The sequence below is a fragment of the Dendrobates tinctorius genome, unplaced genomic scaffold (genome assembly GCF_039654945.1).
Source record: "Dendrobates tinctorius isolate UK_male_01 unplaced genomic scaffold, ASM3965494v1 ptg000019l, whole genome shotgun sequence".
NCBI lineage: Eukaryota > Metazoa > Chordata > Amphibia > Anura > Dendrobatidae > Dendrobates > Dendrobates tinctorius.
The window spans coordinates 46,933,638-47,399,892 of record NW_027361687.1 but is presented as its reverse complement, the minus strand read 5'-3'; the positions used below and the strand labels follow the sequence as shown (position 1 = coordinate 47,399,892).

At 44.9% G+C, this 466,255-nt stretch overlaps 3 protein-coding genes across 6 annotated transcripts; 1 reads left to right on the top strand and 2 right to left on the bottom strand.

Moving 5' to 3' along the window:
- Window positions 1-57,336: 57,336 nt before the first annotated feature.
- On the bottom strand, window positions 57,337-117,869 carry LOC141083113 (uncharacterized). Its single transcript, XM_073567300.1, has 16 exons — window positions 117,555-117,869; window positions 116,854-117,140; window positions 115,285-115,619; window positions 100,837-101,100; window positions 93,375-93,605; window positions 92,897-93,178; window positions 91,952-92,227; window positions 91,789-91,836; window positions 69,666-69,947; window positions 67,614-67,931; window positions 67,148-67,279; window positions 67,038-67,059; window positions 66,240-66,310; window positions 64,515-64,589; window positions 64,206-64,231; window positions 57,337-58,414 (listed from the first exon to the last, which is right to left on the bottom strand). Exons 1-16 carry the CDS (start codon window positions 117,867-117,869, stop codon window positions 58,289-58,291), a joined length of 3,090 nt encoding a protein of 1,029 aa, XP_073423401.1. The 3' UTR covers window positions 57,337-58,288.
- A 103,491-nt stretch (window positions 117,870-221,360) lies between these two features.
- Window positions 221,361-443,202, bottom strand: LOC141082910 (uncharacterized). 2 transcript variants are annotated; one of them, XM_073566960.1, is made up of 8 exons: window positions 443,086-443,202; window positions 280,037-280,357; window positions 277,882-277,908; window positions 266,312-266,629; window positions 234,905-235,225; window positions 232,675-232,701; window positions 225,673-225,990; window positions 221,361-221,755 (listed from the first exon to the last, which is right to left on the bottom strand). In XM_073566960.1, the coding sequence occupies exons 1-8, from the start codon at window positions 443,087-443,089 to the stop codon at window positions 221,619-221,621; spliced, it is 1,473 nt and encodes a 490-aa protein (XP_073423061.1). In that variant the 5' UTR covers window positions 443,090-443,202; the 3' UTR covers window positions 221,361-221,618. The 2 variants fall into 2 exon arrangements, with proteins under 2 accessions (XP_073423061.1, XP_073423060.1); XM_073566959.1 differs by lacking the exon at window positions 443,086-443,202 and adding an exon at window positions 280,920-281,035.
- LOC141082908 (Fc receptor-like protein 5) lies at window positions 383,609-460,833 on the top strand. Of its 3 annotated transcripts, none has more exons than XM_073566958.1 (18): window positions 383,609-383,700; window positions 385,614-385,634; window positions 404,050-404,070; window positions 404,152-404,409; window positions 405,228-405,494; window positions 408,378-408,641; window positions 411,030-411,275; window positions 412,306-412,566; window positions 426,654-426,935; window positions 450,024-450,275; window positions 450,493-450,756; window positions 453,356-453,649; window positions 454,145-454,414; window positions 457,290-457,577; window positions 457,675-457,977; window positions 458,059-458,199; window positions 459,539-459,605; window positions 460,018-460,833. In XM_073566958.1, the coding sequence occupies exons 1-18, from the start codon at window positions 383,670-383,672 to the stop codon at window positions 460,037-460,039; spliced, it is 3,552 nt and encodes a 1,183-aa protein (XP_073423059.1). In that variant the 5' UTR covers window positions 383,609-383,669; the 3' UTR covers window positions 460,040-460,833. The 3 variants fall into 3 exon arrangements, with proteins under 3 accessions (XP_073423059.1, XP_073423058.1, XP_073423057.1); XM_073566957.1 differs by having other exon boundaries at window positions 408,360-408,641; window positions 459,545-459,605; XM_073566956.1 differs by having other exon boundaries at window positions 408,360-408,641.
- The last annotated feature ends 5,422 nt before the right edge of the window (window positions 460,834-466,255 follow it).

Below are 466,255 nucleotides of genomic sequence, written 5' to 3'. Positions count from 1 at the left end.
GGTGACAATCCACCCACTTTAGTTTTGTCAGTCCAAGATTTTATTTAGTAACTATGTCCAAAGAGACCTATGAAGTTTTTTATTATGTACAAAAAATTTAAAAATTATAGAGCCCCATTGTTAGATAAAAACAAAAACACTTTCTTTCATCAAACCCCCCCAAAATATGCTATTATCAGTCAACTGAATGTACTGAATACAGAGTTTTACAGTAAACTCCTCCCATGAGGTTCCACCTTTCTACTCACTCCCCTCTACATCACTTTGCACTGCCCCTTTTGCTCATGCTTTGTATTGTCCTTTTTTTGCATTCATTCTCTTTTGGATGTCCCCTGGAGAATACTCGTATATGACAATTAGTGTTGAGCATTCCGATACCGCAAGTATCGGGTATCAGCCGATATTAGCTGTATCGGAATTCCGATACTTAGTTCCGATACTTTTTTCATATCGAATACCGGAATCGGAAGATCCCATAATGCTAGGAGCCCGCTCGATTTGATTCAGCCAATGGGGATCCTCAGAAGTGTGGGCACATCCTGTTAGGCATGTAGGCATGTTAACTACTGGCATGGCTGTGATTTGCTGCTGAAATGTCATGATGCACTATAAAAACCGCAGCAGCCGCCATTTCGGGGTCACTCTGCTGTGAATTCAGTTAGGGACAGGCTGCTGTTGAAGACTGTGAGGGACAGTTAGAAATAGCGATCATCAAACATATCTATTGCTCTACCCAGGCTACATAATCCACCACTGTAGCATTTTTGTAGCCCAGCAGCGCTGTTTTAATAGCTGTCTGCAAGGGCTGTGTGAGTGCAGACCCACGCAGTGTAGTGTGTCCTGCAGGCACGTCTGCTTGTAGGCCGCCCAGCGTGTGTCTCTGCCTCATACACTTTTTTCTTTTATTGCTGCTTTTTTTTTCTCCTGTATAGTGTGCTTCCATACGTATCCATATACGTTGGTTGCAAACACTAAAGGAGTGGACAGCGGAGCCTTTCAGCAGCCTTTCAGTGCTATAGCCCATTTCTCTGCACTGTTTTTGGCTGTCTGATAGGTCTCTCTGTGTGTGAGAGCAGCTCACGTTGCAGTGTGTTCTACAACCACCGCTGGTTGTAGTCCGCTCAGCGTGCGTCACTGCCTCATACATAGTCCTTTTTTTGCAGCAAATTTAGCCAGATTTTTGCTCCTATATTAGTGTGCTTCCATCCGCATCCATTGTCATTGGTTGGTTGCAAACACTATATAGGATTAGATAGAGGAGCCTTTTTGCTGGCTTGTGCCCTTCAGGGCCAGCCAGACTAGTTTCATTCTATTTTTTGGAGCCTCATCAATTGCATTGTAGGTTAGCTTCCTGCATTGTAATCGCTCCAAAAAGTTTGTGATACTATAGCTTTCAAACTTTGGTCACATCCTTTTCTTTTTCCCCAAAAGAAAAAAAAGGAAATAAAGTTCACCAAACACTCCACTTTACAGTTTTGTAGGCCACATTAGATCATATTAAAGTGTAGTACACACACTCTTAGCCAAACTAGTGTTTCTTATACTGGTTAGCAGGTGTTCAGGAATAAGAACACTAAGCCACCCCTTTTTTACTTTTCTGCCTATCTTTATCAGTCTACCAAGATGAAGAAGGCAGGGAGTAAGGCACGTGGTCGTGGCCGTGGAGTTTCAGCAGGGAGAGGACGGGGGAATTCAGCAGGGAGAGAACGTGGTGATTCGGTGTCTGCTGCGGCCACCAGTGACCCGGCATCCCCCACTTTTACCAGGCAACAGTCCTTCATGCACAGCTTTGTAGGACCTCGCCGTACCCCCACTGCTGCGTGACGAACAAATTGAAGCCGTTGTCGGATGGATGGCAGCTAACGCATCCACTTCAATGACTTCCGCATCCTCCCAGGGCCAGAGCACTGAAGAGCAACCATCTCTCTCTTCACCACCTGCCAAATTGCCCAGGCAGTCTGAGAGCCCTGGACAGGAGCCATCTCAATCTTTACTTCTGTTCTCAGAATCTGTTGGCTTGGAAAGAGGTGGCCAGCCAAGCAACATTCTAGAGCGTGAAGAAGAGGGAGTATGCAGTGATGCGCAACTGCTTTGTCCCTCTGAATCTGAAGAGGCGGGTGGGCCAGTGCCTATTGTCAGCACACCTCAGTGCTCATCTGATGATGATGAGACTCAGTTGCCAATTTCTGGTGCGTACGGTGCTGGCGAGACAACCCAGGACCAGCCGGTGCTTGCAGAGGGGAGTGGAGATGATGAGGTCCTTGACCCATCATGGCGTCAGCCACAGGAAGGTGGTGGGAGCAGCTCTGAGGAAGAGATTCCCCGAACGGCCAAAAGAGGAGGGAGAGGGCGGGGGCAGACTTGGTTGCCTGTAGCCTCCACTTTGGCACCCGTGAGGAGCAATCCTCTTCCAAAGCACAAAACGGGCGCTCCCAGGACTTGCAGTGCGTGGTCTTTTTTTGACACAGTTGCTGATGACATTTGCTTTGTCAAATGCAAGCTGTGTCATCAGAAAGTTGAACGAGGGAAAAATGTGAGCAACCTCAATACCACAAATATGTGGAAACATGTGTGTACCAAGCACGAGGTGGAGTTACACAGACACACTGAAGATGTAGGCCAACCTTCAGCAGCACCTACCACCTCTTCAGCTCGTGTTGGGGCCTCTTCCTCCAGCTCACACACAGCTGGTTCGGCTTCCTCACTGGAACGCCATGGAAGAACCTCTGCCACTGTTGTCCAGAGACCCAGTGAAATTCCACCCACTGAACCACGTTCTCAGTCATCAGCACACTCCCAGGCCACTCACCAGCAATCGGTAGCACAGGCATGGGAGAAAAAGCGGCCATACTCGGCAAACCATCCCCGAGCACTGGCTCTGAATGCCGGCATTGCCAAACTACTGGCCCTTGAGATGCTGTCATTCAGGCTGGTGGAGACTGACACCTTCCGGAACTTGATGTCATTGGCAGTTCCACAATACAATGTGCCCAGCCGCTTTTATTTCAGCAGGCAAGCCGTCCCTGCCCTGCAAAAGCATGTGGAGGGAAAAATTAAAAATGCACTACTAAACGCCGTCAGTAGCAAGGTCCACCTGACCATCGATGCGTGGACCAGTAGCCATGGACAGGGACGATACCTTTCCCTCACTGCCCATTGGGTCAATGTTGTGGAGCCTGGTACAGATCTGGAGAGTGGCTCTGTACGTATTCTGCCAACTCCAAGGATTGCAGGAATGCAGTCTGTACATATTGAGTCCTCCTCCTACTCTAGATCCTCAGAATCAGCACTGCATGAGCCTGTTAGGCCAGATATGAGCACAGGTGTGGCCAAACGTCAACAGGCCATCCTTAAATTAATTTCTTTGGGGAATCAGAGCCACACAGCACAGGAGCTCTGGAATGCCATCAAGCAGGAGAGCGATGTGTGGTTTGTGCCAGCGAATCTCCAGCCAGGTTTGGTAGTGAGTGACAATGGCCGAAATCTAGTGGCAGCTCTGGGCCTAGGCAACCTCACTCACATACCATGTCTGGCACACGTGCTCAATTTGGTCGTGCGGAGCTTTCTGAGGGACTATCCGGATCTTGATGCTCTGCTGCACAAGGTTCGCCTACAGTGTGCTCACTTGCGGCGTTCCAGCATGGCAAGATCGTGCATTGCATCTCTGCAACGCCTGCCAGAACATCGCATCATATGTGACCTCCCCACCAGGTGGAATTCAACGTTACATATGTTGGAGTGGTTGTGTGAGCAGCAGGCAGCAGTAATGGAGTACCAGCTGCATCAGGCGCAAACAAGTTGCACTGTGCGCTGGACACACTTCACCACCACTGAGTGGGCCACTATGAGGGACATCTGCCAAGTTTTGCGTGCCTTCGATGACTCCACGTGGATGGCCAGTGCAGATGATGCACTAGTCAGCATGACTGTTCCCCTTATCTGTCTGCTTCAAAAACCTTACAAGCACTAAGTGAGGAGGTTTTTGAAGAGGTCGAGGATGAGGAGTCAGAAATGCCATCTGCTTCTGGCAAGTCTGCGCAACGTGCCTCCACACAAAGGCCCAGGCAGGGGACACTTAGTGAGGAGGATGACGAGGAGTCAGTGGAGGAGGAGGAACACATCTCTCCAGAGTAGGGAGGTACACAAGGCTCTAGTAGTCAGTGTGTACAGCGAGGGTGGGGTGATGCTGAGCAGGCTGAGATGCTGCATCAAGCTGGGGACAGCTTTTCCGGTCCAGTTGGCAGTCTGCAGCACATGGTTGATTTCATGCTGCAGTGCTTGTTAAATGACCGCCGCATCGCCAACATTCTCCACACGGCTGATTATTGGGTGTACACCCTCCTAGATCCTCGCTACCGGGACAAATTACAAAGCCTCATACCACAGTTGAACCGGGAGCGAAGAATGCGGGAGTACCAAGAAACACTTGTGCAGGCCATCATGTTCTCCATTCCCCCCGCAAGTGTTGCTGGTAGTGCTTTTCAAAGCAGCCATGTGGGTAGAGGCAGTGGAGGAAGCTCTGCACAAAGAGGTAGCAGAGGCAGTGCCGCAGGACAAGGCAAGGCCAGTATGGCCCAAATGTGGAAAAGTTTTGTGGGACCGCCACAAACGGCTACACCATCACAGACGGCTCCAGTCAGCAGGAGGCAACGTTTCCGTCAGATGGTGACAGACTACTTGTCTTGCCCAGTTAGTGTACTCCCAGACGGCTCTTCCCCGTTCAAGTATTGGGTCTCTAAGCTGGATACATGGCCAGAGCTTAGCCAGTATGCATTGGAGGTGCTGGCTTGCCCTGCTGCCAGTGTATTATCGGAACGTGTCTTTAGTGCTGCAGGTGGTGTGGTAACAGACCGTCGCACGCGACTATCCGCCGATAATGTTGACCGGCTTACTTTTCTGAAAATGAACAAGGCCTGGATCTCACCTGAATTTGCCAGTCCTCTTCCAGAATAAATAATTGGCTGGCAACAGGATTCAGGTCTCCTGTTGTGTTCATGTTTCTATGACCTGAACTTTATTTCCTGGGCTACAGCAACTCCCGTTGTTGCTCAGAAGTGCTGTCCACACAGACAAAACACTCGCTCATGTGGGGTTTGGTAACGTCAGCTGATCCCCTGCTGTGTGTATGGCAAAGTGTCCTGCTCCCTCCACAGTCAAACAACCTCAGATTTACACCTGGCTCCAAGTAGGCCTCGGCCTACTACCTGATTTTCCCTGGGCTCCGACACTGCTAGTTGGTGCTCAGAAGTGCTGTCCGCACAGACAAAACACTCGCTCATGTGTAAGTGGGGTTCGGTAACGTCAGCTGATCCCCTGCTGTGTGTATGGCAAACTCTCCTGCCGCCTACAACTTCTGACTACCTCTGATTTAATATGTTCTCTGATTTGCCCTCTGTCTCCACTCTGTTTCGAGTATTTTCTCCGGCCTACAACACCGTCTGTTTCTGCTCTCAAGTGCCGTCTGCACAATCCACACTTGTTCCTGTGTTACCTGGGTCCTGTAACATCTGCTCATCTCCAGAGGTGAGTCCGGCAATGTCTCCTGCTTTGTCTACATTCCCACTACTTGTAGTGGAAAAGTGGACAGAGCAGGAGACATTACCTGACTCACCTCTAGGGAGAAGCTGCTGTTACAGAACCCCAGTAACACAGGAACAAGTGTGGGTTGTGCAGACGGCATTTCAGAGCAGCAACTGGCGTGGTTGGAAGCCAGAGGAAATACTCGAAACAGAATGAAGACAGAGGCCTATTTGGAGTACGTTGACAGTTAGTAGTAGTCTAGAAACAATCGAAACCTGCCACCGAGTAGGCCTTGGCCTACTACCTGATTTTCCCTGGGCTCCGACACCGCCAGTTGGTGCTCAGAAGTGCTGTCCGCACAGACAAAACACTCGCTCATGTGTAAGTGGGGTTCGGTAACGTCAGCTGATCCCCTGCTGTGTGTATGGCAAAGTGTCCTGCTCCCTCCACAGTCAAACAACCTCAGATTTACACCTGGCTACAAGTAGGCCTCGGCCTACTACCTGATTTTCCCTGGGCTCCGACACCGCCAGTTGGTGCTCAGAAGTGCTGTCCGCACAGAAAAAACACTCGTTCATGTGTAAGTGGGCTTCGGTAACGTCAGCTGATCCCCTGCTGTGTGGAGGGCAAATTTCTGCTGTCTCCAAATTGTAACTACTTCAGATTTAAACATTCTCTGATTTGGCCTCTGTCTCCACTCTGTCTCTAGTATTTCCCCTGACCTCCAGCACCGCCAGTTCCTGCTCACAGTTGCCGTCCGCGCATTCCACACTTGTTCCTGTGTTCCTGGTGTTCTGTTACATGAGCAGATCCCCCAATGTGTGTCCGACACTGTCTCCTGCGCTGTCCACCTTCCCACTGCAAGCGGTGGGAATGTGGACAGAGCAGGAGACAGTGGCAGACACACATCAGGGGATCTACTGACATTACAGAACCCCAGTAACACAGAAACACGTGTGGATTGGGCAGACGGCTGCTGTACGCATAAACTGGCGGTGTTGGTGGTCACGTGAAATCCTGGAAACAGAGTGGAGACAGATGCCTAATTGGAGCATATTGACAGTCTGTTGTAGCCTACAAACAATCTAAAACTACCACCAAGTAGGCCTCGGCCTTCACCATGATTGTCCCTGGGTTCCAACAACGCCAGTTGGTGCTCAGAAATGCTGTCCGCACAGACAAAACACTCGCTCATGTGTAAGTGGGGTTCGGTAACGTCAGCTGATCCCCTGCTGTGTGGAGGGCAAAGTGTCCTGCTCCCTCCACAGGCAAATAACCTCAGATTTACACCTGGCTCAAAGTAGGCCTCGGCCTACTACCTGATTTTCCCTGGGCTCCGACAACGCCAGTTGGTGCTCAGAAGTGCTGTCCGCACAGACAAAACACTCGCTCATGTGTAAGTGGGGTTCGGTAACGTCAGCTGATCCCCTGCTGTGTGTACGGCAAACTCTCCTGCTGCCTCCAAATTCAAACAATGTCTTATCTTAAACTGCCTCCAAGTAGGCCTCAGCCTACAAAATGACTATCTCTGGGCTCCAACATCATCAGTTGTTGCTCGGAAGTGCTGTCCACACAGAAACAAACACTTGTTCATGTGAAAGTGGGGTTCGGTAACGTCAGCTGATCCCCAGCTGTGTGGAGGGCAAAGTGCTGCTGCCTCCAAATTGGAACTACTTCAGATTTAAACATTCTCTGATTTGGCCTCTGTCTCCATTCTGTCTCTAGTATTTCCCCTGACCTCCAGCACGGCCAGTTCCTGCTCACAGTTGCCGTCCGCGCAGTCCACACTTGTTCCTGTGTTCCTGGTGTTCTGTTACGTGAGCAGATCCCCCAATGTGTGTCCGGCACAGTCTCCTGCGCTGTCCACCTTCCCACTACAAGCGGTGGGAATGTGGACAGAGCAGGAGACAGTGGCAGACACACATCAGGGGATCTGCTGACATTACAGAACCCCAGTAACACAGGGACATGTGTGGATTGGGCAGACGGCTGCTGTTCGCATAAACTGGCGGTGTTGGTGGTCACGTGAAATCCTGGAAACAGAGTGGAGACAGATGCCTAATTGGAGCACATTGACAGTCTGTTGTAGCCTACAAACAATCTAAAACTGCCTCCAAGTAGGCCTCGGCCTGCACCCTGATTGTCCCTGGGCTCCAACAACGCCAGTTGGTGCTCGGAAGTGCTGTCCACACAGAAAAAAACACTCGTTCATGTGAAAGTGGGGTTCGGTAACGTCAGCTGATCCCCTGCTGTGTGGAGGGCAAAGTGTCCTGCTCCCTCCAAAGTCAAAATACCTCAGATTTACACCTGGCTCCTAGTAGGCCTCGGCCTGCACCCTGATTGTCCCTGGGCTCCAACAACGCCAGTTGGTGCTCGGAAGTGCTGTCCACACAGAAAAACACACTTGTTCATGTGTAAGTGGGGTTCGGTAACGTCAGCTGATCCCCTGCTGTGTGGAGGGCAAACTGCTGCTGCCTCCAAATTGTAACTACTTCAGATTTAAACATTCTCTCATTTGGCCTCTGTCTCCACTCTGTCTCTAGTATTTCCCCTGACCTCCAACACCGCCAGTTCCTGCTCACAGTTGCCGTCCATGCATTCCACACTTGTTCCTGTGTTCCTGGTGTTCTGTTACGTGAGCAGATCCCCCAATGTGTGTCCGACACTGTCTCCTGCGCTGTCCACCTTCCCACTGCCAACGGTGGGAATGTGGACAGAGCAGGAGACAATGGCAGACACACATCAGGGGATCTGCTGACATTTCAGAACCCCAGTAACACAGGAACACGTGTGGATTGGGCAGGCGGCTACTGTACGCATAAACTGGCGGTGTTGGTGGTCACGTGAAATCCTGGAAACAGAGTGGAGACAGGTGCCTAATTGGAGCACGTTGACAGTCTGTTGTAGCCTACAAACAATCTAAAACTGCCACCAATTAGGCCTCGGCCTGCACCATGATTGTCCCTGGGCTCCAACAATGCCAGTTGGTGCTCGGAAGTGCTGTCCACACAGAAAAACACACTTGTTCATGTGAAAGTGGGGTTCGGTAACGTCTGCTGATCCCCTGCTGTGTGTACGGCAAACTCTCCTGCTGCCTCCAAAGTCAAAATACCTCCGATTTACATCTGCCTCCTAGTAGGCCTCGGCCTGCACCCTGATTGTCCCTGGGCTCCAACAACGCCAGTTGGTGCTCGGAAGTGCTGTCCACACAGAAAAAAACACTCGTTCATGTGAAAGGGGTGTTCGATAACGTCAGCTGATCCCCTGCTGTGTGGAGGGCAAACTGCTGCTGCCTCCAAATTGTAACTACTTCAGATTTAAACATTCTCTCATTTGGCCTCTGTCTCCACTCTGTCTCTAGTATATCCCCTGACCTCCAACACCGCCAGTTCCTGCTCACAGTTGCCGTCCATGCATTCCACACTTGTTCCTGTGTTCCTGGTGTTCTGTTTTGTGAGCAGATCCCCCAATGTGTGTCCGACACTGTCTCCTGCGCTTTCCACCTTCCCACTGCAAACGGTGGGAATGTGGACAGAGCAGGAGACCGTGGCAGACACACATCAGGGGATCTGCTGACATTACAGAACCCCAGTAACACAGGAACATGTGTGGATTGGGCAGACGGCTACTGTACGCATAAACTGGCGGTGTGTTTGGTCACGTGACATCCTGGAAACAGAGTGGAGACAGATGCCTAATTGGAGCACGTTGACAGTCTGTTGTAGCCTACAAACAATCTAAAACTACCACCAAGTAGGCCTCGGCCTTCACCATGATTGTCCCTGGGTTCCAACAATGCCAGTTGGTGCTCGGAAGTGCTGTCCACACAGAAAAAAACACTCGTTCATGTGAAAGTGGGGTTCGGTAACGTCAGCTGATCCCCTGCTGTGTGGAGGGCAAACTTGCGGCCTGGCTAGTTTGCTTTGGATGGGTACCTTCTGCTACCCACCCGGGTTCCAGCACTGTCAGCTGGTTTTCGCCAGAGCCTTTGGCCTAGGTGCCTCCATCTCGGTATCCGAGGTCCAGCACCATCAGCTGGTCCTTGGTAGTGCTTTTTAGCACAGGTACCTTCTGCTTAGTAACCGTGGTCCAGCAACGTCAGCTGTTCCTCGGTAGTGCTATTGGCTCTTGTAGCTTTTGCTACCCATCTGGGTTCCAGCACCGTCAGCTGGTTCTCGGCAGTGTCTTTGGCACGGGTACTCCCTGTTGCCCAGCCTGGTTCCAGCACGCCAGCTGTTTCCGGGTAGTGTCAAGGTCACTATGCCACCAATCCGTTGTCCTGTCGTCTTGCGGCCGGGTTAGCCGACTCTACGGTGCCTGCAGTTTAGGTGACTCCTATGTGGGCTGTGGGAACTGGCACTGAAGGCTGGATCCGTAGTGCCAAAGGGACATGGACCCCCTGTAGGACTATGGGTTTCGGTAACTGCGGCCGGCTTGCGGCCTGGCTACTTTGCTTTGGATGGGTACCTTCTGCTACCCACCCGGGTTCCAGCACTGTCAGCTGGTTTTCGCCAGAGCCTTTGGCCTAGGTGCCTCCATCTCGGTATCCGAGGTCTAGCACCATCAGCTGGTCCTTGGTAGTGCTTTTTAGCACAGGTACCTTCTGCTTAGTAACCGTGGTCCAGCAACGTCAGCTGTTCCTCAGTAGTGCCATTGGCTCTTGTAGCTTTTGCTACCCATCTGGGTTCCAGCACCGTCAGCTGGTTCTCGGCAGTGTCTTTGGCACGGGTACTCCCTGTTGCCCAGCCTGGTTCCAGCACGCCAGCTATTTCCGGGTAGTGTCAAGGTCACTATGCCACCAATCCGTTGTCCTGTCATCTTGCGGCAGGGTTAGCCGACTCTACAGTGCCTGCAGTTTAGGTGACTCCTATGTGGGCTGCGGGAACTGGCACTGAAGGCTGGATCCGTAGTGCCAATGGGACATGGACCCCCTGTAGGACTGTGGGTTTCGGTAACTGCGGCTGGCTTGCGGCCTGGCTACTTTACTTTGGATGGGTACCTTCTGCTACCCACCCGGGTTCCAGCACTGTCAGTTGGTTCTCGCCAGAGCCTTTGGCCTAGGTGCCTCCATCTCGGTATTCGAGGTCCAGCACCGTCAGCTGGTCCTTGGTAGTGCTTTTTAGCACAGGTACCTTCTGCTTAGTAACCGTGGTCCAGCAACGTCAGCTGTTCCTCGGTAGTGCCATTGGCGCTTGTTCCTTCTGCTACCCATCCGGGTGCCAGCACTGTCAGCTGGTTCTCGCCAGAGCCTTTGGCCTAGGTGCCTCCATCTCGGTATCCGAGGTCCAGCACCGTCAGCTGGTCCTTGGTAGTGCTTTTTAGCACAGGTACCTTCTGCTTAGTAACCGTGGTCCAGCACCGTCAGTTGGTCCTCGGTAGTGCCATTGGCTCTTGTTCCTTCTGCTACCCATCCGGGTGCCAGCACTGTCAGCTGGTTCTCGCCAGAGCCTTTGGCCTATGTGCCTCCATCTCGATATCCGAGGTCCAGCACCGTTAGCTGGTCCTTGGTAGTGCTTTTTAGCACAGGTACCTTCTGCTTAGTAACCGTGGTCCAGCAACGTCAGCTGTTCCTCGGTAGTGCCATTGGCTCTTGTTCTTTCTGCTACCCATCCGGGTGCCAGCACTGTCAGCTGGTTCTCGCCAGAGCCTTTGGCCTAGGTGCCTCCATCTCGGTATTCGAGGTCCAGCACCGTCAGCTGGTCCTTGGTAGTGCTTTTTAGCACAGGTACCTTCTGCTTAGTAACCATGGTCCAGCACCGTCAGTTGGTCCTCGGTAGTGCCATTGGCTCTTGTTCCTTCTGCTACCCATCCGGGTGCCAGCACTGTCAGCTGGTTCTCGCCAGAGCCTTTGGCCTAGGTGCCTCCATCTCGGTATCCGAAGTCCAGCACCGTCAGCTGGTCCTTGGTAGTGCTTTTTAGCACAGGTACCTTCTGCTTAGTAACCGTGGTCCAGCACCGTCAGTTGGTCCTCGGTAGTGCCATTGGCTCTTGTTCCTTCTGCTTCCCATCCGGGTGTCAGCACTGTCAGCTGGTTCTTGCCAGAGCCTTTGGCCTAGGTGCCTCCATCTCGGTATCCGAGGTCCAGCAACGTCAGCTGGTCCTTGGTAGTGGTTTCTAGTACAGGTACCTCCTGCATAGTAACCGGGGTCCAGCACCGTCAGCTGTTCCTCAGTAGTGCCATTGGCTATTGTTCCTTCTGCTGCCACTATGGGTTCCAGTACTGTCAGCTGGTTCTCGCCAGTTTCTCAGCCTTCTTATACCTTCTGCTACATTTCCAAGATCAAGCTTTTTGAAATTGTCTTTGGTAATCCTTATTGATCTCCATGACGACGACCCTGAAGACCACACCATAGAAGACCAGAAATATGACCCTAAATAATAAGACCAAGAGGACAAAGAACATGAAGACAACCACCAAGATACAGAACAAAAGACAGAAGAACAAGAAGCAGAAGAAGCAAAAGCAGAAGAACACAAAGCAGAAGAACATTAAGCATAAGACTAAAAATCAGCATAGAAGAAATCAAAATTATAAGCAGAAGAAGACTAGGCAGTAAATGGGGGTGAGTCCGTTCCTCCTCGTGGTGCCCCTGGAAAATGCCTGCTGCTGCAGGCCAAACTGAACACGGACAAATCCTGTTGTAAATCTTTTGTGACAGGCAGAACGTAAGGTGTAATCTTATAACTTTTATAGATAAGTACTACAGGAATGCCTGTCACCATAAGAAAATGAAGAATAGGAAGAAGATGAAGAAGTAGCATATGAAAATTAATAATAGCTGAATAAGAAGAATATGAAGAATGGAAAAAAAAAATTAATGGGAAGAAGGTGAAGAAGAAGAAGATGAATAAGGTGAAGAAAAAATGCTACTGCTGCGGATCATGAAGGAGAAAGTGTGGGAGAAGTACAAAAGAAGGTGAACAGCATGGAAGTTGTGAAACATACATATCTGACTAAATATAAAAAAGTTAACATAGTCAATATCTTTTTAACTCCGAACGTCTTGAAAAAAAAAATTGGAATTAATGCTACGCCATGTGATTTGAATAAACCACTATGCCTTTAATGTCTCCTCCACCTCCCACAATACATTCTACATGATTCTTATTTGTTTTCAATTATGTAGAATTAGCCAACAAGGAAATAGAGGGCTTTTTTAAATTCCGATACCAGAAGTCCCATTGACTTGAATGGGACTTCCGGTATCGGAATCGACAATACCCAATATTTTTTTCGTATCGGGCGATACCATCCGATACGATATTTTTGGGTATCGAACGGTATCGCTCAACACTAATGACAATACATTGAAGATTACACAGAAAAGAGATACACAGCAAAATTAGACACCACAAACATATAAGAATCTCACAGTTTCTCTTCAATTCCCACATTAAATATTTTCTGGAGACCCAGTGAAAAAAATCACAAAAATCAAAATAAAGATGTCTATCTTTTTTTTGTAAAATGGTTCAGAAGTGAGATAAGGGTTTCAAAATTTGTCGTCAGAGCAAGTTCAGTGATGGATTCACTGATAAATCATTCTGCAGCCTGCTATGTATTGTGATATGTAGAGGCTGTAGAAGTCAAAAGATCCAAAAAAATTAATGAAACCACAATCAAAAATACATTTTAGCCAAAAAAGAGTTAATTTAGGGGAAAAAAACACAAAAGTCGTTCTTTTCAATTAACTATATGATTTTGTGAAAGAAAGCATGGGATTGCGAGCGTATCCAGAAAATGCAGTTCCAAAGATATATCATGTTATTGATGTTGAGGTCCAAAAATGTTCTTCATTTCTTCTATCAACCTAGTAATCTTTAAAAAAGGTGAAGTGAAACTAGTGAAAAATTCAAGGCTGTAGGGTAGGAGAATAGCAACTCACCCATCACAACCGGCTGAACTTTAACTGTTTATGGTTGGTACATTCTGCTCTTTACAGTCTGTGGCAAATTATGAGAACACATTATACCTTTCCCTAACTGAGTCTAGTGATTTCAGTCATCATGAAATATGTACGGTAATATTTTATATTTATTAATGACTTGTTACAAATTTAACTTTCTTTTTTCATTAATTATTTTACATTTTTATTGTTTTTTGCTCTTTTTTTATTACCAATGACTCGTATATAATCCATTTTTAAGCTTTGTTATGTTATATTGCAGTTATACTACCCTTGTTTTATTCTTCTGCATACAAAATTAAATATGCAATACATAACACGAAAGCCCAATCATACTCACTGTCAAAAAGACACTAAAAAATATACAGTTTTATTTAAAGAGATAAATTCCTAAAGGAAACAGGATCTGCTGACCCATTAACACAACAGTAAGAGTGTACTTGCTGTTAATGCTAGCACTAGATTGCACCATTTCCTAACTGAGCCTGTGACTTTCTATTTAGTTTTGGGTTTTTCATTTTTTTAACTGTCTTTATTAATTTTAACACAAAGTGAACATACAGAGTCAAAAACGCTTATATCCTTAAGCTAAATATCAAGCAGTATATTAAATTGCTATAACTCAGCCTGTAGACAAACTCTCCATTAACATCTTTTATCCCCCCTCTCCCCTCCCCCTCCCTACGTGCACCATTACCCAAAATAGTCTCATTAAATTGGCATGTGTCCACCAATACATTGTAATAAGTACCAATTTGTATGTTCATACTGCAGTTTAAGTCTGTTCTTAGTCTCTACATCAAGAGTGGGAATAAAAGATGACCACGTAGTAAAAAAAATTCTCTGTCAGCTTTTCTTTGTTGCTCAGAGTCTCCAACCAGACCATCTTAAACAAAAATTGAACCTTTGTCAAGATTAAAGATCTCCGTGGTATATTCGGATACATCCACTGCCTGTCGTGTCGAGAGGTCCGGCACCTGCGCACTGCAGCATTCTGCTCTGCCTCAACAGGGCAGAGCAGTGCGCCTGTGCAGGAGCCACGACAGGCAGCAAAGAAGAAGACGTCACCGTTAGAAGAAGGGAGGCGCCGGACCGGACCGCAACACCCATCGGACCCGAACCGGACATGGACCGCCCTCAGGTGAGTATAATCTACAGTCATGGCCAAAAGTATTGACACCCCTGCAATTCTGTAAGATAATACTCAGTTTCTTCCTGAAAATGATTGCAAACACAAATTCTTTGGTATTATTATCTTCATTTAATTTGTCTTAAATGAAAAAACACAAAAAGAATTGTCCTAAAGCCAAATTGGATATAATTCCACACCAAACATAAAAAAGAGGGTGGACAAAAGTATTGGCACTGTTCGAAAAATCATGTGATGCTTCTCTAATTTGTGTAATTAACAGCACCTGTAACTTACCTGTGGAACCTAACAGGTGTTGGCAATAACTAAATCACACTTGCAGCCAGTTGACATGGATTAAAGTTGACTCAAAATCTGTCCTGTGTCCTTGTGTGTACCACATGGAGCATGGAGAAAAGAAAGAAGACCAAAGAACTGTCTGAGGACTTGAGAAACCAAATTGTGAGGAAGCATGAGCAATCTCAAGGCTACAAGTCCATCTCCAAAGACCTGAATGTTCCTGTGTCTACCGTGCGCAGTGTCATCAAGAAGTTTAAAGCCCATGGCACTGTGGCTGACCTCCCTAGATGTGGCCGGAAAAGAAAAATTGACAAGAGATTTCAACGCAAGATTGTGCGGATGTTGGATAAAGAACCTCCACTAACATCCAAACAAGTTCAAGCTGCCCTGCAGTCCGAGGATACAACAGTGTCAACCCGTACTATCCGTCGGCAACTGAATGAAAAGGGACTGTATGGTAGGAGACCCAGGAAGACTCCACTTCTTACCCCGAGACATAAAAAAGCCAGGCTGGAGTTTGCCAAAACTTACCTGAAAAAGCCTAAAACATTTTGGAAGAATGTTCATTGGTCAGATGAGACAAAAGTAGAGCTTTTAGGGCAAAAGCATCAACATAGAGTTTACAGGAGAAAAAAGAGGCATTCAAAGAAAAGTACACGGTCCCTACAGTCAAACATGGCGGAGGTTCCCTGATGTTTTGGGGTTGCTTTGCTGCCTCTGGCACTGGACTGCTTGACCGTGTGCATGGCATTATGAAGTCAGAAGACTACCAACAAATTTTGCAGCATAATTTAGGGCCCAGTGTGAGAAAGCTGGGTCTACCTCAGAGGTCATGGGTCTTCCAGCAGGACAATAACCCAAAACACACTTCAAAAAGCACTAGAAAATGGTTTGAGAGAAAGCACTGGAGACTTCTAAGGTGGCCAGCAATGAGTCCAGACCTGAATCCCATAGAACACCTGTGGAGAGATCTAAAAATGGCAGTTTGGAGAAGGCACCCTTCAAATATCAGGGACCTGGAGTAGTTTGCCAAAGAAGAATGGTCTAAAATTCCAGCAGAGCATTGTAAGAAACTCATTGATGGTTACCGGAAGCGGTTGGTCGCAGTTATTTTGGCTAAAGGTTGTGCAACCAAGTATTAGGCTGAGGGTGCCAATACTTTTGTCCGGCCCATTTTTGGAGTTTTGTGTGAAATTATCAATGTTTTGCTTTTTGCTTCATTCTCTTTTGTGTTTTTTCATTTAAGACAAATTAAATGAAGATAATAATACCAAAGAATTTGTGTTTGCAATCATTTTCAGGAAGAAACTGAATATTATCTGACAGAATTGCAGGGGTGTCAATACTTTTGGCCATGACTGTAAGTCCTTTTCCTTATCTTTCAGGTTACATTGGGGGCTTATCTATAGCATTACAGAATGCTGTAGATAAATAGCATTACAGAATGCTAAACCTACAAAAGACAAAATGAAAAAAACCCTGCTATAATTCAATAAGTAAAAAGCAAAAGTGCATTTAAATCATACAGAGTTCTTAGTAATACTGTATTTGATCAAACATAGCATAAAAGCCATTAGATTGTAAGGTGACATTAACCCTTTGTTAGATTAACCCATTTGCCACCGCTACAGCGCAATGGGAAGCCCACACATTTTTTAACAACGAATTAACCCCTTAAAATAACAACTACAACTCCCAAATTTTACACACAAACGCTCATCTAATTATTAGTCAGGGACATATTAAAAAACATGAAATGAAATGCTTTACTGAATGTAAACCATGTGTCATTTCATGTCGGGTTGGGGAATGATTTGATAGAAGCCGGCAATTTAATTAGCGGCTATTCTGCTATGAAGAACTCTGTGAAATATAAATATATATATATATATGTTTGTCTCAATGACTTGTGTGTGTGTATATATATATATATATGCATTCTATGTGTCTATATCTATTATTTTGTTTCTGTTATAAACCCTGTCATAGGGCTCCATTATATGTCCATTTTGCAAGGCGGCGAGAAAATCTCGCCATACGGATTGCATACAGATGCCATACGGATTACATACGGATGCATACATGCGCAAAATACGCAACCACACCTTGCTTACGGATGACATACGGAGCACTGTTTAGGGGTCATTCATCCGTATTACGCCTGTAAACTACGGACCGTATTTTGCGTCGGTTAGTGTGACCCCGGCCTAACCTGAAAATCCACTCGCATTCCCGTCTCAAAATCAAATTATCCAGATTTCCTCCCCTTGTTCTTGGTTTAATCAATTCAATCATATTGAAGGTGATGTCGCACTTATGGCCCTGATGTACCGCATTCATGTGTCTGGCGACCAGGATATCCCATTTGTTTTTGATACCCCCCAGGTGCTCCCCCACCCTCACCCTCAATTCCCTAGTGGTCTTACCCACTTAATCCAAAGGACAACTACACGTGGCTTTATAAACCAAACCTGTTGATCTACAATTTCCAAAATCTATAATACAGAAGGTTTTGCCATTATGCGAGCTCGTAAAAATTTTACATTGTAACATATTTTTGCATCTAGAGCAATCTCCACATCTAAAAAAGCCCAAGGGCTTTCTATCCAGCCATGTACCTGTGGCGCCCCTGAGGCTCAGTCGCCACAGAGGTACTGCACTTTCTCCTAAGGTGTAGTGCCCCACCATCCGGGTAAGGAGGGAACTCCTTTCCACGCTCCAACACTCGCACCCCACACAACAGGGTAGTTCAGCACAACCACATTGCGGCTCCGTGCTTAAAGAGTAGCAGAGCACCTTTGGTGGTTCCCTGCTTGGAACACTGGACGTGCTGGGAGGTGGGTGGAGATAAGATACATAAAAGAGTGGGAAAGTGTAGGATGACAGGTCAGTCTGACAGAAGGTCAGTCGGGAAGGAAACCACTCGGAGAGGAGTGCGGATCCCTGGAAGAAGGGATAGAGGAAGGAGTGCTGCAGCTGCCTCAGTGACCTGAGCCAGCTGGCATGGGAAAGGAAAGAAGGAGAAAGATGCAGAACTGTAACCTAAGCTTCCATAAGAAAGAGAGATTAGTACGGAATGAAGGAGTAGAGAGAACAGAGAGGACGTGGGTTAGAAGAGGAACCCTCCCTATAGGTTCTCAGCGCAAGGCCGGGGCCCGGTCCCCGAGGTTGCATGGACACTTATGGTTCTGCAGCAGATACCGGTGGAGTAGTGCGCTGTAAATGCACTACTCCCATCTAAGACTTGGGGCACAACAGCAACTGAATAGAGTGCCGGGACTCAGGAGAAGGGAGTCCCCGAAGCAGGCTACAGCTGTCTGACGTACGAGTAGAGTTCTTGGGAACATCAGTCAGGAGGAACTCCAGTGTAACTCAGTACTAGGAGATCTTCACACTTTAAGGCGCTATAGAGGAGTCGTTCAGAAAGGTACATGTTGACGGAGTGTTGGAGAGGAGAGTCCTAACTTGCCCGGAGGTTGATTGAGTCTCTGACCCGGAGGACACGGCCCAGAGGTAGGCACCCGTGTATGTGTACAATGGACTGTGAGTAAAGCTTTGGAACTACAAGCCCCGGTGTCCTCCATTCATTCTTGCACCAACACAACCAGCACCGCTACATATGGGTACTATTCTCTACACTACCTGCGCCTCTCCTCTTCCATTGCAACTACACTGCCCGGGGCTACAGCTTCACCTGTGGGGAGCTACACCATCTAGGCTGCAACACACCATCAGCCCCAGAGGATCTGCATGCAGCGTCAGCCTATCACTTCACTTGCCGAACACCACAGGTGGCGTCATGAACTATTCACTTAAACCACATTCCAAACCCACCATTAATTGGGCGCCCAGGGCCATGGACTGGGTCACCGCCGCTGTGACACGTCCCGCTGACACCGGCCTGGTAAAGAGTACCCCACGGCCCTGGGAGGGCGACCCAACTTGGCGTCACGAACAGTATGACGAGACCCGATGCCATCGGGCCCTATGTGCCTAGGATTTATTGGACTTTAAACTTTTGAAAATGTGCAGAAGACCCAATTTCATAGACTGTTAAATGGACATTGGAAATGGCCGCTGACGCGGAGAAGGGCGTGAAGAGATGGAAGGTCCTAGGAAAAGACCGCGAAGAGTCTTGGGCCTCCCCTGCCTGAATTACTATGTGACAGCAACATGGCCCACCCCCCGAGGGGTTCATATACTGGCTTGGCATGGAGGCGCTGGAAGAAGACGCCGCCCCTGGAAGGAGGGGCAGAAGAAGCCAGTGGAGGGAAAGGGGCCGAGGCAGGAAGAAGAGCGCCAGAATGCCATGATGGAAGGAGCGCGGAGGCCAGAAGAAAATGGCGGGGAGAAGCTGTCCTCCCCCAGGCAGCGCTCGCGGAGTGTACCACCTCTTCGGCACCCTTTACAGCGCCTGCCGCTGCATCCAGGCCGGTGCTGTCATGGGACGCGGCCTGCCAGGAGAAGATACATGAGAGTCCCGGAGACTGTGGGACGGGAGCGGAGTCCCAGCCCGAAGCCGGCGTGGCTGCGTAGGCTCCTGCCGGCCTGTCCTGGTCCTGAGCCAGGACGGATACAGCTACCGGCCGAACGACAGACAACCCCGGGGGTTGCGGCCGCCATCATTCGCCATCCAGTGCCTCCGCAGGAACCGGAACATCACCGGGAGGTAGCAGGTATGATGACTGCTCCTACCATGATCCTGGTGTTAGGAGCCGCACCCGCAGACAGAAACGGTCCAGTGATCGCGCCGACATCAGGGGGTGGCCACTGAATTGCCTTGTACTCGCAACAGACGGCCGTAGTATCATTCTCTGTGATACCCCCTGCAATCGTGGAACAACATCTATCGGTACTCGCTGCCGCACTGGCTGAATCGCTGACGGCAGAAATACCGGCTGTAACCCCTGCAGAACCCCAAGTAACAGACTCATCAGCTACCACCGTATCCGCACAGGCAGCTGTCAATCTCACCACTGAAGAGAGAGAATACATGCGTTTAGCAAGAAGCCAGAATCAAGATGAAGACACTATATCTGGTAGCAGTTCCCAGTCTACGGCTTCCAGAACCCCAGGAGGGGATCACCACTAAGAATCTATGTAACTCTCATTACCCAGGAGGGTTTGTTTGCACCGTTGTGCCTTCTGCTGTTCATCATGTTTTTCCAGTTGTTGCCTAGTTTTTGATTGGCAGCGTTTTCTAATTTGAACTTCCGTGATCATGAACTTGGAGTGCATCACAAACTTTCTTGTAAATAGTTGTGCCTCTTTAGGTGCCCTCTCTTGGTTCTACATAAGGACACTTTTCGAAGAAAGAGTCTACCTCAACGGACACTGCAAGAAATCCCGGCTGGGAGCGGTGTCCAGCACTTACAAGAATTTTTGAAAAGTTTTTCTGTGAAGTAATTGATAATGTGTCTTATGATAGTAAATGGCTTTTATATTGAAGTAGGAATGTTTTGATATGTAGAGATGAGAGATTTGAATAAATGATTGAAAATTATAGGTGGCGAACCAGGTATTTACAGTTGTCGTCCAGAGTCTAGAAGAGACAGTGAAAAGAAAGAAGTGTATTAATGAAGAATACTGAAGTGATAGTGAGTAACAGATGACAGCACTTTGAATTAAGTAAAATTTGCACTTTTGACTTAGAATTTTAGATAGGTAATTAGGAATTGTTTGCAATGTTTAAGAAACAGTGCCTCTCATATTGGGAAGTTATAGTATAAGAAATGTTTGTTCAGCATTGAAAAATTTTGTATGTTCCTGTACTGTCAACTTTGTTTACCTTGCAGCCCACGGATGTGCTGTGTTTAATGGTGGGTATGTGGCGCCCCTGAGGCTCAGTCACCACAGAGGTACTGCACCTTCTCCTAAGGTGTAGTGCCCCACCATCCGGGTAAGGTGGGAACTCCTTTCCACGCTCCAACACTCGCACCCCACACAACAGGGTAGTTCAGCACAACCACATTGCGGCTCCGTGCTTAGAGAGTAGCAGAGCACCTTTGGTGGTTCCCTGCTTGGAACACTGGACGTGCTGGGAGGTGGGTGGAGTTAAGATACATAAAAGAGTGGGAAAGTGTAGGATGACAGGTCAGTCTGACAGAAGGTCAGTCGGGAAGGAAGCCACTCGGAGAGGATTGGGGATCCCTGGAAGAAAGGATGAAGGAAGGAGTGCTGCAGCTGCCTCAGTGACCTGAGCCAGCTGGCACAGGAAAGGAAAGAAGTAGAAAGACGTAGAACTGTAACCTATGCTTCCATAAGAAAGAGAGATTACTACGGAACGGAACAAAGGAGTAGATAGAACAGAGAGGATGTGGGTTAGAAGAGGAACCCTGCCTATAGGTTCTAAGCGCAAGTCCGGGGCCCGGTCCCCTAGGTTGTATGGACACTTATGGTTCTGCAGCAGACACCGGTGGAGTAGTCGGCTGTAAATGCACTACTCCCATCTAAGACTTGGGGCACAACAGCAACTGAATAGAGAGCCGGGACTCAGGAGAAGGGAGTCCCCGAAGCAGGCTACAGCTGTCTGGCGTACGAGTAGAGTTCTTGGGAACATCAGTCAGGAGGAACTCCAGTGTAACTCAGTACTAGGAGATCTTCACACTTTAAGGCGCTATAGATGAGTCGTTCAGAAAGGTACATGTTGGTGGAATGTTGGAGAGGAGAGTCCTAACTTGCCCGGAGGTTGATTGAGTCTCTGACCCGGAGGACATGGCCCGGAGGCAGGCACCTGTGTGTGTGTACAACGGACTGTGAGTAAAGCTTTGGAACTACAAGCCCCGGTGTCCTCCATTCATTCTTGCGCCAACACAACCAGCACCGCTACATCTAGGTACCATTCTCTACACTATCTGCGCCTCTCCTCTTCCATTGCATCTACACTGCCCTGGGGCTACAGCTTTACCTGTGGGGAGCTACACCATCTAGGCTGCAACACACCACCAGCCCCAGAGGCACTGCATGCAGTGTCGGCCTAACACCTCACTTGCCGAACACCACAGGTGGCGTCACGAACTATTCACTTAAACCACATTCCAAACCTACCATTAATTGGGCGCCCAGGGCCACGGACCGGGTCCTAGCCGCTGTGACACGTCCCGTTGATACCGGCCTGGTACCGAGTACCCCACGGCCCTGGGAGGGCGACCCATACCCGCCCCCCTCGGCCCTTGATAGAGGCTATGAACAAGTTGGTCTATAGATCTCCCCTTTCTGTAAGTGACACTTGGTTTTGGAGGAACAAGACCCCTCAAATTGGGATTAGCCAATAAAATACCCCAATGTTTTTTGAGGACATTGTAGACCCTATCTGATTGGCCATCATAGGTCCCAATAAGTCTAACCATATTGTCATTAGATGGATTCTCCTTCTTATGAAGAAGAGAAGGTCTATCTGCAATAAATGCTTCAGGCTGCGGTCCATCCAAAATAGGTGGGGGATAGTCTCTCATCCTAAACCTATCATGCAGGTCATTCACTTGTCTCCTAAGGGTACTCAATTCCGAACAGTTCCTCCGAATCCTAAGGAACTGTCCCTTGGGTATTCCCTTCTTCAAAGGCTCTGGATGATGACTCATCTATCTCAATAAGCTATTTGTTGCGGTTGGTATTCTATAGGTACATGTGCTGATCTCTCCATCATCTTTCTTAGAGAAAGTCAAATCAAGAAAATGAATGCTTGTGGTATGACACTTCGATGTAAACCTTAGTCCCACCATGCTTTTATTAACCCCTTAACCCCTATGGGTGGTTTGCATGTTCATGACCAGGCCAATTTTTACAATTCTGACCGCTGTCCCTTTATGAGGTAATAACTCTGAAACGTTTCCATGGATCCTGGTGATTCTGACAATGTTTTCTCGTGACATATTGTAATTCATGGTAGCAGTAAAATTTAATTCAAATAACTTGCGTTTATTTGTGAAAAATATGGAAATTTGGCGAAAATTTTTAAAGTTTCGCAATTTTCCAACTTTGAATTTTTATGCCCTTAAATCACAGAGATACGGCACACAAAAAACTTAATAAGTAACATTTCCCACATGTTTACTTTACATCAGCACAATTTTGGAACCAAAATTTTTTTTTGTTAGGAAGTTATAAGGGTTAAAAGTTGACCAGCAATTTCTCATTTTTGCAACACCATTTTATTTTTACCGACCACATCACATTTGAAGCCACTTTGAGGGGTCTATATGATAGAAAATACCCAAAAGTGACACCATTCTAAAAACTGCACTCCTTAAGGTGCTCAAAAGCACATTCAAGAAGTTTATTAACCCTTCAGGTGCGTCACAGGAATTTTTTGAATATTTAAAAAAAAATGAACATTTAACTTTTTTTCACATAAAAATTACTTCATGTTCAATTTTTTTTATTTTACCAAGGGTATCAGGAGAAATTGGACTGCAAAAGTTATTGTGCAGTTTGTCCTGAGTACGCTGATACCTGATATGTGGGGGGGAACCACTGTTTCGGCGCATGGCAGAGCTCAGAAGGGAAGGTGCGCCGTTTGACTTTTTCAATGCAAAATTGGCTGGAATTCAGATCGGACACCATGTCACGTTTGGAGAGCCCCTGATGTACCTAAACAGTAGAAACCCCCCACAAGTGACCCCATTTTGGAAACTAGACCCCCCAAGAAACTTGTCTAGATATGTGGTGAGAACTTTGAACCCACAAGGGCTTCACAGAAGTTTATAACGTACAGCAGTACAATTAAATAATCATATTTTTTCCACAAAAATGATCTTTTCACCCTCAAGTCTTATGTTTCCAAGGGTAACAGGAAAAAGTTATTGTACAATTTGTCCTGAGTAATCTGATACCCCATATGTGGGTGTAAGCGACTATTTGGGCGCATGGCAGAGCTCAGAAGGGAAGCAGCGCCATTTGACTTTTTTGGCTGGAATTGAGATCGGACACCATGTCGCGATTGGAAAACCCCTGATGTACCAAAACAGTGGAAACCCCCCACAAATGACACCATTTTGGAAACTAGACCCCCCAAGGAACTTATCTAGATGTGTGGTGAGAACTTTGAACCCCCAAGGGCTTCACAGAAGTTTACAACGTACAGCCGTACAATTAAATAATCATATTTTTTCCACAAAAATAATCTTTTCACCCTCAAGTCTTATGTTTCCAAGGGTAACAGGACCCTAAAAGTTATTGTACAATTTTTCCTGAGTAAGCTGATACCCCACATGTGGGGGGTAAACCACTATTTGGGCGCGTGGCAGAGTTCAGAAGGGAAGCAGCGCCATTTGACGTTTTTGGCTGGAATTGAGATCGGACACCATGTCGCGTTTGGAAAGCCCCTGATGTACCAAAACAATGAAAACCCCCAACAAATGACACCATTTTGGAAACTAGACCTCCCAAGGAACTTATCTAGATGTGTGGTGAGCACTTTGAACCCCCCCGTGCTTCACAGAAGTTTATAACGCCCGGGTGAGAAAATAAAAAAATCGTATTTTTTCCACAAACATGATCTTTTAGTCACCAATTTTTTTATTTTCCCAAGGGTACCAGGAGAAATTGGACCCCAAAAGTTGTTGTCCAATTTGTCCTGAGTACGCTGATACCCTATATGTGGGAGATAACTACTATATGGGCACACGTCGGGGCTCGAAAGGGAAGTAGTGACGTTTTGGAATGCAGACTTTTGGAATGCTCTGCGGGTGTCATGTTGCATTTGGAGAGCCCCTAATGTATCTAAACAGTGGAAACCCCCACAAATGACAACATTTTGGAAACTAGACCCCATAAGGAACTTATCTAGATGTGTGGTGAGCACTTTTAACCCCCAAGGGCTTCACATAAATTTATAACGCCCGGGCGTGAAAAAAAAAAATCGTATTTTTTCCAAAAAAATGATCATTTGGTTCCCAATTTTTTTTTTCTCCCAAGGGTAACAGGAGAAATTGGACTCCAAAAGTTGTTGTCCAATTTGTCCTGAGTAAGCTGATACCCCATATGTGGGAGAAAACTACTGTATGGGCACACGTTGGGGCTCGGAAGGGAAGTGGTGACGTTTTGGAATGCAGACTTTGATGGAATGGTCTGTGGGTGTCATGTGCTTTTGGAGAGCCCCTGATGTACCTAAACTATTGAAACTCCCCACAAGTGACCCCATTTTGGAAACTAGACCCCCCACAGAACTTATCTAGATGTGTGGTGAGCACTTTGAACCCCCAAGTGCTTCACAGAAGTTTATAACGCCCGGGCGTGAAAATAAAAAAATCATTTTTTCCGCAAAAATGATATTTTTGCCCCCAATTTTTTATTTTCCTAAGGGTACCAGGAGAAATTGGACCCCAAAAGTTGTTTCTCAATTTATCCTTAGTAGGCTGATACCCCATATGTGGGGGTAAAACACTGTTTGGGTGCATGGCAGAGCTTGGAAGGGAAGGAGCGCCGTTTGACTTTTTCAACGCAGAATTTGGCTGGAATTGAGATCAGATGCCATGTTGTGTTTGGAGAGCACCTGATGTGCCCAAACAGTGGAAACCCCCCAATTATAACTCCAACCCTAACCCCAACACACCCCTAACCCTAATCTCAGCCCTAACTCTAGCCCTAACACTAGCCCTAACCCTAGCCCTAGCCCTAACCCTAGCCCTAACCCTAGCCCTAATGGGAAAATGGAAATAAATACATTTTCTTTTAATTTTATTACTTTTCCCTAACTAAGGGGTGATAACAAGGGGTTTAATTTACTATTTATGGCAGGTTTTTATATTTGGCAGCTGTCACACGCTAAAAGACGCTTTTCATTGTAAAAATATTACTATTAATAATACTATTGCTAAGTTTTGTCCTCACTAGAAATTACTTCCTCTTTGATTCTAAGTACTTCCACCAGCTCAAGGGAACCGCAATGGGGAGCCCCTGTGCCCCCACTTATGCAAATATCTTCCTGGGCTGGTGGGAGGAAACCCATATTTTTTGGGGGGAGGAGGAATGGTGAATTCCGTTTATCAACCTCTGGGCCAGATATATCGATGATATTCTGATATTTTGGTCTGGCCCAGAGGTGGATTTTCTCCGTTTCATTGAATGTATTAATAAAAACACGGTGGGACTAAGGTTTACATCGGAGTGTCATATCACAAGCATTAATTTTCTTGATTTGACTATCTCTAAGAAAGCTGATGGAGGGATCAGCACATGTACCTATAGAAAACCAACTGCAACGAATAGCTTATTGAGATGGATGAGTCATCATCCAGAGCCTTTGAAGAAGGGAATACCCAAGGGACAGTTCCTTAGGATTCGGAGGAACTGTTCGGAATTGAGTACCTTTAGGAGACAAGCAAATGACCTGTATGATAGGTTTAGGATGAGAGGCTATCCCCCACGTATTTTGGATGGACCGCAGCATGAAGCATTTATTGCAGATAGACCTTCTCTTCTTCTTCATAAGAAAGAGAATCCATCTAATGACAATATGGTTAGACTTATTGGGACCTATGATGGCCAATCAGATAGGGTCTACAATGTCCTAAAAAAAAATTGGGGTATTTTATTGGCTGATCCCAATTTGAGGGGTCTTGTTCCTCCAAAACCAAGTGTCACTTACAGAAAGGGGAGATCTATAGGAGACCGGCTTGTTCATAGCCTCTATCAAAGGCCAAGGGGGGCGGGTACATGGCTGGATAGAAAGCCCTTGGGCTTTTTTAGATGTGGAGATTGCTCTAGATGCAAAAATATGTTACAATGTAAAATTTTTACGAGCTCGCACAATGGCAAAACCTTCTGTATTAGAGATTTTGGAAATTGTAGATAAACAGGTTTGGTTTATAAAGCCACGTGTAGTTGTCCTTTGGATTATGTGGGTAAGACCACTAGGGAATTGAGGGTGAGGGTGGGGGAGCACCTGGGGGGTATCAAAAACAAATGGGATACCCCGGTCGCCAGACACATGAATGCGGTACATCAGGGCCGTACATGCGACATCACCTTCAATTTGATTGAATTGATTAAACCAAGAACAAGGGGAGGAATTCTGGATAATTTGCTTTGAGACGGGAATGCGAGTGGATTTTCAGGTTACAGTCCGTCTCTCCTGATGGGATGAATGAATACACGTCACATGCCTGTTTCATATGAAGAATTTTTCTGATTGGTTAAATGTGTTCCTTTGGCTGAGGGGGCTTTTACACTTCTGGTGTATTGGATTATGCTTGTATGGCATAAACTACATTGTATGGTAAAATTTATTCATCATATGGTAATGTTTATTACTTCTTTATTTATTTTTCTTATAATTTATTTTTTTTGCTCCAGTATGTTTTTGGCCTCAATTATTTGTTCCAGAGCTGTATTGCAATATATGATATATTTTTATACTGTCTTATGGGAGATGAAGGGTTAAAAATCTGAGCCATTCTCTCCTGACAGAGAGGCAGGTTTTGCAGTAGGATCTATGTACATGATATGCACTTTGGTTATCAGCTCTACTTGGCTCCTTCTTACGTTAACGCTGCTGGGCGGATGTATTATCAATATGAAATGGGAGGCTTCTGTGTCATCTTAGTGCGCCTCATTAGGAGCGCATATTGTGTCCCAGCAGGCGCGCTTTGGCTCCATGGTTACAGTGTATAGCGGATATGACGTCATCTGACCGGAAGGTCCCGCGCCATCTTGGATGCACTCCACTGTGGAGCGCGCACGCTAGTTGCTTCCCGCCTGCATCTGGCAACGGAAGCGAGGTCCCGGATTATCAGGTATATGCCGGTTCCATCTAGCGCATAGCTGTATTAACCCATGTGGGTTTGATTATGCATATTGGGTCTTGTTTATTTATGTCTTCCTATTGATTGGACCACCAGACAGATTGGTGGCGCTTATTGTGGCATTGAGTAATCAGAGCGTTTATTTAAATCCAGTCTTTCCTGACCCCTGGTGCCATTAAGCAGCATCGTGGTATCAGGCATGAAAATTTGATAATATCAGCTATACCTCCTGATGAACCGCCACGACAGGGAAATGCGTCGGGGTTCTCCACATACATGATAAGTGACTATTTATCTTTTATCTTTGGTTATCTAATTGCATATCCCCATAAGTGGGATTAATTGTGATTATGCCTTACAAGCATGTTTTGGGTCATAGGGTATCATGATGTGGATTTAATGGATTTTTAATTGGTGTATTATTTTTCTGGGATTCTGCACTAGCCCTAGGGCATTTTGATTTTTTTCATTCCTGCATCTGGACGTTGTTTTCCCTCCTGTCACATTAGGGACTGTTAGGGGAGCAAGGGACAGCCCTCGCTGAGTGGGGGCGCCAATATCGTACTTTTAGGGTGCCAACCTCCACGGTCAGGCAGGTATCAGATTAGGCCTTATTGTAGGGCTGTGCAGCATTTTAGGTTAGGTTTTTCATTGTGGCATTTGCCAATAAGTCACTGGGAAGGTGTTTTTTAACATTGATCGAATTAAATTGTTTTTTAAGGGGATTTGTATGTTCACTACTGTTTCTTTCTAATTCCCATGATATAAGGTTTTTTTCTTCGTTAACCTGAGAGTCATAGAATCATAGAATCATAGAATCGTAGAGTTGGAAGGGACCTCCTGGGCCATCTGGTCCAACCCCCTGCTCAAAGCAGGATTCGCTAAATCATCCCAGTCAGATGTCTGTCCAGCCTCTGTTTGAAGACTTCCATTGAAGGAGAACTCACCACTTCTCGTGGCAGCCTGTTCCACTCATTGATCACTCTAACTGTCAAAAAGTTTTTTCTAATATCTAATCTGTGTCTCCTTCCATTCAATTTCATCCCATTGCTTCTAGTCTTTCCTTGTGCAAATGAGAATAAAGTTGATCCTTCTACAATGTGACAGCCCTTTAGATATTTGTAGACAGCTATTAAGTCTCCTCTCAGTCTTCTCTTTTGCAAACTAAACATTCTCAATTCCTGCAACCTTTCCTCATAAGACAGGGTTTGCAGACCGGTCACCATTCTGGTCACTCTTTTCTGAACTTGCTCCAGTTTGTTGATGTCTTTTTTAAAATGTGGTGCCCAAAACTGGACACAATATTCCAGATGAGGTCTGACCAAAGAGGAGTAGAGGGAAATAATGACTTCACGTGATCTAGACTGTATGCTTCTGTTAATACATCCTAGAATTGCATTCGCCTTTTTTGCTGCTGCATCACACTGTTGACTCATATTCAGTCTGTGATCTATTAGTATACCCAAGTCTTTTTCACATGTGCTGTCACTTAGCCCTATTCCTCCTTCTATATATGCTTTTTTCATTTTTATTGCCCAGATGTAGTACTTTGCATTTCTCCCTGTTAAAAACCATTCTGTTAGTTGCTGCCCACTTCTCCAGTTTATTTAAATCTTTTTGAATCCTTTCTCTCTCTTCTCTAGTATTAGCTATCCCTCCTAGCTTTGTGTCATCAGCAAATTTAATCAGTTTACCCTCAATTCCTTCATCTAAATCGTTGATAAAGATGTTGAACAATACAGGGCCCAGGACAGAGCCCTGTGGTACCCCACTTGATACATTCTTCCAACTGGATGTGCAGCCATTTACGACCACTCTTTGGGTCCGATCACTAAGCCAGTTATGAATCCACCTAACAGTTGCCTTGTCCATTCCATACTTAGTCATTTTTTCAATAAGGATTGTATGAGAGACTTTGTCAAATGCTTTGCTGAAGTCAAGATAAACTATATCTACAGCATTTCCTTGATCCACCCAATCAGTGATACCGTCATAGAAGGAAATTAAGTTAGTCTGACATGACTTATTAGTTAAAAACCCATGCTGACTCTGTTTAATCACTTCATTCTTATCCAGGTATTGACATACATGTTGTTTAATAATTTGTTCAAAGATCTTTCCTGGTATAGAAGTCAGACTCACCGGCCTATAGTTGCCTGGGTCCACCTTCTTCCCCTTTTTGAAGATAGGAACAACATTTGCTCTTCTCCAGTCTTCTGGCACTTCTCCTGTTCTCCAAGAATTTTCAAAGATTATGGAGAGGGGTTCAAAAATTTCTTCTGCTATCTCCTTCAGTACTCTGGGGTGTAATTCATCTGGACCTGGAGACTTGAATTCATTTAGGTTAGCTAAGTGTTTCCTCACTATCTTTCTGTTTATAGATATCCTGGATTCTTCTATTCCCTTAATAGGACAGTGAATAACAGTTGATGTTACATTTCCTTTCTGAGAGAAAACAGATGCAAAATAGGAATTTAAAAGTTCAGCCTTCTCAACATCCTGTCTTACCATTTCATCATTTTCATCCTGTAAAAATCCTATAGCATCTTTGACTTTTCTTTTACTTTTGACATATCCCCAAAATCCTTTATTATTGCTTTTGACATCTCTTGCAAGCCTCAATTCATTTTCAGCTTTAATAATCTGATTTGTGCCCTGCAGGTTCTGCAGACAGCATTATATTCTTCTTTAGATATGCCTCCCTCTTTCCATTTTATAAACATTTTTTTCTTCCTTTTTAGCATGTGCTTAAGTTCTGTGTTCATCCATCCTGGTTTCCTTAAATGCTTCCCATTCTTCCCTCCTTTCGGAATTGTTAACAACTGTGCTTTGAGAATTTCATTTTTCAAGATTTCCCATCCTTCCTGGACATTTTTGTCTTTTAGGATATCCAGCCATTGGATCCCTCCAATTCTCTTTCTGAATTCCTTAAAATCTGCCTTTCTGAAATCTAACCTTGACGTCTGAGTCTTCACAGGTCTTCCGCCTCTAGTTATCCAAAATTCTAAAATTGCATGGTCGCTACCTCCTAGGGTCCCAGCCACTTTTACCTCCTCAACCATTTCCTCCCTGTTTATAAGAATTAGATCCAAGGTAGCAGTTCCCCTTGTTTTCTCCCTTACCTTTTGGAAGATAAAGTTGTCAGCAAGAGAGGATAAGAATTTCCTTGACCTGTTAGTTTTGCCTGAGAGAGATTCCCAACAAATGTCTGGATAGTTGAAATCTCCCATGACAACTATGTCATATTTTTTGGAGAACTTGGCGATTTGATGAATAAAGAGTTCATCCATATCTTCAGCTTGCACAGGCGGCCTGTAGTAAATGCCTACAATGGTGTCCTTTCCATTGTTCTGTCCTTGTATTCTTACCCAAACAGTTTCCACAGAACTCCCAGTCTCTGAAGCTTCAATCTCTGTGCAGATATACGCGTTTCTAACATACAATGCGACACCCCCTCCTCGTTTATCAAGTCTGTTTCTTGCAAATAAGTTGTATCCTTCTAGTCTTGTATTCCAATCATGTGTATTGTCCCACCAAGTTTCAGTGATTCCAATGACATCATATTTCTTTTCCTGTGTTAGTAGTTCCAATTCTCCTTGTTTGTTGCCCATGCTTTGTGCATTAGTATAGAAACATTTTAGTTTGTGATTGGTTTCTCTTTCTCCAATATTTTTATTAATTAGATTCTTTCGTCTTTGTTCTTCATTTCCACTTCTAATAGCAGAGTTCTCAATAGCATTTGTCAGGTGTATGGCTTTTTCTGGTCTTTTGCTTCCCTTCCCATGTTGTTCTAGTTTAAAGCTCTCCTTACAAGTGTAGCAAGGCGACTTCCAAATACATGCTTTCCAGTCTTCGTAAGGTGCACCCCATCTCTAGCAAGTAGTCCATCGTATAAGTAGTTCACTCCGTGATCCAGAAATCCAAATCGTTGCTGACGGCACCATCGACGTAGCCAGTTGTTCACCTGCAGAATCTTATTCCACCTCCTTGTTCCATGGCCATCCACTGGGAGGATGGAAGAGAAGACCACCTGCGCTCCCAGTTCTTTCACTTTCTTGCCTAAGTCTTCAAAGTCTCTGCAGATGGTTTCCAGGTCGTTTCTTGCGGTGTCATTTGTCCCCACATGTAGTAGCAGGAATGGGTAGTCATCTGTAGGTCTGAAGAGTCCTGATATCCTGTCAGACACATCTTTAATTTTTGCACCTGGAAGACAGCACATTTCTCTTGAAGTTATATCCGGTCTGCAGATAGTCAATGAGTTGCCTGAAACAATACCAATCGGGAGTCAACTTTTGGCATTAGTATGTCGGTAATGGCCTGAGCAATAGATTGTGTATCCTCATGCTCAGTATCAGTAGTTATCTTAGGTGGAGAGGTTGTATTTTGTTGTTTAGTCGAGGGTCGATTAGCTTTGTTAGATTTGGCCATGTACTTTTCCATATTGCATGAGGGTTCTTATGCACGTATGTAGATATGTCGGTGATGTCACTATGGAGTATTCCACTCACATTGGAAAGATCATTGAAGAAATCATTGAAAAAATCAAGCACTCAGCATCCATAATAAAGAAGTTGTCCTGGGAGGCACTAAATGGACTCCTGTCAAAAGTAAGATTGCCCCACAACAGTGTATGTTCTTCCAACTAAAAATGCAGAGTTAGTTATACATACTATCAGTTTAAGGCAGCACCGAATCCAGCAGGGGGCAGCGCTATCCAAGGTCTGATTTGAGTGCTGGCCTGTTGTATGAGAGCTGAGTCACCGGATCAGACAGAGTTAATTGTGCAACACTATTATACAGCTAGGTCCATATATATTTGGACAGAGACAACATTTTTCTAATTTTGGTTCTAGACATTACCACAATGAATTTTATACAAAACAATTCAGATGCAGTTAAAGTTCAGACTTTCAGCTTTCATTTGAGGGTATCCACATTAAAATTGGATGAAGGGATTAGGAGTTTCAGCTCGTTAACATGTGCCACCCTGTTTTTAAAGGGACCAAAAGTAATTGGACAATTGACTCCAAGGCTATTTCATGGACAGGTGTGGGCAGTCCCTTCGTTATGTCATTCTCAATTAAGCAGATAAAAGCCTTGGAGTTGATTTGAGGTGTGTTGCTTGCATTTGGAAGGTTTTGCTGTGAAGGAAACATGCGGTCCAAGGAGCTCTCCATGCAGGTGAAACAAGCCATCCTTAAGCTGCAAAAACAGAAAAAACCCATCCGAGAAATTGCTACAACATTAGGAGTGGCAAAATCTACAGTTTGGTACATCCTGAGAAAGAAAGAAAGCACTGGTGAACTCATCAATGCAAAAAGACCTGGGCGCCCACGGAAGACAACAGTGGTGGATAGTGTTGAGCATTCCGACACCGTAAATATCGGGTATCGGCTGATATTCGCGGTATCTGACTTCCGATACTGAGTTCCGATACTTTTAGCATATCGAATACCGGAATCGGAAGTTCCCATAATGCTATGAGCCAGTTTGATTTGATTCAGCCAATGAGGAATCCTCAGAAGTGTGGGCACATCCATTTAGGCATGTAGGCATGTTAACTAATGGCATGGCTGTGATTGGCTGCTGAAATGATGTCATGATGCACTATAAAAGCCGCCGCCGCCATTTAGGGTTCAGGCTGCTGTTCAAGACTCTGAGGGACAGTTAGAGATAGCGATTTTCCAAACAATATTGTGCTTTACCAAGGCTACATTATCAATCACTGTAGCCTTCTTTTGCCTTGCAGCGCTGTTCACAGCTGTCTTCAAGGTCTGTGTGAGTGCAGCTCACGCTGTGTAGTGTGTTCTGCAGCCTCCTCTGGTTGTAGGCCGCTCAGCGTGCGTCACTGCCTCATGCATATTTTTCCTTTATTGCTGCTCATTTTTCATTAATTCTCCTATTAGTGTGCATCCATCCGTATCCATATACATTGGTTGCAAACACTATAGGAGTAGACAGCGGAGCCTTTCTGTAGCCTTTCAGTGCTAGTGCCCAGTTATCTGCACTGTTCACGGTTGTCTGAGATGTCTCTGTGTGTGAGTGCAGCTCACGTTGTAGTGTGTTCTGCAGCCACCTCTGGTTGTAGACGGCTCAGCGTGCGTCACTGCCTCATACATAGTCCTTTTTTTGTTTTATTGCAGCTCATTTTTCCTGATTTTTTTCTCCTATTAGTGTGTTTCAATCCGTATCCATCTACATTGGTTGGTTTCAAACACTATATACTGTAGGTGTAGATAGAGGAGCCTTTTTTCTGGCTTGTGCCCTGCAGCCGCAGCTAGATTAGTATTAGCCTATTTTTTGGAGCCTCATCTATTGCATTGTAGGTTACCTTCCTGCATTGTAATACAGTAGCTCCAAAAAGTTTGTGATACTATCGCTTTCACATCTTTGGTCACATCCTTTTTGTTGTTTTGAAAAAAAAAACCGTAAATAAAGTTCACCATACACTCCACTTGACAGTTGGGTAGGCCACATTAGCTCATATTAGCTCACGTCTACACACTTTATAAAATTAGTGTTTCTTATACCTGTTAGCAACTGTTCAGGAATAAGCACACTAAGCCCCCCCTTTGTACTTTTCTGCCTATCTTTATCAGTCTATCAAGATGAAGAAGACAGGGAGTAAAGCTGGAGTCACACATAGCAATCTCGCTAGCGAGATTGCTGCTGAGTCACAACTTTTGTGACACAACAGCGATCTCACCAGCGAGATCGCTGTGTGTGACAGCGATCAGTGACCGACCCCCCTGCCGGTATCGCTGATCGCTGCAAGAAACCTCAGGACATTTTTTTTGTCGCTGGTCTCCCGCTGGCCAGCACGCATCGCTGCATGTGACAGGCGGGAGACCAGCGATCAGCTGTAAAAAATAATAAAAAAATAAAAAATATTGTTATTCTCACCTTCCGACGTCCCGCGCAGCCATCCCGCCTCTCTCCACGCTCCCGGTCCCAGTGATCCTTTGCACAAATGAACACGAGACGTCGCGCTCCCACGAGACTGTGACATTCTCGCGGTCATTCTCGCAAAGGATTACTGGGCTCCGGGAGCGTGGAGAGAGGCGGGATGGCTGCGCGGGATGTCGGAAGGTGAGAATAACAATATTTTTTATTTTAATTCTATTTTTTTACAGGGATGGCATCAGCGCTAGCGAATACAGCGATGCCGCGCGCTCGGCATCGCTGTGCTAATCGCTGGTGAAGCTGTCTGTTTGACAGCTCACCAGCGATCACATAGCGACTTACCAGCGATCCTGACACGTTGATATCATTGTCGGGATCGCTGGTAAGTCGCTATGTGTGACTCCAGCTTAAGGCATGTGGTCGTGGGCATGGAGTTTCAGCAGGGAGAGGACGTGGGGATTCAGCAGGGAGAGGACGTGGGGATTCTGTGCCTGCTGCGGGCACCAGTGACTCAGCATCCCCCAGTTTTACCAGGCAACAGTCCTTTATGCGCAGCTTTGTAGGACCTCGCTGTACCCCACTGCTGCGGGATGAACAAATTGAAGCCGTTGTCGGATGGATGGCAGCTAACGCATCGACTTCAATGACTTCCACATCCTCTCAGGGCCAGAGCACTGAAGAGCAACCATCTGTCTCTTCACCACCTGCCAAATTGCCCAGGCAGTCAGAGAGCCCTGTACAGGAGCCATCTCATTCTCTACTTCTGTTCTCTGAATCTGTTGGCTTGGAAAGAGGGGGCCAGCCAAGCAGCATTCTAGAATGTGAAGAAGAGGGAGTATGCAGTGATGCGCAACTGCTTTGTCCCTCTGAATCTGAAGAGGCGGGTGGGCCAGTGCCTATGGTCAGCACACCTCAATACGCATCAGATGATGAGACTAAGGTGCCACTTTCTGGTGCATATGGTGCTGGCGAGACTACCCAGGAGAAGCAGGTGTTTGAAGAGGGGAGTGTAGATGATGAGGTCCTTGACCCATCATGGCATGAGGAACAGGAAGGTGGTGGGAGCAGCTCTGAGGAAGAGATTCCCCGAATGGCCAAGACAGGAGGGAGAGGGAGGGGGCAGACTTGGTTGCCTGTAGCCTCCACTTCGGCCCCCGTTAGGAGCATTCCTCTTCCAAAACCCAAAACGGGCGCTCCCAGGACTTGCAGTGCATGGTCCTTTTTTGACACAGTTGCAGATGAAATTTGCTTTGTCAAATGCAAGCTGTGTCATCAGAAAGTCAAAAGAGGGAAAAGTGCCAGCAACCTCAATACCATAAACATGTGGAAACATGTGCGGACCAAGCACGTGGTGGAGTTACAAAGACACACTGAAGACGTAGGCCAACCTACAGCACCAACTACCACCTCTTCAGCTCGTGTTGTAGCCTCTTCCTCCAGCTCACACACAGCTGGTTCGGCTTCCTCACAGGATCGCCATGGAAGAACTTCTGGCACAGTTGTCCAGAGACCCAGTGACATTCCACCCACAGCACCACGTTCCCTGTCATCCTCACACTCCCAGGCCACTCTACAGCCATCGGTAGCACAGGCATGGGAGAAAAGGCGGCCATACTCTGCAAGCCATCCCCGAGCACAGGCTCTGAATGCTGGCATTGCCAAACTACTGGCCCTTGAAATGCTCTCATTCAGGCTGCTGGAGACTGACTCCTTCCGTAACTTCATGGCATTGGCAGTCCCACAATACACCATGCCCAGCCGCTTTTATTTCAGCAGGCAAGCTGTCCCTGCCCTGCAAAAGCAGGTGGAGGGAAAAATTAAACATACTCTACTAAACGCCGTCAGTAGCAAGGTCCACCTGACCACCGATGCATGGACCAGTAACCATGGACAGGGATGATACCTTTCCCTCACTGCCCATTGGGTCAATGTTGTGGAGCCGGGTACAGATCTTGAGAGTGGCACTGTACGTGTTCTGCCAACTCCAAGGATTGCAGGATTCCAATCTGTACACATTGACTCCTCCTCATACTCCAGTTCCTCAGAATCAGCGCTGCAGGAGCCTGTTACGACCGATATGAGCACAGCTGTGGCCAAACGTCAACAGGCCGTACTGAAATTAATTTATTTGGGGAATCGAAGCCACACAGCGCAGGAGCTCTGGAATGCCATCAAGCAGGAGAGCGACATGTGGTTTGTGCCAGCGAATCTCCAGCCAGGCTTGGTAGTGTGTGTCAATGGCCGAAATCTGGTGGCAGCTCTGGGCCTAGGCAACCTCACTCACATCCCATGTCTGGCACATGTGCTCAACTTGGTTGTGCAGAGCTTTCTGAGGGACTATCCGGATCTTGATGCACTGCTGCACAAGGTCCGCATAGAGTGCGCTCACTTGCGGCGTTCCAGCATGGCAAGATCGCGCATTGCAGCTCTGTAACGCCTATTCCGCCTTCCGGAACATCGCATCATATGTGACCTCCCCACCAGGTGGAATTCAACGTTACATATGTTGGAGCGGTTCTGTGAGCAGCAGGCAGCAGTAATGGAGTACCAGCTGCATCAGGCGCAAAAAAGTCACACTGTGCGCCGGTCACACTTCAGCACCACTGAGTGGGCCACTATGAAGGACATCTGCCAAGTTTTGCGTGCCTTCGATGATTCCACGCGGATGGCGAGTGCAGATGATGCACTAGTCAGCATGACAGTCCTCCTTATCTGCCTGCTTCAAAAAACACTGCAAGCACTAAGGGACGAGGTTTCGGAAAAGGTGGAGGATGAGGAGTCACAAATGCCATCTGCTTCTGGACAGTCTGCGCAACGTGGTTCCTCACAAAGGCCTAGGCAGGGGACACTTTGTGAGGAGGATGAGGAGGAGTCAATGGAGGAGGAAGACATCTCTCCAGAGGAGGGAGGTACGCAATGCTCTAGTAGTCAGTATGTACAGCGAGGGTGGGGTGATGCAGAGCAGGCAGAGATGACGCCTCAAGCAGGGGACAGCGTTTCTTGGGCAGTTGAGAGTCTGCAGCACATGGTTGATTTCATGATGCAGTGCCTGAGAAACGACCGCCGCATCGCCCACATTCTCAACACGGCTGATTATTGGGTGTACACCCTCCTAGATCCTCGCAACCGGGACAACTTGCAAAGCCTCATAACACCGTTGAACTGGGAGTGTAAAATGCGGGAGTACCAAGACACACTGGTGCATTCCATCATGTTCTCTCTTCCACCCGAGAGCAGGGCTGCTAGTGCTTTACAAAGCAGCTCTGTGCGTCAAGGCAGTGGAGGAAGCTCTGCACAAAGAGGGAGCAGAGGCAGCGCCTCAGCACAAGGCAAGACCAGTATGGCCCAAATGTGGCAAAGTTTTGTGTGCCCGCCACAAATGTCTACACCATCACAGATGGCTCCAGTCAGCAGAAGGCAACATTTCTGTCAGATGGTGACAGACTACATGTCTTGCCCTGTCAGTGTACTCCCAGACGACTCTTCCCCCATCAAGTTTTGGGTCTCTAAGCTGGATACATGGCCAGAGCTTAGCCAGTATGCTTTGGAGGTGCTGGCTTGCCCTTCTGCTAGTGTATTATCGGAACGCGTCTTTAGTGCCGCAGGTGGTGTACTAACAGACCGTCGCACGCGACTATCCTCCGATAGCGTTGACCGGCTTACTTTTCTGAAAATGAACAAGGCCTGGATCTCGCCGGAATTTGCCAGTCCTCTTCCAGAATAAATAATTGGTTGGCAACAGTATCCAGGTCTCCTTTTGTGTTCATGTTTCTACCACCTGAACTGTAATCCCTGGGCTCCAACACCGCAAGTTGTTGCTCAGAAGTGCCATCTGCACAGAAAAAAACACTAGCTCCTGTGTTAGTGGGGTTCAGTAACGTCAGCTGCTCCCCTGCTGTGTGTACGGCAATATCGCAATATCTCCTGCTCCCTCCAAAATCACACTACATCAGATTTTAAACTTGCTCCAAGTAGGCCTCAGCCTACACCATGATTGATCCTGGGCTCCAACACCGCCAGTTGTTGCTCAGAAGTGCCGTCTGCACAGAAAAAAACACTAGCTCCTGTGTTAGTGGGGTTCAGTAACGTCAGCTACTCCCCTGCTGTGTGTACGGCAATATCTCCTGCTCCCTCCAAAATCACACTACATCAGATTTTAAACTTGCTCCAAGTAGGCTTCAGCCTACACCATGATTGATAATGGGCTCCAACACCGCCAGTTGTTGCTCAGAAGTGCAGTCTGCACAGAAAAAAACACTAGCTCATGTGTTAGTGGGGTTCAGTAATGTCAGCTGCTCCCCTGCTATGTGTACGGCAATATTTCCTGCTCCCTCCAAAATCACACTACATCAGATTTTAAACTTGCTCCAAGTAGGCCTCAGCCTACACCATGATTGATCCTGGGCTCCAACACCGCCAGTTGTTGCTCAGAAGTGCTGTCTGCACAGAAAAAAACCCTAGCTCCTGTGTTAGTGGGGTTCAGTAACGTCATCTTATGATCTTATGATCATCTTATGATCTTACAATAGATGAAGAGAAAGTCCTTTCTAAAGGATTAACCTTTTGCCCTACATATAAAATAAATTACTTTGATCTTTTTTTAGATTTACAAGTATTTATTAGGAAACTAACATTAAAAAGACATTTCCTATTGAAGGAAATAAATCAAGTCTCACGTAAAGATAATGGTGTTAATTATATATCCAAAGACAGTGAAAATATTAATGTAAATATTAATGAGAATATAATTGAATCAGGATTCCATTTGGATGTACCTGTAAAATCCAATTTTTATCCAATTGAAAATATGGGTCACTACCTGAATGTATTTAATGATGTTGTTCAAAAGAAATTTAAGGAAATATCATTCACTAAAAGTAATTATAATTGCAAGAAAAGTAATTATAATTACAAGCATAACCTGATCAAAAAAGAAAAAATAGCGCTAAAATCATTGAAGACTAATACCAATATTGTGATCCGTTCAGCAGATAAGGGGGGTGGAATAGTTATTCAAGATCGAATTGATTATTGTGATGAAGCACACAGAATATTATCAGACGAGAAATATTATTGTAGGACAACATTGGATGTTATTCCGAAAATAAAAGTGAACTATGATAAATGTATTCAGGAAGGTAAAAATCTGAATATTTTTGATAAAAATGAACTAAAATTTCTCATGATTCAAAATCCAAGTACCCCTTTTTTTATCATTTACCCAAAATACATAAAAATTTAGAAAAACCCCCAGGAAGACCAATCATATCGGGTATTGGTTCTCTAACCAGTAATCTATACAATTTTATTGATAGGGTTATGGTTGTACATGTTCCTACTTTGAAGAGTTACATTAGAGATTCTACTCATTTAATCCAATTTCTACAGCAGGTTGAATGAAAACCAACTTATTTGTTCCTATCTATGGATGTATCTTCTCTATATTCAAATATATCACACAATTTGGGTCTTGCTTGTTTTAATAAAATTTTAATAAGAGATAAGTAGACAAAATTTTAATAAGAGATAAGTAGACAAAACTGAACTCATTATCTTTCCTCCATCTCACGTATCTTCCCTACCCTATCTATCTATTATGGTAAATGGCATTATGCTCTCTCCCGCACCTGAAATCCGCTGCCTTGGAGTAACTCTCGACTCTGCCCTGTCCTTCAAACCGCACGTCCAATCTCTTGCCACCTCCTGTCGCCTCCAACTCAAAAATATTTCCAGAATCTGTCCCTTCCTCAGTCCTCAATCTACTAAAACTCTTGTACATGCCCTCATCATCCTCCGCCTTGACTACTGCAACACTCTCCTCTGTGGCCTCCCTGCTGACTCTCTTGCACCACTCCAGTCTGTCCTCAATTCTGCTGCCTGACTAATCCACCTCTCCTCGCTACTCCCCTGCCTCTCCCCTCTGCAAATCCCTCCATTGGCTCCCAATTCCCCCACGAATCCAGTTCAAGCTACTAACACTGACCTACAAAGCTATCCACAACCTTTCCCCTCCCTTTATCTCCGAACTAATCTCCCAATATCTTCCCTCACGTACTCTTCGATCCTCCCAAAACCTCCTACTCTTCTCCACACTTATTCGTTCTTCACACAACCGCCTCCAAGATTTCTCCCGAATATCCCCTATCCTCTGGAATGCCGTGCCTCAACACGTCCAATTATCCACCACCCTTGGATCCTTCAAACGGAACCTGAAAACCCATCTTTTCAGGAAAGCTTACAGACTGCAATAACCATTCTGCCGCCTCACCACCGCCTGAGCTGCCGCCTCATCACCTCCAGAGCTGCTGCACCCCCGACCTTCTGTTTCTTCCCCACTATCCGGTAGAATGTAAGTCCACAAGGACAGGGTCCTCTCCCCTCTGTGCCAGTCTGTCATTGTAAATTTGTTGTGGAAACTTGTTTACTGTTAACGATACTTATAACTTTGTATGTAACCCCCTTCTCATGTACAGCGCCATGGAATTAATGGCGCTATATAAATAAATAATAATAATAATAATAGACTATCCAAAGAACAAAAAAACTTTTTATTAAAAGGTATGTAGTTCATTTTGAAGAATAATTATTTCACCTTTGATGGATTTCTGTATCATCAGCGCCTTGGGACTGCGATGGGTTCTAAAGTCGCACCGACTTATGCAAATATTTTTATGGGGGTCTTTGAGGATTTCTATATTTTTAACTCTAAGTGGTGCAATAATTTAATTATTTATAAGAGATTTATAGACGATTTGTTCTTTATATGGGATAACTCCAATAATAATATTGATGATTTCATTAATGACATTAATAACAATAATTGGGGCTTTTCATTTTCCTCTATATATGATAAGAGTAATATTAATTTTCTGGATATTTCCATTTTCATTAAGGATAATACCATTTTAACTAAGACTTTTTTAAAAAACGTGGACATTAATAGTTACATACCTTTTAATAGTGGACATTTTGGGAAATGGTTGAGGAATATCCCTGACAACCAATTTAAGAGGATCAGAAAAAATTGCTCCAATCTGGAGGATTTTAAAGAACTAGTGGATATTTTAAGAAAGAGGTTTGTGGCAAAAAAATATCCTAATAATCTGATTAAAAATGCTTATAGTAAATGTATTAATATATCACAAGACACTCTTATTAATGGACCTATGACAATCAAACCAGATAGTAAAAAATTTATGGTTAATTTTATCACACAATATTGTGCCGAACATATAAGAATACGTAAAATCTTACACAATAACTGGCATATTTTATTAAGTGATCCTATACTACAGAAATTCCTTCCTAACAATCCAGGGGTTACTTTTAGGAGGGCACCAACCATTAAAGGTTTGGTGGCCCCAAGTCGAATTAAAACTAATTATAACTCTACCTCAATTATTAATACCCCTTTAAAAGGGATTTTTAAATGCGGGAGAAAGAATTGCCTTTGTTGCAATATTATCACACATAAAGAGAAATATGTCAAATCTTCTACCACTAATGAAAGTTTTCCTATCAAGGAGTATCTCAGTTGCACCACTGAATTTGTCATATATCTAATAGAATGTGAATGTAAAAAGCAGTATGTTGGAAGGACAATACAACCATTGCATTTAAGGGTTACTTCCCATAGGTTTAATGTTAAAAGGGGTTTTTTACAACATGGTCTTTCTAGACATTTTTCTATTAAACATAATAAAAATTTTAATGGATTGAAAATTAGCCCAATAGAACATATCCCTGGTGATATTCCTGATAGAGTAGGACAATTGAATAGAAAAGAGGTTTTTTGGATATACAGGCTAAATACTTTGAAACCCAACGGACTGAACGAAATTACGGAAGTCTTTCTTTAAAATTTGTTAAAATTATAATTTTTCGTTCAGAACAATTTTTTAATATGTATCCACACTATTTATATTTAATAATTTTTGATCTTTAATGTAATTTTTTATATGCGACTTTTTATTACAAATGGATTTGTATTGATTTCAATAGTTACTTGTGTATATATTACCTATGATATGAGTATTTATTTTACTATAACTTAATGTCCTAAAGTGTTATTATTGTTAAAACATGATTGAGGTTTTTTCTTCTTCCTTCTCCTTTTTCCTTCCTGGGCAGTGATACACGGGAGGCGATCCTGGGAAGATATCTGAGTTACTTGTGGGTTGTTTTTTTTGGCTGGCTGCCACATACTGTTTTAACAATGGAGCAAGTAAATTAGTAATGATTAAACCATGGCGATAATCAATTGAAATCCACTCAATTCTTATGCAATATGTCTTTTATTATAATACAAATATATATATATATTTTTTTGAATATTTTATATAATATATACATGTTTCCTTTTTTCTTTCTTTTTTTATTCATATATATATATTTTATTTTTCATTAATAATTGGTCGTTATTTTCTCTTCCATTATTTTTCTCTTCCTTTTTCTCTTCCCTTTGGGGCACGATTTAGCTCTGGTGTGGTGGCTTAAGTGATGACCATCGGTACTTTCTTTTTCTGTGTGTGAGTTCATGTCTCAGAGATACATATATTTTTCCCTTTTTTCATCTTTATTTTTTTGCTTTCATGAGCTTTTTATCTGTGGAGTAATTAAAGAATAATTTTTAAATAATCAAAGATTAATTATAATGACAATTCATGTTTATTGGTATGTTTGAACCTTGACTTTTTTTGCCGCACGACATGTGATCATTGGCGCCAATTTTCAAATCGTGAATGTATTTAATCTGAGACAGATCCATCTGTTCATGTATGTCATCCCCTGAGGAAGAAGTGTTGAATACTTCGAAACGCGTTGGGAAATAAATGGTTAATCTTTCATCATAAACCTGGATTCGTCAATTTGTCAAGCAGCGCACTAAAGTCCATGAATTTGTTCCATAAGAAACTGGAGTTCAGTAACGTGAGCTGCTCCCCTGCTGTGTGTACGGCAATATCTCCTGCTCCCTCCAAAATCACACTACATCAGATTTTAAACTTGCTCCAAGTACGCCTCAGCCTACACTATGATTGACCCTGGGCTCCAACATCGCCAGTTGTTGCTCAGAAGTGCCGTCTGCACAGAGAAAAACACATGCTCCAGTGTTAGTAGGGTTCAGTAATGCCAGCTGCTCCCCTGCTGTGTGTCCGGCAATATCTCCTGCTCCCTCCACATTCAAACTACATCAGATTTTACACTTGCTCCAAGTAGGCCTCAGCCTACTCCATGATTGATCCTGAGCTCTAACACTGCCAGTTGCTGCTCATAAGTGCCGTCTGCACAGAGAAAAACACATGCTCCAGTGTTAGTGGGGTTCAGTAATGCCAGGTACTCCCCTGCTGTGTGTGTGGCAATATCTCCTGCTCCCTCCACATTCAAACTACATCAGATTTTACACTTGCTCCAAGTAGGCCTCAGCCTACTCCATGATTGACCCTGGGCTCCAACATCGCCAGTTGTTGCTCAGAAGTGCCATCTGCGCAGAGATAAACACATGCTCCAGTGTAAGTGGGTTTCAGTAATGCCAGCTGCTCCCCTGCTGTGTGTACAGCAATATCTCCTGCTTCCTCCACATTCAAACTACATCAGATATAAAAATTGCTCCAAGTAGGCCTCATCCTAAACCCTGATTGACCCTGGGCTCCAACAACGCCAGTTGTTGCTCGGAAGTGCCGTCTGCACAGAGAAAAACACTAGCTCCTGTGTAAGTGGGGTTCAGTAACGCCTGCTGCTCCCCTGCCTTGTGTCCGGCAAAGTCTCCTGCTGCCTACGCATTCAAACTACATCAGATATAAAACTTGCTGCAATTAGGCCTCAGCCTACTCCATGATTGACCCTAGGCTCCAACATCGCCAGTTGTTGCTCAGAAGTGCTGTCTGCACAGTCAACATATGCTCCAGTGTTATTGGGGTCCAGTAACATCAGCTGATCCCCTGCTGTGTGTCCGGCAATTTTGCCTGCTCTGTCCACATTCACAATACTCCATATTTTAAACTTGCTCAAATTAGGCCTCTGGCTACATTCTGTTTCTACTGTAATCCCTGGGCTCCAACACCACCAGTTGCTGCTCAGAAGTGTCTTTGGCACAGGTACACCCTCCTGCCCAGCCTGGTTCCAGCACACCAGCTGTTTCCGGGAAGTGTCAACATCACTTTGTCACCAATACGTTGTCCTGTCATGTTGCGGTTGGGTTAGCCGACTCTATGGTGCCTGCAGTTTAGGTGCTTCGTATATGGGCTGCGGGTTCTGGCAATAAAGGCTGGTTCCGTAGTGCCAATAGGACAAGCACCCCCTGTAGGACTGTGGGTTTCGGTAACTGTGGCCAGCTCGCGGCCTTGCAACTTTGTTTTTCGTGGGTACCTTCTGTTACCCCTCTGGGTTCCAGCACCGTCAGCTGGTTCTCGGCAGTGCCTTTGGCTTAGGTGCATCCTTCTCGGTATCCGAGTTCCAGCAACGTCTGCTGGTCCTTGGTAGTGCTTTCTAGCACAGGTACTTCCTGCTTAGTAACCGTGTTCCAGCACCGTCAGCTGGTCCTTGGTAGTGCCATTGGCTCTTGTTCCTTTTGCTGCCCCTCCATGTTCCAGCACCGTCAGCTGGTTCTCGGCAGTGCCTTTGGCTGAGTTGTCTCCTCCTCAGCATCCGAGTTCCAGCAACGTCTGCTGGTCCTTGGTAGTGCTTTCTAGCACAGGTACCTCCTGCTTAGTAACCGGGTTCCAGCACCGTCAGCTGGTCCACGGTAGTGCCAATGGCTCTTGTTCCTTTTGCTGCCCCTCCGTGTTCCAGCACCGTCAGCTGGTTCTCGGCAGTGCCTTTGGCTGAGGTGCCTCCTCCTCGGTATCCGAGTTCCAGCAACGTCTGCTGGTCCTTGGTAGTGCTTTCTAGCACAGGTACCTCCTGCTTAGTAACCAGGTTCCAGCACCGTCAGCTGGTCCTCGGTAGTGCCATTGGCTCTTGTTCCTTCTGCTGCCCCTCCGTGTTCCAGCACCGTCAGCTGGTCCTCGCTAGTTCTTTTGGCTCTCGCAGCTTCTGCTACCCATCCAGGTGCCAGCACCGTCAGCTGGTTCTCGGCAGTGTCTTTGGCACGGGTACTCCCTCCTGCCCAGCCTGGGCCCAGCACGCCAGCTGTTTCCGGGAAGTGTCAATGTCACTTTGTCACCAATACGTTGTCCTGTCGTGTTGCGGTCGGGTTAGCCGACTCTATGGTGCCTGCAGTTTACGTGCTTCCTATGTGGGCTGCGGGTTCTGGCAATAAAGGCTGGTTTTGTAGTGCCAATAGGACAAGCACCCCCTGTAGGACTGTGGGTTTCGGTAACTGCGGCCGGCTCGCGGCCTTGTAACTTTGCTTTTCATGGGTACCTTCTGCTACCCATCCGGGTTCCAGTACTCTCAGCTGGTCCTCGCTAGTTCCATTGGCTCTTGCAGCTTCTGCTACCCATCCGGGTTCCAGCACCGTCAGCTGGTTCTCATCAGTGCCTTTGGCTGAGGTGCCTCCTCCTTGGTATCTGAGTTCCAGCAGCGTCTGCTGGTCCTTGTTAGTGCTTTCAAGCATAGGTACCTCCTGCTTAGTAACCATGTTCCAGCACCATCAGCTGGCCCTCGGCAGTGCCATTGGCTCTTGTTCCTTCTGCCGCCCCTCCGGGTTCCAGCACCGTCAGCAGGTCCTCGCTAGTTCCATTGGCTCTTGTTCCTTCTGCTGCCCCTCTGGGTTCCAGCTCTGTCAGCTGGTCCTTGCTAGTTCAATTGGCTCTTGCAGCTTCTGCTACCCATCCAGGTTCCAGCACCGTCAGCTGGCTCTCGGCAGTGCCTTTGGCTGAGGTGCCTCCTCGGCATCCGAGTTCCAGCAATGTCTGCTGGTCCTTGGTAGTGCTTACTAGCACAGGTACCTCCTGCTTAGTAACCGTGTTCCAGCACCATCAGCTGGTCCTCGGTAGCGCCATTGGCTCTTGTTCCTTCTGCTGCCCCTCCGGGTTCCAGCACCGTCAGCTCGTTCTTGGCAGTGTCTTTGGCACAGGTACTCCCTCCTGCCCAGCCTGGTTCCAGCACACCTGCTGTTTCCGAGTAGTGTCAACGTCACTTTGCCACCAATATGTTGTCCTGTCGTGTTGCAGTCGGGTTAGCCGAGTCTATGGTGCCTGCAGTTTATGGGCTTCCTATGTGGGCTGCGGGATCTGGCAACAAAGGCTGGTTCCGTAGTGCCAATAGGACAAGTACCCCCTGTAGGACTGTGGGTTTTGGTAACTGCGGCAAGCTCACCGCCTTGCAACTTTGTTTTTCATGGGTACCTTCTGCTACCCATCCAGGTTCCAGTACCGTCAGCTGGTTCTCGGCAGTGCCTTTGGCTTAGGTGCCTCCTTCTCGGTATCCGAGTTCCAGCAACGTCTGCTGGTCCTTGGTAGTGCTTTCTAGCACAGGTACCTCCTGTTTAGTAATCGTGTTCCAGCACCGTCAGCTGGTCCTCGGTAGTGCCATTTGCTCTTGTTCCTTCTGCTGCCCCTCTGTGTTCCAGCACCGTCAGCTGGTTCTCGGCAGTGCCTTTGGCTGAGGTGCCTCCTTCTCGGTATCCGAGTTCCAGCAACGTCTGCTGGTCCTTGGTAGTGCTTTCTAGCACAGATACCTCCTGCTTAGTAACCCAGTTCCAGCACCGTCAGCTGGTCCTTGGTAGTGCCATTGGCTCTTGTTCCTTCTGCTACCCATCCGGGTTCCAGTACCGTCAGCTGGTTCTCGGTAGTTTCTCAGCCTTCTTGTACCATCTGCTACATTTCCAAGTTCAAGCTTTTGGAAATGGTTTTTGGTTATCACTCTGGATCTCTCTGACGACGACCCTGAAGACCACACCGAAGAAGACGACGACCACGAAAACGATGACCCTAAAGACGACGACCCGGAAGACCACCCCGAAGAAGACCAAAAAGATGACCCTGAAGAAGATGACCAAGAGGACAAAGAACATGAAGACAACCACCAAGATACACAACAACAAGAGACAGAAGACCAAGAAGCAGAAGACCAAGAAGCAGAAGAACAAAAAGCAGAAGAACATTAAACATAAGACTAAAATCAGAGCAAAAGGTATTATCTAAATTATAAGCAGAAGAAGACTAAGCAGTGTATGGGGGTGAGTCCGTTCCTCCTCGTGGTGCCCCTGGAAAATGCCTGCTGCTGCAGGCCAAACTGAACGCGGACAAATCCTGTTGTAAATCTTTTGTGACAGGCAGAACGGAAGGTGTAATCTTCAAACTTTTATAGATAACAACTACAGGAATGCCTGTCACAAATAAGAATATGATGAAGAAGAAGAATAGGAAGAAGATGAAGAAGTAGAATATGAAGAAGAATAATAGTTGAATAAGAAGAATATGAAGAATGTAAAAAAAAAGAATAATAGGATGAAGGTGAAGAAGAAGAAGATGAATAAGGTGAAGAAGAAGTTGATGAAAAAGATGCTGCTGCTGCTGCTGCTGAGGATCATGAAGGAGAAAGTGTGGGAGAAGTAAAAAAGAAGGTGAAGAGCATGGAAGTAGTGAAACATACATATCTGACAAAATATAAAAAAGGTTAACATAGTCAATATCTTTGTAACTCCGAACGTCTTTAAAAAAAAATTATTCCTGCTATTCCATTTGATTGGGCTAAACCTCTATGCCTTTAATGTCTCCTCCACCTCCCCCAATACATTCTAAATTATTATTAGTTGATTTTTTTTCTTCATGTAGAATTAACCTACAAGGAAAGAAAGGGCTTTTTTATTTCTGATATTTCTGTCCCATTGACTTGCATTGGTTTCCGGTATCGGAATCGACGATACACGATACTTTTTGGGTATCGGTCCGATCCAATCCGATCCGATATTTCACGATATCGGATGGTTTCGCTCAACACTAGTGGTGGATGATTGCAGAATAATCTCCATGGTGAAGAGAAACCCCTTCACAACAGCCAACCAAGTGAACAACACTCTCCAGGAGGTAGGCGTATCAATATCCAAATCTACCATAAAGAGAAGACTGCATGAAAGTAAATACAGAGGGTTCACTGCACGGTGCAAGCCACTCATAAGCATCAAGATTCAAAAAGCTAGACTGGACTTTGCTAGAAAACATCTAAAAAAGCCAGCACAGTTCTGGAAGAACATTCTTTGGACAGATGAAACCAAGATCACCCTCTACCAGAATAATGGAAAGAGAAAAGTATGGCGAAGGTGTGGTACAGCTCATGATCCAAAGCATACCACATCATCTGTAAAACACGGCGGAGGCAGTGTGATGGCTTAGGCATGCATGGCTGCCAGTGGCACTGGGTCACTAGTATTTATTGATGATGTGACACAGGACAGAAGCAGCCGAATGAATTCTGAGGTATTCAGAGCCATACTGTGTCTGGTTCAAATTTGGAGGTGAATTAGGTAATGATGCTCTGCAGAGGGAAGTGGCCTATTCCACCATAAAGAAGAAGTGCCTGGCCATGGATTGCAGCCCTACCTGTACAGGCGCACCTTCACCGTGGTGCCCGACCAGAACCACCTGAGTTTGCTGCACGCCATGTCTGGTACCAATGGAAGGTTGCATCACTGGAGCCTTACTCTCCAGCAGTACAACTTTACTTACCATTAAACACAAAAAGAGCAGCAAGCATGGCAATCCTGACAGGTTATCCCGGTGGGGCGAGCCCGTAGAGGTGCACCTGGAGGAGTACTGAGAAGTCCTGCCTCCGTAGTGCAGTCCAAAAGGGGAGGTGTCAGGAAAATATGAGATTTTGCGGGAATAACTGGAGCATTCGTCCAGAGCTGCCCGCTACATCTCCTTGGTTTGTGAATAACATGCAGCCCCACCCACATTAGGTTTTTGCAGTGTAACACTGAGCTTCTCATGCTGCATTCCCCCTCGGAGCTGCAGCTCCCCTCTTTCCCCTGTTGAAATGTCCACTCGCCCCTCCCTTCAGGTAAATGAGCTTTGTGTAATGTGAGATCATGGTCTGCCGGGCTCAAGCAGGAAGTAACTGGCAGGAAGCAAAGTTTTCCAGACACATGTTCCTTTGTTTATTTCAGATCAAATTTAATAACACACAATACGCCTAGAGGCAGGAAACCTATATTTTCGGGATCGGCATAATTAAAGCTGCACACAGCCGTTATTTTACAATTTCTACATCCACCAGAAACTGAGAAAAGGGTATATGCCTCCCAGTAATACATAGACATATGATGTTTGGTATCTAAAGAAAGATAATTTTGTAACTGAGCATATGATACTTGTCACTTTGTTGTCACTCTGTGAGCTCCCCAGCCAGAGATATGGCAGCTAGAAGTTTTTAATAACTTTCCAAATGGGTGTACCCAGCCCACCAAGTGAGGTCAGCAAGGGGGAAGTCCCTTAGCTTTGGGCAAAGATATAAACCACAGATGCTCAATCAGGAGTATGTTCAGACATGGGGAAGACAGCTATCTACCATCCATGCTGTGGACTGAGTCTTTGTATTTGGGAACTCCCCTCCCCTCATCAACACGTCATACCAGTTACTGAGATGTAGTAAGTTCTTATTTTAATCCACTTTTATTTGTAACTGTTGTATATATCGTATTTTGTCTCCTTTTGTAATATCTTCTTTATTTTTTTAAACACTGCCTATATTTTCTGGAGTAAATCTATAAAATTTACTAGTTTCATTTTCCTTGCTCTATGAACGAACTGCTACGTCCTCTGCTCTAAACTATGATATCTTGTGGGTGGGTTCCTGACCTGGTATTGCTTTCAATATCAAATGAGGAGCCGGTCGGCAACAAAGTGTTCTGGGGATTTAGGAGACCCTGGCAGTGATGGAATGGAGGTTTATGTGTGTATTTCCTGCCTGACACTGGGGATATACATACCGCCCTAACTGCAGAGTGCCCAATAGCCAGCACACAACAAGGCAGCCTTTCTATCGACTACTTATCCTAGGTGTAGTTCCCTGATTGACCTGAGGGTAAGGGGGTGCCAGAGAGTTGCAAGTTCCGAACTGGAACTGAGAGTGGGATAGACAATAGGATCCCTGACACTCATGTGCTGCAGATTTTCTTTCTTTTGTCTTTTATTCCTTTGGTGATGAAAATTTGATGAGTAGACTGTAATCTTCAGTCCAAACTGCAGGAATATATTTGTTGGGGAAAAAATGAAAATTTATTTTAAGGACGAATCTGATGAAACACAAAGTCAGAAAATCAAGTGGTACAAAGATGATGAAAGACTGGTAGATAATGATACAGGAAAGATGTATATCTTTATACCATGTTAGCCAATAGATAGAAAAATATTCAGAATTGAGAGTCCTCAGTGGTTGTGATACCTTTTAATGGCTAAGTGAAAAGATGGTAACAAATTGCAAGCTTTCGAGACTACTCAGGTCTCTTCATCAGGCTAGACTAATACAACATCTTATGTTGTGTATAAATGTGTGATTCCTCAGATGTTATATTAGTCTAGCCTGATGAAGAGACCTGAGTAGTCTCGAAAGCTTGCAATGTGTTACCATCTTTTCAGTTAGCCATTAAAAAGTATCAACCACTGAGGACTCTCAATTCTGAATATTTTGGTGAATAATGAGAAATCAATCACATTTAGTTGGGCAAATAACAAGTATTGTGAAGATTATAGCTCAAGAATATGTAGTACAATCGATTACCCCATAAGATTTAATATCTGCTCAAAAATTGAGTATTGGCCCCAACCTGGGAAAATTTACAGAAGGAACATTGTGGGAGATTTCTCCTTTTTTCTTCGGTTTTAGAACAAACATAAAATCACCCTGCAAACTCCCCTCAATATTGTGGAAGGTGACCCCCTGTTTTCGGGATGACACAGCTCTTGGTACTACAATGATAAGAAGCCCACAACATTTTTTAAGGATGGTGCCGCTATCCAGACGATAAATCGCATTTTACACCTACCAATGTGAATAAATCCATGACCGTAATGTGCTGTATTGATGTGAAAAAAAATATTAGACGATGGAGAAGTATTACCAGCCAAAGAAACAAATATACATGTTCAAGAAAACTATTATAATCATGTAATGAGAGGAAATAAAAACACCAGATCACTCTGAAGAGGATCAAGGGAGAACATTGTAAGGTCTTGAAGTGCGAAGGAAGAAAATCTTCCACTTACGTCAATGAGCGTCAAGCCCAAAATGTAACCCATTAAACACTGGCAGTTCATGTGGCTTTTGTAGGGCCCCTGAAAAACAGGGGCCAATCACTAGTTTAGAACAAATTTTTGTCCCATTGGTGGTAGTAATTGGCCCTGGAGATGTGGACTCCATAGGGACCTATATTCACATCATGAAAATAGGACCTTCACTGTCAGGTGGTTAGCAGTGTAGTAATGTGAAGCAGTATTTGAAAGGGGCCCATATTTTTATTTTGCAATGTGACCCCCAGTGTATTCTATATATACCACTAAGGCTGGTTTCACATTTGCGTTAAAACAATGCTGCGCCCTGCGTCGTTAAGCCCCGCCCCGAGCCGGCTCCCTGCCCGCCCCATCCGGGATCACCGCCCACTTTCGCATTTGCACGCATGCGATCGGCGCACCCTATCTTTAGCATAGGGTGCGCAGATCATGCGCTGCCAGTGTGAAAGTAGCGTGCTGCGCACTTTTGACGGTGCGCCGTGCGCGCCGAAATGCAGCATGTCGGGGCTTAACGACGCAGGGCGCAGCGTTGTTTTAACGCAAATGTGAAACCAGCCTTAGAGTTGGTATATACTGTACTCATATTTCTGTGACTGCCCTTGGATAATAAAACTTTAAAGCCTCATAATAAGAAAGATTGGTTATCAATTACCAGTATGACAATGAACCATAAGAGGACAATGGGGTCATGATAGGGCTCATCCTGGTGAATAACTTCTGGCGATATCATTTCATTAATTTCTTTGCTTTAGTTCGAAAATAAAAAGTGTCCACCTCCATAAGAGAAAGCGATATCAAGACCCTGATGTGTGAAACACTTCTACAAAAATGGGCAGAAAGCGAGGAAGTGGGATAATCTGTACATACATAGTCCAGTCCGCTCAGCTGGAGGATTCTGAGAATTATACCTACGAGGTGTGGACTCCATTACATCCCGTGATGAATGAAGATGAGTGATGTGTCATACTGTACATCAGTATTACAGGTCAGTAGTGGTTATGTGTATTATAGCTTCTTCCTTCCAGTTGAGTTAGACTTTGTAAAGGAGCTAGAATTTAGAAATTGTGCAAAATGGAGTAAATTATATTTCTCCAGATCTTGTAAAATTGAGCAGGACTTATATTTGGCACCACCTGTGTGACATTAAGCACATTTCTCTAAACCTCCTCTTTGATGAAAACATAGTATTATTTCTAAAAAAAAAAAAAATGTGGCATTTTGAAATTCATTTTAGCCATTGATTTTTTTTTCACTTTCAAAATCTGATGAAATATCGTATTTTTCAGACTATAAGATGCACCGGACCATAAAACGCACATAGGTTTTAGAGGAGGAAAATAGAAAAAAAATTGAATAAAAAATGTGGTCATGACACACTGTTATGGGGGGGAGCCACAGCTGACACTGCAATAGGGGTAATATCCCCCATCCTGGTATATGCCCCCTCATCCTGATATATCTGTCCCGTTCCTGGTATACATGGCTCCCCATTCAGGTGTACATTGCCCTCCTTCCAGGTATACATGGTGCACCAATCCTGGTATACATGGCAGCCCATCCTCATCCTGCTACACATGGTCCCCCATCATGGTATACATGGTCCCCCATCATGGTATACATAGTCCCCCATCTCCATCCTGGTACATATGGTCACCATCCTCATCCTGTTATACATGGACCCCTGTTGTGAATTCTCTTTCTGGGTTCCCTCTGGTGGTTACTGAAGGTGGTGGAGCTGGTCAGATTGATAGAGGTGTTGCAGGTTCTCTTTCTGGGCTCCCTCTGGAGGTTACTGGAGGTAGTGGAGCTGGTCAGATTGACAGAGGCTTGCCACCTGATAATGATGATGACAACTGGAGATCTGGGGTTTCTGACTGGTGTATTTAAGACCGCTGACGTCCTTCAATCCCTGCTGGTGATTTTTTTCCTGTGCCTTCTGAGGTCTGATGTCTCCTGCTCTGTTCCTGCATGGTTCAGCTAAGGCCTCTTTCACACTTCAGTTTTTTACAATCAGTCACAATCCGCCAGGTTTTGAAAAAAACGGATCCTCAATTTTCTTTTGAGGATCTGTTTTTTTTCCCCATTGACTTCCATTAATGGCGGATTGTGACGGATTGCTGTCCGTTGCATCCGTTTTTTTTGAGGATCCGCCAAAAGTTGCTGTCCGTCACCATCGTCAAAGATTTCAAAACGGAGCTTGCAACGTTTTTTTCTCTGGCGGATCCTCCAGACACTCATTTAACCCGAAATTCTTTCTGGGTGCCGGACAAAAAAAATCTCTCTCTCTCTCTCTCTCTCTCCTTCCCGGCCAGCGGTTCCTTTAAATTTCCTCATTTTCAGGATCGGTCTGAAAACGGATCCTGTGCCATCCGTTCACATCAGTTGAGAACGGATCCGCTTGTCTGACTTTTTGGCGGATTTAAACTGATGCAAAAAACTGAAGTGTGAAAGAGGCCTAAGTGGTTCATTTGCTAATCTTTTTACATGTGATCTGGTTTTGTCTATCTCTGTTTTGTGCGGGTCAGCTTGCTCCTCCTGGGGCTGTGCTGGATCACCGCCCATATGTTACTGCTCGTGTCAGTTTTTTCTGTCCCCTGTTATATTGGTCTCCTTTTGCTTTGCTTTCAGTATATACCAGAGTGCTGATATAGTGGGGGCGAAGTCATGTGACTTCAGTGTTTTTTTGTGCATCAGACGTGTTGGATTTCTCAGGGTTTTTTGCGTGATTGCAGACATTGTCTTCCCTCTCCTGTCCTGTCTAGTCAGTTTGGGCCCCATCATTTGCTCAGTCTATTTTTCTGCCTGCGTTTGTGTTTTCATCTTGTCTCACCAACAATATATGTTTGGGGGCTATCTATTCCTTTGGGGTCTGCTCCGGGGCAGTTTAGATTTCACCTTTCTTGCTTTAGGCTGAGTTAGCTCTCCGCCTGTGCCGAGGCGTCTAGGGCATCGTAGGTACGCTCCACGGCTACTGCTAGTTGTGTGGATAGGATCAGGGGTCTGCAATCCACTTAGTTACCAACCTCTCTGTTTTTCTGGTGGCTTAGCCTGGTCCTGCTATCCTCCTCAGTGACCCATTCATAACAGACCCCCTTCCTGGTATACATGGGCCCCATTTTAGTATACATGGACCACATCCCCATCCTGATATACATAGCCACCATCCTCATTCTTGGTATTCATGGCCCCCATCCTGGCATACATGACCCCCCTTCCTGGTATACATGGACCTCATCCTGTTATACATGGCCCCAATCCCCATCTTGGTATACATGGTCACCCATTCTGGTATACATGACTCCCATCCCAATCCTGGTATACAAGACCCACATACCCATCACAGTATACATGGCCAGCATCCACATCCTAGTATATAGGGTCTCCCATCCTGGTATACATTGTGCCCATCCCCATTCTGGTATACATATGCCCTATTCACCATCCTGGTATACATGACTCCTCCATCCTGGCATACATGGACACTTTTCCCAACCTGGTATACATGGCCTTCATCCCCATCCTGGTATACATGATCCCCATCACCATCCTGATATACATGGTCCCCCATCCTGGTATACATGACCCCCATTACTCTGCACACATAAAAAAATATACCGTTCTACTTACAGTTCCTTCCCTCTGCTGATGCCGGCAGCTATCTGCAGAGTGTAACCAGCCCATGACGTCACTACGATGTGCCCTCAGACACCGAGGTCAGCTGCTGGAATGCTCACTGCTCTCCACGGCCAGGACTATAGGAGTGGGTAGCAGTGAATATTCATCTTCTTTAATAGCGTGCACACTGTTAGCTGCAGCCGCCGGGTGATCACTTGTGCCTGTTATTAAAGAGAATGAATATTCACTGCTTTCCACTACCATAGGCATGGGGAGCAGTGAATATTCACCCTCTTTATTAGTGGGCACATGTGATCGCCCTGCAGCTGCAGAATTGGCGGCTGAGGCTAACAGTGTGCCTGCTATTAAAGAAGATGAATATTCAATTCTCCCCACGCCCATAGTTCTGCCTACCTCTCGGCGCCGGCTTCAGTGCATAGAGGTGGGAAGGACTATGGGCATGGAGAGCAGTGAATATTCATTTTCTTTAACAGCAGGCATAGATGTTAGCTGCATACTCCAGCTTATGCTTCCTGTTACCCGCTCCTCCACCGCTGCCGCTTCTCTCCCATTCACAGCCACAGGGGACATTATTTTATATAGTGCATCTGGTCTATAAGATGCACCTCCTACTTTCCTCCAAAATTTTGTCTTAAAGTCCGTAAAATAAGATCAATCCATTTGAAGACAATCATGAGCGTCTCTTTTCAGCCTAACATCTACAGTGCTGTGCAAATTAATTAGGACAAAGCATTTTTTAAGTAAAGTCGTAAGTTGGTTACTACCAGTCAGTGATTCAAACCAGTTTTAACTGCTTTGAACAGGTGTGAGTGCCTGTTCAAAGCTGTTAAAACTGGTTTGAATCACTGACTGGTAACCAACTTACGATTTTACTTAAAAAATGCTTTGTCCCAATTAATTTTCACAGCACTGTAGGAACTCCACAGAGTCCCTATCAAATTGATATGTAAGATGGATATTATAAGTATCATCGTTAAAGGTAACCATGAAGGTATGAAGATTTTCAATGGAATCCTGCCAGATCAAAAAATGTTGTCAATGAACTGCATCCAAAAAGAATGCGGACCATTGATACATAGCGATCTACAGGAAAATATCCTTCTGGTTGCAAGCGGCTATTTGCATACCTTTTTCCATTATCTGGCTTATAATTCTTCTTATGATAACTTGGAGCTATCTTCAACAAGGAGAAATTTTTGCCCTTACATTAACAGATTAGCTAAAAATAAATGCAAACCTCAAAATTCCAATCACCCCTCTTTTCTTAAAAGAAAAATAAGAGAACTAAATAAATTAAGAAGCTTGGGGATGGCTGCATTTGTTTAAAGTTTGATCTGTGAAAATGTAACATAATTTAAGCCATACAAAAAAATTTATAAAGAAAAAAAATTGCCAAGTTTTTACCACATCTCTTCAAAAATGTAATAAAAAGTATTATAAATACCCCCAAATGATACCAATAAAATTAACTCGCCACACAAGAAAACTACCCAATTAGGTTGCCATTAATAAAACAATAAAAAAGTTATGTGTTTCAGAAAATGCAAAGAAATTTTTTTACAAAGATCAGAATTTTTTAAAACTACTAAAACATAAAAAACATAAAAACATTTTGTATTAGTCCAGATCTGGAGAATTGTGTGGCCAGGTCGCTTTTATTGCACAATGAATGCCGTAAAAGAAATCCCAAAAACAATGTAGAAGTAACTTTTTCCTGCACTTCACTGCATTTGGAATAAATACTTTTTACTTATTATTCAGTTCATAATATGGTAACGTAAATGGTGTCATTCAAACCTACAACTCATTCTACAAATAAACAACTCATACCGCTATGACAACGGAAGAAAAAAGAAAATTGGTGAGGAAAAAAACAAAAAATGTCTTTATTGGGAAAGGATTACATTTCTTTTAGGAGACAAGAGGAGCATCAAAGATACATTTTAATTGCACAAAAAAAGAAAACACAAAACTAACAGTCACATAATCTGTTATGATTTTCAGAAATTTTCTTTTTCTTCCCGAAATACAAGAATTATCCAGTAATCATGGACTCCAGAATCCCGTTCATCTGGCCCTATCAGTACGTATACTCTTTATTACACTCTCCATGCTGATTTCTCACATCAAAACTGAATGTTCCAGAACACCCCAGTGATGTCAGACTTTAATAGAAGAGTCCTCTAAAGCCCTAGTATTGGATAATGGTTTGTGCCAAGTAGAGTTGGTGTGAAATATTCCCATTCTATAGTGGTCTGGACCACCACTTACCTGCTGGCATCTGCAGCCAACTGAACTGGATGTGCAAATCGATTCTAAACAACTCTAGTGCCAAGAAAGGCAGTAATCACGCAATGGTGGTAGGAATCACTTCCAAAAAGGCTGTCCCAACTCAACCCAAGAATGGAACATTAAAGAAGAATGAAAAGAACCCAACAGTCCTCATAAATGTGACTTTTTGGCTGTGTTACAAATCAAAGAGTTGGGTTGCTTTTTTTGGCCGGGTTGTCAAAGTAATGTTGAGTTTAGAAGCCTTTTTAAGAAATTTTCTACAATATTGTATTATCTAGTAGTGGCTGTCTAACAAGTTGGAAGAAACTCTAAATATGTGGTAACACAATAATAATAATTTATTGAACCACAAAAGCTAAACTTATTTCATAGCATAAATCATTATGACGAAGAAAATTTACAAAAATGTTGACTATTCAGTACTGTACATAAAAAGTACAAAAAGAAAAATTATGGGCAGATTTATCAATGGAATAGGAAAAAATGTTGATTAATAAAGATAGAGTGATTCTTTTATTGAGGAGAAATAGGACTAATTTAATAAAATTTGGCTCCACTTGTAGACACCATTCTTTATCAAACATCACATCATGGCTGCCATACATGAACTCTTATAATTTGCCTCCAAAAATTGTACCAGTCCAAAATAAATTGGGGTCTCTGTTACAAGTTGATTTGCCAAGCCCATCACCCAAATCTGTTATTACTAAAATTCTGGTAGAGGTCGGTACAGTTAAGTGTCCTTTGGGTGGTTCCAGTATCGGTCATCATTTTGATGGCAGAATATGTCACTGAAAAGGGTGGAAAAGCATACTCAAATGTTAACCTACTTGTTTTTGATGACCCACAAATACTATTTATGGATTTTATGATTATGGCACCAGATGTAGGAAAATTTATATGATCATCATCATGTTGTAGGACCCAGAAAAGTTCACCAATTATTAAAGTTTGGAAGAGGTTTGATGAAACCAAAGTCAATTGGTCAATTACCAAAGTGAAAGATGACCAACCTTGTCTGGACAAATCCGAAAAGATGTTATCCTGAATAAATTTAAAGGTTATTTTCAGAATTGAAACATTCATAAGATAGGAAATAACTTATGCATTACTGGGATTTTAACTAGCAATCCTCAGTACGGGGGTCAGAAACAACGAAAATGAGGCTCTGAAGAATATTTCTCAGCTATTACAAACAGTACCACAGACAATGAATGGAGCATAAGTCGAGCATGCACAACCTCAAATCTGCTCAAGATGGCGGCCCCATTCTTGTGGTTTCAGAGACTTATAATTAGGAGGATCACTGGAGGTTCCAGTTGTCAGATATCCATCAGTCAGTAAATTATTCCTTAATAGAAGCAACAAGGCACTCTTCAAATAAATGGTACTAGGTGCACAAGTAGGGTCTCCAGCCCACGTAATATTGTGAAAAAACTTGGCACTCAAATGGCAAAATGAATTAGATCCTTCGCTTTATTTGCATCCAAATTGTATATTGTGTTAAACGTTTTCGATCCAACAACGGATCTTCATCAGAACTCTAAAAAAGCATATTTACAAAAGTAGAAAACAAATCTATGTTATTGGGTATCACATTTAGAGAAGATAACATACATTACAATGCATACTTTGAGAGGCAAGGTTAAGCTGTTTATCAAAAAATACATAAATCCTGTCAAACAGAGTCTTGAAGGTGAATTCCAGATGTGAAGTGATCCGTGAGATTAGGTATATAAATCTGTATTAAGGAAATATCCGCCAACATCACTTAAAGAATCTGTAAAATCTATAGCATAGGTGAGAACATGGTTAAGGATATGAGGTTCTGGTAACAGGTGCCAACCAAAAGGTGAAAGGTGACAGAAATACATGTGTTGTGTAAACTATGTCTTTCCTAAAAAAGAGAGAGCAAAGAGAAAATCACATATAAAGTGGGATCTTTATATCATTGTAATATGCAGAGAACAATGGTAGTGGCGCAAGTGAGTGAGCGTAGGAACATCACTGAAGTAAATGTAAATTGTACCTGAATTAATTATGATATAAGGAGAGCGCTGGTGTGACAACCCATGTCACTTGTTTCGTTATGGCGCTGCTGATGATAAAAATGAAAAAGGATTGCTTTGATGTATACCGCTCTTGGAGCGATGTGGAAAATATTGTTTTGTTGTTACCTGACTCCTCTGGCTACTAGAGTCCTGCGGTGTGACCGCTGAAGTGAAGAGAAACGTCAGTGAAACCGCGGTATGCCCGCTGAAGTGAAGGACGCCAGGGTACTGGGCTCCACTTCCGGGTTTATATGTCCCGGCGGGGAAACTCCCTTAAGCATCATAATGATACGTGCAGCTAGAGGAGGACAAACCCGTCCACGTCATCGCGCCTGCGCACTGCAAGCATAGCGGTTACATCAGTAAATGGAAGAGCGCCTTTATGCCCCCAAAAGGCAACCCACCGATTGAGACCTTTATCTCTCTAGTTGAAAGAGACATAGAAATCTTTCATAGGGAAGTCAATCAGGGCAAATTCCACCACCATACCAACCTACCTAGAGAAGAAAGAATGGCGCTTGACGACCTTTCTTCCGATAAATCATTGGTCATCAAACCTGCCGATAAGGGTGGGGCTTTAGTTATCATGGACAGATCAGACTATTTAAGCGAGATTCACAGACAACTAAGTGATAGAGAGGTTTATATGCCTGTCTCCCATAACCCTCTTGACTCCATTATCAATAAAATCAAGCCCATCATACAACATCACATAGGGGTAGGCACAATTGATATAAAAAGATAGGTGACTTTCTTTTGAATTCAGATCCCATCACACCGGTCTTCTACATATTACCGAAGATCCACAAGAGATTGGAAAAACCACCAGGTCGCCAGATTGTGTCCTCAACAGACTCCATCCTTTCCCCACTGGCTATGTTTCTGGAGAAAATACTTACACCACTAGTTAAAACTACAAGGTCATATCTGAAAGACAACAATGAGTTTATATCACTCATCAAATCTTTGGGCTCTCTTCCATCTTCTTCCTTTCTGGTCACGTGGGATGTTAACAGCCTATATACGTCCATTACACATGAGAAGGGTTTAAGAGCCACTGAGATCTTGATGGTAAAGGCAGACATGGATAGTAGAATCCGCAACCTCTGTTCGGATCTCTTGAAACTAGTGTTAAAAGAGAACTATTTTCTCTTTCAGGACACATTCTATGTACAGAAACAGGGCTCTGCAATGGGGTCACACGTAGCGCCCCCCTACACTATTGCCTATAAGGCTTCATTTGAGGAAGATCATGTCTATACCCACCCCTTATACATGCAACATTCTTTGATATGGCTTAGATTTATAGATGACATCTTTTGCGTGTGGAATGGCCCCCTGGACACCCTTATACAATTTGATCATCACATCAATAATATATGACCCGAACTTAAATTTTCCCTACAATTTGATAAAGACAGGATGAATTTCCTAGATACATTGATCAACAAAGACTCATTAGGGACCCTGAAGATAGACCTCTATATCAAACCAACTGATAGGAACAGCATCTTACATTTTGACAGCTTTCATCTATCCACAGTTAAAAAATCTATCCCCAGATCACAATACTGCAGGATAGATAGAATAGTCTCAGAGGGGGCCACTAAGACCCAAAGACTGAACGACATGACAAAGAAATTTACAGAAAGGGGTTACCCAGCAAAGCTTTTGACTGAGTCAAGATCCATGATAGGCCAATTTGATAAAACCAAAAAAGCAGATAAACGTATTCCCTTTGTCAACACATATCACCCCTACTCGAGAAAGGTACAATCTACCATAAACAGACACTGGGGACTGTTATCAAAAAGTTATCCAGAGATAGAGGAATTTCAGAAACCATTTCTCCCTTGTTATCGGAGACCAAGAAATTTAAAGGATAAGCTTGTTAAAGCGGATATTGGCTCCAATACAAGGGTACCAAGACAAACTTTTCTCCAGACACAAAAATGTGGCACATTTCCATGCCTATCCTGTCTACAGTGCAATAACATACAAAAAGGTGATCAGATCTTTCATCCACAGACGGGAAGGGCTATTCCTATCAAGGGGTTTTTTACGTGTGAATCAACATACGTTGTGTATTTGATTAAATGTCCATGTGGCCTAGCTTATGTGGGGGAGACCACACAGATGGTGAAAGACAGAATTTCACAGCATAAGTCTAATATAAGATGTAAAAAATCCCATCTCCCACTCCCATATCATTTTCTCGAGAAGGGACATAATATTTCCCAATTAAAGTTTCAAGTATTGGAGCAAATTGAAGCTGACAGAAGAGGGTACGATAGGACAAAGAGGCTCAAAAAAAGAGAAGCCTATTGGATTTTCACTTTACAAACCTTGGAGCCCAGAGGACTCAATAGAGACTATGACACACAGAGATTTCTGTGATATGGAGTATTGTTGGACTAAATGTTGTATATATCTTGAATGCTTTGTATTTTAAAGTACCTATTTTGACCATTATTTTCTCTTTTCTCATATAGAATCGTTAGAATTGACTCTTCACTTCCTCACCGAGCACTACTGTTTCACCTGGTATAGTATCTTTTTCTCCGCCACCTTTACATATTTATAGACCATAGATTTTCCATATATGCCAAGGTTCAAAACTAAAGTTCATATAGTTTATTCCTATTATACATTCCTCCTTACCCTTTAAGGGCATTTAATTATAGGTAAAACGTAGATCCTATATGTCCATTTAGTTATATAATAATATTAGCTTTACTTTATTAAATCATTTTTTTACTATATTTTTTCAATAAAACAATTTTCATTTCATTGCTCAGCCACAATGAGTCTTTAAAATGAGCCATTTTTATTATTTTTATGTTAATTTCAAATAAAGTGAGCGCAAGTATAATATATCTGGTGGCCATTACAAGAAACTTTCAATCACCCATCCTTCCCTGCCCTGATAGCCACAAGCAGGGAGTAAGAGCGCAGGCGCGCTCCTCCATTGCCAAATGTAATCGCTGGGCATACAGTGCGCAGGCGCGATGATATGGATAGCCACAAACAGGAGTAAGAGCGCAGGCGCGCTCCTCCATTTACTGATGTAACTGCTGTGCTTGCAGTGTGCAGGCGCGATGACGTGGACGGGTTTGTCCTCCTCTAGCTGCACGTAACATGATGACGCTTAGTGTAGTTTCCCCGCCAGGACATATAAACCCGGAAGTGGAGCCCAGTACCCTGGCGTCCTTCACTTCAGCGGGCATACCGCGGTTTCACTGACGTTTCTCTCCACTTCAGCGGTCACACCGCAGGACTCTAGTAGCCAGAGGAGTCAGGTAACAACAAAACAATATTTTCCACATCGCTCCAAGAGCGGTATACATCAAAGCAATCCTTTTTCATTTTTATCATCTGCAGCGCCATAACGAAACAAGTGACATGGGTTGTCACACCAGCGCTCTCCTTATATCATAATTAATTCAGGTACAATTTACATTTACTTTAGTGATGTTCCTACGCTCACTCGCGCCACTACCATTGTTCTCTGCATATTACAATGATTTAAAGATCCCACTTTATATGTGATTTTCTCTTTGCTCTCTCTTTTTTAGGAAAGACATAGTTTACACAACACATGTATTTCTGTCACCTTTCACCTTTTGGTTGGCACCTGTTACCAGAACCTCATATCCTTAACCATGTTCTCACCTATTCTATAGATTTTACAGATTCTTTAAGTGATGTTGGTGGATATTTCCTTAATACAGATTTATATACCTAATCTCACGGATCACTTCACATCTGGAATTCACCTTCAAGACTCTGTTTGACAGGATTTATGTATTTTTTGATAAACAGCTTAACCTTGCCTCTCGAAGTATGCATTGTAATGTATGTTATCTTCTCTAAATGTGATACCCAATAACATAGATTTGTTTTCTATTTTTGTAAATATGCTTTTTTAGAGAAGTTCTGATGAAGATCCGTTGTTGGATCGAAAACGTTTAACACAATATACAATTTGGATGCAAATAAAACGAAGGATCTAATTCATTTTGCCATTTGAGTGCCAAGTTTTTTCACAGTAAATTATTCCTTATCCTATGAATAGAGGTGAACTTTCAATTCTGGGAATTATTCTTGACATTTATTGGACAGGTTCATTTGAGGTGAATTTTATTAAGGCATTGATTGGTGGGACGGTCAGTGAACATGACTTAGTGAAGTAATCGAATCTAGAAAGTAATGATTTATGAAAGAACTAGATTGGCGGGTGGTAAAAGCAGCCACTATGAGCCACTTGTATTGGTCATTAAGCTGTCCTGGACCACCCCTCTTAGGTGAGTAGAAAGACATGATAACTTGGTTGGTTCATTGATGCTAATAGCTTTCTTAATGGTCCCTTAGGGATTTCGCCAATCCATTCCACAGCAGATATGGGTTTATTGTTCGTAAAAAAAAAATTGGGATAAAATCCAGAACAGATCTGGTGAATGAAATGAGAGAAACAGACACTTCTTGTTTCTCTAAATTTTTAATATCTGGTGTCTTAAAATGTTCTGAAAATCATAAGTGTTGTAAATACTCACATTGCATTGGTTTGGGTATGGAGACACTGAATGAAAAAAACAAAGATAGGACAATTTGAATGTAAGAATTCTCAACAGTAGTATAAAGATTCTTCACAGTTACGGCAGTTAGACCATGAAATCAACAAAATTCTGGTACATAAAAGGCACTAGACATTTTGTAATGTAAACAGATAAAACCTTTCCAAAGTGTCAGAACAATGTATAGAGTCAGAAGATTGTCTGAGACTGATATGAGGTCCGGAAGGATTTTAAACTCTTCGCGTTATGCAAATTGGATATTTTTAAAAGGTAATCAAAACGTGTGACTCACCTTCTGGAACCTATTAATACCAATATGGGCGTAACATATGTCTTCACAGACAACATGTTCCTTGGAAGGAACTACAAAAAAAGGGAAAATGTAACCTATTGCACATATTGACTGGGACATACATGAAAACTAAGAGGAAAAAGACAAGTTAGCATCTCAGAGTCACAAAACAGTAGTATTGGTCACATGGAACAAAGTGCACCAATAGCACTACATTTATTTGGTGTCAGGAACACCGCACTGAGCATGCTCACTGAGCCAGTGCGCGTGTCCTGAGTAAAGTGAACTGTGCTCAAAGATACCTGTGGAGCGGGCAGCAGCCGAGTAGGTGTGTACTTCAGAACAGCAGGACCTGAAGCACGTGACTGCTAGGAGTGTGACCTAAACTCCAGAGAGCTAGGAGCTGCAAGAGAACTCCTAGCAGGGTAACTGCAAGACAAAGTTACCAAGGGGCATAGACAGGGACGATAGTCAGGACGTAGCCAATGAGTCATACACAGAGATATCTGCAAGGTACAAGAGGGGCGAGCAGAGAGTAGTCAGATCACAGGCAACGAGTCATACACAGAGAGGGTAGCGCAGTACAGAATCAACAGGCAAACTCACAACGGGGAACACAACCGGGTCAGAACGATATAAACAAGCTATAGCAACAAACAGGCACACGGGGGTCAGTACACTAGGCCAAAGGCAAAAGTATAACTGACAGGGATTGGAGCTTCCCAGGGGTTTAAGAAGCTCTCCCAGAACCATAGAGAGGCCACAATCATTAACCCCAGGTGTGCAGGTCAAAACTTGCACTGAGCTCCAGACATTAACCCCTGACGCACAGCTCAAAAACCTGCACTGGGATCATGACATTTGGGAGCTGAAAATGACTCTGCAGTCAGCCCTTTTGGGTAATACTTAGCTGTTATCTATTTGCTGTCTGCTTAGATACTTTTTGCTCTCAATAAGGGCAAATCTATTACTCAACCTAAGCTGCATGGTGCATAAGCAATTTGCAGTTAGCAAAATACAACAAATTCTGGAATGGGGATAAATGATTTTCTGTTGTTACTATAAGACCGTTACTTAGTTTACCATAATTCAGCAGTGGTCTTCTTCTTTTGACCTGAGACTCATTACTTCATCTGACTTTTGCACTCACTTTCCTCTTATCCTATTCAGAAGCTATAATTCCTTTCTGCAACTATGTTTTTTCCTGTCCATGGCCACTGCCATGCCAATTTGTGTGTACAATATAGCATATCAAAAGCTTCCCTTCCCTCACTGACTGTTCCTAAGCTTTGGTTTATATCATTGCATCTAGTTCCCACTGACTCAGTACATGATCTGACTTTTCATCTGCCTCAACACTTGGTTTGACACCTTTGATCCTTCTGACTGTGTTCCTGGTTTTGGACATGGCTCACCTCTGGATTTCAAATGATATTTCTGTTTGGTTCCAATTGTCTCACCTCTGAACCTAATACTATGTTCTCTATGATGGCAATGCTACTGCAATTAGTCTGTAATTTTGCTTAGTGCCACCACCTGGAAATCTGGTCAGAAATATTCATAACCCCACAAGAGGAATTAGGGTGATATACTGAAGGGTTCCTCAGATTCGCTGCCTAGGTTTAGGTTAAGAACTTAAGATACATGAAGTTCTACTTCTACGATGAGTCTATAAATGTAAAGACAAGAAAAACAGGACCAAATATATAAGAGATTCTTACTGTTACTGTAGACTTCCCGGCCACTGTTGGATGAACTTGCTCTGATATCATTTGTTGGGTCATCTATAGTTCTTAATAACAGAAGAGTAAAAAAGTAGTAATAAAGTCAAATTATGAAATCCATGTCAAAAGTCATATTAAGGATATGTGCATGTGGAGTTTTTTAAGTAGATTTTGATGGGTATCTGCTTCAAAACCCAAATGAAAGAGTTTTGAAAGAGTAGCCGTTATGACTGTAAGAGGCTACATTCTCAAAAGGGCTGCCTTGGACAAACTTGGCACAAGCCTCTCCATCTGGCAGATTTCAGAGTTACGCCATCTTTCACCATTTAACTCCTGTACAGTGATCTAGTCTTAGAATGGAGTTGAGTGGATTGCTTCCATGGAAGTGCTGCTGTCAGGAAGTATACCAGAGACAGGAAGGGTCACCAAATAGGGTCAGTGGCAGTGGAAATCAGAGATCCTGGGATTTAAATAGCAGACAGACCCAGCCTAGGCTCTCAGTAAGGAATAGTCAAAAAAACAGATAATTAACCTCATAGCTCCCTGATCTAGAGGCACCAAAAGTTTCAGGAATTAAATAGGACCGATGCTGTCACTTGTCACCTGCCACAAACTCATGCCGCTACCGAGCAGCTGAAGCAGGAACAAAAGGGATACTAACTGGCTCATATGTTACAGTATCCAATGCAGGTTTGATGTAAATTTTTAAGACAACTGATCTGCATCATAATCCATGTCACAAACTACTTTAATTTATCTATCGATTCCTATAGGAAGCAGACAATGCCCACTTACCTAGCTTGGCCATTAGTTTTCTCTGTAGGAAACATAAAACATGAAATTTGAAATAATAACTAAAAAATGTAAAGATAAACGTGATCTATATCAGAATTAATCAGAATTACCTGTCTTGAGTTGGTGCAATGTACAGTTTCTGAAAAATGAAGTAATTTTCTGTCTATATATAAAGCCAAGGGTGGCAGTGAGTATAGCCAACAGCACAATGCCCAGTGCAATAAATGGGCCATGGCTTTCTGCTAGAAAAAATATTTTTTAAAATATTAATAATGGGGTTCAATAAAGGCTTTAATTATAAATCAGAATTCACATTTAACATCTTCACTGGAAAAGAAGATTACTAACCTCAACAGGTAATTAAATGCGACTTCATCAAAATATATAAAATTTTCATTGCCTAATTACTTTATTCTTGATAATAACCTTATAAAATGTGTCTAGATCTTTATGAGAAAGTATATAAATAAGGCAGCTCTCTCTATCCCCTCTCACAGCAGAGAGTGCCATAACAATGTCAAACACAAACCAGATCTATCCAGTCGGCTTTAAAAGTTTTGCTTAAAGAAATCTCACCATCCAGGCTTGGTTCCAAAACATTTATGTATCTGGGGGCACTCAGGACAGAGAAGGTTCTGTTAGGTGGTAGTTTATTGCTGGCATTACATCGATAAGCCCCAATGTGGTGAATCTGAAGAGAATCTATATATAACCTTTCCTGGTTGTCTATAAGCTGGTAGAACATTGACCATTGTTCTATTAATTTTTCATTGTGGAACCAACGAAATGAAGGAGAAGATCCACGCAGAATGGAGCAGGTAAAAGTCACAGTCTTGCCCAACGTGTAATCCTCATAAACTTTGTCCATTGTTATTGAGACATTTGCCACAGGGTCTGTTTAAACCAAAAATGCCAAAGATTATGGTAACTCATTTATTGTGGTTGTTGTAAGAGAATGGTCAGCTATAATATACTGATCTGCCATGATCAACCAGGCAGCCATCTTGTGAAAGTTAGAATATAATCAACTTTTACAATAGAACTAATTCGATGTACTCTGGAAAAGCAGATGGATGATATAAAATGAGATCATGCCCATTAACAAATTTAGCAGATGTGCATACAGGTAAATTGGATCAGCCTCAGGGCAATGGGAAAATAGAACCAGCCAATATATGGTCAATATATGTATTTATGATAGTGTTAGTAGAAAACAGACTTCTACAATTGGCAAATGTATAAATTGATGGGTTTAGTCTAGGAGCAGTAATAAGAATAATGTCAGTAGCTAGAGAGAATATTGAATTCACGGGTTTTTAATGTGGTTTGGTGAAGAGTTAATTAATGATGTAATATTGTGTTACTTCTTCCTTTGTCCAAAAAGATATGAAGTAACCATATACGCCCTTTTGCTATAATATGTATACAGCTTCCTATGTTTGCATAATGTATAAAAAGCCCCTGTTGCTGTTGCTCGGGGCCATTCCACCGCCATTATGCCGCTGTGCCACACCATGGCCAGGGCTGGGGCCTTTTCATTGCCAGACTTCTCAGCGATTCTTTGCCTGTCTTAAACCCTGTTTTGTGCCTGCATGCTTCAACTTCACTGACTAATCCACACCTGTTCTGCCGTGTATCTCTTAATAAACTTCGACCTCAGCTTGATAAAAGAATTGTCTACGACCTTTTTCCCGGCTCTTCCAGCTCTCAGTAGGACTTTTTCTTACAGCTGTCTACTGTAAAAATATGTTCTGATGTGTTACTACTATTACTATATAAAATGTCCGCACAAAGCCAAGCCAAGTGTAAAAGTCATAATAGGTAATAACTTTGTAGGTATCCGACCACTGGGACCCTAACTGAAAGGCAAAACAGGGAATTTCAGTGTTTCCTAAGGAGGAACTTTTATCTCCATTTCTAAATGAAGGGGTAGGTTGGACACTTGACCTCCACTCCATTCATTCCCTATGGGGTTGCTGGAAAAAGCCAAGCATGGCACTCGGCAGCCACACAGAGAATAAATAGTGCAGCGGTCAAACATGTATACTGCCGCTCCATTCTAATGGGAATAAAAGTCACCAGTTCCATTTTTGCAGGTCCCAGCGGACCAATGGATAGGTAATAACTTGTTCCCACCAGACAGCCACTTTAGCTTGATGAAAGTATTTTCATTCTTTAATTTGAATTTTCCAGACATATTTCTCTAGCCAAGACACAAAAACAGAACACAGTATGACAAACGTGCATAAATACTCTGCTGTAAAACATATGTAACTGTAAAAAAAAATTAATATTTTAGATATAATATATTTTAATATATTAGATAGGACTGCTCCGAGAAGGGTATGCCTTGACGCGGCGGAGTGGCTTAGCGTACATTTTTTTGCAAAAAAACGTATCAACAAAATACCCTGTTTTTGTTAACATCTTTTACTAGCACTTGCTACTTACAGTTACATATGTTTTACAGCAGAGTATTTATGCACGTTTGTCATACTGTGTTCTGTTTTTGTGTCTTAGTTCTTGGGTGGTGTGAACAGGGTCTTATGACCCGTTCAGTTTTTGTGCATGTGTCATGTGTTCTGAATCCACATTTCTCTAGCCGCCTAAAATTTTAGAAATTCTCACCCATAATGATGACATTTACTGTTTCACTTCTTTGTATTCTCAATGAAATATCATTTCGAGAGTCACAGTAATAGGGTCCAGTCATGGTCGCTGACTTGATGATATGTCTCATTTCTGCAAATCCCTTGTGGTAAGTTGTAGCATTTCCTAATATTGTACCATTGTGATAGAACCTATAGTGCATAGGAAAGAAACTCGTGGTGGACTCACAGCGAAGAGTGACCTCATCATCAATCACCACTTTTTCTGGTAAAATCTTCAACTGAGGCGGGTGCACTCCAACTAGGAGGATGAAATAAGCATAAATAATAATAAACCATCAAGTAAATGTCCAAAAGAGACAATAAAAGTAGGAAGAAGCCTAGTGGTGAAACGCGCGTCGGGGTGTCAGGACGGGTGTCACAACTCTTCATCAGGTGAATCGATCTCCCTCTACTACTTATACCTCCTATTATTGACTTATGGGATTATTTTGCATTCACCCATTCAGCAGGTTATAGTATGCATGTTGTTTAGACCTATTGACAGTTTGGTCTATTACCATATAGGTCTTGATACAATCAGTGAACTAGATACACTGCTCTGCCTTCACTATTCATACCTCTTGCTATTGATTTGTGGGATTACACATTCAGCTGTTCATTGTATCTAATACTGTCTATACTAAATGGCTGTTTGGTCTTTTGACCTTATATGATGTGGCACATTTAATGAAATACAACGCCTATATTTTTTCTAGTAAAAGAATAATATATTCTCTACATATTTGGCACTGTGAATTTTATGATAAATTATTTATATATTTCTATTGGCTTTATAAAACTTTTCTTGTGATATCTTGGCATTTATTACCTTTGTATTTTATCAATGTTCCATTGATTTTTGCATGAGTTGTTCTGGACTGATTTTTGAGGCATTCTCCTTATTTTTATATAATTAATAAAAATAATATATATAATTAATTTAATAATTGTTGTTTTTAATATTATAAATAAAAGTTATTTTTATGGATCTCTTCTTTTGTCCTTACTTTATCATAAGGAAAGATTGGAGTTAAACAAATAATAATGGCTAGCATAACAGAATACAAAGAGTTGTCTAAGTCTTCATTATTGATGACCTACTGTGGGGATAGGTCACAAACATCTGATCAGTAAGGATTAGTGTTGAGCATTCCGATACCGCAAGTATCGGGTATCGGCCGATATTAGCGGTATCGGAATTCCGATACTTAATTCCGATACTTTTTTCATATCGGATTCCGGGATCGGAATCGGAATAGGAAGTTCCCATCATGCTATGAGCCTGCTTGCTTTGATTAAGCCAATGGGAATCCTCCGAAGTGTGGGCACATCCTGTTAGGCATGTAGGCATGTTAACTATTGGCATGGCTGTGATTGGCTGCCGAAATGATGTCATGATGCACTATAAAAGCCACCGCAGCCGCCATTTCTGGTCACTCTGCTGTGAATTCAGTTAGGGACAGGCTGCTGTAGAAGACTGTGAGGGACAGTTAGAAATAGCGATTCCACCAAACATCTAGTGCTTTACCCAGGCTACATAAACCACCACTGTAGCCTTCTTTGCCCTAGCAGCAGTGTTCACAGCTGTCTGCAAGGTCTGTGTGAGTGCAGCTCACGCTGTGGAGTGGGTCCTGCAGCCACGTCAGGCTGTAGGCCACCCAGTGTGATCACTGCTGCCTCATACATCTTTTATTTTTTGAGCTGCATTTTTTAAATAATTTCAATCTAGTGTGCTTCCATCCGTATCCATATACGTTGGTTGCAAACACTAGTAGTAGACAGCGGAGCCTTTCTGCAGCCTTTCAGTGCTAGTGTCCACTTTGCTGCACTGTTCACGGCTGTCTGAGAGGTCTCTGACTGTGTGTGAGTGCAGCTCACGCTGAGTAGTGTGTCCTGCAGCTACGTCTGGCTGTAGGACGCTCAGCGTGCGTCACTGCCTCACACATATTTTTATTTGAGTGCAGCTCATTTTTTCTTCTATTAGTGTGCATCCATCCGTCTCCATCTACGGTGGTTGCAAACACTATATAGGAGTACACAGCGGAGCCTTTCTGCAGCCTGTCAGTGCCAGTGCCCACTTAGCTGCACTGTTGACGGCTGTCTGAGAGGTCTCTGACTGTGTGTGAGTGCAGCTCACGCTGAGTAGAGTGTCCTGCAGCTACGTCTGGTTGTAGGACGCTCAACGTGCATCACTGCCTCACACATATTTGTCTCTGAGTGCAGCTCATTTTTTCTTCTCCTATTAGTGTGCATCCATCCGTATCCATCAACATTGGTTGGTTGCAAACACTATATAGGAGTAGATAGAGGAGCCTTTTTTTCTGGCTTGTGCCCTGCCGGCGCAGCCAGATTAGTATTACCCAATTTTTTTGGAGCCTCATCTTTTGCATTGTAGGTTACCTGCCTGCATTGTAATAGCTCCAAAAAGTTGGTGATACTATCAGTTTCAATTCTTTGTTCTCATACTTTGAGTTTGTTTCAAACAAAGAAACCACATAAAAAGTTCACCAAACACTACATTTTGAACTTGTGTAGGCCACATCAGCTCCTATTAAAGTCTAGTCCACACACACACACTTCATAAAATTAGTGTTTCTTGTACCTGTAACCAGCTGTTCAGGAATAAGCACACTAAGGCCCCCCTTTGTACTTTTTTGCCTATCTTAAGCAGTCTTGCAAGATGAAGAAGGCAGGGAGTAAGGCGCGGGGGCGTGGGCGTGGGCGTGGAGTTTCAGCAGGGAGAGGACGTGGGGATTCTGCAGGGAGAGGACGTGGGGATTCTACAGGTAGAGGACGTGGGGATTCTGGGCCTGCTGCGGGCACCAGTGGATCAGCATCCCCCAGTTTTAGCAGGCAACAGTCCTTTATGCGCAGCTTTGTAGGACCTCAACGTACCCCACTGCTGCGGGAGGAACAAATTGAAGCCGTTGTCGGATGGATGGCAGCTAACGCATCGACTTCAATTACTTCCGCATCCTCTCAGGGTCAGAGCACCGAAGAGCAACCATCTGTCTCTTCACCACCTGCCAAAGTGCCCAGGCAGTCATAGAGACATGGACAGGAGCCATCACAGTCTCTACTTCTGTTCTCGGAATCTGTTGGCTTGGAAAGAGGGGGCCAGCCAAGCAGCATTCCTGAATGTGAAGAAGAGGGAGTATGCAGTGATGCGCAACTTCTTTGTCCCTCTGAATCTGAAGAGGCGAGTGGGCCAGTGCCTATGGTCAGCACACCTCAGTACGCATCAGATGATGACGAGACTCAGTTGCCACTTTCTGGTGCGTACGGTGCTGGCGAGACAACCCCGGAGAAGCAGCTGTTTGAAGAGGGGAGGGAAGATGATGAGGCCCTTGACCCATCATGGCGTGAGCAACAGGAAGGTGATGGGAGCAGCTCGGAGGAAGAGATTCCCCTACCGGCCAAAACAGGAGGCAGAGGGAGGGGGAAGACTTGGTTGCCTGTACCCTCCACTTCGGCACCCGTTAGGAGCATTCCTCCTTCCAAAGGCAAACCGGGCGCTCACAAGAGTTGCAGTGCGTGGTCCTTTTTTGACACAGTTGCAGATGACATTTGCTTTGTCAAATGCAAGCTGTGTCATCAGAGAGTCAAAAGAGGGAGAAATGTCAGCAACCTCAATACCACAAATATGTGGAAACATGTGCGCACCAAGCACGAGTTGGAGTTGCAGAGACACCCTGAAGACGTAGGCCAACGTACAGCACCACCTACCACCTCTTCAGTTCGTGTTGGGCCCTCTTCCTCCAGCTCACACACTGCTGGTTCGGCTTCCTCACAGGATCGCCAAGGAAGAACCTCTGCCACTGTTGTCCGGAGACCCTGTCAGATTCCACCCATAACAGCACGTTCCCATCCATCACAGCCATCGGTAGCACAGGCATGGGATAAAAGGCGCCCTTACTCGGCAAACCATCCCCGAGCACAGTCTCTGAATGCTGGCATTGCCAAACTTCTGGCAGTTGAAATGCTGTCATTCAGGCTGGTGGACACTGACACCTTCCGGGACTTAATGGCATTGGCAGTCCCCCAATACAACGTGCCCAGCCGCTTTTATTTCAGCAGGCGAGCCGTCCCTGCCCTGCAGAAACATGTTGAGGGCAAAATAAAACATGCGCTACTAAACGCCGTTAGTAGCAAGGTCCACCTGACCACCGATGCGTGGACCAGTAACCATGGACAGGGACGATACCTTTCCCTCACTGCCCACTGGGTCAATGTTGTGGAGCCGGGTACGGATCTGGAGAGTGGCGCTGTACGTGTTCTTCCAACGCCACGGATTGCAGGACTCCAGTCTGTACACATAGACTCCTCCTCCTACTCAAGTTCCTCAGAAACAGCAGAGCAGGAGCCTGTTACGACCGATATGAGCACAGCCGTGGCCAAACGTCAACAGGCTGTACTCAAATTAATTTCTTTGGGGAATCGAAGCCACACAGCGCAGGAGCTCTGGAATGCTATCAAGCTGGAGAGCGATGTGTGGTTTGGGCCAGCGAATCTCCAGCCGGGCTTGGTAGTGTGTGACAATGGCCGAAATCTGGTGGCAGCTCTTGGCCTAGGCAACCTCACACACATCCCATGTCTGGCACATGTTCTTAACTTGGTCGTGCAGAGCTTTCTGAGGGACTATCCGGATCTTGATGCACTGTTGCACAAGGTCCGCATAGAGTGCGCTCACTTGCGACGTTCCAGCACGGCAAGATCGCGCCTCGCTGCTCTGCAGCGACGATTTGGCCTTCCGGAACATCGCATCATATGTGACCTACCCACCAGGTGGAATTCAACGTTACATATGTTGGAGCGGTTGTGTGAGCAGCAGGCAGCAGTCATGGAGTACCAGCTGCATCAGGCGCAAACAAGTCGCACTGTGCGCCGTTCACACTTCAGCACCATTGAGTGGGCCTCTATGAAGGACATCTGCCTCGTTTTGCGTGCCTTCGATGAATCCACGCGGATGGCGAGTGCAGATGATGCACTAGTCAGCATGACTGTCCCCCTTATCTGCCTGCTTCAACAAACACTGCAAGCACTAAGGGATGAGGTTTCAGAAGAGGTGGAGGATGAGGAGTCCCAAATGCCATCTGCTTCTGGACAGTCTGCGCTACGTGTTTCCTCACAAAGGCCTAGGCAGGGGACACTTTGTGAGGAGGATGAGGAGGAGTCGATGGAGGAGGAAGACATCTCTCCAGAGGAGGGAGGTACACAAACCTCTACTCAGTATGTACAGCGAGGGTGGGGTGATGCAGAGCAGGTCGAGGTCACGCCTCAAACAGGGGACAGCGGTTCTTTGGCAGTTGGGAGTCTGCAGCACATGGTTGATTTCATGCTGCAGTGCCTGAGAAACGACCGCCGCATCGCCCACATTCTCGTCTCGGCTGATTATTGGGTGTACACCCTCCTAGATCCTCGCTACCGGGACAGCGTACAAAGGCTCATACCAACGTTGAACCGGGAGCGTAAAATGCGGGAGTACGAAGAGTCACTGGTGCAGTCCATAATGTTTTCCATTCCACCCGACAGCATTGTTGCTAGTGCTTTACAAAGCAGCTCTGTGCGTCGAGGCAGTGGAGGAAACTCTGCACAAAGAGGGAGCAGAGGCAGCGCCGCAGCACAAGGCAAGACCACTATGGCCCAAATGTGGCAAAGTTTTGTGTGTCCACCACAATTGTCTACACCATCAGCGACGCCTCGAGTCAGCAGGAGGCAACGCTTCCGTCAGATGGTGTCAGACTACATGTCTTGCCCTGTCGCTGTACTCCCAGATGGCTCTTCCCCCTTCAAGTTTTGGGTCTCTAAGCTGGATACATGGCCAGAGCTTAGCCAGTATGCATTGGAGGTGCTGGCTTGCCCTGCTGCCAGTGTATTATCGGAACGTGTCTTTAGTGCCGCAGGTGGTGTACTAACAGACCGTCGCACGCGACTATCTTCCGATAATGTTGACCGGCTGACTTTTCTGAAAATGAACAAGGCCTGGATCTCCAAAGACTTTGCCATTCCTCTTACAGACTAAATTAGTGGTTGGCAACTGTATCCAGGTCTGCTGGTGTGTTCATTTTTCTACCACCTGAACTATAATCCCTGTGCTTCAACACAGCCAGTTGTCGCTCAGATGTGTCGTCTGCACAGAGAAACACACTAGCTCCTGTGTTACTGGGGTTCAGTAATGCCAGCTGATCCCCTGCTGTGTGGACGGCAGAGTCACCAGCTCCATCAACATTCAAACCACTACTGATTTTTAACCGTGCCCAACTTAGGTCTCTGGCTCCACTGTCTCTACTATTTCCCCTGACCTCCAACCCCGCCATCTACATCTCTGAAGTGGCGTCAGCACAATCTACACTTGTTCCTGTGTTCCTGTGGCTCAGTCCCATCAGTTTATCCCCTGATGTGTGTCCGGCAAGGTCTCCTGCTCTGTCCACATTCCCATAACCAGTAGTGGGAATGAGGACAGAGCTGGCTAACTTGCCGGACAAACATCAGGGGATCAACTGATGGGACTGAGCACCAGTAACACAGGAACAAGTGTAGATTGTGCTGACGCCACTTCAGAGATGTAGCTGGCGGGGTTGGAGGCCAGGGTAAATAGTAGAGACAGTGGAGCCAGAGGCCTAAGTGGAGCATGGTTAGAATCAGTAGTAGTCCACAACCTCCATAAAAACCGATGCCCATTGGCCTCTGCATGCGGCATGCGTAATCCTGGGCTCCAACAGCGTCAGTTGGTGTTCAGAAGTGTCGTCTCCACAGAGCCAAACACATTCGTTCAAGTGTTAGTGGGGTTCAGCACTGCCAGCTGTTCCCCTGCTGTGGAGATGGCAGTCTCTCCTGCTGTCTCCGCATTACAAAGACAGTAGGCCTCTGCCTACACCCTCCTATTTCCTGGGCTTCAACACAGCCAGTTGTAGTTCGGAAGTGCCGTCCACACGGAAAGAGACACTTGCTCCCGTGTCTCAGTGGGGTTCAGTAACGTCAGCTGATCCCCTGCTTTGTGGATGGCAGTCTCTCCTGCTGTCACCTCTTTCAAAATACAGTAGGCCTCTGCCTACACCCTCCTATTTCCTGGGCTTCAACACAGCCAGTTGTAGCTCGGAAGTGCCGTCCACACGGAAAGAGACACTTGCTCCCGTGTCTCAGTGGGGTTCAGTAACGTCAGCTGATCCCCTGCTGTGTGGATGGCAGTCTCTCCTGCTGTCACCTCATTCAAAATACAGTAGGCCTCTGCCTACACCCTCCTATTTCCTGGGCTTCAACACAGCCAGTTGTAGTTCGGAAGTGCCGTCCACACGGAAAGAGACACTTGCTCCCGTGTCTCAGTGGGGTTCAGTAACGTCAGCTGATCCCCTGCTTTGTGGATGGCAGTCTCTCCTGCTGTCACCTCTTTCAAAATACAGTAGGCCTCTGCCTACACCCTCCTATTTCCTGGGCTTCAACACAGCCAGTTGTAGCTCGGAAGTGCCGTCCACACGGAAAGAGACACTTGCTCCCGTGTCTCAGTGGGGTTCAGTAACGTCAGCTGATCCCCTGCTGTGTGTATGGCAGTCTCTCCTGCTGTCACCTTATTCAAAATACAGTAGGCCTCTGCCTACACCCTCCTATTTCCTGGGCTTCAACACAGCCAGTTGTAGTTCGGAAGTGCCGTCCACACGGAAAGAGACACTTGCTCCCGTGTCTCAGTGGGGTTCAGTAACGTCAGCTGATCCCCTGCTGTGTGGATGGCAGTCTCTCCTGCTGTCACCTTATTCAAAATACAGTAGGCCTCTGCCTACACCCTCCTATTTCCTGGGCTTCAACACAGCCAGTTGTAGTTCGGAAGTGCCGTCCACACGGAAAGAGACACTTGCTCCCGTGTCTCAGTGGGGTTCAGTAACGTCAGCTGATCCCCTGCTTTGTGGATGGCAGTCTCTCCTGCTGTCACCTCTTTCAAAATACAGTAGGCCTCTGCCTACACCCTCCTATTTCCTGGGCTTCAACACAGCCAGTTGTAGCTCGGAAGTGCCGTCCACACGGAAAGAGACACTTGCTCCCGTGTCTCAGTGGGGTTCAGTAACGTCAGCTGATCCCCTGCTGTGTGGATGGCAGTCTCTCCTGCTGTCACCTCATTCAAAATACAGTAGGCCTCTGCCTACACCCTCCTATTTCCTGGGCTTCAACACAGCCAGTTGTAGTTCGGAAGTGCCGTCCACACGGAAAGAGACACTTGCTCCCGTGTCTCAGTGGGGTTCAGTAACGTCAGCTGATCCCCTGCTGTGTGGATGGCAGTCTCTCCTGCTGTCACCTTATTCAAAATACAGTAGGCCTCTGCCTACACCCTCCTATTTCCTGGGCTTCAACACAGCCAGTTGTAGCTCGGAAGTGCCGTCCACACGGAAAGAGACACTTGCTCCCGTGTCTCAGTGGGGTTCAGTAACGTCAGCTGATCCCCTGCTGTGTGGATGGCAGTCTCTCCTGCTGTCACCTTATTCAAAATACAGTAGGCCTCTGCCTACACCCTCCTATTTCCTGGGCTTCAACACAGCCAGTTGTAGTTCGGAAGTGCCGTCCACACGGAAAGAGACACTTGCTCCCGTGTCTCAGTGGGGTTCAGTAACGTCAGCTGATCCCCTGCTGTGTGGATGGCAGTCTCTCCTGCTGTCACCTTATTCAAAATACAGTAGGCCTCTGCCTACACCCTCCTATTTCCTGGGCTTCAACACAGCCAGTTGTAGCTCGGAAGTGCCGTCCACACGGAAAGAGACACTTGCTCCCGTGTCTCAGTGGGGTTCAGTAACGTCAGCTGATCCCCTGCTGTGTGGATGGCAGTCTCTCCTGCTGTCACCTTATTCAAAATACAGTAGGCCTCTGCCTACACCCTCCTATTTCCTGGGCTTCAACACAGCCAGTTGTAGTTCGGAAGTGCCGTCCACACGGAAAGAGACACTTGCTCCCGTGTCTCAGTGGGGTTCAGTAACGTCAGCTGATCCCCTGCTGTGTGGATGGCAGTCTCTCCTGCTGTCACCTCATTCAAAATACAGTAGGCCTCTGCCTACACCCTCCTATTTCCTGGGCTTCAACACAGCCAGTTGTAGTTCGGAAGTGCCGTCCACACGGAAAGAGACACTTGCTCCCGTGTCTCAGTGGGGTTCAGTAACGTCAGCTGATCCCCTGCTGTGTAGATGGCAAAGTCTCCTGCTGCCTACACAGTCATACCACTACTGATTTTTAACCGTGCTCCAATTAGGCCTGTGGCTCCACTGTCTCTCGTATTTCCCCTGTCCTCCAACCCCGCCAGTTACAGCTCCGAAGTGGCGTCTGCACAATCCACACTTGTTCCTGTGTTACAGGTGTTCAGTCCGGTCAGTTAATCCCCTGATGTGTGTCCGGCAATGTCGCCTGCTCTGTCCACATTCCCCCCTGATGTGTGTCCGGCAATGTCGCCTGCTCTGTCCACATTCCCATTATGGGAATGTGGACAGAGCAGGCGACATTGCCGGACACACATCAGGGGATTAACTGACCGGACTGAACACCTGTAACACAGGAACAAGTGTGGATTGTGCAGACGCCACTTCGGAGCTGTAACTGGCGGGGTTGGAGGACAGGGGAAATACGAAAATCAGTGAAGCCACAGGCCTAAGTGGAGCTTGGTTCAAATTAGTAGTCTACAACCGATCTTAAAATTTCTTCAATGCAGCCTCAGCCTGCTCCGTGCTTGTCCCTGGGCTTCAACACAGCCAGTTGTTGCTCGGAAGTGCCGTCTTCACAGAGTAAAACACTAGCTCCTGTGTTTGTGGGGTTCAGTAACGTCAGCTGTTCCCCTGCTGTTTTGATGGCAATCTGTCCTGCTGCCTCCCAATTGACAGCACATCAGGCCTCAGCCTGCTAAGTGCTTGTCCTGGGCTCCAACATCGCCAGTTGCTGCTCATAACTGACTTTGGCACGGGTACTCCCTCCTGCCCAGCTTGGTTCCAGCCCTGCCTTCTGTTTCCGGGAAGTGTCAATGTCAGTTTGCCACCCCAAGTTGCCATGTCGTGTTGCGGTTGGGTTAGCCGAGGCTAGGGTGCCAGCAGTTTAGGTGCTTCCTATGTGGACTGCGGGTTCTGGTAAGAAAGGCTTGTTCCATAGTGCCAGTAGGACAAGCACCCCCTGTAGGACTGTGTGATTCGGTAACTGCGGCCAGCTTGCGGCATGCCAACTTTGCTTTTCAGGGGTAACTTCTGATACCCCTCCGTGTTCCAGCACCGTCAGCTGGTTCTCGTCAGAGCCTTTGGCCTAGGTGCCTCCATCTCGGTATCCGAGTTCCGGCAACGTCTGCTGGTCCTTGGTAGTGCTTTGTAGCACAGGTACCTCCTGCTTAGTAACCGTGTTCCAGCACCGTCAGCTGGTCCTCGGTTGTGCCATTGGCTCTTATTCCTTCTGCTGCCCCTCCGGGTGCCAGCACTGTCAGCTGGTCCTCGCTATTTCCATTTGCTCTTGCAGCTTATGCTACCCCTCCGGGTTCCTGCACCGTCAGCTGGTTCTCGGCAGAGCCTTTGGCCTAGGTGCCTCCATCTCGGTATCCGAGTTCCGGCAACGTCTGCTGGTCCTTGGTAGTGCTTTGTAGCACAGGTACCTCCTGCTTAGTAACCGGGTTCCAGCACCGTCAGCTGGTCCTTGGTTGTGCCATTGGCTCTTATTCCTTCTGCTGCCCCTCCGGGTGCCAGCACTGTCAGCTGGTCCTCGCTATTTCCATTTGCTCTTGCAGCTTATGCTACCCCTCCGGGTTCCTGCACCGTCAGCTGGTTCTCGGCAGAGCCTTTGGCCTAGGTGCCTCCATCTCGGTATCCGAGTTCCGGCAACGTCTGCTGGTCCTTGGTAGTGCTTTGTAGCACAGGTACCTCCTGCTTAGTAACCGTGTTCCAGCACCGTCAGCTGGTCCTCGGTTGTGCCATTGGCTCTTATTCCTTCTGCTGCCCCTCCGGGTGCCAGCACTGTCAGCTGGTCCTCGCTATTTCCATTTGCTCTTGCAGCTTATGCTACCCCTCCGGGTTCCTGCACCGTCAGCTGGTTCTCGGCAGAGCCTTTGGCCTAGGTGCCTCCATCTCGGTATCCGAGTTCCGGCAACGTCTGCTGGTCCTTGGTAGTGCTTTGTAGCACAGGTACCTCCTGCTTAGTAACCGGGTTCCAGCACCGTCAGCTGGTCCTTGGTTGTGCCATTGGCTCTTATTCCTTCTGCTGCCCCTCCGGGTGCCAGCACTGTCAGCTGGTCCTCGCTATTTCCATTTGCTCTTGCAGCTTATGCTACCCCTCCGGGTTCCTGCACCGTCAGCTGGTTCTCGGCAGAGCCTTTGGCCTAGGTGCCTCCATCTCGGTATCCGAGTTCCGGCAACGTCTGCTGGTCCTTGGTAGTGCTTTGTAGCACAGGTACCTCCTGCTTAGTAACCGGGTTCCAGCACCGTCAGCTGGTCCTCAGTTGTGCCATTGGCTCTTATTCCTTCTGCTGCCCCTCCGGGTGCCAGCACTGTCAGCTGGTCCTCGCTATTTCCATTTGCTCTTGCAGCTTATGCTACCCCTCCGGGTTCCAGCACCGTCAGCTGGTTCTCGTCAGAGCCTTTGGCCTAGGTGCCTCCATCTCGGTATCCGAGTTCCGGCAACGTCTGCTGGTCCTTGGTAGTGCTTTGTAGCACAGGTACCTCCTGCTTAGTAACCGGGTTCCAGCACCGTCAGCTGGTCCTCGGTAGTGCCATTGGCTCTTGTTCCTTCTGCTGCCCCTCCCGGTGCCAGTACCGTCAGCTGGTTCAAGAGGACAAAGAACAGGAAGACAACCACCAAGATGCAGAACAACAAGAGAGAGAAGACCAAGAAGCATAAAAAAAACAAAGCAGAAGAACATTAAGCATAAGACTAATACTCTGAGCAAATGATATTATCTTATTTATAAGCAGAAGAAGACTAAGCAGTGTATGGGGGTGAGTCCGTTCCTCCTCGTGGTGCCCCTGGAAAAGGCCTGCTGCTGCAGGCCAAACTGAACGCGGACAAATCCTGTTGTAAATCTTTTGTGACAGGCAGAACGGAAGGTGTAAACTTCTAACTTTTCCAGATAACAACTACAGGAATGCCTGACACAAACAAGAATATGATGAAGAAGAATAGGAAGAAGATGAAGAAGTTGAATATGTAGAATAATAATTGTTGAATAAGAAGAATATGAAGAATGTAAGAAAAGGAAGAAGATGAAGAAGAATGTAAAAAAAGGAAGTAGAAGAATTTAAAAAAGGAAGAAGAAGAAGAATGTAAAAAAAGGAATAAGAAGAAGAATGTAAAAAAAGGAAGAAGAAGAATGTAAAAAAAGGAAGTAGAAGAATGTAAAAAAAGGAGGAAGAAGAAGAAGAATGTAAAAAAAGGAATAATAAGAAGAAGAAGGTAAAAAAAAGGAAGAAGAATAAGAAAGAAGAAGAAAGAAGAAGAAGACATACATGTCTGGCAAAATATAAATGAGGCTAACATAGTCAATATCTTTGTAACTCCTAACATCTTTAAAAAAAAAGTTTAATTCCTGCTATTCCATTTGATTGGGCTAAACCTCTATGGCTTTAATGTCTCCTCCACCTCCCACAATACATTCTACATTATTCTTAGTTGTTTTTCTTCATGTAGAATTAACCTACAAGGAAAGAAAGGTTTTTTTTTAATTCCGATATTTTGGCCCCATTGACTTGCATTGGTTCCCGGTATCGGAATCGGCGATACCGATACTTTTTTTAAAGATCGGCCGATCCATTCCGATCCGATATTTTCAAGTATCGGCTGGTATCGCTCAACTCTAGTAAGGATCCATCTCCCAGTACTCCCATGGATCAGCTAGATGAAGGAGCTGAGAACTGACACAGATAAATACTGTACATTGTGATGTGTACATTGTGATTAATACTACAGCATTCTCCATTCACTTGAATGCCATGTAGTGGCACTACCAGCTCTCCCGCCAATCTATGAGGATTCTCCATTTATAGGAGAGATTTGTCAGGAAAATATGAATAATTTCTAAGATTCTATGTACACTTCCAGGGCTCGTACTGCCCCGCCCCCATTTTGTTTGTTCAGTTAGCTCTCAGCTTTTCATGTGCAGGCATGTAGCTGCAGTTCTCTCTCTCCCTACATTGCATAAGTCTATTCCCCTCCCTCCTTTCCCCCCTGATGGAATGTCCACTCCCCCCCTCCCTCCCCCTATACCAGCTTATGTAACATGAGATCCTGGTCTGGCCTGCTCAAACAGGAAATAAAGGTTTGAGCACATGTTTTCTTTGTCCTTCAGACTCGAATTTAATGACACAGAATAGTCATAGGAGCAGGCCAAATACTGTATATTTCCAGAATCAGCATAATTAAAGCTACTCACAGCAGCGTTTTGTAGCTTTCCTGGATGCCGGAAACTGAGAAACGGATTTCTTCCCGCCCGCATCTCCCAGACAATGAAAGATAATGCCGGAATAAGAAATATGATATCATATGTCATCTCTTTCTGAGGTTTCCACCCATAGTTATGACAAATAGACATTTTTAAGAACTTTTTAGAAGGGGGCATATATCCTCCAGCTCAGCCCCCCAGTGAGGTCAGCAAAGGAAAGTATAAATCTAGGGTGCTCAACCAGGAAGTGGTCCTTTGCCTGGGGAAGCAACTGCAGGAGGCTGTGCATTTGTACCCTTCATTCTGGGAAGATTCCCCTACCCCACATCCACACGGCATACAAGTGACTGAGATGTGTAAGTTCTTATTTTAATCCCTTTTATTTCTAACTGTCTGTGGAGTGCCCACCTGGGTCGTGGGGTGCTCGGCACCAGGCAGTCAGTTCTTAAAGGGATTTGTCATGGCAGCGGTGACCCGGTCCGTGGCCTTGGACATCCAATAAAAATGATAATAAGGGGATGATTAAGTTTATGAAAGATAGTTTGTGATGCCACCTGTGGTATTCGGCAAGTAAAAGTGTTAGCTGACGCTGTAGATTCAGTCCACTGGGGTAGATGTTAATGCAGCAGAGTTGGTTCAGCTCTCCACAGGCAGAGCTATTCCCCAGGGCAAATTATGGTGTTTAGGATGGTGATGATGGTGGTTGTAGTGCAGGGCAAGTGACGCAGCAATAAATTGGAGGACACAGCAAAGTGCAGTCTTCACAAGTTTTACTCACAGTTAAGATGGTACAAACCCCAGCCGGGGTGCTGTGTCCTCAGGAATAGTGGTCCAGACAGCTCTCAGGTGACTTGGGGTGCACGTTGTCAGGGCTCCCTTAGATGTTCCTTTACTGGCTATCTCACTATGCTAGCCACTGCCTCTCCTGCCCTGCGTCTTCACACACAGTGTCCTGAGCCAGCAGACTTGGATCTTGCCATGCAATGTTGGTCAGACCCCTGGATCCTATATGTCGGCCTTTTCAGCAAATATGTATGGATGTGGCTACCGCACCTGCAAATACTGCAACCTACGGTTTCCTAGCTGAATCCTTAGTTTCTCCACTAGTTTTGGGGCCGGTCCCCTTACTGCGACCTGGTCCCTCCACCTGGTCTGGACAGGTGAATACGGGCCCCATGGATGGATTCTCACTATCCGTGCCCCTGAAACCTCTTCTTCCTCTCCACTACTGGAGCCTTTCCTTCCCTCTTGCTTCTCTTTCTGTAGTCTGGAAACAAGCTGCCCTCAGCTTCAGCTCCCCTTCTAGACTGTCCCTCTAGTCTGATAGCTCTCTGCTTACCACACTCTGACTCCACCCCCTCTAACTCCCTCCACCCACTCTACTTAACTCTCCGCTGGCAAGATGAGGATTAGTGTTGGATGCTGGGTGTGTGAGTTCTGGCAGTGCCCCTTCCTTACCTGAGAGCACAGTACCACACCTCTGAATGAAGTGCAGTACCCTGTGATGACTGAGACTGCAGGGGCGCCACATCTGCATATACTTTATTTTGACTCTTTTGTAAAATCTGTTGTATTTTTGTAAACACTGCCAGTATTTTCTGGAGTTAATCTATAAAATTTACTACAGTAGTTTCGTTTTCCTTGTGCTAAGAACGAACTGCCACGACCTCTGTGCTAATGTACGCTACCCTGTGGATGGGCTCCTGACCAGATATTGGTTTTTCATGTCAAACAAGGAGCTGGTGGTACAAAGTGTCCTGAGGTATTTGGGAGACCCTGGCAGTGATGAGATGCAGGTTTATGTGTGTATTTCCAGCCTGAGACTGGGGATATACATACCGCCCTCACTACAGTTGTGTGTGATAGTCAGAACATGGCAAGGCAGCCTTTCTGGCGGCTACTTATCCTAGATGTAGTTCCCTGACTGACCTGAGGGTAAGGGAGGCGCCAGAGAGTTGCAAGTTCCTAACCGTAACTGAGAGTGGAATAGACAAGTAAATCCCTGACAAGATTACATGGCGACAAAGGCAGAAAAATGGATCATTCACCGGAATTCACAAAAATTAAAATATATTGAAAATGTAAAGTGTTTCGTCTCTACTCAGCCTTCATCAGGTGCCAATATACGAACACCAGAGAAGCCCAGCAATCGTCTCTTCTGGCTATACATATGGCGAGAGCTTGTCCTATGGCTGCATATTTAGGGCACCTGAGGAAGGCTGGGTACAGTTGAAAGACATTGTGATTTTAATCAATTTATATCTTTGTGAATGTAAGTGAATGATCTATTTCTTGCATCTGGGTGTGACAGTTACCTGGATTTTTCATCTTATTGCGCTTTGTCAGACCTCTCATTGGAAGACTTTTCCACAGCAGCCTGGTTGGCTGCATCCTTCCGCAATTGTTCACAAGGTATATGGAGTTGTTCCACCACCAAGCACAACCTCAGCAGGTGAGGGTTATTCTTTCTACCCCTCAAGGACCTAGACACCTTGTACATTAATGACCAAGACACATTTTCCAAATCTGAGCAGAGTCTCTTTATGAGGTAGTACCTCTGGAACGCTTCAACAGACCCCAGTGTTTCTGAGGTTGTTTTTTCATGACATGTTGTACTTCATGTTAGTGGTAAATTTAGGTCAATATAATTTACATTTATATTGAAAATGTGACAAAAAATGTGAAAATTTTGCAGTTTTCAAACTTTTGAATTTTTATGCCCTTAAACTAGATAGTTATGTCAAACAAAATAGTTAATAAATAACATTTCTCATGTCTACTTTACATCTGCATGATTTTCATTTTTTATTTTTTTTTTAGTTTGTTAGGAAGAAATTTACAAAACCTTACAAAAATTTAAATTGACTTTGAGGGGACTATATATTGGAGTCTTCCCAAAAGTAATACCATTTTAAAATCTGTACTCCTCAAATATTTCCAAACTACTGCCAGGAATTTTTTTAATCCTTCAGGTGCCACCCAGAAATTAATGCAAATTGGAATGAAAAAACTGTAATATTTCCTCTAAAATGTTGCTTTAGCCCTAATTTTTTTAATTTTACAAGGGATATCACAAGAAAATAGACCTCTCAATTTGTTACCCAGCTTCTTATGAATACGCAGATACCACACATGTAGTCAGAAACCTCTGTTTGGACAAACGGCAAGGCTCAGAAGGGGAGGAGCACTATTTGAATTTTGCAACACAAATTTGGCTGAAAGAGATTGTGGGCACCATGTCGCATTTGCAGGGTCACTAAGGTGACTAAACAGCAGAAACCCTATAACTAACCCCATTTTGGAAACTACACTCCACAAAAATTTTCTTCAGGACTATAGTGAGAATTTTAAATTCACAGATACTACATAGAATTTGATAACATTAGGTCGTCATATAGAAATATTTCAATTTTTTTCACAAAAATGTTGTTTTAGCCCTAATTTTGTCACTTTTGCAAGAGGTAAAATGAAAACAGGGACCTCTCAGTTTGTTACCCACTTTGTTCTGAGCGTGGCCATTCCCCACATGTAGTCAAAACATTCTGTTTGGACAAACGTCCGCGCTCAAAAGGGAAGGAGCAATAGTTACATTTTGATATATGTATTTGGCTGAAATAGATTGAGCACCAAGTCGCATTTTCAGAGTTCTTGACATGCCAAAGCAGCAGAAACCTCCCATTTTTTAAACTGCACCCCCTAAAGAATTCATTTATGGGTCTAATGAGTCTTTTGAGCCCATATTGTATTAATGGATGTAGTTCAAAAACGGTTTGGAAAAACAAAATTTAATTTCTTTCCACACAATTGTCATTGTCACATAGTAGTGAAAAGTGAGGAAATGGACCCCAAAAATTATAGAGCTATCCCTCCTGTGCTCAAACACAATATTATTAGTATAGTTTGACTGAACTATCCAGCCCAAAAGGGATGGAGCAGCCTGTGGATTTTAAGGTCATAAATTCATATCTATTATATAAAGCTCAAGTGTGTGTATGTATGTATGTATGTATGTGTGTATGTCCGGGATTGGCATCCGCACCGTCGCAGCTACAGCCATAAAATTTGGCGCAGTCACACGTCTGGACCCCGAGAGTGTCCTAGGCTATGTTGTAAGGCGAAATTTTAACCCCGCGCATTCCAATTCACCAAACAATTTTTCCCCTATCTACATAACAGGGAAAAAGTGTGTGTGTATCAAGCCTCGCCTCTCATTATGATGTCATAATGGTTGCCATGGCGATGCTGATGTCATCATAGGTTGCAAGCGCCGCCGCTCATTATGATGTCATAATGGTTGACTATGGGATGGAGGATCTGTGATGGGTATATGGGCACTGGACTATGGGATGGAGGATATGTATGACGGGTATATGGGCACTGGACTATGGGATGGAGGATATGTATGATGGGTATATGGGCACGGCACTATGGGATGGCGGATATATATGATGGGTATATGGGCACGGGACTATGGGATGGAGGATATGTATGATGGGTATATGGGCACGGGACTATGGGATGGCGGATATGTATGATGGGTATATGGGCACGGGACTATGGGATGGAGGATATGTATGATGGGTAGATGGGCATGGGACTATGGGATGGAGGATGTGTGATGGGTATATGGGCATGGGATTATGGGATGGAGGATGTGTGATGGGTATATGGGCACTCGACTATGGGATGGTGGATATGTATGATGGGTATATGGGCACGGGACTATGGGATGGAGGATAATTATAATTTGCTATAACTAACCACAGTTAGTTACTATGCCCGGGCAGCGCCGCGCTCTTCAGCTAGTACAATATATATGAGGTACATTGTCCCCAGCATCACATTTGCCAGTAAATACGACTATACCGTGCTGACAAAGTATACCACTGTTATTTCGTAAGAGCTGGGAAAAATGCATTGAAATTAAAGGCACCATGTTTCAAAATGAAGGAATACAACTACAATGCTGCAAAGCTGAGCACGTTCACAGGATAAAAGAACAGCCTTTGCTGCTGCCTCTATTTCTTTTACTATTAATGGGACTAGTTGTACAATGCCTCTATAGCACTATGTGCGCAGGACAAGCCATCCTTTTACAGAATATATGCCTCATATAAGGAGGCAGTATGCCACAGTACACATGGACAATTTTAGCAGCTATAAAGGGTTTTATAATATCAGCATAAAGCAATAAGTAAGCCCATTCTATATAGACCAGGAACAGCTCGTCTACTAGATATCCTCCATGAAAACCTCCATGTCTATGACACCAAACAGTAGAAAGATTCAGAATGACTGATTTAGATGGCACGGCATAGTCATAATCAGCCAGAAAGAAAAATGAAATGTATGCCATTTCAGAAAATAACTCTCACAGTATTCATCTAGGGGTATAGTGAGCATTAGCTTTTTCACTTTGGGTTTTTTGTGTATTCCAATTTATAAATGGGCGATGAAGAAATAAAAAGTGAATAAAGACAACATAGTATAAGGTAGCAAGGGTAAAAACAAAAGATAGATCCAGTTATTCTAGGGATGTGTGGTAGTGACAGAAACATTTCCTAATGCAGAGGCCAGGCTTATCAGGACATAGGTCACACTGGTAACTGGTTACCCTCTTAGCTTCATCTTTGTAACACACCCCACATTTCTTTTGGGGTCGGCCTTTTTTGATTCTACTGTAGGTGTCATTTGTGAAGGAATATACTGAACGCATACAATTCTGCTGGCCTCGTTAGATAATTCTTCACACTTCCTTGGTCTCCAAATATCACATGTTTGATAATATTTTCTTGGAACTCAAGGTAAGATCCTTGGTGTCCAGTTTTTCGGTAGAGTGAAAAAGAATTATATAGGGCCACTTGGATTAGGTGTACGCCAGTGTTTTTATATCATACGCGAGACTTATGAACAGCTCTGTAAGTCTCTAACATCTGGTCTGCAAGGTCCACGCCAACCATAAACTCATTGTATTCCTGTGCACAGACAGGCTTTTGGACATAAAAATGTTAAAATGAGGACATCCTTCTTATCACGAAATTTGGCAAGAAGCATTTCCTCATTACATAATTTCGCCTACCTTTAATTTCTGGGTGATATGTGTCTTGAGCACCGCTCTTTGATTCCAGAGTATGGTTCCACAGGCCACTGTTACTTGGCAGGCAGACATGTGGACAGGGGGACACCCGTATAATAATTATCTATGTACAAGTTGTACCCCTTATCTAAAATGGGATGCACCATGTCCCAGACAATTTTCCCAGCTATGTTCAATGAGAGGAGGCATTAGGGAGAAACAATATTTTTTAGGGGGGTACATACAGCTCTGGTAAAAATTAAGAGACCACCACATCAAATCCCTGTCATGGCCAACCCATTCTCCAGACCTGAACCCCATTGAAAACCTCTGGAATGTAATCAAGAGGAAGATGGATAGTCATAATCCATCAAACAAAGAAGAACTGCTTAAATTTTGGGGCCAGAAGCAGTGTGAAAGATTGGTGGAAAGCATGCCAAGACACATGAAAGCTGTTTTTAAAAATCATGGCTATTCCACAAAATATTGATTTCTGAACTCTTCCTGAGTTGAAACATTAGTATTGTTGTTTCTAAATGATTATGAACTTGTTTTCTTTGCATTATTTGAGGTCTAAAAACACTGGGGTTTTTTTAAATTTTGACCATTTCTCCTTTTCAGAAAAAAAACAAAATTAATTGCTTGGAAATTCGGAGAGAAGTTTGTAGACTAAAAGAACAATTTACATTTTACTCAAAAATATACCTATAAAGAGAAAAATCAGACAAACTGAACATTTGAAAGTGGTCTCTTAATTTTTGCCAGAGCTGTATGTGGGAAAATGTATCACTAAAATAATTTACGGTATATGAGGCTTGACTTTGTGAAGTTGGTCATGGCTGGGGTCATCGGGAGGGGGAAAATTTGAGTTTTCTGTGTAGCATAGAAATAGCAGAATACTCTCAAATCGTTGCCGGGTCATTACCTCTCTGTGCATAGGGGTGTCATACAGGATGTCAGATGATCAATAAGATCTGATGTTTTCTTTTTATCAGACCCATGTTGAGAAGCAGGTCGAAAAATTTTAAAATATCTACCACATCAACAGATCTCCAGTTACTACTTTTGGAGAAGTAGGATGTGGGGTGGCTGGTAATGAATTGGGCAGCATACGAATTGGCCTGCTCAACCATTAAATTTAGTAGTTCTTCAACCTCCCTAAACCCTGTAGTCTCAACATGGATGCCCATGACAGAAGCAAATTCTGGCACACACTGAGTTTATGATTCCATGGGCACCCAATCATTTTCAATTGCACTAGTGCTAGACTGAACATGCTTTCGCCCACTGAGCTGTTGCTGAGACTTGTCATAGCTAGTACTATGGATGAGGATAACCTCAGTAAAAACTGCTCATTTGTCTCATTCGCGCTATCTGTATCTGAACAGATCATGGTGTCATCTGTCGTATACAGACATGCAGCCATTGCAGTATGTATATATATATACAGTATATATATATATATATATATATATATGTGTGTGTATATATATATATTAGAAACTTTTTTCATTTTGTCTTTTTATTTTTTTTTACTTTTTAAATATTTTTCTATAAAACACAAAGTCCTTAAACCCGTACCGAACGCTAAGTCCCTTACCCTAATGCTAGCCCTAGCTAACTATTTCAAAACAAATTGCCACCATAATTTCTGCCCTACACCAATATAAAGCTATCTAATGAAGGATGGACAGGACAAAATTACATTTAAAAAAATCAAATAATATATAAAAAAAACAAAATGACTCAAGAGATGGGATTATGTACAATGAGACTGGGGTGACACTAGGAGGAATGGGTGATTAAGGCTAGTTTCACACTAGGGTATGGAGGAGCTGTGGACGGCTGCGGGCTTCCTCTGTGAAGCTCTGCCCCCGGTCACACCTCCTCCGTTCAGCTCGCCTCTGTCAGCATGCGGCCTTGCGTACCCTATCTTTAGCATTAGGTACGCAGGCCATTCCGATGAATGCAGATGCCTCCGCATGCATCTTTTTGATGGTGCGGCGACCTGCGCCAAACGCAATGTGTGCAGTGCTGGCACAGTCCCGGGCGGTTACTGCAGGAGCTCGACTGTCATCTGAGCCGAGCTCCGGTGGTGATTGTGCAAGAAAGTGCTGATATTTCTGCACCTCCCGCATGATCACGCTATGATTGGTCAGTCAGATTCACTGACCGATTTCAGCGTTCAGAGAGTGCGGACCACTGACATGGGCCTCCATATCTGTGGTCATTCCTGTCAGCTGTTAGTGACTTCTGTGAGCACGGAGCTGTCACTGTGTTGTCAAACTCATGATGTGCTATAGACATAATTGGTTATTAAGAAGTTAAAGTTCACATTAAGGCTGGAGTCACACTGCCAAATTTCTCATGCGATATTCGCATCGCATAGCATGGACTGGCCGGCACCTCTCCTGACTTGAGCAAGACAGCATGATGGATTACTATGCAGCTGTCAAGCTCAGGTCAGGAGAGGTGCCGGCCAGGGCAAGTTTTATTATCCGATTCTTGGACGAAAAATTTGCTAGTGTGTCTCTGCCCTAACACTCACATACTACGCTCAGGAAAGCGCTGCTCTCTCTCCCAAGTTTCGCCATGTAGTATATAGGAGATATTTAGTAAGTATAGTAATTAAAATAGTACATATTTACTCACCACTCTTGTCTAAGTCCTCTTTTCCAATGACTCCATTATCAAAGGTTCCTAGAGTATTATGGTGGAGATATAACGTCACTATATTAATGTACTGGTTTCCAATGCTGTGTTATTAGCCATACTACTATAGTTAGGGGTTATTTTTTATGGTATGACTACTCACTTTTTACCACAATGCTGAGTTCCTCACTGTATTTAAAAACCTTACTATTTGCCGGTTTACAGGAGCATTTATAATTTCCACTGTTTTCTTCCCCAGCTTGAGAGATGATATAAGTGTTATCTAAAGTATAATCCTGTATAGCCCGTGAGCCTCTGAAGAAGCTGTAGAGCAGAGAGCTTCCAGTCGGAGGTGTGACAACACACTGCAGTGCCACCTTATCTCCATTCCTTATGGTGGCTGGTGGGACAATCTCCATCACTGGGGTCTTGAACAACTCTAGTTTTTTTTAATAATGAGAATAACAATTGTAAAATTATTAGGGCTCTGATGTATCTGTCTGTTATACGTATTTTAAGAAAAAAAATCATTTTTTGTCATACAACGATCCTTATTAAACAACAAAATTAGTAATGATACAATTATCTCACTGACAACTAGGGATATTTTAGGCACATACTTCCTGTCTGGAATTTTTTTCAGCAGTCTCTTTATTGGACTACAACGACAGATATCACAGAACCCACCAATAGGCTATAACAGAGCTGACGCTGCTACCCCTTACTTCACATTGACCTTTGCACGTTCAACACTTCAATACAAAAGATATAGGGTCATTGTGGCTAATGTACATATGAATTTTCTGAAACAACAGGAAGTCAGGAAGTTAGAGTTGAAAATGCCCCAGTGACCACAGTGAGAATTGCAAGATTTCTCATTTTTAATTTAAACAAAAATTTTGATTTAAAAGGAAAAATTGCAAAAAAAAAGTACGATTAACACAAAAATGTAAAATATGGGTTATTTATTTCCTAATGGCACATTCCCAATAAATGAGCAAGACTATAAATCATAAAGTAATGACACACACTGTGACCTCTAGGGGCAATACAGTGACCTTTTCAAAAGCAATATTCATGGCTCCCCTTCCCGCTGACCTATATTTACCTTGTACTTGGATGATTGAGCTTTCACTCATTTTTCTCACAGTACCAAGGAAGGTTGTCACTTCACATGAGTATTTCCCAGAATGCTCCAGCCTTGCAGACCGGAAGCTACATTTGTCATTTACACTGAATTCCTGTATTTTTTGTTCATTTCTATAAAAAGCAAACTGCAGTTGTTTGGTCCTCCTTCGAAGAGCGAGAGTCATGATACAAGTCAATGTCATCTCATCCCCTTCTCTTATCAATGAACTGGTCAGTTGTAAAATTGGGACTGTGAACAGTTCTGAAAAAATAAATTATGTGGATTAGATAGAATAGACAGATGTTTTTAAAAAAAATATCTATATGTATATATATTCCCATTACTAAAATGGGATGATAGATAGAGTGCAAAGAAATCAATCATCACCAGCGTATCTCCAAATTGGATGTGTACCACATCCAGAGTAGTTGGATTTTATTGGTATCTTTCTATTTACCATGGACAAGAACAGAAATTGGTTTCGATGTATAAATTTTCCACAATCGTTTCCTTTTACATGTGTACTCTCTGGTTCCTGGCTTGTCCATATAATAACCCATGTTCTCTATGATATGACCGTCCATGTACGTTGTCACTTCCTTATTAAAAAATAAATCCCAACCACGACAATTTGTAGTCAACCTGTCTCCTTCATAAATGTATGAAGGCACTTGAAGAATCACCCAGTCTAAAAGACAAAAATATCAATATTCATTCTGGATATTGTGTTTCATTACCTCCATTCAATATGGCAAAAAATAAAATGGTCATCAACATTATCTGTAAGCTATAGTGACACTACAGTATTTATCTGAACAAAGACAATCTCTGAATGATGTGTGATATTATCTGCATAGATTTTCTGAAACAACAGGTAGCTCACGTTGAAAAATGCTCCAGTGATTAGTGTGAAAATTGCACGATTTCTCATTTTAAGTTTTACATTTTGCTACATTATATGGACACTATGTCCCACTATTTATATGGGTTTTCTGTGAAATATTACCTGGATAATGTGTGACACTATTTATCTGGTCCCTCTGTGACATTATCTGGATGCTATGTCATACTATGTAGACTTTTTGTGACATTACCTACATGATTTAAGACCCTATCTGGACACGAACAATATCTGGAGGTGGTATGACACTATTTATCTGGGTATTTTGCAACATTATCTGGATATATTTTCTGAAACAACAGGAAGTTACAGTTGAAAAATGCCCCAGTGGCCAGTATGAAAATTGCAAAATCTCTCATTTTTGCTTTACATTTTGTGACATTATCTGGATGCTATGTGAAACTATTTATAAGGAAATTTTTGAAACAATAACTGGATGAGGTGTGATACTATTTATCTGGATGTAATCTAACACTATTTATGCTGACACAGTAGGACCAATAAATGAAAATGACCACTGGTTATTACTGACATTTTCCAATTTAAGGCTATGTGCACACGTTGCGGATTTTTAGCGGCAAAAACGCTTGCACAATGCAACCCATTGTATTCAATGGCATTCCGCACATGCTGTGCTAATGCTGCATATTTTTTTGCGGCAGAATCGCATCATGGAAAAATACGCAGCATGCTCATTCTTTTTGCGGAATTGCTGGGATTCCGCACTCATAGGAATGCATTGTTCCGCTTACTTTCCGCATGTGGCCGTGCCCAACATGCACAAAGTAAGCGGAAAATGTGCGGATGGTACCCAGGGTCTGGAGGTGAGGAGACTGTCCTCCAAGTCCTGGGTACCATATTCCTGTTAAAAAAAGAATTAATATAAAAATCGTGATATTCTCACCTTCCGGCGTCCCCTGCAGCGTTCCCAGGCCTCAGCAATGCTCCCGGCAACTCCCGTTCCCAGTGACGCCTTGCGACAATGACCTGTCATGATGTAGCGGTTTCGCGTGATGCTACGTCTTCTGGGGTCATTGTCGCAAGGCATCGCTGGGAATGGGACTTGCCGGGAGCATTGCGAGGATCAGGAAGGCTGCGGGGGACACCGGAAAGTGAGAATATCACGATTTTTTATTTTTTTTTAATTATTTTTAACATTATATCTTTTTACTATTAATGCCGCATAGGCAGCCTCAATAGTAACAATTTGGTCACACTTGTCAAACACTACGTTTGACGAGTGTGACCAACCTGTCAATTTTCCAAGAGATGCTATAGATCGCTTGGAAAACGCCAGTTTTTAGCGGGAATTCCGCATGCAGATTTCCCACGGATTTCCCGCATGTGTTCACATAGCCTGATAAATACAACTTTAGTACCCAATTGTTGGCAGTCCACCAGTGGTCATTTATAGTAATAACTAGCTGAAGAGCCCGGCGTTGCCTGGGCATAGTAACCAACTGTTGTTAGTTATAACAAATTATAATGATTATATTGCACATAAAAACATTTCACATCATATATTCAACACTACAGATTTGCAACACAAATTAACTAAACGATTACCCAAGTATTGATAGCATTTTATTTTCAACACATTCAAGATTTTTGGTTTTTCCTTTCGGCGCAAAGATGAACAGATTTTTGGCAGTTCCAACTCTTGAACAAACCACGTAAAGTGGACCATGAGAAAAGCATGGAGATTGCAAATCGATCCCTACTACTTTCAAGGACTGTCCCTGAGCATTGTTAATGGACATTGCAAATAGCAGTTGAACTGGAAACTGGAGGTGTTTAAAATCAAAAAACAAATCAGATGGAATGAGTGGAATTCTTAGAATGAAAATGTCCTCTCCTTTGGCACATCCTGTTTCTGAGCTGTGTATCTAACCCTATCCTGTGTGATACTGACTGCTGAGCTGTGTACCTAATCCTCTCCTGTGTGATACTTTCTGCTGAGCTCTGTATCTAATCCTATTGTGTGTTACTGACTACTCAGCCGTGTATCTAATCCTATCCTGTGTGATACTGACTGCTGAGCTGTGTAACTAATCCTATCCTGTGTGATACTGACTGCTGAGCTGTGTATCTAATCCTATCCTGTGTGATACTGTCTGCTGAGCCGTGTATCTAATCCTATCCTGTGTGATACTGACTGCTGAGCTGTGTATCTAATCCTATCCTGTGTGATACTGACTGCTGAGCCATGTGTCTAATCCTCTCCTGTGTGATACTGACTGCTGAGCTGTGAATCTAATCCTATCCTGTGTGATACTGACTGCTGAGCTGTGTATCTAATCCTATCCTGTGTGATACTGACTGCTGAGCCGTGTATCTAATCCTATCCTGTGTGATACTGACTGCTGAGCTGTGTATCTAATCCTATCCTGTGTGATACTGACTGCTGAGCCATGTGTCTAATCCTCTCCTGTGTGATACTGACTGCTGAGCTGTGTATCTAATCCTATCCTGTGTGATACTGACTGCTGAGCTGTGTATCTAATCCTATCCTGTGTGATACTGACTGCTGAGCCGTGTATCTAATCCTATCCTGTGTGATACTGACTGCTGAGCTGTGTAACTAATCCTATCCTGTGTGATACTGACTGCTGAGCCATGTGTCTAATCCTCTCCTGTGTGATACTGACTGCTGAGCTGTGTATCTAATCCTATCCTGTGTGATACTGACTGCTGAGCTGTGTATCTAATCCTATCCTGTGTGATACTGACTGCTGAGCAGTGTATCTAATCCTATCCTGTGTGATACTGACTGCTGAGCTGTGTATCTAATCATATCCTGTGTGATACTGACTGCTGAGCTGTGTATCTATTCCTATCCTGTGTGATACTGACTGCTGAGCCATGTATCTAATCCTATCCTGTGTGATACTGTCTGCTGAGCTGTGTATCTAATCATATCCTGTGTGATACTGACTGCTGAGCTGTGTATCTATTCCTATCCTGTGTGATACTGACTGCTGAGCCATGTATCTAATCATATCCTGTGTGATACTGTTTGCTGAGCTGTGTATCTAATCCTATCCTGTGTGATACTGTCTGCTGAGCTATGTATCTAATCCTATGCTGTGTGATACTGTCTGCTGATCTGTGTGTCTAATCCTCTCCTGTGTGATACTGACTGCTGAGCTGTGTATCTAATCATATCCTGTGTGATACTGACTGCTGAGCCGTGTATCTAATCCTATCTTAAGTGATACTGACTGCTGAGCCGTGTGTCTAATCCTATCCTATGTGATACTGACTGCTGAGCTGTGTATCTAATCCTGTCCTGTGTGATACTGTCTGCTGAGCCATGTATCTAATCCTATCATGTGTGATACTGACTGCTGAGCTGTGTATCTATTCCTATCTTGTGTGATACTGACTGCTGAGCTTTGTATCTAATCCTATCCTGTGTGATACTGACTGCTGAGCCGTGTATCTAATCCTATCCTGTGTGATACTGACTGCTGAGCTGTGTATCTAAACCTATCCTGTGTGATACTGACTGCTGAGCTGTGTATCTAATCCTATCCTGTGTGATACTGACTGCTGAGCCGTGTATCTAATCCTATCCTGTGTGATACTGACTGCTGAACTGTGTATCTAATCCTATCCTGTGTGATACTGACTGCTGAGCAGTGTATCTAATCCTATCCTGTGTGATACTGACTGCTGAGCTGTGTATCTAATCCTATCCTGTGTGATACTGTCTGCTGAGCTGTGTATCTAATCCTATCCTGTGTGATACTGTCTGCTGAGCTATGTATCTAATACTATGCTGTGTGATACTGTCTGCTGATCTGTGTGTCTAATCCTCTCCTGTGTGATACTGACTGCTGAGCTGTGTATCTAATCATATCCTGTGTGATACTGACTGCTGAGCCGTGTATCTAATCCTATCTTATGTGATACTGACTGCTGAGCCGTGTGTCTAATCCTATCCTATGTGATACTGACTGCTGAGCTGTGTATCTAATCCTGTCCTGTGTGATACTGTCTGCTGAGCCATGTATCTAATCCTATCATGTGTGATACTGACTGCTGAGCTGTGTATCTATTACTATCTTGTGTGATACTGACTGCTGAGCTGTGTATCTAATCCTATCCTGTGTGATACTGACTGCTGAGCCGTGTATCTAATCCTATCCTGAGTGATACTGACTGCTGAGCTGTGTATCTAATCCTATCCTGTGTGATACTGACTGCTGAGCTGTGTATCTAATCCTATCCTGTGTGATACTGACTGCTGAGCCGTGTATCTAATCCTATCCTGTGTGATACTGACTGCTGAACTGTGTATCTAATCCTATCCTGTGTGACACTGACTGCTGAGCAGTGTATCTAATCCTATCCTGTGTGATACTGACTGCTGAGCTGTGTATCTAATCCTATCCTGTGTGATACTGTCTGCTGAGCTGTGTATCTAATCCTATCCTGTGTGATACTGTCTGCTGAGCTATGTATCTAATCCTATGCTGTGTGATACTGTCTGCTGATCTGTGTGTCTAATCCTCTCCTGTGTGAAACTGACTGCTGAGCTGTGTATCTAATTATATCCTGTGTGATACTGACTGCTGAGCCGTGTATCTAATCCTATCTTATGTGATACTGACTGCTGAGCCGTGTGTCTAATCCTATCCTGTGTGATACTGACTGCTGAGCTGTGTATCTAATCCTGTCCTGTGTGATACTGTCTGCTGAGCCATGTATCTAATCCTATCATGTGTGATACTGACTGCTGAGCTGTGTATCTATTCCTATCCTGTGTGGTACTGAATGCTGAGCTGTGTATCTAATCCTATCCTATGTGATACTGACTGCTGAGCTGTGTAACTAATCCTATCCTGTGTGATACTGACTGCTGAGCTGTGTATCTAATCATATCCTGTGTGATACTGACTGCTGAACCATGTGTCTAATCCTATCCTGTGAGATACTGACTGCTGAGCTGTGTATCTAATCCTATCCTGTGTGATACTGACTGCTGAGCTGTGTATCTAATCCTATTCTGTGTGGTATTGTCTGCTGAGCTGTACATCTAATACTATTCTGTGTGATACTGTGTGCTGAGCTGAGTATCTAATCATATCCTGTGTGATACTGACTGCTGAGCTGTGTATCTATTCCTATCCTGTGTGATACTGACTGCTGAGCCATGTATCTAATCCTATCCTGTGTGATACTGTCTGCTGAGCTGTGTATCTAATCCTATGCTGTGTGATACTGTCTGCTGATCTGTGTGTCTAATCCTCTCCTGTGTGATACTGACTGCTGAGCTGTGTATCTAATCATATCCTGTGTGATACTGACTGCTGAGCCGTGTATCTAATCCTATCTTATGTGATACTGACTGCTGAGCCGTGTGTCTAATCCTATCCTATGTGATACTGACTGCTGAGCTGTGTATCTATTCCTATCCTGTGTGATACTGACTGCTGAGCCATGTATCTAATCCTATCCTGTGTGATACTGTCTGCTGAGCTGTGTATCTAATCCTATGCTGTGTGATACTGTCTGCTGATCTGTGTGTCTAATCCTCTCCTGTGTGATACTGACTGCTGAGCTGTGTATCTAATCATATCCTGTGTGATACTGACTGCTGAGCCGTGTATCTAATCCTATCTTATGTGATACTGACTGCTGAGCCATGTATCTAATCCTATCCTGTGTGATACTGACTGCTGAGCTGTGTATCTATTCCTATCTTGTGTGATACTGACTGCTGAGCTGTGTATCTAATCATATCCTATGTGATACTGACTGATGAGCTGTGTATCTATTCCTATCTTGTGTGATACTGACTGCTGAGCCATGTGTCTAATCCTATCCTATGTGATACTGACTGCTGAGCTGTGTATCTATTCCTATCCTGTGTGGTACTGACTGCTGAGCCATGTATCTAATCCTATCCTGTGTGATACTGACTGCTGAGCCGTGTATCTAATCCTATCCTGTGTGATACTGTCTGCTGAGCCATGTATATAATCCTCTCCTGTGTGGTACTGACTGCTGAGCTGTGTATCTACTCCTATCCTGTGTGATACTGTCTGCTGAGCCATGTATCTAATCCTATCCTGTGTGATACTGACTGCTGAGCCGTGTATCTAATCCTATCCTGTGTGATACTGACTGCTGAGCTGTGTATCTGATCCTATTCTGTGTGGTACTGTCTGCTGAGCTGTACCTCTAATACTATTCTGTGTGATACTGTGTGCTGAGCTGTGTATCTAGTCCTATCCTGTGTGATATTGACTGCTGAGCTGTGTATCTAATCCTATCCTGTGTGATACTGACTGCTGAGCTGTGTATTTAATCCTATTCTGTGTGATTCTGACTGCTGAGCTGTGTATCTAATCCTATCCTGTGTGATACTGACTGCTGAGCCATGTGTGTAATCCTCTCCTGTGTGATACTGACTGCTGAGCTGTGTATCTAATCCTCTCCTGTGTGATACTGACTGCTGAGCTGTGTATCTAATCCTATCCTGTGTGATACTGACTGCTGAGCCATGTATCTAATCCTATCCTGTGTGATACTGGGCTCCACCTGCAGTCTGTGTCAGAGGGTGGTCTGGTTGGCACGATAATAAATTGTGTTATTTCCAGCTTTAAAGAAGGATGATAACACCATAGAAATGATAAGAATAATAGGCAAAATTGTTTGGTGAATTGGAACATGTGGGGTTAAAATTTCACCTCACAACATAGCCTAGGACACTCTCGGGGTCCAGACGTGTGACTGTGCAAAATTTTGTGGCTGTAGCTGCGACGGTGCAGACACCAATCCCGGACATGCACATATACTGTACATACACACACACACACACACACACACACACACACACATTGAGCTTTATATATTAGATATATTAGATTGCATTAGATATTGCAGTTAACTGAAGAAAGGGTTCATAAACTAAAGTTGCATGAGAACTGTGCGAAGGTCATAAATTGACCTTGAGGAACATAGTGCATTATGTATACCACATATATTTCTCATGAATCTATTATCTCACCTTTGCTTACCGTCAAACTGACTGGATCGCTTCTGTTACTGGCCATAGTCTTACACTGGTAATTTCCCCTATTTTCTATTTTAGCACTTTCAATCTGAAATTTCTGCTGATTAACATTAATTTGTTGGTTGTCTTTGTACCAGTAAAAAATTTCATCTGTCTTTCTAGTAGAATGAACAACATTACATGTAAAAGACATTTTTTCTCCTTTGAATATTGTTCTCCAGTCTGGATCCAATGTCACATAGGTCAGTACTTCTGCCTCTGAAATAGAACAGGAGAGGGAGAAAATACAGAAATACCTGTGAAATGTCTCCATTAGTGATGAGCGAGCATGCTCGCCACTAGAGTTGAGCGAAACGGGTCTAAAAAATTCAAAAGTCGCCGACTTTTGGCAAAGTCGGGTTTCATGAAACGAAACCCGACCCTAGGATGAGGTCGGCCACGAGGTCGGCGACTTACGCGCCAAAGTCGCATTTCAAAAGTTTGTTTTGCGCTCTTTTTCAGCCAATCAGGATCCACGGACACTGTGGGCAACGTGATGACATAGGCACGGGTCACCACCATCTTTCAGAAGGGCATGCAAGTGATTGGCTTGCTTTGGTGGGCGTCACAGGGGGTATAAAAGGGCGTGCACGCCGACCGCCATCTTACTTCTGCCGATCTTAGTATAGGGAGAGGTTGCTGCTGATTCTGTAGGGAGAGCGTTAGGCAGGGAAGAAGACAAAAAAACTGCTTCTGCTGCTAGCGATTTGGCCTGCACAACACACAAGTCACTGTGTGTGCAGTGCAAGGGGAGGCTATATTGTGGTGTATCAGTGGTGTTGGTTGTTGGGCTGCCTTTTAAGGCTTCCTGACACGCTGGCATTGCTGTTTATCCACTGCTCCGCAAACTGCTTTTTTAAAAGCAATCCAATCTCCAGTATCCTCTCGTCACTTTGGTCACAGGCAGCTGTGCCATCGAGCGTGTCACATAGCGCTCAGATATCAGTGGGCCGCACACAATCCACAAGTGTCCACTGTCCACAAGTGTACGCAGAGATTCAAAATCTCCATTATCCTCTCGTCACTTTGGTCACAGGCAGCTGTGCCATCGAGCGTGTCACATAGCGCTCAGATATCAGTGGGCCGCACACAATCCACAAGTGTCCACTGTCCACAAGTGTGTGCAGAAATTCTAAAACTCCCCTGTCCTATAGACACCTTGTACCTTGTTTTACATTACTATATAGTTTGTTGGATTTTGTCTACATTTCTACCAAAAATGAGGAAGGCTGGTGGAAGAGGCCGTGGAATTGGGCGGGGGTTGGCAGCTGGTAATGATGGTGTTGGTGGTGGATCTGATGGTAGTGGCAAGAGCAAAATAGGACCGAATGCAGGAGGTGCTGACCCTGCGTCATCGTCTGGCTACATAAGGCCTCGAACGCTTAGTTTTCTAGGAGTTGGCAAACCGCTTTTAAAGGCAGAGCATCAGGAAAAAGTTTTGTCTTACATTGCTGACTCAGCCTCCAGCTCTATCGCCTCCTCTTCTTCAGTTGTAAAAAGTAAAAGCACTGAGTCGTCATTGGAGGCTCATGTTCATGAACCACACCTTTCCTTGTGTCCTTCACCCCAACCAAGATTGAAGGATGACGCAGGCCATACTACTGATTACTCCATGGAGCTGTTTTCACATACCATGCCTGGATTATCAAGTGAAATGGTGAATTACCCAGGCCAAGAGGAATCTGACATGGAGTGCACTGATGCACAGCCGCTGATGGATGATTCTGCTGGTACATTCACTCAGAGCACTACATTGTCCTCGCAGTGTACAGAGCCAGATTTTGACCCTGATGAGACTCAGGTGCCCCTTCCCGCACACTATACCACCATACACGGTGACACAGAGAAAGGTGCACATGACATAGAAGAGGAGGTGATGGATGACCCAGTTGTTGACCCAGATTGGCATCCATTGGGGAAGAGGGTGCTGCTTCCAATAGCTCAGATGAGGAGCATCCACAGCAGACATCGACATCGCAACAGCTGTTATCTGGCAGGCCCGGAGCACTCCAAAGACAGGTTCCAAACATCAAAAGAGTTGCTGGACAGCTTGTCCAGAGGGTCAAAAGATCACAGCGTGCTAGGCCGCAAAATGTCTGCCAAAGTAGGAAGAGTGCAGTGTGGCACTTTTTTGAACAAAATCCTCATGATCAGGCCAAGGTTATCTGTAAGAAGTGCGCAAAGACCTTTAGCCGAGGGAAAAATCTGAAAAATTTGAATACCAGTTGCATGCTTAGACATTTAACCAGCATGCACTTGCAAGCGTGGACACAACACCAAACCTCAAGTGCCACATGTGCAACTGATCACAACGAAGGTAGTCAGCAACGCTACATTGTTTCCCCCACTGTAAGCCCACCGGTTAGCACAGCAGCAAATGTTGAGGTGTCGTTGCAAGGCCACAGCAGTCAGGGAATCCCACTGTTATATCAACGAAAGACTGATTCTAGGCCATCAGAAAGAACACCAACTCCATCACCATCATCAACCCTCTCTCAGTCCGCCCTGTCCACCGCTACTTCCACCATATGCAGCTCTCAAGTCCAGCTCACCCTCCCAGGCACTATGAGTAGGTCAAGAAAGTACTCAGTCTCTCATCCGCGTACACTGGGTTTGAACGCCCACATTGCCAAACTAATCTCGTTTGAGATGATGCCCTTTCGGTTGGTGGAAAGCACAGCTTTCCGCGAACTCATGGCCTATGCAGTACCACGCTATGACCTACCCAGTCGCCACTTCTTCTCTCGCAAAGCCATCCCAGCCCTCCACCATCATGTGAAAGACCGCATTGTCCATGCACTCAAGCAGTCAGTGAGCGGAAAGGTGCACCTCACAACTGATGCATGGTCCAGTCGGCATGGCCAGGGCCGTTACGTGTCCATCACTGCGCACTGGGTTAATGTGGTGGATGCAGGGTCCACAGGGGACAGCGGTGGTGGGACAGTGCTGCCTAGCCCACGGTATAGGAAACAGTTGGCTGTAGGCGTTCGACCCTCCTCCTCCTCCTCCTCCAGAAGCAACAGCTCGTCCACAGAGCGCAGTCGTACGAGCACTCCATCTGCAGCTGCCACTGTTGCACACGATGTGTCCCCCTATCGAGCAGCTAGTGGAAAGCGTCAGCAGGCTGTGTTGCAGATGATGTGTTTGGGCGACAGACACACCGCCGAGGTGCTGGCCGAGTACTTGAAGCGACAAACTGAGTCATGGCTGGGCAGTGTACATCTTGAGGCAGGCAAGGTAGTTAGTGATAACGGCCGTAATTTTGTGGCAGCCATAGCCCTTTCAAAACTCAGCCACATACCTTGCTTGGCTCACACCTTGAACCTGGTGGTGCAGTGCTTCCTCAAAAATTATCCGGAGTTAACAGCCCTGCTCCAGAAGGTGCGAAGACTGTGCGCGCACATCCGCCGGTCGCCTGTACACTCCGTTCGTATGCAGAAGCTGCAGCGATTGCTCCACCTTCCCAACCACCGCCTCATTATCGACATTGCAACAAGGTGGAACTCCACCCTGCACATGGTGGAGCGGCTGTGCGAGCAGAGGCAGGCCATAATGCATTTGTGGGAGGATACACGGCCAGGCACTTTGAGAGCAGACATGGAGTTGACAGGCGTGCAGTGGTCGAAGCTGAAAGACCTTTGTAAAGTCCTTCAGTGTTTTGAGGAATGCACACGGCTGGTAAGCGCAGACGACGCCATCCTAAGCATGAGCATCCCACTTATGCGTCTGCTCATGCAAACTTTGACGCACCTTAAGGAGCAGGCGTCTGCAGCCAATGTTGATGAGGAGGAAGAGGAGGAGGGAATCCTTGATGACATTCAGCCATTGTCAGCTCAGGGACCTCTCCCGGACGAGGTGGAGGAAGAAGAGGAGGAGGAGGAGGAGGATGATGGGGATGATTACTTAGGGGAGGAGGATGCATCTCGTGGGGCAAGTGAAAATGTTGGCGTGGCAAGGTCTGGTACAGGGTTTGTGCGCGACTGGAGGGATGTGGATTTGCCAGAAAGTGCTCCTCCACCCAGCACTCGCAGTGTATCATTGACACCGGGAACATTGGCCCACATGTCAGATTATGCCTTGCGGATCCTAAAAAGGGACCCCCGCATTGCCAAAATGATGAACGATGACGACTACTGGTTGGCCAGCATCCTGGATCCACGCTATAAAGGCAAATTACAAAACATCATGCCACAGGAGAACCTTGACCTAATATTGGCTAATAAACAAGCAACTCTGGTAAATCGGTTGCTTGAGGCATTCCCAGCACACAGCAGCGGTGATGGTTCTCACACGAGCCGTACGGGCCGGGGGCAGCTTGGCAGAGGTGTTCGTGGTGCACACAGCAGAAGTGGCGTTGGAGACAGGGGTTTCATGACAATGTTGTGGACTGATTTTTCAAATACCGCTCACACAACTGGTAATACTGCATCGATGGAAAGTGACAGGAGACAGCAGCTGTCAACTATGGTTACAAACTACTTTTCCTCCCATATCGATGTTCTCCCACACAGGTCATTCCCCTTTGACTATTGGGCCGCTAAACTGGACACCTGGCCTGAATTGGCCCAATATGCCTTACAGGAGCTCGCTTGCCCAGCTGCAAGTGTGCTATCGGAAAGAGTCTTCAGTGCAGCTGGATCAATCCTGACAGAAAAAAGGACCCGTCTGTCAACCCAAAATGTGGATGATCTAACCTTCATTAAAATGAACCACGCATGGGTTTCCAAGGATTTTGTCCCACCTTCCCCTGATGACACATAGGGTGACAGAAAAATGGCTTGCTTTGGTCCACCTCTTCCTGGTACTTCACCTATTTCGCCTTTTGCATCAGTTGAATGTCCAACATCAACATATGCCACTTTCTAAAACTCCCTAACTGTGCTGCCTCCCCCCCCATGGCCGGGGTCACCACCTAGCGCACGACACCGTGCGAGTGCCGTTGCCCTGGACAGGTGGGTAGGCCGACTCTTGGGCGCGGGCACTGGCACAGGGTCCCTCATAGTGCAATCAAGTGTCTCTGACGGCGGTGGTGCACACCCGCCGTCAGACACACCGCTGTACTATGAGGGGCCCAGTGCCAGTACCGATGCCCACGAGTGGGCCCCCCTTGCTTGGCCAGGGCCCCAGCATTTGCAATCTTTACCTCTCCCTGCTCCTCCACTGTGTAATCTGGGCCGTCAAATCCATACTGTGCCTGACACCGTCTGAGCCTGCCTCCTGAGACATATATTTTGAATGTGTACGCTATCCATACATGTTATCCGGGGATACGGTACCCCTTCTAACCTTTGTGCAATGACGTGCAATCCATACTGGGCCTAACACCGTCTGAGCCTGCCTCATGCTGTATAGACATATATTTTGAATGTGTACGCTATCCATACATGTTATCCGGGGATACGGTACCCCTTCTAACCTTTGTGCAATGACGTGCAATCCATACTGGGCCTAACACCGTCTGAGCCTGCCTCATGCTGTATAGTCATATATTTTGAATGTGTACGCTATCCATACATGTTATCCAGGGATACGGTACCCTTTCTAACCTTTGTGCAATCACGTGCAATCCATACTGGGCGTGAGAACGGCTGGCGAGCTGTTAAGCAAGCTACAGCACCTGTCCAGTACAGGGATTCCCTAGCGAGGAGACTTATTTGATTGTTTTCTATGTTGGGACAGCAATTTTTGGGGAGCACTATACTCTGGAGAATGATAGATGGGGCCCACCATACACTGGAACATTCCAAAGGTGGACATCAGACACTGGAGCAGCATTTACAGGGCCCATTATACACTAGAGCAGTAGAAATGGGGCCCATTATGTTTGGAGCATTATTTGGGCCCATAAGACAGTGGAGCTTCATCCATGGGGACCAACATATACTGTAGCATTATGTGGAGCTCATCATATACTGTTTCAAACATTATATGGGACCAATGATTTTGTATGGAGAAATAGATGGGCCTCGTCATGAGATGTAAAAAGTGAGGTATTTTTCATTGTACTATACCGCTATTTCTCTGCCGTATCGGAGCATGATGAGTTGTGGTATGTGTTAAAGGGGCGCTCTTTCGCCCAGGGCACATGAAAACCTGCAGCCAGCCCTCCCCCCCCACAAATTTAGCCAAATAACCCCCATTTTTCAGTGCGTAACTTGTATTATGAAGTTAATTAAGGTTGACAAGCTTAAGTAAGAAGAATTGATGCTTTTGGCATTCAAATGGGCACTGTAGGTGTGTTTCCTGTCCTCCTCTCACTGCCGACTTTTATTCCCCATTGACTTACATTGGGTTTCGTGTTTCGGGACGACCCCGACTTTTCCCTATAATCGGACGATCTTGCTCGACCCGACTTTTGGAAAAGTCGGGTTTCACGAAACGAAACGCGACCCTAAAAAAGCAAAAGTCACTCAACTCTACTCGCCACTACTCAGTACTCGCCCGGGCATCTCACTGCTCTGTAAGGGAGTGAAGTAATACGTTCTCTTTAATGTCACCTCCCTTTAAGGAGTGCTAATGTAAATATGCAATTATTCTTGGTACTGCTACACTTACAGTGTATTACCATTGTTCGCTTTATTGGTACTGCCACATCATATATGTGTTACCATGCTGTATAGAATGTAATATATTGCGTTGTATAAAGTTCTGCATATTTAGGTATAGATTAGGGGAAGTTAGTGCATCCATTTAGGTCAATAGAAGAGGGCACTATTAGAATAGAGTTCCTAGATATGGGTAAGTGTATTTCTGTTGTGGGCCACTAGATGGGGGCATGTGTTGTGAATTCGCTTTCTGGCCTACCTCTGGTTACTAGTGAAGGTAGTGGAGCTGGTTATATTGACAGAGGGGTCACAAGTTCTCTTTCCGGGCTCCCTCTGGTGGTTACTGGAGGTAATGGAGCTGATCTAATTAACAGAGGCCTGCCACCTGATAATGAGGAGGATGACTGGACATCTGGAGTTTCTGACTGGATTTAAGACAAGCCGACTCCCTCTAACCCTGCTGGTGATTTTTTCCTGCCTCCTGAGGTCTTGGTTTCCAGCTCAGTCCCTGCATGCTCAGCTAAGTGTTCTTTTGCTATTGTTCACATTTGATCTGGTTTTGTCTATTTCAGTGTTGTGTGTTCAGCCAGCTCTGGCTGGGGCTGTGCTGAATTTCCATCCTTATGTTACTGCTTGTGCCAGTTTGTTTTTGTCCCTTATTAGATTGGCCTCTTTTTGCTCTGCTTTCAGAATATACCAGAGTGCTGATATAGTGGGCGAAGTCTAGTGACTTCAGTATTTTTCTATATGACGTGTTGGGCATTTTTTGCAGGGTGTTTTGCGTGATTGCAGACAGAGTCTTTCCTTTCCTGTCCTGTCTAGTTAGTGTGGGCCCCATCATTTGCTCAGTCTATTTTCCTATCTGCGTTTGTGTTTTCATCTTGTCTCACCGACAATATATGTTTGGGAGCTATCTATTCCTTTGGGGTCTGCTCTGGGGCAGTTTAGATTTCCCCTTTCTTGCTTTAGGCTTATTTAGTTCTCCGGCTGTGTCGAGGCATCTAGGATCATCGTAGGTACGCTCCACGGCTGCTGCTAGTTGTGTGGATAGGATCAGGGGTCTGCAATCCGCTTAGTTACCAACCTCTCTGGTTTTCTGTGGCTTAGCTTGGTCTTGCTTTCCTCTTCGGTGACCCAATCATAACAGGCATGCTAGTGGGCCTTGTAGGTATATCTTGTAGGAAGTTCATAGTGGGTTAATTGTAGGAGGAGCTGCTATGGGTTAAGTAAGTGTAGGAGACAGGTTAGAAGGGTGAAGATGCCCGTAATGTCCACAAGGGCTCTAGGCCCAGGACGACATAGCAGCTACGAGACGTTCTGTTGGAAGAAAAGTGCATGGGCACAGTCAGATGGGTGCTGGATGAGACCCAAACACCCCAGGAATTACAGTGTTCCATGGCAGCAAGAAAAGGAGAGAATTACGTGGTTCAAGAGTCGTGCAGGGCGCAGAATATTCACAATGTGGCAGATCTTAAATAGGGCTGAAGCTTGTAAGTCGGGGGTGAAATTGATGAACGGGATCCCCTATGTCTTGAGGTCCTACAGAAGTGAAGCTGCTGTACCGCCTAGGGCGCTACTACCCCTTTATGTGTGTGAGGACAAAGAAAGCAGGAAAGAGAAAGTGCAGAAGGAAAGCTGTGTGGACTGTAATGTTGCTGATGTGCCTGGGGCCATTGAAGAGACAAGTAAAATGGTTTGTTTGGCATCTGAACCGGGATCTGTGTCCGTTCTTTACACCCTATGCACCGCAGCTGAGTGTACAGGAGCTGTGCAACACCGCTGTGGAATCCCTGACGGTGAACTAGAACCCCAAACAAGTACGCCGGTAGAAGCTGACAATTTTCCTGGGAGAGGAGGCCAGGACACCAAGGCCCTGGTGTCCTCAGCCACAATTACTGTCCTGGCCGACTCTTACAGCTCGAGAGCTGGACGAATATTTCTGGGGTTGCTCGGCGGGAGCTCGGGTCCTCTCCCTGCATGTTTGACACTTTTTAGAGAGCCATTGAGCATGCAGGGATTGTCTGCCACACACAGTAATGCCACAGCCATGTTGAATGTGGCATTACAGTACAGTGATTGGTTGGCCGCACAGCGTCATCAGGTCTATGTCAGATCTGGCGCCGCCATGCTCATCACAGTTTTCTCCAGAATCAGGCAGTGTAGGGAGAGGTGCTGCTGAGTTAGGGAGACATTTTCTTGGTTCTTACTTAGTGTAGGTATACCATATATTAATCACATATCCATCTCAACTAACAGTCTTTCTGAAGACTAATCCAGCTGAATAGATATAAGTGCTAAGCAGGCAGGCAGTGTATGTGGCAGACTGCAGTGCATATAGCAAGATGGTCCATTCCAGATCTGTCTGGAATGGTGCTTTTACAGTTATTTCTAGACATAGAACCAGATATCAGGGGCCAGGAATAATTTTTTTTGGATCTCAATCCTAATTTTTTACTTGAAAAGCAATCTAGAGTACACCATCTTTTCTGCTCAATTTGCTTGTTGGGACTGCAGAATACAGCCAGATCTTTTCCATATCACAGCGCTAAAAATCCATCTATTTAAAACTGTGGTTTGTCTGTCACATGGATCACATATAAGTGTGCTCAAAATTCTGCCATTTCTGCCCTCCTTTTAAACTTTGTTGCAGTGTGTTAGCGAAGTTATTGACACGAGTTTGTTGTTAAAAATAGTTATCTACAGGCCAGCTATTTAAAATTGTGGTTTGTCCGTCACACAGATCACATATAAGTGCGCTCAAAATTGTGCCATTTCTGGCCTCCATTTAAATTTTGTTGCACTGTGTTAGCGAAGTTATTGACAAGTGTAGTTACCAACAGGCCAGCTATTTAAAACTGTGGTCTGTCAGTCACACGGATCACATATAAGTGCGGTCAAAATTCTGCCATTTCTGCCCTCCATTTAAATTTTGGTGCAGTGTGTTAGCAAAGTTATTGACACCAGTTTGCTGTTAAAAATAGTTACCTACACCTCAGCTATTTAAAACTGTGGTTTGTTCGTCACACGGATCACATATAAGTACACTCAAAATTTTGCCATTTGTAGTGAAAGAGGAAAATATTGTCCTCCATTTAAAATGGACAATGGACGCGTGGCAAGGGACGGGAAACTGGACATGATGGTGATGGTGCATGCAGAGGCCGTGGGCAAGTCAAAATTGTGCCACAACAATAACCCACATCTTCTCGCCTGTCCGACTTACTAGGGGACTGCAGCACACCACTATTGAACCCAGAGCAGTGTAAAAAGGTTGTTGGTTGGATAGCGGAAAATGCTTCCAGTCACTTTGCCACCATCATCACCACCCTGTCTTCCACACGGTCAAGTCTCAGTAGCCGTGAGTCTGGACCGCTTAATCCTCACCCTAATCCTCCTTCCTCTCACCATGCCAAGTGCCCAGAGACAACTGATCCCACACTTGGACACTCCGAAGAGCTGTTCACTCTTCCATTTATAGATTTGGGCCTCTCGCTTGGTCCACTTGAAGCGGAGCAAGAGGAGATCGCATGTAGCCATGTCCAAATAATATTTGAGCAGCAACGGTCAGACGAAGGCGATGGTGTGAAAGTGTCACAAGAGTGATGATGAGACACAATTGTCAGAAAGTCAGGAGGAGGACCAGAGTGCGTAAGTGGAAGATGAGGTGATAGATGATATAGTAACTGACCCAACCAGGCAGGAGGACATGCAGAGCGAGGACCGCAGCACGCAGGAGGAGGGAGGCTTAGCACGCCAAAAGGCAAGAAGAAGCAGTGTGGTGGCCTCAGACAGAAGGCGGGTGACCGTTCCCTGTAACATCAGCACGACAGAAGTTGAGTGTGCATCTGTTAGGTATTTCGGAGTCTGGTTGTTTTTTAATGACTCTGCCGATAACCCCAAAAGGTCATTCGCACCACCTGCCAGGCTAGCAACAGCAGGGGTAGCAAAATTACCAGCCTGACCACCACCAGCATAATTAGACACATGGCAGCACCCAACTTTGTGGGCCAAACCCCAGGGCCTAGGGACAGTGTCTGGAGATGACACCACTGCTTCTTCCGCTGTTGTGTGTGCAAGCCAATCCCCTGTCCATGGTGCTTGCGAAGATGCCTTCTGCCTTGCGCCTGTCATTGCACACACTCAACTGTTGTGAGTTCATTTTTCCCTTCACCAGTGAGGTCTGATGAACTCCCTCTTCTGGCGAAAGAAGGTAGTGAGGCTGATTACCAAACAGCTGAGCAGGTAGATGATGACTGGGTCACAGGAACTGATGACTGGATATAAGGCAGCCGACGCCCTGCTGCCTTGCCGGTGATTTTCCTGTTGGATTCTTGGAGACTGGTCTGATTTCTGCTTCTGAAAGCTAAGTTTTGCTCTGACTTTTGTATACTTTAGTTCTGGTTTTGTTTGCCTTGTTTTTTGGAGTTCAGCCATCCCCGGCCGGGGGTGAGCTGAATTCCATTTTTGTCTCTGATCTGTTGATCTCTGGCTCTGTCTTCAGAATATACCTGAGTGTTGATATAGTCTTTTTGAAGCCTAGCGACTTCAGGGCCTGTTTTTCCTATAAGTCTGTTGGTTTATTTTTGGATAGGGTTTTTGCTGATTGCAGACAGCAGCTTTTCTATCCTGTCCTGTTTAGTTAGCTTGGGCCCCATCATTTGCTCAACCTATCTTTCTATCTGTGTTAGTGTTTTTTCATCTTGCTTAACAGTCATTATATGTTGGGGACTGCCTATTGCTTTGGGGTCTGCTCTGGGGCAGTTTAGATTTCCCCTTTCTGTATTTAGGCTAATTTAGTTCTCTGGCTGTGATTGAGGGGTCTAGGGCACCGTAGGAACCCCCCACGGCTACTGCTAGTTGTTGTGGATAGGTTCAGGGGTCTGCAATCCGATAGCTTCCAACTTCTCTGGTTTTCTGGACTTAGCTATTATTTTTGTTTTTTCCTCCTTCGGTGACTCATCCATAACACTCAACTAGCACCATCAGCAAGCACGTGCACGTCCTTGTGCCAGCGCAGCCTTCAGTTGTCCATACCCCAGTCCTTGGAACACAAGCACAAATACGCAACCAACGCCCCACTGACCAGACTACTAAATTCCCACATTTTGCGACTGCTTGCGCTTGAAATTTTGCCTTTTAGGCTCGTGGAGACAGAAGCTTTCCGCAACCTGATGGCTGCGGCCGTCCCTCGGTAGTCGGTTCCCAGCTGCCACTCTTTCTCCCGGTGTGCCATCCCCGCATTGCACAAGCACATGTCTCACAACATTAGCCATGCCCTCAAAAATGCAGTTACTGGGAAAGTCCACCTAACCACGTGGACAAGTGCTTGTGGGCAGGGATGGTACATCCTGCTAATGGCACACTGGCTTAAATTAGTGGAGGCCGGGACTCAGTCAGACCTTGGGATGGAACACGTCCTCCCGATGCCAAGGATTGCGAGCCCTAGGTCAATCGGGGTTGCTGTTATGAATGGGTCACTGAGGAGGATGGCAGGAACAGGCTAAGTCACCAAAAAACAGAGAGGTTGGTAACTAAGCAGATTGCAGACCTCTGATCCTATCAACACAACTAGCAGTAGCCGTGGAACTAACTAAGCCTAAAGCCAGAAAGGTGAAATTTAAACTGCCCTGGAGCAGATCCCCAAAGGAATAGACAGCCCCCAAACATATATTGTCGGTGAGACAAGATGAGACACAAACACAGGCAGTGAACAGACTGAGCAAATGGTGGGGTCCAAGCTGTCTAGACAGGACAGGACAGAAAAGATACTGTCTGCAATCACGCACAAAACCCTAAAAAATCCAACATATCTGATATACAAAAAACCTGAGGCCACACAACCTCACCCCCGCTAGATCAGCACTCTGGTATGAACTGGAAGCAAAGCAAAAGATACTAACATAACAGGGGACAGAACAAATTGACACAAGCTGTAACATATGGAGCAGGGCCCAGCGCTGCCCCCAGCAGGGAGTACGCTGAGTCCTAGCAACAAAGCAGAAAGCAAAAAAAAGGCACAACCATATTAGATGCAAAGGATTAGTCAAAGAAACACTTAACTTAACCATGCATATCAGGCAGGAGACAAAAGAACCCCAAATGCACAAGGAGGAAATCACCAGCAACCACCAAGAGAAGCCAGCTCAATTATATGCTCCCAGCCAGTAATCCCAGGTTCCCAGTTATCGTCATCAGGTGGGAAACTTCCATCAACCTGGCCAGCTCCACTACTCTCAGTAACCACCAGAGGGAGCAGAGGGAGCTTTGGCTCAGAAGTCGGAGCAACGAAATTCACAATAGGTTGTTCCCACAGTCTACAGCTCCTGCACCTCATCCTCCTCTTCACCTTCCGTCTCCGAAATGACCACATCATTCACAATCTGGAAGCACTGCAGCACTGCCTCAGCCAAGTGGCAACAGGCTGTACTAAAGCTAAAATGCTTAGGTGACAAACCGGAGAGATCTGTTGTTGACAATGCTGAACCTACAGCCAGGCATTGTCGTGTGTGACAATGGCAGGAATCAGGTGGTGGCTATCAGGTGAGGCAAGCTCACACACATACCATGACTGGTCCATATGCTTAACTTCGTTGTTCAACGGTTTCTCAAATGCTACCTGGAGGTGCCGGATCTGCTTATCAAAGTACGCTGGCTGGGTGCCCATTTTAGAAAGTCAGTTCCAGCTTCCGCCGCCATTGCCGTGCTTCAGCAGCGTTTTCAGTTTTCGGCTCACCGACTGGTGTGTGATGTCCCCACGCGTTGGAACTCAACACTGCACATGTTGGAAAGAATTTGTGAGCAGAAGAGGGCAGTTGTTGGCTACCAATATCAACAAGGCTGCCGGAATTCAGGTCAGACTCCACACATAAGACCTCAGGAGTGGACATGGATGTCAAACATATGTACCATCCTCCAAAACTTTGAGGAATCCACCAAGATGGTGAGCAGCAATGATGCCATAATCAGCATCACCATCCCACTTCTCTGCATTCTGAAAAGCACTCTGCTCACAATGAAAGAGGATGCATTGCGGCGGAGCACGAGGACATGGAGTGTGATGGTTCCCAAGTGTGAACCCACTGGACCGCGGTAAGCGAACCTCCCCTTGGCGAGCGGGCCAGGTGGACCACCCCCTATACAGGGACTGTTAGGGACAGGCCCAGGGGAAACTACTCACCGCGGCAGCCGGTACCCGAGGAGGACATAGGAGACACAGCAGGAGATGAGAGAGGCAGGCGGACGGACGTGCAGGACCGGAACCACGGTGGACGGAGGGGACGGAGACACAGGCTAGCAGGACTGGAACACAGGGATGTGGACAGGAAGATTCAGGCAGGCACGGCAGGACTACTGAGATACGGACTGGATGAAGACACAGGCTGGCAGGACTGGAACACAGGGACACAGACTGGAAGTGGACACGGGATGGCAGGCACTGGGAGAGACACAAAGGAGCAGGTTAAATACTGTAGGCCGACCGAGATAGGAAGCGGAGTAACACAGCAGGAACTGGGAAGGAAGGCAGACAAGGGGCCAGGGTCACTTAGCTAAACACGAGTGACGATCAGGCAACGCCAGGGAGGAAGAGGCGGCCAGATAAGGGCAGGTGCAGAGGTGCTTCCGGGTCAGGACCTATAGTGAGCCGGGGAGAGAGGCCATTCTCACAGAGAGGCGTGTGCGCATGCGCGGTTGGGCCGGTCGCGTGCGCGCGCCTGACAGGAAGCCGAGACAGGAGCGGGTGCAGGGGAAGAAGAGCAGACGGGACTGCGCCGGACCCAGTGAGTATGACGGGGCACGGGCACGTGCGGCTGCGGGGCAGGCAGAGCAGGCAGCGGTGTGACAGTACCCCCCTCCTTACGCGCCCTCTTCCCCAGACTGGAAAGAAATCGTGCCAAAATCCGAGGAGCCTGGATGTTCTCCCGAGGCTCCCAAGTTCTCTCCTTTGGACCAAAACCTTTCCAATCCACCAGGAAATAGGTTCTCCCTCTAAGCCTTTTCATGGCAAGAATGTCTTTAACCTCAAAGACATCATCAGCGGAAATAGGCCGAGGAGAACGAGTGGTAGAGGCATGGAATTGATTGAGAATCACTGGTTTCAGAAGAAAGACATGGAATGAATTGGGGATACGGAGCGAGGCGGGAAGCTTCAACTTGTAAGAGACATCGTTAATGCGAGACAAGACCTCGAAGGGTCTGATGTACCGAGGACCCAATTAGTGTGAAGGAATCTTCAGGCGAATGAATTTGGAGGACAAGCACACTTTATCGCCCGGATGATAAAGGGGTGGATCCAAGCGCCTCTTATCTGCGTGTTTTTTCATCCTTACACGCGCTTGCTCGAGAGCGGTCTTGTTCTCCTGCCAGATCCTGGAGAACTCCCCAGACAGAAGATCGGCCACCGGCACACCCGAGACAGGAGGAACCGGCAGGGGTAAGCCTGGATGTTGCCCGTATACGATAAAGAAGGGGGACTTGGAAGAAGATTTGCTGACGTGATTGTTATAAGTGAATTCTGCCCATGGAAGTAAGTCTGTCCAATCGTTCTGAGGAGCGTTGAAGAAGTGACGGACGTAATTCACCAAAATTTGGTTAGTACGCTCAGCTTGTCCGTTGGACTGAGGGTGATAGGCGGAGGAAAATTCCAGTACGATGTTCATGGATTTGCAAAGTGCCCTCCAAAATCGGGACGTGAACTGGACTCCCTGTCTGAGACGATATGTTGAGGAAGACCATGAAGACGAAAAATATGATGGATGAAGATTTTCGCCAATTCGGGGGCCGAAGGTAGACCAGGAAGCGAGATGAAATGAGCCATCTTGGAAAATCTATCCACAATGACGAGGATGACAGTGCGGCCCGCAGAGCGAGGCAAATCAGTAATAAAGTCCATAGCCACATGCTGCCAGGGAGCCGAAGGGACTGGCAGCGGATGCAAGAGACCAGAAGGTAATTGCCTGGGGACCTTGTTCTGGGCACATGAGGGGCAAGACACTAAAAAACTTCGCCTATCCTGAAGAAGAGTGGGCCACCAGTAGTAGCGAGACACGAGCTGAAGAGTCTTTTTGAACCCAACATGACCTGCAATTTTGGAGGCATGGCCCCAGCACAAGACCTGTTGTTCTCAGGGACGTAGGTCTTTCCTGGTGGTTGAGTGGACAGGCTAAGGGGTGCCACCGTGATGATCTTAGAAGGGTCCACGATGTGCGTGGGCTCCTCTTCTGTATCATCCGCAAGAAAAGATCTGGACAACGCATCGGCCTTGAGGTTTTTACTACCTGGATGGAAGTGGAGTTCAAAATCGAACCGGGCGAAAAATAAGGACCATCTGGCTTGCCGGGGATTCAGCCTCTGCGCCGTTCGAATGTATGCCAAATTTTTATGGTCCGTGTAGATCTTAAATGGGTGCACAGCTCCCTCTAATACGTACCGCCAATTCTCCAATGCCAACTTGATGGCTAAAAGCTCCCTGTCACCAATGGCATAATTTCGCTCCGAGACGGTAAATTTCTTTGAGAAGAAGCCGAAGGTGACCAGTCGCCCAGAAGAGGATCTCTGCGAGAGCATGGCTCCAGCCCCGATGGCAGAGGCATCCACCTCCAAATTGAAAGGTTTGTTGGTCTCCGGATGATGGAGAACGGGAGCTGAGGCAAAGGCTTGTTTCAAGGCAAGAAAAGCTTTTTCGGCCTCCGAGGACAAGACGTGAGGGTTGGCCCCCTTACGAATTAGAGAGGAGATTGGCGCAGAAGAAAAGTGAGGGATGAACTGCCTGTAATAATTGGCAAAGCCAAGAAATCGCTGGATTGCCTTGATTCCATGAGGTTGTGGCCAGTTGAGCACGGCGGACACCTTCTCCGGGTCCATACTCAAGCCGGAATCGGAAATAATGTAACCCAGGAACGGGAGAGATGTCTGCTCGAAGGTGCACTTCTCTAGCTTAGCATACAGGCGATTCTCTTGCAGGCACAGCAACACTTGACGGACGTTCCTTCTATGGGTAGGCAAGTCCAGGGAAAAGACAAGAATATCATCCAGATATACCACCACACAGGAGTACAGAAGGTCTCGGAAAATATCATTCACAAACTCCTGGAACACTGCGGGAGCATTGCACAGGCCGAATGGCATCACTAGATATTCGTAGTGACCGTCCCTGGTGTTAAAAGCGGTCTTCCATTCATCTCCAGAACGAATACGGATGAGGTTGTAGGCTCCACAGAGATCTAATTTGGTGAAGATTCGTGCTCCCCGCAGTTGATCGAATAGCTCCGGAATGAGAGGGAGCGGGTATTTATTTTTGATGCTGATATCATTTAGGCCCCGATAATCGATGCAGGGACGGAGTGAGCAGTCCTTCTTCTTGATGAAGAAGAAGCCCGCTCCTGCGGGCGAAGACGATTTCCCAATAAAGCCTCTGGCCAAGTTCTCCTGAACGTACTCGGTCATGGCCTGTGATTCGAGAGGATTCAGATGGTAAATTTGACCACGGGATGGAGTAGAACCCGGAATGAGGTTGACTGGGCAGTCGTAGTGACGATGCAGAGGCAAGCGCTCTGCTTCTTTCTTGTTAAAAACGTCCGCGAAGGACCAGTAGGCCGAAGGCAAGCTTGAGGGCACCGCAGTAGATAGAAAAGCTTTGACTGGCTGAATGGGAAGAAGGCACGTAGAGTGACAGGATTGACCCCATCGTAAAATGTGACAGTTCGCCAATCAAGTACGGGTTCGTGGGTTCTTAACCAAGGAAGGCCTAAGAGGAGTGTATGGGATAACGACGGCAGTACGAAGAAGGCGATCTTCTCCCGATGCAGGACTCCGATCTGTAGCTCCACCTCTTCGGTGACCAAAGTAACGGTCTCCCGCAGGGGAACACCGTCGACCGAAGCTAACTGCTGAGGAGTCTCCAAGGATCTGACAGGTATCCTCAATCTTTTGACAGCCTCGAGCTGGATGAAGTTCCCAGCTGCTCCAGAATCTATATAGGCCACCTCAGAGGAGCGGCTGGAACCGAAATTCAATAAGACCAAGAGGGTTAAGGGTAGAGAGGTATTGCTAACACCTAGGGAGGCCTCTCTTACCTGTCCTAGGCGGAGGCGTTTCCTGACCTCACAGGGCAAGAGCGAGAGAAGAGAATCGAGGATGAAATCCAAAGTTACAAAAAAAGGTGACATCAAAGTGGCAGAACTAGCTCTATTATTTAAAGCAAATTCAGCCAAGGGCAAAAATGTGACCCAATCATCCTGATCAGCAGAGATAAAACATCTCAAACAAGACTCCAAAGTCTGGTTTGTTCTCTCCGTCTGCCCATTGGTCTGAGGGTGAAATGCAGAGGAGAAGGACAACTGAATTCCCAGCTTGGAACAAAAAGTCCTCCAAAATCTAGAGACAAACTGAACTCCTCTGTCAGATACAATGTTCTCAGGAATCCCATGCAAGCGAACCACCTGTTGCAAAAACAAGGGCACCAACTCTGAGGAAGATGGCAACTTAGGGAGTGGTACAAGATGGACCATCTTAGAGAATCTATCACAAATTACCCAGATAACAGTCATTCTCTGAGAGACAGGCAGATCAGAAATAAAATCCATTGAAATATTGGTCCATGGCCTCCTGGGCACCGGCAAAGGCATCAACAACCCACTAGAGCGAGAACAAGGTTTAGACCGGGAGCAAGTCCCACAGGACTGCACAAAATTCCTGACATCACGAGATAAGGCGGGCCACCAAAAAGACCGACTCACCAAATCTCTAGTACCAAAAATACCTGGATGACCAGCCAATGCGGAGCAATGAACTTCAGACATTACTCTCTTCCTCCACTGGTCAGGAACATGCAATTTTCCAATGGGATAGCGCTCAGATTTGTCATCCTGAAACTCTTCCAGAGCACGTCTCAAATCGGGCGAGATGGCAGAAAGAACTACCCCCTCACCTAAGATGGCTTGGTCACAATAGGAGAATCAGCAAAGAAACTCCTAGAGAGGGTGTCTGCCTTGACATTCTTAGTGCCCGGAAGAAAAGAGACCACAAAATCAAAACGTGTGAAAAACAAGGCCCACCTAGCCTGTCTAGGACTCAAGCGTTTGGCCGACTCCAGGTAAATCAAATTCTTGTGGTCAGTGAGGACCACGACTTGATGTCTAGCTCCCTCCAACCAATGTCTCCACTCCTCAAATGCCCATTTCATGGCTAACAGTTCCCGATTCCCCACATCATAGTTGCGTTCAAATGGGGAGAACTTTCGGGAAAAGAAAGCACAGGGATTCATTTTAGATGTTACCGAATCTTTTTGGGACAAAACAGCTCCTGCACCAATCTCAGAAGCGTCCACCTCTACCTGAAACGGGAGTGAGACATCAGGTTGCCGCAAAACCGGAGCAGAAGTGAACCTCCGCTTCAGCTCCTGAAAGGAAGAAACAGCCTCTGGAGACCAATTCAGCACATCAGCACCCTTCTTAGTCAAATCAGTCAATGGTTTGGCAATACCAGAAAAATTAGCTATAAATTTACGATAAAAATTAGCAAAACCCAAAAACTTCTGGAGGGCCTTCAAAGAAGTGGGCTGAACCCAATCATAAATGGCCTGTACCTTGGCTGGGTCCATTTGAGCAGTTGACGGAGACAAAATAAATCCCAAAAATGAGATCCTCTGTACACCAAAAAGGCATTTCGACCCCTTAACATACAGGGATTTCTCCCTCAAAATCCGGAACACAGTCCGAACATGTTCCACATGAGAATCCCAATCCCTGGAAAAGATCAAAATATCATCCAGATAGATGATCAAAAATTTATCCACAAAGTCCCGGAAAATATCATTCATGAAGCACTGGAAGACAGAAGGGGCATTAGTGAGCCCAAAAGGCATCACCAGGTACTCAAAATGTCCCTCCGGAGTATTAAACGCCGTTTTCCATTCATCCCCATGCTTAATGCGAATAAGATTACACGCCCCCCTGAGGTCAAGCTTGGTAAACCAGCAAGCACCTGTAACTCTTGAGAATAGATCAGAAATCAGGGGTAACAGATACTGATATTTAACAGTAATTTTGTTGAGGGAACGATAGTAAATACAAGGCCTTAATGAACCATCATTCTTGCCCACGAAAAAAAACCAGCACCCAAGGGTGAAGAGGATCGTCTAATATGACCCTTCTCCAACTCCTTAATATAAGATTGCATAGCCTCATGCTCGGGTACAGATAGATTGAAAAGTCAACCCTTGGGAAATTTACACCCAGGGCTCAGCTCAATTGCACAATCATAACTCCTATGAGGAGGCAAAGACGCAGACTTATTCTCACTAAATACATCATAAAAATCAGCCAAATAGTCAGGAACATCATGCGACTGGGGAGAGGTGGAGAAAACAGGAGTGTCACTAAGAGCACACTGACAACCCCAACTCACCACAGACACAGATTTCCAATCCAAAACTGGATTATGGATTTTCAACCAGGGAAACCCCAGAACAATGGTATCATGCAAATTATGCAACACCAAAAATCTGCAATTTTCTTGATGGTCTGGGGCGACCCGCATTACCACCTGGGTCCAAAACTGAGGTTTATTCTTCGCCAAAGGAGTAGCATCAATACCCCTCAAAGGGATAGGCATCCGCAGAGGTGTCATAGGAAACCCACAACGTTTAGCAAAATCCAAGTTCATTAGGTTCAGAGCCGCTCCTGAATCCACAAAAGCCTTAGCGGAAAATGTGGACAGGGAACAGAGCAAAAGAGATTTAACCGATCAGGGACAAAAATGGAAATTCAGCAGAGCCCCAGCCGGGGCTGGCAGAACACAAAACTAAGCAAATCAGACAAAATCTCATGGAGCAATAACAGAGCAAAACTTAGCTTTAGAAGACAGGAACTGAACTGGAGGCCAGAGCTCAGAGCAGAGATATGAAGTGGAGTAACGCAGCAGGAACTGGGAGGCAGGGTCACTTAGCTAAACACAAGTGACGATCAGGCAACGCCAGGGAGGAAGAGGCGGCCTGATAAGGGCAGGTGCAGAGGTGTGTTGTGAGTTCATTTTCCCCTTTACCACTGAGGCCCGATGAACTCCCTCTTCTAGTAAAGAAAGATAGTGAGCCTGATTATCAGGCATCTGGGTCTAATGATGATGATTGGCTGAGTGGAGTTTCTGACTGGATATAAGGCTGTCCACGCCCGTCTGCTCTGCGGATGATTTCTCTGTGGATCCTTGGATACCAGTCTGAATTCCTGCTCTCCAAAAGCTAAGTTTTCTGCTCTGCCGTTTGCATTTGTACGTTGTTTTTGTTTTGCTGGATTTCTGTCATTCCCTGCTGGGGTGATCTGAATTCCTTTAGCTCTGTCTTCAGAAAATACCTGAGTGCTGATATAGTTTTTGAAGCCTAGCTGCTTCAGGGCCTTTTTCCATATCAGCCTGTTGGCTTATGTCTTTTCAGGGTTTTTGCAGATTGCAGACAGCAGCTATCCTATCCTGTCCTATTTTAGTGAGTTTGGGCCCCATTGTTTGCTCAGCCTATCTTTCTATCTGTGTGTGTTTTTTCATCTTGCTTCACCGTCATTATATGTTGGGGGCTGCCTTTTACTTTGGGGTCTGCTCTGGGGCAGTTTAGTTTTCCTTTTCTGTCTTTAGGCTATTTAGTTTCTCCGGCTGTGATCGAGGGGTCTAGGGCACCGTAGGAACCCCCCACGGCTACTGCTAGTTGTGTTGTTAGGTTCAGGGGTCTGCAATCTGATAGTTGCCAACTTCTCCGGTTTTCTGGACTTAGCTGCTATTTTTGTGTCTGCCTCCTACGGTGACTCATTCATAACAGAATCACCCGCCGAACCGCAGATCCTAGGGTACTCAATAGCAGGAAAGAATTGTAAAAAAAAAAAAAAAAAGTCTGTATATTTTTTCCTCTATATCTCTGAGGCCGTAGGGGGATTTTTTTTTTCTCTCAATGGAGATAAAGCAATTGTCTGATCGTGTGGAGCAGCTCGCTGCGGAAGTGCGGGGAATTTCCGCCTACCTTGCTCATTCTCATACTGCTGAACCAAAGATTCCCACACCTGATGTATTTTTTGGGGATCGGTCTAAATTTTTGAATTTCAAAAATAATTGTAAATTATTTTTTGCCTTGAAGCCTAACTCGTCAGGGAGCTCCGCGCAGCAGGTTAAAATTGTCATCTCTTTGCTGCGTGGCGATCCCCAGGATTGGGCGTTTTCTTTGAAACCTGATGATCCTATTCTGACTAATGTGAACGCATTTTTTCAAGCCTTGGGGTTGTTGTATGATGAACCTAATGCCATTGATCGGGCTGAAAAGACCCTGCTGGCATTGAACCAGAGTCAAGATTCTGCAGAATCGTACTGTCAAAAATTCCGAAAGTGGGCGGTACTTACTACCTGGAATGATAATGCCTTGGCTGCTCTCTTTCGGAAGGGTTTGTCAGAAGCCGTAAAAGATACCATGGTGGGATTTCCTGTTCCCTCTGGTCTTGACGATTCTATGTCATTAGCCATTCAGATTGATCGGCGTTTGCGCGAACGCAAAACTGCACGAGTGGTGTTGCCACTTGTTGAACGAGTGTCTGAGCCTATGCAATGTGATAGAGTTTTGTCCAGAGAGCAGCGTCAGGAGTTCAGAAGGCGTAATAAGTTGTGTTTTTTCTGTGGAGATGCCTCGCATATTATTTCTATCTGTCCTAAACGAGAGAAACGCTTTGCACACACGTTTTCTGTTGGTGGTGTTCAACCTAAGTTTCTTCTGGCTATTACTCTGATCTGCTCCCTGTCCACATTTTCTGCCAAGGCTTTTGTGGATTCGGGAGCAGCTCTAAACCTAATGGACTTGGATTTTGCTAAACGCTGTGGATTTCCGATGACACCTCTGCAGACGCCTATTCCTTTGAGGGGGATTGATGCTACTCCTTTGGCAAAAAATAAACCTCAGTTTTGGACCCAGGTGGTAATGCGGGTCGCCCCAGACCATCAAGAAAATTGCAGATTTTTGGTGTTGCATAATCTGCATGATACCATTGTTCTGGGGTTTCCCTGGTTGCAAATTCATAATCCAGTTTTGGATTGGAAATCTGTGTCTGTGGTGAGTTGGGGTTGTCGGTGTGCCTTTAGTGAGGCTCCAGTGTTTTCCACCTCTCCTCAGTCGCATGATGTTCCTGATTATTTGGCGGACTTTTATGAAGTATTTAGTGAGAATGAGTCTGCGTCTCTGCCTCCTCATAGAAGTTATGACTGTGCAATTGAACTGAGCCCGGGGTGTAAATTCCCCAAGGGTCGGCTCTTCAATTTATCTGTACCCGAGCACGAGGCTATGCGATCCTATATTAAGGAGGCGCTGGAGAAGGGTCATATTAGACCATCCTCGTCACCCTTAGGTGCCGGTTTTTTTTTGTAGCCAAAAAAGATGGATCATTAAGACCTTGTATTGATTATCGTGCCCTCAACAAAATTACTGTTAAATATCAGTATCCGTTACCCCTGATTTCGGATCTATTCTCTAGAGTTAAAGGTGCTTGTTGGTTTACCAAGCTTGACCTCAGGGGGGCGTATAATCTTATTCGTATTAAGCATGGGGATGAATGGAAGACGGCGTTTAATACTCCGGAGGGACATTTTGAGTACCTGGTGATGCCTTTTGGGCTCACTAATGCCCCTTCTGTCTTCCAGTGCTTCATGAACGATATTTTCCGAGATTTTGTCGATAAATTTTTGATTATCTATCTGGATGATATTTTGATCTTCTCCAAGGATTGGGATTCTCATGTGGAACATATTCGGACTGTGTTCCGGATCTTGAAGGAGAATTCCCTGTATGTCAAAGGATCTAAATGCCTTTTTGGAGTACAGAGGATTTCTTTTTTGGGATTTATTTTGTCTCCGTCAACTATTGAAATGGACCCGGCCAAGGTACAGGCCATTCACGATTGGGTTCAGCCCACTTCTTTGAAGGCCCTTCAGAAGTTTTTGGGTTTTGCTAATTTTTATTGGAAATTTATAGCAAAATTTTCTAGTATTGCCAAGCCATTGACTGATTTGACTAAGAAGGGTGCTGATGTGTTAAATTGGTCTCCAGAGGCTGTTTCTTCCTTTCAGGAGCTGAAGCGAAGATTCACCTCCGCCCCGGTTTTGCGGCAACCTGATGTCTCACTTCCGTTCCAGGTAGAGGTGGATGCTTCTGAGATTGGTGCAGGAGCTGTTTTGTCCCAAAAGGATCCTGTAACATCTAAAATGAATCCCTGTGCTTTCTTTTCCCGAAAGTTCTCTCCATCTGAACGTAACTATGATGTGGGGAATCGGGAACTGTTGGCCATGAAATGGGCATTTGAGGAGTGGAGACATTGGTTGGAGGGAGCTAAGCATCAAGTCGTGGTCCTCACTGACCACAAGAATTTGATTTACCTAGAGTCGGCTAAGCGCTTGAACCCTAGACAGGCTAGGTGGGCCTTGTTTTTTACACGTTTTGATTTTGTGGTTTCTTTTCTTCCTGGAACTAAGAATGTCAAGGCAGACGCCCTCTCCAAGAGCTTCTTTGCTGATTCTCCTGTGGTGACCAAACCTGCTACCATCTTAGGCGAAGGAGTAGTTCTTTCTGCCATCTCGCCCGATTTGAGACGTGCTCTGGAAGAGTTCCAGGAGGACAAACCTGAGCGTTGTCCCAGTGGAAAATTGTATGTTCCTGACCAGTGGAAGAGGAGAGTGATGTCTGAAGTTCATTGCTCTGCTTTAGCTGGTCATCCAGGTATTTTTGGTACTAGAGATTTGGTGAGTCGGTCTTATTGGTGGCCCTCCTTGTCTCGTGATGTCAGGAATTTTGTGCAGTCCTGTGGGACTTGCTCCCGGTCTAAATCGTGTTCTCGCTCTAGTGGGTTGTTGATGCGTTTGCCTGTCCCCAAGAGGCCATGGACCCATATTTCAATGGATTTTATCTCTGATATGCCTGTCTCTCAGAGAATGACTGTTATTTGGGTGATTTGTGATAGATTCTCTAAGATGGTCCATCTTGTACCACTCCCTAAGTTGCCGCCATCCTCTGAGTTGGTACCCCTGTTTTTGCAACAGGTGGTTCGCTTGCACGGGATTCCTGAGAACTTTGTATCTGACAGAGGGGTTCAGTTTGTGTCTAGATTTTGGAGAACTTTCTGTTCCAAGCTGGGAATTCAGTTGTCCTTCTCCTCTGCTTTTCACCCTCAAACCAATGGGCAGACAGAGAGAACAAACCAGACCTTGGAGTCATATTTGAGATGTTTTATTTCCGCTGATCAGGATGATTGGGTTTCATTTTTGCCCTTGGCCGAATTTGCTTTAAATAATAGAGCTAGTTCTGCCACTTTGATGTCACCTTTTTTTTGTAACTTTGGGTTTCATCCTCGATTTTATTCAGGGCAGGTGGAGCCCTCTGCCTGCCCAGGTGTTGACACTGTGGTGGAGAGAATGCACCAGATCTGGGACCAAGTGGTGGATAAGTTATCTCTCTCCCAGGAAAAGGCCCAGCGGTTTTACAACCGACATAGGACCATTGGTCCCCAGTTTAAGGTTGGTGATATGGTGTGGTTATCATCAAAAAATATTGCTATGAAGGTGGCTTCTCCTAAGTTTAAGCCTAGATTTATTGGACCTTACAAGATTTTGGAGATTATTAATCCAGTCTCTTTTCGTTTGGCTCTTCCTGTCACATTTAAAATCCATAATGTGTTCCATAAGTCTTTGTTGAAGAGGTTTGTTGAACCTATTGTTCCTGGGGTGGCACCTCCAGACCCTGTATTGGTTGAAGGTAACATGGAATATGAGGTAGAGAAGGTACTGGATTCCCATCTGGCTAGACGGAGACTCCAGTATTTGGTTAAGTGGAAGGGTTATGGTCAGGAGGATAATTCCTGGGTCTCTGCCTCTGATATTCATGCCAAAAGATTGGTGCGTGCCTTTCATCGGGCTCACCCTGATCGCCCTGGTGGCGTGGTTGAGGGTTCGGTGACCCCTCCTCAAGGAGGAGGTACTGTTGTGAGTTCATTTTCCCCTTTACCACTGAGGCCCGATGAACTCCCTCTTCTAGTAAAGAAAGATAGTGAGCCTGATTATCAGGCATCTGGGTCTAATGATGATGATTGGCTTAGTGGAGTTTCTGACTGGATATAAGGCTCCATGCCCGTCTGCTCTGCGGGTGATTTCTCTGTGGATCCTTGGATACCAGTCTGAATTCCTGCTCTCCAAAAGCTAAGTTTTCTGCTCTGCCGTTTGCATTTGTACGTTGTTTTTGTTTTGCTGGATTTCTGTCATTCCCTGCTGGGGTGATCTGAATTCCTTTAGCTCTGTCTTCAGAAAATACCTGAGTGCTGATATAGTTTTTGAAGCCTAGCTGCTTCAGGGCCTTTTTCCATATCAGCCTGTTGGCTTATGTCTTTTCAGGGTTTTTGCAGATTGCAGACAGCAGCTGTCCTATCCTGTCCTATTTTAGTGAGTTTGGGCCCCATTGTTTGCTCAGCCTATCTTTCTATCTGTGTGTGTGTTTTTTCATCTTGCTTCACCGTCATTATATGTTGGGGGCTGCCTTTTACTTTGGGGTCTGCTCTGGGGCAGTTTAGTTTTCCTTTTCTGTCTTTAGGCTATTTAGTTTCTCCGGCTGTGATCGAGGGGTCTAGGGCACCGTAGGAACCCCCCACGGCTACTGCTAGTTGTGTTGTTAGGTTCAGGGGTCTGCAATCTGATAGTTGCCAACTTCTCTGGTTTTCTGGACTTAGCTGCTATTTTTGTGTCTGCCTCCTACGGTGACTCATTCATAACAGAGGTGCTTCCGGGTCAGGACCTATAGTGAGCCGGGGAGAGAGGCCGGTCTCACAGAGAGGGGTGTGCACGTGCGCGGTGGGGCCGGTCGTGTGCGCGCGCCTGACAGGAAGCCGAGACAGAAGCCGGTGCAGTGGAAGAAGAGCAGACGGGACTGCGCCGGACCCGGTGAGTATGACGGGGCACAGGCACATGCGGCTGCGGGGCAGGCAGAGCAGGCAACGGCGTGACATGGAGCAAGGAAGCATACAGGGTAATTACACACAGCCCAGTCTCATGTCATCCCAACGTGGATTGGTTGACAATGAGGAGAAGGAAGAACAGGAGCTACTATCATGCGCTATAGATGGTACTACAAGCACAACTGTCATACCGTCTGTTCAGCGTGGATGGCCTGAGGACAGGGAGGAGGAGGACACCATGGTCAGTCGTCCTGTTGGTGAGGACACGGAAGGCTTGCCTGTTAGCAGTCTGGCCCGCATGGCTGACTTTATGTTGCGTTGCCTTTCCCATTACCCTCACATTATGAAAATTTACGGTGACACTCATTACTGACTGATGACACTTATAGACCCACGCTACAAGGAGAACTTTCAATCTTTTCTTCTAGAGGCAGACAAGTCTATTAAAATGATGCAGTACACGAGGATCCTTATTGCGGAATTATTAAAAAAATTCCCATCTGAAAAGTCTGTCGGCAGATGTCACAATTCATTGGACAACCAAGGAGTACAGGCGAGAGAGACACAACTGCAATCCAGCAGAGGCAGGGGAACACTGGCAAAGTTCTGGGAGAGTTTTCTCAGACCCTCCCTTCGCCCTGTCCCAGAAGCATGGGGTAATGTCACATATTAATGAACATCGGGAATCCATATTAATAGCCTGTCTTTAAAGAGCCCTTTAAGATATTAAACAGTAATAGTTTAGCTTTGTATTTTCTGTAATTTTCCCAACACCTGGGCTGCATAGTTTCTAGTGAGAACATGCTTGTTTATAAGTATCATTCAATTATCACATAGTTCTTTTATCACTGTTTGGTGAGAACGGTGTATGTTTATATTCTTCAGTGGGAAAACATATGTTTATATTATGCATCCAATTACTGCATAGTTTCGCTATTATTGTTTAGTGAGAAATGACATTTGGTGCCAGGATAGCTTTTGGGCATTGGGTATCCGATGACGTATTTGTCCGGTGTTAATTGACATCTGCAGAGCTGGTCACTCAGTATGAGGGACACAATATTGGACAAATAGAACCTGTCAGAGCTTTTGTAACATTTGGTTACCCAAGCATTGTTTTTTCCAAACAAGACATAAGCTGGGAAAGACTGCAGCTAAGACAGAAGCCTGTTAACTAGTGTTGAGCATTCCGATACCGCAAGTATCGGGTATCGGCCGATATCAGCGGTATCGGAATTCCGATACTTAATTCCGATACTTTTTTCATATCGGATTCCGGGATCGGAATCGGAATAGGAAGTTCCCATCATGCTATGAGCCTGCTTGCTTTGATTAAGCCAATGGGAATCCTCCGAAGTGTGGGCACATCCTGTTAGGCATGTAGGCATGTTAACTATTGGCATGGCTGTGATTGGCTGCCGAAATGATGTCATGATGCACTATAAAAGCCACCGCAGCCGCCATTTCTGGTCACTCTGCTGTGAATTCAGTTAGGGACAGGCTGCTGTAGAAGACTGTGAGGGACAGTTAGAAATAGCGATTCTAAAAACAATATTGTGCTTTATCCAGGCTACATAAACCACCACTGTAGCTTGCTTTTCCCTAGCAGCGCTGTTTTCACAGCTGTCTGCAAGGGCTGTGTGAGTGCAGCTCACGCTGTGGAGTGGGTCCTGCAGCCACGTCAGGCTGTAGGCCACCCAGTGTGATCACTGCTGCCTCATACATCTTTTATTTTTTGAGCTGCATTTTTTAAATAATTTAAATCTAGTGTGCTTCCATCCGTATCCATATACGTTGGTTGCAAACACTAGTAGTAGACAGCGGAGCCTTTCTGCAGCCTTTCAGTGCTAGTGTCCACTTTGCTGCACTGTTCACGGCTGTCTGAGAGGTCTCTGACTGTGTGTGAGTGCAGCTCACGCTGAGTAGTGTGTCCTGCAGCTACGTCTGGCTGTAGGACGCTCAGCGTGCGTCACTGCCTCACACATATTTTTATTTGAGTGCAGCTCATTTTTTCTTCTATTAGTGTGCATCCATCCGTCTCCATCTACGGTGGTTGCAAACACTATATAGGAGTACACAGCGGAGCCTTTCTGCAGCCTGTCAGTGCCAGTGCCCACTTAGCTGCACTGTTGACGGCTGTCTGAGAGGTCTCTGACTGTGTGTGAGTGCAGCTCACGCTGAGTAGAGTGTCCTGCAGCTACGTCTGGTTGTAGGACGCTCAACGTGCGTCACTGCCTCACACATATTTGTCTCTGAGTGCAGCTCATTTTTTCTTCTCCTATTAGTGTGCATCCATCCGTATCCATCAACATTGGTTGGTTGCAAACACTATATAGGAGTAGATAGAGGAGCCTTTTTTTCTGGCTTGTGCCCTGCCGGCGCAGCCAGATTAGTATTACCCAATTTTTTTGGAGCCTCATCTTTTGCATTGTAGGTTACCTGCCTGCATTGTAATAGCTCCAAAAAGTTGGTGATACTATCAGTTTCAATTCTTTGTTCTCATACTTTGAGTTTGTTTCAAACAAAGAAACCACATAAAAAGTTCACCAAACACTACATTTTGAACTTGTGTAGGCCACATCAGCTCCTATTAAAGTCTAGTCCACACACACACACTTCATAAAATTAGTGTTTCTTGTACCTGTAACCAGCTGTTCAGGAATAAGCACACTAAGGCCCCCCTTTGTCCTTTTTTGCCTATCTTAAGCAGTCTTGCAAGATGAAGAAGGCAGGGAGTAAGGCGCGGGGGCGTGGGCGTGGGCGTGGAGTTTCAGCAGGGAGAGGACGTGGGGATTCTGCAGGGAGAGGACGTGGGGATTCTACAGGTAGAGGACGTGGGGATTCTGGGCCTGCTGCGGGCACCAGTGGATCAGCATCCCCCAGTTTTAGCAGGCAACAGTCCTTTATGCGCAGCTTTGTAGGACCTCAACGTACCCCACTGCTGCGGGAGGAACAAATTGAAGCCGTTGTCGGATGGATGGCAGCTAACGCATCGACTTCAATTACTTCCGCATCCTCTCAGGGTCAGAGCACCGAAGAGCAACCATCTGTCTCTTCACCACCTGCCAAAGTGCCCAGGCAGTCAGAGAGACATGGACAGGAGCCATCACAATCTCTACTTCTGTTCTCGGAATCTGTTGGCTTGGAAAGAGGGGGCCAGCCAAGCAGCATTCCTGAATGTGAAGAAGAGGGAGTATGCAGTGATGCGCAACTTCTTTGTCCCTCTGAATCTGAAGAGGCGAGTGGGCCAGTGCCTATGGTCAGCACACCTCAGTACGCATCAGATGATGACGAGACTCAGTTGCCACTTTCTGGTGCGTACGGTGCTGGCGAGACAACCCCGGAGAAGCAGCTGTTTGAAGAGGGGAGGGAAGATGATGAGGTCCTTGACCCATCATGGCGTGAGCAACAGGAAGGTGGTGGGAGCAGCTCGGAGGAAGAGATTCCCCTACCGGCCAAAACAGGAGGCAGAGGGAGGGGGAAGACTTGGTTGCCTGTACCCTCCACTTCGGCACCCGTTAGGAGCATTCCTCCTTCCAAAGGCAAACCGGGCGCTCACAAGAGTTGCAGTGCGTGGTCCTTTTTTGACACAGTTGCAGATGACATTTGCTTTGTCAAATGCAAGCTGTGTCATCAGAGAGTCAAAAGAGGGAGAAATGTCAGCAACCTCAATACCACAAATATGTGGAAACATGTGCGCACCAAGCACGAGTTGGAGTTGCAGAGACACCCTCAAGACGTAGGCCAACGTACAGCACCACCTACCACCTCTTCAGTTCGTGTTGGGCCCTCTTCCTCCAGCTCACACACTGCTGGTTCGGCTTCCTCACAGGATCGCCAAGGAAGAACCTCTGCCACTGTTGTCCGGAGACCCTGTCAGATTCCACCCATAACAGCACGTTCCCATCCATCACAGCCATCGGTAGCACAGGCATGGGATAAAAGGCGCCCTTACTCGGCAAACCATCCCAGAGCACAGTCTCTGAATGCTGGCATTGCCAAACTTCTGGCAGTTGAAATGCTGTCATTCAGGCTGGTGGACACTGACACCTTCCGGGACTTAATGGCATTGGCAGTCCCCCAATACAACGTGCCCAGCCGCTTTTATTTCAGCAGGCGAGCCGTCCCTGCCCTGCAGAAACATGTTGAGGGCAAAATAAAACATGCGCTACTAAACGCCGTTAGTAGCAAGGTCCACCTGACCACCGATGCGTGGACCAGTAACCATGGACAGGGACGATACCTTTCCCTCACTGCCCACTGGGTCAATGTTGTGGAGCCGGGTACGGATCTGGAGAGTGGCGCTGTACGTGTTCTTCCAACGCCACGGATTGCAGGACTCCAGTCTGTACACATAGACTCCTCCTCCTACTCAAGTTCCTCAGAAACAGCAGAGCAGGAGCCTGTTACGACCGATATGAGCACAGCCGTGGCCAAACGTCAACAGGCTGTACTCAAATTAATTTCTTTGGGGAATCGAAGCCACACAGCGCAGGAGCTCTGGAATGCTATCAAGCTGGAGAGCGATGTGTGGTTTGGGCCAGCGAATCTCCAGCCGGGCTTGGTAGTGTGTGACAATGGCCGAAATCTGGTGGCAGCTCTTGGCCTAGGCAACCTCACACACATCCCATGTCTGGCACATGTTCTTAACTTGGTCGTGCAGAGCTTTCTGAGGGACTATCCGGATCTTGATGCACTGTTGCACAAGGTCCGCATAGAGTGCGCTCACTTGCGACGTTCCAGCACGGCAAGATCGCGCCTCGCTGCTCTGCAGCGACGATTTGGCCTTCCAGAACATCGCATCATATGTGACCTACCCACCCGGTGGAATTCAACGTTACATATGTTGGAGCGGTTGTGTGAGCAGCAGGCAGCAGTCATGGAGTACCAGCTGCATCAGGCGCAAACAAGTCGCACTGTGCGCCGTTCACACTTCAGCACCATTGAGTGGGCCTCTATGAAGGACATCTGCCTCGTTTTGCGTGCCTTCGATGAATCCACGCGGATGGCGAGTGCAGATGATGCACTAGTCAGCATGACTGTCCCCCTTATCTGCCTGCTTCAACAAACACTGCAAGCACTAAGGGATGAGGTTTCAGAAGAGGTGGAGGATGAGGAGTCCCAAATGCCATCTGCTTCTGGACAGTCTGCGCTACGTGTTTCCTCACAAAGGCCTAGGCAGGGGACACTTTGTGAGGAGGATGAGGAGGAGTCGATGGAGGAGGAAGACATCTCTCCAGAGGAGGGAGGTACACAAACCTCTACTCAGTATGTACAGCGAGGGTGGGGTGATGCAGAGCAGGTCGAGGTCACGCCTCAAACAGGGGACAGCGGTTCTTTGGCAGTTGGGAGTCTGCAGCACATGGTTGATTTCATGCTGCAGTGCCTGAGAAACGACCGCCGCATCGCCCACATTCTCGTCTCGGCTGATTATTGGGTGTACACCCTCCTAGATCCTCGCTACCGGGACAGCGTACAAAGGCTCATACCAACGTTGAACCGGGAGCGTAAAATGCGGGAGTACGAAGAGTCACTGGTGCAGTCCATAATGTTTTCCATTCCACCCGACAGCATTGTTGCAAGTGCTTTACAAAGCAGCTCTGTGCGTCGAGGCAGTGGAGGAAACTCTGCACAAAGAGGGAGCAGAGGCAGTGCCGCAGCACAAGGCAAGACCACTATGGCCCAAATGTGGCAAAGTTTTGTGTGTCCACCACAATTGTCTACACCATCAGCGACGCCTCGAGTCAGCAGGAGGCAACGCTTCCGTCAGATGGTGTCAGACTACATGTCTTGCCCTGTCGCTGTACTCCCAGATGGCTCTTCCCCCTTCAAGTTTTGGGTCTCTAAGCTGGATACATGGCCAGAGCTTAGCCAGTATGCATTGGAGGTGCTGGCTTGCCCTGCTGCCAGTGTATTATCGGAACGTGTCTTTAGTGCCGCAGGTGGTGTACTAACAGACCGTCGCACGCGACTATCTTCCGATAATGTTGACCGGCTGACTTTTCTGAAAATGAACAAGGCCTGGATCTCCAAAGACTTTGCCATTCCTCTTACAGACTAAATTAGTGGTTGGCAACTGTATCCAGGTCTGCTGGTGTGTTCATTTTTCTACCACCTGAACTATAATCCCTGTGCTTCAACACAGCCAGTTGTCGCTCAGATGTGTCGTCTGCACAGAGAAACACACTAGCTCCTGTGTTACTGGGGTTCAGTAATGCCAGCTGATCCCCTGCTGTGTGGACGGCAGAGTCACCAGCTCCATCAACATTCAAACCACTACTGATTTTTAACCGTGCCCAACTTAGGTCTCTGGCTCCACTGTCTCTACTATTTCCCCTGACCTCCAACCCCGCCATCTACATCTCTGAAGTGGCGTCAGCACAATCTACACTTGTTCCTGTGTTCCTGTGGCTCAGTCCCATCAGTTTATCCCCTGATGTGTGTCCGGCAAGGTCTCCTGCTCTGTCCACATTCCCATAACCAGTAGTGGGAATGAGGACAGAGCTGGCGAACTTGCCGGACAAACATCAGGGGATCAACTGATGGGACTGAGCACCAGTAACACAGGAACAAGTGTAGATTGTGCTGACGCCACTTCAGAGATGTAGCTGGCGGGGTTGGAGGCCAGGGTAAATAGTAGAGACAGTGGAGCCAGAGGCCTAAGTGGAGCATGGTTAGAATCAGTAGTAGTCCACAACCTCCATAAAAACCGCTGCCCATTGGCCTCTGCATGCGGCATGCGTAATCCTGGGCACCAACAGCGTCAGTTGGTGTTCAGAAGTGTCGTCTCCACAGAGCCAAACACATTCGTTCAAGTGTTAGTGGGGTTCAGCACTGCCAGCTGTTCCCCTGCTGTGGAGATGGCAAGTCTCCTGCTGCCTTCACCTGCCAAAATCCAGTAGGCCCCAGCCTGCTCCTCGCCTAATCCTGGGCTCCAACAGCGTCAGTTGGTGTTCAGAAGTGTCGTCTCCACAGAACCAAACACATTCGTTCAAGTGTTAGTGGGGTTCAGCACTGCCAGCTGTTCCCCTGCTGTGGAGATGGCAAGTCTCCTGCTGCCTTCACCTGCCAAAATCCAGTAGGCCCCAGCCTGCTCCTCGCCTAATCCTGGGCTCCAACAGCGTCAGTTGGTGTTCAGAAGTGTCGTCTCCACAGAACCAAACACATTCGTTCAAGTGTTAGTGGGGTTCAGCACTGCCAGCTGTTCCCCTGCTGTGGAGATGGCAAGTCTCCTGCTGCATTCACCTGCCAAAATCCAGTAGGCCCCAGCCTGCTCCTCGCCTAATCCTGGGCTCCAACAGCGTCAGTTGGTGTTCAGAAGTGTCGTCTCCACAGAACCAAACACATTCGTTCAAGTGTTAGTGGGGTTCAGCACTGCCAGCTGTTCCCCTGCTGTGGAGATGGCAAGTCTCCTGCTGCCTTCACCTGCCAAAATCCAGTAGGCCCCAGCCTGCTCCTCGCCTAATCCTGGGCTCCAACAGCGTCAGTTGGTGTTCAGAAGTGTCGTCTCCACAGAACCAAACACATTCGTTCAAGTGTTAGTGGGGTTCAGCACTGCCAGCTGTTCCCCTGCTGTGGAGATGGCAAGTCTCCTGCTGCCTTCACCTGCCAAAATCCAGTAGGCCCCAGCCTGCTCCTCGCCTAATCCTGGGCTCCAACAGCGTCAGTTGGTGTTCAGAAGTGTCGTCTCCACAGAACCAAACACATTCGTTCAAGTGTTAGTGGGGTTCAGCACTGCCAGCTGTTCCCCTGCTGTGGAGATGGCAAGTCTCCTGCTGCATTCACCTGCCAAAATCCAGTAGGCCCCAGCCTGCTCCTCGCCTAATCCTGGGCTCCAACAGCGTCAGTTGGTGTTCAGAAGTGTCGTCTCCACAGAACCAAACACGTTCGTTCAAGTGTTAGTGGGGTTCAGCACTGCCAGCTGTTCCCCTGCTGTGGAGATGGCAAGTCTCCTGCTGCATTCACCTGCCAAAATCCAGTAGGCCCCAGCCTGCTCCTCGCCTAATCCTGGGCTCCAACAGCGTCAGTTGGTGTTCAGAAGTGTCGTCTCCACAGAACCAAACACGTTCGTTCAAGTGTTAGTGGGGTTCAGCACTGCCAGCTGTTCCCCTGCTGTGGAGATGGCAAGTCTCCTGCTGCCTTCACCTGCCAAAATCCAGTAGGCCCCAGCCTGCTCCTCGCCTAATCCTGGGCTCCAACAGCGTCAGTTGGTGTTCAGAAGTGTCGTCTCCACAGAACCAAACACGTTCGTTCAAGTGTTAGTGGGGTTCAGCACTGCCAGCTGTTCCCCTGCTGTGGAGATGGCAGTCTCTCCTGCTGTCTCCGCATTACAAAGACAGTAGGCCTCTGCCTACACCCTCCTATTTCCTGGGCTTCAACACAGCCAGTTGTAGTTCGGAAGTGCCGTCCACACGGAAAGAGACACTTGCTCCCGTGTCTCAGTGGGGTTCAGTAACGTCAGCTGATCCCCTGCTGTGTGGATGGCAGTCTCTCCTGCTGTAAACTCATTCAAAATACAGTAGGCCTCTGCCTACACCCTCCTATTTCCTGGGCTTCAACACAGCCAGTTGTAGTTCGGAAGTGCCGTCCACACGGAAAGAGATACTTGCTCCCGTGTCTCAGTGGGGTTCAGTAACGTCAGCTGATCCCCTGCTGTGTGGATGGCAGTCTCTCCTGCTGTAAACTCATTCAAAATACAGTAGGCCTCTGCCTACACCCTCCTATTTCCTGGGCTTCAACACAGCCAGTTGTAGTTCGGAAGTGCCGTCCACACGGAAAGAGATACTTGCTCCCGTGTCTCAGTGGGGTTCAGTAACGTCAGCTGATCCCCTGCTGTGTGGATGGCAGTCTCTCCTGCTGTAAACTCATTCAAAATACAGTAGGCCTCTGCCTACACCCTCCTATTTCCTGGGCTTCAACACAGCCAGTTGTAGTTCGGAAGTGCCGTCCACACGGAAAGAGATACTTGCTCCCGTGTCTCAGTGGGGTTCAGTAACGTCAGCTGATCCCCTGCTGTGTGGATGGCAGTCTCTCCTGCTGTAAACTCATTCAAAATACAGTAGGCCTCTGCCTACACCCTCCTATTTCCTGGGCTTCAACACAGCCAGTTGTAGTTCGGAAGTGCCGTCCACACGGAAAGAGATACTTGCTCCCGTGTCTCAGTGGGGTTCAGTAACGTCAGCTGATCCCCTGCTGTGTGGATGGCAGTCTCTCCTGCTGTAAACTCATTCAAAATACAGTAGGCCTCTGCCTACACCCTCCTATTTCCTGGGCTTCAACACAGCCAGTTGTAGTTCGGAAGTGCCGTCCACACGGAAAGAGACACTTGCTCCCGTGTCTCAGTGGGGTTCAGTAACGTCAGCTGATCCCCTGCTGTGTGGATGGCAGTCTCTCCTGCTGTCACCTCATTCAAAATTCAGTAGGCCTCTGCCTACACCCTCCTATTTCCTGGGCTTCAACACAGCCAGTTGTAGTTCGGAAGTGCCGTCCACACGGAAAGAGATACTTGCTCCCGTGTCTCAGTGGGGTTCAGTAACGTCAGCTGATCCCCTGCTGTGTGGATGGCAGTCTCTCCTGCTGTCACCTCATTCAAAATTCAGTAGGCCTCTGCCTACACCCTCCTATTTCCTGGGCTTCAACACAGCCAGTTGTAGTTCGGAAGTGCCGTCCACACGGAAAGAGATACTTGCTCCCGTGTCTCAGTGGGGTTCAGTAACGTCAGCTGATCCCCTGCTGTGTGGATGGCAGTCTCTCCTGCTGTCACCTCATTCAAAATTCAGTAGGCCTCTGCCTACACCCTCCTATTTCCTGGGCTTCAACACAGCCAGTTGTAGTTCGGAAGTGCCGTCCACACGGAAAGAGATACTTGCTCCCGTGTCTCAGTGGGGTTCAGTAACGTCAGCTGATCCCCTGCTGTGTGGATGGCAGTCTCTCCTGCTGTCACCTCATTCAAAATTCAGTAGGCCTCTGCCTACACCCTCCTATTTCCTGGGCTTCAACACAGCCAGTTGTAGTTCGGAAGTGCCGTCCACACGGAAAGAGATACTTGCTCCCGTGTCTCAGTGGGGTTCAGTAACGTCAGCTGATCCCCTGCTGTGTGGATGGCAGTCTCTCCTGCTGTCACCTCATTCAAAATTCAGTAGGCCTCTGCCTACACCCTCCTATTTCCTGGGCTTCAACACAGCCAGTTGTAGTTCGGAAGTGCCGTCCACACGGAAAGAGATACTTGCTCCCGTGTCTCAGTGGGGTTCAGTAACGTCAGCTGATCCCCTGCTGTGTGGATGGCAGTCTCTCCTGCTGTAAACTCATTCAAAATACAGTAGGCCTCTGCCTACACCCTCCTATTTCCTGGGCTTCAACACAGCCAGTTGTAGTTCGGAAGTGCCGTCCACACGGAAAGAGACACTTGCTCCCGTGTCTCAGTGGGGTTCAGTAACGTCAGCTGATCCCCTGCTGTGTGGATGGCAGTCTCTCCTGCTGTCACCTCATTCAAAATTCAGTAGGCCTCTGCCTACACCCTCCTATTTCCTGGGCTTCAACACAGCCAGTTGTAGTTCGGAAGTGCCGTCCACACGGAAAGAGATACTTGCTCCCGTGTCTCAGTGGGGTTCAGTAACGTCAGCTGATCCCCTGCTGTGTGGATGGCAGTCTCTCCTGCTGTAAACTCATTCAAAATACAGTAGGCCTCTGCCTACACCCTCCTATTTCCTGGGCTTCAACACAGCCAGTTGTAGTTCGGAAGTGCCGTCCACACGGAAAGAGACACTTGCTCCCGTGTCTCAGTGGGGTTCAGTAACGTCAGCTGATCCCCTGCTGTGTGGATGGCAGTCTCTCCTGCTGTCACCTCATTCAAAATTCAGTAGGCCTCTGCCTACACCCTCCTATTTCCTGGGCTTCAACACAGCCAGTTGTAGTTCGGAAGTGCCGTCCACACGGAAAGAGATACTTGCTCCCGTGTCTCAGTGGGGTTCAGTAACGTCAGCTGATCCCCTGCTGTGTGGATGGCAGTCTCTCCTGCTGTCACCTCATTCAAAATTCAGTAGGCCTCTGCCTACACCCTCCTATTTCCTGGGCTTCAACACAGCCAGTTGTAGTTCGGAAGTGCCGTCCACACGGAAAGAGATACTTGCTCCCGTGTCTCAGTGGGGTTCAGTAACGTCAGCTGATCCCCTGCTGTGTGGATGGCAGTCTCTCCTGCTGTAAACTCATTCAAAATACAGTAGGCCTCTGCCTACACCCTCCTATTTCCTGGGCTTCAACACAGCCAGTTGTAGTTCGGAAGTGCCGTCCACACGGAAAGAGATACTTGCTCCCGTGTCTCAGTGGGGTTCAGTAACGTCAGCTGATCCCCTGCTGTGTGGATGGCAGTCTCTCCTGCTGTAAACTCATTCAAAATACAGTAGGCCTCTGCCTACACCCTCCTATTTCCTGGGCTTCAACACAGCCAGTTGTAGTTCGGAAGTGCCGTCCACACGGAAAGAGACACTTGCTCCCGTGTCTCAGTGGGGTTCAGTAACGTCAGCTGATCCCCTGCTGTGTGGATGGCAGTCTCTCCTGCTGTCACCTCATTCAAAATTCAGTAGGCCTCTGCCTACACCCTCCTATTTCCTGGGCTTCAACACAGCCAGTTGTAGTTCGGAAGTGCCGTCCACACGGAAAGAGATACTTGCTCCCGTGTCTCAGTGGGGTTCAGTAACGTCAGCTGATCCCCTGCTGTGTGGATGGCAGTCTCTCCTGCTGTAAACTCATTCAAAATACAGTAGGCCTCTGCCTACACCCTCCTATTTCCTGGGCTTCAACACAGCCAGTTGTAGTTCGGAAGTGCCGTCCACACGGAAAGAGATACTTGCTCCCGTGTCTCAGTGGGGTTCAGTAATGTCAGCTGATCCCCTGCTGTGTGGATGGCAAAGTCTCCTGCTGCCTACACAGTCGTACCACTACTGATTTTTAACCGTGCTCCAATTAGGCCTGTGGCTCCACTGTCTCTCGTATTTCCCCTGTCCTCCAACCCTGCCAGTTACAGCTCCGAAGTGGCGTCTGCACAATCCACACTTGTTCCTGTGTTACAGGTGTTCAGTCCGATCAGTTAATCCCCTGATGTGTGTCCGGCAATGTCGCCTGCTCTGTCCACATTCCCATTATCGGAATGTGGACAGAGCAGGCGACATTGCCGGACACACATCAGGGGATTAACTGACCGGACTGAACACCTGTAACACAGGAACAAGTGTGGATTGTGCAGACGCCACTTCGGAGCTGTAACTGGCGGGGTTGGAGGACAGGGGAAATACGAAAATCAGTGAATCCACAGGCCTAAGTGGAGCTTGGTTCAAATTAGTAGTCTACAACCGATCTTAAAATTTCTTCAATGCAGCCTAAGCCTGCTCCGTGCTTGTCCCTGGGCTTCAACACAGCCAGTTGTTGCTCGGAAGTGCCGTCTTCACAGAGTAAAACACTAGCTCCTGTGTTTGTGGGGTTCAGTAACGTCAGCTGTTCCCCTGCTGTTTTGATGGCAATCTGTCCTGCTGCCTCCCAATTGACAGCACATCAGGCCTCAGCCTGCTAAGTGCTTGTCCTGGGCTCCAATATCGCCAGTTGCTGCTCATAACTGACTTTGGCACGGGTACTCCCTCCTGCCCAGCTTGGTTCCAGCCCTGCCTGCTGTTTCCGGGAAGTGTCAATGTCAGTTTGCCACCCCAAGTTGCCATGTCGTGTTGCGGTTGGGTTAGCCGAGGCTAGGGTGCCAGCAGTTTAGGTGCTTCCTATGTGGACTGCGGGTTCTGGTAAGAAAGGTTTGTTCCATAGTGCCAGTAGGACAAGCACCCCCTGTAGGACTGTGTGATTCGGTAACTGCGGCCAGCTTGCGGCATGCCAACTTTGCTTTTCAGGGGTAACTTCTGATACCCCTCCGGGTTCCAGCACCGTCAGCTGGTTCTCATCAGAGCCTTTGGCCTAGGTGCCTCCATCTCGGTATCCGAGTTCCAGCAACGTCTGCTGGTCCTTGGTAGTGCTTTGTAGCACAGGTACCTCCTGCTTAGTAACCGGGTTCCAGCACCGTCAGCTGGTCCTCGGTTGTGCCATTGGCTCTTATTCCTTCTGCTGCCCCTCCGGGTGCCAGCACTGTCAGCTGGTCCTCGCTATTTCCATTTGCTCTTGCAGCTTATGCTACCCCTCCGGGTTCCAGCACCGTCAGCTGGTTCTCGTCAGAGCCTTTGGCCTAGGTGCCTCCATCTCGGTATCCGAGTTCCGGCAACGTCTGCTGGTCCTTGGTAGTGCTTTGTAGCACAGGTACCTCCTGCTTAGTAACCGGGTTCCAGCACCGTCAGCTGGTCCTCGGTTGTGCCATTGGCTCTTATTCCTTCTGCTGCCCCTCCGGGTGCCAGCACTGTCAGCTGGTCCTCGCTATTTCCATTTGCTCTTGCAGCTTATGCTACCTCTCCGGGTTCCAGCACCGTCAGCTGGTTCTCGTCAGAGCGTTTGGCCTAGGTGCCTCCATCTCGGTATCCGAGTTCCGGCAACGTCTGCTGGTCCTTGGTAGTGCTTTGTAGCACAGGTACCTCCTGCTTAGTAACCGGGTTCCAGCACCGTCAGCTGGTCCTCGGTAGTGCCATTGGCTCTTGTTCCTTCTGCTGCCCCTCCGGGTGCCAGTACCGTCAGCTGGTTCAAGAGGACAAAGAACAGGAAGACAACCACCAAGATGCAGAACAACAAGAGAGAGAAGACAAAGAAGCATAAAAAAAACAAAGCAGAAGAACATTAAGCATAAGACTAATACTCTGAGCAAATGATATTATCTTATTTATAAGCAGAAGAAGACTAAGCAGTGTATGGGGGTGAGTCCGTTCCTCCTCGTGGTGCCCCTGGAAAAGGCCTGCTTCTGCAGGCCAAACTGAACGCGGACAAATCCTGTTGTAAATCTTTTGTGACAGGCAGAACGGAAGGTGTAAACTTCTAACTTTTCTAGATAACAACTACAGGAATGCCTGACACAAACAAGAATATGATGAAGAAGAATAGGAAGAAGATGAAGAAGCTGAATATGTAGAATAATAATTGTTGAATAAGAAGAATATGAAGAATGTAAGAAAAGGAAGAAGAAGAAGAAGAAGAAGAAGAAGAAGAATGTAAAAAAAGGAAGTAGAAGAAGAAGAAGAAGAATGTAAAAAAAGGAATAAGAAGAAGAATGTAAAAAAAGGAAGTAGAAGAAGAAGAAGAAGAATGTAAAAAAAGGAAGTAGAAGAAGAAGAAGAAGAATGTAAAAAAAGGAAGTAGAAGAAGAAGACATACATGTCTGGCAAAATATAAATGAGGCTAACATAGTCAATATCTTTGTAACTCCTAACATCTTTAAAAAAAAAAGTTTAATTCCTGCTATTCCATTTGATTGGGCTAAACCTCTATGGCTTTAATGTCTCCTCCACCTCCCACAATACATTCTACATTATTCTTAGTTGTTTTTCTTCATGTAGAATTAACCTACAAGGAAAGAAAGGGTTTTTTTTAATTCCGATATTTTGGCCCCATTGACTTGCATTGGTTCCCGGTATCGGAATCGGCGATACCGATACTTTTTTTTAAGATCGGCCGATCCATTCCGATCCGATATTTTCAAGTATCGGCTGGTATCGCTCAACTCTACTGTTAACCTGTAGACTGGAGGGGACGCCCATGTGGGTCTACAGTGTGGATATCCCCGGAATTTCTCTGTTGCCATTTCACTTCTCACGGTTGATGTTTTTGAACATATGATGCTGCTATTATTGGTGAGGTTTTGCTTTTTGCTTATGTAGTGTGCCATGTAAGTACTTTACCTTTGTAATTTATATTATGCAAAAGTATATGCAATATCACACTATTTCCTGTTTTCTGAAATCATTTCATTATTGTAATAAAATTAATTGCCTCCTTTAAAGCCGTATCCGAGCCCTTTAAGGATTTGGAAAAACATTTGGCGTCAGAAGTGGGATATGCAGAAGGCTCAGAATTTAAATTTTAGCTAAATTCCACTAATCTGGAATTTTGAGACCAAATTCCAATAGTCTGAAAAAGTGTGAAATTGTGTAAAATATGTCTTTCTTTAAGAAAAAAAGAGGTTGTAAATATATCAGTTGAGATTGCAGGCTGGGAGCAGGCTCCCTATTGTGTTTTGGCCAATAAGTGGTCGCAATGTGTTGGATTGAGTGAATCATAGGATAAGTGTATGAAAGAGGCTGAACCAGCTACTGTAGTGACATGTTTGTGACGAATGAAAGTTGAAAGGAACAAGGAAATGAATGCAGTTAGCAGGAGAGGTTGAATTTTGTTACATGCTTGTAGGAAGCAGGATGAAAAATGTATTCAGCTGTTGCAAGGAGGAAAAAAAAATGGGAGCATTAGAACAGCAAGTATGTTAGATGCAGAGTGCTCTGACAATGGCACAATGCCAGAACAGGCAGCAGTGCAGGTAGCACAGTACAAATATATAAAGAAACAAGGAAAAGTGAATAAGAGAAACGTAGCTTTGGCCATACCCAAATCTGGGGTTCAGTGGGATCCCGTTCAATGGGAGTGGCACTGATGAAATGTGGAAATTACACCAAAAGCGAGGGCTTCATAGAAAATCAGGAAGTTCACAAAATTAAAAGGTGACAGTGGAAGATTCTAGATCCCCACAATGTGGGCATAGCAGGGCATGGAGAGAGAGAGGGTCCCCTCCAGGTTCATCCCCAGTGAAACCCACAGCGCCCGGGTTTTGAGGATCTTTTTGCTGAAGTAAAATCTCTGTTGCATGTTGATATGTGGATAGATGTGCTCATGTAAATTTGGTAGTTAATTGGAAAAATAAGAATAGGCAATGTTTGAAAGAAAGCCCTAGTGGATATGGGGGTGCAGGCTAGCAATAATCATAGGATTAGGAGGCAAACAAATAGAAACTGTATGAACTAAAGTATCATTAGAAATAGGGAATTTGCCTGCTGCAATGTACAAAGCGATGATTGTCCCTATTCCAGAGTATATAATTGGTATTGATATACTGCAAGAGATGACATTACAGTTACTGGATGGTAAATATCAATTTGGGGGTACCTCCAGCAGTAACAGCTAGATCATTTTAGCTGTCATTGATGGTTGGGAAAGTTAAAATGTAGAAATTTCATCCAGCTCAAAGGTAATCAGTATGAAACAGTACAGAATCCCCGGGGGGATAAGGAGATCAGTGAGAAAATTCAGGAATTGTTGGATGCCGGTGTGCTTGCGCCTGTGAATACTGAACGGAACAAACCAGTAGTGTGGGAAAAATAGTTGTGGCCAGATATTTGGGTAATTGTACAAAGAATTAAAGTAACTGTGTTTAATGATGAAGCTACTTGTGCTTCATATACACTGGAAAGACTCCTACTCAGTAGCAGATGAACATTCCAGAATATCAGTCGCTAAATCCAATAAAAAGACTGATACCACTGAGGGGCTGCTCAGATTGACTCAGTGGGCACACTAGAATTGTGGACATCTGGGAGAAAAAGCTACTTACCAATAGGCACAGACCATAGGGGTGCCCATCAAGTTAGATTTGATAAAGGTTTTGGCTCCACTCATTCTTTAACTGATGTGCAAAGATTTGGGTTAAACAAACTGGGGATAAAGGCCCCCCAGAGCCTGCAGAGGTGATTGCTAGAGGGGCAGATAATGTGTTGTGATGAAACCAGGACAAGAAAAGTTGGAACATGTTCCAACAGATAGTTGTTATTTCAGGGAATAATAATTCTGTTCTTTCTTTTTAGTGTCCAATTCAAATTTGGAGTTGGTGGCTGATTGGTTTTACAGGCATGGTCCTTTTGGTCTCTGTCATTACCAAACCATTGTGTCAACAAGGAGAAGTGCCCGTCAAAGAAAATGTGGCGTTGTGGAAAATTAAACAGAACCTATGGAGTTATTTGGCACAATTGATGAACATGAGCCATTTTTGTATGACAAAGACTGCTACTGCTACCAATCATATACTAGAAACTTGCATAGTAGCTATACCAACCCCCTTACAACTGTGGACAAAATTGATAGTGGGGTTTGTCCAAGATGAGGAGATTGAAAGAAAATATGATCCAGAATTATAAATACAACCCATATTATGCTTGTATAAACTGTACTGGAGAGGATTTTCTTACTGAAGACATATCTAATATATAAAGCTCAAAGTGTGTATGTATATGTGTATGTATGTATGTGTGTGTGTGTATGTATGTGTGTGTGTATGTATGTATGTATGTACGTATGTGTGTATGTATGTGTGTATGTCCGGGATAGGCATCCGCACCGTCGCAGCTACAGCCACAAAATTTGGCAGTCACACGTCTGGACCCCGAGAGCATCCTAGGCTATCTTGTGAGGCAAAATTTTAACCCCGCGCGTTCCAATTTACCAATTTTGCCCCTATCTACATACTGGGGAAAAAGTGTGTGCGTGTCAAGCCCCGCCCCTCATTATGATGTCATAATGCCCCTATTTGCATAATGGGGAAACAGTGTGTGCATATCAAGCCCTGCCCCCCATTATGATGTCATAATGGTTGCCATGGCGATGCTGATGTCATCATAGGTTGCAAGCCCCGCCGCTCATTATGATGTCATAATGGTTGACTATGGGATGGAGGATGTGTGATGGGTATATGGGCATGGAACTATGGGATGGCAGATATATGTGATGGGTATATGGGCACTGGACTATGGGATGGCGGATATGTATGATGGGTATATGGGCACGGGACTATGGGATGGAGAATATGTATGATGGGTATATGGGCATGGGACTATGGGATAAAGGATGTGTGATGGGTATATGGGCACGGGACTATGGGATGGCAGATATGTATGATGGGTATATGGGCACGGGACTATGGGATGGAGGATATGTATGATGGTTATATGGGAATGGGACTATGGGATGGAGGATATGTAAGATGGGTATATGGGCATGGGACTATGAGATGAAGGATGTGTGATTGGTATATGGGCACTCGAGTATGGGATGGTGAATATGTATGATGGGTATATGGGCATGGAACTATGGGATGGAGGATATGTATGATGGGTATATGGGCATGGGACTATGGGATGGAGGATATGTATGATGGGTATATGGGGACGGGTCTATGGGATGGAGGATGTGTATGATGGGTATATGGGCACGGGCCTGTGGGATCGTGGATAAGTATGATGGGTATATGGGCACGAGACTATGGGATGGAGGATAATTATAATTTGCTATAACTAACCACAGTTAGTTACTATGCCCGGGCAGCGCCGGGCTCTTCAGCTAGTCTAATATATAAAGCTCAAAGTGTGTATGTATGTGTGTGTGTGTGTGTGTGTGTGTATGTGTGTATGTCCGGGATAGGCATCCGCACCGTCGCAGCTACAGCCACAAAATTTGGCACAGTCACATGTCTGGACCCCGAGAGTGTCCTAAGCTATGTTGTGAGGCGAAATTTTAACCCCGCGCGTTCCAATTCACCAATTTTGCCCCTATCTACATACTGGGGGAAAAAGTGTGTGCGCGTCAAGCCCCGCCCCTCATTGTGATGTCACAATGCCCCTATTTGCATACTGGGGAAGCAGTGTGTGTGTATCAAGCCCCACCCCTCATTATGATGTCACAATGGTTGCCATAGCGACGCTGATGTCATCATAGGTTGCAAGCCCCACCGCTCATTATGATGTCATAATGGTTGACTATGGAATGGAGGATGTGTGATGGGTATATGGGCACTGGACTATGGGATGGAGGATATGTATGATGGGTATATGAGAACGGGACTATGGGATGGAGGATGTGTGATGGGTTTATGGGCACTGGACTATGGGATGGAGGATATGTATGATGGGTATATGGGCATGGGATTATGGGATGGCGGATATGTATATGGGCACGGGACTATGGAATGGAGGATGTGTGATGGGTATATGGGCACTGGACTATGGGATAGAGGATATGTTTGATGGGTATATGGGCACGGGACAATGGGATGGCGGATATGTATATGGGCATGGGACTATGGGATGGAGGATGTGTGATGGGTATATGGGCACTGGACTATAGGATGGAGGATATGTATGATGGGTATATGGGCACGGGACTATGGGATGGCGGATGTGTGATGGGTACATGGGCACGGGACTATGGGATGGAGGATATATATGACGGGTATATGGGCACGGGACTATGAGATGAAGGATGTGTGATGGGTATATGAGCACTCGACTATGGGATGGCGAATATGTATGATGGGTATATGGACATGGGACTATGGGATGGAGAATATGTATGATGGGTATATGGGCATGGGACTATGGGATGGAGGATGTGTGATGGGAATATGGGCACTCGACTATGGGATGGAGGGTATGTTTGATGGGTATATGGGGACGGGCCTATGGGATCGTGGATATGTATGATGGGTATATGGGCACGGGACTATGGGATGGAGGATAATTATAATTTGTTATAACTAGCCACAGTTAGTTACTATGCCCGGGCAGCGCCAGGCTCTTCAGCTAGTTAACTATAAAGACTCAAAGTATTGCATCTGCTGAGTTATGTGATCAAATGACTTGTAATGAAAATAAAATAGGTAAGAAAAGGCATAATGAAGGTAATATCATGTGCGATTCACAATCAGTTAAAAATTACAAGAGAATAAGGGAGGGAAAAAAAACGAAGTGTAACAAAACCCAAGGGGTGGATGTTTTCTTGTGGGAATACCACTTTTAATCATATTCCAGCTAATATAACAGGTGGGCCAAGTGTTATTTCTAGATTAAGCCTAATGATGTAGGATTTCCTGCAATAGCCTCATATGCTGCTATGGCTGATATATGGCTTCCTGATGGTCAAGGGTGGATTGTAGTGCTAATATATTACTGACTATTGGGAATCCATATTGATAGCCTCAGCCTGTCTTTAAAGACCCCTTTAAGATATTAGACAGTAATAGTTTAGCTTTATATTTTCTGTAATTTTCCCAAAACCTGGACTTCATGTAGTGAGAACATGCTTGTTTATAAGTATCATCCAATTATCACATAGTTCTTTTATCACTGTTTGGTGAGAACAGTGTATGTTTATATACTTCAGTGGGAAAGCATATGTTTATATTATGCATCAAATTACTGCATAGTTTCTTTATTAATGTTTAGTGAGAAATTACATTCTGTGCCAGGAAAGCTTTTGGGCATGGTTTATCCGGTGACGCATTTGTCCTGTGTTGCTTGACATCTGCAGAGCTAGCTACTCAGTATGAGGGATACAATATTGGACAAATAGTACCTGTCAGAGCTTGTGTAGCAGTTGGTTACCCAAGCGTAGTTTTCTCCAGACAAGACATAAGCTGGGGAAGACTGCAGCTAAGAAAGAAGCCTGTTAACCTGTAGACTGGAGGGGACGTCCGTGTGTGTCTACAGTTTGGATATCCCAGAAATTTCTCTGTCTTCGCCATTTCGTTTCCCACGGTTGATGTTTCCGGACAGATAATGTTGCTATTCCTGGTGATGTTTTGCTTTTTGCTTATGTAGTGTGCAATCTAAGTACTTTACCTTTGAGATTTATATTATTCAAAAGAGTATGCAATATCACACTATTTCCTGTTTTCTGTAATCATTTAATTATTGTAATAAAATTAATCACCTTCTTTAAAGCCGAATCCGAACTCTTTAAGTATTTGGCATAACAATGCTGTGCACCGCAATACTGTATATCTGTATGCTAAGTGACACAATTTATCTGGATGTTGTGCACCACAATACTGTATATCTGGATGGTGATTGACACTATTTATCTGGATGCTGTGCACCACAATACTGTATATCTGGATGCTGTGTAACACTATTTATCTCGATGTTGTGCACCATAATACTGTATATCTTGATGCTGAGTGACATTATTTATCTGGATGTTGTGCACCACAATACTGTATATCTGTTAGGGCTGGCGGAATGCACCAAATAATAAAATAATAGTAAGGTGCGTTCGAAGCCCGGGGTCCACCGTGCAGGGGTGGTAAACTGCTGCTTAGTAATGGCAGAAATAAAAAACTGGATTAAAAACACATGTGAAATGCACAAATGTGAACAAGTCAGTAGGACAATGTTCACACCACCCACTGATTGAAACACAAACAAAGCACAGAATGAAAAATGTGCAAAAATACCTTGCAGTAAAACATATAATAATAGTCAGCAAGTGCTGATGAAAAGATGACAACAAATACAGGGTATTTAGTCAATATGTTTTTTTGCAAAAAAATGTATGCCAAGCTGTTCCACCACGTCAAGGTAACCCTCTTGAAGCAGTCCCTATCTAATGTATTTAAAACCTGAACATGTGAACAGTGTCTAAATGAGCAGGATTAAGACAGGCACTTACCTGTATGGGCTCGTGGCGTGAGACAGCTCCTTTTGTGCATGTCACACAAGAGAGGGGTAGTGTCTCTCAAATCATGCATAAGCACGAAAAAAAACTGGATTAAAAACATATGTGAAATGCACAAATGTGAACCAGTCTGTAGGACAATGTTCACACCACCCACTGATTGAAACACAAACAAAGCACAGAATGAAAAATGTGCAAAAATACCTTGCAGTAAGACATATAATAATAGTCAGCAAGTGCTGATGAAAAGATGACAACAAATACAGGGTATTTAGTCGATACGTTTTTTTGCAAAAAAAATGTATGCCAAGCTGCTCCACCACATCAAGGTAACCCTATTGAAGCAGTCCCTATCTAATTTTTGCACATTTTTCATTCTGTGCTTTGTTTGTGTTTCAATCAGTGGGTGGTGTGAACATTGTCCTACAGACTTGTTCACATTTGTGCATTTCACATGTGTTTTTAATCCAGTTTTTTTCATGCTTATGCATGATTTGAGAGACCCTACCCCTCTCTTGTGTGACATGCACAAAAGGAGCTGTCTCACGCCACAAGCCCATACAGGTAAGCGCCTGTCTTAATCCTGCTCAATTAGACACTGTTCACATGTTCAGGTTTTACATACATTAGATAAGGACTGCTTCAATAGGGTTACCTTGACGTGGTGGAGCAGCTTGGCATACATTTTTTTGCAAAAAAACGTATCGACTAAATACCCTGTATTTGTTGTCATCTTTTCATCAGCACTTGCTGACTATTATTATAAGTCTTACTGCAAGGTATTTTTGCACATTTTTCATTCTGTGCTTTGTTTGTGTTTTAGTAATGGCAGAAGTATAAAGCGGTATACAAGAGGTCACACGTGGGTTAATGTCACCCAGTGTGAACAGAAGCGAACTCTGTTACGACACAGAGCCGTGCCACCGCTGAACATAAATGCCGGAGCCTGTTAAAATCACAGCACTTGGCAAGAGAGCGCTCAGTATGCGGTCACAGAACTCAGCCCCAAGGACACGAGGTCTAAGTCCCTCTAGACCTACTGAGCGCGCGGCATCGCACCTGCGGACGCCACTATAGATGCTGACTATGGTGGAGTGTTGAGAACGTGCACCGTGGCATGCAGAGCCACCGGTGTACACTGATGTCAGTCTCAGACTCTGCCTCTACCTACAGCTAAGCCTGGGTGCTTAACAGGCTAGGCTGCACAACACATGCGTACCAAGGGTAGGGGTTTCAAATTAGTCAGTCACCAGAGACATTAATACTTGCATACAACACTCACTCCTCATAGTCTGGTAATGCAGTCTATACTAACGCATGGCCGAGCGGCTATGCGAACCTTTTATAGCCGCATCCTTCCGGGACCTTCCTGACCTTTCTACTGGTTCAATCCGAGCTGGAGAAGGACCTGAGCATGTGACCTCCGAACGCCAATGAGAGATCGTCCCACGGGCATGCTCAGTGGACCGAAAGGAGGACTTAGTCCCTGGAGTAGCTCGCTGCTGACCAGCATGTGTTGCTATAGTTGGACCAGAGGTGGCAGCAGCAACTAAACCCACGGAGCTAGTCTGGGCAGAGCGCCGGGACCAGCGAGTCTGCTGAGCAGCCTCCTCTGTGGCTGGAGAGGAACGGGGGACCACCGGAAGCAAGGCTCGGGATTCCCGCTGTGCAGCAACAGGAACCCGACGCCTAACATTATCTTGATGCTGAATGACACTATTTATCTGGATGCTGTGCACCACAATACTGTATATCTTGATGATGAGTGACACTATTTATCTGGATGCTGCGCACCATAATACTAGATATTTGGATGCTGAATGGCACTATTTTTTGGGATGATGTGCACCACAATACTGTATATCTTGATGCTGAGTGACACTATTTATCTGGATGCTGTACACCACAATACTGTATTGTCAGGAAAATATGAATATGTTTACATTCTATGTACACTTCCAGGGCTCATGCTGCCCTTCCCCCATTACATATGTGCCGTGCAGTACTGAGCTCTCATGTGCAGGCTCATCGCTGCAGCATCCAACCATCTCACTTTTCCCCCCTGATGGAATGTCCACTCACCCCTCCCCCTATACCAGCTTGTGTAATGTGAGACCCTGGTCTGGCAAGCTCAAACAGGAAGTGAAAGTTTGAGCACATGCTTTCTTTGTTCCTTCAAACCCAAATTTAATAACACAGATAGTCATGGATGCAGGAAACTTGTGTTTTTGTAGTCTGCATAATTAAAGTTATCCACAGATGGGTTTTGAAGCTTGTACGGCTGCCAGAAATCGAGAAGCAGATTTCTGCCTGTTCCAGCCTCCCAGACACGGCATGTTCGGTCTTAAATGAAAGATAATTTGGTAAGAAAACATATAATACTCCTGACATCACTCTGGCAGCCTCACAGCCAGAGTTATACCAGTTATACATATTTTAGTAATTTTCAAAAGGGGAGTACATTCCCTAGCTCTGCCCACCCAGAGAGGTCAAACAGGAAAAAACATAAGACTAGGATGCTCTATTAGGAAGTTGCCAATTGCCCAGGGTGCCATCTAGGAAACTTTGCTGATAGATCATTTTCCCTTGGTGAAGGTGCCCCTCCTCCACACGGCATGCCATGGACTGATAAGTGTAAGTTCTTATTTTAATCCGCTTAATTTTGTAATTGTCTGTATATACTGCATCATGTCTCTTTTTGTAACATCTTTTATATTTTTGTAAACACTGCCTATCCTTTCTGGAGTAAATCTATAAATTTACTAGTTTTGTTTCTCCTTGCTCTATAACGTACCGCCAGACCTCCGCGCTAATTAGGCTAACGTGTGGTTTGGCTTCTGATCCGATAATGATTTTAACGTAGAACGAGGAGCTGGTGGCAACACAGTGTTCTGAGAATTTGGGAGACTCTGGCAGTGACGGAACGGAGGTTTTATGTGTGTATTACCTGCCCTGGGTCTGGGGACATCCATACCGCCCTCACTGCAGAGTACCCAATAGCCAGTACACAGCAAGGCAGACTTTCTGGCGACTACTTATATTAGGTCTAGTTCCCTGACTGACCTGAGGGTAAGGGGGCACCAGAGAGCTGCAAGTTCCTAAACCAGAACAGAAAGTGGAAAATAGGTATTAGACCTACCGGTAATGATGTTTCCTGGAGTCCATCCTGACAGCACCATGGAGGACATCCTCCTCCTCCTTACAGGGACTGGAAAGCAAATGAGAGGTTAAAAGGCCCCGTCCCACCCTTTTCCCTCAGTGATTTAACAAGTACCACAGCGTGGATAATGCCATAACTCTTTTAATGATACCATCATATTACATCATATGACATAACATAACATAACAGGGAGGGAACTACCCGTGCTGTCAGGATGGACTCCTGGAAACATCATTACCGGTAGGTCTAATCAGGGTGGATAAAAATCAATGTTTTTTTTTTAAAAAATCAAAAAAATCGGATTTTTTTGATTTAAATCGGATTTTTTTCAATAAACTGCTTTTTGAGGAAAATATTTTACCATCCAAAGGTTCTTCCATCATGAGATAAAGCTGAGTTGTTTAACTCAGTAGAATAAAGGCTGTATATGTGTAACATTCACAATGCCATGCTCTTCCAGAGGTTTCTGTAGGATTAGTGGGCAGTTTCTCTCCTATATTATCACAGACGCTCGCTTTACTTACGCAGTTCTCAAAACTGAATTTGACTCCGCAGAGGTCCCAGCCTCTTCTTCACGGCAAAAATGTTACAACATGAACAGAGTTGAGAAAAAGACCTTAATCCTATTGTTCTACAATCCTATGAATACAGAATCAACACCTTCAGTGCAAAGTCCAAGAAGTTAGACAATATGTTTCTGATTGTTTGGAGTGGAATAGATCTGCACAACACAAGAAGAATATGAATCTAAGTGTGAGGAGGAGGAAGGGCAAGCAGACAAGAAAATGAAAGTGAAACTTTGAGCACAATACTGCAGCATAGCCACAGACAGACAAGTCTGGATCTGTTTGTGTGTACGATCTGAGGTTTATTACATTCTTTCCTTATAATGGCAGCAAGCCGTAAAAGAGACCCAGTTTGGGAATATTTTAATGAAGCTCCTTCGCCTATCGGTAAGGCAGGCATGCGTGCAAAATGCAAACGATGCAACAAAGAGATGCAAGGCCTGGTGGCGCGAATGAGGCAACATCATGAGAAGTGCGGTGATGAAGATGACCAAAGAAACACTTCTGAACAGGCAGGATCTTCAGGTTGGTAAACATTTTTATTGAATCCTATTTCTAAAGACTGAACTGTCATGTGTGAGAAAAATTATATTTCTTATTATGACTGCATGTTACTGTCATTTGGTACAGTTATGAAGAAAAACAAATATTCCTTTTGGGGCAGGGGCAGTGATGTGTTGTGTATAGTGTTGAGCATTCCGATACCGCAAGTATCGGGTATCGGCCGATACTTGCTGTATCGGAATTCCGATACCGACTTCCGATATTTTTTCAATATCGGAAGTCGGCATCGGAATCGGAAGTTCAAAGTTGATTGACAGCCTGACGTCATCATGATGCGCGGTGTGTGCGCATCATGATGCGCCGTCATTTCGGGCCTTCCGGGGGTCTCTGCCGGCCTGCCGGGGGGCTGTGCCGGCCTGCCGGGGGGCTGTGTGGACTGCCCGGGGTCTGTACCGGCCTGCCGGGGGGCTGTGCCGGCCTGCCGGTGGTCTGTGCACCCTGTGGGGGTCTGTACCGGCCTGCCGGGGGGCTGTGCCGGCCTGCCGGTGGTCTGTGCACCCTGTGGGGGTCTGTACCGGCCTGCCGGGGGGCTGTGCCGGCCTGCCGGGGGGCTGTGCTGATGTCCGGGGGTCTGTGCAAGCATCGTCCGATGGGACTACAAGTCCCATCTGGAGATGCCTGCTACCATGACAGTGATTGACACATTAGCCAATGATGGGACAGTAGTAGTCCCATCATCCGGCTAATGTGTTAAATGTAAAAAAAAAAAAAAAAAATACTACATACATACTACATGCATGCTACATACATACTACATGCTACATACATACTACATACATACTACATACATACTACATACATACCACATATATACTACATACATACTACATACATAACACATATATACTACATACATACTACATACATACTACATGCTACATACATACTACATATATACTACATGCATGCTACATACATACTACATGCTACATACATACTACATATATACTACATACATACTACATACATACTACATGCATGCTACATACATACTACACGCTACATACATACTACATATATACTACATGCATGCTACATACATACTACATGCTACATACATACTACATATATACTACATGCATGCTACATACATACTACATGCTACATACATACTACATATATACTACATACATACTACATGCATGCTACATGCATACTACATGCTACATACATACTACATATATACTACATGCATGCTACATACATACTACATGCTACATACATACTACATATATACTACATGCATGCTACATACATACTGCATGCTACATGCATGCTACATACATACTACATACATACTACATGCTACATACATACCACATATATACTACATACATACTACATACAATACATTCATACAATACATACATAGACATACAGTACATATAACATAGAGTAACATACTTACCAATACTTGTCACATTGTTCCCCGAAGCCATTGTCTTTTATGGAATAAATATTAACATAACAAACCACAAAAATACTCACCCACGATCCGAAGCAGTCCACGAGTGTGTCCCACGATGATCTTGGGTAGAGAACTGCAGCATCAGCTGTTGCTGCCGTTCTCTACGGGCTGCAGGAATCCAATGACGGAAGGTAGGTATCCTTCCGCACTGTATTCCTCCGCCACTTAAAAAAAAAAAAGTCCCTAGTCTCACTTTATGCCATTGCTGCGTGGGAATTTCCCACACAGCAATGGCATAAAGTGAGACTAGGGACTTTTTTTTTTTTTAAGTGGCGGAGGAATACAGTGTGGAAGGATACCTACCTTCCGTCATTGGATTCCTGCAGCCCGTAGAGAACGGCAGCAACAGCTGATGCTGCAGTTCTCTACCCAAGATCGTCGTGGGACACACTCGTGGACTGCTTCGGATCGTGGGTGAGTATTTTTGTGGTTTGTTATGTTAATATTTATTCCGTAAAAGACAATGGCTTCGGGGAACAATGTGACAAGTATTGGTAAGTATGTTACTCTATGTTATATGTACTGTATGTCTATGTATGTATTGTATGAATGTATTGTATGTAGTATGTATGTAGTATATATGTGGTATGTATGTAGCATGTAGTATGTATGTAGTATGTATGTAGCATGCATGTAGCATGCAGTATGTATGTAGCATGCATGTAGTATATATGTAGTATGTATGTAGCATGTAGTATGTATGTAGCATGCATGTAGTATATATGTAGTATGTATGTAGCATGTAGTATGTATGTAGCATGCATGTAGCATGCATGTAGTATGTATGTAGTATATATGTAGTATGTATGTAGCATGTAGTATGTATGTAGCATGCATGTAGTATATATGTAGTATGTATGTAGCATGTAGTATGTATGTAGTATGTATGTAGCATGCATGTAGCATGCAGTATGTATGTAGCATGCATGTAGTATATATTTAGTATGTATGTAGCATGTAGTATGTATGTAGCATGCATGTAGTATATATGTAGTATGTATGTAGCATGTAGTATGTATGTAGCATGCATGTAGTATATATGTAGTATGTATGTAGCATGTAGTATGTATGTAGCATGCATGTAGTATGTATGTAGTATGTATGTAGTATATATGTAGTATGTATGTAGCATGTAGTATGTATGTAGCATGCATGTAGTATGTATGTAGCATGCATGTAGTATGTATGTAGTATGTATGTAGCATGCATGTAGTATGTATGTAGTATGTATGTAGCATATATGTAGTATGTATGTAGCATGTAGTATATATGTAGTATGCATGTTGCATGCATGTAGTATATATGTAGTATGAATGTAGCATGTATGTAGTATGAATGTAGCATGTATGTAGTATGCATGTTGTATGTATGTAGCATGTAATTTTTTTTTTTTTATTTTTTTTTTTACATTCAACACATTAGCCGGATGATGGGACTACTACTGTCCCATCATTGGCTAATGTGTCAATCACTGTCATGGTAGCAGGCATCGCCCGATGGGACTTGTAGTCCCATCGGACGATGCCTGCACAGACCCCCGAAGCCTGCACAGCCCCCCGGCAGGCCGGCACAGCCCCCCGGCAGGCCGGCACAGCCCACCGGAGCCTGCACAGCCCCCCTGGCAGGCCAGCACAGCCCCCCGGCAGGCCGGCACAGACCACCGGAGCCTGCACAGACCCCCTGGCAGGCCGGCACAGCCCCCCGAAAGGCCCGTACAGACCCCAGAGAGGCTGTACAAGGGAAAAACAGGATTTTTCTTATTCCGATACCGGAAGTCCCATAGACTTGAATGGGACTTCCGGTATCGGAATCGGCGATACCGATACTTTTTTTTAAGATCGGCCGATCCATTCCGATCCGATACTTTGAAGTATCGGATGGTATCGCTCAACTCTAGTTGTGTACAATAAGCAGAAATTGTATAAACAATAAAATAACAGCATTGACTTTTTTTGTTTAGGGGAATTCATGGATTCTGGAAACTATCCACCTCCAAGATCACCATCATCCTGTTCTACAGTTTCAGAGTTATCCATCCAGGATAGTGCTTCATTAGCAGCAGCATCATCATCAGACACCCACAGCCACATATCACCATCACCCAAAAGGAAGAAAAAACCTTTACCTCCTGGAACCACCATAGATAGGTTTGTGATAAGAACTAGCAGATTAGAAAAAGAGTTGTTTGATGAAAAAATTGCCCAGTTTATTTATGCAACAAACTCTTCTTTCCGTCTGACTGAGAACCCACATTTCATTAATATGGTTCAGTCACTGAGACCAGGATACAGTCCACCCAGCAGAGCTGATGTTGCAGGGAAACTGCTGGATCAAGTGTATGACAGAGAAATGGAGCAATGTGCAACAGCTCTGGAGGGTAAAATTGTTAACCTAAGTATTGATGGGTGGAGTAATGTCCACAATGATCCTATTGTATGTGCTTGTATAACAACAGAAGAAGGTAAAGTCTTCCTTGCACAAACAACTGATACGTCAGGAAATGCACACACAGCAGAATACTTACAAGAAGTGGCAGTAAAAGCTATAACGACATGTGAACAAAAATTCAAATGTCTAGTACGCAGTTTGGTCACTGACAATGCTGCAAACGTATCCAAGATGAGAAGAGATTTAGAAGAGCAGGGAGGGAATACAAAGCTGCTAATAACATATGGCTGCAGTGCTCATTTGCTGCACCTCTTAGCCAAAGACATAAGTGTTCCAGAAATAAAGGCTAATGTTGTTGAAATTGCTAAATACTTCCGTAATAATCATTTTGCTGCAGCAGCTCTGAAAAGGATGGGTGGAACCAAGCTAACGCTCCCACAAGATGTTAGATGGAACTCTGTGGTGGACTGTTTTGAGCAGTATATCAAAAACTGGCCTATTCTGATGACACTTTGTGAAGAAAATCGAGATAAAATAGATGGCACTGTCACGGCCAAAATCCTCAACATTGGGCTTAAGAGAAATGTTGAACATATGCTGAGCTTCCTGAAACCCATCTCTCAAGCTTTAAACAAAATACAGAAAAATAGCTGTTTTATTGCGGATGCTGTTGAAATTTGGAAGGAACTGAGTGAACACTTAAAAACAGAACTACACATGGACAGAATTAAATTACAAGCAGTAAACAAACGAATGGGACAAGCACTGACTCCAGCTCATTTTTTGGCAAATATTGTCAATATCCAATATCAGGGTCAAAACCTAAGTGCTGAGGAAGAGGAGTTAGCTATGACATGGGTATCCAGCAATCATCCATCTTTAATGCCAACTATAATAAACTTCAGAGCTAAGGGGGAACCATTCAAGAAATATATGTTTGCTGAAGATATTTTAAGGAAGGTCACACCACTAAACTGGTGGAAGTCACTTAAGCGCTTGGATTTAGAGACTGTTCAAGTAATGATTTCACTTTTAACAGCAGTAGCTTCTTCTGCAGGCGTTGAAAGAATATTCTCTTCCTTTGGACTCATTGATTCTAAATTGAGAAATCGGTTGGGACCCAATAAAGCAGGAAAGCTTGTTTTTCTTTTCCAGATTATGAATAGGAACAAAGAAGAAGATGATGATGAAGATGACGACAAGTGAGCTACAGAGGACAGCAGGGACAGTAGTATTTAAGTTTTTCATGTGTCGGCTGGGCTGACAGTCTAAGTTTCTTAAAATATATATATATTTTGTTTAGCTAAATTAGTTAACAAACATGGATGTTTGTTTAAGCAAATAACTTATGCTGTAATGTTGTTATTGTTTCAGTTGAATAAATCTATTTAAATTGTTATTAAGGTCAGGATTATTTTTCTCCTTCCTAAGTACAACAGAACAGTGGTGTCCAAATATGAATGATTAACCCATTAAACTGGGGAGAAAAAAGTAATATAAAAAGTGATTCTAAAAATCTTCATCTACTTGCATGTTAAAGTAGCAAGAACTAGTTTAGGTAGAAACTTTGATTTAAATCACTGATTTAAATCAAGCCTTACTGACTAGTGATTTAAATCGTGATTTAAATCGTGATTTAAATCAGTTAGATTTAAATCAAATCCACCCTGGGTCTAATACCTATTTTCCAGGACGTCCACCTGACAGCACCATGGAGAGTACCAAAGCACCTCCTCAGGGTGGGATCACCGCCTGGAGAACTTTTCTCCCACATGCGGTATGTTGGCCTGATAGCACGTCAAGTTTGTAGTGCTTGCAAAATGTATTCAGGCTGGCCCAAGTTGCCGCTCTACAAATCTGCTCGACTGAGGCGCCTGCGCGTTCGGCCCAGGAGGCTAAAACTGCCCTAGTAGAGTGGGCCCTTAAGGTATCTGGTGGGCTGGCGCCTTCCGACTGGTAGGCGTCTGAAATTACTGAAGTGATCCATCTTGCGATGGACGCCTTAGAGGCTTTTCTCCCCCTATTTTTACCCACGAAGAGGATGAACAGGTTTGAGTCAATACGCCAGTCATTGGTGGCCTCTAGATGGCTTATAACTGCCTGTCTTACGTCTAGGGAGTGGAGACGCTGTTCTTTCTCATTGCAGGGATTGCTGCAGAAGGATGGTAGCACTATCTCCTGATTTATATTCTGGTAAGAGGCTACCTTGGGGATAAATGCTGGATCTAATCTTAAGGTTATATGATCATCTCTGATCTGGAGATATGGATCTTTGGTGGATAGGGCCTGGATCTCCCCTATTCTTTTGGCCGTGGTAATGGCTACCAGGAAAGCCATCTTCCGAGAGAGAGTTGAAATGATCATTCTTTCACTAGGCGTGTAGGGGTCCCTACATAAGGATCTGAGTACCAGGCCGAGGTACCAGGGCGGGGTGAGCTGCCTAATTGTGGGGCGAAGACACTGCGTGGCCTTTATAAATCTTACCACCCAAGGATGGGAGGCTAATGGGTAGTCGAAGAAGGCGCTCAAAGCCGAAATCTGGAGCTTTAACATGCTGGGTTTAAGGCCTTTATTATATCCCGACTGTAGGAAGTCTAGGACACTAGGGAGGTCGGGGGTACCTGCCGAGAGGTCGGACCTGCCACCTTCCAGGCAGAATCTCTTCCATATTTTCCTGTAGATTGCAGATGTTACCGGTTTCCTGCTGGCCAGTAGAGTGGATATGACCAGCTCGGATAAGCCCTTTTCTCTCAGCATGTCCCTTTCAGGATCCATGCCGAGAGGTGTAGCCTTGCTGGGTCTGGATGGTGAATCGGACCCTGGTTGATAACGTCTCCCTTCAGGGGTAGCTCGACTGGGTTTCCTACTGCCATGGCTCCTAGCAGCGGAAACCAGCTTCTCTTTGGCCAGTATGGCACTATAATATCACTGACGCGCGGTCCTCGCGGATCTTCCCTGGAAAATTCTCCCTTCTACGTGGGCTCCCCATCCCCACGTACTGGCGTCTGTGGTGATTACCACGTACGCGCGAGGTTGTCCATAGCACACCCATCTGTAAGTTCTGGGGCTCTATCCACCACCGTAGGGATCTTTTTACCGTGTCTGTTAAGGATATGGGCCTGTCGAGAGAATCCTGACGCCTGTTCCATCCTGCGAGGATTTCCTTTTGCAGGGGCCTCGAATGGGACTGGGCCCATCTGACGCATGGAATGCAAGCCGTCATCAGACCCAGGACTTCCATTGCACCTCTTATGGAGGAGCGTTGTTTCAGTAGTCTCCTGACTCTGTCCTGAATTATCTGCTGCTTTTTTCTCGGTAGCCGGGATATTCTGTCACTTGAATCTAGAAGGACTCCCAGGAAGATTTTCCTGCTTTCTGGCTTTAGGTCTGACTTCTGTTCGTTGATCAGCCAGCCGAGATACTTCAGTGTTCTGATCGTTCGGCTCCTGTCCTGAATGAGCCTTTCTTCTGATCCTGCGACTAGGAGAAAGTTGTCTAGATACGGTATTATAATGACTCCCTGATTTCTCAGGTAGGCTACCACCTCCGCTACCAGCTTTGTGAATATTCGGGGGGCTGAAGCCAGCCCGAACGGAAGGCACTGGAACTGGAAGTGGCAGGTCCGGGACGGTAGACTGATTGCGAATCTTAGTAAGCTTTGAGATGAGGGATGGATGGGGACATGATAGTATGCACTCTTCAGGTCCAGAGTACACATGGCGGCATTCCTGTCTATAAGTTGAATTGCCGAACGTATTGATTCCATTCTAAACTTTTTGTATACCACCCATGCATTTAGGGGTTTTAAGTTTATGATCGTTCTGGCCTCGCCAGATGGTTTTGTAATGGAGAATAGGGAAGAGTAATGACCTTTTCCCTTCTCCTGCTGCGGAACTGGCACTATGCCCTCTTACCTGAGCAGGTCCTGTAGATCTGCCCACATGGTAGAGTCTTCCGGGACTACGATGGGGGCGATGTATCTGTCGGGGGGAGGGGAATAACATTCTATGCTGTACCCTTCTGTGATGGTTCTGAGGACCCACTGGTTCTGGGTTACCTGGCGCCACCTTGCTGCGAATCGTCACAGTCTTCCCCCGACACCTATGGCGTCATTGCCTTCTAGACCTGGAGGATGACACGAAAAGAGGAGCTTTGCTTCTCCCTCCCTGGCTCTGAGTGTTTCTAAAGGAGCTCCTGTTGGATCTACCCTGGCTCCTAAAGTCGTTCTGTCTCCTGAAAAAGGACCCTCTACGAAAGGACTGGGGACGCTTGGGTTTTTCTTCTGGAAACCCCTTGTTTTTGTCAGACACCTGCTCTAGGATGCTATCTAGAGCTGGCCCGAACACCCTTGAGCCTGAAAAGGGGATGGAGCAAAGCTTTGCCTTTGATGCATTATCCCCAGACCAAGACTTCAGCCAAACCGCTCGCCTAGCTGCGTTGGAAAGGGAGCTGTTTCTGGCTGCGAATCTTACTGACTCGGCCGACGTATCTGAAAGGAACGCAGTGGCTGATTTCATCAGAGGGAGGGAAGCTATAATCTCAGATCTAGGGGTCTTGTTGGATAAATGCTCTTCCAACTGCCCCACCCATAGGAACATGGACCTGGCCACCGAGGTGGCTGCTATGTTAATCTTAGTAAGGGCAGCTGCCATTTCCCATGTTCGCTTTAATAGAACATCCGCCTTCCGGTCCATCAGGTCTCTGAGACTTGATGAGTCCTCGAAGGGGATGGCGGTCTTTTTGGTCACCTTAGCTACAGGAACATCGATTTTAGGAATTTCCTCCCACAATCGTGTTTCCTCTGGGTCAAAGGGCAGTCGGCTCTTAAAGTCCCGAGACAATACGAGTCGACGTTCTGCCTCTTTCCATTCTTCTAGGACCATTGTCTTAATGTGTTTGCTTACGGGGAACACAGTTTGTTTCCGAGCAACCAGTCCTCCAACATCAGGTCCTGTCGGGACTGCGGTTATGGAACATCCTCGATCTGCATGGTGTTCCTTACTGCCTGCACTAAGTCATCGGTGTCCTCTAACTTAAACAGGTATTTCCTGCCTTGGTCCCTCCTGTCAGTCGGGATCTCCCCCTCCTCCTCAGGATCCAAGTCCCGGGGGTCTGACCCCTCAGGCGAGCTTGTCTCTGAGGCTAGCTCCATCTCCCACCTCGGCCGCTTCTGGCTCGGCCCCGGACTAGGGGACTGCTGCCGTGAGAGACTGGATCTGGAGGCCTGTACTTCCTCCCGAATCAAGGATCGCATCTCGGCAAGGAGGGACGGCTGCTCGTCTCTTACAACCCTTGAAGTGCAGGGTCCACAGAGAGTCTTGATATAGGTGTCTGGCAGCTTTACCCTGCAAACCGGGCATCTGACAGATTTAGATGTGGCCTTTGCCGAATCCTTAACCTCTGTCGGGGGGGCTGGGGTACCCTTCTCCTGTACGATACAGAACAGGGATAGTCGGGTCACTTGTCCTGGGCTGCGGGGAAGGCCGTGTGGGGGTTGAATTGCGCCAGGTGCACTTACCCCTCTGTCGGCTGGCGCCTCTGGGTCCATACCACCGAAGCAGCTGTTGCATGCGGTGAGCTGCTGGTGTGCGGTGAGCTGCTGGCGTGCGGTGAGCCCGCTGACGTGCGCTAAGCCTGCTGGCGTGCGCTGAGCTTGCTGGCGTGCCCAGGCTGCTGGCACGCTGATTTCAAGTCGGCGCGTGATGTCATCGCCGCGCCACGGGTCCTCCCACGATGACTGAGATCGCGCCGGCCACTTCCGCTTCCTGCCCAGCTCTGAAGCCCCGCCCGCCGGGTGTCCTGCAATGGCGGCGCCCGCCCGGCTTTCTGCGGGGACCCGGCTTCTAGCTGCCCCTGCAGCGTGGCCCGGGTTCTCTGTCGCCGGCACCCACACCGCCCGCTGCGTGCGGGGACCCGGCTTACTGCGGCACTGCGGTCCGGCCTGGAGCCGAGAGCCTCCCACTGGGAGGAGCGGCTCCCTTCAGGAATGACGTCCTGCTCCTGGCTTTGAGGCAGAGGGACTCCCCACAGGGAAGTGTTGGCCCTGTGCATCCTGACAGGGGGAAGGATTGGACTGGCCTCTCGATCCCCCCGCGCCCTCCGGTAAGCTTCCTGCTTTTCCTCTCGTATGTCCCTCCATGCAGGGACATGAAAGACACTGAGGGAAAGTGCTCTCCTGTCCCTGTAAGGAGGAGGAGGATGTCCTCCATGGTGCTGTCAGGTGGACGTCCTGGAAGCATAAGTTGTGGGTGTTTATAACCCACGACCATGAATAAATATTAAATTCATGACCATTGGTGGGATATAATAAATCCCTGACAACTGCAGGCAACCTCACACCCCCAGTTCATGACATGTACTGTATATCTTAATGCTGAGTGACACTATTTATCTGGATGCGATGCACCAGAAAATTCTGTACATCTTGATGTTCATTGACACTATTTATCTGGATGCTCTGAAACATAATACTGTAGGTCTTGATGCTGAGAGATTATTTATCTGGATGCTGTGCACCACAATACTGTATATCTTGATGCTGAGTGACACTATTTATCTGGATGCTGTGCACCACAATACTGTATATAATGATGCTAATTGACACTATTTATCTGAATGCTGTGCACCACAATACAGTACATCTTGATGCTGAGTGACACTATTTATCTGGATGCTATGAACCACAATACTATATATCTGGATGCTGTGTGACAGTATTTATCTAGATGTTGTGCATCACAATAATGTATATCTGGATGCTGATTGACACTATTTATCTGGAGGCTGTACACCACAATACTGTATATCTTGATGCTGAATCCCAGTGGCGTAACTACAAAGTTATGGGCCCCGGTGCGAACTTTCAAATGGGGCCCCCCATGCCAAAATACACGCACATCTGCACTCCGTATACACCTCGTACACACGCGGCTCCGCTCCGTCCACCTCGTGCACACTCAGCTCCGCTCTTTACACCTCGTGCACACTCGGCTCCGCTCTTTACACCTCGTGCACACTCGGCTCCGCTCTTTACACCTCGTGCACACTCGGCTCCCCTCCGTACACCTCGTCCACACTCGGCTCCCCTCCATACACCTCGTCCACACTCGGCTCCCCTCCGTACACCTCGTCCACACTCGGCTCCGCTCCGTACACCTTGTACACACTCGGCTCCGCTCCGTACACCCTGTACACACTCGGCTCCGCTCCGTACACCTCGTACACACTCAGCTCTGCTCCGCACACCTCGTACACACTCGGCTCCGCTCCGTACACCTCGTACACACACACAGCTCTGCTCCGTACACCTCGTACACAAACGGCTCCACTCACCTCGTACACACACGGCTCTGCTCCATACACACACGGCTCTGCTCCGTACACCTCATACACACGCGGTTCCACGCACCTCGTACACACAAGGCTCCGCTCCGTACACCTCGTACACACACAGCTCTGCTACATACACCCTGTACACCCCTCCTGACCCCACACAGAAACTTTACCTCATCCAGCACCATGACATCCAGCACCATGACAACCAGCACAGCAGAGTCCTGCAGACAACAAGGCTCCTGATCATGTGACCCCTGATACCTCCCCTCCTGTGACCTCATCACAGGTCCTGTGTGCACATAAAAGGACTTCATTGCAGGCTGCGGGGGGTCTATCTGGGAGGGCAATAATGGGGTGCATGGGGGGCGTGGTGGCTCAGTGCAGGACACGGGGGGGGGGGGTCAAAAACAGGACTGTCCCGCGAATATCGGTATGGTTGGGAGATAACATGGTCTAACCTGCGGGTCTCTGACTCCCCCTGGGCCTGGTTGCAGTGGCGACCGCTTCGACCTTGGTAGTTATGCCCCTGCTGAATGCCATTATTTATATGGATGCTGTGCACCAGAATACTGTATATCTGGATGCTGAATGACGCTATTTATCTGGATGCTGTGCACCACAATACTTTATATCTTAATGCTGTGTGACACTATCTGGATGTTGTGCACCACAACACTGTATATCTCGATGCTGAGTGACAATATTAATCTGGATACTGTACACCACAATACTGTATATTTTGTATATTTTGATGCTGAGTGACACTATTTATTGGGATGTTGTGCACCACAATGCTGCATATCTGGATGCTGATTGACACTATCTGGATGCTGTGCACCACAATACTGTATATCCAGATGCTGAGTGACACTATTTATCTGGATGCTGTGCACCACAATACTTTATATCTTGATGCTAAGTGACACTTTTTTTCTGAATGCTGTACACCACAATATTATATATCTTGATGCTGAGTGATACTATTTGGATGCTGCACACCACAATGCTGTATATCTTGGAGCTGAGTGACGCTATTTATTAGGATGCTGTGCATCACAATACTGTATATCTGGATACTGAGCGACACTATTTACAGTTGTGGCCAAAATTATTGACACCCCTGCAATTTTGTCAGATAATACTCAGTTTCTTCCTGAAAATGATTGCAAACACAAATTCTTTGGTATTATTATCTTCATTTCATTTGTCTTAAATGAAAAAACACAAAAAGAATTGTCCTAAAGCCAAATTGGATATAATTCCACACCAAACATAAAAAAGAGGGTGGACAAAAATATTGGCACTGTTCGAAAAATCATGTGATGCTTCTCTAATTTGTGTAATTAACAGCACCTGTAACTTACCTGTGGCACCTAACAGGTGTTGGCAATAACTAAATCACACTTGCAGCCAGTTGACATGGATTAAAGTTGACTCAACCTCTGTCCTGTGTCCTTGTGTGTACCACATTGAGCATGGAGAAAAGAAAGAAGACCAAAGAACTGTCTGAGGACTTGAGAAACCAAATTGTGAGGAAGCATGAGCAATCTCAAGGCTACAAGTCCATCTCCAAAGACCTGAATCTTCCTGTGTCTACCGTGCGCAGTGTCATCAAGAAGTTTAAAGCCCATGGCACTGTGGCTAACCTCCCTAGATGGGGACGGAAAAGGAAAATTGACAAGAGATTTCAACGCAAGATTGTGCGGATGTTGGATAAAGAACCTCGACTAACATCCAAACAAGTTCAAGCTGCCCTGCAGTCCGAGGGTACAACAGTGTCAACCCGTACTATCCGTTGGCATCTGAATGAAAAGGGACCGTATGGTAGGAGACCCAGGAATACCCCACTTCTTACCCTGAGACATAAAAAAGCCAGGCTGGAGTTTGCCAAAACTTACCTGAAAAAGCCTAAAACGTTTTGGAAGAATGTTCTCTGGTCAGATGAGACAAAAGTAGAGCTTTTTGGGCAAAGGCATCAACATAGAGTTTACAGGAGAAAAAAAGAGGCATTCAAAGAAAAAAACACGGTCCCTACAGTCAAACATGGCGGTGGTTCCCTGATGTTTTGGGGTTGCTTTGCTGCCTCTGGCACTGGACTGCTTGACCGTGTGGATGGCATTATGAAGTCTGAAGACTACCAACAAATTTTGCAGCATAATGTAGGGCCCAGTGTGAGAAAGCTGGGTCTCCCTCAGAGGTCATGGGTCTTCCAGCAGGACAATGACCCAAAACACACTTCAAAAAGCACTAGAAAATGGTTTGAGAGAAAGCACTGGAGACTTCTAAGGTGGCCAGCAATGAGTCCAGACCTGAATCCCATAGAACACCTGTGGAGAGATCTAAAAATGGCAGTTTGGAGAAGGCTCCCTTTAAATATCAGGGATCTGGAGCAGTTTGCCAAAGAAGAATGGTCTAAAATTCCAGCAGAGCATTGTAAGAAACTCATTGATGGTTACCTGAAGCGGTTGGTCGCAGTTATTTTGGCTAAAGGTTGTGCAACCAAGTATTAGGCTGAGGGTGCCAATACTTTTGTCTGGCCCATTTTTGGAGTTTTGTGTGAAATGATCAATGTTTTGCTTTTTGCTTCATTCTCTTTTGTGTTTTTTCATTTAAGACAAATTAAATGAAGATAATAATACCAAAGAATTTGTGATTGCAATCATTTTCAGGAAGAAACTATTATCTGACAAAATTGCAGGGGTGTCAATAATTTTGGCCACAACTGTATCTGGATGCTGTGTATCACAATAATGTATATCAGGATGCTGTGTGACACTATTTATCTGGATGCTGTGCACCACTATACTTTATATCTTGATGCTAAGTGACACTTTTTTTCTGAATGCTGTACACCACAATATTATATATCTTGATGCTGAGTGATACTATTTGGATACTGCACACCACAATGCTGTATATCTTGGTGCTGAGTGACGCTATTTATTAGCATGCTGTGCATCACAATACTGTATATCTGGATACTGAGTGACACTATCTGGATGCTGTGTATCACAATAATGTATATCAGGATGCTGTGTGACACTATCTGGATGCTGCACACCACAATGCTGTATATCTTGGTGCTGAGTGACACTATTCATGAGGATGCTGTGCACCACAATACTGTATATCTGAATGCTGAGTGACACTATTTATCTGGATGCTGTGCACCACAATGCTGCATATCTTGATGCTATGTGACATTATTTATCGGGATGCTGTACAACACAATACTGTATATCTGGATCCTGAGTGACACTATTTCACTATTTATATGGATGTTGTGCACCACAATTCTGCATAACTGGATGCTGACTGACACTATCTGGATGCTGTGAACCACAATACTGTATATCTGGATGCTGTGTGACACTATTTTTCTGGATGTTGTGCACCACAATAATGTATACTGTATCTCGATGCTGATTGACTGTATTTATGTGGATGCTGTACAACACAATACTGTATATTTTGATGCTGAGAGACACAATCTGGATGCTGGGCACCACAATACTGTGTATCTTGGTGCTGAATGACACTATTTATCTGGATGTTGTGCAACATGATAATGTATATCTGGATGCTGTGTGACACTATTTATCTGGATGTTGTGCACCACAATACTGTATATCTGGATGCTGAATGGCATTATTTATTGGGATGGTGTGCACGCCAATATTTTCATTTGGAATGGGGTCACTATTAATTTTGGTGCTGCATAACCCTTTTTTTATTGATGCTGAGAACACTATTAATATGGGCTTTGTGACACTGTCTGGATGAAGTGTGGCAAGAAAATAGCATCAACGCATTTCCCCTCTATTATATCGTTCCTCAGGAGGCTCATGTAGTAGACAGTGCCCAGATGACATCTGTAATAGGTTGTGGCCTGGTTGCAGGTCATCTGGGCACTGTCTACTCCATAAGCCTCCTGAAGAACGATATGACGGAGGGGAAACATGTAGAGATGATTTTCTTGGCAGAAGCTGCAGATAAGTTCAGTACGCTCTGATGCCCTGCTATGTGTTTGTTTTTTGTTCTTTGAATTAATGCCTTTGGGATTCTGCTTATTTGGCTGGTTTACAAGCACTGGGCCTCTTCAATCAATGGTATTATTGTCCCATGAATAATTATTCACAGGGTGTGTGTTAGCCCTAGATGCCTTATTTTCCCCTAGGGGTGTAATATTCTGTGCATTGAGGTGAATACTACCTGTTTTTTGCTGCAATTTTTATGGAATATTCATTCTGTGCCTTTTTTGAGAGTATCAATTATGGTTCTCTCAATGGTCCTGTTGTCCTATGAATGATCACTCATAGTGCGTTATCTCTTTGTGCTGCAGTTTTCATTTTTTGCAGTATATTGGATATAGACTATTTCAACTTTTGTATATCTGAATATACCTATCATCGAGCTGCCACATTTTTTCTGCATATTTGGTTTGGAGTATCATTGATTGCTATTGGATATTTTCCATAACTAAACTGAGCATAGGACACATAATAGAACGATTAAGGGAGAGCCTTCGGTGAGTGAGGGCGCCATTTTGCGTTTAAGATAGGGTGCCAACATCCACAGCATGGTAGGGACACCTACTAGGGACTTGTTCAGGTAATCTAGGCCAAATATCTATTCTGCTCTATCTATCTGGCAGAGTGTGATATTATTTCGACTCTATGTGACACTATATATCTGCGCATTATGTGACACTATCTATTCTAGACTGTGTGACACTATTTATCTCCATCTTGTGCAAGTACTATCTGGAGGTGGTGTGACACTATCTGGCTGAGTGTGTTATTATCTAGACTACATGTGACACTATATTTCTGCGCATTATGTGACACTATTCTAGACTGTGTGTGAAACTATTTTTCTGGTCACTGTATGACACTATTTATTTAGACATTGTGACACTGTGGGCCCAATTTGTGATTGCTTTTTTGCCTATTTTTTGTTGAGTTTTTGATATTTTGTGCCTCTGTTTGTGTATGTGTAGGAGTTGGCCAGGACAGTAGTTGTGGCTGAGCTTAACTGCCTTTGTATGCCTTGGCCTCCTTCTACATAAATGGGTTGACTCTCATTCTGCGTGGCACAATCTGTACTCACGGTGCTGGTAGTTTACTCCTTCTCGATGGAGTCCTGTAGCCATAGATTTCTGTTGAATAAACATACAGTCCAGCGCAAATCTTAACCGAACAACATTTATTGCTTCAGGACACAGCACATCCAGTTCTGACACGACATTTCGTTCACAGTTTGCGCAGCACATCCTTTTGTCTTTCCCTTCTCTTTTCCCTGAGTCACTTAACAATTGCACAGGACGGCATATCCCAGACGGCCTCTCAGAGTCCTCCATGTTCAACATCACCACAGAAAAACACTCCCCTACCCGTTTTGCCCGTCAGGAGAGATTCAGCCCAGGAGGTGATCCGCCACATTGTGCGTGACCCTTCTGCACACTGCTGCTGTAACCATTTCTGTGTTCTCTCTGCTTTCTTCCTTTTTGTGTTGCTGCTCTGTCTGTGGGAGCTGCAGCCATACAATCTTCTCCCCTGAATCCTGGATAGCTGGGCACGTACTTAAACATTGCGAGGTATCTATTTCTTTCCAAGGGCAATTAAGCCCTTCTGAGCCCTGTGGGAGCTCAGCTCCTTCTGACTAAATTCTAGGAAGATCCATTCCTCTAACCTAAGTGGCCCCTCCTATATTAACTATCTACACTTTTGCTAAATCCTACATTATACTCTCTTTCTCCATCTAGTGGCCAATTACTAATACTGCACTCTCCCTGTATAAAATACATATATATGAACATTATATACACATTTTAGGGGGACCTACAATACTCATCTCAATGACATTACGAAACATTGTTATACATGAATATACATAACAGAATGAAATATACTTTATATATATTTTACACTGGGACATGTTTAGGGGTTCAGGACAACTTCCCCAACCCTACTACATATGCACATATTATCTGGGCACTGTGTGACACTATAAATCTGAGTACTGAATGACAATATTTGTACGATGTCAAATATGAGTAAATCTGGTCACACACATTAGATGGCTGTCAGCCAATCAATGCTTTGGCCAACAGTCATCTCACCCGACTCTCCCATACACAGCGGAGCTCGTTCGGCCGAGCTCTCCTTTAGCCTCTTTATCCTCTTTGAGAGTCCAGCTGACAGATATCTCCGTTAGCGGCTTATCTCTGGGAAAACAATGTGTCTGAAATCGGACATGCCCTATTGACACCTCCCCGATGATCAGTCACCTGGTGACCTCATAAACAATAAACTGTAGGCAAGATGTACACAGGATGCTGGGTGGTGGGGGCACTGTCGTAGTCCACCAATCTACTATCATGTGCAACCCATTAAAATACTTACTGACTCCTACATATATTATGTACATTAATTACCAAAAATCTACAAACACGCAGCGCCCGCCCTCAACTATTGTAAACTTATCAAACACACTCCATTTTTTATAATACTCACTGGAGGGATCCAAAAGGAATGCTGAAATAAATCAGAAGACGTATCAGATGTGCAACAAACAGCAACAGAGAATAGGTTTTTTCTTAGATTGGTGGTTCCAACCCAAACAATCAAACATGGCTGAAAGCCAATCCTTACTTGCTCCAGGAGGACAACAAAAACATGAAAAAGCATTTACCTGGACTAGTGTACTTTATAAACCACAACATTTCTTAATTTTTTGTGCATTTTTGAAAATCAAATCTTAAAAAATTAGAAATAAAATAAAGAAAAAGTCAAAGATTTAGGTTTTTGATGACCCTTAAAGGACTCAGGAAACAGAGAAAATAAAAATAATTTGTAAAATATAAAAATCTTGCATTGATTACAAAATCAATTAATTTACAATGACGATAACTTCAAGCAAAATTTAGATTTTGTTTATTAATAATTTTTCAATCAAAATAGAGCACAGGACAAATACATTTATATACATATTCAACCACAAATATTTAAAAATAATAAAATATAATAAAAACTTCCATTGATTACTGAGATTCATCTAATTATATTTTATTCTAAATAGAGGAAGAGACATGTACTGTATGTTTTCTTAAAACTCAACATCACTAATTTAAAATAAAAAATACATATATTAAAAAATCCTTGCATGGAATATAAAATTGACTTATTTAAAAATTTCAATGAAAAAGCAAGAATTTTTTAGATTAATCTAATTTTTTTATTTAAAATATTTTTTCTAAAATTTCAACAACACCAATTTAAAATTAATAATTTGAAAAATAAAATAAAACTTTATTCATTTACAATAAGATCAAAATTAGGATTTTTTTTTACAATAATCTAATTTTTTTATTTGAAGTAGAATTTTTCTGAAAATTAAACCAGATCAATTTCAAATTAAAAATAAAAATATAAAAACATATTTAAAAAAAAAACTTGCATTGACTGCAAAATGTTTTAATTTAAAAGAACGTTCAAATCAAAATTAGGAAGTTTTTTATGATTATTTCAAACAAAGCATGGGACAAATATTTTTATGCAAATTCAAACAAGGCCATGTAAGGTAAAAGAAAAAGCAAAAAAATATAAAAATCTTGCATTGATTACAAAATTGATTCATTTAAAAGAAATTTAAATCCAAATTAAGATTATTTTTAATATTAATCAATTTATCTTTTTTGTTTCAAAGAGCACGGGACAATAATATTTTATGCATACTAAAACATGGTGATATAAAATGTAGCAAAATATATAAAATATATGAAACCTTGCATTGATTATTATTCATTTAAAAGTACTTTCAATTTAACTTGTAATTTTTTTTAGATTATTTTTTTTATTATTTAAAATAGAGGACGGGACAAGTATTTATTTTTTATAAAAGTCAACCACATCCACCGAAAAATTCAGAATGTGTTTGTTATGTAAAAATTTAGCTAAAAAATATTCATGCAACTAAGAGGAGAGATTGATGTGATCCGTACCAGAGGTTGGCATGAACAAAGCACTATGAATTGGTTAGGGTACTTAGATACAGGGCTACGGAGCAAAACCGCATTTTAGCCATTCGTGAAAGAAAGCCTTGCGACTATGAACGCAACCAGGGTGTAGGCATCGGTAAAATAAAAGGCTTCTTTAGCATCAAAGATCTGACCTCAAAAATGTGTCCTTTAGAATCAGAGTATGTTGGTGAAATTGGAATTAAAATCATTTTGGTACTTACAAAAGGAGACGACCCACAGCAGAGCAGACATGACGTCGTTGTACGGTGTAGACATAATTAGAATTGTTGCATGAATGTTGGGCACACTACAAGTCCCACTTCCCCTTTCTAATAATAAACAGTGAACATTGACATCTATAAACAGGTGAGAAATACCCAGATGCAGATGTAAGGACAAATGCAGAGGGAGTCCAGCACAGGTTTTTCAAGTGGGTGGAACAAAGTTGAAAATATCTATTTTCATAGTCAAGAGGAGCAGACGGTGTCCACCAACCCCTTTTCCCATGATGGATGAGTAGACTGGTGACTGTCTAAGCATTGAGCACCCTTGACCCCAATTATATATGAGCCAACACATGAAAGAAACCCTATTACATATTTTTAATAAGGAACTACATTTTTTATGAGGCTTAGATACACCAAGAAAAGAGTTGAAATATCTTAGTCCGACCATCTTCAGCAAAGTCCAGAACGAGAGATCTCAGCGACAGAATTTGTGTTATACTCAAGCTCGAAGGGACCTGATGTGGCAAGATACAGTGCCATGATTTCTGATACCAGGACAGCCAAAACCAACTTCTACCTATCGATCTCTGAAATTGCCATTCTATGATCTATTTATGCGTGGTGATAGCGTAATGTGAGTATTTGGGTCTTTTTCAAGATTTTAACATCACATAAAAAAAGAAAATTAAAACAATTACAGCACAGGAGATATGAATCACGTCTATCACTACTAGGAGAAGTGAAACAGCATGTGATGGGTGCTGCCCCAATATATACCGGAAACTATATCATGCAAACAAGTTTTTCAACACATTGTTTAGAAAGAAAGTGATATTGTGGTTGCATAGAAGCAACTTAAAAACTATGAAATATATAAAATATATATATATGACTGCAATCATGTCACAATTATAAACCTAAAAAAATATGCGTGGCCAAACGGACATACCTCTCAAGCCTCAAACTACAACCAAAAGAAAAAAACCCAGTATCCAGCTAAGGTATCATAACAATTTAAATTTTATATAAAACAGTACAGTGACTGAGGGTGGACTAAATTGTTACAAAATATGGAGAGGGTTTAGTTAGATAACAATTTTATTACACATATTCAAATATATATAAATCAAGACATGCAAAGTGCTTAATGGTGAGGTAGATAGAACGTAGCAGCTAAAGGATAATGGCAAAATACATAGATAACAAATAAGGTGCCAGACAGAACAAACGTCTCAGGATAGGATTATGCATATACCAAAGGTCAAAGAATTAATAATGGAATTCAGATTTCATAAATGGTACTGGAATGACAATAGCTTAAAGCCTACATAAAGTGATTCATAACAATCATCATCTAATGCATGAATATCCAATTTGTCATAGGCAATATTATCTAAGCATGCTCCGAGTCCCAATTGCATATTCTAAATGCAAGCTAACTGGTCCTATAGCTATATTCCTAGTACACTGAAGATGTAATAGCCAAGGTCTATATAAGGGGCATAGACACGGGTGTAAGTAATCCAGGAGCTCAGATGTAAACCATGTATATTACTATCATGCTAGTGAATGAAAAGAGTGCTGGAAAGTCTTTATATTAGCCTGAAAGCTATAGGGAGGATATACCGACCAGATTAAAATATATAACGTTAAAAACTTTGCGACATGATCCTGGTAAACTGCAGAACCACCCGTGAGACGTGTTAAAGCCCCGACGCGCGTTTCACCATCCTCGGTTTCGTCAGGAGGCGTGGTTTAAAATCAGGAGGGCATGCTTTTAAATATGAGAAATGATAGACTCGTCAACCAATCGGTGCGCCTACTACCATGTTGTTCCGCCCCGCAAAGGGGCGGGCAGGCGCGCGCCACACATGATGAACAGGAGGACGTGCGTCATCACTGAGCATCACTATAGCAATGCGTCCTGCCCGCAACATCGCGGTCCCGGTACAGCGCATGTGTAGGGCGCGTCTGTATGACGTGATATATGGGGGAAAGGGTAAATATTAATCTCATAGTCCGTCGTTATGTGCCTTTAATTTTAACATAACAGAATATACCAATAATGGAATATAGTAACAAGAGGACATGCGTCATCACTAGGCATCACTATAGCAATGCGTCCTACCCGCAACATCGCGATCCAGTACAGCGCATATACAGGGCGCGTCTGTATGACATGATAAATACCAATAATGGAATGTAGTAACAGGAGGACATACATCATCACTGAGCATCACTATAGCGACGTAACCTGCCCGCAACGTCGTAGCCCCAGTACAGCGCATGTGTAGGGCGCGTCTGTATAACGTGATATATGGGGGCAGGGGTAAATATTCATCTCACAGGCTATTATTCTGTGCCTTTAATTTTAACATAACAGAGTATACCAATAATGGAATATAGTAATATGAAATATTTAATAATGGGGCATGAAAGATATACACCATATATGGCACGTATTATAATGGGCAATCACTGCTCTAATATTAAGGGGCATGCATATGCGCCAAGGTTGTATGCAGCCACATAGCCAAGCCTATAATAAAAGGATGGTAGTACATGCTAATCCTATATGTACATATAAATGGCACATAGCCCGCAAATGCTTCTATTTTTTTGCCTCAATTATCAAATAGACGATACAATACATATATACAGTACATAGGCAGATATGCACCTATATAATATCGATAGTATGTCACATACGATATACATACATATATGCAACATGCATACATGTATGTATATATTAGAACATGCCATAACACCTCAAGTCGTCCCTCCTACATAGGGAAGACATGTGGTATGTACATGAAGATATCAATAGATCATCCATGCCACCAGACGTAACATGATGTTATTATCACTAAATATGGTACTCCGAAGCAATAAGCAGAAAGCACCATAACAACCAAAGACATTGTATATGAAATTATATCACTGTCACATTCAAAAGGATATAAGCCTAATAAGCAAATTAATCAAAAAGATACATATAAAATACACATGATGGACAAAATGAAAATAGATTAATGGAACTTCTTTGCCATTCCACGCAATCATCGATGGATAGAGTTCTTCACAGCGATTGGGACGAGTCCAGAAGAAAATATGAAAGAAGATCAATAAACAATAGCAACCACCTATGTGCGAAAAAAGAGTTATTATATGTACATACACAACAAACAAAAGATTAAAACCATATATGCCCTCACAGAATTAAAAATAAAAATAAGGATATTATAAAAAGGACTTGAAACTGATGGCCTCATTGAGACTGTGGGAGAGGAATACGGTCCTTGATACACCAGGTCACAGTTCTGTTGTATCGTGGCTGCGGTATATCGACGATGTACTTTTCATCTGGCAAGGCTTCACATCACAGCTAGACAAATTTTTGGGCCACCTTAACGATAACAGATACAATATAAAGTTAACTTGGAAATACAGTCAGGTCTCTATTGACTTCTTGGATCTCCATATTTCTAGATCGGATGATGGATCTATTTGTACCGATATATTTTCGCAAGACTACTGTGACAAATGCATTATTACACTATTCATCCTTACATCCTCCAGTTCTTACGAGCACGTCGTATCTGCTCCAATGATTCCCTCTTTTTAAAACAAGCAAGAGAATTACAATACAGATTTAAAAATCTAGGATACCCCAACAGGGATATTACCCGAGGTTATTTTCGTGCCCTTAATACCGATAGAACTAGTCTTCTATCAAAGCAACAATCTAATAAAAAGAAGACAGGAGAAATTAAATGGAGATTCATTACTAAGTTTAATGCTAACTGGTCAGAGATTAACCAAATCTTCAGAAAGCACTGGCCAGTCCTGCTAACGGACAAGGACCTACAAAAACAACTGACTTTATATCCATCTATAACATGGCGTAAATCGCAGACCCTGGGAGACATGTTGTGTAGAAGCCACTATATACCTCCAAAAAACCCTCTTTTTTTCGAGTAACTCAAAAGGTCCCCCTTGGGGCTGTTTCACGTGTGGCGACTGTTCAGCCTGTCATTTCATTATCAGAACTAAGGATTTTTTAAATTCTGCAGGCGATAGAAATTACAAAATAGTACATCACATAACATGTAATACAGAAGCTATAATATACCACGCTAGTTGCCCCTGTGGCCTGATATATATAGGGATGACCACAAGATCCTTCAAAGTCCGTATACAGGAACACATTAGGGACATTAAAAATGTGGCTGCATGCTTAGGCTGGTTTCACATTAGCGTTCGATCGCGCAGCGCATCGTGCGCTATTGGGCGCACGCGCAATGTCCCCCTATCTTTAACATGGTGATTGCAGGGTTTTCCGAATGTACGCGCTCTTCAGCGTTTAGCATGCGCTGCGCATTTTACAGGTGTGCGCCCAGACGCGCCGTACGCTACATGTTGCATTTTTTTTCCGGCGGCATCGTTAAAAAAATCGCGCGCGCACAAAATAGCATTACAGTCTATGTGGTCGCTGACGAGCGCTTGGCACCGCGCACGTCAGCGCCTTTTGCGCGCACGCGATTTGAGTAAACAATGTCTAGACACTTGTCTAGAACTCCCCCTAAACAAGCAACATTGTTTTGGAGGACTGTACATAAAAGAAGGTGTCTTCAGGGTCAGACAATTACTCTACATACAGCCTTGCAGAGACCAGACAAGCATTCTACAAGAGCCTTCTACCTGTGGATTCAAGCTTCAGGAGCCAAAATGTGAGTATTCTTAAAAATAATGTCTGTGTGTCCTGTAAAATTTATTATGTACTAATGTATTTTTTGTTTTCTTTTCAGCATGTCTTCTTCTGGATCGGTCTATTTGCCATCTCGGCAAGAACTGGCCCAAGCTGATCGTGAGGTGAGAATCTTGCTGCCTTTTGGTAAGTATAGCTTCCTCTAGAAATGTGTTTTAATTTTTTTTTTCTTTACAGACATCGGACACGGGCAGTGAAGATGGAGTGCGGGAGCGGTCTGTCTGAGCGGCAGTGGTCTGAGCGGGAGCGGTCTGAGTGGGAGCAGTCTGAGCGGGAGCGGTCTGAGCGGGAGCAGTCTGAGGATTCTGAGCGGGAGCAGCGTAGTCAAGTCGTGGCGAGGAGACGCAATGTGAGTATATATTTTTTTTTTTTTCAGTCTCTTTCTTTTGCTTATTTTCTGTTTCTTTTTGTATCTTTTCCATACTTCCAAACATTCTATATTTTTTTTTCTAGGTTCCACAGCGGGATGACGAAGTCTACATTGACAACGAGCACCTCATCCACCTCGTTGAGGAGCGCTTCCCATTGTGGGACAGCCGTGACCTGCAGTACAAAGACACAGTGGAGACCCGGCAGCCCTCGAATGAGGTGGCCGCAGCGATGATGGATGGCTGGGACAGCGCCTCTGCACCTTAAAAAAGGGCGTTCAGTAAGTATAAAGATGCTCTGTGATACAGCATTTATTTTTGGACCTGATCGTGCTGATGTGTTTTTTGCAAGATATATTCTTGCATTAAACACACCAATGCCTTGTTGAAAACTGTGATTGATTTGTGTCTTCAACTGCTGCATTGTTTTGTGGACCTGACGGTGGTGGTGTTTTTTTGGCAAGATATATTCTTGCATGAAAAGCACCAATGCCTTGTTGAAAACTGTGATTGATTTGTGTCTTCAACTGCTGCATTGTTTTGTGGACCCGACGGTGGTGGTGTTTTTTTGGCAAGATATATTCTTGCATGAAAAGCACCAATGCCTTGTTGAAAACTGTGATTGATTTCTGTCTTCAACTGCTGCATTGTTTTGTGGACCCGACGGTGGTGGTGTTTTTTTGGCAAGATATATTCTTGCATGAAAAGCACCAATGCTTTGTTGAAAACTGTGATTGATTTTTCAACTACTGTCTTGATCCTGTTTTCACTCTTGTCCTGATGATACTGTTGTTTTCGCTGATACATATATTTTAGCAGGAAACATAACAGTGTCCTCCGTCTCAACAGTTACGCATTGTGTCTAGAATTTTATTGGTGCTGCAGCAGTGACTGTTTTCAAAGTTCAATCAGGTGTGTGTGGTGAGAATGACGTTAAAGTAGTGCATTTTTTTTTTTTACCAACAGTGCAAAAAATCCGCACACGTTGGCGCTCGATGAAGGACCGCTTCAACACTGATGTTCATGCTGAGGGACAGTAAACCGAATCAAAAGAAAGACCCGAATTTTTGGTCAAAAAATGTAAAAATTAAATAAAATATATAAATAATAAAAAAGTCATAAAACAGATATAAGATTAAAATACCTTTATTGAGTAATAGTAATACAAATATATATAAAAAAGATGTGTGCTCAGAAGAATTTTATATACACCTATATAGGTTAATAAAGCACAGCGTTCCCCATTAATAAACAACTATATTTTATCCCTCTATACATTGGCTCCTTAAAGGAGTGACATAGAATATACGGAGCCCATATAGGCTCAAACAAGTGTCTGTGCATAGAACCATGTGGTGATGCAAAATAATCAACAAAGAGAGGAACCAATGTGATGGTATAAAGTGCAAAAAATGCAAAATCCAAAAATAAAAAGGTGAGTGTGGGGGAAAGGAGGGAAGAATACAGGGTATATACCTTAGAGGAACGCTGCTGGATGAGCTACACAGGCCCGACGTACGTTTCGGAATGAATCCTTCGTCAGGGGGTGGAGTGTATAATCACAGATCTCCCTAAATACTCCTGTGCAAATAACATGTGGGAGGATTAAACCTATCACGGCGCGCGTGCCGCCATATTGGCCGGAAATGGACCCGCCCTCCCGTCACGTGACCGGTAACCTAGTAACAGGATGCCAGACACAGACGTAGGAATAGGGAAGCCGGAACTCAGGCTGCACGTGCGCACAGGCCATCCACTCACATGGTATAAGCACGCCTCCAAATGTGGAAGGGTGACTGGATTAAGCGGCGCATGCGTAGCCAGCAAAACAAGAGGTACCCGACCATGTCCGAGAAGCCCAAAAGGGGATTCCGATACATGTGTCGAGAAACACCGAGTCCCTGGCCGCGCACGCGCACATCCAGTTCCCAAACACATAGGCTAAAAAATATATGAAAACAAAGTAGAAAAAATTAACATAGACTCCGGAAAAGAAAATTTTTTTTTTTTTTTTTTTCTTCCTTACAAAAGAGTATATATATATGTATACTTTCAAAAAAGCATAGCAATAAATATATAAAAACCACATAATAGAAATATATCCATATGCAGCTGGACTACTTCAATCGAAGAATACCATGTAAAAATCCATATACAAATAATAATAGAATGACAGCATGTATAAAAAAAAAAAAAAAAATATTAAAAATAAAATAATAAAAAATAATAATTGATATAATGAATACATAATGAATGAATAATTAATTAAATAAATAAATAAATAAATCTTCTTCCATGGATTTGCACTGGACATGATGGACAGTCACAGGTATGTATTTCTTCATGCATCAAATAATTCCGGATCGTCTTTCATCACTCAAACCATAAGAAGGGAAGAAACATAGTTCCTTAACAAAAGAAATATAAAATATTAATAAGACATAAAGGAAAGGAGGGATAGAAAAGGGGGAGATGGGTAAGGCAAGGGGGTCCACAATATTAAAAAATAACAAAAATAAAAAATATAAAAATATAAAATAAGAATAATAAAATATTACAGTTTACAGAAAAGGCGCAAAGCTAAGATTTTCGTTAAGACCTAAAGGTGAGACTGTTTTGAGGCTCCAAATCCACTTAGCTTCCAACCGTGCTAAAGGGGCACTTATTCTACCACCTCTAATGTTTGGTTTTACCATATCAATGCCAATTATCCTCAATTCGTTGGCGTTGCAGTTGTGGAAAAGTTTAAAATGTTTCGGTATAGTTTTCAATATATTTATATCCTCAATTTCCTTTGCTGCTAAAATTCCCAAAACATGTTCCCGAACCCTTACCTTTAGTTGACGGGTTGTTAATCCAACATAGATTAGGGAACAGGGACAGGTGGCATAGTAGACAACTGCTTTGGTTGTACAAGTTATTGTATGAGTCCATGTCACTCCATCCTTTATAGTGAGTGACCAAGAATTTATTTCAAACTGGGAAAGCGTTTGTAATGATACATCTAAGAAACTTATGGAGCTGTTAATTAAATTGAACATTAACTCTTTGGCAGAGATTGATAAGGCCCTTGAAGAGGCATATACTAGTGCCAAAGCTAATTTATCTACAGACCAACTGCAACTAATTGGTTTACAATTGGATAAACATATCGAACAATGGATTAAGGATATACAAGTTAATCAGAGCAATAAATTGATGAGGGATCAAAGGGATTTCAATTTGGGTAGAGTATACAGATGGCGTAAAAATGCAACCAATGAGAATAATGGTGACCGTCAACATAATCGTAACCCATCTATGTCTTCCAATCCATCTGTGAGTGATATTTCTGGTGCCTCTACTTCCGCCTCTGTATCAACCTCCATTATCTCTACACCTAAGAGAAAACGTGATGTACGGTATCAACCGATGAAAAGACTTACTAGATATACTCCTGACAATAATCTTAAGGTAATCAATTTGAGTACTCACATTTTTTCACCTGTTGAAATTAATTTGCTCAATAAAGGTCTTATGTTTTGTCCTACTCCACTCTTTGACCAATTTACGGCAATCAAAGATTTAAATCTTTTTGCAAGAAAATTATTATTTAAACGGCATTTTCATGACGAGACTATTTTTCAATTGTTCCCTACAGAGGCGGAACAAGAGGCGCTAGATATTCTTGATAATCTGGCTAATGATCATAATACATTGGAGAAAGGTAAGATCCCTGAATCAATTCGTCCACGTTCTCGAAAATTCCCATCATTATCATCATGTCCAGTAATTGATGTTTTTGTTAAGACAGTGAGTAAAGAATTTGAAAAAATACCACGGTATCCCAGCAATAATAATCTAAGTAGAGAAGAAAGACTGGGTCTCAAGTGGCTACAGGATCTGAAAGATGTGTTTTTTAAACCTGCAGATAAGGGTGGGAATGTGGTGGTTTGGCCAAAATCACTATATGAAAAGGAAGCATTTCGGCAAATTAAAAATGCCACGTGCTATAGAAGACTGACATTTAACCCCTTGATCAAATATCAATCTGAATTGGTGTCTATCCTAAGTAATGCAAGGGATAATGGCACTATATCAAAGGAACTTTTTATGGCCTTACAGATAGATGAACCATCCATTCCCACCCTTTATCTGCTACCAAAAATTCACAAGAACCAAAATATCCCTCCGGGTAGACCCATTATTTCAGGGTGTGGGAACTTTATGGAGAATGTCAATAAATTCATAGACTCAAAGTTACAACCATTAGTAGAAACATTACCCTCGTTTACTAAAGATACAAATGAGTTTTTAAAAAAAGTTGATGGATTATATATTGGTGTGGACACACTACTTGTGACGTGCGACGTCGAATCACTCTATACGAATATACCTCACTCTGATGGCATTAATGCAACTAAATTTTATTTGCAATCCTCAACCATGTCTCCATCTATGAGTCAATTTGTAGAGCAACTTTTATCCTTTGCACTGTCTCACAATTTTTTTCTTTTTAAAGGGTCCTTCTACCTGCAGCTCCAGGGCACAGCGATGGATGCATCTTATGCACCGGCTTATGCAAATCTTTTCCTGGGGCTGTGGGAGAGGGACCTTTTCCTGTCGGATCGTTTGTCATCAATGCACCGCGTTCTCTTTTGGACGCGGTACATTGATGACATATTTTTGATCTGGCAGGGATCCGTTGAAACACTTAAAGAGTTTATTTTAAATTTAAATGATAATACTATGAACATACATCTCACATATCAATCTGATAAAGATGTGATTGACTTTCTGGATGTAAAAGTAAAAAGAGATATGGAGAATTGCATACAGACTGACTTATTTCGGAAAAGTACCTCAGTAAATTCTTTCCTTCATGCTACTTCAGCGCATCCCCCAGCTTTGGTGAAATCTATTCCCATTGGACAGTTCCTGCGATTACGTAGGATCTGCTCAAATGAGGAAGACTTTTTAAAACAAGCGGATGATCTTAAACTTAGATTTTTTAATCGTGGCTACAGCCACAGATCTGTGAAAAGGGCATTCAATAGAGCAAAAAATGTATCAAGACATCAGGCTCTATACTCCTCGAGACCATCAACATCTGATAGGAAAATAAGATATATTACCCAATATCACGGTCAGACGAATATGATGATAAAAATGTTGGAAAAAGCTTGGCCCATATTACATACTGATCCAATTTTATCTCACTATATTGGATCCAAACCAAGCATAACCTATAGGAGACCAGTAAATTTGGGGGATAAATTAGTTAAAAGCCACTATGTTCCAGAACCAATCCAGTCAATGTCCTTTTTGGATTCCAAACCAGCGTGGGGTTGTAAACCTTGTGGTAAATGTGTGGCTTGTTCAAATATTGATCGAGCCCAGACATTTTCTAGTTCGGATGGCTTAAGTATGTATAAAATCACTCATACAATAACTTGTACAACCAAAGCAGTTGTCTACTATGCCACCTGTCCCTGTTCCCTAATCTATGTTGGATTAACAACCCGTCAACTAAAGGTAAGGGTTCGGGAACATGTTTTGGGAATTTTAGCAGCAAAGGAAATTGAGGATATAAATATATTGAAAACTATACCGAAACATTTTAAACTTTTCCACAACTGCAACGCCAACGAATTGAGGATAATTGGCATTGATATGGTAAAACCAAACATTAGAGGTGGTAGAATAAGTGCCCCTTTAGCACGGTTGGAAGCTAAGTGGATTTGGAGCCTCAAAACAGTCTCACCTTTAGGTCTTAACGAAAATCTTAGCTTTGCGCCTTTTCTGTAAACTGTAATATTTTATTATTCTTATTTTATATTTTTATATTTTTTATTTTTGTTATTTTTTAATATTGTGGACCCCCTTGCCTTACCCATCTCCCCCTTTTCTATCCCTCCTTTCCTTTATGTCTTATTAATATTTTATATTTCTTTTGTTAAGGAACTATGTTTCTTCCCTTCTTATGGTTTGAGTGATGAAAGACGATCCGGAATTATTTGATGCATGAAGAAATACATACCTGTGACTGTCCATCATGTCCAGTGCAAATCCATGGAAGAAGATTTATTTATTTATTTATTTAATTAATTATTCATTCATTATGTATTCATTATATCAATTATTATTTTTTATTATTTTATTTTTAATATTTTTTTTTTTTTTTTTTTTTATACATGCTGTCATTCTATTATTATTTGTATATGGATTTTTACATGGTATTCTTCGATTGAAGTAGTCCAGCTGCATATGGATATATTTCTATTATGTGGTTTTTATATATTTATTGCTATGCTTTTTTGAAAGTATACATATATATATACTCTTTTGTAAGGAAGAAGAAAAAAAAGAAAAAAAAGAGGGGAAAAAAAAAAAAAATTTTCTTTTCCGGAGTCTATGTTCATTTTTTCTACTTTGTTTTCATATATTTTTTAGCCTATGTGTTTGGGAACTGGATGTGCGCGTGCGCGGCCAGGGACTCGGTGTTTCTCGACACATGTATCGGAATCCCCTTTTGGGCTTCTCGGACATGGTCGGGTACCTCTTGTTTTGCTGGCTACGCATGCGCCGCTTAATCCAGTCACCCTTCCACATTTGGAGGCGTGCTTATACCATGTGAGTGGATGGCCTGTGCGCACGTGCAGCCTGAGTTCCGGCTTCCCTATTCCTATGTCTGTGTCTGGCATCCTGTTACTAGGTTACCGGTCACGTGACGGGAGGGCGGGTCCATTTCCGGCCAATATGGCGGCACGCGCGCCGTGATAGGTTTAATCCTCCCACATGTTATTTGCACAGGAGTATTTAGGGAGATCTGTGATTATACACTCCACCCCCTGACGAAGGATTCATTCCGAAACGTACGTCGGGCCTGTGTAGCTCATCCAGCAGCGTTCCTCTAAGGTATATACCCTGTATTCTTCCCTCCTTTCCCCCACACTCACCTTTTTATTTTTGGATTTTGCATTTTTTGCACTTTATACCATCACATTGGTTCCTCTCTTTGTTGATTATTTTGCATCACCACATGGTTCTATGCACAGACACTTGTTTGAGCCTATATGGGCTCCGTATATTCTATGTCACTCCTTTAAGGAGCCAATGTATAGAGGGATAAAATATAGTTGTTTATTAATGGGGAACGCTGTGCTTTATTAACCTATATAGGTGTATATAAAATTCTTCTGAGCACACATCTTTTTTATATATATTTGTATTACTATTACTCAATAAAGGTATTTTAATCTTATATCTGTTTTATGACTTTTTTATTATTTATATATTTTATTTAATTTTTACATTTTTTGACCAAAAATTCGGGTCTTTCTTTTGATTCGGTTTACAAATCTTTTCTCGAATGGTCTACCATTCTTCCAGTGGCACACACTTATACACGTTGAAAAAGGTATATTAATGGAATTATAACCATTTTATTATTTATTGTTATATATAAAAAATATTTTTTTTTTTTTTTTTTTTTTTTTTCTTCTTCACGTGTTTTTTGTGGTATTGCTTCAAAATCAGGTTAATTTGAGTTATGCTGAGGGACAGGTTCGGAGTGGTTCTGTGGCAAGGCGCAGAAGAAAGTACCGCTACCATCGCGAGTTGGCTTTCCTGAGACCGGTCCTTGCCAGCAGAGCATAAGTTTTTTTGGGGGGGGGTTTGTTATTACTATGTGCTCTTCTATTCCACAGGTGATGCTTCTTGTACATTCATGATACTCATGTTTTCCCTTTCTTTCCACAGCACTTGGAGCAGCACCCTGCAACCTGACCCTGTCCCGGGAGTGGTTCTTCATCGATCGACCTCGGACCCGTCCCAGCCATCCGACAGCCAGGAAGCATCTTGCAGGTCAGCAACACAGACAGCTGGTGACCAGGAAGCTGGTCCATCAGGTGTTCCCCTGTCCCAGGTCTCTGTCACTGGTTATGCGGGCACTACCCGCCAGCGGCAGAGGGCTTTGGACAGCAATATCATGCCTGAGTTCATGCACTTGAGCGAGGCTTTTAAGGCCAGCCTCAAGGCGCTGGCCGCCAGAACGGAAAGTGTTTTTTCCCTGATGGAGCGTGGTTTTAACCACATGGAACACCGCTTCCACTCTGTCGACCAGCGCCTTGACCATCTGGAGGCCGACCTCAACAGACCAGCGCACCATTTTTTCAGTAAAATTGAACAGGGCATGGCAGAACACCTTAGTCCTGAGCAACAGCTGAGTGTGTTACAGGCCTGCAACACTGCTTACTTGCAGGCTATGCAGCAGAATCGGTATGTTCAGCAGTCAGTGGTGTCATTTCCAACAGTTCCACCGCTGACTCGCTTAACCACACTACCGACTTCTGCTGCATACCACTGCACGGCCACCTGCATTCCCAGCGAAGCCGGACATCACTACACCACCTCAAGTCTGAGTGCTGCTGGACACTCCTCTGCCGCCACCACCACTATGGCAAGCGCTGCTCCTGTATGGAGCACCACCACCGCCACAGCACCACCAGCTTGGAGCCAAACCACCACAGAACCTGCTTGGGCCACCGACACCACCAGTCAACACCAAAGGAGCACCACCAGCACTCTGCAGCAACAGAGCACTGCCAGCACTCTGCAGCAACAGAGCACTGCAAGCACTCATCAGCAAAGGAGCACCGCCAGCACTTCGCAGCAACAGAGCACCGTCTGCACTCCTCAGCAAAGGAGCACTGCCAGCACTCCGCAGCAAAGGAGCACCGCCAGCACTCCGCAGCAAAGGAGCACCACAACCACTCATCAGAAAGAAGCACCGCCAGCACGCTGCAGCAAAGGAGCACCACCAGCACTCCGCAGCAAAGGAGCACCACCACCACTCCTCATGTCAACATAACCACCACCAATTCTCCTCCTCTGAGTCCCCCAAGAACTTTTGATGAGATCCCAGACAGGCAGTCTCCTGCTCAGAGCACCCACCCAAATTTCTCTCCTTCTAGGAGCACCGCCACTTCTAGCAGCACCACCACCACAGAGCAGCAAAGGGGTGATCCGCATTCCCTATTTTACAGGGCAACGCCACAGTTCACCGTCACCAGGCGGTCAACAACAGTAATGCGGTCACAGGCTGCAAGTCGGTTCGGGCAGGATATTCCTGCACCAAAGAAGAAGAAAAAAAAACTTTGTTTGTCCATCCACCATCTACCCCTAATGTGTCTCAAGCTGGCTCAATGTCCATTCCAGAGCTCCCTTCCCCCAGTACTTTTGTCGCCCCTTCTCCTAGAACCCCTTCCTCTACCTCCAGTCGTTCCTCGTCTCTCCACACACCCAAAGTCTCCCATTCTTCCCCCAAACGTCATTCCAAATAAAGTTTATTTTGGTTCTTTTTTGTTACAAAATAAATGTGCACTTGTGCTTTCAAAAAATTTGGAATGGTTACTGTGTCTATCGCCGACTACACACCCTGCGCCGTACACACGCTGCGCCGTACACTTAGCGTTTTTCACACTGCGCCGTACACTTAGCGTTTTTGCAACAACATGTATCTCCATTACTGTTTCTTGTGTGAGACATGTTTCTTGTGTCAGTCTTGGAGATATGTGTGATGTCAACAAACCAAATCTACATGACTTGTCTTTTCAACAACAGTCTCTACATTCTAGAAATATTGCACATACTCAATCCAGCAGGGTTCCCCAACTCCAGTCCTCATGGTCCACCAAAAGATCATGTTGTATGGAATCCTCTTTTTTTTGGGCTCTTGTGAAACAATTATCAATGGACCTATGGATTTCATTACAACATGATCTGGTGGTGGACCTTGTGGAGTGGAGTTGGGGAACCCTGCTGGATCTAGTGTGTTCAATATTACTAGAATGTAGAGACTGCTGTGGAAAAGACAAGTCACCATATAGGTATAACCTACATGACTTTCCTTTTCCAGAACAGTCTCTACATTCTAGGAATATTGCACAGAGTGCATCCAGCAGGGTTCCCCAACTCCAGTCCTCAAGGTCCAACAAAAGATCATGTTGTATGGAATCCTCTGTTTGAAAATTTTTAGCAACTATGGATTTCATTACAACATGATCTGTTGTTGAACCTTGTGGAGTGGGTGAAGATGTAGATTGGTTTTGTTGACAAAACATATCTCCAAGACAGACACAAGAAACGTCGGTAATCGAGATATCTGGTGTATTGCTAACTGAAAAGAGTTGGTTTCCCTAACTACAGTGTTCAAACCAAACCAACATAGCATGTTTTTAGTAATTACATTGGAGTTAAAAAAAAAATTTAAACATGATATGTTGGTTGACATTAGGAGTAAAGTTTTAAAACCCTTGCTATAGAGGATGGTGTTGAGTGCAAGGTATATCTATTGTTCTCATTTAAGAAATGCAAGGAACTATAGATATACCTTGTAAATAACCACTTAATCTATATAGTCACCTACTCTGGAGTATTAGTGAAATCATGATGCACAGAACACAGCATCATAAATTCACTGATACACACGGCTACTTGGTAATGGTATTGGGAGTGTAAAAACAGAGAATGCAGTCAGTACAGGCAGGTATCAAAACGTTTTTTTTTATTAACATACAAACAACATGCAAGACAAATTTTTTAAACCATTTGCTCTTGCCATTCCACCCGTCCTACATCTGAGTTGAAGTATGCCGCAAATTGGTCCCTCATTTGGCCAACTTCAACAGATGACCTGAGAGGGTGCTGTGTAAATTCAGGCAATGGATTACGATCAACATCATCAAGATCAAAGTTCGGGTGCTCTCGAGAAAGTACAAAATTATGTAGAACAACACAGGCCTTGACCACCTCATTCACTGTTTCCAGTTTCAGATTTATAGCTGTGACAAGAATGCGCCATCTAGATACAAGTACACCGAAGGCACACTCTACTGTTCTCCTGGCCCTGGTCAGCCTATAACTGAAAATTCTTTTTTGTAGGTCCAAGTCCCGGCTGGAGTAGGGTTTTAGGAGGTGTTGGCACATCTGGAACGCTTCATCACCAATCATTACAAATGGCTGTGGCGGACCTTCGGTGTTGGGAAGAGGCCATGGCATGGGGAAATTGAAGTTGTTGCCATACAACCTCCTGCCCATGTCTGATGTCTTAAAAGCCTGGGAGTCATTACCACGGCCAAATGCCCCAATGTCCACTGCAATAAACGTACAGTCTGCATCCGCAATGGCCATCAGTACAGTTGAAAAGTACTTTTTGTAGTTAAAGAACTCAGAGCCTGTTCTTTTGGGCTTGATAATCCTGATGTGTTTCCCATCCACCGCTCCCAAACAGTTAGGGAAATTGCGTACAGTCCAAAATCTGTCAGCGATGTCCAACCACTTTTCTGCGGTTGGCATGGGCATCAATTCGGGACAGAGAACGTTCCAGAGAGCCCGGCAGGTGTCCGCTACAATTCCAGACAACGTGGAGATTCCAATCCGGTACTGGAAGTGCAGTGAGGAGAGGGTCTCTCCAGTAGCCAGGAATCTGTGACAGAAAGAAAACAACAAAAATTAATATTTGTGCTTATGTAATTTTTTTACACACGTTACATTAAAAAAAAAAAAATTCGGCAGCTTTTGGTTCAATACATGGCATCCAAAAATTAACGCAGCTTGTAGTTACCAACATGACAGAACTGTAATTCTGCCAGATTTGGAAGAGTACATGTCACAAGCATGAAAATTCAGCAGACATTGGTTTAGCAAAACTACGTACCTTAATGTGACCAGGAGCCGTTCCTCAGGAGTAATCGCACGCCGGAGCTGCGTGTCCTGTCTCTGGATGACTTCTTTTACCCGAACAAGCAAATAGTGAAAGGTTTCTTGGGTCATCCGGGCATAATCCGTAAATTTCTCCGGCTCTGCCTGGAGCTCGCTGTAGAGGATGTGGTACGCTCCACGGCTCTCCCGGAGTTCCATAATGGGATGTATCCACATAAGCCGCCGCTGCTGTCTTCGCTGCCTCTCTCTCTCCCTCTGTTCATGGCAAGCAACGGCATAAGCCTGAGCCGTCCTCATGTCCAGATCCAAGTCAAAGTAAAAGCTCTTCCAGCGCAGATCCATGTTTCTCAAGTCAAATGCAAGCAAATGTGAAGAATTCTGCTGTAAACAGGGTCTATATAAAGAATTTCCATAAGACACGCCCACTGCTGTCCCATTGGTGGAGTGTGTTGCAAGAATTTTTCAAGGATTTTTCCTCCAGTTAATTGCGCATAAAAAATGCAAACGCATGAAAAACGCTTACAGACGCATAAAAACACTGCGATTTTTTTTGTTGTTATGCGCACAATAATGCTACAAAATAACGCAGCGTTTGCATGCGCTTTTGACATGCATTTCATGTGCGCTCCAAACGCAGCGCAAAAAAACGCTAGTGTGAAAGTAGCCTTAGATCCTCAATCCTTAAAAACAATCCCTAAGCACTTTTTGAAGTACATGACAGTAATCCCAGGGGGCTCACTGTCCGTGGCATCGACCACGTCTATATAGGCATACGTGGTGGAAACCTTAGGAAAAAACTCCTTCAAAAGGAGACACAATGGATAGTGACGCTTGATACTCTGGCCCCTAAAGGTCTCAATGAGGCCATCAGTTTCAAGTCCTTTTTATAATATCCTTATTTTTAATTCTGTGAGGGCGTATATTGTTTTAATATTTTGTTTGTTGTGTTTGTACATATAATAATAACTCTTTTTTCGGTCATAGGTGGTTGCTATTGTTTATTGATCTTCTTTCCTATTTTCTTCTGGACTCGTCCCAATCGCTGTGAAGAACTTTATCCATCGATGATTGCGTGGAATGGCAAAGAAGTTCCATTAATCTATTTTCATTTTGTCCATCATGTGTATTTTATATATATCTTTTTGATTAATTTGCTTATTAGGCTTATATCCTTTTGTATGTGACAGTGATATAATTTCATATACAATGTCTTTGGTTGTTATGGTGTTTTCTGCTTATTGCTTCGGAGTACCATATTTAGTGATAATAACATCATGTTACGTCTGGTGGCATGGATGATCTATTGATATCTTCATGTACATACCACATGTCTTCCCTATGTTGGAGGGACGACTTGAGGTGTTATGGCATGTTCTAATATATACATACATGTATGCATGTTGCATATATGTATGTATATCATATGTGACATACTATCGATATTATATAAGTGCATATCTGCCTATGTATATATGTATTGTATCGTCTATTTGATACTTGAGGCAAAAAAATAGAGGCATTTGCAGGCTATGTGCCATTTATATGTACACTAGCTGAAGAGCCCGACGCTGCCCAGGCATAGTAACTAACTGTGGTTAGTTATAACAAATTATAATTATCCTCCATCCCATAGTCCCATGCCCATTTACCCATCATACATATCCACCATCCCATAGACCCATGCCCATATACCCATCATACATATCCTCCATCCCATAGTCCCATGCCCATATACCCATCATACATATTCTCTATCCCATAGTCCCATGCCCATATATCCATCATACATATTCGCCATCCCATAGTTCAGTGCCCATATACCCATCACTGTTATGATGAGTCACCGAAGGAGGAAAAAAACTAAATACCAGCTAAGTCCAGAAAAACCAGAGAGGTTGGCAGCTATCGGATTGCAGACCCCTGAACCTATCCACAACAGCTAGCAGTAGCCGTGGGGGGTTCCTACGGTGCCCTAGACCCCTTGATCACAGCCAGAGAACTACATAGCCTAAAGACAGAAAGGAGAAAAACTAAACTGCCCCAGAGCAGACCCCAAAGCAATAGGCAGCCCCCAACATATAATGACGGTGAAGCAAGATGAAAACACTAACACAGATAGAAAGATAGGTTGAGCAAATGATGGGGCCCAAGCTAACTACATAGGACAGGATAGGAAAGCTGCTGTCTGCCATCCGCAAAAACCCTATCAAAATGAGCCAACCGACTGATAGGAAAAACAGGCCCTGAAGTCGCTAGGCTTCAAAAGACTATATCAGCACTCAGGTATATTCTGAAGACAGAGCAAAAGATCAACAGATCAGAGACAAAAATGGAATTCAGCTCACCCCCGGCCGGGGATGGAAGAACTCCCAAAAAACAAGGCAAAACAAAAACAAAACTGAAGAGTACAAAGCAGAGCAGAAAAACTTAGCTTTGAGACGCAGGAATCAGACTGGTCTCCAAGAATCCAGCAGGAAAATCACCAGCCAGGAAGAAGGGCGTCGGCAGCCTTATATCCAGTCCTTAATTCCAGCCACCCAGTCATCATGTAGCTGCCGAGGTGTTTGGTAATCAGTCTCACTATCTTCCTTCACTAGAGGAGGGAGTTCATCAGACCTCAATGGTGAAGGGAAAAATGAACTCACAACAGTACCTCCCCCTTGAGGAGGGGTCACCGAACCCTCATCCATGCCACCAGGGCGATCCGGGTGAGCCCGATGAAAGGCACGCACCAATCTTTCGGCATGAATATCAGAGGCAGAGACCCAGGAATTATCCTCCTGACCATAACCCTTCCACTTAACCAAATACTGGAGTCTCCGTCTAGCCAGACGGGAATCCAGTATCTTCTCTACCTCATATTCCATGTTACCTTCAACCAATATAGGGTCAGGAGGTGCCACCACAGGAACTACTGGTTCAACAAACCTCTTCAACAAGGACTTATGAAACACATTATGAATTTTAAATGTGACAGGAAGAGCCAACCGAAAAGAGACCGGATTAATAATCTCCAAAATCTTGTAAGGACCAATAAATCTAGGCTTAAACTTAGGAGAAGCCACCTTCATAGCGATATTTTTTCTTGATGACAACCAAACCATATCACTCACCTTAAACTGGGGACCAACGGTCCTACGCCGGTTGGAAAACCGCTGGGCCTTTTCCTGGGAGAGAGACAACTTATCCACTACTTGGTCCCAGATCTGGTGCATTCTCTCCACCACAGTGTCAACACCTAGGCAGGCAGAAGGCTCCACCTGCCCTGAAGAAAATCGAGGGTGAAAACCAAAGTTACAAAAAAAAGGTGACATCAAATTGGCAGAACTAGCTCTATTATTTAAAGCAAATTCGGCCAAGGGCAAAAATGAAACCCAATCATCCTGATCGGCAGAAATAAAACATCTCAAATACGACTCCAAAGTCTGGTTTGTTCTCTCCGTCTGCCCATTGGCCCGAGGGTGAAACGCAGAGGAGAAGGACAACTGAATTCCCAGCTTGGAACAGAAAGTCCTCCAAAATCTAGACACAAACTGAACTCCTCTGTCAGATACAATGTTCTCAGGAATCCCGTGCAAGCGAACCACCGGTTGCAAAAACAAGGGCACCAACTCAGAGGAAGATGGCAACTTAGGGAGTGGTACAAGATGGACCATCTTAGAGAATCTATCACAAATCACCCAAATAACAGTCATTCTCTGAGAGACAGGCATATCAGAGATAAAATCCATTGAAATATGGGTCCATGGCCTCCTGGGCACCGGCAAAGGCATCAACAAGCCACTAGAGCGAGAACAAGGTTTAGACCGGGAGCAAGTCCCACAGGACTGCACAAAATTCCTGACATCACGAGACTAGGCGGGCCACCAAAAAGACCGACTCACCAGATCTCTAGTACCAAAAATACCTGGATGACCAGCCAATGCAGAGCAATGAACTTCAGACATCACTCTCTTCCTCCACTGGTCAGGAACATACAACTTTCCACTGGGACAATGCTCAGGTTTGTCCTCCTGAAACTCTTCAAGAGCACGTCTCAAATCGGGCGAGATGGCAGAAAGAACTACCCCCTCGCCTAAGATGGTAGCAGGCTTAGTCACAACAGGAGAATCAGCAAGGAAACTCCGAGAGAGGGCGTCTGCCTTGACATTCTTAGTGCCCGGAAGAAAAGAGACCACAAAATCAAAACGTGTGAAAAACAAGGCCCACCTAGCCTGTCTAGGATTCAAGCGCTTGGCCGACTCCAGGTAAATCAAATTCTTGTGGTCAGTAAGGACCACGACTTGGTGTTTGGCTCCCTCCAACCAATGTCTCCACTCCTCAAATGCCCATTTCATGGCCAACAGTTCCCGATTCCCCACATCATAGTTACGTTCGGATGGGGAGAACTTTCGGGAAAAGAAAGCACAAGGATTCATTTTAGATGTCACAGGATCTTTTTGGGACAGCACCGCTCCTGCACCAATCTCCGAAGCGTCCTCCTCTACCTGGAACGGGAGTGAGACATCAGGTTGCCGCAAAACCGGAGCAGAATTGAATCTTCGCTTCAGCTCCTGAAAGGAAGAAACAGCCTCCGGAGACCAATTCAGCACATCAGCACCCTTCCTAGTCAAATCCGTCAATGGCTTGGCTATACCAGAAAAATTAGCTATAAATTTCTGATAAAAATTAGCAAAACCCAAAAACTTCTGGAGGGCCTTCAAAGAAGTGGGCTGAACCCAATCATAAATTGCCTGTACCTTGGCTGGGTCCATTTCAATAGTTGACGGAGACAAAATAAATCCCAAAAATGAAATCCTCTGTACCCCAAAAAGGCATTTCGATCCCTTGACATACAGGGAATTCTCCCTCAAAATCCGGAACACAGTCCGAACATGTTCCACATGAGAGTCCCAATTCTTGGAGAAGATCAAAATATCATCCAGATAGATAATCAAAAATTTATCCACAAAGTCTCGGAATATATCGTTCATGAAGCACTGGAAGACAGAAGGGGCATTAGTGAGCCCAAAAGGCATCACCAGGTACTCAAAATGTCCCTCCGGAGTATTAAACGCCGTCTTCCATTCATCCCCATGCTTAATGCGAATAAGATTATACGCCCCCCTGAGATCAAGCTTGGTAAACCAGCAAGCACCTTTAACTCTGGAGAATAGATCAGAAATCAGGGGTAACGGATACTGATATTTACAGTAATTTTGTTGAGGGCACGATAGTCAATACAAGGCCTTAATGAACCATCCTTTTTAGCCACGGAAAAAAACCCAGCACCTAAGGGTGAAGAGGATGGTCTAATATGACCCTTCTCCAATGCCTCCTTAATATAGGATCGCATAACCTCATGCTCGGGTACAGATAAATTGAAAAGCCGACCCTTGGGGAATTTACACCCCGGGTTCAGCTCAATTGCACAGTCATAACTCCTATGAGGAGGCAAAGACGCAGACTCATTCTCACTAAATACATCATAAAAGTCAGCCAAATAGTCAGGAACATCATGTGACTGGGGAGAGGTGGAGAAAACAGGAGCATCACTAAGGGCACACTGACAACCCCAACTCACCACAGACAAAGATTTCCAATCCAGAACTGGATTATGGATTTGCAACCAGGGGAACCCCAGAACAATGGTATCATGCAAATTATGCAACACCAAAAATCTGCAATTTTCTTGATGGTCTGGGGCGACCCGCATTACCACCTGGGTCCAAAACTGAGGTTTATTCTTCGCCAAAGGAGTAGCATCAATACCCCTCAAAGGGATAGGCGTCCGCAGAGGTGTCATAGGAAATCCACAACGTTTAGCAAAATCCAAGTCCATCAGGTTCAGAGCTGCTTCTGAATCCACAAAAGCCTTGGCGGAAAATGTGGACAGGAAGCAGATCAGAGTAATTGCCAGAAGAAACTTAGGTTGAACACCACCCACAGAAAACGTGTGTGCACAACGTTTCTCTCATTTAGGGCAGACAGAAATAATATGCGAGGCATCTCCACAAAAAAAACACAGCTTATTAAGCCTTCTGAACTCCTGACGTTGTGCCCTAGACAAAACTCTATCACAATGCAAAGGTTCAGACATTTGTTCAACAGGTGGCAACATCTCTCGTGTAGTTTTGCGTTCACGTAAACGCCGATCCACGTGAATGGCTAATGACATAGAATCGTCAAGACCAGAGGGAACAGGAAATCCCACCATAGTATCTTTTACAGTTTCTGACAAACCCTTCCGAAAGAGGGCTGCCAAGGCACCATCATTCCAGGTAGTAAGGACCACCCACTTTCGGAATTTTTGACAGTACAACTCTGCCGAATCCCGACCCTGGCTTAATGCCAACAGGGTCTTTTCAGCCTGATCAATAGCATTAGGTTCATCATACAACAACCCCAAGGCTTGAAAAAATGCGTTCACATTATTCAGAATAGGATCATCAGGTTTCAAAGAAAACGCCCAATCCTGGGGATCGCCGCACAGCAAAGTGATGACAATTTTAACCTGCTGCGTGGAGTTCCCCGACGAGTTAGGCTTCAAGGCAAAAAATAATTTACAATTATTCTTGAAATTCAAGAATTTAGACCGATCCCCAAAAAACACATCAGGAGTAGGAATCTTTGGTTCAGCAGCATGTGAATGAGCAAGATAGGCGGAAATTCCCCACACTTCAGCAGCGAGCTGCTCCACACGATCAGACGATTGCTTCATCTCAATTGAGAGAAAAATTCCCCCTATGGCCTCAGAGATATAGAGGAAAAAATATGCACACAAAAAAAAAAAAATTCTGACACTTTTGTTTTTCCTTTTTTTTTTTTTTTTTTTACTATTCTCTCCTGCTATTGAGTACCCTAGGATCTGCAGTATTGCTGGTGATTCTGTTATGATGAGTCACCGAAGGAGGAAAAAAACAAAATACCAGCTAACTGCCCCAGAGCAGACCCCAAAGCAATAGGCAGCCCCCAACATATAATGACGGTGAAGCAAGATGAAAACACTAACACAGATACATACATAGGACAGAATAGGAAAGCTGCTGTCTGCCATCCGCAAAAACCCTATCAAAATGAGCCAACACACTGATAGGAAAAACAGGCCCTGAAGTCGCTAGGCTTCAAAAGACTATATCAGCACTCAGGTATATTCTGAAGACAGAGCAAAAGATCAACAGATCAGAGACAAAAATGGAATTCAGCTCACCCCCAGCTGGGGATGGCAGAACTCCCAAAAAACAAGGCAAAACAAAAACAAAACTGAAGAGTACAAAGCAGAGCAGAAAAACTTAGCTTTGAGACGCAGGAATCAGACTGGTCTCCAAGAATCCAGCAGGAAAATCACCAACCAGGAAGAAGGGCATCAGCAGCCTTATATCCAGTCCTCAATTCCAGCCACCCAGTCATCATCTAGCTGCCCAGGTGTTTGGTAATCAGTCTCACTACCTTCCTTCACTAGAGGAGTGAGTTTTTCAGACCTCAATGGTGAAGGGAAAAATGAACTCACAACACATCACACAGCCTTCATCTCATAGTCCCATGGCCATATACCCATCATACTGTACATATCCTCCATCCCATAGTCCCGTGCCCATATACCCATCATACATACCCGCCAACCCATAGTCACGTGCCCATATACCTGTCATACATATCCTCCATCCCATAGTCCAGTGCCCATATACCCATCACACATCCTCCATCCCATACTCCCGTGCCCATATACATATCTGCCATCCCATAGTCCCGTGCCCATATACCCGTCATACATATCATCCATCCCATAGTCCAGTGCCCATATACCCATCACACATCCTCCATCCCATAGTCAACCATTATGACATCATAATGAGCGGCGGGGCTTGCAACCTATGATGACATCAGCGTCGCAATGGCAACCATTATGACAGCATAATGAGGGGCGGGGCTTGATACACACACACTTTTTCCCCATTATGTAGATAGGGACAAAATCGTTTGGTGAATTGGAATGCGCAGGGTTAAAATGTTGCCTCACAACATAGCCTAGGACACTCTCGGGGTCCTGACGTGTGACTGTGCCAAATTTTGTGGCTGTAGCTGCGACGGTGCGGATGCCTATCCCGGACATACACACATACATACATACACACATTTGAGCTTTATATATTAGATATACAGAGAGAGAGAGAGAAAAAGAATACAGCAGCACATGTACATGAATCTAAGCAATGTGAAAACACAGAAAAACATTAGAACCATTCAATTTAGATAATAATCCTCAAAAATCCCCTCCCATTGGCCTGCCCATATACCCATCACACATCCTCCGTCCCATAGTCCCATGCCCATATACCCATCATACATATTCTCCATCCCAGAGTCCCATGCCCATATACCCATCATACATATTCACCATCCCATAGTTGAGTGCCCATATACCCATCACACATCCTTCATCTCATAGTCCCATGGCCATATACCCATCATACTGTACATATCCTCCATCCCATAGTCCCGTGCCCATATACCCATCATACATACCCGCCATCCCATAGTCACGTGCCCATATACCCGTCATACATATCCTCCATCCCATAGTCCAGTGCCCATATACCCATCACACATCCTCCATCCCATACTCCCGTGCCCATATACATATCTGCCATCCCATAGTCCCGTGCCCATATACCCGTCATACATATCCTCCATCCCATAGTCCAGTGCCCATATACCCATCACACATCCTCCATCCCATAGTCAACCATTATGACATCATAATGAGCGGCGGGGCTTGCAACCTATGATGACATCAGCGTCGTAATGGCAACCATTATGACAGCATAATGAGGGGCGGGGCTTGATACACACACACTTTTTCCCCATTATGTAGATAGGGGCAAAATTGTTTGGTGAATTGGAATGCGCAGGGTTAAAATGTTGCCTCACAACATATCCTAGGACACTCTCGGGGTCCTGACGTGTGACTGTGCCAAATTTTGTGGCTGTAGCTGCGACGGTGCGGATGCCTATCCCGGACATACACACATACATACATACACACACTTGAGCTTTATATATTAGATATACAGAGAGAGAAAAAGAATACAGCAGCACATGTACATGAATCTAAGCAATGTGAAAACACAGAAAAACATTAGAACCATTCAATTTAGATAATAATCCTCAAAAATCCCCTCCCATTGGCCTGCCCATATACCCATCACACATCCTCCGTCCCATAGTCCCATGCCCATATACCCATCATACATATTCTCCATCCCAGAGTCCCATGCCCATATACCCATCATACATATTCACCATCCCATAGTTGAGTGCCCATATACCCATCACACATCCTTCATCTCATAGTCCAATGCCCATATACCCATCATACATATCCTCCATCCCATAGTCCCGTGCCCATATACCCATCATACATATCCTCCATCCCATAGTCCCGTGCCCATATACCCGTCATACATATCCTCCATCCCATAGTCCCGTGCCCATATACCCATCACACATCCTCCATCCAATAGTCCCGTGCCCATATACCCATCACACATCCTCCATCCCATAGGCCCGTGCCCATATGCCCATCATACATATCCTCCATCCCATAGTCGAGTGCCCATATACCCATCACACATCCTCCATCCCATAGTCCCATGCCCATATACCCATCAAACATATTCTCCATCCCATAGTCGAGTGCCCATATACCCATCACACATCCTTCATCTCATAGTCCCATGCCCATATACCCATCATACATATCCTCCTTCCCATAGTCCCGTGCCCATATACCCATCATACATATCCGCCATCCCATAGTCCCGTGCCCATATACCCGTCATACATATCCTCCATCCCATAGTCCAGAGCCCATATACCCATCACACATCCTCCATCCCATAGTCCCGTGCCCATATACCCGTCATACATATCCTCCATCCCATAGTCCAGTGCCCATATACCCATCACACAACCTCCATCCCATAGTCCCGTACCCATATACCCATCATACATATCTTCCATCCCATAGTCCCGTGCCCATATACCCATCACACATCCTCCATCCCGTAGTCAACCATTATGACATCATAATGAGTGGCGGGGCTTGCAACCTATGATGACATCAGCGTCACCATGGCAACCATTATGACATCATAATGAGGGGCGGGGCTTGATACGCACACACTGTTTCCCCATTATGTAGATAGGGGCATTATGACATTATAATGAGGGGCGGGGCTTGATACGCACACACTTTTTCCCCATTATGTAGATAGGGGCAAAATTACTTGATAAATTGGAATGCGCAGGGTTAAAATTTCACCTCACAACATAGCCTAGGACGCTCTCTGGGTCCAGACATGTGACTGTGCCAAATTTTGTGGCTGTAGCTGCGACGGTGCGGATGCCAATCCCGGACATATACACACACACACATACATACACACATACATGCATACATACATACATACACACTTTGAGCTTTATATATGCATCGCCATAGTGATGCTCAGTGATGATGTACGTCCTCCTGTTACTACATTCCATTATTGGTATATATCATGTCATACAGACGCGCCCTGTATATGCGCTGTACTGGATCGCGATGTTGCGGGTAGGACGCGTTGCTATAGTGATGCCTAGTGATGACACATGTCCTCTTGTTACTATATTCCATTATTGGTATACTCTGTTATGTTAAAATTAAAGGCACATAACGACGGGCTATGAGATGAATATTTACCCTTTCCCCCATATATCACGTCATACAGACGCGCCCTACACATGCGCTGTACCGGGACCGCGATGTTGCGGGCAGGACGCGTTGCTATAGTGATGCCTAGTGATGACGCATGTCCTCTTGGTACTATATTCCATTATTGGTATACTCTGTTATGTTAAAATTAAAGGCACATAAGGACGGGCTATGAGATGAATATTTACCCTTTCCCCCATATATCACGTCATACAGACGCGCCCTACACATGCACTGTACCGGGACCGCGATGTTGCGGGCAGGACGCGTTGCTATAGTGATGCTCAGTGATGACGCACGTCCTCCTGTTCATCATGTGTGGCGCGCGCCTGCCCGCCCCTTCGCGGGGAGGTACAACATGGTAGTTGGCGCGCCGATTGGTTGACGAGTCTATAATTTCTCATATTTAAAAGCATGCCCTCCTGATTTTAAACCACACCTCCTGACGAAACCGAGGACGGTGAAGCGCGCGTCAGGGCTTTAACACGTCTCACGGGCGGTTCTGCAGTTTACCATTATCATGTCGCAAGGTATTTAACTTTATATATTTTAATCTGGTCAGTATATCCTCCCTATAACTTTCGGGGCTTTATACATGGGAAACTTGTGGGCTAACATAAAGACTTTCCAGCACTCTTTTGATTCACTAGCATGATAGTAATATACATGGTTTACATCTGAGCTCCTGGATTACTTACACCCGCGTCTATGCCCCTTATATAGACCTTGGCTATTACATCTTCAGTGTACTAGGAATATAGCTATAGGACCAGTTAACTTGCATTTAGAAAATACAATTGGGACTCGGAGCATGCTTAGATAATATTGCCTATGACAAATTGGATATTCATGCATTAGATGATGATTGTTATGAATCACTTTATGTAGGCTTTAAGCTATTGTCATTCCAGTACCATTTATGTAATCTGAATTCCATTATTAATTCTTTGACCTTTGGTATATGCATAATCCTATCCTGAGACGTTTGTTCTGTCTGGCACCATATTTGTTATCTATGTATTTTGCCATTATCCTTTAGCTGCTACGTTCTATCTACCTCACCATTAAGCACTTTGTATGTCTTGATTTATATATATTTGAATATGTGTAATAAAATTGACATTATCTAACTAAACCCTCTCCATATTTTGTCACAATTTAGTCCACCCTCAGTCACTGTACTGTTTTATATAAAATTTATACTGTTATGATACCTTAGCTGGATACTGGGGTTTTTTCTTTTGGTTGTAATCATGTCACAATGTTATTGGATGGATGGGGGAACCAATCATTTGATTATGTAACCATAGTAAGACTGTGATCCATCACTCCACAGATCATATTTCCTCCAGGGTCCAGTAATGGCAGCTTTACGCACTCCATCCAACACTTCGTATTTTGCGAGATGAGTAATCATGAAAATCCAAGCCATGAAGCTCTCAGTGAGGGAACAGGTTTTGTGCTGATATTAATATTCATTCCAGAGGAGGTTTGTACTCGGCAGGTATGGAGCCGCAGAGCCTTGGTGACTTTTTTGCCTTCTGCTCCTCAGCACCTGGTGATCTCGTTATGTAACATTACAGGGTCTCTATTTCATGGCTGAGATGCGGTTCCTTCAACTTTTCAATAATGTCAATCACAGGTGATGACGGCAGATTCAGAAGGGAAGACATGTCATAGATGGACTTGTAACACCGGTGGCTTCTATTACAGAACCATACTGGTATCAAACAATAGAGATGAGCGAACCGTTCAAGGTTCTGTTCAGTTCGATTAGCCAAACATTTTAATGTTTGCCGGACAGTTTCACGAACATACCAGAACCTCATTATATTCAATGGGAGGCCAAACCAAACATATTCACAACACCCTAAAGGGTGATAAAAAGCATCCCAATCTTCATCTCCTGACTGTTGCACATCCATTACCTCTTTCATCTCGTCCTCCTCCATTTGTTCCTCGGCTCCGGCACCTTCACTAACAGTTTGTCTGGCATCTTGAGCCCCCTTTGATCGCTGTAAGCCATGCTCCTATGGCACCTGCCTACCTATACGATGACAGTTTGGAAATTTCCGATATTGCTATTCCTTTCTCATCCTCCTGTGCTTCCACCTCTTCATCTGTGACCACTACTCCTCTCGCAGACTATTCATAGTGTGCTCCGGCATGTAGATGACCGGAATAGTGATGCTGATAATGGCATCGTCAACGCTAACCGTCATCTTAGTAGCCATTTCAAAACTGTGCAGAAGGGTGCAGAGGTCCCTCATCTGTGCCCACTCCGCAAGAGTGATTTGCACCAATGTCAATACTGTGTTGGCCCAGGCTATGCAAAAGAATAGAGTTGAGCGAAACGAGTCGAAAAAATTCAAAAGTCGCCGACTTTTGGCAAAGTCGGGTTTCATGAAACGAAACCCGACCCTAGGATGAGGTCGGCCACGAGGTCGGCGACTTACGCGCCAAAGTCGCGTTTCAAAAGTTTGTTTTGCGCTCTTTTTCAGTCAATCAGGATCCACGGACACGTGATGACATAGGCACGGGTCACCACCATCTTTCAGAAGGGCATGCAAGTGATTGTCTTGCTTTGGTGGGCGTCACAGGGGGTATAAAAGGGCGTGCACGCCGACCGCCATCTTACTTCTGCCGATCTTAGTATAGGGAGAGGTTGCTGCTGATTCTGTAGGGAGAGCGTTAGGCAGGGAAGAAGACAAAAAAACTGCTTCTGCTGCTAGCGATTTGGCCTGCACAACACACCAGTCACTGTGTGTGCAGTGCAAGGGGAGGCTATATAGTGGTGTATCAGTGGTGTTGGTTTTTGGGCTGCCTTCTAAGGCTTCCTGACATTCCTGCATTGCTGTTTACCCACTGCTCCGCAAACTGCTTTTTTAAAAGCAATCCAATCTCCCTTATCCTCTAGTCACTTTTGTCACAGCTGTGCCATCGAGCCTGTCACATAGCGCTCAGATATTCATTGGGCCTCACACAATCCAAAAGTGTCCAGTGTCCAAAAGTGTGTGCAGAGATTCAAAATCTCCCTTATCCTCTAGTCACTTTGGTCACAGCTGTGCCATCGAGCCTGTCACATAGCGCTCAGATATCAGTGGGCCTCACACAATCCAAAAGTGTCCATCCAGGGTCCAAAAGTGTGTGCAGAGATTCAAAATCTCCCTTATCCTCTAGTCACTTTGGTCACAGCTGTGCCATCGAGCCTGTCACATAGCGCTCAGATATCAGTGGGCCTCACACAATCCAAAAGTGTCCATCCAGTGTCCAAAAGTGTGTGCAGAGATTCAAAATCTCCCTTATCCTCTAGTCACTTTGGTCACAGCTGTGCCATCGAGCCTGTCACATAGCGCTCAGATATCAGTGGGCCTCACACAATCCAAAAGTGTCCATCCAGTGTCCAAAAGTGTGTGCAGAGATTCAAAATCTCCCTTATCCTCTAGTCACTTTTGTCACAGGTGTGCCATCGAGCCTGTCACATAGCGCTCAGATATTCATTGGGCCTCACACAATCCAAAAGTGTCCAGTGTCCAAAAGTGTGTGCAGAGATTCAAAATCTCCCTTATCCTCTAGTCACTTTGGTCACAGCTGTGCCATCGAGCCTGTCACATAGCGCTCAGATATCAGTGGGCCTCACACAATCCAAAAGTGTCCATCCAGTGTCCAAAAGTGTGTGCAGATTCAAAATCTCCCTTATCCTCTAGTCACTTTTGTCACAGCTGTGCCATCGAGCCTGTCACATAGCGCTCAGATATTCATTGGGCCTCACACAATCCAAAAGTGTCCAGTGTCCAAAAGTGTGTGCAGAGATTCAAAATCTCCCTTATCCTCTAGTCACTTTGGTCACAGCTGTGCCATCGAGCCTGTCACATAGCGCTCAGATATCAGTGGGCCTCACACAATCCAAAAGTGTCCATCCAGGGTCCAAAAGTGTGTGCAGAGATTCAAAATCTCCCTTATCCTCTAGTCACTTTTGTCACAGCTGTGCCAACGAGCCTGTCATATAGCGCTCAGATATTCATTGGGCCTCACACAATCCAAAAGTGTCCAGTGTCCAAAAGTGTGTGCAGAGATTCAAAATCTCCCTTATCCTCTAGTCACTTTTGTCACAGCTGTGCCATCGAGCCTGTCACATAGCGCTCAGATATTTATTGGGCCTCACACAATCCAAAAGTGTCCAGTGTCCAAAAGTGTGTGCAGAGATTCAAAATCTCCCTTATCCTCTAGTCACTTTGGTCACAGCTGTGCCATCGAGCCTGTCACATAGCGCTCAGATATCAGTGGGCCTCACACAATCCAAAAGTGTCCATCCAGTGTCCAAAAGTGTGTGCAGAGATTCAAAATCTCCCTTATCCTCTAGTCACTTTTGTCACAGCTGTGCCATCGAGCCTGTCACATAGCGCTCAGATATTCATTGGGCCTCACACAATCCAAAAGTGTCCAGTGTCCAAAAGTGTGTGCAGAGATTCAAAATCTCCCTTATCCTCTAGTCACTTTGGTCACAGCTGTGCCATCGAGCCTGTCACATAGCGCTCAGATATCAGTGGGCCTCACACAATCCAAAAGTGTCCAGTGTCCACAAGTGTCTGCAGAAATTCAAAATCTCCCTTATCCTGTAGTCACTTTTTTCACACCTGTGCCATCGAGCCTGTGACATAGCGCTCTGATATTCAGTGGGCCTCACACAATCCAAAAGTGTCCAGTGTCCACTAGTGTGTGCAGAAATTCAAAATCTCCGCTATCCTCTAGTGACATTTTTCACACCTGTGCCATCGAGCCTGTGACATAGCGCTCAGATATCAGTGGGCCTCACACAATCCAAAAGTGTCCAGTGTCCACAAGTGTCTGCAGAAATTCAAAATCTCCCCTGTCCTATAGACACCTTGTACCTTGTTTTACATTACTATATAGTTTGTTGGATTTTGTCTACATTTCTACCAAAAATGAGGAAGGCTGGTGGAAGAGGCCGTGGAATTGGGCGGGGGTTGGCAGCTGGTAATGATGGTGTTGGTGGTGGATCTGATGGTAGTGGCAAGAGCAAAATAGGACCGAATGCAGGAGGTGCTGACCCTGCGTCATCGTCTGGCTACATAAGGCCTCGAACGCTTAGTTTTCTAGGAGTTGGCAAACCGCTTTTAAAGCCAGAGCATCAGGAAAAAGTTTTGTCTTACATTGCTGACTCAGCCTCCAGCTCTATCGCCTCCTCTTCTTCAGTTGTAAAAAGTAAAAGCACTGAGTCGTCATTGGAGGCTCATGTTCATGAACCACACCTTTCCTTGTGTCCTTCACCCCAACCAAAATTGAAGGATGACGCAGGCCATACTACTGATTACTCCATGGAGCTGTTTTCACATACCATGCCTGGATTATCAAGTGAAATGGTGAATTACCCAGGCCAAGATGAATCTGACATGGAGTGCACTGATGCACAGCCGCTGATGGATGATTCTGCTGGTACATTCACTCAGAGCACTACATTGTCCTCGCAGTGTACAGAGCCAGATTCTGACCCTGATGAGACTCAGGTGCCCCTTCCCGCACACTATACCACCATACACGGTGACACAGAGGAAGGTGCTCATGACATAGAAGAGGAGGTGATGGATGACCCAGTTGTTGACCCAGATTGGCATCCATTGGGGAAGAGGGTGCTGCTTCCAATAGCTCAGATGAGGAGCATCCACAGCAGACATCGACATCGCAACAGTTGTTATCTGGCAGGCCCGGAGCACTCCAAAGACAGGTTCCAAACATCAAAAGAGTTGCTGGACAGCTTGTCCAGAGGGTCAAAAGATCACAGCGTGCTAGGCCGCAAAATGTCTGCCAAAGTAGGAAGAGTGCAGTGTGGCACTTTTTTGAACAAAATCCTCATGATCAGGCCAAGGTTATCTGTAAGAAGTGCGCAAAGACCTTTAGCCGAGGGAAAAATCTGAAAAATTTGAATACCAGTTGCATGCTTAGACATTTAACCAGCATGCACTTGCAAGCGTGGACACAACACCAAACCTCAAGTGCCACATGTGCAACTGATCACAACGAAGGTAGTCAGCAACGCTACATTGTTTCCCCCACTATAAGCCCACCGGTTAGCACAGCAGCAAATGTTGAGGTGTCGTTGCAAGACCACAGCAGTCAGGGAATTCCACTGTTATATCAACGAAAGACTGATTCTAGGCCATCAGAAAGAACACCAACTCCATCACCATCATCAACCCTCTCTCAGTCCTCCCTGTCCACCGCTACTTCCACCATATGCAGCTCTCAAGTCCAGCTCACCCTCCCAGACACTATGAGTAGGTCAAGAAAGTACTCAGTCTCTCATCCGCGTACACTGGGTTTGAACGCCCACATTGCCAAACTAATCTCGTTTGAGATGATGCCCTTTCGGTTGGTGGAAAGCACAGCTTTCCGCGAACTCATGGCCTATGCAGTACCACGCTATGACCTACCCAGTCGCCACTTCTTCTCTCGCAAAGCCATCCCAGCCCTCCACCATCATGTGAAAGACCGCATTGTCCATGCACTCAAGCAGTCAGTGAGCGGAAAGGTGCACCTCACAACTGATGCATGGTCCAGTCGGCATGGCCAGGGCCGTTACGTGTCCATCACTGCGCACTGGGTTAATGTGGTGGATGCAGGGTCCACAGGGGACAGCGGTGGTGGGACAGTGCTGCCTAGCCCACGGTATAGGAAACAGTTGGCTGTAGGCGTTCGACCCTCCTCCTCCTCCTCCAGAAGCGAAAGCTCGTCCACAGAGCGCAGTCGTACGAGCACTCCATCTGCAGCTGCCACTGTTGCACACGATGTGTCCCCCTATCGAGCAGCTAGTGGAAAGCGTCAGCAGGCTGTGTTGCAGATGATGTGTTTGGGCGACAGACACACCGCCGAGGTGCTGGCCGAGTACTTGAAGCGACAAACTGCGTCATGGCTGGGCAGTGTACATCTTGAGGCAGGCAAGGTAGTTAGTGATAACGGCTGTAATTTTGTGGCAGCCATAGCCCTTTCAAAACTCAGCCACATACCTTGCTTGGCTCACACCTTGAACCTGGTGGTGCAGTGCTTCCTCAAAAATTATCCGGAGTTAACAGCCCTGCTCCAGAAGGTGCGAAGACTGTGCGCGCACATCCGCCGGTCGCCTGTACACTCCGTTCGTATGCAGAAGCTGCAGCGATTGCTCCACCTTCCCAACCACCGCCTCATTATCGACATTGCAACAAGGTGGAACTCCACCCTGCACATGGTGGAGCGGCTGTGCGAGCAGAGGCAGGCCATAATGCATTTGTGGGAGGATACACGGCCAGGCACTTTGAGAGCAGACATGGAGTTGACAGGTGTGCAGTGGTCGAAGCTGAAAGACCTTTGTAAAGTCCTTCAGTGTTTTGAGGAATGCACACGGCTGGTAAGCGCAGACGACGCCATCCTAAGCATGAGCATCCCACTTATGCGTCTGCTCATGCAAACTTTGACGCACCTTAAGGAGCAGGCGTCTGCAGCCAATGTTGATGAGGAGGAAGAGGAGGAGGGAATCCTTGATGACATTCAGCCATTGTCTGCTCAGGGACCTCTCCTGGACGAGGTGGAGGAAGAAGAGGAGGAGGAGGATGATGATGGGGATGATTACTTAGGGGAGGAGGATGCATCTCGTGGGGCAAGTGAAAATGTTGGCGTGGCAAGGTCTGGTACAGGGTTTGTGCGTGACTGGAGGGATGTGGATTTGCCAGAAAGTGCTCCTCCACCCAGCACTCGCAGTGCATCATTGACACCGGGAACATTGGCCCACATGTCAGATTATGCCTTGCGGATCCTAAAAAGGGACCCCCGCATTGCCAAAATGATGAACGATGATGACTACTGGTTGGCCAGCATCCTGGATCCACGCTATAAAGGCAAATTACAAAACATCATGCCACAGGAGAACCTTGACCTAATATTGGCTAATAAACAAGCAACTCTGGTAAATCGGTTGCTTGAGGCATTCCCAGCATACAGCAGCGGTGATGGTTCTCACACGAGCCGTACGGGCCGGGGGCAGCTTGGCAGAGGTGCTCGTGGTGCACACAGCAGAAGTGGCGTTGGAGACAGGGGTTTCATGACAATGTTGTGGACTGATTTTTCAAATACCGCTCACACAACTGGTAATACTGCATCGATGGAAAGTGACAGGAGACAGCAGTTGTCAACTATGGTTACAAACTACTTTTCCTCCCATATCGATGTTCTCCCACACAGGTCATTCCCCTTTGACTATTGGGCCACTAAACTGGACACCTGGCCTGAATTGGCCCAATATGCCTTACAGGAGCTCGCTTGCCCAGCTGCAAGTGTGCTATCGGAAAGAGTCTTCAGTGCAGCTGGATCAATCCTGACAGAAAAAAGGACCCGTCTGTCAACCCAAAATGTGGATGATCTAACCTTCATTAAAATGAACCACGCATGGGTTTCCAAGGATTTTGTCCCACCTTCCCCTGATGACACAGAGGGTGACAGAAAAATGGCTTGCTTTGGTCCACCTCTTCCTGGTACTTCACCTATTTCGCCTTTTGCATCAGCTGAATGTCCAACATCAACATATGCCACTTTCTAAAACTCCCTAACTGTGCTGCCTCCCCCCCCATGGCCGGGGTCACCACCTAGCGCACGACACCGTGCGAGTGCCGTTGCCCTGGACAGGTGGATAGGCCGACTCTTGGGCGCGGGCACTGGCACAGGGTCCCTCATAGTGCAATCAAGTGTCTCTGACGGTGGTGGTGCACACCCGCCGTCAGACACACCGCTGTACTATGAGGGGCCCAGTGCCAGTACCGACACCCACGAGTGGGCCCCCCTTGCTTGGGCAGGGCCCCAGCATTTGCAATCTTTACCTCTCCCTGCTCCTCCGCTGTGTAATCTGGGCCGTTAAATCCATACTGTGCCTGACACCGTCTGAGCCTGCCTCCTGATGTATAGACATATATTTTGAATGTGTACGCTATCCATACATGTTATCCGGGGATACGGTACCCTTTCTAACCTTGTGCAATCACGTGCAATCCATACTGGGCATAACACCGTCTGAGCCTGCCTCCTGAGACATATATTTTGAATGTGTACGCTATCCATACATGTTATCTGGGGATACGGTACCCTTTCTAACCTTTGTGCAATCACGTGCAATCCATACTGGGCCTAACACCGTCTGAGCCTGCCTCCTGAGACATATATTTTGAATGTGTACGCTATCCATACATGTTATCCGGGGATACGGTACCCTTTCTAACCTTTGTGCAACCACGTGCAATCCATACTGGGCCTAACACCGTCTGAGCCTGCCTCCTGAGACATATATTTTGAATGTGTATGCTATCCATACATGTTATCCGGGGATACGGTACCCTTTCTAACCTTTGTGCAATCACGTGCAATCCATACTGGGCCTAACACCGTCTGAGCCTGCCTCCTGAGACATATATTTTGAATGTGTACGCTATCCATACATGTTATCTGGGGATACGGTACCCTTTCTAACCTTTGTGCAATCACATGCAATCCATACTGGGCCTAACACCGTCTGAGCCTGCCTCCTGAGACATATATTTTGAATGTGTACGCTATCCATACATGTTATCTGGGGATACGGTACCCTTTCTAACCTTTGTGCAATCACGTGCAATCCATACTGGGCCTAACACTGTCTGAGCCTGCCTCCTGAGACATATATTTTGAATGTGTACGCTATCCATACATGTTATCCGGGGATACGGTACCCTTTCTAACCTTTGTGCAATCACGTGCAATCCATACTGGGCCTAACACCATCTGAGCCTGCCTCCTGAGACATATATTTTGAATGTGTACGCTATCCATACATGTTATCCGGGGATACGGTACCCTTTCTAACCTTTGTGCAATCACGTGCAATCCATACTGGGCCTAACACCGCCTGAGCCTGCCTCCTGAGACATATATTTTGAATGTGTACGCTATCCATACATGTTATCCGGGGATACGGTACCCTTTCTAACCTTTGTGCAATCACGTGCAATCCATACTGGGCCTAACACCGTCTGAGCCTGCCTCCTGAGACATATATTTTGAATGTGTACGCTATCCATACATGTTATCCGGGGATACGGTACCCTTTCTAACCTTTGTGCAATCACGTGCAATCCATACTGGGCCTAACACCGTCTGAGCCTGCCTCCTGAGACATATTTTGAATGTGTACGCTATCCATACATGTTATCCGGGGATACGGTACCCTTTCTAACCTTTGTGCAATCACGTGCAATCCATACTGGGCCTAACACCGTCTGAGCCTGCCTCCTGAGACATATATTTTGAATGTGTACGCTATCCATACATGTTATCTGGGGATACGGTACCCTTTCTAACCTTTGTGCAATCACGTGCAATCCATACTGGGCCTAACACCGTCTGAGCCTGCCTCCTGAGACATATATTTTGAATGTGTACGCTATCCATACATGTTATCCGGGGATACGGTACCCTTTCTAACCTTTGTGCAATCACGTGCAATCCATACTGGGCCTAACACCGTCTGAGCCTGCCTCCTGAGACATATATTTTGAATGTGTACGCTATCCATACATGTTATCTGGGGATATGGTACCCTTTCTAACCTTTGTGCAATCACGTGCAATCCATACTGGGCCTAACACTGTCTGAGAATGATAGATGGGGCCCACCATACACTGGAACATTCCAAAGGTGGACATCAGACACTGGAGCAGCATTTACAGGGCCCATTATACACTAGAGCATTAGAAATGGGGCCCATTATGTTTGGAGCATTATTTGGGCCCATAAGACAGTAGAGCTTCATCCATGGGGACCAACATATACTGTAGCATTATGTGGAGCTCATCATATACTATTTCAAACATTATATGGGACCAATGATTCTGTATAGAGAAATAGATGGGCCTCGTCATGAGATGTAAAAAGTGAGGTATTTTTCATTGTACTATACCGCTATTTCTCTGCCGTATCTGAGCATGATGAGTTGTGGTATGTGTTAAAGGGGCGCTCTTTCGCCCAGGGCACATGAAAACCTGGAGCCAGCCCTCCCCCCCCCACAGTCTGTAGCCAAATAACCCCCATTTTTCAGTGCGTAACTTGTATTATGAAGTTAATTAAGGTTGACAAGCTTAAGTAAGAAGAATTGATGCTTTTGGCATTCAAATGGGCACTGTTGGTGTGTTTCCTGTCCTCCTCTCACTGCCGACTTTTATTCCCCATTGACTTACATTGGGTTTCGTGTTTCGGGACGACCCCGACTTTTCCCTATAATCGGACGATCTTGCTCGACCCGACTTTTGGAAAAGTCGGGTTTCACGAAACGAAACGCGACCCTAAAAAACCAAAAGTCGCTCAACTCTACAAAAGAACATACTGCACCAGGGCTAGTCGCTGCTGCCAGAGTCACTGCAACATGTGTAGAGTGGAATTCCACTGTGTCAGAATATTGCAAATCAAACGGTTAAACAGTAGGCTAAAAGACTTCTGTGTGATCGTCGCATGTGAGCACACAGGAACAGTGATTTTTGCAGCAGCACATCCAGGCTGGGATAGTGGCAGAGAAATTGCTGTACCATCAGTTTGAGGATGTGAGCCATGCAAGGCACGAGTATGAGGATGCCCCAGTGTAGGGCCGCCACCAGGTTTGCGCTGTTATCGCACATGGCCTTACCTAGCTCCAGGTTCAGTGAAGATAGCCATTGCTCTAACTCGGCCTGGATAGCTGTCCTCAAGACTTGAGCTGTGTGACTGCGATCTCCAAGGTATATCAGCTTGAACACTGCCTGATTGCCATGAGCCAGTGAGCCATGGCTGTGAAGTATGGAGGTGGGAGGGATTCTATCTGCACTGTTGGAATGCGTGTTTGATTAAGGGAAAGGTTGAGGGCACAGGTGGAGGCCCTAGAGGAGGTGAAGTAGCCAGAAGCAGTGGAGGAAGTGTTAGATGCAGAGGTGTCCAGGGGTGAACCTAGCCTATCTGCTGCCTGAGGCGAACAGCAAAATTACGCCCCCCCCCCCCCCCCCCCCGCACACAAAGTAAATTTTCATATCAATCCTGTAAAACTGAGTACAATAGTGGACATTTTGATTTAGATAAATAGAAAAAAAAGGTGGCCAAACACAAGGATGTCAGCGCCATCACACGCACATACAAGGACAACACGTAAGTATCTAGAACAAGGGTCAATAATGGCAATGGTAGGCCTGGCACAGGGCCGGACTGGGACAAAAATGTAGCCATGCCACACAAATCCCACCAGCCCACAAACTATAGCACTCATCACCCCGATCAGTGAATTTTTGCTATACTTTGTCGTCCCCTCATCACTCTCTTTAAGGAGTTATTTGAAGAGCCACATGTGAATGGCACCACAGTGTGTATGATTGACCACAGCTCCATTTACATGGTGCTCTTCAAAGCTACATTTCCCAGGATCAGGGGGGTCCCAGCGGTCTGATCCACAACAAACAGAAAGTCATCCCCTATCCCCACATAATGCTCCATACAGTATTATGGGCCCCATATATTACTGCATACAGTATATTGGGCCCCAAATATTATTTAATACAGTATAAAGGACCCCATATATTACTTCATACAGTATAATGGGCACCATATATGACTTCATACAGTATAATGGGCCCAATATATTACTTCATACAGTATAATGAGCCCCATATATTATTTCATACAGTATAATGGGCCCCATATATGACTTCGTACAATATAATGGGCCCCATATATTACTTCATCCAGTATAATGGGCCCCATATATTACTTCATCCAGTATAATGGGCCCCATATATTACTTCATACAGCATAATAGGCACCATATATTACTTCATACAGTATAATGGGCCCCATATATTACTGCATACAGTATAATGGGCCCCATATATTACTGCATACAGCATAATGGGCCCCATATATGACTTCATACAGCATAATGGGCCCCATATATGACTTCATACAGTATAATGGGCCCCATATATGACTTCATACAGTATAATGGGCATCATATATTACTTCATACTGTTAGGAGTGGCGGAAGACACTAAATAAAAAATAAATAAAGTGTCTTCGCCACTCGGGGTCACCCGTGCGGTGGATGGAAAAACCGCTGCTAAAGAGGCAGAGCACTATGGCGGTAATGTACAAAGGGTTTAACTGCACCCAGTGCACTTAAGCAAGCTCTGTTATGTTCACAGAGCTGCGAGCATAAAGCATACAAAACCGCTGAGTCTGTTCTAAGTCACAGACCCCAGCGAAGCAGACACGGTATTAAGGGTCACAGGAGTAGCCTTAGACGTCAGGACTACTCCGTCTAGTCCTACTGTGAAATAAGTTGCGTGGCATCGCAACTGCGAACGCTCGGCAGCACTGCTACCGCAGCGCGGTGTGAACTAAGCCGCAAAGAAGGCACCGCTAAATCGCAAGCGCGATGCAGGACGCTAGCTGCTGAGACAGGTGGAGCTTGAGTGCGCTGGCGCTAGCGCTGCTACTGACTGAATCCCACACACTCACACAGACGTATTATCAGAGGGAAGGGGTTTCTTAATAAGTCAGTCACCAGTCCAAGCATCCATCACCATACACACAGCAGGAGTATGAAAATACTAGCGTATGGCGGAACGGTCATGCGCACTTTTTATAGCAAGCGGGACCTGCCGGAAATCTCCAGGTCTCCAAAAGGAGCCAATAGGATCCGGAGCGGGACCTGAGCACCTGACTCCTGAACTCCAATGGGAACTCGTCCCGTGAGCATGCTCAGAAGACGGAACAAAGGACTTAGCCTCTGGAGATAGATGTGAGAATCTGGATTCCTGCATAGGCATGGTTGAAACCAGATTCCTAACACATACAGAATAATAGGCACCATATATTACTTCATACAGTGTAATGGGCCCCAAATATTATTTCATACAGCATAATGGGCCCCATATATTACTTCATACAGTATAATGGGCACCATATATTACTTCATACAGCATAATGGGCACCATATATTACTTCGTACAGCATAATGGGCACCATATATTACTGCATACAGCTTAATGGGCACCATATATTACTTCATACAGTGTAATGGGCCCCATATAATTCTTCTACCCAAACCCCGCTGGTCTCCTCAGTGTATTCTGATCCTCCGCAGTGCTTGGCACAGGGACATCATTAACTTTATCTATATAATTGTCCACTTGGACTGATAGTAATAGCGATTTGTTTGTACCCTGTTGTCTGGCGCTGGCCCACTTTATGGGGGTGCTCAGGGCATATGATTATACACCAGTAAAAAGTATGAGAGAAAACAGAGAGAGAGAGAAAGAAAGAAAGAAAGAACAGAGAGAGAAAGAAAGAGGGGAAAGAAAGAAGAGAGAGAGAAAGAAAGAGGGGAAAGAAAGAAATAACAGAGAAAGAAAGAAAGAAAGAAAGAAAGAAAGAAAGAAGAAGGAAAGAAACAGAGAGAGAAAGAAAGATTCTATAAAGATACTACAGCAGCCCGGCTCCCACTGTAGTGCCCACCTGAGCCTCCCGATGCAGGACATATCATGATCCGCTCACATGGCCGGCATCACGAGTCCATGGCGATCCTGCTGTCCGCGCTGTTGGGGGAGGATACGGTGATGGATCTGAAGCATTCCCTGAAGTGCCTCCATGGTTCCGTCACAATCTCCTCCCGAAATTACCTCATTTCCAGTCAGCTTCTAGCATGTCACTTCCGGTGGAACGTCACGTGCGAATTTTAAAGTGCTCCTCGGGGCTCCAGAGTGTACTCCTGTGTCCGCGGGAAAAGTAAGCTCCCAGCCGGGGCAGTGGGGCAGAATCTCTCTCAAAATCGCGACTGTCCCGCTGGGAGGTATGAATGCTCCCCACCATACACCTTGTACACGTATAGCTCCGCATACATCATACACACACGGTTCTGCTTTTTATGCCTCATACACACACAGCTCCGTTCTGTACACCTCACACACACTGCTCCACTCAGTACACACATGGCTCCACTCCGTAAACCTCGTACATTTGCGGCTCTGCTCCGTACACCTAGTACACACGTGGCCACGCTCTGTAAACCTTGTACACAAATGGCTCCACTCCGTAAACCTTGTACACATGCGGCTTTGCGCCATACACCTCGTACACACGCAGTCCGTTCCATACACCTCAAACACACGCGACTCTGCTGCATACACCTCGTACATGTGCGGCTCCGCTCTGTACACCTCGCACACGCGCTGCTCCGCTCCGTACACCTCGCACACATGCGGCTCCGCTCCTTACACCTCGTACACATGTGGCTCCGCTCCTTACACCTCGTATACATGCGGCTCCGCTCCTTACACCTCGTACACACGCGGCTCCGCTCCTTACACCTCGTACACACGCGGCTCCACTCCATACACCTCGCACACACGTGGCTCCGCTCCGTACATCTCGCACACACGCGGCTCCGCTCCGTACACCTCACACACCCGCGGCTCTGCTCCGTACACCTCATACACACGGCTCCACTCCATGTACACACACAGCTCCACTCCGTACACATCTCTGCTCCGTACAACTCGCGAACATACACAGCTCTGCTCCGTACACCTCACACGGCTCCACTCCGTGTAAACACACAGCTCCACTACACATCTCTGCTCCTTACCTCGTACACACGCGGCTCCGCTCCTTACACCTCGTACACATGCGACTCCGCTCCTTACACCTCGTACACATGCGGCTACGCTCCTTACACCTCTCACACACGCAGCTTCGTTCCACACACCTCGCACACACGCAGCTTCGTTCCGTACACCTCGCACACACGCTGCTCCGCTCCTTACACCTCGCACACGCGCTGCTCCGCTCCGTACACATGGCTCCATTCCGTGTACACACACGGCTCTGCTCCGTACACATGCGGCTCTGCTCCTTACACCTCGCACACACGTGGCTCCGCTCCGTACACCTCGCACACTCACACACAGCCCCGCACACCCCACACACTCGTGGCTCTGCTCCGTACACCTCGCACACACATGGCTCTGCTCCGTGTACACACACAGCTCCACTCCGTACACATCTCTGCTCCGTACACCTCATACACACACGGCTCAACTCCGTACACATCTCTACAACGTACACCTCGTACACGTGCAGCTCTGCTCCGTGCACCTCCCACACGTGCAGCTCCGCTCCATACACCCTGTACACACAAACGGCTCCGCTCCGTACACCTCATACACACGCGGCTCTGCTCCTTACACCTCGTACACACGCGGCTCCGCTCCTTACACCTCGTACACACGCGGCTCCACTCCTCACAACTCGTACACACGCGGCTCTGTTCTGTACACCTCGTACACACGCGGCTCCGCTCCGTACACCTCACACACTTGAGGCTCTGCTCCGTACAACTCGTACACACACGGCTCTGCTCCGTACACCACATACACGAGCGGCTCTGCTCCGTACACCTCGTACACGTGCAGCTCTGCTCCGTGCACGTCGGTTCTCGCACACATGCGGCTCTGCTCCTTACACGCGGCTCTGCTCCTTACATCTCGTACACACGCGGCTCTGCTCCTTACACCTCATTCACACGTGGCTCTGCTCCTTACACCTCATACACACGCGGCTCTGCTCCGTACACATCATACACACGCGGCTCTGCTCCGTACACCTCGTACACACAGACGGCTCCACTCCGTGTGCACACACAGCTCCACTCCGTACACATCTCTGCTCCTTACACCTCATACACACGCGGCTCTGCTCCTTACACCTCGTACACACGCGGCTCTGCTCCTTACACCTCGTACACTCGCGACTCTGCTCCTTACACCTCGTACACACACGCGGCTCTGGTCCTTACACCTCGTACACACGCGGCTCTGCTCCTTACACCTCGTACACACTCGGCTCTGCTCCTTACACCTTGTACACACGCGGCTCTGCTCCTTACACCTCGTAGACACACACGGCTCCACTCCGTGTACACACACAGCTCCACTCCGTACACATCTCTGCTCCGTATACCTCGCACACACAGCTCTGCTCTGTACACCTCACATGGCTCCACTCCGTACACATCTCTGCTCCTTACACCTCGTACACATGCGGCTCCGCTCCTTACGCCTTGTACACACATGGCTCCGCTCCTTACACCTCGTACACACGCGGCTCTGCTCCTTACACCTCGTACACACGTGGCTCCGCTCCTTACACCTCGCACACACGCGGCACTGCACACCTCGCACACACGCAGCTCCGCTCCTTATACCTCACACACGCGCGGCTCTGCTCCTTACACCTCGCACACACACACGGCTCCACTCCGTGTACACACACAGCTCCACTCTGTACACATCTCTGCTCCGCTCCGTACACCTCACATGGCTCCACTCCGTGTACACACACAGCTCCACTCCATACACATCTCTTCTCCTTACACCTCGTACACTCGCGGCTTTGCTCCTTACACCTCGTACACACGCGGCTATGCTCTTTACACCTCGTACACACGCAGCTCTGCTCCTTACACCTCGTACATACGCGGCTCTGCTCCTTACACCTCGTACACACGCGGCTCTGCTCCTTACACCTCGTACACACGCAGCTCTGCTCCTTACACCTCGTACACACGTGGCTCTGCTCCTTACACCCCGTACACACGCAGCTCCGCTCCGTACACCTCGTACACATGCGGCTCCGCTCCGTACACCTCACACACTCGTGGCTCGGCTCTATACACCTCGTACACACCACAGCTCCACTCCGTGTACACACACAGCTCCACTCTGTACACATCTCTGCTCCGTACACCTCGTACACACACACAGCTCCACTCCGTACACCTCGTACACTTGCAGCTCTGCTCCATACACCACACATACACCCTGTAAGCCCCCCTGACCCCACAAATAAACTTCCCTCATCCAAGATGATGACAGCCAGCAGAGTCCTGCATAAAACAAGGGCTGATGCGCACAGGACCTGTGATGAGGTCATAGGAGGGGAGGAGTCAGGGTCAAATGATATCAGGATTGAAGACGCTACAGATGAGGAGAGGAGCGACTACAGGACCTGTGATGAGGTCACAGGAGGGGAGGAGTCAGGGGTCACATGATCAGGGGGCCCCTGACTCCTTCCCTTCTGTGATCTAATCAATTACAGCCTCTTGCACGACCGCAGCACCAGCGTGCAGAGGCTAAATTGTAGTTGCTGCAGGTAGAGGAGCGCATAATGCCGCCCCCTGCTGCCTGCCGCTTCAGCACCTGGCTCAACTTGGCTCATTATAGCTGCGGGCCTGGAAGTGTCCCCCCCAAGCCTTGAGAATTCAAAGACTTGTGGAGCAGCCCCCACAGCCATCAGAGTCACCCAATGCCAGGCAGTGAGATGTAATGTCCCTGTTTGCTCGTCATGGTGTCAGTGGTGAAATGCAGGCATATATTTTTTCATGGAACTGGTGATGTTGTCTGAGACATGCAGTTGTAGTGCAGTCACAGCTTTCTTAAAGAAGCAATGGTGACTGGACAACTGATTCAGGATGACTATGACGGTCATCAACATTCTGAAACTGTCGGTATCCACCAGTGCGGAAAGGCAGCATTTCCGTGGCCAACAGATTGGAGATGTTGAAGTTCAAACTCTTAGCTTTGGCATGTATAGGACAAGACATCTTTTAGGAGACCACTACTGTGGGACAGAGGGCTGGCTGCTGTGCTCAGAAAGGGTGGAGTATGGAGAACAGGACAAACTGCTGGACTGTGAGTGTGGTGCAGGCGGAGATGCTATGGTGGATTAAGAAAAATTTTGGTGACACAAAAATAGTAGTCATGTCCACTTCCATAACAGTTGACCGGTTCTCACTCACCCCAACTGTAGAGGGTAAATAATTGAAGTTTCTGCTGCCAGAGACCTTTGTGAGAACACTTAGCATGGTGATGGAGGAGGAAGAAGCAGCAGATATGGTTGACGGGATTGCCGATGGTTGGCGAGGCCCGCTAGACTGCATTTTATTGCAATAAGATTCCCACACTAACTCATGTTTATTGCACATGTGATGGTTCATGCATGTAGTTGTCAAATTATTGCAATTTTTGCCTCTACTGAAATTTATTTTGAAAGTTTGGCAGATAGCGTGAGTTGGGTCATCCTTTGTGGTCTCAAAAAACACCCAGGCTAGGCAACCCTTGCCGCCCCTGCGGACTGCACACTCATGACCGATGCTGGCCACAGCCAGAGTGGGGCTGAGGATGCAGTGCTTGTCATGGTTGCATCATTTCAAGTCTGTGTGGGAAGCTGCAAAGTATCCTCCTTGTCTTCCTCCTCCTCCAACTCCTCTGCTGTGCTACTCAGCTACGTACCTCTGGGTTCACATCAAGTGGGATCTACAACCCCATCGTCAACCTATCTGTTCTCACACTCCTCATCCTGAGAGTCATCCTCCTCCTCTTCCTGCACTGATGCCACAGTACAGTCTACATGCACCTCTGGTATCTCAGTCTCATCAGGATCACCTTCACTGCCAGTGGTTAACGTCTGGTGATGAGGGTCAGGATTCTGCTTGGACCCAAATTTGTCCCAAATTCGTCCGGCCCAGGATCCAACAAAAAAAATGTTGGGCATCGGTGCAGATGCTTTCCGCTTTTGGATTCTGTGAATCTTTGGAGCAGACTTCTGATGCCCATGGAATAGAATGTGTTAACAGCTCTGCAAAATGGCCCATCTCTGGTTCCCCACAGTCAACTGGAAGTTTGGAAATTTGTGACGGGGTAAACAAAGGTAATTGGGGTGCCACCTCTGAGGATTGTACTGTGTGTCATGTTAAGGTGGGGAAAGAGGAGGAGAGGCCACTTGATGCAGCGCTTGCCTTCCACTGGAGCACATGCTCTTTCTGGCCCTCATCTACAAGGCGCACCTCTGTGTGGCTGCTGAAGAAAGGGAGTTGAGTAGCCCGTCCAGTAACAGATGTTGCCAGTGGTATTTGGACAGGATGAATCGGTGTTTGTTCAGTTGAGCATTCATTGACATTAACACCTGAACCACGTACACGTCGAACACCAAGCCTATTCCCCCTTCCACCACGACCTCGCTTTTTCCCACTTATTTTGTATGTACCCTTCCCATCTTGCAACCTTCTGTTTCACAATCTTAGGCCCACATCTGTCACAAAATGAACAATCACTATTTATTTTCTTAGATATTGTGCATGAATAACACTGTTATATCTAACAATTTTTAAGAGGAAATCTGACCTTCTGATTTCTCACTACAACACAGTTTTATCCCAAACAATTTGAAATAGCAAATCAGGCCTCCTGGCTGCACCCCAATATTAAGCCTAATGATTTTTAAGTGGAAATTTGGCCTTCTGATTTCTCACTGAAACAGTTTTATCACAAACGATTTGCTTTAGCAAATTGCGCCTCCTGGCTGCACCCCAATATTAGGCCTAACAATTTTTAAAGGAAATCTGACCTTTTGATTTGTCACTGAAACACAGTTTTATCACAAATGATTTGGAGTAGCAAATTGGGCCTTGTAGCCACACCCCAATATTACGCCTAGCAATTTTTTAAGAGGAAATCTGGCCCTCTGCTTTATCAATGAAGCACAGTTTTATCACAAATGGTTTAGATTAGCAAATGGGGCCTCTAGAGACTGCCACACAATTTTTGCACAATCTAGTTAGATGCTGGAAAGAACAGCTTCTATGCACTATGACAGTGAGAAAATGACATCAGCAAAACAATATGTCCACTTTTTATATGGCCAGGGACATGTGACTTCAGCAACCAATCACAGAAGACCTTTTGTCATGATGTTGTGGATGGTTTCTGTGCACTGATTGGCTGCCGAAATGTACACACATTAAGTTATTAAAGAAAAAAAATGAAGAAAATAAAAATTACACTCCACAGCTCTTCTGACCTTGACACACTGCCTCCTTTCCAACCACGTCACCCTGTTCCCCACACTCATTAAACAGCACCACTATCCTAGCCAAAGTGATAACAAAAGCATTAGTGGAAACGCAATGATTTACTGAGCTGTGACTGAATTTTGACGACTTTGAGTAAAAATGCCTGTAAAATCGAACATGAATCTGAACGTGCTATATTCATGCTGAATTTGAGATTGGAGAACATTTTCTGAACAAGTTTGCTCATCTCTATCAGAGAGCTCTTTACCACCAGCCATTATCACATGTTAGTAAAGGCAGTTGGCATGGCATAGGACGGAACATTATACACCATGGTCAATTGGACTGAATGAAAAACCTTAATTTAATGATTATAACATGTTCCCCATAACTTTTTCCTGCAGTATATACATTGAAATATATGACACCCGATACCCCTAAACATAACATTTGCTATCACCAATAATGAACAGCAGATGGTCGGTCATCAGTATAACCCAATCTTCAGTTGCATCTTGACATCCTTTTCTCAAAGTGGTTATCGTCACATATGGCAAGTTGGTTGTCCAAGAACTTTGAAGGACTCTACTGTTCAAGTCTGAAATCACTGAGGTGTCCTGCAACTTTCTGTTTTGATGTGATAAATGAGTATGGAGAATGTAGCAATAAGTATACAGGCTGACAGGGCCAGGCGGAGAAGTTTCTGAAATCCATAACTAATGGAAAATTCTTCATAGATTTCTGAAGGAAAAAGAAAAAATATGAAAATGTGTTTTGTTGATTTATTTATCATTTTGATTCAGAATATTGAAGGTATGTCTAATGGTGTCAGCTTTCTTGTCTCCCACAAGAAATTTTAATCTGAGAAGAAGGAAAGTAGGGCAATGACTAATCACCATAACCATGATGCCCACGGGTCATTGGAAGGTAACCACTAGTGATGAGCGAGCATACTCGGTAATGCTCGGTACTCGCCCGAGCATCGCTGTACTCACCGTGCTTGGTGAGGGCCGAGCATTTCCAGGATTGTTCGGTGGGAGTTCTGGTCCCCGCCCTGCATGTTTGGCGCTCTTTAGAGTGCCAATCAACATGCAGGGATTGTCTGCCACGCACTGTAATGCCGAAGCCATGTTGGTTGTGGCATTACAGAGATTGGCTGGCCACGCAGCGTCATCAGGTCTATATCAGACCTGGCGCCACCCTGCTCATCCCAGTCAGCTCTGGAATCACCAGTGTAGAGTTGCTGCAGTGATAGGGACAGAATGGGTGGGGTATCAGTGTGGGTAAACCAGTATTGAATCCACAAATCCAGCTAAATCAAAAGTCCTTCTAAGGACTAATTACGAAGTATATAGACTCCAGTGCTAGGTAGGCAGGGTGTGTATGTGGGTATATACAGTACATATCAGTGCAAGGCATGCAGGCACTGTGTGTGGGTATATAGATATCAATGCTAGTCAGGCAGGCATTGTATGTGGCATACTTCATTGCAGACATCAAGAGGGTCCATTCCTTTAATGTCTGCTGCTGCTGCCTATTACATATATTGACTGTATATACATAGCCCCAGGTATCAGTGGCCAGGAATTTTGCTTTTGCATCTTAAACCTGATTATTTTATTCAAAAACAATCCAGAGCACATGTTTTTTTTTCTACATTGGCTTGATGACACTGCAGAATACAGCCAGATGCTTTTCATAGTACAGTGTGAAAATCCAGCTATTTTAAACGAGTTTGCCCATCCCAACGATCACAGAAAATTCTTCCATTTTTGAGGTACTGTAAAAAATTTTTTGGAGTGTCTTATACAATTTCTTGACACCATTTTGCTGCCAAAAAGATATTGCCAAAAAAAAATTTAGCTGCAGGGCAGATATTTTCCACAGGGTTTTTCCCGCCACACGGATCGCATATCCTTGAAGTCAAAATTGTGTCATTTCAGGCCGCCATAGAATTGTTTTTGTTGTGTCTTAGCCTACTTATTGACACAATTTTATTGGCCCCCCAAAAAATACAGGTCAGATATTTGAAAGCGTGGTATCTCCGTCACACGCCTCATCTATCTGTGGGCTACAAATTGTGGCATTTGAGGCCTCCATTCAACAGTTTTTGCTGTGTGCTACCCTAGTTAGTGACACTATTTTGCTGTAAAAAAAATACAGGCCACATATTTTACAGTATGGAATCTCTGTCACATAACTCAGCTCTCTGTGGCCTGAAAATTGTGGCATTTCAGGCCTTCATTCAACTGCTTCTGCTGTGTGTTACCCTAGTTCTTGACACTATTTTGCTGTAAAAAAAAATAAAAAGGCCACATATTTTACAGTGTGATATCTCCGTGACACGCCTCATCTATCTGTGGGCTAAAAATTGTGGGAAAATGTGCCATGGGACTTAATTTCCATTGATGATATAGTACGTCATAGGCGACCAGCCGCGCTCACAGGGGGAGCGCGGCAGATCGTGGCTGGGTGTTAGCTGATTCTCACAGCTCATACCTGGCACTAAGTACCAGGAGTGGTCATGGACCACTCCCAGCACTTTAACCCCCGGAACACTGCAATCAAACATAATCGCAGCATTCCGGGAGCAGGTAAAGGGGCTGTCAGCTCTGACAGCCCCTCGTCCTTTGGACTGGAGACCCCGTGGCATGACGCGGGGTTCCGATCGCTGCCATGGAGACCCGATGTCGTTATGATGAAACCCGGGTCTCCAGACCTGAGAGACTTCCTGTCATGCACAGTGCATGTCAGGAAGTTTCACAGTCAGTGCACAGAAGCTGCAGCGCTGGCAGCTTCTATAGCATGCAGATCTGCATCGATCAGCCTGCACAAAATGAGTGTCCCATAGTGCTACAAGGTGTAAAAGTAAGAATTAAATAAAAAAAAATTTAAAATATTTGTAAAAATATTTAAAAGATAATAAAAAATAATAATAAAAAAATCAAGCAAAAAATAAATATTTGAATAAAAAAAGTCTAAACAATAAAAGTAAACATCCCCGCTTCCGTATCGACCCGACCTATAAAACTGTCCCACTAGTTAACCCCTTTAGTGAAAACCATTAAAAAAACAAGCCAAAAAGACAATGCTTTATCATACCACCTAACAAAAAGTGGAATAACACGCGATCAAAAAGACGGATATAAATTAACGTGGTACTGCTGAAAATGCATCTTGTCCCACAAAAAAAGCCCCCATTCAGCATCATCAGCGAAAAAGTCAAAAAGGTTTAGTTCTCAGAATAAAGCAATGCAAAAATAATCATTTTTATATATTATAAAGTTTTTATTGTATAAAAGTGCCAAAACATAAAAAATGATATAAATGAGGTGACTTCAAATGTGATGTGGTCCCTAAAAAAATGGTGTTGTAAAAATAAGAAATCGCTCGTCAACTTTTAACCCTTTTAACTTCCTCACAAAAAAAAATTTTGGTTCCAAAATTGTGCTGATGTAGAGTAAACATATGGTAAATGTTACTTATTAAGTATTTTGAGTGCCTTATCTCTGTGATTTAAGGGCATAAAAATCCAAAGTTGGAAAATTGTGAAATTTTCAAAATTTTTGCCAAATTTCCTTTTTTTTTCACAAATAAACGTAAGTTATATCAAAGAAATTTTACCACTGACATCATGAAGTACAATATGTCACGAGAAAATAATGTCAGAATCACCAGGATCCATGGAAGCGTTCCAGAGTTATGACCTCATAAAAGGACAGTGGTCAGAATTGTAAAAATTGGCCCGGTCATGAACGTGCAAACCACCCTTGGAGGTTAAGGGGTTAAAGTCCACCTGATGGCTCTCCTCCTTTAACAGTCCCTCCTTCATAAATGAAACAGGGTGTGTCTGATGATGTGTCACACACCACATAATAATAATAATAATAATCTTTATTTATATAGCGCCAACATATTCCGCAGCGCTTTACAGTTTAACAGTTTCAAAACACAAGTCATAAGTAACAACGCTAACAATACAATAATTAAAGCAAAATAAGACGAAATAAGACGAAATACATGACCAGCTAAGATTGTAAAATGTTAAAATGACATTTCCCAGTGAATGTATTTGCCTTGGTTGAAAGCAATGCTACAGTTGAAAAACGCTACATGTGAACATTGCCTTAGTGGTGGAGGAACATTCCTTAATATACTTCCCAGGAAAATCAATTTTGGTTTCATTTTTGTATGTTTTATTGTGCACCCGGAAAAGTGGCGTAAGACTCTGACAACATTGTTCACAGCAGTGACCTGGGAGTCAAAATGCTTCCAGGGGACTTCCCTATGATGTTCCCATGTCATTTCAGCACTGTTTCCATCAATTTCAGACATTTTTAGACCCTAAAAGGACCCCGGGGTGGTCGGATCAAAAATGCTCAGGTTTCCCAGTTTCCCATAGACTTACATTGGTCTCGTTGCTCGGGTCAAGCACCCTAGCATTCTAATTTGCTCGACCAAAGCAACAAGCACCCGAGCATTTTAATGCTCGCCTATCAATAGTAACACTCAATGTACATTAGGATGTCAACACAATAGGCAGATATCATTGGGAAATAAGCACAAAACACAAGAATTCTCTGTAATGCACCCAAGACATTGAGAGCCCAGATAAAACTTGTCATTATAAGGGAAAATGTAGATATTTGATTACTTACCTTTCACCCTAACATCATAATGTTTGGTACATAGGTGAACCCAGTCACCGGTGAAATGGTCTGCTCTGTAGACATGCTGATCTTTGGTAGTCAGATTAAATATCCTTAGGGATCCATCATTAGTCACAGATAATTTATTGATATAGCTGGAATTCTGACGATAGATAATGCCACCTGGTTGTGTAGTAACTATATGATCAATGTTATTAATGTCCCAGAATATACTTGCAATTCTGGCACGACTTGGAAGCTTCAAAGTGATATTTTCTCCGACACTATAAAAGACTTGTATAGTGTTACTGCAGGCCTCCGAAAAAGCTAGGAAAATATTGAGATGAGGGACAAGTTATTTTCTTTTTTTTTCTGAATTATTCACATAGAACATTAACCTAGTGCACTGCTCTAATTAAAAGTCAACAGCTAACTTTTAGTTAATCCGCTGGTTACGATAATGACACTCCACAAATATGGGTACACGTCATGTGATTCCTCCTAGCCAATGACCTAGGATCGATTCTCACCATACATTGTTAGTGAGTGGTTCATGGAGTCTCTTCAAAATATGTACTAATGCATTAAAAAGCTATGGACACCTTTACACTGACATTTTTTATGGTTCATTTGCAATTTTCTAAATAGTATAGATTAGAAATGCCCTGCTTTTTTTCTGCTGTATAGTTCGTGTAACTCCTTCACCTAGATGACTGTCCTGTTGCTTCAGAAAGCAGAATCCTCCAGTCTGTATCAGCTCTCGCAGTCTCTTCTCTAACTGTCAAATATAACAGCAAGGAAGAGTAGGAAATTGTGCATGGCAGATCACAGAAAGCAGAAAAGGCCAACAGCACACAAGTCTTCATGGATGGCAGATAACACAAGCTTAGCAAAGTGTAGACATGCGGAAGCGCAAACACATGGAAGTCAGAAACAGGATATGTGAGTGGCAGGCTGTGTTTTAATAGAGAGATAAGGAGTTCATGAGTAAAAAGGGTATACCAGAAATTCCTAAAGGCCCTATATGCAACAGAAAGATGTCAGCCAAATGATGGTTCATCCATTTTTTCAGCCGACACCTATCACTCCTTACTCCTTCAAGCACAACTGAGTATGCCTGTGTTCTCTGAGAGAGCTGCTGCCATTCTTCTCTGGTAGCAGCATGTCTTATCAAGACCAAAACGGTTGGCAGGCCAAAATTTTACATGCTAGATCATTGTCTTCTCCAATATCATCTGGTGGATGAGACTTGGGAGGCCCCTGTACACTTTAGACTGTTAACAGAGCCCAATGATATCAGCAAATTCAGCCTGATGTGTCTGGGTGTTTTTACCATCAGTATCTGTCAGTACAAAGACAAAGAGATGAATTGGGATAATAGTTGAGGAAACAAGTACAGAGATTAAGCAGTGTTTGTACATGAGAGCAAGTGAAGGCAGCAGCATTGGGAGCTGTGGGGGCATCAATCTCACACCCAGCATGTTTTAATGGTTGGGATCTACCCACATAAGAAAAGTCTATTAGGTTATCGCAAAAAAAGGCAAGCAGTCTAGATTGCAGCCTGAAGCTCAGTGCAACTATTTCTTTTTTTAACTTAAGGTAACCACAAATATATGAAACATACTTTTTTTCCTCTAGGACACATTCTCTCTTAAAACTAATCAACAGTCAAAAGTTATCAATCGCCTGTGAAGTCCAAATCAGCAGCTCCTAGATTCAAAAATAACCAAGAATAAGATCTGTATAGAGTTTTCATATTCTGCCCATGATCTTTGTTTTTTTTTTCTAGGTCCTCCATTTTTTTCCACCATTTCAAAAACATATAACCATACTAATCAAACGGATAGTAAACCGCATATGATCAAGAAGTGCTTACAAATCTATAATATAACGCTGTAAGCGTCACTCTGTCCGAAGCCTTTATATACTGTGCAAGAGCAACGCGCCTGCGCAGTCTGGCTCCAGACAGAGTGAGGCAGCCAGCGGTGAGGAGTGTGTATGGTACCGTACACACTGCATACCGCGATCTCCGACGCCATACTTATATACTTAGGATACTTTCACATTTCAGTTTTTCGATTCCAGCGGGCTGCGGCGAAAAGTTGTCAAATCTGATCTGGTAGAAGCCGCAGCCCACCGGATCATCTGTTTAGGCCGGAGACGGTGCAGGAGAGGGAGAGGGAGAGGAAGTCTTCGGGCATGCCCTGTAGAAAAAAGCGGTCCGGCGCTGTCAAAAAACATTGCAGGGAACGTTTTTTGCAGACGCCGGACAGGCATTTTGTGCCGTATCCGGCAAAAGTCGGACACGCCGCATGGCCATCAGGCGCAATGCGGCACTAATGCTAGTCTATGGGAAAAACCCGGATCCAGTGGCAACAGGCGCCAGATCCGGTTTTTACATTTTTCACCGCATCGCGCCTGATGCTTAAAAACGGAAATGTGAAAGTAGTCTTACCTGACCGGGAGGAGCGTTGCCGCGGCGCTTCTCTTCGGCCGGAAACCGGGGCTGGAATGCGGCCGGAATCGTGCTGCACATGCGCGATCTGGCGCCATTTTACTGAAGACACACTTGCAGTGTGTCTCAGCAATATGGCGCCGGGGCACGAGTGAGGCCGGAATTGCACACGCACATAGCGCGATCCAGCGCCATTTTGCTTAAGACCCACTTGCAGTGGGTCTTCAGCAATATGGCACCGGACATCGCTATGGTCATACGCGATTTCGGCCGCACTCCTGCCCCGGCCTCAGCAGAACAGCGCTGGAGCACAGGAAAGAAGGGTGAGCATAAATGTTTTTTTGTTTTTTTTACTTTTAATAGGAGTGAGGGGACAATGCATACCAGGATAGGGGGGTGAGGGGGCCATGCATGCCAGGATTGGGGGATGAGGGGTACCATGCATACCAGGATAGGGGGGTGAGAGGACCATGCATACCAGAATTGGGGGGGGTGAGGGGGCCATGCATACCAGGATTGGAGGGTGAGGGAGCCATGCATACCAGGATAGGGGGGGATGAGGAGACCATGCATACCAGGATTGCGGGTGAGGGGTACCATGCATACCAGGATTGGGGGGTGAGGGGTACCATGCATACCAGAATTGGGGGATGAGGGGTACCATGCATACCAGGATTGGGAGATGAGAGGTACCATGCATTCCAGGATTGAGAGATGAGGGGTTCCATGCATACCAGGATAGCGGGTGAGGGGACCATGCATACCAGGATATGGGGGTGAGGGGACCATGCATACCAGGATAGGGGGGTGAGGGGACCATGCATACAAGGATTGGGGGATGAGAGGTACCATGCATACCAGGATTGGGGGATGAGGGGTAGCATGCATACCAGGATAGGGGGTGAGGGGACCATGCATACCAGGATAGGGGGGTGAGAGGACCATGCATACCAGGATTGGGGGATGAGGGGTACCATGCATACCAAGATTGGGGGATGAGGGGTACCATGCATACCAGGATAGGGGGTTAGGGGACCATGCATACCAGGATAGGGATGGGGGAGTACCATGCATACCAGGATTGGGGGGTGAGAGGACCATGCATACCAGGATTGGGGGATGAGGGGTACCATGCATACCAGGATTGGGGAATGAGGGGTACCATGCATATCAGGATAGGGGGTGAGGGGACCATGCATTCCAGGATAGGAATGAGGGAGTACCATGCATACCAGGATTTGGGGGTGAGGGGACCATGCATATCAGGATGAAGAATGGGGTGCCATGCATAGAAAGATTGGGGGGGTGAGGGTACCATGCATACCAGGATAGGAATGAGGGGTGCCATGCGTACCAGGATAGGAGGGTGGCAGCACATAGCAGGATGGGAGACCATATACCAATAAAAATGCTCACCACCCGGGCGTAGAATGGGTTCATAGCTAGTATTAAATAATTAACAAAAAACTTTATTTCTATTCAAAATTAAAATAAATCATACAAACATAGACAATAATATGAAGACTAAAAATGTTAAATCCTACAAAAACCTCTCAGAGTTATTGTCCAAACATAATTAGGTAAAAAACTAACAAATTTTATTGAGATATGGATATACACGGCATAATAAATGTAACAAATAGCTAGAAAGACAAGAGCACATAGAGGGCTCATGTGTGAAGGACAACAGACATTGGTTAAATCACAGGGAGGGAGCAAGAGAAAAAAACCTTGGATCTGCAGTGCTGCAAAAGTTAATGCCGAGTGGCTTGCCGTCTCTCCTCATCCCGACGTGCGTTTTGGAAAGGAAGAATCACGAGCAAAACTCGCATCGGGGTGAGGAGAGACGGCGGGCCACTCAGCATTTTCTTTTGCGGCACTGCAAATCCAGGTAATATGTGTACGGCAGAGTTTGCAACATATCTATTGTTAGTATGTCTACATGATGTTTCAGTATTAATAGCTGCCATCACAGTTCCTATATTATTTATATGTTATTTATATGTTGTCATTGTTAGCCTAAATTTTTGCAATTATGCACATGCACTTTAATACTATATGGGATTATTAACTTGTCTGCCTGCAAGGGTATTCATGTCTCTATGAGAGTGGCACCAATTAGGACCCTCATTTGCACATGCTGCATCTTATATATTATTATATTATATTATTATTTTTAGGTTGATACAAAGATTTTCTCCTGCATAAGGAATACTTTTTCCTTTGATGGGATTCCTCATGTGTGAACCTTTCTATTTACTGGCATCATATATCATTTTAATTAATAAACCTGTCGGATTGCTTGACAGGTTACACCTGGCTGTGCATTCATATACCTATGTGCTTTTTTCTGTAATGATTCATGCTGTCCTCTTCTTTGTTTTCAGTGGTTTGAGGCACCTTTTTAGTCTTTATATTATTGTCTATGTTTGGATGATATTTTTACATTTTGAATAGAAATAAAGTTTTTTTTTTAAATTATCTAATATTTGTAAGCACTTCCTGATCGTTATGCGGTTTACTAACCGTTTGATCAGTATGGTTCTATATTATGTGAAGTGTTGCCCATTTCCCATTGCAGGAAAATGGGCTGGGGTAATATGTTCATCATTTCAAAAACACACTGAGAAAATATTTAGCTTCCATTTACAGTTGTGTGAAAATGTGTTTGCCCCCTTCCTGATTTCCTGTTCTTTTGCATGTTTGTCACACTTAAATGTTTTGGATCACCAAACAAATTTAAATATTAGACAAAGATAAAACAGGTAATCACAAAATGCAGTTTTTAAATGAAGGACATTATTATTATTAAGGTAAAAAGAAATCCCTGTGTACCTGCAGTGATTGCCCCCCCTTCCCCCACAAAACATATATTAACTGTTGTTTATCACATTCTTGGGAAAATGAGTTCAATTTCTTTAGCCACACTCAATCCTGATTACTGCAACACCTGTTCTCAATCAAGAAATCACTTAAATAGGAGCGACTTTTCAAAGTGAAGTAGACCAAAAGATCCTCAAAAGTTAGACATCAGTGAGCCAAAGAAATTCTAGAACAAACAAGAGACAAAGTAATTGAGATATATCAGTCTGGAGAAGGTTATAAAGACATTTCTAAAGCTTTGGGACTTCATTGAACCACAGTGAGAGCTATTATCCACAAATGGCGAAAACATGGAACAGTGGTGAACCTTCCCATGAGTGGCTGGCCGACCAATATTACTCCAAGAGACCAGCGATGACTCATCCAAGAGGTCACAAAAGATCCCACAACAACATCAAAACAACTGCAGGCCTCACTTGCCTCAGTTAAGATCAGTGTTTATGACTCCACCATAAGAAAGAGACTGGGCAAAAATGGCCTGAATGGCAGAGGTCCAAGGCATAAACCACTGCTGAGCAATAAGAACAAAGGTTCATCTCAGTTTTACCAGAAAACATCTTGATGATCACCAAGACTTTTGTGAGAAAACTCTTTGGACTTACAAGACAAAAGTATAACTTTTTGTGAGGCGCAAGTCCCATTACATGTGGTGTAGAAGTCACACAGACTTTCAAAATAGGAACATCATACAACAGTACAATATGATGATGGTGGTAGTGTGATGGTTTGGGCTGTTTTGTTGCTTCAGGATCTGGAAGACTTGCTATGATAAATGGAACCATGAATTCTGCTGACTTCCAAAAAATCCTGAAGGAGAATGTCCGACCATCTGTTCCAGACCTCAAGCTGAATGCATGTGGATTATGCAACAGGAAAATGATCCAGAACAAACCAGCAAGTCCACTTCTAAATGGCTTAAAGGGAATCTGTCACCTACTTTTGGCGGGCTATTTAAATGAGGTCTGTCCTGTCCTATGGGCAGTGTTTTGGATCTTTGCCGCCTCCCCATCCTTGGCCGCTGTCCTCAGTTTTTTCATGAATAGGAGTAGGTGTCTGCCATCTTTCGTGCATGTGCTAAGCATTCTTGGCTCGCACATGCGCCGGTTAACTAAGCTCCAGAAGTATTTTGCTGTGTTCCAGGGCCTAGTTAATCGGCGCATGCGCAGTCAGGCTTTTCGGAAACTCTCCAATGTGGCTGAATTACAACAATTCTGCAAAGATGATTGGGCCAAAATTCCTCCAGAGCGTTGTAAAAGACTCATTGTCAGTTATCGAATATGCTTGATTGCAGTTGTTGCTTCTAAGGGTAGCCCAACCAGTTATTAGGTTTAGGGGGCAATCACTTTTTCACACAGGACCCGGTAAGTTCGGATTTCTTTTTCCCTTAATAATGAAAACCTTCATTTATAAACTGCATATTGTGATTACTTGTGTTATCTTTTCCTAATATTTACATTTATTTGGTGATCTGAGACAATTATCTGTGACAAACATGCAAAAGAATAGGAAATCATGAAGGGGAAAACACTTTTTCACTCAACTGTAAGTGACACCAAATATGTTCATGTTTTCAGAAAATGACATTTTGAGTCCCACTGGGGACAGGGACTGACATGATGACTATATGTCTACACATTGCTAGATGTTGGTGATATAAATAAATAATTTCTTACAAACACTTGGAGAATTTCCACCAGGTGCTAAAAGCAGAAGAAACAAAGGTTAGAATTGTTGTTGATCTGAAATCAAAAAGTTTTTATCATATATAACAAAAGTTTGGGCGAATCAGCATATCTCTCCTCCTGTACCAGTTATGACTTGTATTGTTTAAGATTATTGTACTTGTTTTTATGTATACCCCTCCTCACATGTAAAGCGCCATGGAATAAATGGCGCTATAACAATAAATAATAATAATAATAATACTATATTTCCTTATTTTTCAAAGTTGTCCCATTAGTATAAGACCCTGTTAAGACATCCTGAAAAATAACCTGTGGTCTGATAGTTGTCAATTGGTCACTTTGGTCACTAGATGAGTCATTAGCTTCCCTGGCTACCTTCCTCTCCTGGCCGACATGTAACGGCATTTCAGGGTACTTCAATGCATGCACCGGCATTCGCTATCTCATTCCGGCTATTATTCCTCTACCTTCCTTAAAGTGCTGCTATCCCCTCTCCCCGAATATCGTGGCAACCACTGATAACTCATTTTTCTTAATTAGTTGTGTATATATACTTCACTGGTACCTCTGTTTCCAAACACTTTCCCTGATAAAGCTATGATTGGTATCTGGGCTGATCTGCATTATGTTCTTCTATCGGTGATATGATCTATTTTCAGACATTTGACTTCCTATGAGGGTTACTTTTTACTCCTATTCTGCTATTTTTTGTGATGGCCCAATTTGGGCACCTCTATTCTGTAGCATCATCTTCTTTATCTAATGACAGCAATGTGTGCCTTATTGAATATATTTCCATATTGTACTGTATTTACTTTTGCTTGATATTCTCTATGGCAGTGATCCCCAACCTTTCTGACCTTGAGAGCCACATTCAGCTTAGAGAGTCGCGAGCCATATTCAGCACTGAGAGGGTTGCAAGCCACATCCAGCTCCCACCTCCCTCAAAGTGGTGTCAACCAAAGCCCCCATTGTAGGTATAATCATAACCAAAGCTTTTCCACATTAATTACTCCAAAGAAGGACACTGAGATCTAGGGGTTATTCCCTCAATACCCCCCTTCAGTATTCTCCCATCAGGGCCTGACTGGCCATCTAGCAATTCTGGCAAATGCCAGAAGAGCCTGTCTGGTTGTGGGCTGCCTTGCCTGCTATGTTGTTAACAGAATCTGTGTTCTCAAGACACCCATACTGTTAAGAGCTGTGATGAAGCACAAAGTCGCTGACTCCGTCACCCCAGCAGGCCATGGGTATCATTAGAAATATTGGCCTTGTAGTAAATCTTCCTTTCCTCTATCCAGGGTAATATTAGTAATATTTCCCATATGGTGCTTGGAGACATTGACAGCATGGGCCTGTGTGATTTCAAATGCCAGGGCTGAATTTTAGTCCCAGTCCGTACCTGTCTCCCATGAAGGACTCCCAACACACTGTCGCATCCAGCTTCCAGAACCTCCTCTAACAGGTAGTATCCTCCTCCAGCGTACCATACCTAAATCATCTCTAAACCCTAAGACAGTATATGTGCATCCAGATCTGCTCTTGTGTGCAGGGCTACTCACAAAATTCACCATTTTAAGATGTTCTCTTAATACCTGCTTGCTAGACCTGGAGCTAACACACCAAGCTGGCAGACAGTCGCGAGCCACATTTCATGCGACCGCAAGCCACATGTGGATCCTGAGCTACAGGTTGGTGACCCCTGATTTAATGCATGATCAAGTCAACGCAAGATTCACACCTTGTTCCCATCATCTTATGGAACTGTTCCAGAAAATACAGTGTGTCCGTAAAAGTCATGGTGCGCTTTTACAGTTTAAATTTTGGTGCCCTTTCTGTGGCCTAATCATTTCAGACCTGTTCATGAGGAGAGATAATAAGAACCAATCAAAAAAACACAAACTCATTTAAGCTGTTGCTCAACCTCCAGTCAGATTAACCCCTGATAAGCTGAACTCTGATTAATACACTGCCAGGTCTGTGACATCATGCAACCACAAGTTTGGATGTGTGTAGGGCAACAAATGGAGCCCACATTGAACTGCACTGAATAGGTATGAAGCTGGGAGAGTTTTATTTTACTTGGAGCAGATTTCACATTTCTATCATCTTTTGTTGCTTTCCAGTGACTGGTGAAAAGTGCACCATGACTTTACGGGCACACTGTATGTTGTTTTGTCTCATAACAGTTAGACATTGTCAAATCTTTATATCTTACCATCAGTTATGACATCATAAAGTTGTACGCACAGATACCTCTGATTCTCATCAAATATCTCAGCTCTGTAGATCTGTCTATCTGTGGCTGTCAACCTTGAAATTACTAAAGAACCATCAATGGAGCTGAAGAGTCTTCCAGCATATTTGGAGCTATACTTTTCCAGCTGTAATGGTTGTCCAGGTCTTGTGATCGCAATGATATGCTGTTCAAATTTCCAATTGATATTTGACAATTGAGCTTGAGTCCGACTAACTTGTAGTATGGCGTTTTCCCCTTCATCAAAAGTAAGCAACTTTGCAGGTCCATCACAGGTAACATCTAGGATTAAAAAAGGTAATAAGACCTATGTGTAGGCTTTAAGTTAACCAGAAATTGCACCAATGGTCTACAGTTCTGTTCTAAAACATGTAGAGTAAGAAGGGTAGTCTACTTTGGACAATCACGTATTGTTAAAAGTGATATTCTGAGACCAGCAAAGGGCAACAGTGACCTGTATGAATGTAAGGATTTTATAGCATAATGTTTTCAAATTAGTTTTCTAAAGTATACAATCTTTTAATGTTAGTACTTCCAGGATAATTACTCAATGGAGAGAATTACGTTAAGTGGGTAGCAGCGTGCAAAATGAAAAAAACAAATGCCAATTTATTTACAGAATATATCACTCAAATATACATGTGACATGTGGAAGTCGCACCACCAACCTTTTTCTCTAAAACAACATATGTGCTGAAATTTCTAAGAGCTGCTTGTTTGCATTACCAAGGGTTGGGGCTAAAGTTAGGGTTGGGATTATTTTAGGGTTGGAATTAGGGTTAGGGTTGGGATTAGGGTTATGGGTGTGTTAGGGTTAGGTTTATGATTAGGGTTGGGATTAGGGTTAGGGGTGTGTTGGGGTTAGGGTTGGAGTTAGATTTGGGGGTTTCCACTGTTTAGGCACATCAGGGGCTCTCAAAATGCAACATGGCATCTGATCTCAATTCCAGTCAATTCTGTGTAGAAAAAGTCAAACGGTGCTCCTTCCCTTCCGAGCCATGCGCCCAAACAGTGGTTTACCCCCACATATGGGGTATCAACATACTCAGGACAAATTGCACAGCTTTTTGGGTCCAATTTCTCCTGTTACCCGTGGGAAAATAAAAAAAAAATTGGGGGCAAAAAAAAATCATTTTTGTGAAAAAAAATTTTTTTTATTTTCACGCCCGGGCGTTAAAAACTTCTGTGAAGCACTTTGGGGTTCAAAGTGCTCACCACACATCTAGATAAGTTCCTTGGGGGGGTCTACTTTCCAAAATGGGGTCACTTGTGGGGGGTTTCCACTGTTCACGCACATCAAGGGGGTCTCCAAACGCGACATGGTGTCCGATCTCAATTCCAGCCAATATTGCGATGAAAAAGTCAAACGGCGATCCTTCTCTTCCGAGCTATGCCATGCGCCCAAACAGTGGTTTATCTCCAGATATACCCCATATGTGGGAGTAAACCACTGTTTGGGTGCATGGCAGAGCTCGGAAGGGAAGGATCGCCATACTCAGGACAAATTGCACAACAACTTTTGGGGTCCAATTTCTCCTGTTACCCTTGGGAAAATAAAAAATTGGAGGCAAAAAGATCATTTTTGTGAAAAAATATGATTTTTTTATTTTTACAGCTGTATATTATAAATTTCTGTGAAGCACTTGGGGGTTCAAAGTGCTCACCACACATCTATATAAGTTCTTCAGGGGGTCTACTTTCCAAAATGGGGTTACTTGTTGGGGGTTTCCACTGTTCAGGCACATCAGGGGCTCTCCAAATGCAACATGGCGTCCGATCTCAATTCCAGCCAATTTTGCGTTGAAAAAGTCAAACGGCGCTACTTCCCTTCCGAGCTCTGCCATGCGCCCAAACAGTGCTTTACCCCCACTTATTGGGTATCAGTGTACTCAGAGTCAGGACAAATTGCACAATAACTTTTTGGGTGCAGTTTCCCTTGGAAAAATAAAAATTGGGGGTGAAAAGATCATTTTTGTAGAAAAAATATGATTTTTTAATTTTACAGCTGTACATTATAAACTTCTGTGAAGCCCTTGGGGGTTCAAAGTCCTCACCACATATCTAGATAAGTTCCTTGGGGGGTGTAGTTTCCAAAATGGTGCCATTTGTTGGGGGTTTCCACTGTTTAGGCACATCAGGGGCTCTCCAAACGGAACATGGCATCCGATCTCAATTCCAGCCAATTTTGCGTTGAAGAAGTCAAACGGCGCTCCTTCCCTTCTGAGCTCTGCCATGCGCCAAAACAGTGGTTCCCCCCACATATCAGGTATCAGCATACTCAAAACAAATTGCACAATAACTTTTGGGGTCCAATTTCTCCTGTTACCCTTGGTAAAATAAAAAAAATGGACCTGAATTAATTTTTTTGTGAAAAAACGTTAAATGTTCATTTTTTTAAACATTCAAAAAATTCCTGTGAAGCACCTGAAGGGTTAATAAACTTCTTGAATGTGGATTTGAGCACCTTGAGGGGTGCAGTTTTTAGAATGGTGTCACTTTTGGGTATTTTCTATCATATAGACCCCTCAAAGTGACTTCAAATGTGATGTGGTCCCAATGGTGTTGTAAAAATAACAAATCGCTGGTCAACTTTTAACCCTTATAACTTCCTAACAAAAAATTTCTGTTTTTTTCCCAAATAAACGCAAAGTATATCAAAGAAATTTTACCACTAACATGAAGTACAATATGTCACGACTCACGAGAAAACATTGTCAGAATCATCAGGATCCATGGAAGCGTTTCAGAGTTATTACCTCATAAAGGGACAGTGGTCAGAAATGTAAGAATTGGCGGGGCGTGGCCTAGGTATGATCAGGAGAAGACGTGAGGCGACTGAGCTCCTGGCCCTAGACCACATACAAAGCATCTAATTTAGCTAAAAATCATCCATTCATACCCGAAGTGAGCCTAAACCCTCCTGATAAGATTCTGCCACCGACAAAAGACCCCTGAAAAACCGCTGTAATATCCACACGTTATGAAGAATTCAATGTATTAAACTTTAGATATGTTTTATTCTTCGTCCTCCAGCACACAGCATAACACTTGCATTCCCATGCTACCAGAAGTGAAACTGAAACTTCCCTTCTCATCCCTATTGTCTCCACCCTCCAAGTCCCATAAGTCTGGCTTGCTTAAAGAGACAGATCTAATTATTATACATTACATCATCCCCTTTTTTTTTTTTTTATAAATAATCTATATTACTGATAAATGCAACAACATGAAAACGTCCAAAGAAATCATATGTCCGTTTTGTCTTATTTGTTCAATTCTAAAACCAGAGAAACAAACAACAAAAAAAAAAACAAACAAAACTGTAGTTACACTTCTTCAATAAGCCTCGATGGAGCTCTTCTCTCTCGTGTAGGATAACGTCTGGGCTCATTGAGAGGGTTCATTATTGATGGACCAGCTACCTCTTGTTGGTCCTCTCCACCATCGGATACCAAATCTTCCACCAAAGAGAGTTCATTGTCATCATTCTGCGGTATGACTTTAAAATATGAAGAATTTCGCATTATGGAGTGTCCATCTCGTTCAGCTGTGATCATTCTGCCTTTCCTTTTAGTAACATAATATTTTGCAGGACCATATACAGGTGAGGTCTTGTTGGTTGGTCTTTGACGTACCACCACGACATCCCCTCTTTCGATGGCACTTGACTGTGTCCTTCGCCTTCTGTCTGCATAACGTTTCATGGCTTGTTTGTTGGAGAAATCTGTGGATCTCACTGAGGAGTCACTCGGTCGGGGATGGCTGGTCACATCAGGGAGACGTATACGCAGGGTTCTGCTGAACATTAAATGAGCTGGAGCAGCATTAGTAGTGGAGTGTGGCGTATTGCGGTAATTACGCATGAATTTGTATAATGACTGTTTCAGTGGGATGTGCTCCAGACTCGCTGCCTTGATACGTTTCCCCAGAGTGCGCATAAAACGTTCCACAATTCCATTGGCTTGCGGCCAGCAAGGTGTGATTTTCCTGTGATTGAATCCCAAGTAATCAGAAAATTGTGTAAACACATGTCCATTGAATGGAGGTCCATTGTCTGTTTTGACCACTTTTGGAATACCATATGCCGAGAAAATGTCGTCCAGCTCTGGTATGACATTATTAGCAGATGTTGAAGAGATAAATGAAATGACAGGGTATCGAGAATATTCATCAATTGTTACGAGAATGTATTGGCCATTTGGCAATGGTCCATATATATCGACTGCCACTTCCTCCCAGACAGCAGCGGGTAACGGAGACATTTGTAATGGCTCTAAGTTTGATGATGGAGTGATTAATTGACAAGTAGAACAGCGTCTAATCTTTTCTTCCACCAAGTGCTCCATATTTGGGAACCACACTTTTTCTCTGAGTAACTTCTTTGTGCCAACAATTCCTAAGTGACCTTCATGTGCTATCTGTATGACTAAGTTACGCGAAGTCTTAGGTACGACTAGTTTGGTACCTCGAAGAATGAGGTGTTCTTCAGTGACTGATAATTCCTCACGTACGTTTGAGAATAGTTTTAACTCTTTCAGATCAATCTCAGAATCAGGAAATTTTTCTTTTTGAATTTCATGCCACCTTCGATTTTGGATGATTTGTATTAGGGCACAGAGTGTCTTGTCTTTTGTTGTTTCATTTATAAATTGATCAAGAGAAAGTGCTTTTGGCACGGCATGATCTGTAACAAAACGTAGGTATTCTTCAATGGAGGAATGCACAGGTATATCATCATTAGTAGGATGTCTTGAAAGATAATCAGCCGGATTGCTGTATTTTCCAGGTTTGTGAACAATTTTATAGTTGTAGTCCTGTAGACGTAGGCCCCATCGTTCAATTCGTGCAGGCATTTTAGCTCTGGGATTTCCAAAAATTGTAAGAAGTGCTTGATGATCTGTGACAATGGTGAAGGGAGCTCCATAGAGAAATAAGTGAAAGTGTTCACATCCCCAGACAACTGCCAAGCTTTCTTTTTCAGGTTGAGAATATTTTCTTTCAGTGTTTGTTAAGCTCTTACTTGAATAAGAAATGATGTGAGGATTTTGATTGTTATCCTTGTATTGCGCTAGAATAGCACCCAGTCCCACGGGACTGGCGTCCACAATCAGTTCAGTTCGAAGAGCTGGATCAAAATAAGCCATAGTGGTTGTCGAGCAGAGTTCATTTTTAATTGTTTCAAAAGAGGCCTGACAGCCTTGAGACCATTGAAAAATACAACTTTGTTTTGTAAGTTCCCGTAGTGGATTGCTGATTGTTGAAAAATTCGGAATATATCTAGCACAGTATAGGAGTAACCCCGGCACACTAATAACATGAAAGTAAAGTCTTCTCAACGACAGTCTTTAATTGTTGTGATTTTATTGATTGTGAAAAAAAAGGGTGGTGTTACAATCCAAAAAAGGGTAGTGTTACAATCCAACGTTTCAGCTCTACATCTCGAGCTTTCATCAGGGATATGACTAGATCCTTGGTTTTGAGGTGTGTGTATAAGTGGTATAGGTTTGCCTTTGTAGTCCAGCTGCTGGAACAGTACCTATAGTAACCACGATGTGTAGGGTCAGCACGTGACTCCCGTCCTTGTGTCCTAAATCTAGTCAGGTGTGGAGGAGGCCGGAAGTGGCACTTCCGGCCTCCTCCACACCTGACTAGATTTAGGACACAAGGACGGGAGTCACGTGCTGACCCTACACATCGTGGTTACTATAGGTACTGTTCCAGCAGCTGGACTACAAAGGCAAACCTATACCACTTATACACACACCTCAAAACCAAGGATCTAGTCATATCCCTGATGAAAGCTCGAGATGTAGAGCTGAAACGTTGGATTGTAACACCACCCTTTTTTGGATTGTAACACCACCCTTTTTTTTCACAATCAATAAAATCACAACAATTAAAGACTGTCATTGAGAAGACTTTACTTTCATGTTATTAGTGTGCCGGGGTTACTCCTATACTTTAGTCTTGTTTTTTCCCGGAGCACCTAAGTTGGGGTTTGAGCCTGTCATATCTACTTTATATATATCTAGCACAGTAACTTGCCATTCCAAGGAAAAAACGCACTTCACTAGCATCCTGTGGAATTGAGGCTGTTCTGATAGCTTCCACTTTCTTGGGGTCTGGTTGTACTCCTTTTGCCAAGAAGATGTGACCATAGAATTCTAATGAACCCTTGTCAAACTCGCACTTCTCTTTGTTTAAAGTGAGTCCAGCAGAAAGCAGGCATTCGAAGATAGCATATAGAGCACGATTATGCTCAGCTTGAGTTTTACCAAAAACCAATATGTCATCACTGTAATTAAAGGCATTTGGGATGTGTTGAATGACACTCCTTATTGCATCCTGAAAAATTTCTGCTGCTGAGCAGACTCCAAAAGTCAATCTTTTGTATCTTCTGAGGCCCACATGGGTGGAAAATGTGGTCAAATATCGGGACTCTGGACTCAGTTCTAATTGATGATATCCCTTATTGAGGTCGAGCTTTGAAAAGACGGTGGCTCCATTTAATAAATGAATAATGTCATCAATCGTAGGTGAGATATGTCTTTCCCTCTGGATAGCGGTGTTGGGCAGGCGCATGTCAACACACAGTCTCACTTGATCAGGAGTCTTTGGTTTTGGAACTACCACAAGTGGAGAAACCCACAGAGTGGGACCAGTAACAGTTTCAATAACGTCCTCATCCATGAGCAATTGGAGTTCCTTTTCTACCTTCTGTCTCAGGTGAAATGGAATACGCCTGTGAGGCTGGGCTACTGGACGAACATTGTCATCCACATGAAGGTGTACTTGAGAGTCCTTTAGTTTTCCAAAACCACTAAATAGGGAGGGAAAGCTGTTCACCATAGTTTGTACATCCATATCCGCAGGGTCAGTTATGGTATGAATAATCTGGATGAGCCCTAGCTCCAAGGCAGTGTGATAGCTGAGAAGACATCCTCCCGATCCTTGTAATGTGTGGAAAGTGGTTTTCTGCCTGTTTTCTTTATATCTAATTTCAGCATCAAATTGTCCCATTATAGCTAGAGGTGTTTTAGATCCATAAGGAAAAATTTTAGTCTGCACTTGTTGTAAGACTGGCCTTATTTTCAATTGTTCATTTGTAGTGCCATCTATGATATCCACTGAAGCTCCTGTATCTATTGTAAAGGTAATGTCAGTGTTGCAGATTGAGAGTGTAACACAGGGAGACTGTACTGAACCAGTGACAGAGGTAGTGAACACATAGTTCTCAGTCGCAGACATTTCTTCTGTGTCCTGATTTATCACTTTTACATCTGCAGATTTTGTCATAGGCAGCGGAGGCTTGTACTGCGCTGATTTGCAAACAGCTGCAAAATGATTCCCTTTTCCACATTTACTGCAGGTTTGTCCCATAGCTGGACATTTGTTCTGGTGGTGAGGGAAATCCTGTCCACATCTATAACATTTCTTCTGTTTCTGGGCTTGTTTGTCTGGTAAATTTTTCTGTTTGAGATTATGCACATGTAATTTATCCCCATTCTCCATTACGGTAGCCTGATGATCTGCTATTTCTATAGCACGGGCCATTTTGAGCAAATCATGTAGAGAGATATCCTGCTGCAGAGCCTTACGCCTTAGGTTATTAGACGAGCAGGTGACAATTATTTGAGTTAGGATTTCATCATCTACATCTGTAAAGGCACATCCATGTGCTAACTCTTTCAGCCGTATGACATAAGTGTCTATGGACTCTTCTGGAAGCTGCTTGGCAATCCTGAATTTATATCTTTCATATCTGATGTTCTATTTGGGGTTGAAGTAGCCAGTGAGAGCTTTAGTGCAGTTGCTGTATGTGTCTGTTTCTGCTGCAGGTAACGTACTGTATATGTCATAGACTCCTGTGCCTGCACAATGCAGGAGCAAAGCTCTCTTTCTTTTCTCCTCCTTTATGTCCATGGCTTCTAGGAAATTCTCAAATCTGTTTAGCCATTTTCTCCAGTTATGGGAGAGATTAATGACATCAGTCATATCAAACTGTGGGAATGTGTGCAAGTAGTCAGCCATGATAGAGTCTCTCAGTGGTGCTGGCGTGTGAAGCGGTAAAATAGAGTCCGTACTCACAGCAGTAGGTGATTATATCCCATCCTCGTCACCAGTTGTAATATCCACACGTTATGACGAATTCAATGTATTACATTTTAGATATGTTTTATTCTTCGTCCTCCAGCACACAGCATAAGGCTGGTTTCACATTCGCGCTTTTTAAGCGCACGCACGGCCGGGGGTAGCTCCGCCCCCGAGCCGGCTCTCTGCCCGGCGTGCCCGCCCCTTCCTTGTAGCGCCGCCTCCTAGCGCACAGCGGCGCCTGCGATCGGCGCACCCTATCTTTAGCATAGGGTGCGCAGATCGTGCGCAGGCCGTGCGCTAGTTGCGCTTTGACCTGCGCTGCGCACTTTTGACGGTGCGCCGTGCACGCCAAAATCAAACTTTTCGGATTTTGGCGCGCACGGCGCACCGTCAAAAGTGCGCAGCGCAGGTCAAAGCGCAACTAGCGCACGGCCTGCGCACGATCTGCGCACCCTATGCTAAAGATAGGGTGCGCCGATCGCAGGCGTCGCTGTGCGCTAGGAGGCGGCGCTACAAGGAAAGGGCGGGCACGCCGGGCAGAGAGCCGGCTCGGGGGCGGAGCTACCCCCGGCCGTGCGTGCGCTTAAAAAGCGCGAATGTGAAACCAGCCTAACACTTGCATTCCCATGCTACCAGAAGTGAAAGTGAAACTTCCCTTCTCATCCCTCTTGTCTCCACCCTCCAAGTCCCATAAGTCTGGCTTGCTTAAAGAGACAGATCTAATTATTATACATTACAGGACTGTTTTTTGTTTTCCTCTATTTTCACATGTGTGCATATCACGTGATTCTACAATGTAACATCATTGGTTAATCTTTCCTATTTAGAAGTTTGTGTACTGTAGAGGTACTGACATGGCTTTTGACAAAGATCGTGTAGATCGAAACACGTAAAACTTGTCCCACGTGTATTGGCAGCATTTTCTGGAGAGTTTTTCTTGTCATTTTGACATATGTTTTTATTGAAAACGAATAAAGCAAGTAAAAGTGTTTTAACGTAGCTGAGACTAAAGAAACGCTCATTTTCTTCTCATTTATCTCGTAGAAGAGAAAGAACTTAATCTTGCTGTTTTCCACGTGCATCTTCTAAAACAGCGAGACTGTGCCATCTGCTGGCAGACTAAAGTCACTGCACATGTTTTTCAACTTTTCAAACCACCATCTCTGTTCTTTTAGTGACAAGCATGCTAACTCAGACAATGATTCGTTAGCTGAGCAGATGATCCAGTGGTGATTTATTGAAGACACGCTCATATTTACGATATGGTTAAAACAATAAAGGAGCGTGCTAAAGTGCTTCCTGACGGTAACAAAGCCCACAAACAAGTGGATCTTGACAAATACCTAAAGAAAAAAACTCCTACTCAGCATCCTTCTTTGAAAAAACAGATCACCCAAATGACAGATCATCCAGATTCTGATACCTCAGACTCGAACGAGAACAGCTCGGACCGCGAATCCTGTCCCCGGGATAGTGCTCCCATATCCGGGTCTTTCCTCAAGAAATCTTTAACCCAGGCGATGAAGCCTCTGCTACAGGAAATAACAGGAATCAGATCTGACTAAAAACACATAGGTGGCCGAGTGGTCACTTGAATCCGCCCATATGGAATTGGTAGAACACGCTAATACTTTAAAAGAACAAGTCTCTTATCACCAACAACAGTTAAATACTACCCTACTGGCGATTGAAGACCAAGAAAATAGAAGTAGGAGGAAGAATGTCAGAATTAAAGGAATTCCTGAAACCTATGCCATGGAAGCACTTGAAAAAGTCACAAGAGAGATTTTCTCATCCTTAGTAGGCCAAGACAGAATGGAGAAGATAGTCATTGAAAGAGTTCACCGAGCCTTAAAACCTAAACCAAAACCGTCGGATCCTCCTGGAGACATTATATGTGGTCTACTCAGCTTTGTAGACACGAATGCTGTCCTCACCAAGGCAAGGGAAATGGCTCCCCTCCTCTATGATAACTCTCCCTTTCAAATCTTCCAGGACATAGCTCCTTCAACTCTGGCTAAGAGAAGGCTGATGAAACCCCTACTGGACACACTGAGATCTCACAAACTTCCCTACAGATGGCTTTTTCCCTTTGGCATCTCAATCATTAAAGATGGAAGACAGATCGCCGTCGGTTCTCCAGATGATCTACAGAACATCTGGGAGATCCTGAAGATTCCCCCTGTTGAAGTCTCCTCCTGGATGCCCTTAGAGACGAATTATTCTTATCCGCAGCTGCAAAAATGAAGAACTGGTCCACACAGAAGAAGATGGGTTCTCCCAAGTCCAAGAAACAAAATCAAGAACGCTCTGCAGCCTGATCTCTTGTCTGTCCACTTGCTAAAATGATGCCAGCTTGGCCCCCCGCTGGGATGGGTCACGGGGAGGGATGGACATCCCTTGTTCCCGGCTCTTGAAAAGCCACCCTATCCCCTCTGGTTTAGCCGGCTTTTGTTCTTTTGTTACTGTTCTTTTCGCTTCTAATCTGAAGTTATCTTTTTTACAATTCACCCTTATGTTTCTCTCATAACTAAGCTTTACATCCAGCCTTCTAGGTTACACAGAAGATCACCGCTGGACATCCTGTTCACCCTCCTAATGGACAGTCTTGTCTGCTTTTATATGGAAGCTGGGCCCTCCCTGCTGCAGATAAGATTCACCTTGTTAATATTTGTTTGTTTGATGTGTTCATTGTTGTTTGGAAATACTTGCAATGGCGTTACCCTTGTCATTTACATTAGAATCCATACACACCCTATCTCATGGCCAATAAATTCGCAGTAGATAGTCTGACAATAGCTTCCTATAATGTGAAAGGTTTGAACTCCCCATTTAAGAGGAACCAGATTATGCATCTCCTAAAGAAAAGTAAAACAAAAATTGCCTTCCTCCAAGAGAAGCATTTTAAAACAGGCCGCTCCCCCGACACATACCGCTCTCTCTTCCCCATTTGGTTCAACAGTAACAGTTCTTCTGCTTCTAAAGGGGTTAGTATTGCATTATCTAAAAATCTTCCTTTCCAATGGAAGGACACGCTCTCAGATTCAGAGGGCCGTTACATTATAGTAAAAGGCTTTCTTGCTAACACAATGGTTACCTTGTGCAACCTCTATGCACCCAATAAGCGACAAGACCTGTGGCTGTCCAAAACTTTAGAGACACTTTCTCTATTTAAGGAAGGCTTACTTATAGTAGGAGCAGATCTTAATGTTACCCTAAATTCTTCTTTGGACTCATCCTTGGAAGCTAAAAATATTTCGCAAAAAGCAATTAGAGCTCTGCAAAGGAATACGTGGATTTCGTCCGCGCTGCCCAAATGATGAAATTCCAGGATGTTAATAAGGTTTGACAGTGGTATATTCTACGCGTTTCAAGGTTTTTTGCAACCTCTTCTTCAGGAAATTCAGGCCTGTCTCCCAAGGCCCATGGGAACATGGAGACTAAATGAAACCCTTCTGGATAATGATACAAATCTAAATAAACTTAAAAACACATTAGAACTGTTTTTTAAAGAAAACATGCAACCTGATGTCTCTCCCCCTGTGGTATGGGAGGCTCACAAGGCGGTCATAAGAGGGGAACTCATAGCTTTAGGTTCATTTACCAAAAAAGGTAGAGACAAAGAGATCCTGTCCATCATTCATCAAATTAATACTCTTGAAATTGTACATAAAAAATCCCTAGCAACCCAAGCCCAAGAATACTTGAAAACCCGGAGGAATAAATTAAAGGATATCTTAAATGTTCGTTCCACAAAAACTTATCTAAGATGTAAGCAGAAATTTTATATGCATGGCAACAAGGGGAGCAAACTTACTTCCTCGCTTTTAAAAAAGCAGATAGATCGAGCATTCATACGTAAAATCAAAAATGCAAATACCCAAACAGTTTACAAGTCAGCTGACATTGCTCAAGCATTTACGCAGTTCTATGAGGCCCTCTACAACTTGCCTAGACCCACTTCAATGAAAGACCCCATGAAGGCAGAGGAACAAATTTCTGCTTTTCATTCTTCTATTGACTTACCTAAAATTAACTCATCTGACAAGGACACATTACTAGCATCAATCACTATAAAAGAAGATCTAGAAACCTTAAAATCAATTCCTAAGGGCAAATCTCCAGGTCCCAACAGTTTCCCTACCATATATTACAAAAAATTTGCAGATATTCTTGCCCCACACTTAAATAGGTTAGGTAACGAACTTTTAAAAGGCACCCCTCTGCCCAAACAAGCACTGGAAGCTTTCATATCTATTATACCTAACGAGGGGAAGAGTCCTGAGCTGTGCAGCAGCTACCGCCCAATTTCTCTGTTGAATACTGACATCAAGCTTTGGGCAAAAATTTTGGCTACTAGGCTAAGCGGCCTTAAGCTGCAGTCACACATAGCGACTCACCAGCGATCCCGACAACGATATCAACGTGTCAGGATCGCTGGTGAGTTGCTATGTGATCGTTGGTGAGCTGTCACACAGACAGCTTCACCAGCGATCAGCACTGCAACGCCAAGCGCGTGGCGTCGCTGTGTTCGTAAAGTTACCAGCGCACTGATGCAGGGAGCTGGTAACTAACGTATACATCGGTTATCCAAGGGACGCACTTCCCTTGGATACCCGATGTGTACGTCAGTTACCTGCAGATCGCTGGTCTCCCACCTGTCACACGCAGCGATGCGTGCTGGCCAGCGGGAGACCAGCGACAAAAGAAATGTCCAGCGGTTTCCTACAGCGATCAGCGATACCGGCAGGGGTCCGGTCGCTGATCGCTGTCATACACAGCGATCTCGCTGGTGAGATCACTGTTGTGTCACAAAACTTGTGACTCAGCAGCGATCTCGCTAGCGAGATCGCTATGTGTGACGGGGCCCTTATACCTAATCTGGTCCACCTGTTACGCGGGGCTTAGGTCAAAGAAGGCTGAAATACCCGGGGCCCCTGCGGAGTCCCTCCAACTAGGGAAAACCCTGTCTGACCCTCAACCCAGGGTTTTTGCTAATGGTGCAAATGCCTGAGCCTCCAACCTTTCCTTATCTCCTGCTCAGCCCTAAGCTGAACCCTCCACCTTCCACCCAGTGAGTCGTCAAACCACCAAAGCCCACACAGTAATGACAGACAGGGAGAACTTAAACCGCACCGCTCTGCATACCCACAGGACAATACCGTAATGTGAACAGGGCAAAACAAAACACAAATATAGGAGGGCGAAAAGGTAACAACGGATCATATGCCACCAGATACGAATTTCTCTCTCCAACACCTCCTCTCCAGACCGGAACCACTTGGCATAAAACACAAGCTATAATCGGCGACGCCCATAGGCCAGCACGACTATTTAAAGACCGTGGGCGTGACCAAACATCCCACCTGATTTCCAGCTAGATTAACCCCTGATAACCTGAGTAAAATCAAGCCGGCGCCACTGAGGCTATAGTGGACGGAGATGGAACTACCGCTGCCTGCCGGACGCTGTGGTGTGAATAGCGTCCGACATGACAGTACCCCGTCTTCTACAAGGGACCCCAAGGCCCTCAAGACTCATAGGACCCGGCTTGTCCGGATGACGGCGGTGAAACGAACTGACCAGCCGATCCGCATGTATATCCGTGGCTGGTACCCAACACCTCTCCTCCGGACCATACCCCCGCCAGTGTACCAAATACTGAAGAGTACGGCGCAGTACTCGAGAGTCCACCACCTTGGGGACTTCAAACTCTAAATCGCCATCCACCATGACTGGAGGTGGCATCGGCGTCGTGTCCACAGAGCCTACCACCTTTTTCAATAAAGCCCTGTGAAACACGTTGTGTATCTTGTATACCGCAGGAAGTTCCAACCGATAAGCAACCGGGTTAATGATGGCAGCAATCGTAAAAGGGCCAATAAACCTTGGACCCAATTTCAATGATGGAATTTTGAGTTTTATGTTTTTAGTAGCTAACCACACCCAATCACCCACACACAGGTCCGGACCTGGCATGCATCTAGCGTCAGCCACTCGTTTGTACCTTGCACTCATGCTCAGCAATCGCTGTTTCACACTCCTCCAGACCGATGATAGTTGAACTCCTAGCTGGTCCTCCTCCGGGACTCCCCCAGAGTCACCCTGACTCAAGGTACAAAATTGAGGATGGTGCCCGTAAACACAAAAGAACGGAGACTCTCCCGATGATTCTTGGCGGTGATTATTTAACGCGAACTCGGCCAAGGGAAGGAATGTCGACCACTCCTCTTGGTTGTCAGACACAAAACATTGCAAATACTGCTCCAGATTTTGGTTCATGCGCTCAGTTTGACCATTTGACTGTGGATAAAACGCCGACGAATGAGACAACTTGATCCCCAATCGTGAGCAAAAAGCTTTCCAAAACTTTGCCACAAACTGGGTACCCCTATCAGACACTATGTCCGACGGAACTCCGTGTAGTCTGACCACCTCCTGCACAAAAACCTGAGCCAACGTCTTCGCGTTGGGCAAGGAAGGCAACTACACAAAATGCGCCATCTTCGAAAATCGATCAACCACCACCAGGATGACCGTTTTCCCCACCGAGGCAGGCAAGTCCGTGATAAAGTCCATGGAGATTTCTGTCCATGGCCTACTAGGTACCCCCAGAGGCTGTAGAGTGCCAGCAGGACGGGATCTGGGCGACTTGGCCCTGGCGCACGTGTTGCAAGCTGCCACGTACGAGACCACGTCCTGCCGGATTTTTGGCCACCAGAAGCGGAGCGATACCAGCTCCATGGTGCCCCTAACCCCTGGATGAGCGGCCAGGACAGAGTCGTGGTGTTCCCCCAACACCTTAAGACGAAGATGAAGGGGTACGAATGACTTGTTAGCGGGAAGTCCTGGCGGTACCTCCTCCTGGGCCTCGGCAATCTCCGCCTCTACCTCAGTCGTGAGAGCCAAAACCACTACACCTTCCTGGAGGATGGGTACCGGATATTCCCGAGGTTCTCCCCAAGGAAAACACCTGGACAAGGCATCCGCCTTGGTGTTTTTAGCCTCAGGACGGTAAGTCACCAGAAAGTTAAATCGTGTAAAAAACAATGCCCAGCGAGCCTGCCTGGGAGACAGACGCTTGGCCGACTCCAGATAGAGCAGGTTTTTATGGTCGGTGATGACTGTGACCTGGTGGGCAGCCCCCTCCAAGAAGTGTCGCCATTCCTCAAAAGCCAATTTGATGGCCAACAACTCCCTGTTGCCGATATCGTAATTCCGTTCGGCAGGCGACAGCTTCTTGGAGAAGTAGGCGCATGGACGCATATTGCTCAAGGACGAGCCCTGTGACAGTACTGCCCCCACTCCCACCTCAGATGCATCGACCTCCACAGTAAAAGGTTTAGATACGTCCGGTTGCACCAGAATGGGGGCTGAAGCAAAACGGTTTTTCAGAAGCTCAAATGCACGCACCGCAGCCTCAGACCAGATAGCAAGATTGGTACCTTTTCTCGTCATGTCTGTGAGCGGTTTGGCTATAGTAGAAAAATTCTTAATAAACTTCCTATAATAGTTGGCAAACCCAAGAAATCACTGGAGCACTTTTAGATTATCAGGCCGTTCCCATCGCAGCACCGCTTGCACCTTCGTGGCGTCCATTTTAAACCCTGCGGCGGACACAATATATCCCAAAAAAGGCAACTCCTGAACAAAAAATACACATTTTTCAAGCTTAGCATAGAGCTTATTCTCACGGTGCAACTGTAACACCTGCCTGACATGCTCTAAATGAGTGTCCCGGTCACTCGAATAAATGAGGATATCATCCAGGTACACAATCACAAATTTCCCCAACACATAAGCGAATACATCATTTATGAAATGTTGGAAAACAGCAGGCGCGGTTGTCAACCCAAATGGCATAACTAGGCTTACAAAATGACCCTCAGGGGTATTAAACGCCGTCTTCCACTCATCCCCCTGACGGACCCTTATGAGGTTGTATGCCCCCCTGAGGTCAAGTTTGGAAAACCACTTCGCACCAGCCACCTGGTTGAACAAATCAGGGATCAGAGGCATCGGGTAGGGATCACGGACCGTAATCTGGTTTAACTCCCGGAAATCCAGACATGGGCGTAACCCCCCATCTTTCTTTTTAATGAAGAAAAACCCCGCTGCTACAGGCGAGGATGAAGGCCGGATGTGCCCTTTACTTAGACTCTCCGCGATGTAGTCTTTAAGAGCTTGTCTCTCCGGACCAGAAATACTAAACATCCTAGCCTTTAGCAATTTGGCCCCGGGTTTTAACCTAATCACACAGTCATAGGTTCGATGTGGAGGTAGTTCTGAGCAACCCCTCTCAGAGAAGACGTCCGCAAAATCCAGCAATGCCTCCGGAAGGCTGGACTTCAAGGCGGACACACATGTGGCCAAGCAATTTTCCTGGCAGAAACCACTCCACTGGACTATGTCCTGGGTTCTCCAGTCAATCACCGGGTTGTGCTTGGACAACCATGGGAAACCCAGGACCATTTGTGCTGGGAGATTATTGAGTATCCTAAATGTAACCCACTCAGAATGTAGGACCCCAATGTGGAGTTTAACCTCAGCTACAAACTCTGTAATCTCCCCCTGTGGGAGGGGAGCAGCATTAATGGTAACCACGCGAATAGGATGAGAGAGTTTTTCGATCTTAAAACCGGCCTTGTGTGCAAACTCCTCATCCATGAGATTAGTGGTGGAACCGCTATCCACAAACACTGATATTGGTAGCTCTCTGCCCGCAATAATAACCCTGGCAGGGAGCATACATTGAGATACCATCATGGAGGATATGCATACGCTCATTTGGGCCTCCTCCATACCCTCTGAGCTTACCAGTTTTCCGCCGGTGCGACTTTCTTAGGTAGCACAGGACAAGCATTTACATAATGATCTCTTTTACCACAGTAAAAACATGCTCCTTGCTTCCTGAACCCAGGAACACGACGCTTAACATGTGATACCCCAGCGATTTGCATAGGTTCCGTGGGCTCACCTGCAGCAACCACACTTGCACCCCTGCTTTCCCCCAGGGGCAGCGTCTCCTGCGCCCCCTGATGCAAACGGCGATCAATACGAATAACCAAACTCATGGCAGACTCTAACGATACAGGAGTCTCATACATCAGGAGGGCCTGTTTAACTCTTCCTGAAACCCCATGAATAAACGGACTCCGCAGCGCTGGGTCGTTCCACTGTGTGTCTACTGCCCAACGGCGAAATTCTGAACAATAGTCTTCCGCCATACGTTCCCCCTGACGGAGGGCGCGGATTTTAGATTCCGCTAGAGCCAATCTGTCGGGATCATCATAAATGAGCCCGAGTGCTGAAAAAACATTCTCAACCGAACGAAACGTAGCGGAGTCAGCTGGTATGGAAAACGCCCATGCTTGGGGGTCCCCACTCAGTAATGATAACACCAGACCCACCCGCTGAGCCTCATTACCTGAGGAGACAGGCGCATGCGAAAGTATAACTTGCAGGCCTCCCGAAAGATGACAAATTTGCTGCGTTCCCCAGCAAATCGTTCAGGCAGCGGAATCTTCGGCTCTGCACCTGCACCTGCAGAAGCCGCTTGCACATTAGCTACAACCAGGCCCTGCTGCTGAACTGCCCCCTTCAACTCGGTGACCAGTAAGGACAGCGCCGCCAACTGGCGGTTTATGGGAGTCATGGAATCCATGGACTACCAAAATATTGTAGGCCGATTATAATGTTACGCGGGGCTTAGGTCAAAGAAGGCTGAAATACCCGGGGCCCCTGCGGAGTCCCTCCAACTAGGGAAAACCCTGTCTGACCCTCAACCCAGGGTTTTTGCTAATGGTGCAAATGCCTGAGCCTCCAACCTTTCCTTATCTCCTGCTCAGCCCTAAGCTGAACCCTCCACCTTCCACCCAGTGAGTCGTCAAACCACCAAAGCCCACACAGTAATGACAGAAAGGGAGAACTTAAACCGCACCGCGCCGCATAACCACAGGACAATACCGTAATGTGAACAGGGCAAAACAAAACACAAATATAGGAAGGCGAAAAGGTAACAACGGATCATACGCCACCAAATACGAATTTCTCTCTCCAACACCTCCTCTCCAGACCGGAACCACTTGGCATAAAACACAAGCTATAATCGGCGACGCCCATAGGCCAGCACGACTATTTAAAGACCGTGGGCGTGACCAAATATCCCACCTGATTTCCAGCTAGATTAACCCCCGATAACCTGAGTAAAATCAACCCGGCGCCACTGAGGCTATAGTGGACGGAGATGGAACTACCGCTGCCTGCCGGACGCTGTGGTGTGAATAGCGTCCGACATGACACCACCCTGATCAAACTGGGTTTGTAAAGGGGAGGGAGGGGAAGGACAACAAAGCCAGGATTCTTCACTCCATTAACCATGTTATCAAAACAAAAACTCCCTTAATTCTCTTATCGATGGATGCCGAAAAAGCCTTCGATCGTGCAATTGGCACTTTATGGAAAAGACACTTGAAAAGTTTGGGCTTCCTATTAAATTTGTTAAAGTCATATTTTCTTTATACTCTGACCTGTCCGCTAGGATAAAAATCAATGGGATATATTCTCAGTCTTTTGACATTAGTAACGGCACTCGACAGGGCTGCCCCCTCTCACCCACTCTTTTTATTTTAGTAATAGAAACAATAATACAAGCAATACGTCAAAACCCAGACATCAAGGGATTAAGAGTTAAACACACTGAGCAGAAATGTGCAGCCTTCGCTGACGATCTACTTATCCTCATCACTAAGCTATACAGCACTTAATTGAACTATTCCACAATTTTAGCGAATTATCTGATTTTAAAATCAACTGGGACAAAACGGAGGCATTAAATATATCAGCTCAGGAAGAAGATATCCCCTTCCTTAAGAGTACGACACCGTTCAAGTGGCCGACACACCACATTAAATATTTAGGAATTTTCCTTACTAAGAATCCCCCAGACCTATACAAAGAAAATTTTGAAAAACTGATCAATACAATTGAGGTACAACTAAAGTCCTTTGACCACCCATACCTCTCCTGGTTGGGAAGGATAAACATAATAAAAACATACATCGCACCTAAATTAATATACACAATGTCCATGGTGCCTATTACACTCCCTAAAACTTTCTTTTCATCCCTCAGGAGAGCTATCACAATATATCTGGAAGTTCAAGAAATCAAGACTTTCCCATAGATTTCTTACTCTCCCGACTTTATATGGGGGATTAAACCTCCCGGATTTTACCTCTTATCACAAAGCCATTCACATCAATAGGTGGCTCAGACTTGTCCGTGCCTCCCAATCCCCGAACCATACTAACCTGGAACTACTCCTCCTTGGGAAAAACACACTCCAGTACATCTGGAACGATGCTTCTCCACCCCCCCATTTAAAAATGGACCCAATTACTATAACCACTTTAAAAATTAAAGCTGATCTAAGTAAAACAGGTACGACACCTGAAGGGTTACCCACACTAACACCCACCAGTGTTATACCGTACCTTCTAGACCCCAACTATGATGACAGTTTTGATTTGTGGTGCCGTCTTCCTATTCAACCCATTTCTCAGCTAGTTCTAGGAAAGGTTTCATTAACAGACATTTGGCCAGAGGGTGCCAGCATATTCCCGAAGAACTTCATTCAAGTGGCTCATGCCTCTGAAATCTTATCAAAATTCAGCACTAAATACACTAAGATTAGAAGTTGGTTCTGGTTAGATGTGCTCCTGAAATTACCCATGCCTATCCCGGGGATGCTCTCCAGAATATACAAAAATATAGTTTCCCCTTCTAGCCCATCAAAACCAGCTTGCCTACTTTCGTGGGAGAAAGAATTAGGACTTACATTATCAGACTCGGAAGTGCATAGGGTTCTGGCCAACTCAAAAGGGTTCTCCAGATGCACCTTGTTACAGGAAAACTCCTATAAAATCCTCACGAGATGGTATAGGACACCCGAGTTTCTGCATCATCTTGGATTACCTGATTCCAAATTGTGTTGGAGGTGCGGCTTGGGATTGGGTAACATGTCACACATATTCTGGACCTGCCCCCTTCTAAAAGATTTCTGGTCAGGGGTCAACAAAACACTTATGGATCTAAAGTTGATATCTAGAAACTAGAGTTGAGCGACTTTTGGTTTTTTAGGGTCGCGTTTCGTTTCGTGAAACCCGACTTTTCCAAAAGTCGGGTCGAGCAAGATCGTCCGATTATAGGGAAAAGTCGGGGTCGTCCCGAAACACGAAACCCAATGTAAGTCAATGGGGAATAAAAGTCGGCAGTGAGAGGAGGACAGGAAACACACCTACAGTGCCCATTTGAATGCCAAAAGCATCAATTCTTCTTACTTAAGCTTGTCAACCTTAATTAACTTCATAATACAAGTTACGCACTGAAAAATGGGGGTTATTTGGCTAAAGTTGTGGGGGGGGAGGGCTGGCTGCAGGTTTTCATGTGCCCTGGGCGAAAGAGCGCCCCTTTAACACATACCACAACTCATCATGCTCCGATACAGCAGAGAAATAGCGGTATAGTACAATGAAAAATACCTCACTTTTTACATCTCATGACGAGGCCCATCTATTTCTCCATACAGAATCATTGGTCCCATATAATGTTTGAAACAGTATATGATGAGCTCCACATAATGCTACAGTATATGTTGGTCCCCATGGATGAAGCTCCACTGTCTTATGGGCCCAAATAATGCTCCAAACATAATGGGCCCCATTTCTAATGCTCTAGTGTATAATGGGCCCTGTAAATGCTGCTCCAGTGTCTGATGTCCACCTTTGGAATGTTCCAGTGTATGGTGGGCCCCATCTATCATTCTCCAGAGTATAGTGCTCCCCAAAAATTGCTGTCCCAACATTGAAAACAATCAAATAAGTCTCCTTGCTAGGGAATCCCTGTACTAGTCTAGACTCCTCGTCGTCCCCATCTTCCATCTCACTGCACAGTATTTCAACTTTGCAAGTGCTGTGATCCTGGGCAAGCAGGGGGGGCCCACTTGTTGGCGACGGCACTGGCACAGGGCCCCTGATAGTACGGTGGTGTGTCTGATGGCGGGTGGGCCGAACCTGCACTTTCATCTGCAGCTTCCTCTTTGTCACCGTGTAAGATGGAACTGTATATGGGAAGGGTAACCTGAGTTTCATCAGGGTCAGATTCAGGCCGGGTAGCGTGCGAGGGGAATGTAGTGGTCTGGGTCAATGTACCAGCAGATTCATCGAGCAGTGGCTGGGCATCAGTGCACTTGTGTCGCCCCCAGGAGTACGGTCGCCACAGTGGCATTACCTTCTTCCTAGGGAGTGTGATGTCATGCTTGGGAGCAACGAAGGATCTCTCTAGCAGGTTAACTGATTGGGCGGCGTTATTCCCACGAGTCATGACCCTCCAAACAGCGTTCATTAAGGCAAAGTGTTTGTTTTACGTGGGCAGTATGGTTGCAAAGCTGAACCTTAAAGGAATGTCCAGAAGGGCACCACCAGGAGTGGAGCCTACGGTTAAATTCGACTCCACCTGGGAAACCTCAACTATGCCAGCTACAGAACAGATGCACACATTGCAAGCTTAATTCCGTTAACGAACGAGACTCCGTCATGCCCCGCGGTCCGAGTCCGGCTTACTAGAGGGACACGTGAGGCTCTGGCACATGAGATTGGCCAATAACTGGTGTGTCATGCCCTTACATGTCCGTGGCTGCATGTGCGCTACACTGAAAAGGCCAGCGTTTGTCGCTTACAGGTGCAGATAACCCGCTGAACAACGTTAATGATGGGGATCACTGATTACAATTATTGCCCGCGAACAATGATTTCCCAGTAAGTGCAGGTCAACCGCAGTTCCGGAATTAGGCCTAACCGTCATTCCTGAAAAAATGAAAAACTTACGTGTGCAAACCACAGGTGCTGTAGCTTGCTTAACAGCTCGCCAGCCGTTCTCACGCCCAGTATGGATTATACGTGATTGCACAAAGGTGAGAAAGGGTACCGTATCCCCGGATAACATGTATGGATAGCGTACACATTCAAAATATATGTCTATACATCAGGAGGCAGGCTCAGACGGTGTTAGGCCCAGTATGGATTGCACGTGATTGCACAAAGGTTAGAAAAGGTACCGTTTCCCCGGATAACATGTATGGATAGCGTACACATTCAAAATATATGTCTCAGGAGGCAGGCTCAGACGGTGTTAGGCCCAGTATGGATTGCACGTGATTGCACAAAGGTTAGAAAGGGTACCGTATCCCCAGATAACATGTATGGATAGCGTACACATTCAAAATATATGTCTATACATCAGGAGGCAGGCTCAGACGGTGTCAGGCACAGTATGGATTTGACGGCCCAGATTACACAGCGGAGGAGCAGGGAGAGGTAAAGATTGCAAATGCTGGGGCCCTGCCCAAGCAAGGGGGGCCCACTCGTGGGCGTCGGTACTGGCACTGGGCCCCTCATAGTACAGCGGTGTGTCTGACGGCGGGTGTGCACCACCACCGTCAGAGACACTTGATTGCACTATGAGGGACCCTGTGCCAGTGCCCGCGCCCAAGAGTCGGCCTACCCACCTGTCCAGGGCAACGGCACTCGCACGGTGTCGTGCGCTAGGTGGTGACCCCGGCCATGGGGGGGAGGCAGCACAGTTAGGGAGTTTTAGAAAGTGGCATATGTTGATGTTGGACATTCAGCTGATGCAAAAGGCGAAATAGGTGAAGTCCCAGGAAGAGGAGGACCAAAGCAAGCCATTTTTCTGTCACCCTATGTGTCATCAGGGGAAGGTGGGACAAAATCCTTGGAAACCCATGCATGGTTCATTTTAATGAAGGTTAGATCATCCACATTTTGGGTTGACAGACGGGTCCTTTTTTCTGTCAGGATTGATCCAGCTGCACTGAAGACTCTTTCCGATAGCACACTTGCAGCTGGGCAAGCGAGCTCCTGTAAGGCATATTGGGCCAATTCAGGCCAGGTGTCCAGTTTAGCGGCCCAATAGTCAAAGGGGAATGACCTGTGTGGGAGAACATCGATATGGGAGGAAAAGTAGTTTGTAACCATAGTTGACAACTGCTGTCTCCTGTCACTTTCCATCGATGCAGTATTACCAGTTGTGTGAGCGGTATTTGAAAAATCAGTCCACAACATTGTCATGAAACCCCTGTCTCCAACGCCACTTCTGCTGTGTGCACCACGAACACCTCTGCCAAGCTGCCCCCCGGCCCGTACGGCTCGTGTGAGAACCATCACCGCTGCTGTGTGCTGGGAATGCCTCAAGCAACCGATTTACCAGAGTTGCTTGTTTATTAGCCAATATTAGGTCAAGGTTCTCCTGTGGCATGATGTTTTGTAATTTGCCTTTATAGCGTGGATCCAGGATGCTGGCCAACCAGTAGTCATCATCGTTCATCATTTTGGCAATGCGGGGGTCCCTTTTTAGGATCTGCAAGGCATAATCTGACATGTGGGCCAATGTTCCCGGTGTCAATGATGCACTGCGAATGCTGGGTGGAGGAGCACTTTCTGGCAAATCCACATCCCTCCAGTCACACACAAACCCTGTACCAGACCTTGCCACGCCAACATTTTCACTTGCCCCACGAGATGCATCCTCCTCCCCTAAGTAATCATCCCCATCATCATCCTCCTCCTCCTCTTCTTCCTCCACCTCGTCCAGGAGAGGTCCCTGAGCAGACAATGGCTGAATGTCATCAAGGATTCCCTCCTCCTCTTCCTCCTCATCAACATTGGCTGCAGACGCCTGCTCCTTAAGGTGCGTCAAAGTTTGCATGAGCAGACGCATAAGTGGGATGCTCATGCTTAGGATGGCGTCGTCTGCGCTTACCAGCCGTGTGCATTCCTCAAAACACTGAAGGACTTTACAGAGGTCTTTCAGCTTCGACCACTGCACACCTGTCAACTCCATGTCTGCTCTCAAAGTGCCTGGCCGTGTATCCTCCCACAAATGCATTTTGGCCTGCCTCTGCTCGCACAGCCGCTCCACCATGTGCAGGGTGGAGTTCCACCTTGTTGCAATGTCGATAATGAGGCGGTGGTTGGGAAGGTGGAGCAATCGCTGCAGCTTCTGCATACGAACGGAGTGTACAGGCGACCGGCGGATGTGCGCGCACAGTCTTCGCACCTTCTGGAGCAGGGCTGTTAACTCCGGATAATTTTTGAGGAAGCACTGCACCACCAGGTTCAAGGTGTGAGCCAAGCAAGGTATGTGGCTGAGTTTTGAAAGGGCTATGGCTGCCACAAAATTACGGCCGTTATCACTAACTACCTTGCCTGCCTCAAGATGTACACTGCCCAGCCATGACTCAGTTTGTCGCTTCAAGTACTCGGCCAGCACCCAAACACATCATCTGCAACACAGCCTGCTGACTCTTTCCACTAGCTGCTCGATAGGGGGACACATCGTGTGCAACAGTGGCAGCTGCAGATGGAGTGCTCGTACGACTGCGCTCTGTGGACGAGCTTTCGCTTCTGGAGGAGGAGGAGGAGGAGGAGGGTCGAACGCCTACAGCCAACTGTTTCCTATACCGTGGGCTAGGCAGCACTGTCCCACCACCGCTGTCCCCTGTGGACCCTGCATCCACCACATTAACCCAGTGCGCAGTGATGGACACGTAACGGCCCTGGCCATGCCGACTGGACCATGCATCAGTTGTGAGGTGCACCTTTCCGCTCACTGACTGCTTGAGTGCATGGACAATGCGGTCTTTCACATGATGGTGGAGGGCTGGGATGGCTTTGCGAGAGAAGAAGTGGCGACTGGGTAGGTCATAGCGTGGTACTGCATAGGCCATGAGTTCGCGGAAAGCTGTGCTTTCCACCAACCGAAAGGGCATCATCTCAAACGAGATTAGTTTGGCAATGTGGGCGTTCAAACCCAGTGTACGCGGATGAGAGACTGTGTACTTTCTTGACCTACTCATAGTGTCTGGGAGGGTGAGCTGGACTTGAGAGCTGCATATGGTGGAAGTAGCGGTGGACAGGGCGGACTGAGAGAGGGTTGATGATGGTGATGGAGTTTGTGTTCTTTCTGATGGCCTAGAATCAGTCTTTCGTTGATATAACAGTGGGATTCCCTGACTGCTGTGGCCTTGCAACGACACCTCAACATTTGCTGCTGTGCTAACCGGTGGGCTTACAGTGGGGGAAACAATGTAGCGTTGCTGACTACCTTCGTTGTGATCAGTTGCACATGTGGCACTTGAGGTTTGGTGTTGTGTCCACGCTTGCAAGTGCATGCTGGTTAAATGTCTAAGCATGCAACTGGTATTCAAATTTTTCAGATTTTTCCCTCGGCTAAAGGTCTTTGCGCACTTCTTACAGATAACCTTGGCCTGATCATGAGGATTTTGTTCAAAAAAGTGCCACACTGCACTCTTCCTACTTTGGCAGACATTTTGCGGCCTAGCACGCTGTGATCTTTTGACCCTCTGGACAAGCTGTCCAGCAACTCTTTTGATGTTTGGAACCTGTCTTTGGAGTGCTACGGGCCTGCCAGATAACAGCTGTTGCGATGTCGATGTCTGCTGTGGATGCTCCTCATCTGAGCTATTGGAAGCAGCACCCTCTTCCCCCAATGGATGCCAATCTGGGTCAACAACTGGGGCATCCATCACCTCCTCTTCTATGTCATGTGCACCTTCCTCTGTGTCACCGTGTATGGTGGTATAGTGTGCGGGAAGGGGCACCTGAGTCTCATCAGGGTCAAAATCTGGCTCTGTACACTGCGAGGACAATGTAGTGCTCTGAGTGAATGTACCAGCAGAATCATCCATCAGCGGCTGTGCATCAGTGCACTCCATGTCAGATTCATCTTGGCCTGGGTAATTCACCATTTGACTTGATAATCCAGGCATGGTATGTGAAAACAGCTCCATGGAGTAATCAGTAGTATGGCCTGCGTCATCCTTCAATCTTGGTTGGGGTGAAGGACACAAGGAAAGGTGTGGTTCATGAACATGAGCCTCCAATGACGACTCAGTGCTTTTACTTTTTACAACTGAAGAAGAGGAGGCGATAGAGCTGGAGGCTGAGTCAGCAATGTAAGACAAAACTTTTTCCTGATGCTCTGGCTTTAAAAGCGGTTTGCCAACTCCTAGAAAACTAAGTGTTCGAGGCCTTATGTAGCCAGACGATGACGCAGGCTCAACACCTCCTGCATTCGGTCCTATTTTGCTCTTGCCACTACCATCAGATCCACCACCAACACCATCATTACCAGCTGCCAACCCCCGCCCAATTCCACGGCCTCTTCCACCAGCCTTCCTCATTTTTGGTAGAAATGTAGACAAAATCCAACAAACTATATAGTAATGTAAAACAAGGTACAAGGTGTCTATAGGACAGGGGAGATTTTGAATTTCTGCAGACACTTGTGGACACTGGACACTTTTGGATTGTGTGAGGCCCACTGATATCTGAGCGCTATGTGACAGGCTCGATGGCACAGCTGTGACCAAAGGGACTAGAGGATAAGGGAGATTTTGAATCTCTGCACACACTTTTGGACACTGGACACTTTTGGATTGTGTGAGGCCCACTGATATCTGAGCGCTATGTGACAGGCTCGATGGCACAGCTGTGACCAAAGTGACTAGAGGATAAGGGAGATTTTGAATCTCTGCACATACTTTTGGACACTGGACACTTTTGGATTGTGTGAGGCCCACTGATATCTGAGCGCTATGTGACAAGCTCGATGGCACAGCTGTGACCAAAGTGACTAGAGGATAAGGGAGATTTTGAATCTCTGCACACACTTTTGGACACTGGACACTTTTGGATTGTGTGAGGCCCACTGATATCTGAGCGCTATGTCACAGGCTCGATGGCACAGCTGTGACCAAAGTGACTAGAGGATAAGGGAGATTTTGAATCTCTGCACACACTTTTGGACACTGGACACTTTTGGATTGTGTGAGGCCCACTGATATCTGAGCGCTATGTCACAGGCTCAATGGCACAGCTGTGACCAAAGTGACTAGAGGATAAGGGAGATTTTGAATCTCTGCACACACTTTTGGACACTGGACACTTTTGGATTGTGTGAGGCCCAATGAATATCTGAGCGCTATGTGACAGGCTCGATGGCACAGCTGTGACCAAAGTGACTAGAGGATAAGGGAGATTTTGAATCTCTGCACACACTTTTGGACACTGGACACTTTTGGATTGTGTGAGGCCCAATGAATATCTGAGCGCTATGTGACAGGCTCGATGGCACAGCTGTGACCAAAGTGACTAGAGGATAAGGGAGATTTTGAATCTCTGCACACACTTTTGGACACTGGACACTTTTGGATTGTGTGAGGCCCAATGAATATCTGAGCGCTATGTGACAGGCTCGATGGCACTGCTGTGACCAAAGTGACTATAGGATAAGGGAAATTTTGAATCTCTGCACACACTTTTGGACACTCGACACTTTTGGATTGTGTGAGGCCCAATGAATATCTGAGCGCTATGTGACAGGCTCGATGGCACAGCTGTGACCAAAGTGACTAGAGGATAAGGGAGATTTTGAATCTCTGCACACACTTTTGGACACTGGACACTTTTGGATTGTGTGAGGCCCACTGATATCTGAGCGCTATGTGACAGGCTCGATGGCACAGCTGTGACCAAAGTGACTAGAGGATAAGGGAGATTTTGAATCTCTGCACACACTTTTGGACACTGGACACTTTTGGATTGTGTGAGGCCCACTTATATCTGAGCGCTATGTGACAGGCTCGATGGCACAGCTGTGACCAAAGTGACTAGAGGATAAGGGAGATTTTGAATCTCTGCACACACTTTTGGACACTGGACACTTTTGGATTGTGTGAGGCCCACTGATATCTGAGCGCTATGTCACAGGCTCGATGGCACAGCTGTGACCAAAGTGACTAGAGGATAAGGGAGATTTTGAATCTCTGCACACACTTTTGGACACTGGACACTTTTGGATTGTGTGAGGCCCACTGATATCTGAGTGCTATGTCACAGGGTCGATGGCACAGCTGTGACCAAAGTGACTAGAGGATAAGGGAGATTTTGAATCTCTGCACACACTTTTGGACACTGGACACTTTCGGATTGTGTGAGGCCCACTGATATCTGAGCGCTATGTGACAGGCTCGATGGCACAGCTGTGACCAAAGTGACTAGAGGATAAGGGAGATTTTGAATCTCTGCACACACTTTTGGACACTGGACACTTTTGGATTGTGTGAGGCCCAATGAATATCTGAGCGCTATGTGACAGGCTCGATGGCACAGCTGTGACCAAAGTGACTAGAGGATAAGGGAGATTTTGAATCTCTGCACACACTTTTGGACACTGGACACTTTTGGATTGTGTGAGGCCCTATGAATATCTGAGCGCTATGTGACAGGCTCGATGGCACAGCTGTGACCAAAGTGACTAGAGGATAAGGGAGATTTTGAATCTCTGCACACACTTTTGGACACTGGACACTTTTGGATTGTGTGAGGCCCAATGAATATCTGAGCGCTATGTCACAGGCTCGATGGCACAGCTGTGACCAAAGTGACTAGAGGATAAGGGAGATTTTGAATCTCTGCACACACTTTTGGACACTGGACACTTTTGGATTGTGTGAGGCCCAATGAATATCTGAGCGCTATGTGACAGGCTCGATGGCACAGCTGTGACCAAAGTGACTAGAGGATAAGGGAGATTTTGAATCTCTGCACACACTTTTGGACACTGGACACTTTTGGATTGTGTGAGGCCCACTGATATCTGAGGGCTATGTCACAGGCTCGATGGCACAGCTGTGACCAAAGTGACTAGAGGATAAGGGAGATTTTGAATCTCTGCACACACTTTTAGACACTGGACACTTTAGGATTGTGTGAGGCCCAATGAATATCTGAGCGCTATGTGACAGGCTCGATGGCACAGCTGTGACCAAAGTGACTAGAGGATAAGGGAGATTTTGAATCTCTGTACACACTTTTGGACACTGGACACTTTGGATTGTGTGAGGCCCAATGAATATCTGAGCGCTATGTGACAGGCTCGATGGCACAGCTGTGACCAAAGTGACTAGAGGATAAGGGAGATTTTGAATCTCTGCACACACTTTTGGACACTGGACACTTTTGGATTGTGTGAGGCCCACTGATATCTGAGCGCTATGTTACAGGCTCGATGGCACAGCTGTGACAAAAGTGACTAGAGGATAAGGGAGATTGGATTGCTTTTAAAAAAGCAGTTTGCAGAGCAGTGGGTAAACAGCAATGCAGGAATGTCAGGAAGCCTTAGAAGGCAGCCCAACAACCAACACCACTGATACACCACTATATAGCCTCCCCTTGCACTGCACACACAGTGACTGGTGTGTTGTGCAGGCCAAATCGCTAGCAGCAGAAGCAGTTTTTTTGTCTTCTTCCCTGCCTAATGCTCTCCCTACAGAATCAGCAACCTCTCCCAATACTGAGATCGGCAGAAGTAAGATGGCGGTCGGCGTGCACGCCCTTTTATACCCCCTGTGACGCCCACCAAAGCAAGCCAATCACTTGCATGCCCTTCTGAAAGATGGTGGTGACCCCTGCCTATGTCATCACGTTGCCCACAGTGTCCGTGGATCCTGATTGGCTGAAAAAGAGCGCAAAACAAACTTTTGAAACGCGACTTTGGCGCGTAAGTCGCCGACCTCGTGGCCGACCTCATCCTAGGGTCGGGTTTCGTTTCATGAAACCCGACTTTGCCAAAAGTCGGCGACTTTTGAAATTGTTCGACCCATTTCGCTCATCTCTACTAGAAACCTCTCTCCTAAGGCAGTATTACTTTTTTGCCCCGCCTCAGATTGCAAGCTAACTAAACATGGTCCTCTGGCCCTAATGCTGAGTGCAGCAAAGCATTTAATCTCGTCCCATTGAAAGAGTGCATCTCCACCTTCCCACTCAGAATGGTTGGATAAAATCAAACTAATCTACAGAATGGAGGAACTTTCTAGTTGGGAAACCCATTCACATCCTCTCTTTTTAAAAGTTTGGACCTCCTGGAGGCAAAAATTTTCTCACACTTAGTCTCTCAGACCACCAGGCCCCTCTGGCCTTCTCTTTTTCAAAGCAACATCCCAACAAAAGGCCTATACCCTTCTGTTTGTAGAATTTATCTACCCTCACATTTTATAACTCTTATCTACAATCCTAACGCCTCGTGAGAATCCTTCGGTCTTCTACCAATATGGCAAACATTCCACAACCTTTATGTCTCTCCGCCCCAATGCATAGTGTTTCACATTGTTGAATTCTTTGTATTTTTGTTTAAACTTTTGGTTCGGCTCTGTTAGTTGAACTTATTTCTTTTGAAATATGTGGTTTATCTTACTGTAACATGTCATTCTGAAATTTTACTTTTCAGCTGTACTGCCGCTATTATTTTTCTTAATAAAGAAATAAATTATAAAGAAAAAAGAATTGTAAAAATTGGCCCGGTCATTAACATGCAAACCACCCTTGGGGGTTGAGGGGTTAAAGTCCGCCTGATGGCCCTCCTCCTTTAACAGTCCCTCCTTCATAAATGAAACAGGATGTGTCTGATGATGTGTCACACACCACATGACCAGCTAAGATTATAAAATGTTAAAATGACATTTCCAGTGAATGCATTTGTCTTGGTTGAAAGGAATGCTAAAGTTGAAAAACGCATCAAAAACGCTACATGTGAACATTGCCATAGTGGTGGAGGAACATTTTTGTTTTGGGTTATTTGTTTTGCCTTACATACAAATCATTACCCTGGAAAGGATGTTCCTTAATATATTTCCCAGGAAAATCAATTTTGGTTTAGTTTTTGTATGTTTTATTGTGCACCCGGAAAAGTGGCATAAGACTCTGACAACATTGTTCACCGCAGTTACTTGGGAGTCAGAAATGCTTCCAGGGGACTTCCCCATGATGTTCCCATGTCATTTCAGCACTGTTCCCATCAATTTCAGATGCCTAAAAAGAGCCCGTGGGGGTTGGGGCAAAAATGCTCGGGTTTCCCCATAGACTTACATTGGTCTCGTTGCGCGGGTCGAGCACCCAAGTATTCCAATTTGCTCGACCTGAGCAACAGCACCCGAGCATTTTAATGCTCACCCATCACTAGTAAACACTCAATGTTCATTAGGATGTCAACACAATAGGCAGATATCATTGGGCAATAACCACAAAACACAAAAATTCTCTGTAATGCACCCAAGACATTGAGAGCCCAGATAAATCTTGTCATTATAAGGGAAAATGTAGATATTTGATTACTTACCTTTCACCCTAACATCATAATGTTTGGTACATAGGTGAACCCAGTCACCAGTGAAATGGTCTGCTCTGTAGACATGCTGATCTTTGGTAGTCAGATTAAATATCCTTAGGGATCCATCATTAGTCACAGATAATTTACCGTTATAGCTGGAATTCTGGCGATAGATAATGCCACCTGGTTGTGTAGTAACTATATGATCAATGTTATTAATGTCCCAGAATATACTTGCAATTCTGGCACGACTTGGAAGCTTCAAAGTGATATTTTCTCCAACACTATAAAAGACTTGTATAGTGTTACTGCAGGCCTCCGAAAAAGCTAGGAAAATATTGAGATGAGAAACAGGTTATTTTCTTTTTTTCTGAAATATTCACATAGAACATTAACCTAGTGCACTGCTCTAATTAAAAGTCAACAGCTAACTTTTAGTTAATCCGCTGGTTACGATAATGACACTCCACAAATATGGGTACACGTCATGTGATTCCTCCTAGCCAATGACCTAGGATCGATTCTCACCATACATTGTTAGTGAGTGGTTCATGGAGTCCTATTGACTCTTCAAAATATGTACTAATGCATTAAAAAGCTATGGACACCTTTACACTGACATTTTTTATGGTTCATTTGCAATTTTCTAAATAGTATAGATTAGAAATGCCCTGCTTTTTTTCTGCTGTATAGTTCGTGTAACTCCTTCACCTAGATGACTGTCCTGTTGCTTCAGAAAGCAGAATCCTCCAGTCTGTATCAGCTCTCGCAGTCTCTTCTCTAACTGTCAAATATAACAGCAAGGAAGAGTAGGAAATTGTGCATGGCAGATCACAGAAAGCAGAAAAGGCCAACAGCACACAAGTCTTCATGGATGGCAGATAACACAAGCTTAGCAAAGTGTAGACATGCGGAAGCGCAAACACATGGAAGTCAGAAACAGGATATGTGAGTGGCAGGCTGTGTTTTAATAGAGAGATAAGGAGTTCATGAGTAAAGAGGGTATACCAGAAATTCCTAAAGGCCCTATATGCAATAGAAAGAGGTCAGTCAAATGATGGTTCATCCATTTGTTCAGCCGACACCTATCATTCTTTACTCCTTCAAGCACAACTGAGTATGCCTGTGTTCTCTGAGAGAGCTGCTGCCATTCTTCTCTGATAGCAGCATGTCTTTCAAGACCAAAACGGTTGGCAGGCCAAAATTTTACATGCTAGATCATTGTCTTCTCCAATATCATCTGGTGGATGAGACTTGGGAGGCCCCTGTACACTTTAGACTTTTGACAGAGCCCAATGATATCAGCAAATTCAACCTATGTTAGTCTGATGTGTCTGTGTATTTTTAGCATCGGTATCTATCAGTACAAAGACAAAGAGATTAATGGGGATAGTAGTTGAGGAAACAAGTACAGAGATTAAAGCCTTTCTCAAACTTCAGTTTTTTGACGTAAGTCAAAATCCGTCAGAGTGTGAAAAAACGGATCCGTTTCCGCTTTGCCCCAAACGGATGACACAGAATCCGTTTTTTTGACGGATCCGTCTTTAGCTGATTTTTCATGAAATTTAAAGACACATGACTCTGGAAAAGGAGAGAGAGAGAGATATTTTTCCGCCAGAGCGGCATTTGGGGTTAAATTTCTGCCAAGGAAATTCTTCTGGGCATGCTCAGTGTAAAAAAGTGGATCCGTTGCCTGATTCTGTCAATTAACGGTTGGCAACGGATCCGCTGCCCATAGGTGATCATTATAATGAATGGCGGATAGCGGCGGATCCGTTGCTATCTGGTATTTTGACGCAGACAAAAAACGTTTCATTGTTCGTCCACTCAAGACAGCGGATGCCAAATTTATGGCGGATCCGTCAAAAAATGGATCCAACGGATGACCATCCGTCAAAATCAGCCGCCAATGCAATTCAATGGGAAAAAAACAGATCCGTCAAAAAAAATGGCGGATCCGTTTTTTTGCAAAACGACGGATTTTGACTGATGGCAACAAACGAAAATGTGAAACAGGCCTAAGCAAGTACATGAGAGCAAGTGAAAGCAGCAGCATTGGGAGCTGTGGGGGGGCATCAATCTCACATCCAGCATGTTTTAATGGTTGGGATCTACCCACATAAGAAAAGTCTATTAGGTTATTGCAAAAAAAGGCAAGCAGTCTAGATTGCAGCCTGAAACTCAGTGCAACTATTTTTTTAACTTAAGGTAACCACAAATATATGAAACATACTTTTTTTTTCCTCTAGGACACATTCTCTCTGAAAACTAATCAATGGTCAAAAGTTATCAATGGACCGTGAAGTCCAAATCAGCAGCTCCTAGATTCAAAAATAACCAAAAATAAGATCTGTATAGAGTTTTCATATTCTCCCCATGATCTTTGTTTTCTTTTCTAGGTCTTCCATTTTTTTCCACCATTTCAAAAGCATAGAACCATACTGATCAAACGGTTAGTAAACCACATATGATCAAGAAGTGCTTACAGATATTAGTTAAAAAAAACTTTATTTCTATGCAAAATTAAAATAAATCAAACAAACATAGACAATAATATAAAGACTAAAAAGGTTAAATCCTACAAAAAACTCAGTTATTGTCCAAACATAATTAGGTAAATAACTAACAAATTTCATTGAGATACAGATATACACGGCATAATAAATGTAACAAATAGCTAGAAAGACAAAAGCATATAGAGAGCTCATGTGTGAAGGACAACAGACGGTTAAATCACAGGGAGGGAGCAAGAGAAAAACTTTGCTATACAAAAAAAAATCCTTGGATCTGCAGTGAGGCAGAAGTTAATGCCGAGTGGCTTGCCATCTCTCCTCATCCCGATGCGCGTTTTGGAAAGGAAGAATCACGAGCAAAACTCGCATCGGGGTGAGGCGAGATGGCGGGCCACTCAGCATTTACTTTTGCGGCACTGCAAATCCAGGAAATATGTGTACGGCAGAGTTTGCAATATATCTATTGTTAGTATGTCTACATGACATTTCAGTATTAATAGCTGCCAGCACAGTTCCTATATTATTTAAATGGTGTCCTTGTTAGCTTAAATTTTTGCAATTATGCACATGCATTTTAATACTATATGGGACTATTACCTTGTCTGGCTGCAAGGGTATTCATGTCTCTATGAGAGTGGCACCAATTAGGACCCTCATTTGCACATGCTGCATCTTATATATTATATTATATTATTATTTTTAGGTTGATACAAAGATTTTTTCCTACTTTTTTCTTTGATGGCATTCCTCATGTGTGAACCTTTCTATATACTGGAATCATATATCATTTTAATTAATAAACCTGTCGGATTGCTTACAGGTTACACCTGGCTGTGTATTCATATACCTGTGCTTTTTTCTGTAATGCTTCATGCTGTCCTCTTCTTCGCTTTCAGTGGTTTGAGGCACCTTTTCAGTCTTTATATTATTGTCTGTTTGGATGATTTTTTTACATTTTGAATAGAAATAAAGTTTTTTTTTAAATTATCTAATATTTGTAAGCACTTCCTGATCATTATGCGGTTTACTTATGTGAAGTGTTGCCCAATTTCCATTGCAGGAAAATAGGCTGGGGTAGTATGATCATCATTTCAAAAACATACTGAGAAAATATTTAGCTTACACTAACAGTTGTGTGAAAATGTGTTTGCCCCGTTCCTGATTTCCTGTTCTTTTGCATGTTTGTCGCACTTAAATGTTTTGGATCACCAAGCAAATTTAAATATTAGACAAAGATAAAACAAGAAATCACAAAATGCAGTTTTTAAATGAAGGTCATTACTATGAAAATAGAAAGAAATCCCTGGGTCCCTGCGTAAAACAGTGATTGCGCCCCCCCCCTCCCCCGAAAACATATATTAACCGCCGTCTAGTCACATTCTTGGGAAACTGAGTTCAATTTCTTTAGCCACACCCAGTCCTGATTACTGCAACACCTGTTCTCAATCAAGAAATCACTTAAACAGGAGCGGCTTGACAAAGTGAAGTAGACCAAAAGATCCTCAAAAGTTAGACATCATGCAGTGATTCAAAGAAATTCTAGAACAAACGAGAGACAAAGTAATTGAGATATATCAGTCTGGAGAAGGTTATAAAGACTTTTCTAAAGCTTTAGGACTTGAATCACGGTGAGAGCTATTATCCACAAATGGCAAAAACATGGAACAGTGGTGAACCTTCCCATGAGTAGCCAGCTGACCAAAATTACTCCAAGAGGCCAGCTGTTATGATTGAGTCACCGTAGGAGGCAAAAACAGAAATACAAGCTAAGTCCAGAAAACCAGAGAAGTTGGCAACTATCAGATTGCAGACCCCTGAACCTATCAACACAACTAGCAGTAGCCGTGGGGGGTTCCTACGATGCCCTAGACCCCTCGATCACAGCCGGAGAATTAAATAGGCATAAAGAAAGAAAGGGGAAATCTAAACTGCCCCACAGCAGACCCCAAAGCAATAGGCAGCCCCCAACATATAATGACGGTGAAGCAAGATGAAAACACTAACACAGACAGAAAGATAGACTGAGCAAAGCCGGGGCCCAAAACTACCTAGATAGGAAAGGACAGGAAGGCTGCTGTCTGCAATCTGCCAAAACCCTATCAAAGACATAAGCCAACAAGCTGATATGAAAAAGACCCTGAAGCAGCTAGGCTTCAAAAACTAAATCAGCACTCAGGTATTTTCAGAAGACAGAGCTAAATGAATTCAGCACACCCCAGCAGGGAATGGCAGAAATCCAGAAAAACAAAGCAAAACAAAGTCAAAGCACAAATGCAAAAAGCCGAGCAGCAAACTTAGCTTTAGAGGAGCAGGAATTCAGACTGGTCTCCAAGGATCCCACAGAGAATCACCCGCAGGGCAGAAGGGCGTCGGCAGCCTTATATCCAGTCAGTAACTCCACTCAGCCAGTCATCATCATCAGCCTCAGGTGTTTGATAATCAGGCTCACTACCTTTCTTTACCAGAAGAGGGAGTTCCTCAGGCCTCAATAGTGAAGGGGAAAATGAACTCACAACAGTACCTCCCCCTTGAGGAGGGGTCACCGAACACTCAACCACGCCACCAGGGCGATCAGGTTGAGCCCGATGAAAGGCACGCACCAATCTTTTGACATGAATATCAGAGGCAGAGACCCCGGAATTATCCTCCTGACCATAACCCTTCCACTTAACCAAATACTGGAGTCTCCGTCTAGCCAGACGGGAATCCAGTACTTTCTCTACCTCATATTCCATGTTACCTTCAACCAATACAGGGTCTGGAGGTGCCACCCCCGGAACAACAGGTTCAACAAACCTCTTCAACAAAGATTTATGAAACACATTATGGATTTTAAATGTGACAGGAAGAGCCAAACGAAAAGAGACCAGATTAATAATCTCCACAATCTTGTAAGGTCCAATAAATCTAGGCTTAAACTTAGGAGAAGCCACCTTCATAGCAATATTTTTTGATGATAACCACACCATATCACCAACCTTAAACTGGGGACCAATGGTCCTATGTCGGTTGGAAAACCACTGGGCCTTTTCCTGGGAGAGAGATAACTTATCCACCACTTGGTCCCAGATCTGGTGCATTCTCTCCACCACAGTGTCAACCCCTGGGCAGGCAGACGGCTCCACCTGCCCTGAAGAAAATCGAGGATGAAACCCAAAGTTACAAAAAAAAGGTGACATCAAAGTGGCAGAACTAGCTCTGTTATTTAAAGCAAATTCGGCCAAGGGTAAAAATGAAACCCAATCATCCTGATCAGCGGAAATAAAACATCTCAAATATGACTCCAAGGTCTGGTTTGTTCTCTCTGTCTGCCCATTGGTCTGAGGGTGAAAAGCAGAGGAGAAGGACAACTGAATTCCCAGCCTGGAACAGAAAGTTCTCCAAAATCTAGACACAAACTGGACTCCTCTGTCAGATACAATGTTCTCAGGAATCCCGTGCAAACGAACCACCTGTTGTAAAAACAGGGGCACCAACTCAGAGGAAGACGGCAACTTAGGGAGTGGTACAAGATGAACCATCTTAGAGAACCTATCACAAATCTCCCAAATAACAGTCATCCTTTGAGAGACAGGCATATCAGAGATGAAATCCATTGAAATATGGGTCCATGGCCTCTTGGGGACAGGCAAAGGCATCAACAACCCACTAGAGCGAGAACACGATTTAGACCGGGAGCACGTCCCACAGGACTGCACAAAATTCCTGACATCACGAGACAAGGAGGGCCACCAAAAAAACTGACTCACCAGATCTCTAGTACCAAAAATACCTGGATGACCAGCCAAAGCAGAGCAATGAACTTCAGACATCAATCTCTTCTTCCACTGGTCAGGAACATACAACTTTCCACTGGGACAACGCTCAGGTTTGTCCTCCTGGAACTCTTCCAGAGCACGTCTCAAATCGGGCGAGATGGCAGAAAGAACTACCCCTTCGCCTAAGATGGTAGCAGGCTTGGTCACCACAGGAGAATCAGCAAAGAAGCTCCTAGAGAGGGCGTCTGCCTTGACATTCTTCGTTCCAGGAAGAAAAGAAACCACAAAATCAAAACGTATAAAAAACAAGGCCCACCTAGCCTGTCTAGGGTTCAAGCGCTTAGCCGACTCTAGGTAAATCAAATTCTTGTGGTCAGTGAGGACCACGACTTGATGCTTAGCTCCCTCCAACCAATGTCTCCACTCCTCAAATGCCCATTTCATGGCCAACAGTTCCCTATTCCCCACATCATAGTTACGTTCAGATGGAGAGAACTTTCGGGAAAAGAAAGCACAGGGATTCATTTTAGATGTTACAGGATCCTTTTGGGACAAAACAGCTCCTGCACCAATCTCAGAAGCATCCACCTCTACCTGGAATGGAAGTGAGACATCAGGTTGCCACAAAACCGGGGCGGAGGTGAATCTTCGCTTCAGCTCCTGAAAGGAAGAAACAGCCTCTGGAGACCAATTTAACACATCAGCACCCTTCTTAGTCAAATCAGTCAATGACTTGGCAATACTAGAAAATTTTGCTATAAATTTCCGATAAAAATTAGCAAAACCCAAAAACTTCTGGAGGGCCTTCAAAGAAGTGGGCTGAACCCAATCGTAAATGGCCTGTACCTTGGCCGGGTCCATTTCAATAGTTGACAGGGACAAAATCCCAAAAAAGAAATCCTCTGTACTCCAAAAAGGCATTTAGATCCTTTGACATACAGGGAATTCTCCCTCAAGATCCGGAACACAGTCCGAATATGTTCCACATGAGAATCCCAATCCTTGGAGAAGATCAAAATATCATCCAGATAGATAATCAAAAATTTATCGACAAAATCTCGGAAAATATCGTTCATGAAGCACTGGAAGACAGAAGAGGCATTAGTGAGCCCAAAAGGCATCACCAGGTACTCAAAATGTCCCTCCGGAGTATTAAACGCCATCTTCCATTCATCCCCATGCTTAATGCGAGTAAGATTATACGCCCCCTGAGGTCAAGCTTGGTAAACCAGCAAGCACCTTTAACTCTGGAGAATAGATCAGAAATCAGGGGTAACGGATACTGATATTTAACAGTAATTTTGTTGAGGGCACGATAATCAATACAAGGTCTTAATGATCCATCCTTTTTGGCTACAAAAAAAAAAACCGGCACCTAAGGGTGACGAGGATGGTCTAATATGACCCTTCTCCAACGCTTCCTTAATATAGGATCGCATAGCCTAGTGCTCGGGTACAGATAAATTGAAGAGCCGACCCTTGGGAAATTTACACCCCGGGCTCAGTTCAATTGCACAGTCATAACTCCTGTGAGGAGGCAGAGACGCAGACTCATTCTCACTAAATACATCATAAAAGTCCACCAAATAATCAGGAACATCATGCGACTGAGGAGAGGTGGAAAACACCGGAGCCTCACTAAAGGCACACCGACAACCCCAACTCACCACAGACACAGATTTCCAATCCAAAACTGGATTATGAATTTGTAACCAGGGAAACCCCAGAACAATAGTATCATGCAGATTATGCAACACCAAAAATCTGCAATTTTCTTGATGGTCTGGGGCGACCCGCATTACCACCTGGGTCCAAAACTGAGGTTTATTTTTAGCCAAAGGAGTAGCATCAAACCCCCTCAAAGGGATAGGCGTCTGCAGAGGTGTCATCGGAAATCCACAACGTTTAGCAAAATCCAAGTCCATTAGGTTTAGAGCTGCTCCCGAATCCACAAAAGCCTTGGCAGAAAATGTGGACAGGGAGCAGATCAGAGTAATAGCCAGAAGAAACTTAGGTTGAACACCCCCAACAGAAAACGTGTGTGCAAAGCATTTCTCTCGTTTAGGACAGACAGAAATAATATGCGAGGCATCTCCACAGAAAAAACACAACTTATTACGCCTTCTGAACTCCTGACGCTGCTCTCTGGAAAAAACTATATCACATTGCATAGGTTCAGACATTTGTTCAACAGGTGGCAACACCTCTCGTGCAGCTTTGCGTTCGCGCAAACGCCGATCAACCTGAATGGCTAATGACATAGAATCGTCAAGACCAGAGGGAACAGGAAATCCCACCATAGTATCTTTTACGGCTTCTGACAACCCCTTCCAAAAGAGAGCAGCCAAGGCATTATCATTCCAGGTAGTAAGTACTGCCCACTTTTGGAATTTTTGACAGTACAATTCTGCAGAATCACGACCCTGGTTCAATGCCAGCAGGGTCTTTTCAGCCTGATCAATGGCATTAGGTTCATCATACAACAACCCCAAGGCCTGAAAAAATGCGTTCACATTAGTCAGAATAGGATCATCTGGTTTCAAAGAAAACGCCCAATCCTGGGGATCGCCACGCAGCAAAGAGATGACAATTTTAACCTGCTGCCCGGAGCTCCCTGACGAGTTAGGCTTCAAGGCAAAAAATAATTTACAATTATTTTTGAAATTCAAAAATTTAGACTGATCCCCAAAAAATACATCAGGTGTAGGAATCTTTGGTTCAGCAGCATGTGAATGAGCAAGGTAGGCGGAAATTCCCCGCACTTCCGCAGCGAGCTGCTCCACACGATCAGACAATTGCTTTATCTACATTGAGAGAAAAAAAATTCCCCCTACGGCCTCAGAGATATAGAGGAAAAAATATACACACTTTTTTTTTTTTTTTGTACAATTCTTTCCTGCTATTGAGTACCCTAGGATCTGCGGTATGGCGGGTGATTCTGTTATGATTGAGTCACCGTAGGAGGCAAAAACAGAAATACAAGCTAAGTCCAGAAAACCAGAGAAGTTGGCAACTATCAGATTGCAGACCCCTGAACCTATCAACACAACTAGCAGTAGCCGTGGGGGGTTCCTACGATGCCCTAGACCCCTCGATCACAGCCAGAGAATTAAATAGGCCTAAAGAAAGAAAGGGGAAATCTAAACTGCCCCAGAGCAGACCCCAAAGCAATAGGCAGCCCCCAACATATAATGATGGTGAAGCAAGATGAAAACACTAACACAGACAGAAAGATAGACTGAGCAAAGCCGGGGCCCAAAACTACCTAGATAGGAAAGGACAGGAAGGCTGCTGTCTGCAATCTGCCAAAACCCTATCAAAGACATAAGCCAACAAGCTAATATGAAAAAGACCCTGAAGCAGCTAGGCTTCAAAAACTAAATCAGCACTCAGGTATTTTCAGAAGACAGAGCTAAAGGAATTCAGCACAACCCAGCAGGGAATGGCAGAAATCCAGAAAAACAAAGCAAAACAAAGTCAAAGCACAAATGCAAAAGGCCGAGCAGCAAACTTAGCTTTAGAGGAGCAGGAATTCAGACTGGTCTCCAAGGATCCCACAGAGAAATCACCCGCAGGGCAGAAGGGCGTCAGCAGCCTTATATCCAGTCAGTAACTCCACTCAGCCAGTCATCATCATCAGCCTCAGGTGTTTGATAATCAGGCTCACTACCTTTCTTTACCAGAAGAGGGAGTTCCTCGGGCCTCAGTAGTGAAGGGGAAAATGAACTCACAACAGCCAGCGATGACTCATCCAAGAGGTCACAAAAGATCCCACAACAACATCCTAACAACTGCAAGCCTCACTTGCCTCAGTTAAGATCAGTGTTTATGACTCCACCATAAGAAAGAGACTGGGCAAAAATGGCCTGAATGGCAGAGTTCCAAGGCATAAACCACTGCTGAGCAATAAGAACATAAAGGTTCATCTCAGTTTTACAGAAAACATCTTGATGATCACCAAGACTTTTGTGAGAAAACTCTTTGGACTAACGAGACAAAAGTTTAACTTTTTGGGAGGCGCAAGTCCCATTACATGTGGCGTAGAAGTCACACAGACTTTCAAAAAAGGAACATCATACAACAGTACAATATGATGGTGGTAGTGTGATGGTTTGGGCTGTTTGTTGCTTCAGGATCTGGAAGACTTGCTGTGATAAATGAAACCATGAATTCTGCTGACTTCCAAAAAATCCTGAAGGAGAATGTCCGACCATCTGTTCCTGACCTCAAGCTGAAGTGCACATGGATTATGCAACAAGGCAATGATCCAAAACACACCTGCAAGTCCACCTCTAAATGGCTTAAGAATAACAAAATTTAGACTTTGGAGTGGCTTAGTCAAAGTCCTGACCTTAGTTCGATTGAGATACTGTAGCGTGACCTTAAAAAGGCGATTCATAATCGGAAACTCTCAAATGTGGCTGAATTACAACAATTCTGCAAAGATGATTGGGCCAAAATTCCTCCAGAGCGTTGTAAAAGACTCATTGCCAGTTATCGGAAATGCTTGATTGCAGTTGTTGCTTCTAAAGGCCCTTTTACATTTAGCGATGCACCAGCGATCCAACCAGCGATCCGACCCGGTCAGGATCGCTGGTGCATCGCTAAATGATCGCTAGTGAGCTTTCATACAGAAAGATCTCACAGCGATGCAGCAGCGACGCAGCGCACGATACTTACCATTCACACACAGCGATCCTGGCGTCCTCCCGCCCGCCTCCACGCGTCGCTGGACGTCACAGCAGGAAGCCCAGCAGGAAGCAGACGACGAGAAATGGAGCCGGACATTCTCGCGCGATCAGCGATGAACAGCGGGGGAGCCGGTCGCTGGTAAGTATCACACATAGCGATATCGCTAGCAATATCGCTATAACGTCACAAAACCAGTGACGTTTTAGCGATATTGCTAGCGATATTGCTTAGTGTAAAACCCCCTTAAGGGTAGCCCAACCAGTTATTAGGTTTAGGGGACAATCACTTTTTCACACAGGGCCTCAGTAAGTTTGGATTTCTTTTTCCCTTAATAATGAAGACCTTCATTTATAAACTGCATGTTGTGATTACTTGTGTTAGCTTTTTTAATATTTACATTTGTTTGGTGATCTCAGACATTTATGTGTGACAAACATGCAAAAGAATAGGAAATCATGAAGGGGCAAACATTTTTTCACTCAACTGTAAGTGACCCCAAATATGTTCATGTTTTCAGAAAATGAAATTTTGAGTCCCACTGGGGACAGGGACTGACATGATGACTATATGTCTACACATTGCTAGATGTTGGTGATATAAATAAATAACTACTTACGAACACTCGGAGAATTTCCAGCAGGTGCTAGAAGCAGAAGAAACAAAGGTTAGAGTTGTTATTGCTCTGAAAACAAAAAGTTTTTATCATATATAACAAAAGTTTGGATGAATCAGCATATACTATATTTCCTTATTTTTCAAAGTGGTCCCATTAGTATAAGACCTTGTTAATACATCCTGAAAAATTACCTGTGGTCTGATAGTTGTCAATTGGTCACTAGATGAGTCATTTCGCTATCTCATTCCGGCTATTATTCCACTACCTTCCTTAAAGTGCTGCTATCCCCTCTCCCCGAATATCATGGCAACCACTCGTAACTCATTTTTCTTATTTAGCTGTGTATATATCCTTCACTGGTACCTCTGTTTCCAAACACTTACCCTGATGAAGCTATGATTCACGCATGGGGTGTCTGGGCTGATCTGCATTATGTTCTTCTATCGGTGATATGATCTATTTTCAGATATTTGACTTCCTATGAGGGTTATTTTTTACTCCTATTCTGCTATTTTTTGTGATGGCCCAATTTGGGCACCAGTGGTTAAAGTGACACCTCTATTTTGTGGCATCAACTTCTTTATCTACTGACAGTAATGTGTGCCTTATTGAATATATTTCCATATTGTACTGCATTTACTTTTGCTTGATTTTCTTTATGGCAGTGATCCCCAACCTTTCTGACCTTGAGAGCCACATTCAGCTTAGAGAGAGAGTCGCAAGCCACATTCTGCTCCCTCCTCCCTCAAAGTAGTGTCATCCAAAGCCCCCATTATAGGTATTATCATAACCAAAGCTTTACCACATAGATTACTCCAAAGAAGTACACTGAGATCCAGGGGTTGCTCCCACAATATCCCCATTCAGTATTCTCCCATGAAGGACTCCCAACACACTGTCGCATCCAGCTTCAAGAACCTCCACTAACATATAGTATCATTCTCCAGCGTACCATACCTAAATCATCTCTAAACCCCAAGACAGTATATGTGCATCCAGATCTGCACTTTTGTGCAGGGCTACTCACAAAATTCACAATTTTGAGATGTTCTCTTAATACCTGTTTGCTAGACATGGAGCTAATGTACCAAGCTGGCAGACAGTCACGAGCCACAATTCATGGGACCGCAAGCCACATGTGGCTCCCGAGCTACAGGGTGGGGACCCCTGCTCTATAGACACTGATGCCAATTATATTATATTTGGGTGCCACATTATAGGTCTACATTTTCTATACCTTGAAGCATAATTGTATTGGATATATATCATTGTTCCTTATACATCTGGCCCATCATTGCTAGGAGTTGTGTTATATATGTGCTTATGCTGTAACCTGTAGTGACCATAATTGTCACCCATATTTTGCATTTTATTATATGGGTTTAAGATTTTGTATTTGTTTTTAATGGTTTTAAGTATGCAGTATTAATAAAATTACTCTTATTGTACATTCCTAGGTGTGTGCATCACTATTGTACTTCTTTACTTTTTTCTTTCCTTGCTCATTATTGGTGCACGATGGCACACCCTATTGTATTACCCAGGCTGTCTATATTTCTTTTGACACTCAGTTGGTAGTTGTCAATTGGGTCACATAATATAATCCAGAATGTCTATTGATGTCAATGATTGACCATTTAATGCATGATCAAGTCAACGCAAGATGCACACCTTGTTCCCATCATCTTATGGAACTGTTCCAGAAAATACAGAAATACAGTGTGTCCGTAAAGTCATGGAGCGCTTTTACAGTTCACATTTTGGTGCCTTTTTTTCTGGCCTAATCATTTCAGACCTGTTTATGAGGAGAGATAACAAGAACCAATCAAACAACACAAACTCATTTAAGCTGTTGCTGAGCCACCATCAGATTAACCCCTGATAAACTGAACTCTGATTAATACACTGCCATGTCTGTGACATCATGCAACCACAAGTTTGGATGTGTGTAGGACAACAAATGGAGCCCACATCGAACTGCACTGAACAGGTATGAAACTGGGAGAATTTTTCTTTTCTTTGGAGCAGATTTCACATTTCTATCGTCTTTTGATGCTTTCCAGTGACTGGTCAAAAGTGCACCATGACTTTACGGACACACTGTATGTTGTTTTGTCCCATAACAGTTAGACATTGTCAAATCTTTATATCTTACCATCAGTTATGACATCATAAAGTTGTACGCACAGATACCTCTGGTTCTCATCAAATATCTCAGCTCTGTAGATCTGTCTATCTGTGGCTGTCAACCTTGAAATTTCTAAAGAACCATCAATGGAGCTGGAGAGTCTTCCAGCATACTTGTAGCTATACTTTTCCAGCTGTAATGGTTGTCCAGGTCTTGTGATCGCAATGATATGCTGTTCAAAGTTCCAATTGATATTAGACAATCGAGCTTGAGTCTGACTAACTTGTAGTATGGCGTCTTCCCCTTCATCAAAAGTAAGCAACTCTGCAGGTCCATCACAGGTAACATCTAGGATTAAAACAGGTAATAAGACCTATGTGTAGGCTTTAAGTTAACCAGAAATTGCACCAATGGTCTACAGTTCTGTTCTAAAACATGTAGAATAAGAAGGGTAGTCTACTTTGGACAATCACTTATTGTTAAAAGTGATATTCTGAGACCAGAAAAGGGCAACAGTGACCTGTATGAATGTAAGGATTTCATAGCATAATGTTTTCAAATTAGTTTTCTAAACTAGACAATCTTTTAATGTTGGTACTTCCAGGATAATTACTCAATGGAGAGAATTGTGTTAAGCGGGCAGCAGCATGCAAAATAAAAAAAAACAAATGCCAATTTACGGTACTTCCAGAATATATTACTCAAATATACATGTGACATGTGGAAGTCACACCACCAACTTTTTTCTCTAAAACAACATATGTGCTGAAATTTCTAAGAGCTGCTCGTTTACATTACCCAATCTTACAAATCCTTGGTTGACCCATGAAAGACTTCACAGAGGAGACAACTAAACACAGATAAATAAAATGAGACACAAGAAAGTAAATTCTAACAAATTGAAACTCACTTAACTGTGTAAAAACAAAAGGAATCCAACAGAAGACCAAGAAGACTCTCGTTACTCTTTCGTGCGACATCTCTGACTTTCAGGAATGGTTGAGAAAGCTTTACTTCCCTTTTAAATATATTCCACAACTAAACACTAACACAATATCCCCCTTTTCTATATATATCCAGTTTCAACACCCACTGTTGCTAAGGTAAACCAACCAAATGTTGTTAGTAAATGATTAGGAAAGTGCAATGTGTGTCTGAGACCACTGGCCCAAAAGGCTGGCTCAGGCACACTTGGCACAAGCCACTCCATCTGCAAGTTCCAGAAAAAATCCCAATACCCTTGTTATCCTATACAGGGATCTGGTTTTAGAATAGGACCCAGTGGAATGCTAGGGTTGTCTTTCAAAATATCCAGGTGACAAAATTTAGAGAGTCACAACCTTCATAAAAAAGATGGCCATGCAAGAGATAGAAACATTTAAATAGGGTCTTCACATACTGTATTTCCGTAACTTCCATTTGTGTTGTTTTTGGACAAATATGGATAATGTGCTTCTGTGTTGTTCTGTGTCTAAACCAAAACCCAAAACTAAACATTCAATGAGTACAGCATAGGTACCCTAACTCCAAAAAGTCTGCTCTATACTGTAGTTATCAATAGCCTATAACGAGTTATCATGTTTTCCTTAAGAAAAGGTTCACCTTACAAGATTTGGAAACACATTAGATGACTGTCCAACTGTTCATCAAGGAGACATCTTGGCCATCTCTCTCATACACAAGAGCTCTGGCTTGGCTGAATGCTCATATTCTCTATGAGAAAGCCACCCCTGGATAAGTCTAGGTGAACAATTATATCGGCAATCCAAAATTTGACTTGCCAAATCGATATTTCCCTCCACAATAAATTGTACAGGGCTCCCTTTCAGGTTAGGTTGTTGGTTGACACTAATCTAATATCTATAAGGGACATAAAGGCTTGTCGATATTTCCTAAATCCATTTTTGTTTATAAGCGTGCTTCTGTCTTGTCATTCGACTAACATGAATCTGAACATTAAGTTAGCAACAGCTTTCAACAAAAAGTTTGGTCCTCTAGAGATAGAAACTTCTGAGATAAGGCTCTCATATGATTCTGTAACTCCCTTGTTGTCTCCATTCTTCATAAACTCTATATTCTGCTGCATCTTGGACACAATACAGTATATCCCTATCGCATGGCTCATTAAAGGAGTTGTTCCACCAGGTTGAGCCCATTACAAAGGATTCATAAGAAGATACTGACTGTATAGTGCCTGTTGTGACGACTCCTGGAGTGGACCCTCTGGGTCGTGGCACCAACCCTCCCAGGGCGAGCTGACCTAGTGAAGACCACCCCCTATACAGGGAGTGTCAGGGGCAAGCCCCAGGAGGTGAGGTACCACGACTGCTGGCACCAGGCGGCCGGCTCACAGGAGACACGAGTGGGTGTGTCTGCAGGAACGTGTAAAGCGTGGACATGGGAACACGTGGTATACAGAGACTTCATACGTCCGGGTGTGAGTGAAGCAGGATGCGTGCAAGGAGCACGTCAGAGCAATGAGTCAGGCAGCAGGTGTGTCAGGAGGTGTAACAGAGTACAGGAGCAGGGTGTGTGCCAGAGGGCACAACTGAGCATAAGACAGAGTGCAGGATTGGAACATGTGCCAGGAGGCACAACTGAGTAAGAGACAGAGTACAAGATCAGAGCATGTGCCAGGAGGCACAACTGAGTATGAGACAGAGCACAGGATCAGAGTGTGTGCCAGGAGGCACAACTAAGTACAAGACAGAGCACAGGGTCAGAGCGTGTGCCAGGAGGCACAACCGAGTACAAGGCAGAGTGCAGGTTCAGAGCGTGTGCCAAGAGGCACAACCGAGTACAAGGCAGAGTGCAGGTTCAGAGCGGGTGCCAAGAGGCACAACAGAGTGCAAGGCAGGGGACCCGAATACAGCGCACAGCCAGGCAGAGACACGGCAGACCAAGCCAGGAAGCACAACAATAATCAGGCACCTCCCCTAGGAAGAGGTATCCTGATATAGCACATGATCACGAGAGCTTCTGGGTCAAGTCCTCCAGTACCATAGAGAGGACTGACCTGGAGACCGAACTGAGAAAAGCGCGCAAGCGCAGACATAACATGAAGGACACAGGGACCTAGGTACGAGAGGTGCGCGTGCGCACTCGGCGGGACCCCCGGAGTGACCGCGGCTCCGGAAGAGATGACGTCGGGGTTGAGGTCCCGCCCCCAGGTGAGCGCGGCATGACAGTACCCCCCCTTTACGCCCCCTCTTTCTAAAACTGGAGAGGAACTTAGACAAAATCTGGGGTGCGTGGATATTCTCCCTGGGCTCCCATGACCTCTCCTCGGGGCCAAAACCCATCCAATCGATCAAGAACATGGTTCTCCCTCTTACCTTCTTCATGGCCAAAATGTCATTCACCTCAAACTCATCCCCCAAGCCAACAGGCTGGGTTGTGTGGCCTGGAGAAGGATGAAATCGGTTAAGAACCACAGGTTTAAGGAGAGACACATGGAAGGAATTGGGAATACGGAGTGAAGGAGGCAGCTTCAATTTGTAAGCAACATCGTTAATCCGCCTGAGGACCTCAAAAGGACCAATGTAACGGGGACCCAGTTTGTAAGATGGTACCTTAAGGCGGACGTATTTGGTGGAGAGCCACACCTTGTCACTAGGGAGAAATGGAGGAACGTCCAGGCGCCTCTTGTCAGCGTGTAATTTCATTCTGTCCCGTGCTTTCTCGAGATCGGTTTTGGTCTGCTGCCATACCCTGGAGAACTCCACAGACAGAGAATCGGCAGCAGGTACCCCCCAAGACAGGAAGTACCGGTAGAGGCACATTGGGATGCTGTCCAAAGACGATGAAGAAAGGAGACTCGGTAGACGATTCACTGGAGTGATTATTGTAGGCGAACTCAGCCCAAGGAAGTAGACCGACCCAGTCATTCTGATGAGCATTAGAAAAATGCCGGAGGTAGGATGTAAGGATCTGGTTGGTACGTTCCACCTGCCCATTGGTTTGGGGGTGATAGGCGGAAGAGAAATCCAATGACACTTTGAGTCCGCATAGAGCTCTACAGAACCGAGAGGTGAATTGGACCCCTCTGTCTGACACGATGTGCTGGGGGAAGCCGTGAATCCTGAAGATATGGGAAATGAAGATCTTCGCCAAGTCAGGAGCAGAGGGTAGTCCGGAAAGAGGAATGAAGTGGGCCATCTTTGAAAATCGGTCTACAACCACCAAGACCACAGTACAACCAGAAGAACAAGGCAGATCAGTAATGAAATCCATGGCTATGTGCTGCCATGGAGCCGACGGAACGGGAAGCGGGAGCAGAAGACTAGAGGGTGGTTGTCTGGGTATCTTGTTCTGGGCACAGGGCGGGCAAGATGCCACAAAGTCTTTAACATCTTGGGAGAGTGAAGGCCACCAATAATAGCGAGAGATTAAGTCCAAAGTCTTTTGGACACCAACATGGCCGGCAATCTTGGATGAATGTCCCCAATTTAACACTCATTTTCGGTTTTTCTCAGCCACAAAGGTTCTTCCCGGAGGTAACGTGGTTAACTTGACAGGAGCCACGGTAATTACTTTTGATGGATCAATGATAAGAGAGGGTTCCTCCTCTGCATCAGACGACATGAATGATCTTGACAACGCATCCGCTCTAATGTTTTTATCGCCGGGCCGAAAATGTAGTTCAAAGACAAAGCGGGCGAAGAATAGGGACCACCTGGCTTGCCGAGGATTGAGCCTCTGTGCGGAATGGAGGGCCAAGCCTTTGGGTTAGCTCCCTTGCAGATAAGGGACGAGATAGGACGAACTAACGAGGAGAAATGAGGAACGAACTGTCGGTAGTAGTTCGCAAAACCAAGGAAGCATTGGATTGCCTTCACCCCATGGGGCTGTGGCCAATCGAGGACGGCGGACACCTTTGCCGTATCCATGCGTAGACCTGATTCTGAGATAATGTACCCCAAGAATGGCAGGGACGTTTGCTCGAAGGCACATTTCTCGAGCTTGGCATAAGGGCGGTTCTCCCTCAGGCGCTGAAGGACTTGACGCACGTTCTTTCTGTGGGCGGAGAGGTCTGGAGAAAAAACGAGGATGTCATCCAGATAGACTACCACGCAGGAGTACAGCATATCCCGGAAGACATCATTCACGAACTTCTGGGACACCGCTGGGGCATTGCAGAGGCCGAAGGGCATGACCAAGTACTCGTAGTGACCATCTCTGGTGTTAAAGGCGGTCTTCCACTCATTACCGGAACAAACGCGGATCAAGTTGTAGGCCCCACGAAGATCCAGTTTGGTGAAAATTCGAGCTCCTCTAAGCCGGTCAAAGAGTTCCGGGATCAATGGCAATGGGTACTTGTTCTTGACCGTGATATCGTTCCTGCCTCGGTAGTCTATGCAAGGATGGAGGGAGCCGTCCTTCTTTTTGACAAAGAAAAATCCTGCTCCCGCGGGCTCTCGCAAGGTTCTCCTGGATATATTCAGACATAGCTTGGGTTTCAGCAGGGGATAGCGGATATCTTCTACCCCTGGGTGGCGTAGAACCATTAATGAGGTCAATCGGACAGTCATATGGCCGATGGAGGGGCAGAGTCTCGGCCTCCTTCTTGTCGAAGACATCTGCAAAGGACCAGTAAGCCGACGGCAGACCTGTAGGTGCCGGAGATGGACAGGCAGAGTTCATCGGATGGATGGGCAACAGGCACTTCAGGCACTTCTCCTGACAGGACGGTCCCCAACGGAGTATCTCGCCCGACCGCCAGTCCAGGGTTGGCTCATGAGTCTGTAGCCAAGGGAGACCTAGAAGAAGCGTGTGAGACATGGTAGACAAGACGAGGAAGGAGATCTTCTCCCGGTGCAGGGCTCTGATCTGCAGCTCGATGTCTTCGGTGGCCTGGGTAACGGTCTCCTGCATGGACGTACCATTGCCCGAAACTATCGACTGAGGAGTGTCCAGGGATCTGACAGGAATCCGGTATTTTTTAACCACCTCGAGTGTGATAAAATTCCCCTCCGCGCCAGAATCCAGAAAAGCCTTCTCAGAATAACGCTTGGCACCGAGATTTAATAACACGGACACGAGCAGGGGAGGAGAGGGATCACGTACACCTAGGGAGGCCTCTCCTACCAACCCTAGGCGGAGAAGTTTCCCGGCTTCTTGGGGCAGGAACGAAGGAGGTGAGAGGAGCTCCTCTCTCTGGTTGATTCACGGGCACGTTCCTGAAACCGCAGGTCAATGCGTGTCGCCAGAGAGATCAGATCCTCTAAAGAGGTGGGAGTATCCCGACCTGCCAGTTCGTCTTTGATCCGACCGGACAGGCAACGCCAAAAGATCCCTACGAGAGCCTCGTTGTTCCAACCGAGTTTGGAGGGCAAGGTACGAAAACGGATGGCATACTGTCCCACCGGTAGCGTACCCTGATGGAGGTTAAAGAGAGACTCGGTGGTAGAGGCCAGCCGACCCGGCTCGTCGAACACCTTGCGGTAGGTGTCCAAAAAGGTGGAAAGCTGAGAGACGAGTAGGTCATTGCGCTCCCAGAGGGGGTTCACCCATGCTAACGCCTCCCCCTCTAAGTGCGAAACAATAAAGGCAATTTGGGCGCGCTCAGTGGGATAGTGCTGCGGCAAAAGCTCAAAATGTAACCGGCATTGGTTCAGAAACCCTCGACACAACTTAGGGTCCCTGCTATATCGGGGTGGCTTGCCGAGGCGCGGCAGCGGGTGCGGGGCCGAGGAATGGGCAGAAACGGCTTGTATGGAAAGAAGCCGACTGTCAACCGACGCCATATAGTTGAGGATATGGACCTGGGTGTCGCTTTGCTGTGTGAGTTCTTGCTGGAGTCTGGCCAGCTGGGAAGCACTCCCAGGGTCAGAGGACTGCATGGCCGACAAACAGGACTCCATGGATTTCAGAGAGGACATGATCCTGGTCTGACTCTCCCGTAGGAACACCAGTTCCTTTTGGACGGAGGCGGTGGTACCAGCGGGGTCCATGGCCTGATTATACTGTGATGACTCCTGGAGTGGACCCTCTGGGTCGTGGCACCAACCCTCCCAGGGCGAGCTGACCTAGTGAAGACCACCCCCTATACAGGGAGTGTCAGGGGCAAGCCCCAGGAGGTGAGGTACCACGACTGCTGGCACCAGGAGGCCGGCTCACAGGAGACACGAGTGGGTGAGTGTGTCTGCAGGAACGTGTAAAGCGTGGACACGGGAACACGTGATATACAGAGACTTCGTACGTCCGGGTGTGAGTGAAGCAGGATGCGTGCAAGGAGCACGTCAGAGCACTGAGTCAGGCAGCAGGTGTGCCAGGAGGTGTAACAGAGTACAGGAGCAGGGTGTGTGCCAGAGGGCACAACTGAGCATAAGACAGAGTGCAGGATTGGAATGTGTGCCAGGAGGCACAACTGAGTAAGAGACAGAGTACAGGATCAGAGCATGTGCCAGGAGGCACAACTGAGTATGAGACAAGGCACAGGGTCCTAGTGTATGCCAGGAGGCACAACTGAGTATAAGACAGAGCACAGGATCAGAGCGTGTGCCAGGAGGCACAACCGAGTAGAAGGCAGAGTGCAGGTTCAGAGCGGGTGCCAAGAGGCACAACAGAGTGCAAGGCAGGGGACCCGAATACAGCGCACAGCCAGGCAGAGACACGGCAGACCAAGCCAGGAAGCACAACAATAATCAGGCACCTCCCCTAGGAAGAGGTAGCCTGATATAGCACATGATCACGAGAGGTCAAGTCCTCCAGTACCATAGAGAGGACTGCCCTGGAGACCAAATTGAGAAAAGCGCGCAAGCGCAGACATAACATGAAGGATACAGGGACCTAGGTACGAGAGGTGCGCGTGTGCACCGGCGGGACCCCCGGAGTGACCGCGGCTCCGGAAGAGATGACGTCGGGGCCGAGGTCCCGCCCCCAGGTGAGCACGGCGTGACACCTGTACAGAAGAAATGTGGAATTACACCATTTTAAGTGAACGGACATATACAGTATGTGATAATGGTCATAATGAGTCCTCCAGAATTTTGTGTGGTTCTCCACAGAGGCATCAAGGGGGAGACCTTAGTGAGACTTCCCATATCTGGTTTTCCAGCAGCATACCTTCATTATCTTAAATCATCTTGGCATTCCACACCCTGTTGTCACAATATACAGTGGGGAAATAAGTATTTGATACACTGCCAATTTTGAAACTGTTCCCACCTACAAAGAATAGAGAGGTCTGTAATTTTTATCGTAGGTGCACTTCAACTTCCTGGTATGCATGGCTTAAAAAAGTGAAAAAAAGTATATTTTAAAAAATCAGAAAATAATAAAATATATATACATCGTATAAGAAACTGTGAAATCTTATTGACTTGAGTATAAGCCTGGTATGCATGGCCCCCTCATCCCTATCCTGGTAGGCATGGCCTTCTCATCCCCATCCTTGTATGCATGGCCCCCTCATCCCCATTCTGGTATGCATGGCCCCCTCCTCCTAATCCTGGCATACATAGCCCCCTCATCCCCATCATTGTATGCATACCCCCCTCATCCCTATCCTGGTATGCATTGTCTCCTCATACCTATCCTGGTATGCATGGCCTCCTCATCCCTATCCTGGTATGCATGGCCCCCTCATCCCTATCCTGGTATGCATGGTCCCCTCATTCCTATATTGGTATGCATGGCCTCCTCATCCCTATCCTGGTATGCATGGCCCCTTCATCCCTATCCTGGTACGCATGATCGCCTCATCTCTATCCTGGTATGCATGGCGCCCTCATCCCTATCCTGGTATGCATGGCCTCCTCATCCCTAACCTGGCCTGCATGGCACCCTCATCCTCATTCTGGCATGCATGGCTCCTCATCCCTATCCTGGTATGCATAACACCCTCATACTTATCCTGGTATGCATGGCTCATCATCCCTATCCTGGTATGCATGGCTCCTCATCCCTATCATGGTATGCATCACTCTTCATTCCTATCCTAGTATGCATGGCCTCCTCATCCCTATCCTTGTAAGCATGAATCCTCACCCCTATCATGCTGTGCATGGCCTCCTCATCCCTATCCTGATAAGCATGGCTCCTCACCCCAATCCTTGTATGCATGGCTCCTCATCCCTATCCTGATCTCCATGGCTCCTCAATCCTGTCCTGGTATGCATGGCCTCCTCATCCCTATCCTGGTATGCATGGCCCCCTCATCCCTATCCTGGTATGCATGGTCCCCTCATTCCTATATTGGTATGCATGGCCTCCTCATCCCTATCCTGGTATGCATGGCCCCTTCATCCCTACCCTGGTATGCATGATCGCCTCATCTCTATCCTGGTATGCATGGCGCCCTCATCCCTATCCTGGTATGCATGGCCTCCTCATCCCTAACCTGGCCTGTATGGCACCCTCATCCTCATTCTGGCATGCATGGCTCCTCATCTCTATCCTGGTATGCATAACACCCTCATACTTATCCTGGTATGCATGGCTCATCATCCCTATCCTGGTATGCATGGCTCCTCATCCCTATCATGGTATGCATCACTCTTCATTCCTATCCTAGTATGCATGGCCTCCTCATCCCTATCCTTGTAAGCATGAATCCTCACCCCTATCATGCTGTGCATGGCCTCCTCATCCCTATCCTGATAAGCATGGCTCCTCACCCCAATCCTTGTATGCATGGCTCCTCATCCCTATCCTGATCTCCATGGCTCCTCAATCCTGTCCTGGTATGCATGGCCTCCTCATCCCTATGCTGGTATGCATGGCTCCTCATCCCTATACTGGTATGCATGGATCCTCAACCCTATCCTGATATGCATGACCTCCTCATCCCTACCCTTGTAAGCACGGCTCTTCATCCCTATGTTGATATGCATGGCTCCTCATCCCTATCCTGGTATGCATGGCTTTTCATCCCTATCCTGGTATGCATGGTCCCCTCATCCCCATCCAGGAATGCATGGCTCCTCATCCCTATCTTGATCTGCATGGCCCCCTCATCCCACTCCTGATATGCATGGCTCCTCATCCCTATCTTGGTATGCATGGCTCCTCATCTCTTTCCTAGTATGCATGGCCCCCACAGAAGAACTTAAAAAAAAAAATACTGCTTTTTGTCCCTGCGCTCCCTCGCAGCATCATGTTCCGATGCCAGCAGCTGCAGCGGTGGGTCGAACACCTGTGCCCGCTGCTAAAGAGAAATGAATATTCACTGCGCTCACAGTGATTATTCATTTGTCTTCAATAGCAGGTACAGAAGTCGCCTGGCAACTGCACGATACCGGCGGCTGCGACTACTGTGCCCACTATTAAAGAGAAATGAATATTCACTGAGTGCGCAGTGAATATTAATTTCTCTTTAGTATCAGGCGTGGGCTTTAGCTGAAGCAGCCGACTCCTGCCTCCTGGGACCTGCTCCACCCCCACGCCCGCTCCTCCTCCATCTTGTGGAACACTCGCTCGAGTATAAGCCAAGGGGGACTTTTTCAGCACAAAAAATGTGTTGAAAAACTCGGCTTATACTGCTTAACCTATACGACTTATACATACGGTATATACGGTATACTGTAAATGTTGTACCCATAAATATTATTATGAAAGAAAAGTAAAATAAACAATAAGAGTACACATATTTGGTAACAACCCACCCTGTAAAACTGTCCCACTAGTTAACCCTTTTAGTGAACACCATAAAACAAGAAAAAAATAGGCAAAAAACAGTGTTTTATCATCATACCTCTGAACATAAAATGGAAGATGTGGCGCCCCCAGGAGTACGGTCGCCACAGTGGCTTTGACTTCCTCCAGGGCAGGGTAATGCCAGGTTTGGAGGCAATGATGGGACTCTCACAGTCAATCCATGCATACAACACAGTTCACTCCTGACCAGCAGGGGGAGCTCTGACCCAGGTTTGAGGGGAGGAGTGATCCCTGAGGACAAGGAGGAAGTAGAGTTAGTCTGCGGAGGGTGAAGTGTGCAGACGGGAGAATACAAAGCTGGAGGTTGAGCTGCACCAGGCGAGCTCCCTCAGCTTGAGAGCGCACAGAACTGGAGTCGGGTCTCCACGGTGGTACAGGTGCTAACGGCCCTGCCACAGATACCCGAGGAGTAGGAGGCTGTAGATGCCCTGCTCCCACCATAGACTTGAGGCACAACAGCGAAACGGATAGAGAGCCGGGGATTCAGAGAGTGAGAGGAGTCCCAGAGAGAGAGGCTACAGCTGTCTGCCATGCAAGGAGAGTTCTGGGAACATCTGACAGGAGGAACTTCAGAGTAACTAAGGACTGGAGTGCTTCACACTACAAAGCGCTAGGAAGGAGACTGCACAGCCTGTCTGTGAGAGAGAATTCCTGAGTTGCTTCCAGGCTAGCCTGCTCCAATACCATCTGTGATCAGGACCCTGGACTGCAGTTATCAAGTAAAGGTACAGAAATTGCACCCCGCTGTGTTGTGTCTGCTTCCTAACCTGTCGGCACTGCTACATCCCTGTGCCCATCACTTATACACTGCCCTGGGGTTACAGCTTCACCTGTGGGGAGCTACACCATCTAAGCTGCAACACACCATCAGCCCCAGAGGATCTGCACGCAGCGTTGGCTAACACCTCACTTGCCAAATACCACGGGTGGCGTAACGAACTTTACATTACAAACAAACACCACCGCCATTGATATTGGGGCCCAGGGCCACGGACCGGGTCACCGCTGCTGTGACACATCATCCCCCTTACACCGGCCCGGTACCGAGTACCCCACAGCCCTGGGCGAGCCACGGGGCGACCCAATTTTTGGCGTCAGGAACAGGATTACGGAGCCCGGTATCCCCGGGTCCTATGTGCCATAGACTGTGTTAAAAGACTGTGTGAAATTTGGCGCCGTTTCCGCCATTGCCGCGCTGCTTGGCGCGCGTGGGAAGAAAGGAGGCAGGCCTTCATGGGCGGAGCCTGCCACAGAGCGCGAAGCGGTGAAGTGCCACGCGGGAAGAGGGAAGAGCGCGCGAGAAGAGGAGGAGCTGAGGCCTTCAGCCCGGAGCATCGGGCCTGCGAAGCGGCCGCCGGTGAGCTCCTACAACCCCCCGGCCCTGGCCATCATTCACTGGGGGGGAGAAGATGTCCGCGCCACAAGCAAACGCAGCGGCGGACGCCACCGCCAACCCCGCGGTCCCGCCAGGAGATCAGGGCCGGTTTTAGGCAAAGTGGGGCCCTAGGTAAAGTTTAAAATGGGGCCCCAAATGCTAACATATTGCACATCACACATTAGCATTTTGATTGTATTTACATGCGCTGAGTTCAGGCCGCTAAATGATCGACAAAATTGAAGAAGTCGTTCAATACTTGTTTCCCAGCCTCTTTCCACCATCTGAGAAAGAATGATGGGGACAGAACGATCACTAATGGATCACTAAGGATGTGTGCCCACATTGCAGTTTTTGCTGTGGATCCACAGCGGATTTGGTCCTGCGGATCCGCAGCGGATTTGATCCTGTGGATCCGCAGCGGATTTGGTTCTACGGATCCGCAGCAGTTTCCATGCGGTTTACAGTACCATGTAATCCTATGGAAAACCAAATCCACCGTGCACATGCTGCGGAAAATTCCAGGCAGATTTGCTGCGGTTTATTTTCCGCAGCATGTTACTTCTTTTTTGCGGAACCGCAGCTGCAGTGTACGTTCCGGGACATACAAATCAATCAATCTCTCTCATCCGCACTGCCAAACCTCACTAAAACCTGCATCAAATCCGCTGTACACATGCTAGGAATCCGCAGGAAAAATGCATGTGTTTTACCCTGCGGTTTCTGCCAAGAGATATGGATTCTCTGCAGAATAAGCCGCAGACTAATCCGCAACGTGTGCACGCACCCTAACAGATCACCATACAGTATCATGTTATCAGCAGCATCTACAGTTTACACCCCATAGTCCTCCATATAATATAATCTGCCCCATAGTCCTCCATATAGTATAATACACTCCTCAGTCCTCCATTTAGTATAATACACTCCTTATAGCCCTCCATATATTAAAATACACTGCTCAGTCCTCCATATAGTATAATACACTCCCCATAGTCCTCCATATAGTATAATACACTCCTCATAGCCCTCCATATATTAAAATATACTGCTCAGTCCTCTATATAGTATAATACACTCCTCATAGTTCTCCATATAGTATAATGCACCGCCATAGTCACCCATGTAGTACAATTCACTTCCCATAGCATAATGCACCCCATAGTTCTTCATATAATGTATTCCCCATAGTCCTCGATACAGTATAATGCAGTCCACATATAGTATAATGCAGCCACCCAATAGAGCATAATGCAGCCACCCCAGAGTATAATGCAGCCCTGCCATACAATATAATGTAACCCCCATAGAATATAATGCAGCCCCCCTCTTATAGTATAATGCAGCCACCCCTTAGAGAATAATGCAGCTACCCCAGAGTATAATGCAGCCACTCCACAGAATATAATGTAACACCCCATAGAATATAATGCAGCCTCACCCCCCATATAGTATAATGCAGCCCCTCCATAGAATATATGGCAACCCCCTCCTAGGATATAATGCAGCCCCTTATATAGTATAATGTAACCCCTCCATAGAATACAATGTAGCCCTCCTCATATAGTATAATGCAGCCCCCATCGAATATAATATAATACAGCCCCCATAGAATATAATGTAGCCCCAAATAGAATATAATACAGCCCACCTCCCCATAGAATATAATGTAGCCCCCATATTATATAACACAGCCTCCCCCTATAGAATATAATGTAAAATGTACCCCCCATGGTATATAAGATAAGATAATACTTTAATTGTCCCACCATGGGGAAATTCAGAGCATTTCAGCAGCAAGGCAGGAACAAGTACAGATACAGATGCATAAAGGCATTACATTGACAGTAGGTAGGCACATATACGAAGAAAAAAAAAATGTAACCGGACTGTCACAACTTTGGATCTATCAGTTCTCTGTTTGGGTCGTTCTCCGTTTTGGACAGTGCTGGTTATACAGCCTAACTGCAGCAGGAAGGAAGGACTTTCGATAGCGCTCCCTCTCACATTAAGGATGAAGTAGCCGGTCACTGACAGTACTGCACATCTTTGTCACGGTCTCATGCATGGGATGGGAATCATTCTGCACCATGTAGCTCACCTTGGCCAGTATCCTCCTGTCGCCTACTTCCTGAACTGGGTCAAGGGGGCATCCCAGGACAGAGCTGGCCCTTCTAATCAGTTTGTCCAGCCTATTCCTGTCCCTGGTTGATATGCCACTACCCCAGCACGCCACACCAAAGAAGATGACTGATTCCACAACAGAGTTGAAGAAGGATGCAAGGAGTGCCCCTCTAACTCCGAAGGCTCTCAGCCTTCTGAGCAGATAAAGCCTGCTTTGGCCCTTCCTGTACACTGCATCCAAGTGATGGGCCCAGTCAAGCTTATTATTGAGGATCACACCAAGGTACTTATAGGTGTCGACTATCTCAATGTCCTTTCCCTGAATGTTCACCACTACTGGTGGATTTTTGCCCTTGCGAAAGTCCACCACCAATTCCTTGGTCTTCCCGGAATTAATCCTAAGGTGGTTCCTCTGACACCACTCCACAAAAGTTTGGTTAGTATCTCTGTACTCTCTTTCATCTCCTCCTGTGATGAGGCCTACTATTGCAGAATCATCAGAATACTTCTGCAAGTAGCAGCTAGATGAGTTGCACCTAAAATCCGCAGTGTACAGTGTGAAGAGAAAAGGGGCAAGAACTGTACCTTGAGGTGCCCCTGTATTGCAGATCACTGTGTCTGACACACTGTCCCGAACCTTTACAAACTGAGGTCGGTTCGTGAGGTAGTTAAGGATCCAGGTGGAGAGTTGGAGGTCCACACCAACAAGGCCCAGCTTGTCTCTCAGTAGACCTGGCTGTATGGTGTTAAAAGCACTAGAGAAATCGAAGAACATTATTCTCAGTGTTCCCAGGTTTCTAAAGGTGAGAGAGAGTCCTATCTAGAAGGTGGATAATGGCATCATCCACACCAATGCCCGGCCTGTAGGCAAACTGGAGAGGGTCCATATCCGAGCTCACTAGAGGACGGAGACGTGTGAGAATCAATCTCTCTAATACCTTCATCAGGTGTGATGTCAATGCTACAGGTCTATAGTCATTAAGGTCTTTCGGATAAGGTTATATAACACAACCGCATAGTATATAGCCCAGGACCACATGGTATATAGCCCAGCACCACATGGTATACAGCCCAGCCCACCATGGTATACAGCCCAGCCCACCATGGTATACAGCACAGCATGGTATATAGCCCACCATGGTATAATACAGCCCAGCATGGTATACAGCCCACCATGGTATAATACAGCCCAGCATGGTATATAGCTGCCCCAGAATGGTATAATACAGCCCAGCATGGTCTAATACAGCCCAACATGGTATATAGCCCCCCCAGAATGGTATAATACAGCCCAGTATGGTATATAGCCCCCCAGAATGGAATACAGCCCAGCATGGTATAATACAGCCAAGCATGGTATATAGCCCCCCCAGAATTGTATAATAAAGCCCAGGATGGTATAATACAGTCCAGCATGGTATATAGCACCCCAAAATGGAATAATACAGCCCAGTATGGTATATAGCCCCCCAGCATGGTATAATACAGCCCAGCATGGTATATAGCCCCCCAAGAATGGTGTAATACAGGCTAGCATGGTATAATACAGCCCAGCATGGTATATAGCCCCCCCAGAATGGAATAATACAGCCCAGCAAGGTATAATACAGCCCAGCATGGTATATAGCCCCCCCAGAATGGTATAATACAGCCCAGCATGGTATATAGCCCCCCCAGAATGGTATAATACAGCCCAGCACGGTATAATAGAGCCCAGCATGGTATATACCCCCCAGAATGGAATAATACAGCCCAGCATGGTATAATACAGCCTAGCATGGTATATAGCCCCCCCAGAATGGTATAATACAGCCCAGCATGGTATAATACAGCCCAGCATGGTATATAGCCGCCCCAGAATGGTATAATACAGCCCAGCATGGTCTAATACAGCCCAACATGGTATATAGCCCCCCCAGAATGGTATAATACAGCCCAGTATGGTATATAGCCCCCCAGAATGGAATACAGCCCAGCATGGTATAATACAGCCAAGCATGGTATATAGCCCCCCCAGAATTGTATAATAAAGCCCAGGATGGTATAATACAGCCCAGCATGGTATTTAGCACCCCAAAATGGAATAATACAGCCCAGTATGGTATATAGCCCCCCAGCATGGTATAATACAGCCCAGCATGGTATATAGCCCCCCAAGAATGGTGTAATACAGGCTAGCATGGTATAATACAGCCCAGCATGGTATATAGCCCCCCCAGAATGGAATAATACAGCCCAGCAAGGTATAATACAGCCCAGCATGGTATATAGCCCCCCCAGAATGGTATAATACAGCCCAGCATGGTATATAGCCCCCCCAGAATGGTATAATACAGCCCAGCACGGTATAATAGAGCCCAGCATGGTATATACCCCCCCAGAATGGAATAATACAGCCCAGCATGGTATAATACAGCCTAGCATGGTATATAGCCCCCCCAGAATGGTATAATACAGCCCAGCATGGTATAATACAGCCCAGCATGGTATATAGCCGCCCCAGAATGGTATAATACAGCCCAGCATGGTCTAATACAGCCCAACATGGTATATAGCCCCCCCAGAATGGTATAATACAGCCCAGTATGGTATATAGCCCCCCAGAATGGAATACAGCCCAGCATGGTATAATACAGCCAAGCATGGTATATAGCCCCCCCAGAATTGTATAATAAAGCCCAGGATGGTATAATACAGCCCAGCATGGTATTTAGCACCCCAAAATGGAATAATACAGCCCAGTATGGTATATAGCCCCCCAGCATGGTATAATACAGCCCAGCATGGTATATAGCCCCCCAAGAATGGTGTAATACAGGCTAGCATGGTATAATACAGCCCAGCATGGTATATAGCCCCCCCAGAATGGAATAATACAGCCCAGCAAGGTATAATACAGCCCAGCATGGTATATAGCCCCCCCAGAATGGTATAATACAGCCCAGCATGGTATATAGCCCCCCCAGAATGGTATAATACAGCCCAGCACGGTATAATAGAGCCCAGCATGGTATATACCCCCCCAGAATGGAATAATACAGCCCAGCATGGTATAATACAGCCTAGCATGGTATATAGCCCCCCCAGAATGGTATAATACAGCCCAGCATGGTATAATACAGCCCAGCATGGTATATAGCCCCCCAGAATGGTATAATACAGCCCAGCATGGTATAATACAGCCCAGCATGGTATATAGCCCTCCCAGAGTGGTATAATACAGCCCAGGATGGTATAATACAGCCCAGCATGGTATATAGCACCCCCCCAGAATGGTATAATACAGCCCAGCATGGTATACTACAGCCCAGCATGGTATTTTGCCCCCCCAGAATGGTATAATACAGCACAGCATGGTATAATACAGCCCAGCATGGTATATAGCCCCCCAGAATGGTATAATACGGCCCAGCAAGGTATAATACAGCCCAGCATGGTATATAGCCCCCCCAGAATGGTATAATACAGCCAGCCCAGCACAGTATAATACAGCCCAGCATGGTATATAGCCCCCCAGAATGGTGTAATACAGCCCAGTATGGTATATAGCCCCCCCAGAATGGTATAATACAGCCCAGCATGGTATATGGCCCCCCAGATTGTTTTAATACAGCCCAGCATGGTATATAGCCCCCCCCCAGAATGGTATAATACAGCACAGCACGGTATAATAAAGCCCAGCATGGTATATAGCCCCCCCAGATTGGTGTAATACAGCCCAGCATGGTATATAGCCCCCCCCCAGAATGGTATAATACAGCACAGCACGGTATAATAAAGCCCAGCATGGTATATAGCCCCCCCAGATTGGTGTAATACAGCCCAGCATGGTATATAGCCCCCTAGAATGGTATGATACAGCCCAGCATGGTATATTGTCCCCCAAGCATGGTATGATACAGCCCAGCATGGTATATATCTCCCCCAGTGTGGCCCCACAGTCCAGTACTCACAATGATTTAAAAAAAAAAAAATTCTCACCTTTTTCTCATGCCTGCCCTGCTGGCTGCTCCTGTCTCCTCCTGCTCTGTCTGGCACACAGTGAGAGCGCGATTACGTCATCGCGTCCCCGCTGTGTCAGAGGCAGAGCGGGGAATGATGGAAGAGGGAGTGTCAGCTGACGCTCTCTCCTCCATCACTGCCTCCTTCAGTGCGGCGGCAGCGGGAGTCGGCGCTGGGGGCATGCGGGCCCCCCTGCCTTACAGGGGCCCCATAGCGGCTGTGTGATGTGCCGCTGGCTGGGGCCCCTGGAGGAGCGGGGGCCCTAGGCAGCTGCCTGGTCTGCCTGGCCATAACGCCGGCCCTGCAGGAGATGCACTCGCCGCAGTGGTGCCCATTATGCCGCTGTCTATGCTCTACATACCAGGAGTGGCCTGGCTACCGCAGTACTCGGGTGAGTCACACACCCTGAGTGAGTTCAAAGAGAGACTGTGCAGCTTGTTTAAAGTTTACCCCCTGTCTGAAAGCCAGAAAGTAAATATCCTGATTAGACAGTTAACGGGTGCCGCGCTGAGAGAAGTGAAAGCCTGGCAGGACACGGATAAAGAGACTGTTGCAAAGATCCTGGCCAAGCTGAAGAGCACTTTCGACACCCGCACTGCTGCTGAGATTAAGATGAGGTTCTTTGGCTGCAAGCAGAAGGCACAGGACAGTATCAGAGACTATGCTCTTAACCTGCAGGAGGCGCTGCGAGCAGTTAAACAAGTGGATCCTGACAGCATAAAGGAAGAAGATAACCTATTGAAGGAGCAGTTTATTGAAGGACTCCTGTCCAGTACCCACAGAGGACAGTTGCGCATCATAACCCTGCAAGACCCTGATCTGGACTTTGCTGAATTTAAGGACAGGGCTATCTGGGTACTGCAGGAGTCCACTGACAGCCATCCAGCGCCCCCTAGACGCCCAGCGATCACCTATCATCAGGAAGCAACATCTTTTCCATCCATCCCTGTGGAGGCCGATGCACAGACTTTGGACAAGGACCCCACCGAGGAGCTGCGTCTACAGGTCCAGGAGTTGACCAAAGGAATGGCTGCACTCACCAAAACCGTGCAGTCCCTGCAGATGTCCTCCAAGGACAAGATCCAGCTTGCTTCCTGTCCAGAGGATGTCCCGTGGCTCCGGAGAAGGAGAGCCCCGCCACTTCGAGGAAGGACCAACGATCGCTATGACCAGGACGGACATCCCATCTGTCGTTGCTGTCAGAAGGCAGGTCATCTTGCCAGGTATTGTCCTTTAAAAGAGCAACCCCTGGGGCAGAGGGCCAACCCCCAGGAGTAGGATCTCCAGGCCCAAAGAACTGGAGAGCCAAGTATGTGGGAAGGAGACCAATCCTTCCTGTGGTGATTGATGGTATCCCAATGAACGCTTTGCTGGATACTGGCTCCCAGGTGACCACTATGCCGTATATTTTATACAAGAGATACTGGGCTGATTCTGAACTCACCCGTAGCCCAACTGATGAACTAACAGTAATTGCTAGTAATGGTCATACCTTGCCACAAATTGGATGCAAGGAAATTACTGTTAAAGTGGGGCGGGTGGAGCTAAAATCACAAGGACTGATCATTGTTGATATTGATCGACGTGAATGTAATCCCATGATGACTCTTGGTACAAATGTAATTGAAAACTGTCTGTCCGAGGTTATTGTTGCAACAGGTGGCTGAGACTACTGGTTCTGAAGAGCGAAGAGTCCTGCAGAAGGAGATCCGGGCCCTTATGCAAAGGCAACAAGTGGAACTCGCTGGTGGTGAGATTGGCAGCGTCAGAATGAGTGATGCCTTCCCCATTGCAATACCCCCCAGATGTGAAATGTTGGTATGGTGTCGGGCAGCCATAGGTCTTAGAGGGAGAGATTACCAGGCATTGGTAGAACAAGTATACTCCGAGAGTAGGCCCACTGTCCTGACAGCTAGAGGGGTGGTTGATGTCAAAAAAGTACCTGTACGTCTTCTGAATTGCGGGGAAGAGGAAGCCACAATACCTCGGTACGCCACAGTTGCTAAGCTGCTCACCGTTAACAACAACTCTTTGCAGGCAGCAGAACCTTTGGTCTCATCCGATCAGGGGGAGGACAATGGTTCTGTGAAACAGCCGGAGGAGTGGTGTCAGCAGCTGCAGGTGGGAACTGACTCTTCACCTTCATACCAGAGAAATGGGATATACAGAGTGACACAAGAGTACGAGCGGGTATTCAGCAAACACCCACTAGATTTTGGGCAGGCAAAAGGGGTCCAACATCATATCCACACAGGAGACCATCCACCCATAAAGGAGAGGTACAGACCAATACCCCCAACACAGTACCAGTGTGCTAAGAGTATGTTGAGGGAGATGAAGGAGGCTGGGGTTATCCGAGACAGTTGTAGCCCCTGGGCAGCTCCCATTGTGTTTGTAAAGAAAAAGGATGGTACCATGAGAATGTGTGTTGATTACAGAAAAATTAATAGTATTACACATAAAGATGCCTACCCATTACCTAGGACTGAGGAATCCTTAGCTGCACTTAAAACTGCTAATTACTTTTCCACCTTGGATCTCACCAGTGGGTATTGGCAGGTTGCCGTGGCAGAGGCAGATAAAGAGAAAACCGCATTTACCACTCCAATGGGTCTCTGTGAGTTCAATTATATGCCATTTGGGCTCTGTACTGCTCCAGGAACATTTCAACGGCTGATGGAGTGCTGCCTGGGACACATGAACTTTGAAACAGTCCTGTTGTACCTGAATGATGTCATTGTTTTCTCCAAGACCTATGAAGAGCATCTGGAACACCTGGCTGAAGTGTTTGAAGCTTTGTCCAATTTTGGCCTGAAAGTGAAGCCCTCCAAGTGTCACCTCCTGAAGCTCAAGGTACAATACCTCGGTCATGTGGTCAGTGCAGAAGGTGTGGCACCAGATCCTGACAAGATCACAGTCATCCGGTACTGGCCGAAACCCAACAACCTCCACGAGGTGCGCCAATTCCTTGGACTGGTAGGCTACTACCAGAGATTCATCAAAGGCTTTACTGAGATGGCTACCTTGATGCAAAACCTTCTGGTGGGGCTGTCCAAGAAAGGCAAGCAGAAGAATTCCACGTTTGAATGGAATGAAGAATTGGAGAAGTCCTTCACCAGATTGAAGATGGCCCTCACTGTTGATGAAGTTTTGGCCTACCCAGACTATGAGAAACCCTTTGTGCTGTACACAGATGCCAGCAATGTGGGACTAGGAGCGGTGCTGTCTCAGGTACAGAATGGAAGAGAAAGAGTGATCTCCTATGCCAGCAGGAAATTGCGTCCCACCGAAAGGAACCCTGATAATTACAGTTCTGTCAAGCTGGAGTTCCTTGCCATAGTCTGGGCTGTCACCGAAAGATTCAAGCATTACCTAGCCTCCGCCAAGTTTACAATCTTCACAGACAACAACCTGTTGACCCACTTGGACACTGCAAAGCTAGGTGCCCTGGAGCAGCTATGGATGGCTCGGCTGTCCAATTATGAGTTCACTATCAAGTACCGAGCGGGGAGCAAGAATGCCAATGCGGATGCGCTGTCCAGGATGCCGAACCTACCAGTTGCAGGAGAAGATCCTGAGGCTCTTGAAGAGATAGAGCTACGTCCCTTCCACAGGCCACTGGCGGCCCTACGTGCTCAAGGAGTGAGAGACAGATGGTCTGGCTTGAAGGAAGTCACCCTGAATCCTTTGCCCCACCATGACTGGGCAGAAACGCAAGATAGTGACCCAGCCGTCTGCCTGGTGAAAGAGCTGTTGATACGAGCTGACTCACGTCCAGAGTCGGATGCTCCTGAAGAAACCCAGCAGCTGTGGAAGGAGAGAGGCCAGCTGTTTATCTATGAAGGGAAGCTGTGTCGGAGGAGTATCAATGCCCGCACACATGAGCTGGTCTGGCAGGTAATAGTGCTGAGGAGAGAGGCATCAATGGTCCTGGAAGCATACCACTAAGGAGCTGGACACTTCGGATGGAAGAAGTTGGAAGCTTTGCTCCGAGAGAGGTTTTACTGGGCTGGTATGAGGAAAGCCATTGAGAGGTGGTGCCGAGAGTGTCGACGATGTAACCTGCGCAGAAAGGATCGAGACAGCCAGAGAGCTCCCCTGCAACCAATCATCACCAAACAACCCCTCGAGTTGGTAGCCCTGGACCATGTGAAGCTGGTTCCAAGCCGGTCGGGCTACAGCTATGCTCTCACCATTGTGGACCACTACTCAAGATTCCTGGTAGTGGTACCCGTCAAAGATCTCACTGCCAGAAGAGCAGCCAGAGCCTTCCAACAACACTTCTGTAGGCCGCATGGGTATCCTGAAAGAGTACTCACAGATCAAGGTCCAGCTTTCGAGGCGGAAGTGATCCATGAGTTCTGCAACTTGTATGGTTGTAAGAAGATCCGGACAACACCTTATCACCCACAGACCAATGGCATGTGCGAGAAGATGAACCAGGTAGTGATTGACCTGCTGAAGACGCTGCCCTTGGAGGAGAGGAATCTGTGGCCTGAGAAGTTGCCAGATCTGGTAGACCTCTACAACCATATCCCAGTGAACTCTACCAACTGTACTCCAGCGTACCTGATGAGAGCAAGGCCTGGTAAACTGCCTATTGACTTGGACATGGGAGTCCTGACGCCTGAAGTAACGTCATCAGATGCTGACTGGGACAAAGAGAGGCAGCAGCAGTACAGAAGGGTACAAGAGTGTGTGGAGAAGAGTCTGGCCCAGGCAAGGCAAAGGCAGGAGAAGCTTTACAATCAGAATGCACCTGCTGTCCCCTTTTCGCCGGGAGAAGTAGTCCTCAAAAGGGAGAGGAGGTTGCACAAGCTGGATGATCAGTGGGAGGCCGAACCTTATACCATTCTGCCCTCAAACTTTGATAACGCTAAAGTATGCCTTGTGAGTAAAGATGGAGGAAATACCTCAGCAGCGGTATCCAGGGACCATTTGAAGTTATGCCCTGACCAGTTGAAAGCAAGAGCAGAAGAGTCAGAGGACATCCAACCTGTAGAGTCAGAAGAGAAGGTCAGCACAGTGCTTGGAGAGTTCCCTGCCAATTGGACTAGAATTAACGATGCAATTGTGGTACCAGTGTTGTTATTTCCCCAAGTGGAAGCACAGGAGGACGTGACTCGAGAGGATCAGGAGAATCAGGTAGCAGAAGCCACACCAGCAGTGGAGCCAGAGAACCCTCGCCCTGCCAGTGGTGAACCTGTTGTACCCCTGGGGAGTTCAATAGTCACTAGACAATCACATATCCCTGTGATATGTAGAATCCCTAGTAGTGTACCCAGTACTTCACACACTACAGCACCAGTGTTACGTAGATCTACTCGTACCACACAGGGAATACCACCAGTTAGATACCGCATATAAAGTAAATGTAAATGTTGAAACTGTTGAAATGTAAATATGTAACTGTTTTTCAAGCTTTTGTACCTACAGGTAACCTGTAAGAGTTCCCTTTGATTTTTATGGACACTGAACCACTGGACTTGTGTGTGGTCAAAAAACTTTATTTGTAACTATTTACCATTTGCCCAGGAATGGACCATGGACATTGATGCTGGACTTACCATAATAGGACCATTTCTGGAAACACTTGTTTTTTGTACATTTTTCCTTTTTCAAATCTTGTACAAATATTATTGTTCAAATGTTTATATGTTATTTATGTTTTCTTTTGTTCAGCCCAGGAGTGCTGACTTTCACTAGGGGGGAATGTGGTGCCCCCAGGAGTACGGTCGCCACAGTGGCTTTGACTTCCTCCAGGGGAGGGTAATGCCAGGCTTGGAGGCAATGGTGGGACTCTCTCACAGTCAATCCATGCATACAACACAGTTAACTCCTGACCAGCAGGGGGAGCTCTGACCCAGGTTTGAGGGGAGGAGTGATCCCTGAGGGCCAGGAGGAAGTAGAGTTAGTTAGTCTGCGGAGGGTGAAGTGTGCAGACGGGAGAATACAAAGCTGGAGGTTGAGCTGCACCAGGCGAGCTCCCTCAGCTTGAGAGCGCACAGAACTGGAGTCGCGTCTCCACGGTGGTACGGGTACTAGCGGCCCTGCCACAGATACCCGAGGAGTAGGAGGCTGTAGATGCCCTGCTCCCACCAAAGACTTGAGGCACAACAGCGAAACGGATAGAGAGCCGGGGATTCAGAGAGTGAGAGGAGTCCCAGAGAGAGAGGCTACAGCTGTCTGCCATGCAAGGAGAGTTCTAGGAACATCTGACAGGAGGAACTTGAGAGTAACTAAGGACTGGAGTACTTCACACACACACAGCGCTATTAAGGAGACTGCACAGCCCGTCTGTGAGAGAGAATTCCTGAGTTGCTTCCAGGCTAGCCTGTTCAATACCATCTGTAATCAGGACCCTGGACTGCAGTTACCAAGTAAAGGTACAGAAATTTCACCCCGCTGTGTTGTGTTTGCTTCCTAACCTGTCGGAACTGCTACATCCCTGTACCCATCACTTATACACTGCCCTGGGGTTACAGCTTCACCTGTGGGGAGCTACACCATCTAAGCTGCAACACACCATCAGCCCCAGAGGATCTGCACGCAGCATTGGCTAACATCTCACTTGCCAAATACCACGGGTGGCGTCACGAACTTTACATTACAAACAAACACCACCGCCATTGATATTGGGGCCCAGGGCCACGGACTGGGTCACCGCCGCTGTGACACATCATCCCCCTTACACTGGCCCGGTACCGAGTACCCCACAGCCCTGGGCGAGCCGCGGGGTGACCCAAAGACAACGCAATAAAAAAAATGTAAATAAAAATGGTATTGCTGAAAACATCATGTTGTTCCGCAAAAAGCAAACCATCATATGGCTCCATCAGCCGAAAAATAAAAAAAAATTATAGCTCTCAGAATAAAGCGGCGCAAAAAATATTTATTTTTTCAATAAAATAGTTTTAATCATGTAAAAGCGCTAAAACATAAAAAAAAAGATATACCGTAAATGAGTAGTGATGGATGAGCACTAAAATGCTCGGGTGCTCGTTGCTCAGGTCAAGCAAATTGGAATACTCGGGTGCTCGACCCGAGCAACAAGCCCAATGTAAGTCTATGGGAAACGCAAGCATTTTTCCAGCAGCCCCCTGGTCTTTAGAGGGACTGTAAATTGCAGAAATCGATGGGAGAAGTGCTCAAATGACAAGGGAACATCATGGGGAAAATCCCTGGAAACATTTCTGACTCCCAGGTCACTGCTGTGAACAATGTTGTCAGAGTGTTACTCCACTTTTATAGACTCACAATAAAACATACAAAAATGAAACCAAAATGGATTTTCCTGAGGGTAATGACTTGTACATAAGGCAAAATAAATAACCAAATGCAAAAATGCTACGTCACACCTTGGGCTATGTTTACATGTAGCATTTTTGATGCGTTTTTGAACTTTAGCATTGCTTTCAACCAAGACACTGGGAAATTACATTTTTACATTTTACAACCTTATTTGGCCATATGGTGTGTGACACATCATCAGACACATCCTGTTTCATTTATGAAGGAGGGACTCTGAAAGTCACAAAGCCTATTTTTATAGGGCCATCGGGCGGCCTTTACTATTCTTAGCGATCCATCAGCTGGCTATGCTTTGTTGTTCCAATTATTAAACAGTGGGTTTCCTATACTTTTATTGCGTATGCAGTGAGTGGCAGGGCTGGCAAAAATTAGGATGCACCCCAATACCCCTTTGAAGAGACGTACAGGAGGGCCTCCTGAAAACAATGTTCCCATTATTAGGAAGTGGTTATACCATACTGTTTGCCTATAAAGTGAATGCAAGGCCTGGCTAAAATTTAGACGCACCCCAATACCCCTATGAAGAGACGTACAAGAGGGCCTCCTGAAAGCAATGCTCCAATTATTAGGAAGTGGTGCTCCAATACTGTTTGCCTATGCAGTGAATTCAAGGCCTGGCCAAAATTTAGACACATCCCAATACTCTTTGAAGAGACGTACAGGAGGGCCTCCTGAAAACAATGTTCCCATTATTAGGAAGTGGTTATACCAAACTGTTTGCCTATAAAGTGAATGCAAGGCCTGGCTAAAATTTAGACGCACCCCAATACCCCTATGAAGAGACGTACAAGAGGGCCTCCTGAAAGCAATGTTCCAATTATTAGGAAGTGGTGCTCCAATACTGTTTGCCTATGCAGTGAATGCAAGGCCTGGCCAAAATTTAGACACATCCCAATACTCTTTGAAGAGACGTACAGGAGGGCCTCCTGAAAACAATGTTCCCATTATTAGGAAGTGGTTATACCATACTTTTTGCCTATAAAGTGAATGCAAGGCCTGGCTAAAATTTAGACGCACCCCAATACCCCTATGAAGAGACGTACAAGAGGGCCTCCTGAAGACAATGTTCCAATTATTAGGAAGTGGTTCTCCAATACTGTTTGCCTAGGCAGTAAATGCAAGGCCTGGCCAAAGTTTAGACGCACCCCTATCCCCCTTTGAAGAGACGTATGTGGTATCCCACATGGGATACCGGATATATATATAGAGTGTTTTCATATAAATGCTGTGAATTTTTATGTGAACTGTGCATTTCAAATACATTGTGAGACCTGCTGACAGGCAGCACAAAAAGGGTTAATCTTCTCACAGGCTTTATCAGGTGACCCAGCTCTGTTTGAATATGCAGAAGGTTCTGGAAAAACGCCTCAAGGCAGTCAGCCAATGACTGCAGCTCTACAGTCACATAGAAGGGGGAGGAGCCAAGTCCTGGGGGATAGTTTTAATTTGAAGTGGCAAGTGGTGGTCAGACATCTTGAGAAGAGGAAGCCTGCTTTGCTTGAAAAGGGGACTGACACAATAAGGGGAGTTAATAGTCTTCATATGAGGAAGACTACCATTGCACCTCTAGGAGGAAGAATTACCTCAGGGCAGAAACAGAGCACAGTGCTGAAGCAGAAATATTCAGACTTAATTAAACCAGAGGTTACTAATATCTGCCTGTCTGCAGGTACACAGCAATCATCAATCGCGAGTGTAATCCTGTACCTCAATTTCCCGCTGTTTGTAAATAATATTTTGCCCAATTACCTTCAGTAAAAAGATATCTGTTTTAAATTCTTACGGCTGCTGCATGACTGGGGCTCAAATGCACCCACTACTACCACCATCCTCATCTTCTGCCTAGAGGCAGTTACTGTGCAAACATTGTATTGTGGTGTTTCCTGTGTGTGTGTAATTTGAGAAGGAAAGACTCTTCTCCTGACAGAAAGCTTGGCCACAATAAGACACATCGTACCCTGTCAGGAGTATAACCCTCAGGCAAACACCACGTGAGAACGCCACACATACAAGAGGGCCTCCTGAAAAGAATGTTCCCATTATTAGGAAGTGGTTCTCCCATACTGTTTGCCTATGCAGTGAATGCAAGGCCTGGCCAAAATTTAGATGCACCCCGATACCCTTTTAAAGAGATGTACAGCAGGGTCTCCTGAAAACAATGTTCCCATTATTAGGGAGTGGGTCTCCCATAGTGTTTGCCTATGCAGTGAATGCAAGTGCTGCAAAAAATTTGGAGGCACTCCAATGCCCATTGGAAGAGACGTGGAGAAGGGGCTTAAAAACAATTTTCCCATTAGAAAGGAGCAGGTCTCCTATACTTGTAATGCCCATGCACTAAGTGTATGGGCTGACAAACATTTACCCCTGGGGGTATACATGAACTCAACCTCTCCAAAACTGAACTTCTTCTGCTCCCGCCGTCTACTAATCTCCCTAAATCTGACATTTCCCTCTCCATGGGTGGCACCATAATAACACCCCGGCAGCAGGCTAGCTGTCTGGGTGTTATGTTTGACACCAATCACTCCTTCACATCCCATATACAATCTCTTGCCCGCTCTTGCCGCTTACACCTAAAGAACATCTCTAGAATCCGCCCTTTTCTCACCATGGAAACAACAAAAGCCCTCACTGTAGCATTGATCCACTCCTGCCTGGACTACTGCAACGCTCTATTAATTGGCCTCCCTGTTACTCGACTATCCCCTCTCCAGTCCATACTTAATGCAGCAGCCAGGGTCATCCATCTGGCTAATCGGTACTTGGACACGTCCACTCTTCGCCAGTCCATACATTGGCTACCCATTCATTATAGGATCCAATTCAAAGTACTTGTTCTCACCCACAAAGCTCTCCACAGTGCAGTACCCCCCTACATCTCCTCCTTCATTTCTGTCTATCGGCCTAACCGACCACTGCTCTCTTCAAATGACTTCGACTAACCTCTGCACTAATCCGTACCTCCCACTCCCGACTCCAAGACTTCTCCCATGCTGCGCCAATCCTCTGGAATGCTCTACCCCAAGAAATTAGGACTATCCACAATTTGCATAGTTTCAGGCGTTCCCTCAAAACACATTTGTTCAGAGAGGCCTATCATGATCACTAATCAAAGTAATTCTATGTGTAAGTGTGCATGTGTAGCCCATTCACTATCTCCATCCATCCCTCACTACTTCAAGATGGCTGGACCATCTTTGTAAATACACCATTGTAAATACACACCATATGTTGGTGCTATATAAATAAAGATTATTATTATTACTGTATAACAAATTTTTGTTTACAGGCATCATAAACACCCTATAAAAAAATTGTGTGGGTGTTGCATCATGGACCAAGATCACCCTGGTGATATGTTGGTGGATGATGAGGAAGAGGAAAAGGAGGAGGGAAACAGCCAATAGCCAAAATCAGGAAGTGTATACCCATGTGTGGGTGTGAAAAGGTTCATGGGAATAGACCTCCCAAAAAAAAGACACTGGATTTGAGTTTATATTACGCTGCTATCATTCGGTGGTGTTGAGAAGTCTGGCCCAATACAGCCCTTGTTCATTTTTATGAGTCAGCCTGTCAGCATTTTCAGTTGACAGGCGGATGTGCTTATCAGTTATAATTCCATCAGCGGCACTAAAAACCCGCTCTGACAAAAAGCTAGTAGCAGAGCAAGCCAGGACCTTCAAGGCATAGAGAGCCAGTATAAGCCACATGTCCAGCTTGGACACCCAAAAATTATAAGGCACAGAGGAATCACGGAGGACGTTGGTACAGTCAGCAAAGTACTCCCTCAGCATCTTCCAAAACTTTGCACTCCTTGTGAGATTACCTCGCACCTCAGGGCCTGTGCGATGAAAGGGTCTGAGAAAACGCTCCCAGAACTTTGCCAGTGTTCCCCTGCCCCTGCTGAATTGGAGTTGTGTCTCTCTCGCCTGTACTCCTTGGTTGTCCTATGAACTGTGACCTCTGCCGCCAGTGTTTTCAGATGGGAATTTTTTTAACAATTCCGCAATAAGGCCTTCTGGTACTGCCCCATTTTAGTAGACCTCTCCGCCTTGGGAATAAGAGATAGAAAGTTCTCCTTGTAGCGTGGCTCTAGAAGTGTCACCAACCAGTAATCTGTCACCAAAAATTTTGAGAATGTGAGGGTCACGGGAAAGGCAGCATAACATAAACTCAGTCATGTGTGCCAGACTGCTAACAAGCAAGACTTCCGTGTCCTCACCAAGAGGATGACTGACCATGCTCTCCTCCTCCCATTCCTCAGGCTATCCATGCAGAACAGACAGTATGACAGTTATGCAGGTAGTACCATCTATGCACATGAAACTAGCTCATGTTGTTCCTCCTCTTCTTCATTGTCACCCAATCCACTTTGGGATGAGATGAGGCCAGGCTGTGTGTAATCACCCTGTATGGTTCCTTGCTCCATCTCATCATGCTCCTGTAACGTCCGTCTGCGGTTCTGGGCTGCAGCCCGGCAACACCCCAAGAAACACTGATACCCTTTACCCCTATACAGGGATCTGGATTTACAACAGAGCCCAGGAGGTAGCTGTCTGAATATGAGCAGCGGCCAGAGCAGGACGGTCGTCAGAGTGAAGTACAAAAACGGCAGGCAATAGCAGAGTCAATTTCAGGCCAAGGTCAGAGTCAAAAACCAGGAGGGAGGCAGAGGTACAGAATCGTTAGGAAGTAGCAGAGTCAGAATATCTAGGCCAAGGTCACAAACCAGGAGAGTAGCAGAAGTACAGAATCGTCAGGCAAAAGAGGGGTCAGAAATCCAGGCTGAGGTCAGAGTCAAACAGAAATCAATCACTAAGTAACACACGGGAACCAAGAATATATCCGGCGGCTTGCAAGACCAGTCCCAAGGTATTTGAGGGATCAGGTCATCCCTAACAGGTTCCTGGACTGGTGATGTCATTAGGGCCGCCCCCAGGACCAGGCCAGACGGTGATGCAGTAAGCCCCTGATGACTGACAGAGGGGCAGAGCCTGCGCCCACCAGATGCCTGAGCAGGAGCCACTTCTCTGTCACCACCATAACTCACGGGTGGACCACGGCGCCTCCCAGTGGCCGAGGCAGGAACAGCCGTCCCCGAGTCAGACGGTGAAGTGGCGGTCCGGCGCCTCCTAGTGGCCGTGACCGGAACAGCAGGCCTCGAATCCAACGGTGACGTGACAGACCGGCGCCTCCTAGTGGCTAAAGCTGGGACCATAGGCCCTGAGTCTGACGGTGACGTAATAGAACCACGGCGCCTCCCAGTGGCCGAGGCAGGAACAGCCATCCCCGAGTCTGACGGCGAAATGGTGGTCCGGCGCCTCCTAGTGGCTGCGACCGGAACAGCAGGCCCCAAATCTGACGGAGACGTGACAGCTCCGCCTGCAATGCATCCTCTTTGATAGTGAGCAGAGAGCGTTTCAGAACACAGAGAAGTGGGATGGTGATGCTAATTATGGCATCATCGCCACTCACCATCTTGGTGGAGTCCTCAAAGTTTTGGAGGATGGTACATATGTCTGACATCCATGTCCACTCCTGAGGTCTTATGTGTGGAGTCTGAACTGAATACCGATGACCTTGTTGATTCTGGTAGTCAACAACTGCCCTCTTCTGCTTACAAATCCTTTCCAACATCTGCAGTGTAGAGTTCCAATGCATGGGGACATCACACCCCAGTTGGTGAAATGGAAGCTGCAAGTGCTACTGAAGCACGGCAAGGGCGGCAGAAGCTGTAGCTGACTTTCTAAAATGGGCATACAGGCCATACAGGTCTGTTCCTAGACCCTGGGCTTCAGCTCACAAAGTCAGGTGCTTTGCTGCCATGTTCCTGATCATGCTGGTGGTGGTCAGGCTAGTAGTTTTGCTACCACCGCTGATGCTGGCTTGGCAGGTGGTGCAAATGGCCTTTTTGGGGTTATCGGCAGAGTCTTTAAAAAACAACCAGACTCGGGAAGACCTAACAGTTGTACTGGAAACTTCCGCTGTGCTGGTGTTACGGGGAATGGTTGTTCGCCTTCTGTCTGCGGCCATCACACTGCTTCTTCCTGCCTGTTGGGGTGCTATGCCTCCCTCCCCCTGCGTGCTGATGTCCTCGCTCTGCATGTCCTCCTGCCAGCTTGGGTCAGTTACTATATTATCCACCACCTCGTCCTCTACTTCCGCACCCTGGTCCTCCTCCTGACTTTCTAGCAATTATGTCTCATCATCGTCCATCTCTTGTGACACTTTCCCACCATCACCTTCATGTGACTGTGGCTGCTCAAATATTTGGGCGTCGCAACATGCGATCTCCTCTTGCCCCGCTTGAAGTGGACCAGGCGAGAGACCCGAAACTATTAATGGAAAAGTGAACAGCTCTTTGGAGCATCCAAGTGTGGGATAAGTTGTCTCCGGGCACTTGGCATGGTGGGAGGAAGGAGGATCAGGGTGAAGAATATGCAGTCCAGACTCACGGCTACTGAGACTTGACCAGGTGGAAGACAGGGTGGTAGTGGTGGCAAAGTGACTGGAAGCATTATCCGCTATCCAACCATCAACCTTTTCACACTGCTCTGGGTTCAATAATGGTATGCTGCTGCAATCCCCTAGTAATTGGGAGAGCAAGGTCGAGCAAGAAGATGTGGGTGTTTGTGGTGGCACAAATTGAGCTTGCCCACGGCCTCGACCTCTGCATGCACCATGACCATCATGTCCAGTTCTCCATCCATTGCCACGCGCCTTGCCCATTTTAAATAGAGGATAATATTTTCCACTTTCACTACAAATGGCTGAATTTGGAGCGCAATGATATGTGATCCATGTGACGGACAAACCACAGTTGAAAATATGTGGCATGTAGGTAACTATTTTTTTTTCAGCAAACTGATGCAAAAAATTTGGATAAGGCACTGCAAAAAAATTTAAATGGAGACCTGAAATGGCACAATTTTGAGTGCACTGATATGTACTCCGTGTGATGGACAAACCACAGTTTAAAATATCTGGCCTGTAGGTAACTATTTTTTACAGCAAACTGGTGTCAATAACTTGGCTAAGACACTGCTAAAAACTTTAAATGTGTCAGGGTCCTGACAGCGCCGGCGTACAGCCTCCGCTAGGCAGGGACTCACCCGCACCGTAGGGACCCCAGGGGACAAGAACAGCCGGGCAATAAAGATACTAACATACGTGGGTGAACCTCTACTTGCTGTCCTAACAGGTAAAGTTTTTCTACTGTCTAATTGCATACAATGATAATGTTTATATCTATGTAACCTGTTTGGTCATTCTTTACTATTTGGGACTGGCGCAATGTATCATCCAATACTATATTGCAACAATGCTTTAGTTATGCCTTATCCCTTTTTAGTCCTTTTATCCCATATATGCCCCAGGTGTTCGCCTTTGTGCTGCTATGGTCAATTTTGACTTAATTTCCCCCTTTTCCTTGTCTCTGTTCATATTACAATAAAGTTTTCATTTTATCTTTTCCAATACTGAGTCTTTTGGACTTATTTTGATCGCTCTATTTTTTCTGGTGGGTATTTACATGTCATATGCGATTGTCCCTATTGATCCTATTAAGTTAAACTCATTATATATGCTTACATATGTATGTATCCTATGGAATCAATTTTCATTCTTATGGGTTTTTTATCCTTAATATGGTTTTGTTTTTACACCCTATCTTTAGCATAGGGTGCGCAGACCGTGCGCTGGCCGTGCTCTAGTAGGATTTTGCGCTCGCTGCGCCCTTTTGACGGTGCGCCAATGCGCGCCGAACGCACCATGTTGCATTGTGGTGCGCTCGGAGCACCGTCAAAAGGGCGCAGCGCATGCAAAATTCTACTGGGTCTGCGCACCCTATGCTAAAGATAGGGTGTGCAGATCGCATGCAGCGCTGTGCGACACTACGCTGAGATGACAGGAGGGGGCTCGGCAGGGTGCGGGGCTTAGCATCGCCGTGCGCTGCGAGCAGAAACACTAGTGTGAAACTAGCCTTAGATACTGCAACAAAATTTAAATGGAGGCCTGAAATGGCACAATTTTGAGCACACTGATATATGGTTCGTGTGACGGACAAACCACAGTTTAGAATATCTAGACTGTAGGTAACTATTTTTTTTTCAGGATAATTGGTGTCAATAACTTGGCTAAGACACTGCAAAAAATTTAAATGGAGGCCTGAAATGGCAACATTTTGAGCACACTGATATGTGATCCATGTGACGGACAAACCCCAGTTTAAAATAGCTGATTTTTTAGTGCTGTAATATGGAAAGGTTCTGGCTGTACTCTGCAGTGCCAACAAACAAATAGAGCAGAAAAACAGTGGTCTCTGGATTGCTTTTAAAGCAAATAATCAGGATTAAGATCCAAAAAGAATTATTCCTGTCCCCTGACACCTGGGGCTATGTCTAGAGATATCTGTAATAGGCAGCAGCAGGCAAAACTGGAATGGACACTCTTGCTATTTGCACTGACGTTTGCCACATACAATGCCTGCCTGCCTAGCACTGATATCTATGCAGCTTTATTAGTCCTCAGAAGGACTGTTATTTGAGATGGATATGTGTATTAGATATGGCATACCCACACTAAGTATGAAGCAAACAAATCTCTCCCTAGCTCAGCAGCAACTCTCCCTACATTGCCTGATTCCGGAGGTGACTGTGACGAGCATGGCAGCGCCAGGTCTTATATAGACCTGAAGACACTGTGTGGCCAGCCAATCACTGTAATGCCACAACCAATACGGCTGCAGCATTACAGTGTGTGGCAGACATTCCCTGCATGTTCATTGGCTCTCTAAAGAGCACCAAACATGCAGGGCAGGGACCCAAGCTCCCGCTGAGCAACCCTGGAAATACTCGGCGAGCTCCGAGCATCTCGAGTAGTGAGATGCTCGGGCGAGCACCAAGCTCATCACTAGAAATGAGGTATCGCTGTAATCTTACTGATCCGAAGAATACAACTGGATGACCAATTTTACCACACACAAAATGCCATTTAAAAATAAAAAACAATTCCTGATTTGTTGGTTTTTGTTTATTGTGCCTCCAAAAAATCAGAACAGAAAGCGATCAAAAATATGATGTTCCCGACAATGGTAAATCAATAAAGCATAAGACAATTTCTGTCAAAATTGACATAATAAACACACTACCCAAACCCATTTCCCTTACCAAGGGATTGGCCACACTTTAAATATCAATGAAGCATACTGATCTTGTAGAGAATGCGCTACATCTAGACCAAAAAAGTGTGATAGAAACATACATGAGATAAAATTCCAATTTTTATTTCAACATCTAAAATAAATAAAATGCCTCATACCATACAAAAAAATCAAAATTTAGCGAATACAAAAGCTCAAGGGACATAATAAAGACATATATTGAAAGTTATATGTCAAAGCTGTACAAAAATATTTTCTGCAATTTTTTGTGAAAATATCTTGAAAAATCATATAATTATCATCTTTAAATGTTATTCTCATATTTCTCAATAAAATCTTTTTTATCACACAAATAATGCAAAAAACCGCATGGCCTGATTAGTGATAATTCACATAAAATGCATCAGTTTGTATATTGTGTGCTCCACTAAAAATAGTGCCACCAAAATTTATCAATCTTGCATTTAATTTATATATTCATTAGAAAGATTCCTTGTAGCATATTAATATTACACAAAATAGAGGGGCAAAAAACAAACTGAAGCAGCTCCCAATATTGCTGTGTGCCTTGCACACTGTGAAATCTCTTTAGTAATACAGACCAGAGCAGATAATTGCAGCTACAAATACTGCCGTTGTATTACATATAACACTACATTGTATCACGGCTCACAACTAGACATATCATTCACAAGATAGATGTTTTATAAGGGCATATTACCTATTCCCAGCTCTTGTTTCATAAATGCCAAATGGCTCGCTAAAGATCTTAGACCCCGACGCGCGTTTCGCTGTCAATGCTTCCTCCAGGGGGTGTGTCTGTACAATGGGCCACCACCATATTTGTATCAACCACTAACCAATCACAGTAAGTCAGGTTAAACCATAGTTACTCATTCATAAGCTTGTAATCAGATAGGATAGAAGGCAGGTGAGATACTAACCACCGTTACACCGCACTCAATTATGACTCAGCAGCGCTGACAGCTGCCGGACAAAAGTATAGGGTTAAAGGATTGTAGCTCGTTCATTCATAGATTTTTCCACTAGTTGCAGCATAATCAGAATAAAGGCAGATGAAATACTGACCATCGCTGCACTACACTTAGGCTACTTTCACACATCAGGTTTTCGGCGTCAGGCGCGATCCAGCGTCGTGCCGGAATGCCGGATCCGGCAAATGTTTTGTAAAACCTGATGTGCCGGATCCGGTTTTCTGCCGGATCCGTCTTGTTCTTGACAGACAAAACCGGATCCGTCTCATCCGGTTCATCCGTTTTTTTATCCGTTTTTCGACGGATTACGCCGGATCCGGTTTTTAAAATTGACCCTTGTGGCCTTCCGAACGGGATTGGCTACTGGAAAACTATATATAGCATGTTCCTACAGCCCTTCTTTGACAGGTTGTAGAGGAGAAAGTGCAGGTTGGAGAGAAGAGCAAGTTACTGGCGAAGATGGATGTTGTCATTGGAAATATTTTGAAGAATTTGGCGGATTTTATAGCGGAGGCGAATCATTTGAGGGTGATTGTTCTGGAGAAGGAGAGAGCGAGACAGCAGCGCATCAGGCATCGTAGACGACGTTTGTGGATCCACCCCATCACAGCCAAGAGAATGACGCGTGGGGTCTATTCTACACTCTGCATGGACCTTCGACGAAACCCGGATAAATTTTTTGGATAATGGAGAATTTTGATTACTTGGTGGAGCGCATTGCACACCTCATAAGAAAAGCGGACACCTATTGCCGCTTCTCTGTTTCACCCGCAGAGCGTCTGATGGTGACTTTAAGGTAAGCCACATTTATTGGATGTGATAGCATCAGAGCACACTTTCACTGCAATCTTGTTGGTGGTAGTTTGTATCTCCAAGTGTTATAGCTCAGTTTTGGTATGTAATGCTGTGATTTAAAACTAATTGATTGTTTTTTAATTCCCCACAGATTTCTTGCAACTGGAGAATCCCTTTCATCACTGCATTTCCAGTACAGACTCGGGATTTCCACCATATCTGGAATAGTGAAGTACACATGCCGTGCACTGTGGGACTCCTTAGCTGAAGAGTTTTTACCAGAGCCCACAACAGAGAGGTGGATTGAAATTGCTGACAAGTTTCAACAGATATGTCAGTTTCCCAACTGCTTGGGCGCTGTGGACGGGAAACATATCCGCATTGTAAAGCCAGCTGGATCGGGATCGGAATATTTCAATTACAAGAAATATTTTTCAATTTTCCTCATGGCCATCGCTGACGCGGAATACAAATTTATTGCGGTTGATATTGGGGCCTATGGCCGCTCCAATGACTCTCAAGTTTTCAAACTGTCTGCCATGGGGCGTAAACTGTATGGAAACACCTTCCAGTTCCCACCCCCTAGACCGCTGCCGCAAACATCTGGTCCACCTATGCCATTTGTCTGTGTAGGGGATGAAGCCTTCCAGCTGTCAGAACACCTTTTGAAACCGTACTCTAGCAGAGGATTGACAAGACCAAAACGCATTTTTAATTACCGCCTCACAAGAGCAAGAAGAATGGTTGAATGTACTTTTGGTATTCTGACAGCCAAATGGCGGGTCCTATTGACTGCGATCAACCTCAAGACAGAAACTGTGGATGAGGTGATCAAAGCTTGCGTGGTACTCCACAATTTTGTTATCTGCAAGGAACCCATTTCCATTGAGGACACCTCTGAAGAAACCACCTTGCAAGATTACCATGACATTACCACTAGAAGTTCTGTGACGGTTTCAGTAATGAGGGACAATTTTGCACTATACTTTATGTCACCTCAAGGCAGAGTACACTGGCAGGATGACAGAGTGTGAAAGATTTGTGCCCTAACCAAACTTGTGTACCTTCTGTACCAACAGTATATACCTTTGCCAACCAAAGTTGGCTATCTTGTCATGGTCTCTATTTTTAGCTTTAGGCCAAAGGTGTGTACCTGGTTGTGTTTTATGCAAAGTATTTCACCTTTTAACAAAAGTTGTGTACATTGTTAGGAAATCACCAACAATAAACAAAACTTTTCAGGTGAAATACTTTGCTTCAAACACAACCAGGAACACAACTGTGGCAAAAAGCTAAAATTTACCCACAGTTATATACCTGATTTTGAATACCTTTTTACCTTTTAAATACCCTGTATTTAACCTTTTTTTTAAACATATTTCGCCGCAGAAAGAAATGACAGACAACCAGTGTAAACAATAATTAAACTTTTATTTAAAATATTTTTTTTGTGTAAACTGTTTTTAAAGTTAAAAAAAAAATTTTAATAAAGGTTTGAAACCAACCAAATGGGCATTTTTATTACAAAAAAAACATTATAACTCGGTGTAGTGTGGGGTGGAAATACTGCTGGAGGGGCTGCGGGACACTTCGACAATGGGAGTGTGGAGAGAGGACTGGGATCGTGGTGGGGAAGGAACAGTTAGAGGTGATGGTGTGGAAAAAGCTACAGAATGGGTGGACATGTGGGAGGCAGAAGAGGTGGTGGGCGGTGGAGTGGAGGGTTGGGCAGGGACTGTAGGAGCAGATGATGTTGATAGAAAGTTGTATGGGGAAGGAGTTTGGTACGGGGAAGGAGTTTGGTACGGGGAAGGAGTTTGGTACGGGGCAGGTTGCTGGAAGTGGGGAGATGTCTGGTACTGGGGAGGTTGCTGGTACTGGGGAAGTTGCTGGTACTGGTGAGGTTGCTGGTATGTAATAGGAGGGGGAGGATGGAAAGTGGCTGGAGGGGGTGCAGATGTAATAGGAGGGGGAGGATGGAAAGTGGCTGGAGGGGGTGCAGGTGGAGGAACTACAGTGGTGGGAGGTGGAGGTTGGGAGGTAACCTGCTGTAGAGCACCGTGGCACGAATGCATTACATGCATCTGCTGGGTAGGAGATAGTGTTGCCATGCGCTCCACAACAGACCTGAAAAAGGTGTGGTTTGGCGAAGATCTTGCTTCTGAATGCATGTTTTGCAGAAGTGTCTTCACCTCCAGAATGCTGGAGTTGATCTGCTGAAAGCCTGCGGAGATTTGCTCTGACAAGACTTTTAGACAGTTCTGGAAAGATGCATTCAGATGCAAGAACTCTGGCGCATAACTCTTTTCCTGACCCCTCTGCCGCTGCCGCCCAGTACCCGCAGGTGTACTAGAGGTGGCAGGGGCAGAAGGGTGGGGTAAAGGGAAAGCGATCTCCTCACCAGCAGCTTCATGTAATGTAGGCGGCCACGATGCTCCTGTGCTGGTGGATGGTACAGATGGGTCAAATGTGTGGGAAGGTGCAGATGTACCGGGGCGGTCGAAGTGTCCCTCGGTGCCAGTCTCCTCAGGGATCGCCTCAGAAGGGTCCAATTGTGCAGGCTCCCGAGTGCTGCTCACCGTGCTGTGGAATAAAGAGAAAAAAAAACAATTAAAATAGTGACATGGTATGGCCCTGGCTGAAAAAAAAAAGTTACATCTAAACATTTTTTTGTCACATGTGGTGTGTAATATTTACCTTCTGGTGAGCATTGTTTCCCGGAGGAACGACAGGGCTCGTGCGTACTTGAAATTGCTCCTGCGTCCTCCAGATCCACTCGGGGCCCGCATCTCTTTATTGAACTCCTTCTTGAAACGATCCCTCACAGACCGCCACCGCTTCACAATTCTCTCCCCTGAAACGAGAAAGGACAAAGTGGTTAGTATACAACATCAGTGTTTCCCAAACTCCAGTCCTCATGGTCCCCAGGGGTCATGTTTTCAGGATTTCCAAAGTAAATAGAAATCCTGAACACATGATCCGTGGGGACCACGAGGACTGGAGTTCGGGAAACACTGGTTTAAATCAAGCAACCGGTACTGTATATACTTACGCTCTTTAATCTGGGCCCGAGCTTCGAGGTCCTCCCAGCGGTCCACAAGGAGTGAACAGATTTCCTCCCAGAGTCGTCGGGTAACGATAAGGTCAGCATGGCGGCGGTCAGCCATATTCCAGAGCGGCTCCCTTTCTCTGACGAGATCGATGAGGTGGTCCACATCGAGTCCTCCATCCTCACCGTCAGAGTCGGGAGCACGCTGTGAAGGCTGTTAAAGAAAAAGACAAAAATAACATAATTAGCCTCCACAAAAGAAATGAAATAAAAAGTTCAAAAAAACAAAGCAAAAATATTTATACTTACACGCTGGTGACCGCCGCGTTGCTGTCGCCGATGACCCCGGGAGGCACTGCGAGGACCTCTTGGCCGAGCACCAGATTGGGAAGACTAGAGAAGAAAGCAAAAAATGTTATGTCTTTGGATGTAGGCATTTGTTTGCTGTGTGTGGTCTGCATAACATTGTTTTCTATGTGTTGTGTGTAGTGTGATGTTGTGTTTCTGCGTTTGATGCAAAAAACTTACCAATTGTGAGCCCACTCCAAGTGTCTGTCCACCCCTTCCTTCTTCTTCTGGGAGCTCCTCTTCATCTTGTGAATCCTGTTTTGAAATAAAAGGCAATGAATAGACATATATTACAGAGATGATGGATTTTGGAAATAAAAACTTACCGTCAAACGCTGACGATGCGAGGGAGGGCTCCCAGAAGATGATGTGCTGTCTTCCTGGTGGCCACACTCCATGCCTGTGGGTGGTGTTCCAGCTGCTGCCATTGCTGCTGCTGCTGCTGCATCTATTGGGCGGCTGTTGAATAAAGAGAAACAAAGGGCCAATGAATATCTTGATATTCAATAGCCCTAGTTTGGAGGAATGGGGGATTTGATAATTACCGTCTCTCATCTGCTGCTGGACTCCCCTCCCGTTCCTCAGCATGTTCCCTTTGCTGCTCCATTTGGGGTGGTGGTGGTGCTGATGGTGCTGCAGATGTCTGCTGCCTTCTCCTGCTCCTGGTTCTTGGCTTGGGTGGCATGTTGGGTGTGGCTGAGGGTCCCACTGTCTTGCTTTTATATATGTCTTGTGGGCAGAGCTACTGAGCATGCTCAGACCAAAAAAAACGGATCCGGCCACCGGATCCGGCTGTCGCCGGATCAGGCGCATTGCGGCGCCCATAGGCTTTCATTGTATGAAAAAGCCGGAGACGCCGGATCCGGCGTGTCCGGCTTTTTCGCCGGAGACAAAAAACGTTACAGTGGCCGTTTTTTCCAGACGCCGGATCGCGTCACATTGCCGGATCCGGCGAAAATCGGATGAAACGCATGGCCATCCGGCTCTAATGCAAGTCAATGGGGGGGAAACCGGATCCGGCATTGCATTTCGCCGGATCCGGTTTCTGTCAAAAGCGCCGGATCGCGCCTGACGGCGAAAACCTGATGTGTGAAAGAGGCCTTAGCTGAAAATAAAAGATTTTATTGAGAAATATGAGAATAACATTTAAAGATGATAATTATATGATTTTTCAAGATATTTTTCACAAAAAATTGCAGAAAATATTTTTGTACAGCTTTGACATATAGCTTTCAATATATGTCTTTATTATGTCCCTTGAGCTTTTGTATTCGCTAAATTTTGATCTTTTTGTGGTATGAGGCACTTTATTTATTTTATATGTTGAAATAAAAATTGGAATTTTATCTCATGTATGTTTCTATCACACTTTTTTGGTCTAGATGTAGCGCATTGTCTACAAGATCAGCATGCTTCATCAAAATTGACATAAATAGAATCTCACCCAATACAAATAGATATAAATAAAGCAATAGGTGAAAAATAAAACATAACCTTTAATCCGTTAATTAAAAGACTACTAACATATGTCACCCAAATGTGAATAAAACGCATAAAAGATGCTAATCTGTTAGGTGGGCCCTAAAAAAAAAGGAGGGGGAACCACCTAAATGCATTCAGGATATAAATTGTCACCAAATAATCTATTGCATAGGTGAACAAAATATAGAAGGTACAGCAAAAGGAAACAATCCCACACGTGAATGCTGTAACCTAATTGCACATATATATATATATATATATATATATATATATATATATATAAATATACAATGCAAAGTGCCAGAAAGGTCTCTCAGGACCACATAGATAGGCAATCAGGTGAGATAATAATATAAAAGGAACAATCTCACCGAATAAGATGATGGGTCGGGAGTCTCCAAGGATCCTCTATTCGGTCCAAATGGAGGGCAAATAAGGGAAGACAATACCCTGTCAATTCCCTGAGGGGCTAGCAATCAACTAATCCCCAAACTCCCACCCTGACAAGGGTAGTCCACAGCTCACCCTAAATTGCACATGCCCTGCACTTTCCCTGACCTCAGACCTCTGACCCGCGGTGGAAGCCATGTCATTGCCTGTCCTGCTGCTTTCTAATCAGACCGATTTTGCATAAATCTGTACTTATGTCCCTGCACCTGGAGTGGATCACTCACTTTTGAGCTTTTTGCATTTTTGACAGGAGTACAACTAATAGTACTGTGATGAAGGTCAATGTGACCGAAACGTCTACACTGTATGTACTGTAAAAATAAAAGCACTTTTTGCATTGGAAATCATCATATATAGTGTGTGCCAAGTTTCTATATAGCCATAGTATCACGGACTAGGATCCTACTTGCTGCACCACCACTTTAAGCTGTGCTAAACGGTTTTTGTGTGAAACAGTGTAGGCACAGTCTGTCTTCCCTGGGCTTGTAGCTCTGTTTGTGCCAGCCAACCTCGATGGCCAGATTGTGTGCACTGAGTCTATACCGGCTCAGGATCTATCGGTCTCTGGGGTCCGAGAGTTTCTCCAGATATGGAGCCAGTCTGTAGTCTCTCTGTAGACTCTGGTACATGATCAGTTTCTAAGAGCTGCTGATCTCATTCTTCCAGTCACTTACGTACCTCTCCTGCCCCTCATCAACCATCTTCATGATTCTGGCTTTTGTCAGGTTCCCATGGTTGAAGGTTTGGTCAGGTTGGGTTTGGGTGAGCTGTTCCAGGGGTCCTGGTTTGTGGAGACCACCTATATGTAGCATGGCTTTATGGTGATGGGAGCTTGGGTTGCTACTCTGTAGGTGAGCCTGGAAGGACAGCGCCCTCTTCAGGACTGCTAGGTGCAGTGGGAATCTGCCCGGCTCAGCCTGGCAGGCAATGTTGGTGGTGCTCTGATGGACCTGGAGAAGGTGTTGACAGAATTCCAGGTGGAATATTTCTGTTGGACTGGAATCCCACTTTGACCAGTCTGGGTATGTGTGAGGGCCCCAGACTTCACTGCCGTACAGGATGATTGGGGTAATTATGGCATCGAAGATTTTTAGCCAGATCCTCACTGGCGGCTTCAGATGGTAGAGTTTCGTTCGGATGGCATAGAAGGTTTTGCAGGCCTTGTCCTTTAGGGTCACTATGGCTTGTTTGAAGCCCCCTAACTGGTGAATTTCAAGGCCCAGGTAAGTATATTTGTCCATTTCTGTAAGAGCGCAGTTGATTAGCACAAATGGAAGGTGCTGGTTCGATCTTGGGTTTCTTTTCTGGAACACCATGGTGTTGATTTTCTTTACTTTGATCGGTAGTGCCCGTGTGGAGCTGAATTTCTCCAAGATTTTCAGGTTTTCTTGGAGACCTTTCTCAGTTGGTGACAGCAGCAGTAGGTCATCTGCATACAGCAAAAATTTCACCTGGGAGTCATGGAGTGCGAGACCTGGTGCTGTGGAAGATTCCAGAGCGGTGGCCAGCTCATTGATGTAAATATTGAAGAGCGTTGGACTTAAGGTGCAGCCCTGTCTGACTCCACGGCTCTGCTGGAATTCAGCCATTCTTCTACCATTCACACTCACGCTGCAGCGGTTCTCGGTGTAGGAGCTTTTGATGACATCATAGGTCTTTCCTCCTCTCCAGCAGTTTCAGTAACAGGCCCGGGTGCCACACTGAGTCAAAAGCCTTTCTAAAGTCCACAAAAAAACAAGCATACATCTTCCCGTGCTTTGTGTTGTAGACGTGGCTCTGAATGAGGCTGTACAGGGTGTAGATGTGGTCGGTAGTGTGGTGGTTTGGCATGAACACTGATTGGCTCTTGCTGAGGACGTTATGCTCAGTGAGGAAACTGAGGATCTTTTTGTTCAGGATACTGTTGAACAGTTTCCCCAGGTTGCTGCTGACACATATTCCTCTGTAGTTGGCAGGGTCGTACCTGTCCCCACTCTTGTGAATGGGTGAGATGAGGCCTTGATTCCAGGTACGAGGGAAGTAGCCAGCACTCAGCGCAATATTGAACAGTTTAACCATAGCTGCCTGTATTTCTGGTGGGCTGTATTTCAGCATTTCTGGTGGGATTCCATCCGGGCCACTGGCTTTTCTACACCTTATGGAAGAGATTCTCTCTGTAACTTCCTGTAGTGTGATTGGTGTATCCAGTGGGTTTTGGAAATGATTGATTTTTTCCTCCATTGCATTGCATTTTTCCATTATGTTTTTCTGTTCTTGGTTTAGTTCTTCCTTCGGGATGTCTTTGTAGAGGCCTCCGAAGTACTGAAGACAGATATTGCCATTTTGGATATGGATGTTGTTTTTCCTGCTTTTTGTGCCCATGTGGTTCCATAGTTCCCAGAAGGAGTTGTCGTGGAGGGCGTCTTGGAGTTGGTTAAGTTTGGCGGAGATGTAACTCTGCTTCTTCCTCTTGAGGATGGTTTTGTATTGCTTTGTATAGTGTCGTAGGCATCCCTCAGACCCGGATGGTTGGGGTCTCTGTGTTTCTTGTTTGAGGCTGCTCTCAGGGTCTTCCGTATAGCTTTACATTCTCTGTCAAACCAACCATTGGTCTGTTTTTCTTTTGACCTTTTATAGATGACTTTTTTAAGGTCGGACGATTCGACCATGATGTAGAATATATTATTGAGGTCTTTTGTAGCTTGGTTCACTCCTTCTGGGTTAGGCTTGTACTCGTAGTTGTAGAAGTGGTGGAGCAACTCCTGTATTCTGGGTCTGATAGGAGCCTCTTGATATTTTATTGCTGACGTCTTGGACCATTTATTGGATGGGGGCAGATTGAAGAGGCCGCTCTGCTGAGGCTTTTGTGCCGATGGTTTATTTGTAGATTTCAGCCGCTGATTTTTACCATGTCCATATCTGTGTGAGCTGTGTTATATACTATGAGGCTGTGTTATATACTATGTGGGCTGTGTTATATACTATGTGGGCTGTGTTATATACTATTGGGGGTAAATTATATTCTATGGGGAAGGCTGTGTTATATATTATGGGGGGTATATTATATTCTATGGGGAGGCTGTGTTGTATACTATGTGGCTGTGTTATATACTATGAGGGGCTACATTATATTCTATGGGGAGGTGGGCTGTATTATATTCTATGGGGGGCTACATTATATTCTATGGGGGGCTGTATTAGATTTTATGAGGGTATATTGCATCATACTCTTTGATGGGGCTGCATTATATTCTATGGGGAGGTGGACTATATTATATTCTATTCAGGGCTACATTATATTGTATGGGGGGCTGTATTATATTTATTACATTCTATGAGGGGTGATTGCATCATACTCTATGAGGGGGCTACATTATACTATATGAGGGGGGCGGCATTATATTCTATGGGGGGGTTACATTATACTCTGTGGGGTGGTTGCATTATACTCTGTGAGGTGGCTGTATTATACTATATATGGGCTGCATTTTACTGTATCGAGGACTATGGGGAATCCATTATACTATATGAAGAACTATGGGGTGCATTATACTATGGGAAGTGAATTGTACTACATGGATGACTATGGTGGTGCATTATCCTATATGGAGCACTATGAGGAGTGTTTTATACTATGTGGAGGACTGAGCAGTGTATTTTTGTATTAATATATGGAGGACGTGAGGAGTGTATTTTAATATATGAAGGACTATATGGAATGTATTAGGCTATGTGCACACGGTGCGGATTCTGCTGTGGAATTTTCCACGCAGATTTTGATAAATCTGCAGGTAAAATGACCTGCGTTTTACCTGCAGTTTTAGTGCAGATTTAGTGCAGTTTTTGTGCGGATTTCCCCTGCAGTTTTCACCTGCAGATTTCTATAATGGAGCAGGTGGAAAACTGCAGCAAAACCACACAAAAGAAGCGACATGCTACCGCACCAAATCTGCAAGGAAAAATCTGCAGCATGTGCACAGCGTTTTTTGTTTTACATAGCCTTAAACGGTACTGTACATCACGTGCAGTTCTGCTGCAGTTCTGCAGGGCCAAATCTACTGCAGAACTGCACAGAATCTGCACCATGTGCACAGGGCTTTATATTATATGTAGGACTATGGGGCACATTATATTATGGGGAGGACTATGGGGTGTGCATTTTACAATATGGAGGACTGTGGTGCACATTATAATATATGGAGGACTATGGGGTGTATTATACTAAACAGGCAAAATGCTGCATATTTATCGAGTGATTGGATTGTTTATGCCGGAACAAAAATCATTGTTCTCAGCAGCGCATCGCCTGTGTAAACTGTAGATATGCTGCTGATAACATGATTTTGTATGGTGACAGATTGATCTAATAGTGATTGTCCTGTCCCCATCATTCTTTCTCAGTTGATGTAAAGAGGCCGGGAAACAATTGTTGAACTATATCAATATTGTCGATCACGCTTGTTTAGCGGCCAGAACTCAGCACATGAAACTACAACTGAAATGCCTCTGTGTGTTATGCAATATGTTAGCAGGGACCCACTTTGCCTAAAACCGGCCCTGCTTCTGCCAGAAGTGTAGCCTACTAGCCCTTTTAGGCTGGAGTCACACACAACGAATAAAAAATCGGTGCCATTTTAACGGTCCGAAATCGCACAAAAGTATCTTAACCAGTGATGCGCTTTTGATGCGATTTTTCTTCATTGATGCGATTTTAATCGCACGTAAGGATCCATTTGACATCCGTCTGGCGAGATTTTCTCGCAGGGTAGCTAAATGGACATATAATGGAGCCCAATGACAGGTTTCCCCACACAAAGAATGAATAGATCTAGACACACATATATATATATATATATATATATATATATATATATATATATATATATTTTATACATGTCATAGAGACACATTTATATATATATATTTCTAATTCATACAGTTCTTCATTGCAGAATAGCCGCTGAAACATTTGCCGGCTTTTGTATAATTATGCTCCTGCCCGACATGAAATGACACATGGTTTACATATAGTTAACCATTTCATTTCATGTTTTTTTTCTTATGTCTATCACTATTAATTATATGAGGGTTTGTGTGTAAAATTTTGGAGTTGTTGGGGTTCATTTAAGGGGTTAATTCGTTGTATTAAATTGCGGGGACTCCCTGCAGCCTCAGTGATGTCAGCGGGAGTCCCAGCAATTTAATACAACGAATTAACCCCTAAAAATGAACCCCAACAACTCCAAAATTTTACACACAAACCCTCATATAATTAATAGTGATAGACATAAGAAAAAAAACATGAAATGAAATGGTTAACTATATGTAAACCATGTGTCATTTCATGTCAGGCAGGAGAATAATTATACAAAAGCCGGCAAATGTTTCAGCGGCTATTCTGCTTTGATGAACTGTATGAATTAGAAATATATATGTAAATGTGTCTCTATGACATGTATAAAATATATATATATATATATATATATATATATATATATATATATGTATGTCTAGATCTATTAATTTGTTTCTTTATTTAACCAGTCACTGTGATTTTACTGTATTTGAAATAAAAAAATGCCGGCTTTTGGTGCGATTTTACAGCAACTCACACATCGGGTCCATTTGCAATCCAATTTTTTCTCGCCTCCATAGACTTGCATTGTCGAATCCGATCCGAAAATCGGTGACAATCGCAGCATGCTGCGATTGTCTCAGTCCGAGGATCGGATCCGATAAAAAATCGCATGATGTGAGCTGCCCCATAGAATAACATTGGGACGAATGCAATGCAATTTTTTATCGCATTGCATTCGTCCGATTTAATCGCTAGTGTGACCCTGGCCTTAGAAGAAAAGCTGCAGGGTCTGAAAGAAAGAATTGCAACTGTGAAACTCATCAAAGAAAATGAAGACTTCCTAGACAGAACAGAAGCATCTCTACTGGTCACAGAAGGTGAAGAAAGTGTCAGAGAACCTCCAAAAACAGACAAGCGAAGCATGTGACCAAAAGAAGCAAGGAGACCATGAAGACATCACCAACCACACAACTGAAAAAAGCGATACCAAGGCCTTGTAGAGGATGAAGATGGCACACCTAAGGATGAAGCACTATCAGCAAGCAAAGAATAAAAGAGCACACAGCAACACCCAGAATTGACAACAAAAAGTACAACCAAGAAGCGAAGAAGAGTGGTAGTGGTGGGAGACTCACTACTGAGAGGCACAGAAGCAGCCATCTGCAGACCGAACATAACTGCAAGAGAAGTATGCTGCCTCCCACAGGCAAAGATCAAGGATGTGACCGATAGGATACCAAAGCTCATCAGTTCCAATGACGTCCACCCATTTCTTCTGATACATGTTGGCAACAATGACACGGCAAGAAAGTGGGTCACCCGCCAGGGCAGTGGGGTACTCGGCACCTGGGCGTCCATGTAAAATGGGTTGAGCGTGGCCGATTAAAGTTTATAAGTGGATGATACGTGACGCCACCTGTGGTGCTTGGCAATGAAGGGGTTAAGCCGACGCTGCAGGCAGATCCTCTGGGACAGATGGTATAAGGCAGCAAGATGTAATAGCTCTCCACAGGTAGAGCTGTAGTCCCAGGGCAGTGAGAATAGGTGTTGAGGAAGAGGGTGCAGTGTTAGGCACAGAGATGTAGCAGTGCTGGAGGGTTTGCAGGAAGAATGCAATGACACAACATGGTGCAGTTTCTATTACCTTTACTGTGCTTTGTAAGTGCAGTCCAGGGTCCAGATTACCGATGGAACAGACCCTGGCCAGCTTGGAAGCAACTTAGGAATCTCTCTATGCAGATGGGTTGTGTAGTCTCCTTTCTAGCGCTTTCTGAGGTACTTGCAGTACTGTGTTACACTGAAATTCCACTTGCTTGTTCTCTTTTAGAACTCCCTCGTATGGCAGACAGCTGTAGCCTCCTTCTTCTGGCTCACACGTTGCTGTTGTGCCTCCGAGTCTTATGTGGGAACAGAGCATTTACAGCTTCCTATTCCTCTGGTTTCTGCTGCAGGAACATCAGTATCTGTACAACCTTGGAGACCGGACTCCAGACCATGCGCTACAGCTAGAAGTGAGCCTGAACTCTGCTCAATCCTCCAGCTCATCTCCTCACGTCCACACACGTTTCCCTCCTCACACGAACTAACTAATTTCCCCTTCCTGGCCCCCAGAGAACAGCTCTTCCCCAGTTTTGGTTCAGAGCTCCCTCTGCTGGCCTGGAGTGGGAACTGTGCTGTGTGTTGTGTTTACCAGATAGAGAGACCCGTCATTGCTTCCAAGCATGACATCACACTCCCTAGGAGGAAGGTAATGCCACTGTGGCAACCATACTCCTGGGGGCGCCACATTAGGACCTGCCGACAATCTGCATGGACTTTGAAAAGTTGGGGAAGAATCCTTCCAGTAGATGGGCATGGCACCAGAAGATGGAACAGGATCCATGATGCGAACAACTGGCTAAGACGATGGTGCAGACAACAAGGATTCGGAATCCTGGACCACGGTGTGAATTACCTGTACGATGGATTCCTCGCCAGAGACGGACTACACCTCAACAAACCTGGGAAACACACATTCGCCAGAAGACTCGCTACACTCATCAGGAGGGCAATAAACTAGAAGAAGAGGGGACAGGAAGAAAAACGTTAGACTCGAACATGAAGCCAGAAAATATGCTGATGAAGGATATGAGATGCGGCAAAGAAGACTCAAGACAACATATTCAGAAGGGAGGTAAGAAAATTTCTAAAACAATCCACAGGGAGGAGATTGCAACAAAAAAAATCCTCTAAACTGCATTCTCGCAAACATCAGAAACCTGACAAACAAGATGGAAAAACTACAGTAGAAGCAGAAACATCTACAGGTAACTATGACATAGTGGGAATAACCGAGACATGGCTAGATGAAAGTTATGACTGGGCAGTTAACTTACAGGGTTACAGTCTGTTTAGAAAGGATCGTAAAATTTGGAGAGGAGGAGGGGTTTGTCTTTACGAAAAGTCTTGTCTAAAGTCCACTTTAAGGGAGGATATTGGGCTAGTTTCACACTAGCGTTTTTTTGCACTGTGCCTCGTGCGCATATCAAACGCATGCAAAAAACGCATCATGCCTTTTGCATGCGTTTGCTTTTTTGTGCATGCGATTTAACCATTTTGTCACCATGTTAACTCAAAAAACGTATGCGATTTTAAACGCATGCGTGCACATGTCTTAGCGCACACGTGCGTTCCTATAGACTGTAGTGCTGTTTTTTGCGCATTCCGTGCGCTAATGTGCACATGCGTTTTTTTGAGATAGGTCAGACAGACCAAAAATGCAACAGGTTGCATCCGGCGTGCCTAGGCGCACACTACAAAAAAACGCATGCGCACGAAAACGCATATGTACGCGTGCATGCGCTAGAGCATGCGCACCCATGTTAAATATAGGGGAGAAATGAGCATGCGCACGATAGCGCACGAAGCGCAGCGCTAAAAAATGCAAGTGTGAAACCAGCCTTAGTGAAGGGAATGAGGATGTCAGCCCAAAAATACATGGAGGGAAAAATAGTAACAAAATTCTCATTGGGGTAAGTTACAAACCCTCAAATATAACAGAAATGATGGAAAGTCTACTACTAGGATAGAAAGATGAAGCTACAACCCATAATGAGGTCCTTGTTTTGGGGGACTTTAGCTACCTGGATATTAACTGGGAAACAGAGACCTGCGAAACCCTTGAAGGCAACAAGTTTCTGCTAATAGCCAAGAAAAATGATCTTTCATAATTGGTGCAAAATCCAACCAGAGGAGCAGCACTTTTAGACCTAATACTATCTAATAGACCTGACAGAATAACAAATCTGCAGGTTGTTGGGCATCTAGGAAATAGCGACCACAATATTGTACAGTTTCACTTGTCTTTCGCTAGGGGGACTTGTCAGGAAGTCACAAAAAGACTGAGCTTTAGGAAGGCAAAGTTTGACCAGCTTAGAGATGTCCTTAATCTGGTTGACTGGGGCAATGTCCTCAGAAATAAAAATACAGATAATAAATGGGAAATGTTTAAGAACATCCTTAATAGGCACTGTAAGTGGTTTATACCTTGTGGGAATAAAAGGGCAAGAAATAGGAAAAACCCAATGTGGTTAAACAAGGAAGTGAGAGGGTCAATTAACAGTAAAAAGAAAGCATTTAAACTACTAAAGCAGGATGGCACTGTTGAAACTCTAAAATACTATAGGGAGAAAGATACTTTATCCAAAAAACTAATTAAAGCTCCCAAAAAGGAAACAGAGAAGCACATTGCTAAGGAGAGTAAAACTAATCCCAAACTGTTTTTCAACTATATCAATAGTGAAAGAATCAAAAGTGAAAGTGTAGGCCCCTTAAAACATTGTGAGGAAAGAATGGTTGTAGATGATGAGGAAAACGCTAATAAATTAAACACCTTCTTCTCCACGGTATTCACGGTGGAAAATGAAATGCTAGGTGGAATGCCATGAGACAAAGAAAACCCTATATTAAGGGTAACCAATCTAACCCAAGCAGAGGTGCAAAACCAACTAAATAAGATTAAAATAGAAAAATCTCCGGGTCCAGATGGCATACACCCACAAGTACTAAGAGAGCTAAGTAATGTAATAGACAAACCATTATTTCTTATATTTAGGGACTTTATAGTGACTGGGTCTGTTCTGCAGGACTGGCACATAGCAAATGTGGTACCAATATTCAAAAAGGGCTCTAAAAGTGAACCTGAAAATTATAGGCCAGTAAGTCTAACCTCTATTGTTGGTAAAATATTTGAAGGGTTTCTGAGGGATGTTATTCTGGATTATCTCAGTGAGAATAACTGTTTAACTCCATATCAGCATGGGTTTATGAGGAATCGCTCCTGTCAAACCAATCTAATCAGTTTTTATGAAGAGGTAAGCTATAGACTGGACCAAGGTGAGTCATTGGACGTGGTATATCTTCATTTTTCTAAAGCATCTGATACGGTGCCACACAAGAGGTTGGTACACAAAATGAGAATGCTGGGTCTGGAGAAAATATGTGTAAATGGGTAAGTAACTGGCTTAGTGATAGAAAGCAGAGGGTGGTTATAAATGGTATATTCTAACTGGGTCGCAGTGACCAGTGGGGTACCGCAGGGGTCGGTGTTGGGACCTATTCTCTTCAACATATTTATTAACGACCTGGTATAAGGTTTACACAGTAAAATATCTATATTTCCAGATGATACAAAACTATGTAAAGCAGTCAATACAAGAGAAGATAGTATTCTGCTACAGATGGAACTAGATAATTTGGAAACTTGGGCCGAAAGGTGGCAGATGCGGTTTAACATTAATAAATGTAAGGTTATACACATGGGAAGAAGGAATCAATATCACCACTACACACTGAACGGGAAGCCACTGGGTAAATCTGACATGGAGAAGGACTTGGGGATCCTAGTTATTGATAAACTTACCTGGAGCTGCCAGTGCCTGGCACTGGCTGCCAAGGCAAACAGAATCATGGGGTGCATTAAAAGAAGTTTGGATACACATGATGAGAGCATTATACTGCCTTTGCACAAATCCCTAGTTAAACCGCACATGGAGTGCTGTGTACAGTTTGGGGCACCGGTGCTCAGGAAGGATATAATGGAACTAGAGTGAGTACAAAGGAGGGCAACAAAATTAATAAAGGGGATGGGGGAAGTACAATACCCAGAGAGATTAGCAAAATTAGGATTATTTATTCTAGAAAAAAGATGACTTAGGCGCGATCTAATAACTATATTTAAGTATATAAGGGGACAATACAAATATCTCTCTGAGGATCTGTTTATACCAAAGAAGGTGTCTGTCACAAGGGGACATTCTCTGTGTCTGGAGGAGAGAACTCTTTTCCACAAACATAGAAGAGGATTCTTTACTGTTAGGGCAATGAGAATCTGTAATTCCTTGCCTGAGGAGGTGGTGATGTCAAACTCAGTCAAGGGGTTCAAGAGAGGCCTGGATGTCTTCCTGGAGCATAACAATATTGTATCTTGCAGTTATTAAGATCTTCAGAGGGCGTAGATCTGGGGATTTATTATGACGGAATATAGGCTGAACTGGGTGGACAAATTTCTTTCTTCAGCCTTGCTAACTATGTTACTATGTTATTATGTTAGGTTGTTGGCCAAAATCTCACGATACATGACCCATCCGTCCTCCCTTGAATATGGTGCAGTCGTCCTGTCCCCTTTGCAGAAAAACACCCCCAGAGTATGCTGGGGACAGTGTTCTTGGGGTTGTACTCATCCATCTTCCTCCTCCAAACATGGCGAGTGGAATTAGTACCAAAAAGTTCTATTTTGGTCTCATCTGACCACATGACCTTCTCCCATGCCTCCTCTAGATCATCCAGATGGTCAATGGCAAACTTTAAACGGGTGTGTACATGGCTGGAGAGAGCAGGGTGACCTTGCGTGCCCTACAGGATTTTAATTAATGATGGCGTAGTGTGTTAGTAACGGTAATGTTTGTGTCATGGTTAGGACATGGTTAATGTCCTGTTCTCACAGGGTTAACTTTTGCCGGCCTCTCTTTGGATTTGGGAGGGGTATTTATACTCACTCCAGACTAGCATTCTCTGTCAGCTATACTGTTATTCTGGCTGTGTGTCTGACCGTCCCCTGTTGTGAGTTCATTTTCTGGTCTACCAGTTGTGAGTTCTCCTTCCAGGCTCCCTCTGGTGGTAACAGGAGGTAGTGAGGCTGATTTAGTCAGTAGAGATCTGCCACCTTATAATGAGGATGACGATTGGACCTCAGAAATATCAGATTGGATTTAAGACAGCCGACGCTCTACTCTGGTGCTGGTGATTCCTTCTGCTTGTCAGGTCTTGGTTCTCAGCTCTGTTCCAGTCAGCTCAAGCTAAGTTTTTCTGCTAATGTTCACACTTAATTTTGTTGTTCTATTCAGTTTTTTGTGTGGTCAGCCAGCTGAATTTCCACTCTTATTTATCTGTATTTGCCAATTTGCATTTTGTCCCTTATTAGATTGGCCTATTTTTGCTCTGTTTCAGAATATTTCAGAGTGCTGATATAGTGGGAGAAGTCTAGTGACTTCAGGGTTAATTTTGCTATCAGAAGTGTTGGACATTATTTTGTAGGGTTTTGGGCAGATTGCAGACAGTGTCTTTCCTTTCCTCTCCTTTCTAGTTGGTTTGGGCCCCATCATTTGCTCAGCCTATTTTCCTGCCTGTGTTTGTGTTTACATCTTGTTTCACTGTCAATACATGTGTGGGGGCTGTCTATTCCTTTGGGGTCTGCTCTGGGGCAGTTAGTTTTCCCCTTTTCTTGCTTTAGGCTTATTTAGTCCTCTGGCCATGACGAGGCGTCTAGGTTCATCGTAGGTACGCTCCATGACTGCTGCTAGATGTGTGGTTAGGATCAGGGATCTGCAATCTGCATAGTTACCAACCTCTCTGGCTTTTCTGGGGCTTAGCTTGTTTAGGTTTTTTCCTCCTCGGTGACCCATTCATAACAGAATCACCATCCATACCGCAGATTCTAGGGTACTCAAAAGCAGGAAAAATTGTTAAAAAAAAAAGTGTCAGAATTTTTTTTTTTATATGTATTTTTTCCTCTTTTTCTCTGGGGCCATAGGAGGATTTTTTCCCCCTAATAGAGATTAAGCAATTGTCTGATCGTGTGGAGCAACTTGCTGCTGAAGTGCAGGGAATTTCCACCTACCTCATTCAGTCACATGCTGCTGAACCTAAGATCCCTACTCCTGATGTGTTTTCTGGGGATCGGTCTAAATTTCTGAATTTTAAGAATAATTGTAAATTATTTCTTGCCTTGAAGCCTATCTCATCGGGGAGCTCTGTGCAGCAGGTTAAAATTGTCATCTCCTTGCTGCGCGGCGATGCCCAGGATTGGGCTTTTTCTCTGACACCTGAAAATCCTATTCTGACTAATGTGGATGCATTTTTTCAAGCCTTGGGGTTGTTTTATGATGAACCTAATGCTGTTGATCAAGCTGAGAGAACCCTGTTGGCATTAAACCAGGGTCAGGATTCTGCAGAGTTATACTGTCAAAAATTCCAAAAGTGGGCCGTCCTTACTACGTGGAATGATGGTGCCTTGGCAGCTCTCTTTCGGAAGGGTTTATCAGAGACCGTAAAAGATGTTATGGTGGGATTTCCTGTTACCTCTGGTCTGGATGATTCTATGTCATTAGCCATTCAAGTTGATCGGAGTTTACGTGAACGTAAAACTACACGGGAGGCGCTGCCACCTTTTGAACAAACGTCTGAACCTATGCAATGTGATGGGGTTTTGTCTAGGGCGCAACGTCAGGAGTTTAGAAAGCGTAATAAGCTGTGTTTTTTCTGTGGAGATGCCTCTCATACTATTTCTGTCTGCCCTAAACGAAACGTTTTGCACACACATTTGCTGTGGGCAGTGTACAACCTAAGTTCCTTTTGGAAATTAATCTTATCTGCTTCTTATCCATATTTTCCACTAAGGTTTTTGTGGATTCAGGAGCAGCGTTGAATCTGATGGATTTGGACTTTGCTAAACGTTGGGGTTTTTCCATGACGCCTCTGTGGATGCCTATTCCTTTGAGGGGTATTGATGCTACTCCTTTGGCGGAGAATAAACCTCAGTTTTGGACCCAGGTGATAATGCAAGTTACCCCAGACCACCAAGAAAATTGTAAATTTTTGGTGCTGCATAATATGCATGATACTATTGTTCTGGGTTTTCCCTGGTTGCAAACTCATAATCCAGTTTTGGATTGGAGATCTGGGTCTGTGGTGAGTTGGGGTTGTCAGTGTGTTCTTAGGGACGCTCCTGTTTTCTCCACCTCTCCTCAGTCTCATGATATTCCAGATTATCTGGCCGATTTTTCTGATGTATTTAGTGAGAGTAAGTCTACGTCTTTTCCTCCTCATAGGAGTTATGACTGTGCAATTGAGTTGATGCCTGGGTGTAAATTTCCCAAGGGTCGGCTTTTCAACTTATCAGTACCCGAACATGATGCTATGCGATCCTATATTAAGGAGTCGTTGGAGAAGGGTCATATAAGACCATCCTCATCACCTTTAGGTGCTGGGGGGTTTTTTTGTGGCCAAGAAAGATGGTTCATTAAGACCGTGTATTGATTATCGTTCCCTTAACAAGATGACGGTTAAATATCAGTACCCGTTACCTCTGATGTCTGATTTATTCTCCAGAGTTAAGAGTGCCTGCTGGTTTACTAAGCTTGACCTCAGGGGGGCGTATAATCTTATTCGCATCAAGCACGGGGATGAATGGAAGACGGCATTTAATACTCCGGAGGGACATTTTGAGTACCTGGTGATGCCTTTTGGGCTAACTAATGCCCCTTCTGTCTTCCAGTCCTTTATGATTGATATTTTCCGTGACTTTGTGGATAAGTTTTTGATCATCTATCTGGATGATATTTTGATCTTTTCTAGTGATTGGGATTCTCATGTGGAACACGTCCGGACTGTGTTCCGGATTTTGAGGGAGAATTTCCTGTTTGTTAAGGGATCGAAATGCCTCTTTGGTGTACAGATGATTTCATTTTTGGGATTTATCTTGTCTCCATCGACTATTGAAATGGACCCGGCCAAGGTACAGGCCATTTATGATTGGGTTCAGCCTACTTCTTTGAAGGCCCTCCAGAAGTTTTTGGGTTTTGCTAATTTCTATCGTAAATTTATAGGTAATTTTTCTGGTATTGTCAAACCACTGACTGATCTGACCAAGAAGGGCGCTGATGTGCTGAATTGGTCTCCTGAGGCTGTCTCAGCATTTCAGGAGCTTAAGCGGAGATTTACTTCAGCTCCGGTTTTACGGCAACCTGATGTCTCACTTCCATTTCAGGTGGAGGTAGATGCTTCTGAGATTGGTTCAGGAGCTGTTTTGTCCCAAAAAGACCCTGTGACTTCTAAGATGAATCCCTGTGCCTTCTTTTCTCATAAGTTCTCCCCATATGAACGCAACTATGATGTGGGGAATCCGGAATTGTTGGCCATGAAATGGGCATTTGAGGAGTGGAGACATTGGTTGGAGGGAGCTAGACATCAAGTTGTGCTCCTCACCGATCACAAGAATTTGATTTATCTGGAGTTGGCCAAACGCTTGAATCCTAGACAGGTTAGATGGGCCTTGTTTTTCACGCATTTTAATTTTGTGGTCTCTTTTCTTCCAGGCACTAAGAATGGTAAGACAGACGCCATTTCTAGGAGTTTCTTTGCCGATTCTCTTAGGGTGGTTTCACATTAGCGCTTTTTAAGCGCACGCACGGCCGGGGGTAGCTCCGCCCCCGAGCCGGCTCTCTGCCCGGCGTGCCCGCCCCTTGCTTGTAGCGCCGCCTCCTAGCGGACAGCGGCGCCTGCGATCGGCGCACCCTATCTTTAGCATAGGGTGCGCAGATCGTGCGCAGGCCGTGCGCTAGTTGCGCTTTGACCTGCACTGCGCACTTTTGACGGTGCGCCGTGCGCGCCAAAATCGAACTTTTCGGATTTTGGCGCGCACGGCGCACCGTCAAAAGTGCGCAGCGCAGGTCAAAGCGCAACTAGCGCACGGCCTGCGCACGATCTGCGCACCCTATGCTAAAGATAGGGTGCGCCGATCGCAGGCGCCGCTGTCCGCTAGGAGGCGGCGCTACAAGCAAGGGGCGGGCACGCCGGGCAGAGAGCCGGCTCGGGGGCGGAGCTACCCCCGGCCGTGCGTGCGCTTAAAAAGCGCTAATGTGAAACCACCCTTAATGTGACCGAGCCTACTACCATACTAGGTGAGGGGGTAGTTCTTTCTGCCATTTCGCCCGATTTGAGACGCGCCCTGGAGGAATTTCAGGAGGATAAACCTGAGCATTGCCCTATGGGAAAATTGTATGTTCCTGACCAGTGGAGAAAGAGAGTGATGTCTGAAATTCATTGCTCCGCATTGGCTGGTCATCCAGGTATTTTTGGTACCAGAGATTTGGTGAGTCGGTCCTTTTGGTGGCCTGCCTTATCTCGTGATGTCAGGAATTTTGTACAGTCCTGTGGGACTTGTTCTCGGTCTAAACCCTGTTCTCGTTCTAGTAGGTTGCTGATGCCCCTGCCGGTGCCCAAGAGGCCGTGGACCCATATCTCAATGGATTTTATTTCTGATCTTCCTGTCTCCCAGAGAATGACTGTTATCTGGGTGATTTGTGATAGATTTTCAAAGATGGTCCATCTTGTACCACTCTCAAAGTTGCCATCTTCCGCTGAGTTGGTGCCCTTGTTTTTACAACAGGTGGTTCGGTTACATGGTATTCCTGAGAACATTGTGTCCGACAGAGGAGTTCAATTTGTTTCCAGATTCTGGAAAGCCTTTTGTTCCAGTCTGGGAATTCAGTTATCCTTCTCCTCCGCGTTTCATCCCCAGACCAATGGACAGACTGAGAGAACAAACAAGACCTTGGAGTCTTATTTAAGATGTTTTATATCTGCTGATCAGGATGATTGGGTCTCATTTTTGCCTTTGGCCGAATTCGCGCTGAACAATAGAGCTAGTTCTGCCACTTTGATGTCACCCTTTTTCTATAATTTTGGGTTTCATCCTCGATTCTCTTCAGGGCAAGTGGAATCTTTGTCCTGCCCAGGTGTGGACACTGTGGTTGAGAGAATGCAGCAGATATGGGACCAAGTGGTGGATAAGTTGTCACTCTCTCAGGAAAAGGCCCAGCGATTTTCCAACCGGCATAGGACCATTGGTCCCCGTTTTAAAGTGGGTGATATGGTTTGGTTGTCGTCTAAGAATATTCCTATGAAGATTGCATCTCCAAAATTTAAGCCAAGATTTATTGGACCTTATAAGATTTTGGAGATTCTTAATCCTGTTTCTTTTCGATTGGCTCTTCCAGTTACGTTCAAGATCCATAACGTATTTCACAAATCTCTGTTGAAGAAGTTTGTTGAGCCAGTGGTTCCTATGGCAGCACCTCCTGACCCTGTGTTAGTTGAAGGCAATGTGGAATATGAGGTAGAGAAAATATTGGATTCTCGTTTGGTTAGACGGAGACTCCAGTATTTGGTCAAATGGAAGGGTTATGGCCAGGAGGATAATTCCTGGATCTCTGCCTCTGATATTCATGCCAATAGATTGGTTCGTGCTTTTCACCGGGCCCATCCTGATCGGCCTGGTGGCGTGAATGAGGGTTCGGTGACCCCTCCTCAAGGGGGGGGTACTGTTGTGAGTTCATTTTCTGGTCTACCAGTTGTGAGTTCTCCTTCCAGGCTTCCTCTGGTGGTAACAGAAGGTAGTGAGGCTAATTTAATCAGTAGAGATCTGCCACCTGATAATGAGGATGACGATTGGACCTCAGGAATCTCAGATTGGATTTAAGACAGCCGACGCCCTACTCTGGTGCTAGTTAAACCGCACATGGAGTACTGTGTACAGTTTGGGGCACCGTTGCTCAGGAAGGATATAATGGAACTAGAGTGAGTACAAAGGAGGGCAACAAAATTAATAAAGGGGATGGGGGAAGTACAATACCCAGAGAGATTAGCAAAATTAGGATTATTTATTCTAGAAAAAAGACGATTTAGGCGCGATCTAATAACTATTTAAGTATATAAGGGGACAATACAAATATCTCTCTGAGGATCTGTTTATACCAAAGAAGGTGTCTGTCACAAGGGGACATTCTCTGCGTCTGGAGGAGAGAACTCTTTTCCACAAACATAGAAGAGGATTCTTTACTGTTAGGGCAATGAGAATCTGTAATTCCTTGCCTGAGGAGGTGGTGATGTCGAACTCAGTCGAGGGGTTCAAGAGGGGCCTGGATGTCTTCCTGGAGCATAACAATATTGTATCTTGCAGTTATTAAGATCTTCAGAGGGCGTAGATCTGGGGATTTATTATGACGGAATATAGGCTGAACTGGGTGGACAAATTTCTTTCTTCGGCCTTGCTAACTATGTTACTATGTTATTATGTTAGGTTGTTGGCCAAAATCTCACGATACATGACCCATCCGTCCTCCCTTGAATATGGTGCAGTCGTCCTGTCCCCTTTGCAGAAAAACACCCCCAGAGTATGCTGGGGACAGTGTTCTTGGGGTTGTACTCATCCTTCTTCCTCCTCCAAACATGGCGAGTGGAATTAGTACAAAAAAGTTCTATTTTGGTCTCATCTGACCACATGACCTTCTCCCATGCCTCCTATAGATCATCCAGATGGTCAATGGCAAACTTTAAACGGGTGTGTACATGGCAGGAGAGAGCAGGGTGACCTTGCATGCCCTACAGGATTTTAATTAATGACGGCGTAGTGTGTTAGTAACGGTAATGTTTGTGTCATGGTTAGGACATGGTTAATGTCCTGTTCTCACAGGGTTAACTTTTGCCGGCCTCTCTTTGGATTTGGGAGGGGTATTTATACTCACTCCAGACTAGCATTCTCTGTCAGCTATACTGTTATTCTGGCTGTGTGTCTGACCGTCCCCTGTTGTGAGTTCATTTTCTGGTCTACCAGTTGTGAGTTCTCCTTCCAGGCTCCCTCTGGTGGTAACAGGAGGTAGTGAGGCTGATTTAATCAGTAGAGATCTGACACCTGATAATGAGGATGATGATTGGACCTCAGGAATCTCAGATTGGATTTAAGACAGCCGACGCCCTACTCTGGTGCTGGTGATTCCTTCTGCTTATCAGGTCTTGGTTCTCAGCTCTGTTCCAGTCAGCTCAAGCTAAGTTGTTCTGCTAATGTTCACACTTGATTTTGTTGTTCTATTCAGTTTTTTGTGTGGTCAGCCAGCCCCGGCTGGGGCTGTGCTGAATTTCCACTCTTATTTATCTGTATTTGCCTATTTGCTTTTTGTCCCTTATTAGATTGGCCTCTTTTTGCTCTGTTTCAGAATATTTCAGAGTGCTGATATAGTGGGAGAAGTCTAGTGACTTCGGGGTTAATTTTGTTATCAGAAGTGTTGGACATTATTTTGTAAGGTTTTGGGCAGATTGCAGACAGTGTCTTTCCTTTCCTCTCCTTTCTAGTTGGTTTGGGCCCCATCATTTGCTCAGCCTATTTTCCTGCCTGTGTTTGTGTTTTCATCTTGTTTCACTGTCAATGCATGTGTGGGGGCTGTCTATTCCTTTGGGGTCTGCTCTGGGGCAGTTAGCTTTCCACTTTCCTTGCTTTAGGCTTATTTAGTCCTCCGGCCATGACGAGGCGTCTAGGTTCATTGTAGGTATGCTCCATGGCTGCTGCTAGTTGTGTGGTTAGGATCAGGGATCTGCAATCTGCATAGTTACCAACCTCTCTGGTTTTTCTGGGGCTTAGCTTGTTTAGGTTTTTTCCTCCTCGGTGACCCATTCATAACAGTCCCCCCTGGTGTGCGTGTATCCTGCATTGCTTGTTTGATTCCCGTGTATGACCCGGCCTGTGCCCTCACTCTGTACTCCGTCTCTCGTTTTGGTACTATTGTCTTCTCCGGTTCTGACCTGCTGGCTTGGCTATTGTTACTCCGTTGCAGTTTGTCCCTATTGTACCGTCCATTGCCTGTTCTGGTTTTCTGATCTATTGCTACATCCTGGCTATTCGCTCTGTCTAACCCTTTGGTACTGTCCTGCTATCTCGTGCTTTGACCCGACTTGATCTGGTTTCTGTCTCTGTCTATGCCCCTTGGTAACATTGCCCTGTAGTTACCTTTCTAGGAGTTTCCCTGCAGCTCCTAGCTCTGTGGAGCTTAGGCCACACCCCCAGCAGTCACGTGCTTCAGGTCCCGGAGCATGCATCGTCACCGCTGCTACCAGCTCCACAGGTATCTTTGAGCACTGTTTTTGTACTCAGGACACGTGCACTGGCTCAGTGAGCAAGTGCAGTGCGGTGCTCCTGACATTATAGCTGACCATTTCAGCTTTTTTTTCTCTAAACAAGAAAAAAAAAAGTGTGCTATCCTCATGGATCCCATACAAGCTTTGGCTGATCAGGTCAAGCACCTGACCCAAATGTTCCACAAACTTAATGTGGAACAGCGCACGATGGCTCACACCCATCAACAGTTGGTGGATACTGTGCAGGGGCCTGGCACTGCAGGGGCTTCTAGTGCTGGGGATAGAGATGTGTCATTGGCATCCCCCGAATATCCAGTCAAATTGCAAGACCCTTTCTCAGGGGATAAAATTGAGTTCAGGTCGTTCAGAGAAGGATGCAAGCTTTTTTTCTCTGAGTCCCCGCTCCTCCGGGGATGAGTTCCAGAGGGTGGGGATCGTCATTTCTCTACTTCGGGGGGCTCCACAGGCATGGGCTTTCTCTCTCTTCCTCTGCTCCTGAACGTATGTCTGTGAATTTATTCTTTGAGGCTCTGGGGCACATTTATGATGAGCCTGATAGAGTGCGTCTGGCAGAGGATACGGTGATGAGTGTGACTCAGGGGAGGCACTCTGCTGAATGGTTCTGCTCAGAGTTTAGACGTTGGACCGCCGAAGTACCCTGGAATGACGTCGCCCTGAGGGGTTGTTCCACAGGGGCCTGTCTGACCGTCTGCAGGACGCTCTGGCATTACATCCTCCCCCTGATACCCTGGAGGATGCCTTGATGCAGGCAGTCCGTATGGACCAGAGACTCCGTGCTAGAGGAATGATGCAACAAGAGTCTCCCTTGTACCCCAAATTGTGTGACACTGCACCTGTATCTGAGCCTATGGAGGTTGGGTCAGTCTCTGTTAAGGGGAAAGAGAGAAGGCACCGTAGAGACAACCTACTATGCTTTTAGTGTGGAGCCTCTGGACATTGGAAAAGGAATTGCCCCTCCTGCCCTTCTTCAGAGAAGCCATCAGAGAAATGACAGTCTGGGCAACAATCGAGGAGGTTGTCCAGACTCCCAAGTACATTTTTTCTCATGTACAGAGATGGTGCTCCAGGTTGAATTGGAACTTGCTGGCGGTCCTGTTATGACTACCGCCTTTGTTGACTGTGGTTCCTCCATTAATCTGATTGATGCCCAACTTGTGACTCTTAATAAGATAGGGACAGTCAGGTTAAAAGACCCTGTTAAAATTGTGGCTGTTGATTCATCCCCTCTTACCCGGGATGGAATTTGCTTTAAGTCTGAAGTTTTTTCTATGAAAATGGGTTCCACTCATGTGGAGAAGTTAAGTTATTTTATTATGAATAATCTGCCTGCAGGACTGGTATTCAGGATTGTCACGTCCGCCATGTCTGCCATGTCTGTTTGTCTCAAGAACTCCTGGAGCGATGTGCATGCGCATGTTTTGTCTGCTGTCCTGCATGTTCGCTAGAGCTGTGTGCAGACTCACCTCATGTCTGAGCTGCAGGATCCTGCACTGGTTGGTTCGGTGATCATCTCGTCATGTCTGAAACCCTGATCATGTGACGTTTCCTAAGATCCTGCACTGTCTGGTTCTGCTATCATCTCGTCATGTCTAGAATCCCGGAAGTTCTCCCCTGGTCCTGACCTGGAGGAGGAGGTGCTATGCGCTATATCAGGCCGCCTCTTCCTATGCTCAGGGCCTGATTATTGTGTTGCTTCCCTGCAAGGCTCTGGGTCTGTGGGGTTGCTCCCTCTATTCTGTGCCCTTGCACTTTGCTCTGTAGTGCGTCTCTGCACACGCTCCGTGCTCGTATTCCGCCTCTTGTCTTGTGCCATGTCTTGTTGTCTCTTGTGCCATGTTTGTCTTTGCCTTGCTTTGCCTTGTAGTCCTTCTGCTGTTCTTTGTCTTAGTCTGTTTTGCTATGTCTCGCCTTAGCTATGCTTTGACTTGTAGTCCTTCCTTTGTTCTCTGCCTCGCCTGTTTTGCCATGTCTTGCTTTTGCTATGCTTTGACTTGTAGTCCTCCCTGTGTTCTCTGCCTTGCTATTCCTTGCTTTGTGTTCCTCCCTATGGTCTTAGTCTTTGCTTGCTCTTCCTCGCTCTCTCCTATGGTGCTCTGTAGTGCTCCCTGGCACACGCACCATTTCTCCTCTCCTTAGTGCTCGTTTCTTTGTCTAGTCCCAAGGTCTTCCCTTGGCCCGGCTCTGGGCTTCTGCCTACGCTCCGCTGCTAGACTCTGTCCTCGCTCTGACCTGGCTCTGTTTCTGCTTGTGTTCCTTGTCTTGTTTCCCTGCCTTGTACTTGCATTGAACCCCGGCGTGGGTTCCCCTTGGCCGTCTCCTGTGCCGTGGTAAGTGCCACGTGTTTGTGTACAGCCGTGTGCACTGGCCAGTGTGGCGTGCCCCCTGCGTGGCTCCTAGCACGCACCCTGCCTTGAACCCTGGCGTGGCTCCTAGCACGCACCCTGCCTTGAACCCTGGCGTGGCTACTAGCACGCACCCTGCCCTGAACCTGGCGTGGCTCCTAGCACGAAGGTTCCTTTGCCCCCTCCTGTGCCTTAGTCGTGCCTCGTGCTGGCGTTACAGCCGTGTGCATTGGCCAGTGAGGTGTGCGTCCCTGCGTAGCTCCTAGCACGCAGCCCTGCTCTGAACCCTGGCGTGTCTCTACACGCACCCTGTCTTGTGCCTTGGTGTGTCTCTACACGCACTCTGTCTTGTACCTTGGCGTGTCTCTACACGCACTCTGTCTTGTACCTTGGCGTGTCTCTACACGCACTCTGTCTTGTACCTTGGCGTGTCTCTACACGCACTCTGTCTTGTACCTTGGCGTGTCTCTACACGCACTCTGTCTTGTACCTTGGCGTGTCTCTACACGCACTCTGTCTTGTACCTTGGCGTGTCTCTACACGCACTCTGTCTTATTCTATGCTTTGGCGTGGCTACACACGCACCCTGTCTCGTTTGCGAACCTTGGCGTGTCCCCTACACACGCACCTCGCTTTGAACCCTGGCGTGTCCCCTACACACGCACCTTGCCTTGCACCTAGTCTTGAACCCTGGCGTGTCCCCTACACACGCACCTAGCCTTGGACCTTGGCGTGTTCCCTAAACACGCACCCTGCTTGGATATCTGTCGTGCCTCCTTGCCTGAACCCTGGTTTGCCTGCCGGATGCCCGGAACCTGCCGACCGTTGCCAGAGGTCCGGAACCAGATGACTACGGCCTGATGTCCGGAGCTGACGTCCGCAGCCTGATCCCTGGACCCTGTCGGTTTGCCAGCAGTCCGGAGTCCGATGCCATTACCTGTGCCTAGGCGTGCCATCTGGCACGTACCATGTTATGGACCTTGGCGTGCCCACGCGCGTACCTTGCACGTTTTGCTTGTTTTCTCTGTATGTGATCTTGTGTTATTCTAATGAAGATACCTTGCACCTACGTCTAGTCTCGTCTTGCTTCCTGCTCGTCCTTGTCGTCAGACACTCGTCTAGTGTCCTCTGAGCCGGCCGTCTGGTCCCAGCAGTCGTGGTGGCTCACCCCCTTGGTCTTGCCCCTGACACTCCCTGTATAGGGGGTGGAATCTCACAAGGTCAGCTCGCCCTCGGTGGGTGGGTGCCACGACCCAGAGGGTCCACTCAAAAAATGGGCTCAGCAGGAGCTGAGTCCGTCACAGTTAATCAGGCCATGGACTCCGCTGGTACCTCGGCTACCCGTCTGATGACCCGTCTGTTATAGAATCTGATCTGCTCTGTCTCCTGGACTCTCCTGAATATGGCGGTACCCCGGCCACTCTTCTGATGTAAATCAGACCTGGCCCTTGACCTCTGGACTCATTTGGAAATGATGGCAGCCAGAGTAAGAAGACTTGCTTGTCTAACCGCAGTCCTCCCCACTGGATCTTCATGTCTCGTTAGCGGCTCCTGTGTCTTGACCGGTGCAGGTGTCCGTTTCAGATGTCGGATCAACATTGTTGGAGTGGTTTGTACTAAACTCTGGTTTCTGCCGAAGAAAATTTTTTTTTTTTTTCTTCTTTCCAGCCCCGGTGAGAGGGGGCTTAAAGAGGGGGGTACTGTCACGTCCGCCATGTCTGCCATGTCTGTTTGTCTCAAGAACTCCTGGAGCGATGTGCATGCGCATGTTTTGTCTGCTGTCCTGCATGTTCGCTAGAGCTGTGTGCAGACTCACCTCATGTCTGAGCTGCAGGATCCTGCACTGGTTGGTTCGGTGATCATCTCGTCATGTCTGAAACCCTGATCATGTGACGTTTCCTAAGATCCTGCACTGTCTGGTTCTGCTATCATCTCGTCATGTCTAGAATCCCGGAAGTTCTCCCCTGGTCCTGACCTGGAGGAGGAGGTGCTATGCGCTATATCAGGCCGCCTCTTCCTATGCTCAGGGCCTGATTATTGTGTTGCTTCCCTGCAAGGCTCTGGGTCTGTGGGGTTGCTCCCTCTATTCTGTGCCCTTGCACTTTGCTCTGTAGTGCGTCTCTGCACACGCTCCGTGCTCGTATTCCGCCTCTTGTCTTGTGCCATGTCTTGTTGTCTCTTGTGCCATGTTTGTCTTTGCCTTGCTTTGCCTTGTAGTCCTTCTGCTGTTCTTTGTCTTAGTCTGTTTTGCTATGTCTCGCCTTAGCTATGCTTTGACTTGTAGTCCTTCCTTTGTTCTCTGCCTCGCCTGTTTTGCCATGTCTTGCTTTTGCTATGCTTTGACTTGTAGTCCTCCCTGTGTTCTCTGCCTTGCTATTCCTTGCTTTGTGTTCCTCCCTATGGTCTTAGTCTTTGCTTGCTCTTCCTCGCTCTCTCCTATGGTGCTCTGTAGTGCTCCCTGGCACACGCACCATTTCTCCTCTCCTTAGTGCTCGTTTCTTTGTCTAGTCCCAAGGTCTTCCCTTGGCCCGGCTCTGGGCTTCTGCCTACGCTCCGCTGCTAGACTCTGTCCTCGCTCTGACCTGGCTCTGTTTCTGCTTGTGTTCCTTGTCTTGTTTCCCTGCCTTGTACTTGCATTGAACCCCGGCGTGGGTTCCCCTTGGCCGTCTCCTGTGCCGTGGTAAGTGCCACGTGTTTGTGTACAGCCGTGTGCACTGGCCAGTGTGGCGTGCCCCCTGCGTGGCTCCTAGCACGCACCCTGCCTTGAACCCTGGCGTGGCTCCTAGCACGCACCCTGCCTTGAACCCTGGCGTGGCTACTAGCACGCACCCTGCCCTGAACCTGGCGTGGCTCCTAGCACGAAGGTTCCTTTGCCCCCTCCTGTGCCTTAGTCGTGCCTCGTGCTGGCGTTACAGCCGTGTGCATTGGCCAGTGAGGTGTGCGTCCCTGCGTAGCTCCTAGCACGCAGCCCTGCTCTGAACCCTGGCGTGTCTCTACACGCACCCTGTCTTGTGCCTTGGTGTGTCTCTACACGCACTCTGTCTTGTACCTTGGCGTGTCTCTACACGCACTCTGTCTTGTACCTTGGCGTGTCTCTACACGCACTCTGTCTTGTACCTTGGCGTGTCTCTACACGCACTCTGTCTTGTACCTTGGCGTGTCTCTACACGCACTCTGTCTTGTACCTTGGCGTGTCTCTACACGCACTCTGTCTTGTACCTTGGCGTGTCTCTACACGCACTCTGTCTTGTACCTTGGCGTGTCTCTACACGCACTCTGTCTTATTCTATGCTTTGGCGTGGCTACACACGCACCCTGTCTCGTTTGCGAACCTTGGCGTGTCCCCTACACACGCACCTTGCCTTGCACCTAGTCTTGAACCCTGGCGTGTCCCCTACACACGCACCTAGCCTTGGACCTTGGCGTGTTCCCTAAACACGCACCCTGCTTGGATATCTGTCGTGCCTCCTTGCCTGAACCCTGGTTTGCCTGCCGGATGCCCGGAACCTGCCGACCGTTGCCAGAGGTCCGGAACCAGATGACTACGGCCTGATGTCCGGAGCTGACGTCCGCAGCCTGATCCCTGGACCCTGTCGGTTTGCCAGCAGTCCGGAGTCCGATGCCATTACCTGTGCCTAGGCGTGCCATCTGGCACGTACCATGTTATGGACCTTGGCGTGCCCACGCGCGTACCTTGCACGTTTTGCTTGTTTTCTCTGTATGTGATCTTGTGTTATTCTAATGAAGATACCTTGCACCTACGTCTAGTCTCGTCTTGCTTCCTGCTCGTCCTTGTCGTCAGACACTCGTCTAGTGTCCTCTGAGCCGGCCGTCTGGTCCCAGCAGTCGTGGTGGCTCACCCCCTTGGTCTTGCCCCTGACACTCCCTGTATAGGGGGTGGAATCTCACAAGGTCAGCTCGCCCTCGGTGGGTGGGTGCCACGACCCAGAGGGTCCACTCAAAAAATGGGCTCAGCAGGAGCTGAGTCCGTCACAAGGATGCCCTGATTGATTGATTGGGTGAAGGGGGAGATCATCCGATGGGGATGTAATGATAATTGGCTGTGTTGTAACCAGGTTCCTTTTGTCAATCCGATAAGATCTGTATGTGTCGTCTGTCGGTCTGGAGGGTATTCCGGAGTACCTGAGAGACTTTGAGGACATATTTTCCAAAAGCGAGGCTGAGGCGCTCCCACCACATAGACCATTTGATTGTGCTATCGATTTAGTACTTGGAGCCAAATTACCCAAGGCTCCTCTGTTTAATTTGTCCGGGCCTGAGCGCCAAGCTATGAAAGAGTACATCAAAGAGAGCCTTCGCAAGGGGCATATTCGGCCCTCGGTCTCACCTGTGGCAGCAGGGTTTTTCTTAGTAAAGAAAAAATATGGTGGGCTGCGACCGTGCTTCGACTTTCGGGAACTGAACAAAATTACTGTTAAGAACACGTACCCTCTCCCGTTGATTCCTGATCTATGCAACCAACTCACGGGGGCCTAATGATTTTCTAAGCTCGATCAACGAGGGGCTTATAACCTTATAAGGATCCGGGAGGGGGACGAATGGAAAACAGCGTTCCTGACAACTGAGGGGTTGTTTGCCCTTCGGCCTCACTAACGCTTCTGCTGTTTTTCAGAACTTCATTAATGTTGTTTTTTCTGACTTGATTGGGCGTAATATAGTCATCTACTTGGATGACATCTTGATATACTCTGAGGACAGTCAGTCACACTTACACCATTTACATACAGTTCTTATGAGACTCCGGGAGAACCATTTGTATGCTAAGCTGGAGAAGTGCTCATTTGTTATGCAAGAACTGTCTTTTCTGGGTGCAATTGTATCCGGGGAGGGATTCTGCATGGATCCAGGGAAGGTTCAGGCCATTACCGATTGGGTGCAGCCTCATGACCTGAAGGGGTTGCAGCGATTTCTGGGCTTCGCTAATTATTATAGGAAGTTCATTAAAGGGTTCTCGCAGGTGGTGAAACCCTTGACGGACCTCACTCTTAAAGGGGCAGATGTAAAAAATTGGTCCGAGGCCGCAAAAAATTCCTTCCTTACACTAAAGAAGTGTTTTACCACAGCCCGTGTTGGTACAACGCGATTCGTCAAGACCTTTTATCATCGAGGTCGATGCTTCGGAGGTGGGGGTGGGGGCAGTATTGTCACAGGGCCCCTCTACCCTGACTAACCTCAAACCCTGTGCCTTTTTCTCTAAGAAGTTCTCTTCGGCCGAGAGAAACTATGATGTCGGTAACAGGGAATTGTTAGCGGTTAAATTGGCCTTCGAAGAATGGAGGCATTTTTGGAGGGGGCCGCTCATCCCATTACGGTCATCACTGATCATAAAAACCTGGCCTATATCGAGTCTGCTAAGAGATTGACCCCCAGACCTGCTCGGTGGGCACTTTTTTTTTCTCGATTTCATTTTACCATCACGTTCCGACCAGGGTCTAAAAATGTAAAGGCAGATGCCTTATCCCGAAGTTTTGATTCTGTGTCCCCTCCAGAACCTCCTTCCTCCATTCTTCAACCGGAAGTGGTTGTAGCTGAAATCTCCTCTGAGTTACAGAGAGAGATTCTGGAAGCACAAGCTCCCAGAAATAAACCCCCAGGTAAATTGTTTGTACCCGAACAATTCCGTCTCACACTCCTTCAAGAATTTCATGATTCTGTGTTAAGTGCACACCCAGGTATTGCAGCTACCTGGGGGGCAGGAGCTAGGGGTTTTTGGTGGCCCTCTATGGGTACTGATATAAAAAGGTTTGTAATTTCTTGTGAGGTGTGCGCGCGCTCTAAAAGCTCTCAGGTCCAGCCGGCCGGGGAATTGGTGCCTTTGCCAATTCCGGATAAACCATGGACACACCTGTCGATGGACTTTATCACTAATCTTCCATCTTCCAAGGGCAACTCAGTGGTATGGGTTGTGGTTGATAGATTTTCTAAGAAAGCTCACTTTGTGCCATTAGAATCATAGAATCATAGAATTGTAGAGTTGGAAGGGACCTCTTGGGCCATCTGGTCCAACCCCCTGCTCAAAGCAGGATTCGCTAAATCATCACAGTCAGATGTCTGTCCAGCCTCTGTTTGAAGACTTCCATTGAAGGAGAACTCACCACTTCTCGTGGCAGCTTGTTCCACTCATTGATCACTCTAACTGTCAAAAAGTTTTTTCTAATATCTAATCTGTGTCTACTCCCATTCAGTTTCATCCCATTGCTTCTAGTCTTTCCTTGTGCAAATGAGAATAAAGTTGATCCTTCTACAATGTGAAGCCCATTAGATATTTGTAGACAGCTATTAAGTCTCCTCTCAGTCTTCTCTTTTGCAAACTAAACAATCCCAAATCCTGCAACCTTTCCTCATAAGACAGGGTTTGCAGACCGGTCACCATTCTGGTTGCTCTTTTCTGAACTTGCTCCAGTTTGTTGATGTCTTTTTTAAAATGTGGTGCCCAAAACTGGACACAATATTCCAGATGAGGTCTGACCAATGAGGAGTAGAGGGAAATAATGACTTCACGTGATCTAGACTGTATGCTTCTGTTAATACATCCTAGAATTGCATTTGCCTTTTTTGCTGCTGCATCACACTGTTGACTCTTATTCAGTCTGTGATCTATTAGTATACCCAAGTCTTTTTCACACGTGCTGTTGCTTAGGCCTATTCCTCCCATTCTGTATATGCTTTTTTCATTTTTATTGCCCATATGTAGTACTTTGCATTTTTCCCTGTTAAAAACCATTCTGTTAGTTGTTGCCCACTTCTCCAGTTTATTTATATCTTTTTGAATCCTCTCTCTCTCTTCTCTAGAATTAGCTATCCCTCCTAGCTTTGTGTCATCAGCAAATTTAATCAGTTTACCCTCAATTCCTTCATCTAAATCGTTGATAAAGATGTTGAACAATACAGGGCCCAGGACAGAGCCCTGTGGTACCCCACTTGAGACATTCTTCCAACTGGATGTGCAGCCATTTATGACCACTCTTTGGGTCCGATCACTAAGCCAGTTATGAATCCACCTAACAGTTGCCTTGTCCATTCCATACTTAGTCATTTTTTCAATAAGGATTGTATGAGATACTTTGTCAAATGCTTTGCTGAAGTCAAGATATACTATATCTACAGCATTTCCTTGATCCACCCAATCATTTCCTTGATCCACCCAATCAGTGATTCCGTCATAGAAGGAAATTAAGTTAGTCTGACATGACTTATTAGTTACAAACCCATGCTGACTCTGTTTAATCACTTCATTCTTATCCAGGTACTGACATACATGTTGTTTAATAATTTGTTCAAAAATCTTTCCTGGTATAGAAGTCAGACTCACCGACCTATAGTTGCCTGGGTCCACCTTCTTCCCCTTTTTGAAGATAGGAACAACATTTGCTCTTCTCCAGTCTTCTGGGACTTCTCTTGTTCTCCAAGAATTTTCAAAGATTACGGAGAGGGGTTCACAAATTTCTTCTGCCATCTCCTTCAGTACTCTGGGGTGTAATTCATCTGGACCTGGAGACTTGAATTCATTTAGGTTAGCTAAGTGTTTCTCACTATCTTTCTGTTCATAGATATCCTGGATTCTTCTATTCCCTTAATAGGACTGTGAAGAACAGTTGATGTTACATTTCCTTTCTTAGAGAAAACAGATGCAAAATAGGAATTTAAAAGTTCAGCCTTCTCAGCATCCTGTCTTACCATTTCATCATTTTCATCCCGTAAAAATCCTATAGCATCTTTGACTTTTCTTTTACTTTTGACATATCCCCAAAATCCTTTATTATTGCTTTTGACATCTCTTGCAAGCCTCAATTCATTGTCAGCTTTAGATAATCTGATTTTTGCCCTGCAGGTTCTGCAGACAGCATTATATTCTTCTTTAGATATGCCTCCCTCTTTCCATTTTATAAACATTTTTTTCTTCCTTTTTAGCATGTGCTTAAGTTCTGTGTTCATCCATCCTGGCTTCCTTAAATGCTTCCTATTCTTTCCTCTTTTCGGAATTGTTAACAATTGTGCTTTGAGAATTTCATTTTTCAAGATTTCCCATCCTTCCTGGACATTTTTGTCTTTAAGGATATCCAGCCATTGGATCCCTCCAATTCTCTTTCTGAATTCCTTAAAATCTGCCTTTCTGAAATCTAACCTTGACGTCTGAGTCTTCACAGGTCTTCCTCCTCTAGTTATCCAAAATTCTAAAATAGCATGGTCGCTACCTCCTAGGGTCCAAGCCACTTTTACCTCCTCAACCATTTCCTCCCTGTTTATAAGGATTAGATCCAAGGTAGCAGTTCCCCTTGTTTTCTCCCCTACCTTTTGGAAGATAAAGTTGTCAGCAAGAGAGGATAAGAATTTTCTTGACCTGTTAGTTTTGCCTGAGAGAGATTCCCATCAAATGTCTAGATAGTTGAAATCCCCCATGACAACTATGTCATATTTTTTGGAGAACTTGGCCATTTGATGAATAAAGAGTTCATCCATATCTTCAGCTTGCACAGGCGGCCTGTAGTAAATGCCTACAATGGTGTCCTTTCCATTGTTCTGTCCTTGTATTCTTACCCAAACAGTTTCCACAGAACTCCCAGTCTCTGAAGTTTCAATCTCTGTGCAGATATACGCGTTTCTAACATACAATGCGACACCTCCTCCTCGTTTATCAAGTCTGTTTCTTGCAAATAAGTTGTATCCTTCTAGTCTTGTATTCCAATCATGTGTATTGCCCCACCAAGTTTTAGTGATTCCAATGACATCATATTTCTTTTCCTGTGTTAGTAGTTCCAATTCTTCTTGTTTGTTGCCCATGCTTTGTGCATTAGTATCGAAACATTTTAGTTTGTGATTGGTTTCTCTTTCTCCAATATTTTTATTATTTAGATTATTTTGTCTTTGTTCTTCCTTACCACTTCTAATAGCAGAGTTCTCAATAGCATTTGTCAGGTGTATGGCTTTTTCTGGTCTTTTGCTTCCCTTCCCATGTTTTTCTAGTTTAAAGCTCTCCTTACAAGTGTAGCAAGGCAACTTCCAAATACATGTTTTCCTACCGGGTGAGAGGCAAGGAGCCTTCCCGCTACACCTTGGCAGGCTCTCTCTGACTTGCTAAGTGTGGCCTCTAAGACAAAGTCAGGCACACTGAGAGGGCATTTCAGAAGAAAGGTGAGCTGTCGGCAGAAAAAGGTTGAAGCCATGGGCAACTTTTTCTGTGTACAGTTGGTGCCCCAATGGGATCCAAGACAGCTATACAGATTGTAAAAGACAGAGAAGAAAGGAAGCAGTAAAACAAGTGGGACCAATATTGGAAAAGGCAAAAGTACCAGAGTGTGAATGTTTGGATGTACAAAAAGGCACAGACAAGGGAAGAAAATAGCAAGTGAATAAATGATGTTTGAGAATGTGCAGCAGTATAGAAGGTGTATTATGAATGTTTTGATTGACAAAGTTTAACCAGAGACCCAGACAAAATAGATGGATTTGTAAACACTGTGATCAGACTCAGACAAACCCTGACTGAATAGCTACTTGTGTGACCTGTGCTACAGACCTAAGCGAGTTGTGCTAAATCCTATCCAGACAAGATCATATGTAGTGACATAATAGTGTGGTTAGTGGGGACATTGACCTTTGAGGAGTAAGCTGACAGTAGACATCAGACGACCAACCACATCAGGACCTAGAAGGGCGACTAGAGTAAGAAAGATGCAGGTGAATTATCCCTGGAGCCCCTCTGACCAGTTGGCTATGCTAAAGCAATTGCCTGACCCTGAAAACCAACCATTCCAGTTTTACAGACACATAAAGGAAGTACAGTAGACATATAAGTGTATCTGGGCCGACCTAGAGAGGTTGGTGAGTTTAAAGGCAGGTGACGAACTATTACATATAATTAAGACACATACATATGTGGCAAAGAATCAGACTTGGGGCATGGATGATAAATCTGCACGGTCTGGGGAGACGTACTGTGAGTAACTAAAACAGTGGGCTACAGTGGAACAAACAGAGCAGTCTGTACTCCTAACTAACGTGACACAGCAAAGAGGAGAGAGTGTAGAGATGTACTTTGGACGGTTACAGCTGAAATGGGCAGACATGGGGTACATTTGCATAAACCCACTTGATGTTAGAAAACTGGTAAATGCATTCATTGACGGTATGAATAAAGACTTACGAGATGCAGTACAGACAGCCAGACCTGAATGGAGATATGTAGATCCGAAAGACCTCCTTAAGGTAGCTAAAGAAGTTGAGCAAACAAGGACAATAAGACAACCTGTCATGTATGCTGGAGCCTGGGCCGCAGCTATAATGAGGCAAGTTGAGCCAGGTGCTGAAGCGGCAGGCAGCAGGGGGCAGCATTATGCGCTCCTCTACCCGCAGCACCTACAATTTAGCCTCTGCACGCTGGTGCTGCGGTCGTGCAAGAGACTGTAATTGATGAGCTCACAGGAGGGAAGGAGTCAGGGCCCCCTGATCATGTGATCCCTGACTCCTCCCCTCCAGTGACCTCATCACAGGTCCTGTAGTCGCTCCTCTCCTCATCTGTACCGTCTTCACTCCGGATATCATGTGACCCCTGACTCCTCCACTCCTATGACCTCATCACAGGTCCTGTGCACATCAGCCCTTGTTTTTTGCAGGACTCTAGCCACGAGTGTGTGAGGTGTACGGAGCAGAGCTACACATGTACGAGGTGTACGGAGCAGAGATGTGTACGGAGTGGAGCTGTGTGTGTGTACGAGGTGTACGGAGCAGAGATGTGTACGGAGTGGAACTGTGTGTGTACACAGAATGGAGTCATGTGTGTGTACGAGGTGTACGAAGCAGAGCCGCGAGTGTGTGAGGAGTACGGAGCGGAGCTGTGTGTGTGCGAGGTGTACGGAGCGGAGCCGTGTGTGCGAGGTGTAAGGAGCAGAGCCGTGTGTGTACGAGGTGTAAGGAGCAGAGCCGCGTGTGTACGAGGTGTAAGGAGCAGAGCCGCGTGTATGTGAGGTGTAAGGAGTAGAGCCGCGTGTGTACGAGGACCGAGGTGTACGGAGCTGGGCTGCGTGTGTGGGAGGTGCACGGAGCAGAGCCACACATGTGCGAGGTGTACGGAGCAGAGCCTCGGGTGCGTGAGGTGTATGGAGCGGAGCCGCGTGTGTACGAGGTGTATGGAGCGGAGCCACATGTGTAAGAGGTTAAGGAGCGGAGCCGCGTGTGTAAGAGGTGTAAGGAGCGGAGCTGTGTGTGTGTATGAGGTGTACAGAGCAGAGCCGCGTGTGTGCGAGGTGTACGGAGCGGAGCCGCGTGTGTGCGAGGTGTACGGAGCGGAGCCGCGTGTGAACGAGGTGTAAGGAGCAGAGCCACGTGTGTATGAGGTGTAAGGAGCAGAGCCGCATGTGTGCGAGGTGTAAGGAGCAGAGCCGTGTGTGTACGAGGTGTAAGGAGCAGAGCCGCGTGTGTACGGAGCGGAGCCGTGTGTGTACAAGGTGTACGGAGCAGAGCTGCACGTGTACGAGGTGTACGGAGTGGAGCTGTGTGTGTGTACGGAGTGGAGCCGTGTGTGTGTACGAGGTGTATGGAGCAGAGATGTGTACGGAGTGGAGCTGTGTGTGTACACGGAGCGGATGTGTGTATGTGTACGAGGTGCACGGAGCAGAGCCGCGAGTGTGTAGGGTGTACGGAGCGAAGCTGTATGTGTGCAAGGTGTATGGAGCGGAGCCACATGTGTACGAGGTGTAAGGAGCGGAGCCACATGTGTACGAGGTGTACGGAGCAGAGATGTGTATGGAGCGGAGCCGTGTGTACGTGGAGCGAAGCCGTGTGTACGGAGCAAAACAGCATGTGTGCAAGGTGTACGGAGCGGAGCAGTGCGTCTGCGAGGTGCACAGAGCAGAGCAGCGCATGTGCGAGGTATACGGAGCAGAGCCGCATGTGTACAAGGTTTACAGAGTGGAGCCATTTGTGTACAAGGTTTACAGAGTGTAGCCACATGTGTACAAGGTGTACGGAGCAGAGCCGCATGTGTATGAGGTTTACGGAGTGGAGCCATGTGTGTACTGAGTGGAGCCGTGTGTGTGCGAGGTGTACAGAACGGAGCAGTGTGTGTGCGAGGCATAAAAAGCGGAACCGTCTGTGTATGAGGTATGCAGAGCCATACGTGTAGAAGGTGTATGGTGGGGAGCATTCATACCTCCCAGCGGGACAGTCCCGATTTTGAGAGAGATTCTGCCCCACTGCCCCAGCTGGGAGCTTACTTTTCCCGCAGACAAAGGAGTACACGGCGGAGCCCCGAGGAGCACTTTAAAATTTGCATGTGACAGGAAGTGACGTGCTAGAAGCTGACTGGAAATGAGGTAATTTTGGGAGGAGATTGTGACGGAACCATGGATTCACTTCAGGGAATGCTTCAAATCCATCACCGTGTCCTCCCCCAACAGCGCGGACAGCAGGATCGCCTTGGACTCGGGGATGTCGGCCATGTGAGCGGATCATGATATGTCCTGCATCGGGAGGCTCAGGTGGGCACTACAATGGGAGCCGGGCTCCTATAGTATCTTTATAGAATATTTCTTTCTCTCTCTGTTTCCTTCTTCTTTCTTTCTTTCTCTGTTATTTCTTTCCCTTCTTTATTTCTCTCTCTGTTCTTTATTTCTTTCTTTCTTTCTCTCTCTGCTTTCTTTTTCTCTCTGTTCTTTCTTTCTTTTCCTCAGTACCAGTCAGTGTGCCCACAGTACCAGTCGAATAAGAGGGGTAGGAAACTAGGTGGCACTTGTCACATTGAGCCTCTCATACTTTTTACTGGTGTATAATCATATGCCCTGAGCACCCCCATAAAGTGGGCCAGCGCCAGACAACAGGGTACAAACAAATCACTATTACTATCAGTCCAAGTGTACAATTATATAGGTAAAGTTAATGATGTCCCTGTGCCAAGCACTGCGGAGGATCAGAATACACTGAGGAGACCAGAACAGCGGGGTTTGGGTAGAAGAATTATATGGGGCCCATTACACTGTATGAAGTAATATATGGGGCCCATTATGCTGTATGAAGTAATATATGATGTCCATTATACTGTATGAAGTAATATATGGTGCCCATTATACTGTATGCAGTAATATATGGTGCCCATTATGCTATACGAAGTAATGTATGGTGCCCATTATGCTATATGAAGTAATATATAGGGCCCATTATGCTGTATGAAATAATATTTGTGACCCATTATACTGTATGAAGTAATATATGGGACCCATTATACTGTAAGAAGTAATATATGGGGCCCATTATGCTGTATGAAATAATATTTGGGGCCCATTATACTGTATACAGTAATATATGGGGCTCAATATACTGTATGAAGTAATATATGGTGCACATTATGCTGTATGAAGTATTATTTGGTGCTCATTATACTGTATGCAGTAATATATGGTGCCCATTATGCTGTACAAAGTAATATATGGTGCCCATTATGCTGTATGAAGTAATATGTGGTGCCCATTATACTGTATGAAGCAATATATAGGGCCCATTATACTGTATGAAGTAATATATGGGGCACATTATACTGTAAGAAGTAATATATGGGACCCATTATGCCGTATGAAATAATATTTGGGGCCCATTATACTGTATGCAGTAATATATGGTGACCATTATGCTGTGCAAAGTAATATATGGTGCCCATTATGCTGTATGAAGTAATATATGGTGTCTATTATACTGTATGAAGTAATATATGGTGCCCATTATACTGTACGAAGTAATATATGGTGCCCATTATGCTGTATGAAGTAATATATGGGGCCCATTATACTGTATGAAGTAATATATGGGGCCCATTATACTGTATGAAGTAATATATGGTGCCCAATATACTGTATGAAGTGATATATGGTGCCCATTATACTGTATGAAGTAATATATGGTGCCCATTATGCTGTATGAAGTAATATATAGGGCCCATTATACTGTATGAAGTAATATATGGGGCCCATTATACTGTTTGAATTAGTATATGGTGCCCATTATACTGTATTCAGTAATATATGGGGTCCATTATACTGTATGAAGTAATATATGGGACCCATTATGCTGTATGAAGTCATATATGGGGCCCATTATGCTGTATGCAGTAATATATGGGGCCCATTATACTGTATGATGTAATATATGGTGCCTATTATTCTGTATGAAGTAATATATGGGGCCCATTATACTGTATGAAGTCATATATGGGGCCCATTATACTGTATGAAGTCATATATTGGGCCCATTATGCTGTATGAAGTCAAATATGGGGCCCATTATGTTGTATGCAGTAATATATGGTGCCCATTATGCTATACGAAGTAATGTATGGTGCCCATTATGCTATATGAAGTAATATATAGGGCCCATTATGCTGTATGAAATAATATTTGTGACCCATTATACTGTATGAAGTAATATATGGTGCCCATTATACTGTATGCAGTAATATATGGTGCTCATAATACTGTATGAAGTAATATATGGGGCCCATTACACTGTATGAAGTAATATATGGGGCCCATTATGCTGTATGAAGTAATATATGATGTCCATTATACTGTATGAAGTAATATATGGTGCCCATTATACTGTATGCAGTAATATATGGTGCCCATTATACTGTATGCAGTAATATATGGTGCCCATTATGCTATACGAAGTAATGTATGGTGCCCATTATGCTATATGAAGTAATATATAGGGCCCATTATGCTGTATGAAATAATATTTGTGACCCATTATACTGTATGAAGTAATATATGGTGCCCATTATACTGTATGCAGTAATATATGGTGCTCATAATACTGTATGAAGTAATATATGGGGCCCATTATACTGTATGAAGTAATATATGGGGCCCATTATACTGTGTGAAGTAATATATGGGACCCATTATACTGTAAGAAGTAATATATGGGGCCCATTATGCTGTATGAAGTATTATTTGGTGCTCATTATACTGTATGCAGTAATATATGGTGCCCATTATGCTGTACAAATTAAATATATGGTGCCCATTATGCTGTATGAAGTAATATGTGGTGCCCATTATACTGTATGAAGCAATATATAGGGCCCATTGTACTGTATGAAGTAATATATGGGGCCCATTATACTGTAAGAAGTAATATATGGGACCCATTATGCCATATGAAATAATATTTGGGGCCCATTATACTGTATGCAGTAATATATGGTGACCATTATGCTGTGCAAAGTAATATATGGTGCCCATTATGCTGTATGAAGTAATATATGGTGTCTATGGTGCCCATTATACTGTACAAAGTAATATATGGTGCCCATTATACTGTATGATGTAATATATGGTGCCTATTATTCTGTATGAAGTAATATATGGTACCCATTATACTGTATTCAGTAATATATGGGGTCCATTATACTGTATGAAGTAATATATGGGACCCATTATGCTGTATGAAGTCATATATGGGGCCCATTATGCTGTATGCAGTAATATATGGGGCCCATTATACTGTATGATGTAATATATGGTGCCTATTATTCTGTATGAAGTAATATATGGGGCCCATTATACTGTATGAAGTCATATATTGGGCCCATTATGCTGTATGAAGTCATATATGGGGCCCATTATGTTGTATGCAGTAATATATGGGGCCCATTATACTGTATGAAGTCATATATGGGGCCCATTATACTGTATGAAGTCATATTTGGGGCCCAATATACTGTATGCAGTAATATATGGTGCCAATAATACTGTATGGAGCATTATATGGGGCCCATAATACTGTATGGACATTATGTGGGGATAGGGGATGACTTTCTGTTTGTTGTGGATCTGACCGCTGGGACCTCCATGATCCTAGGAAACGTAGCTTTGAAGAGCACCATGTAAATGGAGCTGTGGTCGATCAAACACACTGTGGTGCCATTCACATGTGGCTATTCAAATAACTCCTTAAAGAGAGTGATGAGGGGACGACAAAGTATAGCAAAAATTCACTGATCGGGGTGAGGAGTGCTATAGTTTGGGCTGGTGGGATTTGTGTGGCAGGGCTGCATTTTTGTCTCAGTCCGGCCCTGTGCCAGGCCTACCATTGCCATTATTGACCCTTGTTCTGGATACTTACGTGTTGTTCTTGTATGTGCGTGTGGTGGCGCTGACATCCTTGTGTTTGGACACCTTTTTTTTCTATTTATCTTAATCAAAATGTCCACTATTGTACTCAGTTTTACAGGATAGATATGAAAATAAACGTTGTGTGCAGGAGGGGGGGCGTCATTTTGCTGTTAGCCTCAGGCAGCAGATAGGCTAGGTTCGCTCCTGGCTGGAGCACAAGGAAAACAGTGGAGACGTAATAAGGGACCAAGGGACCTAGAAACAGCGAGGTGTTGGAATTGTGGTACTTACAAAACTTATTGTTAGTGACAATACCCCTATGAATTTGCTGTCATGATTAAATTAGGGGGAAAAAAAAGGAACCACTCCTCCTTGTTTACAGCAATACCCCTTGAGCCTAGCCAAATCAATGGCCTCGAGCAGAGATATTAAAGAGTATGTTAAGGCAGGGGTTCTAGTGCAAAGATCTTCCCCCCTGCAACACTCCTTTGTATCCCATTATGAAAAAAGGACCGAAGGGTTCCCCTGACACTTATAGAATGGTTCATGACTTAAGGGCTATTAATGATGTTACAGAAAGTGTGACCTCAATTGTCCCTAACCCACACATGTCTGTCACAGATCCCAGTGATGTCAAAATGTTTCACAGTCATTGATTTAGCAGGTGCATTTTTCTCTGTACCCCTGCACCTTGACTGTCAGCATCTTTTTCCTTTACTCATAAAGGTAAACAATATTGTTGGACAGTCCTCCCACAAAGGGGGAAATAAATCCCCTGCCATCTACTCAGCAGTGATGGCAGGGATCCTTGAGTAGCGGCAATCACCTCATCCGCAGATTGTACTATTACAGTACATGGATGACCTTTTGCTGTTCTGCCTGGACCAGAGGTCCTGCAGGGAAGCTACAGTTTCCTTGCTATGTTTTTTTAGCAGAAAAGGGTTGCAAGGTCTCACGTTTCAAATTACAGTATTACAAACAAAAGGTGACATTTTTGGGACATTGTATTGCCGAAGGTACCAGACACCTGACTGAAGACAGAAAACAGGCAATTCAAAATCTCCCTCTACACAGGTCACATCAGCATCTACGCACTTTCCTAGGCTTAGTGACCTACTGTAGGCCTTGGATAAGGCCTGCTTCACAAATGATGCAACCACTTTATGACTGTTTGTCATCAGACCCCTATGATCTCACTTCTTTGACAATTTATTCCCCACATGACATCCATTCCATACTCGTACAAGTTCAACCAAAACATCTGTCTATGGTCAGACAGTTCTGACTTGAATGTGCTCTACTAATTCCTGAGTATGTCACCCTCAAAAGGTGTAACGTTCTGAATCCAGCCACCCTCCTGCCTGTGGATTCAGAAAAAGGGGGAATTGGTGACTGTATTAGCAAGTGAGGAAGAATACTTTGACATGACGCATGAACATGACTGCATAGAACTGATGAGTCAGGAGACAGTGGGTTTTTCACACGTTCATGAAAAACCTGTTCCTAATGCAGATTTTGAGTTTCTTTGTAGATGGCTCCACAAACCACCAGGATGGACGATTCTACATTGGATATGCAGTAGTATCCTCACATGAGGTAATCGGAGCTGAACCACTCCCTCCTCAAATGTCGGCACAGGAGGCGGAGTTGAAGGCACTGACTGAGGCGTGTAGAGCCGCTACAGGTAAAGTCACTAATATTTACACAGATTCAAATTATGCATGGGGAATAGCCCATGATTATGGCCCTATCTGGAGAAGCAGAGCGTTCCTTACATCAGCCGGTAAGCCCATTAAAAATGCAGAGCTGGTGAAACAATTAATGGAGGCATTGATGTTACCAGTCCAGGTTGGCATTGTCAAGGTAAAAGCACACACAAAAGGTGACTCTGTGAAGGTAGAGGGCAACAGAAGGGCGGATGAGGCTGCTAAAGTAGCAGCAAGGCGGCCTAGGGAGCAGTGGACGGTGGTGGGGATTCAGCGTATTCCAGCCACACTGAGCCTAGATGTCCTGAAACCTCTCCAGCAACAGGCTGCCCAAACAGAGAAGGTACACTGGGGGAGATTGGGAGCTGAGCTGAACTCAAATGTAGTATGGGAGAATAAGGATAAGTTGTGCCTATCGAAGTCCCTGTTCCCAATCATGGCGCAAGCAACACATGGCCCCACTCGCGCTTCAAAAAATCACATGTGTGCCATGGTAGATGCCTTCTGGATCGCTCCTGGTTTCAGTTACACAGCCGCGAAACTTGTACAATCATGCCTCGTCTGTGCACAGCACAACTCAGGTAAAACAGTAAAAGTCCCTAAGAAAAGCGACACCTAGGCCTCTCTACCTATTTCAGACACTGCAAATTGACGACATACAGCTACCAAGGCAGGAGTGTATGCAAATGTCCTAGTATGTGTAGATCTCTTCTTTGGTTGGCCAGAAGCCTATTCAGTAAAATGTGCAAATGCTAAAACGACTGCAGACAAACTGAAGAAAGAACTGATCTGCAGGTATGGTGTCCCAGAAACCATAGAAAGAAATAGGGGTACACACTTCACAGGAGAAATAATGAGGGAAGTCATGCAGGCCCTGGGTGTACAGCAAGTGTGGCGCCCCTGAGGGTTGAGTCGCCACAGAGGTACTGCACCTCCTCCTGAGGTGTGGTACCCCACCATCCAGGTAAGGTGGAGACACCTGACCACGCTCCAACACCTGCATCCCACAGAACATAGTAGTGTAGCAAAGCACCCTTTGGTGGCTCCCTGCTTGGAACATAAAGCGTGCTGGGAGGCGGGTGGAGTTTAGTTTTGCACTAAAGAGCGGGAAGAGGATAGGATTTAGAGAGTTAGTCACAGGAGTCTGACGAGGTCAGTCTGTGAAAGGAGATCCCCTGAGTGGGATGGATGAAGGAAGTGCTGCAGCCGACCTCAGTGATCTGGGTCCGCTGGCACAAGAAAGGAACATTGATAGAAAGCCTGACTCTCCATAAGAAGGGAAGAATTAGTAAGGAATGTGAGGAGAAGAAGAAAACCAAGGATCAGGGTTAGAGGAGAACCCTTCCCTAGTTCTAAGCGCAAGGCCGGGGTCTGGTTCCCGAGGTTGTATGGATACTAATGGTCCTGCATCAGACACCGGACAAATAGAAGTAGTGACCACTTTTTTTCCCACACGAGACTTGGGGGCACAACAGCAACGTGTGTGAGCCGGGACAAAGTAGAAGGAGTCCTCGAAGCAGGCTACAGCTGTCTGCCATACAAGTAGAATTCTTAGGAACATCTGACAGGAGGAACTCCAGTGTAACTCAGTACTGTGAGTACTTCACTAAAAGGCGCTAAGAGGGAGACGTTCAGATAAGGCACATATGTTGGCGGAGTGTTGGAAAGGAGTACTTAATCTTGCCTGGAAGATGGATGCGCTCCTGACCCGGAGGACACGGCACGGATGCGGGCACCTGTACCACAACAGACTGTGAGTAAAGTTTTGGAACTACATGCCCTGGTGTCCTCCACTTATTCCTGCGTCAACCTGCCCGACACTGCTACATCCCTCCTGTGCCCGACACTACACCATCTAAGTGTCACTTCACCTACTCTGCCCTGGGACTACAGCCCTGCCTGTGGAGGGCTAGAACATCATTGCTGCACCACACCATCTGTCCCAGAGGAGCTGTTTGCAGCATCGGCTTAACATCTTCCTTGCCGAACACCACAGGTGGCGTCACGAATCACTTATAAACTTGCACCACCATAAGCACACTGAAACGACCCCTTTTTGCAATGGAGCCCCAGGGCCACGGACCGGGTCACTGCTGCCGTGACAACTCCCGTTGAGAAGATCAACCGGCCCGGTACCTAGTACCCCACAGCCCTGGCGTGTGAGGGCGCTCCACAAGCATTTCATACACCATATAGGCCACAACGTAGTGGGAAAGTGGAAAGACTGAATGGGACACTTAAACTGAAAATTCAAAAGGCCATGGCAGAGACAGGAAAGAGCTGGGTAGAGTGCTTGCCTCTCGCACTCTTTTCAGTCAGACACACTCCAAATAGAAAGACAGGCGTGTCTCCCTTTGAAGTCCTGTTTGGTAGTGCATCAAAGACTGGTCTGTACTTCCCACAGGTGCTGCAAATGCAACACGGTTCTATGACAGCCTATGTCCAGGCCTTGCAGGAAAGACTTAATGTGGTGCATAAACATGTGTTCTCATCCATTCCAGTTCCTAATGAAAGTGCAGATGTGCATCAGCTGAAGCCAGGTGATTGGGTGGTTATACGCAGACACGTGAGAAGGAGCCTGGACCCACGATTTGACAGCCCCTTCCAAGTCCAGCTGACCACATCCACCTCAGTAAAACTTGAGAGAAAGCCCACCTGGATCCACGCCAGTCACTGCAAGAAGGTCCTTTCAACAGCAGAATGACTGTTCTCCTCATCACCTTGCTGGCAGTGACAGGGTTACTGCACTCTACAGAGACACAGGACAAACTCTTAAATGCTGACTGGGACAACAAACTTATTCGGCATCATGCTCTTCTTATAAAGGACATGGAAGGACAGAAGCCGAAAGACTGTTGGATCTGTACACACAGCTCAGTATCTGTAACATAGTAACATAGTAACATAGTAATTAAGGTTGAAGGGAGACTTTAAGTCCATCTAGTTCAACCCATATCCTATCCTAACTTGCCCTAACATGTTGATCCAGAGGAAGGCAAAAAAAACCCCATGTGGCAACAGTAAGCTTCACATTGGGGAAAAAAATTCCTTCCCGACTCCACATACGGCAATCAGACTAGCTCCCTGGATCAACGCAATATTAAGGAGACTAGTGTATATACCCTGTAATATTATACTTTTCAAGAAAGGCATCCAGTCCCTTCTTAAATTTTAGTAGTGAATCACTCATTACAACATCATATGGCAGAGAGTTCCATAGTCTCACTGCTCTTACAGTAAAGAATCCGCGTCTGTGAGTATGCTTAAACCTTCTTTCCTCCAGACGTAGAGGATGCCCCCTTGTCCCCGTCACAGGTCTAAGAGTAAAAAGATCATTAGAAAGGTCTTTGTATTGTCCCCACATATATTTATACATTGTAATAAGATCACCCCTAAGCCTTCGATTCTCCAAACTAAATAACCCCAAGTGTAATAACCTGTCTTGGTATTGCAGACCCCCTAGTTCCCTAATAACCTTGGTCGCTCTTCTCTGCACCCGCTCCAGTTCAGCTATGTCTTTCTTATACACCGGAGACCAGAACTGTACACAGTATTCTAAGTGTGCTCGCACTAGTGACTTATATAGAGGTAAAATTATGTTCTCCTCATGAGCATCTATGCCTCTTTTAATGCATCCCATTATTTTATTTGCCTTTGCAGCAGCTGCTTGACTCTGGCCACTAAATGTGAGTTTGTCGTCCACCCATACACCCAGGTCTTTTTCAGTGACGTTTTGCCCAGTGTTTTACAATTAAGCACATAATTATACAACTTGTTCGTTCTACCCAAGTGCATGACCTTACATTTATCCCCATTAAAGCTCATTTGCCATTTATCAGCCCAAGCTCCTAGTTTACATAAATCCTCCTGTAATATAAAATTGTCCTCCTCTGTATTAATTACCCTGCAGAGTTTAGTGTCATCTGCAAATATTGAAATTCTACTCTCTATGCCCCCTACAAGGTCATTAATAAATATGTTAAAAAGAAGCGGGCCCAAAACTGACCCCTGTGGTACCCCACTGCTAACCGTGACCCAGTCCGAGTGTGCTCCATTAATAACCACCCTTTGTTTCCTATCTCTGAGCCAGCTCTTAATCCACTTACACATATTTTCCCCTATCCCCATTGTTCTCATTTTATGTATCAACCTTTTGTGTGGCACCGTATCAAAAGCTTTTGAAAAGTCCATGTACACCACGTCCACTGCATTCCCTTGGTCCAGTCCGGAACTTACCTCTTCATAAAAGCTTATCAGATTAGTCTGACAGGAACGGTCTCTTGTAAACCCATGTTGTTATTGGGTCATAAGGTTATTCTTCTCCAGATACTCCAGTATAGTATCTCTTAGAAAACCCTCCAGGATTTTACCCACAGTTGAGGTTAAACTTACAGGCCTATAATTTCCAAGTTCAGTTTTTGTCCCCTTTTTGAATATTGGCACCACATTTGCTATACGCCAGTCCTGTGGCACAGACCCTGTTATTATGGAATCTTTAAAGATTAAAAATAGTGGTCTATCAATGACTGTGCTTATTTCCTGCAGTACTCGGGGGTGTATCCCATCCGGGCCCGGGGTGTAATGATGTATAGTAGGTTTCTATGAAGACAGTGGCTAGATGATAGAGTCACAGACACAGGTATACGTGAAAGTAGTTTGTATTAAACAAGCAGCACAGAACAGCACAGGTGCTGGCGGAGCCAGATAATGACAGCAGTGGTAACAGCAGCAGAACTCAGTCCAGTAGATAGCAAGTTGTACACCGGCACTGTGTAGATGTAAGCAGACACAGTCTGAAGAATGCAGGCAAGGACAGTCACTTAGCCCTCTCCCTTGCGGGAGGGGAATCTTCGGGCACAGTGCAGTGGCAGAGAAAGTCACTAGGTAATTGATACTGGATGTGCAAAGGTAGCAGGGATAGTCTCTCAGGTGGAACGCACACAGCAGTCAAGATCTTCAGCGCATACCGTGAGTGCTGTAGTAGCGGTGAGCGGTGGAGGCAGGGCTGGAAGGAGCCTTCAGGCCGACCCCGTCAGAAGGTCCAGGCAGCGGCAGTTAGGCAGCAGGTAATCCAGGTGGATTCAGCAGGAAGGAAGGAGGTAGCACAGCGTGCAACTCCCAGCTAGCAGATCAGGTACAGGACGAGATATACAAGCAAGGTAGTCACGTCCAGGAAAGCTATTTAAACCCGGCGGGCGGGACCAACAGGCGGTGATGTCACAGGAACCAGTATGGCCGAACGAAGCCAGGCTTAAGGGCAACAGTAAGGGCAAAGTCCGGAACACAGCAGAATAGGAACGATGCTTACATTATTCCCCCCTTAAAGAATGTCCTCCGGACAATCTTCGACCAGGCTTGTCCGGGTACCTTAGATGAAACTGCTCCAGCAGCCGCGGAGCACAGATATTCTCCACCGGTTCCCAGGAATTCTCCTCGACAGAGTATCCTTGCCACTTGACGAGATATTGCAACTTCCTTCTGAAGATCCGTGAATCCAGAATCTTCTCCACGACATATTGTTCATGTCCATCAACGAGCACTGGAGCTGGAGGAGAGGAAGTACGCCCTGGGAAAGAATTTGGTACAACTGGCTTTAGTAGGGAAACATGGAACACCGGGTGAACCTTCCAGGCAGGGGGTAATTTCAGACGCACCGCTACCGAATTCACTAGAGCCACGATCTTGTATGGCCCTACAAACTTCTGCCCCAGCTTGACAGTCGGTGCCCTCACCCTCAGATTCTTGGTAGACAACCAGACCGTATCTCCCACCCTATACACCGGAGCCGGCCTCCTGGTACGATCTGCTGCTCTCTTATACCTTTCCTGCGCAGTCGTCAAGGTGGTCTTCAGAGCTTCCAAATTCTGCTGTAAGAAAGAAAGATGGTCAGACACAGCAGGCACTGCAGCCTCCTTGGGGAACTGCGGCAAGATGCTTGGGTGGTAACCCTGATTAGGAAAGAACGGTGACTGCTTAGTCGAGGAGTGCTGCGAGTTGTTATATGTGAACTCTGCCAGGGGAAGCAGATCTACCCAATCGTCCTGCAGATGACTTAAGTAGCAACGGAGGTACTGCTCCAGGGTCTGATTCGTACGTTCCGTCTGTCCATTAGTCTGTGGATGGTAAGCCGAAGACAGACTTACTCTAATATCCAGAGCCGCGCAGAAACACCTCCAGAACCTAGACGTGAACTGCACCCCACGATCCGAGATCACCTCATCCGGGACTCCGTGCAGACGGACCACCTCTTGAATCAACAAGTCTGCAGTCTGTTTTGCTGTGGGTAATCCAGCGCAAGGGATAAAGTGTGCTGCCTTAGTGAGGCGGTCCACGACCACTAGAATGGTGTTCTTACCTTTGGAGACCGGTAGTTCAACAATAAAGTCCATTGAGATGGATCTCCAGGGACGAGATGGTATAGGCAAGGGTTGTAACAACCCGGAAGGCGACGCACGACGCGTCTTGAACCGAGCACATACCTCGCAGGATGACACGTATCCCTCCACGTCCTTCCGGTACGAAGGCCACCAGAAGTACCGAGCCAGGAACTCTTGGGTCTTCGTTATTCCACGATGTCCCCCAATCTTAGAATCATGGATCAGTCGGAGGACTTCAAGTCTTGTCACCTCTGGTACATACAGCCGATTCTCCTGTAACCACACTCCTCCATTGTAATTTAGGCTTACTTCGGGGGTAGGTTGCCTTAGCAACGGATCTGCTGCGTATGCTGCTTTGATCTCAGACAGAAGATCCTGATGATGGATTGCAGAGATGAAATGAGCGGGAGACACAACAGTACTAGGAGACGACTTAATCACTTCCTCAGGAGCAGCAATCCTAGATAGCGCATCTGCCTTACCATTCCGTGCCCCCGACCTGTAGGAGATGATGAAGTTGAATTGGTTTAGAAACAAGCTCCAACGTGCCTGACGTGGGTTCAAACATCTTACGGACTGCATGAATTCCAGGTTTCGGTGGTCGGTAAGAACTGTAATCGGAGTTGAGGACCCCAGCAGCAAGTGTCTCCACTCCTTGAATGCCGTCACAATCGCCAGTAACTCCTTGTTCCCTACGTCATAGTTCTTCTGCGCCGGGGATAGCTTCTGAGAAAGAAAGGCACAAGGATGAAGAACTGCCTTCTCACCTCCTCTCTGTGACAACACTGCGCCGATGGCGACATCCGATGCGTCCACCTCAAGAGTAAAGCTCAGGTCTGGGTCTGGATGTCTTAAGATGGGAGCCGACACAAATTTGTCCTTCAGCCGTGTGAACGCCTCCTGGGCTTGCGGAGTCCACCGGAACGGTACCCCCTTCTTGGTCAGTTGGGTGATGGGAGCCACAATCTCAGAGAAGTTACGGATGAAGCGCCTATAGAAGTTGGCGAATCCCACAAACCTCTGAACTTCCTTCACCGATCCTGGCGCTGGCCACTCCTGGATCGCTCTGGTCTTTTGATCGTCCATCTGGAGACCCTGTGGAGAGATGACATAACCGAGGAACTGCACTGTTGCCCTGTGGAACTCGCATTTCTCCAATTTGATGTAAAGATGGTTATGCAGCAGGCGTTGCAGCACTGTCCTCACGTGGAGCCGATGTTCCTCGAGATCACTGGAAAAGATTAAAATGTCATCGAGATACACAACCATAAATACATCAAGCACATCTCGGAAAATGTCATTAACAAAATGCTGAAAGGTTGCAGGAGCATTTCGTAGTCCGAACGGCATGACCCGTGATTCGAAGTGTCCATAACGGCAGCGGAAGGCCGTCTTCCACTCATCTCCAGACCGAATTCTCACGAGATTGTAGGCTCCCCGAAGATCCAGTTTGGTGAATATCTTAGCCTGCTTCACCCTCTCCAGTAGTTCAGAGATTAAGGGTAGCGGGTGCCGATTCATGACCGTTACCTTGTTTAAATCACGGTAGTCCATGCAAGGACGCAGACCCCCGTCCTTTTTCTTCACGAAGAAGATTGGTGCACCCGCAGGAGAAGTAGACGGTCGGATGAAGCCCTTGGCGAGATTCTCGTCGATGAAGTCCTTCAAGGCCTTTAATTCAGGACCAGACAAAGGGTAAATACGCCCGAATGGGATCTCCGCCCCAGATATCAGTTCTATCGGGCAATCATAAGGCCGGTGGGGAGGTAACATATCTGCCCTCTTCTTATCACATACCTCTGCCAGATCCTGATACTCCATTGGTAATTGTCCCTCAGTCGTAGCTACTACCTTGGGGATAGCAGCGACCTTAGGAATAGCGGGGTTGCTGTTAGAACTTGGAGGGAACTGCACTTCCCTGGTCTCCCAGTTGATGCGAGGATTCTGAACCTGGAGCCAAGGTAACCCCAGGATAATAGGAAAGTGAGGAGAAGATATTAGTAAAAAGGACAAATGTTCCACATGTTCCTCTCCAATGCATACCTTCACCGACTCAGTCTCCATGGTTACCGGTCCCGATGTAAGTGGTGACCCGTCTACTGTCTCCATCAAGACTGACGACTCCCTCTTCACTGCCCTGATTCCATGCTTCCTTGCAAACGCGATATCCATGAAGTTTCCACTGGCCCCGGAGTCCAACATGGCGGCGCTCTCGACACACCGACCCTGGAAGCAGACCCTCAAGGATAGGTAATAGTGGGAATTCTTCTTAGTAGCGAAGGAGGAAACGACGGATGTCATCGAGATCACCACTGCGTTCAATGGAAGAGATGCCAGCGAATTCATATCGGCAAAGTCCAGGTCTCTCTGATTGTCTCTGCCCCCCGAATTGTTCAGATCTAGGACGCAGGACTCCCCCGCCTCGGAGTTACAATCAATGATAGCTGCAGCCGTCTTACGTCTCCTGACTGGACACTCGGAGATGAAGTGACCGGTCCCCCCGCAGTAGAAGCACAGGTTTTCCTTAAAGCGATGCTCCTTGCGGGCATCAGGAGGATTTCTACGTACGGCATCCACCTGCATCGGTTCGGGCTCGGGCTCGGGATTCCTCCTGCTGGTGACATCTCTGGAGGTAGAAGAGAACGGAACAGTGTTATTAAACCGTAGATCAGACCAGCGCTCCTGTCTGCGCTCAGAGAGTCGATTGTCAATGCGGATGCAGTGGTTGATGAAGTCCCCAAGAAGCACGGGCGAGTCCCCGCGTGCCAGTTCATCCTTAACTGCCGTAGACAATCCCCTGCGGAAGATGGCCTGCTTGGCTGCCCCGTTCCACGTGAAAGTAGTTTGTATTAAACAAGCAGCACAGAACAGCACAGGTGCTGGCGGAGCCAGATAATGACAGCAGTGGTAACAGCAGCAGAACTCAGTCCAGTAGATAGCAAGTTGTACACCGGCACTGTGTAGATGTAAGCAGACACAGTCTGAAGAATGCAGGCAAGGACAGTCACTTAGCCCTCTCCCTTGCGGGAGGGGAATCTTCGGGCACAGTGCAGTGGCAGAGAAAGTCACTAGGTAATTGATACTGGATGTGCAAAGGTAGCAGGGATAGTCTCTCAGGTGGAACGCACACAGCAGTCAAGATCTTCAGCGCATACCGTGAGTGCTGTAGTAGCGGTGAGCGGTGGAGGCAGGGCTGGAAGGAGCCTTCAGGCCGACCCCGTCAGAAGGTCCAGGCAGCGGCAGTTAGGCAGCAGGTAATCCAGGTGGATTCAGCAGGAAGGAAGGAGGTAGCACAGCGTGCAACTCCCAGCTAGCAGATCAGGTACAGGACGAGATATACAAGCAAGGTAGTCACGTCCAGGAAAGCTATTTAAACCCGGCGGGCGGGACCAACAGGCGGTGATGTCACAGGAACCAGTATGGCCGAACGAAGCCAGGCTTAAGGGCAACAGTAAGGGCAAAGTCCGGAACACAGCAGAATAGGAACGATGCTTACACGGGGATTTGTCAATTTTAGTGATTTGTAGACGCCGCCGTACTTCCTGCTGGGTTAGGCTAGTTTCACACTTGCTTTTTTTTGCAGCGCGTTTTTCCCGCAAAAAAACGCATTGAAAAAACGCATACAAAAGCATACAACTGCTGCGTTTTTTTCAAGCATTTTTATGAGCATGCATGAAAAAAACGCAGCGTTTTTATGCGTTTGTATGCGTTTTTAGTGCGTTTTTACCGCGTTTGTGTTTTTTTCCAACATAAGGGTGGCCCCTCACACTAACCCAAACCATGACTTTACTAACCCTAACCCTAACCCTAACCCTAACCCTGACCCTAACCCTAACCCTAACCCTGACCCTAACCCTTAACCAAATCATACTTAACCCTAACCCAAACCCTAAACCCTAACTAACCCTAACCCTAACCCTAACCCTGACCCTAACCCTAACCCTAACCCTGACCCTAACCCTAACCCTAACCCTAACCCTGACCCTAACCCTAACCCTAACCCTGACCCTAACCCTTAACAAAACCATACTTAACCCTAACCCTGACCCTAACCCTAACCCTGACCATAACCCTAACCCTAACCCTGACCCTAACCCTAACCCTAACCCTAACCCTGACCCTAACCCTTAACCAAACCATACTTAACCCTAATCCTGACCCTAACCCTGACCCTAACCCTTAACAAAACCATACTTAACCCTAACCCTGACCCTAACCCTAACACTGACCCTAACCCTAACCCTAACCCTAACCCTAACCCTGACCCTAACCCTTAACCAAACCATACTTAACCCTAATCCTGACCCTAACCCTGACCCTAACCCTTAACCAAACCATACTTAACCCTAACCCTGACCCAAACCCCAACCCTAACCCTGACCCTAACCCTAACCCTAAACCCCCTTAACTAACCCTAACTCTAACCCAAACCCCTAAATTCCATGGTTAAAAAAAAAACGCATATGCAAAAAAACGCATACATGAGCATGCCAGTGCGCATATATGCGCATCCATAGGCTATAATGGCCATTTTTAGCGCAAAACGTGCGCATATGTGCGCATGCGCTTTTTTGCAGGGCCAAAAAATGCAACATGCTGCGTCTGGAAAATCCAAACGCACACCCCAAAAAAACGCAGCGCATGAAAATCACATACATGCGCTTACAAGCGCGCAGGTATGCGCACCCATGTTAAATATAGGGGAAAAAACGCATGCGCACATATGCGTTTTTTTCCAGCGCTAAAAAACGCAAATGTGAAACCAGCCTAAAGCAGGTGACATTTAATGGAGAATTTTTATCCCTGATCATGTTATCCATCATGGGATTTTCTTGTGTAAATACTGTTGAAAAAAAGTCATTTAGCATATTGTCTTTTTCCTCATCCTCATCCACCATTTCACCCAGACTATTTTTAAGGGGACCAACACTATCATTTTTTAGCTTCTTACTAGTTATGTAGTTAAAGAATATTTTGGGATTATTTTTACTTTCTCTGGCAATGAGTCTCTCTGTCTCAATCTTTGCTGTCTTGATTTGCTTTTTACAGAATTTATTTAATCTTCTGTATTTTTTTAATGCCTCATCACTACCTACTTGCTTTAATTCTCTAAATGCTTTATTTTTATCTCTTATTGCGCCCCTTACAGCTCTATTTAGCCATAGTGGTTTCCTCCTATTTCTCGCATGTTTATTCCCATACGGTATATATTGTGCACAGATCCTATTCAGGATGCTAATAAACGTCTCCCATTTTCTTTGTGTATTTTTATGTCTCAGGATATCGTCCCAGTTAATTGCACCAAGATCATCTCTCATCCGTTGGAAATTTGCTTTCCTGAAGTTTAGTGTCCTTGTAACCCCTCTACTACACATCTTATTAAAGGATACATGAAAACTTATTAATTTGTGATCACTATTACCCAAGTGACCCCCAACCCTTACATTTGATATGCGGTCTGGCCTGTTGGATAATATTAGGTCTAGCAGTGCCCCCCCTCTTGTTGGGTCCTGAACCAGTTGTGAAAGGTAATGGTCTCTCATAGTAGTGAAAAACCTATTACCTTTGCTGGAACTGCAGGTTTCGGTTCCCCAATGTATTTCAGGGTAGTTGAAGTCCCCCATAATAATGACTTCTCCTTGAGTCGCTGCTTCATCTATTTGCTTTATGAGGATATTCTCTGTAGCTTCCATTATTTTTGGAGATTTATAACAAACCCCTATCAGTAATTTATTATTTTTCCCCCCTTCCCTTATCTCTACCCACAGGGACTCTACATTTTCATTAGATTCATATATATTATCACGAAGGATGGGTTTTAAGGATGATTTTACATATAAACATACGCCTCCCCCTCGCTTATTTGTACGGTCATTTCTGAACAGACTATAGCCCTGTAAATTAACTGCCCAGTCATGGCTCTCATCCAGCCATGTCTCAGATATCCCCACCATGTCATAATTATGTTCCAACAACATTAACTCCAATTCCTCCATTTTGTTGGCGAGACTTCTGGCATTAGTATACATGCACTTTATGTATCTCTCTGTACCTCTATTCTTTCTTAAATTATTAACTGTTCTAACCCCACCCCCCATGCCACCCCCACCCCCAATGTCATTATTTGTGCCCAGGTCTCTATCTGCACTGTCTTCCCCTCCTATAAAAGGAATACCCTCCCCCCCGTCCCTAGTTTAAACACTCCTCCAACCTTCTAGCCATTTTCTCCCCCAGCACAGCTGCACCCTCCCCATTGAGGTGCAGCCCGTCCCTAGCGTAGAACCTGTAGCCAACTGAGAAGTCGGCCCAGTTCTGCAGGAACCCAAACCCCTCCTTCCTACACCAATTCCTGAGCCACTTATTAACCTCCCTAATCTCCCGTTGCCTCTCTGGCGTGGCACGTGGTACAGGAAGTATTTCCGAAAATACCACCTTGGAGGTCCTTGCTTTAAGCTTACAGCCTAATTCCCTGAAATCATCTTTAAGGACCTTCCACCTACCTCTAACTTTGTCATTTGTGCCAATGTGCACCATGACCGCTGGATCCTCACCAGCCCCTCCCAGTAATCTGTCAACCCGATCAGCGATGTGTCGGACTCGAGCGCCAGGTAGGCAGCACACCGTTCGACGATCCCTGTCTTTGTGACAGATTGCCCTATCTGTTCCCCTAATAATTGAGTCTCCCACTACCAGAACCTGTCTGGCCTGCCCTGCTCTCCTTTTTCCCCCCTTACTGGAGAAGACAATGCCGAGGACTATGCCGTACTTAGTCTTACCTCTGGAGCCATGGGAGGTATTAACCCCACACTGCATACATAATGAGACTTGGACTCAATCTAGGTTTTGGGGAAAAGATATGCCCCGTGATATATCTGCCTCATTGGCTATAATCGGATGGGCCACAAATCCCTGGTTTCAGTTTAATATAACGCGGCCTAAGGTACAAATGTGGTGGCGGGAATGTGATTCAGATGTCGGAAATATGGTCGCCAGGAGGAGGACTGAAATCCCTCACTCAGACCCCATTCCCAATGATGGACTGTGGTTCAGTCTTCAACACACTGGAGCAAATACTTGTGGTGAGGACAATAATTGCTTCCGTATATACACTCATGATCAAACACAGGTTAATGAGACGGTGTACCAAGATGGTGTTGAAGGCTGTAAAGCATCTACGGGTAAAATAATAAGGAAAGAAAGGGGTAAATGTACATCTGGTATAAGTGGAAAACAAATGAATAATACTTGGTGTGCCCATAAGCCTATGTCAGGACTTTTGAGTTTATACCAATGTATACAGACCCCTGGTCACGTTTGTGTTCTCCCCGAAGGAGTATTCTTGGTTTGCGGACATCGTGCCTACAGGTGGGTGAGCCCAGACATAAGAGGGGTTTGCACTCTTGCCAAACTAACACCAGCCACTTTCATAGTTCCTCATAGTAAAATAGACACAGCAGCAGTTCCAATTCATACTTTGTACGGAAGGGCTGCAGATAACACTGGTCAACAGCATTTTTGGTGCCAAAGATATTTCATCGAATTTAGGGTATTTTTGGGGTGCTGATTCTGAATATGTCATCAGTTTTGCCAGATTGGCTCAAGTTTTTGAGATTTTTGGTATCTTATTTATAGCACTTGTTGGTAAATGCGACGCATCATCTCATTAATTTCTTTGGATTAGTACTTGAACTGAGCAGTTCTCAATATAGTTTTGTGTTAATTAGTGTTCTAAAAGTTTGTTCATAGCTTGATTTTTGCACTAACTTTATGTTGTTGTCTGTTTTCCAGTGAAAAGCATGAACTCATCAAGAAGAAGTTGTCTTAACGATCCAGACTCATTCTGTTACATTTGTGGTGAATACACACTGCCAAAACATAGAAGAAACATAACAGACTTCGTAAAAAAAGTGTATTTTGCCTATTTTGGGGTTATGCTTGGGGACCAAGACAAGTTTTGGGCACCACACATAGTGTGCAAAGCATGTATCGAATTATTACGAAAATGGAGCAAAGGACAAAGAAAAAGCTTCAAATTTGGTGTTCCAATGGTGTGGAGAGAGCCAAAAAATCATCATGATGACTGTTATTTATGGTAAACACAGGTACAGGCACATCTTCACAATGAGGGACAGGCCTTCTTGCAGATTCCATGTTACTCCCATTTTCGTTTCTTATGCTTATTGAATCCTTGCACTTGCACTGCACAGAAATAACAGTCATCATGATGATTTTTTGGCTCTCTCCACACCATTGGAACACCAAATTTGAAGCTTTTTCTTTGTCCTTTGCTCCATTTTCGTAATAATTCGATACATGCTTTGCACACTATGTGTGGTGCCCAAAACTTGTCTTGGTCCCCAAGCATAACCCCAAAATAGGCAAAATACACTTTTTTTACGAAGTCTGTTATGTTTCTTCTATGTTTTGGCAGTGTATATTCACCACAAATGTAACAGAATGAGTCTGGATCGTTAAGACAACTTCTTCATGATGAGTTCATGCTTTTCACTGGAAAACAGACAACAACATAAAGTTAGTGCAAAAATCAAGCTATGAACAAACTTTTAGAACACTAATTAACACAAAACTATATTGAGAACTGCTCAGTTCAAGTACTAATCCAAAGAAATTAATGAGATGATGCGTCGCATTTACCAACAAGTGCTATAAATAAGATACCAAAAATCTCAAAAACTTGAGCCAATCTGGCAAAACTGATGACATATTCAGAATCAGCACCCCAAAAATACCCCAAATTCATTAAAATATTTTGGACACCAGAAAAAAAATTTTTTTTCGTTGACCTGTGTAATAAGCCCCGGCCAAATGGTAGGCCACATGTAGTAGAAATGGGGATAACAAATAAAATATTCAGTAGTATGCTAATATACCCCTTCATAACACAAATGTGGGATAAATTAGTGGAAGCTACCGACTACCTGGATGATCAGATTTTCCAGATTCTTGAAGTTCTTAATGAAACTAATACAATACAGAGACAATTAATCATAGTTACTAACCAACATAGTATAGTACTAGATTACCTGACAGCAAAAGAAGGAGGAATGTGTCAAATAATTGGTCCCACCTGTTGTAATTATATCGACCCTGCTGGCAATCTCCAGATCAGGGCCAGTATAGACAAAATAGGTGAACTTAGAGACCAATGGTTAAAGCAACACAGTGCAAACAGAGACTCCTGGTGGGGTAACACTTCTCTTTTTTTAAATCCAGCAAATTGGTTTAGTGGCATAGCAGGATGGATTTTTGGCATTGTACAGACTTGTATGCAAATTTTGTTGTTTTGCTTATTGTTTTATGTAGCCTTAAAAGCAATAATATATGTATTACTTAAGCTACTGAATAATGTATGTATGGGAAAAAAATCTAAGGCTGAACCTTCTGTAGTGTATCATAGACCCCAGGTAGCCATTGCTGATGGGGAAAGTGAGTGTCCACACTGAGGGTGGATGGGCGAAGCAGGTCGGAAGCCCCATTATGGGTACTAGACCCATGAGACAGTAGCTCCTTTGTGGACATCAGCTGACCCTGTGGCAAAGGTTATACCATTTACAATAGGGGGAAATTGATATAGAAGGCCGCAGATGGAACAGCGACCACAGATGCCGGTGAGTCAACCGCGGCGGCTGGCGGCCCGATTACAGCAGTGACCAGGAGTGGGGCCGACATGGCGGCAGGCCCAGATGAATAGGCCACTGCCGGAAGATGGAGCGCGGTAGGGGCGGCCGCGGGTTGGTTCCGTGCCGACACCACAGCACGAGGTGTCGCCGGGGGGGTGGCTCTGGATCAATGTAAGTGGCGAGGGTCAGCCTGCGAGGACCATGTAGTTGTCTGGAGCCGGAGACACCAAAGGGCGAGAAGTCGGGCGGGGAGGCTGAGGACCGATGTCGGGACCCCGAGGTCTATCTGGTACACGAAGCGTGGGGACGGGGTTTGCCTGGGGTGCCGCCGGCGGGGCCGGGGACACGCTCACCTTCCCAGGTGCCGCGGCTCCCAGCAGGCTCTCCCTCCACTCCTTCCCCAGCCACTGATCTTCAACCTGCCGTCCGGCAGGGTCGGCCTCCAGGCTCGGTGGTTCCACGGGGAGGCTTCCTGGGCAGGTCTCCCGACGAGGCTCGATTTCCTGGTGCCACCGCCATTCCAGGCGTCCGATACCACGACAGCCGCAGCGTCTCATTCCGTCCGGTGTCCAGTAGCTGAATGGTGCCAAACAGCCGTAGCAGGTCTCTCCACCCGGGCCACTCCCATTCTTGGGTGGTGCGGTGGTCGGTTTCTCCACCCATCTTCCAGGGTCCAACATGAGGGGGCGGTTATCTCCAGATGAACACCACTGCCCCCAGGGGCGGATCTGATATAGCCCCGGATCATCCAGATCAATTAGCAATGTCTGTGTCTCTTTTTGGTGTCAAATCGCCACAGACATCTTTCCAGTTCTGGTACCGCTCTGGTTCTTCTGGTGACAGAAACCAAGTCCCAAATTTATAATCTACCAATAAAGCAGCTCAAGTTCTTTTACTTTCTTTCTTCTGTCGCAGGTTTGCCGCTGAAGTTGAAGTATTGGTGGCAGCGATCCTGCCGACTGCGCCAAATGTAGGAAGGTGGCCCAGCTTGGGGGGTGGTCTCTTGTTTACCGCGAACAGACATCACAGACAAGAGACGGAGGCAGTTTTTTGGGTACAACAGATCCAAGTTTATTAGCCGTCCTCCTGACGACCTCAGCAATACACCGCAGCTCTTCCACAGCTCTCCATATTCAGACCCGGGTACACACACCTTTCTTCTGTCGTTGTGATGTTTCTCACGGTTCTGTCACTGGGACCGCCCTATGCCTATCTACCGCCAGCACTTCACCGGTCAGAGGTCGTCGTCAATTTGGTACCCCCGGGGCCTCGTCTGTTCTGCGGTTCTACGTGTCGGGGCCACCCCCTGACTTCTTTTCTACTCAGTCCCCTAGTTGAGCTTTCCACACTGTCCGTACTCCTTCACTGACTCCTCTCCTTCTGAGCTCCTCCTGGGACTGGAACTTTCTGGAACCCTCCTGTCCTATCTATAACCTTCCCGGCTCCCTGTAATCCCACCCCCCATGACTAACGGTTTCTAGAGCCATAAGCTGCTGTCAGGTTCTGTACTCACACTCCCCCCTGCCATCTTATGGTCAAACCAGAGTACTGCACCCATTCTACACTTTTCCTAGCTGTTTCCATTCTGTCATTACTAACATCTGTCTAAAGTGCACAAACCGTCCCCTCTTTCTTCTGACAAGTCCATTCGTCCGGTCACCTTCCCCACATAGTTCTGGGCTAATTCCTGACCTTTCTCAGAATCATCCTTAACCCCATGAGGCGAGATCTTTTATGGAGCCCCAGACTGAGGAAGATTCTTCTCGTGTTTCTTCCATTTTCTAGTAATTGCCAACAATTATTGCCTTCTCACCAAGCTGCTTGCCTATTGTGCTGTAGCCCACCACAGCTTTGTGCAAGTCTAGAATTTTGTCTCTGATGTCCTTAGGCAGCTCTTTGGTCTTGGCCATGGTGAAGTGTCATTGAGTGTGTAGACAGGTGTCTTTTATACAGGTAACAAGTTCAAATACGTGCAATTAATACAGGTAATGAGTGCAGAGTAGGATGGCTTCTTAAAGAAAAACTAACAGGTCTGTGAGAGCCAGAATTCTTGCTGGTTGATAGGCGATCAAGTACTTATTTCATGCAATAAAATACAATTTAATTATGTAAAAATCATACAATGTGATTTTCTGTTTTTTATTTTTTGATTCTGTGTCTCACAGGTGAAGTGTACCTACGATAAAAAAGAAAGACCTCTCCATTCTTTATAGGTGGGAAAACTTGCAAAATCGGCAGAGTATCAAATAGTTATTTTCCCCACTGTATATAGGCATGTATTTACTACCGATGTCATCTTATCAACTCTGTGCTTCAAGACATTTCCGGGAGTCGACCTTTAATCTTTCATCATTTGTCTGGTTTTTGTCATTTCACATCCTCTTTCTCTTCATGAAGCAATGATACAGAGGAGTTCAGGTCTGTTGTAATGTCAGACTTCCCTCATCATTTCTGTTTTTCATTGAAAATATTTAGTAACTCAAGTAAATTGTGAGTTCTTAAAACTATTACCACCCACATTTCTACTTGTTTCCAAATTGTATTCATAGGAACACAATATTTCTTATGATTTTAAGTAAGGGGCATTATATGCCTAATCACAATGACATTCATATACCTTGCAAAATATACACCTCAGCAGCTGCAGTACATTTTTGTGAGACATAGGATATGGGATAATTTACTAATGGTCCAACCTCTGGGACCTCCAGCTACTAATATAGGGACTTTGTAACTCCGAGAACAGGGTGTATATTTGGCTTCTGCTCCATTCATTGGCCATGGTACTGCTGATTTCAGCATTTGGCTATTTCCAGCAGTTCCAGAGACAACAGATGGAACAGAGATTGAACATGTGGACCTTTTAATGATTTTTTTTTACTAAGTGACCCTGATAAGTGAAAAATTCCCCAAGAGCTCTAAAAAAATCTTAAATAGGAATATTTACCGTACTTTTTCACATGACTGTATGTTAATGGAAATTCTTTATTACAATATAATAGCAGGAACAGTAACTGTATCATATGGGGGCATTGGATAAAGACCTAGAGTAATTACAGGAAATTCATGCACTTAACAGGATGGATGAGACCTATAAGAGAAACAGAAAAAGGAAGCCTTTGGCAGAATTTTCACTGAATGTGCAAATATAAAATAAAAGTAAAAAAACTATCACAAGACGTAAGATACTAAGAATGGTTGTCTGAGGTCACAGTATGGCCTCACTGTACTACTGAGGCAAACCACAGAAGTCACTGAACACAAAGGGAAGGTGACTTCTAGAAGAGCAACACCTGAGTAGACTGGTAGATATTTCTCCTCCAGTGGGATAAAAATAATATTTAAAGTGCCATTCACATAGTCTATGGCTATGCTCCAAATTCCCAAAACCTGACAATTCGTGATATGTTAGAAATAGGTAAGAAAAACATGCTAACCTCAGACTGATGCCATACATTGACCATCTGTTACCCATGGACTGGTAGAGAGGTTATTTTCTTTTACGTGGTGGCATACCCTTTTACAAAAGTGATGAGACCAGTTCTAGACTGAGATGGCAAAGGGCATACAAATAGGTGAAAATACAACCACTTTATTCACAGGGAGTTAATAAACATGAACATTACATAGTCTTTTATGAGTTGACATGCATGATGTTTACAGAATCTCATAAGAAGAAACAGTCTTGGACAGAGGTAGACAGTCGGTATATAGTAATGGACTTGCATCCCTTTTACTTGCATTTGTGACACTTTATTTTTACTTCTGTCAGGCTGCTGACAATCTCCTCAGCAGCACCTCCTTAACTCTGTCAGCAGCACAGCACATATTCACAGTGCAGAGTGTTCATATTCACATCTCTTGTAGTAGTAGCTCTTGTATGCCAATTTGCACACTCCTATTCTCAGTTATGCTATTCGATGGCTGAACCCTAATAGTTTTTGTTACTTTCCCCCACTTGCTTGCTGGCTAAGACACAAGACTTTCCGCTGGGCACATAGTTTTCTCCTCCTTTGCCTATCGGCATCTGTTTGACTTCTACTGTCAGAAATCAGTAATCTTCGAAAGGGTTGTCCATTACTTGGAAATCTCTAATTAAAATTGCATAGTTTTCCAAGCAAAATAAAAAAAGTATGTCATCTATTGCTGCTGACAACATCCTGTCCTGTATAAAATATATGATAGGTAGTCAGTCCCACACACTGGTGATGGCATCACTGATATAATATAATATAATGTTTCCCTTACTTGCGTTTAAAACCTTCATCATCAATTTACTCCACAGACAATAATTATACTTAGAAATAATTGTGCAAGAGAATTCAGAGCATTCCTAGATCAGACAAACAGGAAACAGGAAATCATTGATCGGAACAAAATGTTGTCAGTCTGCAGTTTTCATACTTCATGCACACTATCTCCCAGAAATGTTTTGTCCAAGGTGAAAAGTAGACTAAATACTGTATATATCATTGTCTGCCAGAGAGTATACAGCTGAGTACTGTGTAGAGGGAGAAAGTTGGCACTCATCTCTTGCTTGGCCTCCTTTTTATTGCATGTTCCTTTAGGATCTACAGTTTGCCTTTAAGGATTGCTGTACTGCGTATAAATGCTTTTGCTTTGCAGGAACCACGGTTGTTGAATAGTGCTGTGACTTGACGAATGAATGAGAGGATTTTGGGGGGCTATTGCCACAATGGGTGCTAATTAAGCACAGGAAGATCCAGGTGCCAAAGGAGAATGCTAGAGAGAGCCCAGAAATTGCACCACTGTGGAGATGCTAGACTGGAGAACGTGACCTCGGCCATAGGCTGTGGAAACCTGTCCCACTGGAGGATAGTCATAATTTTACTGAGGGGTTCTGGATTCATGGATGGTGGGACATGGTGCCTAGTGGCATGTGAGGAGCAGTGAGAGCAGGTTATCTGCGGGATCAAGTGTTGACCAAAAAATTGGGACTTGGTGAGTGATTCACAACATTGAAGTTGAGCTATAAATGGATAAGTAATGTCCTTGGCTAAGAGATTTGAGCCTTTAATGGTGGCATGTGGACAGGACCCAAATTCATGATCCCTGAAGAGATTTGTCAGGATCCAGTGTGGTTGAAAGTCCGGTATTTAAATTCAAGTGAACCTGTAGTTATCTCCTGGGGAAGCGTGATGGTGGTGATCAGGTTGACATGTTGGCTTGAAATGTGACCTGGAGACATAGTCCCCTAAGGAAATAGACAGTGTAGACAAGTCAAAGGCATGGGTGGCTCGTCTAAATAACTGGTCAGCTAGAGTTGAGCGACTCTGGTCGGATCGGGTTTCATGAAACAAAATTTGTTTCAGATGAAACTGGTCCGACTAGGGCAAAAAAAGTCGGAGTTTCGTCCGAAACCCGACCCCAATGCAAGTCAATGGGGATTAAAAGTCGGCATTGAGTGGATGACATTCATTCGCTCAATGCCGACTTTTAATCCCCATTGACTTGCATTGGGGTCAGGTTTCGGACGAAACTCCGACTTTTTTGCCCTAGTCGGACCAGTTTCATCTGAAACAAATTTTGTTTCATGAAACCCGATCCGACCAAAGTCGCTCAACTCTACTTGTCACCAAAGAGTGCCTTCGCTTTGTACCGCTGAGGATACTTACCTCATCCCAGAAACTAGCCTGGGTATATTCTTTTGAGCACTGCACACACCACTAGCAAAGCCATATACTAAAAATTCAGCCTCCAATACTAATACAGTGACCTATAACTTTCCCAGGAATCATGTGAATGGTCAGTAACAAGGTGCTGAAGCAGTTTTGTGTCCAGAAACCCAGAAGCCGTCCCTCCAGTTTTCAGGAAACCAACATTTCATTTTTTTTCATATGCTTTTCCTACAGGAGAAAAACAACATCCATTCAGCCACAGATAAGCCCAGGCATCATGTCAGCACTAGTCCTGTGTCTGCTAACCTGTGAGTATGAATGCATCTATTGTATTATGGACTTATTATAGTGTTATACTGTAGCTTTTATATACTATTATCCTTATTCTTTTATGGTCATGCATGGAGTCATTATGTCTGCTAGATATAATAGTATTACAGACATAGTCTGTTGAGTAAAAACTTTTTTGTACTTTCTGATACACAGAAGTGTTTATTCTATATTACTTGCATTGTAAATTGAGATTATTCTTTTTATTGTGTTTATTTTTGTATATTTTGTTATATTATTTACAACTGTAAAAAAAATGGCACATTACAGAATAATAGCGCAATGATAATTAGTCATTGTATCATTTTACACTAGACTTAAAAAAATCTATAAAAACATTTAAAGATAATTTTTTGACCCATTGTCCAAAACAAAATGCAAATAATTTACCACTATGACAAGTATCTGAAGGACAGTTCTCTGTTTCAGCCAAAATCCCCTAAAATCAGTGCAAATCAGTCATGAAAACTGAACCTTAGCTGACACTTTACTATACCATAATGTGCTGTGTGTCTACATTTAGGGAATTGTGGATCTCTAGATTATTAAAATAAATCTTTTACCTAGGCAGGATGTTTAATCCATCTTGGGCACAGAAGATACTGTCAAAATCTTTAAAATCTCTACAGAGTCCAAGGAATTGGCTATAAATCTTACCCGGGTTTCCATCTTGCGTGGCATTTTTTTATGATGTCCACTCTATGATGATTGGTGGGGTGTCCACTAGTGATGAGCGAGTATACTCGTTTCTCGGTTTTTCCAGAACATGCTCGGGTATCCTTCGGGTATTTTGGCGTGCTCAGAGATTTAGTTTGTGTCGACGCAGCTGCATGATTTGCGGCTGCTAGACAACCTGAATACATGTGAGGATTCCCTAACAAACAGGCAATCCCCACATGTATTTAGGCTGTCTAGCAGCCACAAACCATGCAGGTGCAGCGTAACAAACTAAATCTCCGAGCACGCCAAAATACTCGGAGGACACCCGAGCATGCTCGGGAAAACCGGATCAACGAGTATACTCACTCATCACTAGTGTCCACTCCTTCTCAAATCTCTTATTTGCAAACCTATTGGATGATGGCATGAAACTATTGGGACTAAGCGTATTATAAGCTAGTACAATATTACGGGAACCTGTAAAATAAAAGTAGAAGACACATTTGCCAGCAGAGAACCTTCCTTCCAAGTTGTAGACCACTAGTATTTGTGTAGTGCTTCACTCATGTAGCACATGTTCACAAATGTCATTGGCTACTAGTCAAGTGGTGTCAACACTGGCAAAGCTGAATCTATCCTTCTGGCTTCCATATTGGAGCTAGGCACTCAAATGAACAGTTGTTGCCCTGGCCATTATCAGTCTCATAAAGTCCAGGAGGCTCATGGAAAAAATGGAGACCTTCTGGACTCCTAGAAAACTTGGAAAATATATCCAATGTTGTAGAAGCCATCTGATGCCTCTCATTAGAAGGCAGCTCTTGACCTGAAGCTTTCTTTGCCGTGAGGTCTACCTCCAATGCCCAGAGTCACTTTTAATGGCCAGAAAACGGGTAATCAAATTATAAAAATTAGATTTTTCAACTGGAACTGGTCTATGAAGTTTAATCTCTCCGAATGGTGACTGTGTAGAGAAACCGAGCTCTTCCTGTGGTTTTGACTACATAAATATAAAATATATAATAACTGTTAATATAGATCAATATAATAAAACACTGTGATAAGCATCATTTAAGATATGACAATGTAACATTATATTACATATAACAACATAATAAATATATCATATAATTTATAATGATATAAAAACAATTACACATGTAGTGTATATAATAATATAATAAAGCATAACATAATCGATTCAGTGAAGTCTTGTATTTTTCTTTTCACACAGTAACTTTTCTACCCATTTTCGGTAAGTACTATTGTATTTTGTAAAAAAAAAAAAAAAAAAAGTATTATTGATTGCTGACAATTGGGAAAAAGGATGGAGAGGTTATGGTTATTTACTTTAAAATGGGCATAGAAAATGTAAGAAGGATGTTGAATCATTAAAAGTAAATTAGAAAAGAGGGGAGTCTTGTAGTGACTAGAGTTGAGCGAAACAGGTCGCTCAGATTCAAAAATCGCCGACTTTCTCCAAAGTCGGGTTTCGCCGATCGAAACCCGACCCTAGCGTGAGGTCGGCCATGAGGTCGCCGATCAGCGCGTCAAAGTCGCGTTTCAAATGATGCGTTCAGCGCCTTTTCTCACCCAATGATGGAGGACGCACACTGTGGGCAACGCGATGACATGTGCAGCGGCCACCAACATCTTAGAGAAGGGCACTGAAGTGATTGGCTTGCTTTGTGTGGCATCACAGTGGGTATAAAAGGCTGTGAACGCCAACTGCCATCTTACTTATGCCGATCTTACAATAGGGAGAGGTTGCTGCTGCTGATTCTGAACAGGGAGAGCATTAGGCAGGGAAGAAGAAAAAAAAACTGCTTCAGCTGATAGCGCTTTTCACTGTACAGTTAGTGTGCAGTGAAAGGGGAGGATTTTTGTTGTGTGCAGCAGTGCTGGTGCTGATTAGGCTGTCTTTTAAGGCTACCTGCTAGCTGCATTGATGTGTGCACACTGCTGTTCAAGCTGCTTTTTTCAAAGCACTCCAAATTTTATTATTTTGTCCTGGTGAGTTACTGAGCATTCATTTTTTCACACACCGTCTAGCGGTGTACGCTCCTCACACCTTACCTTGTCCCGGCTGGTATCACGGACAAATAGAAGCTATCTGGGTGTGACTCTGGAAGAAAAAGCCGAGGAGTTTGTCCGTTTTTCCAGATCTACACCCTAGTCGTGTCCGTTTTTCAAACAGTTTCGTATATCTGCTCTTTGATAACGGTAAAAACTAGACAGAGACAGCATGTGTCAGTCCGTATACAAATACACGGAGCTTGACAAATTTACATACACACACCGTACAGCGGTGTATGCTCCTCACACACTACCGTGTACCGCCTTCTATCACGGACAAATAGAAGCTACCTGTGTGTGACTCTGGAAAAAAAGCCGAGGAGTTTTTTTGTTTTTCCAGACCTACACCTTAGAGTCCTGTCCTTTTTTCCAACAGTTTCACATATCTGCTGTTTGATAACGGTCAAAACTAGACAGAGATAGCATGTGTCAGTCCATATACAAATACACGGAGCTTGACAATTTTACATACACACACCGTACAGCGTTGTGCGCTCCTCACACACTACCGTGTACCGCCTTCTAGCACGGACAAATAGAAGCTACCTGTGTGTGACTCTGGAAAAAAAAGCCGAGGAGTTTTTCCATTTTTCCAGACCTACACCTTAGAGTCCTGTCCGTTTTTCAAACAGTTTCGTATATCTGCTGTTTGATAACGGTCAAAACTAGACAGAATCAGCGTGTGTCAGTCCGTATACAAATACACGGAGCTTGACAATTTTACCTACAAACACTGTACAGCGTTGTACGCTCCTCACACACTACTGTGTACCATCTTCTAGCACGGACAAATAGAAGCTACCTGTGTGTGACTGGAAAAAAAAGCTGAGGAGTTTTTCCGTTTTTCCAGACCTACACCTTAGAGTCCTGTCCGTTTTTCAAACAGTTTCGTATATCTGCTGTTTGATAACGGTCAAAACTAGACAGAGACAGCGTGTATCAGTCCATATACAAATACACGGAGCTTGATAATTTTACATACACACACCGTACAGCGTTGTATGCTCCCCACACACTACCATGTACCGCCTTCTAGCACGGACAAATAGAAGCTACCTGTGTGTGACTCTGGAAAAAAAGCCAAGGAGTTTTTCCGTTTTTTCAGACCTACACCTTAGAGTCCTGTCCGTTTTTCAAACAGTTTCGTATATCTGCTGTTTGATAACGGTCAAAACTAGACAGAGACAGCGTGTGTCAGTCCGTATACAAATACACGGAGCTTGACAATTTTACATACACACATCGTATAGAGCTGTCCGATTCTCCAACAGTATTGTATATCTGCCGTTCGCATTACAGTCACTTTTATACCTAGTCAGCGTGTGTGTGTGACACTCCGTAAATACATATACGGAGATTGTTAGTTGCACAAGAATTGTATACAACTGTACACTTCTGATACAGTTCCGTATATCTACTTGTTGGATTACGGTCCAATACATACTGTGAGAGCGTCTGTGACTAACATAATATATACGTTGATTTAATTTGTTTAATACACCTTCAGAGCTGGACGCTCCTCATACAGTACCATCTCTCTGCTGATATTTTTGGTACATTTTCCCAAACATGAGGAAGTATGGTGGAAGAGGCTGCGGACGTGGGCAGGGGGCGCAGCTGGTACTGATGGTGCTGGTGCATCGGCTGGTTCTCGCAAAAGCACAATAGCAGCTAGCGCAGGAGGTGTTGAGCCTGCGTCATCCTCTGGCCCAAGAAGGCCTGTAAGGTTGCCTTTTCTTGGAGTAGGAAAACCGCTTTTAAAGCCGGAGCATCAGGAAAAGGTTTTGGTGTACATTGCCGAAACGGCCACCAGCTCTATTGCCTCCTCTTCTGAACGGTTGAAACCTGCAAGCACAGAGTTGTCAATGCAGGGTTCTGGTCATAAAAAAAACCCTTTCCATGTGTCCTTCACCCCCACCAAAAGTTAAGGATGCGGCAGCCCACACTTCAGATTACTCTATGGAGCTCTTTTCACATACCATGCCTGGGTTATCCAGTCAATTCCTGAATTCCCCAGTCCAAGATGAATCTTACATGGAGTGCACTGATGCACAGCCACTGCTAGAAGATTCTGCTGGTGCATTGACCCACAGCACTACATTGCTCTCGCAGTCTATTGAGCCAGAATCTGACCCTGATGAAACCCAGGTGCCCCTTCACGCATGCTATACCACCTTACACGGTGACACAGAGGAAGATAAAGAGGAAGGTGCAGATGACTTTGAAGAGGAGGTGATGGATGACCCAGTTCTGGACCCGGATTGGCATCCATTGGGGAGGAGGGTGGTGCTGGCAATTGTTCAGATAAGGAGAAGGATCCGCAGCAGGCATTGACATCGCAGCAGCAGTTATCTAGCAGCCCGTAGCTGTCCTAAAACGTGGAACAAAAACTAAAATAGTTGCAGGACAGCTTGGCCAGACGGTCAACTTAGCACAGCGTGCAAGGCCAGAAAATGTTTACCATAATAGGAAGATTGCAGTGTGGCACTTCTTTGTCCAAAATCCTACTGATGAGGCAAAGGTTACCTGTAAGAAGTGCGGAAGGACCTTTAGCCGAGGTATACAACTCAGAAATTTGAATACCAGTTGCATGCTTAGACATTTAATCAACATGCACTTACAAGCGTGGACGGACTACAAAACCTCAGGTAGCACATGTGCACCTGCTCCGACTGAAGGTAGCCAACAACGCTCCATCGCTACCCACACTGTAAGACCACCGCCACCATTAAGCACACCACCAGCACTAAATGTGGAGGTGTCGTCGCAAGGCCAAAGCACTCAGGGAATCACAATGGTTTTTCAACACAACACTGAATCTAGGCCATCACCACCAATACCATCACCATCCCCCTCTCACTCCATCCAGTCCACTGCTACTTCCCTATATGCAGCTCTCCAGTCCAGCTCACCCTACCAGACACTCTGAGTAGGACAAGAAAGCACTCATCCGCGTACACGGTGTTTGAACGCCTACATTGCCAAACTAATCTCATTAGAGATGATGCCCTACTGTTTGTTTGAAAGCGAAGCTTTCCGTGACCTCATGGCCTACGCTGTCCCACGCTATGACCTACCCAGTTGGCACTTCTTTTCTCGAAAAGCCATCCCTGCCCTCCACCAGCATGTGAAAGACCGCATTGTCCATGCACTAGAGTTGAGCGAAATAGGTCGGTCAGATTCAAAAGTCGCCGACTTTCACCAAAGTCGGGTTTCATGAAATGAAGCCCGGCCACAGTGTGAAGTTGGCCATGCGGTCGGCGACCCAAGCGTCAAAGTCGGGTTTCGCCGAATGCTTGCACGTGACTTTTTTCAGCCAATGAGAGAAGCGGAGCATAGCGTAGCTGGAGTGGGAGTGGGAGTGGAAGTAGGAGAGAGAGAGGGAGAGAGAAAGAGAGAGAGAGATTTTGCCGCCTAGGTAGTCAGTGATAACGGCAGTAATTTTGTGGCAGCCATAGCCCGTGCAAAACTCACACACATACCTTGCCCGGCTCATACTTTGAACCTGGTGGTGCAGTGCTTCCTTAATAATTATCCGGAGTTAACATCCTGCTCCATAAGGTGCGAAGACTGTGATCGCACATCCGTCGCTCGGCCGTACACGCCAGTCGTATGCAGAAGCTGCAGCGATTGCTCCACCTCCCCCAGCACTGCGTAGACGTTGCAACAAGGTGGAACTCCACCCTGCACATGGTTGAGAGGCTGTGTGAACAGAGGCAGGCTGTAATGCATTTGTGGGAGGATACACAGGCAGGCAGTTTGAGGGATGACATGGAATTGTCAGGTGTGCAGTGGTCAAAGCTGAAAGATCTCTGTAAAGTCCTTCAGTGTTTTGAGGAATGCACATGGCTGGTAAGCGCAGACAACGCCATCATAAGCATGAACATCCCACTTATGCGTCTGCTCATGCAAGGTTTGACGCACATTAAGGATCAGGCGTCTGCAGCGGAGGAGGAGGAGGAGGGAAGCCTTGATGACAGTCAGCCATTGTCTGGTCAGGGAACTGTCCTGGATGAGGTGGAGGAAGAAGAGGAAGAGGATGAGGATGAGGGGGATGATTATTTTGGGCAGGAGGATATTTCTCAGGAGGCAAGAGAAAATGTTGGCGTTCCAAGGTCAGGTACAGTGCTTGTGCGTGACTGTAGGGATGTGGATTTGCCAGAAACTGCTCCTCCAACCTCCACGGGCAGTGCATCATTGACACCTGGAACATTGGCCTACATGTGCGATTATACCTTGCGGAACCTAAAAAGGGACCCCGCATTGCCAAAATGATGAGGGATGACGACTACTGGCAGGCCAGCATCCTCGATCCACGCTACAAAGGCAAATTACACAACATCATGCCACAGGAGAACCTAGAGATAATATTGGCAAACAAACAAGCAACTCTGGTAAACCGTTTGTTTGAGGCTTTCCCAGCACACAGCAGCGGTGCTGGCTCTCCCACGAGCCGTAGTGGGCACAATGGAAGAGGTGTGTTATGAATGGGTCATCGAGGAGGAAAAAAGCAACACACGCTAAGTCTCAGAAAACCAGAGAGGTTGGTAACTATGCAGACTGCAGAGCCCTGATCTTAACACACAACTAGAAGCGGTCGTGGAGCGTGCCTACGGTGGTCCTGGACGCCTCGTCACAAACGGAGAACAAAATAAGCCTAAAGTAAGAAAAGAGGAAAACTAACTCCCCACAGCAGACGCCAAAGGAAAGACAGCCCCCTACATGTATTGACGGTGAAGCAAGATGAAAACACAAACAAAGGCAGAAAAATAGGATGAGCAAACTATGGGGCCAAACTAACTTGAAAGGACAGGAAAGGAAAGATACTGTCTGCAATCTGCCAAAAAACCCTACCAAAAATAATGTCCAACGCATCTGATAACAAAATTAACCCTGAAGTCACTAGACTTCTCCCAATATATCAGCACTCTGGAATATTCTGTGAAAGAGCAAAAAGAGGCCAATCTAATAAAGTACAAAAAGACAAATTGGCAAATACAGAAAAATAAGAGTGGAAATTCAGCACAGCCCAGCCGGGCTGGCTGACCACACAAAAACTGAGTTGACCAATAAGAGCAAGCGTGAACATTAGCAAAAAGCAAACTTAACTTGAGATGACTGGAGCAGAGCTGAAGTCCAAGACCTGAGAAACAGACTGAATCACCAGCAACAGGATAGGGCGTTGGCTGTCTTATATCCAGTCTGATCCTCCAGAGATCCAATCACTATCCTCCTCGTCAGGTGGCAAACCATTACCAATTAAACTAACCTCACTACCTCCTGTCACTACCAGAGGGAGAACGGAAGGAGAACTCCCAGCTGGTGGAGCTGAAAATGAGCTCATAACAGTACCCCCCCTTGAGGAGGGGTCACCGAACCCTCATCCACGCCACCAGGCCGATCAGGATGGGCCCGGTGAAAAGCACAAACCAATCTATCGGCATGAATATCTGAGGCAGAGACCCAAGACTTATCCTCCTGGCCATAACCCTTCCATTTGACCAAATACTGGAGTCCCCGTCTGACCAAGCGAGAATCCAATATTTTCTCTACCTCATATTCCACATTGCCTTTAACCAAAACAAGGTCAGGAGGAGCCGCCACAGGAACTACTGGCTCAACAAACCTCGTCAACAGTGATTTGTAAAATACGTTATGGATTTTGAACGTAACTGGAAGAGCCAACTGAAAAGAGACAGGATTAAGAATCTCCAAAATCTTATAAGGTCCAATAAATCTTGGCTTAAATTTTGGAGATGCAACTTTTTGATAGGAATATTCTTAGAATACAACCAAACCATATCACCCACTTTAAACCGGGGACCAATGGTCCTATGCCGGTTGGAAAAACGCTGGGCCTTTTCCTGAGAGAGTGACAACTTATCCACCACTTGGTCCCATATCTGCTGCATTCTCACAACCACAGTGTCCACACCTGGGCAGGACGAAGATTCCACTTGTCCTGAAGAGAATCGAGGAGGAAACCCAAAATTACAGAAAAAGGGTGACATCAAAGTGGCAGAACTAGCTCTATTGTTCAGCGCAAATTCGGCCAAGGGCAAAAATGAGACCCAATCATCTTGATCAGCAGATATAAAACATCTTAAATAAGACTCCAAGGTCTGGTTTGTTCTCTCAGTCTGCCCACTGGTCTGGGGATGAAACGCGGAGGAGAAGGATAACTGAATTCCCAAATTGGAACAAAAGGCTTTCCAAAATCTGGAAACAAACTGGACCCCTCTATCAGACACAATGTTCTCAGGAATCCCGTGTAGCCGAACCACCTGTTGTAAAAACAAGGGTACCAACTCAGCGGAAGATGGCAACTTTGGGAGTGGTACAAGATGGACCATCTTCGAAAATCTATCACAAATCACCCAGATAACAGTCATTCTCTGAGAGACAGGAAGATCAGAAATAAAATCCATTGAGATATGGGTCCATGGCCTCCTGGGCACCGGGAGGGGCATCAGCAACCCACTAGAACGAGAACAGGGTTTAGACCGAGAACAAGTCCCACAGGACTGTACAAAATTCCTGACATCACGAGACAAGGCAGGCCACCAAAACGACCGACTCACCAAATCTCTGGTACCAAAAATACCTGGATGACCAGCCAATGCAGATCAATGGACTTCAGACCTCACTCTCTTTCTCCACTGGTCAGGAACATACAATCTTCCGATAGGGCAACGCTCAGGTTCATCCTCCTGAAATTCCTCCAGGGCGCGTCTCAAATCGGGCGAAATGGCAGAAAGAACTACGCCCTCACCTAGGATAGTAGTAGGCTCAGTCACATTAAGAGAATCAGCAAAGAAACTCCTAGAAAGGGCGTCTGCCTTAACATTCTTAGTGCCCTGAAGAAAAGAGACCACAAAATTAAAACGCGTGAAAAACAAGGCCCATCTAGCCTGTCTAGGATTCAAGCGTTTAGCCGACTCCAGATAAATCAGATTCTTGTGATCGGTGAGGACCACAAATTGATGTCTAGCTCCCTCCAACCAATGTCTCCACTCCTCAAATGCCCATTTCATGGCCAACAATTCCCGATTCCCCACGTCATAGTTGCATTCAGATGGGGAGAACTTTTGAGAAAAGAAGGCACAGGGATTCATCTTAGAAGTCACAGGATCTTTTTGGGACAAAACAGCTCCTGTACCAATCTCAGAAGCGTCTACCTCCACTTGAAATGGAAGTGGGACATCAGGTTGCCGTAGAACTGGAGCTGAAGTAAATCTCCGCTTAAGCTCCTGAAATGCTGAGACAGCCTCAGGAGACCAATTCAGCACATCAGCTCCCTTCTTGGTCAGATCAGTCAGTGGTTTGACAACACTAGAAAAATTACCTATAAATTTACGATAGAAATTAGCAAAACCCAAAAACTTCTGGAGAGCTTTCAAAGAAGTAGGCTGAACCCAATCATAAATGGCCTGTACCTTGGCCGGGTCCATTTCAATAGTCGATGGAGACAAGATAAATCCCAAAAATGAAATCTTCTGTACACCAAAGAGGCATTTCGATCCCTTAACAAACAGGGAATTCTCCCTCAAAATCTGGAACACAGTCCGGACATGTTCCACATGGGAATCCCAATCACTAGAAAAGATCAAAATATCATCCAGATAGATGATCAAAAACTTATCTACAAAGTTTCGAAAAATATCATTCATAAAGGACTGGAAGACAGAAGGGGCATTGGAGAGCCCAAAAGGCATCACCAGGTACTCAAAATATCCCTCTGGAGTATTAAACGCTGTCTTCCATTCATCCCCGTGCTTGATGCGAATAAGATTATACGCCCCCCTGAGGTCAAGCTTAGTATACCAGCAGGCACTCTTAACTCTGGAGAATACATCAGATATCAGAGGTAGCGGGTACTGATATTTAACCGTCATCTTGTTAAGGGAACGACAATCAATACACGGTCTTAATGAACCATCTTTCTTGGCCACAAAAAAAAAAACAATGCCTAAAGGTGACGAGGATGGTCTAATATGACCCTTCTCCAATGACTCCTTAATATAGAATCGCATAGCATCATGTTCGGGTACAGATAAGTTGAAAAGCCGACCCTTGGGAAATTTACACCCAGGCATCAACTCAATTGCACAGTCATAACTTCTATGAGGAGGCAAAGACGCAGACTTACTCTCATTAAATACATCAGAGAAATCAGCCAAATAATCAGGAATATCATGAGACTGAGGAGAGGTGGAGAAAACAGGAGGGTCCCTAAGAACACACTGACAACCCCAACTCACCACAGACACGGATTTCCAATCCAAAACTGGGTTATGAGTTTGCAACCAGGGGAAACCCAGAACAATAGTATCATGTAAATTATGCAGAACCAAAAATTTACAATTTTCTTGGTGGTCTGGGGCAACTCTCATTATCACCTGGGTCCAAAACTGAGGTTTATTCTCTGCCAAAGGAGTGGCATCAATACCCCTCAAAGGAATAGGCATCTGCAGAGGCATCATGGACAAGCCACAATGTTTAGCAAAGTCCAAATCCATCAGATTCAGAGCTGCTCCTGAATCCACAAAAGCCTTTGTGGAAAATGTGGACAAGGAGCAGATCAAAGTAATTGCCAAAAGGAACTTAGGTTGTACACTGCCCACAGCAAATGTGTGTGCAAAACGTTTCTCTCGTTTAGGGCAGACAGAAATAATATGAGAGGCGTCTCCACAGAAATAACTCAGCTTATTACGCCTTCTAAACTCCTGACGTTGCGCCCTAGACAACACCCCATCACATTGCATAGGTTCAGACATTTGCTCAGAAAGTGGCAGCGCCTCCCGTGTAGTCTTACATTCACATAAATGCCGATCAACTTGAATGGCTAATGACATAGAGCCATCCAGACCAGAGGAAACAGGAAATCCCAGCATAACATCCTTTACGGTCTCTGATAAACCTTTCCGAAAGAGAGCTGCCAGTGCACCATCATTCCATGTAGTAAGGACCGCCCACTTTCGGAATCTTTGACAGTATAACTCTGCAGGATCCTGACCCTGGCTTAATGCCAACAGGGTTCTCTCAGCTTGATCAACGGCATTAGGTTCATCATACAACAACCCCAAAGCCTGAGAAAATGCATCCACATTAGTCCGAATAGGATTTTCAGGTGTCAGAGAAAACGCCCAAACCTGGGGATCGCCGCGCAGCAAGGAGATGACAATTTTAACCTGCTGCACAGAGCTCCCCGGTGAGTTAGGCTTCAAGGCAAGAAATAATTTACAATTATTCTTAAAAATTCAGAAAATTAAGACCGATCCCAGGAAAACACATCAGGAGTAGGGATCTTGGGTTCAGCAACATGTGACTGAATGAGGTAGGTAGAAATTCCCTGCACTTCAGCAGCAAGTTGCTCCGCACAATCAGACAGTTGCTTAATCTCCATTAGGAGAGAAAAAAAATCCTCCTATGGCCCCAGAGAAAAAGAGGAAGAAATATTAAAAAAAAAAAAAAAAAATTCTGACACTTTTTTCCTTTCCCTTTTTTTTTCTTAAACAGTTTCTTCCTGCTTTTGAGTACCCTAGAATCTGCGGTATGGCTGGTGATTCTGTTATGAATGGGTTACCGAGGAGGAAAAAAGCAACACACGCTTAGTCTCAGAAAACCAGAGAGGTTGGTAACTATGCAGACTGCAGAGCCCTGATCTTAACACACAACTAGAAGCAGTCGTGGAGCGTGCCTACGGTGGTCCTAGACGCCTCGTCACAACCGGAGAGCTAAATAAGCCTAAAGTAAGAAAAGAGGAAAACTAACTCCCCAGAGCAGACCCCAAAGGAAAGACAGCCCCCCCACATGTATTGACGGTGAAGCAAGATGAAAACACAAACAAAGGCAGAAAAATAGGCTGAGCAAACGATGGGGCCAAACTAACTTGAAAGGACAGGAAAGGAAAGATTCTGCAATCTGCCAAAAAACCCTACCAAAAATAATGTCCAACGCATCTGATAACAAAATTAACCCTGAAGTCACTAGACTTCTCCCACTATATCAGCACTCTGGAATATTCTGAGAAAGAGCAAAAAGAGGCCAATCTAATAAAGGACAAAAAGACAAATTGGCAAATACAGATAAATAAGAGTGGAAATTCAGCACAGCCCAGCCGGGCTGGCTGACCACACAAAAACTGAGTTGACCAACAAGAGCAAGTGTGAACATTAGCAAAAAACAAACTTAACTTGAGATGACTGGAGCAGAGCTGAAGTCCAAGACCTGAGAAACAGACTGAATCCCCAGCAACAGGATAGGGCGTTAGCGGTCTTATATCCAGTCTGATACTCCAGAGATCCAATCACTATCCTCCTCGTCAGGTGGCAGACCATTACCAATTAAACTAACCTCACTACCTCCTGTCACTACCAGAGGGAGAACGGAAGGAGAACTCCCAGCTGGTGGAGCTGAAAATGAGCTCATAACAGAGGTGTTCATGGTGCACACAGCAGAAGTGGCGTTGGAGACAGGGGTTTAATGACCATGTTGTGGAATGATTTCACAAGTACCGCTCACACGACTGTGACAGGAGGCAGCAGTTGTCAACTATGGTTACAAACTACTTTTCCTCCCATATCAATGTTCTCCCTTACAGGTCATTCCCCTTTGCCTGTTGGGCCTCTAAACTGGACGCCTAGCCTGAATTGGCACAATATGCCTTACAGGAGCTCGCTTGCTCTGCTGCTAGTGTGTTATCTGAAAGAGTCTTCAGTGCTGCTGGATCAATCCTGACAGAAAAAAAGACCCGTCTGTCGACCCAAAATGTTGATGATCTAACCTTCATTAAAATGAACCATGCATGGGTTTCAAAGGATTTTGTCCCACCTTCCCCTGATGACACATAGGTTACCAGAAAAGTGTCTCGGTTTTTTCCTCCTCTTCCTCGGACTTGCCCAATTACGCCCATTGCAGCAGCTGAATGTCCAGCCAACACATCAACATATGCCAATTTTTAAACCTCCCTAACTGGTCTGCCCACCCCTCCCCCAACGGCTGGGGTCAAGACCTGGCACACCCGGGCAAGTGCCGTTGCTCTGAACAGGTTGATGGGCCCACTGATGGCCGACGGCAATGGCAAAGGGCCCCTCATAGTACAATACAGTGTCTCAGACAGTGGGAGGGCCCACTTGCCATCAGGCACACCAGCGTACTATGAGGGGCCCTGTGCCAGTACAGTCGACCACGATTGTGCCCCCCCTGCTTGGTCATGGCCACAGCACTTGCAAGTTGCAATACTTACCTCTCCCTGCTCCTCCGCTGTGTAGTCTGGGAAGTTAAATCCTTCACAGGGACGGCCACTAGAAATTTGGTGTATTGATCAATGATGGTTAAGATGTAGCTATGGCCTGTCCTGCTGGCCTCTACCTTCAGATGATAAATGGCTACCATTGTGACGGACTCAGCTCCTGCTGAGCCCATTTTTTGAGTGGACCCTCTGGGTCGTGGCACCCACCCACCGAGGGCGAGCTGACCTTGTGAGAATCCACCCCCTATACAGGGATTGTCAGGGGCAAGACCAAGGGGTTGAGCCACCATGACTGCTGGGACCAGACGGCCGGCTCAGGGGGACACTATGGGAGTGTCTGATGACCAGGGACAAGCAGGAAGCAAGACAAGACAAAACGTAAGTGCAAGGTATCTTCATTAAGATCTTCAGGATTACATTCAGTGCAAACGTGAAAACAAGCAAAACGTGCAAGGTGGGCTCGCAGGCACACCAAGGTTCATAGCATAGTATGTGCCAGGTGGCATGCCTAGGTACAGGTAAAGGCACAATGGTATCGGACTCCGGACCGCTGGTGACGATCAACATGATCTAGGCATCAGGCTGCGGACATCAGCTCCGGACATCAGGCCGCAGTCATCCAGCTTACGATCTCTGGCAGCGATCGGCAGGTTCCGGGCATCCGGCAGGCAAACCAGGGTTCAGGCAAGGAGGCACGACAGATATCCAGGCATGGTGCGTGTTAGGGAACACGCCAACGTCCAAAGCTAGGTGCGTGTGTAGGGAACACGCCAGGGTTCAAGGCTAGGTGCAAGGCAAGGTGCGTGTCTAGGGGACACGCCAGGGTTCAAGGCTAGGTGCAAGGCAAGGTGCGTGTGTAGGGGACACGCCAGGGTTCAAAGCTAGGTGCAAGGCAAGGTGCGTGTGTAGGGGACACGCCAGGGTTCACAAAACAAGACAGGGTGCGTGTGTAGAGACACGCCAAAGCACAAGGTACAAGACAGAGTGCGTGTGTAGAGACACGCCAAGGTCAGGGTTCAAGGCAGGGTGCGTGCTAGGAGCCACGCCAGAGTTCAAGGCAGGGTGCGTGCTAAGAGCCACGTCAGAGTTCAAGGCAGGACGTGTGCTAGGAGCCACGCGGGACGCACACCTCACTGGCCAGTGCCCACGGCTGTAGCGCCAGCACGAGGCACGACCTTGGCACAGGAGGCGGGCAAAGGAACCTTCATGCTAGGAGCCACACCAGGTTCAGGGCAGGGTGTGTGCTAGGAGCCATGCCAGGGTTCAAAGCAGGGTGCGTGCTAGGAGCCACGCCAAGGTTCAAGAAAGGGCTGCGTGCTAGGAGCCACGTAGGTGACACGCCTAACTGGCCAGTGCATACGGCTGTATACAAACACGAGGCACTTACCACGGCACAGGAGACGGTCAAGGGGAACCCACGCCGGGGTTCAAGGCAAGGACAAGGCTAGGAACAAGGCAAGACTAGGCAAGAAACAAGGTACGGAACGCAGAGCGGAACATAGGCAGAAACAGAGCCAGGTCAGAGCGAGGACAGAGTCTAGCAGTGGAGCATAGGCCGAAACCCAGAGCCGGGCCAAGGGAGAACCTTGGGACTAGACTTGGAAATGTGCAAGAGAGCACCAGAGGACATAGTTCGGAAAACCAGGCAGAAACGAGAACATGAGAAGTACTACAAGGCTCAGAATAGCAAAGACCAGACATGGCGAAACAGGTAAGGCAGAGAACAGAGGAAAGACTACAAGTCAAAGAATAGCTAAGGCGAGACATAGCAAAACAGACTAAGATAGAGAACAGCAGAAGGACTACAAGGCAAAGACAAACATGGCACGAGAGACAACACAAGACATGGCACAAAACAAGAGACAGAATACGAGCACGGAGTGTGTGCAGAGACGCACTACAGAGCAAAGTGCAAGGGCACAGAATAGAGGGAGCAACCCCACAGACCAAGAGCCGTGCAGGGAAGCAACACAATAATCAGGCCCTGAGCATATGAAGGGGCGGTCTAATATAGGGCATAGCACCTCCTCTTCCGGGTCAGGACCAGGGTTCAACTTCCAGTTCAGATGCTCCAGGATCACAGAGCGTAGTCACATGATCAGGGTTTCAGACATGACAAGATGATCACCGAACCAGACAGTGCAGGATCCTAGGAAGGACACATGATCAAAGATTCTAGACATGACGAGATGATTGCAGAACCAGACAGTGCAGGATCCTAGGAAAGGTCACATGATCAGAATTTCAGACATGACGAGATGATTGCAGAACCAGACAATGCAGGATCCTAGGAAAGGTCACATGATCAGAGTTTCAGACATGACGAGATGATTGCAGAACCAGACAATGCAGGATCCTAGGAAACGTCACATGATGAGGGATTCTAGACATGACGAGAAGATCACAGAAGGCAAAGCAGAAACGCAGGCATCTTGCAGCTCAGCAGACATGAGGTGAGTGTGCACACTGCTCTAGGGAACAAGCAGGATAGCAGACACAAGGTGCGCGTGCACACCGCTCCAGGGGTTCATGAGGCAAAACAGACATGGCGGACGTGACAACCATTTGAAATGGACGTCAACTTACAAGCGGATGCAGTGGTGGTTTATGATCACCTTTCACAGTTGTGATAGTCACAGACGTGTGACATTCCTGCCACCATTTTTCAATGTCTCCTCTCATGCCAATCCAATAGAATCGCCTACGGCCTGTGGCTTCTGTCTTTTGCACTCCAAAATGACCAGACACATCATGATAGGCAGTGAGGACCATGGGTACATCTCTCCCTGTGATCACAATTTGATGGAGACGAGTAACGGTGATGTAATCCACGCTACTGCGATAAAGCAATCCTTTCTTCACAAAGAACCGTTTTCGCTGTCTCCACAGACACAGTAATTGAGGGTCTGCATTGCCTCTGCAACATCTACCGAGAGGTTTTCCCGCGATGAGTAATTCCAAAATTTCTGCTAACACTCGACTTTGCGTCTATACTTGTATCCATGCAGTTTCCAGTAGCGGAGATTCTGGACTGGCTTACTGAGATTGAAATATATACGAAGATTTAAAAGTACCACAACACTGTATACTGGTGTACGCTATGAATACCTTTCCCTTTTTCCACTTTTTTAATTCTGGTGTAATACATAGTGAGCCTGTGAGTGTCTGTGTCTGACTCCGGAAGTATAGACGGAAATTTAACCCTAGACTGGACATACCTGGTATGTGCTGATACAGTACCTTGTTTCAAAAATTTGTATTAAGGTATCATCTGTAGGATAACCAACTGTGGGGGGGACCCTCTTCTTGCCGCAGACAAACACGAGACTGAGACAGAGTTTGTATTGAACAGGTCCGTTTTTAGTGCCCATCCTTCTGTCGACAACAGCAATTCACCACAGCCGTTTCACATTTCTCTGTACACTGGCCCCGGTACCTTCACTTCCTTTGTAACTATAATCTTGGCGTCCTCTGTGGCACTTCCACTGTGGTTGGCCTAGGCCCAAGCACCACAACACTGAACCAGCCTGAGCACACCATCCGTATGATATCCCCAGGCTGTCTTCGTCTGCGGCTACCGTCCTCTGGGCCACCCCCCCCGTGACCGCCTCAACTGTCAGTCCTCTCTGGAGCCTTTCCATTGTCTCTATTTCCTCAGCAGAACTTCCTCTTTACTGTGCTCCCTTCGCTGACTGACTCTTCCAGAACCTTCCCTCAGCCTTTTATACTTCCAGTTCTGGTAACTCCGCCCACCATCACCTAACAGTTTCTCTGACCAATGGCAGTTATTCAGTCCCACTCCTACACTCTCCACTGCCCTCCAATGGGCAAGCTAAAACACTGCACCCTTTCTCTTTATGTTAGCGGTTTCACACCTACACTGCGCTACACCTCTGCTTCTCACTACAGGCTGGTTTGCCTGTCAGTCCAACTTCCCTACATCATCCATAGTGAGTGAGCGTGTGTGGGTTACGCCTTCTATATATACCATAAATCGGAGAAACAAATTTTTACACTATACTCGATACAGCTTGTATCTTGTTATACAGTACCTTTGTTCGACATTTAGCATTACGGTCAAAACCATACTGTGTAAGCGTCTGAGAGTGACTACGTGATTATTTATACGGAGATTTCAATTGTACCCTAAAAAATATATACTTGCTATCTTGTTATCCAGGACCTTTTTTACAACATTTTTTATTATGGTCAAAACCAAACTGAGTGAGCGTCTGAGGGGGACTACGGAAATATATACCGATATTTTCAATTTGGCCAACACTGTATACAGCAGACCGCTTCTGATACAGTAACCTTTTTAGCTATTTAGATTCTGGTGTAATCCATAATGAGCCTGTAAACGTCTGTCTGTTATTCCAGCAATATATTTGGAACTTTAAGATTACCCCAACACTGTATACAGCTGTACGCTTGTGTTACATAACCCATTTACAGCTTTTCATATTCTTGTGTAATCCATACTGGGCCTGAAAGCGTTTGTGTCTGCCTCCTGAAATGTATACGGAGAATCAGAATGTTTACACTAGACTATATATACCTTGTATCTGGTGATACTGTACCCTTTTTCAACTTGTTATTTTATTGGGTAATCCATACTGAGCCTGCGAGCGTCATGAAATATATACAGAGATTTACTGTTATCCATAGACTGTATAGAGCTGTACGCTTCTGATACATATATCTGCTGGTATTTTGGGTCCATTTTCCAAAACATGAGGAAGTATGGTGGAAGAGGATGCGGATGTGGGCGTGGAGGGCCACCTGGTACTGATGGTGGTGGTGGTGCATCTGCTGGTAGTGCCAAAAACACAATAGCAGCTAAGGCAGGATGTGTTGAGCCAGCGTCATGGTGTAGCTCTGGAAGGCCTGTAAGGCTCCCTTTTCTGGGACTAGGTAGACTGCTTTTAAAGCCGGAGTATCAGGAACTGTTTGTGGCTTACATTGCACTGAAACAGCCTCCAGCTCTATCGCCTCCTCTTCTGAAGTTGTAAAAAATGCAAGCACTAAGTCGTAACTGCAGGCTTCTGGTCAGGAGCAACCCCTTTCCTTGTGTCCTTCACGCACACCTAAAGTGAAGGATGTGGAAGCACACACCTCAAATTACTCCATTGTGCTCTTTTCACATACCATGCCTGCGTTAATTAAAAATAGGGCCCATCATGTACTGGAGCAATGTAAATGGGGCATATCAGACACTGGAGCAGCATCTAAGGGGCCCATTATACACTGGAGCATTACAAATGGAGCCCATTATATATGGAGCATTATTAGAGCCCATCATACACTGGAGCATCATCCATGAGGCCCATCATGTACTGGAGCAATGTAAATGAGGCAGATCAGACACTGGAGCAGCAACTAAGGGGCCCATTATACACTGGAGCATTACAAATGGGGCCCATTATATATGGAGCATTATTAGGGCCCATGATACACTGGAGCATCATCCATGAGGCCCATCATGTACTGGAGCATTGTAAATGGGGCAGATCAGACACTGGAGCAGCATCTAAGGGGCCCATTATACACTGGAGCATTACAAATGGGGCCCATTATATATGGAGCATTATGTGGAGCTCATCATATACTGTATGGAACATTATATGTGACTAATTATTTGGTATGGAGAAATATATGGGGCTCATTATTCTGTATGGCGCACAATGTGGTGGCCATAACACTGTATGGAGTAATATACTGTCCTGTTTTTGAGCTATTGTACAATTTAAAATAGATCAGTCATGTCATGTAAGCAGTGAAGTATGTGTCATTGTACTATACCTATATTTCTGTGGTGTATCAGAGCATCATGAGTTATGGTATGTGTTAAAGGGGCGCACTGACACTCTTTGGCCCAGGGCACACGAAAACCTGGAGTCAGCCCAACCCCCCCACAACTTTAGCCAAATAACCCCCAGTTTTCAATGCGTAACTATTATTAGGAAGTAAATTAAGGTTGACAAGCTTCAGTTATAAGAATTGATGGTTTTGGCATTGAAATGGGCACTGTAGGTGTGTTTACTGTCTTCCACTCCCTGCCGACTTTGCTTCCCCATTGACTTGCATTGGGTTTCGTGTTTCAGTTGGCCTCCGACTTTTCCTTATAGTCTGCCGATTTTGTTCGACCCGACTTTTGAGAAAGTCAGGTTTCATGAAACCCGACTCGACCCGAAAAAAGGCAAAGTCACTCATCTCTAGTAGTGACCCATCTATCCTTAATATTTATTATTTATGACATATTTTTGTAGAAATAGTTTGGTAATCACATCTCCCATACAATGAATTAACATTTTTCTACCCGTTTTGTTATTTTTTTTAGCTGAAGACATAGAAAACCCAGGTGAGTTGGTAAATACAATGCATAGATAGGTAGAGCATGTGAGAATTGTCTTAGTATTGGTGTTTTCTTGCCCTATCATAGATGTGGACAGGCCTGTGGTGTCCTTTACACCTGACTGGAGAATGATGTTCTACAATGAGACGTTGACCATATCTTGCCTCCACCCATACAATGTAAAGTACAATGACACATATACTTGGTACCGGAATGACATTCAGATGGATGTAAAGGGCCAGAACTTCACTATCTCTTCCATTCAGTTGTATGATCGGGCAGTCTACCAGTGCCAGATCCGCACCAGTCTAAAAAGTGAACCTGTTCGACCACATGTAATAACAGGTAAGACAATGACATGTACTGTGTAATATGTGCTCACTTATATATCAGTCGTGCTTGAAGGTGGAGAGAAGTTAAAGGGAATCTGGCACCAAATTTGACCCATCTAAACTATTAGCATCGGCATACAGGTTATAGACTGCTGAAAACAGTCCTCATATCAGATGTGTTGTTGTTGCTGAGAAATCATCTTTTATCACTTTGTATAAGTGATCTCTTCCAGGCTCAGGAGAGTATGTTTCCTGGAGATTACTCTGCCCCCAGAGATTATTACACATGAAGGGGAGTTACCAGTGTGAGACAAGTAACTAACACAGAACAGGAGAAATGGAATTTGTCTTCTTGCAAACACATTTTTTGCTTCTTTCTGAGCTCTGCTGTATTGCAACAATATTGTAGCCCTGTCTGCCTGTGAGATGGAAGCTGAGAGGAAGCTAAGGATGTGTCAGGAATAATCACACACAGCTCTGCAGTGAGATCAGGAGAGCAGGGAGCGACCATCACACATCACACTAGTAACAAGTAAACATCACACTGGTAACTCCCACTTCTATTTAAAACAAGCTCTGGAGGCAGAGTTGTCTTCCACGCACCATCCTTTCCAGAGCCTGGAAGAGGTCATTTATAAAAAGTGCTAAAAGATAATTTCTTAGCAATATCACATCTGATGTGAGACACACATGGAGGACTGTTTTCAGCAGTATATAACCTGTAGGCCCACATTAATAGTTTAGATAGGTCAAATATGGTGACAGATTACCTTTCACAATATTTTGGTCATAGTGTAAAATCTGTCTACATTTCATGCCTCCTTCCACCAGATCTTACCATACTGAGGGTCTCTCGCTACATCTTCGAAGGCGACATCCTAACCCTGAAGTGTGACAGTCGGCTTGATGTGAATACAACCAATGCTCAAGTCTCATTTTCCAGAAACTTTGAATTAGTGAAGCCTATGAACTACGAGACACATTTATTTGTTGGAAAAGTGGACAGAACTGTGACAGGAAGATATAAGTGTACGAAAAAGGCCATCTTCAAGAATGAAATAAAGGAGAGTGCAGCTGATGAGATGATTGAAGTCACAGGTAATGTCCTTTTCACTTTTATATATGATGTTCATTGTGATTCTTAGTGGCACAGACCTGAGAAGACCTTTAGCACCTTGTTCTCCATGACTATGAATTGTGTGGAAGCACATAGCTGGCCCTAGGACTTTTTTGTGTCTAATAAGTCCAGTATTTCATTGTGATTCTTAGTAGCAAAGAAGAGAAGACCTATAGCATTTCATTCCCTATGACTCTGAATCGCATGGAGGCACTTGAATTAGCTGGCCATAGTGGGTCGCCCTCCCAGGGCTGTGGGGTACTCGGTATCGGGCCGGTGTCAGTGGGATGTGTCACAGCAGCGGTGACCCGGACCGTGGCCCTGGGCGCCCAAGTAATGGGGGAATGAATGTAGTTAATGGAATGGAATAGTTTGTGATGCCACCTGTGGTGCTCGGCAAGGGAGATGTTAAGCCAATGCTGCAGACAGATCCGCTGGGACTGATGGTATGGTGCAGCAAAGAAGTAATAGCTCCCCACAGGTGAAGCTATAGTCCCAGGGCAGTGTAGATGTGGTTGGCACAGGGATGTAGCAGTGCCGGAAAGGTAGGAAGCAGACAAGACACAGCTGGGTGCAATTTCTGTACCTTTACTTGATAACTGCAGTCCAGGGTCCTGATTCCAGATGGTAACGGAGCAGGCTAGCCTGGAAGCAATTCAGGGATTCTCTCTCAGCAGACAGGCTGTGGAGTCTCCTTCCCTAGCGCTTATTTGAATTAAGTACTCCTAGTACTGAGTTACTCTGAAGTTCCTCCTGTCAGATGCTCTAAAGAAACTTACTTGCACGGCAGACAGCTGTAGCCTCTCTCGGGGACTCCTCGCTCTTGAATCCTGGCTCACTATCCAAGCTGCTGTTGTGCCCTCAAGTCTTAGATGGGAGCAGGGCATTTACAGCCTCCTACTCCTCTGGTGTCTGTTTCAGGACAGTTAGTATCCGTACAACCGTGGAGACCAGGCTCTAGTTCATGCGCTCACTGTGAGGGAGCTCTCCTTTCCTAGCTCAACCTCCAGCTTCTCTCTCCACGTCTGCACACTTAACCCTCCGCAGACTAACTGACCACTCTTTCCTCTTGGCCCTCAGAGAGCACTCCTCCCCTTAATTCCGGTTCAGAGTTCCCCCTGCTTGCCTGGAGTGGAACTGTGTTGCATGTATGGATTGACTGCGAGAGAGACCCATCATTGCCTTCAAGCCTGGCATTACCCTCCCCTGGAGGAAGGCAAAGCCACTGTGGCAGCCATGCTCCTGGGGGCGCCACAATAGGACTTCTAGGTGTCTTTTCATTCCAGTGGTTCATAATGATGTTAGGTGGTGCAGACTAATGAAGTCCTATGCCTACATGCTTCCCATTATTCTGATTTGGGTAAAAAAATGTAGCTGGTGTCTGAACTTTGGTGCCTCTAGTCAGCCCAGTGGTCCATTATGATGCTTGTCACAGACCAGAGAAGATCTATAGCACTTCATTTCCCATGATTCTGATTTGAATTGAGACACTCAGCTGGTGCCCGAACTTTTGAGCCTATAGCTAGTCCTGTGGTCATTGTGATGTTTGGTAGCACAGACCAGAGAACATTTAAAGTGAACCTGTAAGCAGGATTTTGCTCAGTAAACAACAGACGCTGTCAGGTTGTCGCCGTTAAACTGATTAAAATTATACCAGGGTAATGAAATTCGTCTTGTGGCTACTGTTTAATCTGTATTTGTAGTTTTCAGTTAATGAGATTCTGCTCTGGGGTGGGCCTGTGGGCAGGGTTGAGGGCGGAGCTTTATGTGGTGCTCTGCTTACATATTCATCTGCATGGGCTTATGACAGGTCACTGATACTTCAGTGAATTGGCACACACACGTGGAGATGCAAGTGACAATGAAGTTTAATAAGTACAGTACATACAGTAAACGTTTCAGTCAACAGTGACCTTCGTCAATGTACTATATTATGTACTGAATGTACTTGTTTAATAGGGCCACCTGTCCATAGGTAACTGTGACTAGGTATAACGGGCTATGTGTCGATAATGGAGCCGTGAGGTAGATAGTCATGTAGACGCGGTTTCCACCGCGGTTTCATTGTCACTTGTATCTCCACGTGTGTGTGCCAAGTCAGTTTGCACATGTATATGGTTTGGGATCCTACTTGTGCACCACCATCCTGAGAAGTTGAGCCATCGGTCTTTATAACTGATACTTCAGTGACCTGCCCTTGAATTTACATCCTGCATATGCTATTGTGGGGTTACAAAAAAAAAAATTCAGCAAAATGGTGCTGGCGGTGCCTGCACTATATCAGTGTTTCAATGTATCGCAAAATGCAAATAACATTAACAAAAAAATAGATGCTACTCTGCATGCGCCAGCGCTGGATCCATTTTGATTAAGTAATCTTTTTTTTTTTTTTAAATTTCTAACCCCATGATGATTCATTATGTAAAATAGGAGGCAGGTCACTGAAGATTAAACAACAACCACAAGATGGATTTCATCATCCAAAGTATCATTTTAATCAGTGTAAGACGCCAACCTGACACTGTCTGTAGTTTACTGAGCAAAAGCCTGCTGACAGGTTCCCTTTAAATGACTGTGTTTCCCATTATTCTGATTTGGTTTGAAACACTCCATTGGTACCAGAATGTTGATGCCTATAGCCAGCCCTGTGGTCCATTGTAGAACTTGGTGTTTCTTCTTTTAGAAGAAATTTATACTACCAAGATAGCACTCCAACCAAAAATATGGTCATGGCAACGCAATGAATACCATGGACCATACCATTATGTTTCAGTCCTCAGTGTATTGTTTTTTGCTTATTATGTATAGTATTACTAATATATTTTGCCATTCCCGAATTCTTCCAGAGTTATTTTCTCCTCCAGAAATAAAAATAAGTCAACATCCAATATCGGTGGGGATGGTCATGAATTTGACTTGCATGACAACTCTTAATCCTTTTAGAGCAGACACGGAATTAGAATTTGCTTTTTACAAAGATGGTTGGCATGTCCGAGAATTTGGGTCCTCCAATAAATACACTGTTCAGTTTGTTCAACTGGATGATTCTGGATATTATACTTGTGAAGTAAGAACAATAATGAACAGTGTGAGGAAGATGAGTAAAGAGCTGTCAGTCCTTATACAAGGTAAGTAACTCTATATGGTACTTTGCATTAGACAAAAACAAGACTGGAGATGTTACTCACTGCATTCCTGCAACACTCTGGTTCCTACCACAATTAGAGAAGAAACCAAGCAAGCAGCATAAATTTACAGTGGGTATGGAAAGTATTCAGGCCCCTTTAAATTTTTCACTCTTTGTTTCATTGCAGTCATTTGGTAAATTCAAAAAAGTTATTTTTTTTCTCATTAATGTACACTCTGCATCACATCTTGACTGAAAAGAAACAGAAATGTAAAAATTTTTGCAAATTTATTAAAAAAGAAAAACTGAAATATCACATGGTCATAAGTATTCAGACTCTTTGCTCAGACACTCATATTTACGTCACATGCGGTCCATTTCCTTGTGATCCTCCTTGAGATAGTTCTATTCCTTCATTGGAGTCCAGCTGTGTTTAATTAAACTGATAGGACTTGATTTGTAAAGGCACACACCTGTCTATATAAGACCTCACAGCTTACAATGCATGTCAAACCAAATGAGAATCATGAGGTCAAAGGAAATGGCCAATTTGCTCAGAGACAGAATTGAGGCAAGGTACACATCTGGCCAAGGTTACAAAAGAATTTGTGCAGTACTCAAAGTTCCTAAGAGCAAAATGGCTCCATAATCCTTAAATGGAAGAAGTTTGGGACCACCAGAAGTCTTCCTAGACCTGGCCGTCCAGCCAAACTGAGCAAGTGTGGGAGAAGAGCCTTGGTGAGAGAGGTAAAGAAGAACCCCAAGATCACTGTGGCTGAGCTCTACAGATACAGTAGGGAGAAGGGAGAAAGTTCCACAAAGTCAACTATCATTGCAGCCCTCCACCAGTCGGGCCTTTATGGCAGAGTGGTCCAACGGAAGCCTCTCCTCAGTGCCAGACATATGAAATCACATTTTAGCAAACTCCAAGACTATGAGAAATAAGATTTTCTGGTCTGATGAGACAAAGATTGAACTTTTTGGTCATAATTCTAAGCGGTATGTGTGGTGAAAACCAGGCACTGCTCATCACCTGCCCAATATAATCCCAACAGTGAAACATGGTGGTGGCAGCATCATGCTATGGAGGTGTTTTTCAGCTGCAGGGACAGGACGACTGGTTGCAATTGAAGGAAACATGAATGCATAAAGTAGATAAAATTTCAGTTAGTTACTTCAGTAAAGTGGAAACATATCCAGCTCAACATTAACCTATCCTTGTGGCCTGATGCACAAATGAACACTTTGTCTTAGGGTGCTTTCACATTGCTTTTCAGGACCCATTTAGTGGCCCCATCGGTGCTTACATCTGAACCTCCCACAAAATGGGATTTGATGGGGCTGTAGACTATAATGGTGCCAGAAGAGCACACGTTCGTGCATATTCATCATTTTCGAGAGTGTATGCATCTAGTAAATGGTGTCTGAGTGTCCGCCTGCAGTAGGTGTATACCCCCAAACATGATACATGGCACAGTGCATGTTCTTTCTGCCAGCACCATTACAATCTATGATCCCATTGGCACATATGTCCGAATCCCATTTTGCGCGTAGTCACCAGAAACACGTTGATGCTATCATTAAAGTCTTGCTTTTGTTCCTCTGTACCAAATAAATTATTAAGTGCCCGTGAGTTGGATTTTCTTTTATTCTACAAGTCACTTAAGCAACATGTTCTCAGTCCTGGACAACATCCACTGTTTATGAGTTACACCAGATCTGGTCATAGTTGCTGATCTGATGCCGTTTCCTGAAGTCTTTTTATATTTCCAAGGAAAGTAGGAGTTTTGAAGGACACTTTTTTGTCATACAATTAAAGGACATTATTTGCCAATGAACACCAATGCAGGATTCAAATCTATTTGGCGGGTGCATTAATCTTCAATATGTGAAAAACTGTCCAGTATTGGGTCTACTAGTTTGGAATTTAACTTGAATAGACCATTGATTGTCAGGTGAAGGGTTGATCCATTCTTCACAATTAACACCATAAAATGTTATGGACCTTGTCAATGTAGACGTTTTATCTCCAGACATGAGATATGGGATCTCGGTCAGGAAAGGAGGGAAATCAATAAAGTCCACTGTTTTTTGTCAATTGTGACTAATAGATGTGGCTATGCAGGGGTGGACCAAACCATCTAATTGAGTAAGATATACAGTGGGGGAAATAAATATTTGATCCCTTGCTGATTTTGTAAGTTTGCCCACTGACAAAGACATGAACAGTCCATAATTTTAAGGGTTGGTTAATTTTAACATTGAGAGATAGAATATCAAAAATAAAACCCAGAAAATCACATTGAATAAATTATATATGCAAGTCACATTATGTATGCTTTGTATGAATATGATCATTTTAATAAATGATATTGTGTCTTCATGATAGAGTCCATTAAGCCCGTGCTGTCTGCTTACCCAAATTGGAACAAAGTCTTCAGATTCGAACACATCACCTTGACATGCAGAGACCAGACGAGCACAAAGTTTTCTTGGTATAAAGACAAAGTCAAGCTACGCTCGACTGAAAGAACGCTAAACATTTTAAGTACTGGCGACACAGATATTGGACATTACCAATGCCAGGGTGAATCTGGTGATTGGAGCAACACTATTCATCTGGATGTTTTCTTTGGTAAGATTAGCAGTTCAACTCTAAAATCTTTGAAGTTTAGCTACTGCTGATAGGGCAAAAAATATATGTTAATATAACTGAATAAAGATCAGTGGAGTTGAAGATTAATTTTCCTCCAACCTGAATATGGACAAATTCTTGCACAAATTTTCATATGACTTTTAAGACTAAAGATAGCCTTTAAAGATGAACACATTCAACCATTTCAATGGGACCAGTTGAGGATGTTCTGATTTCATAACACCAACAGGTGTTAGAAGGAAAAAGACAGGGCTTTAGGAATTTAACATGCCTGATTATTTATTTTCAAGGGAGGTAGACAACCTACAGAGTTATCATGAAGCAGCTTACTCCCCACTCTTTACTGAATCTAAATTGTATGCCCAGCCTAATTCTTAGTTTTTTCTACCTTCATGGCTTTAAGAGCAGCTTACTGGCATTGGTCACTGCTTTTTTTAATCATATTAAAATATTTTATTTTTGTGCTTCCAATCTGGAAACAGATAATATCAGAGATCAGATTTCATGTGGTTTCATGTGGTTTTAGTAATATATAAGGCTAGTTTCACACTACCGTTTCTGCCGTCTGCGCACGGCCGCCGATAAGCCCCGCCCCCTCCTGACATCACCGCCTATTATCGCACATGGCCGCAAGCGATCTGCGCACCCTATCTTTAATATAGGGTGCGCAGACCGTGCGCTGACCTGCGCTAGTAGGATTCTTGAGTGCGCTGCGCACTTTTGTAGGTGCGCCGGTGTGCACCGAACGCAGCATGTTGCATTTTGGCATGCTCAGCGCACCTTCAAAACTGCGCAGCGCACTCAAAAATCCTACTAGCGCACAGTCTGCGCACCCGATATTAAAGATAGGGTGCGCAGATCGCATGCGGCCATGTGCGATAATAGGCGGTGATGTCAGGAGGGGGCGCGGCAGGGGGCAGGGCTTATCGGCGGCCGTGCGCAGACGGCAGAAACGCTAGTTTGAAACTAGCCTAAGATTTATGTTTACAGTTTTTTCTCTTTATTTCAGTATGGCTTATCCTACAAGTACCTCTTTCCATCCACGAAGGGGACAGCGTGACACTGAAATGTAAAATGTGGCGCACTGGCTCGGCTGTTAATACCACATTTTACAAGGACGACAAAATGATACAGTTTTTGGGTTCTCAGTCTGACTTAATACTTGGAACTGTTTCCAAAAACGCTACAGGAAAATATAAGTGTACAAGATTTATAAACACAGGGTCTATATCTAAAATCTATGATGCCGAGGAGTATATTTCAGTAACAGGTAAATCTAAGATGTTTAGATATGAAGGGTTCATTGTTTTTATAGTATATCATACAGTAGTCCAATTAATTTTTCAATTTAATTCAAGGGGATTTTCAAGGTTTAGAATATTGATGGTCTATAGTTAGGATATCAGATTGGTGGACATCCAAGTCTGGGGCCCATGGTGCTATCAGCAGTTTCTTCATACCACCTATGTTTATGCCAGCTACTTATTAAAGACCAGTGCAGGTTTCCATTCTCTTCAATGGGTCAACAATCTCAAATTGATGGCCTATCCTAAGGCCCCTTTCACACATCAATTTTTTGCCGTCAGTCACAATCCATTGGCTCGACGGATTGCAGATTGGCTCATTAGTTTTTTCATCCGTTTCTTTCGTTTTTCGACGGATCCGTTTTTTAAGCCATGAATTTTTTATATTTTAACCAAAGTTTTGTACCTTGTTACCCCAAGTATTGTACCTTGCTTTCCAAAGTATTGTACCTTACTCAAAGTATTGTGCCTTATCATTATATAAATGAAAGACAATAAAGCTTTTTTTTACAAAAAAAAATATATTTTTTTATTTATTTAAGAATTATGAATTAAGATAGATTGGGGTGGAGATAGTAATTGGAGCATGCTCAGTTAAAAAAAAAGCGGAATCGCCGGTTTCCGTGATTTGATGGATTACGACAGATCCTGCGCATATAGGCTTCTATTCTAGCAAACGATTGATGGCGACGGATCCGTTGCTGTCCGATTTTTCGACGTGGACAAAAAACGTTACTTTGTCCGTCGTCTCCGGCTGCCGGACAAACAATTTTTGACGGATCCGGAGAACAACGGATGAAGCGTGAGGCTATCCGTCGCTAATTCAAGTCGATGAGAAAAAACGTATCCAGCGGCATCAGTCACCGGATCCGTTTTTTTTCAAAATTTGACGGATTGCGACTAATAGCAAAAAACTGATGTGTGAAAGGGGCCTAAGATCATCAAAGTCTAAGGATAAGTCATCACTATCTTGATGATGGAAACCCTTCTAAGCATGATAAACACCAATATTGCCCCATTCACAAAAGTCCTCCATTTGAGTCGATATTCCAATTGTCCTATCTCAATAACTATGAATAGTTTTGTACCAAGCCAATGACCAATGTATAAGGGTAAGTGGTGCCTTCTACAAGTCCTTATTCCTTAAAATGATTATTTAGGGAGAAAGGTGGCTTAACACTGGATCCACATCCAAACCCTGTTCCACTACATTAGCCCCATTGCTCTGCAGTTCACCTTGGGATGGTTTTCAAATAAGAGATGTCAATTGTTTGTGGTTTCAGGGACAGTAGGAAAAAAAACAAAGGGAGCACATTAAAGGGTGAGCCCTAGGGCTTTTTCTCCATTATGACTTCCTTTTCTGTTCTGTTTTTCAAGTTATTAGTTCTATAAACTACTATAAGCTGTACTGATTTATATTTCATGACTCTTTCTTAATTTTGACCTCACATGAAAGTAGTAAGGCGGAGGGATGTCTCGTCAAAAAGAAATCTGACAGGTGCCCCGCCCACTATCAAATTGATATCAAAGTGATATCAAATTGTTATCAAAGTGCCTGAAATAGATATCGTGCGTCTATGGTAGTGTATGAAAGGGAATGAAATCGATATTATACGGATATCGTAGTGTATGAAAGAGAATTAAATATTGTGTGGCTATCGTAGTGTAGTGTATTAAATTGGTTACTGACATGAATTCCACTAATCAAAGCGCGATGGATACGTTGTTTCATTGTGCCTATTATTTTATAGGGACAATAATTCTGTAGGTTTTTTGATACAGCTATTATTTCTATAGGCTCTATTATGTATAGCACCGATATTATGTATCATATTTTATTGACAATTTGATACGGTAAACAGTCCTGAGTAAAATAAAGAACGAGAGTCGCGTTTTTCAGATAAAAGTTATGTTTATTGAACAAAATCAGTGACATTTTATAAAGACATATGAATAAATTTCATTGTTCAATTAGATTCAGTCAGTTACATCACATTTCTTGAAATCCACAATACACCGCAATTAAACAAATCTTTTCTAATACAATCCTATAGATGAAAACATAATATTTCTTACATAATAATTTATAGCGATACAATTGATAACTGCTACATAGTGAGCCACGTGGATTGTAGTATCTGCGTTACTCTTTTTCTTAGTCTCAATGGGCCTTGAACAATACCTAGTGGAGTGGAGTGTAAAGAACGGAACTCAAGGCGTGGTGTGAATAGAGTTCGTGGCTTAGATGTTCCATCAGTTTCGTTCACAGGAATTTTTAATCGATCTAATTGTTCTCTATTAGTGGAATTACCCACAACAGTGGAGGGCACATTTAATTCCGCCATAGCCTGCATAAAAGTATCCCAGCCCCTGGGCAAATGCCTTCTGAACATGGCATGACTCTGAGTTGTGTTACGTACCAAATCCAGCATGTTAGAGCCGGGAATTACAGTTCCTTTGAATATAAATTCACTTTTGCCATTCCACGTTGTAATATTTTGGTTCTGTTACAGTTTGCTTAGTAGAAATTCTGCATTCTTTTTATAGCGTGGATTTACATGACTTACAATTTCAATAACATCTGTATTTTTATCAGGTACTGAATTCGACAATTGTTGGTGATCAGATTCGGGAGTGCTAATGAGCTTTAAAGTTGATAGTTCCTCAGCATCGTGTTTAGCATGAGTCAAGTATCTCTGCAGTACTTCACTATATTTTTTAATTTTCACATCTTCTGGTACATCACCAAGTTGTAAAATCTCAGCAATTTCTCCATCTAGACGTTGGCTAACACTCTGGCGTATGTTGGTTGTAATAGGGGGTCTTAGTTTGATTAGTTCCTGCTTGGGAACGAGATACATTTCGATATGTTCCATTAATTGCTGCTGAGTAGACTTGCTATTATCGGAATCGCAAAATCTAAAGGAGGCCTTATAAAGCCTCCGGTCTTCTTTAGTAGACGCTTCTTTTTCTTTATACTGTTGGGATTTATTATTCATGGTTCTTATAACTTTACTCCACTTTTTTAGTATATTTTTTTGTCGCTCTTTCAGAGGAATTTGTCCTTTTAAGATATTTAAAGCGATTTCCCCTATCACTGTAATTAAATTGTGGCTGGCATTGCACAAAATAGATTTTCTGACAGAAGGAGATGCCTTCACCAGTGTTTTTAAGAGGTCCCAGTTACGGCTTACTCTCTCAGACATCTTTACATTACTACGGCCGCAGTGTAGAATGTCTGATTTTGTGTAAATTCACTTTTTTAGAGGGCTCTTTCTTTTGAACATACACAGCTGGAAAAGCCGGAGGAAACCGGCCCGTCCTCAAGTGAAGTTACTCAGGGGTATCAGCTCTTAAGTCAAGCATCAAATACCTATAAGGTTCACGCGTGGCATCCTCAAAAGCTTCTAAGAAAAAGCGAGTTTTTCCAGGGTACATTTGTCGCGCTAGTGTTACAATTTGTAATTTATCTCGAGGGTTATTAAAAAGTACCCTATAGTGTTTAATTTTATTGTGTGACTTTTCTTGCCTTGACAAAGTATGTTTTGCACCAGGTAGAAAATGCTGAGGTTTCTGTGATGTACATACTTTGTAAAGGCTTTTTCTATTTCGCTATTATCACTAGCACTCTCCATGAGATCATCAACAATAGTCAAAAATGTACCTTTTCAGGAGGAAATAATTCATCACCTACAAAAGTATGCGGCAGACCCTCCACAAATCTGCTTCTTGGAAAGGAAAGAGTAATTTTGTCATATAGGTTTTGCCAACACGAATAAAAGCAAAGAATATTATCGGGTTTGTGAGAAAAATGAGTTTCAATATTTTATAACAGTTGTTTCACAAAAAAACTTTTGCCAGAATTAGACGGTCCCACTACAATACATGAGAATGAGTGTTGCAGGCAGGGATCCATCACAATCCCTAACTAATAACCAAAAGGGATGGTGGTAAAATCGTCTATCAGTATTCATTTTGTGTACACTTTTGAGCTTTGCGTAAAACTCTTAGTTCAACGTCCCAATACCTTTTATTTTTCACAATGCCGGGCTGTTGAGCGATAATACGCTTCTGTGTTTCAGAATCGGAATTACGCGGATAGTCCAGTACTAGATCTTTTAGACTGTTGAAATTAATGGATTGCGTGTTACCAACATTTAGTGTTATTCCCTTGACTTTTAAGACAGTTTTACCAGTGTTGAGTTTGTAGCCATAAGTTTTTGGCCCTGCAGATACAAATTCAGTGATGTAAGTACATTCAGGTATCTCACTGGTCAATTCCCCCAGGTAATCGCCTAAAGGAGGGCTCCACTCACCTTCTCTCTGCACAAAAATAACAAAATCTGTATCGTGATAAAGACACCTTTCCTGCCGTTTGTCCAGCAGAGAGTAAAGCTCTAGTCTGGCATACGCTGTTGTAAAGCAGGCTATACAAATGTTTGTGTTTTTGTTGACGGTGTGGTGTCCTTCCGTATATTTCCAATCTATTGTTGCTGTTTCATCATCAATAAAATGCAACATTGAAACAGAATAGTACAGTAAAAAAAACATGTTGAAAAAACTCATCGGGATTGCTAATAACACTGGTACATGAAAAATTAGATCTCTGGACAAACTTTCGCCATAAAGAATTTAAGAAAAGTTTAGAGATCTGCCTCTTTGCAGGATTCAATCCTATATTTTCAGGTCGTAATTGTACACCTTCTTTTTCAAGAAAGGCGTCAATGTATTGTTGTTTATTGTTGTCATCAGTGCACCAGCTAGGATAACCCGAGGCCTCCTGCTTATCCCTAAGATGTAATTTAATGTATGGTGCAAACAGATCGTCGCTGGTGTTAGGAAAATCCCATATTTCATAGATGTGGGCTATCATGTACCCTTTTTCTACTGCCATCTCAAGCTCAATAGTACACCATGAACCTGTCAGAGATCTCTCTTCATCACTATGGGTGCAATCCTCTGTCTCTGAATTTACAGCGCATGTATAGCAAAGGGGGAATATTAATTTTTTGCTGAGCTTTACTGGAAGAACCGGAAAAAATAAATCCCTCGGTGGGTAGACCTTGACTTTGGCAATACCAAAAAAAAATGTTAATGAACCCAAACCCCTCATAGACAATATGAGGATGGCCTACAGAATATGTTTTAGTTTTGTTGACTAAGGGATACAGACTGGTGAAATCATAGTAATGTAGGGTCTCCCCAGATTTCAGGCTGTGATAGAGTTTAATGGCATTAGTACGTCCTCCGTAAAGGGCATTACGGGGGGTCTAACGGCTTTGAAGATTGTTTGAAGATTAGAGACTTTTTCAACCATTTCATTCCTCTCATGTTCCCACAAAACTCTCACTGTGTAACCGCACCACTGCAAGTAACGCTTTTTAGCTAAAAAGATGTAATATAACTGGCCGTAGGTAGTGTTTGTGACCTTATTTGCATCATTTTCATTATAACATACAGGGCAGCTGTGGTAAAAACATCCCTGAAATTCAAAGGCAATGTGTCTGTTGTTAACGTAGGCATAGCCATGTAAAAATTATTTCCTGACTTGTTTTTCACCCCCTCCCAAATCGTGTTGAATAATTATGTTCTCTGTGTGGGCTACATACATGAGCCACTGTATAGATGGTGATGAGAAGCGTTTTTTTGTCTTGTGATAATTATCACGCGGTAAAATAGCGATGGTCTTTTTTGGCAGAAATTTAAACCTATACATTGTCATATAAACAGATGCCAGGGTAATGAGTTGAAAAGGATCAATGCATCTGGTCACTTTAATTATTTTCTTTTCACGCTTACAGTATATTTTAACATTTTTCCTCACCATTTTCATAACACGCTCCCTATAGAGAACGCATGAGCGTCTCAGAATCTGAACATCTTGTTTGCAATAAGCTTTTAGTTCAGACATAAAGTCAAAAGCTGTATTTACCACTCCATGAATTCCCCTTTCTCTCTAGGTGACATGTACTCAACCCCATAATATTTAACAGCGGGTAGAGGCCCCACATAGTTTTGATTTTCTTCAGTGTTAAAAAAGTGGGGAAAATGCCCTTTTGAACCTGAAAATCCCATAGCCTACAGCAATTTGCTTTGAATGCACGGACTGGGAGGTATTCCAGGAAACATGCTCGGGTCTGGATGAATGGGTTGATGCAGTGTCCTCATATATCCGTTTTTGTGAAGACACGTTTATTCCATCCAAATCTGTCCACTTTCGGGGAAACAACAAGCCGTGGTTTACAAATAAAGTCAGGTTGATCCGTAAGAGAAAATAGGAGGCTTATAAAGCAGGCGATATTACTGAATTCAAGAAACTTAGGAACTCGCTATCTAAAGAGATCAAGTTAGCCAAACACGAGTATGCAAAGATTCTGGAGGAAAGGTTCTCATCAAAAGATACTAGATCTGCATGGAGAGGATTAAGAGAGGTCACCAATTATAAAAGCCACCCCACTATAGTGAACCCCAGCAGAAGTCTGGCAGCAGAGTTAAATGAATTCTACTGCAGATTTGAGGCAAGCTCTACAAACAGTGGCTATTCATCTCAAAGCTCCTCACTCTGTTCATATAAAGATCATTCATTGTGCAACACCCAAGTAGTGATCTCCGAGGCAGAGGTGATACGCATCCTGAAGGGACTTAAGGTCAAAAAGGCACCTGGCCCTGATGGTGTATCTCCAATGTGTCTGAAAGTATGTGCTACCCAGCTTGCCCCTATACTGACAAATATATACAATATGTCACTGAAAGAGTGCGTTGTACCTCAGTGTTGGAAAAATTCCACAATTATCCCTGTCCCCAAGAAAGTGGGATACTCTGAGTTGAACGACTATAGACCAGTAGCACTCACATCTGTAGCTATGAAAGTCTTCGAAAGAATTATGATGTCCCACCTGATAAAATTCACGCAGAAGCTATGGGACCCGCTTCAGTTTGCCTATAAGTAGAGTTGAGCGATACCGTCCGATACTTCAAAATATCGGATCGGAATGGATCGGCCGATCTTTAAAAAAAGTATCGGTATCGCCGATGCCGATACCGGAAGTCCCATTCAAGTCTATGAGACTTCCGGTATCGGAATTGGAAAAACCCTTTCCTGCCCTTGTACAGCCTCTCGGGGGTCTGTACGGGCCTTCCGGGGGTCTCTGCCGGCCTGCCGGGGGTCTGTGCCGGCCTGCCGGTGGGCTGTGCGGACTGCCCGTGGTCTGTGCACCCTGTGGGGGTCTGTACCGGCCTGCCGGGGGGCTGTGCCGGCCTGCTGGGGGGCTGTGCTGATGTCCGGGGGTCTGTGCAGGCATCGTCCGATGGGACTACAAGTCCCATTGGGCGATGCCTGCTACCATGACAGTGATTGACACATTAGCCAATGATGGGACAGTAGTAGTCCCATCATCCGGCTAATGTGTTAAATGTAAAAAAAAAAAAAAAAATACTACATACATACATACTACATGCATGCTACATACATACTACATGCTACATACATAGTACATATATACTACATGCATGCTACATACATACTACATGCTACATACATACTACATACTACATATATACTACATGCATGCTACATACATGCTACATGCTACATACATACTACATACATACTACATACATACTACATGCATGCTACATACATGCTACATGCTACATACATACTACATACATACTACATGTTACATACATACTACATACATACTACATATATGCATCATACATACTACATGCTACATACATACTACATACTACATATATGCATCATACATACTACATGCTACATACATACTACATACATACTACATATATACTACATGCATGCTACATACATACTGCATGCATGCTACATACATACTACATGCATGCTACATACATACTACATACATACTACATATATACTACATGCATGCTACATACATACTACATGATACATACATACTACATACATACTACATGCATGCTACATACATACTACATGCTACATATATACTACATACATACTACATATATACTACATGCATGCTACATACATACTACATGCTACATACATACTACATGCATGCTACATACATACTACATACATACTACATGCATGCTACATACATACTACATACATACTACATATATACTACATGCATGCTACATACATACTACATGCTACATACATACTACATACATACTACATGCATGCTACATACATACTACATACATACTACATGCATGCTACATACATACTACATGCTACATATATACTACATACATACTACATACATACTACATATATACTACATGCATGCTACATACATACTACATGCTACATACATACTACATGCATGCTACATACATACTACATGCTACATACATACTACATACATACTACATGCATGCTACATACAATACATTCATACAATACATACATAGACATACAGTACATATAACATAGAGTAACATACTTACCAATACTTGTCACATTGTTCCCCGAAGCCATTGTCGTCTACGGAATAAATATTAACATAACAAACCACAAAAATACTCACCCATGATCCGAAGCAGTCCACGAGTGTGTCCCACGACGATCTTGGGTAGAGAACTGCAGCATCAGCTGATGCTGCCGCTCTCTACGGGCTGCAGGAATCCAATGACGGAAGGTAGGTATCCTTCCGCACTGTATTCCTCCGCCACTTAAAAAAAAAAAGTCCCTAGTCTCACTTTATGGTAAAAGCTGTGCATCATGATGACGTCATTTCGGCTGTCAATCAACTTTGAACTTCCGATTCCGATGCCCGATATTGAAAAAATATCGGATGTCGGTATCGGAGTTCCGATACAGCAAGTATCGGCCGATACCCGATACTTGCGGTATCGGAATGCTCAACACTACCTATAAGGAGAATCGTTCGGCAAACGACACTGTCAATCTGGCACTGAAGTACATTTTGGATCCTACAGATGAACTGCACTCATATGTCCGGATTCTTTTCATGGACTTTAGCTCAGCGTTCAATACCATTGATCCGAATTTACTTCATAAGAAAATGGTAGCTCTTGGAGTCCCTCTCAACTTATGCTTGTGGATTTATAACTTCCTGACAGCCAGGATACAGAGTGTAAAAGTTGGATCATTCACTTCGAACACCTTGGTCACAAACATCGGGGCACCTCAGGGGTGTGTTTTGTCCCCGTTACTGTTTTCTCTCTATACGAATGATTGCATCTCTTCAGCAGACTCAGTAAAAATCTTGAAATTTGCCGATGATATGACACTGATTGGTCTCATCAGGGGAAATGCTGAAGACTTGTATCGGAGTGAGGTGAAAAGAATATGTGACTGGTGTAAAGCCAATAATCTTGTACTCAACACTAAAAAAACTGCTGAGATGGTTGTGGATTTTAGGAAAGATCAACATGAGATACTTCCAATCTACATCCATGACGAAGTGGTTCTTAGGGTCACAGAGACCAAATTCCTTGGTGTTATCATCTCTCATGATCTTAAATGGGGGAAAAACGTGGATGCTGTTATAAGAAAAGCACAACAGAGGATGTTCTTCCTGTGTCAGCTGAAAAGATATGGCTTGTCTAAGAATCTGCTGATCTTATTCTTTAATGCTGTCATCAGATCTGTGATTTGTTCCTCTCTGATAGTCTGGTATGGAGGAGCCACTGCGCATGACAAACTCCGCTTACAAAGGACTTTCAGAACAGCAGAGAGAATTATAGGTTCCCCCCTGCCTAAAATCCAGGATCTTTATGATAAGAGTATTCGATCCCACGCATTGAAAATTTCATCCGATCCCTCTCACCCGGGACACTCCTCATTCCAACTACTCCCTTCAGGACGTCGCTTCAGAGTCCCCAAATGCAGCACCAACCGCCATATGAACAGCTTCTATCCACTCTCTGTTCAACAATTAAATCGTCATGTGTAGACTATATACTGTATTTGTCTTGTTAGATGTTACTTGTTGTATCTGTTGTTATATATTATGTTGCCTCTTTGCCACAAAGAATTCCTTGTATATATGTAATATGTACTTGGCGATAATAAATTTGATTGATTGATTGATTGATTGATTGAATTTACTAAGTTTCATGGGGATGAAATTTAGCGAATCTATAAACCTTATTTCCAAATCAGGCAGCGTCACACACAAGAGACGACTGCCTCGGGAAAACAATTTCTCGCTGAGTTATTCAGAAATCATTCCCTTAACAATAAAGTATGAGTTGTATCTTCCAGTGTTGTGGGCATGGTTATTAGTTACGGATTGTGAAGGATCCCCGCCTGCAACACCCATTCTTATGTATTCTATCGGGACCGTCTAATTCTGGAAAAAGTTATTTTGTGAAACAACTGTTATAAAATATTGAAACTCATTTTTCTCACGTACCCAATAATATTGTTTGCTTTTATTCGTGTTGGCAAAAGCTATATGACGAAATTACTCTTTCTTTCCCAGCATAAGGTTTGTGCAGGGTCTACCGCATACTTTTGTAGATGATGAATTATTTCCTCCTGAAAAGGTACATTTTTGACTATTGTTGATGATCTCATGGAGAGTGCTAGTGATAATAGCGAAATAGAAAAAGCCTTTACCAAGTATGTACATCACAGAAATCTCAGCATTTTCTACCTGGTGCAAAACAAATTTTGACGAGGAAAGAAAAGTCGCACGATAAATTTAAACACTAAATACATGGTACTTTTTAATAACCCTCGAGATAAATTACAAATTGTAACGCTAGCGCGACAAATGTACCCGGGAAAAACTCGCTTTTTCTTAGAAACTTTTGAAGATGCCAAGCGGGTACCTTATAGGTATTTGATGCTTGACTTAAGAGCCAATACCCCTGAGGAACTTCACTTGAGGACGGGCCGGTTTCCTCCAGCTTTTCCAGCTGTGTATGCTCAAAAGAAAAAGCCTTCTAAAAAGTGAATTTACACAAAATCAGTCATTCTACACTGCGGCCATAGTAATGTAAAGATGTCTGAGAGAATACGCCGTAACTGGGACCTCTTAAGAACACTGGTGCAGGCATCTCCTTCTGTCAGAAAATCTATTTTGTGCAATGCCAGCCACGATTTAATTACAGCGATAGGGGAAATCCCTTTAAATATCTTAAAAGGACAAATTCCTCTGAAAGAGCGACAAAAAAAATACTAAAAAAGTGGAGTAAAGTTATAAGAACCATGAATAATAAATCCCACAGCATAAAGAAATTGTAAGTCATGTAAATCCGCGATATAAAAAGCACGCAGAATTTCTACTAGGCAGACTGTAACAGAACAAAAATATTACAACGTGGAATGACAACAGTGAATATATATTCAAGGAACTGTAATTCTCGGCTCTAACATGTTGGATTTGGTACATAACACAACTCAGAGTCATGCCATGTTCAGAAGGCATTTGCCCAGGGACTGGGATACGTTTATGCAGGCTATGGCGGAGTTAAATGTGCCCTCCACTGTTGTGGGTAATTCCACTACTAGAGAACAATTAGATCGATTAAAAATTCCTGTGAACGAAACAGATGGAACATCTAAGGCCGGAGTCACACTAGCGATAAAATCGGACTAATGCAATGCGATAAAAAATCGCATTGCATTCATCCCAATGTTATTCTATGGTGCTGCTCCCATCATGCGTTTTTCTATCGGATCCGTTCCTCGGACCAAGACAATCGCAGCATGCTGCGATTGTCACCGATTTTCGGATCGGATTCGACAATGCAAGTCTATGGATGCGATTAAAAACGCATTGAAAACGCACCACACGTGTGACTTGCGATTAAATCGCAAGACTTCTTCTGGTCACAGGAAAGAGCATCAGGCATTGGCATTGGATGTCAATTTGATGCTTAGATGCGAATAAAATCGGTTCATCGCCGGAAAATGGGATGACAGACGGATCCCTAGACAAGAATTCTTTGTGCGATTTCGTACCGTTAAAATGGGACCAATTTTTTATTTGTTGTGTGTGACACCAGCCTAAGCGACGAACTCTATTCACACCACGCCGAGAGTTATGTTCTTTACACTCCACTCCACTAGGTATTGCTCAAGGCCCATTGAGGCTAAGAAAAAGAGTAACGCAGATACTACAATCAATTGTATCGCTATAAATTATTACGTAAGAAATATTATGTTTTCATCTATAGGATTGTATTAGAAAAGATTTGTTTAATTGCGGTGTATTGTGGATTTCAAGAAATGTGATGTAACTGATTGAATCTAATTGAACAATGACATTTATTCATACGTCTTTATAAAATGTCACTGATTTTGTTCAATAAACATAACTTTTATCTGAAAAACGCGACTCTCGTTCTTTATTTTACTCAGGACTGTTTACCGCATCAAATTGTGAATAAAATACGGTATATTAATATCGGCGCTATACATAATAGAGCCTATAGAAATAATAGCTGTATCAAAAAACCTACAGAATTATTGTCCCTATAAAATAATAGGCACAATGAGACAACGTATCCATCGCACTTTGTTTCGCTTTGATTAGTGGAATTTGTGTCAGTAACCAATTTAATACACTACACTACGATAGCCGTACGATATCTATTTAATACACTTTAATAGCATTTTGTTATTCATTTGTCGGAATCGTATCAGTAATCAATTTAATACACTTCACTACGATAGTCGCACAATATCTATTTCCCTTCACTACGATAGTCGCACAATATCTATTTCCCTTCACTACGATAGTCGCACAATATCTATTTCCCTTCATTACAATAGTCGCACAATATCTATTTCCCTTCATTACAATAGTCGCACAATATCTATTTCCCTTCATTACAATAGTCGCACAATATCTATTTCCCTTCATTACAATAGTCGCACAATATCTATTTCCCTTCACTACGATAGTCGCACGATATCTATTTCCCTTCGCTACGATAGTCGCACGATATCTATTTCCCTTCGCTACGATAGTCGCACGATATCTATTTCCCTTCACTACGATAGTCGCACGATATCTATTTCCCTTCACTACGATAGTCGCACGATATCTAATTTCCTTCACTACGATAGTCGCACGATATCTATTTCCCTTCACTACGATAGTCGCACGATATCTATTTCCCTTCACTACGATAGTCGCACGATATCTAATTCCCTTCACTACGATAGTCGCACGATATCTATTTCCCTTCACTACGATAGTCGCACGATATCTAATTCCCTTCACTACGATAGTCGCACGATATCTATTTCCCTTCGCTACGATAGTCGCACGATATCTATTTCCCTTCATTACAATAGTCGCACAATATCTATTTCCCTTCACTACGATAGTCGCACGATATCTATTTCCCTTCACTACGATAGTCGCACGATATCTATTTCCCTTCACTACGATAGTCGCACGATATCTATTTCCCTTCACTACGATAGTCGCACGATATCTATTTCCCTTCACTACGATAGTCGCACGATATCTAATTCCCTTCACTACGATAGTCGCACGATATCTATTTCCCTTCACTACGATAGTCGCACGATATCTATTTCCCTTCACTACGATAGTCGCACGATATCTATTTCCCTTCACTACGATAGTCGCACGATATCTATTTCCCTTCACTACGATAGTCGCACGATATCTAATTTCCTTCACTACGATAGTCGCACGATATCTATTTCCCTTCACTACGATAGTCGCACGATATCTATTTCCCTTCACTACGATAGTCGCACGATATCTAATTCCCTTCCCTTTCATACACTACGATATCCGTATAATATCTATTTTATTCCCTTTCATACACTACGATAGACGCACGATATCTATTACAGGCACTTTAATATCAATTTGATATCAATTTGATAGTGGTCAGGGCACCTGTCAGATTTCTTTTTGGCGAGACATCTCTCCCCCTTACGACTCATGAAATTTCAGCCATGAGCATTACGAGTTCTAAGTAGGCTTAACAATTTAGTTACTGTAGCAGATAAAGTGAATTACTTTATAAGATTGTGGATTTTTTGTAATGTGATCATTTTATACTTTGTTTTATTTTGTTTTAGAACTTTTTAGCTCTCCAGAAATCAGACTAAATTTACATCCGGTTGTGGAAGGAGCTGACATGACCTTAACCTGTCACACCACCGTTAGTCAAATGAGACAGTCAACACGTTTGGCCTTTGCCTTTTATAAAAATGGAAATATTTTGCAAGAATTCAGTGAATCTAATAAATACAAACTTTCATCTGCCCAGTTGGAGGATTCTGGGAGTTATGCATGTGAGGCAAAATCGTCCACCAATATTATGAAGAAAAGGAGTGAGACATTATCTATTAATGTACAAGGTGAGGCAGTTGTGTGTCTGGAGGAGAAACATACTGGTTAAGGGTTTTGAATAGTGATGAGCGAGAGTGCTTGCCACTAGAGATGCGCGAACATGTTCAAAAAAAGTTCACCAATCTCAAATTCGGCACAAACTTTGCACATTTAGATTCTTGTTCGTTCGGATTCCCAAGCTTCTTTCTTAAAAATTGGCAAAAGTCAACCAAACAGTTCGGTAAATGACTGAGTTCACTGAGGGCTCTTTCAGTCATCAGTGTTTCTAGTAGCAGCACGGACTGCAAAATGTCCCCTCAAACTTGCACACTGATGACACGTGGATGACATCCATGTGCCATCAGTGAGACACGCACCGGAGCCTGGGAATCAGTGGTACTGTTCGCACTGTTCATTGGCATCGGGTGCTGAAGTGAAGACTGCTCACCTCACTGTCCCCTGCTCGTGCAGTGATCAGCGGTAGCAAGGGACAATGTTGAGTGTTGCATTCAAATCTTAACAGAGAGTATTCATAAGCTGTGCTATCAATTTTTTAAAAAATGAGGTGTGGTTCCCCTGTATTATTTATAACCAACCAGGCAAAACTGACAGGCGGGCTTCAACCCTCAGCTGTCAGCTTCAGCAAGGCTGGTTGACAAGAATAGAAGGGTCCCAGAACCATATTTTTTAAATCTTTAAATGAGTAATGTAAAAATGCAGCATGTTTACCCCCCATTTTTTGACAACCAGCTAAGCTAAAGTAGACAGCTGGGGGCTGGAATGGATATTGGCCCCACTAACCTAAAATAGAAGCCACCCCAGAAAAGGCACATCTATTAGATGCATAAATTCTGGTGCTTTGCCTATCTCTTCCCACTTGTCCTATAGTGGTAGCAAGTGGGGTTCATATTTGTGGGGTTGATGTCACCTTTGTATTGTCCAGTGACATCAAGCCCACAGCTTAGTAATGGAGAGGTGCCTATAAGACACCTCTCGTTTACTAATCCTATAGTTATATTGTAAATAAACACATACCCAGCATAAAGTCCTTTAATTGAAAGTATGACACAGACTCATTTAATGAATCTAAATTAAACCATACTCACGTCATTGACCAGTCTACAGATGCCATGGTCTCCTGTAACAGAATAAAAATAATCTACCACAATATTCCTCACCTGTCCACTGAGAAGATAATAATCCATTTGTCATGAGACAGGTCTAGCTCTGCTACATCTAGATGGCAGGCTGCATTGTTGTATGATGTGACTATACAACCTGCCATCCAGCAGAGACACTGAGTAGCATGTGCTAGTACTGCACAGTATCTTGCGGAGAATTCCTATGACCTGACTGATGCCACCGCAAGCTTGAGAAAATTCTCGCGCTTGTGGTGCCGTCAGAAAGGTCCTGGGAGTTCACAGCCAATGAAATCAGTTCAACTCACTGACATCAGCGTGAGCGCCATGGTTAAAATTGTAACACCACTCGTGCAGATGTCAGAGAGTTGAACTAAGTTCAGTGGCTGGGAACTCCTAGGACCTTTCTGACAGCTCCGCATGCATGAGAACTTTCTCACACTTGTGATGACGTCAGTCAGGTCATAGTAGTTCACAGTGATACACTAAGCAGTGCTAGCATAAGCTGCTCAGTGTCTCTGCTGGATGGCCGACTCTGTAATAGCATCATGCAATAATGCAGCCTGCCATCTAGATGTAGAAGAGCTAGACCCGTCGTGGGACAAATGGATCTTCTCTGCAGATAGGTGAGGAATATTGTTTATTAGTTTAATTCTATTATAGGAGACAATAACTTCTGTGGACTTGCCGATGATGTAAGTATGATTTAATTTAGATTCATTAAAGGAGTCTGTGTAATTCTTTCAATTAAAGGACTTTATTCTGGGTGTATGGTTTTTTATACATTATGACTATGGGGATAGTAATGGGGGCATCTTATAGATACTTCTCCACTACTAACCTCTGGCCTTGATGTCACCTGACAATATAAAGGTGCAATCAGCGTCCCAACTATCACCTCACTTTCCATCACACCAAAGCAAGTGAGAAGAGCGAAGCAAAATGCCTGATTTGGCGCATCTTATAGATGCACCATTTCTGAGGCGGCTGAGAGCTGATGTTTTCAGTCTGGGGGGGGCAAATATCCATGGCCCCTTCCTAGGCTATTAAAATCAGCCTGCAGCTGTCTGCCTAGACTTTGCTAGTTATTAAATATAGGGGACTCTACATTAGCCTTTTTGTGGGGGTCTCCCATTTTAGTAACCAGGAAAGACTAAGTATATAGCTGTGAGCTGATATTAATAGCCTGGAAGCCTTTATGAATATTGTCTCTTTCCCAGAATATTAACATCAGCCCCAGCCATCGGTTTTCCCTCTGCTGATTGTGAAAATTATGGGGGACCCCCAAGTGGTATTTTTCAACTACTTTTTTAATTGTCAACAAAAACAGTAAGGTCACCTGAGTTCATAGCAGCTGTTTCTCTTGCTGTGCAAGTGCCAGCTACCATGAGACCCGTTGAACTTGTTACCAGACTTCACAGCCACAGGGTCTCCCGGCAGCAGAGAGGCCAGAAAACCCCATCTGAAACTTTGAGAAACATTTTAAGGCTACTGACGTTTCCAGCTTCTGGAACAACTGAAGGTTGTAAACTAAGGTTACCTTGGATGTGTATTTTACTGTACTCATAAATAAATGGAGTGGGGTCTCCTGTAATTTTCATAAACAGGTGAGGGAAAGCCGATGGCTAGGGTCTGATGTTAATATTCTGGGAAAGAGACAATATTCATAAAGGTTGCCAGGCTATTAATATCAGCTCACAGCTGTATGCTTAGCCTTTCCTGGTTATTAAATGTGGGACCCTTCAAAAAATGACAGGGGGTTACCCTGTATTTTTGATAACCAGTCAGGCAAAACTGAAAGCTGCAGGATGCAACCACCAGCTGTCAGCTTCAGCAAGGCTGGTTATCAAGAATAGACCCCATATTTTTTAATTATTTGAGTAAGTAATTTAAAAAAACACCATTGGGTCCCCCCATTCTTGACAACCAGCCAAGCTAAAGCAGAAGCTGGGAATGGTATTCTCATGATGTTAAGCCCCCCAACATAAAAATAGCAGCCCACAACTGACCCAGAAAAGGCAAATCTATTTGCCGGCTGTAACAATTATACGGGTATTACGGAATCTGATTGCGTGGGATAGTATGACACAAAGTTGATGCAAATAAGTATATTTGACAAGTGTAACAAAACTAACAGGGCACTTCCTGCAATAGTAACGAATACACAGCACAGTATGGAATAATGCAAGTAAAGCAAAACTAACAGCACTTCCTGCAATTGTAACGAAAACACAGCACAATATGGAATGACGCAAGTAAAGCAAAACTAACAGAGCACTTCCTGCAATTGTAACAAAAACACAGCACAGTATGGAATGATGCAAGTAAAGCAAAACTAACAGAGCATTTCCGGCAATTGTAACAAAAACACAGCTCAATATAGAAATGTCCAGAGTAACTGAAGAGCAGGTTATGATCGCTAATATAACCAGTCCAACAGTAATATAATGCAGGTGTGTACAAGGCACTAAACGTAGGAGTCCAGCAGAAAGTATGAGTAAGCACACCGCATTTAGTGAGGCAGTCCAGCGATATTAAGAATGAGCTTGCACACAGCACTAAAGTGTAGGAGTCCAGCAATCATAAAGGTGGGAATACACTCGGCACTTAAACGTGGAAGTCCAGCTTTTATACAGGAGTGGCATTAACAAGAGAAGGTCACTATGTGCACATATTGGGCTGTAAGTCCCGCACAGCAGCCCACACAAACACAGACCTAGAGGAGAACATGATTGTGACAAGGATTGCGACAGAGCAGGGAGAGACACCAGGCCAATAAACAATCCAACAAGATTTATTGGAACAGTGAATTGGAGCAACACAAATGAAAGTAATTCTGCAGCGTCCGTAATGAGTCCACAATGAGTCCACACAAAGGGAGCAGATACGGGGGCGCCAACCAGCAATCCGAAGCCAGGAAAATAGAAATAGTCCTTGGGTGAATTCTATGGATCCAGCAGATGAGGGACACAACACAGTTCCACATGGCAGCTTCTAACAATACACACGGTCACTGGGATCTCGCCTCAGCATAAGATCCCAGCCCTTCACAGGTCACAACACAACTGACTCAGCCAACACATGAGTCTATTGTCCTGTGTCCTTGGATCAGCCCATCTAGGGGGAGGTTCACACCAACTTTTAACATGTAGCTACATTGAAAAGCTTCCAGAAGCTACATGCTTGTATTAGATAAGTCCTATGCTGAGGAGAACAAAGACAGACTCCCCCACTGGTTGTTGACTTAGGCCTGATTACATTGCAGTCCAGGGACACAGGCTGGGGAGGGACATGCTGTTACAATGTCGTCAGTATTTCTTACAGGCCACCGCTGTTCCAGGGGCGAATAGCTCCAACTAAATAATCAGGACAGACGGGAAGTTCCATGGCAGGGTGAGATACAAGACTTCATCTTGGATCAGGGCAAACAGGTACAAAGGAAAGTCCGGAATCCTTACACTAGCTCTTTCTTCTTGCCCTGTGGTGGTGGCAAGTGGAGTTCATATTTGTGGGATTAATGTCATGTTTGTCTTGTCAGGTAACATCAAGCCTACAGATTACTAAAGGAGAGATGTCTAGGAGACACCTATCCATTACTAATCCTATAGTTATATTGTAAATAAACACACAGCCAGAATAAAGTCCTTTAATTTCAAGAATGACACAGACTCCTTTAATGAATCTAAATGAAACCATACTCACTGTCAGGAAAATATGAGTTATTGCGTAAATAACTGAAGCCTCCGTCCAGTGCTGCCTGCTACATCTGCTTGGTTTGTGTATGACATGCTGCCCCACCCCACTAGGTTCCTTGTGCAGGCAAGTAGCTGCAGCTTTCAGGTAAACAAGCTTTGTGTAATGTGAGATCATGGTCTGCTGGGCTCAAGCAGGAATTACCTGGCAGGAAGTAAAGTTTTCCAGCCACTTGTTCTGTTTATTTCAGATTGAATTTAATAACACGCAATGAGCCTAGAGACAAGAAACCTATATTTTCGGGATCAGCATAATTAAAGCTACATGTAGCAATGTTTTGCGACTTCTGCATCCACCAGAAACCGAGAGAAGGGTATATGCCTCCCAGTAATGCATAGACATATGATATTTGGTATCTAAAGAAAGATAAATTTGTAACCAAACATATGATACCCCTGTTGTCACTCTGCGTGCTCCGCAGCCAGAGATATGGCAGCTAGAAGTTTTTAATAACTTTCCATAAGGGGCAGACCCAGCCCACCAAGTGAGGTCAGCAAGGGGAGAGTCCCTTGGTTTTGGGCAAAGGTATAAAGCTCAGATGCTCATTCAGGAATGCGTTCAGACCTGGGGAAGACAGCTATCTAACATCCATGCTGTGAACTGAGATGTAGTAAGGTCTTATTTTAATCTTCTTTTATTCGTAACTGTTGCATCTTCTGTATTTTTGTAACACTGCCTATATCTTCTGGAGTAAAACTGTAAAAATGTACTAGTTTTGTTTTCCTTGCTCTATTAACGAACCGCACTAAACTACACTAGCTTGTTGGTGGTCTTCTGACCCGATATTGGTTTTAATGTCAAATGAGGAGCTGGTGGCAGCAAAGTGTTCTGGGGATTTGGGAGACCCTGGCAGTGATGGAACAGAGGTTTATGTGTGTATTTCTGGCCTGAGACTGGAGATATACATACCGCCCTCACTGCAGAGTGCCCAATAGCCAGTACACGGCAAGGCAGCCTTTCTGGTGACTACTTATCCTAGGTGTAATTCCCTGACTGATCTGAGGGTAGGGGGGCACCAATGAGCTGCAAGTTCTGAACTAGAACTGAGAGTGGAATAGACAAATAAATTCCTAACACTCACATCATCACCCATTCCACTGAAGCCATGGTCTCCAGTAATAAAACAAAAATAAGATACAACCATATCCCTCACCTGTCCTCACCTGTCCAACGTTCTGTCCCACACCGTAATCCATGCTAGGGACAGGCAGTTTTCATCCTATACAGTACCAAGCTGCTACCATCCAGGCTAAGAACCACTGTGGAATAAGATTCTGCGAGCGCAGCATCAGTGATTAGCAGTGACATCATCTAGGTTTCTGCCAGTGACTGAAGCTGCATTCCCAGATGGGCCCCTGAAAAAGTCTCACGGTGCCGCACTGATCTTACCAAGGTCACCGCAGTGCACGGGCCCACTTTTTCTGGTGACGGCCCCTAATTTTATCTGTTTTGGTAGCTTTTGGACCCCTGAAGGTGTTGTCTATGCATTTGGTTTTGCCTCTTGTTGAAGTCAATGAGGTTTGCTCATCTCTACTCGTCACTGTTCGATACTCATTTGAGCATCAGGGTGCTCGGGTACGCTCGTTACTCGATCAAGTGGTCGGGCACCAGGCTCAAGTCCCCACTCCGCATGTTTCACGTTTGCTAGACATCTAATGAACATGCCGGGGATTGCCTGCCATGATGGATTATAGGGACAGCAATCTGGTTAACAAACCTTTATTAACCCTTCGATCTCCACAATGCATTTCGATAGCATAACACTAGCTTCATCGGCTGGTACCAGATTGCTGTCCCCTATAATTATCCCTTACTGTAACTCAGCGCTCCACAGACCGCTACTACTTTTTCTCCTTCATCATTCCATATCCCTCCTCCTGAGGGTTTGCAGCAGGAACAGCTACAAGCATAATCAATTCCATTGAGAAGCTTAAAGACCTGCCGTAAGGGCATTGCTGGATCCACACTTCCCAGCTTAAGGACCTGCGGTGATGCATATCCTGTTTCCTGATCATGTGATCAGAACCCGGAAGTGCTAGCCAGCAGTGGCAGTGCACGGCAGTCTCCAATGGTCCTCAGGGATCATCCCTTCACGTGCAAACTGGGGTTGTGCAGGGGTGCATTCTTCTTTAGCTATGCCCCCTCTTCCCATTTAATATACAGTACATATCTTTTTTTTTCCTTTTTTACAAGTGATAAAGTTTGGTGTTCATCCATCCTGGCTCTTTCTAAGTCCATTAAAATATGCATTTCTGAAGTACAGATTTAAAGTCTAAGTTCTCACTTGTCTTCATCCTCTTGTAATCTAAAATTTTAGGATAGCATGATCACTGCCTCCTAAATTCCAAGCCACCTTAACTTCCTCAACCAGTTCCTTCCTGTTGGTAAGAATTAGGTCCCAGATTGCAGATCCTCTTGTTCTCTCTTCTACCTTTTGAAAGATAAAGTTGTCAGCATGAGAAGATAAGAATTTTCTGGACCCATTACTTTTGCCTGAGAGAGATTGGCAACAAATATTTGGATAGTTAAAATCTCCCATGATCACTATGTCATACTTTTTTGGGAGCAGAGACATCTGATGTAAAAAAAAGTTCATACATATCTTCAGTCTGTCCAGGTAGCTTATAGTAAACACCTACAATAGTGTCCAGTTCTTCTATCCTTGTATTCTTAAACATTTTCTGCAGAGCTGCCAATCTCTGAAGCTTGGATCTCTGTTGAGATATAAGTTTTCCTACCATACAGTGCATCACCTCCTCCCTTCTTGGTAATCCGGTTTCTAATTAATAAGTTGTAGGGTTAAAAGGCTTGTATTCCAATCATGTTTATCATCCAACCAAGTTTCATTGATGCCTATGACATCATATCTCTCTTCCTGTGTAAGCAGCTCCAATTCTCCTTGTTTGTTTGCCATGCTCTATGGATTTGTATAGGCACATGTTTCTCTTTCTCTTCTATTTTCATTCAGAGTTTGTTGTTTTTGCTTTTATTTCCATTTCTAATAACAGGGTTCTCAAAAGAATTCATTAGCTGCATATTTTTTCCTGGCTGTATATCTCCAATCTCTAGGAAGTAGTAATTCACTCTATAGTCAAGAAACCCAAAACACTGCTCATGGCACCATCGACGTAGCCAGTTGTTCACCTGTAGAATCCTGTTCAATCGCTTTGGTCCATGTCCATCCACTGGGAGAATGGACAAGAAGATGACCTGCGCTCCCAGTTCCTTCACATTCTGGCCCAAGTCCTCAAAGTCTCTGCATATAGCTTCCATGTCCTTTTTTCCTGTGTCATTTGTTCCTACGTGTATTAGTGGACATGCGTAGTCATCTGTAACACTGAAGAAACTTGATACCCTATTAGACAAATCTTGGATTTGGGCACCTAGAAGACAGCACACTCCTTGTGAGGTAATGTCCGGTCGGTAGATGGTGGCCTCTGTTCCTCTCAGTAGGAAATGCCCCACAACCACCAATCTCCTTTTTTTCTTCACCACTGCTCTTCTTCTCCCTTCAAGAGGCTTCTAATTGCTTACCGGAGTGTTCTTTGTGGGCAAAGCACTTTTTTGTTGCACATCTTCATAGTCCTGCAAGAAAGCCTGGTAGCGGTTCTTTAGCAGTATGGGTGCTGACTGCCTCTTCATCCTTCTGCTTCTTTCGGTCACATGCATCCATTTCTCTTCTTCTGCTTTTACATTGAAATGTGCTTCTCTTCAAACATTCTGAAAAGTTATTTCTACTCTGTCATTAGCTTCTGAAGGAACACTGAAAAGTTCTTTATCAACATGCTGAAGAGATTCTTCTGCTTGGTCAAGGAAATCCTCATCTTCTCTGATAAGTTTCAGTGTACCTATTCTCTCCTGAAGACTTTGCAACTTTTCCTATAATAGAATAACAAGTTTCCATTTCTGGCACGTTAAGTTTGTTTATCCTCTGGCAAGTCAGTAAGCATATATAACACATTGCAGCACACATATTGCAATCTCCTTCTCCATATTGAGCACAATGACATTCTGTGGAATCGCCATAAAGATTCTCCCAATTATCTCCCACAAGCTTCAATTCCTGGTTTAACGATTTACTCCAAGCAGCTTGGTCCAGTTAGACTCAAAGATCCTCAGATTCACGGCAACTCTTAACTCTTCCCAGAATGCACCAGGAATATGCAAATAATCTCCCACAAGCTTTAATTCATGTTGTCTGACATCTGTGAGGTCCTACAAAACTTTCCATCTTACAAATAATCTCCCACAAGCTTTAATTCAGGTTGTCTGACATCTGTGAGGTTCTGCAAAACTTTCCATCTTACAAAAATGTCATCTTCTCAGAGTGAATTGGGTGACAATGAGGAGGGGGAGACTGAGGAGAGGGAGAAGGAACAGAAAATGGTAGTCTGCGCTACAGAGGATATTACCCACACCAGCTTCATCCCGTCTATTTAGTGTGGATGGGCTGAAGAGGAGATGGGAAGTTGTGGGGACAGGGAAGTCTTGCCTGTTGGGAGTCTTTATGTCCTGCTGCCTTTCCCATAAGCATCACATTATACCCGTTTTGACCAACACCCTTTAATGGTTGTTCTCTGTTGGCAGCATATTAATCTCTGTACTGTCCAGCTGTTCAACAGTGAATATACACTGCTCAAAAAAATAAAGGGAACACTTAAATAACAGAATATAACTCCAAGTAAATCAAACTTCTGTGAAATCAAACTGTCCACTTAGGAAGCAACACCGTTTGACAATCAATTTCACATGCTGTTGTGCAAATGGAATAGGCAACAGATGGAAATTATTGGCAATTATCAAGACACCCTCAATAAAGGAGTGGTTCTGCAGGTGGGGACCACAGACCACATCTCAGTACCAATGCTTTCTAGCTGATGTTTTGGTCACTTTTGAATGTTGGTTGTGCTTTCACACACGTGGTAGCATGAGATGGACTCTACAACCCACACAAGTGGCTCAGGTAGTGCAGCTCATCCAGGATGGCACATCAATGCGAGCTGTGGCAAGAAGGTTTGCTGTGTCTGTCAGCATAGTGTCCAGAGGCTGGAGACACAACCGCTCAGTGATCGTGGGGTTGTTCTTTACTTCTCTCACCAAGGCTCTTCTCCCACGATTGCTCAGTTTGGTTGGATGGTCAGGTTTAGGAAGACTTCTTATGGGCCCAAACTTCTTCCATTTAAGGATTATGGAGGCCACTGTGCTCTCAGGAACCTTGAGTACTGCACAAATTCTTTTGTAACCTGGGCCAGATCTGTGCCTTGCCATAATTCTGTCTCTGAGCTCCTTGGCCAGTTCCTTTGACCTCATGATTCTCATTTGGTCTGACATGCACTGTGATCTGTGAGGTCTTATATAGACAGGTGTGTGCCTTTACATTTCTGTTTTTTTCCGTCAAGATGGGGTGCAGAGTGTACATTAATGAGAAAAAAATGAACTTTTTTGAATTTATCAAATGGCTGCAATGAAACAAAGAGTGAAAATTTTAAAGGGGTCTGAATACTTTCCGTACCCACTGTACATGCATTATTCCGTGGTCTGGGGGATATTTCCTGAGAGCTATAAAACTGAAAAAAGCATTCAAAAATTTTACAGTCTTAAATTTCTCAGCCATATAGTTTAATGTGTTCTGTAGTACATTTCTGTGATATCGAACACTTCAAAAAAGCGTTAAAAAATTATCTGGATTACAGTTCTCACTCATACACTATTCCTTGGCCTGGGCTAAAATTCTGTGATATTATCTAATACTACAAAAAAAAATGTAAAAAAAATTGGCTGGATTAGTTCCTATCCATACACTATTCTGTGATCTGGGGGACATTTGCTGTAATCTATAAAACTGAAAAACAGTGTTCAAAAATTTTTCAACCTTAGATTTCTCAGACATACAGTATTACATGGTCTGAGTACATTTTTGTGATCTCTAAAACTGACAAAAAGCATTTAAAATTTTGTTAAGGTTACATTTCTCAGTCATACAGTATTAGGTTGACTGAGTTATTTTTTGTGATCTATAAAACTGATCAAAAGTGTTTTAAAATGTTGTAGGCTTACATTTCTCAGCCATACAGTATTATGTTGTCTGGGTATATTTCTGTGCTCTATAAAACTGTGAAAAAGCTTTTTAAAATGTTGTGGGGCTACATTTCTCAGCCATACAGTATTGTGTGGTCTGGGTACTGTTGTGATTGCTTCACTCAGCACTACTTGCTATGCTGTTCTATAGAAACTGTCTTGCTGAGCTGTCTGTGTCTTGACTGTCAGCTTGGTTGTTCAATACTGTGATGGGCATGCTTGGCTGTCGGTGCCTTGATTGACAGCTCTGCCATCTGTCCATTCTGTGACTGCGGCGTGTGCAGTACTTTCTGCAGGTGTTCAGTGTTCTGGTAATCGCATAGCTACTTAACTGAGCTGTCTGCCCCTGATCCCTGCCAGATGTAGTTTGAGATTCTTGGTGACTGTTAGCCTGATTCTGTTGCTCTGAGTTCTGATCTTCTGCTGCCTGACCCTTTGCACCATGTTCTGACTACCCGTTTGTCTTGTCCTTTACCTGTTGATCTGCTATCTCTTGATATTTTACACTGGACCATGACCTGACTTACGCCTTTGTCTTTTCGCTTGGTTTTCTACATACTCTCTCGGTAGTGACCCCGGAACGCCTGACTCTTCTGCCTCATGGCCTGTCCATGAGTAGTGACTAGCATCACAGGTACATTTTTGTGATCTATAAAAATGGTAAAAAGTGTTTTACAAATTCGGAGGCTTACATTTCTCAGCCATACAGTATTATGTGGTCTGAGTACATTTCTGTGCTCTCTAAAACTGTGAAAAAGTTTTTTAAAACTTTGTAGGGCCATATTTTTCAGCCATACAGTAATGTGTAGTCTGGGTACATTTTTGTGATCTATAACACTGATAAAAAGCATTTTAAAATTTTGTAGGGTTACATTTCTTATTCCTACAGTATTACATGGTCTGGGTACATTTCTGTGATCTTTAAAACTGAGAAAAAGTTTAAAAATTTAGTAGGGCTATATTTCTCAGCAATGCAATATTACGTGGTGTGGGGTACATTTCTGTGATTTATAACGCTCCAAAAAAGTGTTTTTTTTACTGTATTCAATTAGTCATCCATACAGTGTAACTGTCAGAGACACCGCACTGAACTTGCTCACTGAGCCAGTGCGTGTGCCCCGAGTAAGCGAAAGCGTGCTCAAAGATACCTGTGGAGCGGGCAGCAACCGAATAGATGCGTACTTCAGAGCTGCAGGGCCTGAAGCACGTGACTGCTAGAGGCGTGGCCTAAACTCCACAGAGCTAGGAGCTGCAAGACAATTCCTAGCAGAGTAACTGCGAGACAAAGTTACCAAGGGGCATAGACAGTGAGAATAGTCAGGACATAGCCAATGAGTCACACACAGAGATAGCTGTAGGGTACCAAAGGGGGTGAGCAGAGAGTAACCAGGTCACATGCAATGAGTCATACACAGATAGTTGCAAGGTACAAGAGGGGCGAGCAGAGAGTGGTCAGGTCACAGGCAATGAGTCATACACAGATAATAACGCAGTACAAAATCAACAGGCAAACTCACAACGGGAAACAGAATCGGGTCAGAACCATATAAACAAGCTATAGCAACAAACAGGCACACGGGGGTCAGCACACTAGGCCAATGGCAAAAGTATAACTGGCATGGATTGAAGCTACCCAGGGGTTTATGAAGCTCTCCCAGTACCAGAAAGAGGCCACAATCATTAACCCCAAGTGTGCAGGTCAAAACCGGCACAGAGCTCCAGACATTAACCCCCGGTGTGCAGCTCAAAAACCCGCACTGGGATCATGACAGTAACATGCTTAGTGGGTGACAAAGATAGCAGAAGCACGCGAGACTCCAGAGGGAGTGACAGGAGAAATATCGCAACCAGATGAAGCTGACACAAAAGCAGAGGTGGCAAGACCCTGAAACCCTGATTCGACTGATATCCCGGGCCAACCAATACCCAAACCCAGGCCATATCCTTTACCGCTGGGGTTCTTGCGGTCTTCAGACTGGAGATCCAGGATTTAGGAACTGGTGAGCGGACTGCGGGTCTTAGACTGGTTGTAAGAGACAAGGAGGCAAGCCAGGACCAGTTATGGACAAATGTTATTGGGCCCGTTAGCCATAAGGTACCAGGAGTTGGCATCCCGGCGAGTTGTAGTTACTTATGACGTCAGCGGAGATGAGGGTCCATTGAAGAGTTTGTGACCCGTCATCACATCTCGTTCAATCATCACGCAGTAGAGACAGAACACTTGCCTCGAAGGCTACAAGAGCTGACAACTAGAATTAGGGTCACGTTCCTCAAAATGGAGGGGCAACATCGCTGGTAAGCAGTATGTGTGATCCCAGAAGGAAGGGAGCATGATGAACTCTTTAGGAATTAACTGGCCTGGGAGAGGCTCCTTGAGGTGGTTTGAGACACGGCTACTACCACCATCTAGATAACATACTGTCCTTGAGGTTCTTCATCTCCTTTGCGTGAGTAGTCGATGAGCCGATGGTGCAGGTGGCATGGGGGCTGTTGCCCATTACTATATGTCGGGAGCTCCTGCACTACCTGAAGCACTCACAGCCCAGGCACCTGGTAATTGGGCTCCAGAAAGCAGGTGGAGGAGGTCCCCCCTGCCTCAAGAGGAAGGAGAAGAAGAAGCGGATGTTACGGATATGCAACACAGGACTAGAGTAGAAGGGGGAAAACTGACCCTTCACTATGACTAGGCTGATACCCTACGATGGAGTGGGTGACCCATTCCTTGCGAATAGACCCACTGACGATCCTAGGTTAATCGCAAGCAAAGACCTATAGATAGGGGGAAGGGGGTCCTTGAAAGATCTAAGGACTGTGCATAAAAACGGGACACCTAATAGAAAACATAGAGAAGGCTGCAGAAACCAATGGAATACAAAAACAGACTAGCAGAACCAGAGGTCACAGCACTGCACAACTTACACACAGAGAAGGCAAAGCAAAGCACCAAGCCAAAACTCAAGTGGATTAACACTGTTGTCCAGCAAGGACTGGGAGACAGGTGCTGGGTAATAAAGAGTGATACCATCACCTGACCCAAGACAAATCCAACACCAGAGGAAAAAGACCAACAGCCAGAACACCACAAGAAAATGGCAGATATTCTAACAAAGGACACCTGAAGAGGATTACTGTACAACCTTGCTTATAATTTTTTACTGACTGTACTTTCTATCCAATCTTTATGAGCATACGAGTACAGCAAGTACACTTTTAAAATATTTGAATGAGACCTGCCAGTTGTTGCCTTTCAGGGCTTTACAGTAGGAATGGTGTTCCCTTTCATCATAGGCCTTGTTGACCTCTCTCCAAATGTAACGCTTATGATTGTGGCCAAAACATTCTATTTTGGTCTCATCACTCCAAATTACTTTGTTCCAGAAGTTTTGAGGCTTGCCTCTGTGCTGTTTTGCATATCATAGGCGAGATACTTTGGGGCATTTGCGCAGTAATGTCTTTCTTCTGATAACTTGACCATGAAGCCCATTTTTCTTCAAGTGTCTCTTTATTGTGCATCTTGAAACAGCCACACCGCTAGTTTTCAGCTGATATTATATGTGGGTTTTTCTTTTCCTCCTGAACAATTTTTCTGACATTTATTTACAAAAATTTTTGTTTGTCTACCTGACTGTGGTTTTGCTTTTACAGAGCCTCTGATTTTCTATTTGTTATCAATTCATCGGATATCTTTTTGCATCCCTTTCCTGTTTTATACAGTTCAACTACCTTTTCCCGTAGATCTATTGACGATTCTTTTGCTTTCCCCATGACTCCCAATCCATAAATATCAGTGGATGGATGTAAGATGCAAGAGTCTGTCTGGATCCCAGAAGGTTACTCAGCTTTTATGCACAAACACTGATTACAAGCACACAGGTCACAGATGAGGATGTTACATTTAGTAGACATTCAAACACCAGGGTATGTGAACTTTTGATCAGAGTAATTTGCATGTTGTGGGTTGTCATCATGATTTAAAAAGAGAAAACACAGTAATTTTACAATAAATAGATTCACCCAACCACTAACCATGAATGGAGAAAAAGTTTTGGAGTTATCATTCATATTCTCTGAAAAAAGGCCAAGAAAGCAAAAATTCTGCTGGAGTATGTAAACTTTTGAGCACAACTGTAAGTACATAAAGTACATTTTAAACATATTTCCGTTATAAATTGTTTTATGGATTCAACGAGTCATCCATACAGTTTAACAGTTTAACACGGTTATTATTGCATTACAGTGGTATGTAAAACTCACAAAAAGCGTTTTGAAAAATATTTCTGGATTAGATTACTCATCCATAGAGTTTTTCATGTTTTTTGACACATTTTGGTGGTATATAACAGTATAAAAAAGCTTGGTTACATTTCTTACCCACAGACTATTTTATAGTCTGGGTTACATTTCTTGAATACACAACACTCCGAAAAAGCATTTATATATTTTGCCAGGTTACTTTTCTTATCCATCTACTATTCTGTGGTTTGGGGGAGATTTTTGTCATATATAAGATTTGAAAAGATAACAAGTTTTGCAGGGTTAAATTTTGCAGCCATAGAGTATTATGTGGTCTTGGTTAAATTTATATGATTTATAACACTTCCAAAAAGTGTTAAAAATGTAGCTCGGTTACTTTTCTGACCAAAACACTGTTCTTTGTTCTGGGCTACAATTTTTATGATATATAACACTCAAAAAAAGCATTAAAATTCTTTGCTGTGTTAAATTTATCACCCATACATTATTCAGTCTTCTAGGATACATTTCTTTATGTAATCCTCAAACAAACTTGTTCAAAATGTATTGGTATTATATAATATTATTATATTGCTCATCCATAAGGTATTACATCTTCTTATATAGACTTTTACATATCCTTTGGTAGGTTTTGGTAGAATATAAGACTCAAAAAAGTTGTTAAAAAATTGATCGATATAATATATTGCTCATCCATAGACTTTTACATATTCTTAGATAGATTTCATTGCTTATATAAGTCTCAAAACTTGTTCAAAATTTTATTGGTTTTATATTGCTCACCCATAGACTATTCCGTGGTCTGGAGTACAATTCCTTGATATATAACCCATGAAAACTTTTTTTAAAATGTATCTGTCTTATATTGATCATTATTCCGTGGTTTAGAGTACATATTGTTGGTATATAACCGTAAAAAACTTGTTCAAAATGTTATCGATATCATATTGCTCACCCATAGACTATTCCAGGGTCTGGAGTATATTTCGTTGCTGTATCAAAAAATTCACTGAAAAAAGAAAAGAAAATTAGCAACATCACTGAGAGTCATGCTTGCAATACCATGTCCAGGCACAAATGCACAAACAGAATGCAGCAGCTTCCCCAAGATAAAAGCAAGAGCAGCACAGGTGCAAAATACTGAAAATAAGCCACTTACTAACCCACCAAACCTCAGTGGGGCAGCTGCCTAGTATTCCAACTTGCACATATGTTTGCATAGGATGGTATTCACACTCTTATGTGAGATGCACTTCTATCCATATAGCAGCCTTTTACAGACACCCCTACCATTACATCAGGCGGGCTGCCAATACCATATGTGCACCCACAGGCTAGACACCCCACATTACCCAGCCACCACTAGAAAGACGCGTGTTGCAAGCTTGTGTATTTTGGCTAAAATAGTGACAAATACCTCATGTATTATTTACATCTTTTTTGCACATTTTTAGCAGAGTGCAATCCAGGTCTTTCCAGTGGTGGCTGGGTAATATGGGGTGGGTAAGAAAGTGGCTTGTTTTCAGTATTTTGCACCCGTGCCTCCCCTGCTTTTTGTCTTGCTGCATTCTGTTTGTGCATTTGTGTTTGGACATGGTATTGCAAGTATGGCTCTCAGTGATGTCGTTGCTATATCAGCCTCAAAAAACTTGTTCAAAATTTTATATGTATTATATTACTCATCCATACACTATTCCATGGTCTGGAGTACATTTCCTTGGTATATAACCATCAAAAAACTTGTTCAAAGTCTAGTCGCATTATATTGCTCATTTATAAGGTATTACATCTTCTTGGATACGTTTCGTTGCTATATAAGACTCAAAAAAACTTGTTCAAAAATGTGTCTGTGTATTTTTGCTCACCCATAGATTATTCCATAGTCTGGAGTACATTTTGTTGGTATATAACCCTAAAAAAAACTTGTTCAAAATTTCTTGGCATTATATATATTTCTCATCCATAGACTTTTACCTATTCTTGGGTAGATTTCGTTGCTATACGAGCAACGTATAAGCCTCAAAAATCGTGTTCGAAATTTTAGCTTGTGTGCACATGTTGCAGATTTGGTGCGTTTTTGTCGAATTTTTTCTGAATGGATTACAAACCTGATTCCAGCAAAGTGAATGAAAAACACACACGTTAAGTATTTTTAAATGGCAGATTTGGTGCAGAAAATAAGCTGCAGCAATTAATTCTCTGTGCGCATTTGCTCTGTGTTTTTCACCATTAAATTCACTCAAATCAACAAAAAATGCGCATTTTTGCAGCTGCATTTTTCCTGCCAAGAGATGCAAAATGATGCAGAAATTTTACTCAACGTGAACACATCCCCTTATCGGTATTATATTGCTCGGCCATAGAATATTCTGTGGTCTGAAGTACATTTTCTTGGTATATAACCTTCAGGAGTGCATAGCCTTTACAAGTCTAGGAGACCAATACACAGGACTGCGACTAGGAATTTTGGGGCCCCCTACTGGCCAAATTTTTGGGCCCCCTTGAGACTGCGCCCAGGCTCCACCACAGCAACTCCTCCACCCTTCGAACCTTCCACAATCAAACCACCCACTCTTGGAAACACTCAACTTCTCTACCACGTCCTCAATCACACATTAACTGCTCCCATTGCACACCAGATCACATACATAGCCAGCAGCTTTTGATCTGGCCAAAAGAATTTTTAAGCCGCCACCACGACAAGGTAGACTCTTTTGGCCGGACCCTACTCTACTCTAACCTATTAAATATAAATAAATTTATATGTATTTTTCTTTAAGGGAATGAGTCACATACATTTTTTTTAAAATGATTATTAATACCACATACAAGGGACAAATACCATCACACCAAGACTAGACCATATATTACCACCACATAATGACCAAATAATACCACATACAAGGAACTAATACCACCACACCATGACCAGATATTACCACCATGTAGTGGCCAAATACTACAATACTGGTAATTAATTTAAAAAATGCACAATACTAAGTGACATTATACACAGGAACTCTGTATTTACTATCAGTGTACAGGTAATACAGTAATCACTGGTGACATTATACACAGGAGTTCTGTATAGGCCGGGGTCACTCTTAACATATGAAAAATCGGTCCAAGTCTCTTGGCCGAGAGTTGCACGAGTGTTCTCTGTATGGTCATCCGTGTGTAATCCATTTACAATGTGATGATGCGATTTCCTCGCATCTGTATCCATATGGCATTCGTATGTCATGCATATGGGTTTACATTTCTCCCTGACTTTCCCCGTTGAATTAAATGGCTCAATGGGATGAAATGAGGAAAATGTGTGCGCATTTCTCGCAAGCTACACTGATGGTCCGTGTGGTGTCCGATTTTTTTTCTCGTACCCATAGACTTGCATTGGCAAGACTCGGTCGATATATATGTGTACAATCGCAGCATGATGCGATTTCTCTTGCACGCAGAATACGCCCAAGAAAAAAAATGGTGATCAGAGGTGCCCCATAGATTAACAGATTTTTTCTCGCATAGCACTCATCCGTATTCAATGCTAGTGTGACCCCGGCCATATAGTGTCAGTGTACAGGTAATACAGTGCTCACCGGTAACATTACACACAGGAGCTCTGTATATAGTGTCCGCGTACAGGTAATACAGTGATCACCAGTAATATTGTACACAGGAGATCTGTATATAGTATACAGTATAAGTGTACACATAATACAGTGATCACTAGTGGCATTTATACACAGGACTTCTGTATACAGTGTACAGTGTATAGTGCCGGTGTACCGGCAACACACTGACTCACCAGTGACATCTCTAGCTGAAGTCCTTCATCTTTGCTTTTCTTTTTCATGCTACATAGACCGCCATCACTTCTTACAGCCAGGATTCGTCTCGGCATAAAATAACACATAGTTACCTAAAGCAAGGCTTTCAGAGCATATTCCTCACTTTTTCCCTTTCTTCTACACTACACATCTGAATATGATATGCACCAACCATTAATATACAGCTCTGGCAAACATTAAGAGACCACCACATCAAAACTCTGTCATGGGCTGTCCATTCTCCAGACCTGAACCCCATTGAAAACCTCTGGAATGTAACCAAGATGATGATGGATAGTCACAAGCCATCAAACAAAGAACTGCTTAAACTTTTGTACCAGAAGCAGTGTGAAAGACTGGTGGAAAGCATGCCAAGACACATGTGAAAGCTCTTATTAAAATTCATGGTTATTCCACAAAATATTGATTTCTGAACTCTTCCTGAGTTAAGCATTAGTATTGTTGCTTCGTAATGATTATGAACTTGTTTTCTTTGCATTATTTGAGGTCTGAAAGCACTGAGTTTTTTAAATTTTGACCATTTCTTCTTTTCAGAAAGCAAAAACAAAATTTATTGCTTGGAAATTCAGAGACATGTTGTCAGAAGTTTGTAGACTAAAAGAACAATTTACATTTTACTCAAAAATATACTTATAAAGAGAAAAATCAAACAAACTGAACATTTGGAAGTGGTCTCTTAATTTTTGCCAGAGCTGTATAATTGGTTATTATGCAACCCACCATTCCAAATATAAATTATAATCTGCCAATGTGCCCCATCTAACTATACATAGCCACTTTCCCCACCTAATAAATATATAAATTAATTAGCACCTGTGCTCTTCCCCCCCAATTCATTACCAGTCACTGCATACTCAACTCCTGCCACTATGTACCTCCTGCTCCCTCGATTCATTATATATACATGGCCCTTCTGCCCCAATTCATTGTCATGTCTTCTCTGTCTCCCACCCTCTATCCATTATCAACAGGTCTTCCCCCCACATTCAATATATCATTCATTCCCCCACCCTCAAAATTCATTATTTGCTCTTTCCCAGATCATTATTTGCTCTCCCTATCCCCACCTTCAATTCAATTGCTGTCCCTTATCCCTCACTCTCAATCATTTGCAGTCTCCCGTCCCCTCCCCCCACTTCATCATGTGCAGACCCCCTCTCTCCCACTTCATCATGTGCAGTCCCCCTCCCTCCCACTTCATCATGTGCAGTCCCCTTCCCCCCACTTCACCATGTGCAGTCCCCTCCCCCTCACTACTTCATCATTTGCAGTCCCCCTTAACCCCCACTTTATCATGTGCAATTCTCTTTACCCCCCACTTCATCATGTGCAGTTCCCCTTCTCCCCACTTCATCATGTGCAGTCCTCTTTACACCCCAACTTCATCATGTGCAGTCCCCTTTAACCTCCCTCTTCATCATCTGCAGTCCCCTTTATCCTCCCTCTTCATCATGTGCAGTCCACTTTAACCCCCACTTCATCATGTGCAGTCCCCTTTAACCCCCCACACTTGCTTTGGCATCCTACAGCCATCTCGTGTCCCAGTCCTGATGTGCTGCTATGTGTGAGGTTCATCACACTTACTTTAGGGCTGCAGGCATCTTCTTCTTCTGAGTCCAGGAATCCCTCATCTAGAACCAGGGCAGCAATTAATCCAGGAGACACAAGGTTCATAAAAACAACCAAACTGTTATTTCGTGAATAGCAGTATTTACATTATTTACAGTCAGATGTAGAGGATAAGGCCCAACGGGTTGTCATCTTTCCAATAGGTACCAGATAAAAATTCAGCCGTGGTTCTCGGTATAGGTAGAATGTCCCTCTCACTGGCTTCTCTAGCCCTAGGGAATCTTCTCCACCACTAACAGTTTATTTGGATTGCAATACCTTCCACTCCATGGAGTGTGAGTAGATCTTTCGCTTTAGCTTCACAGGCTGAGTTCTCCCCAGGCCCCCGACATCCATTTCGAGGTTGCCCCAGGCCATTAGATGGAATCACACGGAAGGGTATTTTCGGCAATCCACTACCCTGAGAATTAGGCCCACACTGTCCCTAGCAGCCTCTTTACTAAAGGGGGTTTTACACTAAGCGATATCACTAGCAATATCGCAAAAAATGTCACTGATTTTGTGACGTTATAGCGATATTGCTAGCGATATCGCTATGTGTGATACTTACCTCCGACCGGCTCCCCCGCTGTCCATCGCTGATCGTGTGAGATCGGGCGGCTCCATTTCTCATCATCAGCTTCCTGCTGGGGCTTCCTGCTGTGACGACGAGCGACGCTGGACGCGGGCGGGAGGACGTCAGGATCGCTGTGTGTGAAAGGTGAGTATCGTCCGCTGCGTCGCTGCTGCATCGCTGTGAGATCTTTCTGTGTGAAAGCTCACTAGCGATCATTTAGCGATGCACCAGCGATCCTGACCGGGTCGCATCGCTTGTCGGATCGCTGGTGCATCGCTAAATGTAAAAGGGCCTTTAGGCCTGCTACTTCACACACTGCTCTCCACACACTGACTGGCCCTATCACTTGCTGGACTTGCCACTAACTCATAGCTCCCTCCTTCCAAAATGGGTGGGCCTGTACAGTTAATCCTGTCTAAGCTAACTGCAGCGCCAGTGGGTATCATCATTTTATAACATACATAAAGATCAAATGCATTTATCCCTTGAAGTGTCAGGGAGCAAACCACCAGCCCCCACCACTGCTATATTTAATGGTATAATGGTACAATAAGATCTACTAAAATAAATAAATGGAACATGAATAATTTTATTGAAGCAAACTAATTAATTAGCATATGCTTTTTTATATGTTTTACATACGTTTGCAATATACCATTTTATATAATGTACACACTTTGTACAAGGAATTTTAAGTATAAATCAAATATATTAGTATTACCAGTGTTAATTTGAAGTAATCATTTCAACTCAGTCAACTTGGAGCAATATATTAAAATGTAACTTGTGCTGTTTGCATTAAAACACAACAATTAAAGACAAAAAAAAGAAAAAGTTTGATACAGAATCTCACAAGGCCAGGTAAGTAGTTATCTGTCACCCCAACTAGATTATTGAAGCTTCTGCAAACAATTATCTATAAAAAAGTTCCCTAATAACACCACTGACATAAGTAACTTATTATATTCTTGGACTATTGTTGGTAATATTAATCCACTAACAATAGATATCCACTGATTATTGATAAGAGACAGAAAATGATATATAAGATGAGAGGATAAGCACTCTTTATGGTGGCCCCACATCCTATATTATCAATTACTACCTAGATAGATGACTGGGAGTAACCACTAGTTAGAGTGGACCTTAGTGGTGGTAGGGACTATTACCTAGATCTTAAACATTAGCACCCTAGAGAGTAAGCCCTACACATTTCATCAATAGTTTGTTACTGCTTCATCAGGAGATAGCAGTAGATATAGTGAACAAAGTGCATGACATCTGTTATGATGTGTAACTATAAGATATCAGCACGGTGGCTGGCCACACTCAGCAGCCAAACCACCTTCCTTAAAAAGGCAAGGAATCCCTGCCTCACTGAGTCCCTGGAAACATCCCTTAGCCAATCACAGAGTGGGGGCTCAAGCACCTATGATCCCCCTCACCAGTAAGCAGTTTGAATGTAGAAAAGACTTGTCAGCGTCATCCAATCTGATGGTCACTCCACATCATGATTACGTTGTCCAGTCAGTTTCCATGTGCGAATGTTCCAGAAGAAGTGCATGTCACCTCGAAATGCATTGAATAAAACCGCATGTTAATAAAATCCTGAGAACTGATGTCTTCAATAATCGACAGCGCGGAAGGTATCCACAAATTCTCCATATCTTCCAACTAAGGCATGCTCACTTGCACTTGGTGACCATCAATGGAAGCGATGATTGCGTTGTAAAGAAAACACAGGGCCACTGAAACCTGTGACTGTAGTGGACAGTATGCCAGATACAGCGAGTTCTCAGATGTTTCACTACCCAAGGTGACAGTTTCTCATTTTTAGTATCTTATTTTCTTTTGTTTTAGGTATGGCAGTGGTGTCTTTTGCACCCAATTTTGGTAAAATTTTGACTGCAGAAACCATGACTATGACATGTAATGTGGATGCCAAAATCAAAGACAAACAAGCGTATGTCTGGTACAAGGACAGTAACCAGATGAATATAACTCAACAGACCTTTACCATTGAGAATGCACTTGTCAGCGACAGTGGATATTACCAGTGCCAATCCACTAATACTCATATGAGTGAACCCCTCAGGCTGGATGTCTCAAATAGTAAGTCATTTATATGAAGAAGAATCTGATTATTTCCGAAATCTTAATAAGGTTGTATGAAGTCAGAAATAAGACCATTTTCCTGGAAGAGCCCCACTTTCCTCCACGAGCTGTGTATGCTATTGCAATATTATGTAGTCCAACAACAATCCGTGAAATGGTTCTCAAAGGCAGGCACAACCGCTAAGCTCCACACTTTGTGTTTTTTGTCTTTCAGGTAACCTTATTGTGCAAGCTCCTCCATTTACATTAGAAGGTGACGAGCTGACCATCACATGTCATCATCGCCAAGGTCTAGATTTAGAACGCACTACGTTTTATAAAAATGGCGCTCTCTTTAAAATTCTGGGAATTGAATCTGTTATGACGCTGGGAAATGCGTACTATAATATGACCGGGGAATATAAATGTACTAAAAATACCAGGCTGTCTTCTTTCTCTTATGGCTCTTACTCCGCATATCTATATGTCCCAATCTCCGGTAAGATCTCATAATTTTACATCAATAGTTGTTATAATTAGTCAGTGATTCCTTGTTTTATATTGGTGATTAGCCAGGACACTGCACATGGCACTAGGTGCCAGATAAACAGCCAAGAAGCTACTTCATGTTGGTCAGGGTACTTAGGGCATCAAATTGTATTTTTTTTTGTAGTGAAGGAAAGTCTATGATCAATACTATCATAAAGGTATCCACATGGCACCAAATACCAATACCCTAGAGTAGCAAGTTCAAGACAGACCTGGGAGACCAGGGAAGAGGTTTGGCAATGTCCACTCTTGCAGAGAGCTGGTTGGTGGATGCTTTGGGGTAATCCCCACCAAAGCCCCTGTATAGGATGATGCTGACTGCTGGGTTAATACTGATTTAACTTTGTGCTTAACTGAGTCAAAAAGTGTCCAAACTCCTTTACGAGTGTAAGTAACAGCAGGTACGCAGGATGCATTGACGAGACGCGAGACTGAATTGAACTTTGCTATAGAACTTTTATGAATTTAAGCCGCTAGGGCTATGCTAAGCAACCAAAAATAATAACTATTGTCCTCGCAGGGACTCTGCACAAACATACACTTTAAAAGTGAACATGACTAATCCGGCAAGGGACGGTTACTGTAGGACTGCGATATGGCCGACTACGGGTCCTTATTTCTTATACTGTCACTTATCCGTCCTGACGTCCCTCGGCGTCTCTGATGAGGCTGCGTTGGCGTCGCAGCCGCTGGGCGCAGCTGCTGAGGATCTGTCGTGGTCTTCGGGCGCCCAGCGCCCAGGAGGAGATGGGGAACAGCAGGCCCTGAGGAAGGCCTTTGATGAGATGACCCCCTGTAGAAACAGCGGGGTTCTGTTTGTAAGCGAATTCAATGAGACTCCAGTCTCCAAGCAGGGTTGTGTCGCAGTTCCCAGGAGTGGCGGTTGGCAGGCCACGTGCACGGCCTGGGCCTAGGCGAAGGAGTAGGTCCCAACTGCCGATTGCAGTGGGGTGACGTCCGCGGGCTGAAGTGGGGCGGCAGCGAGTAGGCCGCAGCCGCGGGCTGGAGTGAAGCGGCAGCGGCTGCTAGGGGGGGCGGACCAGCCGCGACAGGCTGACGCACAGAGGTAACAGCTGCGGACCACCGTAGGCAGGAAGTGACCTCAGATCGGAGTGAAGCGACAGTCTCTTGTTGATAGGTTCGGCGCCCACTCTCTGCAGGCCACAGTAAGTCTCTCCTCTGCCAATGGTCTCCTTTCTGGTCACCGTCTGTCACTCTGGCTCTCTCAGTCTCCCACAGTCTTTTGCCTCGCGTCTCCCGCTCCACCAACTGACTCCCCTGCGTGCTCCCTGTCCCTTTTATACTCGCCCCTCCCCTTGCTGTCCTGTCACTTTCAGCAGTCCACTCTCCTCCTTTGTTCCCCGGGTACTGTTTCCTTGGGAACCCAGATGGTGGTCCCCTTGGTTCCGGCCCAGACACTCTGCGGGGGCCCTCCTCCTTACACGAGAACCAGGTATCACTCCCAAATTCCCCATACACATGAACGCATGGCTCCGCTGAGTGATCATTTCACTATGTTGAAATCATAGTTGTCTCCTGGGTGAGACACGATCAATAGGTGATACAATTCAAACTACACAATCCTTATCACCTCCAACATCATTTGAAAGATACAGGTGGAAGACCTCGATAAACATCAGATGTTTAGCCGATCCCACCAAAGTCGGACAATTTTATTTCATCAAGAGTTGTCCATTTTTTATCCTAGAAGTTTATCATCCATTTAGTCTCCATTAACAGTTGTTGAGGTGTGGAAGACTGTATTAAATGGTGCCATAGAGGAAGACAGAAAGTCATGATTAGGCAATACAGAGGTGTCACAAAGGTCTGTATTGAATAGTATTTTTTAAAAGTAATTGGATCTACTCTTGGTGTTTCCTTAAAGAGGTTGTCCTGTCTAAATTGATGTCTGCAGTCACTCTGTGTACGCACTGTGTGATGAGGGGATTTGCTGGTTTCTGAGCCAGGACTGATAAGTACGTATGCGTTATTCATACTCCCAGCCAGAACATGACTTGTGGTTGTGGATGCAAACTCACTCCATACACTTGTATAGAGTGAAACCATTTCCACTGGACAGCCACATTACTAGACGGGACACGGCCTCGCTCAATACAAGTGTATGGAATGACGCAGCTCCTACTAGACGGACCCTGGCCTGTAGTATGCATAACTCAGAACCTAGTGAATCCTCACAGTGAATAGTGCGGGCACTGGGGGCATTCATAAGTCTGCAGTCACACAAAGTGACTGCAGATTTACCAACATAGACCGGAAAACCCCTTTAATCAAGCCAGTAATCATTCCTTGGTTACATGGTAAAAACAATATCTAAGGTATTGATCTTCCATCTTCATTTCTTTGGTTTCTGTTTTGCTCTTTGCTCCTTGCTTCTTTGTCCCTATTTCTATTTTTCTTTCTATTTCTATTTTTCTTAAACTAGACGCTAGAGCTCACGCTTGGAGCTGACTGAATCTTTTTGGCGTAAAGGCAACTTCACAGAATTTAATCTGATTTTTTTTGCCAACATTTTTTTTTTCTTCTCCTAGAATTTTTTACCTATCTGGTTCTAAAAGCAAAAACAACTTCAATAATAGAAGGAGATCCAATCTCTCTATCCTGTGATGTCTCTCTAAATCCAACCTTGAATCCTCTCCGGGGTAGCACAAAGCTTCAATTTGCTTTTTACAAAGATGAAAAAAAAATACAGGATTATGGAGAAGTTCATACATATCAAATAGCATTTGCTATAAAGAAGAATTCGGGAAACTATACATGCAGTGTTAGATGCACAAGTAATAATGTCGTGAAGGTCAGCCAAAAGCTTGACCTTGATGTGCAAGGTAAGAAGTGGGATCAGCTAGTTTAGTGGGATTAATACTAGATTCTGTTTTTCTTTACATTTTACAACTCATTCTGTGTAAATACCCTTTTATACCAAGATACAGGGGCAAATATTAATGCTGGTGGCCTGGAACCTGGGGTGCACCCCAAATCTTGAGCACAAAAATCGCATTGTTCACCCAAATTGAAGAAGAAGCCTTCAACATTCAGTGTTCATCTCTCTTTATTTTTACATAAAGCTCCAAATACCTCTGTAGTCCTTTAAGTTGCCCCTAGGCGGAGTTCAGTATATATACATTTTTACAAGCTCCTCAGCTCCCCTGGTGGTGACTGCAAAAATTGTCATTTAACTCTATAATAGTCTGAAAGAAGTTGGAAAGGTAGAGATATGTCTGGAAAAAGTACTTGGTCCTCAAGGTAAAGATACGCATGTTCTTGTTATATATATATTAATAATATATTATATTTTTTTATTGCTCAATTCTTGATTTTAGAGCTTTTCTCCACTCCTGTTGTGTTGGTAAAGCCTACAAATGTTCAGCTTGGGGAATTAATGTCTGTAACATGTGACTATGCAGTTCATCCAAAAAGAAGTATTTCAAGTGTGACGATTAACATGTACAAGAATGCCAAAGTTTTAAGGAAAAGATATGTTACAACTTACTTTGCTGATGACAGCGATTCTGGAGAATATATGTGTGAATTGGCTGACTCCAGCAGAAGCATCGTCAGATACAGCAACACCAGTTACATTTTGGTTGAAGGTAAGAAATTTGCATTATAATGGCCCTGGCATCATGGACACCTCTGACACTAACTAGGCTCTGTGACCTATTTTGGTATCCAGACAGGGCCTCCATAGCAGTCTTCACTTCATGCGTCCGACATCCCTTGTACAGCATCCAGGGCACCTCTGACACCTACCAGGCTCAGTGACGTGGTCAAATCTTGTAGCAGTCAGTCTACTCTTCACCCCAAACCCCGACACTGTCATTCTGGGTGACACTGACATTTGCAAAGTGGTGCCCCATGACATCATGACAATGTCCAGTCCTCCGTTCTTACAATTTCAGCTTACAGACAGTTGAGGGGTGAGACTGTTTTTTTAGTGGAAGGGTCTTAACATTCCTAGTTTCTAATCAGAGACATATCAGTGGGAGGAGGTTCCTGGTGCAGATTATTGCTTTACAGCTAGAGACAGGTTTGATCTTAGGTGTATGATTAGGTGTGAGTGGGGTAATTTCTAAGAATATATACAGAGGTGCTTCTCACAAAATTAGAATATCATCAAAAAGTTAATTTATTTCAGGTCTTCAATACAAAAAGTGAAACTCATATTATATAGAGTCATTACAGAGTGATCTATTTCAAGTGTTTATTTCTGTTAATGTTGATGATTATGGATTACAGCCAATGAAAACCCAAAAGTCATTATCTCAGTAAATTAGAATATTTTATAACACCAGCTTGAAAAATGATTTTAAAATCCGAAATGTTGGCCCACTGAAATATATGTTCAGTAAATGCACTCAATACTTCGTCAGGACTCCTTTTGCATCAATTACTGCATCAATGCAGCGTGACATGGAGGCGATAAGCCTGTGGCACTACTGAGGTGTTATGGAAGCCCAGGTTGCTTTGATAGCAGCCTTCAGCTCGTCTGCATTGTTGGGTCTGGTGTCTCTCATCTTCCTCTTGACAATACCTCATAGATACTCTATGAGGCTAAGGTCAGGTGAGTTTGCTGGCCAATGAAGCACAGTGATACTGTTGTTTTTACACCAGGTATTGGTACTTTTGGCAGTGTGTACAGGTGCCAAGTCCTGCTGGAGAATGAAGTTTCCATCTCCAAAAAGCTTGTCGGCAGAGGGAAGCATGAAGTGCTCTAAAATTTCATGGTAGACAACTGCGCTGACTTTGGTCTTGATAAAACACAGAGGACCTACAGTAGCAGATGACATAGCTCCCCAAACCATCACTGATTGTGGAAATTTCACACTAGACCTCAAGCAGCTTGGATTGTGTGCCTCTCCACTCTTCCTCCAGACTCTGGGACCTTGATTTCCAAATGAAATGCAAAATGTACTTTCATCTGAAAGCAAAACCTTGGACCACTGAGCAACAATCCAGTTCTTTTTCTCCTTGACCCAGGTAAGATGCTTCTGGCATTGTCTATTGGTCATGAGTGGCTTGACACAAGGAATGCAACACTTGTATACCATGTCCTGGGTACGTCTGTATGTGGTGGCTGTTATGAATGAGTCACCGTAGGAGGCAAAAACAGAAATACTAGCTAAGTCCAGAAAACCAGAGAAGTTGGCAGCTATCGGATTGCAGACCCCTGAACCTATCAACAACAACTAGCAGTAGCCGTGGGGGGTTCCTACGGTGCCCTAGACCCCTCAATCACAGCCGGAGAGCTAAATAGCCTAAAGACAGAAAGGGAAATCTAAACTGCCCCAGAGCAGACCCCAAAGCAATAGGCAGCCCCCAACATATAATGACGGTGAAGCAAGATGAAAAAACACTAACACAGATAGAAAGATAGGCTGAGCAAATGATGGGGCCCAAGCTAACTAAACAGGACAGGATAGAAAAGCTGCTGTCTGCAATCCGCGCAAAAACCCTATCAAAACATGAGCCAACAGACTGACAGGGAAAAAAAAGCCCTGAAGACGCTAGGCTTCAAAAAGACTAGATCAGTACTCAGGTATTTTCTGAAGACAGAGCAAAAAGGCAAAAAGGAATTCAGCTCACCCCAGCAGGGAAAGGCAGAAATCCAGAAAAACAATGCAAAACAAAACCAAAACACAAATGCAAAAAGCAGAGCAGAAAACTTAGCTTTTGAGGAGCAGGAATCAGACTGGTCTCCTAGAATCCCTCAGAGAAATCACCAGCCAGGCAGAAGGGCGTCGGCTGCCTTATATCCAGTCAGCAATTCCCGTCACCCAGTCATCATCATCCAGCTCAGGTGCTTGGTAATCAGCCTCACTACCTTCCTTCACCAGAAGAGGGAGTTCACCAGACATCAATGGTGAAGGGGAAAATGAACTCACAACAGGTGGCTCTTGGAGCAATGGCTTCAGCAGCAGTCCACTCCTTGTGAATCTCTCCCAAATTTTTGAATGGCCTTTTCTTAACAATCCTTTCAAGGCTGCGGTTATCCCGGTTATTTGTGCACCTTTTTCTACCACACTTTTTCCTTCCACTCAACCTTCCATTAATATTCTTGGATACAGCACTCTGTGAACAGCCAGCTTCTTTAGTAATGACCATTTGTGGCTTACCTTCCTTGTGGAGTGTGTCAATGACTACCTTTGGGACATGTGTCAAGTCAGTGGTCTTCCCCATGATTGTGAAGCCTACTGAAACAGACTAAGGGATCTTTTTAAATGCTTAGGAAGCCTTTGCAGGTGTTTTTGTTAATTATTCTAATTTACTGAGATAATGACATAATCATCAACATTAACAGAAATAAACACTTGAAATAGATCACTCTGTAATGACTCTATATAATATATGAGTTTTACTTTTTCTATTGAAGAACTGAAATAAATTAACTTTTTGAGCACCTGTAGAATACTTTGAGTTGATTGCAGCATTTGAAGGAATGAGTGAAATATATACTTTTTTTTATAGAAAAAGTGGTTGGTGCAAAAATCAGAGCTGACCCAGAAGACCCCAAGATGTTGGTTGGAAGTAATGTAACAATCACGTGCTCTGTGTCTAAAGGTAGCTCTCTTTCATTTACATGGTTGCACAATATGAAACATATAGATTTGAGCAGTGAGTCTTATCAAGTCCGACAAGACGGAAGAGTACTCTTTATAGGATCTCTTCAAAAGTATAACTCCGGATTGTATCAATGCAAAGTCAGCAACCACTTCTCCTCTACTGAGAGTAATGAGCTGAAGGTCTCTGTCATAGGTAAGAGTCATGATGGCCAACAAGATGAGAAAGCTATCACTCAATTTCTTGTAACCTAAGAAGCTCAATGAAGTGATCACTAACATTTCTCATACAGACCCAATAGGTAGCGCCTTCCTCAGCACTGACAAGAAAGTCCTCGACTTTACGTTTCAAGACAGTTTCACCTTTACTTGCTCTTTGGCTCAAGGCAATGGTTCCCACTTCTTTTGGATACACAACGAACAACACTTGAAAAAAGACACATCTATATACGAGTTCAGGGAAGGAGGCAAAGTGCTTCATATAAAGTCTGCCCAAGCCCACCATGAAGGATCATACCAATGTAGGGCGGAGAAGGACATCTCTTCTAGACAAACATTGGTATCAAAAAGTAATACTCTGACCTTAAAAATGTCAAGTAAGTCTACTACTGATGGCCTAAGGACCTAATAGATGACAGGGGACCAATCAACTCTCTTAATCTTGGTTTATTTCATAGGTAAATGTGGCTCATACGTGAAACCATTGCTTATTATCCTTGTGTTGGCATCTCTCGTTTTAATCTCTATTGTTGTCTATAAGTATCAGAACAAGATAGCAAAGCCTCAATTTCTCCAAAGAAAACCACACATCACCAGAAGTAAGTGAATAAATATATTTTATTAGGGATGTGAATAAATATTACTTCACTAGGACATACCGAATAAAACCTATCCAAAAGACCACCTTTTAGAGGAAATCATCTCCATCTCGACCACATATTTGTAAGATACAGTAACCCTCTTTGAAGTTTCTTGTCTCCCTTTATATATTGATTATTGTCCTGGTTAGCGAATCATCACTTGTTGACCCTATGGGGTATCTCTTCTTGCTACTTATGCCTTTTTTTACTATTGTGTCATCAATGTCTTAAACAATCCTGGATGTGTCACAAACAATCTTGGCAAAAATTTAGGAATATCCTGTTTTAAAAAGGAGACTTACTTATGAAAACCCCACACAAAAGTGTCTGGCATCACCATGCATCTAAGAAAGGATTGATGTTGACATAGGGGCAGTGTTATGTCATTGACCGAGGCCCAGAAATATTGATGGATTGCAAGGAACCATTAGGAGAGTATATAAATGTATACATATTGACCACATGTAGTGCCAGGGGAGCCTGGTGAATGTGGTAGAGAGCAATAGGCTTGTGTGCAATGCAGGTGTCTGGATGCAATGAGCATAGATCACGAGGCGGAAACAGCCAGAGGTTGATATAATGGTATTTATATACAATGGTAACTTTTAAACCATCAGTGTTACTAGATATGCAATTTAATAGTATAGGGAATCACAACAGGTTTCAAAAAAGCAAGAGAGTCTTTCACTACTTAACGCTAGTGGTGTGCCCAGTCTTGGGAGTCACCATGTGAGTTCTGACTCAAAGCTCTGACCCTAGCGGGGGTCACCGGGTTTTCCCACTAGGCCGCAAATCTCTTCCTGATGTAGTCTATTAAAGCCTGTTGAGCCTCCCTGGTGCCAAATCTCCTCATGGTTGGGTGTGCAGGGCTTTTAAATAAGGGAAATCCTTACTGAGGGAGACCTGATCCATTCCAGCACGCACACAATGTCATTCTCCCTGCAAATCTTCCAGCACACTTTGGTTCCACTTCATTTCAGCTGGCCAGCAGATGGCAGTTTGTCCTCATTAATGGCACATCCTACATGAATTTTCCAGAGGTCTCATGGCTTTTTATTACATGTGTCTAAGTGGCAAATCATTGGGCTGATGGTGAGGGGTAGATAGAGAGACTAGGTGACCTGGAACTAACAACCAGGACTTTCCTCTTAACCACAGAGTGAGTGGGCTGGTGTAAGTAAAAATTTACATCTTCTGATCTAGCTTTGCCACCATGTTATAGTGTGCAGGTGGGTAGGTTTTGGGTATCTTTGGGTAGACAAGTTTATTCATAGTAACATTTTATCCTATTATTGAGCTTCAGTGTCCGTGGAAAAGGTTGAAGATAAGGTTCTTCTCATGGAAAATATGGAAAACATTGAGAGGTCAGTTCTTATTGCTTTAACATTAAAATGGCTCATTGTTTCTTTTATGAAGCTACTTTTGTCCAAATTAATAATTGAGAGCAGTTTGGTTGACTGGACAAGAAAACAACTGCAAAGAATGTCTCTCTATCACTCTTTGGAGGACTGAGAACATTCATGCATTACACAGACCAGCCATTGTTTTCAATGTTATATGTGTAATACTTCATTTCTCCTGTGGGGGCACAGCAGGGGAATGGAACACATGCTCCCCAACAGTTTACAGATGATCACTGGTGATCAAGGTGAGGAAACACCTAGTGATGAACTAAATGTTTTTGGGAACCTTCTAAGAAAAAAAAGATGTGTATCGGAGGGTAATTAAAAACAGTGGTTTTGTTCCTCATTTATAATTTTTCTATTTTGTTTTCAGAAATTCCATTTCCCTTCACTGAAAAGACAGGAGAATATGAGAGGAACAAATGGATAATGACATTTCCATGGATACACTCCGTCTGTTTACTACAAATGTGGCCCTCAATGTTTTATTGTGACTGGAATGTGTACGACTGTATACTAAATGACCCAAATATTGCCTTTTTGTGGCCCGTGTAGTTTTTTAAGCCTTCATAGTAGAGATGTACTTCTTGCTTTCATGGTGGCCCTTAGATTTCATTCATTCTTTCACTGGTGTCTTCACGCATACTTGCTAACTTTTCCAGTTGCCACTTCTGGAGTGGATTTTACAGCAGAGCTTCACAAAATGATTTTTGATATTGCCATCATCTTCCAAGCCTTCTGGAGTTTCTTAGGCTTCTGCATGAGCAAGGGAGATTTGTTAACTCTTACTGGTGTCCAGGAGGTCTCCCCTTAGTCAGTATGTGCATATGTAGCAATACATGCTTCTACTAGTTTTATAGGTATGTTTGTGTGCCATACCTTATATGTCACTCTTCACGCCTTTACTGTATTTCCTGACCCTCCATCCACATCTTTGCTATGGCCTAAAGGTGCTCACCTTACTTTGGGGTGCCTTTGAGTCTACTTTTGCCATTTGTTGACCTTCATGCCTTTATATGGTCTAAATGTGATCATACCTATTGTGCTGTAGTCCTAATGTGGCCTTTATTGTGTTACCGTAGGCTTATGATGAAATATTTTTAAGAATTTTGAACACATATAGAATATTAAATTTTTCACTTGATTTTTCTGAAAAAATAAATAAATAAAAGTGAATAACTTTCCAGTATCTAGTTATTTATTTTTGTTTTGGTATTTTTTTGCTTTGTTTTATATATGTTCTTCAAAGGGGTAGATATTTTATTTTTCAAGCAATATGTTGCATCAATTGTCAATGTCAGTGAGAGTGGAGATCATCGAAGCTTATGTGACCCAAAGTGGTTCAAGTTCTGCCCTAAACAACAAAAAGAAGCCATTTTTTTTAACAAAATAGAAAAATAAAATCTCATTCTTATTGTTAGGACAGTGATAATGCTAACAAAAAAAATTCAGTTTAGAGCTGATGAGAATATAAAATGAACAAGTAATAGCTTGTGTGTTATGATTCGGTCACCGAGGAGGATTACCGGGGAATTAGCTAAGCAACCAGGAAACCAGAAAGGTTGGCAACTTAGTGGATTGCAGACCCCTAAACCTAACAACACAACTAGCATTAGCCGTGGGACGTACCTACGATGCCCTAGATGCCTCGGCACAGCCAAAGAGTTAACTAAGCCTAAAGCAAGAAAGGGGAAAACTGCCCCGAGGAGAACCCCAAAGGAATAGATAACCCCCAAACATATATTGTCTGTGAGACAAGGTGAGGCACAAACGCAGTCAGAAAATAGAATGAGCAAATGATGGGGCCCAAACTGTCTAGATAGGACAGGACAGAAAAGATACTGTCTGCAATCACGCAAAAACCCTAAAAAAAATCCAACATGTCTGATATACAAAAAACACTGAGGCCACACGACCTCTCCCCCGCTAGATCAGCATTTTGGTGTGAACTGGAAGCAAAGCAAAAGATACTAATATAACAGGGGATTAGCAATGCTGAACAGAATGACATAATGTCACGTCCGCCATGTCTGTTTTGCCTCATGAACCCCTGGAGCGGTGTGCACGCGCACCTTGTGTCTGCTATCCTGCTGGTTCCCTAGAGCAGTGTGCACACTCACCTCATGTCTGCTGAGCTGCAAGATGCCTGCATTTCTGCTTTGCTTTCTGTGGTCTTCTCGTCATGTCTAGAATCCCTGATCATGTGAAGTTTCCTAGGATCCTGCACTGTCTGGTTCTGCAATCATCTCGTCATGTCTGAAACCTTGATCATGTGACGTTTCCTAAGATCCTGCACTGTCTGGTTCTGCAATCATCTCGTCATGTCTGAAACTCTGATCATGTGATCTTTCCTAGGATCCTGCACTGTCTGGTTCTGCAATCATCTCGTCATGTCTGAAACCTTGATCATGTGACGTTTCCTAAGATCCTGCACTGTCTGGTTCTGCAATCATCTCGTCATGTCTGTAACCCTGATCATGTGACTACACTCTGTGATCCTGGAGCATCTGAACTAGGAAGTGCTACCCTGGCCCTGACCCGGAAGAGGAGGTGCTATGCCCTATATCAGACCGCCCCTTCCTATGCTCAGGGCCTGGTTATTGTGTTGCTTCCCTTCACGGCTCTTGGTCTGTGGGGTTGCTCCCTCTATTCTGTGCCCTTGCACTTTGCTCTGTGGTGCTTCTCTGCACACGCTCCGTGCTCGTATTCCGTCTCTTGTCTTGTGCCATGTCTTGTGTTGTCTCTTGTGCCATGTTTGTCTTTGCCTTGCTTTGCCTTGTAGTCCTTCCGCTGTTCTCTGCTTTAGTCTGTTTTGCTATATCTCGCCTTAGCTATTCTTTGACTTGTAGTCCTTCCTCTGTTCTCTGCCTTGCCTGTTTCACCATGTCTGGTCTTTGCTATTCTGAGCCTTGTAGTACTTCTCATGTTCTTGTTTCAGCCTGGTTTTCCACACTCTGTCCTCTGGTGCTCTCTTGCACAATTCCAAGTCTAGTCCCAAGGTTCTCCCTTGGCCTGGCTCTGGGCTTCTGCCTAGGCTCCGCTGCTAGACTCTGTCCTCGCTCTGACCTGGCTCTGTTTCTGCCTATGTTCCGTACCTTGTTCCTTGCCTTGTTCCTTGCCTTGTTCCTTGCCTTGTCCTTGCCTTGAACCCCGGCGTGGGTTCCACTTGTCCGTCTCCTGTGCCGTGGTAAGTGCCTCGTGTTTGTGTACAGCCATGTGCACTGGCCAGTTAGGTGTGACTCCTAGCACGCAGCCCTTCCTTGAACCTTGGCGTGGCTCCTAGCACGCACCCTGCCTTGAACCCTGGCGTGGCTCCTAGCACGCACCCTGCTCTGAACCCTGGCGTGGCTCCTAGCACGCACCCTGCCTTGAACCCTGGCGTGGCTCCTAGCACGCACCCTGCTTTGAACCCTGACCTTGGCGTGTCTCTACACACGCACTCTGTCTTCTACCTTGTACTTTGGCGTGTCTCTATACACGTACTCTGTCTTGTACCTTGTGCTTTGGCGTGTCTCTACACACGCACTCTGTCTTGTACTTTGGCGTGTCTCACACGCACTCTGTCTTGTACCTTGTGCTTTGGCGTGTCTCACACGCACTCTGTCTTGTACCTTGTGCTTTGGCGTGTCTCTACACACGCACCCTGTCTCGTTTTGTGACCCCTGGCGTGTCCCCTACACATGCACCTTGCTTTGCACCTCGCTTTGAACCCTGGCGTGTCCCCTACACACGCACCTTGCCTTGCACCTAGCCTTGGACCTTGGCGCGTTCCCTAACAGGCACGATGCCTGGATATCTGTTGTGCCTCCTTGCCTGAACCCTGGTTTGCCTGCCGGATGCCCGTAACCTGCCGATCGCTGCCAGAGATCGTAAGCTGGATGACTGCGGCCTGATGTCCAGAGCTGATGTCCGCAGCCTGATGCCTTGATCATGGCGATCGTCGCCAGCGGTCCAGAGTCGGATGCCATTGTGCCTTTACCTGTACCTAGGTGTGCCACCTGGCACATACTATGCTAAGGACCTTGGCATGCCCATGCGCGCACCTTGCACATTTTGCTTGTTCTCACATTTTTACACTGAATGTAATCCTGAAGATCTTAATGACGATACCTTGCACTTACCTCTTGTCTTGCTTCCTGCTTGTCTCTGGTCGTCAGACACTCCCATATAGTCCCCTTGAGCCGTCCGTCTCGTCCCAGCAGTCGTGGTGGCTCACCCCCTTGGTCTTGCCCCGACACTCCTTGTATAGGGGGTGGATTCTCACAAGGTCAGCTCGCCCTCGGTGGGTGGGTGCCACGACCCAGAGGGTCCACTCAAAAAATGGGCTCAGCAAGAGCTGAGTCCGTCACACATAAGCTGTGACATATGAGCAGGGTCCAGCACAAATCCCAGCAGGGAATAATGCTGAACCCACACAGCAAGGCAGAAAGCAGAGAAAGGCAAAAACTATATCAAATGCAAAATATTCCAGCATACAAATAACTTATCTGAATGATGCAAGACCAAGGAGGGGAAAAAGCAGACTTCACAATGCACAGGAAGACAAACAAATCGCCAGCAGCAACTGAAGGAAGCTTGCCCACTTAAATCCTCCCAATCTGTAACCCCTGACCTCCAATCATCATCTTCAGGTGATAGACTTCTGTCAATACGACCAGCTCCACTACCCACAGCAACCACCAGAGGAAGCCCCGACTCAGAAGTCAGATCAAGAGAGTTCACAACACTTGTGATTTACAACAATCTCCAATGTTTAAGTGAGTGTTTGTTTTTTCATAATACCCTTGATGAATATAAGCGATAAAGTTGTGGCCAAAAGTATTGACACCCCTGCAATTCTGTCAGATAATACTCAGTTTCTTCCTGAAAATGATTGCAAACACAAATTCTTTAGTATTATTATCTTCATTTAATTTGCCTTAAAAGAAAAAACACAAAAGAGAATGAAGCAAAAAGCAAAACATTGATCATTTCACACAAAATTCCAAAAATGGGCCAGACAAAAGTATTGGCACCCTCAGCCTAATACTTGGTTGCACAACCTTTAGCCAAAATAACTGCAACCAACTGCTTCCGGTAACCATCAATGAGTTTCTTACAATGCTCTGCTGGAATTTTAGACCATTATTCTTTGGCAAACTGCTCCAGGTCCCTGATATTTGAAGGGTGCCTTCTCCAAACTGCCATTTTTAGATCTCTCCACAGGTGTTCTATGGGATTCAGGTCTGGACTCATTGCTGGCCACCTTAGAAGTCTCCAATGCTTTCTCTCAAACCATTTTCTAGTGCTTTTTGAAGTGTGTTTTGGGTCATTGTCCTGCTGGAAGACCCATGACCTCTGAGGGAGACCCAGCTTTCTCACACTGGGCCCTACATTATGCTGCAAAATTTGTTGGTAGTCTTCAGACTTCATAATGCCATGCACACGGTCAAGCAGTCCAGTGCCAGAGGCAGCAAAGCAACCCTAAAACATCAGGGAACCTACGCCATGTTTGACTGTAGGGACCGTGTTCTTTTCTTTGAATGCCTCTTTTTTCTCCTGTAAACTCTATGTTGATGCCTTTGCCTAAAAAGCTCTACTTTTGTCTCATCTGACCAGAGAACATTCTTCCAAAGCGTTTTAGGCTTTTTCAGGTAAGTTTTGGCAAACTCCAGCCTGGCTTTTTTATGTCTCGGGGGTAAGAAGTGGGGTCTTCCTGGGTCTCCTACCATACAGTCCCTTTTCATTCAGATGCCGACGGATAGTACGGGTTGACACTGTTGTACCCTCGGACTGCAGGGCAGCTTGAACTTGTTTGGATGTTAGTCGAGGTTCTTTATCCAACATCCGCACAATCTTGCGTTGAAATCTCTTGTCAATTTTTCTTTTTCATCCACATCTAGGGAGGTTAGCCACAGTGCCATGGGCTTTAAAATTCTTGATGATACTGCGCACGGTAGATACAGGAACATTCAGGTCTTTGGAGATGGACTTGTAACCTTGAGATTGCTCATGCTTCCTCACAATTTGGTATCTCAAGTCCTCAGACAGTTCTTTGGTCTTCTTTCTTTTCTCCATGCTCAATGTGGTACACACAAGGACACAAGACAGAGGTTGAGTCAACTTTAATCCATGTCAACTGGCTGCAAGTGTGATTTAGTTATTGCCAACACCTGTTAGGTGCCACAGGTAAGTTACAGGTGCTGTTAATTACACAATTTAGTGAAGCATCACATGATTTTTCGAACAGTGCCAATACTTTTGTCCACCCTCTTTTTTATGTTTGGTGTGGAATTATATCCAATTTAGGACAATTCTTTTTGTGTTTTTTCATTTAAGACAAATTAAATGAAGATAATAATACCAAAGAATTTGTGTTTGCAATCACTTTCAGGAAGAAACTGAGTATTATCTGACAGAATTGCAGGGGTGTCAATACTTTTGGCCACAACTGTACCTATATAAATGTACACAGTTTTTACATAATAGGAGAATTCATAGCTACGTAATAGGTAAAGGACTCTGTGAGATTTGGCAGGCCTGACATTAACACCCTCCTTGTTGTAACATTTACTATATTTGTTCCAATTTCGGGAGGAATTTCATTTATATGCATTTATACCACAAGGCAT

What these genes read in the sequence shown, in the direction of transcription:
- LOC141083113 (XM_073567300.1), bottom strand. Translation starts at nt 117,869, where the DNA reads ATGACCGAGTACGTTCAGGAGAACTTGGCCAGAGGCTTTATTGGGAAA. An exon ending in AGTAAATGTCATCATTATGG is followed by an intron (nt 67,932 to 69,665) that starts GTGAGAATTTCT and finishes TGGTTTAAACAG; the next exon opens with ACCCTGTGGCAAATGTCTCA. An exon ending in TAATAGGTTCCAGAAGGTGA is followed by an intron (nt 64,232 to 64,514) that starts GTCACACGTTTT and finishes TTTTTCATTCAG; the next exon opens with TGTCTCCATACCCAAACCAA.
- LOC141082910 (XM_073566959.1), bottom strand. Translation starts at nt 280,989, where the DNA reads ATGTCGCACGAAAGAGTAACGAGAGTCTTCTTGGTCTTCTGTTGGATT. An exon ending in TGGAAATTCTCCGAGTGTTC is followed by an intron (nt 266,630 to 277,881) that starts GTAAGTAGTTAT and finishes ATATTTTCCTAG; the next exon opens with CTTTTTCGGAGGCCTGCAGT. An exon ending in TTATGATGTTAGGGTGAAAG is followed by an intron (nt 235,226 to 266,311) that starts GTAAGTAATCAA and finishes TTTTAATCCTAG; the next exon opens with ATGTTACCTGTGATGGACCT.
- LOC141082908 (XM_073566956.1), top strand. Translation starts at nt 383,670, where the DNA reads ATGTCAGCACTAGTCCTGTGTCTGCTAACCT. An exon ending in AGTCCTGTGTCTGCTAACCT is followed by an intron (nt 383,701 to 385,613) that starts GTGAGTATGAAT and finishes CTTTTCACACAG; the next exon opens with TAACTTTTCTACCCATTTTC. An exon ending in ATTATCTATTAATGTACAAG is followed by an intron (nt 426,936 to 450,023) that starts GTGAGGCAGTTG and finishes CTTTTGTTTTAG; the next exon opens with GTATGGCAGTGGTGTCTTTT.